This window comes from Miniopterus schreibersii (assembly GCF_964146895.1).
Source record: "Miniopterus schreibersii genome assembly, chromosome: 5".
Lineage (NCBI taxonomy): Eukaryota > Metazoa > Chordata > Mammalia > Chiroptera > Miniopteridae > Miniopterus > Miniopterus schreibersii.
The window spans coordinates 12646350-13223065 of record NC_138106.1 but is presented as its reverse complement, the minus strand read 5'-3'; the positions used below and the strand labels follow the sequence as shown (position 1 = coordinate 13223065).

General features: G+C 36.4%; 1 protein-coding gene across 2 annotated transcripts; it reads left to right on the top strand.

The window, feature by feature from the left end:
- Positions 1-165924: 165924 nt before the first annotated feature.
- Positions 165925-509275, top strand: NCAM2 (neural cell adhesion molecule 2). Of its 2 annotated transcripts, XM_081138130.1 has the most exons (18): positions 165925-166168; positions 373505-373579; positions 376781-376987; positions 378881-379024; positions 384873-385010; positions 396124-396241; positions 398957-399117; positions 401626-401771; positions 424453-424603; positions 438001-438188; positions 440889-440985; positions 446969-447142; positions 464383-464502; positions 467534-467655; positions 477552-477732; positions 501085-501289; positions 505476-505595; positions 506984-509275. In XM_081138130.1, the coding sequence occupies exons 1-18, from the start codon at positions 166114-166116 to the stop codon at positions 507090-507092; spliced, it is 2511 nt and encodes an 836-aa protein (XP_080994256.1). In that variant the 5' UTR covers positions 165925-166113; the 3' UTR covers positions 507093-509275. The 2 variants fall into 2 exon arrangements, with proteins under 2 accessions (XP_080994256.1, XP_080994257.1); XM_081138131.1 differs by lacking the exons at positions 501085-501289; positions 505476-505595; positions 506984-509275 and adding an exon at positions 484070-484263 and having other exon boundaries at positions 166017-166168.
- Positions 509276-576716: the final 67441 nt, after the last annotated feature.

The window sequence follows — 576716 nt, the reverse complement described above, 5'->3', positions numbered from 1 at the left end:
AAAGTAAAACCTGCCTAATGGTGAAATGGAGAGAAGTAGAGAAAGAAGAGAGTTATAAGAACATTTCTATAAAGTTAGAATTAAGATTCAGGAGTATACAGGGTGGAAGAAAGAATAGAAAATGTCTAAACCAATGAGGCAGTTATCACATCTCAAAGATAATTTGCCATAATAGTTCTTTGGCTTTGGATTTCTTTCTTTGATAACATTAAGTACCATTCACTGCCTGCCAAAGAGAGGAAAACAATTTGACTATTCCTTCAGAGAAGTGTCTGCTGAAAAGACTGACGATGATACTAAAATACACACTGTGCCCAGACAGTTAATAAGAGTTATCAAAAGAGTATTTTCAAGATGGGTATTATAAGTCCCGTGATTCATTCTAACAACCTAAGCATGTCAATAAACTACTTTTTTTCCTAAAATTAAGATTATTTTTAATGTGAAATATATTCAAATTTTTAAAAAAGAGCGAGTTTTCTCTCTTTCTCCCTTCCTCCCTCCCTCCATATACATATATAATGCAAGATGCTGTCCATACTCATTTCTGCATCTGGGACCCTGGGAAATGCCAGGCTATGTTAACAGAGTAAAACCTTTAGAAAGCCTGAAAAGAGAAAAATAGACATTTTTGAATAATAATGTAAAAGGATAGTCCATACCTTCATTAATTCATTATTTATGAGAACCAATTATGAGCTGGGTGTGCAACTACATATTGCAAATTAAATGGTAAATAAACACAGATGTTTTCCACACCCGTAGAGTCCAGAGTTTAGTGGGTAAAACAGTACTCAGATAATCACACAAAAATAAAAATATTACAAACTATAGTTATCCCTATCAAAGAAAGATGAATTGTGCCATTAAAGCCTTAGCAGTAGGATGTGACTTGGTCATAGTCACCACGGACGCCATCGCAGAGGAAGCAGTGACTGAGCTGGGAAATAAAAAATAATAGGCATTAACTAGAGAGATCTGGGGAAAGTTGTTCTAGCCTACAGATCTGCTTGTGCCAGAAAAGGTCCTGCTTCAGAAGGGAGGTGGGTGTTTGAGAAACTAACAAAAGATTGGAATGCTGGAGTACAGAAAGAAAGCAGAAGTGTAATGGGGATGAGATCATACATATAATCTGAAATTACTAGTGGACTCATTTTTTATGAGTAAGATCTGTCCTCTGAAGCCAATAGGAAGCTGGGAATTATTTGACTGAGTTTGGTAACAAGATCAGAATTGTATTTCAAAACGAACAATCTGTTTTATGATGTACAGAGAATGATTTGGGGGCAAGGTTAGATTAAAAGAGATTATCAGGAGGACATTGCAATACTTCAGATGAAAAGATAAAGACAGAAGATAACTTGACATATAATTCTGAGGTAAAATTGACAGGACATAGGGAAGGATTGATTACTAAGTAGTCTGAGAAAGAAATACAGAAAACTTCTAGGTTTCTAATTTGTTTAAAAAGATGGATGGAGATACCCTGAAGGAAGGCCATATTGTAGACAAAGGAGACAATCATGATTTCAATTGAGGACTTGTTGGGTTTGAGCCACATTCTAATCAAGAAAAATATCAAGTATACGGTTGATATGCAAATTATGAAGTTAGAGTAGTGGTCAGATGCAGAGATTTTTAAAAAAAGAGATCCATGAATATAGATAATGTAACTTCTGTGCATTAATACTATAACTTGGTGGATATAAACCATGGAACTTTGGATTTTTGTGAAGGACCAGGAAGGACATTGTTGTTTAATTCTGTTTGTTTAAGTTGAAATGTAATCCACTTCCAAACCCAATCCTCTAGTTCAATGAAAGACAAATGTAACAGAACCAAATGATAAAAAGCCTGAATCAGAGAACTAAAGAAAGAAGTACGTCCCTATAGAGAAAATGGGACAGAAAGTTTTGCAACAATGGAGGAAGGTAGAGAGTGATCTTAGAAAAGGAACTTCCTTATATCCCTCTGAGTCAAATTTAGATATGGATATGGACTGGTAGGAACAAAGAAAAGTTGAAGAATGCTTTTATACCGTTGTTAAGTCAGAGAGACAAGGGAGGACAATTTGATAATTTAATAAGACCTATGGAATATACTTTGCTTTCTTCTAAACTTTAGAAATAAATCTTTTGGAGTGCCAACCTATAGGAAAATTGATCTGAAATGAAGCACATAAATTTAAGCTTGTAACCAAGCATACTATAGTGCTGAGTTTGAATCAAGACACATTATAGAATTAAATCAATTAGCAGAGCATTATGGCAACTAAATGGTTCATTATATGTCAAAGCAAAAAATTATATACCATTGGCTGTCTGGACTGGTACAAAAAATAAACAATATATCCAGTGATACTTCGCTGTGCCATAGGTCTCCAGTACCAACCCCGGGCTTGGTTCTTACTTGCTAGGAGGACCCAGCACGTAGTCATATTAAGGCTGCAATTTATTATAGCAAAAGGATAAAGCAAACTAGCGAATGTAAAAGGTACCTTGACCTGTTACGGATGGAATGTATGTGTTCTCCCCAAATTCTTATGTTGATGCCTTAACTCCAATATGATAGTGTTCAGCAACAGGGCTTTTGGGAGGTGGTTGAGATTAGATGAGGTTATGAGTGTAGGGTATGGTCTGATGGGATTAGTGTCCTTATAAGAAAAGATATCAGACAGATATGTCTGTGTCTGTGTCTGTCTCTGTGTCTGTGTCTGTGTCTCTGTGTCTGTCTATGTCTATGTCTATGTCTATGTCTATGTCTATGTCTATGTCTATGTCTATGTCTATGTCTATGTCTATCTCTGATCTTTACATCTACATCTATCTATATCACCTATATCTATATCTATATCTAATCATCTATATCTGTATATCTATATATATATAGCTTTCCCTCAGGTGAGGGTGCAGTTAGAAGGTGGCCAGTTATAAGCCAGGCAGAAGTTCTCATCAGACCATGCTGGCACACTGATCTGAGACTTCCGACGTCTGGAACAGTAATGACTGTCTGTTGTTTAAGGTGCCCCTTCTGTGGTATTTTGTCATGCCAGCCCAAACTGACTAATCCAGCACCTTTGCAAAGGAAACTAAGTACGAGCTTCAAAGAGTCCCTTTCCAATTGAGTCACGCAGCATGTGCTTAATTCTAGCAACGAGCCATGACAACATGTGTAAAATATTGTCTGCCAGAGAAATTCATTAGACTCTCAGTACCCAGGGTTTTAATTGGGGCTGGTCATGTAGGCACCCCCTGCTGAGCATGTTTCACAATTCCAGCCTCCAAGATGGAAAGCAGGTGTATAGCGTAAAACATATTGCTTGCACAAACAGTCTAGGCACATTCGTTTGGAGAATGATGAGAATCCTCCTGAAATCTCAGATGCCGGCCAAGGGCATTTCTAGGGATAGCAGTCCTAGGCCTGCTGTGCTAAACTTCTCTGCATATAGCCCAATCGGGACTATACCAGGTACAGAAAACGAAGGAATTCTATAGGGGAAGAAAAGTGAGTGTTGAAAGATACATTTGAATGATGCAGTGCATATAAGAAAAAATCACAACATTAATTTCTGAGAGCTGGAGAAACACCGACAGTTGTGTAAGCTTCCTGGCCTTGAGGTGGGGCCTGGGGTGAAAGCCAGGACTGCATCAGTACCTGTACTTGACTGGCTGCTGGCGTTCCACGAGGGGCTGACGGCACAGAGGCTGCCAAGGAAACATATGTAGAGTGTGAGACCATCTGGCATAAGATGCTGAGAAGAATTCTAGTTTTTAATAATATGAAAATACTATTTGCAAAGGCAGTGCAGGGAGACCGAGGAGTTAGACTAAGAAAGCCAGGCAATGATCAAGGACCTGTAGGCGGGACCCACTTTACTTAAACCTGGTTGTTTTAGCCTCGACCCCTCGCTTTCAAGGAACCTGAGAGCTTCAGTCCAAGATTCTCCTTTAGAGTTAGAATTAATTGCCTTTTGTTGATATAAAAATTTTTTTTTCTGGAATGTTCTTGCCAGGAATTAGAATTTGTGGTTTTGTTAGCCTCATAAAAGCAGTTAGGAAAGGTCACCTTCGTTGTTTTTTGTTTGTTTTTTTCTCTGTTTTTCAGAAGATTTGCACAAGATTTGGGTTCTATTATAAATAACTGGAAGTATTCACTATTAAACTCATCTAATTCTAGAGTTTTCTTGTGGGGACTTTATGAAAAAAACAAATGTAATTTCTTTAACAGGTGCCTCATTCCTGAGATTTTATATGTCATCACATAACTTTTGTAAATTGTGTTTGTGGAGGCATTTGGTCGTTTTAGCTAAATGAACAATTCCTCTGCTCAGAGTTGTCCACAGTGCCCTTTCATTATTTATGGTATAGATCTATGCTTATGCCCACTTTTCCATTTTTATTTTGTTATTCTGTTTTCTCTTTTTTTTCTTTTTGCCTTGATCAATCTTGTTGAGAATTTATCAAATTGATTAATATTTTCATTTTTTCAAAGTTTCAACTATTGACTTCGTTATTTTCTCCATTCTACATTATTTTAAATTTTTCATTCATTATTGTTTTTGTCTTTACTATTATTTTCTTTTTTCCATATTCTTTCTTTTTGACATAGAAAGTTAAATTGTTGATTTTTACCCTTTCTTCTATCTCATATATGCACATAAGACTATGTTCCCTTTAATAATTGTTTTAATTTCATTAGTTTTTGTCTATTATATTTTATGATAATTCAGTTCAATAATTTTCTAATTTTTATGCTGATTTCTTCTTAGACCCAGGTGTTGTTTAGGAGTGTATTACTTAACCTTCTGGTAGTACATTTTAATTTTTTTACTATAATCTTGTTGGTGATTTCCAACTTAATCCCACAATTAGAGAACACATTTTAATTATTTAAAATATTTTACAATCTCAAATTATTGCAAGATTTAAAATTTTTGAAGGCTTTGCTACTGCTTACCACAGGTTGATTTTTTTTTAAAAAAAATATCTTTATTGATTTCAGAGAGCGGAAAAGAGAGGGAGAGAGAGAGATAGAAACATCAATGATGAGAGAGTCACTGATTGGCTGCCCCCTGCACGCCCCTGACCAGGGACCAAGCCCGCAACCCGGGCATGTGCCCTGACCTGGAATCGAACCCCAATCGCCTCGATCCTTGGTCGACGCTCAACCACTGAGCCACGCCCGGCTGGGCCAGGTTGATTTTTTTAAAAATATATCTTTATTGAATTCAGAGAGAGGAAGGGAGAGGAAGAGAGATAGAAACATTAATGATGAGTCATTGACCGGTTGCCTCCTGCACGCCCCCCTAGTGGGGATGGAGCCCACACCCAGGGAGTGTGCCCTGACCGGGAATTGAACCACTATCTTCTAGATCCTAGGTCGATGCTCAATGCTCTACAGCTGAGCCATGCCCGCTGGGCACCACGGGTTGATTTTAATGAACTTAACATATGCTCTGAAAAGAAGGTAAATTCTGTTGGATGCAGTGTTCTACATATGTAGCTTCACTTACTTAAGTCTCCTGCCTGGAAAAGGCAGGGAGACATTTGTAAGCCCTGCTGTAAATAAGTTCTATGATCTTAGCATCCTAGCAATCATTATCCATTCTATGTCTTGTCAAATGGAGTGTGTTTGAGGTGCTGATTAGATATGGCAGGTCAATCTATGATACAGGTTGTAGGGAGCAAGTGGGAAATAATATTTAAAGAAATATGCATCAAATTTATAAAATCATATGCTTGGATACCATTCTAGTAAAGTTGCTAGTGGAATTTTAATTTGGTTAAAATAAAATTTGAGAGTTTTTAATTATTAAAAAGTGATTTAATATAGATGAATATCACAATCCTAATAGTGGTGACAATGGCATCGGAAGTAGGAGTAGAAATGGGGATCAACAAAGGGGCAAAAGGAAGGAACTGAGACCTACTTTTGTCCTCTAAAGAGTGTCCCCCCTTCCCTAAGCTCTGGGTCTTTGAAGCAGAGAAGGGAGAGAAAATTTCCTATTGTGAGCAACAAGTGTTGATATTACGTGGGTTGCCAGGAGTGGTCAGGAATTCAGGGCCTATGACACATAACATATTCAATTTCAAAATAACTTAATGGTAGTTTCTGAAATAACTGTCATTTTAAAAGTGTCATTTTTCTGGAATCAGAATATTAGTTTAGAGGGAACCAGAAGGAAAGCTTACTTGACTGTAAGCCACTGAGTCATGTGGAATCAAAGTTATGACAGCATTCTGCCTAGAAATATTGTTAGTGCAACTTTCTAAACTAAGGATTCATCTTCACAGAGGTAGGTAAGCTGCCCAGCAGCTGTAGCAGATTAAAAAGTTATTGACATTATTTTTTAACATGAGAGAAATAATTCACCATGGAAGCTATTTGATTCTTTAGATCCAGAGATGCATAAAAGACAACAGATTTGGAAATACTTTTGACCTAAAAGAAAATTAGTTGCCTGGTTTTTCTGAGTCTGTGTAGATTCTGGGATGTTCTTTGACTGAACAAAACCAGCAATATTTTAAGTACCAGCAGCTCTTTATTCCACTAAAACAAAAATGGATGAGACCAAGTCATGGTTTAAATGTAAGACAGAAAGAAACTTAATTGGAAAAAGTATAAAAACAGTGCAGATATGCAGAGAGAAAGCTGATACATGGAAGAGGGTTTCTCTCTTTGAACCTTATGGGTAAAGAATAATTTATTTTCTAACTCAGTGCAATTAAAGTTAGCTGCCAGAAAAGAAATGAATAAAAAATACCCGGTACAATGACATTTGAACAACACTAAAGTTTGGATAACAGCATTGATGGAGCTTAAAAATTCAGTAGAATATAGTTTCTTTCACCTTCATTTCATATGGTTCACCAATACATCTAGATAAAAACTTTATAATCCACTAGGACCGTATTTGCTCATCTGGAGATTCCCTTGATAAACTATTAAAGGTTTCCACACATGTCAGTATCTTACTTTTTACCTCCTGGAACCCAAAAACCATTCCCTGTGAAGAAATATTATGAAATTGTATTAAGAAATACATAGATGTATTACTTATATGTAATATATATATTATTTACATATTTCTTTTTTACATATTTACATAATATACACACAGATAATACACATATAACACACCGATTATGTTAAGAAATTTCATAATCTTATATAAATGTTCTATGAAATTTCTATATAAATTCTATATAAATTTCTTATATTAAGAAAAACATAGATGGCCTTGAAACTTAAATATATAAGTGGAATTCCCCCCTTCCATCCAGAAAATGGTTCTGGTTGGGGACAGAGATGTCTAGTTTTCCATGACCCACTTTATAGCTTTGTTTCTAGCCCATTAAAATCAGTATTGCAGAAGTTGAAAACTACTACCAAATAAAGGTAAATTATACAGTTTTAAGTATTTAAGAGAAACCATCAACCAGTCTCTACCGGCATTCTCAAACAGTTTCTCATTTTAGGACTATTATTCTTTGTGTCTTTCTTGTTTTTTAAATTTATACTGTTAATGAATAATAAAAGCAATTATAAAACAAGTGAGCACTACTCTCAACTAATTCTGTGGAAAATAATTCCTTGGCATATAGCTTCATTTTCATGTGAAAATTTTTCATTAATTTTTATGAGCCTTTTATATATGAATACTTTGGGGAGGGGATGTGGAACCTGGGGGAATGTCTCCCACAGGCCAAGGATCCTTTATTATAATATTTTCCTGGAGTTTCCCACAGCTTAGGCCCTTTTTTGTTCTTAATTGATATTCTGTTTGTATCATATCAACATGATTTCCATTTGATCTGATGAAAAATTGATGGCTGCACTGGAAAAGCTAGAAAAGTAACCAAAAAACAAATACAAAGTGAAATATACGAGTGGTATAATAGAGGCAAAAAAAAAAAAAAAAAAGCATTCTTCATTTCACCTAGTTTTTTTAAGTTGCATGGAAATTAGCACAGGAAAGAAGTGTGATAAAGGTACAGAGGCAGGAAGAGAATGGAACAACTATAGAGAATAGTAAGTGGCTGCCGCAAGGGTTGGTGAGAAATGGGCTACTGGGCCCTCTGAGATTAGATACGAAGCTATTGAAGAATTTTAAACTTAGAGCCACTGAGCCACATTCTACTTTAGAAAGGTGTATTGGGGGAGGGTAAAACATCAGACAAAGAGAAATAAGGCAGAGAAAAAGGGGGTAAGGAGAAAGCAAGAAGGTATATTACAGGAGTAACAAGTAGAATAGGATGGACTTGAACGTGAAAAAGAGAGAGAAGCAATGTCTTAGGCAGCAGGCTGGTTGGGCTCCGGGGCGACCTCCTCGGAGGCAGAATGCAGAGGAGGTGGAGTACATTTCGGATGGAGGAAAAGAATATTGGTTTTGGATATTTTAGTAGAGATTTCAATATGATCCCTAAATTAATAATTAGTTGCAATATTCAAAACATTGAATTACAGATGCAGCACAGGCAATGGTTAATCAGAGTGGGTGTTGGCTAATTCCCCAGAGTAGGGTCCTGATGCTCCCGGACATGCCAGGCAGGGCAGCAGGAAGGGCGAGGGGGGCTTACCTGCTGGATGGCTGGAAGGTCCATCACACCAGGGTGGAGCAGAATCACCATTCCAGACAGATGGCACTCACCCTCCCCTCTCCGATGTGTCTGCCCCTTTCTCTCCTACCGAAAAAAGGGGCAGCAGCTCTCATAGGCTCATGCAGTGTATTTCACATCTTTACAGCCGTCCTGGTGGACCAGGATGAATATCAACTCTGAATACGTGGGGCTGCATATTAGGAGAGCCAACGGTATTGGAGATGGAAATTTGGGAGTCTTTTTTCTTTGCACCAGTTTCCGTAGTCCTTTGTATGAGTAGACTCCCTCCTCTTTCTATTGTATAATTGAATAATACTTTTACTCAATTTTTTATGGGTGTATTTCCCAAAGAACAGGACATATTCCTTTCTCTCTGCCTTGCACTAAACTAATTAAATGGTTCTATTATATGTAAGTGTCAAAAAAAGAATTTTTTTAAAACCCCACGGCAGATATATTCATAAGGAGTTTTAAGCAAGGTTCTTTTAATTTTCTACTCAGGATAATACTGAGTAATGACTAGATATTATCTATGTTGGTTTCTTAATAATTTTTTGATCATTTATTTTTTCTTCTTTTTTTTAAAAAAAAAATAAGAACTGGGATATCTATACTCACAGTGTGTCTCAGAGTGTCAAGCACTATGAAGTGTTAGATTTTATCTTTCTCGCAAAATAACAAGTTAGCCTACCACTCTTTCATGATTGCTATGCACATGACTTCTTTCATTCCAATTCATAATATCAGCCTTCATCATCTTCTTTCCAATTTAGTACATGTATAAGTTTGCTAGGCCTGCTGTAACAAAATACCACAGATTGGGTGGCTTAAACCAGAAATTTATTTTCTCATAGTTGTGAAATCTAGAATTCCAAGATCAAAATATAGGCAGGTTTAATTTCTTTTGAGGTCTCTCTCTTTGATTTGCAGATGACTGCCCTCTTGCTGCCTCTTTACATTGTTGCTCCTCTTTGCATGTGCTCCTCTGCTATCCCCTATGTGTCCAAATTCTTTTTCTTATATGAACACCAGTCAGATTGAATTAGGACCCACCCATATGACTTCATTTATGTTAATTATCTCTTTAAATGCTCTGTCTCCAAAATTAGTCACACTCTGACGTACTTGAGCTTAGATCTTCAACTTACACGTTTTAGAATGACATGATTGCTCCCACAACAGCATCCTTCCTTAAATACTAGTGTTCTGAAAAGTCTCTTTAATCAATGTCACTGTCTCTCATATATGAGGTGTCAGAAAAACTTCCATAACCATTATAGAAGGAGCTTAGAGAAAGGAAAATTTTAGAAGCCAAGACTAAAGGAAGAAAATCCAGACTAAATCTGTAAGTTGGGTGGTCTAGATTTGCTCCTAGTTATTTTCAAGAGTTATCTGAAGATGTAGTGCCTAGGAAATTGAATCCACAGGAACTATAGGATGTGTTTATATTCCAGTAAAAAAGCCCTCTTAGGGTAAGCAATCTGATCCATGGAGAGACCTAATTGCAGCTCATTGGTGTTATAGCCTGTATGTACACCTTGAAGTAAAATGGGAACACAACTGTTCGGGATCTTGGAGACAATGAGAAACTATTTTATGATAGCCTCCCAGGGGAAAAAGTGGATGAGTGAGAGGTAGCTGTGAGGTAGTACCTTACAAGCCTAACCTTTTCATCCGCAGAGGGAAAGCACAAGGCAGTCTGCCAAGACTCAGATAATAGTGCTTCAAATTTGTGCCCCATGGCCTATGTAGATACATGTAAGGTCACTAGGGCACCATAGTGGTGCCAGTCTTCTCCAGATCTCCCTGGCTCATTGCAAATGCAGCCCAAGGGAAAGATTCAGGTTCATTTTCAGACAATCTTACTCCTTGTATCAGTTAGATATAATACTTTGTGATAATCAACATAACCTGAATTTTATTCAAGGGAAATGATTTCTGGATATTGCTTTGATTGCATGATGGAACTTGTATAGTCTTTAGACATAATTCAACTCTAGATTAGCAAAATTACGCATGAAAAAAATCAAGTTGAATGTTGAAGAAAAGATGTGTTAAAGGGGATTGCCTATTTTTTCTATCTTTAATCTTACTGACCTTCATATTAATGTCAGGAATTTTGGTCATATTGTGGGTAGTTACTAGGTTTCTTTGTGAAAAACAAACTTTAGTAGGTGTTTTAAATTTCAAAACATCACAGTTTCTTTTAAAAGTCATTTTACTCTTAAATTATGACATGTTGGCAGATAGTTGGAGCCATCTCATTAATGGCAATACTATAGGTTGTTTTTCCTATTTCCTGTAAATTATGGCTCATTGTAGTGATGGGTTAAGTCCACTTGGGTTATCTGGAGGCCAGGAACTTTGAAAACAACAACAACATGTTTTAGTAATAGAAAAGCTCTGTTCTACATTCCACTCTAATATGAAAAATCATGAGATGGTGTAATTATACTGAAATTAAAATAGAGTCATTCAACAAAATGTCTTTTTAGTTGTGGAATGTGTATTATCTGATTTTCCAAAATGTGAGAAACTTAATCCTATTTCCTTAACAGATGTGATTTTTAAAGAATATATATTCACACAGATAAATTAACATCCTTAGCCAAATGATCATATACTTTTAATTCATCACCTTTGCAAGTTAAGAAAGAAAATATATTGCATCATAATACCTTTCACTGAAACATTAAAGAAATAGACAATTTTAATAAGCTATAGTGCTCAAGAGACATGAAAATAGAGTATTAAGGGTCAGTTTGGGAATACCCAATGAAGATTAGTCACATTGCTTATTCGACATCATACCCCGTATCATCTAACTAAATGTGTACTATATTTGGCATTTATAACTCACAGTAGAAAGGGAAGAGAATAAGTACACAGTAGAAGGAGATCTGTATGGTCATTTGATACAGCAATTTTAATGTAGGGAGCAAAAATCTGGAGCCTCTATAACAGTCCAATAAGGTATGAAGAGAAGGTATTAGATATTCCAATCACATGTGTTCTATCTCTTCTATTTTAATTTAATTTTTCACCTTTTAAATATGTGTATTATATTAGGTGAATATGATTATAAGTTGTATAGTCACACATGAATGTAATTTATAAAGAAATATAAGTATGTTAGCTGTGTGTGATTAAACTTTTTTGCTCATGAAGATGAGAAAACAAGTAAGTTTGGGGATTAAAGGAATAATAAATAACTCCTTTTCTTTTAGGAAAATTACCAAATTATTCTTTATTTTGTGGTTGGGGTAAAAAAGGCAAAAAAATTCACACTACTTATATTACTAATGATTGACTATTCAAAAATATTTCAATGCTGCAAGATATTTTAAGCCAACAAGCTCAAAGCCTGTTGTTTAAGAACAGTAAAACTCAATGGCTTCACAGAAAAGTGTTTCTAAATACCATGTATTTGTTTCTTATTGCTACTATAATAAATGACCACAAAGGAGTGGATTAAAATAACACATATCAATTCTGGAGGTTAGAAGTCTAAAATGGGCCATCAAGACTATATTCTCTGAGACTCTGGGTAAGATTTCAGAGCTTCCCCTTCCAGCTTCCAGGGGCCACCTCCATTCTTTGGCCCATGGCCCCTTTTCTCAGCTTCACAGCTAGAATGCAACATCCTCAAATCTCATTCTCTCTCCCTCTGCCTCAGTAGTTACACTGCCTTCTCTCTCACTGGAACTCTATCTGTCTCTCACTCGGATGGATCTCCGAGATTACAGTGGGTCCACCTGGATAACCCAGGATAATCTTCCCATCTTGAAATCTTTAACACATCACATCTGTGAAGTCTCTTGTGCTATATAATACTTACAGATTCTGGAGATTACAACATGGACATCTCAGGAATCCATTATTCAACTTACCATATACAGAAAACATTTTTAGCTTTCTAAAATCTTCCTAATCAAAAACATTTTATTTAATATTAATACCCACTCAAAATGTATTCTTACTCTCTTCCTTCTAATTCCTTGAAAATGAGAAGGGGAGGGCTAGAGTTGTAGAAGTGGAAGAACGGGAAGAAGACATTGTGTAAAAAGACAGACAGGACCTAGGTTTACCCCAGAGATATGGAATCCAACTGAAAAACAAAAAATACCACCCAACCAGATTTATTAGACTGGGATTCAAACCAAATAAGTCTAGATAAGTCATTTTACCATATTTCTCCCATCCTGAATTATCAATCTTGAATAATCTCTTTGCTTTTGTCTAGGATACGTCTACGGGTAATATTTCAAAGTGTCTATAATATCTGTGTTCTTATATATAAGAATACTTTTGTTGCTTTCACATACCAAAGATATATTCACTAGTTATAAAACTACTGAGGCAGCGGGTAAATCCCTTCTTAATTCTGAACACATTACTCCATTCTGTTATGAAATTATGGACAATCCAATTTTCCTGCTACAAAGATCACATTCCTTTACTTCTTTATTTTCCTTTGCCTTAGTGAACTCTGAACATGATCCCAAAGTTTTTAGAATGATTTTACATAAATTAGCCATTTAATCCTTGAAAAACCATGATGTATGTATAATTATTAGCTATTTTAAAAGTAAGAAAACTGAGCCATAGGAGGATAACATTCTTACATAATATCATTCAACACATAAATGCATTGTCAGTGGGATAGCTAATTATGTTGCAGTAACAAATAACTCTAGAAATCCATGAAAGGCTACGTCTTTACAAAAGTGTTGTGCAGAGTCAGGTACCTGTCCAAGGCAGCCGTGTTCCTTGTGTTGATTCAGAATTCAGCATTTGATCTGATGGCCTAGCCGGTGCTTCCATGCACGGATCTGTAGGGGAGGAATGTGAAGAAGGATCTTGCACCAGCAATTAAACAACTCAACAGAAGTGACATACACTGACCCCACCCATAGGCCAGAACTGGTCATGTGGCCCTACTTAACTGCAAATATGGTGATAGGTAAATATAATCCTATCCTGCTCTGAAGGACAAGAGAATTAATTAGTTACGGATAATCTCTACAGTGTGTGTGTGACAATGGCAAACCAGAATTACGTGCCTTCGAGTATCATCAATTGGGTCCTGAGTAGAACTACAGCATTGGAGCTATAGCGTTTCCTACCAGCCACTCTCTTTCTAAATTTCCCTTCAGGAGAAGAGCCCCAGGGGTTCATGAAGGTGATTACTGAAAGTGTTTGGAGAAGTAGATCTAAGAAGCACAGGGTGTGTATGGTGGTGGTCACAGAGATACTCTATCCAGATCCCATTTCCTGCTCTGCTGTTGGGGAGTGAAGTCAGCAGACACCTGTAGCTATGATCAGTTCTTGACTTGTCTCGCTTGTAGATAGCCGCCTTCATGAAGGACACATGCTACCCAAGACAGCCCATATCTGGTGATTAAGAGAGGTGGGAATATAAAGGCCTACTAGAGAACAAGTTGTATGTGGTGAGTGATATATGCTCCAGAGCTCCAAGCTGCATTGGCCACATGGTGTTAGGCTTGCGTTGCATGGGAAACTGCTCTCTGGAGAGAGAAGAATCGAATGTGAGGACACATGCCTAAAGGACAGGGCGAGTGACTGTCACACTGGATGCTCCCAAATGCTTTCCATTTCATAGAATGGAAAGAGTCCCTTTTTAGTGCTTGTAACCCTTGAATTCCCTGGCACAGCCTGGCTCCTTCCTTAAAAATCTCGTTTGTTTGGTTTTTGCTTTGTTTTTTTTTTTGGTCTCAACCTTAGCATAAGTGAAGTTCTGTTTCTTTCAACCAAAAGTTCTTAGACTTGAGAAAGCTACCTGCTTTCTTCTTACTGATTTATGTTCTTTTATAAAGGCCAATTTTTCTATGAAAAAAAAATCCAGAATTTTCTTAAGATTTCTGCAGTAGATAATTTCAGATATTTGCTTTTCTCTCACATCTTCCTTATATTGCTTTTTTACTATAATTTACAGAACATTTTATAGAACCTTTTGCTTTTTTCTTCTTTAATTTCTTTATTATATATTGAGAAAGAAGAAATTTATTGAGACATTGCTTTTATTAAGATGTGAGAATGGTCCTGGCCAGTGGGGCTCAGGGGTTGGAGCATTGGCCTGTGCACCAAAGGGTGGGGGGTTCGATTCATGGTCAAGGCTCATACCTTGGCTGCTGGTTCTCTCTCCGACCTGAGTCGGGGCCCAAGCAGGAAGCAACCTGTCAAGGTATCTCTCTCATATCAATGCTTCTCCCTCTCTCTCCATCCATCCCTTCTACTCTCTCTGAAAAGCAATGGAAAAAATATCCTCAAGTGATCATTAACAAAAACAAAGCAAAACAAAAAAACAAAACAAACAAAGATATGAGAATGTCCCTTACTTGGGAATACTTTTCACATAAGCCCTGGTTAAATCCCCTCCCCATATCTAGACTGAATATCTGTCCTATTCCCAAAAGCCAGTTGCATTCCTAGAACACAGGTTTCCTGTACTGAGCTCCCTCTAGGACCACTGCTTGGTTTGGACGATCTAAAATAAAGAACAATAGGACGGGGGGAGTGCTTCGTTTCCAGGAATAGTCTCCTATCCGCCTCACCGAAAGTGCTTTATTTTGCATGAAAATTCTTCTAGGTTGCAATATTGTAGACTTCTGTACCACTTTCCGTCTCGCTGACTCCCTGTTTCATTGATTTCTTAAAATTGTAATCCCCAGATGACTATGAAACTATGGGCAAGAGTACAAAACCCTCTTCAAAATGTATCAGCTCTGCAGCATAATGGCAACTTTCTGGTTTTCCAGTTAGTCGAGACCTGGGTGTGTCTGCATCAGACTTTAAAGTTAAAAAAATAAATTAAATCTCTTTTTATGTTTCTGCTGAGGAGCCTGCTTGATTTCACGAGTAAAGTATGGGTAAGTCCATAATTACTTTTTGCACTCTATTTAAATTATGTCTGTAGTTAGTGTAAATATCTTCTAAATTTTGTTATCAGTTTTCTCAGTGTTTCCACTCTGGGGATTTTTTATGCCTCCCTCCCCACCGCCACTAGCTTTTGATCTGTGTCAACCACAACTGTTTTGAAGTCATAAATTACTTTGCGTTTGTTTTATACATTTTTATGTTTCTATTCCATTTTCTTCCTTCTTGGCCATGCATTTTCAGTGATTACAAAAGCCTTCACTCTCACCTCTTTGCTTGTGCCATTTAGTAAGCAACTGTGTCTTTGCTTCAAACTTACCTTTCTGAATCCAGGTTTATTACGCTAAGGCTTGTGCTCTTCAAATCACTGTTTTTCAGTTGACTAGCTTGCACCTCTGAGTGCTGAAGCAACGTGGATTAATTTTAATTATGACATGTTGATTGAGAAAGAAACCAGACATAAAGAAACACGTGTCTACGGCATGATCCCATTTAGGTGAAATGCTGAAGCCAGGGGAAATCAAATTAAGGGAACAGAAAGCAGAACAGCTGATGTCTGTGGTGTGTGTGGACTAACCTAAGAGGGCACAGAAACATTTTCTTAGATGATTCTATTTCTATTAAGGTGTGATTACACAGGTATGTACCCTGGTAAAAACTTTATCAAATTATACCCTTTTTAAAAAACTATGTCTTCATTGCTTTCAGAGAGAGGAAGGGAGAGGGAGAGAGAGACAGGTAGAAACGTCAATGTTGAGAGAGTCATTGGTCAGCTGCCTCCTGCACGGCCCCACTGGGGACCGAGCCCACAACCGCAATCTCCTGGATCATAGGTCGGTGCTCAACCGCTGAGCCATGCCGGCCGGGCTCAAATTATACCCTTAATAATTGTTCTTTTAACTGTTTGTAAATTTTAACTTAATTTAAGAAATACATGAGAAAACTGATCCAGGGCCAGGGAGAAAAATACTGAATCTCAGTTACCATAAAAACAAAAGCAAAAACAGCAAAATAGTACAGGGGCCTGAAAATTAACCTATAGTTTTAAAATTCAGAATAGCAGGTACATTCCAAACTGGCAGGTGGTGACCTAAGTGAAATGTGATGAAAACTTCCGAACGATGGAAGTATGGGCAATTTTCATTTGGATGCTGGTACCATGGGTAGGTTCACTTTGTTAAACTTAATTGAGCTGTACAAGCACACATGTACAATGTATATAAATACCTCAATATGATGTTAAAATAACCTCCAAGAATATTTTAAGTCAATGACTCAGCATTGAAATATTTCTTGAGAGAATTATTGTAACTAAGACAGAACAGAGTCATTCACAAAGTTAATTATTCTGAGGAAAAAAAGGAAAAGCACAACAGGAGAGAAAGAGAAGGGTGGTCATGGATAAGGCAGAGCAGAGGCACCTTTGCAAGAGGTGACGTCTTGTGTGTTACAGAGTCAGAGTCTGTCCCATGCATCACATGATGTGGGCAGTCAGTTTCAGCTCTGCCCCCCTGGCTGACAGCTGTTTTCAGGGTAAGAAAGAGAGAAATGAGAATGATTTTTACTTGAAGAAAACAGATGGTTACTTAAGTGTGTAAATTTCTGCAACCTAATCTCACAAAGGCAGAAATACAGTTTGATCACAGTCTTTGTTTTTAGACTTGTATCTTTGCCTATTAGCTGCAAAGCCCATGTCATTTCTAGTTCTCACTAATGTAGCCAATTTTAAAATGAGAAATAAATATTATAGTCCCCCAAATGTTGCTTTATTTGGTGTACATTCCATTTACATATTGTCTGTTCTATAGAGGCCTCTCTTGTTATGTTTATTTTTCAATTTTACACATCTGTCTATAGGCATTTTATTTCCATATATATTAATAGATGCACTGTTGAACTGTTATTGGCATAAATATTAATAATTGCAATTCTGCTATAAAACCACCATCATCCAATTGTTTTACAAGAGAGAAATGCTTTTACTCTAGTTTAGTAATCGAGTGACAGTGTTATAAAGCTGTAAGCACTTAGGTTATTGCAAAGGTGTTCTAGCAATTTAGCAATATTTTTTGTGATCTTTACTGGAGAGGAACCAAACATATTGAGGCTGTTATTCTATTATGAATCTGTCAGCCTAACTTTCTAGGCGTCTATCTAATCCCTTCCTCGGGAGCATTCCTAAATTGCACTCTGTTACAAGAGGTTTCTCGTGATATAGGTCCTTGTTGGACCAAGTTCTTTTCATCTTTGAAAAATAAAAATAAAAAAGCCATTGCACCCACTCTCTTCAACTGTTTCTGATAAGATGAGAAATATTTCAGAGAGAGGCCCACTTAATGAGATACAGGAAAGGTCATGCTATACATCTCAATATTTGGGTCTTCTCTCCTTTGTGTCTCCAGGGTAGTAATGATCATGTAAAGTCACTGAGAGGAGAAGTACATGTCCATCTTCTGGCAGAATCAAAAAGATGAAGAGTTCTTCTGGGAAAGTTATGTTTGAGAGGCATTTAAAATGAGCTAATATTAAAGCAATGCCTTTTATTCCTGTCCACAGGCTGAGATGATGCCCTGGTTTGCACAGGACAGTGGCTCAAATTCTGTCTTTATTAAGCATGATCCATTTAGAATTTTGGTTAGAGTGACATATAGCAGAGCATATGTCTAGTCACACTACATAGAACCAAAGAAATAAAGCCAACCGAAAGGAAGAATACAGTATCTATATTGATGTCATCTTACCTATAGAATTGGAAATGCAGCAAGAACAACACAACTGCCATAGGTGCCTCAGCAATAAAACAAAACAAATCTCATTTAAATTTAGGTTATTCCTTGGTCTTAACAATAAAAAACATTGTCAGTATTTTTTTTTTTTCTTGTATTATCCCTGAATACTGAAGCATAATTAGGGTATCTATCAATAAAATATATATAAATTATATAGTCATGTAATATATATTACTTTACATATATATACTTAGCTTTATCTATATATACTTAGCTATATATATATATATATATATATATATATATATATATATAAAGTATATATAATGCACACATATGAAGTATGTATATAGTATGGATCTATACTTAGCTTAAATTGAAGACAAAAGCTTCCAGACATGTACATAATTACAAATATCTGTGTCTAAATATTATCTAGATATTTAATATATATTTCTTTTTTAACATAGTGATTGCTGTTAAGCTAGGTAACCTCTAGCAAGAATAAACGCTAGAGGCGGTATAAAGATCTCCCTTTCAATGTAAAGATCTGAGACTATATTAGGCGAGAAAATGTCAACGCTTCATTTTATTTTGAACAGCAACATCAATCATTACATGACAGTTTACATGAAAACAGTCTAGGTTAATTTCTCTCTGAAATGGAATGCTTTTTATATTAGAGCACTAAATTTGAAATTTAATATGGGTGCATACCCTAGTCACTTTTGTAAGATGTATTAGTCTATGAAAAACAAAGGAAAAAATTCTAACAACAGAATTTTCTCAAAATTATTTTTATGAGAAAAGGATATTAAGAGCTAACATTTATTCACTGCTTAATATGTGCTATATAGTTTTCTAAGTGGTTTATATTTAATAACTCATTAAATCTACATTACATTCGGGGGTAGCTGATTTTATAAATGGGTAACACAGGGCAGAGAGAAGTAGAAAACAGAGTTTAATCAAGTTCTCAGGATGTCAGGAATTTGAATCCTGATGTCCCAGCTAAATTGATCATATGCTTTATCCTGTGTAATATACTTTCTTCACTGTTCTTGTTACTGATCATGTTTTTCTAGATTTATAGATTTAAATAAATATGAAACTTACTTCCTGGATTTTCAGTTAACATGATATTAAATTATGAAAACAGACGTTTCTTTTTTATTGAAATTTTATGTGAGTTCAAAATTTTGAGAAATAAAGTTAGAGTGTTAATAAATATATAAAGTGGATAGGAACAAACTTGTATTTTAAAAGACCTTGCTTTTATGAATGTGGGTAACAACATTTTTTAAATCTTCAAGACAAATATATTAAAGGAAAGACAGTGATGAATGCCCTATTATCTAGACCTTGAAACACTCAAACACAATGATAATACGGTATCCAGAAAGTATCCAACTTTTCTTTCAAGGATGGTGACATGTCCGAGAGAACAGTCTCTGACACTATTCTGTGATTTTCGAACTCTTCCCAGTGACCATATTTTCAAGCAACTTTGAAAATATAAACATAAGCATTATGCCTACAATAATAAGTAAAATGGTAAGTCTTGTAAGATATGCAGCACCAATATAATAACTATAAGGAAAAATCAGTATCAAACACAATTTTAGCTGTCCTCCCTAGAAACTCATTCAAGAAGAGATATGTAAGGTTCTTAGACCTTTATTCTTACCCTATCCCACACTGTGCTTGAAGTTTCAATAAATTTCAGGTGATATATGAGACTAGATTGGAGACACCTTTGAGTGATGCCCAAGTCTCACTTCTTAATGCGAATTTTGTTCTTCTTTGGATCTTAGAAATGCCATTTCCCTCTCACCCTTCTTTCAGCGATGACTCTAAATCCTTTGAAAGACTCTCTACCAGTCACACTTAGCACTGAATAGCTCTGAGTTACCAAGTAAGGAAGAAACCAAATGTTTTAGTGGCATTGACCTGGAGGCATATGTCAAAATGGATATGTACAAATCACAAGATTTATTAAAGTCATTGTCAATTTTCTGCCCCTGAAAATTTGCAATTAGCCACATGGGAATATAAAGTCATTCTTCAAATCTCTTTGACTTTTCCCCCAATAATGCTAGTTTGTTCTCTCTCTGTCTCTCTCTCTCCAGAGAGAGAGAAAAAAAGAGTCTCAATTTAGATGCGATGTAAAATTTATCTTTGAAAGGGAAGAGACTGATAACTCGAGTTTGACATTGCCCCAAGTGAAGTCTATAATTTCTTCAGGAAAAAAAAAGATAAATATCATATGAGCATAATGTATCATCAACCTTAATTTGTACTTGAAGGAGCAAAAGTTCACAGAAAAATCAAGTAGGCAGTTCTACTGGAAAAGAGAAAAGGCAGGCTGATTACATTTTTCCTGTTAACCAACATGAATTTATTTTTATTTATTTATTTGGCATACAAATAATTAACATTTTTAACAATGGTGTAATGGAGTTCCACATGCACACATATACCCAATTTGCTCTATTCCTGAATTCTTTACCTATTAAATAATTAGCTCAAGTTCAAATACAGAGACCATGTAGTATTGTTTTAATCTTCCTTGGTGATTGTGAACTACCCGTTAGCAAAACTGATCTCCAAAACATTAAATTTTGTGTGTCCTAACCATCCTCATCATCACTACTTTAAAACAATTTTTCATCGTCTTTCACTTGGACCATCTCAGAATTTTTCTTTCTCCGTTTGACCCCCTTAAAAAAATTTCCACAAGGACCCATGAATGGTACATTTAAAAGGAAAAATGACAGGTTGTAACACTGATGTAAATTCCTCAGTGTCACCCTGGTGGATCTCAAATGGAAAAGTTTATCCAAAGAAACTTTTTAACCCACCAGACTCCCTTCCCCAATACTATATGGCATGAAGCTAGGAGCTGTTCCTTTCAAATTCACTTAGTTGGGTCATCACTACCTTTTACCTATCTCTCCTCACCCTAATTTATTAGTGAAACTGCTTAAAGTGGTTAATAGAGCTTAAACTGTAATCCCTTCTATGTGGAACTCTTGTTTTAACTGCTCAAACTTCTATAGTACTCTCCACTAATAACTGTGGTACTGTGATTTATAAGAATTATATATTTGGTCATTCAGTGACCCAAATATACTTCTCATATATATTTGCTCTTTGTACACAGTTCCTGGCTCACAGCTCCCAAACCTCTTGGAATTTCCTGAGCAATAAGAGCAATGAGAAAAACTTGTTTTATTTGGTCTCTTGTCCTCACTTCCTGAAATTACTTCAGAGCCATAAAGGGGAAATGTGTCTTTTTCTTCCAAATAAGCCCCTTTGCACCACAACTAGGTTTATGATAATGAGATGACTTTTGGAAAGCACCTAAGGATGGGGGCTGTTTGCCAGCAAAATTAGCCAAGAATAGAAGTGTGGAATTTTTAGTCTTCTCCCCTCATATTTTGGGGAGGGGAGAAGGGCTGGAGGTAAAAAATCAATCGTCAATGGTCAATGATTTAATCAACCATACTTATGTAATAAAGCCTCCATAAAACCCCCAAAAGAAGGGGATCTGTAGGGCTTCCAAGTTAGTGAACATGAACATTTCCAAGTGCCACCATGCCAGACTCCAAACTCCATGAGAACAGAAGCTTCTCTGTTCTCTGTTGGGACCTCACCCTACGCATGTGTTCCATCTGAGTTCCAACTAACTCTTCCTGAGTTAGATCCTTTTATAATAAACTGTTAATGTCGTCAGCAAAATGTTTCTCTGAGTATTGTGAGCCACTTTAGAATATTAATCAAACCCAAGGTGGGTGTCTTGGGAACCTCCAAACTGCAGCCTGTTGATCAGAAGCGCAGGTGACAACCAGGGCTTGCAACTGGCATGGGAAGCAGGGACAGTCTTTGTAAGACTGAGCCCTTAACCTGTGGAGTCTGATACTATCTCTAGGTAAATAAATCCTATCAGAACTAATTTGAATTCAGGACACCCAGCTGGTGTCGGAGAATTGTTGGTTGTTTGTAAACCTCACCCCACTCTCACACCCGCACACACACGCACACGCTACACACACACACACACACACAGGCTTTATAATTGACGATCAGATTAAGAGCCAACTGTTTCTAGATCCCTCTGCAAACCATGTCTATCTACACTTGTGTGTTAATGTTTTCACCTAAAACAAGGGTCAGTGCCTTGCCTGTTTTTGTAGTTTTATTGGAAGGTAGCCCTGCCCATCCCTAGGTGTTGTCCATCTCTGCATTTACACTACAATAATAAAATAGAATAGCAACAGACACTGCAGAGCCTTCAAAGCCTAAGATATTTACTATCTGGCCCTGTCTTTACAGAAAATATTTGAGGACCCCTGACCTAAAATATCCATTTACTCTGTCAGTTGTCCAATCCCTACCTATATTGATGACTCAGATGTGCATTAGTTCTACAAGAAAAGTGCATGCTGCATGCTGAAATTGGGCTGTCACCACTTGTCTGAGCAAGCTTTTCTTCTGACCAACCAGACTCTTTAATCATAGATCTGCACTATTGAAATTTCCTGTAGATTTGCTTGTCTCCTTTACTCCACTCTCTAAATAGAGACAGTTTCCCTTTTAACTTCTGTATCACCAAGTGCCTGGAACACAGAGAGCAGACAATATTGTTTGGAGATCTGAACTGAATCAATATATGCAAGGAACTACTGGGAGGTGGGGATTCTGAGATGATGAAGATACTTGGCAGTTAAAGAGATGGCAAAATAATAGAAAATAAATTTTGATTATTAATTAGAATGCAACATGATAATGATGCTAGTTGTGATAAAAAGCAAAGAGGAATGGGGGCTCATAAAGAGGAAAACAAATTGTCAGAAAGCAATTATGTCAGGAAAGTTTGTACCAATAGAAGAAAAAATAAAGGTTTGGGTACCAGCCATGTGCAAAATGTCTCTTGCTAAGGTAAATTCATAATTCAATTTTCTTACATAACTAAAACTCTAAGAAAATAATATGACTATGTCACAAAGTTAGGAAACAGGTGAGTATTGAGTTCTATCACTTTCTGAAGCTCAGGCTCTTTCCACTAGAGGAAGGCAACCTCTCCTCTCTCGACTTCTGGTATTCAGTTCTCTGTCTCTCTCATTTTTTCCTAACATCATTTTAAGTACTAATGTTTCTCTATGCCAGTTCTTCTGCTCCTGCATTCAGAGACAAGTATCAAACTCAATAAATATTTTTCCATGATGTATCTAGTCAATTCAGCACCTACAAATACAGCTTACAGCTTACCCTCCTTCCAAGGGTACATTCCCCTTGAAGACAGAGACTCTATCTTACTTTTCTATGTACTATACTATCTACCCCAGTACTAAGAGTATTGTGGGTACCAATAAATCAATTATAGAGAAAGGATTTTTATTCCTCACTTACTCTAATCTGATTTTATATGTATGTATCTATTTATATATCAATCTATCTATTTTTACAAAATGTATGCTATTAATAACTAGCTTAATTATAATTTAAATTCTAGGGATGACACATCGGAGTCTCTCTCTCTCCTTCCTCCCCCTTTCCCTCCCTCTCTCCTCCACTATTTTTCCTCCCCACCTTTCTCTCTATTACAGTCTCTCCCCCCCCCCCCCGCATATTAGGTATAGTCAGTAAAACAGAATTTCTTATACCTTCAATCTTTCCCCCCCTTTTCTAGTAATTATCAGAGAGCAGAGTGAGTCTAGACACTTGGTTACACTGTTTATAATTCCCTATCTTTTCTTGACAACCTATCCTTTTCATTATAGAAAGTAAACAAGCAAAGATAAAAGCAACTAATTGCCACTGCGTGGTTTGTTCCTAATCTAATTTTCTTGAACTATAGTCAGCACCTCCTTCAAAAGGACACAATAGGTTTTTGTGTGAGTCCCACTCATTGATGCGCTCAGAAATAAACTTCAGTACTTGGGCAAAGAAAGGAAAATAAGGAAGGCTGAAACAAATGCCCATAATATGTATCATCTACATGTTTTAGGTTTTGGTTTAGGAGATGTCTCATGCGGGGGGTTCCTTCCATGGTGACAGGGAAGCACAGTGGGAGGAGCTGCTTCCAGGCACAAGCTTCCCGCTTTCCTCTGCGGTTTGCGCCACCTCCCATTGATCATGCAAACTTCAGGAAAACAGTTCATAAGCTTGGTTTGAAAAACAGTCCTCCTCTTTACAGTATTTGTTTTACTTAGTTGAGATATACCTTTGGAGGATCTCTTCCCAGGTTTATAGTAATGCCATTTTGTTCCAGTGCCGTCCGTGTTAATATTTTATGAGGCTTACGTGCAGTTGGTGACATGACTTATTTGAAGTTAGCAGGAGAGCAGCCATCCTCCTTTGCCGGTTCCAGTTCGCATACTAAATGCGGATTTTCCCATGCAGTACAACACCTGCATAAATTTGAAAAATTGGGAATCATGAAAATGGTATTTCAGTAGCAGTTCTGTTCAGCGAACAGACAAAATTTACCGTGCAATACAACACCGTGAACCGGGTTAATGCCCTGGAAACTATATTTCCCTGAGGCAGACTTTGTTGTTGTTATTGATGATTTTATATAAATACATACATAATCCTATTACACATGTTCTTCTGTCAGGTGGCTATCAAAATACTGCTAACATATGTCTCTATCATGAAAAGAAAAGCCTATAGCTACAGCAAAAAGAATGCATAAGACACACATAAACAAACACCCATAACCAGCTGAAGGGGACTAATTCAATAATTCTCTTTAAATAATGAGCAACTGCTGTAACATTATTTTGCTGAAGGAATAAATGCTGGTTGATTTTAAAATTTCCCTTATCCATTCCTAAACAAAGGGAAGGATGGTTTTGATGAAACAGAATATTGTTGTTTAACTGAGTCACACAGCAGATTTTCATTTTGCTTTCTTTCATTTTAACCAGTGAAAACTGACCTATTTTAGTGTAAACACAAACACATCAACAATAATCCGTCCCTGGCTATCAAGTTATGAGTCATTATGATTGTGAGAAATTTGGCCTAGTCTGGGTTTTTTAAAGTTTGGATGCTTCATAGAACTAAAAATGTGAAATAAATCAACAAAGTTTGCCTGTTAAAAATGGTTCTTGAACCCAAACCAGTATTCCACTACCACTTGCTCTCTCTCTCTCCCTCTCTTATAGATGTCCCCTCACAAATAATCAAAGCAAAATACTGAAATTCCCTGGAAACCTCATTGTTATTGTTTTTTAAATTTAATTTTTCATTGAATTTATTAGGGTGCATTGGTTAATAAAGTTTATAGGTTTCAAGTATACAATTCTATAATATGTCATCTGTATATTGTATTGTGTGTTCACCATCCCAAGTCAAGCCTCCTTCCATTGTCATTTATCTCCCCCTTACCACCTCCCACCTCCCCTCACCTTCCCTCTGGCAATCACCATACTGTTGTTGGTGTGCATTAGTCTTCATTTTTCTTAGCCCAGAAGATAACAGACATTGGTCCAAGATATTATAGAGAAACCCTAGGATATCAAATAAACATAGAATAACTTGCTGAATAGAGATTTATAAAGTTTCTATTTTGTTCCATTGAGATAAATGTGTTTAGGTGGTATAGCTGGCCGACAAGTTTGAATTCACACATATACAAAATTACACTTAATTACACTTAAAATACTTATTACACTAAAAAACACTTAGTGTAATATTTTCACAATTAGTTTTTAAGGTGCAGTTAAAAAATTATCTCAAAGCATCAATTTTCAAAGGAAAACTCAATATTATTTAAGAGGATATAACATTACAATTTCCCAGGAAATGATGGGAGCATTTTTGTCTTCAGTTTGGTAACTACTAGAGAGATGATAAAAGAAAAGTCTGTTGAAACAATTATTTAAATTTTCATAAATATCTTTGGAAATATTTTAGAAAATTACAGCTCAACATCAGTTCTCTCCATTGTGCAAGTCTCTTTATTATACATATATATATATAAAATCAAGGGCTTAAATTTTCTGTTGAATCTTGCTTAATGAATTTTGTACCATAATTATCACATGTTAAAATGATATTAGATTTTTTTAAATATATATATTTGGACACTGTGAACTACGTAATATGAGAAGATAGTGACACATTTCTCTCATTCAAGCAACTAATAAAGTCATGGGTAATCTTATTAACAGTGTAGAATTGAATATATATGATGTGTTAATAATTGCTATGAAAGCATCTTGTACTTGTCTATATAGCTTCTTATTCTACTGATATATAAAGAATATAAAATAAAAACTTTAAATTACAGGTTGATAGATGGTGGAAAGAGTATTTTTTGGCTTGGAAGTACTAGGACATGAAAGTCAATAATAATATTCTTAGGGAGTCATGTGTCTTTGCCTATTTCCTATGTCAGACTCTGGGGATAAAAAAATCATCAAGACAAATTCTTTACCCAAAGAAATTCAGTCTTACTTTCATGTTGTTTGTTTTTCTGACCTTCCCTTACAAACGTATTTCCCCTATCTACCAACACTTTCACTCCCTTTTCTGGCAACACACACACACACACACATACACACACATACACACGCACACACACACACACACACACACACACACCTATGCAGGTGACATTATAGGATTCCTTTAGGGCAATGCTGAGTATTTCAAGCATGCCAAAGTCAATATTTCCACAGTAGTCACTTAAATTCTAAGTAACCAAATTAATTTATTGATAAAAATAAGGAAATACTTAGGAGAAAATGGGTTTTCTCCAATTCATGGTTCAAACATGAACTTGTTTCAGGATGTATTTTATTTTTATCCATGCATTTATTTTCTGCAGAAACAATTATAATCATATATATATATATAAAACCACACACTCTGTTATGAATTAAAAATGAAAGGAACTGATAATCTTTATTAGAGACAAGTAAGCAAACAGGTAAAATACAAAGAGAAGAAAGGGTTGGAACACAGTATCAGAAAATAATTAAAGACAGAAAGGAAAGTAAGCGAACTCTTTTTACCATCTTTCAAGAAAGCTCCTATGAGGAGATTGCAACTGAATTGACTATTTAAGGTTGAGTAGGATTTTACAAGGTATTACCTGGAATTAGAGTTGTATGAGAAGAAAACACTTCTGCCAGAGAAAATATCATAGGACAAAGTATGAAAGGGAGAGAGATACTCATTTGGGAGATTTGAAGTACAAAAATAAAAGAGGTCAGGTCAGGAAGAGACTTGTGTGTTAACAGTAAGATATTTAAATTTTAGAGTATCAGGAAGTACTGAAAAAATAAATTAGGGAAATGGCATTCTTAATTTTAGTTTCATATTTTAAATTTTAAATGCTTGAGGGAGCATTTTTAATTTCAAATTTACAATTATATTCCCTATACTTTGTAGGAACAGCATTTAGAGTCAAATAATATTTGTCTTCCTCCCAGGTGTTCTCATAGTGTTCTGAATCTGATTTGTCTTATAATCACTGAATTGTAATTTCCTACTTATAGTCCTATAACCCTCATGCTTCTAAGATAAAGACTACATCTGATTTACTTAGGAGGCCCCTATCATTTCAAATAAAACAATATTTTAATAATTATCTGGTAAAAAAATGAATGAACAACTCAGCCTTCCTCTCTGCTGTTCCTGGGAAATACTTGCTCCCTACCCATCATCTTCTATCTCAGTAAATGTCTCTACATTCCATCCAATTAACTAAGGAAATTTACTGGGGAATTTTTCTTACTCAGCTCTCACACAATCCACATTAATCCATGAGAATATCTTCTTGGTTCTTCCTTTAAATTTTATCATGAATTTGACATTTTTTCCCATGCTCAGCCATTATCTGAACTATTGCAATATCCTGCTGACTTTTTTCTTCATTTTCTACTTGACAGTTTGCATGGAGCAGGAAGAGTTATCTTTTAACAAAGATGTAAATCAGATCATGTTACTACTATGCTCAAAATGGCTTTCTGACTCAACAGTTGCCTAGGATATAGAAAGCTAGAAAGAGCATCACTCCCACTTACCAAGTAGAAAGTCAATAAACTATAAAATTAAAGCATTTTTTTGAATCTATAATTCAGTTTCTACTGTTCTACATGGAAAGTTCAAGATTCAAGAGCAAAATGTGAAGCTCATGAAAAAGAAAGTGAAAAGTATTACCAATAGTCAAAGCAATCAACACGACCAGAGTCAAAGATGAACCCCTATGTAGGAATTCACAAAGAAATAATTAATAATAATTATGAGTAATATAACAAACTAGTAGAGCATGAAAAAATGGAGAAATTTCAACAGGGACATGAAGGTTATAAGAAAAGGTGAACTGGTGGGGGGCAGAGGGAGAACACATTTGACCTGATTAACATCTACACAACACTCATCCCAATGACATTAGATTGTAGATTCTTTTTAAGTACACAGATAACTTCCAATAAGATAGATGTGTTCTTGGCAAAAAACCCCTCAGACAACAAACAAAGAAACCGCCTCAGCAATGTCAAAATAAATAAAATTACACCAAGTAATGCTCTAACTACAACAAAATTAAACTAGAAATCAAAACCAGAAAGATCCAGAGATCTGGAAAATCCTGAAAAATTTAGTAATTGAGCCACATATTCTTAAATGACACTTGGGTCAGAAAGGAAGTTACCAAAGACATTAAAAACTATTTTATTTCAATGAGAACGAAAACAACATATCAAATTTATGGGACAAAAGCCACTGACTGGAAGAAAATATTTACAGAAAACATCTCATCATGTATCTATATCCAAAATATAGAAAATATCCCCAAAACTCAATAAGACACAAAATGAACTGCTTTAAAATGGGCAAAATATTTGAACAGACAATTGATGAAAGAAGATATATAAATGGCAAATAAGCTCATGAAAAGAAGTTCAACAACATTAAGCTGTGGGAAATTGCAAAGTGAAATTACAGTGAGATACCAGTACACGTGCAAGTACACACAGATTTTTGTCCTACAGTTTCTTCTAGAAATTTAAAATTTTATACTTTTAAATTTAATTGTATGATTAATTTTTAATTGTTTGATATCAGGTTTTTTTACATATGGATGTGAAATTGTTCAAATATCATCTGATGAAAAGGTTATTATTTTTTATTTGAATTGCTTTTGCTAAATAATTGACTACATATGCATGGGGCTATTTCTAGCATCTCTATTTCATTCCAGTCATCTAAGTTTCAATCTTTGCATTAATACCAGTCACAATTATTGCAGCTTTTTAAATGTTAGAATCAATTAGTGTGATTCATTTAACTTCATTATAGTATTTGTTTTAAAATTTTACTTTTGTCTTTTACTGAAATATAAAATTAATAATTTCAAAGTCATGAGCATTTGTTGAATAACCAATAACATGAAAAGTCTTTACTAATTGGAATTAACATATAAATGAAGATTTTTATTGTCACTGTAATTTTTTAGAGAATATCAAGAATCTTAGATTTCTTAGACTTCTGAAATTCTCCACAGGTGTTCTTAAACATTTAATTGTTTTTAAAAACTCTTGGTAATTGTATGACTCCTTTGGTTTTCTTCTCAGGATATTTAAAATCCTTAAACTAAAATATTAAGAATAAAAAGAATCACAAATATATTGAAACAAGGTTTTAAAATAATTTAACATTGTTTGGTGTATTAATATGAGTGACTGATTATTAAATATATAATTTATGTTTTAGCAGGAAAGCATCTAATAATTATGATTGCAAAATAGTGTTGCATATAAAATTAAACACATATACGGTATCTTTAATGGGATAAAAAAAACAAAAATACCTATAATTTTTATTGGCAACGAAGTGCAGATACTCCCCAACTTACCATGTGTCCTAATAAACTCATCATAAGTTGAAAATACTGTAAGTCAAAAGTGCTTTGAATATTACACTGTAGAATAACAGTTAATTATCCTCGTGATTGCATAGCTGATGGAGCTGGGGCTCACTGCCACAGAGAGTATCTACTGCACATCGACAGCCAGGGAAAGATCAAAATTCAAAATTCCAGTTTCTCCTGAATGTGAATTGCTTTCACAACACTGCAAAGTCAAAAAATTTTAAGTTGAACCATAGTAAGGGATAATCTGTACCCCAAGTAATGGTGTGACTTGTCCCCACTCATAATTGAAAATAATAGTGCTAAATTTCAGTTGGAGACTGTTGAAAATAAATGTGTAATTTTTTCATATAAGTTCATGGATGAATTTATATTCTATGCCTGAAGCTCTTGAATGACTGAAGGCACCAGATTAAGAACACTGATTAGCAGAAGTTTGTATTTTCAAACACTACTCATTTTTAACAGTAGAGAACTTGTCTTTTAACATTTAGTCGGCAACACTGAATAGGTGACCTGAATCTATCTCTCTATCAATTCCCCCCCTCTTATTATCTATCATCTATCTATCTATCATCTATCTATCTATCTATCTATCTATCTATCTATCTATCTATCTATCTATCTATCTATCTATCATCATCTATCTATCTATCTATCTATCATCTATCTATCTATCTATCTATCTATCTATCTATCTATCTATCTATCTATCTATCTATCTATCTATCATCTAATCTATCATCTATCTATCATCTATCTATCTATCATCTAATCTATCATCTATCTATCATCTATCTCTATCTATCTATCTATCTCTATCTATCTATCTATCTATCATCTATCTATCTATCATCTATCTATATCATCTATCTATCTATCTATCATCTATCTATCTATCTATCTATCTATCTATCTATCTATCATCATCTATCTATCTATCTATCTATCATCTATCTATCTATCTATCATCTATCTATCTATCTATCTATCTATCTATCTATCTATCTATCATCTAATCTATCATCTATCTATCATCTATCTATCTATCATCTAATCTATCATCTATCTATCATCTATCTCTATCTATCTATCTATCTCTATCTATCTATCTATCATCTATCTATCTATCATCTATCTATATCATCTATCTATCTATCATCTATCTATCTATCTATCTATCTATCTATCTATCTATCTATCTATCTATCTATCATCTATCTATCTATCGTCTATCTATCATCATCTATCATCTATCTATCATCTATCATCTATCTATAGCTATCATCTATCTATCTATCATCTATCTATATCTATCATCTATCTATCTATCTATCTATCATCTATCATCTATCTATCATCATCTATCATCATCTATCTAATCTCTATGTTACCCCATGGGAATTTTGCAAAAAAAATACAAATTAATAGAAATTAAATCTATAGAAAATTTTCTCATCATGAATGAATCAAACAGTTTTTTCTGCCTTTACAAAATGGAGTTTGCTTTAAAAATAGGTATCTTGGGATCCTTGATACCTATTTAACAGGGGAAAAAAAGAAAAGATCTGAAACAGTCTAGTGCTCTGGTTCCGAGTTGGCGGAAGAATAGTTTTCTTGAAAGCATCTGATAGAATCTAGAGATAAAGAGCAAAAGGTAACAGGAGACCAGCCAGAAGAGTCTATAGAATCGAGAGCATTTGCAGAGACGCAGCCCTCAGGTGACTGATAAAAACTAGAGGTATAGTGCACCGAGATAAGAAACTAGCAAACATAAGAGAATAAAAATTTTCTGCTGGGAAATGCTGGGCTAATCCATCAACTATATTCTTTAGCCATTTTCCATTTCCCTTTCCTTCAGTAAGGTCTTTATTTGACAATGTAGAAAGGTTTTCACAAACAGACTGTAATGGAAAAAGTATAATGATCCTTGAATTCACTTCCTAGGACAAGTGTACTTGCTACAAAAGAAGGTAGAAAGTTGGCAATTTTTCACACATTTGAACTAACCATAAGCAAGCAGGGCTTTACAGAACTATCATGGAAACTGAATTAGTTTGGTTACTTGAATGGATCTATAGCATTTAGTGGTAAAACTAGAAACTACATTAAACATCTAAAATTCATTTCTGACTCTCACCCAGGCATATGGTTGCATTCAAGTAATAACTCTTGTCTTAATAAAAATTTGAGCACTAAATTGGTTCTACCTACACAGAAAGGGTAAGAGAATTCTTAGGAAAGAAACCAATATTTGGTGATAACAATATTTACCAGATATTTTACTTGGTGTAACCAAATGTGCTCTAAAACCTATTAGCTTAAGGATCCTAGAAAAAGCACTTTAGCAGTTTGCCCCCAGTTCCTTGGATCACTAGGCATCACACACCAAAAATAAAAGTCTCGGGCCATTTCTCAGTTTGTGACTCTAGGAATCCCCAACGTAGAAGTATCTCACAGGAATCTAAATGGAATCCTGGTTCCCAATAGTTCTTCAACCTTTTACTCTCTTACTGTCCCACTAATTTTTTTGTCTGCATCACTTCTGTTCCGTATCCAACCCACCTACAGTGATCTGCTGTGTGAATAGTACTTTCACAGAGCAGACTCTAGCATCAGGTGACCTCAGACCACCTTGGGGAAATGATTTCTCCTGCAGTCCCTGCTCCAAGTTCATCATCACCTCTGCCTGCTTCTGTATCCCTGAGTTTTACTTCTCTCTCTGGAAGATGGGAAAACATATTCCCTTTAGCATGTTTGACTCTTATAAAGGGAGATTATAGAGCAGAGTTGTCTGGTCTCTCAGTGACACATTCCTTTTATCACCCAGTCTTCTCCTTTCCAAGATGCACTAGATGAGAAAGTTGACAGGTTAATGAGCAGCCTTACGTTCTACCCCAAATGGCTGCTTCATTGTATACCACATGGCCCCCTGCTGAGTCTGCCCACCACAGCAGGGTCCTTTCTCATAAATAGGCACATTTTTCTCTAAGGTACTCCTCATCTTTTCCTGTAATCTTTGTTTTATGGCATTCTGTTCTCACCACCATTCTATCAGATGGGGTTTGAGTCTTTGTCTTGTATATTCCATGGGGATCTGTGCTTGCAAATCTGGGGGAGTATTTAGAAACAAGCTTAGAAAAAATTAAGCATTTGCTAGTAATTAAGGAGTTATGCTTGCCCAGAAATCCATTGGTAATCCTTAGGAGGCATTTAATCACAGAGGCCAGCCCAGCAAGCATATCCCAAATTCAGCTAAAGCCCAGAAAGGGCTACTTGTCACACATATATTATTTCCTAAATTCTCACTCTAACTCAGTGATAGTGGTTTACAATTCCTATTTGATATTTTGTAATAAAGAAAGCTAGATAAATTGAAGTCAAATAAGAAGAGGCAACGTGGCAGTAAAACAAGGTATATCTAAACCACCCAATAGATATGTCATTATTCAAAATGTCATTGGAGTTAATACAATAATTAATTGACTACCGAGAATGACACAGTACAATAAATCTTTTTTGTTTGTAGCCCCAGGACATGAACAAACACAATCAGATGAACTCAAGTCTAAGACTAGTGTTTTTATTGGGTGAAATACAGTCTAACAGCTCTTAATTTTGGAACCTCGGGAAGCAGTTTAGCTTTCCTTATTTCTCTTGCTTCTTTGTTTAAACTCCTGATATTTTGTAGGAGGCAAGTTATGTAGGGGTTAGATCCATGCTCTCTAGAATTTGCCATCAATTTCATTCCAAACCACATACCTACTATTGACTATGTGATTTCAGGCAAAGTCTTTAACATCTTTCTCTTGAAAAAGGGAATAATAATACTATATAATGGCATTGTTTTGGAAATTAAATGAGATATCACTTATAAAGAATGGAATATATTGTTTGGCACTCAGCAGGCACTAAACAAATAATAGTTATTTTATATTTAGAAAAAAAGAAGTGCAATGCTTAAATCAAGTCAGAAAATAACAGAAGAGGCTGAAAGTATGTGTTTTAACTTTCACATTTCTGTGTCCCAAACATATTTATTGTCAATACAGAAACAATAATCACAAACTATGGTTGATATCTAGCTTCAGTTAATTAACACTATTTTTTCCTGGTGCTGTTATTACCTATAAATTATAACAGAAAATGTTTGAGGTCAGAGGAGAAGGTATGTTATAGTTGCTGGTGAGTGGGAGGTTAAATGAACTAAGAAAATATGGCTGGATTGCAGGGCAGCCTGAAGGGGTCGCATGCCGTCCGCAGTCCTGACTTAGAGTAAGACCAGTCAGCAAGGGTGTTCATTTTATTTCAGTCACATTCAGCTTCATGCTTATAAGTATGATAGACAGTAGAATGTAACTAAGGTAGGCCTTTTACTATTAGGGTACAAGGACTGGGGAGACCAGGTATGTCATGTAAGAAAAGCTATGTTACACTGCAGAAAATAAAATAATTATTACTCAGCAGCTTAAAACAATCTAAGTTTATTTTTGTTCATGTGACATGTTCGACATACTCAGTGGGGGTGGAGGGTTGCTAGTTGTGTTCAGCATCTGGAGGGTCTAAAGTTGACAGTTAAATTCTCTGACTTCAAGAGGTGTTGTCAGTTCTGCTTAGAACTCATTGATCGATGGAAGATAGGCAGATGGCCCCACCCAACAACAAGGGGACTAGAAAATGCAGTGTTACCTGAATAGGAGACAGAATATTTGCAACGGCGTGAATGCTTGCCACAGCTCACACATGAGAGAAGCATCTGTGTAGGTACTGCTTTCAAGATCCTGTGATACGATCAATGTAGGGGTAAGTTTCAGCGAGTAAAGAGTTAAATCTTAAAGAAATGAAGGCTTAGAAAGAACAAAAATTTGCAAATAACTCTTGAGGGTTTTTTTTGGGTTTTTTTGTATTATAGGAAGCTTGCCATTTAAAATTAAAGACAGTGCCATGTTTTAATTTTGGCTGAAAAAAAAAGGTTAGATGATCACAGAATCTATAAATAAGTAAAAAAAAAAAAAGTTGGCAAGCAGGCAGTGAAATCTGATAAGTCTTTTAAAGCAGAGCGAAGAGGGTGGGTTCAGTCTGAGGAAATGAGGAGAGGGAAAGGGAATTGTCCACCTCAAGTTCAGTTTTATGAGCGCTTCAGGCAAAACATTGATCTCAGGTGAAAGCCAGCTATCATTTGAAGCAAGAGGCAAGTAAAATGATTAGGGGAGAGCTTGGGGGTTAGAAAACTGCGATGTAGGGGACACAATAAAAGAAAGGATTTCAGGAGTTGGGCAGGTTGGCAGATGGGGTCCGATCAAGCAATGTGCGGATGCATGTAGGGATGTGTTTCCAAGGTCTGAGGCATGACCTAGGATTCCTGTCATCTTGTGGTGTCTGATGCACGAGGACAAGGGGCCTAATGAGGTTCGTGTTCATGCTCTCCAAGGCCGGTTGTAGTGGTGGGGTCAGGGAGAGACAGGAGAAAGAAGCTCTTCCCGTGAGCACAGAAAACTCACTGGCTCCATCTAATCTGTACCATCTTCACCATCTTAAGTGCTGACTAAGTCCAAAGAGTGCAAGGAGTTGTAGGATAGCACTGGCAGTTGTTTAAAGGATTTGGGTTATAGCAGCAACAAATTCAGATAATAAAACCTTGGAATGTGTTTAGTGTCCTTTATAGTTTATTAGGGGATCTGACCAGACTTTATTTTATTTTCTATGTGGATGAAGAACCTAATAAAAGACCTAATTAGCTTGACATTCACTTCTGTGAAATAAGTAATGGGTATGTACATAATTAGATGTTGGACTAGGGAAAATGCTGGGACTGTGTATATGATTCCATTGCTAAAATTCGGTTACAGTGATGAGGTTTTTATCTTTGTGTTTTATCCGGCAGAAGTGTTGAGTAGGTAATTATTTTAAAAAATAGATCTATTCAACTAAGGGATTACAATGGAAAGCTATTAAAGAAGATAGTGATACAACTGATTTCTGGGCCAGTAAATGGTAACTTGAGGAAATAAAAGTTTTAAATCACTTAATTTATCACATATCTTTTTTAGTTTCCTGTAATTTAAAAGCATCATTTTTCCCATCTCTACTTTTAATGAACTACCTACTGATTACATCAAGCTGCTTTCTATAAATTCGTATAAATAGATGTTTATACAATAAACATATCAATTGTATATTTTATATGACCAATTAAAGAGTCTACTCTAAAAATAAAACATTTTGAATTAAACAACTTATAAAAGGCCAACACTTATGGTAGCCTTGGGTAGTAAGTATAGTGTGTCATCATCTTAAAAGTTTAAAAATTACCCTATAAATAATATAAAAAGGATTGTTTTATTAGAAATAAATACCCACAAAGTATTTTTTTCTAAAACTAACAGCAAAATAAAAGAACACTGAGTAACAGTCATCCTGTCTTTATAGAGAACTGACATTTGTAAGGCACCTTCTATTTACATCTAAAAGTTAACACACGCAAGGGACCCCTGGGCAGCTCCTTTTTCTTCATGGCTGAAATGCCTTCAACTCAATAAAATCGTGATGTCAAGAATTGTTGATAGTTAAGTTACAAGTTCAAAAGTAATTTACTGATTTAGATGAGAAAAACCCCTTGGGATATGTGTGAATTATAAAGTTTCTTCCTTATATGTGTGCTTCAGGTTTAAGCATAGCTAATGAAGAGACATTTTTTGCTTCAAAACTGATGGCATAGTCTTAAGGTTTGGGGGAGAAGCTCATGAATTCAAGAACTATCTGGAAATTTGTATAAACAACTCTGGTCTGATTTGGGGTCTCTTGACTCTTTTTAATTGCTGATCATATAAATATAAATTAGAAAAAAAATATATATATAAATTAGGAACATATTATTCATTTAAAATTCCTCAGATTCTTAAATACCCAGATACTTCAATAAAGGTACTGATGAGTACCATTATTCTCATTGGCTCAACAACAACACAAAATTAATAATTAGCACTAGGCCCAATACTATATCATTACTAAAAGGATCATACTTTGAAGAGTAAAGGCTCTCACATAAATACTGTATTCTACATAGCTGGTTTCAAGTTTTACAACATGGTATCCCAAGCCCGTCATGATCTGTCTCTATCCTTTCTCTCCAAACTTATTTCTTCTATATAACACCTTTTTGTTTATATTTTAGCAAGTGAAATTAATTATAGTTTCCAGAATCCATCATGATATTTCATATCTTTTTTCTCATATATTATATAAATTTTTTTCTTATATGCAATGCCTAGCCTCCTTTTGCCACTCGACTTTCATTCATCTTTCAAAATATACTTTAATAATAAATTGCTCAAGTAAACTTTTTCTTATAGCCTCAGGCAGGTAACATTAAGCCAGATCCCCTGGGTCCTACATATTATTTTTTAATACTTCAGTCTTATATTGAACACACTGTTTTTGTCATTTATGTTTTGTGCTATGTAGCTCATTTCCTAGATAATTAAACTGTTGAAGTTAAGTACTCTTTATCCATGTAAGATAAAAATATTTCCTGCACAAAGTCATATACATAATAATATATTACTTGAATGAATTAACTAATGTTTAATACTAACAAATTGTGTGTGACAAATCCACATACTAATGGAGTTGGGTTACGGTTATATCATTGAGAATATCAGCACAATCTTCTAAACTCTGGAACTTTAGGAGTTTTAGAAGATCCCCAGTGGCACTAGAACTACTCCAAGGATCTTCTATGACTCATAATCACTCTAATAAACTTTTCCCCAGCTCAAAGTTTTTCTGTAATTCCAAACTAATACTCTCTTGTAACAGGAATGCAAACAGTTGACACTGAAGGCAACATTATTTTGGTAAAGAGAAAATATTTTCTGTTTTCTTTCCTTAAATTCTCCTGGATATTTTACTTGCTATATATATTTTCAAACTAAGAGAAAATACTGAATATATTTTACATCTCCTAAAACAAAAATAGACTATCTTTAATTCTAATTTTAAAAAATACACATATAGGACTTACAAAAAGAATGAATTAACTTTGGAACTGATAAGAATATAGCGAATCTAGTATTTTAAGAATCTGGATATTTGAGAAATAATTGACACCATCCCTTTCCCCTGAAGTGTAAGCAGAAATCTCAGAGGTAGATTAAACTCATTCATAAACATGTGCTTGTCTAAAACTGATATGGCCTCTAGATGAATAAACACATGTTTTATCCTAAGGAATATACCAAATTACAGAAGGTGTAGAATTAACATCGAGGTAGTTACAATCTATTTGGAAAGCCAACATCTACTAACTTGAAACAAAATGCTATAGTAGTAAAGTAAATACAATTTCAAGGAGTGTAAAGAGAGAGAACATTGAGGGAAACAGTTGTAGAAAAGATTCTTGCTCCAACTATTTGTTCTCCCTCATAATGGATTTATGCATCCTGCCCCATCATCATATGACTTACTTGGGTGCTCTGTGGGTGGACATCATTTCCTTACCTCATTGATTTTGAACTTGACAATGCAGTATGCTTAGATCAATGGAATGTGAGAGAATGTGATTTTATAGTGTGGAAACAGAAACTTTAGTATGAGTGCATGGCCTGGCTCAGTCTCTCTCTTATTTCAATACTCTTTCAGAAGAAAATACCATGTCCCAGATAGAGGCTGCTTTGCTCAGTTCCAGAATGAGAACATGGGGGCAGAGCTGAGCAACACAGCTGCCAACTTACTGTCTTCACTGTAAATGACATAAATGTGTAATGTGCTAATATTTTGACACTGTTGTTATTGTAGATCTTATGCAGAAATTAATACTAGAGTAAGAGTGTAATCATAGCATATATAAGACTAAAATAATATGCCACTGACGTGGGACCACATGTCAGGCAGAGTGGAAACCATTAATGAAGTTTAGATAAATTACAATCCATGTTATTCCAGCTGAAATATCTGGTAAAACTGTTGCTTGTCATAAAATTAAGAAATGTACCTAATGATTTGTGCCCCTGGCTTTGTTATTAGCTGTATTTTGTATGATGTCACAGGAAAGAGTGAGTTTGGGGAAAAATTAGGCTGTTGGCAAGTAGAGATGAAACAGACAAAATGAGAATTCACAAAATTCAGAACTTGCAGGTTGAAAGATGCACTCGGCTCCAATCAGTAAAACATAAACTTGAGAACAGACATGAGCCACAAAAGTCAATGAAGACAAAACCTTGAGAAAAACAGCAAATGAAGGCACTGAGTGAGAGGTGTTCAGCAAGCTGTTGCTAAGACTCCTTCCTGAGTTGTGGTCAGGGAACAAATGATTCCTGGTCAGGGCACATGCCTGGGTTGCAGGCTTGATCCCCAGCTCTCATCAGTATTTCTATCTCTTTAACCATCTCCCTTCCTCTCTCTCTAAAAAAGCAATAAGAAGCAAATTTAAAATAAATAAAGGAGTATGGGTGTGACTACTGGCTCAAACAGCTGATTATAATCAAATAGCTAAATGCCACCAAGTTTCTGAAAATTTTATTTCCACAACTGCCACCACCTTGGCTTAGAAAAAACTGTAACTAAAGGCAAAACAATACTTAGGTTTGCAATTTTCTAATGGCAGAAATAGGCAAAGTTACTCAGGTTCTGTGATGGACATATTCTCCCGTGTGCCTTTCTATTGTGGCCAAGGAGGGTGATGGGAAAAGGAGGGCCTCCCCGAGGGCAGAGTCACATTTGTGAGAAACAGGGATTGGGGAGTAACTACTTGGCAGTGAGTGGAGCTGGAGTCTAATCAGGGAACATTCCCTTTAGTCAGTAATGGCGAACCTTCGCTATTGTGACTCTGAGATTAATTGCCATTGAGCATTGACTCTCTGAATGTCTCCTCCTGTGCTTCTTTGGTATAACATCCCTGTTTCATCATAAAATATAGGATGTGGGTGGGGAATATACTTGTATTATTCATTCACACTTATAGATCAAAAGGAACTGCATTTGGACCTGATTGAGGTCATGAGATGTAGGACTTTGCCTCTTATGCCTTAATTGAAGCCCTTTGGGAACGTATTAAGTAAATTTTTTTTTATGAAGGAGGAAAACCAATTATGTCATCAAGAGCACAGATTGGGACAATAGGTGTTGTTGTTTGAATATTGGCTCTCTCCCTTCTAAGTGTATTCCATAAACTTATCTCCCAGAAAGCAAAGCACACTTTCCAACTCTAATGTAAGGTGTGGGTAAGTGATTTATTTCAGCCAATGGAATGAGAGTAGACGTGACATACAAATGACAGTTCAAGCTGAATCTTTGGGTACGTCCTGTAATTTATTTCAGACTCTTGATTTAAGAACAACATATCCCAAATTTTGGTCAACCTTCACACTGTGACCTGGAACTAGAAGATACATGTAGCCAATCTGAGTCTGGTCCAGTCCAGCTGAATCCAGCAGAACTCAATAAACCCAGAGCTCATTTATAGCCTCCTTTAGCCAACACATACAGTCAATTTTACTGTAGTAAAAACGACTCTGTTCTATTGCAATAAAGAAAAAATAATCAGGGAATCTTTCTATAAACAGGTGGAATTTAAGCCATCTTTGCCATATAGGATGAAGCAAAAGGTATTCGAAGTCAAGAGCAATTGCAAAGGCATGGTGATGCGAATAAAGTTGGCTTGTTGGAGAGTGAATCAAGAGATAATTCTAAGTATAGAACAAGCTGCATGATGAAGAATGATAAGAATTAGACTAAAACTCTAACCAACTTGGTAAGATTTGCCATCTCTGGGGCTTTAAGAATGGCGCAGTAACGTAACACAGCCAGCCTATGTTATGCCAATGTTGTAGTTCTAGCTTCTATAGTCTTATCACTTAGATATGTGTTGGGGTGCGCTTGGTTCTCAGGGTGCTCTTAACTGTCACAGATAGGAACTGGAAAAGCAAGTGGTATATACCCAGGGTTTCCATTTTCCTATTATGATTTGTTAGAGCATATTTAAATCTTAATATATGAACGTGAAACCTTTTGAACTTTTATTGACGCTGAGTTCCCATCCTTAGAAATTGGTCTCAGAATTAATCTGAACAAAGAAAAAAAATAACAAAATGGCAAAAAGCATCATTTCAATTATCTCCAATGTGTAACTGGAATTTTACTGCTAAATACAAGGTTGTATCAGTTTGTGCAACGATAGCAATAGTACCTTACTCAGTGGAACACAACTGTCAGCTGCTGAGGAAGGTTATCTTGAACTGCGTGACCTAACGCCCGGTGGTCCAGGGGGTAGAGACATCAGTGACGTTTCTTCCAATCTTAATGTCATCAGAGCCAACATTTGAGGCACAAGAGTTTATTTCAAAGTGACAGGTGAGCCTTTAGCAATTTTACTTTTTCTCTTTGTGAGGAACAATGAATTTCAGTATAGCTAACATGTTTTTTTATCTTTTTAGGTGAGAGGTAGTCTGCAATAATGAAATTTGTCTGTTTTTATTTAACCTATGAACTCTCCATGTCATGAGGTGATTGAACTCATCTCCTAAGAAATGCGAAATTTATCTGTGGCCACAAAGGATAGTTTTAACCCAAACAGACATTAAAGTACTTGGTAATGTGGCTCAATTCAGCAATCCAATGATTCATTTATTCAATTTATAACTTTATTTTTAGTTTCAACTGAGCGGCATCAGTTCCTTTGATTAAGATGTTACTTTACAGAAAATTGAGACATTTGTATTTTCTTTCTCTGTGCAACTATAAATTTGAGATCGGCTCAACAAGTCACATTTCAAAACCAATCTTGACTTTAACATTAAATCTCATATAGATCTTGACATAGTTTTGCATTAAAATTAATTTAAAAGCATTTACCTAGACATTGAAAGCTGAAAATTTAACCACATTGATTTAATTGACTTAGCAGTATAATTTAAGATTTGTATCTCATAATAGCACAATAGACAAAGTGGCATTAAAGTTTTCAGGGGACCTCCTACAAACGCCTGCTGCTAGCTGGAGACAGATATGTGTCCAGAAAGCTGGACATGTGACTAAGAGAATCCCTCCCTACATCTCCCCGATACCTGCCCATTTCTCCTCTCACTCTGTTTTCATTTCCTGGGAGAACATAATTAGAAATCCAAGTATTATTATTTCTATTTAGTGTCTGGATGTTCGTACATTTTAAAATTATAATCTCATTAAAACACATGTCAGATACTTTTAGTATTTATAAGGTTCTACTTAGACCAATGGAACTTTAAAGTTTCCCTTGTTTGTACCTTATACTATACCCTCCCTAAAACCTCAGATTTCCTGTACAGACCTGTCCTTGTATTGCTCCCCAGACATTCCGCATCACACAGCTACATCTTTGATCTTCTTTGGGTTCCTCTAAATTTTCACGCATCCCAAGCGCTGGAACACTGTTCCTCCACCCCTCTGTGCCCAGCCAATGTCACCTCAATCTTCATGTCTCAGTACCGAGTCACCTTTTCTGTGAAACTGTCTCTGAAGCCCCAGCTTAGGTTAGATGCCCCTGTTACATCCTCTCTTAAAGAGAGTGTGTCTTTCTTTCTAATGTTTGGATTCTAACCTTAATTTGTATATTTATCTTTAAAACTAGAATACGGACTAACATCTTATGCTTACCAATTCCTTCTTATTTATTTAAATCTGGGGAGAATAGCATGCATAATTAATTCATAGGACAGAAGTTACCTAAAGCTGAAGGGGAGGTGCCTGTGGCTGAAATGGAAAGATTGTTAAATTCTAGGAGGTCTAGCACATAGAAAAGAAACCTGTGATTAACTCTACCATGTATTGTGAGGATTGTGTAAATGGTTGACTCCATTTGAGGATGATATTTTCACTGACTGCAAGCTCCTCTCTAGTCCTCTTTAATTGCTTATCTTGGCAGATATTTGCTAATTGCAATGTGTAGGTCAAATAAACTCCCTGATATGTTTTTCAGGACTTTCAGCAGGCTTCCTGCACATTAAATGGAAGTACAGAAATTGCATTATCATGTGTTTTTTTTTTTTTTTATCCCTAATTAGAACAGAACTTTTTATTATCATTTTAAGTCTTGCTATTTCATCTGTGATTTTGAAGTAGCTATTGTCTGATGACTCTGGAAAAAAAGAAAAAAAAGGTCATAGCTAACTTTATATTGGCTTTTTGCCTTTGTCTAGTCACAGCAGGACCCAATGCTCTCAGGAATGTTTAAAGAAAAGAAATCTATGGCTTTCTCGATGAGTGAAAAACTACAACGCCTGGGTAGGAAGTTAATCAGGAATGAAAAGCCTTAAAATCTTTCTCAGAGTCATCTCTTTAGGGACGTCATTTTCAGAGGGATGCAGATTTATGCATCTCTGAAGGGATTTTTAAAAATAATGTCTTTTAGGAAATGGAGAACCAGCCAAAAATCATGAGAATCAGAGCAAGAAGAAATTCATTGATAAATAAAATGTAATTTCAAAGTCCACTAGGAAATCTAGTAATTTCTGTCTCTTAAAACAGTGCTGTTTGCATATATTTTACTGTAGATATTATAAAGTAATACTAACTTATGGCAAGAATTTTGTAATTAATTGTTTCAGTCATTTTTTCATTTACATTAAACAAGAGATGTTATTACACTTGTTTTTGTTATTAAATTGTGTTCAAAGTAATGAGAGAACTATGCAAACTGTATGCCAGGCAGAGTCAGTTAATTTTGTCCAATTCGCATTACAAAACATGGGCATGATATTGTTGAGACTAAAAGAAAATTTGTTGATTCATTGAATGTTTAAATGAGTATGAGAGTCTTATGCTCACCACAGAGGAAATAAAAACAAAATATGCATTTACACGAGACATATTTTCTACATTCAGGTAGCAGCTTATAATCTAATAGAGGCTATGTGGCAGTTTCAAAAACTAGTATAAAATAGTAGGTGTCTACTGCCAGGTCCTGGAAAATGCCACCATGATAACCTGTGGATAAAACAAGTTCATTCCCACTGCAGTGTGGGGGGGACCACTGTCCTGACAGTCTTAGTAGAGTCTCAGAAGGGAGACATCAATGGCAGCATGTTCAAAAAGTTTCGGAGATTACATTTAAAATGTGTCTTCTGTAAGGACAAATACTAACTAAAAATAAGAGGCTTACTTCTCCCTGTTAAAAATAAGGACAGGGATTTCCCTCTCCTCTCTTTTTTGTTTTTTTTGAGCATTTACTTTAGAAAAATGTCATTTTAAGTACTTTCCTTTCTCTATGAAATACATAAAAATCCTTTTGAAAACTAGCTTGGCTTTTTAAAAATTTTATTTCATGACCTAGGAATGTCTCCCTCAAGGACCTGGGAGCTGTCTCTTTGAAGTGTAACCATCAATGGACCCAGCATCCCTAACTCCCAGTCTCCCTGGGAGGGTAGGAGGCTCACCCTGGAGCACCTTGCCCAAACTTGCAAAGCTACAGCCTGTTATAAAAAGATAAAAAGTTTGTTTTTCCTCTGAATAAGCCAATTCACTCACACAGATAGTCACCCCAATAAGCAAGTAGGGTTAAGAGGAACTATGTGTGACAAATGGTGCTATTACATCACCTGACTTTGGTGCTAGTTATTGCTTTTCCTGAAAAAACATAACGGGGTTGCATCTGTCTGTCTGTATAAATGAGATTTGTTTCTGTCTTTTCAAACTCTTCGATTACTTGGGATGCACATCCATATACTGGCTTAATTAATGATTATTCAATGATGAGAATGTTCTCTTTACTACCTTTGTAGAAAGATTTCTGGGTTGGGAGATTTTGTTTTTAATTATATTTCCCCAGCACTTCCAATGCAGGGGACCTGTTTGGGAATGGACAAAGTTCATGACATAATAGTTTAGGATTGAGGGACACAATGAGGCAAGGGTTCTGAGCGGGAGAGTAAAGATTTGTTGTCTAGTTAAATTGGGCATTATTATTCTGAGAAGGAGCTATTTGTCCTTATGGGGCAGGTAGGCTCTTCTATGGTTCAGATAAATGAATATCCAGTAGGTTCCTAAAACAATTAATAAAGCTATTGCAACATCGGCTCCCTGGACAAAAAAAAAAATTTCTGGAGTATTAAATTCATGTTAATTGCAGACAGTAAAATGTTAAATTCATGTTAGGGTAAACAACAAGCTTTGTGGCTGTAAATGGCTTCAATTTCCATGTGAAAAATTGCCATTTAAATGATATAAGCCAAATGTTGTTTATTTTCAGAGTAAAGAAGCATCATATTTCAGTTATGATAAGTGAAAGCATGTTTGTGATTCTGTTGGAATTTGACTATTCTTGAAAACAAGAAAGAAATTTAGTAAGAAGGCATGGGTAGGAAAGATGTTCTAGCTAGAACTGATTGAGCAATAATCTGAAAAGATAGGGGAGAGGTTCTGAAAGATTTTGAGTACTGACCTTAGAACTTTGGTTTTTACTTGGTAATGTGTTACTGAATGTCACAGTCAAAATATGATGGAAACATATGATAATGATTACATAAAATGTCAGAGGGATTGTGATAATATGCTAGTTAATTAGAAAACAGTCAAGGTATACCCCAGTCTCATGTCATAATATGGCATGAAATCCAGAAAGGTTAACATAATTAACTAAGAAATGGAACTACTATATAATATTTATTTGATTTTGAGATCAGATTATATCAAAGCATAAAAATGATATACCTACGGAAAAGGAAGATCACAAGGAATATACATATATATGTATAAAATAAACTACATGACCACATTAAAGCATCAGAATAAAACTGTAGAAGAAAATGCTTCCAAATATTTGCCACTTATTTTACAAATGCATATATAATATTGCTAATTTTAAAAGCTTTTACAGAATGATTTTAGAAACACATACAAACAGATGCCCCCAAATGGGTAGAGAATAGAGATAAAACCTCTACAGAAAACTGTGCAAACAAAGCTACTAATAATCAAGAATTATGAATTTGAGCACAATAATATTTTCAACCATATTGTCAAATAAGAATAAAGTGAAATACACAAGATGTTAAGAATTTTGGAAAATCGGTATTTCATATCTCACTTGATGAACCAAACAATGAAAACATGCCTCATTTCTAGACTATGATTTGGCAATAGACCACAATATTACAATATGTTTTTAATTATTATTCTATAACATAGATATTGAGTAATATTGTGGTAAAAGTACTATTCTGTGTGCATTACATCCAATGGACTCTGACTCACAATAGTTTAATAAATTTTGACCCTGTGATGGTGGGAAAGCAAGATGCACTCAGTGCAAACTGTTCTCTGCATTTTGACTTGTGCTCTTTCCCTGGCTACTGATATGCCCTCAGTGTGCTGGGCGGTGCAGAGAGCCACGTCTCCATCAGTCAGGAGATCCAGACAACCAACAAGCCCAACTGTACAGCGTACTGTGTGGCCAGCATTTCTTGGATAGTATTATGTTCTGAACACATTTAAAGTTTAATAGGCTAGGCCATGAAGCTCAGTAGGCTAGGAGTGTATTAAGTGCGTTTCCAACGTATGATATTTTCAGTTTACAGCGGGTTTATTAGGATGGAGCCCCATTGTGAGTGGAGGGGCCCCAGTGTCATCATTACACATCTATGAAGGAGGAATGAGCACTATTCTCTCTTACAGATGAAGAAACTGCAGCCCGAATGATGAAATAAAGTGAGGGCACATACTGGTAAGTGTTGAAGCCAAATTTCACCATCATGGCGCCTGTCTCAAGAGCTCACGCAAGCAGGTATCATGTGTCTTTGCATCTCTAATTTTAATAATCTTACTTAAAGAACTAGATGAGTTATAAACATGTATGTAGAAGATATTTGCATAAGCCTTTTTTAAAGCAGTGAAGACTTCAACATGAAGTGAGTGTTCCGACAGGAGACTTTTGCTTAAAATGCTTACGTTTTTTAAAGTTGGCAGTGATAATCCTCTGCTTCCGGCTACTAATTAAACTCATATATATCCTTCACTTTGGAGCTTTTGAACAAATGACAAAATTCATGTTCTGAAAATGTGTGATCTATAGTATTTTTAAAAACATTCTGGCAAATTCTTCGCAGTGTGTGGAACAAAGGAGGCAGGCTGGTAGAAAGGATGGGGAGTTGAAATGACAGGATTGCTTGCTGAATGCCCTGCTTTCAGCCTTCCTCACCTCCTTACGTCATTGTTACCTTCGTTCTGTGACTGTGTTGTACGCCTTTCATTTATTTGCATAAGCCCAGTCTGGCCCAGCTGTGGGGCGAATGTGCACCTGCGTAGGCACACTGGTGGGTGGGCTCTCAGCAGGGATGGCACCGACACTAGTAGGTTTAGAGGTTGAGTTTCAAGATGACATGTGCAAGCATCCGTATTAGCAAGAGAGAGAGATCATGGTAATGGCTCCTACCAGCCCCTGGGGGTGGACCCCACAAGATCCTGCCTCTGCTGTGGGCACTCCAAGACCAGTTGGTCTCCTTACCTAGGGTCTGTGGGCTTTTCACACTGTATTTTTGTGCTGGTTTGCAGGTCAAATGGGTCTGCGTGTGAGCCCTTTAAGAGCATTTGTTTCTATCCCCTACAGTCCTATAGTTTTCCTGGGTGTAATCCCCACTGGTTAGCGAAGCCAGGTAACTGAGGATCTTTTCTGTGTAGAGTCTAAGGGTTGGGGTGCCTTAAATCCCTCCCTCCTCAGGGATTTAAGTTCCAAACCTTTGATATCCTCCCGAGTGCGGGTCCCCGTGACTGTGGTGCAGTGCTTTTCCCTGCTGAGACCTGTCCCTGCCTCTCCTTCCTGTCTTGATGCTGTCCTTTTAGCCTTTGCTGCGGAGGCTACGGTCTCTATTGTAACAACTTCAGCTCAGCCGCTGAAGCTCAGAAATAGCCACAGATAGTTCCTAAGATGATGGGCGTGTGTGTCCCAATGCTTTATTCATAAAAACAGGCAGCAGGCCTCCAGACCTTAGTCTACTGTCTCCTGCTCAAAACCAACAGAGTTCCTGCTGCCCCTTCATCCAGCTCTGTGCCTCAGACTATGCCACTGAGCCTCTCAACAGGACACTGCGGTCACTAACACATCCATACACACAACTGTGCCATGGAGCCACCGTCCCCGTGCCTTGATCTCAGCTCAACTCATCTAACATGGAACCAAGAGATGGGAGACCAGAACTAACAATTTTGGTCACTTTCCTTTGTTCTGTTTTCTTTTGTTTTCTTTTTAATCCACACCAGAAAGAAGGGCATTATTTCTGCCATGTCACAGTATTCTTTACTCAAGAACATCACATCGTCCAACTGGCACAGACTTTATTCCAATCCTTCAGGCTGGTTCTTCAGGAACATGGAATATCTCTCTATTTATTTTTGGTCTATACCTGGATTTCAACCTGTCTTACAAAGGGGTCAAGTACCCCACCTGCTCTCAGGTGGTGGCTTAATGGTTCTGCCTCCAATGGGATGTGATCTAAAAGGAAGATGAGAATGCATTTTAATTATCCCTGTTACACAGATGTATTACCATTAGACAAACCAAAGGAGCCATAATAATTATACTTTTTGCTTGTGTTAAGTAACATTTTTAAATGACAACAAAATTTAGGGCAAAAGAAGTAAAATCTTAACAAATTTGAAATAAAGAGGAGCAGGGGGATGTTTTACAAATATTCTACAAGTCTTACAATATGATTCATATGAAATTTAAGGGGAATTTTGATAATAGGTGAATTAGCAATAAAAATGGGAAGGTGTGCTTACACCAATGAAATAGTCACACGCCGGTCGGCCTGAGCTTAGGAGAGCTGCGTAACAGGAATGTCGCACCAGATGCTCCAGTTTCCGACTGTAAGCTCATCACTGTCCCCTCTTTGGTCAATGAGAAAGACACGTCATTTAAAAGCATTAAAATTTCAGTTACACACAATGCCAGTATTTTGTAATTCTTACTTTTGGTCCTATCACTGAAAGTCTAAAGAGATTAGAAATATTCTATTCAAATTTTTACCTTTAATTGTTATTTTATACAATCAGGCAAATATATTTCTCTATCCTATGGAACTGACATCCACATTTGAAATGGATTACAAGGGATATCGAAGTAGAATAAGAATAAGTGTGGAAGTTAATCTGTGAAATAGACTTCTTCAGTTTAATTCAGGAAGGAGTTCCCGAATCTAGTTTTATTTGCCTGTGTTTAGTTGTGAAGTGGCATTATGTTTTATCTGTGTGGAACACATATCTGAGCAATATTCTCCATTAAAAATCAGAGAGATACATAGTAGTATAGGCATCATTGATATATGGGCATGATTAAGGAAATGGAATTGCCTACTCCTCAATAATTCTCTAAAAGTGTGCCATTAGGAAAATCAGAACATGACACATTGTAATTAACCTTTTATAAAATATTACTGTATTTAGAGAAATAAATATGCTATTAGTTTCACAGACAAAAAGAGAAGTGCTAGTAAAGCATATGCTTATAGATGTTTTTCTATTTTCTTAATTACCTTATTAATGACAAGTTTGTGTTATTACAGCTAATCTTTTAACTTCAACTGATTTTCTTTGATGTTAACTTTTTAGTGTAGAGATGAAGTGTCTTCCTTTGAGATACTAATATCAATAAATATATGTCACAATGTATTAGCATCAAATTAAATTAAAAAAAACACACAGATACATGGAAATTTAAAGTTTCAAACCTGTCACCCAGCACATCTAATGTATATTTGTTTTCATTTTAGTCGAGGAGACTCAGGCAATTATCAGTTCCCAACTCACAAACACTAACAAAAGGAGATATAGTACCTGGATTTAAATTATATAGATGAGGAAACTGAGCTGTAGGAGAAGTGAGCATACGAACACCAGAGGCCAAGTCAAAGCCAGGAGTACTTACCTGCTTTCACTGCTCACAGGGAGGGTAGAATGGTGGTTGCCAGGCGCTGAGGAGTGGGGGGAACAGGAAAATGCCTGGCAGAGTGCAAGCTTTCAGTCACAAGGTAAAAACGTTGTGGGGACCTAAGGCGTAGCTGCATGGTTATCAATACTGTATCGTCTACTTGAAGCTGCTGTGAGAGCAGTTTTAATGCTCTCACCGTAACAACAACAAAATGGTAACTCGGTGAAGGGAACGATCTGTTAACCAGCCTCACTGTGCTGAACGTTTTGCAGCATGTACGCGTATCAGATCATCACATTGCGCACTGTACTTGCGGGCTGTTACATGTCGGTTATATCTCAGAACAGCGGGTGGGGAGCGAAGGGGTAGAGGCTTCAAATTCATCTCTAGGTTCTTGGCTAAATCAAGAGTAAGCATGTTTGATGTTGGGATTCTTAAGTCATTTAAGCTAAAAAGGAACCATTTGTATAGTGGCTTTCTCGGTTGTTTGCTTGTTTTCCTGACAGTCATAACCTTTCAGGGAGCCCTTGAAGTCCGAACTCCCGTGTAGCACAGTGGATGGTGCTCTCCTCTGTGAGAGCGTCATGTCCCTACATCACGGACTCCTCTGCTGTCCGTGATGTGACGACATGCGCAGCATTAAATAAATGATATTAGGAAACAGCAGAGGCAGCAAATGTTCATATTGCTGTCAGTCAGATAGGCTGAGAAGAGCCACATCGTTAAGGGTAATAAGAATATTGATGCCTTTTCCTCATGGTGAGTTACAAAATAGCAAGAAATGGTACACTGGCCAATAAAGGAAAAGAATAGATGGTCTCTGGGCCTGAATAAGAAAAGACAGTCTAGTGCATAACAAAGACTCTCCTACCCATTATTTTATTGTATGTATGTATGTATGTATGTATGTATGTATGTATGTATTTATTTATTTATTTATTTATTTATTTATAACATGTCTTTATTGATTTCAGAGAGAGGAGAGGGGGGAGAGAGAGAGAGAAATAGAAATATCAATGAGAGAATCAATGATCGGCTGCCTCCTGCATACCCCCTGCTGGGGATCAAGCCCGCAACCTGGGCATGTGCCCTGATCCAGAATCGAACCTCGATCTCCTGGATCACAGGTCAATGCTTTACTGCTGAGCCACACTGGTCTGGCTCTACCCATTACTTTAAATCTTTATTATTAAATCACTCAGCCTCACATGGGCCATGCATTTTAACACATGTTTAAAAATCAAATTATTTATATATGGTTAGCGTCCCCACAAATTTGCTTATGGCTCTGCATACCCTTGTGCCAGCCCTGCCCAGAAATATGGTAACAGAGCAGTATGGTCAATATAATTACATAATATGAAATCTGCTTTCTAATTTCCACTTCATGCTCCATTGCTATGAGATCTGGGGACATTTAATCTCTTTGTCTTCTTTTTTTCTCTTTTAAAACTGGAGCTATAATAGTACTTATATCATTCGTATGGTGTGAACAGTAATTACACATATAGAATGCTTAGTAATTGTTGGGTATTATTTTTATTACTACTAGTCTAGTGCTCCATAAATATTGTCTATTATTATTATTATTATCATTAGTATTCATGGGAAGTTGGAGCTTGAATTAAAGAAATAATCAGGGAAAATTTCCTGAATGCAGAAACGTTTCAGGGAATTTTAAGAACACATTCTTAAATATTTAATATTAGATTGTTGCTTTGAAAACTCTTTTGTGAAACTCCACTACTGTCCAGAATGTTCAGGAAAGTCTGGTAATACACAGCCTTGAGTCCATGGTCTCTGAGAGGAGATGGCTTGTGGGAAGTGACACAATATGAAGAGGAGTGACTTCTGGGGAGTGACGTCATGTAGAAAATGGACTATAGGTACAGAAGGGAAAAATCTAACAGAAAGAGAAGTTAAAATTTAGAGCTTGATACCCTTAAGGGAAACATGCAGGCAAGCCAATATGATATGTATCGCATCTTTGCTTCATTAGTATTAATTTGCTTCTTTAATAACATCTCTCTGAACCGAATTTTGTTGCTACCATATCCCATGAGGCACCTGTGTGGCAGGAAAGCTTGAGCATTTCAAGGTTTTGAAATAGTTCATCTCTAAACAAGATTCTCATTATAGAATCTACAAGTTAAAACTTTTGACTCATTGTTTTAAAAAATTTATCTTTCTTGTTGAAAATATTACAGATGTTCCTTCTTCCCCACCTCCCGCACTGACCCCCTCCACCCCGCATCTGCCCCACCCCCAGGCCTTCCCAACTTCAACCTGGCCTCTCACTACCAGCAGTGACACACTTTTTTCAGGTCTATTCACTGTCCCCACAATCTACCATCTGAATTTCCATGTCTGGTCCCTCATCCTGACGTCTGTCCATGCAGAATGTCTTCTCTCTTCCTCTGCACTTCTCCACTCTCATTCCACGTTTAAAGGCCATTCTCAATCTTTCTTTTCAGAGAACATTTTTGATTATTTCAATGCACTCATTCATTATAAACTCACAGCACTGACTTTCTAAAATACTATTCAAATAAGTTCTAAGGAGAGAATATGCTGATGACTTGTGTTGTTATTTTTTCTGTGCCTAAACATATGGTCTTCCTCACTAGATTATGACCTCACAATGAATAAATCCCTATATTACCCTCCTTTGCTTAGCACAGTGCCTAGCTCAAAATAGCAATAATGGAGGGCTGATTAAATATTTTCCAAATAAATTAGAAATATCATACATATTTAGGATGCAGATAAGCTCTAGTAGAGTTACTGAATAAATTTTAGTGATATATAATTTAGATTTAATTTTCAGAAAATTAAATATAAACTGGAAGTTGACACAGTACAAGTGCATTTTAGATTAACTATAAGTTCTTTAATAATTAAAAACTGTATAAATGATCTCTAGACATTTCACAAGTAAGATGAGGAATACTTGGCCAAGTCAATAAATAAACAAACTAATCAGGTGCTGATGAACAATTATTAGTCAATTGGAATATAGATTAGAAACAATACTGGCAGTCACATGACTGTGAAAGAATCAGTTTTGAGCCTGGAAGTTGGGGATGTTGGTGAGGGAGCATTTAAAATGTGTCAAATCTTAATATGAGTAAGTTTTTTTAGAAAATCTTCTTTTCATATTTGCTAACTTCAATTATGATGACAAAGGGTTTTCAGAGTTATGATAAGTAGCAATTTTTTTTAAAGTTTTTGTTCAATCTATAAGTAATACTTTAACAATAAGTGAAGAAGAAATACCTTAGGAAGACATGCTATGGAAAGATAATTTTCAAACAATAATTTGAAAAATTTTATTGTATGTATTTTAGTATTGAAATAATGCCTGTGGTAAATGTATCACATTAAAATTCTCATTTATAAAAAGTAAGCATTTAAAAACCATATTTTACAGCCTGCTGAGAATTCTTGTATTTAGAGATTCAATGTATTATGCATGTATTTATGACACACATATAAATATAGATGTTAAATTTGAATACAAAATAGTAAAATAATGGGTGCAATTAACTATTAAGAATAACTGATGCACTTTAGGAAAGATGGAAATTTCATAGTTAAATTACAAATAAACCCTTGGTTCATTTTTTTATAGTTTAAAAATGAATGTTTTGCTTTACCATGGGCATCCAGCAGTAAATTGTTTATTTTCCTTTGTATATGACATCGTTTTAAAAATTATTACAATTATTGAGACAATATACCCAAGTAATATGAGTTTAGAAACTGATTTTATATATTCTGTATCACAAATTCTTAAACCAATTTAAAAAATTCTGGTGGTAATAAAGCAAACTTAAACATATTGTTCTCAGAAAAACAGATTATCATTCATTCATTAATTAGCTAATTAATAATATTATAATTTAGAAATTCATTTACAAGGGTATGTTTTTTACATTAATAAAGTCAAATAATTTGAAGTAAGCATATTTCGTTTGACCAGATCCTTTCACATTTTTATTTTGTTCGCTTTTATATTTACTTGTGTATACAGTAGTATATTATGTGATATACACGTGCAAACACACAATGAACTTCCAAGTCTTTCATCAAGCATCCATATACTGAAAATATGTTTACCGTACCTCTGTGAGTTTCATAAGATGATTTAATGTCTACAAAGTATGTTGTTTTATATAAATAGGTAAATAAATCTGAAGAAAACAATTTCCTGAGGATCATTTTATTTCAATTTTGGCTCCGTGTAAAGCACTTAACCCAGAGAACCTGTGAATTTCCATGCAAAGTTCAGGAACCCCATTAACATGTTTTGTTCAATTGCATTTTTTTAAACCTGCTTGTATTATTATGGGCAACAACAAAAAGAGCTAAACCATGATAAGTGTGATCTTGAAAGAAATATTTTCATTATTTCTAACTTATATGGTTTAAGGACAAATCTAATATTTAGAAATACAACTTGAAAGGAAAGAATTTTTAAGAATTTGACTTTTCTATCCCTCACTCGACTTTGATATAATGATGGCCTAACCCTAAGGGCCTCATTGTCCTTAGGATTTGACAGAAATATACAGGGTGGGGCAAAAGTAGTTTTACAGTTGTCCGTATGGAAAACAATACAATAATTAATAAATAACAATAAAAGAAGAAACTTTTTGTTTTACATACTCACAAGTGTAAACCTACTTTGCCCCACCCTGTACTGTCTGAATTATGTGGTATTGATTTTAATATACTAGCAGGCAATTTTAAGAAATTAAGATGCAATGCCTTGGCTGAATAAAAGGTTTATTTTTTCAAATGTCTGAGATGATTTATAAATAGATCCACAATCCCTCCAAGTGCCTAGTTGACATCACAAATACCAATTACTACATTTGACCAGGATTCTGTAGGTTAGGGGTCTACGTTAATACCATAAATCTATTCATGGAAAAATTATTATATCTTCTGCTACAGAGAAAAAGGAAATCAAAACCAAAAAAACAAAACAAAACAAAAGCAGTTTATCCTTGATCCTTGATTGAATTTTCATATCAGCAAGATTGAGAGTTAAATCATCTGTGATACCCTAATTTAAACAATATTGGTTTATTGTTTGATATACTTTGACTGCAAGAAACAAAAAACTCAAATTGTGTCTCAATGAAAACGGTTTATCATCAGAACAAAAAATACATGATCAGGGTGCAGTGACAGCCATAGGATATGCATAGTGCTGGGCAAATACTTTTTGGCAGGGACTCTGTCAATATAAAAAAAATTTGATTTAAAAAAAAAATGTGCTAAAATATCCTGGCTCAGGTGAGGTGCAGTGATTTATTGATGAAGATATATACTGATGGCAGAAAACAGAAACAGACTCATAGATACAGAGAACAAACTGACGGGTGTCAGAGGGTGTGGAAGTGGGGCATGGGTGAAAAAGGTGAAGGGGAGTCGGAGGCACAAACTCCCAGTTGTAAAGTAGCTGTCACAGTGATGTAATAATGTACAGTATAGGGAGTTTAGTCAATAATATTTTAATAGCTATGTATGGTGTCAGGTGGTTACTAGGCTTAATATGGTAATGACCTAGTAAGATATATAAATGTCAAATTGCTATGCCTTACACGTGAAACTAATATAATATTGTATGTCAACTGTACTTTAATTAAAAATGAATTAATTTTGTAAAAGGTGGCAGATAAATTCAATGCAAGGACCTGGATTGAATTTTTATGGGAGAAAGTAGAAAAATACATAAAAGGCATTTTGAAAAAATTGGGGAAAATTGGCTATAGATTCTGCATAACGTTAAATGGTAAGGTCGGTACTAATGTTCTTTTTGTAAAAGCAGCTTCTTGCACCAGGAAAAATTATGCTTGAGTACTTAGGGATGAAGTACCCTGACGACTTTATTCCGTATTATTCACACACATTCAGGGCACGGTCAGTCAGACCCAAGCATAAAAAGGGGAATTGTCTCCAGGTGTAGAACAAGGTGGAGGGAAAACTTAAAGATATTTCTCATCCTCTGAACAACACGCACCATTGAGGCTGGGTAGAGAGAGCTCCCAGAGACACTGCCCATTCTGGATACACTGATGCCCCAGGTGTGCTCAGAGCACACCGTCCCAGGTGCACCCCCATCTCTGGCACGCTCAACTCTTCCTCAGCCTCAGCAGTCTACCTGGTGGGGGGGTGGATGGAATCCACATTGGTAATTTGTGAATGTTGGTGAGTTACAAGTGCTAAGTGTAAAGTTTGGTCCATTTATACAGTCGAATACTTGCCTCAGCAGTAACAGTACTAGACTAGTTACATTTCTTTCTGGCCGAAGACCCATGGAGACTGGCTATGATCAATTAGACTGAGTAAATTGTATAGACATGTTCACATTAAATCTGTAGCACATATTCTCTATTTGATGTGGATTCAGGTTACAACCTAAAAAACAAAAACAAAAACAAAACCACTAAGATTGCTTTGCTCTTAAGGTTTTGTTTGTTCCCAATGCAAGGAGCTACAAATGTTGGACACCCACAGAGATATATAGTCAGTTATCCCTGTCAGCAGAGATCTTTTAATATAATTCTGTAAGAATATCAGTTCAGTGAAAACTCATAGTCTCATAATCTTTCAGATTTTTGTAAACATTTGACATAGGAGAAAATATTTGATTTCCGATACATGTTACTTTTACAATGAGGTCATTTCTTAAAATATCCAGAAGTATTCATCTTTTGGATGTACTGTTAATAGCTCTCTAACATGAATTATAGAAAAAAACTGAAATTTATGGATTTGCATAATCTTTAAAAAGTGTTTACTGGGTAGCTATGAGAAATTTGTAATGTCTCAGTTCAAATTTATTCAAGTTCTAGGTCTTTAATTAGAGTGTTAAATCTAACTACTTAAATATACAAATTTCCTGAGAATTAACTTATCAAATATAAGTAAAGCCATTCACTTAGTGTTTAAATTATTTAAAACATAAAAACAATGCCTCATTTGAGAGTTAATTTGAAAAGTTTACAGAGATAGACAGAAACCATGCCCTGTCTTCTGTATGTCTCCTAAGACAGTGGACATCTACGAGGCTTTGCTCAGACGGTGCTCAATGTGTTTGAAAAGTGGAAGGGTATGGAGTGTTATCGATCCAACAAATTCTGTTGGTTTTTTTCCAGATGTTAAAAGTGAAGAATGAAAGATGCACAAGTAGAGGTATAGCTTTCAGCTCATTGGAAGTAATACTTTTTACTCAACTCTGCAATGAGTTTTGCCCAGAATAAAGATGACTCATGAAAGCTATTCTTGAAAAAAAAAAGATAGTCCAAGTAATCATAGGACATTATTTTGAGCAAAGGCCCAGCATGTCTGGGAAGAGTATTGCTATTCTCTCTCTCTCTCTCTCTCTCTCTCTCTCTCTGTATCATCACAGAGATCTCACACACTGCAGTAACATAACTACCCAACTATTAATTTCCCAATGCTTCTGGAATGATTCTTTCTAGCCAAGGTATATAGTAAAGGTTTCCTGAACATTTCTTCTTATTTTTTTCTCTACATTCTAGTGTACAATGTTCCATTTGCCTGAACTCTTGCATCTCCCGGAACCTCTTACTCAGTGTCTGTGTCCTTGCTCACAGGCCTTTTCTGAACACTTTATGCTTATTTGTCTTAGCAGTTCTCTTAATTATGATTATAATTGTAACCTCATATATCCTTGTTGCATTTATTATACTCTTTTCCAATTTAAATCTCCTATTTGAATTTTTAATAGTTATTTAAATGTGTTGTTTAGGTTATTGCAGCTAAGGGCATATTTTCTCCATCTTTATACTCTCACTCTCTCTCTATTCTCATCAAACCCAAACATATAGCGTACACAGTGTTCACTCAGGAAATGTTTTCATTTATGGATGAAAATAACAATTCCTGTATAGTGTTTATTTTCTGCAGGATTTCTTTGGCTTCCTTTGTTCCATTCCTGTACCTGATTTAAAAAATAAATACCATATTTAAGCAACACAAATGAACTAGGGAGTCTTTATAGCAAGAGTACTAACCATTAATGGGGAAATTTCAGAAGCTGTGAATGAGAAGACCTGTATTACCCTCATTGAACATGGCTGGGTTTACAAGCAGCAGTTTCCAACTCACCTCTGTCAGACTTGCATCTGCATGGCATGATCCTGGAAATTTGGTGGGAATGATTTCCTATTCATTGCCTTTCCTTCATTCGTGTATCCGTTCAATAAAACGATGCATACATCTCGATTAAGCTTTGCATTCGGAACCAACTGCCCCGTGTAAAAGCTCAAGTGGACAGATATTCCCAACAAACGCTTTTATGTGAAAAGATCAATGGCATATTAGGCTGTACAGAGACGAAGGTTCTAAGTACATTCTGGTTTTTAACAAGCAACAAGAAAATTACAAACTAAATCAATATGTCCAACAGAATGCCTGTTCATTTGCTACTGACTCAGGCTATTTCTGGAGCTTCTTGTTCAGCTTTTTCTACATTTTGTTTTCAGAACTGACACATAAGAACCGGAGGACTGAAATGCTAAGGCTTCAAAGCTCCCACTCTGTGTGGGAAGCATTTTCACGAGCATCAAGGATGACACAAACACTTTCATCACTGGGCTGAATAATAAGCCTTCCTCCAGGGAGCAAGTCCTCCGAGGAAGCTCCCTGCACCCATTATGTCAAACTACAATTTAGCAGCTTGAGAAATCGTGGCCCACTTGCACATAAGGCGTTTGTATTTTTCCCAGGCTTTTGTCCAAGTGATAATCTTGAGGCTAGATTTCAAGATCAGAAAACAAATGCTGCTGAAATTTCTGTTCTGGCCATTTTTAAAACATTCTGAGTCCTACAAAATGATAGTATTGTTTTAGTGCTTTTAATAAAGATTTTCCTCCAGAGAATATAACAATAGCCATACAAAAAAATCAAAACTGGGTCCCAAGCATTTGAAGTTGAAAGAAAAACAAAAAGAAAATTTAGCTTAATACAATAAAAGTAAACGTGATGCCATACTGCTTCCAAATACAATTACCTCACAAACAGCAATTAGGGTAATAAGAGAATATTCTAGGTGTTGTATTTTGAATTACATAAACACAGACATTGCTTTTGGATTACATAAACATTTTGGATTACATAAGGATGCATATTGCTTTTATTTTAATTTCCATAAAAATATAATTGACATACAATATTATATTAGTTTCAGGTATACAGCACAGTGATTTGACATATATATTCCTTACAATGTGAGCGCCTCAATAAATCTAATAACTATCTGTCACTATACAAAACTATTACAATAATACTGATGGTTTTCCCTGTGCTGTGCATTACACCTGTGTGGCTTACACTTGTTTTTGTATAATTGGAGGTTTTTACCCCTCACTCCCCTTCACCTTTTTCACCCATCCCCCTCTACCCTAGGGATAGCTTTTAAATAGCTACTTCCAGATCTATTACTGTATTAGCAAAACTTCTCAATAATTTAGCCTTTTATGGGCATTATAATAAATGCTTGCATTCAAACCCTTTTCAGTCTATTGTAACACTGCAATCTTTGCACAAGCCCCAGTCACTAGGAAAATGGTTTCCGTTACTTTCTTGCTTTATGAGCCTGCTCACTACAAGCTCATCAAACAGCGATACAGGAGTGAATATATAGCTTTGAATGAAAAGATATGTCAGTCTCCTCATTGCGCTAGGGGAGAGTCTTAGCCCTCTTTACGCAAGTCTATCTAAGAAAAAAGGCTTCCTTACGGGTTCATTTGGTTGAAATTTTCCAGCATGATAGAAGACCCCCAGTTCTCTGGAAGGCAATGGGGCTTTTTCCTTGAAGCAAATGCAACAATTTTCTAGGAGCATCAAGAGATGAGGGGAGTGCCAATAATTCTAGTGACATATAAACACTTAATATGTTAAAGAATTTCCACTTAAAAGGCCACAGAACCATTTCAAAACCCTGTTAAATTGGAGAGCCTTACAGAAAGAGTAACTATAGTAAAAGTATTCGTGGAAGTAAAGAAGCCACTTACTACCTAGGAGAAATAAATAAATATTTTGATGGTAATGCAAAGGTTAAAATAATAATTACATATAATTTCAGCATTGAAGCTGACTTATATGTCACACAATTGGTGTTGTGTTGACCCATAGATTGAATTTGTGGCTTCTAGTGTTGTGTAGTTGACTTTCGAACAACATGGGTTTGAACTGCATAGGGCCACTTATACTTGACATTTTTCAAATAAATATTGTAACTGTATTTTCTCTGTCTTATGATTTTTAATGACATTTTCTTTTCTCTAACTTACTTTATTATAAGAATACAACATATGATACATGTAACATACACAGTATGTGTTAATCAGTTGTCTGTTATTAGTTAAGGCTTCCTGTCAACAGTTAGCTATTATAAACAGGCTATTAATTTTGAGGGAGTCAAAATTTTACATAAATTTTCAAGTGCTCGGGGGGCAACATCCCTGAGCCCTGCATTGTAAAAGAGTCACCTGTAGTAGTAATAATATCATAGTAATAATAACAACAAAAAATATTTCTTTTTTCATCAGTATTATCATTACAAAAATCATCATTATCATCACCATAACCAAACTGAATAAATTTTCTACAAGGAGATAAAACCATAAGGGATTTTTATCTATGAAAATGTATTTTTTTCCTTACTGTAATTTTTAAAATTCATTAGCTAAATAAATAAAGTTAAATTTGATTTAGCTTCTATCATGGTTTTATACTAAATATAGAGGCAAAGTTAGTGAAATCATTTACATTAATTTTAGTGAATGTTTTTCTGATCTTGGTTCATTCTAAAAAATTTTTATAGCTTTTTTATTCATCATATTGTGCATAAATTACATCAACTGCTGTTTTGAATCCACCACTACCATTTTAGCAAACAGATTGTTGCGTATGAGCAATATTCAAATTTCATATTTTGGATAAGCCTCATTTTCTCTAAATCTAATAACTAGGATAGTTATAATTAGAATTTTAGAAAAAACTATCTTATAATTAAGATTGAGCTGTCCTTTAAATTCATCTCCACAACTTTCATATACATTCATTAACTTCAGATGTAATTGGAAGGCACATAATTAATGCAATGGTTCTGAAAGTTTATCAAATTACCACCAATCATCATAGTTTCTTGATGATCCTCGGCAACATGGTGCTAGGACATCAATAAAATACTAATTATGAATTACTAATTGTAATGGCTCCACAAGGCCTTAAAAACAGCATCACTGTTTAAATTAAATTAAGTTAGTTTTATTGACCTAATTATTGAAGGATGAGCTGTTTCAAGCTGTAAAATTTTGAACTGACATTTGAAATTGCTTCTGCTGTTATAATGAATGCCAATTCTTCTGAAAGCAAGAACCACAAATGAAACAATTCTAAAGATAAGAGTTTATACAAATCAACACATGCTTGCTTACTAGATGCCATGAAAGAAAAGAATATATTCATACATTTTTATTTTAGCTATTAATAAAAACAAGCAAGCCTGGAAATGTAGAATCAGTGATTTTTCAAGACTTTCTAGGCAAACTTTTCTTACATTCCATGAATGTAAATGTGCCAAAAATGTATGAAAACAGCAACAAAGACCACCACTGATTTTCTATTGGTATTACGAACAACACTGTTATAATCAATCAGCTTCTCTTCCAGCTTGAAGTCTCCTGCTATGCATCAGCAAGGTATCATTTTCTAATAAGTCTTTTCCTGTTATAAACGCTAGAAGAGTAATCTTCTAATCAATTAAATTATGTAGCTAAGGAACAATTCGAACAATTTCGGAGCTCATCAGATTGACACTTGGTTCAGAAACACAGGTGAATTCGAAGTGTTTCAAACTTCAAAACATTACTTTGAGTTGGAAACACATGTTAATTACTTAAGCATACCAAAATTAACATCTTAATTATTATGTTTTTACATTCACACTGACAAGTGGAGTACATTCGTAAATGAAGACTTCACCTGTGTTAGATGACATTCCTGTCTGGATTCAGATGCTCAGCTCTTTTTGGGGGTGATTAACGCAGGGGATCTCAGCTATGAGACCCTGCAAGACTGTGGCCAGAAGACAAAAACGAAACAAAACAACTTCAGTACTGATAAACCTCCTTGATTTTGTTGTCGGTAGTTTTATCGCCATCAAATATAAGTAAATGTTTTCCAGACGTTGTGAAACTAAAACAGGCCTCTCATCTTATTTGAAAGGTGCTGATGCTATTCATCATCCAAGGAGTTTTCACATGGAAACAAAAGTGTATCACCTACCGCCCTGCTGTGTCCTTGTGACGAAATCAGCCTAAGAATAATAGTGCCTTGTATTTCAGATTGAAGCAAATTAGTCCTAAAACTGAACCTAGTAGAGTTCTTGATCATAATAGTGGTGATTTCTTAAAGTTTCATTGCAAGTTTTTCAAGGTGACTCCTTTGTCTGTAATAGATGTTGGCTGGTATCACCTTTGTCAACTGAGTGCAAATGAGTCAGGAGCCTTCCCTAGAATTAAATGGCAAAGTTGTGTTCGAGGGTCTTAAGATTTGCAAGTCTTGGAACACCACCAACGTAACACCCATAGTGTTCCAAAGAAAAGAGGAAAGTTGAGAGTTCTAACAGTAAAAAGTACATTCTAGAGAAGAATCAGTCCTGCATTTTTCAGCCTCTGGATTGGCCCAATATGGTGATTTTCCAGATGTCAGACATTCTAGATAATAGATATCAGGTGGTCTGAACACATGAACACTCTTTCCTAAGTTCTTCAGAGGGTTAACTGTAGGAGTTTTATGTATATAGGTGATTGATGCACAACTAAGAAGTTCAAAAGTTTAAGTCCTCAGGCTAATAAAAGTAAAATAAAATATATTCCTCATGTTTCAGTCCATTATGATTTAAATAATTATGTTAGATTTGCTATGGTAACTCCATTCTGTTTCTTCACTTTTTTCCCTAATCACAAACTCAATAAACAACTCAATGCTCTCAACACATCCATTGACCTCCCCACACACACATCCTCAAGTACTTTTCCATTAGCTCGTATGAACCAGCCCTTAAAAAATTCTACCATCCTTTGTTTCAACAGAATTAAGTTCAGACTTAGTTGTGGCCTCTCTCCCCTATTGCAATAGTCTTGAATAAAGACATCCTTGCCTGTTTAACATTGTCTGCTGTAATTTTTTTACAACTTTGAACAAAAGCAGTAATGTTACCATACTTGTGTGCAATGATTGAACCAGGATTCACAAAATGAGAATTTGAGTGACATCTACCACATAGACCTTTTTCCAGCCTCCAAAGGAAGATGATTAAATCTAATCTTCTCTTATGCCTTCTACCTTCTACCAAAAAGACTCACATTTAAAATATATATATATTTAAGTATTGTTGGTATAGAAACTTATATTGGTTATATTAGTTTCATGTGTACAATACAGCAATTCAACATTTTATACCTTACAATGTGATGAGCCCATGAATTCTTCTATTTTACATAGTTTCTTGGAGCTTTTCTCTACTTGCTAGATGGAATGCTGTCCAATTCATGAACTGTTCAGTAAAGTCAATTAGGACTTATAATTTACTCAGTTGAATTTTATTATTCAACACATTCATTAACTCTACACATAATTATTGGTTCTGTTTTTCTGGAGAACTCTCCTGCTAACACACACACACACACACACACACACACACACAACACACACTTATGATTACACTGAAAGAATGAGCTATTATTTTTATTTTTAAAATAATTTTTAAGGATATTTAATGTGTAGCACGTAACAAAGTGGCACCAATAAATGTTCTGGATTGAAGTTGCAACTAAAGATCAAGCCCGATTTAATCAAACTAAGATATCCTCAGTGACCCTATGGATTGTGTGTTTGTGACACATCACAGTTTCCCTTTAAATGATGTGGAACTGACTCTGGAAATATCCAGATATTGTACAAAATGGTTATTATTTCAGCAGACAAGTTTTTAACTTGTTTTTAACACATTTTAGTTTCTTTTTTTGTTTTAGTTGTTGCTGTCTTGTACATTTTGGCAAAGGAGGTACTGTGAAAATTTATTAGAGATTTTTCCCCCTGTCAAAATCACATTGGTGTTTTCATGATGGTCTGTATTAGTTTTCTTTATTAGAAGAAATCCATGACAACTGTATTTTGAACTGCATCTTCCCTGCTAGCTACAAATGATTTTTCAACTTAAAGAGGAGTTATAACATCCCCTTTTGTATTCTAAAGGTGCAGACTTTGATGCACTAAATTAGAACAGACCTCTCAGAAGAAGATCTTTCTTTTGAACAAGCACAAGTTGAAAGGGCATGACAATGTATCTTCAGTCAAAATGGTCAGATATGGAGCTGGTGGTTTTCATTGTACAGGTTCAGCTTTGCAGGTCTTTCTTTGAAAACTGTTTTCTGAATGCCTAGCTGATTGTATTACCTTCTATTTACCTCACTCTAATTCAATAGAATTAAAAGAGTATTTTCTATCTTCTTTACCAGGACACACCTAATATTAACTGCACATATTTAGAAAAATATCAAAAAAGCATATTTGATCAAAATTAGGACTAAACATCTTATTTTAAAGTATATGTAAATAGTTACTGGAATCAATATATGATTAGATCTAAAAAGAATCTTTAAATAATTTCATCTGGCTTAATTTATAATTGTTACTTTTTAAAAATTTTAGCTTTATTGTTGAAAGTATTATAAATATCCCCTTTTATCTCCTGTTGATCCCCTGTTGATCCCATCCACCCTATACCCCTCCCCTCAGGCCTTCACCACACTATTGTCTGTGTCCACGGGTTATGCATATATGCATATAAATTCTTAGGTTAATCTCTCTCCACCCACCTCTGCCTTTCCTCTGAGATTCCTCAGTCTGTTCCATGCTTCTATGTCTTTGAATCTATTTTGTTCATTTGGCTTATTTTGTTCATTAGATTCCACATATGAGTAAGATCATGTGATACTTGTCTTTCTCTGACTGGCTTATTTTGCTTAGCATAATATTCTCCAGGCTCTACCATGCTGTCTTAAAGGGTAAGGGATCCTTCGCTTTTACATCTGCATAGTATTCCATGGTGTAAATGTCCCAGAAGATGCTTTATATGATTTCAATCTTCTTGAAGTTGTATAGACCTGTTTTGTGTCCTAACATGTGGTCTATCTTTCAGAATGTCCCATGTGCACTTGAGGAGAATGCATACTCTACAGCTTTGGGGTGAAATGTTCTGTAAATGTCAGTTAAATCCATCTGATCTAGTGTCATTTAGAATCACTGTTTCCTTGATGATTTTTTTTTGTCTGGAAGATCTATCCAGTAAAGTCTGGGTTGTTAGTCCCCTACTGTGACTGTATTGCTGTCAATCTCTCCTTTAAAGTCCTCCAGGAGTTTTTGTTTGTTTGTTTGTTTGTGTTTTTTCTTTTTTTCCAGCCTGTGTGAGTCTTTTGTTATGAGGTGGGTCTCTTGTAGACAGCATATATTTGCATATTGTTTTCTTATGCATTCAGCTACCCTATGTCCTTTGATTGGAGCATTTAATCAATTTATATTTAAGGTTATTATTGATAGGTACTTATCTATTGCCATTTTATTTCTTTATGCCTGTTTCTCTTTCTCTCTATTTCAACTTCTCATTACAGCAGTCCCTTTAACATTTCTCACAGTGCTGGTTTGGTGGTAATGAATTCCTTTAGACTTTTTTTTTTTTTTTAATCTGGGAAGCTCTTTATTTCACCATCTAGTTTGAATGATGGCCTTGCTGGATAGAGTAGTCTTGGTTTCAGATGCTTGTTTTGCATTACCTTGAATACTTTATGCCAGTCCCTTCTGGCCTGTAGAGTTTCTGATGAGAAATCAGCTGACAGCCTTATGGGGGCTCCTTTGTAGGTAACAGATTGCTTTCCTCTTGCTGCCTTTAAGATTCACTCTTTGTCTTGAACTTTTGGCATTTTAATTATGATGTGTCTGGGCAAGGGGCTCTTTGGGTTCTTCTTGCTTGGGACTCTGTGCGTCTTGAACTTGTGTGGCTTTTTCTTTGACCAGGTTAGGGAAGTTTTCTGACATTATTTCTTCAAACCCTTGCTTACTTTCTAGATTTTCTGGCACTCCTTTGATGTGAGTATTGTTATATTTCATGTTGTCCCCCAGCTCCCTTAAACTGTCCTTTTTTTAATTATTTTTTTCTTTTGGGTTCTCTGATTGATTGTTTTTTTCTACCTTGTCTTCTAATTCGCTGATATGATCCTCAGCTTCCCCTAATCTGCTGTGTATTCCTTCCAATGTTTTTTTTTTAATTTTTATTTCTACTATGTCATTCTTGATTTCCTTCATAATTTCCATATCTTTTCTCATGCTGTTGAGCATCCTTAAGATCAGTATTTTGAACTCTATATCTGATAAATTTCTTATCTCCATTTCATTTAGCTCTTCTTCTGGAGAATTCTTTTGTTCTTTCATTTGGGGCTGGTTTTTTTGTCTCCCCATTTTGGTTGTTTGAATTTGTTTCTATGCATTAGGTAGATCTGCTAGGACCCCCAATCTTTTGGATGGTCTCTGGTGCAGGTCAATGTCAGACGCTGTTTGTGACTGGACTTGAGTACCCAGTTTGAATTTTTCCAAACTCCACAGCTTGTGGTTCCCTTTGCTGGGGCTGGGTATGTTTGGATAGGACCAAGATGTGCACCAAGGTCTGTTTTTCCAAGCCCTGGGCCCAGAAGTAGATCAGGCAGACTCAAAGCACCCTGAGGTCTGCCTCTGCCTGCAGACTGATTAATCTGATTCTCTTAATAAGCCTCAGGGTGGGTCAGCTGATTGTTATCAGTCCCTTAAGGAGCATCAGTCTGTAGAAATTCCATTTGGTGGGGGAGAGGTTTTTCGGCAGAGTGGGGCAATTGTTTCCCCGCCCCCAAGCAAAAACTGCTTGGAGGGTAAATGTCTGCTTGAGAAAGATTTCCTCTGCCATATGGGGGAATGACTCAGCACAGGGATATAGATGGCTGCCCTCTGAGCTCTATCCAAGCCAGGAATCCCCGACTCTCCTCACACAGCTCTAGTCCACTCTGCCCTCCCTCTGCCTGAGCCCAAGGTAAATGGGCTGCACAGGAAACTTTCTGCGTCGGCTCTGTAAGAGAGGCCTGCAGCTCCAGCCGCCTCTCCCTGGCAGACAGAAACCCTGCTGCTTTTTACAGCCAGATGCTATGTGCGCCCTCTCTCAGTTCTGGTGCTTTGGGCTGGGAAGCCCAGCTTGGGGTTTAGGCCCCAGAGTCCTCAGTGGGAACCCCCCACATCTGAGATCTCCCTCCAGACCTTCAGCTGCTGCCTGTGGGAGCCCAGCAGTCCTCTCGCGTCCGTACTTCCTGCCAGTCTCTGTGGTCTCCACTTTAGGTCCTTGGTTATGAGGGTGCTCTCCAGCTAGTGTTCAGTTGCTATTGATTATTCATGATGGTTTGTTACTTTAAAATTGTTATTTTAAAAATAATGGTTACTCTCCATATCCTCCCACTCAGTTGAATCACTTTTTCTTTTATACTTATGAAAAGTATATAGAGAAATCTTGGATTATAAACTGTGTTACCACATGTCAGGTCTCCACACCATACACTCTTGTCAGCTTTGTATAGTGAGAGAGTTGTTGACAGCGGTGGTCTAATAAATGCTGATTGCCATTAAACTTCATTTTCAAATACATTCTACAGCTCTTTGTGGGGAACATTTTTTTCTTGTTCGATATGCTTGAAGATTGCCAAGCTGGCTCAGATGATAAAGATTCATTTGTCTTTTGGAAAAATCTTTAATTATTGAACAAAGTGAACAACACCCAGAAATTTATGGGAAAAAAGGAGGTGTGTAGGGGGGAAGGAGAACAATTAAGAACCTTACAGAAGAGGTTCTAATGTAGTTTTAAATTGGAAACAATAAATAACATAACTGCTTTTTTCAAGCAAGGAATAATTTTAATTTTCTTACAATAATTCTTTGCTTATAATTTTATTTTCTGACTGGAATACATAAGCATAATAATTATATAAAAATAACAATATGTGAAAATAACACTCCGAATTTATAGACAAATTTCAGAATCCTTTTCCATATAAGATTTTTTTTTTTTTTTTACCTATTGCATCCAAAATCATCTGGCTTTTCCAGCACTTCTGAATGTTCATCACATTCATGTTCAATTCTATCTGCTCTTGGAAAACATCTTAAAATCCTTCAAGGTTTTCATAGATATTCATAATATGAAATTACCATGTTAGAAAGCGAGGATCCTGGTAGTTTGTTTCTTATTTTTCATTTTTGTTCTCATGGACAGTCATGCAGAACTCTGTATGAAATACCTTTTACATTTAAAACATCAGATTGTGCGTTACTCAGGAATAAGAGGATTTAGCACAATAGGCTTGGAATACATAGTTACTCTTCTATGAAGGTCAATTTTCTCAAGGCTGTACTAACCGGGGAGATTCAACCTACAATACAGGAAGTTATCTATCCTATTTTTCTATACTCTTTTATTCAGTGTTTGAACAAGTACAAATGCACATACAATAAAATTTAAGAGGCACAGCTGGGTCTATAGCATGATCCTGATTCTCTTCATCTATATCCTCAGACTCTGGGTTCTGTTATCAGAGATAGCATTTATTACCAATTCCTCTTTATTTTACCAAGATATGATATGATTATGTAAACACATACCTAAGTGCTTTCTTATTTTATACTTTTAACCTAGTGTCATAGCTTCAAAAACATTTATCAGTGTGCAGAGAACTCTCACCTTCACTCTTTGATAGGATGCACTTCAATGTGTTCAGCCAGTCTTTATAGATAAGCATAAATGCATTTTCCCCAGATCCTTTCCTTTTTAGGCAAGGTTGCAATAGGTATTGATAATGGAGAAGATAAAATAGAATAAGTATTGCTAAGAGAGTCACTTAAAATGGAGTTGGGGGGCCCTTGAGGAAGTAGGGCTTACGTATGTCTCATGTCTCAGTCTCATGATTAAGTTGCTGACCTATTGCTCAAGGCTCAACAGCAAACGTGCTGGGTCAATGACTGTTACATGGACATATAGGGACTTCTTCCTCATCAAGGTGACAAACCATCTGTGTTTTTCAACTTGAAAGGAACCAATCCATTTCAAAAACGATCATCCTCCATTTACCCAAAGGGCCTAACCAATGCCAACCAACCTAACCAATATCTTTCATTTACATGGAGCCCAACGAGAACAGCTCTTATGGTTTTGCCCTGCACAGACTCTGCTTTTCTTTGTTCCCTTCAAAGCAAAATTTAGGTTGCTACCTGAATCTGAGCCCCAGATTGTAATCTTTCCTTTGCTCAAGTAAATGCTTTTTATTCTTTGTTAGAGAATATATCTATCTATATCTATATCTATATCTATATCTATATCTATATCTATATCTATATCTATATCTATATCTATATCTATATCTATATCTATATCTATATCTATATCTATATCTATATCTATATCATCTATATCATCTATATCTATATCTATATCTATATCTATATCTATATCTATATCTATATCTATATCTATATCATCTATATTTATATATCTATATCTATCTATATATATCTATATCATCTATCATATATATGTGTGTGTGTATGTGTGCATGTATATATATATAGATATATAGATATATATCTCAGTTTGGATTCTACTTGAAACACATTCTGATAAAATTTTGGGGGTACAAATTGTTTATTTGGTAGTGATTCCAGAAACACAGGACAGGAATTGAGTAAAGAGACAGGGGGAAAGAAGGAAATCCAAGGAAGAATGCATTTTTAAGAAACTTGTCAATGTGGGCCACAGGAGCTCAACCTTGCTAGAAAACTCTGGCACACAGAGTAGAACAAGCCTTAGCTCTATAATATTTCTCTGGCAACTCCCTATCCAGTCCATTGTTGACTGTGGGCTGCTGACAGGGACTTAGTTCTTTAGCACTTTTGGATTTCTCTTTGCAAGGGCCTGAGCATACTCATAGCTAGGGGGGAAGAAACTCTCAGAAAAAATGCAGATATTCACATGAGCTTACCTTCTTCTTGCAAAGATGTAAAGAGGATATGGATAGGCCACAGGAACTATCCTCTACACTACCCTTCTTGGTGGGCCTTTTTGTACAAGGGTGTAAGGGGGTGTTCATTTTAGTACTGCAGATGCCCTATATACTCACAGCTGCAATGTGTGCTTCTTTCATACATATTTCCACACCTACAGAAATTTAACAAATGTCATGACTTAAAAAATGCTATTTTAGTTCCAGTTTGTTTTTTAATAATTTTGTTAAGGTTGAGATTACGCTATCAAAAAAATAAGACTGAATCATTTTATTTGCTTTTCTGTGAATTGACTGCCCACATACTTGCCAATTTTACAAATCACATTGTTGGACTATTCTTTGTTAACTTTTACAAACTCACCACCTCTTAAAGAAATCAAGCATTTTTCCTATAAGAGGAATTATTTCTAACGAGATTCACTCAAGTATTTTGAGTTATAGGTGTTTAATAGTATACAGGAAAAAAAAAAGAATGGATTTTCAGAAATTGATTGGTTCATGGATATATTCAGCTAAGAATAGAAATTGTCAAATTTGCACTGTAGAAAGTCTTATGAATTTAAACTATGTCCAACACCTTGCATGAATTTTCAAATAACCATAATATTTTCCATGCCCTAGTTTTTAATATTAAGAATATCTGGCAATTTCATAGTGTGTTACTGTAATAAAGTCCCTGAGAGCAGGACCGAAGCATCAAGTTTGTTGGAGAACAACTTAAAAAAACAGAAGCAAAGAGAATGGACGCGGGTTGTGGCCAGCAGAAGCCTTAGGGGTTAATGTGAATTCAACCATGACTTAGGACGAATGACATTCGAGTGTTAGGGAAAAGTAATTAGGGCATTTCTGGCTCTCTGGATGGCATGAACAAAAACATGAGTATAGGATTGAATACATCATGATTGTGGATCAAGGAGGAAATTAGTCTGACATCTCTTAAATACATTGATTGATGACATTGGATTATGAAGACCTTAAACATATTTGTGTTTTGGGCAAGAGGAAGTCATTGGAGATTCTTGGATCACTGAGAAAAAGGTGATTATAAGAGATGTTTCCAAAAACTAACCAGAGATATGTATATAATTTACATTAGAAGAGAGTGAAATAGGAAACAGAGCCACCAGGTAATGATCAATAAAGTGTGGCAAAAAATCCACTTGAAAGAACAGCTAAAGTTCAAGTGGACCATAATACCCATAGAAAACAATAAAGTGGATTCCGTCTAAGAACCAAGTCCTGAAGCCATCAGAGAAGAAAGTATCTTGAGATCATTACTGTATAACTATTATGTTTACATATTCCAATAAAAAAATTGAAGGATTATGAATATACTCATGAATGAGAAAAATATTAAATATGTCTCAGACTTCAATAATTCCAATATCTCATTGTATTGTATAAGAAACTTGTTAAAAATTGAACACCCTTAGATTTGGTACTTTATTCTGGCTTGTTTTTGCAGATGGAGAATTTATTTTGTAAAAGTTTATAATTCAGATTTTTAGAAGTATGCTTTTTACATCTAATTTTGCTTCTACGGCATCCAACGTGCAACGAGATTTTTAGGACAATTTTAGTAAATTTTTTATTAAAAGATAAAGTATTCAGTCAACTGGAACATTAAGGGAAACTACAGGGCTCTTTCTCTAGTAAGAGGTAGAAATTCAACCACATTGGTCTGATATTGCTAAATGAACAGATTCCCATTTCTCTACTGAAGTAGCTGTAACTGACGTGAACTCTTCTTGCTTTAATACAAAATCATGGAGATGTGATTTTCAGGGAATCTCAATTTGCTCTCTCATTAATTCTCATTTTTATTTAATGGGTTCCTAGACACTAGTGTCTCTGCTCCTTTCAACAATATTACACTCCCTTCCGTTCGCCACTCATGTGAGCTACTTGGAACTTCATACCACATGAGCATTGATGAATGCTCAGGGAAATAAGACAATTCATCAGACCTGTAGCAACTGGATACTGAACATCAATTTTCTTTGTGGAAAAATGAATGGGCTTGGTAACAAAGTGGCAGGAAGAGCAAATGGAGTAAGATTTGTAGTTTATTTTTCTCATTCCATCCAGTGATTTTCCTTAAGGACATGTCACAGCATCAAGAAACAGTTGACTTTATCGGAGCGTTGTGTGTGCGCTCAAAGTTCTGTGGGCAATGTAATAATTTGTTTTAATGTTAACTATATGTTTAAAAGAAACAGTGATAAGATCTCTTCATTTCTAGATAATAACACTTCATGAATTTGAATCAAGAACTATTACAGAGCCACCATACATCATTTGAAATTGAGTAGTTATGGACAGTTAGTTTGATATCAAATAATATCTAAGAACTTTTATGCAATCCTGATGTGGCAAAGATTGTTAGCTAACTATCAAACCCAAACCCATTTTTTAAAATTTCATTCTGGTCACACAGACTGTTTCCCAGCTTCCTTGGCAATTAAGAGGAGTAATAAATATGGTTAAGTTCTAGTAAATGCTATGAGATCTGATGTGATGCACACGAGTGCAGGGTAGGGCGAAAGTAGGTTTACAGGGGTGAGTACACCAAACACACAGTTTATTCTTGTGTTAGTATTTATTAATTATTGTATTATTTTTTATGTGAACAATTGTAAACCTACTTTTGTCCCACCCTATACATTATGAAAGATGCAGATGAGCCTACATTTTGGGTTTTCTTTTTAAGATATAGCTAATTTTTAAAAAGTTAGAAAGTTATTGGGAGTGGGAGGGAGAAAGAGTGAGAGAGAGAAACACTGATTTGTTCTTGCACTTATTTATGCATTCACTGGTTGCTTCTTGTATGTGCCCTGACCGGGAATCAAACCCTCAACCTTGGGGTATTGGGATGATGCTCTAAGCAGCTGAGCTACCCGGCCAGGGCATGACTTGTTTTCTATGGTGAAGCAAAGATGAGTTGGTTCCATAATTTCTATTTGTCTATTTTTTTTTGAATCCAAAAGAACAAGTCTCTCACCTTTGGTATTTAAAGCCTCTTTCTTTTATCTGTCCATGATTAATTTTTTTTTCCATACTACAGGTCTTTTTGTTTTTCTATAATGTTTCTTTTAGTTTTTTTTGAATTCTATTTTACTCAACCTCTACTCCTTCAGCCCTCTGATCGATCTTCAGCCGCTCTCAAAAGTAAATCATCTGGAATCTAAAAGTTCTTGGCAGCAGAGACAGCATTTTCAAAATCTACGAGAGCAGCACTTTACATTTTCGAGGCGTTTGCTCCTTTCTGAGTAACAGTAAATCTGGTTGATGTCAGTTTAGACTGCTCATGTTAAAGGGACTTGGAAGACTGCATTCGTTAAGTAATTCTGATGAGAATGGAGTTTTCTTAAATTCATTTTCACAATGGATAACTTGTAATGTACTCAAACCGCAGAAACTAAGCATTATTTTCTAGAGGAAATAAATTATTTAGGTTGAAAGAATATGTAAAAATATTGGAGCAAAACTGGTTAAAAAAAAGAGAAAGTGATGATGCGTTCACATCTCAAACTGAGTCTAGAACAGTTGGGCTGGGAAAATCTCTCTAATTCTCCAAACTTTGGTATTTCCAACTATAGAAATAGGAGTCAGACCTGTTAATTAGCAAAATTTCTTCAATTCAAAAAAAACTATAATTTAAAAAAGTTAGCAGAACTTGTGTATATATTGATTCATCATTAAGAAGGAAGTTAGTTAACTCCCTTTTGTTATAGAAATGCATTATGTTACTATTAAAAATAAACTATAACACTCCACTTAAACTCACCTTTAGTACAGCAGATTCTCAGTTGGCTTGTGTATGTATTCAGGTACCTCTGGGAAAGTAACCCCCCAAGAATTCAGTAAAAGAGAAGAGACTAAATATACCTCAAGATACTAATATTTTTTGCAATTGTATTGAATACTGTAAACTCTAAAAGATATGTTTGATTGAACTGTTAGGTGTCTAGTGTAAAAAATAACATTAAAATTTTAGAAACCACTTTTAGTTGAAAAAAATGATAGAATAATTTAAGCAAGTAAGTACTTCTGGTTCCTTTAAGAATGCCTAAATGTAAAGTTATATCTAATATAAAAAAAGGTGCCAGATGTTAATGTTATAGATGTGTTGAAATGAAGAACAACTGATTTCTTTATAATATCATTCACGATATTTATAATTTAAAATATTTCCTCTGAACTTGGACTCTAAAACATTAGGAAGTATAACAGAAAATTCGAACTTCTTATTTTATGCCCAAGCTTCATCTATCTATGGCTCTCACTTAAGCAAACTTTCCTGAAGTCAACCTTACTTAAACCAACATTCACTTAATTAAGGTTATGTCTATGCTTCTGCTTAAAATGTAATATTTGCTCATTTAAACCGTAGCCATTACCTCTGCCAGACAAATATGACCTCTGAAATCTTAAGCAGCTTCTCAAGGTCATGCAGCTGGTACATCATCAAAGGAAGTAAATGAACTCAGCCACCTTACACAGTTTATTCTTCATCGCTGGGCGGTGTGCCTCTGACGCATGGATGTGAGGAAAGAAGGCCCCCAAATTCCAGCATACACTACCAGAACTCCATACCAAAGTGTACTTTAACCACGGGTGATTTTATAAAATCTAAGTACGCATCAGGTTACAGATACTTAATTTTACTTGGGGAAAACTCCAAGGCTCAGTAATTATAGGAGGCATACTAAGGATCACCTAAAACAGAAAAACACAACTCAAATATATTTTCTCTCTTCTCTATTAGGTAAAATTTAAAACTATCCAAATATTAAATAAAATGTAAGAATGAGGCAAAGAGCCATGACACTCAGTGGTCATCCCCATAGCTGAAGGTTTTATTCTGAATTCTACAAATGATGCTGCAGGTGTGTCCCTTGAGAGACAGGTCAAACCACAGGGTGACTTTTTTCTTTAACGTGGAATAGGAAGGCAATTAAATGGATTAAAGTCTCCAAGGGGAGAAAGATGACTGGTAGCAGAATTTCCCAAAGCCAGCATTTGCATCCGGAGCCTCGGCTGCTGACTGTGGCTTCAGGGGAGCAGCAGGGAAGGGGCGGCAAGGGGCAGAAACCAGTCGGATGGGGCCGAGCGAGTTCTGAGCGCCTGGCCCTTGATGTCGGTGACCACGTTCCACTCCTTAAAGCTGGGGCTCTCATCCTGTGAAAAACCACGACAGTGTTCTGAGTAAGCCTTCATAAGTGAAGAAAACCCTCTGGGTGAATATCTAATACTCCTCCAAGGTTATCATTAAACCAGTAAGGACGGGGGACTCAAGAAACATCAAGTGGCCAGCTGATGTTTGCTTTAACAGACGTGAGGGTGTGAATTAACAAGTGGTAGGCTGGCGGGCACAGGCCTCGCTGTGCTTCCATGGTTATGTTAAGAAGGTTAAATAAGGTCTTCACTTTATTTGATAATTACCAGCAGTAGACAAGACATAGTTATTAAAAAGTCGGGAAGGTTATGCATTACATTTGACATCTTATACTTAAAGTTTATCTTGTATAAAAATGTTAAAGCATAGACAGCTTAATCACATTTTAAATGACAAATAATGCATGTGCTAAAGAGCATCAAGTCTCCCTCCTGCTCTCTTGATGTGAGAATGAAAGCGCCTGTGTTCCATGAACCAAGGGCAGGTGTCATGCAGTAAAGCTCCGAGCAGAGTGAAGTAAGTTGGCTTTCATGCCCGCTACCACAGGACTGTGGGCCCCCGCGGCCTCACCCTCGGACAGTGGCCCTCATTAAAGTTCTGATAGAACAAGGGCTCTGGGAAAAGAGGTCATCTATTGCCAGAGCCACAGTGGATTGTCCTGGGGACAGATGCAAGCCAGCGGTGACAGCTTTGGGCTGAGCAGCATCATATCAGTGCCTCTCAGGCGGTTGCTGGGGAAATGTCGAGTTCATAATGAGCAGCACCAGAAAAGGTCAGCAGAAAGTCCCCACACAAACGCGGGGGAGGCCAGACGGTGTGGTCAGCCGGCACAGCGTCAGCACACACTGCTGAGGAGCACCCGGCGACGTGGGACATCTCCTCTTGTCCTGTGGGTTGAGGCTGGGAACTGTGTTGACTGTGCTGCCAGAGCCATGCATCTTCTGTTTATATATCTAGCTCCTTGCACTAATTCCTACAAGCAATCCCAACATGGCTCATCCTCTTTGCCCTGAAAAATCTAACCAATTACAAAGCACACACAATCAATATGAAAAAGCATGTTTAGCCCAGCCGGCCTGGCTCAGACCTAGCATCCAGGAGATCGAGGTTTGATTCCCAGGCACGGCACGTGCCCGGGTTGCAGGCTCGATCCCCAGCAGGGGGCGCACAGGAGGCAGCTGATCAATGACTCTCTCATCATTGATGTTTCTCTCTCTCTCCCTTCCTCTCTCTGAAATCAATAAAGATATATTTAAAAAAAAAAAAAAAAAAAGATGTCAGCAAGGCTAGTTTCTTCTGAAGGCTCCAGAGAAGAATTCCTTCCTCACTTTTTCCAGCTTCTAGAGAGCACTTGTGTCAGGCCGCATCACCCTAACATCTGTTTAACTGCCACATCTCCTTCTCTTCTGTAGTCAAATCTCCCTCTCGCAGGGATGCTTATGATTGCATTGGGCCTGCCCAAATAATCCAGTGTAGCTCCCTAATCTCAAATCCTTCATCACATCTGCAAAGTTCCTTCTACCATGTGAAGTAGCATATACTGGGGATTCAGACATTGGCATCTTTTGGGAGCAGTATAATTATCCTCATCTTACAAATGAGAAAACTGAGGTTTAGAAAGAGATCAAGTAACTTGTGTAAGGTTATACAGCCAGTAACTGGTAGAGCCTGGAATCAAATACAAGTGTCAAGCTCTTGACCAGCATCTCGTTCTGCCCAAATGGAAAACCTTGGCTGATCCAATGATAACCCTTATTTCCAAACAGAGATTCTCTGTCACAATACTGGGCCCAGCCTGAAATGAGTTCCCTGAGAGTGAATGAGCTGCCTGCTTTCCCCCTCTGCCCTCATTAGTGTATGTGCAAGTCAAAAGTTTCCAGATTTTGTGGCCCAAATATCTCCCTGGCTCAGATGTCCTTGATAATGGGGAGTAACCAAGCCAGACCTCCTGTGATATCTTTTCTGCTGAGAGTCTATTTTTGTGTTTCTCTAATAGCAGAGCTGCATGTTCCCTCTTCTCTGTGGTGGCATTTCTGTGTTTTGTGAGTACCCAAACCACCTGGGGATTAGTATAAAGGTGACCACCTGGACCCAAAACAAACCTACTCAATCAGAATCTCCCCATGTGGGGCCCAGGTAGGGGCCAGAAGTTTCGCACATTGTTCTGACAAGCACTAAACTCCGAAAGTCACTCCAGGGTTATGTTTTGATTCTTAATCTTAAGCATTTGTTCACCATTTTGTTTCCCGGGGACATTTGCCAACATTTTTTTTTTCGGAGACATATTTTGTTGTCACAAGTGAGGCAGTGCTGGTTACATCCAGTGGATAGGGGACAGAGATATTACTAAACACCCTGCAACGTACTGAACCCCCCAACAAATAACTGTCCAGCTCAAAAGGAGCCTGTTCCAGAAGGATATAAGGTGATACAATAGTTCCTTCTGTAACTTAAACCCAGTCTTCCAGTCTGTACAAATATGTTTTACACGTCAATAACTGAATTTAGCTTTGACTTTGAAGTGAAAAAAATGGAGAAAACAGGTAGGATAAAAATTGAGAGACTTCCTACATGTGTAGGGCTGGGAGATAGTAAGCCTTCCACATTAATATTTTAGACATGTTTATGAAAAGTAACCTTATATTCTACTGTCCCTCAAAAATGACTCTAGGAGGTAGTTGAGCAATAGTGATTCTCCAGTTCTGGTTTACTGCCACTGTGGGAATGGTTTCTGGTCACTGATGTGATAAACAATAAATCGAGAGTGGGCATTTACCAACTTTAGAGCCATCAGTCATTGCCGGACTAGCTAAGCTTGATTTTCAGGCTTGGATCTATCTGTCCTTCCCATGCTGTGTGTCTACGAACAAGTTAATTGACCTCTCCAAATCCCCAATTTCCTCATTTACAAAATGACTGCCGATGTCATAAATTCCAATATTACATAGATTCTTGTATCTCTGGATGACAAAAGAGACTGATGGACGTATGGAACTCCATCTGCTTTATGGAAACTCTTCATTGAGAACTTTCTATGCACCAGGCACTGTGCTTAGAATTTTATAAACAACCCCTTTTTAAATAACACATTTTAAAAGGATCTACACATGCTCTTGCCTTCTAAGAAGTGGGAGGACAAGCTATAAAAGTGAGAAAATAAATCTCTGTGCTGCTGACTTGCCGGTGCTAAAAGGACAAGAGAAGACATTGTGATTTTTTTAATACTTTGCCAATTATATTGTTAACACATGAGAACCTCAGTAATGATTATTTTTATTTTGAACAGTAGAGAGTTTAAAGAATGTAGACATATCAGGTAGTCAGCCTGTTGATTAAGTCACTCAACAAAAACTCTATAATTGAATTACAGTGTTTGGAACACTGTAAGTACCACAGCAGGCAGAGCAGAAAAGCCCATGCTCTCTAAGTGCTAATGCTTTGGTGGCAAGAGACCCAGATTTTCCTGGAACAGAGACCTGAGTCCCTTCACATCTTGGGAATATGTGGAAACCCTGGGAGGGGCCTTGGACTTCACACTGAATATGGGTTATGCTAGATGAGTCTGTATTCTTCTAAATTAAAACTGTGTGGATTGCACAAGTGAATTTGGTCTAGGTTTGGGTTGCTTATATTGTAGATGAGGGAATTTAGATCTGATGATTGTGGATTAAGAAATTTGCCCATGGACACACAGTTATTAAGTGTTTGATCAAAGAATGCAATTCAATTTTGCCTGATCCCCACCCAAACCAGGATTGTACTTAGCTTGCTGTACTATATTTAGTTGTGATGAAGAATATAGAAGTTAAAGTGATTGTCTTAGTATTATTTTGTGTCTCTAAAGATGGGCTGAGCTTAAAAAAATTAGTGTGGTCTATAATTAGAAAGATAGTATTAATTGAATAATAACTTTCATTGTAGGTTCCACTTAATGTTACCATTTTGTCCTTAGTTGGCCTTAACCATCTAGTGTATTTTAAAGAAAAGAAAATCAGGTGAATAATTTATAGAAATAATTAAATGCCTAGAGTTAAGTAGCATCTACCAAGTTTCAGGTACCATTGTATAAATTGCATGTATATATATATATATATATATATATATATATATATATATATATATATTTAATATATCTTTATTGATTTCAGAGAGAGGAAAGGAGAGGGAGAGAGAGAGATAGAAACATCAATGATGAGAGAGTCATTGATCAGCTGCCTCCTGCACCCCCCCAACTGGGGATGGAGCCCGCAACCCGGGCATGTGCCCTGACCGGGAATCCAACCCCGATCGCCTGGATCCTAGGTCGAGCTCAACCGCTGTGCCACGCCCGGCCAGGCTGCATGTATATTTTTATTAGTTTTCACAGGCAGTTTATTGGCTCAATTTTTTTTTCATCTAAGAAAACATATTTCTCCAAATTGCCAGAAACAGTACCAGAATTAAGATCTGAAACTAGGCATATAGGCTGTGAAAGATAAGAGACACTTTGGACTTTGAAATATAAGTTCTTCAGAAAGATTGCGCATTTTCGTCAATGTTTCTATCTTCAGTCTGAAGGACCATAATAAATACTAGAACTTTGTTAATAAAAATTTACAAAAGTAAATGAATGTTCAAGAAAATTAAATATCAACTTTCAATTTTGTTTAAGGTTACAGTGTTTATACTTCTGGAGTTATTAAAGTTTAAACCTGTCCTGAGATTTTTTTGGGATAAGTGTGTTACTGCCTCTCCTTAGTGGCCAGAGCAATGAACTGATAATCGAGTGTTGCTCTTGACAGAGTAGAATTCAAGAAGAGCAAAAGAAGTGTAGCAGGATGTACCTAGGTGTTGCCAAGCAACCTGACCACTTAACATCCCAAGGATGACTTCTTATGTGTGACTTTATTTTGATATTTGACTCAAAATCATTTTATTTTTTAGGTATAGCATTGGTTATTGTTGCTTCAATAGAAGTGATGATAAATTACTCTTATGACTCTCATACTTAATTCTTTTAGGATTATAGAAAACCTGGGTTCCTGAAATACCTAACTTTCTGTGTGTGTTTTTAAATTAAGCAGCAGCTGCAATTTATTTTTTGAAAAAAGATGGTACAGGTAAAGCTATTAAAAATCTGTCACTCTGCCCACTATCCCTGCTTGTAAGGTAGACCATTAAAAGGCAATTTGAGATATGTGGGTTGAATTGCAAGACAAACTATACTTACAAATATGAGCAACTAAATTGAAAACCACTTATTTTAGTTATAGTATTCTGCTATATAATATTCTATAAATATAAATATACATTTATATTTATACCTATAAATATAAAACTTAAATTGTATTTGAAGTGCAACCAAATTTTTAGGGTGAAAGGGCAATTTTCTGGAATATAATTGAAAGCAAAATTTAGAGCCTGGCCGGTGTGGCTCAGCGGTTGAGCATTAATCTAGGATCCAGGAGATGGAGGTTCGATTCCTGGTCAGGGCACATGCCCCAGTTGTGGGCTTTATCCCCGGTCAGGGGCATGCAAGAGGCAGCCGATCAATGACTGTCTCATCATTGATGTTTCTCCCCCTTCCTTCCTCTCTGAAATCAATAAAATACATATATATTTTTTAGAAAGAAAGCAAAATTTAGAAAAGTGAGTTGGAAAACAGACTTGGGGAAAACCATTACTTAGGAAAAATACTTTGTAATTTAATGTATTTAAGAAAATACTATATACAGTTTGAAGAGTGGACGTCAGTGAATTTCAAACACTCCCAACATTAACTTGTAGAGTCATGTCTCTCTATTGCAGACACCGGGATGTGAAGAACTTGCAATGTAAATCACGGGAAATTTTTAAATGTATGATTTTACTAACAAACTTTCTTTGAGTCTGGCATACTCTCTTCAAAGTAAAATACATGATTATTGCTCTAAACTATCACTATAATTTAATAATTATGACACATCGAACAAGTAAAATATTTATTAAGTTAAAAATTATTTTTGAAAAACTTTATCTAATTCTTTCCACCCTTGCCTTCATCAAATTAATTATTTATTTAAAACACTTCTAGTTCATTATTTTAAAATACAAAATTGTCCTCTTCATTTTGATGACTGTATTATCAAAACTGCTGTTGGATGGATGGAAACAGAGATGCTGGAAGGTGGAGTTGGATTATCTGGTTCCAAGGATGACCATGACCTTATTTGCACAGTGCTCTCCACAAACATTAATCTACATGCAACTCGCTGCTTGCTCCGTCTTTGCACAGACATTTCTTCTATCTGTTGAAATAGCTGGAGTATGTATTTCTCTATCTCCTGTGTGTAATTCCAGATGATCTTAAAATTATCCACTTTAAATATCTCACCTCTTCCATTCTCTCCCATATCAGACCTGGTTAACTGCCTCTTACTGGAAATTTCCCAAATAACACCCAGTATTTATTGATATAATAACAGTTATCACACTGGACCAAAAAGATTTTTGTTGTGTTTTGTTTTGTTTTGGTTTGGTTTGTTTGGTAAATTTTCTTAGTTAAAACTTAAAATCCTCTAAAATGAAAAATTACTTAAAGATTGTTTATTTTATATCAGAATCACTAGCCAAGTATCACAATAGTTGACATTTTAAAGATGCTTGCAATTTTATGATTAACAATGACATTTTAATTTTTTTCTGCCATAAATGTTGCATAGCTCATGCATTTGATAATATAAAAATAGGTGTATGTATAGATAGACTACCTATTTGTATATTATCAGTTGTATAGGCAATACATACATATATATGTGTTAGTGTTTATATAAAGTCATATGTAAATATATTTCCTCCAAGCTGGATATTTCTTGTTTGTTCTTATTAAATCAGGATACCTAGCCTATCTTGATCTGTGTATGAATTCCTCTTGATAGAAGAAATCATAGGTATGGTTGAAACCCGTTTTTAAAATGTTAAATAAATTTTAAAAATGCAACACCACTGCAAATAAAAATTGAGTACTAACCTAGATAAGCTTTATATAAATTATAATGTTTGTGCTAATGAACAAATTCATCTGGTAGGATGAAAAGTGTGGGGCATTGTCACTCACTATAAAATTAATATAGCAGAAAAACTTCCCTTTGCAAGCTAATGCCTTTTTTAACCAACGTAGATTTTGAGATTCAATATTTTATTAAGTCCAGCGAGATCACATTTAGCATTCATATATCACTGTTATCTGTGAGTAATTGCAGATGTTGTCGCTGATGCTATTATCAGAAATTCCATGTGAACATGAAAATGGAGGTAATGAATATGAGTTGATGTAGTACCTCTGGATAGTGCCAAGATTTTATTTTCGTAAGCACTTATTTTCAGATGCCTCATGAAGATTAGATGCTTTCAAAACTTCATTGCAATTTGGATTTTGGAACACCTATCCTGAAATTCAGTGTATAAATGAGATCTCCTTCAACCCCATGGAGACCTCTGTGAGTGTCCTGTGCCTCATGGTTGTGGAAACTAACGTTCTTTTACAGGTAGAATCTAAAGAGACAATTGTCATTGGCCATATTCAATGAAGTATGACATTTTTTATGTGAACAAAAATAGTTAAGATTTATTTGTTGTATTTGTGTGCTTGTGTGTGTGTGTGTCTTCATGGGCTTACTTTTTAGGATTAATATTTTTAGAAAAGACTGCATTTCATGGGCCTCGATCTTGTTATGCATCTCTGAGGATGCATCTAGTCATAGTCTAAGGCCAGTCCACAGCAAAGACAAGAGGACAGGGACCTCACTAATACTCTGCACCCATTTGCAGTGTGTGGAGATTTTTCCAACACCCCCAACCGATTTTCTAATACACCGGCTGGGTGTCCCATGATTCAAGTCAGTTCTCATGCTAATTATCTGGAGATAGCTACGGATCCTGCAAATTAAGGGCTCACTTCTATAAAACTGCCGCCCCCTCTCTCCAATTCTGACACCAGTTGTAAACTCAGGTTGTAACCGGTGCTTCTGACAAACTGGCTACAGATTAGAGGTTTCCAGACCCTCTTTCTTGGGTTCGATTAAAATATTAGAGTGGCTCACAAAACAGAGAAACATTTTCCTTACTAGATGACTAGTTTATTGTAAAAGGGTATAACTCAGGAACAGCCAGATAGAAGAGAGCAGAGGGCCAGGTGTGTGGGAAGGGGCACGGGCCTCCAGGCTCTCTCTGAGGGCCCCACCCCCCAACACCAGCAGGGAAGCTCCCCAAACCAAGTGCTCTGGGGTTTTATGGAGCCTTCACTACACAGGCATGGCTGATTAAATCACTGGAATCTTGAACTTGGACTTCCAGCCTCCAGAACTGTGAGAAAATAAGGTTTTGTTGTTTAGCCCGCTGAGTCTGTGGTATTTTGTTAAGGCAGCCTGAGAAGATGAATATGCCTGCTATATGGTTTTTCCTCTCTAAGTATATTTGAGTTGACCCGTAATGCTGGGGACTTGCAGTTGTGAATGCTTAGCGGGGACATAGGTCTTTCTTTTTCATTTTTTCCCATTCCATCTGCCGCTGCACTTAGGATTCTCTAGTTTTCTAATTATGGAGCTAAACCCTCAACTCTTTGGACAAAGAGGCTGACTGTACAACCGTCCCACGGTCCCCAGGCTTTTAAAATGCCATATGCTGTGTGTATATTCCTGGATAGCTGTGAATCGCTTTGGACTTGCCCTGTGCCCCTACGGTTGACTGACATGTGCTAACTTGGATGGGCTCTATAAAAATCCCATCTGACTCCTACAAAAAACAGAGCAGTGTTTAATATGACATGAAAGAATATTTAAGGAGAGCTTTAAAGAGGAAGGTTTCATCAGAATTGTAATAAACTTTATGGTCCGAATTTAAGGGGAGGATGCTTTTTAGACCTAACCTCAGCTTGGATCTTCTTTAATATACTTACATCTACTCACTTTTTTTCTCTTTTAGTTGAAAAACCTCTTTGACAAAGAACATCACTTCCCCTGTGCTGTATTTGTCCTTAAATAAACAGAGAACCTCAAGTTAAATTTCCTTAGGGCTCTATTAGGTTCACTTTCCACCAAGTTTGTTATTAAGGCACATTTTCAGAGACAGTGCATATCTAACACAGGCATTCGTTTTAAATTTGACGTATAAGTTCTGGGAAACGCAGGGCAGGGGAGGATGGCAGGTGTGTACTGTATGTACACTGTGACTGAGCTGAGACTGTCACCGCTTAATTGTTACAGCTGCATTTCATTGGTTACTAAACATTGTGTGCACATACCACTACTGAGGATGCAAACTACTATTTTTTAACATGTTCAGGAGGATCTGGGAGAGCAACCTGTGATAAAATACACTGGAATTTCTGTAGAAAAACATGATTATTCACACTAGTGTGATAAAGATTATAAGATCAAGTTAGCCTTTGCTACTGAAAGTGCTTAGGTCAGGTCTAATTTGCAGCCATCAGAGTTCACAAAGAAGCTTTATTTTTCAGAGTTTGGGATTTCAGGATCGGATAAGGGGTTATAGACCTGCAATATCTTCACAGCCCAGGTTTAAAAGGGAGCAAGTGAGACACAGAAAATGAAGAAACTTGCTCAGAGTTTCACAACCGGTACCCGATGGCCATACAATTCAAGTGCCTGCAGTGCCACCTCAGCGAAATGACACAAAGTGGGGGGAACTTGGACGGGGCGAGGAAGGTGTCTTGGAGGAGGTGGCATTTGACTTTACTATGTTGAATTTTATAAGTGTGACTTATGTCATGCTTTTCATCACCAAGTAAAACTGAAGGAAAGACACTCAAACATAAACTTTGGATGTGTTTGGCTGGGACAGACCATTGGAAACAGAACTAGAAAGGGGGGAAGGGCTGGATCATAGATTCTAAACATTAAATTAATTCAGGAAAAATGTAGATACTGTCCCTGAAATAAGAGGAGCATGGGTGAATGATGGCATGGTTGTGTGTCTTAAAGGGGTGGTGGTAATGAGTTAACAATACATAGATAGAAAGGTAGCGATTCCTTGAATGTCTCATACATGTAATTTCCATAACTAAAGCAAAATAGTTTCTCGCAGTCCCCATCAAACCCTCCCCCAAAAGCACTGCATACATTACATGAACTCTGCTCCTACTTCTAATGAATCTAATTTGTACTGTATCCATGAGTACTCAATGACGATATGATAGCCCAGCTCTCATCATGCCAGGGCACAATCTGTGGTGCAGATTGGGGCACAAGCATGGCACGTACTTCTTGAAATTCAGAAGTTTGTGATAATGTGAGAGAGATTTTTAATAGAGTTTTAGTCAGTGTTCGGTGCCGTGGTCCCCCCTGATCTATGGGGGATGTGTTCCAAGACCCCCAGTGGATGCCTGAAACCATGAGTAATACCAAACTCTATTTACACTATGTCTTTCCCTATACATACATACCTATAATAAAGGTTAATCTATAAATTAAGCATAGTATAAGATGAACAACAACAATAATAAAAGAGAACAATTATAACAATATACTCTAATAAAAGTTGCATGAATGTGGCATTGGTAAGTAAAATAAGACTTATTTAAACACAAACACTGCAATATCTCAGCAGTCGACGTGGTCATCAGAGAGCTGCTCCTGACTAAAGGGCCGGTAGAAGATGCAGGCCTACCTCATTTTATTGTACTTCATTTTATTATATTTCACAAATATTGCAGTTTTTACAGATTGCAGCTTGGTGGCAACCCTTCATCGAGCAAGCCCTTTGACACAATTTTTCTAACAGCATTTGTTCACTTCGTGTCTCTATGTCACATTTTGGTAAATCTTACATTTCAAACTTTTTCATTCTTCCACCAAGGAAACAATTATCATTTGCTGAAGGCCCAGGTGATGGTTGGCATTTTTAGCAATAAAGTATTTTTAATTAAAATATGTACTTTTTTTTGGCATAATGCTTTGCATTCTTAATATACTACGGTATAGTGTAACATAATTTTACACACACCGGGAAGCCAAAATATTTACGTGATTCACTTTATAGCTGTGTTCACTTGACTGTGGTGGTCTCCAACCTAACTTGCAGTGTCTCCACGCTGTCCCGGGACAGCATGGTCACGTTCAGGTGGGAATGACTGGGACAACGCAAGGTTTCATCACACTACTCAGAGTGGAGCTCAGTTTAAAATTTATGAACGGCTTGTTTCTGGAGTTTTCCATTTGATATTTTTGGACTGCTGTTGACATGGGTAACTGAAACTGCTGAAAGCAAAACCAGAGATAAGAGGGAACTACTATATTTAGTTAGTACTTTGATTAGTTTAAGGATTTACTATTAAACATGTTAGAAATGATAATATTATGGGAAATGTCTTGAAGCCGTTGGTTACCTCACAAGCTTCCAAGTTGTAATCGTGGGACATAAACACAGCCAACTGGATTGATCTGAGACTCTTGTCTAAAGACATCAGTCTGAGTGAAAGCACAATGCATTGAGTTAAGTAAAAGTGCATCACCCTTCTGGGGGAAGAAAGGGTAAGGAAGTAGTATAACAAATAGGAATATTCTTTCTCATGCATTGATGTAAATCAAAATTGAGTACAGAAAGGGAGCCAGGCGAGACAAAGGGTCAAAATCTACAACAAATATCACAATGGTAGAAGGAGTTAATGAACACGTGGTAGCTGAGGGTGACCAGTCGCTGTTGTATTTGTTATATTAGTGTGTGAAAGAATTGACCATGGCATTGAAATAACACCAGGTTAATTAAATTTCTGTCAGGTTCCCTACTATAAAGCCTAGTCTTTCAGGCTCAGCTGTAGAACTTGGCTCAAAACTGAAGTTTAAGGCACAGCTAACTGAATGCTAAGACATTGTATCTCTAGATGAGGACCTCGGATAAAAATACACACACTATGTATGTAGGAGGGTGTGTGTCTATATATGTGTATTTTATGTTCATGTGTGCATATATATATTTATTTAACCTTTAAAAGATGGCATTTAAAAGTCAGCATCATACAAACTCCATATATTTTCCAGAATCAACTATACAAATAATGGTTTCTTTCCTTTTGCCTGTAAAAAAAGAACATATATGCTTAGGTTTCTGAGTATTTAAAGGAACAAATAATTATTTCTAATATAAGATTTAAAAAGTTAATTTAATGTGAAAACTTTAGGACATTTAGCCAGTTAATCCATAGCCATCTATTTATGTATGAGCTACTAATTCTAATTTTTGTTTTTTACGAGAAGGGTTTTCTTTGTGATATTACTTCCCTTAACCGTTAAAGTTCATTTACATAAATTTACCTTACATAGTTTATAGTGGTGCTTTACCAAGTTTTCTATTTATCTTTTAGTTGTCTCTCACTTTCTCCACAAACTTTGAAAGGTGTTTTGAGCTGAAGCATTAAGGTGTAGTGCTGATCAATGTTTTAAAGATGCAGATGATGGGTAATCACACACAAAGCCAACAGACTTTGACAGACTTCAAGCTGACCATTCCATGAGTCATGCTTATGTGTATTTCATTAAAGATTTTTTAACACCAAGATTATTTTCATATTTCTACTTTTCATTATTGTTCTTTAGTTTACTGATTAGAAAAACACAAGAAAATTATGTGGCATAAAAAACATAAGCTTTGTGATTTAAAAAAACTGATATGGGCAAACAAAGGAAAGGAGGAGCTTTATGCAGAGCGTCTTTCCTGGATACTTTTGTGTTTGTCATGTCCCAGCCCCTACAAGAAGGTGGTTGAGAAGAGTAAGAGATTTTTCTATGCAACATTCTTAGAGAAATGTTGTTTTATAAAGTGTTTTGTAAAGTTAAGCTGCTTGATTATGTTGAAATGCAAGTACTAGCTAAGTATAATTCCCAGATGAGCATATTTATGCATAACAGCCATTATTAACTTCTGTACAATATTAAATAAAAAACATCTCCAGGCATCCTGGCATGAATTAAAAATATGAATGCCACCATACTATTGATTACTGTTCTACATGGTTACACTTTAATATGCATAGTAATGTAAAATAAATATGTTAAATATCCAATGATATACACCATTCTTCTGGGAATACCGATATATTTTCTACAAAAATCATACACTATGTCTACTACTACATGATCTATTTTAAATACAGTTTTCTATAACACATATATTTATAATCTGTGGAATATTGTCAGCCTCTCTATGTATGTTGGAATAATAAGATTTCTATACTATAGGATGCATCCCATTGTTATTAATAATGACAATCTCTAAGTCACATCACTGTGTGAGCATTTAGGACCTGCCATCTCTAATTTTCACAGAGTCCTGTTTGCTAACTCAGCTCAATAATTTCAATCACAACACTATTGTTTAAAAACCATCAGTATGCAACCTGTTATGTCAGGTACAGGAGAAAGCAAGTGATAATTAAATAAATTCAGAGCTTTCTGACCTCAGAGAGCCTATCATCTAACTAGGGAGGTAGGTTACACACAAAAAGAAGATGCTTCCAATTTAATGCTGCTGTGCTTATGATGTTTTATATATTTTAGTAGACACCCAGCTATTCATTTTGCTTTTATTTGTGTAAAAAAAAAATCATTTTACCTGATGTGTGTCTGTGTGTGTATGAGTAGAAATTTTACACAAACTTGAAAAAATTATTACTTTTAATAGAATCAGTGGATGAAACTCTTAACCTAAAAGAAAAATGAGAACTTGATCAAATTCAATATCAAACTTTACTAAGTCTATATAACTTTCCTAGAGAAAATAAGGCAACAGTATTCAGTCTGTAATTGGGGTTGCCAACGTAAAGAATCACTCTGGGGAAGGAATCATTTCTAAATACAACCACCCTTATTTCCAGGCAGAAAGTAATCACTATTTCCAAGCTACATTGGGCTGAATTTCCTGCTAACAAATGTGATAATATAGAACTCTATGAAAGTTAATGTTCCAATGAGAACTCCAAAATGATCTCCTCAAAAAATAATATTGGTGCATTAAAATGAAGAATTACACATTAAATCCCAAGTTAAAACTCTCATAGCATTAACGCAAAAATAGGCTGTGATGTATTTACCTTACTTTTTTTCCCCATTTTTAACATTTTTTTTTAAAGTGCTGGAAGATGTTTAGAGAAATTAATCTGGACCAAGATCACAGTGAGTCTCATTACTGAGAAAATTTCAGAGGTATTTCAAGCAAATAAAACAAAGAATTTTTAAAATAGCACTTAATTCCCAGGTTGATACAGGGCAACCATTTCCACTGTTGTTCATTACTTCATAATTTGTGTTGATTTGTGCTTTCATACCATCATAGTTCTCAGCTCGATTCTACCTTAACCGTCACATGTTGTTACCCCCTTTTCTTTGTTTTAGACATCGGTTTTCTTTTCTCTCCTTTCTTTTTCTTTTCTACTTTAAATAAAAGAGATTTGGTTAGGGATGTTCTGTGCAGCTTGTGAATGAGTTCTGTTTGTGAGTCTGAGAGATACCAGCTCTGAAAAACAAGTATCTTTCCACACTCCCCACTACCCCGCTTCCAGTCTGCACACACAAACACCTGTCCAGGTGGTTCCTGCTCTCTCATTACTCTTTGAGAAGAAAAATGTAGAATAGCCAATGTCCAGGGTTAAAAACACCAGTGCTGTTTACTCCACAAGACGGGCAGGCGGAGGACGGGCTGAGCTGGCGCAGGAGCACCAGCATCCTGAGCCCTGAGACACGGTGCAGCCTCTGCTGAAGGACCAGGCTTATTCCTCACAGGCTGGCCCGGCCCTGCTTAGTGCCCGGGGTGATCCTGGGACCTTGTCATCACTGAGCATCAGCTCCCAGAGCTAGGTGGTTTGGGAGCCAGGCCCTCTGGTGGCAGCTGCGAAAGTTGGGGTGATTGTATGCACAGGCTCATTCCAGGGAGAAGCCGGCTACTTGGAGGGAGACAGCAAGGGTGTGCCCATCAGCTCCTTCAGGCTCCCGGGGTCCTAGTCCAGTCTGCTGTGCAGGCTGATTAGACCTGGAACCCCTGGCAGTGAAGTCCTTCCAGAGAGACACAGGGAGACAGGCCTTTTGGCCTGTGCCCTGTGCACTGAGCCCAGGTGTGTGGCCACAGGGAGTGTTCACACACCCATTTAAAAACTGCTTCTTTGTTGGCTATAGTCCTGTGACACTCATGAATGCAAACCCCACTGGACATCAGAGTCAGGTGCTTTGGGGGCCCATCCATTGAGTGGCAGCCTTAAAAGTTGGGGTACTTGCTATATGTGTCTCTTCATGGAGAAGCTGGGAGTTGGGGGTTCCCTCCCAGTCGTAAGGCCCTGATCCAGTGGTGGGGTTTATGGCCAGCATGAGTCTCAGCCTTTCCTAGATGTTTCAATAGGAGGACTTTCTGTTACCTGATATGTAGGAGTCACTCAAATCTAGTTTCTGGATTTCTGTCAGAGAGAATTGCTGAACATATAATCTGTGTGTCGTTCACAAGAGGGAAATCCTGGAGCCTCCTATGTCACCATCTTGGTGGCATCTCTCCTTTTGTTAAATGCATTTTTGGAAAATGTGGAATATGTCTCCTTTATTTAAGCAGATTTTCCAAAGAAATAGGCAAAAAAAAAACGAGAAAGAAAATCTTAACCCTACTAGGATGCCCAATGCTATTGTCAGTCTTGCAGTCTGTATGGTGTAATTATTGTTCATAATTTTGCATTGCTTCTTGATATAGGCTTATGTAAAATATATCCACCTGGCTTGCCATGGGCATGTGTCGGCCACTCTCCTGTAATTTTCCACATTTTGCTCCTTTCCCACCAAACTACAATGTGCATATAGTGCAGTAAACTTTTTTTTATTTTTTTACTGATTTGCACACTCTGTCAGTATGAAGATGAAAATGAACATGGTTTTCTTGAGGAAACAAAGGAAGAGCATCTCTCAGCTCATATCAGCTGCACCACACTGTTCGTAAACAGTTGTCTCCCTCAAATGAAGACTCATCAAAGAATATTGAAGATCCTTGGTTTGAAATGTCTAGTCCATATTCAGATGTCTACTTAGTTCTGAAAAATCACTGGGACGGAGCTGGCATTTAAGCTTTCTTGAATAATTCCATTATATCATTAAGATATTCTTAGGCTAAGATTATTTTTTTCTTAAATGAGGCAGTAAGCAAAAATCTTAGTGTACCATGTAAAAATGTATTAATTTTAACATGGCCCTTTGAGACCGTTTTAAATATTATATCCATTTATAAATGGCTTACTGAGTTGATGAAAGAATAAGAAATGACCTCCTAGGCATTCAGACATTGAACCAAGAATCAAACTCAGCAGTCTTGGTTTAAAAAAAAAGATATGGTGACATCAAAATACAATCATTTCAAAATTCAGTACAAGAAATAACTGTTTCGAAGATTTTGAATCAAATATTCAGAGTTGGTCTTTGGATTGGTATTGAACCCATATTTTGGGTAAGCCTAAAACTAGGATGTGGCAGATATACTATTACCTGGATTATTTTTTTCTATCACACCCTTGAATCTCTGAGTCTGACATTTCTGGAGGGAGAATGCATTAAAGTCTCAGAGCAGCAAAGGGACACTTGAAGAGCCTACTCTCAACAATGCTATTAGACAGCATTCTGTGTGCCCCTCCTCAGGCACATTTCATTCCCAAATCCCCTGTCCATACTGTCCTGATTCTAGAAGAGTTGTACTCCACTCCTCCAATTCACTTCCAATCTTTGCTTAATTATCTTCCCACAAAAATTTGATTGCACAACTAAATATAGCTTCAAAGGACACCCCCTTCCTCTGACATCTTTAGGTAAAACAACATTTGTAGTAACTAAGTCACTCTCTCAGGTTGTAAAAGTGAAGTGAAAATCTCTATTGGTTTGATATCCTTTCTCAGTTTTCCCAGAGTGTTTAGCTTATCATTCAAATTTGGGGACCCGATATTATCTATTTTATTGCAATAATACTAAATGTTAGAAATAGAGGCTACCATGCTCAGTGTTGGAATTCTGATTAATAGTCTGTCAAATTTTATCAGAAAACTCATGGTATTTGGATAATCTAATTTTTCCCCCTGAAAGATCTTATATTGAATCCAAAACTATGACTATTATCTTCCACCTACTGGTCCCATCTGTACCCTATGGGACACACAAAACAACTCTCCTTCTGAAAAATGATATCTGTTCTAATTTTAAATGTACTATTATTTCATATATTAACATTTCCCTTTCAAGCTGATATCTAATATTCAGCGAACTAGTCACATGAAATGCTCAGCAAATTAGTGACTCCTTATACCATGCTTATTCTTTACTGCCGTATACTATTTTTCCTCTCTGTATAGTACTTACAACCATATAAATTACTTTTTTTATTTACCACTTATTCATTGTCTCCTTTTATACATTGAAATAAGTTCCCTGCAAAATGAAAATTATCTGCCGTCTTTGTTACTAAAGTCCTAAAATATAAAACAATTCATGGCACATGGTAGGGATTAACAAATACTTGTTGTAGGATTGAATACATAAATGCACCTTATAGCTCTAAAAGATCCTAGGGAGCAAGCACTTCATAGAAACCTTTTATTTGATGGGTGATACTGAGCAGCAAGAAAACAAGTGAACTGTTTTAAATCATATAGACAGTTTGCAGTCAGGTTTGTACTAAAATGCAGATCAATTAACTCATTCTAGGGTTTGCTATTACACACAGACATTAACAGCAGTCTCATAATCTCAGTTAAAATGTGACATTTCTAATTAGATCTCATTTCTATATATTATTCCATGCAGCCTGGAATAATAATAGTCCTATGATTATAATATTTTTAATGTAGTCTTTTAAAATTGTGTCGACTTTTAAACAATTCGTGTCCCTGTTTCCTCATACCTGGGACTGGCAGACACCTCACAATTTTTAACATCAACTGGAATCTGTGCATTTTCACACTTCATTGATCCTCATTAGCGTGATAGCTGTTGGTTTCAACCCAGGCTTCCAGAGTACTAAGATCATGTTAAATCATAATGCTGACGTCTCCGATATTAAGTGGCAAATTCAGACTTATGTTCACCACGAGTTTGATTAAAATGCATCTGTGCTTAAGCATGCAAAACATTAAGTATCAAGGGCTAAATTTAGCCAGTTCTCTTTGTTTTTGTTTGTTTGTTTGTTTAAATGCCTAGGAAGGTATATTAGTTTTCTAGGGCTACCATACCAAAGGGTGGCTTAAGACAACAGAAATGTATTCTCTCATAGTTCTAAAGGCCAGAAGTCTGAAATCAAGGTGTTGGTGTGGCCATGCTTTCTCTGAAAACTCTAGGGGAGAAGCCTTCCTTGTCCATAACGTTTTTTCTAAAGGCATATATGCTCCATTCATCTTTTCTGGAGGTGTTCTCCAATGTCAGAAAGGGGGAAATCTCCCCCTTACCCCTCTTGCTAATGGTAAAATTGACACAAGGCCAGGTTAACAGAATACAACCAGTTTAGTGTGTACACATGGGAGATCATAAATGATGCTCAGAGAACTGATGGGCCAGCCTAGCCTTTTATACCCAACACAGAAACAATACATTTGTGAATAACTGACAGGACAAAGAAACTTAGGTTTGGGAGCTCATTAGTAAGGAATCTAAAGAAAAATTGGGCTAGAGTAGTAAGTAGCAAAAAATACCGCGTTTTATTTATACAGGCTTCTTGGCTCTGATTCCTTAACTCCAGCGATGAGGGTGTCTCTCAGCCCCCTTTGAGCAAGGAGAGCTCCTTTCACCGGGAGATATATTTCCTGCGTTCAAGGAGACTAGGGAGGGTAGACTTGCTCTTCTTGTACCAGCTGCTTGTTGAGTACCTTTAATTTAAAGCAGAAATTTTCAATTAGTGTGCTGCAGCAGGCATGCTGGGTGCTGCAAGAATTTTTAACACATGCAATGCCTGCCTATTTAGTCAGGGGCACTGAGCTCTTTTCCCTCAGACTGTGAAATAAAAGAAATGACAACAGCCATCACAACAATAGCTGTCCAGTGGGAATGAATCAAAATTATGCCTATTTTTTGTCAGCTCAGCAAAAAATAATTTTTTTGGTGTGCCACAGAATTTTAATAATTAGCTTATGTATGCAATGAGATGGAAAAGTTTGGAAATTGCTGATTTAAAGTAATCAATATGCCCCTGTGGGTTGTTTTAGGGCAGGCTTCCCTGGGCCTCAACACCACCTACTTGAATTAGCCATAGTCATTTTGCTCCATGTGAGGCACATTAACTTTTTAAAAGGTTATATGTTGTGCTAGTGTAAAACATCATTATTTTTTTTACCATTACTCTAGCTTTGCCTTTGAAAAAAATAACAAACAAATCACATACCTCGGTCTAGCTTCTTTCTGTTGGTATTATAGCCACAAGCAAAACCAATGTTGATATCACAAAAACATTTAAAAAATATTCTAGAACAAGAAAAGCAACAATACACATCATTAAGTAATTATTTGAATAAAAATTTAAAGTATGAAAATTAGCCATTTTTGATAGAATACATGAAATGCAAGACTATTAAATGTAATGTATTTTTTTTTAATGTGCCAACCAGCAGTCTGGAGAAATATCTATCTTTTTATGTTTATCACTAATCTCCTGAAGATTATACCCTTTTCAGGTAATAAATTTAATTGTCTACAAGTTTGGATTATTAAATACACTCAATATTTTCTTACAGTAAATTTGTAGAAGTGGATTAATGGGTCAACATTTGAATATGTACAGTTTCTAAATATGTGATTCATGTGGGGAAAACTCTCTACATAAAGTGCACAGCATGTGGCACCCGTCCTCCAAGTCTCAAAGAGTTTCTGATTCCTCCAGAAACATACTAATATTTAGCATTATTAACCCTAAAGTCTATGCCAATTTAAACACATCTTTTCTATTCATTTAAATTATATTTTTATTAGTATTGATGTCAGTATATTTCCATATGATTACACTTGTATATGAATCTATCTATAAATTACTATATAAACATATCTATTTATCTGTATACCTATTTATTTACGTCATCCTTTTCATTGCAAATTGCATTATTGTAACCCTTTCCCATTGATATATATGGAGTACGTTTTTTACTATTGATGCAAATTAATTTATTTGTTAATGGTTAAAACTTCATATGTCATCAATATTGTCTATGCTTTCTGATTTTTTAATTAGACTTGAATTTTGCTTATTTATCTGTGTTTAATGCACAGAACTGAAAATGTTTGAATGGTCCAATCAGTCAACCTTTCCTTTATGTTTTCTGTGTTTGGTGGTAAAGAGTGGTTTTGAAGCAACAGTTTCCCTCTTCAATAAACTTTTATGGAGTACTTCTCATAGCTTAGGGACAGAGAGAGTCAATTAAGAGCTCATCCTGCACAGAATTTCAATCCAGTTGTGAAGACAGACAAATAAATATATATTCACACAGCATTAAGAAATGTTTTATGAACAGCAATCTGCAAATAAATGCAAATTGATACAGTGCAAATTGAGAACATATGTGCCAGGAATAAAAGAATGGGTAATTGAATGGAACTTTTCAAGGGAGGGAAATTGGAGATAATAAAATGCACAAGGCTTTCAAAATGTTCATGATATCTTTTTTACTGGTTCTTCCATGCACCTCTGAATTATGCCACTTTGCATATGTTGAAACAAGATGGACTTTGCAGAATTATCTTTACACACTTTCTCATAGGAATTGAGGAGTTGATATGCTATAAATACTTAAGCATACATACTATTTTTAGCATTTTTATGAGAAATTGAGAATGAGAGTTGGATGTGGACAGGAAAGACAAGTAATTATTCCCTTACTGGACCTGAATACACTTAATACCTCTGAATCTGGCTCTGCCTGCCCACCCATTGGCCATGGGCCACTTTAGAAGCTCAGTTTCAGAGGTGAAGCTATAATAAGATAAAACAGTGGAAGCAGCAATAGTATTAAGAAGCAATCAAAGGAATAAAAGCCCCAAATTAAGAAAACAGAACTTATTTCAAGATCCAAAAATATACACAATAATCTCATTGTGATTATTTGTATCTGATGCTCATTTTGAGTGGGAAAAAATAATTTCAGTTTCGGTAAATATGTTAGTGAAATGTTTCCAACACATTCTAGTTTACCTTGATTTTATTGTAAAGTCTTACAATGATTTCCTGAGAATTATCTTTGCTCTCTCTCCCTCCAGTAGCCCCCATCACTCATTACTGATGACAAACAAAATAGGAAGAAGTGATGGCGTTGTGACAGCAAGTCTTAGTTCCTTTGTTAGTGTAATTCAGATTGACCCATGCGTTTACAGATACACATACAAATATGTGATACTGTCTTTTTCCTTAAATAATACAATCATAAGGTCTACCTTTTTCTACTCCTTTTTTGTTGTTTAAAATATTGCAGATTCCCTTTTTCTCCCCAATGACCCATTCCACCCCGTCCCACCCCCCTCCCCAGCCCCTCTCCCACCATTGTCCATGTCCCTGGGTTGTGCATATATACATATAAATTCTTTGGTTACTCTCTCCCCCTCCACCCCCCCGCCCTCCTCCATCCCTCTGACATTCGTCAGTCTCATCTATGCTTCCATGTCATTGAATCATTTCTGTCCATCAGTTCAAGGTCTTTAGATTCCACATATAAGTGAGATCACATGATGTTTGTCTTTCTCTGCCTGGCTTATTTCGCTTATTTCCCTACACTTGAGTTCTGAATGATCCACATGATCTCACTCATATGTGGAAACTAAAGAACAAAATAAACTGAACAAAATAGATCCAGAGACATAGAAGCAGGGAACAGACTGAGGAATCTCAGAGGGGAGATGGTATGGGTGGGTGGGAAGAGATCAACCAAATAATTTATATGCATATATGCATCATCCATGGACACAGACCATAGTGTGGCGAAGACCTGGGGGGGGGGCCGGGGTGAGTAGGAGGGGTCAATGGGGACAAAAAGAGCTCACCTGTAATGCTTTCAACAATAAAGATTTAAAAAAAACACACCCACCATAATTTCTACTCTGCTTCAAGTACCTGTCATGAATACTTAACTTTCATAATATTCAGCTGAGCAGGACAGGGCAATTTAGGCTTAAAAAAAATTAGGGTAGTGCATTCCTGAAAGTTCTTTAAACCTAAGAAATTAAAATTATGTTTTTCTTCCTTGGGGGCTAATCAAACCACTTGACAAGAAAATGCCCAATAAGCAGATCATTTCAGGATGAGAAATTTTCCTAAATCTATAGAACTGACTTTCTTTTTGGGGAAGAAAAAAAAAGGACATTTTCTCTTTCGAAATTCAAACACTACAGTTTTTTGGCATCTTTCCCAAACACAGAGTGGGAAACAAGTGTTAAGCGATATCTACTTTTTTACTAACCCATACTAAGTTGTTTTGGTTCTCAACAACAATTTCCTTATTTCTAAGATGTGTATCTACTATACCCTAGCTTAGAGTTTTTGATGATTCTATGAAAGCTTGTGGCTCTCCATATAGTCCTCCCTCATATGATATTTAAGTTTTTATGACCCCTCTTTGACAGGGTTGCGGTAAAGGGGAAACATGAAACAGCCCAAATCTCTTATAATCAGATAAGGTAATAACTTACTTTCAAGAAGCACCATATAAAACGTCTCAGTGTCTAGTGTGTTCACTTACCAATGTGTCTTATTCTAGAATGTAAAAAGAAAGGCACGTGTATGTGTGTATGGTTTTGCAAAATCATTTTTTCTACTTCACATTGTGTATCAAAGTCTAATGAAGATAAATTTTAATTTAACTGTGTGTGCTTTGAGATAGTGCCCTCTCATTTATTTTGATTCAGGATGTTTCTCCTGAAAAATGTTTCCATTTTGATACTGTCTGGGAGATCGGGCCTACCATAGAGCATACTAGTCAACTGCATTGTGATGGGGTAAAAATGAAGGAAGAACAAAATATCCTTTCATCTGGACTAAATATTTCATGGGTTTACTACTCCTGAGAACAAACATCAGAGAACGTCGGTGTCAGAGTGATTCGCCAAAACCATCGTGAAAGTGTAACCAGGGTCCCTCTTTGCCCTTGAAATTCGGTTGTGCTTTCTTGCCTGTCGGACCCATGCAATCTGGCTCCAAATGGGGTAAAGAAGATCAGAGACTCAAAATAATTGTCTGGCAAATTAAAAACATTTTTTCCTTATGAGCTTTAGAAGTAATTGAAAGAGGAGGGGAACTGAAATATCTTAAAGGGGTAATAAAACCATCAGTTCTCAAATTTATTGAAAAACTACTAAGTTATTATCCCTTCCATCATTTCTGTTTTGTCATAATACACACCTTCTCCTCATTACCTTATATAAGCACTACTCTCATCTGGAAGTTTAGTTTCTTCTAACATAGCATGCAATAATAAAAACTTATCACTTATGGAGACATAAGACTGACTTTCTAAGGAATGAGTATGAATACCTTTTATGAAAGGAGTTCCAAATTTTGAAATGAATGCTAGTGTAAGGTACGTGTTGTATGAAGTTATGGAATTAATGGTGCTAAAATATTATATAGTATAGTACACAAACAGGGCCCTTAGGAACGTTTAAACATTCTTGTACTTGACTCACTGTGATTAAACCTTATTTGCCTTTTTGGTTTTATTTCTGGTAACTACACTGTTGAAATCAAAGTTCCATTTAAATTGAACTCCCTTCTGTTCCTGGAAAAACTCTCTACCTGCCCCACCCTTCCCCCCTAGAACACTTACTTTCACTGCCTTCAAATATTTAGTCCCTGCCAACCTACCGGTCTGGTGTTTCAGGATCAGTTTATTGATCCTTCAAATCTGGGCCAGTTGCCATTCCCATTGCACCCTCTGGTGGTCATTTCCATATCCACCTAAGTCCATTAAGCCAATTTTGGAAATTCCACCAGTGGTAGTTTCAGAAAATGGCTTGGGATCCCATCCTAGGCAGTAGAAACCGAAGCAAATGCTGTTGGAAGGCATCTAATACAAGTTTTCTCATTCACACAATAGAGCCATAGGAAAATAGTGTCTTCTATTTTTAAACTTTATAATTATTATTGTTGCTGCAGCTGTTCTTGTTGATGATATTTTATTACATAATTCTTGGAACTTCTGTTACTATATTTTTGACAGTTTCTGTCCCCACTGTGGTTCCAATAAATTAGTCACTTTCGAGGTCCATTTTAGCACCCATTTAGCACCCCTCTTGTCCACCCAGCATCTGACTTGCCTTAAATGTTTGCAGAATATTCTACATTTTGAAGAGCCTGGGACTCACTACCTGAAATCTGAAAGTGCCTTTTCCCCCCTAGTCTTCCTTGTGTTAGAAGACATTTTCCCATGGATTTCTTACTTTCCTGCACATCTGGAGTCTCTTGAGCAAAAGCGTTTACAGCCAATTTTTGTGTTCAGAGACATTCCAGGATATTTAAGTATTTTTTTCCCTTTTGTGGAAGAAACTTGTTTATATTCCGCAGTAATAAACATAAAGATGGTTTCCCCTTCAGCCCCAGAGATATTAGCTTACATTTCAGAGTAAAGATAATATTCCTGTTGCTCTTTTTCTCTCTGGAGGGGAAGATAGACAGGCCATGAGCAGCCCTACGTGAGATCAGAGCTTTCTAATTGTAAGCTCTCTCTCCTGTGATGCACCTTCCTCATGTGCAGGTAACTTCTGGCTCTCACTGCGTTGCCCTGTGGGAACTGATGTGCAGGGAACTAATATAATATAATGATGAGTGGTCTTTGACTCTGACCAAGGAGTCATCACTTTATTACCCTACCAAAGGCTAGTATTCCTAATAGCAGCTACTGTCCCAACACTCAAGAGAGGGGACTCAGCAGGGCAGCGTGGCCCCTGGTGTTGTACAGCAAGCTAACTTGTTAGTGTGAGCACAGGATAAAATTACTACCGACTCTTCCAGCCTTAGACTGGACACCTGGTGCCTGAAGTATAGTCACACGACTGAATCCAAACGTTGGCTACACTTTCCCCGCATTTTCACCTGGAAACGTTCATATGTAAGACCAGGTCCCTCACTAAGTTTCTAGACACAGTGGTTGCATTCTCCAGCATCCACTAGTGGTGGTGTCAGGAGGACCTTTGTAAACCACGGACTCTACTATAAAAACACACACAACAAAAACCTGTTCATGTCAGTCCCAGGCTTTCTACTCCTGCCAGAGTATATTTCCTTTTCCATGATACTCACCACAGTCTGATCGACTTCATTGTTTATTTTCTGTCTCCCCGCTCTGGAATGTAATCACCACGAGGGAAGAGATTGTTTATGTTATTTTCTCTGTCAACACATGACAGACTCTCAAAAATATTTTTGCAGGAATGAATATGAGGAATTTGGAAGACACCGTTATTGACTTCCACTGTTTTCTATCGAGGAAATTATGCGTTGTGTGGAGTGAGTGAGTAGTTTTTGTTTGTTCGCTTGTTTTCATGTCTTGTTTTGTTACTACCATGTATGAATGAAACATTTTTTTACATATCTGGAGAGCAAGTGGAAATGTTATTATGGAGAATGCAATATAACAATATATACAATTTGTAAAAAAAAAAAATCGGTACTATATTGCCAGTATGATTAAGAGTTTTGTTAGTGATCTAGCTGCACAATGAATTATCCACAAGCTTAATGACTTAAGACAATGAACATTATCTCATACACTTTCTGTGGGTGAGGAATTCTGCAGCGGCTCAGCTGAGTGGTTTTGGCTCTGAATCTCTCATAAGGTTGCTGTTAAGATCCTGGCTGTGGCTACAGTCATCTGACGGCTTGACTATAGCTGCAGGACCTGTTTATACAATGGGCTCAGTCCCAGAACTGGCAAATTGATCAGGATGTTGGCAGGAGTCTTCAGTTTCTCACCACATGGACCTATCCTTGGGGGTGTTAGAGATGATTTATTACATAGCAGCTGGATTCTCCCAAAGAGAGTGATCCAATGGAACACAGATGTCAACGTGCCTTTTAAGATCCAGCTTTGAAGTCACATCCTGTAATTTCCACAATAGCCTATAGGTTACACCAGTCAGCCTGATTCCATGTTGGGAAGGATCTTACCGGGGGCTGAACACCATGAGAGGAGAATCAGGGGGTAATACTGGAGGCTGGCTAGCGCAGCAATAAGGAAGTCTTGTAAGTCCTATCTTCTTGCAAGAAAAGTATAGATCCTTAAGGCACTTTTAAGACCTGTAAAGAATTTTTATTAACTGACACAGAAAGTGACTGGACAGGCCAAATAAAATTAAGCTTATAGTTTTGTAATATTATATAAGATTCTTAATTTCTCTAAAACTATATCATTTTTCTTTCACATCTACTTGAAAGGGCAGTTGTTGTAGCCAATTTGACAACTAATATATTAGCAGGATATATTAATTGTAGTATTGTTTTCATCATCAGGAACAGCTCTTCTCATCCAAAGAATGTCCAAGAGAGTTACTTTAATGAACATAAAGATTAGACCAGTGATATATTCCTGCCCCATATTATGGATGTTGGCAGGTTTTATAACAAACTGACAAAAACCCTCAACTTCCTCACACACAATGGGTGCTCCTATCATTATTTACTAATTTTAATCCCTGGCGGTGGTTTTCATTAAAGAAATAGTAAGCCCTAGTGGAGCCTAAGTGTATGACCATTTATTAGATGACGTACATCTTGTATTTACACTTTGATCAATAGCCAGAAAATGACATAGACTCTCATAAAGCATGTTGAAGGAGACCTTAAAGTGCATTGTGTAATGCATGATATATTATAAAAATATTTTTTCTCAATACATACAGGAAATCTGAAGAAATACGTTAGAGAGAAAATAACTTGTTTGGGACAACCTTTTATCTCAACAATAGTTATCTACTTCTTTTGAGTTCTTTTATATTCCATGCTCCTCGGGCTAATTTTCCAATTGGGATACAGGGGCTCAATGTTTCCTACTCTACCCTGTGCCAACTGGATCCATTACAAAAACCTCTTATAAATTCCCTTTCATTTCTCTGTCATCAAACTTCTTAAAACTTTGATTCATTAATATCAGTACGGACTTTAGTGAAAATATTGCTTACATAATTAATCAAAATTTAAACTTGTACCCAAATTTATGCCTATTATGGTATAGTATTCACAAAGCTACCCTCATGTCTTAAAGTGTCTAAGCATAAATGTTCTAAAATATTGAAAATCTGTTAAAGCTATTTCAATGATTTTAATTTTCCAACTGTTAGAAAATTAAGTTCTATGTTATTAATGATTAAAAAAACAAAACTATTTTGTGCTGTGTTGAAATAGGATAGATAATCTGACCTTTCTGTGTTATGTTTTTCTCTATTTGGATGGTCATCTTCATTTGAGTCAATAGCCTGTGTGAACTACAGTCTCTTTATAGTAGATTTATGATTTATATATCAATTTGCTCTACACAGTTTCATGTAGTTGAATTTAAAATTGTACATGCTTCAAGATAAATGTGAATAGAAAATTCAAAACATGAATGTTTAAGGCTTTATTTTTTTTAACGTTCGCATTATGTCTAATGTCTAATTCGTCAGGGACTATTAGGTGTCTTCTGGCACTGTAGCATTCCAGGTTCTCTCTCCCACTAAAAATCTGTTCTCATATTACTTACCCAAGATAGAAATTATATTGCATTTTCAAAGTTTAATCTTGTTGGAATTTTCCACACAGATATTTTTGAATAAAATTTATTCATGATATAAAGCTACTTAAGTTTATCTTCTATTCTCATTGTTAACATTCAATGATGTCAATCTTATACACATATAACATTAATTAAATATGATAATTCCCCCCTAAATAAAACTATTCAAATTATGTGACTAGAAGCAACAAGAAAGTGCCGAATGTTTCATTTTCTCTGAAGCAAACACAAGATATGAGGTGTATATTGTCCCCCACATGCTCATAAAAGGCCACCCTGTACCACTAATTAAACGTCTTACACCATGCCCTCCTCTGTGGGTTCAGTCCATATACTGAGATATTAAATCAGTCAAGCATTCAAAGAGGCTTGAAAAAAACATTATGAAGCCCTAGTTACCCACACAAACAAAGCAATTTGTGAAACCAAGAAATCAAAGAAACAAACTATATATATATATATATATATATATATATATATATATATATATATAATTTGTTGCTAAAAATTGACCTCAGTTTTAAATAATAGGAATTTGTTTTGTTTTCAAATTAGGTGGACTTTCAACTTTTCTATATCTTGAGTATAATTTTGGTTTTAAGGTTTGTATACAAAGAGCCAACATCTATGTTTTAAAGGGGCTAAATATGTCTCATATGAAATCCTTAGACTCCATGTTCTATCATTACATTTATAAAATATTTTGCAATTATATATTTTCTGTCTCCTCAGTTAAATATTCAGCTTCCTGATGTCAGCCATCTATATATACTCATTTTAGTATCTCTATATTAAAAATGCAAAAGATATTATTTGGAGGAATTGAAGCATTCTAAACTTTTTAGAAAGTGATTTCCAAAAAATTAAGATTACTAAAATTTAGAAGACATTGGGACTGGAAGTAGACTACGAGATTCGGAGGAATCTCTTAGTTTTACACATGAGGACAATTTTATGAGACATTTTTTTGTGGTTGTACAGCTTATTAGTAGACAGCAAGATGAAAATGAAGCTCACTCATTCAACAAATGTGCATTAAGTATTAAACAACTTTTCATTGAATGGGTGGTACTATGGGGTATAATCACAAAATTCACTTTTTCCTTCTGTCTTTTTAAACTATCTCAATATAGATAGTTCTCCCCTTAATCCTACTTGAAATGCTAGAATGACTCCCTGACATTTTTATCACTATTGAATAATAGAAAGCCCAATAGTCTCTTCATAATGAATATATAAATTTAATTCAGTAATTAAAAATACCCAATATGGTAATCAACACTGAAATAATCACTCAATGATAAGATTTCTTTTTTTCCCTCAACTAAAGCCAGCTGTAATGGTTACCAGTTGCCTTGAAGTAGAGCTCTGATACTTTGACTTTCACTTATCACTCACTAATTTCCCTTTCTTTCTCTGCTATTTTAGCTCCATCAGACACAGAGTTTGGGGAGAGAAGAGGGGAGGAAATCAAAATGAGCTAACTCATTGGTACCATGTAAGATGGCTTTGCATCCTCTTGAGTGGTAAATGTTTGAAGTCTCTTCTTTCACAGATACTTTCATGAATCCTCACTGGCCGTGACATGGACCCTGCTTTTCTTTGAGCCAGCAACTCCAGATTTACACTCTGTAGCGTCTCTTCCCTGTGGAACAGACCACAACCTCCAACTTCTGAGGTCCTAATAACCCTGGCATCTTGGGCTAACTTTCCTATAGTTTTGCCTCATTGGGCTCCAGGAATCACACTTCTTGGATCCACTGTGGATGGGTAGTTACTTCCAAGTTTTGGCCCTCCTTCCTTATGCCATTGGTTTCTACGTCTTTCAATTGTGAGTAAAAAACTCATTCTCTGTGCTCTTCCAACTACATAAAGTATATGATAAGCACTAGGGATGACATAGTGGGAGCCCCTCTGACTAAACTTGAGGGAAGAGAAAGAACCCCATCCTCATATCGCCACTTCTTTGGGCAGAGAATGGGTTAAGACTCAAAAACCATCCCTCAATATCTACCCCCTCACACGCTTTACATCAAAGACATGAGTAAGAGAACCATTTAACAGTCATCAGCTTTAAAGCTCCATATGGCCTGCAAATCTCTCGAGAAAGCAGATTCTGCACTTTGATCACGCCATCCCACATGCTGTCTTCTTAGCTCTCTTTTAAAATGACAATAAGGAGCTCACACAGGCCACGCTACTCACCTGAGGTCACAGCCAGTGTGGCCCCTTAAACAATATATGCCGACTCTTGGTTACTAAGCTCCAGGACTGTTGAAGGTTGATGAGCTAATAGCCTTCCTTTACTTTACTGCCTCTTTCATCATTTTTAGTGAAAACTTGGGCTATGACAAGCAACATGGTAGAGGACACTAATGGCAACGTAAAGCATCAAGGTTCTGTGAGTGCGTGCGTGTGTGTGTATCACACATATGGGTGTGTGTATGTTTGTTGATATATAAATGCTCCAGAATGTATCCTCAAACTAATTAAATTAAATCATCTTTCCAAGCATTTGCAATAGCAGTATCATATTTAACATTATTCTTTGTTTCTTTATGACCTTTTATTTTGTAAGTGCTATGGTAGTACTTTTATGCATTTATTTAAATTAAAACTCTCTGCCCGGCCTGCATGGCTCAGTAGTTTCACATCAACCTGTGAACCAGGAGGTTGTGGTTCAATTCCCTGTCAGGTGACATGCTGGGGTTGTGGGATCGATCCTCAGTAAGGGGCTTGCAGGAGGCAAACTATCAATGACTTTCTCCCATCATTGATGTTTCTCTCTCTCTCTCCCTGTCCCTTCCTCTCTCTGAAAACAATAATATATATATATATATATATATATATATATATATATATATATATATATATATATATATTTAAATTAAAACTCTGTGTGTGTGTATGTGTGTGTATGTACTTGAGAAGGTTTAGCAGCAGCCTATATTAGACATATTGTAGGGTTAAAAATTATATTGTTTAAATTTTGCCAAATGCATTTTGTCATTTCTTTCCTTGGCTAACCAGATTATCTACTATTTTGCTTCTGTTCACACACATGACTGAAACCATCAGCCTTAGCTTTGCCAAAATAATTAGAAATTAAAAAGAAAATTTGTAAACTGGGGAGGAATATGTAAGCTGACTACCTAGCTTTTCTACATCTCATCTAAGAGTTTGAATGGCTTCCAGACAGAGCACCGGTTTTAAGTGTTAAAGTCATAATCTCGCCCATAACAGACCATCTGAACCTACTCTTCTGTGATTTCTCATAATTAATCAGGGTCTCCTAAGTCACGCTTGAGTGGCAGTTCTATTACTAATAATTCCAATAATTTGACAATCATACTTTAAAGCATTAAATGAGACATCTAAAAATACACTGAATTCTGCCAGATAAGTTAAAATAAATTGTTGCTGTGTGAAAGGTTGTGCATATTAATGAAAACTTCTTCAAAGTGCATGCTCTAAATAATGACAATACTGCTAGAGTCAGACTATTACTTTATAAATTGCATTTTTGAACAAATGAGTGGTCTACTAAATAAATAATTTTGATTACTTCATCAAATTATTTGTCTCTATTGTTTCTCTTCCACTGGCATATAATTTGCAATATATCCTCACTATCCTACTGTCATTTAAAACTTTCAGACTCTGAGGATTTCTGATAAATCTGTAATAACCTTGAGAGAAAGGCTTAAGTGGTCTTTCATGTCTTAGGATCCTGAAGATGTATCACCTTTTTAATAGGATCTCTTGGTAGTTTTGCATAATTCATGGCTCACATAAGACTTTAACAAGGAAAAATGCATAGTTTATATGATGTTTTGCTGGCATTCTGCATATTGATTGTCTATTATATTTTATGTCTTGATTGCAGAATTTTTTTTAAATAATTCACTTTTAAGTGGTAGCACTGTAATACCAAGAGTGACTCCAAAATCTGTACGCTGGAGGTATTTCACATGTGCATACTCTAATCCTTTTTCATTTTAGATTATGAAATGAGGCATTTCTTGATGCTATATAATTATAAGATATTAAGGAAGTCCCTTTTCAACAGAGCTTCACGATCCTTTGTCAATAATACTAGAAACCAATGGGTTACTACTAAATCTTACTCCAGACCCTCCCTAAAATATATACATGGTTTTTTTTAGAGAAATTAATTTCTTTCTTCTTTTAATTGAATTTACTGGGGTGAGATTGGTTCACAAAACCATGCAGGTTTCAAGTGTACAACTCAGGAAGTCATCATGTGCACACTGCATTGTATACCCATTGTCTCAAGCTAAGCCTCTTTCTGCCCCCATCCCCCACCTTTGCCCATCCCCCCCCCCCCTTTCCCTCTGGCGATCATGACTTTGTTGTCTGTGTCTGTGTTTCATTCATATATAGGTGTGTGTGTGTTTGCTTAATCCCTTCACCTTCTTTCATCCAGCTCCCCTGCTCCCCTCCCCTCTGACACCTGTCAGCCTGTTCCCTGTATCCCTGCCTATTTCTATTTTGCTTGTCAGTTTATTATGTTCCTTATATTCCACATATTAGTGAGATCATATGACATTTGTCTTTCTCTGACTGGCTTATTTCACTTAGCATAACAATCTCTAGGTCTATCCATATTGCTAAAGGCAAGATTTCCTTCTTTCTTGCAGCCCAGTAGTATTTCCTGGTGTAAATGCCCCACAGCTTTGTATCCACTCATCTACTGATGGGCACTTGGGCTGTTTCCAGATCTCAGCTATTGTAAATAATGCTGGCAAACTCACACTTAGCAAGCTATTAATCATGCTTAGTAAGCTATTGTTACCTCTCTTCAATTATTAATTACAGTATGATGCAAGTAAATAATTATGCAATAAAAGACAAATAATATTTTTATTAATAGTTTAGACATGTCTCACTTCTCATTTCTAATTTAAGGGGAAACAACAAAGCAATCAACCTAAAAATAGAAGTAAAATTATTTTTTAAATAATTGAGTCTTTAAAAATAAACTGTAAGTTTTCTGCAACCTAATTTTACTAGTTCAGTAAGTTAAGCTTACTAGTTTGTGACTGAAGTAACTCTTTTTTAAAATCATTTTCTTAGTTTCTATTAATGGGCAATGTATAGAAATAGTGTTAAATGCATAATTTTTGCTTTAGCCAGAATTTTCCAGTTTGAATACATTTTCTTTTATGTTTCTGGAATTCAGTTTTCAGATGAATTTATCTGAAATCAAAGAAGATGGAGAGATGTTAAATAAAGGCTAATTATAAGGTAATTTTAAAAAATAGAGAACACATCTCTACAGATGCATGTAATTTAGCCTTCACTGATATATATTTAAGCACATTTTCTAGGTCAGCCAATTTGATTAGAATCCATCCAAATGACCAGTTAATTCACCCTTTATCTACTATTCAAGTATAACAGTGTGACTGCTTCACCCTTTGAAGGGAAAGACAATTATAAACATTAAAGGTCCCGGGATTCTGTGCAAATAGTAAAAAACAATCGGTGAGAATAGTTGTGGTTCATCTTTTATGCAGCTGTTTGACTTTTTTCTTTGTTCGTATGGTTGAATTGTTAAGTAGAGACAGCCTGAGATGACATGATTATATGAATATGTGTGAGAAGCTCAACTGCTCAGCTCCAAATACATTCTGCCTTTCTTCCCCTGTTTTGGCATGTAAGAGCAGGTTTTCACCTTAGTACGATTTGTGAAATTAGTACAATGACAATAGAGGTGGCATTCCAGCTTCACATGCCAAGGTACAATTCCAGGCCACATCATTTTCAAAGTAACTCTTTTAAAATTTAATATAAAAAATAAACACATTCATCATATTGGGAAGATTTGTTATTGTATCAATAAAATAGGATTTCTATTTCATTTGTCTAATAAGCTTTGTCAGGGTAGCTTTGTAGATCATTGCATGAAAATTCACTGAGCTCCTTTGGGAAATATAAAGGGAAATTTAACCTGAAAATCTGATATATTTGTTTTCAATTTCTTTTAAAGCAGTTGTTCTTCCCCGGGGGTGATTTTTCCCTCCAGGGGATAGTTTGCCATGTCTGGAAATATTTTCAGTTTTCACAGCTGGGAAGGTGTTACTGGCATTTAGTGGGTAGCAGCCATGAGTGCTAGTCAACATCCTACAGAGCACCGAAGAGTCTTCCTGTAGTTATTCAGCCCAAAAGATTGAGAAGGCCTGTCTGCAGGAATCAAAAATGGAGGTGTTGGCCCTAGCCCATCCCGGGTAGGGGTGAGTGTGGGCAATGTTTCTCCCCCCCCACCCCTTTTCTGAAGGATGGCATGTACATTTTAAAGAATAATGAAGAGGGTATAATTAATGAGAAGATATATGTATATAGCAACACAAATTCTAGGAATTTAAAAATACAATAGATTTAAATGTCACTGGAGTAAGTTATTAAACCAGGAGAATCTAAACATGTATAATTTAGCTATGGGAAAAATAATACTGTTCGGTATTCTCTGTTTAATAAGCATTTAAAAATTATTTTCATTGTGTGTGTCTATTAAAATGTTCTAATTTGGTTTCAACTTAAAATGTCACTTAAATTAACCCCTCAAGCATGTGTAGTCAAAACACTATATAGTAATAAACTCTTCCAACCCTCAAAATGAATTACTAATATAAGGACGTATACAGTATGTAGAAAATATTATATGGGTTATTCTCTCATTGAGTATTCTGTCTGCTCCATGGAAACATACTCTAGATAATCTGAATTATTTAGAATGCTTTTATTGTTAGAATTCTAATTAAACTACTGAATCTGAAAAATTGTCTTCTTTTTTCTATAAAGGAGGTTCAGATTTGCCATGCTAGGAATTTCTTGGTCCAATTTTTTTGTTGATGTCATCTGCTTTATTTTTTTTAAATCAATTGCTTGCATATGCACTGTTTTGAGAAAGCATGGAAGAAGGTATGCATTTAATAAATATTACAGATTCTCAGTCTATTACCCAAATCTTTGGGCCAGGTTTGTTTCAGAACTCAGGTTTTCCATATTTTAGTCGGATAGGTACAGATATGGTGTACACTTAACACTTCAGTAGTGTCCTGGCAGTACACAGTAATATTTCTGAAATAAAGTGGATGAAACACACATACATTAATTAAAATTAAAACAGTAACAACACAAATAAAACCTCCTAAATAGCCTCATGATTATTCCAGCCATATTTTGCCACCCAAACGAGTTATTAAAAATTCTGATTGCAAAGCTTTATTTTCATAGTGGTAGACAAAAATCTAGGCCTGAGGTGGAGGGTATTTCTGCAGTGTACTAAATAGTTCAAAACACCTTTTCACAGGAGATTAGAGAGTTCTTTAAAAATTTTTAGTGCCACCCACAAGTCATGAGAGAGCACATAGTTATAAAAGATGTGGTAAGCATTTCTATAATTCTGTATTTTACTACAACTCCATATATGAGACTTGGACTAGTTAGGCACTGCCTTTGACTTAAGAATTAACTTTTGTTGCCTTCTCAAGTCTTCTAAGCAATCAAAATTTTGTACCCATTAAGTTAGGATGGTATTACCTCCCTTGGAATTAGGTTTATTTTTCCTTTTAGAGGGGGATATACAGCTAATAGAAATTAAAAAAATATTCCAACATGAAGCAGTACATATTTGAAGCATCCAATAAGTGGTACAGGTGATGCATTCTAGAAGAATTTAGAAATGAGAGGGACGCCAGTTCTTTCAGTCCCCTCCCCCAGTATGCTCCCCACATGCCCCCCCCAAATGTTTGAGCCCCAGGGAGGGAGGCATTTGGATGTGTAATAATTCTCAAAGTTCTACAGCCAAAGTCATATTTATTTTTATTGAGATTGTATAGGTTGCATATGTGGGTGAGTGGGTTTGCACACACGTATGTGAGAGAAATAGAAGAGGAAGGAAGGAAGGAAGGAAGGAAGGGAGGGAGGGAGGGAGGGAGGGAGGGAGGGGGAGGGAGGGAGGAAGGGAGGGGGAGGGAGGGGGGAGGGAGGAAGGGAGGGGGGAGGGAGGCAGGGGGGAGGGAGGCGGGAGGGAGGAAGGGAGGGGGGAGGGAGGGGGGAGGGGGAAGGAGGGAGGGGGGGGAGGGAGGGGGAGGGGGAAGGAGGAAGGGAGGGGGAGGGAGGGAGGGGGAGGGAGGGAGGAAGGGAGGGGGGAGGGAGGAGGGAGGGAGGAAGGGAGGGAGGCAGGGGGGAGGGAGGAGGGAGGGAGGAAGGGAGGGGGGAGGGAGGGGGAAGGAGGGAGGGAGGGAGGGGGAGGGAGGGGGGAGGGAGGGGGAGGGGGAAGGAGGAAGGGAGCGGGAGGGAGGGAGGGGGAGGGAGGGGGGAAGGGAGGAAGGGGGGAGGGGGAGGGAGGGAGGGAGGGAGGGGGAGGGAGGGAGGGGGAGGGAGGGAGGGAGGGGGGAGGGAGGGAGGGAGGGGGAGGGAGGGAGGGAGGGGGGAGGGAGGGAGGAAGGGAGGGGGGAGGGAGGAGGGAGGGGGGAAGGGAGGGGGGAAGGGAGGGGGGAAGGGAGGGGGGAGGGAGGGGGGAGGGGGGAAGGGAGGGGGGAAGGGAGGGGGGAAGGGAGGGGGGAGGGAGGAGGGAGGGAGGGAGGGGGGAGGGAGGGAGGGAGGGGGAGGGAGGGAGGGAAGAAGGGAGGGGGAGGGAGGGAGGGAGGGGGAGGGAGGGAGGGAGGGAGGGGGGAGGGGGAAGGAGGGGGAGGGAGGGGGAGGGGGAAGGAGGAAGGGAGGGGGGAAGGAGGAAGGGAGGGGGGAGGGAGGGGGAGGGAGGGAGGAAGGGAGGGGGAGGGAGGGGGGAGGGAGGGACGGAGGGAGGGGGAGGGAGGGACGGAGGGAGGGGGAGGGAGGGACGGAGGGAGGAGGGAGGAAGGGAGGGGGAGGGAGGGAGGGAGGAATGAATTTTGTATGTCACTCATGGAATTTGAGAAATAATGCTGTGTCAAGTGATTGTGATATACAATATAGAGAAAATGAACATTTTCTTTCCTCCATGTATTTATTCATTAATGCATTTAATTGCTTATCGTGTGTCAGATATGGTGCTGGGTACACATAAATGCTGGAAGAGTGTGCTGACATGTTTTGGAACGTCCCACCTTTTAGATCAAACTGCTGGGTAGCAGCAAATAGCATTTGAGTAGTACATCCAGAAAGAGCCAAGTTAAGTTCAGTTAATGGCAGAAGGGATATACAATGAGATACGGTTATTTGTCATTTTTATGTGTTCCAATTTTCTCACAAGACATAAGTTCAAAAATATCTATGTCCATTAATATTGCAGTTTCTAATTATCCATTCTTTTTTTTTTCTTTTGCCAGAAAAAGAACTAACTTTTTCTTGTGGAATCTACTTGACAGTTAGCAAGTTAGGTGTTCACAGTAGGAAACAACATCTGTTCATTTTTCCAAAAGAAGGTTATAGATAAATTTTCCTTAGCTACAGACATCCATGAAAATTTTCCACATACAATATTTCCATTGTGACATCTTATACACTCTGATTATATATAATGTGTGTTGTTTATTACATACATTCTGATTAAAAAAATAAAGTTAGTTTAAAAAGCTTTTCTTAAAATTAAAATACTGCCCACATGAAATCTCTTTCAAAATTATGTAGATATTATATTTTAGGATTTTTCTGTATCTTGAGCCAAAAATTAGCAACATGCTTAAGAATGTATACGGAGAGGCAATGGTGGGACTGCATTACTCACAAGCCTGTGGTTTTCAGCAAGTGATCTGCAGGACCCAGAGGTCCCCTCAGTATTCCTCTAGAACTTGGGTTGAAGAGAGGTTTCTATTAACTGGGCTTGCTTACTTACAAAAGTTTCTAAAAACCATCAATATCATGTATAATCTTCTAAGAAACAAATGTATGTATCTTTTTAATATATAATTTATTTCTATTTCTACGTATTGTTTTGAATTTGAGCAATATACAACAAATATTTAGTATTTTTCTGAAATACTTGGTTGGTATAATAGTCGTGATTCACCAATTCTACTGGTCCAATAATCCTTCAAAGGTGCCGAAAAGGGAACGTAAGAATTCCTATGGAAAATGGACTGGCTAGCTCTGTGTTTTCCATTCCCAGCTTTCAACTTGCTCCATTTCAATATTATAAGTATATATACGTGCACATGTATGCATATAAGTATACATATATTTTATGTTTTGCATAAAAATAACTAATGAACTTATATGCAAATATGCATAGCCCATGGACAGACAATAGTGCAGGGAAGGCCTTGGGAGGGGCCGAGAGGGAGGTGGAGGGGATCCATGGCATTTATCTCAAGAAAATAAAACAATTAAAATCTATAAGAGAGAGGCAGTAGTTAGGATGCAATTTTAAAAATGTATAATTTTGTGAAATTGCCAGGAGAAAATTTGAAAAATGAGAGTATCTATAAGTTCTTGATCTTGCCTCAGTGTCAGACCTTGTGTTAAGTGTTTTGAATAGGTTGTTGCATTGGATCTTCATAACAGTTCTATGAAACTGACGCTCATTTCCATTTTACATAAGAAACTAAGACCTAAAGATAGAAATAAGGTGCCAAGGTCAAACAGAAAGTAAGTGCTGGATGAAATTTGAAAGAGTGCTACTTGAACACATATTCTTAATAAATAAATCATAATGTCTAAAATATACAAATGTAATGCAGATTCTTTAGAGAGATCAATGAAATAGAATAGCTCTAAATAAGTAGATGAGATAAGGGTATATAATCTCTATACAAAGGACCATGTATCTCCAAAACATAGAAATGAACATTTGACAGATGAGAGGAAAAATGAATAATCTCACCATTTCTTAAAATGGATTTATTTCTCATTATACATATAAAAATACAAAGGCATGTATAAAAAATCAACCCACTTAGAAAACAGTTAGAAATTGCCTAGTGAAGATATGTAGATTATTGTACCCAACAATTGCAGAGTACATGTTCTTCTCAAGCAATATTATAATAGTTATTTTTAAAGGTCATGTTCAAAGTCCTACTTTAATAGTTTTAAAAAAGATAATTTAAAATAAAAACAAAAACACATGAAGGGAATACACACTAAAAAAAGAAAGTAAGTCAATGGTGAGACGTAGCACGTTATTAAGCAAGAACCCTAAAAGTCAAACTAAATTTAACAGAAGTCACACATGAGTCATTGTAGTTCTCGATAAAATAATTTTAAAATTTATGTGGAATAACAACAAGCGCTAACGGCCATGGATAGACCAAGTACTCTTTTAAAAAATATTTTTATTGATTTTTAGAGAGAACAGAAGGGAGAGGGGGAGAGAGAAACATCAATGTGAGAGCAAAACATCAATTGACTGCCACTGCAGGCCACACCCCCAGCGGGTCAAGCCTGCACCCTTCAGGTGCATGGGAAGATGCCCCACCAACTGAGCCACACAGGCCAAGGCCCAAGTACTTTTGAAGGGACAGAAATAAAATGGTTAGCTTACTTTAAATTTTTTTGAATTTTAATGTGTTCCCCCATTAAAGTCAGGAAAAAGAGCCTCCAAAAGCTGTCAAAGGATTTTATCTATTATGACTTCTTTTTTTCTAGATTGGTAATGAAATGTCGTACAGATGATTGCCACTTCAATGACATTAAAGATTATTGTTTGATAATATGTTAGGCACTCAATTTCGACAAGAATAAGTCCCTGATAATTCACTAGCTTTATTTTTTGAGAAATTAACACATGGATTGGAGAACAGGGAAACAGCAACATCAGATGTCGGATCCGCTTAGGAAGATTCAGAATCCCTCTGAGACGTGAGTCCCAGGGCAGGCATGCCGGCCTCCAGCCTCGGAGCTGACTGATGGCAGGGAGGGGCGGCCAGCCCCCCGAGTGGTCCTCAGTGCCTTGGCCTTGTCGCCATCGGACACCTTGCAACAGGAGGCAGAGAAGAGCAGAGAGCTGAGCCTGACAGCTCTAGGTAAGAAATTAGAGCCAGAGTTGGAGAAACACCCCGAAACTTTTGATCAGCTGACAGACAATAATAATCAGGTATAAAAGCTATATCCCTAAGAATGTTTTTTGTTTGTTTGTTTGTTTCCCAGCTTTACTGAGATATAATTGACCTGTGAGTTTAAGGTGTAAAATGTGATGATTTGATATACATATAAATTGCACAATGAAAACCACAATAATGTGGGGTTTTTTGTAGTTATCAACCATCTAGCCATCCCTCCATTTAGCAAACCCTTGAGTGCCCATAAATCTTTACATTCTGGCTACTTCAAGGTAAAAAATATGACTTTTAAAAATGTGTTTAAAGCCTTTTTGATGGCCTAATATTTCATTGCTTTTCAGAGTTGAACCTTAAAATAGATCCCCTGAGATTTTAGCTATTAGTTCCCTAAATTGATGTTATTTTTTAACACATAAATGAAATAAATATTACTAAATTTTCCTTATGATTTTTTTCTCCAATGGATGTATTTTTTTCACCACATATATAAATATACATATATATATATATATATATATATATATATATATATATATATATATATATAATGTATATATATATTTCTACAGTAAGCAATTAATTGTTTGGGGGGATATGTTGGAAGGCTATATTCTGTGCTTTCTATACCATGTGAATTAATATAAAATATAACAATCTGGGATGTCATATGTTAAAAGAATTATATTTATGATTCACCTAAGAAATATTTTCTAAACATGTGCATGTGTGGGCCCAGTATTTTATTTACTGAGAAATATTAATTACTGAAAGGCAGGCAGCTGTGAAAATATTTTCCTCCTGTGATCAAGGTCTCTTCACATCACTAATTTATTTATAAATAGAAAAAGGAATTCAAAACCCTTATCAGATGGGTATAGAGTTTAAAGTAAAAACAAAACAATAAATACATGCTGCATAAATACATTGTTTCAAGGGCACACTTGATAGAAACAGAGGTAACTTGATATACTTTTCTGATTCATTTACAAACTGAGTTCTAAGCTTCTGAGCATATATGGCACATCCCTTTCTCGGAAAACATTGAATTAAAGATACAAGGGTATGCAATGAATTCCTGTTTGATTCAGACTTTTTTCCCTAAATATGAGGCTTTTGCATAAAAAGATCAGTTTTATGAGAGGATCTGAGATGATGGGAAGTCCATATGTTATGAGTCCAGACAATATTGCCAGCTTTATAACCTGGCCCATGTCTAACTCTCCAACTTCAATTTCTTCATCTAAGAGTGGAGATAACAATACTATCTATCTATAGATATACATATATGTATAAATATTCACATGCATATCCACATATATGATACACACACACATATATGTCAATGTTAAGTACCTAATGTACTAACTAAAAATGGAATTATAGACAAATATTTATTGAAGGTCAGTTATGTGTCAGCCATATTATAATAATAATAATCATATTTTTGTGTAAATTAATATACACATCAGACTAATTACCTTTTTAAAGTAACATTGGTGAAGATTTCCCTTTGGACAAGCCAGGGAATTTACTTTGTAAAAGATTCTTACAAACATCAGTTATTTTTAAGCAAATAAAACTATTCTAAGGCATTACAATTCAAAGAAAAATACTAGAGGTTTAGGGATTAATTTAATTACAATCACTTCAGAAAATATATAATAAAAGGAAAGGTCAATTAGAAACTGTAAATATGGTAGTTGTGAAAGAAAGAGACAGCAAATGCAGGTTGGACTGAAATGTTAAGCACTAATTATGGGAAACAAATGCATTGTTTTTAAATATTGTTGTTAAAACAGTTCAGATTAGAGAGGGACAGCTGGTGAATTACAGTATACTGAAAGGAGTTCCTCCCAGTGGAAGTTTTAATATGTGTGCAAATTTAGCATTCATAAGTTTAGTTATTTATTAACCACATACACAGATTTGGGGCATGGAAAGATGGGACTACCCATTGATTAAAAGTATTCCTATAAGAAGATCATGTAGAAAAATACCAACAATTTTCTTCATCACAATATAAGTTCATCTTAATGATGAAACAAACTTTAAGGAATTTAATCACTATCTAAGTATCAGAAAATAAAAATAAAAATGAATAGTATAAAAGGACATTAAAATTACATGTTAAATATTTTAAAATTGTCTTATACAATGAAAATATAAAGAAAATTAAAATACTGGTATACTGTGTTTATGTGCATGGTGTGTGTGTGTGTGTGTGTGTGTATAAACCTTCCTCTGTATCTATTATCAGTGAGTATTAATGAATAGTTGTCTAATTCACATATTGTAACACGATGATAATAGCACTTTATCTTTATAAAGATTTTCATTTCCTGAAAACAGGTAGAAAATTACCTTGATATAAATTTGACTTGAAAATATTCCTTCAGATTTAGCTCCTGGAAAGTTTCCTTCTGCAGTTATAATTAATAAAGACTATTCCCCAACCGAAATGAGCATAACTGATATCCTACCTGTGGAATTAAATAACAACCCATTCACACTGCTGAACTTTTGCTAAGGTGTGCATTTGCCACCATAAATCATTGAGTTATTTTCAAAATAATTTTGGAGGTGGTGATAAAAATAAAATAGTTCTAATACTAAACATATTCTGGAATAAGGTCCAGGTTATCACTCTTTGTATATTTCTCTTTCAAATTCTACAGACTTCTCCAAGTTGCCTTTACTTCTCCCAAGCTGCATGTTGCTTTTTTGTGAGATGGACTTTATGGTAAGCAGTTTATAGAGTTTCATGGCCACATTAGCAATGTCATATAGTTTCCTTTCTCTTTAGAAGAATCTATCCAAATAGAAAGCAGTTCTTTAAGACAGTTATTACTAACCTGTTTAACAATGATAATGGAAAAAAAAACATGTTGAAATAAACATTTTTAACTCACCCATAGCTTTGATTCCAAATATACAATACAATAACTTAGCATCTACTTTAGAAGTACAGTGCTATATAGTTGAGAAATAAACTTTAGTTTCCCAGTTTTCTTAAGACACAGTTCATTTTTTACCCAACATATTCTCCAAAATTTCTGTGATTCAGATGTTTAAGATTAAATTTTAATTTGAAAATATTTATGAAAATCTCTTTAAAGAAATTTAGTAAATTCAATGGCCAAAATGAATAGAACTATAAAATATTGAACTTAAGTGTTTATTTAATGGTTAATTTTAACTATATTTTAAACATCATTTTTTGATACTCAGTGATTGATGTGGGTATAGTCATTTATTGGTAATTATCTCTTGATTCATCAAAGTGGAAATCCAGGTTGTTTCTACAGAGTGTTTCATTTATGTAGAATTTGGCTAACTCAAGAAGGACCATTCTTTTAGCATGGTGACTATCAACCACATTAGCTTCATATGTTTATAAAAACTCTGTTTCATGGACAAAATTTTACAAATGATCATACCTATGAAATTCTATGAAATATGCAGTGGGATAGCAGAATATAGGGGGAAACATTATCTGGATCATGGGCACAGGATCATGTATGTTAGCCTCCACTGATTATCAGGCATATTTTAACATGTTTTATTGATATATCCCATGGTAGAGGGATATATATATATATGTATATATGTATGTATATGTACATATATGTGTGTGTGAGTGTGTGTGTGTGTATGTATATATTCACACACACACACAGTTTTGCCTTAGGAAATTCAGACCTGTGGAGTCTCATTCTTGAGTCTCCTTCAATGGTTAGAAAAGATAACCAAGGGATTATCAAAAGAAAACATTTAGTAGTGTAAAATAGAAAGTACAATACTGTCAAAGACTTTTCAAAATAATTTTTTCAGGTGTTGTTTATTCTAGAAGATACTGTCTTTTTAAAATCCAGCATGCTCTGTAAAATTGAACTGCCCCCTGAATTCATGATTCGTGTGCAGCTCCCCATCCCACTCACCCACAAAGAGTGTGAGCTTGGGATAAGTTTAACATCAACATATTTTTAGTAACTAATTACATCCTTTCAAATAAAATAGGAATCTACGAGTCTACACCAATGTAAATGTACAAGTTTACATCTGAGAAAGTTCTTCCTCGAAATAAAATAAGTAGTAAGTATAGAATGAATGATTGAAATAGTAAATATCCATTTGGCAGTCATCATGTTAATAATTAACTCAAACATCAATGGATACTACAGCTAGTAAGTAAAAGTTAGATGATCCAGTTTCATTTTTTTTTGTATGTATTGAAACTGGACCACCTTCTTACACCATATGCAAGAATAAACTCAAAATGGATGAAAGACTTAAATGTAAGACTCAAAACTGTAAAACTCCTAGAAGAAAACATAGGCAGTTATCTCTATGACATTTCTTGTAGCAATATTTTTTTCTGATATATCTCCTTGGACAAAGGAAACAAAAGAAAAAAATAAATGAGACTACATCAAGCTAAAAAGTTTTTGCACAGCAATGGAAACCATCAAAAAAACAAAAAGACAACCTGTTGAATGGGAGAAGATATTCACCAATAATGCACCCAATGAAGAGTTAATATAATATAAAGAGTTAATAAAATATAAAGAACTCATACACCTCAACACCAAAAACAAAACAAACAAAAACCCACAAACAATCCAATTAAAAGTGGTGGAAGAGCCCTAAAAAAAAAGTTAGATGAGTATTGGGATATTTGCATAGTTTCAAAGTACTTCCCAGCAGAACTCTTATTAATTATAAAGGAGGAAAAGTAACATTACAGTAGATGAAGCTAGCACTCAACCTTAACATAGAGACCAAAATTAATATTCCCAGGGATGCCATAGATTGACGCGCAATGAGAAGAGCACAGCATCACTCCTGTGATATTCCTGCCAAAAATGCGCAACCTGTGTCTACTCATGAGAAAATATCAAACAGACTCAAACTGAGGAATATTTTACAAAATGACTGGGCTATAGCCTTCAGAAATTTGTCATGAAGATCAAAGAAGCCCTGAGGAATTGTTTCAGAGTGAGGAAGACTGAAGAACATGGCTATCAGTGCAAGGAATGACTGAGGTTAAATTTATTCCCCAAAAGACACTATTGGGATTTCTTAATAAAGGGCTTATGGGAATACTTTGCACTATTTTTGCAATGTTTTATGAAGTTTGTAATGACATCAAAACAAAAAGAAAAATATTGTCCTGATACTGCTACTGATAGATAAATATTCCTAGACTCTAGGAGAATATATTATTAAGTCAAAATTTTGATAACAATAAAGGAATGATGGTAATTATGCATATTTCTGTTCTAACAACATAAGTGTTCTAATTCCTTGACTAGATTAACAGACATATGAATTTGAAAAAATTAGAAAATTTTGTGACTTTCAAAACTAACAATCCAAAGGAAAAAAATATTAGATTGATCTTTTCCCTGGACTTTTTCATGCACCAGTCCTCTGCGTCACCAGGCTGTCAGACTGTAAGTCTATTATACATGAAAGATACTTCATTATTTTCCATTTAAAATGATTAAAGATTCAAGCATCATTCACCAAATAATCTATCATGACAACATTCTTTTTAAAAGCACGGAGTATATTTTATATATCACATGTGAAGTAGAGTCTGAGACAGGTAATGATACATAGTGTCATTACTCTAATTTTGCTGTTGAGATAAGAGATGTTATTTAATACAAACTTAAAATCATCTTTTATGATAAATGTATATAACCCTTCCTCACATTTTTAACAGCTCATTAGCTATCAACTTTAAGATAAATGTGAAATTATAAGTGATTTGCCATATTGCTTTTTTTGTGGCCTATCTCAGGTATAGAGACCTATAACAACTTAAAAAAAGACTCAACAGAATTTAAGTATGTGTGTTTATTGTATAATAAGCTTCACCCCATGAAATTTTACTCAGATCCCAATGAAATGTATTTTATTCACCATGTCAGGAGAAGAAACTACCAGTAAGCAGTTTGAATGCTGTGTTCATTCAAATCTGTTATGGCTGAAAAGGAAAAGGGTTTTCTATGCAGTTGTATTTTTTCAATTTCAGTAAAACAAAATAAGATTACATTAGTCATATGAAAACACCTGACTGGTATACAACTTGTTTGCAAGCTGGAGAACAGGTCGAAAGTTATTTAGAAAATATCATTATCTTGTACACTCTACCAAAAATTGGGAATAAAGAGATATGCAGTAATTTATTTTAGTAATCTGAATTGCAGACTTCTTGTTCAAGCCTAAGGTTAACATCTGGCAAAGGGATCTCATAACCACAAATTCTAGTTATACCTTTGATTGCTTTAAAAATATATATTTAGAAAATGTAAGGTATTTATTTAGAGAATATCTCAGTTACTGATAGTGACAAGTAGTGTGTACCTTTCTAGAAATCTATATATAGTCATAGTAATGTGTTTTCATGATAAAGAAAATGTAGAATTTGATTAGATTATTTCAGGTATTTCTGTGTGTATGGAAAGACTCAACTTTGTCAAACCCCTACCAGCTAGGTGGAGCCAAGTAGCAAGTTCTGGGCAATGAAATATTGACAGGAGGGCTATAGTGCACAAACACTCCTGGACATAAAATACTACACATTCTTCCATTTTATTCCTTTGTTTTCATGGCAAGAGCCAAAGTGGCCATAGGACCAATAAATGGAAGGGATTTCCCTCCCTAATTTAGCTCTTGACAGACCGTGGCCCAGAAAACTTATCTGACCAAGAACATCCACAGTGGACTGAGAAATAAACTTCAATGATGTTAATCCATGGATATTTGGAATTGTTTGTTAGCAGCTTATCTCTCGGACTAGCACAGCTCTTTGAATCATAAGGTTATCTGGAAACAAATATTATCTATGTGTGTGTGTGTGTGTGTGTGCGCACTCGTACATGCAAGGGAAGTGGGTCATGTTGTACAAATTTCTTATTAATTGCAAAACATAGAGTAAATCGATTTCCCTTCCCAGTTTGTAGTTCATTTTATAAGAAAGGCATGCATTATAAGCAAAGCCATCTATATCTATAGTAACCATGTAATCAGTGCTCACTGATGTTCATAATCGTGGCTCTGAGAGGGTCGGTGCTAGATGCTTAACCCTTAGGGCAAGCTTTTTATCTTAGTGCCAAATTAAGAAAATGTTAAGTCTAATGGATCAAATATCCTTTTTAGTTATTAATGCCTACAAAAGTATATAGAGCTTACTATCTAGTGGGAGTCGGCAGGCCCCCTCACACACTAATCGTTCAGAGAGCAAGTTAAGATCTTTTTCTGTCTTAACAGAGTGGACACCCAAAATGTAGAGTGCTTGGCAGTGCAGGGAGCACTTTACATGAATCATCCGATTGAATCCTCATATAGCCAAGGTGGGAACTAAGAACCCTGATCTTTATTCCTACTTTGCAGGCTAGGAAACAAAGCCAGGAGGCCACTATTCTGTGACTGACCTACAGGGACAAGTTTGATTTCTCATTGGCCTCCCTCCTTCCTCCAGCAACTTTTAAACAATAAACAACTGGAGCCCTAGCTGGTTTTGCTCAGTGGTTAGAGCCTCGGCCCACGAATTGAAGGGTCTCAGGTTTGATTCCCTGCTAGTCGGGGCCAGAGACAACCAACCAATGTGCCTCTCTCACATCAATGTTTCTCTCTCTGTTTCCCTCTCTCTCTCTCTCTCTCTGTCTTTCTCTCTCTCCCTTCCTCCCTCCCTCTTCCACTCTCTCTGAAAAAGCAATTGAAAAAAATATCCTCACTTGAGGATTTAAATAAATAAATAAATAAATAAATAAACAAATAAATAAATAACAACTGGCAGGTATTTGTTGAAGAGCTAAATAAACGAGGCTTTCTCCCATGTCCTCTAGTTGCGAACCCATCCTGTGTGCCTATAGAGCTGATGCCTCCCGCTGGGGATCTCCCATGGCCTTTTAGTTTCAGGCCTCTCCTGTGGCTTTTGCTGTCCTTTCTCCTTGCAGTTCCAAGACATGATAACCAAAGATGTACCCTACAATGACTGAATGAATAACCTGCTTCTCCTAAGCGGAGGGAACTGGAATGCATGTGCACTCGTATGGGCTTGAAAGCTGGTCCTGGAGCTCACAGATAAAATAAGCCAATGCTCTGCACCATAGTGGATGTCGCTCATCTCTGCAAGTCCCACTACCCCATCCAGTGCCCACAGGGCTATGGCTAATATTCTAATAGTGAAAGATCAAAGTAAGAAACATTAAAAGCTGACCTCAGCTGCCGGTTCCAAAAACTGATGTTCACGGCCACCCAATCTCAAAATGCTGCTTTGGCCTGGCAAGAGAAACGGTGATCTGGGTGGAAAGTGCGAGATGAAAAGAACACGATACTGTTGATAGAGCTGATCAGTAACTTTCTAAGGAGCGAGTCATCCAGCTGTGTTCTAAGCAGGACTCCTCTTCCCATCACAGTTTCAAGAAAGGGGTTTGAGGTTTATAAGTGAAAGCTACATTGTAAGTACAGTGTTTGAAGGCTCTGGGAACTTGGGAAATTTCTTTGCTGATAACAAGGGTGATAAAAGCACTCCAAAATTGTATGCTGTATTTTTTGCCAGCTCTATTTGTTTAGGAAAAAGTAGAGAAAAAATGCATCCTCCATAATTAGGGGACACCAAAATATTGATATTTATATTAAACCTAGTAGCTATATTAATATAACCTACATATGGGGAAATCATGACAGTTCAAGAATTAAAATTTTTGATACATTAAAATTATTCATTTATGATTAATTAAGGATAACATTGTTTTTCAAATTTATTTATTTATATGTTTCAATGACAATTTACATTCACTATTATTCTGTATTAGGTTCAGATGTAGAGCAAAGCAGTTAGAAAATCATGTGCTTTACAGAGTGGCCCCTAAGATACAACACAGAATTCCAATAATGATCTGGATATTTTCCTTGCCCAGTCTTTGTCAATACGCAGCTATTCCTTATTATGTTTATAAAATATATAATTAAGTTACATCCGTGTGACGCATGAATTGTGACCGAAACTTTCATTCCAGCTTACCTCTCACCATCTCTTTACACCATATTGATGGGTGTCTTCTGACTTGCATGAAGATTCCTGTAGAGTCTGTGGCTTTTCTGCTCTCTCATGGGAAATAGACACCCACAAGGTTTCTCATTGTTTCAACACATGTTGCTTCAGGAAAGGGAATGTCCAGTCTAAAGTGTTAATCAAAACCATGGACCTGATTTAATTTCAAATTTTGTACCTCTTGAGACTAGGACCTGAGTGAGGGTGGGAGACTGCTAAGTGACATAGGCAGGCTTGACAGTCAGCTTTCTGACTTCCCTCACAAAAACTAACGACCTGGGTTGCTTTTGCACCAGTGTTTGGTGAGTGGGGGCAGGCACCGGCAAGAGGATAGGAAAGATCTCATTTGAGTAGATGGCATTGTGACTTGACTTGACCTTCTCTGGTTCTGACAAAAGTTTCTTTGGAAGTTTGCTGCTTCTGTTCTTCTCTCCTGCAGCTGTCTCCTTATGGATGGAGGCATCTTCACATCTTTCATGAAGGCGGCTGCATGCTTGCAGCAGTTTCCGTAGCTCTGGGTATCTGGTAGTCACCTGCAGCTTCTTTTGGCTTATACTTCCCCACCCATCGGGGCAGCCTTCTCTGATGGGACACAAAGCAACTGCTCACCAGACTCTTCTCCTCAACATGACACACATCTTAATCCTGGGGATCACATATCCTTTGCTTCGGTTCCCTGAAGGATCAGGCCCGTGTAGGGTATGAGTATTCTCTTAGCTTTTCTCTACAGAAATCCACAGAGCAGAGGGACCCAACACAGATAGGGGTCCAGAAAAGCCCCCACCCTTTAACTGTGAACCTGTCTTTCCTGGGAGATGGAATAGGACTGACAGCATACCTTTCTGCAAAAATATCCCCCTCCAAAGCACTCTTACTTCTGATTTCTAAAATGTCATTTGACTGAGACAGGGGTATTCAAGAGTCATGGAATAAGTTCTTTTACATTTCATTTAAAGCTTCATGCATTCAATTTATCCTTTTCAGACTCTTCTAAGTGATATTGGCTCCTCAGTTCAAACTCAGGCTGAAGGATTGTGTTTAAACATTATATTATAAGCCTTTGATGATTTCCCCATTTGCTGAGATACCACAGCCAGCCACAGAAATGTGGGTCATACACAGGAAAAGCAGGTAAGAAACACATCTGGTGCTTGTTTCATATAAAAGTGATAGGAAATTAGATAGATCTCAATATCATATGTAAATATTACAATAGTCTGTAGGTCAGGAAAACAAGAACACTTTGGATATATTTACAGAAGGAATATAATGACGGGAAATTTGAACTTACACAGAATTTTGGAAGAGCTGTGGGTTCTAAGATCTGAAAAACACTGGTGTATTATCTCAACTTTCTGTAAAACAAAAATGAACAATTTGCTCATCTGGAAATAAGTAGCAAAGCCTCACATCAAATGCCTGCAGATTTCCACGTGCCTACCTGTAGATCCCACTGAAGAATCTTCACTTTTTGACTCTGCTCATCAGCAAAGTGTAACTTAGAACCCTACCCCCATCCTGTGTTCCCAGGGAAAAAATAAAATCTGCCCAGCTGGGTGTGGCTCAGCGGTTGAGCATCAACCTAGGATCCAGGCGATCGGGGTTCGATTCCCGGTCAGGGCACATGCCCGGGTTGCGGGCTCAGTCCCCAGACGGAGCGTGCAGGAGGCAGCCGATCAATGACTCCCTCATCACTAATGTTTCTCTCTCTCTCTCCCCCTCTCTCTTCCTCTCTGAAATCAGTAAAGATATATTTTAAAAAATTAAGAAATAAATAAATAAAATCGGATGGGAAAGAGGCTTACAGAAAAATAGCCATTTCTGTCCAGAGTTGTACACAAGATTTCAGTTGCTAAAACTTACCAAAGATAAAGTAGGAAATATTCTTAAAAACAAAGTGGCAACAGTGGCAAAAGTTATAAATCATCTCAGAAATACATGTGACCTCAAATAAATATCTGAACGAAAACAGCTGTAAAAATAATGTTGTGATTTAAAAGAACATAGAATTGAGTTCACGGAAACTCTACGAATGCGTGGCTTTCAGAAGGAAAACTGATGATGATGTTAAGCAGTCGCTTTCCACAAAACAGGTACACTGATTACCCTATCGTCAAGCACTTATTTATTTTCTAGCGAAAGTGACCTTTAGAGAAAACACATTGTCAGGCTGATGTTTTGCACATCTGAGATATGATAAAAACAGTGCATTGCAACAGACTTGAACTCATCTTCTTTTGACATTTCAAATACCTCGGAAAGGATCTCAAGTAAGAGGCAAGAAAACCTCTTAGTGAAAGTGGCATGAAAGCGTGGCCCCTGGTGGCACTGTGTGTGTAGCTGGGTGACTCTCTCAGGGCCGGCAGCACATGGCAGATATTCTTGCAGGAGCGCTAATGTAACAATTAATGTAGCAAAGGGGCATTTCACGACTCAGCGCAGTGTACACTTCATTAACTGGATCACCAGGGGTATGCTAAGTAGCTCCTGACATACATCAGAGGACAGCCCCGAAGTGTTTATTTTACACACACACACACACACACACACCATGGCATTTAAGCAAGGAGACATCCAGATTTTTAAAAGTTACTGCCCTGAAAGCTAGAACATTTTGTATTCTGTTATTTTTAATATGAAACGAAGAAACTTGAATTAGCAGTATAAAGCCAATTGTAACAGATTATTCATTGCTCTTTCTGGAATGATGGAAGGGCTTCGATTTCATCTAAGATTCTAAAAGTACCATTTCTTCAAAGAATGTTAAATGTGCTTTCAAGTTAAAAAAAAATGTGTTTTTTCTTGGGGTACTGTTATCCTGTTTCTTTTACCTTGATTTTGACAGATCTTAAACATTTTCTGCCAAGAGCTATATGTTGTGACAGTGTGTATGCAGAATAACAAAATTATTAGTTAAAATAGTAAGTATTCTTTGCAGCTGTGTTTTCAAAGTAAATGACCCAAACCCCCGCATTGTTTCTAAGTGCTGCATGCTCTCTTGTTTTGTGCTCTCATGTTATGAGCTTCTTCTGTTTGCTATGAGTTTCCATAATTTCCTTCCAGTTTCTCCTTTCTTTTCTTTGCGAGCCATTCCTTGGCGACGGTGTTGGGGTTCGTCTCTGGTTACCATATAAAGGGGCTTGCATTTGCCTGGAAGAACAGTGAATCTTAGAATCCGAGTTGTCAAGGAGGGCCAGCCAGCCTGCCAGCTGGTTGAATGCTGTTTGTGAACTCAGGGACCTTGCTCTCCTTTTGGGGGTAAATGAAGGACCAGCATCCTTTATGATGATCTCAAGTATGATATTGCCGCTCTCTGCACAACTGAACCCTCTAGCTTCTGCATAATTCCAAAGATTCAAATACCCGGTGTCCTCTTAAAGTCCAGTAGATAACAAACATAATACTTTTATTTGCAGGACCTGTCTAAAGTTGATAGAAAATTCATAATAGTAACATCTAAGGACATGTTACTTAGTAAATATTCAGTTACTGCCTATTTAGCTCTGGACAAAATGCTAAAATATGGATGTGGATGTACTGTGACCAAGAATAAAGATGCTTTAAAGAAATTAACCACAGATTTTCTCTAATGAAATAACTTTAGCTGAATGGACAAAGACCACAAACATCAACCTCAGGAGTTAGGAATTCTGCATTAGGCACCCATTCATTCGTTGTTTTGTCCACTGCTACCTTTTATAATATCAGGTTTCCGAATCATCTTAATTCACATAGTTTTCTCTTTAATATTGTGAGAAAAGCAGTAAGTCACATGTCCTTGCTGGGCCTTTGAATTTGATCACTCTGCTTATGTCTACCGCTTAAGGGCTACTTCATTCTAAACACCAAGGGCCTTTCCTGTCACAAATACATCACCCAAACCCTGGTGCTGGCCGTTCGGTATCGATCATCTTTCCATCTTGTGACTCAAACCTATTTAACAATACATAAGGAAGTTTGGCCCTGTGCTAAATCAACACTTCCTGACACGGGAATAAATAAATTGTAGGGTCAGAAGGCTTCGTCAGCTCCTAGAAGACTTGCATCGCAGCTGGGCCTGGGAGAGCCTGGTCAGCAGTTCGTCTGACCTGGCCCGCTCAGATGTGACCGCACTTCCTCAGCTTATCTACAGTCAGGGAAGGTGCGCGCAAGGTAAGGTGATATGTACAACCAGAAATTAAATCACCAAATATTGCAATGGATCCAGAAAGGGAGAAATGGCTCTCTCAGAGCAGAGCTATTGGCGTGAAATGAAGTGCGGTGGGGGAAGGCCCCAGGTGATGAGGCACTCGGTTATCACATTGAAGAGGCGATGGCAGGTCTCTTGAAGTTGTCAGGATTGAAAATGCACCCTGTTCTGGGAGATTTCAGTGGCACTGAGATGCTTAAAAACCAGTTTCTTCTTTTCACAGGGAGAGTTCCAACTAGCATAGACATCTGCCTAAAGTGATTTTGGGGTTGTAAAATGCCAGGGATTGAAGTGAGAGAAAAACAGACTATAGTTCTGTATACAAACATTAAGGATTACTATACAGGTAATTGCTTAGATTATATCATTTCTGTTCCAAGTTACAGATAAAATGTTGCTCCTGCTCTTTGTTTTTATACATATTCATATATATATATGTATATATATATATATGTATGTTCACATGCACATATTTACATCCACATGCAGCAGTTCACATATTTGAGATATATTATTTGCATCTATATCCTAGAATGCCAAAAATTTTATTTACCATTTATTCTACATGAGCAATTATAGTTAGATTTCAAATGTTATCTCATCTTTTCCATAACAGATGGCATTTTTATTTTATTTAGCATCCCAGTTCAGATTGCAATGAATCTGCACAATGTATCTGCAGTTAAAAATCATTATTTCAGATTTCTTCAGAAATGCTTCAGGACTCCTCTCTGGTTCTGTTGCTGTTTATGAGGTTTGGACTTATTTTGTTCTGTTTTGTTTTTCTTACTGGCTGACTTACTCAGCTTCATGAAGAAAGTTTCTATGTGTTTACTCTATGCTGACCTACAGCTGAGCAATGGCAAAGAGAGAGGAAGAACATGTTTTCATATATTAATGAAGACATGGACTTGAGAAACAATGGCATGCAGATCAATTTGAGGCTCAGAAATCTGAAATTGTGTTTCTTTCCATTGTTAAGCTTGCAGAGAAGACAGAGATTTCCAAAGTGCTTTGTTCAATAAAAAAGGATCATGACCCAGATCAAACAATGCCTCGTATTTTCAACAATGCTGGTTTGTTTTTGAAATGTTATCATTAAGTACATTTATTGGTATTTATCATCTTTTTTACCATGCCTGCATCATTCTGACCATACCCACATACTCCTAGTGGTATGTCCTAGAAAGTGTTCTCAAGATGAGTTTTTCACACTTACTTTACAGACTGATGTCGTTGACCTGGGCATGCTACCTGGCATGGCCAATTGTTCAAAGCTCCTCAGATTTTTCTAATATAGAGTCAAGTTTAAGAACCATTGGGCTAGAGCAGGGCTTCCAAAATTTTAATGGGCCTATAGATCACCAGGATATCTTGCTAAATTGCAGCTTTTGATTTTGTAGGTATTGTTTGGGTCCTGAAAGTATGTTCTACAGAGCTCCTAGAGGATGCTGATAGTGGAGAAAATAAAATAGAATTAGCATGGCTAGAAAGTCACTTAAAATACTGAGTAGAGAGGCCCCCGAGGAAGTGGGGCCTCTGCAGGCCTCATGCCTCAGCTCTCGGAAGTGGTACTAAGGGCTCACCCACTGGTAAACTCAGCTCAAGGCTGAGCCATAAACACCCTGGAAAGACAAAGGCTCCCTGGACGTGCATGGACACTGCTCCCTCCTCGTAGCTGTCGCCTCCCTGGTCCGTATACTGGAACTAAAGCACCCCTGTTAACCTTGCTGGCAGGCCTTTAATTGCGGGAGGGCCTAATCGGAACTGCGCCTGTGCTTTTTGCTGTTCTAAACCTGCCTCTTTTTGTTCTCTTTAGAGCACAATTTGGGCTGCTACCTGAATCTGTGCCTCCAGGATTGCAATCCTTTTTGCTTGAATAAATCTTTTTCTTCTTTATTACAGCCTAAACCCATCTTTGGTTAACACTAAAAATGCTGGTAGTTGCATGTACTACCTGTTGAGTAGCCAGGGACCAGAAGATACGGCAGCTGTAATTGCAAACTCAGCAAAATGCCACAGTTTTGATCATGGCTAAAATGCCCAATTTTCTTTTTAACAATATCCTGCAGAAACTTGAAAATTCCTATTGCAAATTTTTTTTGTTTATTTTTTTCCAGTGGAGATTTATGATGCTTTGCCAAATTGGTTCACAATTAGTTATCCACACTGGCTTTTCCAGGGTCCAATTGTAAACAAATATGCTTCCTGAATAAATTCGCATGTCTATTTATAAGGCCCAATATACTGAATATGCTGAAATGTAATAATATAATGAGAATTGATTGACACTTCATAACAGAAGCACAGTCTGCTGGGCACTGTTGAGGAGTACACTCCCTGCATTACCATTACATGAAATCTTTACATGAGATGTCAAAACATATTAGTAATCTAGACGCTGTCTACTGTTTTCTCTTTTTAAGATATTTTCCAAAATCTACAACTAGGATACATTTTTAACTAAGTTCTGAAGCATTTAAGCACTTTATGAATGAACAAACATTAGATGTCATATAATTTAACCCAGAATTGTATTCTGTGTTGATAGCTTCACACTCTCAATCTCACCACTACATCGAAGCATTTGCTTTTGTTCCATATGGTGAAAATATCTATTTGGTTTAATATAGGAAATCACAAATAGGGTAGTTTGCCCTCAACCATTTCTTAAAATGTGTTTTAACCTATGCTGTATTTTTCTAGGAGCAAAACCAAGGTTTACATTCGTTGTGTTTTGGCAAGTTGCATTTTGGCAAGTTCTTTTGATTACTTGGTTATAACAAGATGTGTTCAGAAAAGTCACGAAGTTTCATGCTATCAGTGCAGAATTCCTTCTTTGTTAGTGATGTGTGCAGAGCCATCTGTTCTCTTTAGAGCAGCAGTGATGACTTGTGTAGGACAGTGAGCGCCTGTCAGCTCCTGGAAGATGGTCCCCTGCATAAATCATTACGCTGTCTTTGTGTCTCACAAGCAGCGAGCCCTTTTTAGGTTGCATTTCTGGCTGAGCTTGGCATACCCTGGGAAAACAGTATCAGAATCTAGGAGAGTTGCTTATTAAATTACTCATCTCAGTTTTACAGAACAGCTGCTAAACCAAACTGGCTAAAATATCTTCGTAGTCACCCACAGCATATGTTTGAATACAGATGCTCTCTCTAAGCAATTCAAACAGCCAAGGCTGTGGAGGTTGATGAATGTTAGCTTTTAGATACAAAGCAGAGGTGAAATGGATATGTCACGATGCTTAGCTTGTTCTGCTACTTTTTGCTGGAGAATAAATGGTGGCAAACTTTCCACTAGGCTATCTTCTAACCCTACCATGTGCAAGAAAAACTAATGGAAACATTCATCTATTGCTTTTCATAATGCATTGGCCCCATATTATTGGATTAGTTCATCTTCAAGGGAAAAAAATAACATCCCTCACCCCAGTTGGTGTTGCCCAGTGGTTAGAGAGTCAGTCTGCGCACTGAAGTGTTGTGGGTTCAATTCCCGGTCAAGGGCACATACCTGGGTTGCAGGTTAGATCCCCTGCCCCTGGTCTGGGCATGTGCAGGAGGCAACCAATCGATGTGTGTCTCTCTCACATTGATGTTTCTCTCTCTCTCTCACTCTCCCTTCTACTCTCTTGAAAAAAAATCAATGGGAAAACAAAGAAACAAACACACACACAAAATAACTCACAAGAAAAGCCCACCCTTTCTAAACACATTTCAAATCAAGGCAAACCATAGAGTGAGGCATTTATTCAGGCAATAAGATGAACAAGTGCATAAATCCCTAATATAATTTCTGCGGGGTTTACTTTACTGGGTGCAGATACTCCAAAGGACCATTTTTCAAAGGATGATTCATTTAATAACTGACACACACACAGGCTTGAGGTATGGCAGTTCGCCTTCCAGGACTTGAATTCAGACCTCTAGCAAATTCTCATGGGTTCCTTAATATCCATCTAATTACAGCAGCTTTGAGTCACAACTAATCTTGATGGTGCTTGTACTAGCAAACTAGAGATGAAAAGTTTCATAACTCATCACAAGTCCCTCATCAATCAAGTGATTCTGTTTGAGGTAAGAAGAATCATTTTTTTGGTCAATTCCTATTTAATTCCTTAGTTGATTTTCACTACAAAAAGAAAACCAAGTTTCCTCTTTTAACTCTTTCTTCCTATGTAAAGAATTACCTAAATTAATATCATTATTATTTTCAGTAAATTAAGAAAATATTGATGACAATGCTGACATAGGCTGTTTTAGTCTGAGTTCTACTTTCTGACGGCCTAGGAATTCTATTTCTTGATGCCTGTTGGATGATAGCATTTGATAGAAGTTCCTTACATTTAATACTTATGCATGCAAAAGTATTCAAAGCTATAGCAATTCCCTAGGAAGATAGAGGCCAGTGCATTCTTTAATATATTCTTTGATTAGCAAGATAATTAACTACTTTTATCCATATACTCAGCATCCCATTCCAGCTCAATCCGTAATACCACTACTAATTTAAACAAAATTGAGCATCTGACATCTTTTTCATATGCAGATTCAGTTCATTCTTAATACTTTGTATCAAGAGGACAGTGAGTAAAAGAAAGCTCAGGAAAGTTAAAAATAACCCGTGGCTGCTTGGTGCTTCAAAGGGATTCTTAAGCCCTCCTTTGAAACACGGTGAGAAATCCCTTTGTGGACAGTGGATTCATCCTAAGTACAGGTTACTGAGAGAACAGAATGTGTGGGAATGTGACCCTCATATGGGCAAGAAAGATCAAAGCAGGAAATTAGAGTGACAATGGTCCACTCTTATGTCAAAATATTAAAAACAAGATCACTTTCAAGAAATAGGAGTATTACCCGAATTGTTACAGAGCAGGCAACATATAAGGTAGAAAAAGGCATGAAGCATTGTTTTGTTGTTGTTTTAAATTAATCTGTGTAATTTGTAAAATGTCACATAAAACCATGAGGTACCCAAATGATTGCTTAATTTTTCTCATTTGTGAGAGCAGCTGAGGGGCAGGGACCAGATATTTGTGAAGAAAGCACACGCTTGAAAATATCTATGGATCTGAGGAATATTCCCTACTCTAGACCTAATTCTATTTCTAAATGTTACATAGACACATTCTCATTGGCTAAACGATGGAGTTGGTGCCTCATCACTTCCCGTATTCTTTTCGGAAGCCCAGAGAAATGTCTTCGCCAGCTATTGGCAATGTTAATTTAGACCTGTTCTCAGAATTACTTTTTGTTCTAACTTTTCTCGCAATTCCTCAGGACTCTACCATCTAACCTCTGATATCTGCAGCTTTATGCTTTTTACAGAGTTATTTATTTCTCCCTTATTATTTTAAAAACAATTTTAAAAAAGAATAAAAATACAAAATATATTTTTCTTATGTTCTTTGCAATTTATCTTTCTTCAAGATTAAATTTCTTAAATCTAGAAACTTTGTTCACTGTTTCCACGATAATTATTATACGATTGCAAAAATAACCTTCCTAAAATTTATGTATAAATATTCCATTCCACAGGTGTGCCAGAGTTTAAAGTATCACCTTTCTGTTGTTGGAGGGTATATATTTTTTTGGTATTTGAAACAATTTTTCACTTTTAAAATGGTACAATTATGAACTGCTAAGTGTCTGTCTTCATCTGCATTTCTAAACATTGTAGAATTGCTTTAGTTTATTCTTTCACCATTTCATTGAATCTGTCATTGCATCAATCACAGTGAATTATTTCAGGCAAGTCCTGGCCGGTGTGGCCCAGTTATTTGAATGCTGTTCCCTGCACCAAGAGGTCATGGGTTCGGTTCCCAGTCAGGGCACATGCCCCGGTTTCAGGCTCGATCCCCAGTGGGGGGCTTGCAGGAGGCAACAGATTGATGTTTCTCTCTCTCCCTCTCCCTTCCCTTCCTCTCTCTCTCAAATCAACAAAAAAATATTTAAAAAAAATTATTTTGGGCAAGTCAAACATCTTTTCTTTCAACCGCAATGTATCTGGCTTCTCTGCAGAGCCGATTTCACTCGGTTCGCCTCCCTGAACCCCCTTACTCTTTTGGTCCCGGTTAGTATGCTCTCTCAGTGTGCATGGCTCCCTCAAGCACATGCGATCTGAAACCACCAACTTCACTCCTTAAACTCTGACATGCTCCCGTTTTAAAAGAAAGCAAACCATGTGATCCTTATGGTAACAGTGTACATCCTCAGCATCCTGTCACTCTCGAACTGCTGCTTTCCTAGGGACCCGCTTCCTTGAATTCTGCACATTCTAGTCTCGCGTCTGCCCTGAGTTCCCAGCTGTCCAGCCGGGGAGGCCGAGGGCCTTCAGAGCCTGGCCTCACCCAAGGCGGCCGAGAGCTAAGAGCAGCCAGCCCTGCCTTCCCAAGGTCTGCCTTTCGCCACTTTGCCTTCACGCTTTTGGTACCTGTTTTCTCGAACTGAAAGGAATCAGAGAGGAGCTTCACTTTGATAACAAAGCCTTTGCCACACCAGTGCAGGCCTTTCCTGAAAGTCAGGTGGCGTGAAGCAAACTCTTGAAAACCGAGGCCCACCTGTGTGCTCAACAGTCCTCCCCCGGCATCTCCTTTACTTTTATCTTTCTCTCCTGCCTTGCTTGACTGGTATATTTTTCCTTTGATCGAATTAATTTAGTTTTAGGTAAAATCTGCAGACTGAAATGTGCACACCTCCTAAGCAGACAGAGGGATGAGTTTCCGCAGGAAACCCCCGTGGCAGGCAGAATGTAAACGAGCTCCCGGGAAGGCCGCCTCCAATGTGCGCCCTGGTGCAGTCCCCTCCCCTGGGCGCCAGCCAGGCTGTAAGCTGCGCGGAATTCACTCCTGGTTTGGTTACATTGAGGTGGCTAATGCCCAATTAGCTTCTGGAAGTTTTAAATCATCTAAGCAAAGACGATCCTGTAAAATAAGTAATGAACGTTTTAAAATCTTTATCTTATTTGTTCTTGTTCTTGGCAAACTCTGAGCTCCTGCAAACAGTTTCTTTCTTTTCCTTAGTCAAGTTCTCCCTCTCAACACCGATCAAGAATTGAGTACTGCTTGATTGAGGAAATCTTATTTATTATTAATTTATTTAAATCTTTATTGTTGAGAGTATTAGAGATGTCTCTCTTCCCCCCCCCCATTGCTCCCCTCTACCTGGATCCTGCCCCACCCCAGGCCTTCACCACCCCCATCGTCTGTGTCCCTAAGTTCTGCATATCTTTGTCTTGTCTACTGATTTAGGAAATAGTGTTTCAACAGTAATTATTCCTCTAAAAATAATTAATTTATATGCAGCATCTAATTCAACCAAATATTGTAAAGTCCTATATGATTATTGTCTTTAACTTACTTGAGTGATTGCCCTGAACTTCTCTGTAATGAAAATTCTAAAATTTGGCAATACAAAATAGTAGCAAAACGGATACTCACCCCTAATAGTTTTTGTGGTGGTAGATGCTTGTTTTCCATAATTTAATATTGAATAACTGGTTTCTTATATGTTGAAGTTTTACTTATGTTGTATTTGTAAAAATCTAAAGGGTTCCTTTTAAAATAGAAATGTGGTTGTGATACCATTGTAATTAATTAGTTTTTAATAATAGGAAAGGAGCAAAGGGAAGGCCAGACATGAAAAGCATGTTCCCTGTAAAACACTGGGGGAGGGGTCTAACAAAGTAAAAATAGACACATGCCCAGTAAAGTGGGGGTGACATAGGGAAGGTGCTTACTGTTAGCCCAACCTGGGGACAGAGGCCATTGACCAGAATGGGTGTGGCCCCTGCAAGGGCTCAACCATTTGAGAATATACAATCCCTAAACAAAGAAGTTCACTCTTGGCCTTCGGTTTAAGTCCTGGCTTACAGGGGCCCCTTTTGCTCTCTTGGTTCTTTCTTTTTCACCCATATGGCCCCCAGCCATGTGTACCACACACACGATGAACAAACAGGCTGCACTGGGAAAATAAAAACTAAGCTAGGCTGATGCTGAACTGGACCTGGCTCCACCATGGAAAGGAAACTTTGGACACTGGTTCTGATTTTAGCTCTACCGAAACCCCAGCTACACTTCTATGACTGGACTAAGGGAAATGTGACTTTGGAAACTCAGGGTTATAATTCCACAGAAATAAAGCTTTGTACTATAGCTCATTCTCCTGTGGGGGCCTCCAGAAATGCTTATTCCGGCAGTACTCCAAGTAGCCTTCTTCCATGAGCAATGGGGGAGACAGGGCATGCTCCCCTTCCTTACCAGTTGGAGACCAAGAACTATTTACTAATAATTTTAGGATCTCACAGAATCAGCCACATTAAGACCTCAAACTGACTTTCAATAAGTTGGAAAAAATTATTAAATATTCTAAATGCTCTATTAGCTTAAAACTTGAGTATATCTGGATTTGTGTCAAGTACTAATTTTATCTCTCAACTCTGGTCCCTGACTGTGCCAATTATTTCTCTTGCTTTTATTATGAGTCTATAAAAAAATTGCCTAAAACATTCAGATAATATAATGTTCTTTCAAAACTTTTCTGTTTTGAATAAAATTTGTGTGCGCTTTGAATCTTTAGTAAGTTAAAGTATGATAAAATATCTGTAATTGGTATTCAAAGCAAATTAATTAAGGCCATTTTTAAAATCATATTACAAATAAGAAATGGCTTCCCATGGGAAAATGATAAACAATATCTTATAGCAAAAGAATTGAAGATTTCATTGACTGTGAAAGATAATTCAATTTGCTTTTACATGACATTTATTCATTTATTATATTAAATTTGAAAGGACCACAAAGACTATAAAGATGATGAAAATTCGACAACACATTTATATGTAAAACCTCAGTTTCTCACAACCTTAATAAATTATCATACTTCAAAAATTCAATTTATTTCCTCTCTGCAGGAATTGCTTCAAGTTTTTCATAACCTCTTTAAGATAAAAGCATTAAATATTAGCTAGGAGGTCAATTAAAACCCATAGCATGTAACTGACAAGACCAAATATATATTTTCTGAGACCAAAAACTTACACTGATTTTTAAAATAAAGGAAACTAGGCTAATAAGCTGCTAAAGATTTAGTATTACTTCCCCCTGTATTTTCCTTTGTTTCTTACTACACTGCCCTTCTACATGTGCACAATAGAAATAATGGCAGTTGTATGTAAGGGATGTCATCATAAAAGACAAGAAAAAAAGAGGTTTTTGCTTTATTGCTTTGGATAAAACTACAAAGCGAGAATTTGTTTGTTATTTATTCTCATGAAAAAGACATTTTGTCAGTCCATATATTGGCAAGAGAAATTATTCCCACCACATGAACCAGTGACATAAACACTGTTAAACATTGGAAATTCTGTATTTTTATTCTAATTTTTGCCTGCAGACCCGAATTTACTAATTCTATTTTTTATTTTTACCTAGAACAATTCTCTTTATTTGTTCTAAATTTTATTTAACTCAGGGCAAGAAATCCTGATCCTCTCTAGAAAAGTGAAACATTAAAAACTAAGAGAATTGTTTCTCATAGTGTAGGCCTGTGTTCCTCAGCTTCAATGAGTCTCTGCCATCTCAAAGTAGGATTTTCACCCAATTCTAGATGTTTGCTTTTTTCATAATCTATAGAATTGCTTTTTGTTTTGATTTATCCTTTTAGAGAATTAAAAAAAACCTGATTCCCTAAACTTTTACAAACAATAAAAAGTAGGAGTTAGAATCTTTTGTCACAAATGGTTTCCCTTTACTTAAACCTTTTGAGAAATTTGAATTTGTGGTAAGGAAACTGTGTTTTATAATAGATGAAGAGATAGGCTGTTCTCCTTTAAATCTGCAGATGTCTACAACGTCAGGTTTCATTATTTTAAAGTGCAAAGCTGTCCTAAAAAGCATGTGTATTTTTTATATTCCTATCTACCTTTATCCTAATAAGACAGAGACAAGAAGAAAGAAATAACATGTTATTATTTAGGATATTCCACTTACTATTTTGGGAGGTGTGTTTTTTCTGAAAATATCTGCTTTCCCTGCTTTAGCATCTATCCTCTGTTTTTCTTTAAACATCTTCTCCACCATTTGTATTAATATATTAAGAAATCAGAAACATCTTGAAATAAATAAAACCATTTATATTGCTACAGCCCCTTTGTTATTATAAGTAACATTTATTTATTTTTCAAATATTTAATTAACAACCTAGACATTATTGTACAGAATAAGCTTTGAAAAATGCAACTTTATGTCAATTCTCCATGATTTCTGAGAGTCAAACGGTCTCATATTGAGAAAAAAGTTACAGTTTCTCTAACTTCTGGCCCTGATAATGATTTCCTTAAAGCAATTGGCATTTTCCTTGAACCAGTGAACTGGTAGATAAGGACCCTAAACTTTTAGCTTTATTTACTGAAATACTTTTATTGAAAATCGTCTAATGATTTATTATAAATAAAATATACCATCTTGAAATCATTTAACAACTCAACATTAAAACACATGTGTGGTGATTCGTATGTTATATTTAGAGGCAGCATTTTAAAGCAAGTCTGTGGGGTCTTATAAATGTGTAGAAACTCCAGGCTGACCCATAAAGCTAAGCTTCACTTATTTAAAAAATGCATTTTCCACTTGAACCATTAATATTTAGAATTTATTTTCACATGGCACCATTTGTATGGGTATTTTCAAGTGTCTCTGACATCACTGTGTAACGTTTCAATGTCGTTCAAATACGGGCCCTCTAGTGTAGTGATGGTGACACTACTTCTGCCTTTACTGTGTGTGTTTTTGTTGCAGTGCAATGAATCCCAGATTTAAAATCAGGACGTGGGCATTCAAGTTCTTTCTTAGTCAATCATCAGTTAATAACCTGGAGTCTCATTTTTTGTGTTTTTTTAAACTGTTTGATGCTTTACCTGACTCACTAAGCTATGGGTTTCAAAACACACCCAAATATGTAAAAGTTCTTTCAAATCTGAAAATATTCTACAAAATTAAGTTGCCATTTTCATTATAATTCTGTATGTATATGACCCTTCTATGCTCTGTAAATACCTTGAGAGAAATTCTGTTTTGAGCAACATATATCCCATATTTTATTACCAGATTTTGAGGGTATATTAAAAATACCACCAAAGAATAAGTTAGAAATGAAACAGGAAGAGCAAAGTAGGTTTCCCAGGACACACACATTAGAACAGAAGGCTCTCCTGTTAATATTTGTACCTTCCTAGAACAGAGCATAATGACTTCCATTATATATACTCAATGAATTTAAGCTGAAATGAGCTATGGAAGGAATGCAGACAAGCTTTGGAAATAGTGTGATATTAGCAATTTTAGTGAGTTAGGCATTCCTTTCTGATATTTTCTACATTCTTTTAAGCTTTAGATAACATATTTTTTTCCACTTGTACAGGTCTCATCAAAGGAACTAATGACCATTTATAGATGCTCTGTCAATTTTAAAGGTCTTAACATGTATACACACTTGAGAATTCATAGATGGAAAGTAAGATTGGTTTTGAGGATATATTAAAGATCTTTTCACTACCTAAGTGTCATAAAATTATCCAGGGGGGTTAGTTACCTCATCTCCATATGGCTACCTTTATCAAAACACAAATACTATATATCCTTAACTAGGGGAAAGATGCCACTAGTGTGTCTTTAGTTACCAAACTGCTTGAAGTAGCATGATAATCGGCTAACTAGAGACACATTCATACTCAAAAATTCTCTCTTCAAAACACCAGACACTGAGGTTGCACAGAAATTTCAATTTGGCTGCTCATTGCCACATTCGTGAAGATTTCAGCACTTTTTTTTTTTTTTTTAGTAATATGTCTTCACCTGATAAAATGAACAGGCCACTTTTTGAGAGTTGAGCTGGTGACATGCTTTCAGCTCTTCTGGTTGAGATGAAAAGATACACGACACTAGAACATGCGTCAGGTTGATTTCATTGTGTGTATGCACACACACACGCAGGAACATCCACACACACTCTACGTGCCCAAGATAATTTTTGATTTTTTTGATTTTGCATATGTTATAACCTTGAAGAACTTGACTTTAACTTTTTCTTCCTTGTCAGGGGCCCAGTTGTTCTACTGTTATTACAGGGAATAACATTTAAGATACTAGACTATTGAAATTCTTGTCCAACGCAGTTTCGCCAAACCTTTGAAAAGTTAGTGACTATAATCTTGGAACGAATTGCGGACTTTAGACTCCCTTTTTTCAAGTGAACACGATTTGTCCTGTTGCATACTCTACCTTTCACATCACTGGTATCTAACTTTCTACAATTGGAACTAATGTGGGTCTTTGATACATCGCACTTGTCACTTCGCTCCATCCTGAGGTTTTTCTTATCTTGTTATCATTTGTCTTCATTCTTCAAGACAGTTTTTTATTCAAGTAGCTGTCTTCTGCGTCCCTCTAAAACAGTTGACCTTGTAGATTTAGTTTCCTATCTGATCATTTGGGGAACAATTTGTACTGTACTAAAATTATGTCCCCAATTTTCTCTGACAACTGTATTATTTTATCAAGCAAAATACGATCAGATTTGTCAGGTGTGGTTGTCTTCCTGTGATCCAGGCTGACTTTCTTTAAACAATTCATCACTGCCTGAATGCTCTGTTTTTTCAACCTGCTCAGCCTCTCCTATTATTTTCTCTGTACCTAAATTTATTCTGACAGAAAGACAAAACTTTCAATTTCCCTTCTAGTGAAAATGCTAGATTTGTCTCCAGTAACTCATTTTTTATATCCCTTTAATTTGCTATTGTCATAACTTTGTTTTGTTTGTGAAGGGTTTTAGAGTTGGCAGAGCATTTTCATATACATTATCTCATTTAAATTTATACACTCTATGTGAATTATAAGATAGCAATAAAGGAGATCAGTCAGTTTTGTGAAAAGGTAATTGTCAGAAATATATATATATATATATATAAATGAACAATTGTTAATGATTTTATTTAACTTATTTAATGAAGGCCCAGGCAGATATTATATTTGGCTTTAAAGAGAATAAAAAAGTAGGTGCATTTATAAATCAGGAATATTCAAATGAATATGTATATGGAGGCAAAGTGGGGTTTTCCATATGTTGAAAGAGAAAAGTCAGTTAAACATCTACCTGACAGGGCTAAATTTGCATGTGAATCAGGTACCTACAAATTACAGTTGTAAAATAAGCTCAAAGATAATAAAGAATAGAATCAAATGACTCAAAAGGGTATACTGTAGACATAGTTTTCCATTGGATGTAGTTATTCATTCCAGTGCACACTTTTTCATTGGAGTGCAAGTTATTTTTCTATAGTTTTCATGAATAGCAAGGCTTGATAAAAGTAGTAATTTCCAATTGAACACACATAGGTTTTCATCAAAACAACTGTTAATATATCATAAACTAAATTCTACCTTAAGTTTTAGGTCCAAAGTAGATATTCATTATTCCATATTTTTAATTAGTTTTTTTAATTAACAGAATTCAGAATAACAATGAGACCTGGAAAGTGCTCAAGGGAAGGCTTGTAAATAATATGCTATGACATCTTGATGTGTTCCAAATGAGTAACAGGTGGGACATGAGGAAATGATCCCCTTCGCCTACAGGGCATTCTGGGATAGCCTGGGCATCCAGGGATAAGGGGCTGGTCACTGCTAATCATAAGTAAACTCAATTGGATGTCAAAGAGTGGCCCCAAAGGAGCAAGATCTGAGGTCACAGTCCCCCAGACCTTGCAGGCAACGTGTACGGTAAGAAAATACAAAACTTGATGTTATGTGCACTTGTGGCTAAGCACATGCTCAATCCTGGAATATATTTTAGCAGCCAATTTTAACACTTCACTCTATTCTTTTAAAACAGGAAGCTTTTGTTGTTGTGGGGAGATTCCAGGGTTCAGGTGCCCAAGTAACACTATGCAACTGAAGGTGCAGAGAGTAAGAGTTGGTGATGGAGGTGGGAAGAGAGCAAAGGTAAAGCCAATGCTGACCTCAAATCTGTGCCTTCACAATGTCATATTTCTCTTTATTGGCAGCTATTCTATTCTAAGTGATATACATCTCAGCCATCTGGAGACTTTTAAAATACTGTATGCATGTTGTTTTTCATTCATTTTAAATTCTTGATACACAAAATTTTGTTTGGTTTAAAAATAATCCACATTACTCTGAAAATGTTTCATATGTTCTTGGTGTGTAAAAGAAAAGGAAAAGTTATGGATTGTGTAAATATAACTTCAACTCTCTTACACTGTTCAAAGAAAGTTTCTTATCAATGGGAATTATCAAGTCACTTCACTAATTGATGTCTGCTTGGCATGAAGCTGTTAGATCTTTTACTTAGACTGATGAGGGTTTAATACGGTCATTCGCCTGCCATGAACACCATCTATTAATTTTAGTATTATGTACAATGGAATTATAGTAAAGAATACAGTCGATAAAATCTTGCTTTGGCAATTTAATATCTGTGCGACTCTGGGCAAGGCATTTAACTTTTATAAGACTTAGATTCTTCATATGTAAAATGGGAAGTAAAACAGCACTTGCATGGAAGATGTTACTACTGAATGGGTAATTCACTCAAAGCACAAGAACTGTCACAAAGTTAAGGTCAAAAAAAGTTTGCTCTAAATATTATCATTTCATTTACTTGTTTCCTAAATCTAGTCTACTCCAGGCACTTTCAGGAGAAGCTACTATTGTAAACACTCTTATGAAAGGGCACTGAGTTTAATCTCTCTCTGTATGGCCATCCTGTTACACTTAGATAAATAGCTGATATGAAGTTTGACAACATTAAGATGTGAAAACATTTGAGCAGTAATTTGATGACCATAGATATGCAGTCTACTCACTATGACTAAAAACAGACACTCTGGAACAAAATGTTTCTTATAAACAACAACCACTAAAAGGAATGACAGAGGGAGTAAGCAATTTCCATTGCTACCCAGGTTTATGAAGAGAAAATTGACAAATTTCTGAAATCACTTCATTTCTAGTCTTTTAAAACACTGGTCTTTGTAGTGAAGCCTCTAAATCACCTAAGAGGAACCCAGGCCAGTCATCATCCCTCATTCTTTTTACAAGATGGTAAACGAGGACCTGCTCAACTGTCAGACGCAGAACATCTTCAGACGGGCACTTGTTTAGCACCGGCCTTTGCCATCCAAAGCTCCCGGGAAAGGGTAGAATAGAAAGGGAGGTTACACTGTGTTATCCAGTGTAAAACAATTTCCCAAATAAGCAGGAAGATCTTGGGTGTCACCACCGATTAATTTTCAAATGGCATTTTTGAGCTCTGTTGACCTGAAAGTATAATAACATGTCCTAGAGGCCCCACAAGACATGGAACCTCTGAGAACTACACAAAGTTCATGGCCATAGAACGACTCAAGGGTCTACAGAGACACTGTTAGCATGAATACGATTTGGGATTTAGCGTAATACAGCACCTTTGACAGATAGAATCCACTATATGTCTCATTTCCCATAAGATCTCGGTGCACAATTTTAGATAGTGGACTTTAACACTAAAAAACTTGAAGGTTTTTAAATCCGTAATCCTGTTTTTCATTGAAACCCACGCCAAGACTTTCTCACACAACAGATAAATACACTTCTGAATAATCCCTTAATCTTGGTTGACTTTCGTTACAAATGTTTTCATTTCTTCCATTAAATTTGTTCATTCTATGCACTTTGGTCTGTGATTTCAAATTTTATATTTTAAATAATCTCAACTGTTCTTAAAATTATCTGAGTCATTATTTTAAAACATTTCCCTTTTGTTTACTTATACGCAGATGCTCTTCAGATTTAGTCTGTTTTCTAGATGGCAGTCATAATTCATGACCACATACTTCTTAATAAAATGTTTTCATTTTTACATTACTTTGTGCAACCCACATGGTCTTTCTCTTTCCAGCCAATTCCCTTCATTTCTGTCCTGTGATCTGCCATGTGTTTTTTATAAAGTTAAATTTCTTTATTTTCTTAGTTTTGCTGTTAATATATCCCTTAATCCAAACATATCATAAAGAATTATGGTTTCATATATCTAAATCTGCTGCACTTTTTTTTTCTTTTGGACTCTATGCAGCTTAAACACAAACTAAGAGTTTCTTATTTCCATGAGAAACTAACATTAAAGAAACTTTTATAATTATTTCCATGTTTGTTTGTAAACCAAAGAAGCTAGAGCTCTTAGTATGTAATTTGTAATCATGTAAAGAAAGAGAAATTATATTAAGAAATACATAAATTTCATCTTTCACATTTAGAGCTTAGAATGCTTCATTTGTACAGAATTTTGTATATACAGTAAAGAATAATTTTAGTATACTCAATTTTGTTATTTCAGCTCTTACATTCTTTACTTTTTTCATCACCCTTTTTGATGTTCTCTAAACTAGTGACCTATATGTGAATATGTGTGTGTGTATATATATGTCTATATATATGTAGTGTTTTTACCCTTAAGTTAATTCATCAAAGTTACCCTGCTTCCTCCTATAGTTTTCATTCTACATATAAATGTGTATTTTATGTATATCATTCTGCATTTTTTAGATATGTCAAATGCCAACTCATAGTTTCAATCACTGGCTTCTAGGATGAAAGGCCTCTAATGAAACCCCAGAGATGACACATGTTTATGTTTGGGCCCATCATTTCAAGGTGGAAAAACGTTTCAGTAAAGTATATCAGATTCAATCATTAGTGTTGGGAGACTTGGGGCTTGTCTTTAATATTATCTAACAATTCTAAACATGTCTATGACGGAAAGCACAGGGAGACTAATATTCGATGTGGTTTCAAATTCCCATGAAAGCCACTAAATAACTCTATAACTGAAGTATCAACTTTTTCTAATAATTGCTCCAGACTGCATTTGGCATACTTTCATTATGTTTTTTGATTTGTTTCCATACATATGCATTCTTCTTCTGAATTAGAGTTGTGACATAGTGAGGCATAGGAAGAATTTTACAAAACTAGCATATGAACTTTCTTGTTGAAGGAGGTGGGACAAAAACGCTCACCAGTGAAGAAGGTCCTAATGTTGAAAATGATTTTAGGTGATACAAATAAATGTGTATGTGTGTATTTATATGTTTCTAGGCTAGGCACGGATACGTGGAACAGGCTGACAAATGTCAGGCTGGGAGTGTTGTGCTGGATAAAGGAAGGTGAAGGGATTAGCTAAAGACCATATATGCATAGCCCTTGGAAACAGACATTAGTGTGGGGAGGGCCAAGGGAGGAGGGTGGGGGCTGGGTGGGAGACATCTGCAACAGTTCCAACAATAAAAGAAAAAAAAGAAAAAAAGAAAAAGTAGGAAAGGTAAAAAATTAGGGCATGCTTATTAAAATAATTCTTATTATAGTCATTCTTCGTATTTGTAACTGCATCATGGAGCATGTCTCAAGGCTGTTAGGGTAAAATCACTGTCTTGGAAATACAGTGGACTTGTTCTCAATGATTTGCAAAATCATCGGAGAATTTTATCAATGTTGACATTTTTCAGAAAAAAAACTATATAAAATTATGTGTACGATGTCATATTTAGAAAATTTAAAACAGTTATTGAAAACAGCTTCATTTTAAGGAGTAATTAAATAAAATGGAAAATTATGCTAGGTTAATTTTAAATTGAAAATGCAAAGATATAATTAATTTTAAAATGAAGATTTTTATATTATTCATCCTTTTGTATTATATGTGTTCTGGCCACACTCCATTCTTTCTGATAAAGTAAATTTTACTAAATACTGAACATTGGAGTAATTGCTTATCAGTCAAAACAATTGGAAAGGAATGTAATCTAGTACATGAAGAGATGAATTAGCTATTTCTTGACAACCACTTTCATGTACGGATATTGGAAGGTATGAGAAAAACCACAAAAGTAATTAGAGAGATGAAGAGCTCATTTAGTTTCTATCTGCTTTCAGGGTATTAATGATAGCTTTCAAATAAGGCTTTTTTGTTGTTTCCCCAAGGACAGAAAAGCTGACTAAACTTTTCCAAGGTGGCAAAAAAAAAAAAAAGTCTTTGGGAAAGCCGGCCTCCTCTGGTTGTCCAGGCATCTCACAGACTTTCTGTGAGAATAAACACAGAAGCTCAAGTCCTCGTGGACTGCAGTGCCATACACTGAGCAGTCACTCAACCATCAGGTCATGTCCCCCCCGCTTTGCAGTCCAAGCACCCCAAGCACCGTCCTGTGCGAATGCCCAGAGTCCAGGAGCAGGGGCACAGCAGCTCGCCCCAGCCCAAGCACGGGGACCTGGGTCACCGCTCAGCCCGGCCGCTCGCTGAACGCACCGTCTCCCCTGGTGTGTGACACGCACGGCCTGTGTGCGCCAGGACAGACAACCGCCTCTTCAGGAGGGGTTCGCACGCACTTGGGCAAAGAGGTAGAACGCGCAAATATAATTTTCCAACAGGATTTTAAAAATAGAGTATTCTGAAAATGTTGAAAATGTGAAGATACTTCCTTTACTGCTCGATGCAGGAAGTTTGGGGATTTTTCTGTCTTTCTAAGTTTGCACAGTGGTTAATATGAGAGGAAGTTAATATATTTTAAAAACGAAAAGATATACTTTATACTTTATATTCTTGCTTCTTTATACATTATAATAAATAAATATAATTTGCAGTATAACTACTATAAGTGATTTTCTATATTCATTGCATACCCACTATGTGCTTAGATTTTCCCCCTAGATAATACTTAAGATGCCATTTTCCCCCTTTGGCTATATTTTCAACACTGCTGGCACCTAAGGGACATATTTATTCATCAAGTATTTAAATAAACTGAACCATATGCTGCCAACAGAAACCAGTAATCCTCTATCAGTTCTGTGACACGTTTTTGAGCAGTCACTTAATATTTTTGTAGATGAAATTTTAAATCCCAAACAAGTAATCTGAAAATGCCTATGAATTTTAATGAACATATGGGGAAAGGTGCTATGAGCTGAGGAAGGCATGCTCAGGTGCCACTCTGGCTGTGTGGGACCAAATGTGTGGCTTGCTGAGTCTCATATCCCAGGTTAGCTTTGCTTTGCTGCTGAAAGGGGGCAGAGCTCAAAGACTAATGCACAGGGCACAGGACAAAGGGGAACGCTTTGATGAGCTTCTGGGGTTTGTGTTTTGTTTTCATTTTCTCTTTAATAAAAAGCTTCAATACAATGTAAAGAGAAACTCCAGAATCCAGATGCATGTGAGTCATGGAGGGATGTAAGGAGCCAGGGCAGGCGGGGAGGGAGTAAGATGTAAGTGAACTGATATTACATAGAAACTCAGGATTTAAGTTAACAAAGAAAGTCTGCTGTAGAGTATAAGTGGATAAGTTAATTAATCTCTCTAATAAATTACAAAGACTTCTATTCCCTTTTTCCCCTACCACCAAGAAAAAATATAAATACAGGAGAGATTTGGGGGGGACAGGACATTTAAATCATATTTCTGTCATATAATATCTTCTTTAGTATATCAATGACTTTAATACAATCAACCTATCTCTATCTATCTATATCTATCTACCTATCATCTATCTATCATCTATCATCTATCTATCTATCATCTATCAATCTATCTATCATCTATCTATCTATCTATCTATCTATCTATCTATCTATCTATCTAATCTATCTATCATCATCATCTAGTACCTATCTATCTAAATCATCATCATTATCATCATCATCATCTCTTTTGGTAAAAGTTCAATACCTATGCTGGAGGAAAAAGTTATGAAGGTGAAGTTTATTTTCAATACAACCACAGTATTCATTTGGAGAAAACTTTAAAGGTATCTCATATTTATTCAAAGCCTACTAAGGAATATAGTATGCTAAGTGTTCCAGATAGATTATTTGGTACATTCTGACAGCATTTTTGAGATGTATAACATTTTTAGAATTGTATAAACAAGAAAAAAGAATAATAGCATCTAAGAAGTAAGGTCTCAATCATCTGGTTAGTGGTGAGTGGTGCCAGTATACATGATGATCCCTTTTTATTTACAAATATCATCCCACTGCCATTAGCCTAAAACAATAATAAAAATATAAAACTTCAAAATATTTGTAAAATGTCAAATTTTGTTAACAAAAAATTGGGACTTGTTTCTTGAAAATATATGTGTAAATATTTCCTAAGCAAATGATTCCAAGAGGACTGTACACATTTTTTATTCACTACCCATATTGATAGTGAGTGTATCATTTTTTAAAGTATTGTTTCTTCCAGATGGACAATAAAATGTCATACACACACACACACACACACACACACATATACACATATCTATACATATATATACAAATAAACATATATATGGTGGGGCAAAAGTAGGTTTACAGTTGTGAGTGTGCAAATCACAAAGTTTATTCTTGAATTGTTATTTATTAACTGTTGTATTATTTTCCATAGGAACAACTGTAATCCTACTTTTGCCCCACCCTGAAGTAACCAGAAGTAATGTCTTCACTTCTACATATTTTCTCTTACTCGATAATGCTTTAATTAGCTTTAAAATGTGGACATTTGAGAAATGAAAATATTGTAAACACAATGGACTTAATTTGTGACTTGGTACAATAGCTGATCTCTATTCCTTTCCTTACAGAAGGTTGTTTCATGAGTACTAGTGATGCTGAAGAAGGGGGGGTTGGCAGAAACTCACCACATTATAAGGAAAATGGTGGTATTAAGAGGAAGTTCTCAATAATTGAGATATGTTTTAGCAATAGACAGAAAGACCAGAATGGGAAATGGATTAATAAAAAGAATCATAATTATGTATTATAATTATTATAAAAGAGATATGCATTATAAGTATTTTAAACTATTTTATGCATTATAATTATTTTAAGTATTTTTGAAAGGTGTCTTCAAATAATGTAAGTTGAAAATCACTCACAAAATTAATTTTTCAATAAGGATTTAACAACAGTAATTATAACTTAGGAATTTGAAAGAATGATTTCCAAAAGAGGTTCTGAGAGTCTCATATCTGGATTAGTTGTAAAAAAAACAAAAACAGTTTGCTTTTTTTACTCCACCACTATGAAACACAGTATTCATTTGTTCTTTTAGAGTACACCAAACACACACACCCCCCACAAAACGGAAGGGCTTTAGGCATTCATGGCAAATATAATATTATTTTTATGTGATATTATTTTATATAGAGTTATTATTTTTTTAACCCTCACCCAAGGATATTTTTTCCATTGCTTTTCAGAGAGTGGAAGATAGAGAGAGAAACATCGATGTGAGAGAGACACATCGATTGGTTGCCCGCCACACGCACCAGCACCCCAAGCGGGTCGAGGGACAAGCCTGCACCCGAGAGGTACGTGCCCTTGGCCGGAATCAAACTCAGGACCCTTCAGTCTCCGGCCAATGCTCTAACCACTGAGCCAAACAGGCCAGGGCTATATAGACTTATTTTAAAAGCTAAAATCAGTAAGCGTTTTGAAAAGCTGTAAAAGGGAATTTAGAAATTGTCTGTTGCTCCAAGGCTGAAGCTCCGAATAGCTGAGCTGTAGCCAGCAAGCAGCAACCCAAACTCAGGCCCTCCCTGCACTCTCCTGGGTGGGCGTTTCCCAGAGGCTGTGTCACTAACTATGAATATAGTGAAATGCTGCAATCTCTGCTTTGTTATCACCAAAGGCCCTGCCAAAAAGCGAATGCCTTAGTGCTGGGTATTGTTTTTCACATGCATTTGTTTTAGAGGGAAAAAATAATATTTGCGAAATGAGGTGGAAGTGGAAAGAGGGCTTAGAGGGGGGCTTCACCGCCTCTGAAACAACAGAGCAAAGTGATAGCTGGGAATACTGCAAACCCACGTGTTCTTACAGGGGGGCAGGGACATAGACCAGGCCGTCCACACCCACCGGGCTTCCATTCCTAAAGGAGTTTATACGACCCGTTCCATTCCATTCTCTCAGTCCAGACCCCAAGCATTTTTAGAATTTGCTCATATCTTTCCATTCTATTAGAAATGTTCAAAGCAATTTTTAAAATTATAGTGTTAAACTGCGACAATCTATTTGACAGTGTATATTTTTTATAAATCTCAGTAAGTTAAGCTGTTGGTGGCCTTCTTCCATTGCTAGGTTGTTGCTGACTCTGAATAGTCAGTCCACCGCCTACAGAAGGTAACAATGGTGTCACTATAGCTCCTGAGAAAAGGGTTAGATAACTTGGGCTCCCTCTGGTGTCTGCCTGGTCCCTTTGGAAGTAACTAAAAGGGATAGAAAAAATGTTCAGAGTTTTAAAATATCAACTTCTGTAATAAAACCATCATGAAAATAGCACGAATAACTTAAATTTTTATAGTGCCTCCCATAAGAATTGAGAATGACTTTCAAATTAAGTTGAAACAAGAAAACGGGCATTCTTATGATAAACATTTAATATCCAGTGACTGTTGATGACTGGAAATGATAATGTCAGACAGATGTAATTTAGGAAGGATCCACAGAACTTTTACCATTCAAATCTCAAAACTGTAGAAACAGGCTGATCATTGCTAAAAGAGTCAGTGCTTAAAGTGGTATTTAATAAGTGAGCTCATTATCAAATATATTAAATTAGAACTATCTGAAAAAAAGCCACACTATGTTTAATCACTGATGTTTGTGCCAAAAGAGGCCTCCATTTGAGGATAGAGAAAATTTCAGAAAATGCTATAAATTTTCACAAGTTTTACAGTTTTATAGACTCTATAGAAGCTCTAATGTTATTTCAGGAAGGTAACAAAGAGAAGAGGTGACAGTTTATAATTATATGGGAGACACTCTATGTCCTAATGTACCTTGTTAATTTCATTAAAATTTGTGGTGTAAATGAGTACATTAAAACCCACTCAACTTTGTTATATTAATATTGTGTAATTAGTTCTGAACATTTCAGCAAGATTTGAAATCACAAGCCTTAGACATAAAAACACATTTTAGTTAATTTTTAAAATATTTTTCTAGTGCCCAGTAGTAGAACATAAAGTTTCATTCCTTTCATTGTTTCTATAAAAATTTATTCCAACACATTTAACATTCGAGAGATGTTTATTATCTCAATTTACCATTTACACAGTGCTAGGACTCTGGTCCATATTTATTTAATATAAATTATATATATATTATTATGATCACATACTATATGTTTATATAAATTATGTGACTTTATACATTTTATCCATATTTACATAAATTATAAATATGAATTTTATACATCTATATCATATAAATCTAGCTACTGATATTTTCTCATGTGATTACCATCCATGTAGTACTATTTTAAAAGTGCATAACCAAAGTTGGATAAAATATGCAGGGAAGAGATATAATCTTCCTGATACAAATATAATTCTCTAGAATTAAATATAATTTTCTTGTAAGAATCAGGCCATCGTTAGTTTATGTAATAATCCAACACCAAAGTGGCAAGTAAGTAGAAAATAAAAATTATTAAAAATACAAACAAACAGGAATATTATGAATAGATGATGACTATTTCGAGTTTATCTAACCTACTCCGTGGTATTGCTGCCTCGGCATCCTTTCTGTTCAGCCAGCAGGCCTGCAGGGACATTCAACTGGCACCAGACCCCCAGGCACGCGCTGTCCTGGAGAGAAGCAAAGGTTAGGGGCCTGACCTGTGTTCCACAGCAGCCCTTGTTGTGATGAACGGTCCCTGCCTCCCACCATGTGCCCCTTAAGTCCCCCTTAGGTAAGAGCCCCGTGGAACTTGTCAAACCCTGCTCTTTGGGATTGACTTGACCGATCTGGGCTTAGCCTGGGAGCCCCAAAGTGCACGCCACCCACTGACTGCACTAAAGCCGTGTGCTCCATGTGTATTTGTGAGTCCATACCTTTCAGTAACATTCCTCAAGTATGTCACATGGCGCGGGGTGACTCACTGTGTCGCCACATCAAACACGTAGGAAACCTTCCTGAGAGAGGACGCACATCTACAGAACATGTTTGATCAAACAGAAGTAATTCGCAAGTCCTCTAAGACTAGGAGAAACTCGAAATTCCAAAACCGAAACGAAAACATGAAATAGGATCTGAACGTGAGCCAACCCTTGTAAAATGTGGCTGGCCAAACAGAGATCAAAAGCTCCTTTGTAGCTCATTGTTGTCTTTAAGAAGCCCTTCTGAAAAACAGGAGGGAGAACCTCCTTTCCCTTTGAGAATATAATGCATTATTTATGAAAAAAATACAGGTTTCCCTTGGTAAGGTGCATTTGCATCTTAGGTCAACTAGTGAGAAAATCATCTCCAGATTCTCTTGTGAGCAGAATCGAGCTGAGTCTCTATTTGACTAGGCCCCTTCCTGCGGCTCCAGCCACCGCCTGTCTCTAGGAATAGCAGCGCCTGCAGAACCATGAGAGGCTCTTTTTAGCATCAGGATGAAGTCTGAGGTGCTCTGTTTGACAGGGAGATTATACTGAGCCGTGTGAAAAAAAAGAGAGAATTTCAGAAGGAGGGTGAACCTAGGCCGTGAAGCAATCTTTTTAGAAGCCTAGTCTAAAAGCTTTCCCCTTTTATGGTAAAAGGAACTACTCTGTTGGAGAGAGTGGCAGACTCTAATCCCTCATCCCCACACCTTCTTTCATTCATTTGAAATCTACACGATGCTGCAGCAAACAACTTTATACCCAGACTTGAGTTTTGCATGTTTTTAGACTAGAGAAGTTATATAGGGCATTGGGGTCTCAGGGGAGAAATGAGAAGGAAAGGTAATTTATTCATCTTTCCTGGACCATACATACATTCTTTTGCTTCTACTCTCTAGGTTACCCCCCGAGTCAGCAGAGGGGAGCAAAGACAAAGACAGGAGACATCCACCGAACAGCACCCCTCCCTCGCGCAGGTGTCAGGGACAGGCACACACAGACAGAAATGGGTTTCCCTAACTATTAGCAAGAAACCACCATCGAACAGAAAGCAAAGGGCTTATTGTGCTCTAGGCCATCAAGATGTTGACATAAATATAGATATTATTTTTAATCCATTGAAAGAATATACATTATGAATTTTAAATACACCATATTTAGCTGTGCTGTTTTTAGGAGCTCTGTCACAATAATATTGCCTTGTATTTCTAGCTTAAATTTTTTGTATTTTTAAATTCTTTTTAGCCACAAAAAATAAAAAATAAAAAAAATGACTGCCTTTTATCAGACATAAACACATTTCAAAGTAGGAGTAACAATTTTTATATAAATTCTGACATGGCATTTTCTCTAAACTCAAGAAAAGAAAAAATGCAAAAAAAAATTAAAATAACGTAGGTTAAGTTCAATGAATCCTCAGGGATTAATCAAATAATGGCATTTCTGTAGAGAAGAGGGTATACATAACTCCGACACGTGGATAGTATAGAGTAAAAAATATAGGCATCACTGTATTCTAATTATTTTTACTTCAATGGGGCATAAGAAGTGACCCAGGAAGTTGTGTAAGGCAAATGAATGGTAAACTATAATGCATTTTTATTTCTAAGTAGATAACTCCTCTTCTCCATGCAATTCTAAAAAGTTATACTTATATACAATCCCAAGCTATAAAATCATGTTCAATTGTTTGTTTCAAAGTGTTACCTATAATCTAGCAATCAGCACAAGTCGTAGAGGACTGCTATCATCCATAATGAATAATACACAAGGAATAGCTTTCAGCGTGTATGATGGCCGAGATTTTAAAATTATATTATTTCATTCACATTGTGGGTTTATGAAAAAGAAAAAAAGAACAATTGGCCATCATAATATTATACTATAGATCCAAGTACTCTGCTCTGAATTCATTACCCAAAGATAGAATTGTTGAAATGCAGTTGTTAATGTTTCCAGTGCTACTATCCTTCTGATATTTCATATGTCAGAGTAATGGATCTAGAGAACCAAACCAATTATGAGGGTTGGATGGGCAATCAAAACCCCACAGAATAGAAATTGCTTCAAACAAGTGTTTAAAATAGCAAAAGAGAAAAGACAGGTGCATGGAAGTCACAACAGAATGCCAGGTTTTCCAACAAATAACAGAATGGTATCCAGTAACCAATAACCCATTACATTAATTTCTACACTAACAGGTTGGAGCTTAACCAGTATTGGTCTGACCTATCTCGTATTTAACAAAATATAAGTATGGAGAAAGGTAGTATTTTATTTTTAAGAGTGGTTTAGAAAATATTATTTTAAGCACCAAACTCTGTTTATGCCTGTGAAAGAAATACATGTTTCTTATTTGTTTTTGTTTGGGAGAGGTCAGGCACACAATACTGGCCTGACTCGGAGCATGCCACTTAATGTCTCTGGGCCTCAGCTTCCAGCTGGAGGGCTTGGGCTGGTCCTGCAGGAAGGCCTTGCAGCGAAAGGACCTTGTGATCCTCGGGCTTGCCCTTCGTGTGGCCTCACTGGCTGCGTGGTTCTAGAGGCCTGCTCGTGGCGCACGGCTTGCCTAGGGGACCGCATCTGCTTCATGAGCATCCAGCCGGCCTTTCAGAGGACACACCAGAACAGGACGGCGTGTGACCCATGCGCCTTCCACCTTCCATTTGCGCTTGACCCATTTCAGAGTTCACAGCTTTGCTCTTGTCTGTGATGGGCAAAAAATGCACCTGGGAGACTCATGGCATTTTCCTGTAGGACAGCATGACCCCAAGTATAGTGCCTCCTTCGCTAAGCTAGAATTTTCCCAATAATTCCTAGAGATAAAAAAAAATAATTGCACCGCATAAAGGCCTGTTTTCCTATAATTAAATTGATTTCCGTAAATTGTTATTCAACACTTAGTGAGAATCCAACTGTGCGCCAGGTGCTGTTGAAACACAAAGTTAGTTACACTCCCCACCCAGGGACATAATTAGGATCCAAATTAGACAGGTAGATCAAGGCTGCACAAGCACTGACAGCTTTCCGGGACACAGTGGTCATCTCCGGGAGGGCAGGAAGCCTTCCGGTGATGGTCCCTGGGATCCCAGCTTCTGTCACTGCTATCAGGTCAAGTGTATCTTGAATGCAGCTGCCTTTTAAAGGGGCTAGAACTTAAACAGTATTAATAACACATTCTCTGGCCATTTGCAAGATGCCTTTACCAACTGAAAACAGGGTAATGCAGTGGTACACTCCAGCATAATTTATGTCAGCGCCTCCTTAATTGTGTTTGCAGTATTTGCAAGGAAGCATTCCGTCTGGGTACGCACTCATCTTCCTGAAGATCAGTAATTTGGCTCATGAACACTTCAGAAAACTACTCGAAATGTTGCAAGAAGAAAATTTCATACACTCAACCCTGCAAAGTATAAATAGGTGCTTTTTTCATTCTTTTCCCCCCAGAATATTTTAAGAAATTCCTCTAAGCATTTTGTGCTTTTAAGTTGTTTGTAAGAGTGCCATTTTTGGTAAAGAAAGAGACAGTGATTTTATTTTCTTTAGTGCATACAATCGATTATACCATACACATAAAAATATAACTGTTTCGACTTAAGGTAAACTAAATATATGCTAACATACTTAGAGGTTATAGATATATTCAACATGCATAATACTTAAATTACTAATATGACATATGTAAAAAGATGTATTGTTATCAGTGTTTACTCAACAGCACATTGGGTATTATTTTATATTTGTACATTATTTATTTTTATTCTTTCTAAGTGTTGAAAACAATAAAATAAGTTTCTAAAATTAGGAATATTATATAATTTTATGCAAATATCTATATCTTGTTTATGTCATAGTTAATGTTTCAAAACTTATCAGAGATAGACTAATATTGTGAATATTTTTAGTGTTAAGTTATCCATCTAGAATTTGTGTTAATAAAATTGATGGTTTTCTCATTTAGGTCATCTAAATCTATTAAAATTGTACTCTGTGAGGATAATTCTGTGGTTTTTCCACATTTCTTTTTCAAAACATCTTTGCCTTCCTAAGAGCCTTTAATAAAAGGCTTATACATGCATTACATTTAAATGAGATGTTTATGGCTGATTTAAGTACCCGCCTTTGCCGTCATAGACACTCCAATCATTAGTGACTGTGTGATCATGTCCAGTTGCTAGAGTTTTTTCCCTCTAGCTTTCTCATCTATAAAATGAAAATACTGATGTTTCATATAGTTTCTGTGAGAAATAAACTGGATGATTTGTATAATAGGCTTAACTCAGTATGTACCACTTACTGGGTGTTTGAAATTTACCAAATTGTTAATAAATGTGGATATTAATGCATTCTGTAACTTTAGATATGATAACATACATTATATTATACTATGAAACATGAATATATTTAAGGGATATTTTTCTTCTAAAATTTTATTCTATGACTTTTTTCCCTCATGTTATTATAATCATAATGCTAAGAGTTTAGTCATTACAGGCAATTTGATTTTTCTTTTCTATACACATTTATTAAGCACCCATAATCAAGAAAGCAATTCTATATGTTACAAACAAACCAGAAAAGGGAGTCTATTGTAAAGAGCTGAGAGAATGATGCTTTCAGAACGACCTAACTGATTAAACCTGATTCAAGCTTCTATTCCCTCCCTTTGCATCGGTGCTTAAAAGGTTGATAATGGCCAATTATCCCTTATTTATTGGGCATCTATTTTGTTGATCAGACACATTTAGAAAAAAATATGAACTAGTTATTTGAGAATTTTAGCCAGTAAATCGTCAGCCTGTGATGATTTGGCTTCGTTTCACACTTTTAAATCAGTTCTGGCATTAGGAGCTATAGTCACTTTGGTAATTAGAAATGGAACCTGAATTAAGAAGATAGGAATCTATAAATATATAATAATGGCATCCGAGTCATCAATAAATAAAACTGTTCTTCAGAAATCATTGGAATAGAATTTAACTCTTAAAAAAAATCTTCACAGGCAATACTCTCACATTTCATTTAGGAAATAAATTATAGAATTATATAGTGATTAAGAAATTGATCTTGCATTTTTCCATTTTAAAGCATTCTGAAGCAGAAAAATTATTACTCTGGATTCAAGTCATGGTTTTGCTTTTGAAGCACAATGAAATTGGGCAGGTCATTTAATCTTTCTCAATGACAATTTTTTTTGGGGGGGGTAAATTTAGAGTCAGACTCATATGTGAAATCTAAAATTTCTCATCCCTTCAACTAATTGACTATAGAATGAAAATGATAATATTAGAGAACAAAATGTTTAATTTACCACTGTATATTTGGTTGTAAGTAAGGAAATTCAGGCATAAGAGGCTTATAAATTATGATTATTATGACTTTAGATTTCTGGTTAATCTATCGAATACGTTATTTGAGTAAATGGTGTTAGGACAAAAACATTCAGTTCGACAATTTGGCCTTTCTAATACTGAATGAACCTAACTTTACTATAATTAGGGGCTACTGTGACACTTTCTTGAGATACCACCTGTAATTTGAGGAAGATGTACTTAAAGGTCAAATTTTCTGAACATTGATTCTCTTTCTTGTATGAACAATGAATTTTGAAGTTACATTTTATGACCACTCTTTAATATTGTCATTTGCTAATTTCAGGGTCCATTAGGCATAATTATTCTTTTAATAAGAGCAATTGTAATAATTGTATTCAAATATCAGGCTTGGAAGTTGCCGTGGTCCTGGGTCCTCCCTATAGCATTTGCCATCCCCATTCTGCAACCGGTATTAGCATCACTCAGTACAAGATTCTTAAACACAGCTGCTCTATTTCAGAGATAAGTTAAAGAACAGTTCATCGGGAGTTTTAAGACAATGCTGCTTTAACTCTGATGGATTAAACAACTCTACAATTCATTTCAGAATGGCCCCAGCCCTTCAGCACAAATGCTAGAGCTACAGTTGCTAAGTTCACACTTCTGGGAGTTGATGTTGATGGCTACTCATTAGAATTATTATGGAAACAGTTATTATGAGAAAAATGAAGGAACTGAGCCCTAAACTGGGGTGGGATCCAGGCAGGGGGCAGTTACCAGGATAGCAGACATGAGGTCATTATGAAGTACCAGAAGACATGATTCGAAGTGGTAAGAAAGGGGTAGGGTCAACATTAAAGCTGGGAGAGTACAACATTGCCTTGCAAATCTAATATGCTGAAAGAAGTTGGGTGACCAAGACGTAACACCAAAAATGAAGTCTTTAAAAAATAAAGTCTTAAAAATAGGTTAACAACAAAACTGAGAGGAAGATAAAGAGATTTCCCAAATACTCCCTGCCCCATACATGCATAGCTTCCTTCATTATAAACATCACTCACCAGGATGGCCCATTTTTCATCAGGGACGAACCTACATTGACACATCACAATCACTCCAAGTCCGTATTTCACCTGAGGGCTCGCTCACTCTTGGTGTACATTCAGTGGGTTTGGAAAAATGTGTAAGGATATATAGATCCATCATCGTAATAGCATACAGATTATTTTCACTACCCTAAAATGCGTCTGCGCTCCGCCTGTTCATCTTCTTCCCTTCTCTGCCTGACAACCACTGATCTTTCAATAATCTCCATAGTTTTGCCTTTTTCAGGTTGTCATATCACTGGAGTCTTACAATGTGTATCTTTCTCAGATTAGCTTATTTCACTTAGTACCACACATTTAAGGTTCCTCCATGTCTTTTCACGGCTTGATAGCTCATTTCTTTTTAGTGCTGGGTAATATTCCACTGTCTGAATGTACCGTATCCACCTGCTGAAGGACGTCTTGGCTGCTTCCAAGTTTTGGCAGTTACGCACCAAGCTGCTATAAACATCTGCTTGCAGGTTTTTACGTGAACATAAATTTTCAACTCCTTTGGGTAAATACCAAGCAGTACACTTGCTGGATCATATGGTAAGAAGAGTAGGGTTTAGTTTTGTAAGAAACTGCCAACCTGTCTTCCAAAGTGGCTGTACTTTGGTATCTGTTCTTCAAAGCTGTGTTTCCCTCTTTGCTGCGCTGTGTCTACGTTATTCTCAAGCTTTCAATATGCTTTATTAAACACTCTGCTTGAGCTCTGAGGAATTAAGGCAGGTGTCTGTGTTGCAGGCTTCAAGGGAAGTGATACAGAAAGAAGGTACAGCCTTGGGTAGCCAGTTTATAAGATGGTAATAAGTAACCTCCAGGGAGTAGAGCGGAGGTGGAGTCGGGGTGAGAAACGAGTCCTGGGACTTGTGTGTGACACATGCCAGCGCTCCTCAGGCATCCCCAGATATCCCTGGTACCAAAAGCGCTGGGATATTTAGCCTGCTGTTTATTTGTGTGGATAGAGTGTAGAAATACAAGGGGAAGTTTGATGCTCGTGAACTAGAGAATTAAGACTCTTCGGTCACTGACAATTAAAGAGTTTTTCAACATCTTATCCTAATAAGTATAACCAGAATGTTTGGATCCCAGAGCAGGAAAATGAGGTTAAAGGGGTATAAAATCTTAAGGAGTCTTTCAGCATACCTTAGATTTGACAAATATGAATATCCACATACTTCTAGAATGGAATCATTCAATGGAAGGTGATTAAAGAAGACACCACAGAGTAGAAGCTCAGAAAATTCACATGCAAAATATGAAATAAAGATAAAATAAACAGGCAATGCTAATGTGAGTAGAGTATTCTTAGGTCCTCCTGATAAGAGAGTAAGTTATGCATTTTGGAAGACAATTTAGGCAATATGAATTCAGTACCTACAAATGGTCATATTTTTAACCAAGTTTAAATTTAAAATCTGGTGGCCTAGGGATGTAATCTAGACTATGTCAGAGCTCTGTGGACTAGGACATTCACATTGGAGCATTACTCATAATAAGAAAAAGTATAGAAAAACATTTAATGTCTTAGTATAGGAAATTGTGTATTAGGATGCAGTACATGTCATCAGATGAAGTCATTATATTTCTATTTGCAAACGTTAATTACAATGTAAAATATTAATTTCCAATATAAAATAAGGTAAAATATGCCAAGTAGTATTAACTGAAGCCCTATTAAGGAATACATACATACAAACATTCATATATACGTGTGTGTGTGTGTGTGTATATATATACGAAAGATTGGACAAAATGTGACAAAATCTTTAAGGGCAGGCTCTGTCTGGTTCATAGAGTATAGATATTCCTAAATTTTTCTTATGACCAGAATGCAGAAATTTGAGGTAGAAGATATTAATTTATAATAAAGTATAAACAGATATCTAGTTTCATTTGTCTAGTCTACTACTTTTCACATAGACTATCTTTTCATGTAAGTTTCTTCCAGGATAATAGGTGTTGGGTTCCTTGTTTTTAGTAAGGTTACTGAATCCAGTAACAGGTCTTAAGTACATGTTTATTTAAGTATGAGGACGAATGATTAAAAAATGGCTACAGTGAAAATATGTTATTTTCCTTAAAATGAGTGAGGATCATCTCGTGTAAATTCACATTAAAATAGAATAATGTGTATATTTGAATAATGTGCGTTGGTTGATTATTAGGTAGAATATTAATTGTTTGTGGATATGGAGTGGTACCAGTAGCCTGCCTATCACTAGTAGAATTGCATATCTCATTTGAAAATTAACAGAAACATAATTCTATTAAGCAAAGAACCCAATGATCCTTTGCAATAAGAGATTTTCGAATTTAATTGCTGATTATATTGCCTTGTAAAAATGCATTTAGTTAATGTACTCTTTCCTCTCAGACCTGCACCTGTATGGGATCACTTTCCAGACTTGAAGGGTCTGTTGTTATCTAGTATATAATAACTGTCTTCCATTTGATAGGATTTGTGCAGGCATCACCTTGGTCAATACTACCCATGGACAAAAATATGTTTTCTGAGTGCTGTGATCAATATTTGGGGAACCAGCATTTCACATCATGATCCTTGTCATATCAAATAGGTTCATGGCCAGCCACTGCTCGATTCCTTTTCCCCATCTCACTTTATCCCAAATATATTCTTAAAGTTGTGTCAATCACATTTTGTCAATGTGTTAAAGGTCTGTTACATTTTCTGCTGTCCATCATTATCTTTGCCAGGGATGTCTTGGTGAAGAAAAATATAATACCCCTTAGAGTTAAGAAAATATTATTCTGGTAAGTGGCAAATTATAGGCAGTTATTGCATAATTTCAGAGAGAAGTGAGCAGTTATTTGCCCAGAGGGAACATGAAGTAGCCATGAAGGAAAATGACCCCATGTATCTTGAAAGAAATTAAAAAGTAAGAATCTGTGACAATTAGGGTGCCTTGGTAGCATAAATCTCTCTCCTCTGTTTCTTAATTTCAAATACAGCAGCTTAAGAAAGTAAAGCATTTACACAAAAAGGTGTTAAAATCTAAATTTACCACTAAAGTAGCTACTGTCAGATGCTCATAAAGAGCCTGGTAAAACATCTAACGTGTCGTTGTATCAAGAAAGTTGAAATTATTTTCAAAGACATGATCATTAGAAAAAGTGGCATTGATGGAGGAGGGGATCATCTATTTCTACAGGTTTTAGCTATCTGCCTATACATACAGTGGATATTTTTCTTCTTCTTTGGTAATAAAAAAGTCAAAACAGGAAATTTTCTAGACAAGTAAATGCATAGGTATAATGATTTGTGACATTTTAAAAATATAAATGAACACAGAGAATGTCCCATTTCCTAATAGCATAATTTTAACACACATGAATTCTGTCAATGGGGAGACTAAACAAAAATAAGAGCAGAAATACACAAACAGAAATAATATTTAAATCCTGCCCACAGCAGAGCATTCATGCCTGGGACCTAAGTGTGGATTTTATGCCTGCATGCTTTTTGCAAGAACAGAGTGTAGATGGAACAGGCAGAGTCTCTCTGAGAAGATAATTTCCACACATAATGCACCTTATCATTTTATATCTCTCTGCTACTCCTTCATGTTCAATTTATTGATTCTTTTAAAACAAATTTATCTGCTTTCGTTTGACCATGCATCCAGTCCTGCTGGGATTTCTCACGACTCAGCTTTTCATAGATTCTGAGTTCTGTTCAACTTTCTCTTATTCTTATAAAGGAAGCAACTAAAGCTCCAATTCGGCCTCTGAAACCCTTCCTCAGGTAGTTGGAGGCTGCAAAGATTTGTCTTAAATGTAAATTATGAGTCACATAAAGGGGGGCTGATGCATTTCTTTACCTTTGCTATCCTACAGAGTGCATGTGGCTCAGTCATGTTCAGAGATTTGGCACATTTGGTGACAGTACTGTGCCTGCATAATGGGACCCATGCCTTAGGGGTGGGGAGGGTGACAGTGGGCAAGGGCGATTTTTCTACATGTCATCCTCACACCTTCAATCTGTTACAAAATAGACTAGATTAAGGCAAATGTCAGGCTGTATATCACTGCATCACTGCACAGGGGAGGGATGGGCTTCAGGGAGAGCCCTGGAGAGGCCCTTCCACCCTCGGCTGAGAAGCAGGTTCAGGTAAGTGTGGGGAGTGCCATCCTTTGAGTACGTGCACCCTGCTAGTCAGACCTCACAGCAGTATCAGTTTAGGCTAACTATGGAGAACACCCACGAGAGCCCCTCAGGTAATCTTCCTGTGGGCTTACAACTTTGCAATTAGGCCTTAAACCTGGGGATGGAGACAACCATTCTGGCCCTTCTTGTCCATGAATGTCTGGACTTGCATCATGAGAGGCTGTAAATAGCTTCTGTAGTATAACATGGTCATAGACCCCGCTTCCAACTCCATCCAACCTTTCTATTTTACAACCTGGACATCTTTCCAATGAGATTTGTCTCTGTTCTCCACACAAGCTGTGTGTGTTCGCACCCCAAGGCTTTGCTTAAGCTCCTCTGTCTTGCCCACATCTCTAATTTCTCCCCTTTCTTCAGAGCCTCCTCATGCCTTTCTTAATCTCCTGTTCAGAAATAACCCCCTCCTCTATGCCACAATGGCAGTCTGTTCTCACTTTGCTTATGACATTTTTATAGCCTGGTTTATATAACTGAATTTCATGTTCATTCCTGTTAGCAAACTGAGGACAGGATCAATAGCTGTATCTATCATCTTTGTGTATTCTTGAGGGCCACTTTGTCCATTCACCGTTCCCATACACACAGGTTCTCTCTCTCTCTCTCTCTCTCTCACACACACACACAGTTTATACACAGTGTCATGATACAGAGCTCTGCTCAGAAATTTCATTAATATCTGATGGATCCTTGCTACCCTCTCTCCTCCCTCCACTGTACCCTGATAAGATACAATGTCTAAATTACCTCAAAGGGTACCAGTCAGATTCTCCTCTGGCATAGTTCAAGCCATTGCCTGAGATGAAAGTAGTTTGACTTCCAACAATAAAGAGGAAAATGTTGTTATCAAGATTACGAGGGGTGTGTGTGTTTGTGTGTGTGTGTCATGGGCACTCGGCCACTCACGGTGTCACATTGAAAAATTGCAGGTTTTGTGGTGAAGAGGTTATTTGGCACAGCAGGTAGTGGCCTTTCAACGTTCTCCTGCCACTTTGGATGTGTGTGCGTGCGTGCACAGCGTTTCTTGATTCTCTAGCAAAATGAAAAACTGGTGAAAATAAAGGAGTCATTTGTCCTTCGCATCTATAAATTGCTGTGTCCGCCCTTCCCCGCAAAGAGCTGACTGTGAGCTCACTGAAACGCAGTTACTGCTTTCCAGAAAGAGGGAAGGGTCTGGGCAGGGAGCCTGGGCAAAGAACTCCCTAAACATACAGTCCAAATACACTACAACAAAATCAAGAGGGAGGGGGAGGTTTCCAGGCCTAGGCGCTGAGACTGTCTCTGGTGAGAGTTCAGCCAAGGGGACGCATGCAGAGCTGCCCTGGCCCCCACTCTCCCCATCCCCCACCCCAGGCGGCCAAGAAAGTGGATCTTCGCATACAGAAGACTGTGCTCCGTCGGGGAGCACACATCGCAGGGAGTATGTCCCCTATCCACGGCAGCTGGTTTCTCCTCCTACCCCCGCCCCCCTGGGGCAATGGGGCCTCCACTTCATCATCCAATCAGGGGTGCGAGCGCACGGGGCGGGGGGGAGGGGGGGGAGTGCTGGATGAGGGGACCGCCACCAGGGCCCCCCGGGGTTGGGGTGGGACAGCTGAGTGATGACGGGACCAGAAGGAGGGTGCAGAGGAAAGGACCCGTGGTCAGCGCCAGCCTGTGCTGTGACCGGCCGGCTGACAGGGCCCTGGGGACGGGGTGCCGCCTCTGGCTGGCTCCTGCGCGGTCGGCATCGAGCTGACAAACCCTCCCCTGCCCTTGCTGGGGAAACACCGACGTGCCCCAGCCGTGGGGAAAGGAGTCAGCTCCGCGCGCCCGCCAGGGGTTTATCACTTCCATTCACTGGCGCGCGCACACACGCACACAGATACGCGCGCACTCACACGCGCGCACTCACACACGCGCACACACATACGCGCGCACACTCACACGCGCGCACACACACGCGCACACACACAGATACGCGCACACACACACGCGCACACACACACACGCGCGCACAAACGCGCGCACACTCACACGCGCGCACACACACACGCACGCGCGCACACTCACACGCGCGCACACACACACGCGCGCACAAACACACGCGCGCACACACACGCGCGCAGGTGTGTCTATGCGGGAGGCGGCGGCCGGGGGAAGGACCCCGCGCAGCTCCAGCCCGTGCGTTTCCAGGGCCTCCCTCGTGGCCTCGCCCGCGGGGGCCTGGCCAGCGCCGTGCGCTCGGGACCGAGGGCAGAGCGCGCCGAGTGCGACTACGGGAGACTTTGGCTTCTCCAGGGACGCTGCTACCAGGGGCGGCCGAGCTTAACGCAGCCCCTCCTACATCCCCCCCCCCTCCCCGCAATCTCTCTCCCTGAAGGTACCTGCTCTCAACGACTGCGGGTGGACACGGATAGGAAACCCGGCACGTCTTCCCGCCTGCCCCTTAGAGCCCGAGGACGCTAGAGGCCAGCTGCCTCCCTCTGCCGCGGCGGGCCGGGAGCGTGGGAAAGGGGCAGCCGTGCTGGTCTGAGCCAGCAGGACCGGGGGCAGAGAGTCCTCGCCCCCGTCTCCCGCGCTCGCAGGAACGAGCGCTGCAGGATACACGCCCGCCCCCCGCAGCCCCGCAGCCCCCGCAGCCCATAAGCCGGGGCGCGCTAGGAGCGCGGGGCCGGGCGGCCGCCGGCAGCATCGGCAGCCACTCGGGCGAACGCGCCCAAAGCGCCGCGCGGCGCAGCCAGAGCTCGGGCCGCCCTCCCCGCTCGGCCCCGGCGGCCCGTCCACGCGCGGGGGCCCCGCAGGCTGAGCGCGCGCCCGCCGCTCGCGGGCCTGCTCCCCGCACCCGGGTCGCCGCGGCCCCTCTAGCCCGAGGCGCCGGGAAGCGAACCCGCGTCTCCGAGCTCGACTGCGGACGAATCCGGGGGCCGCGCGCCTCGCGACAGGGCCGGCGTGCGGCGCGGAGGGATACGCCTGGGCCGCGCCCCCGTCCCCGCCCGCCCCGCCCCCGCGCCCCCGCCCGCCCCCCGCCCCGCGCCGCCGCCGCGGCCGCGGCCGCCTTCCCGCCTGGATATAGTGCGGCAGGGAGCGCGGCGCAGTCACTTCGCGAGGAGGCGCGGGCGGCGGGCGGCGGGCGGCGGGCACCGGGCACCGGGCACCGGGCACCGGGCACCGGCAGCGGCCGCGGCGGCGGAAGGGTCGCTCTCCGGGGCTGGACTTGGTAACTTCGGAGTGTCCGCCGGTGTCACGTCCTGAACATGAGCCTCCTCCTCTCCTTCCACCTGCTCGGGTTGCTTGTCGGTAGCGGGCAAGGTAGGAGTGCGGTGCCGGGTCGCGTTGCCTCTCCCTCCCCGCACCCTTCCCGGGGGCCGAGGGGCTGGGGGACCGACACGCGGGAACTAAAGTTACGGTCGCGCCGGCGCTCGCTCCCTCGCAGCGGCCGCGAGCAGTCGCCTCCGTGGCTTAAATAAGAGAAAATGCAGAACTGGAGCGGGGCGTCCGTGAGCCGGGGGCTGGGACAAACTGCCTGGTTTTTCTGTTTGTTCCTCCCTTTCCCGGGATCCTGGCTTCTCTGGTCTCATGAACAAAAACGGGACGAGAAGCTGGTGCGTGTTCAGTCCCCGAGGCTGCGGGAGGAAGGGGGACGCGGGTGTTCCACGGAGCGGCGGAAACTATCGGCGTGCGGCTCGTTGGGGAAATGTGTGCTGTGTGCAAGAAATGCGATTCTGGGGCACCCCCGCCCCCTCTGCCAGGACCCCAGTTCCCGACCGGGAAGGGCACGATGCCGGCTTATTGCTGTTGGAAACTAAGAGACCAGAGAGGGGCCGAGGGTGCTGTGAGAGAAAGCGAATGGGTAGAACCGGGGATGTGTTGCAGTCATTCATTCTCACCCTCCCCGCCCCCCACCCGGTAATACCTCAAGGTTGGGAATTTTTATAGCATCAGATTTTAGTACACCTGTAAGGGGTTTTTGCTGCTGCTGTTAGCTTTCGGAGAACTGGTGGGAGCTTTTATTTCTTTTTTTTTTTTTTAAATACATAAATGAATAGCATACTAGAGTAACCTGAGAGAATTTGGGGAAGCTACCTACCCCTGCTTATCTGTCTAGAGGCAGATGTGAATTCATTTTGCTTTTTAAAGGTAGCCCATAAAACGTATTTATAATAAATGGAGGCATTTTCAACTATCTAGACAAGTTTGGGCATTTAATAGGGAACACAAAAATGCTAAAATATGCATTGGTGGAAGTCTTCGAAGAGAAAGAAAATAGCGGTGATTTTGTGATGTGTGATAATTGCAGAGGATGTTGTGTTGTTGGTATAGCGCGTAATTCTTTTTTTTGAGGAAAAATAAATCACAAGTTAAAATATCTCTACTATATTCGATTTTAAGCATTATTGAGCCTCTTGTGCGTAGGTCCTAGTGTCCAGCAGGGGGTGGTAGAACTCCATTTTAAGCCTAGAAATGGTTATTTCTGCCCTTCCACTCTGGCTGGTCCTTCTATCATTCCTTAGCAAGGCTTGACATTTTGGATATGAAACCTTCCTTTCCCTGCCCTTCTCCTCCCTAAAGCTATAGTGTTAGTGGCGATGAAACACGATTGGATGCAGATTTTGTGTTCAGAACGCACAGGCTGGGTGTTGCTATAGTTTGTAAAGTGTCTTGGTAGGATGCTGCTCATTTACCTTTAATACAGAGTATGCAAAATTTCAGTCCTAGCGAAACTGCAGATATATCCATCTAAAGGTAATATTAGCCCAATCGGTTCATTCAATCACTGCTAAAGGAAAAAAATCAACATATGCTTTATACCCTATATGTATGCTGCTTTAATTTGGGGGGAGCTGCTGCTGATGCTTAACTGTTCCATTGACAATATAGACAGGTATTTCTGAATACTAAGAAGCAGCCCCTGAAAATTGTGGTTAAAATACCACTGCAATTAACCAAGCATAGATAGTGTAGAACAAGATGGGGGCGTACTAAGCAGCAAGTTTATACAGACTTGTGATTACACTGTCGCTGATCTGGAGAGGAAGAATGTCTCAGTTGTGGAGTCTGTGAATTTGCCATTGTAGACATCAAGTGTGTTGGAATTTGGGGAATGCAAGGGGAATCTAGGCATGTTTAACTGGTACACATAGACACATAATTTGAGTCTGTATATGTAACATATGTCTGAAATTGTGATTCACGTAATTTATAATTCAGAATGCAGGGTCATTAGAAAGAGGAGCTCTAGGACTGAAGCATGCCTGAAGGGGAGCCCGTATTCACTGTAATAAAACAGGGAAGAAGGAGGGCATCGTTTTAAGGATCTTCTATCTAGTACAATTTAAAAAATGCATGACACTCAGAGGGGCGTCGATGCACACCAGAGAGACCTAGCTTTTGTGAAACGGAAACATGTAGTACTTATGTGCCCTGTGTCCTAATGAAGTCAGAGATGCTCAGGGACAGCAAGGCTGATCCGGGAGTCCAGTTCCTCTATGCTAGTGTTTTGTTCTTGAATTAAGGATGGAGCAGCAACTATCAGACACACCACTGGGAGCAGTTTAAAAAAAAAAATGAATCTAGTGTAACTCATAATTTTGCTTTTTCTTTTACAAAGGGGGCCTCCAGTCAGTGATCTCTGGGCTTGCCTTAGAAATACTGAAATCCTAGCTTGCTGATTTATATGTTTCCAACAATGTACTTGCAGGGGATTTTAGGAAGCACGATTGAAGCTGTTGCTTTGGAAAGTGGTGTGCAGTTAGGCTGGGGAAAGACAACGGTGATGCATTCCCTTTTAAGTAGTCGAAACGTTTTGAACGGCAGCAGTTGAATAGGAGAAAATGACAGGAATGAAAAACTGGCCAACTTAAGTGGATGCCAATACTATAATTAGCTAACAAGGCCTAATAGTTCTATTTCTAACTTTCACCACAACGTTCTTATTGTTCTACTGTAGTGAGAGCCTTTTCTATTGTAGCAGAAATGCTTCTGTAAAAGCCTCCCATTTCCACTGCAAGATTAATATCTAATGAAGTGAGGTTGGGATTTAATTGTCAAGTCTGAGTTTAATTGTCAATGGAAAGGAGATTCTGTAACTCTAACTTATGCATTTATTTTTTTCAAAACTTGGTCACATCCTCTGTCCTCATAAATCTCAAGTGATAACTTGAGTTCTGTGGTTCACAGTGCATTTGCTGTCTGGATCTGTGTAAATTTAGATTCCCCAACTGGAGTACAGATGTGTTGCTTTCCTGAGGCCTTTTAAATTTCTAAAATGATTTCCTTCTTCTTTGAAAAAGATTATCCAAGCACGATTGTTGTCTATTACTGGATGTTCACATATGTAAAACAGAAGCATTGTTGTGTGAAAATGTAAGGTAAAAACAGAGCTATCCATCCCTCTTGCAATCTGGTTCAGCCAGACAGAGTCAGAACACTTACCTAAGCCAAAATCAGGGGGAGAGGGGGGTGAATTGCCCAGTTAGTGATTTCAGTTTCTAGGCATCTGCTTATATTTACTCTTTATGTTGAAGTACTTTATGGTGAAGTCATCATTCATCAGAAAAGGGTACCTTGAAAAATTAAAGCACAGGTGTGTGGTGTCTCCTAGTGTCAGGTCTACAAGAAGGTCTCCACAGAAGGAGGTGGAGGCTGCTATACACCCTTTTCCTACCTTCCCTGGTCTGATTCTTTGAGGTCAGCCTCATTTTGCTCGGGGTCTAGTGAATCAACTCTATATGCATTTGCATTTAGAGAAGATGGTCTATGTAAATTGATATCGTTATTGTCAGTGAATAACCCAGAGGGTTTCCTTCCTGCTTTATGTCAAAGGAGGTAAGCAGAGCCTTTGGTCACTTTAGTTTTAATGCTGAACTGGAGCCCAGAGAGCAAGAAGGGACGTTGGTGGGTCCCCGGCGTCCAATGAGTCTTTTCAGTGACACAGGGGCTAATGTTCTCCTAGAGATAATGTCCTGTTAGAAAGCAATTAGTGGAACAAAAGAACCTCATTCAGTCGGAGAAGAAAGTCAAACTTCATATAATTTAGTAAATAAGATGACTTTCTTTCAAACGTAGAAGTAGGTTGCAATGGGACTGAGAAATGACCCAACAGAGACCAAGGCTGGTAACCAAGCTGGAGCATGTAATTTGTTTGTGTCTGTTTCCTTGCGAGGCAGTGGTGTGGAGGGAAACCAGGACTGTCAATCTGAAGGCCCTGGAACTGCTAGTCCTGCTGCTTCCTCTGGCTTTTGACACTTGGAAAATGATTTTAATTTCTCTGTTTTCAGGGTCATCTCTCATAGCAGTGAACTTTCAAGAGCATGAAGAAAGTGCTTGATAAGTGGTAGAGCGAGTCTGGATTGCTTTTGTTATTTGGGTCCAAAATAAAATGAATCCTCTGGGTGTTGGTGTATGCAAAATTAATTTAATAATTTTAATATTCTTGTAAAGGTAAAATCATTGTTTTTCAAGTTGTCTTGACCTAGATTCTAAATTCCTTGTGCTCTTTATACTCTCCCAATTATATTGAAGACAGGCCTATTTAAAAGATTATAAATTAGTTTTAATTTTCCAAATTATCTGATATGAGAGTACTTTCAGATGCAACCGGTGCTTTTATGCTTTTATTAAATGTACTATCCCTGAGCTTCATACAGCCAACCTAGCTTTAATTGTTCAGCAAATAAAAGTGTTTTATATGGAATTCTTTAAAATATTTTAATAAGTTTTAACTATTTACAATTATAATAATAGCGCAGATACCAAATAGCTATCAGTGTACTTTTCAGTTTCACATATTAACTTGTGCCACTAACAATAGTTAAGAGAGATGATGGGGAATGTTGGGAGTATTTATGAGTCTTACTCAACAGAGGAGAGTTTGAAGAATTTCAGGTCAATTGATCAAAATTATCTTGGCGGAGTTTTGTTATTAAAACTAGTAGGGAAAGGGAAAGAACATTGGATTTGAAATCAGAAGACCTAGACTACAAAGAATGTAAGCCACTTAAATTCTCAGAACAACTATTTACTTATTTGAAAATCTGATATAAAAATCTGCCCTGGTTGGTCTTGCTGTACTGCCATGAGGAGCAATTGTGATCATAGATATGTGGACATCTTGTAAAATGTCGGCCTCATCATGCCAGACATTGTTTATATTTTTGGTGTAATAGGGATACAGATAAATCTGCCTGTGGTTTAAAAACATCTCATTTATTCAATTTTAAAAAATCATTATTAGCTGCTCTGTGATTAGAAAAACATATTGATGGGGTGGAGATAATCTAATTCATTGATAATGGATGCTCATTCATTATTCACTCATTCATCAAACATTTATTAAATGCCTGTGGTGTCTCAGACACCTTAGTAGGCAGCATTCCTAAAAATGGTTGTATTGGTTGTGTGATGAACAACTCTAGGGGGCAGTACTCATAGTAATGGTGATAGAATACATACTTATTGTCACAATTTACCAGCAGATGGCAGTAAAGGGTCTTGAAGAGGGATTTCTTTTTGTATCTGGAGTCTTGTCTGTGGGCCAACAACCAATAGGCTTAGGACAGGCACACAGTTAGGATATTTGACCTACTAAAGGTCAAATACAAAAGTAAAAGTTTAATAACTAGAGCTTTGGTCTTTAAACTCTTAATTCAGGTCTCTGAACACCAAACTTTTCCATTGGTTAAAAAAATAATACTGCTTCAACTCAAAGTAATGATGATACTTAAATTCTGTGCCATTTTGTTAGTTAATCAATTAACAAACACTTATTCAGGCCTTAAAAATAAATATAATGCCAGCATCTTATAACCATATAGACCACATGTTCAAAGTGCTTTTAACCACCTTACAAGTAATGATCATCGAGTTATGTCCAAGGAACTATTAACTTTATTTTATGAATGAAAACACTGAGGTACAGAGTAATTATTTTGATTTGTGTGTATCAGTATGGTTAGTAGTTATCTATAATTAGGATTAAATTTTCTCATTTCTAGTTCAATGCCTATGTTTTAATATATTAGTATTTGTTTGAAATGTGTGTGGTGGGGAATGGGTGGTGCATAGATTTCAATGTTGATAGTTGAGAAGATAAAAAAAATACAAACTTATAAAGCCAAATAAGCATCATGTACTTATAGCTAGGCTCTATTGTAAGTACTTTACATGTCTTAACTAGCTTAATCTGTACAAGAACCCTCAAATTAGCCCAGCTGGGGTGGTTCGGTTGGTTGAGTGTTGTCCCATGCACCGGGAGATCACTGGTTTGATTCCCAGTGGTTGAGGGCTTGATTCCCAGTGGGGAGGCCTGTAGGAAGCAGCTGGTCAATGTTTCTGTTTCTCTCCCTTCCTGTCTTTTAAGTCAATAAAAACATACTTTAAAAAAAAAGAACGCTTGAATTATTATCATATTATTATTCCCCTTTTACACTTCAGGGCTATGAGGCATAGAAAATTTAAGTAACGGTCTAAAGCTGCACAGCAAGGAAACAAAGATTTGAACTCAAGATGTGCAAAGACTTGCTTTTTAACCAGGATGCTTTGCCACTCGCTGAAGCAGACAAGGTTTGAGCATGGTGAGAGTAAGTGGAGAAAATAATCCAGGGAGAAATAAACGAGTGATCAAGTTGTACGAAAGGAGGCGAGTGTTGAGAGGATAGTATTAATCCAATTTAATTAAGTTAAGGCTTTGGAAAGATGAATTGTTGGTCTCAATTATGGAAATATTTGGTGAAACTGGGAGGCAGAAAGGCCTGGAGGCCCAGCTAAGTTTGATTCTTTTGTGTAGATCTTTAGGATCCATTGTTTGGGCAGGAAAACATGATTAACGTTTTGTTTTTAAATCTACTGGCCATGTATGGGTGGGCCAGAGAAAAATAAAAAAAGGAATGCGTGGGTATGACACAGGTTTCTATGAAAGAATTAATGGATCTAAATAACACCTTAGATTTGGGACTTTGGGGGAGGGTAGTGCCCAAAGTTTTAAGCCTATTTGGCAGAAAGAATGGTTATATCTTAATAGAAAGAGGGAAATAAATAAAGAAAAATCACCTTTTAGGTGATTTTTTTGTTTTCTTGTTTTGTTTGTTGTTTTTGACTGTTTTTAATTTCCTTAAATGACAAGTTAAGTTTGAAGTATCCATGGAAAATCTATGGATACTTCATAGATTTCTTCAGAACTTTTCCCGTTTGGATTTAACTTCTGTCTTTATCTCTTCTTCCATCACTGATTGTACTCTAATATTATTTAGCATATGTCTTGGATTTTGAGTAAAAACGCAGAGGAATATAGGTCAAATTTGCTTTCATTATATAGTCTTCATTCATTTTCTGTGCTTAGCCACAGTTTTTGTTTGTTTTTGTATTTTTCTCTACTCTGGGAAACTCAAAAACAAACAAACAAACAAACAAAACCATGACAAAATAAAAAGAAAACCCCCATAAAATACTAAATTAAAACCAAAATAAAAAAATAGGTTTGATATTGAATATACAGAGTTGAAAATTTTTCTGTTAGTATCCAAGGGAACTAATACTTTTGAGGCCCTACTCTATGTCTGGGAACTGTGCTGAGCATTTACACTCATCTCATTTAATCCTGATAAAATCACATTTGATAGATGATGTTTTGAGATTGAGAGTGTCTGGGTTGCCTAGAGCTATTATTAAGTATGTTCTTTTGCTGACACCCAAATTTATAGCCAGTGACCATCAAATGCATTTAAGGTATAGTTCAGCCTTCTCTGCCTCAGTGTGTGTTTCTGTGATGCATACATACTACCATGCTCATTCTTGGTAAATAGGGGGACTGTGCAGGAATTGTGTTCATATCTATATGATATCTTAAGTTCATTAATTTTTAAGGGATCTAGAGCAAGCTTTCTCACAATTGCAGAGAACACCTTAGCAATCTATGAGGATGTTAAGAAATATATGAAAAATTGAGTCAAGTACCTTCCTTTTAGTGCAAGTATTAGTTTGTTTAGTAGTTTTAAGAACCATCTTGATTTCCGCTCTTATGTATCTGGCAACGTTGAGAGTGCGGCTGAAGAAACTGTGTTAAAATTATGTGGTGGTTTACTTGTTTGTTGTTTTTATTTTTTAAAATAAAAATTATGTGGTTTTCATTTTAAAGTGAGTGCCCGTCAGGCCTTGCGTCTTGAAAGAAGATGGAGAAGCTGGGTACAGATGCCAGTAGAGATTTAACTGTGCTAGTATTTTAATTAAATTTGTTACGGCTTTTGTTAGTGCTTGGTTACACATATATGGAGGTTTTGAATGTTCTGACCTCTAATCTTGTCTTTTCCTATAAACCATGATATTTTTTACTGCACATTTGTTTTATGCATCAGTGGCTTTTAGAGATGCAAACACAGAATTAGAGCAGAAACACATGTCACTATTTGTAAAATAAACCAAAGCAGTATGGCCAAGACCTACCTGATAGTGTAAGAGAGTAGGTCCCAATTTAATAAAATAAGCACATTTTTACTTTGTTCTCTGTATGTGAGGGTTTGTAGACAGTTTTTTGATTATTGTAACTTGTCCATATGCAACCAGTTTTCTAGTAACTATACTACTAGTCTTGCTGATTACTTTTATATTTACCACCCTACTTAATTTCTCTGTGAATATTATCTACCAATCACAAATATTGAATATATTGTCTAAATAGAGCAATTGCATTTTTATAACATAGTGATATATTTGTGTCATCTAGAAAAGAAATGCTAAACATTGATTATGTGAAGATTAAAATATAGCATGAAATATATGCCATATACTTTGTCAAAATACCGATCAGTGATATTTACTTGTTTTTTATCTTTTAAATTCATTTGCTTTGATAAAACAGCCCTAATAGGAGTCCCACAATTATCCTGAAAGGTAAATGCTATTCCTGATTTAGGAAAGAGGAAAATTAAATTCAAAGTGGTGAAGCAACTTTCCCAGGAAGAAAAACATAAAAAATGGTCGGACCAAGACTTGGTCCATAAATATTTTATTCTAGGTACATCACATTTTCATAGTATAAGCCCTCTTCTTTTACCTAAATATGTTTTACTCATATCTATGGAACAGTTCTCAGAAACAACTGTATGTCATAATTCTCCTCACAGTTACCTTTGGACCATGTTTATGGACACATTCTAATTTTAATTAGAGGTGTACCTTTCATTTGAATTACTTGAATTATTTTATTGACTTATTTGGGACCGTTAAGATATTTGGCTTTAATTCATTTGCACAATCCTGCTTTGTCTACCTCATGCTCGTTGAAGAGTTTTGTGCCATTTCTTGTATTCCCAGACGTGGACCCCGTGTATATACAACTCACGTATTTCACACTTTTCCTTCCTTTCTTTGCCTGGGCAATTGCTATTACTTTTCTTCAAGGCTCAGCTCAAGGATCTCATCACCGAAGGCATCTTTCTTTCAGCAAACATAGTATACATGAATTGCCTACTACATAGTCAGTGTGCAGGGCACTGGAGAGCCAATGGAAGATGGTAATAGACTGAATTCTGCATGTGAAACTTCACTGTCCAGTGACCTTCCATGTGAACTTCATGGGGCAACAAAGCCTTTCCATTCAATAAAATGTACTTGATTGGGGTGCTCACTGTAAATTCATATGTATATGCCAGGAACATAGTAGATACTTAGCAAATATTTCAGTATTAACCGGCTGGAGAAAAACAAAATGCCTATTTAAAAATATATTTGTTCTCAACTTTGGGTAATCATTTGGTTTGTTGGATATATACTAAATGCCAGTCTAGATATTTATCTTAAAAATTTTGTTTATATCATTGCCATGCATGTGATAGGCCTTCAAAAAATATATGAACATCTATAAAATAATCACATCACAGTGGTTATTTAATTGAGGAGGATTAGCAAAGATGACCTCCCTTATCTCCTATACTGCAAAACAAATTAGGCTGGGAATAAAACACTTTGAATCCTGCTGTAAGATTTGTTCTATTGATGCCTATCTGAGGCATAGGGGATGGTTACATCGGTGAGGTTTCAAAGTCTTCAATGTATAGAAATAAATGAGAGAGGTATGTTGATAATAGTATAATTAAACAGATTAGATATCATTAATAGTAAATGTCTGATATGTCAATAGAGCAAGTATTTAAAGTCCTCAAAATCAAGATAATCCTGGGGTTAATTAAAAGTTGATTATTTAATCAATGATCATTGGAAGCTAGTTCTAAATTGTATAAACAGAGAAACAGGGAAGAGTTATTTTACCTTATTTTTCCATAGGTACTTGGATTTTTGTCTCTAGTTTTTGTTTTTTTTTTTAGTAAAATTCAATTTAACCTCAAAGCATTCTCTCTTGCCTGAAAGCTATGTTTTGCCATGATTTGATGATGTTCTCTAGGTCTGACTTCAGTGATAAAAGCATTTAATTGGATAGAATACATTTTTAGATAATCCAGAATATCTTTATCATCTACTTATTTGTCTGCATACTATTATTCCACTAATGTACCATTATTGTGAATGCCACTTTTAGCTTGAAGCAGTTTGCAATTAAAGGTATTACTACTGCTTCTGATTCATCCATTTTTTTAACTTTCATTTTCCCCCTCAAATTTCATGTAATTTATAATCAGTTTAATTGGTTATCTATGAGTCATTCTATTTCAAAGCCCCCTCATGAGCCCCATGCTAATGCATTTCACCTCTGCAGAAACTGCATGTGGCCTGCAATTTAGAAACAAAACTCAGCATAGGTTATTAAATGATATTAAGCCATCCTCTTTGCTCTACTGAAAACTTTCACAGCTATATTTCGATATGAAATATTCAACTTTAGTATTCTCATCATATTAAAATAACAGCTAGTAGAGAATTCTGAGCAATTATGAAATAGCCTAAGTTGCTAATGTATTTCTCTTTCAAGTGCCTGTTCCATTTCTATTGTAATGAAACATTTTATTAAAAATGCCCTCCTTTCTACACTGTGCATTAATACAGAGATTGTTTGGTGAATGGGTGACTCCTTTAAGCAGATTGTATTTTTTCCTTGCTAGGAAAATCAAAGGATTAAAAACTTCTTGACTAGGGTGGGGAAGGGGGCCTATTTATTAGTTGACTTTCACCTGTCTCTTCCCTTTTGGCTGCCTCTCAGCCCCAGGCCTCATTTAGAAGTCTCGAGGCTCAGGTGCTGTGGGTGAGATGGGAGATGAGAAGTTGTCATGAGAAGTGTGAAGTGTCTTTTAACTAATTGTGACTCCAAACAGGGCTGACTGTGACTCTGAAACACACTCCCCAGAGCAGAAATGCCTGCAGGGAACTGAGACTGTGGAAGGAAACGAAAGCGAGGGGAAGCTCAATCGCTCTTTTGTTTCAGGGAGGAGAATGCACCCCCTGAAAGGGATGTGCATGGGGGTGGGGTCGGAGTGGGCGGTGGGTCAAGTCCTACGCAGCTCTGCACATGGGGCAAGAAGGGCATGCCCTCGAAACAGAAGGATTTGGTTACAGGTAGCCTCGTTTTCTCTGTAAGCAGTGTCTGGTTTGCTTTTTAAAATATTTTTATTGATTTTAGAGAGAAGAAGAGAGAGAGAGAGAGAAACATCAATGATGAGAGTCATTGATCGGCCGCCTCCCGCAGGCCCCCTGCTGGAGGTCGAGCCTGCAGCCCGGGCAGGTGCCTGACCGGGAATCGAACCCCCGTCTCCTGGGTCACAGGGCGATGCTCCAGCACCGAGCTGGGCAGCAGTGTCAGTTCTTAAGTATTTGATGAATTAACTGAAAGAAAGGAGTGTGCAAGATAAACAAAGGCAGACACTAGTTTAGTGCTAAGGCGGCTTTTCCTCAGGTATATACTGTCTTAGGAATCTAGTGTATTATATTCAGTCGGGTAAAGAGCCATTGGAACTGAACTCCCCTTGTTTGTACAGATGTGACTGGGCCTTTTAAAGGGAGAGTGAGGGAGGAGGGGGGTGATAGGAGAGCAGGAGTCAGGGGAGGGAAAAATGACAGAAAGCAGAACAGGGAGTGGTCGGTCGGCTGCTGCGGAGCCCACGTGGATTTGTTAGCTGGCGCTTGTCTGTGCCTTCGCACCCTAGCCTCAGGTGCTGACTGGGCGAATCTTTGGCAGCCTGGAGCTGTCAGGTAGGCACTGAAGAGGGATTAGAGTCATCCCGGGGATGCTCCCGTGAGCTGCTCAAAATACCTTGGTGTTTTGTTCAAATCCTTCCAGGCCAAGGTTGAGGCCTGGTCCAGGCCTGGTCGAGAAGAGGGCTCAGTGGCGCCTGGCGAGAGTTGGGTGAAGGAGACTCTTCCTTAGGGGAAAATGCCAGCCACCCCCAGCGTCTTTCACATACGTTACCGCATTTTTATATTCACAGCATGCCCAGGGGTTCTGAGCGATTACATTACAGATGAGGAATCTGAATTTCATAAACGTTAAGTAGCGTCGAATAGGTAAAGGACTTGAAATGCAAATCCAGTTGACATTTGGGTCTAAAACTTCACTCATTTCACTAAAACTCGGTTCCTTTTAAGTAGCAAAGAATTGCTGAAGAAAAGTAGCAGAGAAAGCGTCAGGAGCCGCCGCAGGTTCAGGTTTCTGCCGTGCTTTCTGGCCATTTTTTTTGAATGGCCAAACCTTAGGTGAGTGACTGCCAGTTCGTAAAGGAGTAAATCGTTTAGTGACTTAAAAGATTAATGAGCCCAGAGAACTAACGGGATTCAGAGACAGTGGGTTCAGGGTGGCTGCAAGGTGGGGCAGTTTGCTTGTTCAGGGCAGTGTCATTCATTAAGGCTCTATAGCATTAATATTTAAATATAAGCTATATTTTTAAATGGCTTCTCTCATGTGAAACACTATAATTATTAATAATTCAGTAAGTCATCAGTTTGTGGTTGATCTTGTGAATACTTTCATAATGAAATTACATCTGTATAGAATGCTCTTAGGGACAAATAAGAGAAAAACAAATTGGAAGTGGCCTAAAAATAAAAATCTCTTACAACATGAAAGAAGCAGTCTGGAGGCACGTTTGGATTTCATGCTTCTTCTCAGTTTTGGCTGTTGTTTTCTTGACCTTATGGAAGAAATGCGGCTGCAACAAGTTCATATATCACATCCTTGTGCAATAAAATCTGAAGTTAGGAAAGATAAATACATATTTCTTGTACTGGCCTCATTTTAATAATAAAGGGGGGGAAATCCCTGTATGTCTTCCGTGGACTTCGCTCCATTTTCATTGGCTGGAGTTGTTTCATAAACCAGTCGCTGGTGGGGATGACATTACGGGAATTCCCTCGACCAGTCAGCTCTTTTCTGCTGAGGTGGAGACTGGCCTCCCCTGAGGCAGATGACTGGTCAGATCTACTGTTCATTTTTTGAGGGCGGATAAGGGAGGGGAATACATGTGTGGCAGGTAGTCAAATGTGGCTGCCACAGGTGTGTTGAATGGGCCCAAGGTGACAAAGAATATAAACAATGTCAAGTCAGTCCTTATTAAGCTCTCAGTGTATACCATAGTCATGCTTTGTGTGTGACCTCATTTCACCTTTCAAGATTCCTTAAGAGTTTGATTCTGTTTTATAGAAGAGGCTACAAAGAGATTTTGAAGGGTTTACATGACTCGTCACACTCACTAAGCTGCTCAGTGGCCGAGGTGGGACTGGAACCCAGGCTGGCTGGCCACAGTCATCTTTTTCTCTGTCAACTCACCGTGAAAGGAAACACCACTGTGCACAGTTTTGCTGTTAAATTTGAGAGTGGTAGGTGAGGATACTAACTTCCTTTGTGTACAGGCCATGTCCTGGTCAATCTCCTAAGAAATACTTGATCTTATTTAATATCTCTCTATATGTACCTTTTACTGTCTCTTTAAAAAATATAAATAACAAATTAAGAAATGGAAAGGTAAAGCAATGTACCTGAGGTCCCATAGCTTTGAAGTGTCCAAAGTGGATTTGAATGAATTTGAATTTGAATTTGTATAGTGCCTCCCACTATACAATATTTGAGGACTGTAGTGAAAGTATGGCAGGGGTGGGAAAAAGATTTGGAGTAAAACAAATTGTGTAAACCTAATGAGCCCTCCAGAAGCTTATAATATAAAAGCAGCTAATTTTTTAAAGGAAATATATTTAATTGCTTTTCTTTTTTTTCCAAACTAGACAGGAGAATACTATTCTCAAATTTTAAGGAGGCCAGGAAAAATATTTATTTGATTTCTGGAAGAGTGGATAAAAAATAGAAATGGGGACCAGAGTTTTCTTTAGAGGGAGAAGCTGAAATGAAAAACGAGGAATATTGATTTGAAATTGACTGCTGAGACAGGTTAAATATTGAAATGCAGCAGACTTGCTAATCAGGGTTCCAAATCTAATGCATGCCTAGACCAAGTTGCGAATTACAACAGTTACTCACCTCTAGATGGTTTCATTTTGGGACTCCACAGTGAATTAAAAGGCAGGATGGAGATTGAGGTCCCCTAGGGTATAAAACTACGTGCTTACTCTGAAAGTACTGTTTCTTAGATAGCATTCTGTGTGTTTTTGTTTTCTCATGCCAGGTACTCTCACCAACATGGTGCTTTGTTGAATGGCCAAATATGTAAACATGTATACTTGTGTGTCTAGAAGTGTGTGTGTATGTGTATGTGTTTGTATGCACATATATGCATGTATGTAGAACCTTTGGAAAGCCATTCCATCATTCCATGTTGTGTCAGAACATTTGCTATATTTGTTTCACTGGTGCTGAAATTCATGAGTGTTTTAATGACTAGTTCTTCGCCTGTTTTTTTTTTTCTCTAAGAAGAAAATGTACTCCATGATAAAACATTGGACTTACTGTTCACACTTTGCATAACTGAAGACTAATTAGCCAGTGTTTAATTTCTCAAGACTACAAAACAATATCTGTTGTCTCTCTGTTACACAAAATGAACAGCTAAACAGCTCTCCCACCTTATTTTTTTTAAAACAAACTCCCAGTACACAAGCATTCATAATTTATGATGTTTTCCATCAAAACATATTCCATGAATATAGATAAAATCGACATTTGGAACATGCTTGCTTGGGCTGCGTCTCGGGGACTGTGATTGAAATGCATGCACTGACTTGAAGTCATCATTTTCAGTTCCCCCAATTTGTAGCTGAAGAGATGAAGGCTGCTGAGTATCTAGCAGTGTTTGTTATCCTCTGTCTTACATTGCGCTGCACAACTGAGTTGTAGCATTTCTTGTTTAAAAGCTGCTGAGCAAGTTGTTTCACATATTTGTAATATTACCATATGGATTGGGTCATGAAATTATAGCCACAAATTGCTCCTGTATCTCAGTGCTTGATTGCCATGTCCTTTTTGAGGATTACTAAGTAGATAATCTGCTTCTGTTTCTGATGACAGAGAACAAATTCATTTCTGTGAAGAGCTTTTGTGAGATATGTTGACACTGTTTTCCATATGAAGCCTGTCCATATTTGCAGGTGTTTATGACAACTGAGTTCACTTATTTGCAGCAAAGTAATAGTGTTCTAACAGGATAGTTTCTGTTGACTTTATCATCGGCTAGTTTGTGGTTTTACAGAAATAAAAAGTAATTTGAGAGGAGCTTTCCTTTTTCTATAAATTGTGTTGAATGATCTCATTTTTAAAGGTTTCTTTGATTTTTTTTCTTAGTCCCTATGGTTTCGTGACACCAGTCAAAATTGTTTCTAAGGTGTTCAGAATTCACATCACGTGGCTGGTTGTTGAAGCCTTCTGGCTGAATGGTTGGATACTAAATGGATTCCTGCCAGCACATGGCAGTTCCAGGCATTGAGGCCAATGGCTGCTTAGTGCTGGGGAGAAACTCTTTCTTGTGCACAAGTTGGTAGTGGTTTCCTGTTAATAAATTTGGATTCTGTAGCCCAAATGATATCTTCAGCAAATACTTCAACATCTGTTTTATTTCCAACATTATTTCACACTAAGCGAAGCCCAGATCTCTACTTATAAACTAAATACCTAAATATCTTTACATTCCCTTTAGTGTCAAAGCAAATGTTTTGACAATTTTACTTGCAAAATTTTTTATTTTTGTTTGTGGGCATGCAAACACTTTGAGCCTACAAAATATTCTTCCATGCCAGAGGTTGTATGATGCTTTAGAGCACAGTGTCTGAAATCTGGCAGATTTGATTTCAAATCCTGCTCACCCACTTGCAAAGTGAGCAAGTGATTCACTTCTCTATTACTTGATATTCTTATCTGTAAAATGGGAATAATAGTGCTACTTACATAGTAACTGTTCAACTAATACAAGCCATCATCCTTAATATTACTGTAAAGCCAAGTTTTAATCACACAATTTTTGGTAATTTATTAACCAAGCCTCTTTGAGAAGCTTGCAAAGAGAATTTGGCTTTATGAAAATCCGTGCTCTGGTAAGAAGTGCATATCTTCATTTTGAGGTCGTTATTAGTTTTGGAAAGCGATCGCTGCACCACTGATTACATTCTGTTTAGCTTTCCCACACTTTGCCAAGGCAGATGGCAACTGGTGAGTTTGGCATTTTGGGACTTTATGGAACCGAGGCTCCCTGCTCCTCTGAAGTCGGTGTTTACCATCATCACCAGGGCTTCACAGAGAGGCAGAGCGAGGAATTAGGGGTCATTACTCGGCTTATCACTTGACCAACTCAGAACTGTTTGGCTCCTGAGTTCAGTGCCAGGCTCAGTCTCCCTTTCAAGGGCTTCCCTCCTCTCCTCTAACCCTGCTCAGCTTGTTCTCTTTGTTTTCTCTTGCACTGCTCTTCATGCTTCACTCAAATGTGCATCATATATAATAATCGCTATTATTATATACGACCCACTTCTCCCTCCTCTTGGTATTTCCGCTTCTTTCTTCCGTATCTGCACATTGAGTCTTTACCGCCTTACAGCTCTCTAGACATTGCTGCCTGTGACTTCGCCCAGTGAGCCCAGCAGTCTGTCCTTTGACAGGGACTGCAAGGGTGGAGGAGAGTGAGGCCTCCATCAGCTTTGATTTCCAAACAGCATGTTTAAATAGAGCATGGTAGATTAAATAGTTTAGGATTCTAGCATCAGAACCCAGGCACTGGAAAGAAAGGAGTATTTTCATAACAAGTGTCTTTTTATTTCTTTCTTTATTTTTATGATTCAAGGATTTGTTAAGTCATATATGCAAAGCACACTGCTAATTGCATTAGCAAAAGATCAATGTAAAAACACTCCACAATTCTGCAACTGTCAATTTAAAAGATGTTTTCTCATGGTTGAAAGGTCCGATTTTGAATTCTTGCCAGTGGGTAAGCTCTTTTTAAATATCAATAACGAATGACGCAAGGAGTTTATGATAAACGATCCCTAGGAAAATAAAAAAAAGAATGCACCTGCTGTAAGTATAGTTTACCATTCCCCGAAAAAGGGAAGAATGCACCTAGTTGTTGAGAACGATGAAAGCAGAGGACTGTAAGGGTCTCTTTGGGGGCTACCTTTCCCTTCCCTGTGTCATAATTCTGTGCAGGACCCAGAAGGCAGTTGGCCAGCCTGCCCGGCCATCCCTTCCTCCATCGTCTCTACCATCACCACCACGGAGAGATTTTAGAGCAGGATGGATTTTGTCTTCGCTTCCCAGTTGTGAGCGCAGGAGCCCCAGAATGACTGACTATATAGGGGCACAAAGACAGGGAAGTCTCCTGGCCTGAGTTGTGCTCTCATCCCAAGTCTTCACTGACTCTACTGCAATGTGGAAAGAGTTTTCTGGGAAAAGGGGAAACAACAAAGATAGTATATATAATTTTTATTATCAAGTGAGGAAGCCACAGTCTTTATCTGGAAGGAAAATTAAAATTTATTGTTTGGTTGTTTAATTCAGAAAATGATAAACAGCTTAATAGATGATGACTTGCACTCTAGTTTTGGATAGATCCAGAATTTTTTTAATAGTGCTGTTACATATAACCATCCACAGAAAGAGCCTAGAACATAGCAGGTTGTATTACTCTATACTATCACTTTCATATATATGTGTATATGTATTTATATACATATATAAATCAAAGAGATAGCATTATTATTCAGTGTTTATTGTTTAGTTTATATTTTTCAGATATTTCAGTGATATTAGATTTTTTTTTACCTTAAAGTAAGATGTTAAAATGTAATTTAAAGTGATAATAATAAAAATAAAAGTTTACAGATGTATCTTTGAGGATTTTGGTTTCATTTTCGTTCACTCATTTCCATTTGTCAAATCTTTGCTTTGTACAGCCATTGAACCCCTGGGTAATAAAAAGATTTACAAGTCCTGGATCATTTTCTCAAGGGATTTACCATCTAGCATCAGTAATAATACACTTATTCCTGAAGCAATAATACAAAGAATATATGATATTTCCCTGTAAGTGACAAAATGTGGTTATCAGCCTGTGAATGAAATTTGATTGTATGAGTGTGCACCAAGTACCGAGAATTCGATTGAAATAACATAGTGAAAATGAGTCTCTGACTCAGGAAGAACTAGGCCTCAACCATTTTGTTCTGCCACCTACAACATTATCAGTTCCTAGATTATCCCACTATAGCTGGGGTTAGAACCTTGCATTCGCTCATGCACTTCTCCCCTGGAGCAAAGAAGATGGTTAGGTTTGGGGTTTTCTAAGAATACCTGTAAAAAGCAGAGAAACTTGAAATATTTATTTATAAGAGAAGGACTTGCAAATTATTTTAATCCTTACTTTACAAATGAAAATAAAAAATTCCTTAAAGGGATAAGGGACTTCTTTATTAATTATTCACAACTAGCAAGTAGCATGGCTTGGGGCTTGGTCTAAATCAACTTTTCAACTTAAGTAGAAAAATCTTAAAACACTTTATTTTAGGAAATAAAAAAGTTTGTTTTAAGCCAACATTCACATGCTTTTATTTTAAATGTGCCAGTTTATTGTTTACCTTTTTTTATCTAAAATCCATTCGAGTCCTTTATTCCAATTCCAAGGGGAAGGGATTTAAAAATTTAAATTAAAAGGAGTGACAATCTCTCTATAACAGAGAGGACATTTTCAAGATGCAGAGTTTCCCACTATTTCTTTAACATTTTCTTTTGATTGGAAGAATTTTATTTCTATCTTTTTAAATATTGAAATCATTGTTATTAAAGATAAGAGCCTTACTGTATCTGAAGGAAGTATGTTAATTTTACTTGAGATCAAACCAATACATTTTATTTCCTGGGTAAACGTGTATTTTAAAGGAAAATTAATGAAGAAACTGCCACACTTCCAAGGCTAAGAATGCAGTTTTGGTAGGATGTAGCTAATGGACTGGGTATACTGGAGTGTGTCAGAGTGAGAGAATGGAACCAGTAGAACTGACTTATGAAGTCTATCCACTAGTTCATGCAAAGTCTTGGCCAAAGAGTTTTGAGCAAGTAGATAATGCCTTTGGGCAAATAATGTGAAGATAGAATTGAGTAAATTCAAGGACGGTCACTATTTTAATTGCCTTGCAAATAATTACAGAGACAGGTAGAGTATAAAGTAAGCCATTTTCTATCTAGAGCCATTTAAAGTGTTAAAGTCAATAAATAAGTTTGATGAGCATGTTGAGGACTTGGAAAGTCTGAGCATAGCACGGATTTATCCTGGAAGCATGGTGATGGTGGTGGAGACAGGACCTACATGACACCTGGAAGTAAGCAAGGTTCAGGCTGACCATTTTCTAACACCTTCTCAAAGGCAAAAAGATTAGTTACCTGGAGATAGCTTGGGTTTATTTCAGAAGAGGCAGTTAGAGAAGAAAATATAAAAGCATTTTAAAGTTTGAGATGAAATGTTCAGAATGGAAATTCTCCTGAAGTCTCTTGGAAATTCAGGATAAGGTACCAGGAGATTCTGTGTCAGGTGAAGACCTTCTTCTTGGTTCGTAGAAAGCCCTCTTCTTGTGTCCTCATTTGGCAGAAGGGATGGGAGTGCTCACGGGTGTCTCTTTTATAAGGGAACTAATCCCCTTTGTGAGGGCTCCCCCTCAGTGATCTAATCAAATCCCAATATTATCATATTGGATGTTTGGATTTCCCATATGAATTGGGGGGGGGAGGGGAGACACAGCCATTCATTCTATAGCAGCATTTAACCATGACAATTTCGCATTTTCTTACTGAGTTCTAAATTGTTAATTGACCACAGGCAGTCTGGGGTATGTATTACTTTCTATTTTCCATTGCTAGATAAGATGAGTTTACTTATGTATTTATTGAAGACATCTTTGGAAAAATTACCTGTTTTCCAGTCATTTCGATAAGCACTATAATTTTGATAAACACTTTGATAAGCACTATAGATGTATAGAGATGAATAAAATACTGTCTTTTTCCTCAAGGAACTTAGAATCTCCTTTGGAGAAGCCACATAAAGCAGACAGTTCCAATAAGATATTCTAATTATAACCAGAATCTTCTATATGGAAAAAATTTGTAAACATGAGCCAGTACTGATACACCATTTCATCATATTACTTTTCTAGTCTGTTTTCAGTTTTATAATTATTTTTTCAGTTGTGGAATATGTGAATGCCAGATAATTTCAAGCTTGCTTTTTCTCAAAGGAAGAACTGTGACTAAAAATACTTTTTCTAGTTTATAGTGCGTTCACATTGCCAACATTAAAATGGACATACGATTTGAACCTCTACACCTCTTTTTTAAAAATGTGCAATCCTCCGAATGATTTCTGTTATTGAAAAATGTTACAATTATAATTCAGCTCAAAAATACATGTTGTGTGAAGCATATTTACTAATCAGATTCCTTAATGAGGCCTGGCCAGCTCTTCTGAGTGAAAACCAAACACAGTGATTCATACTTCCCGAGCAGACCTTCAATCTAAATGATTTTGAGTCATATTTGAGGTCACTTTGTTTTTGTCATTGTACTTAATCTTCCCAGTATCTCAGTGTTATTGCCAGAAAACTGGTGTGCAGCCTGCATGTAATCAGGGACAGACAAACGCAGCATGGGCTACCTTAACTGAATTAAAATGAGACGGTGCAATGCAATATGCAGACGTATGCAAGACAGACATATTAAACCTGTGCATGAAATGCCTAAATAGTCTTCTGCTTATTGCAAAACATAGCATATGTACAATGTATCTATCACATACTAATATTGTTATGTGAAATCAGTGTTTTTATATGAGTCTACCTGATTGTACTTGATATGAATATTCTATTGGTGTATAGGGAAACCAAACAGGTGACTGTGTGTGGGGATGTTTAATGTTATTATAAATTTTCAAAATTATATAAAATGTTAGCAGAGATATATAATCCATGTTTTTCATAAGTATGATTGTTTAAATTACTTTTAGTATTGAATTTCAGAATGGAAGAAACTGATTTCTGAGAGTATTTGAATAATAATATAGCCCTTCTCCGATGCTCTTGAAGTGTAGACTGAAGTGTAGGTTTGTACAAAGGTTATTCCATAACCCATAAGTCCACACTCTTTGATTTTAAAAACATAAATTTTCTATAATCAAAGCTGTGTTTTTACACAACTATCTATAATTTTTGTCTTTATTGTATTTGGCTTCTTACACTGCCCCAAACTTTAATTGTTATATATTTTCAGATGAAATCTGTGACAAGTGGTCAAGGTGTACTTGGACTTAATCACAAGCATGTAATGAAATTCAGAGAACAATAGATCCTTTCTGATGTAAATTCTTAGTTGTGCTGTTGCGAGTGTGCTGTTTGTGACTAGAATGCAAAGCCCTTTTAACCCACACATCCCTTTTTTGGTGCTGGGATGCCTGCCAAATCTATGTCTGTGATTAACTTTTGAGGTTGTCAACTTGAAACAAACGGAGGGACAGGAAAACTTGGAACAGTGAATTTGCATTTCATGCATATTTAACAATAATGCTATCTTTCAGAATTCGAAAACAAATAATCATCTTAATAAACTAAGACTTTTTCCTGACATTACATTAGCTGTTTTAAACTGTTGTATTTTTTAGTTTAAGTCTTCAGTACATTTCATGTAAAATTGATGGAATTTAAAAATTATCTGTTAGAATCGTGTTATATAATTATTTGTTATCTTAGTGTCAAAAACTTCCTGCTTGTTAGCTGGAGGTGAAAGTCAGCAATATTCAGGAGCACTTGTTAACATGATTTGCTTAATTCTTTGGAAGAATGGTTAATATTCTGGCCAAATGTGATTTAGGGGAAAAACAAACAAACAAAAAACCCTTGGTTTGAAAACAGAATTCCTGGGATCAGTCAAGCACTGACTTAATTTTTCCAGGCTTCCATATCTTCATCTATATAAATGTGCTATGTCGTGGTTACATATTTCAGTGTATTCAAATTTAACAATCAAAAAGGATAATAAAGATTAAAGTGAACAGAGATAGAGTTCTTCTTCAAAGTTGCATTTTCTGGAATGAAAAAATCTACATTAAGAAATACATTAAATGCATAGTACTTTATACTTTGCAAAAATTTTTCTAATCTGTGTTTTTATTTAATTTCACATTAATCTTGTAGGTAATAGAACTGATGCTTTAAAACCTGCTTTGTAAATATATTACCTTTCTTGAGGCCTGATAGCTAACATGTATATTAGTTTTACTATTTATTTTTTCTGCCATTTTAAATTTTGAATTTGCCATTTTCTATTGAGTTGTCTTATAACCTGCTGTAATAATTTTTAGATAATAGAGTACTAATTCTAACAAGGAAAATGTCATCCATGAGACATGGAGAGTTTTAGTAAATTCCCTACTACAACTAATTTGTAACACAGCCTGGTCTGCTACCTTGTTCACTGGATTCTACTCTAAAATGATTGTCTGGCTCCAACCACCTCCCTAATTCTTAGAACTTAATGCACACGTAGTCTAGTGACTTTACTACCTATACAGGCTCATTTGTGTCAGACAGTAATTGGCAATAAATAGTCTTCTGTTGGTGTGATCTAGATGATCTTGACTTTGGCAGAGGAAATCTACATCATTATAAAACTCTTCAAGTGATGTCTTAATATGCAAGTAGCAGTGATGACTGTTAGAACTGGCAAGCAAACTGGAGCCATATTTAATGTTTGAAGTAAGCCTTTGCTAGGTTAACTGAACACTTTTACCTTAATATTTATCAAGATTTATTAAATATTCTCTTTCCGCCCTAGCTATTTTGGCTCAGTGGTTAGAGCATCGGCCTGCGGACTGAAGGGTCCCAGTTTCGATTCCAACCAAGGGCATGTACCTAGGTTGCAGGCTTGATCCCTGGGCCCCGTAGGGCGCCTGCGGGAGGCAACCAATCGATGTCTCTCTCACATCCATATTTCTCTCTCACATCCATATTTCTCTCTCATATCCATATTTCTCTCTCACATCCATATTTCTCTCTCACATCCATAGTTCTCTCTCACATCCATATTTTTCTCTCACATCCATATTTCTCTCTCACATCCATATTTCTCTCTCTTCCACTCTCTCTGAAAGGCAATGGAAAAAAATCCTCAGGTGAGGAGATATATATATATATATATATATATATATATATATATATATATACACACACACACACACACACACACACATATATATACACATATATATATGATATATTCTCTCTCCTTCTCTCTCTCCCTACTACCTCCTTCACACACACACAATTTTATCTTTATTTGTAAAAGTACAAGTTGAATGTTTTCGTATGTTCTTTCTATGGTTCAGGTAGATTTTATGCTTTTGTAATCCTCATATGGAGATCTTAACACAGAAAATTCTTTCCAGTAGAGGAACATTAAAGCAAATGTGGTCTGATAGATTTCAATATTGATTAGATATTTTTCAACTGAGCAAAGATTGTTTCTCACTGTCTTTGGTATGATATCAATGTGATAATGAACATAGTAATTGAGAAAAAAAATATCTAGCTGGTTTTGGCCCTTTTAAATTAATTTATTTTTTAAAAACAGGTTTTATTCTGTATAACTCCATAGATGATTTTCCTTACAAAGTGATGTCAACATAGTGGCAACGTGCTATAGCCAGTGATTATTTAAATGGAAATAAAGCTGTAGCAGTTAAAATATTTTTATTACTTAGTAAGGAAATTAAGTTATAAGTTATGTTTACTTAAGCATAATAAGTAAAATAGCTATTTAAAAAATTTAAACTTTTCTATAAGATTTCCCTTGTCATGTAGGCTAATAAGTCTATATGATTCCTTCTTCCAGAAAATCAATGGCTCTAGTCTGTGAATTATGGGGTGGCTAGGCATTAACACCAGGAAATGTTACTGTAATTGCCAGAAACACCATCAGCAAAGTAATAGGAAAGTCATCCTAATGTCTGCTTTACCTCAGTTTGAAAAGAAAAATATGTGTTGACTACAGTAAATCAAAATAAATTTCTCAGTATTTCACATCTACATTCTTTATTTTGCCTTAGTTCTACAGTATGGATTACTCTTAGTGTTTTTAAAGGGAATATAATTACAGTGCATTTGAAACTGTACGAAAATGTTATTTCACTGAAGTGTTCAAGTACTAATTTACTCAAACAATAGAATAGTCAGAGACACAATTATTACCTTATTTCATAAGGTAAATTAATGGTTGTTGGTAGCTAGGAACAACTCATCATTACTTCTGTGTGACCCGAATCTCTTTTTCATAAAACGTATTTAGAAATTTATCCACACACTTGGCAAAATGCTATTCTGTTTTTTGTTTCTAATTCTCTGTAACTCTAATTCCTAGCAACACACAGTTTTTTGTTTTTACACAAAATTCATACTGTATACCACTTTCTGTTCAGGCACATGGGATGATAAAGTAATAAGTGACTATGGCTCTGATGATGGTGTCAGAAAAAAAAGTTTATATCTGCTTTATCTATGGAATGATACTGATTATAAAACATAATTTGCAATAGTAGCCCATGCTGCCCTGTTATTTCATATGTTATTATTCCCCTTAAAGCTAAACCAGTTAAGGATTTCCAAGACAACAGATGATTTTATGGGTGACATTTAAACTCTTCAGAATGCGTGAGACTGGAAGGATGATTTATAATTGATTATTCACTTAAAGTTGTTTCTGTTCAATATAATGCTTAATAAGTTTCAGGCATTTACCATATTATAGGCTCTATGTTAGGCTAGATGTTCAATAAAAGACAGATTAGATTAGCACTAATTTGCTAATTTGTAGCCAAAGACTACTTGTTAAGACTTTGTGATTATCATAATCAAAAGTTAACAGAACAGATCTTACAGGAGCTCAGATTTTTCAAGTTAAATATTTAAACCTAAAAGTGAGATGGCTCTAGAAGAATAATTTTGGTTTGAATGGACTGATTAATTTTTGACACATAGTTCTTTATATATCATATACTTGAAGTTAATTTATGTCTACTTAGTTAAAATTGGAAACTACAGAGTACAATGATTCAGTTTCCTGATAATTTTGATATTTTGATAGCAGGGATGCTTTTTTGACAGGCAGAAGGCCCATTTTAGAGATATATTTTTCATATGTACTTTTAATTCTTTTTATTAAAAGTGAAATCCTCTACCTACTATTTGTGACCAGCTTGTTTTATAACATGTTATTTTCCTATATCATTAAATAATTACATAAAGAGATATATTAATGCAGATAATATCATTTGTCTTGAGATATCTTATCAAATTAATTATTCTGCTCATGAGATTATGAGAAATGCAAGGAAAAGTAATAGAGATGGTCCCTCCTGTTTTCTAGCCTTAATTTATAGTGTACTTTGTGATTCTGTTCACAATTTTCTTAAGAGTGTTCCTGCTGCTAATGTTAAATTACCAGTCGGCATGATCCAAATCTAAATTTGTTTTAATGGCTGATGAGATAGATTTTTATAGAGAATACAGAAATTAAAATGCAGATCATTAGGTTTGCTAAGAATCATTTAGTTGCCCCCCCCAACATATGTATATATACATATTTACAGAAATAACTGACTGAGCTGAAATTTTTGTCTATCAAAGAAAATTAATAGATTTATTAGATATTTTAAATGGTTTTACTTTATGAAAGAAATAGAAACTATTAATTGTTTTTTATCAAGGAACCCCAAATCCTGATCTTCTACTCTCCCTCCTGAAATGTGTTGATTGAATCCCATTTTGACTCTGGATTGAGTGCACAGGCCGTCTTTGTGCTCAGCAGGTTTCCATTAAAATAGCTCCAGTCCTGGAACACTCGCAAGGCCGGGCTCCTTTCTCCTCCTGGAAGTCCTCTGTAAGATGCAGCAGGCCGGGCTCCTTTCTCCTCCTGAAGTCCTCTGTAAGATGCAGCAGGCCGGGCTCCTTTCTCCTCCTGGAAGTCCCCTGTAAGATGCAGCAGGCCGGGCTCCTTTCTCCTCCTGGAAGTCCACTGTAAGATGCATCACCTCCACATTCTAACCAGACCACTCACCTTCCGACCACACCACTCTCAGATGTGGTTCTTGGTCAGAGAAGGGAAGACCTTTAGCTATGAGGTTTGTTCACGCCCTTAATAATCTCCATAAAGAAACGCATATAGTTCCTGACACTTCGGTTAATTAAGAAAGTAGATGTAACAGGTGCATTAATAGAAATTTGCTCTTTGACAACAGTGGATTAATAAGAGATATCTTTTTCAGAGGGAACAGCACGTCTTGTAGAAAAATAATCTAACTTCAGGAAAAAAAGTAGGGCTCTGTTCAAATGTATGCATATTTTAAATTAATATTTCAATAATCATTTTGAGATCTGATGTGTGAAAACATTAAAAATTAAAATGAGAACAGTTTCCCAGCAATCCCATAACTTTCTGCCTGGATTTATGCAAATCACTGAAGTTGCCAGAGGGTCACTTACGGGATTCTCTCTCAAGTGCAGCACTAAATGTTTGCGTTGCTTGTTGATATCTGATCCTCAGTTAACGTCATAAATCAGCGCTTGTCAGATCAGGGAAGCATATTAACTAGAGTTATTATATTTTGAAACAGTTAGGAGTGTTTTTTATCTTGACAGCTTCCCGGAGAGGGGGGACTCTGTGATGAGTAGCTGCAGATACATCACACCGGCGAGGAGGCTACACATTGCATTACGGTTAAGGGCAACCTTAGCTGGCATGTCGTAATTCTCTCTCCAGTTCTCCATTTTAATTCTTGTCACACCATAAAGTTATTTACTCCCTTTACCAAGCTAACAGCTGCCAGCCAAGTGCATTTTCATAGAGTTATAGAATTTTAGAAAGGGTACAGGGGACGGACTATGCAGGATATCATATCTGAATCTTCATTTCCCTGTTGGAGATGCTCATGCCTTTTCATTATTGAGGACTTACTATGCTCTGGCCCAGAAAAGCTGTTGAACTCACAACTGACTTATTCGGTTCAAGAGATCTACTTATTCATTCTTTCTCTATCTCTGTCTTTGTGTCTGTCTCCCTCTTAATGCACTGTTACTTAAAAACATTGCTAATCCAGTCTTACCGTATTGTTTTTATTAAAGTATAAATCATGGAAACATCACTATAGCAGTAGTGCAGTATTCTGTAGTAAGTATTATCTGGATTAAAAAGAAACAAAAAAGTAAAGAAAGATGCATTAATTTTAAAAGGGTTACCTGATAGGCTCACATTTACAAAGGGCCCTAAGAGAAACAGAACTAATAAAGAACAGAAAACATTCTTTCTCTATAAGAATGATACTGGAAACTATTCCACCTGAGAGCAAGATGAGGCTTTTGGAAAATATCAGCAATAAAACATTACTCGAGGAAGCCCTGTTGTTATGTGAAAAAGATGATGTCACTCATTCATCCTGTAAATAGGTGTTTTTAAATAGAACGGCTACGTGGCTACCTGAAACATTGCTGGAGGCAAAGATCACAGAAGGAAATCCTCCTTCGGGGACATTGCGAGAAGGCGGGATTCTTTGGAAAAGACAGTAGTAGTGGGAAAGATGGAAGGCAGGGGAAAAGAGAAAGCCTGGATTTGAGATGGATTGAGTCCATGAAAGAAGCCATAGGCATGCCCGGCAGGAGCTGAGCAGGGGTGTTAGCACAGGACACTGTGGGCGTCGCTCACGTGTAGGTTTGCCAGGCATCGAACCAGATTCAACAGCATGTTCACACACAGACGATGGCAGAGAAAAGGTGGCTGTATAATTCTCTCTAATCCTTTGAGAATTATTTTCAGTAGTTCAGAAGCACTACAAGTAGAGGTTGGGGGGCGTCTTTAAGAAAACAATGACCTCGCCTAAGTCCTTTTAGCTCCCTATCCCCGTAGATTATATCACAGAGTAACACCTGGACCTAGGCGAAAACATTTCCTCCTGCAGCCTTGGAAGTAGTGAAAGGAGAACGATGTTGCCCTAAAGATGTGATTCTTTCTTTAGTCTTCACACAGCAGGGACAGCCAACTGCAGATTTGTGACCCTGACTTTGATTCTGGAAAAGATTTTGAAATATATTACACTGTATGTGTGTGAGGAGGGGTGTGTGTGTGTGTGTGTGTGTGTGTACTCATAAACACTTGAGCTGGAAGAGACAGAAGGAGTGACTGTTCAGATCTTGTTTGACTTTGTGGTTAGTCATTGAACAGATTAGTAGGGAAATTATATGAACCTTGAATATCTGAATCAGAGTTTAGCATTTAACAGAAGCTTACCTTGTGGGTATTGGAGAAATGTGGACAGAATCATCGATGTGTGGCTGGTTATATTACTGTGTCAACTGTCATTAATTTTACACATAGTGAAATACTTTTTAGTATATCCACATTTTCCCCAAACAGTCACACATGTGCAAAGGCAAGGATTTTGCTATTCAAACAGAATTAAGGAGCTAAAGTTTGGAAGGTGTCTGGAGATTGTTCCTTCTGACTCCACATAGGTGGTGCAATAGATAGAAATCTCTCCTTGTTTTTAGGGGTTAACATTGTATATTCCTGGGAATTAATTTAACAGGGAATAATATTTATCTTGCTAAGTTTAGAAATGTGTTCATATGCAAAATCTCGGGGATTCTTCTTTTCATTTAAATTAAATGCCTTGAGCTTGACTTTTCCATCTATACTTGAGGAACATTGCCAACTTTTTAAAAAATGAAGTGCGAATGGCTCCCTTTAGACCTTTCACTTCACATAGCAGCTGTTATTCGGGTACCTGAAATGGACCAGAGGTTCTAAAATAATGAAGAATTGAGTTGGCTAGGTAAATGGAAAGCAACCTTTATAGAGATCTTATTTTCTGCAAGAGCTGTCCTTGATTGATAGGTTTAAATAACAACATGCATTTTTCTAAGCACACATTTCTACATTTTCTGTCTTTGGAAGCTTTAGAAGAAGACAAGATAAGTAAAATAAAATGTCTGAAATCCAGATATCAATATCAACATTTAATGTTACTGTAACGTGTACCGTAAACATAACTTACCTTCCATTTATCTTACTTAAATCAGACTAAGAAATGGGAGGCATTCTTTTTATTAAAATATAAATTGAGGCGCTTAACATTTTCAAGAGTTTGAGCATACATTGATCCAACCCGGGCAGGGGGCAACTACAAGTGGTCAGGGGTGCTCCACCCACAGGAGCTAGGGGAGAGGTTTTTATGGAAAAGGCAAGGAAGCAAAGTAAGGGATTTATTTGATTGGCTACAGCCTAAGCAGTTGCTTATTGGCTTATTGGCTGTTTGTGACTGATTGTTCTCATTTCATTTATTCAGATTTGAGTGCACTGACTCTGGCTTAGGTTTTCATTTGCTTATAGTGCCCACCAAGGCATTAGAACCACCTTCGTCTGATGACCTCCTTGTTTAAATTACTGTAACATTTTAAAACATGTTTAATTGTAACTAATTAACACATATGAATTATATCAGGGTAAAGGTTTATATGTCAAGCCACAGTCAGATTTAAGGGAACTGATCATTATTTTCCCTGCCCTATGCCTTCTACAAAGGGCTTTCTGTTACACTCCATGGCATTATCACAAGCGCGGTAATTGGGTTTATATAGGACATACAGTTCAGTGGCTAAGAACCAGGATTCTGGATTCAGTATACTAATATAGAATTCTAATATGTACATAGGTTAGCATGCAGGATGAGTAATTTAATCATTGGTAAAATAAGAATGATTATAATAATATCTATCACATGGATTTGTTTTGAGAATTAAATGAGGTGATATGGATACATTGGATGGCACTACCTCTGGAACCTACTCAGTCACTTTCATTTTTTTTTTTTTAATATGTTTTTATTGATTTCAGAGAGAGGAAGGGAGAGGGGGAGAGAGATAGAAACATCAGTGATGAGAGAGTCATTGATCGGCTGCCTCCTGCATGGCCCCTGCTGGGGATTGAGCCTGCAACCTGGGCATGTGCCCTGACCTGGAATCAAACGGTGATCTCCTGGGTCCTAGGTCAATGCTCAGCCTCTGAGCCACACAGTCTGGGCAAGTTGCTTTCATTTTAAAAGAAAAAGTACTTGTGAAGGAACAGCATTTTATCCAGTGCTAGTAATTTGTTTCTTTATTAGACAATACTGTCAAATTATGTATTAATTTAAAAGGTAAAATATGCATATGCCTCTTTGAGACAATGAAAACATTCCAAAATTACAGCATATGGAACTTACAACATGCTATTCAAGTATTTTAGTAATTGATATTTCAACAATTTTAGCCATATAAAGTGTATTTTTCAAATATGTTATTTAAAGACTGTATATGTGTGTGTTGAGGCGTGGTAAGGGAGGGATGGAGAAAGCATATACTTATTAATGGGACATTTTACTACAAAACATATCAGTACATTTGACCTACCAAAATAGGCATTTCCGTCAGTTTGTCCTAAGGGTATACTTTATATGCCTACTTGGACCTTTGAAAATGTCACCTTCTTGTAGATTTGTGCTGGGAGTTGATCTTTTGTTTTCAAGGCTGTGGAAGATCCTGAAGAGCAACAGAGAGCAGTGTTTGTACGCGATGGTCCCTGGTACTGTGCTGGTATATTTGACATTTCAGGATTAAATTTAAAATATATGTTTTAAATAATGATCATGGTGAGGAAGTAAGTGTAAGCCCACTCCATTCCACTGTGGAGGCCACTTCAATCTCCTGGTAAAAATTGTATGCCTCTAAAACACAGACACGGGTAAAATAGTAGAAATGTCATAGGATCCGAGCGTTTCCATTTTCTATAAAATGAATATAGTGGTGCTTGCCTTATGGAATTATTATGGGTATTAACTGATTTAATGTAAATCAAAGTCATTTTGCAAGACCTGCCGCATAGTAGGTCAAAAGTGAGTAAGTGTTAATGGCACTGAATAAACCAGCGTTTCTGTCAACAGATATTCTTGTGTTGAAAATTGAAGTTGGTCTGTTCAAAAGGGATACAATGATCTGAGTCCTCAACTCCTTTCATTTTAACACGGCAACGTGTATCTCGTGATGTCAGCCACCTTCCCTTCTTTCTTGTCTGTCTGCAGGTGTGTTGTTTCTTTCAAGACCATTTTCTCTGACCTACTTGGTATGCCAGATATATAGAAGGTTTATATCAGATATATTGTCTTTACAGCTGTTGGAACCACACGGTATGGGTTTAAATTCTGGTAGTGTCACTGGATGTCTGACTTTGGGCAAGTTACTTTGTCTCTCCTCAGCTCAGTTTTCTTGCTTAGAAAAAGAGAATAATTATAATGGTTCTTTACTCGTAAAATGGGCATGAGGATTAAATCCAACAGGTAATGTGTTAAGTGCTCAGAAAAACTGAGATGTCAATAGGTGTCACCAGTTGTTTTCTGCATCATATATAACAATAGCTTACGATGCTAGATTGTGAGTCTGTTTTCTGTAGGAGACTGTGAGCTCCCTGATGATAACGAAAATGCTATTATCTATGTTTCAAGCCTGTCCTAGTGTCAAGCAAATAACAACAGGGGATTAATATTTTGGTGGCGGTTATACTTAATTTTAAAAGGGTTTTCTTGAATTTAAATATCCCGTTGATAGGTATTTGTAATGCTATTGGATTCTCTTTTCTTACATCCAAACATTCAAATCTCCAATGTTCTCATATGGGGGGAGTTATAATTTATTTTCTTTGAACAGCTTTTAAAATAACTTCATTTGTCCTTCCCAGGAGCCCTTGTTAGCGTACTCCTATCTGATATTGCACAGATTTTTCTTTGTGACCATTTCTGCCTCATCTCTTGGTTTAGATTTTCTTGTCAGCACCAACAAGGACTTGTTGGGAAAACTTAACCAGCAAAAAAAAAAAAAAAAAAAAAATCCCAAATAATACCTAAGAAAAATTTATAATTATTTTTTTAGATTGAAAAGTTTTTCTCTAAATGGTATTTATTTAGTGAGTTTCTTCCTAATTTATGCATTTCCTTTATTTTATTAAACTAATCTCTGAAAGAATAAAATTAGTGTTTGCAGCTAAGACATATTATGGCTTCCAAACACCATTTGAAATAAAGGCAATCTAAGTATGCATAGCTGCTTTATGAAATAGCTTATATCCTTTCTCAGAATCACTTGGTCTGCACAAGTTAGAGAAACTATGCAATTAATAATAAAATAGTTGTATTAGGTTTGCTTTAATGATAATTATATACTTAAAAAATTCCCTAAAGAAATTTCACTTTTACTGGGGTATTTATGATAGTACTTGTAATTCTTTGGTGATTTGTTTGGATGATTAAGTGAATTTTTGTTAAATACATATTTTTTAAAATAAAAATTACTTGCAGAATAGATAAATATGCTTGAAAACAGAACTAGCTTTACTAATGGGTTGTTATTTAGAGTCTAAGTGTTCATTAACCAGGAGGTGGCTAAGGAGCAGATGTTTAATGAGCAACAAAAATGAATAGATAGGTGTTTTGTTTTGTTTTTTGTTTTTGTTTTCTTTTGCTTGTGTTTTTCACACTAGCTGAAGGTATGGATGTAGTTCCTGAAACAAACAAAAAACTAAAAAGTATCCAGTTTGATGGGATTTAATGGAAAACTGTTCTAATAACAGAATTGACTATAGTATGGAAATGCACTGAAATTTCAGAAAAACACTGATGCAATTTTAGAGCTAAATCAAAGTATACACAAAAAGCATCAGTAGTTAAAGATACTGAAACAAATTAAATGAATTCATATTTAATATATTACACAATATTTTCTTATCCTCTTATGTATCCCATCTTGCTAATGGCTATTTTACTGCTCACTTACTGGGGTACATTATTCTATGGCTTTTCGTTTTGTTTTTCAAATTCGATGTATCTAAGGATTCTTTCATCTTGGGTTTGATTTTACTTACCTGAGATTTCTCATGTGCTCTGTGTTTCTCATAAGCTAACCATGAAGATAAAGCATTAAAAAAGCACTAGAAAAGTGTATGTACATCTTTAATAGTAAAACATTTGGAAAAATATATTAATTCACTTTGTATTATGTGAAAAGGGAAAATCCCAATCTTCTGACTCTTTTTCTCATGAAACTGTTTTTTAAGTTTCTTCCTTTTGGTCTGTCATTTAAAACTGATACTAAAATTTTGATCCTCAAAAGTGAAAATTTTTAAAGAAACAAGTTGTTAGGCTTCTACTTTAATGTAACCTTTTACTGGTCCATCTCTGCAAATATCTTCGTTGTATGGGCCCTTAAGTACTACATTTTATTAATGATCTGCTAATTTTACTTTACTTCCCTATGGTATCACCAAAGCAAAAATCACAGGTTTCTCTAAATTTTACCTCGTATCTGTTGATGAAATCAAATTGTTTTACTGTAACCACTCCCCTCCATCTAAATATGGAACACCTTTTGGGAGTAATGGGGTTAAATTAATCATAATTTATTCCATAATTTATCTCTGTAGCCACTGAGGAAATTTTACAGTGTTAGGTTTACATTTCCTTTATTTTTATGTTTAATTTATGTGCTGATACAACTAAACTTTACAGATTAAATACCCTATAATGATCAAATTTGAATGTAATTTTTCATGTCCATAAAATAACAGTACATTAGGCTTCTAATTACATGTTTGATTCTTTTTAATGGATTTGTAATTGATGGCAAAGACCCTTCTGAATTGCCTAATAAAAAGAGCATAAGGACTGGAATCAGCCACTGAGTCTCACAGCCACTCCTTTCTCTGACTGTTACCATGAGGCATTTATTTATATGCTAAAGTTTCCATTTAATATTGTTGTTAATATTACATAAGATCATGCATATAAATGGGCTTATGAAAATGTAAATAGCATGTAAGTGGAGATATTGGGGTAGGGACATTTGAAGACACCCTGATTTATTACTCTAGATTATTAAATAGTGCAGTAATCTACTACAAATGACTGATCAAATGACTACTCGAATTGACTGACTAGCACTTAGAAAAGTTGGATGTTCTATCTAATTCACATTGAGAACTGTAAAATGCAAAACTGGTTTTATTCCTTATAAATCTATTCTACTATGATCTACTTCTTAATTTGCATTTCATACACTCTCCGAGTTCATGACAGAGATAGGAAAGTGAAAGGTTTACATTTTCTTGAGGATGCACTGGAGAAACGATCATTTTAGAATCCATGTAGTTTAATTACACCGACATTGCCTTCAGCAGGAGTTAAGTCAGAGGTTTTTTTTTAGCGGGGGTGGTGAGTCAGTGTTATGAGTATTAACAGGACTCTAGTGTCTCAAATGCCACCATTTTGGTCAAAATAAAGAAGACTCATTGATTCATACTGTGTTCTGTGTTCCTTCTGTTTGGTTCCTTCTGTTTTACTTCAGCTTCATGATATGCCAACCCCACTTAGTCTAGTGCTTCAGTTTGGGATGTAAAACGGTTTTGTGTGTCCTACTGGAATGACATATCGAATTTAGAGACTGTCTTATTTATCTTTGGATTCCCCACAGGGCCCATCGCTGGTGTAGCCAGAGGCCTGAAAGATGTTTTAATATTGGTGGTATTATGTTCTGGGTGCCTTACTGTCCTCACCTGGGAATGAAAATGAATCACACACTGGATTCCCTGTGTGATCATAAGAGTTAAATGGGTTAATGAAGGCACTGCCCCTGAGTGAGTGCTTGACACATTCAGGCACCAAAAAATGTTGCCTATTGGCCAGACCGGGTGTCGCTCAGAGGTTGAGTGTCGACCTAGGATCCAGAGGACCGCAGTTCGATTCCCGGCCCAGGCACATGCCCAGGTTGCGGGCTCAATCCCCAGTCGGGGGCGTGCAGGAGGCAGCTGATCGATGACTCTGCCTCATCATTGATGCTTTTCTCTTTCTCTCTCCCCCTTCCTCTCTCTAAAATTGATAAAGATATACTAAAAAATAAAGAAAAGAAATTAACAATGACTTCCTTTAAAAAAAGTTAGCTATTTTTAGTATCATTAGTACCCTTTATTGAGGCTGTAGGAGACTTGATAGCACTATTAAAAGTGAATTTGGTCATGGAAATTGTTAAGTATTTGTTTGGTAACAGCTTGAGAATCTTGACTTTCCTTCATCGACAGAGTTTAAATTTGACATTTTTCAGAACAAGTTCTCTAGGCCCAACGTCTCTCGGTTTCTACCATGATGTATAGTGCAGATGAAAGTCTTTGTCCCAGCTGTAGACAGGGATGTCTCTTCAGGAATTGCTTCAGCCTAGATGGCCCTGTGACTTAGGTCACACGTTTCCCCTGGTTTTGTTCATAGCCAGTTTCCAGCGGGGGTGAGATATAAGGCCTGGCCCTCACTGCCCATCTCAGGAAAATTCTGAAGCCCCCTTCCTCCTGCAGAGCTCCCTGTGGGGTTAGCTGAGGCTGTGGTTGGGTATATTGCAAGTCGACTTTTTCCTGTTTCCAGTTCTGCAGGTTTCCCTCCCCTTTCACGGCTGTTGATCCCAAAGGACACTCCTGAATAAACATTCGACATGCTGCAGCACCTCAGAGACGGTTTCTAGGAAACCCACGCAGTGCTATGACTTTTCACATGGTGGATGCTTAATAATTGGATATCAAATTAAACTGAAGAATGAAATATAACAAACTCCTTTATCAGGATCCAAGTGATTTGCAACTCAAGTTTCCTAGGCTACAGTAGGCTGGTGATAAAATGAGTTATCATAGTTGTTTTGCAAAGCTCAACATTATAGCTTCGGCACCGAGCACAATGTCTCACACCAGAATACGTTCATGGCAAATACTGACGTGTGAAACAGCAAGCAGGATGCTTCTGTAAACTTTGTAACATTGCTATTTCCTAGCTTCTGTTGTCCACTCCTCCTCCTCAAAGTCACCTTTTTGGGTTCCCACAGAAGAGTAGAGATGTCCTCATGTTTGTTTCTGCAAGACAGTGATTTCCAGTTTTCCAGCTCTCCATTGCCCAGGTCTCTGATGTAACAGAAATAGTGGCTCAGGTCACCCACTTCCAAGACCATTTTCCAACATTATTTTGTTGATAACAAGGTAGATTCTCCAAAGGAAAGAGAGAACCTTTTAACCATGATCTTAGTAAGCTGTATTACTGGGACTCAAACTCATGATGCCTTTTTCTTCAATGCCTTCTGGAGATTTTAGTCCCAGTTCTATTTCAGGTAGGACTTACAGCATCTTTCTCTCTCGCATATGGTAAAAATTCTATGGGGCCTGTGCTAGACAAGAATCTAAGGACTTGTTGGAACACTGAGCACTAAAAATCACCCCTTCTCTCATACTCATAAACTCTGTTTTCCTTACAACGAATTATTTTTTCGGAACACTCAGTCCCTTAGGCAAATAGACCTCTGGTGGCCCACTCATTAATCCTGACAACCAGACGAGTTCAGACAGATTAGTCTGAATGCACCCATTTAGGCTCCGGCTGGAGTTCCCACTAGACTTAAAAAGTACATGATTGGATAATGTTCTGCTTACTCTTTTTCTCAAAAGTAAAAATAAAAGTAGATAATATTAGCATTTTAGCACAGAACTCCTGGCATTTTAAGGAAATTTAGAAAAGCATAAAGGGTGCATAAGCCTCGGATAGTCAATTCTAAAATTTTATTTGGCGTCTATTTTTGTGTTTTGCTATGGTTCCCTGTTCTAATTACCTTTTCTCACCCTTTAAGGGTGTGTGCATCTAATATCTTACTTAGTGTAGACAACCATTTTATTGAATAGTAGCAAATAAAAATCCAGAAATGCGATTTTTATGTTCCGTTGTGAATATGTTAAGAACTAGTTGTTATAATCCTAGAGAATTAATGAATTCTATTAATACATTTTATTAGAATTTTAAAATTTACTCCTGAGTATTTATATGGTGGTTTTACATTTAAAGGCTGAAAGGGCAAATGAATTCCTGGTATAAAAACTAACTTTTTTAGATTCTTCTCTTCTATCCCTGAGGAAATAATTTCATGATATTATTTCTGCCTCGTAAATCTTTACAGTTAAACATTTTCTTAGAATGAAATTTCTTAAATGCAGAAATAAAGACATTGTTGCTTAAGATCCATTATCTTCTATTTTGAGATCCACAGGAAAAAATGTACATCACAAACACCTTAATGGAAAATGAAAGAAAAATATCAGCTACAGAAGAGAAATGCATGTTTACTGTTTCTTTTTCTGACATCTCTCGATTTTTGGACAACAAAACTTAACTATTGGGGTGTATTTGATATTGCCGGAAAAAGTGAGTGAGTGGGTGTTAAAACAGAGAAGCCACTAAAGGCAGATTATCTCCAGAGCATGTAGACATCGGTTATGTGATCATCCAGTGAAACCAGTCAAATATTTTTGTGTGGATGTGATTATGCCCACTGGGCAACGTAGAAGGATAGTTTAAAAGTAACTATCATCTCTAAAAATAACTGAATCGTCTCTCTTGAGCCTGCAAGATATTAATCAGCAGGTCGTCAACAGGAGACTACAGTGACCAGCCCTTTACTAAAAATGATGATCGTTTCAATGTATTAATATGATACTTTTTAAGCAGGGGAGAGTGATGGGCAATCTGAAAGACTTTGAAAGCAGTCCTGCTTGACCTGCCTTCTTCGTCTGTGCTCATTAATTTGTTTGAAGTATAATGAACTCTCAGAGGTTCCTTAGTAATAAGTACGTACAAAAGCACATTACATCTCAAAACGGAAAGCCCCGGGGGGATGATGGTAGAGGTTAGGAGGCGGCTCAGGAGCACCCGCGTGGGATTGAACCAGTAACTTCATCAGCCCGTAGCTGTAATTTACACTTCCTAAGCCTTAATTTCCTCATTTGTGAAATCATAAAAATGATGGCGCCAAACTCACAGATTTAAGAATTGGAAGAGGGAACCCACGTTCGCCCCGCGCCTGGCACATCTGGTGCTCAGTCATTATTAGCTCTTTCGCCATTATTGTTACACTTACACATTCCTAAACGCATATTACCTATTTCTGTGGGACTGAGAATCCATCAGGATGAATCAAAGGTGAAATAGTACACCTGTTGTCAGAGTACCTCATTTTAGCAATAGCTTTATATCCAATCAACTGTTTTCTCTCTGGGGATAGAAACCCTGGTTTAAGCGTTTTATTTGCACAGAACCAACTACTCTCTGTACACGTAGTAAAAAAAGTAAGTAGAAAACAAAAGCCAGCATGTGTTTATATATTAGACGTTGCACAAAGTACTAAGAGAAATGATTTTAAAGATCTAAACACAGTCAGAAAGTCCTATTTATTCACGAAACTTTCCAATAGTATATACACCTGGATCAACAACGTGTGTTGACTATAATTGTGAGGAAAAGTGGTAGAAGCATTGTGGAAATCAATTGAAATTAATGAGTATATAGATTTTATTTGACTTTTTTCTTTTTTCTTTCTGGTGGTATAATTTTATTTTACATTTGTAGGGTTTTGCTGCCCCTTCTAGCTCATTTATCAAGTTGCAAAAACTCCTCCAGAGACTCACTAAAATAAATGGATAATTGCCAATGGAGAGCAAGTGACAGAGGTATGTGTTGTTTTTATCACCAAGACCTATTGCTATGCCTAAACAAAAGCAAAAACAAAAACACCAAAAACAAAACCTGATCTTTAAGGCAAGGAAGGGTCGATGCTCTTCAAGGTCGCTTAGCTCACTGAATTGTTGCTGCTGTAGAAAGTCAGTGAATTTTTTATATGAACATTTTAAAACGGAGAATAAACAGAGGTAGTTAAGGATATCATGATGGAAGTTCAAGGGCAACCTGCAGATTTGAGAAGGATGCCCGTATATAATAACTAGAGCTAGAATCATGTAACAGTCAAGAAAACAAACTGTGCGTTTGGTTCCTTCCCCATCTATTTTGTGGGCATTATGCATTACCTTTAATAATATACTAGAATGAAATATTTTTTGGCTTTTTATGCATCATCCTACTCCTTTGTAAAATACCCTTCAAAAAGTGTTTATTGGTTATAATTTGCCCCCACCAAAGAAAACCTTAAACAGCCAAACTAAAAATGTTAAATTTATAATAAACTTATAAAAACATATAATATTAAAAGAAAGACCCAGGTGTCTGAAACCAGATTTAAAAGCACACTTCTGGAAGGAGATAAAATGTTTCCTTTGTAATCCCTTTAAACAAAACCTTTTTAAACCCTGATGAAATATTTATTAAAGAATTCACAACAGCAGTTACACGAAGGTCAGAAGTTTATTAGGAAGAAGAAGAGAGATTGCAACATGTACAAAGGAACTATTGAAATGTAATAAAGTGATACAATTATTTGTCAGTGGGTAAACCAGTTTTAGATTCTGCTTTCATAGCTTGAAATTGTTTTCATATAATGGCAATTCCATTTTTAAGATATTATGCATATAACCCTATTGTTTGCAGGGTTTCCAGACTTGAGAGAAATACTCTACTTTTATTGTCCAACGTCTGAACACTCACCTCCCCCAGGTCTAAGTGTCCCGCATCAGGACAGAGTGTTTGCGCACCCTGCAAATCCGCTCTATTATTTGTCTTCTCTCATTTGATCTCTGCTCATCATTTTTTCCCAATCAAAATGTGTCTTATTGGGAATTTCTGCAAACAGTTGAGACTCTTAACATTTAATCAAAGCATTATAAAAGCTGTCGTCGTTACAGGAATTTTCCTAAGGCTTGAAAATAATTTAATGCAATGTCAGCGTTGACTAGCTAGAACTGGCTATCGGTTGCCTCTGTTCCTACAGGCTACAGGCCTCTGTTTCCTGGGAACCCTTCACAGCCGTTTCTCTTCTGAGCCCCTCATCTTGTATGGGATACCCCGCAAATATTAGCCAAGACCAGAAACTCCAACTGCTCTCTACCTTTCAGACCTCAGCCCCTGGGAATAGAAGCAAATATTTCTGCAAAGAATTCTCTGCTCCTGGTTAAAACAAATTTTATGTAATCGGGCATAATGCTTAACTCCCCATCAGCAACCATCTGCACCAGTGGTCGGTAAGGCCCACGGCCTCTGGGTGCCTCGATTCCATATACTTAAAAGGAATGTACCAGAGTGGCTCCCAGTACCTTCCTCCTCTCAGCAAATCCAGTTTCCACACTTAGCACCAAAGGAAAAAGAAAAAAAATAAAGATTAAGTAACAGTTTGTTCTCACTTACTGCAGTTTCAAGTTCAGAAAGATTGGGACCCAGTTGCTGAGTATGTGTGTGTGTTTGTGTGTTGTATGATGCTATTTCATTGTATTCATGGATACCTAAAATCAGTTTTCATATTTATTATGTTGGGAGCATCTTATACATCTACTCTATAAAGCAAACGATGCTTTACTAGGTCAATATATAATAAAGGCATTACCAAGCATTTGTTGATATTCTCAAAGGAAAATAAAGAGAAACGTGATTGGCTACAGTCAGAACTCTGCTGTCTCGACGATACCATTTACATAGATTTTCACAGTTTTGTTAGCCATACCTTCAGTTATTTGTGGACGCAGCCTTATACTTAATATCATGCAGTCTTTTGTTTTTTTGTGTGTGGGTGTGTTTTAATTTCACTTTTACATTGACCCATTGGGTCATGCTTTTTCATGTGAATACACGAAGAAACAAATATTTTTTTCTCTTACAGTCTATTTTTCCAGTATTTGAAAATAGCTTTTCCATTCTTTACTGCATTTACTGCTAATCACCAAATATGATTGATTGTCTTTATAAGAATTTGTATTATACTGCTATCAGATTTTCTAGTCACCTGTTTGGACGCATGGTCATCAGTTTCCAATATTTGCTTAAAATACAGCACTCAAAACTGAGTTTAACATCCCAGATATTCATCGGCCATGAGTGAGTGTATATATGGTTCTCAGTTTCCTCTCCTGCCCCCCCCCCAGGCACTGACATTAGTTTTTTTAAGCAGTTTCAATTTTCATTAGTTATTTCATTTATCATATCACCATTGGACTCTTTTTAAGCTTGAAGTGAACTTCTGATTTTCTTATATATGTCAACATCTTTGCGTTTTTGTAGTTTATGATCTAATGCATAGTGTTTGGAATGTAACAGATGAAGCCAGGGAGAGTGTGAGATCCAAGCTAGGGAAGAGCCTTGCACTGTGCCATTGGAATCAGAAGAGAATATTTGAAGCCAAGATTCAAAGCTAAATAAGCCAGAGATTTGGGGATATTAGTGAGACGTGGTACTGGAGGAAACGGCATGGGTAGAGAATTTTTCAGAATTTCAGAGGATTTGAGTTTGGTTAAGTTAATTAAAAACCACAATGAGATATATCTCCCCACACCTGTCAGGATGGCTATTTAAAAAAAAGAGTACTTGTTGGCGAGCATGTGGAGAAATTGGCACCCTTGTCCCCTGTTGGCAGGAATGCAAAATGGTGCAGCTGCTATGGAAAACAGTATGGAGGGTCCTAAAAAAATTAAAAATAGAATTGCCATGCGATCCAGGAATCCCACTTCTGGGTATTTATGCAAAAAACTTAAAAACTTAAAATCGGGAGCGCAATGAGATAGTAGCTCTCCCATGTTCATTGTGGCACCATTCACAAGATGTGGAAACAACCTAAATGTCCATCAGGAGGTGACTAGACAAAGAAAATTTGACATAAACATATAATGGAATATTATTCAGCCTTAATAAAGAAGCAAATTCTGCAACATGAGACAACACGGATGAACTTGGGGACATCATGCTAACTGAAATAAGCCAGTCACAGAAAGAAATACAGCATGATTTCACTCACATGAGGTATTGAAAATCGTCAAATTCAAAAAATCAATAAAATGGAATGGCGGTTGCCAGGATCTGGGAGTAGAGCGAAATGGAGCATTGCTAATCAATGAGCATACAGTTTCAGTTAAGTAATAGAAGTAGATTCTAGAAATCTACTGTATAACACTGTACCTATAGTCAACAGTACTGTATTATAGACTTAAACATTTAAGATAGTAGATATAATGTGTTCTTAAAACTATAAAATACATTTTTAAAAAAAATTTAATTTAAATGAAATGAATATTTCATTCTAGACTTTGTATCTGGTAAATTGTATTTGCCAAGAGTGTTTTATAATTAGGAACAATAGGGTAAACGATTATACCATTTAGGGATCGTTTTAACCTAAGCACCCCTGTATGTTTAGAATACACTAGCCTGTTGTGTGTATTAATGTAGTCTTTATCTTTTACATAGCACTTCTCTGACAAGCCACATTTTATTGACAAGTTAAAAATGGTTTCGCACAGTGCCTTCTTTGATTTTAAATTAGCAGACAGTTTCAATCTCTAAAATAGTGTTTTTCAGCAGGGATGTTTTTTGTTCCCCAGAAGATGTTAGGCAATGTCTGGAGATATTTTTGGTTATCACAACCGTGTATGGGTGTGGGGGTGTTACTGTTATCTAATGGGTAGAGACCAAGGATGCAGTTCACCATCTGTGCATGCACAGCACTGCTGGCGTCAACAAGGAATTACCCAGCGGAGGTGAGGTTGAGACCTTCACCTAGAAGTTAGAAGGTCTGTTTGCAGCATGTTTGCTCAGATATGGAAATGCCCAGCTTCACGGATTCTGTATCAAGCCTATATCCTCACCATTCCTCATTCTCTCCTCCCATTTCTTCTCGTTGCCGCTTATAATGTTTGGAAATTATACTCTGACTCTAGCTTCCATGATTGCTTCCATTCCATCAAGTTATATATGATTAAGTGGTCAAATGGTCAACAGTAACCATGATTATTATGGAAGTTTGAAACAAGAGGGCCCAAAGAGAGAGAGGACACAGGGATCGCAGTTATGGCAATGTTCCACCCAAATGCTCTACAGTGGAAGGGCTTGATAAACAGTTTAAAAAAAAGATTCTGTATCATTTTAATTAATTATGTGAAATACGCCATCTGCATGTCTGAATTAATCTGATTGTAAGGTGAGGGTTGTTTTTGTACAGGCTTGACACATATATTTGTAAACGAGTGAGTATTATAGATACATTAGTAACAGAATATTCCATTGCTACTAAATTTAATAGGATTTCTTATGCATAATACCTAGTTTAAAGTAATACTATTTTGATGGATTCCAAATAGCCCATCAATGAAAAATAATACAATGACCACACTGTCAGTGATACTAATCACCAATCATCAAATCATATTAATTCCCATTCTATTGTTCAATGATATGTAATTGTGTTAACTATAAATACGTAATCATATCTGGTATGTGTGTCTGTGCATTTTCTTAGTTTAAATCCTCTGTATTTTGAATCATTTTCTTTAAAATTTATTTTATCTGAAGGTAAAAATGTGAGTTGGTATGTGTTGACTTATTTTTCCCTTTTAATTTTGTGTTCAAATATTTAAAATTTATTCTTTTTGTTTCTTTTTTATGATTGACTATATTCCCTATGCTGTACTTTACATCCCCACGACTAGTCTGTAACTACCAATTTGTGCTTCTTAATCCCTTCACCTCTTTCACCCAGTCCCCCAACCCCGCTCCCCTTTGGCAACCACCAGTCTGTTTCTGTTTCTAAGAGTCTGTTTCAATTTTGTTTGTTTGCTTATTTGGTTTTTAGATTCATATATAAGTGAAATCATATGGTATTGGTCTTTCCCTGACTGACATTTCATTTAGCATAATACCCTCTAGCATATTATCTGTGCTGTTGCAAATAGTAAGATTTCATGATTTCATTCTTTTTTATGGTTGAATAATATTCCATTGAATATATGTACCACAGCATTTTTATTCATGAGTGTATTGATGGGCTCTTGGGTTGCTTTCATATCTTGGCTACTGTGTGTAATGCTGCAGTGACCATAGGGGTGCATATATTCATTTGAATGAATGTTTTGGGCTTCTTCAGATAAATACCCAGAAGTGAGATTGCTAGATCATAAGAGTGTACCATTTATTGTTAAACAGACAATTTTATCCATCAAAAGATGATCAGGAACAATAGTTGAAAGACATATGGAAACATTAATACTATTAAATGCCAATTAAAATTGTCTGTTATGACAAGGTATAGATTTATCACATCATATTAAGCAGAGGTAGAAAATGACAAAATTAGGACACCGAGAGGTATCTCTTTTTCAATTACAGCTTAATGGGGTAAGTGAGTAGTATATATATATGTATGTGTATATATATGTGTGCATGTATTTATATATATATACATAAAAATATAAATACATAGTCTTATTAAAAAGGGAAGAAGGTTTTTCCTGTTTGTTGGAATATTTTAATGAGACAAACGAGCATTAGAGCAAGTAGAGGGGAAGAAATGGCAGAGGAAGTGGAGAGGAACAGGTTGGTGGAGATTGACCATGAGAGGTGGGCAAGTCATCCAGTGCCCGGGTGAAGAGGCCCTTCTTGGGCAGTAGGCACGCAGCTAGAAATGCTCAGAGGGAATCCAAGTGAAGATGGACATGAAATTAAGTGTGTGTGTAAGGCAGCCTTTCTAAGGCAGCGATTTTTAACCTTTGCCATCTCATGGCACACATAAAATAATTACTAAAATTCTGTGGCACACCAAAAAACGTACTATATTTTTTGCCAATCTGACAAAATAAAGGTATAATTTCAATTCATTCACACTGGACGGCTATTGTTGTGATCGCTGTTGTCATTTTTTTTAATTTGACAGTCTGAGGGAAAAGAGCTCAGTGCCTCTGACTAAATAGGCAGGTATTGCATGTGTTAAAATTCTTGCAGCACACCGGTTGCAAACCCCTGCTGTAAGGTCTAAAGAGCTGAGTGGAAAGGGGTACAGATAGTATAAGGTTTGGAAAAATGTGAAGATTCAGCGTAGCTGCTGAGAGCAAAGAAACCAGCTGTAGACATAAGCTGAAGAATCAGCTGAATGGAGAGTCAATCTGCATAAACTGCAGCTACTCTGATAATTCTATTTTTAAAGGAGTTAAAGGCCATATGAAATATTAAACAGAGCCTTTCAAAGTGTTCTTGAAGTCATTTCAAGTTATTGCTGAGGCTTGGCTTGATTATTAGTTGGCTGCTGTTAACAACCATAGTTATAGATGCTGAATGTGTTATTTTTTTCAATTGTAGGTGTGGTGTCCCCCCCCCCCCCATTTTAAAGATAAAGGATGAGACCATTTCGATTTAGATGTATTTTATACAAATAGTTTGATAAGCATTCGTGATTCCTTTCTTGTCTGAATTGAAGGAGATAGAGTTTTCTACATTAAAAAAAAATCAACTCTCAATAGATAATCTGAATGGAAACATTTAATTAATCCAATCAGTGTTGAATTAAACAGATGGTACTGCTTATGTTTAAGTAACACAGTCTAAGTTTTGATCCTTTTATTTCTTTTGAAATATATGCTAAGTGTGGCAATAGGAGAGAAATTAAAAGTTACTGGGGCTGATTGGATGTTTAAAATATAAATTTTGTTTGACATGTGGTTATGCCTTAAAAGTCTGTTTCTTTACAGTACCCTTGGGTTTGGATTACTATTATTTAATTCCATTAATTTGCTGTTAAACATTCTTGATGTATTTTTTAAAATCTTTATTTACAGTGTTACACTAATTGTTATAATATCACAGAAATATTACCAGGACTTCAGTGTCATAATGGCTATCATCACATTGTGTATTCTCTACTGGAAAGTAGGCAAAACAGAAAGGGCACGGTAAAACCAACTTTACAAGATACAGGTTTTCTAGGTTCCTGGACTCTGGAAGCTCTGGCTCCCCTCACCGATGGTCGAGTGGACGCGGCGCCTGGACGGACCGAGCGCGTGTGGGACGTGCTGTGCAGAGCTGCTCAGGCCCCGTCCTCCCAAGCTCCACATCACAGCGCTCCTCGAAAAGCTTGCTGATCTTTCATTCATGTCTTGGCACGTTCCCCCGTGATGGTTTCTTGTAACTTATTTCCTTTTTCTCCACCACATGCGTTCTGCCTTCCACCTGCTGTTCGACTCATTCTAGGAACTGTAGATTCAGAATTCTCTGAGAAGAATTGTTTTCCTGCCATTTTGATCGCTAGTTTACTAGAAATTCGTAGGGACAGTTCCTAGAAATAAATGCTACGTTGTGATCCACAACACTGAGAAACATTCATCTCGGGTCTGCAGACTTGGTTTTTGGCTCCTTGTAACTTTGTGTAGTTGTGGGACTGTTACTCTATTTTCCCGTATGTTAACCGACACATCAAGTCAGATAGGAACTTGGTCAGTGGAGCTCGATTTCTCTACCATCAATACTTTTCTAGGATCAGATGTCTTCCAAATAATAGAAAATTACAGAAATGACAGCCCAACAGTACTTCCATTTCTTGAGTTCTATTTAATACAGGTATTAACTTGAAAACCCCAAGTCATACGGGCCTATTTTTTTTTCAAATTTACCAGATGATCGTCACCCTTAAAGAATTCAAGGTTCATAGCTTCCATTTATATCTGATCTGGGGATCACAAAAGCCCCCGAAAACAAAAACAAGAACAACAAATCCTTTAAACAGGTCGGCAGTCCTAATGTCTTAGACCATAAGCATAACAGCATCGCATAGGTGCTTTTTATACTCTTCAGTTTTGAGTAGGTGACTCTTGACAATGTTTCTACTTACTTAAATATCCCTTGTTATTAAAAAGGAGGGCTTGAAAGGTTATTCTTGTAATCAATATACAGTAGGGATTCCAAAGTCCCAGATCTTCAAAGATGACTCTTTCTAGGCAATTCAATATTCATAGTTTAAAATCATTTGAGTTCTAATTATTGCTCAAGGTCACAAAAGTACTTGGTTATTTTAATGGGAATGGGAACGACTAATATATTTATTCTTAGCCATTTAAATAATGGCTTATATGTAAGAGTTATATGTCAATAAATTTGAGCAAATTAGACAAAGGAGTGTTCTATTTCATTTCAAAGATAATTTTAATTCACTAACTCTTAGCTAGATTAATGCTCCTAATAAAAATTAAGCGCTCCCCAGTGCATGGAATGTGTACCAAATGACCTCATTAAGTAGGTATATGGAGAACAGATGCCTCTATGACCTGTCTCCAGATTTACTGAGGAGGGAGTGCCCTTGTTTTAGTGTCCTATGATTAGTGAGTGAATTTCAAATTAGGGACACAAGGACAATATTTCCTCATGGGACGTTCTCTATGCCGTTTGGTAAAATTCAAAACGTTAAATAAGATTCATTCTTACGGGTGAATTTATCATCTTCTTTACAAGTCAATAATGCTTAAAATTATAATCAGATTTTGTTTATGAGTATATTGTTTTTTTATTAGGTTATCCTTCACAGGCAATGGAGGTCAGTCTTCAAGTTCATTTTTGTAAATATTAGCACATTTTACAGTGACACCTGATCTGAATTATTCCATATGCAGTGTTCATGACTATGAAAATACTGTTTTCCAGGACATATATATGCTGTTAAGGCGTCTCATTCATACTATTATTTGTTTGTTGTTACTGTGTTGTTGCTTCTGCTCTTATTATTGGTGATCTTGGTTTTTGTCAGCTAAGGAATAATAAAGCCATTAAATCAGTGCTCAACCTTGTGTCCAGCTACTGATGGTGCCTCTATCTACAGGAAAATTCAATAGAATTTAAAGTAACATCATAAAATTAATTTTTCTAATGGAGTATTTAGGTTACTGGGTTTTATGTTGTCTGGAGTATTTTACTTAAAAAAGTAAAGGAAATTTAGAGAGAGTTTAGAATCAGTTACATGTTGAAAGTTATAATGAATGTATGAAAAGGAAGCTATAATTTGATAAGTATTTAATGTATGCAGAGCATTGTTAGGTGGTCTTAATGTTCCAATGGAAATCCTAAATTACTCTGTTATTGATTAAAAAGTACTCATTTGATCTTAGCATTTTGAGAGAACACAACATAACTGTAGCTTGTGTTACAGATACCCAGTCCATTGAGGATGTTACCTTAATGTTATCTGAATGTTACTTTGCTATGGAAATCTTTAAAAATACTTTCATCCAGTTAAGTAGGTTTATACACAGGCAGTGTGTACAAAGTAATACTTAATTATCAGGTATAATTATCTTTAAAGCTGGCATGAGAGGGAGACTAATACCTCAATTACAAAGGCATTACTGAAAAATACCCTTTATAGGGATAAACAAACTCTTTATAAACAGATATCAAGAAGGGAACTGTAGACCATATTTGCATATAAAATATAAGTGAATATTTTGCATGTAAAGTTTATATGTTTGTGACATATATAGACAAAGAATAGAATATTGACCTTAAGATATGGATACTTGTTTAATATAGGAATCATGAGAATTATTTTAAAAATGAACATTTTCTAATAATATTTCAGTTAATTCTACTCAATATGTATGAGTATCTTTGGGAAAATTCAAACATTAATATTACTTATAAATTAAAATACAAAACATTCTAGATACTCCTTTGTATCATAATACTTTTCTATAGGCCACTCTTCAAACACTGGTAAACTTTTCTTTTTTAATAAATCTGACATACTTTTTCTATTTACACTAATTATATAAAATTATCTTAAACTACTTGGAAGATCGAAAAAAGTACACTTCCATAAATCAAACACAATTATGATATATGATAAATAATTAAGGGAAAGTAATATATGTATACAATAATTCTTTTTTGATAAACACAAAGTTAGCATATTTTGTTTGTATATGTTTGTATAATCATGGGAATTATAGACTATAGCACATCTACTTGTTAATATTCTTTATAATAGGAGGTTAGAATTATGTATCTTGGGTAGAGGGTGAGGAGTCATATCAGGGCACATATAAAAATCAACCGATGAGTGCATAAGTAAGTGGAACAACAAATTGAAGTTTCTCTCTCAAATCAATAAAAATTGTTTTAAAATGTTGAAGGGATTGACAAATAAAATTACTCTAAGAAGGAATGACTTAAATAGCATTTTCATAAGAAATGCTAGTGACAAAATGAGGAAAGGAGTGTACTGCCCAATTGTTTGTCATACTTTTGAAACTGAAAATTTGAAAATAGAAAATCTGACAGGTTTAAATGGAGGTGGAATGATCAGAAACAAAACAGTCCATATTCTTTCAAGCTGTAAAAGATTGTAAAGGAAAGAGTGGGCAGTTAAATAATGATAACGCTATAAATTTTTTCTTGTATCAAAAGATAGATAAAACTATGGAGAAGTCAAGGTGTTGTTTTTTTTTTTTTTGGAAACTTTAAGTTGCATAAAGTTTATTGGTATCATGTTTATTTTAATATGTTTATTTAATTTTAATAAATGCAAAATATGAACATGCCTTTAAGATTTATTTATAACATTTTATTGTGATAAATATACATAACCTGAAATTTACCGTTTGAACTATTTCCAAGTGAACAGTTCAGGGTCTGTAATTATTCATATTGTTGTGCAATCCTCACCACATTTATCTCCAGAACATTTTTCATCTTCCCAATAACTCCTGATTTCCTCCTACCCCTAGCCCCTGGCAATCACATTCTCCTTTCTGTAAATTTTCTGTTGTATATGCCTCGTGTAAGTGGAATCATACAGTGTTTGTTCTTTATGATTAGCTTATTCACTTAGCTTAATGTCTTTGAAGTTCATACATGTTTGTTGAGATGGGTAGAACTAGTATGTATTGGTGGACTCAATAGCTCGTAGGTAGTATCTAGTTAGCATAGCTTGGTACTTACTCTACAGGATCACATGGGTGGATTTGATCACAATAATTCTGTATCAGCCATGATGGCAAAGAAGGCTAAGGCAAGATCTGATTTAAAAACAGCTTCTGTTCATTCATAATCAGTTCTGAGTGTGGTACCTTGGGTCTACCTGTGTGTGCTAACGGCTAGTGCAGCCAGGGGCTCGCAGGTAAGCCTGGCTTTGCTGCAGGGTAGAGAGGTTTTGATAGATGTACATGACAGTTCCATGAATCTTCCTGACGCTGTTCAAGCAAACGGCACTTTGTCCTAAAGTCACAATACTTGGTCTGTATAAAGTCACAGTACCTGGTCTGTATGTTGACTTTCCTTTATGGAGGTGTTCAGTCTTCAAATCCCACTTGAACATAATTCAATACAGAGGTAAAAAATGAGAGAAACTTAATTTTCAAGACATGAAAATTCTCTCTAAAGAGACACTGAGAAGCTTACGTTTTAAAAAAAAGTGGACAATTTTGTGATGATGTAGTTTAAGAATATGACCATGAAGATCAGCATTTTTAAAAGAAGTTTGATAAAAGTATAATTTGTATTACAAGGGAGATGAACTGAAAACATTCTTCTGTGGTGCTTTTATGGGAGAGTTTTTAAGCTGACTATGCATTTAATGCAGCACATAATGAAGCTTGGACCCTTGTAATTTACTAAAATAATAAACAAACAAAAAGGATGTCCTTAGTTTCTGTTCTGGTCTCTGTGAATGCTTTGCTAAGTAATTATTTCAGGCTTATACTGAAAAAATTTGTCAGAAAATTAGAGCCATTTAATTTTTTTTAAACTATTTTCTTTTGTGGATATTTTGCTTTGTCTGGTTTTCTTTGTTAAAGATTTTTATAGCTCCATCAGTTAAGTTTGAGGCATGGCATTCTGTCTACCGTCCTCTGTTTCTTCTCTAACTATCATTCATTTTAAAACTGGGTCAGCCTTCTAAATTTTATTTTGTTGGTTTCTGAAGATTATTGATTTCAAAATAAAGAAGCTCGCTGACATTCAGTATTACATATGCACAAAATACAGTTTTTAGAGCCCTCACAACTACGTATACATATATAGAAAACTCTAGTGAATTCTACTTGGCTGTTTTCTTCTTGCCCTGTGAAAAACAACATAATCCTGCCCAAATGGGACCCTTTTCCTAGAGCAAAATGAACAGAATCTTATAAGCACAACTCCTTTCCCGTCTTCCTATCATCTAGCCAGGGAGAGTCAGAGTTTTGAAGGATGTCTTTTGAAGGGTATGTGGACTTTGAGTGAGATGGCTGCAACCTTGGGCAAATCGATGAGGCTGATTTCTTTCCATTAGTGGAGATTGTTTATTATAGAAAAGGAAGGCAAGTGTTGTAGAGTGGTTAAAAAATGAGATTTCGAATCATTTCTCCCATGCATAAGATCTGTGATCTTGAGCAAGTTCCTTGACGTCTCTTAGTCTTATATTTTCATTTAGGAAAAAAGAGAGATCACACCTACCTTCAAGAAAAGTGTATGATAAATTCTTTTAGATGAAGTGCTAGTCATTGATTAGTCATTCCATATTTTTTTTAAATTTATCTTTATTGTTGAAAGTATTACAGATGTCTCCTTTTCCCCCCATTGATCCCCTTCACCCCGCATCCACCCCACCCCCAGGCCTTCCCCATACCAGTGTCTGTGTCCATGGTACACTTACACCATGGAACACTATGCAGCTGTAAAAAAGAAGGATCTCTTATCCCTTGGGACAGCATGGAGGGAACTGGAGAGTATCATTCCATGACTTGAAATTCAGGTTATGATTATTTAAAGTAGATTACATGTAGCACCAAAACTGATATAGTGTTATGCTTTATCCTAGTATCTCCACATGATATGATTTAAACCTGAAAAAAGAGAAAACATTTTGCCTCCTGTTACAGATTTTAAGTTTGGATATTATTTTCTTCTTAATAGAACGGGTCCTCAAATACCTTTGAAAGGTAATTGAAGGATCATTGAGAAAGAATCATCTACTGGTCACTGTATAAAAACAAAAACAACTAACCCTTGTTTCTCATTCCTGTTTCTCAATTTCAGATTAATGAGGATCATTGCACCTTGAGGCTGGAACATTTTGTAAATGATAATTCCCTTATGTAATCAGTTTTATATAACCTAACAAGTAATCCTGTACCTTTGATTTCATATTTACAATGCAAGTTTTATAAGTAAAAACTAAAGAAAAGTTACAGAATCAAATTTGTATATTTCCTGTAAAGGACAGTGTATTTTTTAAAAACATGTTTTTACAACGATTTCAGAAAGAGGAAGGGAGAGAGAGAGAGAAACATCAATGATGAGAGAGTCATTAATCAGCTGCCTCCTGCACACCTCCTACTGGGGATCAAGCCCGAAACCTGGGCATGTGCCCTGACCAGGAATTGAACCATGATCTTCTAGTTCATAGGTTGATGCTCAACCACTGAGCCATGTAGGCTGAGCAAGACAGTGTATTATCTATGAAGAAGTCCCCATGTTTTTTACCTGTTAGAGCTCAAGAAAGATTTGGTGTTGATAATAAGGAGTCTACTGTTATATGGATTTAGCCTACTTTTGTGTTGAAGAATTGATCATAATTCTGATTTTAAAAGAATGTGGGTCATCATTTGACCATTGATATAAGTGGCACTTAAGTGTTCAGTTTCACAGAATATTTAATTACCCTGATGGTAATTAAATTTAGTTTGAAAATTAGCTAACTCAATAAAAATTAGGTTTTATTAAAGATATTATTAAAAATGACACTAAATAGTTCTGCTACTTTTGCTATTATTAATACTGCAATTATACTGAATGATACTACAACTCACATTAGCTAAAGTGCTTATATTTGCCATGCACCGTAGAGGGTACTTTTGGATCTTACCTGTGTCTTTGAAGTCAACTGAAGGCAGGACTGCGCTGATTTGTTGTGGTCATCCTGTGTCATGTATTTCTCACAGTAGAACTGCAGTTTGTCCATCTCCTACTCTGTGCTCCACCTGTATACCGGATGCCTTAGATTTTCACTAATTCACCACATCTCTTAGGTGGCTGAGCCCTTGCTTCCACTTCCTGCAAAGCCCTTCCACTTTGCCAGGACTTCTGGGCAGTTTCAGGATTAAGGACAAATATCCAATGCTGCGTACTCTAGAAATCTGCCTAGCCCCTGTGGGAGGCCTGCTGTTTGTTTCTTAGAGGCCTTTACCTTCTGCCATAGCATTTATCCAAACAAAATATTTGTTAATTTCCCTTTCTTTTGCCTGTTTACTTTCTGAGGTCAGGAATCTGCATTATAATTAATAGCAGTGGCGGTCGTGGCAGCAGTAGTAGCGTTTATACTCCCTGCTTATTAGTACAGTGCCTGGCAGTCGGTGCGTATCTGACATTTGAATGGATAAGTGAATGAATGAGGTAGTTACTTTGTGGTAGTTATTATCTCCAGTTTTATAGGGGAGAAAACAGGTTCAGGTAGTTGAAACAGTTTCATCACAGACATATAAGCTAGCTTGGAACCTATATCCTAGTGAACTCTAAAATCTTTTTATTTAATTGAAATTTTTATTGAAATAAATGTACATTCACATGTTGTATAAGTCAGGGATCTTCAGACAAACTGAACCAATGTACGCATAGATAGATAGATAGGTAGATAATAGATAGATGATAGCTAGATAGATGATGATAGATAGATAGATAGATAGATAGATAGATAGATAGATAGATAGATTGATAGATTGATAGATAGATGATAGATAGATGATTGATAGATTGATAGATAGATGATAGATGATAGATAGATGATAGATAGATAGATAGATAGATAGATAGATAGATAGATAGATAGATGATAGATAATCTGAAAAGGGATTTACTATAAGGTATTGGCTCTCATAGTTATGAAGGTTGAGAAGTCCCATGATCTGGAACCCAAGCTAGAGACTTGAGAGAGCCCTGAGCTAGGACTCTCAGGGTGGTGTTCGAAGGCCTGAGAGTCCAAGAGCAGACAGTGTGGATTCCAGTTCAAGTTGGAAGCGTAAGAACAAGGAGTGCTGAGGGTAGGAGAAGTCAGTGTCCCAGCTAAACCTGCTGGAGAGAGAATTCAACCTTTGGATTTATACTCTGGGCTATAGTAAAAATAGTACCTTTTCATGTTTGATAATCATCACTCATATAAATAAAATATGTTTGTATTGAGTTACTGTAGTTGGTCCCTGTGCTGGTGTCATTTTGCAGGCATTAGAGAAACTATGCACCCCTGCTGTCCCTACTTCCATTCCTCAGTTACCATCTTCAATCACTGGTGAAGGTCCTCCCATCATCATAAATTCTGAAAACCTAGAATTTCATCTCTTCATTAAAATATATTTTGTTACGTTAAAGCCTGTAAAAACATATTTTAATATTATTACTATTAATTACTATTACTATTGTTATTGTTAAGCATTATGCTTGCTCTGACTAGAGGTTTCTTTATTTAGAAGGAATGGAGACTTTCTTAATTTCATGCAAAGAAGGGTTTCTTAAAAGGCCTATGTGCTCAGGAACCTGAGCAGAAGCGAAGAGCTTCCAGGACTGGGCACTGTCTCTGCTCCACCCTCTCTGGCCTGAAATTTCTCCCTTTGGGCATCTGCTCTGATTATCCCTCCACTGGCCAGAATCCACAGTGTACACTGGCCCCCGAATGCCAGTTTCAGCCCAGTCTCCATCTCATGTTCATGCTGTTGGACTCTCCCCCTCCCAGCTGGGCTTCAAAGCAACAGGCTGCTGGCCACCACCACAGGCTTTTTTGTCATGAAGTTTTCACCTCCAGTTGAGGTGCCATGGCTGGAGAGAGGGGTTTCTGTGATGCAGAGCAGGGTATGAGTGAGCATACATTTCTGGAGATTAAAATGTAGGCATTCGAAGGCAGCTGTGAAGACGTCTGGTACAGTGAATAAAGGTTACTTTCTATTGCCATTTTCTTGTGAATTAATATCAGCTCATTGCTATATCTGAGAGCAGATCTGTTACTCAGTATATGCAGTTTATTACAGAAATTCATGAGGAAATTAATTTATCATGCAGTTTATGGAAACTATATAAACCTTCAGGTTTAATTTAATGTGCCTAACTTTATTTTAAAGGAAAATATTAAGGGGGGTTTAATATTTACCTGCAGAATAACCTTCTTATAGGAACACATTGAAGGCTTTCTCACATGACCCAACGATAACACGGACACATCCTTTGAATGAGATAGAATGTTTGAAATCAGTCAGCATGTTTACTGCAAAGGAATCTCTGAAAAGTGGCTGCAGGTATGGAAGACGAAGTGACACATGGTATTTCTGTTGCTGAGCTCTCAGACGGTGCTTTGCATGCTGGGGACACATGAAAGAGTCTCAAAGCAGAATAGAGGCAGCCTTTGGTGATACAGAGGGAAAACGAAAAAGAGAAACTTGGCCAAAGCGGGCTCCTCTTTTGACTCAAGAGCTCATTTTGCAGATATGAGGGTCTTCTAATAAACAAAGAGATAAATACAGTTGCACGCTATACATTCTGAGGAAATGTAGACTTTGTGCACACAGTAGACAGCTGTTCAAGTATATGCTGTTTCTTATATGGTCAGAGTAGGTTTGTCTCACCCTCCTGTCCTGCTTCATGTGTATGTAGTATGAAGCTTGGGGTACAGACTGTTGACTCACTAGAATATATGAACATAGAAGTTTTATTTGTGTTAAAACTTCACACTTTATGCTCCAAGAAGTTTCCTGTTCAAATGCATGTGTGTATATAATTTTCTTACTATTAAGTCTTTATAATTTTATTCAGTGTGCTTATGTCTTATTGATTTTTTCAGATTTCAATGATTTTACCTCTTTTTAAATACAAAAGTTAATGTCTCCTTTCAATAATGGTATTTACCATTTTGGGGATCTATCTAACATTATAACATGTTTTCCTGGAAAAATGACAAGAATTACATGAGAACTTCGTGTGTTATTTACCCCCTTAAAACCTTTTCTGATACTCACTAGCATTAAAAAGAAAATTTCAGGTTTGGAAAGAATCGAAACATGCTTTCCACATTCTGTTGAGGATGCGTGTTGGCTCTTTCCTTTGCCCCTTTAGATCCCTTCTACCCTCCTCTACACCAGGCTCTTGTCCCAGACACTGGCTTATATTGTTGTCAGTTGGGACCATCCAGTGAGGAGCTCTGTCGAGAGACTGATGACAAGGAGGACTGAGTATTTACTCTCTTGATTTCCTTCTTGAGACTGTGTCCTGCTCTAATGTCACTGTTCCTCTGCAGGCACCCTAGTCCACACAAGTATCTTTTCTCCTGGATTCTGATAACCTCTCGTCCCATTGGTCCCTTGTACCAACTCTTGGTAATGTCAGGTTCTCTGCTGTGGGCCCTGGTCCTTAAACTCTCCTTTATGATTCCCCCATATATCACACACAACTTGGTAATTAGTCTCTTTGCAAATAAGGTGTGATTGGAATTGGAGTGTACCATCTGTATCCTGCGGATCCTTGGGGAGATGCAGCATTCTGGGTTCCCAGACAGGCCTGGGAATCCAGTGAGACAGGAAATTGTGAGGTTATTGCATAAGGTAATAACAATGCATCTCATTTGGATTCTAGCCTTAGAACCGAGAAGTCTTCTGGTCTGGCAATATTTGTGACAAATCTGATCTTGTGTATGGTTATTGTGTGAGCACCTAAGGACTCAGTCTAAGTAATATGTCAGGAATTAGTCATGTCATTGAATTTATTTGTACTTTCAAATACATGTAAGCTCTCTAAAGTTATCTTGAAATAAATATCTTCTCATTTTTTGGTATGTTGAAATTCTATAAATTGATGTGGAACCATAATCGTATTATAGCAAAAATATGACACATTATTAAATGATAATAAAGTTCCATTTAAGTTTTATATGAAATTAGCAGCCTTCAAATAGTTAAATATAAAAATATGAACAAAGTGCATTTCCTACATCACTTTAGAAGCATTACATCCTTTTAAAGCCAAGCAAGTATCAGTAAAAATTTAAATAAAGCAAAGCTGCAATAATAGATAGTAGGTTATGACAAAATTATAATTCATATTGAATTATTTAATGTACTAATAATTATGATATCAAATAAAATAATATTCAAGAACTATATTTAAATTATATATAATTGCATTTATTGGCTGTGAATTTTCAACAAAAAATTGTGTCGGATTTCTTCCTATTTTAATAATTAATTAAACACAGAATGTCAATGTTGTTACCTCAAATTTCCATATGAGAGGAAAATTCTGAAAATATAAAACAATTCCCATGATCAGTCATGTTGTACATAAAATTTGGGTAGTCTTCCTTTGCAGTTTCATTTTGTGATTGATTTTTTTTTCTCTTAGGATCAGCCTTGGGGAGTGTTTCTATTAGTTGATAAATAATTGAGATATAACATTGTGTAAATTTAAGGTGTACGATGTGTTGATGTGATGCATTTATAAATTCCAATATGATTACCACCATAACATTCGCTAACACATCTATCACATAATCATCAATTCTTTTCTGTGTGCTGATAACAATTAAGATATAGACTCTTAGCAACTTTGAAGTTTATAACAGTATTGTTGACTATAATCACCATGCTGTGCATTAGATCTTTACGATTTATTTGTGATTGTGCAACTACCAGTGTTTAGTGAAACTCTTTACTGAATACATCCATTTACAGTCAGAGACATTTATAGGTAGAGATTTTAGGCTTCAGGGATCATAGGTTTACAGTTTGGGTAGTTAACCATACTACGGTGATCTTTTGTGAGTTTTTGTTTGTTTAGCAAAAACTGGCCCATAAATCCTTCCACTCAATACAGGAATTTTAAAACAAGGAAAGTTATGCTTTGCAAGAAAATATAATCTTTATTTGAAAATGCAATAAAAAATAACCCCAGTAGGAGTATTTGGGAACAATCACTGTTAATGAAGACACCTACCTTTTAAAATAATTTTGTTTTCTGAAAAACTTTCCTCGATAGAGTTTTGCTATTCTCAATTTCTGATACAATTTGGAGTATAACTGCTAATTTTGGCCAGCAAAATTCTGAATTTTTTCTCTCCTAAATGTATCTGTCCCATCTGCTCGTTTTCAGTGTCAGTCAAACCCACAATAAAGAATCACATTAAAAACCACTACTTTTTTTTTTTCTTTCTTCTGTTCCCCAAGATTCTCTCACTACAGATATTGATGTAACAAGGCTGAATATTTTGCTGAACATCCAGTTCTCAGCAAAAATAGATGGCTATGCCAGAATGAAGTTGTCTGAAAGTGGGGTTTCAGCATGGATGGCTATGACATCTAGAGCAACTGTGTTTTGCTATCTCTGCTTTTCTCTCTGTTTACATTGTTCAGTTATGGTGTCCTTCCCCCTTCCCATCACACTCTCCACTGAGATCTATCACTGTTCTTTAAATATTCTATTTCAGCTGTTTGATCATGTTTCTGAAAGTCAACTGACTATAATTAAATGGTAAAACATGGTATTTTTTCTTTTGATTTTATATGTATATTTCCTGTTTGCATTAATTTGCAATTCCTAGTTTAAATATGTCCATCCTATTTACTTGTTTTATCCAAGAAGCCATATTCTGAAACAGAGAATAAATACTCAAAAGCCAACAAACATCAATGCAGTGATACCAAGGACATCAACAACAACAGATGGTAAGGGATATAAAGATTGCGTGATGGGGGTGTAAACTGCCACTGCCACCCAGCACATTTCTACTTATGGTCTGTTCAGAGTACCTGCCTGCAGCATCAGTAGCCACTGGAAGGTTGTTGGAAATGCATAATATCAGGTTCCACTAGAGACCTGCTTAATCAGAATCTGCCATTCACTATTTCCCAAGTGATGTGAATGTACATTAAAGTCTCTTTCTTCCTTTCTTTCTGTCTTCCTATCCAGCTTTTTTTCAGATCTGATATTTGTTTTTTAATATTTATGTGGATTTCTAATGTGAAATTTCTTAATTTAAAAAGTTATTATCTAATTCAGATTTTTTTTTGTTAAATTTTTTTCACATTTTTTCTGGAACCAGTAAAGCAAACTAAAAATATAATTAGGTCTGGGAGGCCACCAGTTTGCAAACTGTTCTAAAACATAAAACTGAAACTGGAACCCAAGTTCAGCTGCCTGCCACAGTGAAAGCCAAACTCGTGAGACAGATGCTGGTGAAAAAGGAAAGGGGTTTATTCAAGTGCCAGTCACCTGAAAAGATTGGCGGACTCTTGTCGCAAAGCCCATCTCCCCATCTCAATGCAGGCAGAGGTTTTTATAAGGAGGGTGAGGGAGAGCAGAACAAAGAAATCAAGGGGAGAATGGTTGAAAAGTCCTCTACATGCAGCCAACACTGTCCATTCTGATAAGGACCTTGAAACTGGTCAAGTGATTGGTGTGTGGCATCCTCACCTTCATCATCCTGGTTCCACATTGTCCTGGTTCTACTGTTGAAGGTCAGCAAATCTCCTGGAACTGGGATGACTGAAGGTCGGAGTCTACATCTTCTGAAGCTAGTTTCTGGGATTCTTATACAAACATGCTGTTTATCTGCAAGCTACTTATTAGTCAGAGTCAGTATTTACAGAAACAGTGTCAAGAGAATGGTAGGGTGGGTTACAGTGCTCCACTGTTACACAATATCAAAAGTGAATGTAGAGAGTCTTATTTTTGTATTTTCAGGAAATGGTAGTATCTAAATTACTGAGCAAAACTGTTGATAGTAAAAAGTCAGGTATTGTCATCAGTAAATATGACAAGCCTTATTTTATTTTTAATAAATAACACTTGTTTGTTTTACTATAATGCTGTCTGCCCTCGCCACTCCACCCCCAGTGTATTACATTCATGTGGCAGCTAGAGTAACTCTTTTAAAACTTTAGTTGAATATATTTGGTTCCTCCAATGGCTTCTATCTTATTCAGGAACAAATACCAGCACCTTGTAAGCTTTTTGAAAGCCCCTCAGTCTAGTTTCTTTTTTTTAAACTTCTGTCCGGCCACGGTGGCAAGCTTTGTATTCCTCCAACCACCTAGAAAAGCAGTGCCTCAATGTTCCCTTCCAGATATATGCTTGACTTGCCCTTCAACCACTTCAGTGGGGTCTCATATGTAATTTGTACAGTGAGGCTGTCTCTGATGAAAGGTAGAAAATGATAGTGCCCCATGCTCACCCTAATACCCCCACTCTTTTATGATTTTTCTCAGGAGCAAGCACCACCATCAGAATTATGCAGTATTTATTTCCTATATATCACCTCTAGAATGTAAGTTCTTTGTGAGAAGGTACTTTTGGTCTTCTGTTCAATCTGAGTATAATGCTTTGTTCAATCTGAGTATAATGCTTGACACATACATAATGGATTCTTAATAGTAGGTGTGTCATCAATGGGTTATATTCTTAAAAATTATGTGACACTACTCATCTATAGGTTTGTTTGTTTAATGTTTCATAGTAGTACACAATTGAAGGTGATTTTATTATGTGTGGGGAGCCGCTGTGGCCCCAGGCACAGAGGAGCTGCCTGGGTGAGCTGCTGATGTGCTCCCCTGCTCCCAGGGAGATGTGGGTGAGCTGCTGTGGCCCCAGGCACAGTGCCTGAGTGAGCTGCAGATGTGCTCCCCTGCTTCCGGGGAGATGTGGATGAGCTGCTGTGGCCCTAGGCACAGAGGAGCTGTCTGGGTGAGCTGCAGAGGTGCTCTCCTGCTCCCTGACCCAGTCCTTGAGGCACCAAGGCAATACTAATTTAGCTTACGGCCTTAAGTTCCAAAAAAGCTTATCAGGATATTGGTCCCGGCCTGAAGGGTTAAAGGACAGTCAAGCCACATACCAAGCCAAGGACTCAATCCTCCCCGCAAGTTCCCATTAGAAGCCGAAACAAAGATAGGCACCAACGTCAGAGCTCCTGCAAGAGGCAGGGTGTTTACTCTGAGATAGCATTCAATGGCCTTGAAGGAACTACTCAAGGGGTAGGAATGCAGAGCGGAGTGCTATTCAGAAAAATTAACAGTGTCTGTATAAATTGAGCTGGGAAAATAAACTCGGGGCTGGCAGCTGGCAACAGGCATGAGCTGCAGCCTTCCCGATCCCATCTTTTTTGTGTCTGTCTTTTCTCCATCCTCACCCCTTCCTCAGGGCCGTTCGACTCTGCCGGCGGGCTCTGGCAATTATGTAAGTATATACTCTAGGTATAACTTATGATTAGTCTTCTTCATACACTATATACATGTGGGTTATTTACTCCTTTGCCATTCTGGAAATTTTACAACTATAGTAGCTTACTTCCAAGTGTGCCTATCACATAGTATCTTTAATGAGGGGCATACGTAATCTTTAATAATATTTTATTGATAGTGCTAACCATTAATTATCAACCCTAGTCTAAACTGAATAATTGAACTGTGGTATATTACTTGGTTTAAACAAAATGCAACTTAAAATAAAATAGAAAAATCTCACAGTGTAATGAAAAAATAAAGTTATTCTTAGAAAGGTCTTTTTTCCCTTAAATCAGAAGGCAGAGAAAATGATCTTATACAACTGCGTCTTGTAACATTTTACATTTTACACTGAGAATAATAAATATGATTCCAAGTACTCCTCAGTTATCATTCTAAGAATGAGATTTGAAACTTTGATACTTTCTCAAGCACACTCATTAGCCACATGATTATCTGACACTGAAATAGATTACTGTAGACATACTATCTTAAGGTATAGAATGCAGTTTATTACTATAAGTCTCAATGTTTAAAAAATAATTTTTTAAAAAGACTTTTCTTTTTCTATAAAACGCTGTGAGGATGCACACTGGAGCATCTTTTTTTTTTTTTTAATATATTTTTATTGACTTCACAGAGAGGAAAGGAGAGGGGGAGAGAGAGAGAGAAACATCAATGATGAGAGGGTCATTGATTGGCTGCAGCCCACAACTCGGGCATGTGCCCTGACCGAGAATCGAACCCCGATCGCCTGGATCATAGGTCAATGCTCAACTGCTGAGCCACGCCCAGCCGTGCTGGAGCATCTTGAAAGCTACTGTTCATTTGTGTCCTCTCCATTTATTGCGGAATTGGTTTTAGGTACCTCTGGTTTTAATATATAAAAGAGAGCCTAACATACTAGTTAGTCAATAAATACTTGATAAGCAGTGAATAATATAAAAATGAAGTTATGTTGGGCATATTTATTTGTGTATAGAATCAGTAAGTTCTTACACTGAGTTCCAGGTGAGTGATGGGGAACTTGCTTGTGATGAGGAGTGTTGCTGATGTTCTCTATAGAAAGTACAATATGAAGTTGATTGGGAGGTCTTTTGACTAAGAGTTAATTAAAATGTACTGTCTGCAGGATTGCCAGACATTTCCATTGTGGTAGACAAAAAACTTTAAAGGGAGGACAATTCTGAAATAGCATTTAATCTACTTTAATGACAGGAGACTTATTAATTCCTTATAACTTCTTTTGAGTTGAATTTCAATTTTAATATGAAAAACAATTTAAAATATTTATCGACCCTTCTATACTACAAAATATATGGCTATGCTTGAAGAATTTACTGGAGCAAAAATTTAATTAATGCTACCTTTCAATTTTAGTAGAAATATCCATTAGCATGTACAGTTTTTTTGATTTTATAAACAATGACCACTCATAGTAGCCACCTGCTTTTGTGCTAGTAGAAGACATAAAAATGAGAAGCATTTCTCAGAATACTAATAGAGATGTTAGATGAACATCTGGTTAGTTGGCATGATGTTTATATTTTAAAGTGGACAACAAAATATGAGGTCAAAGGAGTGAAATAAATTGAGAAGTCTGGCATAAGAGCTTGAATTTTTGAGTCTCACCTAAGCCATGTACATACACAGAATATATAATTCAATATTGTAGATGCTCCAAAGATATTGAACTGAAACATAACTCAGTTGTTATATAAAGAAAATAATACTTTATTTTATATCCTTGTATATTTTGTAATGATTGTCATTTATTAAGTAAATTTAAGAAAATATTTATACAGACTACTAAAACAAAAATAACAATGTCAATTATAAATATTCCACAGAACTTTTGTAGTAATGAGTCAGATATCAATGACTTGACATTGACTGTAACTTTCATTACTTTTTAAACTTTTAATAACTTCGTCAAGCGCACAGAGATTGTAGGAAGATCAGGAAGGCAATTGGTTGTTTCAGGAAAATCAATCAGCAGGGATAAGGAATGGGGCCACAGTTTAAATAAAGCGGTGCTCAAGAGTAGGCTTAGGGTACAAATGATGAGAAGATTAAGTGACATTCTTCCAGCTGCCTTCTGACTTACTATTTTGCCTCTTCACTCTTTCCTCTGGATTAGCATACCTCTTCTTTTGGGAACTGCCTCTCTGCCTTCTCTAGTTAGAGGTTCAAGTGACAGATGCTGTTAGACATTGTCACAGGTACTGAAATGGACACGTGCTCTAAACTTATCCTGTCATTGTTAAGGATATCCAAAGTGAAGAGGGCTGGGAAGAGCCCATTCCTCTTTGGATCACAGGCTAAAAGGATGTGAACAGGAAAGGGTCTGTAGACAACCCTTCAGGGGCAACCAAGAAAAAGGGTAATAAAATCACTGATAGCATACAGGTCATCCCTGCATTATTAACACTCACCTTCACCCTGCCTTTCCCATGATGTGATAACATTAGCTAATATTCTTGCTTAGATTGAAACTAGGTTCATTCTTTAATTTTCAGCTGGAGTCTTGAGTAATGCATCGTCTGTAGCAAGAGCAACTCTTACAAGTGCTGTTTGAGGCTAGAATATATATTAGGATGGACTGTACTGAATCCCCTTTTTTAAGGTATTGGGGAATAGGAAATAAACATCATATAGAAAATTAGAATGTAAAAGTTAGAGGATGCTAGAAATGCACACAATATTTTATTTTTAATGAGATGGACCAGTTCATTCAATGAATGCTCATGTTGAGTCTCTGACCTTTCATAGAAAGCTGCTCCTTTCAGAACTCTGTCTTGGTCTAGTAGGAGCCTGCAACCCAGTTCAAAGGAGACATGCATGTTCAAGATTTGCCTTCTAGTTAGGCCTCAGTCCACCAAGGTCTGTCATGCTTATTTCTTGAACAGGTCTTGCTTGTCTTCTAATCATGATCCAGGAAGTGATTGGTTAGTGTATAGATTCATGCGTCTTTCCTTCCAGCCTAACATTCACGCTCTTCTCAATATTTGGTTTTGGTCTGGGACACATTTACAGATCTTCCTCATAAGTGAAATTAATATAGTGCTTTATTTTGAACTTATCTTGTATATTACAAGATATCTTTCTGCAAAGATATTAGGTGCAGCATTATTTGAAAGCTTACGTATAGATATAACAGCATGTTTAAAGACAATTCTCAAAGGGTAGATTATAAAGATTTAAGAAAATTCAAATTAAACACTTCTAATTGCCAAAATTTCCACAGGGACATTAATCATAATCAGTGAATAATGAAGGGTATTGGTGCATATTAGAGGCATAATTGTTGACTTCTAAAGGAGGTTTAAGTTTATCTGAACATTGATATTCACCATTAAAAAGGAATTAGCTTGTTAGCTTTATGTAAATTTATGAAATAACAGTTGATTAGTTCAATATGATCTCTTTCATGAAGTAGACTGTTGCCTTGCATGTCTTGAGAAATAGAAAGTCAATTCAGGTGTTTTAAAAAGTAAAGTATATACCGATTATAAAATGAGAGTGCGACTTAATGTTAAAGAATATAAATCAACAAGTAGATTTATTCAAAGCATGTATGCTCCAGGTTAAACTTTTCATCTGAGGATTATCTATCTATCTACGTACCTATCTGTACCTGACACAGCTAACTTCATTTTTAAAATATATACAGAAAAAGAACATGAAATATGTTGATAAGAAGTGTATTCCAAAAACTAATGGTAGAAAAAATAAAGTGAAGGTAAATAAGTAAGTTCTTCAAAGGAGAAAGTCTGGTGATAAGAAACTATTTGAATTTCTACAAAGAATGAAGATATTGTGTACTTGCGAATATATAAATAAAAGCAATGAATCATGAGTCTTCCAAAGAAGAGTCTCAGTAAATAAGGTAGTATTAAACACTGGAGTATCACCTATGAAAGACAATCATGACGCTAGTTTTTATATTTTGTTTCAGATTTCACACAAGTATGGCTTTGCCATAGTATCTTTCAGAGAGCCGTGATTTATTTAGCTTTTCATTATATATATTGCTAATCTAGCATAGTATCTGACCTAGAGCGGAACTCATTAAGGGTTAGCTGTTGAATGTTATGCTTTCCCATCAGAAATTCACAGATGTACTTTTTAAAAATAAATGGGAAGTGAGAGACAAGAGAGAAGAAACTAATGAGGCAGATAGGTATCAAAAGCAATACAAGCAGAACATCTGTTTATGAGAAACAGAAAAGTCCTTAATTATCCAGTGGGAACATCCATGGAGTCTTCATTTCCCTTTGCATGTTGTCTTGTCTTACTGAAAACCATTTACCTATTACTGTTAGTTTTATTTAATACGTTAGATAACAGTGCCACACATTCTTATCAGTAGGCATGCTTGCCAAGTTGTTCCAATTTTCTTTATCTCAGACAGAACAGATAAGAAGATGACTTTAAATGTTTTAATTCACTTCTTTTTAAATCTCCTAGTGCATAGTGTAAATTTCTTTTCACATTTCTCTGGATTTAATATTAATGATCATTTAAGGCATATGACCATCTTCCCTTTGCATGGTAGTACAGGATCATAAAAAAACCAAGTGCAGGCTGAAATTATGTGAACGATCAATGGAAAAATCTTAATTCTGTGACATTTAAAATTTTTTGTCAGAACATTAACACATCTCTTATCCTTGTCTATAAATGCAAAGGCAAGAGAAATAGTAAAACTAATATTTACTTAGTACAACTTAGTACACTGCTTACAACACGAGGCATATTGAGTTTTAAAGTGATTTCTTTCTTTGTAAAATAATCGAGTTGTTTGAACAGTGCTCTTTTCTTTGTATAATCCATGGTTTGTATTGTAAGCAGCATCTTTTCTATGCTTTGGTTGGAATCAGCTGCCAACATTTTATTCTTTGCTCTTTCAATATCATGAAATATCTCTAATTGTCTATTTATTTATTTATTTATTTATTTATTTATTTATTTATTATGGTTTTTTTTGTTGATTTCAGAGAGATTGTAGTGGCAACAACTACACCAAGTGTAGGGGTCCAAGTTCATGGCCAGGGAGGTTCACTCTAGACCCAGGGACAGTCCGAAGGAAACCGAGGAGCTGGAGCAGGATGAGACATTCCTTTCATTTGGCTGCCGCAGGCCCAACGTACAAATTAGACAACTCACACTCTCTCCTGGTGGTGGCCAGCTGGGCATGCACGGGGACAAACCCACACCCCAAGGGACAGGCTAGACTCCTGGGTGCACCTCTGAAAGTCCCGGGGCGGTTTTATAGATCCGAGACGATAGTGGCTCTCAGCCAAGGATGGGTCAGCCGTCAGTCAGCTAAGGTGGCATCTGTTATGACTCTGCTACATCACGTTCCCGTGGCTGCGGCCTTCCCAGGAGGAGGTGGCGAGAGAGCCTAAGCATTTCCCCTAAACATCAATGATGAGAGTCATTGGTCGGCTGCCTCCTGCACGCCCCCCACTGGGGATCGAGCCCGTAACCCCGGGCATGTGCCCCGATTGGGAATTGAACCAAGATCTCCTGGGTCCTAGGTCGATTCTCAACAGCTGAGCCATGCAGGCCAGGCAAGAGTTCCTTTAATGTGAAGTTTTTATTGGTGTCACTTTCTCTGGAATATCTTCATCCTTTGTGTCAAAATTGGTTTCTCCATTTGCGTTGGTTTTTGCCTTAAGTTCCTCTGGCTTCATATTTAAAGCTTCTTCAATGGAAGCAGTTTCAACATCCCCAAGTCAGTTATTTCTTCTGTAATTCCATTTACCTGTAACTTGAATTTTACTTTCAGCATTATCACTTTTATTTTCTTCCCTAATATTTTATTTTTGTTATCCATTTTTGTTAAATATCCTGAGTTTTTTGCTGGGAAACAAAGAGGCAATGCAACCATCAGCTTTCCAGTCTGTGCATGAACTGAATAGAATTCACAGTGACGAATCACTAATAGACTGTGAAACAAGTGACATGGTTGGTCATCGATCGTGTTAAGGATCTCTTATTTACATAATAATTTTTGTACTGATTAGCTAGCAGCCATGTTTCTACCCAATGCAATTACAGTCAATATACCATAGTAACAGTATGCCCTAAACCATGTGTGGGGGCTAATATTTAAACTGTGGTAACCAATATTCATGCACCTTCGAACTGTGCAAAAAGACTATCTGCATTTTTATTATTTGGTATAAATATTGATTATCTTATTATTTGCCTAGACATAGATATAAAATTGTTTGATTTTTAACAAATGTCAATTATAACCTCTCATATGTTTACTATTCTATTTTGCATGTAGATTTCCCAGATGGTCCTATTTATACTGCACTAACTTGGACACATAATGGATATCTGTGGAATGAACAGTAAGAAGCCTATCTGGCTGTTGTTTCAAGCATACCAAGGCCAATGTCTGCCAATATCTGCAAGAGTCTCTAGCTGTGTAGATCCTGAAATCTGTTACGCCAGAACACTCATTGTTTACCAGACCTTCAGGGATGATTCATTCCAACCAAAAGAGCAAAAAAGCAATTATAAAACAAATACAAATTTTGAATTGATGATCACAAATATAACCAGGAATTAAATGAAATTATCACTGTGGGTTTAGAATACATTTTTGCCCAGATAGGAATCTCAATACTACTTTCAGTTGATCGCTTGATGGGCTACCAAGAGGTAGAATTAGAGGTCTCTCCCTTCAGAGACAAAGTGAGGACAGGTTCCCATTGGCTCAACCCTTTGAAAGGCAGTATGGCTAATTCCTAAAAGCACATATTCTAGATCAGTGTATCCCAATATGGTAGCCAATAGCCACATAGGGCTGTTAAGCACTTGAAGTGTGGCTAGTCCACAATTGAGACATGTTGTAAGTATAAACTACACATTGAATTTCAAAGACTATAATGAAAAATGTTAGAATATCATTAATAATTACTGTATTGATCATATGTTGAAATAATATTTGATTAATTGGTTTAAATGAAATATATTTTTAGTAGTAATTTGACCCATTTCTTTTGACTTTTTCAGTGTGGCTACAGAAAAGTTAAAATTGCTTTCTGTGGCTCACACAGTATTATTAGGCATCACTGATCCACAGCCACAATGCATAGGTTCAAATCCCATCTTCCCAATTTACATGCTATATGACACTGGAATTGACAGCCCTTTTGTTCCTCAGTTTCCTTATCTGTGAAATGGAGAAAATAATGGTTTCTAAAACATAAGGATAAAGTTAAATTTAAATAAGTGAATAAAGTTAAATTTAAATAAGGGAATAACCACTCAGATATTTGCCTGAGATTTAGTTAAGCACCATACATTAGTTGTTAGTGTTGAGTGTTGATCAATATAGAAAATGCACTAAACATATTTTTCACTTAAACTCTTTTTGTATTTTTGTTTTCTTAAAATCAGCGTCATTTTCTCTTTCCAAACATGTTGCTGTATAATTGGGTCAGATTACACTTTTTTTACATCACCCATATCAAGACATGTTTTCCTAGGAATACACACAGGACTATTGATGGAGAGTTGAACACAGGCCAATTTCATCACCAAGGTGTTTGTATTTCATCACAAAGATATTTACACCTATATGTTTTTGGTTTACTTCTATAAATGGCTAATTGTATCCATTGTGTGTGAGTGTGCATTGCTTTAATTACTATTACTCTCTTTATTAAATGGTGGCTTTTTTCTCATCTTGTGGCCAAGTAATGGGTGCTCTTTTCTTAGATAACTAAGAAATGACCATACCATTTTATTATTTAGTATAAAAATAATTTAGTGTTTACATTTAATATAAAGTTAAAGTATGATATAGAAATCTTAAATAGAATTTTATGTGTAAGAAGTAAGGTTTAATACTAGTATGTAATTCTAGGATTTTTATTACAGTGACAAATAGCTATAGGTTATAGGTTCATTGACAGATGAATTTAAATTTTAGATATATTTTTAGTTTGGAAATGATTTCTAAATGTAGTTCTTTTAAATATCTGTAATATAATTTTGCATTTCTTCAGCATAAGTGATGGGCTGTGTATCAGTTTTCTTCTTTGTGCTTTATTTAATGAGCAGTATTTCTATAACTGGAATAATCACAATCTAAAATATCTGTTCTTCAAAATATAGGCTTCTACTTACACAACTCTAGTGTTTTTATACTCTTCTAATTTGCCCAGTGTTCTGGGCTTTTCAGGTAGTCCTAAGAGCATAGTATTCATATTTAAGAACATTCATCTTTCATTATGGTCAATGAGAACACACAATTTTAGTGTACTTTTTATCTCATTTATGAATTTTTTTCAGTTTGAAATATTTTCATCCTGATGTTATTGCTTTCTCTTGGAAATGTACTTTTCTATCCTAACTCATTTTACTTCTCATTATATGGTTATTTATCTGTTAATATCAGATGATAAATTTCTTCGAGAGTTTTCTGAAAGTCTAACTGTACTTTATGAATTCAGTTTGAATGTATTGTGGCAGTAATAATCTCAAAGTATTGTGATAGGTTTGTTAAGCATGACCTCTCCAGCCTGAATTCTTGTTGCCTATAATTAATCAAATCATACCTTACCAGGTGTGCATTTGCTATGCTCCGTAAATACGTTTCCATGAGTATAATGTGACAGCAGATGTTCACATTTGTCATTCTTGATACATCTTCTGTCATTCATTTTATAATACATTATGTGATGTCAGTATCCATTTAATGCACTAATACTCCTGCAATAATAGAATGGATTATTTATTCCAGTTGAATTTACTAGTTAATATAACTAGAATTTCCAAAAGTATTTGATCTTAACTATATTCTTAAACTCTATATTCTTGTAATCAGCAGGTATGTGGGAAATAATTTTGTAAAATATAGTCTATTTAATGTTTCAAAAGGCAGTTTCACAATTTTTTTGACTTTTTTATTGTTTTTAATCATGTGGACAAAGGAAATGAGAGTGTCTATAGTAACATTTATCCAAATGGAGAGGTGTTATAATCAATCCCAGGAGGAACATATTTTATCACTGAACTATTTAATGGGGTTTGCAGGTAATGGGAAATTACTGCAATTATAGTGAATCTTAAAATGTGCCTAATTCTAAAAGTAAAGAAAATAATTTAAGATATTTATCATCGGCTAGACAGATGGCACTATGGCATATGCAATCAATCTTTAATATTGTTATAGATTACTGTTATTTGGCTTTGCAGCATGGACTCAGTGAAGAACACAGAAAACAATATTCTTTTCTCTTGGTAATTTTAATAGAATGCAAAATATTTGCATTCTGTTTAAAACTGTTATCTTTGCACAGGTGCAAATGATGGAATAAAAACAAATGTCTTAAAAGTTTTTAAAAGCATACAAAATACCTATGACACTAATTTTATTACATCAGAATACTTATTGTCATTTTAATTTTATTTTCATAAAGATTTAATTAACAAGACATTGGATAATTAAATGGTCTATTCTAAGTATAAACTAAAGGGAAATTCGTAATGAAAAGTGATATTTGTAATGTTAAATGTTCTTTTATTTATCTGACAGTTCTGATATCTGTGGTTTTTCTTGATTTCTCATGTATGTGCAGGAGACAATAATTAATGAATCTAAAATTTCTAGTAGATATCCCAGCTCACCTAACCCACTGCTATACCATCTTTACTTCTTTGCTGCTGAACATAACTGAGTCATGACATTTTTGCTTATCTTGCCTTTTTTTTACTTTGTTTTCTTTACTTTTTTTTTTTTTTTAAAGTATAACTAGCCTCTAGCCACCTATATTCCAAGTTGAATCTTTTGCCTTGGCTGTAACTTGCTGTGATTTTAGCACCCTGTGGTTTCTGCTGACCAACACAGGTTAAGGAATTAAGTAACATTTTGTTTATTATTATATTTTTAATTTGCTTCCATCCATCCATCCATCCATCCATCCATCCATCCATCATTTTTTCTTCCCTTTTCTCTTTCTCTCTTTTCTACATTTTGCCCTTTCAGCCGTTTTCACATCAAAACTGACCAATGTTTTTTGCCCCAGGATGGGGCCCTGTATAGCCAAATACAAAGAACAAAATATTAAAGTGTTAGCTTTCATGTGTAAAATAAGATTTAAAAAATTCATGGCGGAGGCCACAGGTTTAAAAGGTTATTGAGTTATAAGGCCACGAGAGAGGAAACATTTGCGTGTTTTATATTTGATCAACAAGAGAGAAGCCCTGAAGGAACCTTGGCGTTCGTTTTATGAGCTGACGTAAGGAGGGATCAGGAGTTTGCAGAATGAATTCACCGACGCCCAGGAACCATAACGAGCTGCAGGTGTGGCAGGAGAAGCAGCAAGGATAGACCCCTGTGGCCTCCCAGAGCCAGGACAAGGCGGACCTCCGTGAGGGCCAGCCTCGAATGACAAGTCCAGAAGAACACGTTTTCCCCCCAAAACCATGATGCATGTAGAAATGCAGAAGGGGCATTTCTGCTGTGAATGCAGGTAAACTGTTTACCTATATTTTTGCTGTTATCAACCAGAGTAGAATCTCCCAAAAGAGAATGCATTTCGTAATAGAAAATAGTTTTGCATTTCTCAAGCTGGAGCCTCGTTCCCCCGAATGTGGACATTTGATCACTTGGCGTGTCACTGTGCTTAGACCGCCCTCCTTTCCCCTTTCTGGGCTGGTTTCTGCGGCCTGTGACCCCTCCCAGTAGCTCCACTCTTGTCCTCTCACCCGTGCGGGGCCTAGACAGGGCTCATTCATGTTCACCTCCTCGAGAGCACGTTTCTTTCAGGAATCTCTTTACCACTTCATTTGTCTTAATGTGTCGGGTGTCCTCTCCTAGGGTCCAGTTTGCGAGTCCCTTAGATTCTAATGAGTTTGCTCTGTGACACTGACTTACTGACTGTGCCCTAAAGGTTCACAACAATAATCCGCAGTGAAACCTGAAAAGCACAGTGGTGGTGAGGACACATGCTATGTGTAAGGTCTCATGCTATCTTTTTTCTAAGTGATTGAAAAGGGAATAATAATAGTTACCTAATGTGAATTTATAGTATTTACTCTTTAAGAATGCTTTCATACGCATTATCTCATTTAATCTTACAATTGGGCAAATATGTGTTAGTTTTCCTTAAAATAAATTTGCAAAGGAAAACATACTGCTAAGCTGTACAGATAATAGACAATAAATATATGTTGATTGAACACGAGAAAATATGTATGAAAATGTAACAAACATATAATCATAGCTAATTATGAAAAAAGCTATGTTTTATTTCCCTTGTGATTTTCCTTCTGCGATTATGATTACACAGATACCATTTTTTATTTTTGGAAGCAGAAGCAATGCATACTCCCCCACCTATATTGACATGTGAATGTTCTCAAAAAATCAAGGTAGACACAATATAATAAACTGGCTTTCTGACTCTTCAGGCCGACTGCCCATGTTGTTTACCAGCAGTTTGACTCTGGACAAGTCATTAAACCTCTCCATGCCTCAGTTTTCTAGTCTGAAAAAGTATCATAACGTATATAACACATAGTGTTGTGAGGATTAAACAGGATAGCATGAAGTGCATAGTAAGCACTAAAGGTTACTTAGGATTATTCTGGTTACAGATAATCATGATTGTAAAGCTTTCTCTCTCTCTCTCTCTTTTTTTTTTTTTTACAGATCTCTAATTCTGACTTAGAGTAAAATATGGTACAATTGTTAGACAGATAAAAGAAAAGTTAACTATGACTCACTAGCTAATAATGATGGGTAGTATATTTAAATGTAATCATTTTCCAAAAAAGTCAGAATAGTGTGTTCTGACTTTTGAGGTAACCAAAAGAACAAACATAGCAGGAAATGAGAGATGAACTTAGGTTTTTGCTCACACAGTGGACGAACATTAATTAAACATCATTAGTTTCGCGATCCCAGTTTTATTTTTAAAATTTACACAAGGCTGCTACCTGAAATTTTGCACAGCTTTGGCAACTATTAGTGGTGTTTACCAAACATTTTCAGCCCTCTTCAGTTTGGGTCTGTGCTAGGATTTTATTTGCCAGCTTCTGAAGTTAGGCCTGGAATGTTATGAGCTTTGGCCAGTGAAGTTCAAGGAGGGGCTGCTGTTACGGTTTTTTGTTTTTCGTTTTGTTTTTTTGTGCAACTCTGATGGTTGTTGAAGCACCAGTCTAAGTGAAGGTCCCATCATCCTGATTGTGTGTGGCCATGATGAGAGCGCCCCCTGCTGATTGTCACTGGAGATGAAGCAAGAGCAAAACAAACGTTTGTGTTATGAGGCTGAGATTGTGTGTAACTACAACATGGCCTGAACTGCCCTGCATGTCACAGCATTCGTATGGATTTTGAACTATTGCTTATACTTATTTTTACTTTTAAAGTTATAAAAATGTGTACTACAGTATTTTCACAATATAATAATGTAAAACTTTTCATTAAAAACACTACCTGTAAATCTCAATTTAAAAGGTTGTGGACCATGACAGTTCCATTGAATCTAACTTAAATTTTTACTACTTTAAAATATAGTACTTGTCAGGTGGCAGTTCATGTATAGTAGGGTTCCAGCATAGTACAGAAAGCTTTAAGCATTAAGCATAGGGGCATGTTTCAGGGAGTTGAATTGGGCATTTAATAAGATTAGCTGGCACTTTAATTACCCATGGATATGAATCACAATAATTACAATCCAAGTTGATGAAATTCAATAACATTCCTTAAGTGTCAAGTATGTGTAAAACACTTTAATAAATTTGGGGGGGGGGGAATGAAAATACTTGAAATGAGGTATCTATGATGATTTTCTAAACTAATGAGGATGAGTTATAAATTCCAATAGGGAATATGAATGTATTGTACAGTTTTAAAAAGTTTTTCTGTGATTCAACCTGTTTTGGGTTTGGGGATTTATTTAAAATGAGAAAGAAAAAAGAAAAAAAGGAAGGAAGGAAGGAAGGAAGGAAGGAAGGAAGGAAGGAAGGAAGGAAGGAAGGAAGGAAGGAAGGAGACGGAAAAAGGGGGAGAAGAGAAAGGAAGGCATCATTCTCTGTTGTTATTTTCCTGAAAGGTGTTGATTAAGGCAAAATGAAAAAAAGTTATCATTTATAATTATGTAATATGTCCTCATATCTTATCATACTTTTGTGATTTTACCACTTTATATAATTCTGTCATCTAATGCATCATCTAATGCATGCATTCTTGTCTAGTCTTTTTATCAAAGGATTCATTCTTGTGAATCAACAAGGCATAGACCCAGACTAAAGAGAGCTTTCATCGTTTTTAGGAAAGTGACGCTAGCTTACAGTCTCCTAGGAAACTCAAAAATTCAGCAGCTGTAGAAAGTCCAAGTTTTACAAAACAGCTATTATTGGGGGGAAAATCCTCCAAGGAAGCACTCCCTGCAATGTCACCTTATTTTAAAATTTAGTCTCAGAAATCCTTATACGGTATTTATGGTTAGCCATTTGTTGCAAGAAAAAAACCAAAATAAACAAGACAGATTTGTACACTTTCATTTCTCAATGTGTGTGGAACTGCAGTTAAACTCAGAGAACTTAACAAAACGCTGATTATTTGAAGAGAATGTTCATGGAGTAAACACTGAAAAAAATACAAATCCAGTAAGCACAAACAGAATAATTAATGGAGCAGTACAATAGCAATTAATTAGGAAAACTGTATATACATCTAGGATAAGTATGTATTTCAAAGTATAAAAAATAAAATTTAACAATGCATGAAATAGCTAATTTCCCCCCATGAATAAGAACTTGAGCTAAATGAGATTCAAAATGGGTATGAAGAGAACAAAAGTCTATGATACTTTAATAAGCGCCTAGCACGCTCAGTTTGTTGGTTCTGTTCTCTTGTGGATGTTAAGAGCAGCACAGCGGAAGACTGCTCTTAGGAATACGTGCCTCTGTTTCATGTTACTGTTCTGCTCTGGAAAATGGTCATGTGTTTTGCATACATGGGAAAATTAAGTTTTTGTAATTAGCTGAACACTACCTAGTGTGTCGTGTGTGTGTGTGTGTTTGTGTGTGTGAATGACTCCTTTATTACCACTATATCTAGATGAGAAACAAGTTAGGTTTAAGAATGAAAACATACATTTTAGTATCATTTCCCGACACACACACACAAAAATGACAACTGAGGAAGTACACATGCTTGTGGAATTATCAACACGTTGACTCATTGCTTGCCACCGTGGAGTAGAAAAACAAAGGGGAATGTCTTTGACATCCGGCAGATCTTAGTCTAAAATTGTGTGTTTTTTTCAGTCTTATTCTAGGGACTTTGGGCACGCTAGTTAACTTCTCTGAAACTCAGTTTCTTTTTATGAAAAATACAGGTATTATAATTACCTCCGAAGGGTTTGGGATTGTTTTTTAACGAGATAGTATCTTGTTTTCAGTAAATGTTGTCATCTCTTCTCCACCCTGACATGCACAGACATATATATCAGTGCACTAGTGCCGTGTGTGTATCTGTAAGTCAAACGATAAATAAGGAAGGTGGAAAAATAAAAGCAAGGGAAATATTTATACTACATATTACAGAAAAAGGTTTCCTACCATCTAGTCATTTTTTACTCCTAGGTAGGTACTTTTGCGTATATAAAAATATATGTTTTATGTATATCTCTGTAGATCTACATAAACTATTGGGATCCTTACTATTTGTTAAGCATTTGTGTTCGGCATGGCCATGAGCAAGAACAAAGCCAGTAGGTAGTCTTTGCTCTCATGGAGCATGGATTCTAGCGAAGGAGAGAAAATTAGGAAGCTAGTAAGGAAACAAAATTGCAGTGATTAAAATGTTTTTCAAGGAGGTTGCATCTGAACTAAGAACTGAACCATACCTTAGAATTAACCGTTATGATCTGGGGAGATTGTTCCTGGCTAAAAGAATGGCTCATGCGAAGTTCCTAAGAAGAGAATGAACTTGGGCCATGGAAGGAATGGAAAGACTGTCCTGGGAAGGGACTGTAGCTCCCAGGGTGTGAAAACAGGCCGCCGGTGGGCTCTCAGTGATTCCTGCTTATTCCATCTGCTTCCCCATTGTGCAGGGAGTGGTTTGTGTGACCAGTAGGGTACGGCAGAATTGCTGATATGCTAACTTCTGAGTTTAAGTTACAAAAGACACTGAGTTCCTTCTTAGCCACTGTTTTTAGTCTCTTGGATCCCTTGCTCTGGGGGAAACCACATTGTGAGCAGCTCATGGGAGATGCTCATGTGGCGAGCAACTAATGACTCCTGGCAACAGCTACATGAGTGGGCTTTGGGTGGATCCCTCGGCCCCAAATAAGTTTGCTGAAGTTGCAGTGCAAGCCAACATTTTGACTGAAACTTCAATAAAGACTTGAGCCAAAGCTGCTTAACTGAGTTCCTCCAATCTTGACCCTCAGGATCGATCATTTAGGAGAAAATAAAGCATCAGGACACGTAGTTAAACATTAATAAAGATATATATCCACTATAAATTTGTTATATATATTAAATTCCCTGGTTTTCACATAAATCATAGGCCATTCACAAGTGTTTTATTAAGATTGCTAAAATGATGCTTTTGTTCTGAGTCAATGTTTGCAAAACAATTTAGTTGGGTACAAACTATTGCTCAAAAATTATTCTCACAGTGAATTTTAGTTTATTGAAGATCTGAGGTAGTGGTACTGAGAGAATCTTGTCCATTGAAATGCTGCTTTATAATTTCCACTTTAGAGGGTGACTAAGAATTCAGAAGTAATTTCCGCTTTCCATATTTAAACTGAGAGTAATTTATCTTATTTAGGGTTTATTGGAGGTCTTAAATATCTGGCAATATTAGCCGTCTTATAGTGTGTTACTTTTGTAATTACTAGTTCCACTTGTGCTTCACATGCAGTGTTTAATTTTATCCTTAAAACCACAACTTGGGTGACTTCGATTAATGGCTTCCATTAGAGAAACCAGACAGCTGAGGCTCAGAGACATTACATGTCTTGTCCAGCATTGAAAGTCTAATAAGTAGTGGAGCAAGAAAATTACTCCAGAATTCACAGGGAAATAATGTCCCCAAAAAGTAAATAGTGCCCCCCTCCCCCACTTATATAGTTATCACACACTTTCCAAAAAGTCTATTATTGGAAGGGATTTTATTATTGACTAGGGACAGGGAATTTTTTCTGAAAAATATCTACCCCCCCCCATCAGTTTTTCAACCTACTTTTTTTCTCTCTCCATAGTAACTATCTCAATTGCTGTATTATCTATTTAATTTTTGTTTGAGTATACTTGTTTCAATAATATAGTTTTAAAGTAATTTTATGTAAGTCCTAATATAGTATATCTACTGCATGTAAACATTTAAGGCAGTACTGTAGTCCTAAAGGAGCTTATGAAGGTAATTGGGGATATAAGGTGTTTTATAGAAATCATTAAATATAAAGGTAGAACAGCTTGTAAACAAGTGAATTCATTATTGACAATTTGGGTCTTATCTCTTCAGCACTACCTAGTGGACATGCTAGGAACTGACCCTGTTGCAACCTGTTGTCACCGCTAAGATTTAAAATATGCAGCTGTAAAGAAGAATCTCTTACCCTTTGGGACAGCATGGAGGGACCTGGAGAGTATTAGGCTAAGCGAAATAAGCCAGGCAGAGAAAGACAAACATCACATGATCTCACTTATATGTGGAATCTAAAGAACTTAATAAGCTGATGAACAGAATAGATTCAGTGACATGGAAACATGGGTCAGCTGGACGAATTTCAGAGGGAAGGTGGGGGTGTGTGTGGGGAGACATTAATCAAAGAACCTATATGCATATAAGTATAACCCATGGACACAGACGATAGTGTGGTGAGGGCCTGGGGAGGGGAGTGGGTGTGGGGTGGAAGGGGTCAATGGGGAAAATAGGGAACATCTGTAATATGTTGAACAATAAAAAAATAAAAAATAAATTAAAAAAATAAAATAAATTATTGGAATAAGAATGATATATTTCTCTTATTTAATCAAGTCACTTCATAAACTTATTCATAATATACTACTTGGATATAATCTAGTATTTTTCTACAGTTTATTAACATATTAACGAACATTTGAATGTTCCCAATATACATTATACCTAAATTTCACATGGAAAGTGGAAATATATTTCCTATAAGTAAAATGCCTGCAGCATATCATAATCAGCCAGTTAATTATTTATTAATTATTTAAATTCCATATTTTAATTTTGTTCGTTTTTTGTGGGTATTGTCTCAAAAAATGACCTAATGTTTGAAAAGCTAAATTGTTCAATGAAATCATAATCAAATAGTTTTAAAAGGTAATTTAGCTCATAAGTTCTTGATTTTTTTTTTTGCAATGGATACTTACTAAAATGTACTGTGTTCCAGGCTTAATTAAGTCTAAGTCAGGAATTCTGCAAAGTGAAGCTGTATTTTCAGACAACTAAATTTCTCTCTCAGTTTAAGTTCTGATGTGAAAGAGCAATCTCGAATACATTTGGACATGGAGGGCTCTTTTCATTTTGCAGCTACACTGACACTGTCACACTACCATCCAACTGGTTGTCAAATGAGTATGCTAATTGAAAAGCTCTGGCTATGAAAGTGTATAAAAACTCTATTCAAAACATAGATTTTTAAGGTGAATAGAATGATCAGCTTGTAAAAGTGGGCCACCATTTGAAAATCCTATAGTAAGTGGATTTTAAATGTCTCACTTGTTACAAAGACTGCATAGAATTTGCAATAAGGACATTTCTAGCTGGATCTAAAATTCTTAACTGGCATAGCTCATGAAACTTCTCCTTGCCTTTTGTTGGACTTGGAGGACTATCTAGTACAAAAAAAAAACTAGATTTCAAAAATTTGCAATCAAACTCAGAAATCATACACTATTGTTCTTCAAATCAGATCCCACATCAAAAAACACAGGATAAATCAACCTCACTATTTACTAACTCTAAGATATCACTAAAGGTTGTGCTTGGGATGAGAGTCTCATGTCTTTGACTTTAGTTATGGTAATGGTTTCTAGTTTTTTGTGTTTTTTCCCCTAGTGACTAATTAATTGTGAAGATGGCATAGTATATGTGCAAAGGGCCACAGCTACTATGAAAAAATAATAATACTTGTTTTCAGTGGCTGGAATATATATATAGATTTATTTGAAAAGAAAACATCTTTTTTATGTTTTGTTAAGAAAATTTCCTTGCCTTTACAGTGCTTTTCTCAGGATAGCCTGGTCTTAGTAAGATGTGATTCTATAGTTTAGGATTAATAACATGAACAGTGTTACCGGAAACTCTTCAAACGATTCAAATATTTTAGGTGCATTGTTTCATATATAGACACACATATCATATATATTTTAATATAAAAGTTTACTAATACATGAGTCAACTTTAATATGGTAAAAGTGAACATTTTCCTGAAAATTGCAGTAACTATTTTCTATCACTATTTCTAACATACTATTTCTTGTCTTTTTTATTATTATTGATTTCAGGGAGAGGAAAAGAGAGGGAGAGATAAAAACATCAATGAAGAGAGAGTCATTGATCGGCTGCCTCCTGCGCGCCCCCTACTGGGGATCGAGCCGGAAACCTGGCATGTGCCCTGACTGGGAATCGAACCCTGACCTCTAGTTTCATGGATCATTGCTCAACCACTCAGACACATGGGCCAGGCTATTTCTTGTCTTTTTAATTTCGTTTTAGTGTTACTTGAAATAATAATAAAAAAAGGTTGTTAAAGTTCAGTGAATTTCCTTTCCACTGAATGATTTATTGTTTTGCAGAGCTGTGAGTCTTCGGCAACTTGTCAAACTTCTAAAAGCTTATTTAAGCTTGAACTTTCTTATAAATAGATCATCAATTTGGTGATTCAGTCATAGTGTTATTTTATTTTTCCTTTGTGTTAACTTCTTGAGAAAAGAAACAGTGTCTAATTTATCACCTTATTCCATGTTAACAAAATATTTGGCATGTAGCAACATCTCACCTAACGTTCGAAGAGAAGAACGGTAGACAGGGCATATATTTCCTGCCTAGAATTCAAATTAATTGTGAAATATCACATACACCAAACAATTCTTTAAATTCAGGTATATAATAAAAAAATCTCTGTTTTATAAACTATGGTATATCAGATTAACACACTAAATTATTATGAATCTGTACTTTTTGTGAAAGTACCAGAGAATGCCTTCTCTGAGTTATTTTTTGAAAACATTCTATGCTAAGATTTTAATAAAACCCTTATTTGGAGATAGAGTGTTTCTGTACTACGCTACGTTCACTGAACACTGTCCTTCATGGGCGGGAGAGGGTATGTGTCTGACTACTCGCTCTACTACTTACAGATAGAGCAAATTTAGTCCCTCAAACTGGTAGCCTCAGCTCTTGTTTGTATAAATGCACATACTAATCACAGAATTGGAGAGATTATCACAAAGAAGAAAAAAAAAGTGCCTGGATGTACTGTGTGTTTAATAGCAACAGTTGAATCAGTGTTTACCGCAAACCCAATTCAACAGAGGCAGGGTTGAATCCTATAAGGTTTGTTGAGAAGGCCGGCCAACCAAGAAGACAGGGAGATAGGGGCATCCAAAGCCTGCCTTCAGGAGTGGCCTGAGGGGTGGGGTCTACGGGGCCACTGAGGCTGGGACTGGAATGCAGCTGCAGGCAGTCCTGGGAGTCATTCTTTTGATCTTGGTTGCCTGGGGATGTCTCCATTAGGTGATATTGTCACTCCTTGTTCACAGCGGCACCACCTCCTTAAGTGCTTCAGTCTGAAATCAAGGGCAACATAGGGTGCAAAGGCCTCGGAGAAAGAAGCTTAAGAGAAAAAAACCTTAAATCCCTGCTCCCATAAGTATATGTGTTCTGCAGTATCACAAGTATCCAGGTGCTCAGCTTTTGGAAACCACAAGTGCCCCTGTCAAAAGTAGTCCCAAACGAATCATCATGCAAATATTATTTCAGGGAACATCTTATTTGTGTCCTATCCTTTGTTTAAATGGCAACAAAGTCATTTCTTCATAGAATAGAGTTCCAGGCAGGGGATTGTTCTCCAAACAAAAGAGTATGCTTCCTTTCATCCGAAAAAGGAAATTATAATATCCATCATGTTTTCCTTTCTAATGAATCTACGTTTCAAAGAAACTCCAACCTAAATTAAACTGCAGTAACTAGGTTTTTATAAGTGTTGGTGATTTTATTTTATTATTCATATACTACTGCTCTTTTAAAGTACACACCCCTATTTCAGTGGAGAGCAGAACTAGTATTTTTCATTGAGAACTGAAAGCACAGAGATGCTGTTTAAAGCTGTCGAATTGAGTGTGATCCGATAGAGAGGGGACATGGATGGGGGAAGAGACCCCTGGCTAAGCTCCGGGACATCCCAGCGTTTGGAGACCTGGACGATGAACTTAATCTCACAAGACTGAAGATGAGATGGAGGGGAAGTGACGGGAGAGAATTAATCCGAAAGCCAGGTGCTTCAAGAAGGGGATAATCCACCGCGGATCGTGCTCTACAGGTCAGGGCGGGTCAGATGCCGAGAAAGGATGATCCCCGGGAACCGGAGGAAAGGCAAAGGGGGTGATTGCAGGAGCAGAAGCTTGGTGGATTGGGTGGGTGGGGAAGGGGAGAGTTCCCTTCTGGTTTTACTATTTCTTTTTTCAGCATTTTAGTCCCATTCATCTAATGAATGAGGACGCGGGAGGGGATGTTTGAGGACTGAGGGATGGGAGAAGGCACGGAGCACTCCAGGCCCCTGGAGGACTCGGGGTCAAGTTGACTGAGGGGGTGCTAGGTCCTCTCATCGGCCTGTGCGTTTTTCAAGAGCAAAAACTGAGCCTCACGGTCATCGGAGACAAAGATGACTCGTGGCATAGGAGATGCATGTTTATTGTATGAATTATCAAACCATCGGTGAATCATGTCCTAGCTGCATTAATGCCTGTTTTGTTCATATTTTGAATAAACAATACTAATTTAGTGTAAACATTACATTCCATTCTCATTTTATTTACCATAATGCTATGTCATACAGAAATTAATTTTTTTTTTACTTTCTCCATTACAACAAAATACTATGTTTTAATATTTTAGTTTCTTTTGCTCTTTTGAAAGATAATATTCTATAATGATTCAGTGCTTTGTTCTGTTTTTTACCTTGCCACTGTTTTCTGCCTCTATTTATTTCCCCTTTCCCCCCTAAACTGTTTCTTGCCCTTTTTTCTTACATTCTGCTCTGCATATTGAATTTTGTTTTCAGAAATACTTTTTGCCTGTGGAGAATAGAGAGGCAGCTTGGTAAAAGTGACTAATTTTCTAAAGGCCTGACCCATCCTTCTCAATTTTTTCATACTTACCCGCTTCTATTACAACTTCTATCAAGAAGTGTTGATTTCCTATTTGAAATACAGTTGAATCATAACAGGTAACCCGAATGTACTTTAAACACACCTCAAAGTGAATTGAAAAGTCTCAGTTCCTTCTCATTCTTTAAGGGCAGCAGGCACTGTGCTCTGGAAGTTATTTTGTGACACAGTGATTGCCTGATGCTATCTGTCCTGGTAACTCCATTTAAGAAAGTAGCGAAAGAAAACTTCTATCAGCCTGTCGGCATCAGGCCTTATCACCCACAAGCCAGCGTGCAAGGGAACAGAGTAGTGCAGATCATAAAGAGCGCCCCAAAGCTGATTGCGGCGGGAGATTGGCCGGTGAGATTGAACAGGTCGCACAGGATTCATCTTTTCACCCTGGAATCAATAGCAGGTATTAGTAAAAGCCTATCTCGAGGCCTCCTTAAACGACTTAGGTTTAGAATTGGTTTCCTAGAATCAGAAGGAATGCAGTGTGTTCCGTTTCTCCCCGGCACGTGGTCCTGAACACAGGGCGCATGTGTGGCCTTCCTGCATGTGGTCCTCTGTCCACAAAACTCCTTTGCAGAGAGTTCACATAAGGGAACGGGGCCTTTAGAGTTGAAAACCTGTACCAGTGGTCGTCCATGTGAGAATATCGCCCACATCCATGGACTAAAACTCGTAGGGGATCTGTGACTTTTAAATAAGCTATTTTCATAATAAGGCTAAGACAGTAATTGGACTTTTGGATGTGTTGACCTTTACAGTGATGGTGCAAAAGCAGTTCTGGGCTAAGCGGCTGCCCCTTAGGGAGAATCAGACAGTGGTCTGAGACTGTTCACCAGCACACAATCCCGGGCAGGAAAGAGCCAATTTCATTTAAGAATGTCCTTCAAGAAGCAATAAAATATAGTATTTTATACAGCAACACTCGACTACACATCTTTTCATTATTTAGTGTGACAAAATTGAAATGCTACAAAGAGAGATGTAGTCATTATCTTGAGAAAAAAGCAGATGTGGATTATTTGAGTTGTGAACTAAACTAGCTTTTTTTTTTTTTTTTTTAACATGGAGCGTTATTCTTATTTGAAAAATGAGGGACAAAACATAGTTATTCAGATTTGGGTATTTCGTAGACTTTTTTTGTTAAAGGTGTAAGTGAGCCTGTGGCTTCAAGGATACTACTGACTGTATTTGTTGTCATTCATAAAATTTGCACTTTTAATCAATAGGTCCTCAATAGTGAGAACTGTACTGCATTATGAATATTTGATACGACGGAATATGTTCTCCAGTTATTATCTAAGATTTTAAGACTTAATTTAGTGCCTCTTTGGCTTTAATTGATCTTCTGGTAATTCACAATAAATGCTGCTCTTTACTATGGATAATAATATTGTTAGTTTCCATTTCCATTCCTAAGGCCTCAACTTTGTATTAATTTATTTTAGAGTTAAGACAGTACAAAGGTACCCTAGCATTTTCTGACTTTACCATTGAGTTATAATCAGTCCTGTGAGGTATCTAATTTCTCTATGGCTTTTTTTAGACTTCATTTTTCCTCCCTCTTTTTCTCTGTTTTTAAAACATTTTCTTACTATATAGCCTATGAATACTTATGAACCAAAAGAAAACCCTCAAACCAAAAGAAAATCCCATAGTATTTATTAGAAACAATGTAACATTTTGAGTATGCCTTTTAGATGACACCTAACTGCCAAGATCCCGATTCTCCACCTGGTTTTGGCAGAAGAGTGTGGCAAGCTTCCCTTGAGCATCTCCAGGCAGATACACACTTGAAATTAACCCAAAACATTCAATATCTTATTCTTAACCTTGTATCATTTTGTAAAAAGTCCTTTCTTCTGTACAGAATAGAATGTGGGCTGCTATAAGCCATATCTTGTTTTCCTATATAGTGTGTTTAAAAATATCATTTGTAAACTGCAGGTAGTTTTGCAACAATGTGTTTCTAACCTTGTGACTATGTACTAATGGATCTCCTGGGATATAACCCTTAGTGTGCAAGGTCGGTGTCAATGCTCTGCCATCGGAATAAGTTAGTAACAAGGGTGGAGGTGTCATCTGTGCCAAAAGCTGTTTCTTAAATCTAAAGTTCATGACAGAAGATGTGGGTTAGGCTATCTTAATGATGTCAAGAGTGCTGAAAAAGTGATTTAAATGATATATCAGAAGATGTTACAATGAGCCACTGAACAGTGACTTCTTAGGGCAAGGATGGGAGACAAAGGCAAATCAAACAGGCTTAGAGTCCTGTTGTTTTTTTGTTTTGTTTTTTGTTTTTACTAACGTGGCTTACTCATTTTGTCTATTGCTTTCATTAGAAGACAAAATTTTTCTGCATGAAAAAGTGTTAAAAAGATGCAGGAAGTCCCAAGTAATGACTAAGGACCCCTCAAGTTAATTTTACATTTTTCTCAGGAACATGTCAATTGCTGTTAACTAGCATGAAAAAAAGAAATTGTGGGGAGCTCTTTCTAGCCCATCCTTGGCGCTGCTCTTCATCGCCTGCTGCAGCCCTGAATGCTCAGGCGCCACTGAGCATCCTCACTGTTTAATTACCATAAAACGGAGACTCACAGTCCATCTTCTAAAGGAATTAGTAAAATGGAAACAGTAAAAACTTCAAATTTAGTTTCAATTCCTCTCTTCATTTGACTCGTCACTGCCTCTGTTTCCGACAGTGAGAATATTGGGCCCATCCTTGCCTAGTGGCCGGGTCGGTGGTTAGAACTGCTGCTCTCACAGATGACTAAGTCCTCTTACCAGCTGAGAGTCTTTTAAGAAAATCTTCCCTACCTTGGCTTTTCCCTGACCACTGTCTTATATACTTCTGTATTCTGCTTTTAGTGCCTTCATTTTGATGGCACTCATGACCCTAAAAATCTCCCCAACAATTTTGCATTATTTTCCTGGGTAATGTTTAATTATAAGTTTAGAACCATGGAAAGTGTGTGTGTGTGTGTGTGTGTGTGTGTGTGTGTGATTTGACATGTTTTATGTGGAAAGAAATGAAATTAATTCAGTTGCCTCAACAATGTTGAAATGGATTTTCTGAGATAACAAGGAGTTCATGAGTAGGACAGGGGTTCAGAATTTCAGCTCTTTTTCTCCGAGACCCTCTTTGTCTTTTTTTAATGGGCTGAGTTTTTCCTCTGTGTCTAGTTTGGATGTAGCAATTCCAGGCATCATATATGGACACATTATGTCCAAACAAGAGTAGAGACTGTGTTTTCTTGCATTTCTTACCATAGAATCAGTTAATTAATTTCCAGATGCTTTCAACAAACATCTCCTTGGTCAGAAGTGAGTGGCATGCAGGGTCTTCACTGATGATGATTGTCTAAATGAGTCATCTGGGGAAACCAGCACTCTGACTAGTGCACTGTTGAAGGGGAAATTAGCAATAGTTTTCTAGCACAGTGTTAAGTTGGGTGGGAGACAATATGAAGTCTGTCCATACATGTGATACATGATCACTAGATGGGGCTCCCGAAGTTGTTCAGACGTATTGGCCTTCATTCAATTTCACTCAGCGTTAAGACCTTTCCTAGGATGAGCCTACTTATGTGGGACACTCCTTTAATTTGCCTATTTAATTCAACGTCACCTTCACTAGTATTCTCAGATCACTTCTTCAGGGAATCTCGATGCATTGCACTAGATCTTCCAACTGCTTCAGGTCCCTCGGTATTTTGTGTGTCACTCACACCTCACCTGGGTCATCATTGATTTGATACCTTTATTGGAATATAAATGTAAACTAAGGTCATCTCCTATCTTTAGCACCTGCTGGGCCATTTTAGCATAGTGTTGCTCAAGAAAATGTTGTTCACTGACTGACTCAGCAAATACATGAATAAATGAAGGAATCACAGAAATAATTAAAACCTCGGAAGAAATGCAGAAAACTGCTCTTTATGTAGACTCTGCTTTTTAATCACTTTCTTCAGCCTGTGAAGACTTCTTGAGGATTAAGGGAGCTTATCGTGATTTCTCAAAGAACCATCACAGTTTGTGACCACATTCGCCTGTGTGTGTCCTTGGTTGAAGATTGTCTTCCTCACTTGATTTCAAGTTCTATGAAGACAGAGCCCCTGTCTCATTGGGTGGACAGTTTACACAAGACCATGGCTCAGTATTAGGCACATCTAACAACTTAATCCAGTTCTGTTTCATGATTGCACTAATGAATGGGTGAAATAAATTAAGTTGCACGGTATGCATGACTTTTAATTATACCGAGAGAGCTATAAATGGCTGCATCCCCTTAATTTCTAACATAAAAAGATCAGCACCCTTTCCAAATTTTTCTATGTGACAGTGTTGGCAAGAACATGATTATGTTTGATTCAAAGGTTCTTAATGCTATGTCCACATCTAGCTTTTTGGACTTGTGTGTACTAATATGAGTGTAGCTGCAATCACTCTTACCTCCCTTTTGCTTTTGTTTTTGTTTTATGGTTTCTGTTTTTGCTTGTTTTCATTTGATTTTATTTTGAGCGCACTGTGGATTATTTTTCAGAGGTTCAACTCTAATTTTTCATATGGAAGATCATGATACTGCATTTGAACTTCATTCTGAGCGAGATAATTGGGCATTTCTTTCAGTTCTAATTCTCTTTTTATATGTTCTCCTTAGCATAATGATTACTTCACAGTAATATTAGAGTCCCTTTCTTACTTTAATTAATGTCACATCTCAATTCTAAGTGCTTGTTTTCAGCCCCAGGGTACTAATTTCATATCTTGTTTCTTAAATTAGCTGACTATAAGCTCAGATTTCTGGTGGTTATGATAGTTATTCAGCTATTTTGTGTCCCCATCAATAAGCAGAAATTAGTGTTTTAATGAAGGATTTTCTGCTAATCTCTTAGGTATTTGATTTTTAAAACTGTAGTATTGCTTCATGGCCTTAAGTTGCATATGAAGCAATAATCGCTCCGCAGCTAATATATTTTTGTTATTGCTGGAATCATTTATAGTTTATAAGATGGCAGAAAATGTACAAAACCTAATCAGATGTGTTTTAAAGTAACTGTTCATTTTATTATTATCTTATTTAATAAGCCAATATAGAAAGCAATGCAAGTTTCTTAGCAACTTTAAGATTTGTGTATGAACTCAGTTTTTTCTTTGATAATAACATCTAGGAACAAAAGAAAAATAGATTCTCAAGAGACATCTTATTAACACTATGTTTAAGCTTTTAGAAAAAAGAGTAATTGCAAATGCAGCTTACAAATATAGAAATTAGTATGTTTATATTTATCCTACTGAAAATTTTGAATTTCAAAATGCAAAGAGATAGCTGCATACTAAAATAAACTCTTTTGTTTGTGTTCAAATGTAATCTTCCTGCTTTGATTTAAATTTTTGCAAAATCCCGTTGTGACCTTAACCTGCAAAGGTCCCTAAGCATCGCTTTTTCTCCATTACCTCAGTGTTTGATTAGTTGCCCAGTTAGTAGTGATAATTATAGTGAAGCCTCATCGTTATTTTGATAATTTCCCTAATGTGTTGCCTTTAGTTAGAAAGTTTTCTCTGTCACATTCATTCCTTGTATGCAGTAGAGAGTGAGAGCTACTTTCTTAGGGCTCACCGTTGTATTAGGGGGAATAATAATGCCCTTTCTAAATAGGTGAATATTGTTTATATGAACAGCTTTATCAATGATTTGCAAAGATAATGACAGATACATTCAAGAATTCAAGGAAGTTTGTATAAGTGAAAATCAGGAAAGAAAATGCCACTTGACTGCTGCAGTCATTATGTTGTGGTTAAAAATTCAGTTGATTATCAATGAAGAAGAAAGAACAATAATTTGGGGATGGAAAATGCATTGCTATAGTGATGTGGTTTTTTGTTTGTGTGTGTGGGTGTCCCTAGGACACAGTTTTAAGGTGATGTTGGAAGCATGGGGTCAAGGTAGGGGGCAGGTAGAAGGTATATATTTATACAGAACTTTTGGAATAAAAGGTACCTTGTGTTTAACAGGATGGGGAAAGGTCCACCTTGGTCCCATGTGCAGGGGGACCATAATGGCCTTTTTAAAGGCAATGAAAATTTTAAATGAAATTGATGCTTACTTGTATGCTGGGAAGGACTTTACTAAGCTTACCTTTTAATATTTTTATATTCTTGGATTTTTCTGTAGTTCTTTGATATTTTATATGATCATTATGTAAATATTGTTTTTTTTAATATTTCTGAAGTTACTCTCAAATTCATGGACATTTCTTTTTATAAAAATGTGAATGATTACACCCTGAGAATGTTAATTGAAGCAGCTCCTGATTAGTACAATGGACATCACAGATTCTTCCTCCTTTTTTTTCTTTAAGCTGTTTAATAAGAATTATTCTTTAAATTTTACTTAATATAGTGCTATACTCTTCCAAGTACATTAATAGATGTCAAGGAGAGAGCAGATGAAATTAGTGGTCCTACTTGGTAGCTGCTATTTGATATAAACTTCAAAGAATGAAAGAAATTTTACATTTAGTTGCGTGTCATAATTAAAAATTTGAATGACTTTGAATTGGGGTTTAATGATGAATGGTGAAGTTATCAGAGTTTATTTGTTCTGCTGTATTTATGAAGCAATTAAGATGTGTCCAGATACGGTGAAGGTACAGAGTAACCGTGATCCTTCCTTTAAGTGCAGCGCTCTTAAAGACAATGGAGTCCGTTCTGGCCAGTTTAACCGGCAGGGCTTATCGGAGATTGTAGCCTGCCCAGCGCCGTGTTTGGAAAGCTGACGGGAGAGGCTGCGGAGAGCCTGAGCCCTCGGGAGCCCCCGGCCTGCCGCCCCTGTCGCCAGGGGGTGACGCATCGGGCAGCCAGCTCCACAGCTGCGGGCTGCAGGGCCGCGTCGTCTCAGGAGAAATGATGAAGCAGCTCGAAGGGAAAGACAGTTCATTGAACTGAATCGGAACGAGTTAACACTTCTTCCCAAAACAGCTGTGAAACGGCAAGCATGAGCTCGAAAGACAGCGCCTTCCGATGGGAACTTGGCACTCTCGGGTTTGAGAAGGGACTAGAATCAATTAATATTATTGATGGAGGTCTAGCAATGATTAAAAGCTCTGAAGTAAGATGTCAGAAGCAGCAAGCACTGTTAGGCTAGGAAAAGAAACTAGCGTCAGCCTTTCTGTGAGAGGAATTCTGTCCTGCGGTTGTCCATGCAGAATTTAATAATAACTTAATGTGTAATAATGCATTTTATTACTCATTAATCAACTTCTTAACATAATCTGATAAGGCGATTACATGAAATGGCAAATAGTTCAAGATGACAAAAAGACTCAGGTCCTCTACATACTATACAATGTCAGAGTTTCATAAGATATGTGATCTCCAGCCCTCAGTCTAGTAAACAGGCTGAAGAAAGATAGTTTTGGATACTTTTTCCCATGATGCATATTTTCTCCTCATATTAGTTGTGAATTTCCAAAATAATGTGATATAAAAACCAATTCCAATAACTGCTGGTACAAAACATCAACTATCGATTAGTTTTTACAGTTCCGTGTGTTGGCTGTGTGGTCCTTTTGACCTGGGCCCGAGATGACTCACCGAGTGGAGCTTGATCAGGTATCTGCACTCATTGGCAGGGTTGACTGAAACCTGACTAGGTTTTCCTGGGTCTCTTCTGTTCTCACATCTTTTAGCAAGATAGCCCTGTATTCTCAAATCATAGGCAGGAGTCCAAGAGTTTTTGAAAGCATGCCAGACCTACTGAGCTCTAGGATCAGAGCTGACGCAGTGGGACTTCAGCCACATTCTAGTAACCCAGGCAAGTTATTAAAGACTATACCATAATTGAGAGATAGACCGGTAAGCTACAACTCTTGATAGGAGATGTTTGCAAAGCTGCATTGCAAACCATTTACTTCACTCTTCTGCACACACTTGAGAAGCACATCAAGTCAGGCCACTGTCCTCAGTGAACTGTCTTCATCTGACTTGTCCAGTATTAGAGCAGCCACTCAGCGTCAGACACATCTCTAAGCGGGATATGTACTGTCCTTGACAATAAAGTTACACAAATATAAGTAAATTTAAAAATATCTCTTGAACACATGTTATTTGAAAAATCTACTATGAACAATACAAAACTGAAAACCAAAGGCAATAGTCAGGCTCTAGTCTTCCAAGTAAAAATTATGCTTGGAAATTGTCACTCCACCCTAACAAGCAAAAAGCTGGACAAACTGGAAAAAATCAACAACTCTTCTTAGATCCATAAGAAATGTGGGATCACAGGATAAACTGCTGCCCCTCAAATTGGAGAGACCAAAAGGCAAACACGGATAGTAAATACTCAAAACTCATTACTTTCTAATTATTCTCTTACATATTACTATTATTTATGGTCTTTAGGTTATTCACATCTCTTGTATAACTTTGATGGAAATAGTATATAATGCAGTGTTACTCTGCATCTCTTTTAGATACCACATGCAGTAATGTTGCCTTGGTAGCTTATTTAAACACTTTTTTGTGGGACCTACCATGAGTTATTTCCAAGTGAATTCTCACTATTTTTACACCTAGAATCTCCCCTCACCTCTATTATGTCCTGATGTGAGGTTTAGTTCATCTCACTGCTTTTTGGAAACCTGTTTTGAAATTTCTCAATGGAGATAATAAAATATATATATTTAAAAACAGACAGAGGTATTTCAGTCAAAGGAGAAACTACATTTCCTTTGTGGACCACTTGAACTTTAAACAAACCTAGTCTTCAAAATGTGTTGAACTGGCATGAATTCAACACAGCACAACAGTCCCTAAAATGAACTGAATGAACTTTATATTCCACTCATTTTCAGATTCGATGGAACGGAATGAATGATAGAAAGTGACTTAAAGAAATACCTTGCTTCTTTCTTCAGTGTATCTTACTTACCCAACAAAAATTCTCTGAGAAGCTTTTTTAAAAAGTTATCTTTATTGTTGAAAGTATTACAGATGTCCCATTTTTCCCCATTGACCCCCTCCACCCCTCTCCTGCCCCCGCCCCAGGCCTTCACTGCACTATTGTCTGTGTCCATGGGTTAAACATATATGTATCTAAGTCCTAAGAAGTTTCACGTCAGCATTTATTCTGTTTGTGCTGGAGAGTTCCTAAGCCTCTACTAATGTTGTAATGTTTACCTAACATACTTTAAAAAATTGGCTATATTCAATTATGCTTCCTAATAAGAATGATCTATTAGCCTCATTTATGAAGGGTGTTTTTCGTAGCAAGACATAAATAATTACTTTCAACAGAGTTTAGTGAGGGAACTTTGACTCTGGAAAATGCTATGAAAAGATGAGGCCAGATTTCAGTTCTTTTCTCATACCACTCTGGGATGTTAAAAATATGTATTTAAAAAATGGTGTATGTTGGTTTGCATAATATTGAAAAATATTCCCAGTAATGAAGCACGATTTTATAAGTAAGCATTTTAATTCCAAAAAGATGTCTTATGTTTCAATATTTAACCATTTATTTGACATGCAGAGGTATTTAATGTTGACTTAGGTAACATTAAATACCTCTGCATTTCCAATGCTGTCGTAATTTTTTGTCTGGCTCATGCATCATTTGGTTCATGTTAGGATATTTTCACAATAAAAAATAGCTATATAATGTAGTCAGTTGGATGGTGGCCTCTCCCAAAACCTGTAAGAGTTACCTTCTTTGGAAAAAGAGTCTTTGCGTATTTGTTAGCTTGCTAGAGCTGCCATGACAGAATACTACAGGTTGGATGACTTCAACTACCGAAGTTTATTGTTGTACAGTTTTAGAAGCTACAAGTCCAAGATTAAGGTATAAGCAGATCTGAAGTTATTGTCCTTCGTTTGCCAGCTTCTCTCAATCTTTCCTCTCTGTGTGTGCATCACTAGCTTCTCTTTGTGGCACATTTCTTTTCCTTATAAGGACACTAGTCAGATTGCATAAGATCCCAAACTACAGCCTCATTTTACCTCAGTTACTACTTTAAAGACCCTATCTAGGCCTTTTGGCTAAGATCATGTGTAAACACCCTGTATCCAAATATAGTCACATTCTGAGGTACTGGAGATTAGGCCTTCCATATGAATATTGCGCTGACACAATTCTACCCATAACAGCAGATGCAGTTCAGTTAAGGATCTTGATACCACTGCTATCTTGGTAGGCCCTAAATCCTTTTAAGAAAAAGATAGAGGACAATTTAAGGCCAATAGAAAAGACTGAATCAGTGCTACGAAAGAGGCAGAGATTGGAGTGATGCATCCACAGATCAAGGACTCAAACAGCCACCCGTGGCTGGAAGAGTCAAGGAACAGACTTCCCGCTAAGCCTTGGAGGGAATGTGCCTTGCCCTATTTCAGAATTCTAGCCTCCGGAACTGTAAGAGGACACATTTCTGTTGTTTTAAGATACCACGTTTGTGGTAGCTTATTATGGCAGCCTCAGAAACATAATACAGATTTGTTAATGTCGTTAGGTATTGGCACCCGTTCCTGAAGATTTAGAATGATTTTTAATAAACACGCTTGACCCATTTAGTTTTTTCTATAGAATGCAAGAAGGAAATTAATATACAAGATACACAGTAAATATATATGTGTATAAATATGTATAATTGCAATAATCTTAGATGTTTTTATTTCATTTTCTGTTGGCTTACATTTGATGTAAGATAAATATTCAAGTAGAACTTAAAAATTAATACTTATAGAAATTTAAGATGCTAGAGAAATTAAGATATTGCTTGAAAATTTGTGTATATAAAAGAAGTATACAACATAATTTATTAAGAGTTTCCAGTAAAATATATATGTATATTTGTATATCAGAATATTTATAAGGCCAATGCATAAATGAATATTTAGTTCTGTGAAAAAATTACTGGCTGCTCTTTTTTGTTAAATTCAATTTGCTAACATTAATTATTATAATTTTGTTATATAGTATGAGTAAATGTAAAATTTTTTGAAATTCATATGTTATAAAGATTTGCTTTGTTGGACTTCTACTGGTATGATCAGAAGGTATTCACCATGAACAATTTACTCACCAGAGAAGATGGTGTCTCCAGGAGTTTGCCATAAAACAGTCATAATAATTTCTAACATTTATCCAGTTGTGTTTTTTTTATGTTTTCTTTTTACATATGTTTTTATTGATTTTTAGAAAGAAAGGAAGGAAGAGAGCTAGAGAGATAGAAACATCCATGAGAGAGAAATGTAATAGATCAGCTGCCTCCTGCAAGCCCCCCACTGGGGATCAAGCCCACAGCCCGGGCATTTGCTCTGGCTGGGAATCGAACTGGTGACCTCTTGGTTCATGGGTCAACGCTAACCACCGAGCAACATCAGCTGGGCTATACAGAGTTTTTTTTAAGAGTATTTCCCAATGGCTAGAATAATTTGTCAAGTTACTCTTTGGAAATTAAGAAAAATATTGAAATCCACTTTACAATCATTAGAATTGGTACAATGCTTTTATTTTGTGTTAATTTCGGAAGTCATAGAATAATAGGTGTAAGGAACAAGTCTTGAAAAACAAATGGTACTGAAAATTTAAACACAGTTTTGTGGGATATAAAGATAAATTATTGCATACATCGAGGCATCGAAGCTATACTTTTCCATTTCAGTAATGTTGGCTAGAGCATCTGAAAACTCCCACTGGGGCCTCTGGGCATAACAAATACATCCAGTAAGCCATAACTTCAGTAAGTGATTCTTTGTGGAAATGAAATTATTAATAGAGAGAGAACAGTATTCATCCTACCATTAGTGCTGTGCTCCTTTTGTGCCTCAGTAAATTATTCTACTGATGTCAAACAAGGTATATTATAATTTTAAAAATATAGAATAAAAATCTCATGAGGCTGACAGATTTTTCTTCTGCCTAAATCTCATCAACTGCTTTCTCTTAATGGGATCACCGGGGTTCAGTGTCTCGTACACTGATTTACAGCTGTTACTTTACTCAGAGGTTCTCAGCAAGAGCTTACATTTTTCTTAGGGTTCTCTTTTCTCTTTTGTTAAAACTACCATCTAGAAAACCTTGAAAAAAATCATGCCATCTATTTTTCAGTATTTTTAATATGTAACAGTTCCTGGATCCTCAGATTAGTTTTCAAGAATGATCTCTAGCCTGGCCAGCATGGCTCAGTGGTTGAGCACCAACCTATATGATCCAGGAGATCCCGGTTCCATTCCTGGGCTCGGTCCCCGGTAGGAGGCGTGCAGGAGACAGTCGATCAATGACTTTCATCATTGATGTTTCTCTCTCTCTCTCCCTCTCCCTTCCTCTCTCTGAAATCAAGAAAATATTTTTAAAAAAGAATGATATCAAATTCGATTTAAGTAGTCAAATTAATTGGTTAAAAATATGTATTGCGAGCTAGCAGGTGTGCAGGGGTTGGTCTGAGAAAGTTTATAGTGAGCAACAAGAATGAAAGAAGGTCATTTTTCAGTTTAACCTTGGTTTGAGATGTGCCCAGCCCTGAAGGCCTCTATGACTATCAAAACAGACTATTTATTCAGAGTCCCAGAGGCAGTAGATTCTCTCCATTGAGAGATAGTATCTTACACAGTGAATATCTTCCTATCTTTGCACATTTTGTAACTTTGATTTTTTTGATCCTGATAAAATTGGAGAACATAACATTTCAAAATTTTAAATTTGTACTTAGGTAAAACTATTTTTTAAATTTTATTGCTAGAAAATGTGTAGAGTGGCTCCAGGTTTATGTGCATAAACATGGTGTGATGTATTTTAACACACTCCTATTTCTTGCCAATTTTTTTCCATCAAGGGTCACAGGTTGTCTGGTGTCTTTTTTTATGATGTTGGCAGCTGTTGCTGATCTCTGCCTAGATCCATTAATTCACCAGCAGTTAAAAATGGTTCTATTTTAATCTAATCCATCTTTCCTTATGTATTAGCAGATATTATTGTAAAGAAAAACATGCCCTCCTCAGTTATATTGTACCAGTGGTACAAAAAGCAAGATAAATGCCTCAATTTTCCCCTTAAATTACTAGTTTTTAAAATAAAGACTTATTTCCCTGGAACCTTCATCAATGAATAGTTTTTATGAACATCATTATTAACTCATAGACATAAATGAATATGATAGATATCAACCCACTTAAATTACTTTCCTATTGATGCTCAAATGTTCTCAACCTCAACTCCTAGGAGCCTTTCGTTTGAGCCAAGTCCTTGGATGCAGCCAGAACAGTCACTGGAGCTCCCGTGCTCTCTGGCATAAGGCCTCCCAGGCTTAGGTGGTTCATCTTGGCCTCCTTTCTTTCCTTTTCAATACATAGGAGATAACTGAATTAGGTTAACATCTGCTTTATTCCACAATGCACATGAAACAGCCTCAGATGACAATATAAAATAATAACCAGTACTGAGTACCAAAAAAATTTTAAAATTATATTTTCGTCGTTCTTTCTGTCCTTGGGTTATATCTTGCTATAAACATATAGGGAAATTGCTGTGTTTTATAGCTACTCGGAATTGTTCATCTGTGTGAGTGTGTGCGTGCGTGTGTGCATGCATTTAATAACTAGTAGGTGCATGGTTAAGTTCACCTTTTCATTTTTTTTCTTTTGATACTTTTGTTTCTTTCTCTTCATGTTTATGTAAAATATTTTGCATGGTTTGCAGATCAAAAAACAAAATAGAGGGTAGTATGTATAATATAGGTGTTTGTATAGTAAAGATGTGTGTACACTCATGCATCTATAATATATGTACTTTTCTACACTTTTTTTGGGATCAAATCATAGCTAAAGAAAAAAGTACTATTTGTTACTTTTTTTTTTTTTTTAATAGATTTTATTGATTTCAGAGAGAGGAAAGGAGAGGGAGAGAGAGAGAGAGAAACATCAGTGATGAGAGAGTCATTGATCGGCTGCCTCCTGCACGCCCCTGACTGGGGATCTCGATGCTCAACCACTGAGCCACGCCCAGCCGGGCACTATTCGTTACCTTTTAGAGCAGTGACTTCTTAGACGTACCACACTTTATTCAACCAGATTGTCATTGACAGAAATTTGGATTTTTACTAGTATTTTTAGGTCCCTTTCCATCACATAGAATGCTGTAATTATTTGCCCAGTTTCAAAAAAATATTCTTTTAAAAATATCTTTGCTGGTATGTATTTTGGATATATTTCTAGAAGTTCTATTTCTGGATCAAAGCATAAATGGTTAAAATGTTGCCACATATGCCAAGTTGCTCTTCATAGTGATCTTATTTCACAACCTACCAGCAATGTGTGAAGGTTTGCATTTAGCCACCCTCCAGTGAGCCCAATAGGTTGTTCAACTTCTGACTTTTTGCCAATGAAAGAGGTGAGAAATGACATTTCAGTTTCTGGATGACTTCCATTCTTTTTTATATGAGGTTTGTATTCATTTCTCTATTTTGTAGTGTTGTCAAAATTTTATCTAAGTTTTGATCCTCTTTATTAACTGTATTACCATTTGATATTTTAAGTTGCAAATATTTTTCCCAGTTTGAAATGTATTTACTTGATTGATGGTGTCTTTTGCTATGGAAGTTTTTATTTTTAATGTAATCAGATTTGTCTAACTTTTACCTTATTGTTTCTGAATTTTGAATTACAGCTTAAAGTTTTTTTTTTAATACATCATCTGTATATTTATTGTTTTTTTTTAAATCTTTTTCAAAGTTTCTTTATCTTTATTGTTGAAAATATTATATTACAGATGCCCCCTTTTTATCCCGTTGATCCCCTCCACCCCACATCCATCCCACCACCCAGGCTTTCCCCATACCAATGTCTGTGTCCATGGATTATGCTTATAAAGACATAAATTCTTTGATTAATCTCTCCCCACCCCCTCCCCCCTCCCCACCTTCCCCCTGAGATCCCTCAGTCTGTTCCATGCTTCTATGTCTCTGGATCCATTTTGTTCATCAGTTTATTTTGTTTATTATATTTCACATATAAGTGAGATCATGTGGTACTTGTCTTTCTCTGACTGGCTTCTTTCACTTAGCATAATACTTTCTAGTTCCCTCCATGCTGTGCCAAAGGATAAAAGATCCTTCTTTTTACAGCTGCATAGGATTCCTTGATGTGAATGTCCCACAGCTTTTTATCCACTCATCTGCTGATGGGCACTTGAGCTGTTTCCAGATCTCAGCTATTGTAAATTGCGCTGCTATGAACATAGGGGTGCATAAGTTCTTTCTGATTGGTGTTTCGGGTTCCTTAGGATATATGCCTAGAAGTGGGATCACTGGGTCAGATGGCAGGTCAATTTTTAATCTTTTGAGGAAACTACATACTGCTTTCCCTAGTGGCTGCACCAGTCTGCATTCCCGCCAGCAGTGTACCAGGGTTCCCCTTTTTCCACACTCTCACCAGGACTTGTAGTTGGTTGATTTGTTGATGGAGCCATTCTGACAGGTGTGAAGTGATACCTCATAGTGGTTTTAATTTGCATCTCTCTGATTAGCGACATTGAACCTTTTTTCATATGTCTCTTAGCCATTTCTATGTCCTCTTTGGAGAAGTGTCTATTTAGGCCCTTTGCCCATTTTTAAATTGGATTGCTTGTCTTCCTTTTGTTAAGTTGTATGAGTTCCTTATATATTTTGGATGTTAACGCTTTATCCAATGTGTCCTTGGCAAATATGTTCTCCCATACAGTGGGCTCCCTTTTCATTTTGTTGATGGTTTATTTTGCTGTGCAGAAGCTTTTTATTTTGATGCACTCCCATTTGTTTATTTTCTCCTTCATTTCTCTTGCCCTAGGAGATGTATCAGCAAACATAGTGCTACAAGAGATGTCTGAGATTTTGCTGCCTATGGTTTCTTCTAGAGGTTTTACGGTTTCATGTCTTTTGTCCATTTTGAGTTTATTCTTGTGTATGGTGTAGGTTGGGTGTCTAGTTTCATTTTTTGCATGTATCTGTCCCATTTTCCCAACACCATTTATTGAAGAGACTGTCTTTACTCCATTGTATGTTCTTGCCTCCTTTGTCAAATATTAATTGACCATAATAAAGTGGGTCAATTTCTGGGTTCTCTGTTCTGTTCCCACTGATTGATATGTCTGTTCTTGTGCCAGTACCAGACTGTTTTGATTATAGTGGCTTTGTAGTATAACTTGATATCAGGTATTGTGATCCTTCCAACTTTGTTCTTCTTTCTCAGGATTGCTGTGGCTATTTGGGTATTTTTTGGTTCCATATAAATTTTCAAAGTGTTTTTCCTAGATCTGTGAAATATGCTGTTGGTATTTTAATAAGGATTGCATTGAATTTATAGATTGCTTTGGGTAGTATGGACATTTTAGTGATGCTAATTATTCCAATCCATGAACATGGTATATTTTTCCATTTGTTTATATCTTCCTCTATTTCTTTATTCAGTGTCCTGTAGTTTTCTGAGTAAAGGTCTTTCACATCTTTGGTTAAGTTTATTCCTAGGTATCTTTTTTTAGTTGCAATGGTAAATGGGATTGTCTTTTGAGTTTCTCTTTCTGAGAGTTCATTACTGGTGTATAAAAATGCCATCGATTTCTGGGTGTTAATTTTGTATCCTGCTAGCTTGCTGAATTCATTTATTAAATCTAGTAGTTTTTTGGTGGAGTCTTTAGAATTCTCTATGTACAATGTCATGTCATCTGCAAATAATGACAGTTTTGTTTCCTCCTTTCCAATTTGGATGCCTTTTATGTTTCCTTCTTGTCTGATTGCTGTGGCTAGGACTTCCAGTACTATGTTGAATAAGAGTGGTGAAATTGGACACCCCTCTCTTGTTTCTGTTCTTAGGAGAAATGGTTTTATTTTTTGCCCATTGAGTATGACATTGGCCATAGGTTTGTCATATATGACCTTTATTATGTTGAGGTATGATCCCTCTATTCCCACTTTGCTGAGGGTTTTTATCAAAAATGGGTGTTGGATTTTATCGAATGCTCTTTCTGCATCTATTGATAAGATCATATGATTTTTGTCTTTCAGTTTGTTTACGTGATGTATCACGTTTATTGATTTGCAAATATTGTACCACCCTTGCATCCCTGGAATAAACCCCACTTGGTCATGGTGTATGATTTTTTAATATATTGCTGGATCCGATTTGCTAATATTTTGTTGATGATTTTAGCATCTGTGTTCATCAGGGATTTTAGCTTGTAATTCTCTTTCTTTGTAGTGCTTTTATCTGATATTAGAATTAGGCTAATGCTGGCCTCATAAAAAGAGTTTGGAAGTGTTCTTTCCTCTTGGATTTTTTGAAATAGTTTGAAGAGGATAGGTGTTAATTCTTCTTTGACTGTTTGGTAAAACTCCCCTGTGAAGCCATCCAGGCCAGGGCTTTTGTGTGGTGGGAGCCCTTTGATTACTGCTTCAACTTCATCAGCAGTTATCAGCCTATTCAGGCTTTCTGACCCTTCCTGATTGAATTTTGGAAGGTTGTATTTTTCTAGGAATTTATCCATTTCATCCCGGTTGTCCGGCTTGGTGGCATACAGTTGTTCATAGTATTTTCTTACATTCTTTTGTATTACTATTGGGTCAGTTGTTATTTCACCTCTTTAGTTTCTGATTTTGTTTATTTGTGCCCTCTCTTTTTTTTTCTTGATTAGTCTGGCTAAAGGTTCATCAATCTTGTTTATCTTTTCAAAGAACCACCTCTTGGTTTCATTGATATTTTGTATTGTTTTTTTAGTCTCTATGTCATTTATTTCTGCTCTGATCTTTATTTTTTTCTTTCCTTCTACTTACTCTGGGCTTTTCTTGTTCTCTTTTAAGTTTTTAAGTTGTAGGGTTAGAGAGTCTATTAGAAGTTTTTCTTGTTTTTTGAGGTAGGCTTGTAGTGCTATGAACTTCCCTCTCAGGACTGCTTTCATTGTGTCCCATAGATTTGGAGTTGTTGTGTGTTCATTTTCATTTGTTTCCAAGAAATTTTTGATTTCTTTCTTGATCTCTTTGGTAATCCATTCATTGTGTAAAACCATGCTTTTCAACCTCTATGTGTTTAAATGTTTTTTAGTGTTTTTATTGTAGTTGATTTCTAATTTCATGCCACTGTGGTCCGAGAAGATGCTTGATACGATTTCAGTCTTGTTGAAATTGTAGAGATGTGTTTTGTTGTCCTAACTTATAGTCTGTTTTTGAGAACGTCATGTGTGCACTTGAGAAGAATGTATATTCTGCAGCTTTGACGTAGAATGTTCTGTAAATGTCCATTAAATCCATCTGATGTAGTATGTCATTCAGGGTCACTGTTTCCTTGTTGATTTTTTGCCTGGAAGACCTATCCAGTGAAGTCAGTGGGGTGTTAAAGTCCCCTACTATGACTGTATTGCTGTCAATCTCTCCCTTGAAGTCCTCCAGAAGTTTTTTTTTATAAATTTAGGCACTCCTATATAGGGTACATATATGTTTATCAGGGTTATATTCTCTTGTTGGACTGACTCCTTAAGTATTATGTAATGACCTTTCTTGTCTGTCACTATGGTCTTCGTTTTGAAGTCTATTTTGTCTGATATGAGTATTGCTACCTCAGCTTTTGTTTTCATTTCCATCCCTTCATTCTCTATTGCCATTTTATTTCTTTATGCTTATGCTTCTCATTCTCTCTATTTCCACTTCTAATTACAGCAGTCCCTTTAACATTTCCTGTAATGCTGGTTTTGTGGTGATAAACTCCTTTAGACTTTTTTTGTCTGGGAAGCTTTTTATTCCACCATCTGTTTTGAATGATAGCCTTGCTGAATGGAGTAGTCTTGGTTTCAGATCCTAGTTTTGCATTACCTTGAATACTTCATGCCAGTCCCTTCTGGCCTGTAGAGTTTCTGATGAGAAGTCAGATGACACTCTTATGGGGGCTCCTTTGTAGGTAACAGATTGCTTTTCTCTAGCTTCCTTTAAGATTCTCTCTTTGTCTTGAATTCTTGGCATTTTAATTATGTGTCTAGGCATGGGCCTCTTTGGATTCTTCTTTGCTTGGGACTGTCTGTGCCTCCTGAACTTGTGTGACTTTTTCCTTGATCAGGTTAGGGAAATTTTCTGCCATTATTTCATCAAACAGGTTCTCTAACCCCTGCTTACTTTCGACCTTCCTGGCACTCCTATAATATGAATATTGTTACATTTCATGCTATCCCACAGCTCCCTTAGACTGTCCTTCTGTTCTTTAATTGTTCTTTGTTTTGGGGTTTCTGATTGAGTGATTTTTTTCTACCCTCTCTTGTAATTCACTGATCTGACCCTAAGCTTCCTCTAATCTGCTGTTTATTCCTTCTAATGTAGTCTTTATTTCTGCTATGTCATTCTTCATTTCTCCTTAACATTTTTCATAGTTTCCATATATTTTTTCATGCTGTTGTGCATCCTTACTACCTGTATTTTGGATTCTATATCTGAGAGGCTGCTTATCTCCATTTCATTTCGCTCTTTTTCTGGAGACTTCTCTTGTTCTTTCATTTGGGGCTTGTTTTTTGGTCTCCCAATTTTGGCTACTTTTTTGGGGTTTGTTTTTAAGTGTTAGATAGATCTGATAGGACTCTCAGTCTTTTTGGAGATTCTCTGGTACTGGCCGATGTCAGACGCAGTTTGTAACTGGCCCTGAGTACCCTGTAGGTCTCCATTGCTGGGGTTGGGTGCGTTTGGACAGGGCCCAGATGCCCACCAAAGTCTGCTTTTCTAAGGCCCGGTCCCGAAGCAGATCAGGCAAAGACTCAATGCCCCCTGAGGTCTTCCTCTGCCTGCAGACTGATTAATCTGATTCTCTTAATGAGCCTCAGGCTATAGACGCTCCACAGGGTGGGGCAGCTGTTTGTTGTCAGCCTCTTAACAAGCCCTAGGCTGTAGAAACTCCTCTGGGCAGGGCGAGAGCCTTTCAAGCAGGGTGGGGTAATTGCTTCTCCCCTCAGGCAAAAGCCGAAAATTGGCTTCCCAAGAAAGATTTTTCCCACAGTCTGGAGGAATGACTCAGCACAGGAATCAAGATGGGTGTCCCCTGATCTCACTCTCCAGAGCCCACAACCCCAGACTCTCCCCACACAGCTCCAGTCTACTCTACTCCCCCTCCACCAGAGCCCAAGGTGAGTGGCTGCACATGAAATTTTGTGTGTTGGCTCTGTAAGAGGGGCCTGCAGTTCCAGCTGCCTCTCCCTGGCCAACAGAAACTCAGCTGCTTTTCACAGGCAGTGTTATGTGCGCCCTTTCTCAGTCCTGGTGCTCTGGGCTGGGGAGCCCAGCCTGGGGTTTAGGCCCCAGAGTCCTCAGTGGGACCCCCACAGCTGAGATGTCCCTCCAGACCTTCAGCTGCTGCCTGTGGGAGCCCAGCCAGCCCCCTCGCGTCCGCACTTCCTACCCGTCTCTTGTGGGCTCCACTTTTCCTCCTTGGTGATGAGGGTGCTCTCCAGCTCGCCTTCAGTTGGTTTTCAGGATGGGTTTTCTTTGTTTCAGTTGTAAATCCAGTCTGGTCCCGGGAGAGTGTCAGTGTAGCTTCCACTCCGTCTGCCACCATCGTGGATCTCATCTTAAAGAGGTTTTATCTCCTACTTATAGAAGAGGCAGCCATACTGTATGTATGGTTTTATCCTATTATATTTAAATATCGGACATTTTGGAATTTATTCTCATATATGATGTGATAAACATCCAATTTTACCTCATTTCCATATATTCTCTAGTTATCCTAACACCACTCATACAAAAATACATATTTCCCCACTTTTCTAATACGTTTTTCTATTTTGACTCCTTATTTTTTAATCTACTCTTGCACACCCCAAACATATGTAAAATGTTTGGTATCTTGTAGGTCTTTTCCTCTTTTGTTTTTGTTCAGATGTTTTGACCAATAATTACTTACACTTGTTTGTTGTTTTAAGTAAAATTTTAATCATATTTGCATGCTTCAAAATATTTTTAAAGATGTGATTTTATTGGTATTGCCATAAGTGCTTAAATTAACTTATCAAGAAGTCACATCTTTATGATCTTCCAACCCAAGGACATGATGTTTGTTTTCTAGTTCTCTATGCCTACTTCTATGGCTTTCTGTGATCATTTTTTCAGTATTTAAAAGTAAAATTGTTTTATTATATATGAACATTATACAAATAAAAAGCAAAAAAAATCAAAAAATTTGAAAAAGGCATGTAAAATAACATTTTAAAATGATATATTAACAAATGAGTTTAAGACCTGTGCACTGAAAACCAAAGAACATTGCTGAGACAAGTCAAATGAGACCCAAACCCATGGAGACACAGACCGTGGCCATGGGTGGGAAGACTCAACGGTGTCAACGTAGCAGTTCTCAAATTGATCGTTACATTTCACTTGATCCCAATCTTTCATTATTATAAACATATATGTTACATATTTTTTAATTGAGAATTTCTGTTCATGACACATCTTTGACTTTCTTTTGCCCTGTCATCATATGGCACAAGGAAATCATATCCAGTTAAGCTCAAACACCTCTGCTCACAAATGATTAACATGCCTCCATCATTTCTTCTTCCCTCTTTCTATATTCATATATTTAACTATAGACAAAAGAAGCAAGACTAGGAAATCTAAGGCATCTTGATTAACAAAATGTTTAATCAATGAATGGAATATAGGGAAATACAGAGAAACATAGATATCATGCCAACGTTAGTGGAATTTCTCTTTGAAAAGTCAAGGATCACTATTTATATGAAAAGCAAAGAAATATATGAAAAATTTAAGGAAAGATTAGTAATGATTGAACTATGTTATTGCCACTGATACCAATATTTTTCAAACGGCATTACTTTCAAGGAGAATGAATTCCTAGTAGAGAATTAAGGTTGGTAACCAGCGTGGTTTAATACGTCAAAGTCCTATCATATTGTTACTCTGCCAACTTTTTTCAATGTTCCTTATCATAGAAAAACAAGAAAACCTTTCATAATGGTGAAACAAAAGCAGAATGGAAGGCTTTGAAGCTCCTGCTAATATAAATTGCAAATTATTTTTATAATGAATCCATTCAACATAAGAAAAACAACAACAAATATTTACATTGCATTTATTTGCTTTTATTTGTAGTAGTTTTTACTATATGACCATTTACATGTTTTTAAATTGAATACTTAAAATGATATGGATTATAAATTAATAAGAACTTACTGAAGTGTATATGTGTAATCACAATGATGAAGATAGCCTTCATGATTTTTTTTCCATGTAACTATGCATTGCGTCTTACACAGAATTAAATATTGATGAAAACCACTAGGTGGTCATGACAGATGACCATGCATAATGGTTTTGTTATGTAATATAATTTTAGTCTTTTGTAATTCTCCAATGGTTTAGCGTAGTGTATAAATAAATCTGTTTGCTACAAAAAAGATGAAGCCGAAATAGATGGTAAGAGGATTATTGCAACAGAGAAAAATGGGTAGTAAGATATTGCCAAGAGAATCTATAAATTAAAGATTTATCCATAAGAGGTTTATGATCTCTAATATGCGTAGGACAATTCGAGACACTGAAAATAAAAAGATGAATAAATAAGATTCTCTTTTGAACTTAGGGATTTCACAGTCTAGTAGGAAAGATAGGCAAGGACTCAGGTGGACTGTGATTCTTTTAACAATAGCAGTGTACTCACAGAGCTTGCTAAAATAGTGAAGACAGTGATTGAATTTGCCTGAGGGAAGCAGAGATGCCAGCAAGCTTCACAGAGGATTTAGCTTGTAGAGAGAGCAAAGATGGCAATCTTCAGATTGCCCTTGTATGTGAAAACTTTTGTAACAGAGAGGCTCATTTTTTCTAGTCTTCAAAAGTAATAATGGATAAAGTGAGAATATGAATTGAATAATTTCTGTTACTATATGCTGTGATAAAATGACTTAAAATGTAAGATATAAGACTACGTGATTAAAATATTCACAATATTTTTCTGAATAAAATATTTTATGTTTTATATTTCATAAAAATATATTTTAGGAAGATGTTATTTCTATAGTTAATATCACAGCCTTACTTTACACTTTTTCTTTAGTTTATATTCAGGGTTTTGTTTTGTTTTTTGTTTGCTTTTTGCACTATGAAATGTTATAAGGGCTAGTTTTCTTTCTGACATGTATTGGATCTGGTTCTTTTAAGCTTGTTTGTTTCTGGGTGATCTTAGTACTCCATATGGACTGACATTCCTTCCAGGGTTTGTGCTTATACAGAAATGAAGACTTTCCTTATCTTAAATATTTTTGAACAGGAAGTGATGTACATCATGGTTTGGCAAGAAAGCGGATTACCAAATGTCTTTTACCAGGAGATTCTTCATAGATAGTGTCACCTTTCTTTGATTGCTTTCTAATCAGAGACTTTCTGGAAAAACTCATTTCTCCTGTAAGGAGAATATACTTTTAAAATGGAGATTTTTTTTAAACAAATCCAAAAGAGGGAAACTATATAACTTTTAACACCAAAAATTTTTACTTTTCCTTTGGAATCTTTAAAAGTAGAGAATTCTGGTCTGCAATTTTCTTTGTGGCAAGCTTTTTTAGTAACTAGTGAGAAATATTCACATGAGCTTAAGTTGTCTTAGTTATTAATAGTTCTGAGAATTTCCAGACTTCCCAGTATATTCAGTTGATGTTCAAATCTTTGCATACAAGCAGACTTGAATTCATTTACTAATCCACAAATAAGTATTAAAGTAGAAATAATGATTCTAAAGCTGTATACCTCATACATATTTACTGTATTTTTTCTTCTACTAATATGCACATAGCTATGTTCTTCCTTTTCCCAAGTGGGTATTCATTTCTTTATGCAGCATTTATTGGAAGTCTATCCTTCCAGATCTATTATCATAGGACCTTTATAGAAACCACCTGTGGATCTATTTCTGGACTCTGCTGTGTTTCATTAATCTCTGGTTCTGTTATTTCAACACCAACTGTCTTGATTGCTTAGCTTTCTGTAAATTCTTCAAATAGATAATGCACATTGTCTGTCTTGGTCCATTTTTCAAAATTGTTGCAGCTATTCTAGCTCTTCCTTTTTCATTTAAATTTAGAACCTTCCTGACAATTTCTTAAGAAAATAAGAATGTTGGAGGAATTGCATTTCTCCAAAGATCAATTTGGAAAGAATTAATATCTTAGTAATTTTGATTTTTGCCATCAAAGGTTATGGAATATTTCTCAGTTTATTTGGATCTTCTTTGATTTATCTCAGGTATTTTTTCTACTCTTAAACATTTCGGTGTCACACATATTTTATTAAACATCTCCTTAAGTATCTCAAGTTTTTTTGTTTGTTTATTTATTTATTTTACCTATTCTACTGCTTGGGAGCTCCACCACAAATAGAAGTGTTAAGAACAGACATCCTTGTTTTGTTCCTGATTTTAAGGAGACATTTAGATTTTCTCCATTAAATATGTTACATGTAGGTTAGAGGCCCTTTATCATATTGAAGAAGTTTTCTCCTGTTCCTAGTCTAGGGAGATGCTTTATCATTAATGGATGTTGAATTTTTTAAAATACTTTTGAGGCATCTATACAGATGATCATACGATTTTGCTTTTTTATAATATGCCAACTTATATTGTTTGATGTCTATTAATGGGATAAATCCAACTTGGTCGTGGTATATTACCTGTTTTACATATTGTTGGATTTGATTTGCTAGTATTTTCTTTTCATTGTCATGTGTGTTCATGACGGCACTATTGTTTTCTAGTAATGTTTTTTTCTGTGTTTGGTATTAGGAGTAATGCTGTCTCTTTTTAAATTAGTTAGGAAGCGTTCACTGTGTTTATTTTCTGAAAGAGTTTATATAAATTTGATGTTATTTTTTTCCTTAAATAGCTGATAAAATTCACCAGCAAAGTCTTTTATCTGGAGATTTTTCTGTGGAAAGTTTTACAAAATATTATTCTTGTCTCTTTAATAGTTATATTATAATTGATATTATTCTTGACCAGTTTTGGTAGATTTTGACTTTCAAAGAAGCTAGGATCATTAAATTTATATCATTATTTTCTTTTTCTTTTTCTTTTTTTAAATATATCTTTATTGATTTCAGAGAGAGGAAAGGAGAGGTGGAGAGAGAGAGAGATAGAAACATCAGTGATGAGAGAGTCACTGATTGAGCCCGAAACCTGGGCATGTGCCCTGACCAGGAATCGAACCCTGATCGCCTGGATCCTAGGTCGACGCTCAACTGCTGAGCCATGTCCGGCTGGGCTATATCATTGTTTTCTAATATTAACATTTAAATGAAAATGTTTAAAATGTTTTTATAACTGAAAAACTTTGATATGTTTAATTAACTCAAAGTATTTTCTAATTTTTTTAAATCTATGAGCTATTAAAAGTGTTTACTTAATTTCAAACTATTTGGATATTGCTAAATATATTTTCACTATTTTTAGTTCAGTTTCCTTTTATTTAGAGAATATGTTTTGGATAATTTAGTTACATTAAACTTATTAAAACTTGTTTTATAGCCTAATATGTATCTTGTAAAATATTCATTGTGTACTTGGAAAGAATGTCTTTTCAACAATGATCAATTATAGAGCACTATAAATATGCAAATTCATAGGTCAACTTTGTTAATAGTGTCATTCACATGTTCTAAATCCTTTACTGTTTTTTTTTTGCTTTTTTAAATGTTTACATGGAATTTCCCCCCATGTTTATATTTTTAAATATAGGCTTCCACTGTTTTCTGGTTTGCATTATTTTTGATGCAATATCAATGATACTCTTATATTTGTTTGTGACTTTTTTCTCTAGCTGCTTTTAATATTATATCTTTATTATAGATTTTCAGCAGTATTGTTATGATGAACCTCAGTGTGATTTTGAATGTTTATTCTAATAAGAGTTTGCTGAGCTTTTGAATTAGTGGATTTGTATTTTTTTCATTTTTCCCACTATCTATTTCTTCAAAAATATTGTACCCCCTTTTCTAGGAATCTAACGTCGTGTATATTGGAATTTTTTATGGTAACAATAGACCACTGACTATTTTCTTCTCTTCCCTTTCTTCCTTCTTGCCTTCCTTTTTTCTTTCTCTGATTCCATTTGGGTAATCTCTATTGCCATGTTTTCAAGTTCATTAATCTTTCTTTCCTGAAGTTTCTAATGTGTTAAACACATCCAATGAATATTTGGTTTTAGATATTTTACTTATAACTCTAGAGTTCTATTTGATTTTCTCTATGATTACATTTTTTTCTTTATTAAAATTATTTTTCTTTAAAGCCTTGAACATGTCAGCTAATTCCATTTTATTTGTCATTTGTATCTATTTCTATTGGTATATTTTTCTTCTGGCTATGGGTCACAGTACTATGATTCTTTATTAGTCTACTATGTTGTTGTTATGTATTGGTCATTGTGAATACCACATTTTTGAGTTTCTGGATGTTGCCCTTTTTTTCCGCTAGAAAGGATTGTTTTTTGCTAGGAAGAAAATCAATGTGTTTGAGGATTGAGTTGATCTGCTCAAACTGTATTTTAAGGTATTTTTAGGGCAGAATTTGAGGAAGCAGTAATCTAGAACTAGTATAGCTCAACTTCAAAGTCTTGACCTTTATAAGATCCCTACTGAATGCTCCAGTTATTCAACAAATCACTCTGCTTTGTTCAAACTTGAAATCTCTCTGCCTGTGAGTTGTGGTGGTTTTGAGTTTATCATTTCCCAGCAGTTATCTCTTTCTGAAAGGTTATCTTAGTATTAAATAAAACACTCAAGGGGACACTTATGTAGATTTCTGTAGCTCCTTATCTGTGTAGCCTCCTATTCATGGTACTCTAACACAAATTTTAGCTAACTTACCTCCTCTGAACTTGATTGCCTGTCTCCACAGCTCAGAAACCACTGGTACTGGTGTTTAGTAAACACCTCCAGGCAGAAAGGCAAGGTGATCTTAGGTCTCATCTAGTTATTCCCATTCCTCAAGTTTTAATGTTCTGCTCAATTATGAAAATCTTACTTTATTTTTTCTTCTCTTTTTAAGTTGTTTAAATAGAAGGGTTTATCTAGAACTAATTGTACCCTATGGCCACCATGGAAAGTCTGCCACCCTTTTTTCCCCCCTTAAGTAGTATATTCTTTAGTGGAAGCCTTTGCAAGCCTTATTCTTTTACCCTGTAACATAGTTTCCTTATCATTTGTGTGATGCTCTTGGATCTTATTTTAAATGTCACTTGATTTTTTAAGGGAGGTTTCTGAGATCTGCATGTTCACGTGTCCACTTTGTTTGCGGCCACGGTGTCCTGTACTTTCTCCATCATGAATTTACTGTGCTAAGCCACGTTTATTTGCCATTGACTTGTTTATACACATAATTGGAGAATATGCCCCAAAGTATAAAATATTTAGCTCATAAATGTGAATAATTAAGTTCAAGTTTGGAGGAAAGAGAAATCAATTTCAAGTTGGGGAAGAAAAATGTGACCCTTCTGAATTGAGTGTAAGCACTTTGGAATGGAGGGAGCCAATTATAGGAGTGGGGGACCATATGAACAAAGGCCCAGGAATTTGAAAATAACTGAGTGAATATAAGTATAATTTGGGCAAAATCTGAAGGATATTGAATAATATACTGATAATTGAAATATTATATCCTACCCATCCGAAGCTTTTCAGCAAGAGATTGATGGGTTCATGGACTTTGGGCAAACTTGATGAAAGCTGTTTGAGTAGCAGGGTCAAGCTGTCATGCCCAGTGGATGTCTGAGACTGAGGGAAGGGGGGTGTTCAAAATGTATTCTTAGTTTTATTTTTCTTGCCTGAATATCTCACTGTGCTTTTAACTGAGATAATACATAATGAGTAAAAAGCTGAGAGGAAGATATCGCATTTTTAGCATGTGTGGTTGGCGATGCCCACTGCAAATTCGGGTAGCTGTGTCTGTTTCACACGTGAATCTGGCGTCTCCAGATAACAAAATGTATCGGAGATAGAAGAAGAAAGTAGGTGACACCGCAAAGAAGCAGCTAGTCAATTTCATGTGAGGGAATTATATGGATAAAATGACCCATTTTGCCTACTATGTCAACTATATGACAAAAAAGGAGAATTGTTATTTAATAAAAAGTTTATGTACTTTGACAACAATGCAAAGTGTGGATATTGTTTGATAATGATTTACACAGACTAACTCTAAAGGATATTTTTCAGGGAAATTAAATATTGATGGCACAGTCTGTGATATTAAAGGAACAGTATTTAACTTAATTAGGTATAAGGATGGCATAGCGATTCCATTAAAAAAGAGGTCTCTATTAGTAAGAGGTACATAATGAATTTGTAGAGCAAATGGAATAATATATGAGGTTTGCTTTAAAAGACTGTATTAAAAAGTCAACAAAGGAGAGAGAGACCAAAAAAGTGGAAAAATATTTATCATTCTTGAAGCCACATTTTGCACCTTTGTGTCTGACAATTACTATAATGTTAAAAATGAAGTGTGCCATTCATAAAATGCTGTAGATTGGAGATGTACATTATATATATGAACACATACATATATTGTATATGATAATTTTGGTTATAAATTGTATAAAGTAGCTATAAAATAGAACATAGAATTAGAAGACCAAAAGCAGACATTTTGCAGCTAACAGCAATTAGGTAGCTGGAAGAAGATTAGCTGTAAAAGCCATACAAACATCTGGGAAAGCGGCGGTGGTGTTAGTGGTGAGGCCTTCACTCTGATAATGAAACAAAAAATTATGAGGAAAGGAAAGAAGCAAGATGCACCGTTGTTTTGGTAAAATCCAGATTGTTGGCAACTGGTTCAAATTTGAGGAGAATAGAGGGGATCGGCTTTAAAATCACGGTTTTGTTCTTGATTAAAAAGGAAAGGTGGGTAATGATGGCCGTCAACCAAGATAGCAAACAGAGAAAATGGAATATAGCCTTTGGAGGAAGTATAGTGGATGTGACCTGTTGTTCCTTAGTACTTAAAGAAAAGACACTTCAGAAAAGAGTTCCCGGGGAGCCCTCACAAAGGTGACTGACACCCCATCATCTCTTCACACTCTGATTTTTGAGACTGCTTAATGCCACTATTAAAATGTTTTCATTTGATTATAGTTAAACATTATATTCATTTACATTTTGACATTTTAATAGCAGCTCATTAAAATGTTCAAATTATTTATATTTGTTAATGCCTTGATCTTTCGTACTTTATCTTTTTTTTTTAAATATAGTACAAGACAGACTAACATTTAGTCTGGTCTTGGGTTCTAACTAGTTAACCAGGATAATTCCTCACATCAGTATGACTATCACACTGCATCTTTCTCTCTCTCTCTTTCTTTTCAACTCCTGGTTAAATACATGATTTATTAGTGATATGAAATCTGGGACTTTACTTTGGCTTTAATATATGGCATGAGCTCCTTTTTTTGAAATAAGGTCTTTAAATCAATAAAATTGTAATAGAAATTATAATAATATGCAAAATATCTCCAGCAATTTCAGATCGTTTAAACGTGAATCTTGTAATTGCAACACAATTTAGTTTCATTATCTTTTTCCCAAATTAAATCAGGTACTGATTCTATCCTGTAAAATGACAGAAATGTGTTTTTTTTCATAATCAGATTTTAAAAATTATTTTAAACCCAAATGAAGATGCATGAAATAACTAAGAAAACCTTAGAAAACACCTTACCAAATTAGTTCGAAAACACTTAATAATTAGTCTAGTTTAATTTGGCATATGGAGCCACTATCGTAAATCTTCATATCCGTATGCAAAGGTGCTTCTTGCTTTAGTTAGGTCCTCATTAGTGAGACTGTAGTGAGCAGCACACTCCGCTTTCTGCCCTTGGTCCAGTGCCTGGAGCATGTTCAGAGACCACCCCATCCGTATTAATCTCCATTCATCTTTCAGGCGCCCATATACAAGGATGTTAAAGTAAAAATGTAATTGCTATTATGACATGCCTGTTCTGTGCTATTCCTTTCTCTTCTTATGAAGAATGAAGCATTTTTCTTGTTTAACAACAGAAACGAACCCAAGTAAGGTAAATTCCAAGTTAGTAATGTTCGAATTCCAAAGAAGTAAATGTATTCTGTACACACGGAAACACCTTCGATTAGACAATGTGTCATATATTCAGCAAGAACAACAAAGCTTTGACACGGAATCATTTCATAATAAATGTTTGGCCTCCATATTGGGTCTGGATATGTGGAGTATATATGACAATACAACTGTAGTACAGCTAGTCAGGATTTGATAATCCTATGAAAGTGATGGTATTGTTTGTTTCTTTGCCTGTAATAAACACCAAATCATAACTATGGAAGTCAGGGATAGATAGATAGATGATAGATAGATGATAGATAGATGGTAGGTAGGTAGGTAGGTAGGTAGGTAGGTAGGTAGATAGATAGATAGATGATAGATAGATAGATAGATAGATAGATAGATAGATAGATAGATAGATAGATGATAGATAGATAGATATAGATAGATGATAGATAGATGATATAGATAGATGATAGATAGATAGATGATAGATAGATAGATAGATAGACAGATAGATGATAGATAGATAGATAGATAGATAGATAGATAGATAGATAGATAGATAGATGCATTGATACCTAGATATAGGTATAAGTGTAGATGTGTCTATAGATATTGATATAGTTCACATTATCTAGATGATATTCTCCCATTGATATTTTCCAGAAATAACGAAATGAGTTGAGAACAACTGAACTTATAAAAATGAATGAAAATTTTCTCCCGGAAACCATAATCATAGCTGTATACAAAGCTGTGATGCTGATGTAATTTATATCCCAAGGAAAAATGTGAGAAAATCTGACCCAGGGTTAGTTACCAAAATTGCATCTGTTCTAATAACAAGTTCACATCTCTTCCTTCCTTGCCTTGGTTCCACTCCTCTCTCTTCTTTCAAGGTTGCCTAGTATCTCTTGTTTGTATCACAACTCAAATTCTTACCGGTAGAAATATCCAAGTTTCTGCACCTGCGGTTTTCCAGTTCACTGCAGAGGAGCAGCTGCGCTCCCATATATTTTTGTCTTTTCACTTTTCTCTGATAGGCTCTGTATCATGCCTGCCACGCGTTCCTTATTCCCAGGGCTTCTCTGCTCATCTGTGGACTCACAGGTATACTTTTTACTCAACTGGTCTGTTACTCACCGCTGCATTGAGAGAAAGGAATTCTACCCTGCCCCCAATTTTGGCAGGAAGAGTAAGTCACCGCTTGAATCTGAGCTAAAATTAGCCTCCGCATTGGTTAGAAATACGAACACCTTGCCATGTCTTACGCAATACCATCGGATAGTTTCCCCAGGCTGCCGCACGGTGGGGTTGAGACTTAACTATATTTTACACACAACATATGGATTTCAGTAGCTCTCATAATTGGTGAAAATTCTGTTTTGTGTACCTTCACAAATTATTTTGGACACAGGATAGTTGGTCGTCTTGAGTATGACATACAGGGTTATGATCATACAGCAATTATACATTGAAAGTTTTCTAAAGTAATATTCACTGTATGAAGGGAGAGAATTAAGTGCATTACAGTTTATAAAATCTGCTCCCTGTTATAAAATCTCGAGGATGAGAACTTCCTTTATATGGAATCCTCTGTGTTTTTAGGAAGGATTCTTATAAAACATGCAGAGAAGAGCTGCCAGTACTTGCAGCTGCGAGGCAGGAATGTTTCTGCACACAGTTCCTGCTTGTGCTGGGCAGGTGAAGGTTAAAAGGACCCATTTCTAGTGAAATTGAGCGTCCTGTACAGCAGCGTCTTCACCCGGTTGCAGCAAAGTAGAACCTGAATGTGCCCCTCGTTCTCTCTGACACAGGAATGCAAGGGAGCCACTTGGGTGAAAGCTTTGGGCGCTGAACTCAGCTGGAGCTGGGTTTGAGTCCCAGCTCTGAAGCTTATTAGCCATGTCATCTTTGCAAATTTAACCTCACTGTTTTTACATGTATGTTTGTGCCAAAAAATTATTAAACTGTGCTAGGCATAGTATAAAATACTGGCAAGCCTAGTTTCTTGGATTATAAAAATTAAATAATTCATTTAGAACAGTGAATAGAATATATGGAATATGGTGTTTGATCAGTATTATTTAGATTTCATGTTTTATGTTAACCTAAATTTAATTGCACTTTAAGACTCATTCACATAATTTTACATGCACACATATAGATGTATATGTAGTGTGTGTACATATTGTGTATGTGTTGTTATATGCTTTTCAAATTTTACAATGTGAATATTTTACCAAGTAAAAAAGAATATATGTTTATTTATATATACAGAATTAACTGTAGCCCTAGCTGGTTTGGCTCAGTGGTTAGAGAGTAGGCCCACGGACTGGAGGGTCCCAGGTTCGATTCCGGCCAAGGGCATGTACCTCGGTTGCAGGCTTGATCCCCAGCCCCAGTTGGGGGTGTTTGGGAGGCAACCAGTGGGGGTCTTTCTCTCACATGGATGTTTCTCTTTCTCTCTCTCTCTCTCTCTCTCTCTGAAAAGCAATGGAAAAAATATCCTCAGGTAAGGATTAAAAAAAAAATTCACTGTAACATTGGAGTTGAACTGGTTGAGTAATATATACAGGGGAAGAAAGAACCTCTAAAGGACAGACCTTTATTATTATTAAAGCAAAGAACAACCGAGAAAAATTCAGTTTATGCTTATTCTGTCCCCCAGTCTGTTGTGCCTTCAGATCCTAGACTACTGATGGTTTCCTTTACATTTCTCCCTCATAGTCTTCTAACTATATGCATAGTGTAAATTTTCTACTAGATTAAGTTGTGATTGTATTTTATTAAGTTTCTACAATGGAAATATTCAATGTCATCATGTAATAAAAAGAAAAATATATAGTGTATGAAAGTTTAAAATAAGCATAGAGGTGAAATAGCTTACTTAGTAATATTACTGATCCATCTACTTCCATGATATGCAATTTGATGTAAATATCACTTACTTGAAGCAAAAATGTTTTTTAAATCAAGGAAAATACTACAAAGATTTTTGATTCAGTTTATTAAGTAAAATTATTTTGGCCACAAATGATCATTTCATGATGTAACAAAGAAGTCCCTGAGATACTGATTGAGAACTTCGGACTATTTCTACTGCTAGCTAGCACAGCTCCATTACAAAACACAGAGAGAAATTTTTCTTTGAATTAATTTATATAAGAAAAAGATAGATCTTTGACATGATAAACATATAAATTGCAATGTATTAGATAGAAAAAGAAGATATATTCTTAACACAAAAGTGGATAAGTTAGAAATAAAATGCCTATAAGCTTTGCTCCTTTTATTTATATGATTTTCATTTATTTGTTCAACAAATATGAATTAATCACTTAGGATGTCAAATTTAGAGTAATTTATTGGGAGTTAGAGTTGTTTTTATTATATTCACAAACAGATGACCACTAAAAGTTTATTTCAAATGAAAGCCCACTATGCTGGATTTATAGCAATCTCATAATCGGGAATACTGAGTGAGCTGAGCGATTCCAGTGCATATATATATTTATATACATATATATATACACACACACACACCCCACTTACACATACACATATATATAAAACATCATATAGTATATATGTTACTGTAAGAGCCAAATATAAACATGAAGAGCTAGAGAGCTAAAGGTGGACCCTTTAAATAATTGGTAATTGATGTATATGGGTCCAAGGAAGGCCAAATGAACAAAGATTTTGCAGTAGTAAACATTTTAGGTCTATATAACACATGCATTATCCAATAGTGTGTACAATTATATTTGTTTTTAGTTTAAATAATATTTTTAAATTAGTTTGGATTTTATTGTCAATTTGAGGGGTTTCTGCCAAATAAGTCAACTTAGGGTGCACGTGAAAATCTTTTTTCCCTTTAGGGTTAGTATATATAAGATTGGAAAAACTTAAAACTTACTGTATGAAATATACAGTTAAGATACATGGTTCCAAAGTTTTGGCCACTATTCTGTTTCAGCCCCAACTGGAAGTAGTGCAGACCCCACAGGTTAAGGCCTCAAGGCTGCACAAGGCTGCCCTCCCTTGAGCCACCAGCCACAAAAGGGTCCCAGGCCAGCGTGAGTGACTAGATTCCAGTTTAAGGATTCATTCCCATGGCTCCCACAGGTTTGGTAATTTTACTAGAATAACTCAGAACTCAGAAAAGTGCTCTACTGAAGGGTTACAATTTTATTATAATAGATACAGACTCAGGAAGAGCTTGATAAGGAGACACATAGAGTGAGATCTAGGAAGAGTTTCGGTGCCTCTGCCAGTGGAATTGGGGCTCATCACCCTCCTGACACGTTGGTGTGTTCATTAGCCAGGGAGCCCCCCTCCACTTGAGGTCCAGGGTTGGCTTTGGGGTTTCATTACATAAACATAATTGGTTAAATCGTTGGCCATGGGAAGGAACTTACTATTTAGCCTCCCACCCTTCCTTGGAGTTTGGACATGCTCATAAATCACAAAGATACCCCTCCTACTTGTGAAACCCCAAGATTTAGAGTCTTCCTCCCAGTACAGGGATGAAGGCTAGTCCAACTTTTTAATACAATAGCCACCGTTTGTGTCATATTTGAATTCAAAGCCACATGTGTGAGGATTAGAGGTATATAGTCCCTGGGTACAGTTTAGACAGTTTTGGAATAATTTACTTCACGAGATCATCGTGATGCGATATAATGAGTTAAAAGCATTTCATTTCTCATTTGTTTTTCATTCACTCCCTGCGTTACATCTTTCAAAAATGATTTGGGTTTTTGGCCTGAGGAAATCTATGACTAGAATCTCATTGTGTGTCGCACTGAACTTATGATGACATATTTGGATATACTTATTGCAATATTCATATTTGCATCTTCAGATGGACCTTACACCACTTTAAAGAAACTATTACTCCACATCCAAGTAAGGAGCAAATTTAAAAAAAAATGGTTTATTTTACATAGATGTTCATCTGTAACACATTTGAAATGTAATCATATTTTCACAAAATAAAATTCTAGGACACCAGTTCAGGACCATTACATATAATGAATGGCAGATCTACATGTCAGTTAAGACAAGTATTCTTCCTGTGAAACAGAAAAATAAAATGGGTCCTGTGTCTTTAAAATACACATAAAGCAAAGAGATGAATGTTTGCTGATTTCACCAGATTGCAAATTTTCCTGAGCGGTTGTGCTTAAAACTTTGTTTAAATACCAGTTTAGCAAATTACGAGTATAAAATATCACAACTTACATATCACTATAGACTGTAAAGGGGCCTGGGGTGCCTTTGGATCAGAAGAAATCCGTCTGAAAAAGAAAGGTCTTCTGGAGTTCATTTGCCTTCCCGCTTCACATTTAGTGTAAATGCCCACATTTTCATTCCTCTACTCCAGTCTTATGTTTGATGTACGTAAGTAAATGATCAGAGGCGTGAAAAAGAAGAAAAAAGAGCTTGGCCGTGACTGACATGGACCAAGATACAGAGGAGAGCCTGTGACAAAACCAAACCAAACGACAAACAACAATAAAAAAAAAGCACAGCAGCCGTCAGGTTGCCTAAACCACTGGGAAGCAAGTCACTGCTACTTCCAAGCGTGGCCGGCGCCCGGGCCCGCCCTGGGACGCACCTTTCACTTGGAGGGACCCGGTGGCACTGAGACCGGCCCAGGGTCAGGAGCAAGTGGCCGAGCTCTCCGGCGGGAAGAAAGCCTGTGCAGAGGGACCTGCTCCCACGGAGGGGAAGAAGGTCAGGTGCCCGTGGCCTGCCCAGGCCTCGTGCTTAAAATAGCGAAGCCTCCAGTTAGCATATTCTTTCATCCTGTTCGTAAATAGCGATGTTGAAGCAAAAAGACACATTTATGGAAGCGCAGGTTCCCGGCCTCCCCGTGTGCGTGGCATTGAATTAATGATGTCGCGGGGCCAGACTGAGAAACACACCCAGCAGTTCCGCTGAAGAAGCCTACGCTCCAGCAGGAGTAAAGAGAAATGCCTTATCGTCCGTGGTGACAGCCCAGACAGGTCGGGTGGCCTTGGGCGGCGGGTTGAAGGCCTTCAAAGGCGGCTCCTGAAGGGGGCCTGAGCAGCTGCAGGGAGCAGTCAGGGCTGCTTCCCTGCCAAGAGCGTGCCTCTGCCTGGCCCCCTTTACCATGAGAAATGTTTCGGATTAATAACCACTCTTACCCTTTCCTTTTGAAGACACTTTGTCTTGAAAAGTGATATTTTAATGCTTTAATTTTTTTTCCTCTCTCACACACACCATCTAAAAAAAAATAGCATGCACACACATTCCACAAACCCAACATCCTCAGATATTTTTAGTTTGCTTTTTCTGTGTGCTTAGGATATTATTTATTCTTATATTCAAAACATTTCATTCTTTTGCTCTATGTACTATTGTTTTGTGTGTGTTGCCTGATTCAGTATACATGATGAAGCATCAATAGGTTTAATTTTTTTTAAGTATCTTTCTGTAGTGTTACCAGCATGACATGAAACTAATAGCTTTTTTTGTTTTGTTTTGTTTTTTGTTTGTTTGTCTGTTTGCCGAGTGTCAGGAATGCTTGTAAAAACTTATATGGATTATCTCTTTAATAGTTACAAAACATTCTTACTTGTCCTTTACAGATACAGAAACTGAGGCCAAATGAACTTAAGTAATTAAAAGACTGCAAATCTAGTCAATGGTGGGACAGAGATATGAACCTGACATTCTGCTCCTGGAGTCTTGTGGTCTAGCTCTTAATTAATGAACAAACCGAGACCAAGCAAATCCAGGTCAATAAAACACTTCACATCTAGTAACTGATAGGACTGACTTAGGAACCTGACTTTCTGCTCAGAGTCTGTGGCCTGGCTCCTAATTAGCAGTGCTACTCGATCAGGTCCTAATGACTGCTGTTTTCTCCTGGCCTAGTATTCTTGGGTGGGACTAATGCAATGAGGGAAAACTAAACGTATTTCCTGGAATCACTGCCAGGGTGCTGGAAGTCTCAGCCGACCAACGCCCCAGGACCCAGAACTCTGCTAATATGGAAGCTACAGTGGGCAGTTGCCACCAGGTGGCACCAAATACAACCAGAAATGGATAAATCAGCTAGTATCTGGAGAGTCCTCTAGGCAAGTTCAGCTTTAACATTTTTGCAATTCGTTAGTTTATAGTATTGAGAATTTTTTTTTAACTCCACATATATTGTTATGGTGGAGTTTTTATACCTTGGGTTGAAATTGAAAAAAAAAAATGCTGAAATGAGAATTTTAGCATTTTATGGATGATTACAGATACTTTTAAGAAAAACTGTATTTGGCCTATTGAAACAGAATCTGAGACTTGAAAGGGATTTTAAAAGCTATTAATTTTAAACATGGAGTGATTGAGTTCTCTTATAATATCTCTTAAAAAAAAGAAAAAGAGGTATTTCCTAAATCTCTTTAAATGAAAAGCACAGTCCCTGAGGACTACCTGTGCCATCTTTGGTAGACAAATGACATTTAGAACGTGCTTTTCTAAAATTAAGCCAAAATCTGTATTTCCCTAGTTCCAGTTTGGAGGATATTGTAAAACCAAATGAGGCCTTTCCAATTTAACTTCCGGTATTAAAAAACAAAACAAAACTTAGACTCTTTTAGAACTACTTCCCAAGCTAATTTATCACAATTCCTTTGCTTCTTAATCATGTTTATATTTATTAACTCACTTATTGAAGACATATTATATGATTACTTTCTGCCTGGCACTGTGAGATGTGAGGGATCCAATGGTGAGTCACACACACAAAAACCCTGTCATTGTATTCCTCTACTCTAATGGGGGGAAAGGACAATTTTCAGATAAATAAACACTGTGATTATAGATTGTAAGTTCTCTAAGTACAAGATAAATTCTTGAGATAGCAATCATGATAGTAAACTCATGGAGTCTATCATGTGTCAGGCACTATTTTAAATAATCCTAATGTGCTATCTTATTTTGTTTAAACTTAATAATGTTGTTATTTAGTGTTTTATATGTCACTTAAACAACTCTCAGGCCTACTAATTCACTTGAAGGACTAGGATGACTCAGAAAAGCTCTTATATTTGGGTTATAGTTCATTATACTGAAAAGATGTAGATCAAAATTGGCAAAGGGAAATGGTACATAGGACAAAGTACAGGAAAAGCCAGTTTAAGCTTCAAAGTGTCTCCTCTCCTGGGGAGTCACAGGGGACACAGTTCTCCCAGAAGTGATGTGTGACCGTACGTGCAAAGTGCTGTCAAGGATGGAAGTCCATCCAAGCCATGGTGTCTGGGAATTTTATTGGGTCATACAGCATCCTCATGACTGACCTCAGCTACATAGACTCTAGCTCTTTTTTAAAGCAAAAACAGACATTCACCATAAATTGCATGTTTTCCCCCAAACTGGCACCATTGGCCAAAGGCCCCAGGCATACAAAAACCCCCTTCTCAGTCAGAGTATTCCAAGGGCTAGAAGAGCCAGCCACGCTCTTTCTCTGGAATGAGAAGGGTAGGAACAACCCAGGCCTGCTGAGTTAAACTTTCACTTCTTAATCCATCTGCCTGTCCCACCCTAGGCTCTCTCACAGTAAAACAATATATTTTTCTGAGTATCTACATTTAGCATAGTATTTATATTCCCATCACAGGGAAAATTAGTATAGACTGCAGAAGTATTTGCTATGCCTTCCCAACAGAATCAGCCCTTGCACAGACACTATACATATTATGGATAAGCATCGTTAAAATTGGCCATGATTCAATTATTTCTGGATTTGAGGACAGTTGGGGACAAAGCCAGTCTCCCTATCTTAGTCACAGGTGTGTACTGAGGCTGATTAATGGTAGTGACACACATAATTTAGTTCGAGTGTCGCAGAAGACCTCCTGTTACCTTCCTTGTCTTAAAGATACAGACATTCCCTAGCACATTTTGGATCCACACTGTGATGCCAACTGCTTTATTTTCCTCATAGACAGAAACCCACTGTCTGTTTCAGATCTTTAATAGCTTTCACCCACAAAAACAAAGGCGATGTGTACTTGTGCGCAGCACATTGTGGCCTGTTGGTCATGCAGTTGCCAGAGACTTGTCTTGGCATTTGTCATCAGGTGTAGAGTTACACAGTGATGGAATCGTATACCCCTCACAATCTGATGGCCAGCTGGGGAGTAGTTTCTAGAAGTCTCTTCTCAAATGCTATCTTTTCTAGTAGATGTAACCATAAAAATAAGACTCAAAAGGTACTGGTACATCACTAGAATTCCACTCCGTCATCAGCAGTTGGCCCACATCATCATCATACTGCACGATCAAAATGTTTCCCAGAATGATGCAGCTCAGGTTATTAGGTTTTCATTTGAACTTGTGAGGTTCCAAAAGTAGAGGTTGTCTTTGGCTTTACCTTTTGGGGCTTCCTTTTTACCTTTCTTTTGAACAACCCGGGCTAGGAATGTTAATGATTTACTACTCAGGTACCTACTATTTGTATCCCCTGGTTGACAAAGAAATTTGGACATGAGGCTAATAACATATTTAAAGCCCAGCGATGCAACTTTAGAAAGGTTGGTTAAAGAAGGCTCTGAGGGGGTGACATTTAAACAAAGCCTATATTGCCCGGCCGGCCGTGGCTCGGCGGTTGAGCGTTGACCTGGGATCCAGGCGATCAGGGTTCAATTCCCGGTCAAGGCACATTCCTGGGTTGCGGGCTGCAGCCGATCAATGATTTTCTCATCATTGATGTTTTTATCTCTCTCTCTCCCTCTCCTTTCCTCTCTCTGAAATCAATAAAGATATATTAAAAAAAAAAAAAGTTTAAACAAAGCCTATAGAATGAGAAGGCGTGAGCCATAGAAACGATGGAATGGAAGGCATTTCAAATAAGGGAGTAACCTGTGTGAAGTTCCCAAGGAAGGGGAAAGCCCTGAATATTCAGGGAATTATGGAAAGTTAAGTGAAGATCTAACACAGTCACGGATGAGTGAGGAGGAACGTGGCGGGAGATGGAATTTAAGAGACGGACAAGGCCACATGTGTAGGGCTTTGTAAGCTTTTATAAGAGCAGGGGATTGTAGAATGATACAATGATGTTTATTTCTCACAAAGAATCGCTGTTCCTGGTAAGTGCTAGATTGTGGTTGGAAAGATCTGATGAATGGAAATAGGCTGTAGTACTCCAGATAGGATGATGGCTACCAATCGACAGGAGATGAATCTGAGTTAAATTTTGGAGGTCAAATCCAGAACGCATAGAGATGTTCAGGATATATCAGGCATATAAAAAAACAGGCATACAAAGCCCTGTTCAAATAATACATGAACTATCAAGGCATAGACAGACATGGAGCAAACTTAAATTATTACGCATATTACCATGCGAAAGAAGGCAATCTGAAAAGGCTACATACTGTATTATTCCAATATATGATATTTTGGAAAAAGCAAAACTATGGAGACAGCAAAAAGACCAGTGGTTGCTTGTGGTTACAGGGGAGAGGGACACGAGCAGGCAGGGTACTGAGAATTTTTAGGGCAGTGAAACTATTTAGTATAATACTGCGGTGATGGGTGCATGTCTAGACCCTTGTCAGACACCAAGAGTGAGCTCCGAAGTAAACGGTGGGCTTTGGACGGTGCTGTGTCAGTGTAGGTTCATTGATACAAATATACCGCCTCGGTGGGGGACGTTAACGTGGGGGGAGGTTGTGTGTGTGCGTCAGAATGGGTATATGGGAACATACATGCGTATTACCAAGTGAACTCTCCATACCTGCCACTCAGTTTTGCCGTGAACCTGAAACTGGTCGAAAATAGAGTTTATTTAAGAAAATCTTATGAGATCAGTTGCAAACTTTTTTTCTTTTATGTTAAGGGTACTTGGACACATATTTCAGCTTTAAAATTTGATAGTATAATAGATTACACGGTCAATTAGACAAGGGTGTGGTAATAGATTTATAATCTGACACGTTCAGCCTCTGGTGTGATTAATAACCATGCATTAAACATTGGCTGAGAAATCTCGATGATAATCATGAGGTTATTACTATTTGAACAGGGGTCTCAACTGGAGGAAGCAAAAGACTTGAGTCTGTTTTCTTAGATAACTACTTTAAATGCCTGCGCTGCAATGCCTAGTAAATGGTGAGGCATTAGTAATAGTAAAATAGTAATAAAAACTAACCTGTAATGAACACTCCATGTGTGCCAGACCCTGGTAGTAAGAGACACCATATGAACAATCTCATTTCACCTTTCAACTATACCTGATGATAGGGTTTGTTTTTTTTTTTTTTTGGTCTCATTTTTGCATTGAGACACCCAAAATTCAAGAAAATGTTGAAGTCAGGTGACAATGGTTTTGCCTCCAGAGGGTGTCCTTTATATCAGTCAGACTTCTGGTGAAAATTAAGCAAGGGGCCTGTTCACAGTCACATTTCCTGGCAAACCTAGATGATAAGGATCCATGTGGCTATTTTGCCCTATCGTTGCCCACCTTCCTCTGTCGCCTCTTATGACCCCTCTTGACTGTCACTGACTGAAGAGGCAGGAGCAGTGAGTTTTAAAGAAAATATTTGATTCTATGAATGCTTAGGTCAGTAGGCATCTTAGAAAACAGATTGGTAAAGAGAAATAAAACAAAGAATACCTCAGGAATACTTTCTATAGCTTGAAATTTGTGGAATACAACTCATTGAGTTAAAACGCATAATGAATTATTTTCCGTGAGAATGCCAATGTGAGTCTAGAGGAAGGCCAAGGTTAAATCAGCAGATTTTGGTAACTGTAGAGTAGGTGGCATTGTGCTAATTCGTGTAGCAACCGGTTTATATACAGTTTGTATTGCTATGTTGCAAGGCCTTCAACTCCGTGTGTTTTCAAAAATCCTCATCATTGTAAGCAAATGAATCAATTTTTGTGCCTTTTATTTTCTAGTTACGTTAATAAATTAGCACAGAAAACATACTATGTGGTTTTTCCATATTTTTATTTATTTACTTTTTGGCTTACCAAATAGAGATGATTTTCTCCCCCTAGTGTAGTACCCTATTTACACTTTTTTAGCAAGCTTGCATTTGTTTCCAGTTGTTTCCTGACAGAATAGTGACAAAGTCATCAGTTTGGGAAATTAAGAGGAAAAAAATAACAGATTTCCTTCCACATGCTGGAGCCTCAGGCTAAAATTAAAAAAATAAATTCTTAGATGCAAATAACACCCTTATTTATGAATATCACAATAATTCATGATGTCTTACAAATCACCCAATGACAAAGTAACTTTCTTCTTAGATCTATTTGTCATTGTTCTCCGGATTTTAATCTTTAAGAGAAATATTTAAATAAGAATATATTTTTATGTTTTTATTTTCAGTCATGTTCTGTCTGTAAGCTTGAAAAATTCTCCTGTAACGAGACACATTAAAATAATTTCTTCTTAGTGTATAATTTATGTGTAGATTGCGTATTGCACAGTTGTAGTCATGTAAATATAAAATCAGTTGCTGTCCACTTAGAAAGTTTGAGGTAATGATACAGGAGAAGCAAGTGCATTGGTTTATACGACACCATCAATTTCATCTAGAGCTGCAGGCATTTCATTAATACTTTAGCAGATGAATATACGACATTTAAAATATTTATTTAACTGAAAACTGAAGACATGAAAGCATCAAACATGCTATTGGCTGAGGTTTTTAAAAAATTCACAGATTTTTGAAGTCTCTTTTCACATATATTGTATAACTTAGATTACTTTTCAAATACATATTTTATTAAGAAGAAATACAAAAGAAAGGAACAGTAAAAATAAAAGATCCTTGTTTAATTCACTTCTCCTGCTTGATTCTCTGCTGCCTTAAGATTTCATCCTGTAATATTATTCATGAGAGTCGGTGGTGGGGGACATGACTAATGGCTCAGTGTAAGATGTGTCTGCGCTCTGCTTTCTTAGATGGGGATTTGAGAGTGCAGAGTAATGTAAATAATTAATGCAAAGTGATGCCTGGAGCTGAGAGGGTCGTCAGAAGTTGTACAAATGAATTGTAGAAATGATGGCATTTTATATTTATTATCAGACAAGAACACTTCTGTACTGATACGGAAACCATCCCAGAGGGGAACTGTTTGTCCCTAGGTTCTTACTCTTCCTTGTTCATTGGAAACAAAACGAACAAAGAATGGAATTAAATATGACAAGGCAGTAGTTTTATATGCATATGGATTGCTGTATTTCACAGTAGCTACATATCAGAGTAACACAAACTTGCTAGAGAGATGTTAATAGATGTTTTTCCCCCCTTTTGTTTCCAAGGTTTTCAGTTCCGGTGAGCCTGGCATCTACTTAGATGTGTCCCAAGGCATCAGGGTCAGAAATAACACGTGTGTGATCCTTCATTTAGTGGACATTGAGCAATGCAGTAGAGGAAGACCAGCTGTTACGATGAAACATGCTAGGTTGGCTTTGTGTAGTTATTTCTGGAGGTTTCTTTAGAGTGAGGCAAGAACGTGACTCCGAAGGCAATGCCACGGATCTTTTGTTAGAGGCCTCAGCAGTTTGACACAAATATACTAATATCCTGGTTTATTAGATCCTGCATCTTCTGAATCCTTGGAATAATAATTAGTGTGCTTAGATGAATAAATATACCAGATACTGTACAAATTGTCTGCCACAATTATCATTTTTATCAACCAGAAATCTGATGAAATTTAAGCAAGGATCTGTGCTCACAATCATATGCTCTCGCAAACCTCCATCATAAGGATCCCTGTGGCTAGTAAGTAGCATACCTATAGGCTTTAAAAGTCACCGGACCTAGGGTTGACATAACATTTTGAAAATTAGTGGTTTAAGCAAAGTTTTTTAAGGGTCAGCTATTCACCCTTGTATGCAGGATACTCTATGGTAGGATTACCAGATTTAGCAAATAAAAATACAGTGTGCCTAGGTAAATTTGAATTTCAGATAAACAATGAGTGATTTCTTAGTATAAGAATCTCTCATGCAATATTTGGGACATATTTATACTTTTCAAAAAGTCAACTTTACCCGAAAGGCAAGTTTAACTGGGTGTCCCATATTTAATCTGCCAACCCTATATTAATATATCCTGGAGCTGTGGAGAAAGGGCACATTTTCTGCTACATGACTAGTACTGTCTGAGGGATAATGAAGTTCCCACAAAACGCTCTATTTCGGGATGGCAATATGCATAGATTTTATTTTTTAATTCAGTTCATTCAACCAACATGTACTGAGTGCCCACTGGCTGTTAAGGAATCCTGCAAGGTGCTTAGCAGTGAAAATCAGATCACTGTCGTCAGGGAGAGAAAACGGTCTAGCTGGAAGAGAGGTAATGAACAAAATGAATTAATAAAATAATGATGAATGGGGAAAGATAAATGTTATAAAATAAAAGAAACTGATGGGAGAGAAAGGAGGGCCGTCTTTAAATAGAAGAGGCTGGCAAAAGGCTAGCTGAGGAGATAAACTTTGAACCGGGGCCTAAAGATTGAGTGATCTGAACTATGAACTAGTCAGACCAGAACATGCGTAAGAGCCCCCCAGGGAGTTGTGCTGCAGGTGACAGTGGATTCTCCTGGTGTCTGGAGGGACGCTCCTGTGAGAAGTTTAAGTGTAGTGGCAAGATTATCGGGGTGAAGGGAATCATACCTCCTTGATGTAGAGGATGGTGTGCTGGGTCTAGTAGCGACTGCCCCAGGATCCCTGACTGTCCTCCATATGTTTTCTTGGTTTTGGGGAATAATCAGGCTTGTCATTGAAACTCTCCAACCCACTTGCTAGGTTTTTCTGGGCTTGTGCTGGGCCCTCCCCTAACCAATCCATTGCCCGGATCTTCTGGGGTTTCCCTTATCCAATCTGATTCTTTTCTCAGATTTTCCCAGCCTAACTCGCCTTCGATGTCATCGTTCAGGCTCCTACCGCATGTGCCTGGAAGCTCTGCTTTATCCTCTGGTTTCTACTGCAGGCGCCTTACCTCCCCCTGTGCCATCTCGGTTTCTGCTGAGCATGTGCCTAGTAAAGGAATTTCCCCCTCTGTTTTATTTTTACCCGGATAATCCTGGCTACCCGGGGAGACTGGGAAACCGATTCTTCCTGCCAGCTCTGGTGTTGCCCAAGGATTAAGTCCCTGTGGCAGAGCCTGCAGCGGCCCCCTGGGGACTAGAGAATGCTATAGCTTCCTAGTAGAGCAGGCCCAGTCCCCCTTTCGCTCCCTAGTTTATGAGGGTTAGTCTCTGATTCCACTGCTCCCTCCCTTCATTAATAACTAGCTAGCGAGGGACCTACCCTAACAGTAGGAAGCTATGCGTGACAGTGCCCTCCATCGAGAAGGGACTTAACCGGGAGTGCAAAGGAAAATTACTTCTGGAACACAGTGAAAAGTTTCACAGGACAATTAAATAGGTCCTCGCAAGACTTAGTAAGAACTGGGACTCTTCTTTTTTCTTTCTTTTCCCAATTCAAAAGCCATTGAATGGCTTGAAGCAGGAAACTAATATCTGATTTATATTTATAGAAGAGTTTGATTCACACAGTGAGATTAAGTGGGAGAAGAGCATGAATATAAACTGAGACACAGGTTAGACGCAAACCGTGGCAGGCGGATGGGGTGGGGTGATGGCAAACTTGAACCGTGAGAGTGGTGGCAATAAAGACGCAAGACGGCGGAGAAATTTAAAGCTTGCTTTGCAAGTAGGGATCAGGGCATGCAAAGCCTGATAAGGGTTTGATTGTTGCCAGGAACAGAAATTAAGGATGAGGAATGAGTCAGCATTTCCGCTGGAGCAGCCTCAGTGCGTTTGCTCGGAAGGTGGGAAGAAGGGGTTTGGGAGGAAATCAGGTGTTCCTCTTTCTAAGCCCCACGCGGATTTGTGTGCGGCAGCTATCGTAATTATTTTCTGGTTGATTCCTAGGAAGGATTAGTGCAACATTTCCATCTAACAGTCAGAGCAACTCACAAATTATTTAACTCTTTTTTTCCTTACCTCCTCTGTAGAAAGTTTGGTTTAAAAAAGAAGTATCTAAGAGTTAACTTTCCCTTAAATTTCAGAAACAGGCAGCATGTCTAGGCAGTAAAAAAGAGGTAGCTGTGAAATCATTCTGAAGCACCCAGTTCTCTCAGTTACACGGTAACACCTTTGAATTACGTGATTTTGAAGAACTGGGCTATTTGTATTACTGTTATCTCTTCTGAATCACTCGACGGGAGCTCTGAGATCAAATCGATCGTACTCTGTAAGTCTGTGTCGATAACTTCAATGCCATTCCCAGTTTATTTGACTAAAAGTTATCATCAGGATAGTTCAGACAAAGTTCAATAACCATAAGTATTGAGAAATGAAAGTGTCATTTCAAACATCTATATATAGTTGAAATATCTTCTAATGGTGATGGATAATCGTAATTGAATTTCATTATTAACCATCTATCTTTCACATCCATTTGCTAATTTGGTTTTCTAATACGTTCATGACTAATATCAATCTGGTCTTTAGAATCATTGGATATAGAATTTTTCTATGAAAATATACATGGCCACAGTACAATTTGATAATGTAACAAAGTGTTAAAGGGAAACTGAGGCATATTACAATTTTTTTAAGGGTTTATTTCAGCAAAAATCCATTTGAATTGGTCAGCACTCAATGTAGCAGATAGAAAGGAGCCCCAAGGAGCTGTACAAAATGAAGACTTTTATAGGCAGAAAGGAGCTGGAACATGGATGTTATACAAGACAAAAAAAGTAGGTTGCTTATTGCAAGGTTATTTTCCTGTAAGGCATGGCAGGGGTCTCTCTGGGAGATTACCTAACTAATGCTGATCAGGGGATCCCTGGTTTAAGATTCCATTTTTGGGAGAGCCAAAACTGTTAAGTTTCTGTTTGGTAATGTGGGGCGTAGAATAAGTGACTCCATTTTCGGCCTGTTGTCATGTTTTAACAATATAAAATTTAAACTGTAGTAATATAAACAAACATGTTTAGGGAGGAAAGTAACAGTTAAGACACTTTATGTAAAATATTTAAAAACATTTTTAAATATCAAAATAAATTGTTTAGGATTTCACTTTTCACAAGGAAGGATTGAAATTTTATATACCAAATATATATTTATAGCCTTTGTGATATTTCTTTGCTAAATGAAAATATTCTTTATTTTCTAGGTTTTATAAAATCATGAAGTTATAGTAAATCACATTTTGTTTAAAACAAGCATAGTACATGATATATTTTTCTTTACAAAATCAACATTTATCTGGACTAGATAATTGCTGTACTAGTTATTTATGACTCAGGATTATAGAGCTGATTGTGGACGGAATGATCAGAAAGAAAAACAAAGAAACCATAACAAGCCTTAGAAATTAAAATACTTCCAGTTAAAATCTATCTATTAAATCCAAAAGGTATACCTAAATAGGAATATCTAATTTGAACTAAGTGTCCTTGCCTATCTACTTAGAATATTTTCCATTATTTTATTGGCACAACTTTAATGCACTCTGAAAAGACAATGCCATCCACATTAAGAGAGAGGAACAATATATTGTAGGAGCTATTATGGCAATTATCTCCCAAACAACTTTCTTTTTTTATTAAAAAAAAAAAATCATCTTTAGATTTATTAAGCCTTATTTATTTTCCTCTGTATTTGTATAACTATATCAGTTATATTTTTGCTTATAGGTCTCATCTATCATATAGCTCTGACTCAAAATCTGCATTTATAAGAATTATGCATCACTTTATAGAATATCTAGAAACTCCTTATTATGTCCTTCAGAGGGTTATCATAAACTCTTTTAGAAATATTTATTGCCCGGCTGGGCGTGGCTCAGCGGTTGAGCATCGACCTAGGATCCAGGAGATCGCAGTTCGATTCCCCATCAGGGCACATGCCCGGGTTGCGGGCTCGATCCCCAGTCGGGGGCGTGCAGGAGGCAGCCGGTCAATGACTCTCATCATTGATGTTTCTCTCTCTCTCTCTCTCTCTCCCTTCCTCTCTCTGAAATCAATAAAGATATATTTAAAAAAAAAGAAATATTTATTAATTAGGCTTACTGAGTAACTTTGAAATACCACTTCACAGGAGCAACAGATAATAATAATTATAATAGTAAGTGAATTTAAAGCTGCTTTTTATTTTATATTCTATAAAATTATTTATCATATCTGTTACATACATATTTAAGGCCAATAAAGTGAAAGGAAACCATATGTTACTTTAATTTTTTATGAAGCAGTCATTTTGTATAATGTGTATTAGCATAATATATTCCTATGACATATTAACCTGTATTTCTTTTTTTTTTCTCTCTCTCTCTCTCATTCTCCGTTTCTTGCCCTCCCCTCCCCCGTCCCATCTCCTTCCCTCCTTTCCTTTCTTCACTCCCACAATGAATGGGGCCTTTGCCCCTCAATGAAATGAATTGCACGCCACCCTCCTTGTCACATGGCCGCCACTGCTTTTGTCCTGGGATACTATTACGGATAGGTAAGTTTATAACACAAAAAGAGGCATTTTGCTTGATAATGCTTAGCATGTATTTTGGGGAAATGTTTTATACATGTTCACTTTTTATTTCGATGAAGTAGGAATTAAGCTCTAACAATTTTAACATCACTGTTTTGAAAATGATAATTTAAGTAAAAAAATCAGTCTTTCCTATTTGATTAATTTGAAGATAAAGATATTAGCAAGTAAGATACATATAAAAAGCATATTATTGGTGTTTTCTTCTTATCATGATGGACTTTACTCATACAAAGTTTTTCTCACCAAAGCAGCTAGTCTGGGTGAATTATTCCATCTTTATTTTTATTTCTGATAGAACAGTTATAAGCCTGAATTTGGTTAGTACCCTAGACTTTTATTGTGAGAAAGTGAGCTTATTGGCAGATATCTAATATAGTAAGCACTGCTGTGTTTTGATTTTCATTTAAAGATTTATATTGAAATTCTAAAACTGTTCATTCAGTTTAGCAAAACTCTAATTTTCTGAGTTGGCTTTTTTTTTTTTTTCCAGAGACAGACATTTTCTGTGAAAGAACTTTAACACACGATGAAACTCTGTATTGAATTCATAATACATGCCAATCATTAGGGCTTAAGGAGATGAATTAGACATGGTTGCCGGCCTCATACTCTAGGACTTCCAAACGTGTATTTTTAAAGTGTGTAATGACTTAACATCTACCTTCACCTGCATTGTATCTTGCAGTCATTTGGTTTAAACTCTTAATCTGGTTTTATGCAATTCTTGACCACGGTAGAAATAACTTAAAATACTAGTATTTTCATTAGATTGTTTAAAGTAACATATTTTTACTATTTTAGATTTTCTGTAAAAAGATGAACCGTTGTGACTACCTGTGCAATGGCCCTCTTAATGCTCAGGGCGGCATTCGGGTCAGTCAGGTGATTGGCATAGAGCAGGGTGAAAATGTGTCACAAAGGTAGTGTCTACCTTACAAACATTTACTAGTCATCTTAGAATTGTTGAGGACAGATTCAAAGGTAAGGACCCATCGTATTTGAATGCTGCTCAGTCTCGAGAGGCTCACTCACAGCCAGAGAGTGCTATTCAGGGCTCCTTCTGTGTTCTTATGTAATATTTTTGTCAAATTAAGGTTTGAAATGTCTTTTCCTACTATGAACATAAGAGCTTTCGTGACTTAAGTAGAAGTAACCATTCACAGCTTTACCTTGATACTTTCCTATGGCTGCTTGGAAAGTGCAGGGCCTAGAGTTGCCGAATGCATTGTTGCTCAGATATGTTTCTCAGAGGGATATTTGAAAGCAGTGCAAAATCATGTAAACCTGAAACAGACTGAATTTCTTATGTAGCTTACTCTTTGCATCCCCTCATGGACTGCTTTGCCTTAAGAAATTGGGTTTTTTTGGGCATTAAAATACTAATGAGAAACTCCAGTCAATTCTAAAATGACATTCTCCCATGCTACCTGCATTAACTATAATTAATGCCAGCAGCTGTTGTCTTCTTTTATGGGTGACATTTTTTAAAAAGCCATCTTCATAGTTTCAGCTTATTATGATGTATCTGGATTGTTTTATTCAAATTAGAAAGTGTATTTTCTTCATTATAGAAATAAATACCTCTTGTGCTCTGGCTAGGTGGCTCAGTTGGTTGGAGGTCCCCGTACACCTAAAGGGTTGCTGGCTAGATTCTTAGTCAGGACACATACCTAGGTTGCAGGTTTGATTCTAGGTCAGGTCGTGTATGGAAGGCAACCAATCGGTGTTGCTCTCTCACATTGATGTTTCTCTCTCCCCCCCCCCCGTTCCTCTCTCTCTAAAATCAATAAAAATACATATCCTCATGTAAGGATAAAAACCAATATGTCTCATTATTTTCGTGAGGAATCTGTTAATTATTTTATGGACAGTTTGCTTCTGCAGATGTAGGACACTATGGCCAGACTCCAGTGTAAACTCCAGTGTCAGAACTATATCCAGGAAGCAGCAAAATATCTACCACACTCTGTTGTTTCAGTTATCTATTGGTGTGTAACAAAACAGGCCCATATCTAATAAGAAAAACAGTTCAATATTCCTCATAATTCTGTTAGTTGATTGATAACTTTTTTTTTCATTGTCACATGGGCACTGGGATGCCTACAGTGTTCAAATGATGTCACTTAAATGTCTGACTTTTGGTTCCACTGCTGAGAGAAATCAGCTGGAGCTTTGGTGCAGGGACTTCATTTGTTCTCCACAATGGTTTCTCCTCACCACTACTTGGGCTTCCTCACACAATGGCAGCTAGATGCCAGATGCTAGATGATGACAGAAGCTGTGCAGCTCTTAAGACCCAGACCTCAAAGCTGCACAGTGTTATTCTTGCTATTTTTAACTTCTCAAAAGAGTTTGTGGGATGAGATCATGGAAGGGGAAGTACAATAGGTTTGCCTTGGCTTGACTATGAACAAATCTAATTTATTAATTTAACATATGTTAATTATTACTGTGTTGAAAATAAATCTCATAGACATTGAGTGCTTAAAGGTGAGTTTTTACTTAATCCTTCATTTTCTCATTGATTCTTTGCATTGTTCTACAAAAGATGAACGTTTATGGTGGCTTGGGATAGTACACGCTTAAACAAAATCACAAGCAAAGCATTTTAAAATCGGAAGCCGTCATCTTAGGAGACAAGGAGAGAAGGTCATAGAGAGACATGCATACATGGCATTGATGTCTAAGGCCTTAGCAAAGATGTCTACCCATAGCAAAGCTGTGGGTAATTCGGGAGTGTTCCCTTATTATAAAGCTGACCCTCTGATCTTTCTTAGAAGGGTGTGGTGGGTCTATACACATGTGTTTTATTAAAGAATGTTGTAGTATTCTGCAATCATGTCAAGTATATGAAAGTGACATTTTTCTTCTACACTCCCTCCTCTGTTCATGGGTACTTCAGCTTCAATTTTGTGGAAAACAAGCTATAATCTCAAGCCCAACTCATTCGTACAGCTATACATTTCTACATTTGAATAAAAAGATGGATTGAAGTATATTTTCTAAAGATGCAAACTCAGTTTTCATGCCTTTTCTAGATATTATCCCTTAGTGTTGAATTTCAGAGAATGTGCTGGTAGAAGGAACAATGTTTTTGATTTAAGGTCTAACTTCCCCTTGTCTTTTATGGGGCACAACTATATAGTTTCTTCTGTAAATAGGTAGTAGTTGAATGTGTCTCTTCCCAGAATTGCCGCTTTGTAGCATACAGTCTCAGCATGTCATGCAAGAACCCACTCTATTCTCTTTTTATGCGGTTTATTTATTAGGAGAAATGGAATAAACAGTGTTGATGCAGAAATATATAATTCACAATAACTGTTGTATTTTTCATTCTCACCTAAACCTTTGAATCTTATTGCTTTGTGCACTGCAGTGAATAAAAATAAAATAATTATTTTTATGAGTATGCTGATGACTGTGATGGCCACACTCCCTTTGTAGGACAACTGCTTGCCTTTTATATCCATTCTTAAGTTAGGGCCTTTGCACTTTCAGAAACTTCTGGAATTCTTTTCTCCATATTCTTTCATAACTTGGTCTCTTCATATCCCCCTCAGGCCTTTACTGAAAAGTTACCTTCTCTGTGCTAACCCCTCAGTCTTTCAGTATTTCTTATCTCCTCTATTTTAGGTATAATATTTATCAGCATCAGACAGATCGTATATTGTTGTCATTTTTCAGCCTGTTCTCTTCCTGCCGCATTAGATGTAAATTCTGTGCCTACAGGAAATATTTTACCTTAACATTGTATATAACTGGATCCCCAGCACCTAGAATGGCTGCTGACATATAGTAGTCACATAGTAATAATTTCAAATAAATGAGTGAGTCATTATTGAGAAAATGAAAACTCAGCATTGATACTAATGAAATGCTTAATAAATTATTTTAGCTGGTGTTGCTATATACAGCACCACATTGATTCTTTAGAGGATTATTTAGTAACTTTATGACAAGGTGAAGTTTCCAACAACAAAGAAGTGCATATTAGTTTGCACTAGGACACATCCCACTAAATGTAAGAAAGAAATATCTTTAACATAAAGTCTCTGAACAGTGTAAAAACTATTTTAGCACTCACTTAAGATTTAGACTGATGGCTATTTTCATAATAAGCGCAGAACACATATTTTCCCATGACATGAATCCTTATAGTTTTACTCTGGTCTTGGGTTGTGGAGACAGTAGCTTCACTCTGATATTCATCTCCATTATACCATTTATTAACGTGTTTCATGATCCTGAATGACATCTATAAATTTTGTCATGTGTCTGTTTTAAAATATTCATTAGTGTTTTGCTCCAGGTGAATTGGCTTTGATAAAATTTATATTAGTGATCATCACCAACACAATTTTATTTGAGGTGTTCAATTTAGAATAGCACTTCACGCACAATTGCTATTATATCCCTAATGCACTGGAAAGCCAATATCTTTGTAAAAGTAGACTTCAGATACGATTTTGATGGAGATTGGCACTTGACAACTTGACAGGCTGGGCACTGTTATTCCTATTAAAATGTATGTGTGCCTTGTCCGAACTATTTTAGTCACTTGCTCAAAGTGTTCTATGGAACATACACTATTCTGTGAAATAAAATAGTCTGGGAAAAATAAGAAAAACATTTTAGAATGATCTTTAATATCAAATTTCGAAAATGTACTGTTATGATATTCGTATTAAATAGTGCAATACAAATAAGAATTCATCGAACTAGTATCAGTTGTGCATATATTCCATGACATACTTGCAGCTAAAAATAGGAATATAATAATAGGCAGCAATTTTTGCAAAGCTACTGTATCTTCCGCACTGTGCTACTACTTTATAGAGATTGTTTTATGCATCCGGCACCCCAACCCTGCGAGGCGGACATTAGTTTATTATTTCCATCTTAGTGAAGGGGAAATGCAGAGACGGGTTTGGGAAGCCTGGTGGCCGCAGGGACCGCCCGGGCCCTTTCCGTTGCGCTCCCAGCCTGGCCACGGCTCTTTACCCGAGAGCTCACTAGCCAGAAGCGACGGCTAAGCAAATTCTTAAAAAACTACAGGTGTGAATCTGGAGAATTATTTTGAGAATTTCTTGTGGATGGAATGAAGATGAACAGAGTATACTTGTAAGTCATGTTATATTTTTAATCTTTTGCATCTAAATGGATACCCAATCTTTACCGACCAAGATGACTTAGAAGTCAAAGTCTAGTTGAATATAATGAGTCTAAATTGGGAAAGTAAAAATAAATAAATAAAAACCAAAGTAAATCCTGCCAACTCTGGAGTCTCACCTTTTATTTTAATGATGCAGAGATGAAATAGGGGTATAGAATTGAATGTTGATCCCTACATTTTAAAGTGTTTGATCATAATATGAAGTTACCAGAATATTTATTGGCTAAGATTAAAATATGAGAAAGAAGAAAAATATTTACTGTCCCTACCTAGGGACCCATAAGAATAGCACAGACAGAATGTACTTCAGCATTTTTTCCCAGTGCTTTGAAGAGAGGCAGCTTAGTTGATTAAGGTCGCACTGCTGACAAAAACCATACAGCGGAGATTAGGAATTTGTAGAGAGAAGACTAAAACCAGGACATCAGTGTCTGTGAGATACGGAAAATGCTAATGACTTCATGTGCCAAGGGGGCGCTTGAAAGTTGGGATTTGTTGCTAACAAAAAGAAAGACAGAAAAGGGAAAAAAGTAATTCTTATTATACTAATTCAGAAGAGCACTTGAGCATTTTCTGCTTTAACTGTAGGTGGATTTGGGGACTTGGAAGGCCGATGGCATCATGTAGAAGTTCTCAAAATCAGCTGCTTCATGCAGCCACCAGGAGAATGCTTAAAATGACTAATGCGTGGGCTTCCCCTGCAGATGAACATTTAGTTGGCCCTGGATGCAGACCTGGACATGCATATATATATTTTTAAGCTCCCAGATAATTCTAATGCACAGCAATTGTTGAAAACATATAATTCAGGGCTCTATAGCAAATTAAAGTTGGGAAGATTATTTGTTCGAAAGAGTTCATATTAAAATAAGTGTCCCTATCTCATGTCCCCATTTCTTGCCAGTGTTTCAGTGTAGTCAGTCCTTAGAGTGTTAAGATTTAAAGAAATTGTCCCTGTTCCCACTGGATTTTTAATGGAATAAATCAATATTGAAAAGCCTAGGCTGTTTCTAGGAAGAGCAAATGAAATGTCGTCTTTGGGAAACTGCTCACTAAATGCTGTCATTTTAACACTTCTGTAGCCTATTTTTGCAAAAGGAGCTTACGATTTCGAGTGGGAAGGATACGTGTAAATAGACGACACTTATGGATGCATTTGTCAGAGGTGAGAGAGGGGTCAGCATTAACTTAATCAAAGTGGGCAAATGAAAGATTACTCCCGGGAGGAGGAGAGTAATATGCATATACAAAATAATGATGCATTTTTCCAGAAATTTGATAGTAGCACAAAGCAAGTCAGAATGACAGCTTAATTTTCTATAGTGTTAAAGCGGAACTCTTAACACATTCTTACAGGTGCAGAGCGATGTTCACCATTCGTGTTTTGTATTATTTTTGGATTTATGTATATAAATCAATTAACAGTGGCTGCCTAAAATCTAACTCATCTAATGTGCTCTAGATGTGGCTTTGCTCTCTGGTTTCCTCTGTGGTTGTTCCTTGTGAGGTGAGATGGCAGTTAGCTAAGATTCATCCTGGAGGGTCTTCAAACTCCTGTGCCCTGTGGTCATGAGCTACTTTCTATTCAGACGTTCAGCAGCTTCCTCCTTGACTAACTTGCTCATCAGACTCAATTTCAAGCATACTGCTTTTGACTCTTGACATTTCTGTCTTCCTTCTAGATTGTTTCTACTTTACATTCACTTATACTTTATGGAAATATAATTATCAAAACTTATTAGTATTTGTTTTTAACTTTAAAACTTTGCCACAGGGCCACTTTGGAACATTGTTTGGCCGGGTCTTCTAAAGCGTTACTTGGGTTGTACCGTCTCCCACCTTTTCTACTCTAACATGTGTTGGCAAAAGAAATGAAAAAGGTATATTTTTAGTAGCACTATTTTAACTGGCCCCAAATTAGAAGCTACATGATTGCTAATCATTGTTATAACGAGAGAAGCACCTTGGGTATGTTCCCATATGAATGATTATACAGCAGTGAGAAGTAAAGGTCTAGAGTTATATGTTTAACTTGAGTGGATTTTCCATATGTCATGTTGAAGAAAAGGAATGAGACAAAATAAAAGCACATATTATACGATTACATTAATATGCAGTAAAAATACGGCCAAAACTAACATATTATTTTAGAAGACAGTATAATGGTGGTTGGAGTCTCGGGCAGGGCAGGGAAGCAGGTCACAGTGGCTATAAGACAATAAATCTGGGGCACGAATTATGTTCTTTTTCTTGACCTAAAATACCTAAACTCTAGCTATTTTCTTTTGTGAAAATTCATAGAGAGGTGTCTTTGCAATGCCTGACTTTTTCTCCATGCCTATTATATTTTAATAAAGTGTTGAAAAAAATTCTAAATGTTGCCTGGAACTGATCTGCAACTCTAAAAATACCAAACATAAGAATATCTTCATTTTGCCATTTTTAAATAAGTAAAATAAAGGATACACAAAAAGATGGAATTTGTAATTACTTCAAAGGGCAAACCATTTTCCTAGATGTTTTAAAACATCAATACTTCATAAGTCAAAAATCAATTAGTCCCTTACTTTTATATTTGTGGTTTTGAATTAATTCCGTTATAGTCAATGGGGCTTTTAGTCATTTCTGCCCTGGCAGGAGACCTGTGATTTATTCTAGGTCTACCATTACCCTACTTTTACTTTCTAATAGGTTTCTTAAACTTTTGAACTTATGTATCTTATGTACATGCTAAATGAGTTTTAAATTTACTTCCGGGGGAAAATATATATCTATTTTTTAAAAGGTTTAAAAGTGAGAATTCGGGTGCTTGTTAAATGAGACTACTCTTTGGAATTTATTGTAAATTGCGGAAAATAAGTTTCCTTTAGGGAAATTCTAGTGCTTAATTTTATTTCAATTTTATTGTCTACTAAGTAATTAATTTTGGTAGTTTTTATATTATGTAATCAAGAGATTATGAAAGGTAGTAAATGGAAATTAAGATTATTACAATTTAATAATCATTAGTATGGGAAAATAAATGTGTTCCTGATTTTCAAGTGTAGTCTTATTAACACTGTCCTTTAAAAGGGTAAATCAGTTCTAATTAACTCAAGTAGTTATTACTTGTTTTTCCTGCCTCACGTGATTGCCTGTTTCTTTTGTATGTATTTTGTCTGCAGAATTGCCTAGAAACAAGCTAATCCTAGCAAAACATAACTGTCTTTTTAAAGAGACATGTGACAGCCTTATAAAGACAAAGTACCATTTAAATGAAAAATTTAAAAAACAAATGACAATTGAAGAGATTCTTAAGTGTGATAATTATGCACATAAGTAATATTAAGATTATTCTGTTTTTAAAATCTTTCTTGGAGATCCAACTATTTCTATCTTTTCCAGTATACAATAGTGCTTGTACTATAATTTATCCCAATATATTTTCAGGATTTGGGAGCATAACATTACTAAGAAAATGTGTGTGTGTGAATTAGTAAATTAAATAACATTTAAAAATAAATTTTAAATACCTTTAAAATATGTACATTTAAGATACACCTATTTACTTGAAATATTTGACTCTTTTGATGATTGTGTTTCATATCATCATGATGAAAAGATAGCTGAGCCTAATCTGTTTCTCTTCTCATGTTTTTTTACTGTGTGTTTCATTCACTCCCTTTCTAGTACAGATGCTTTGTAAGAAGACTTACATTTTGTAGTGAATACTTATTATAAAATAATAAAATTTGCTTTAGCTCTTACTCCAAATATTGTCTTCCACAAATATCTATTTTAAGAAGAACGCACATAACTTTAAGAAAAGTTTTCAGGCATATACTATATTTAACATACTGACAATGTTTTATTTTGTTTTGTTTTGCTTTGTTTTACTTAGCAAAGGTAATAGATAATATTTGAATATGATTTCCTCAATATGAACCTCTGTCCCTCTGAGCAGATAGGTTAAATAACTAAGTATGATGGGGGTGGGAAGGGCATAGTTTATTATTAATATTAATGCCCTGAAAATGAGGCAGCACTGTTACTAGACATGCTTAAACTTTAGCTATCATATAAAGTGTGTGTGTATGTATTAAAACTGATTAACTACTTGTAAAAGCCTGCAAGATGCTGTACTCTTTAAGATGGCCATGTAAAACGTAAATAATATATTCCATGAGTTTGACAATTTTTGTGTGTTTACCATGTTTCATTAGCCTCAAATTTATTATTTTTAGAGAACATTTAAGGAGCAGGCAAAAACAAAGTGTTTTTGGTCTCATTGTAAAGAGAAGTGTATTAAGACCCAGATGATTTAAATGAATTCCCAAAGGTCACAAAAGTAATCACTGTTTGAGTCAGGGCCAGAATCTGTGTCTTCTCCTGTCTTTGTCCTTTGACTCATTAGCTTGGCGCCGTGCTCAAGTTGGCCAGCTTTTTATAAACATGATGGCTTTTAAAAACATTTTAAGATTATATTTGAAATTTGTCCAGTTCAACAAAATAAAAGATAAAAATCAAAATTTTCCGAATTTATGACATCTAATTAATTAAATTCACAATTTTAAGAATAATTTTAATATCATAAATTAAAAAGTATATAAGCCCATGATATTTAACACTGACAACATACAAGAAAGTACTTAATTACTGACAATAGTTACTTTTGTCTTGTTTTCCATCTATATAGAACAGCAATACACATGAACTTTAGGAAGCTATATTGTAAACATTTTGAATATACCTTCATCTCTGCTACAAGTTCATAATATGAGAATAATTATTACTTGGATATAAGTCTTGATTTATTCGAGTAGGTGCTATAACTGTTTTTTCTGTTTTTTTATTTCTTCATATATAAAAGATTACCTGTGTGATGGTTAGGAACAAGGCTTATGATCTAATGTATATTTCTAAATTAAGGTTTTTTAAAATGATAAATATGATTTGTTTTAAATGCCTGCCTAGAAACGAAAGTGTAGGAGAGATGCCTGTTTTAATTTTAAACATACAAATTGGTTCTTTTTGATGTGAAAAATGATTTAGAAAAATTCAGAGATGGAAACAAATTTGTGAATATATATTTTTTTACTTATCTCCATGTATTTTAGCTACAAATTTGTGTAGCCAGGTTTAATTATGAGAGAACACTATTTTATTTTACCAGGTAACAGAATTTTAAAATTACGCATATTGAAGTAGTCACACTGCACCATAAATTTTTATAACAGCTATCCCGATGAGTTAAGATATCCAACCCATGTAGTACTCATCTGTCCAAAAAAGGAAATAAAACCCCATGAATTTCTATATCAATTACATTTTTCTAAACTTTGAAAATCCATCCTAGCAATAAGTAGACTGTGGGTCATGAAGGGCTTTGAAAGGACAGATCATCATTTGTTCTTTCCCCCCCCTTTTAATGATGTCATTGCAAACTCAGCTGTTAAATAATTATTTTGAGCCAGATGTAACTATTATGTGGCATGCGCCAAGCAAATAGAAGGTCATGACACAAGCGGTTCTAGTTGTTAAAACTGTATCCCTTCCTTGGGATTGCACCGTACGAGTGTGTATAATTGATGTATCTTGGGTTTTCATTAAATCTGACTTCCTCGGTGAATGCGGGCATTAGAGAGATAACATCAGGTTGTCAGGAGACTTGAAACGCGTAGGCGAGATTATGTCGGCAAAGTCACATGGATGATACCTCTGAAAGTCTACACTTCAAACTTTCCAAAAATATATTTCTAGACAACTTCATCATAAAATAAATATGTGTGATACAGATAATATTCTCCGTGTTATTAAGAATAAACACTTCGCCCTGGCCACCGTGGCTCAGTTGGTTGGGCGTCATGCAGTGCCCTGAAGGGTGGCCGGTTCGATTCCCGGGCAGCACCCATACCCAGGCTATGGATTCGACCCCCAGCCGGGCACCTGCTGAAGGCAACCAGTTGATGTCCTCTCTCACATCAGTGTATCTCTCTCTGTCTCTCCCTTCCCCACTCTCTAAAATCGATAAACATAACCTCAGTTGAGGATTTAAAAAGAGGGAAATAAGTGTTTATAAGTACTTTCATAAGGACCCTTGAATTTTCCATTCTTGAATGAGTACACTTTATGTACTTTGTTGATGGCAAAAGTAAATAAAGACAGTGAACTGTGGAAAAGGGCAGAGCCGATCACATCATATGGGTTCTGTGGATTATAAGAGTCACATGACAAGAGAGGAAAAGTTCTGTTCATTTAAAGAATAACAGCATATAAAGAGCTACTCACACACGCAGTGTGCCTTGAGCAGTAGTTTTAAGTGGGGGGGGGGGGGATTCAGCCTGCAAACTACATAACTTTTCTGTTGAGTGCAGTTTTGTGCAGGGTCCCGTGGTACACTAAGTGAAAATGAAGGCTGATTAAAATGGGGCAGATGCCTTGGAAATCAGCCCAGAAACTTAAGAGAAACCTCCAGCAGAGCGCATGTGTATTTTAGACTATAGTGTTAGACGAAATAAGGCTTAGCAAAGTTCATCATGTTTGGGCGTTTGTCTTTAATCCCACAGGAAGTAATCACAAACTGTTTTCTGAAACCAAATCAGAGTTTTAAAGCTACTCCTTTCTTGAAGGTTTGTTCAGTTGGTCCTTATTTTAAAAGTTTTAAATATATGATAAAAATAAGAAGAATACAAACGGGTCATCTCTCAAAGAGTGGTTTTGAAGTTAATAATGAATGAAAATATAAAACCTCTTTACTTCTAGATAAGATTTGAAAATTGTATAAATGTGGGTGACAAGGATGAGTGATTGGATATTAAAGTTTCCAGACTTGACTGAAGCCCCAAGGTGGAAAAGCTGTCATAGACCAAAATTAAGCAAGATTCACATTTTCAAAACAGTTCTTCTAAACCTTGTTACTTTGAATCCCCTTGAATCCTCATGCACTGGACGATTTAAAAGTGTTAAATTGTTTGACGTGGTGGTGGAAGGGTATTTTTGAAGTGAATTTCTTTGGAGAAAACTCTTGGGAATTTGTTCTTCACCTCCCCCAAGGCAACAGTGTGGGCTGATGATGTCCCTTGCCAGCCTGCCCTGGGCCTGCTTCGAGGTGTCTCCTGCAGTCCGAGGACCCCCATAGTCTCTGCCGTCTCTGACTAGCCTGTGGGAAGGGAGGTGGGCAAGCTGGTTGAGCTAGTGTTAGAACAAAGGAAGTAGCTGCTAAATTGCAGCCATTCTCTCTTTCTGGATTATCTAAGAGAAAGATGAGTTTGCTGTGACCAGATTTGGCCCATGCAGAAGAGGTACATTGAGGAAGAGCGGGATTGACTTAGACTCCATCCACTTGAGCGATGAAAGCTGACCAGACAGGAGATGAAGAGAGACCGTTGGGTTCTTAGGTGTTAAGAAGTGAGTGAGTGACAGCTGGGAGAGTTAATGCAAGTGAGGTGAGGTCTCCCAATACCTGAAAAAGTGTCCAGTGAACAACAACAAAAAATAATTTTAAATATCTCCCAGCTCCAGAAAGCACAGGACCATCTTCAGACATTACCAATTAAATGAGATGATGGTTTACCTCTCTTATCTACCCACACATCTCCAGCCCCAAGGTTTTATCCAAGGACAAGAGAAGAAATTCCCCACTAAACAGATTTGAAATGAGGCAATGGAGATAAATGAATTTGCTCTTAGCATTAGATTCTCATCACTGATGTTTCTCTTTCTCTCTCTCCCTCTCCTTTCCTCTCTCTGAAATCAATAAAGATATATTTTTAAAAAAAAGATTATAGAGCTTCCTGATTCTCTTCCACTGACTTAATTCACTGTGTGTGTTTGTGTGTGTGTATGTGTGTGTGTGAGTGTGTGTGTGTACTGTGATTGCCTAGTGAAGGAAGTTAAGAGAGCAGACTCTACATCAAGACTGGCTGGTATCAAGTTCCAGTGCTATCACTTACTAATGGTGTGATCTCTGGTGACATAACTTCTTAGTGCCTTACTTTAATTATCTGTCAAATATATATAAGAATAGTACCTACCCGATAGGGCTCTTTCAAGGAATGAAGGAGTTGAACAATTCTCAGGACATGTAAAGTTACATAAAATTATTTATTATTGCTAATATTGTCATAAAGGAAAGTTCTGGTAAGCTGATTATCTTGTTACTGACAGTGATAGATCAAAGGTCGTGCATATTTACATATTTATTAGACACTGTCAAACGAAGCTGTAAAAGGCCACTTACAAATAATTCCTTCTCTATATTTAAAAGAAAAAGTTACATATAAATGGGGGCCACGTGAGGGGAAATGTCAGGAGGTCCCGTTAGCAATGAATGATCGTTTATAGAGAGTCAACTGCTTTGAAAGTTATTTGGGAGAAAGATACAGAACAGGTGGACTGCATGACCTGTTTGCCCTGGGAAAATTGGTATTTGAAATGACCCAATTCTCAACCTGAGAATTTTCACAGTGACAAATTATGCTCATTTGGCTTGTAATGATGTTCTGATTACAGGCTGTAAGACCAGTGATGGATTTCCTTGACTTCTTTTCTAATGTTCTCAAGTCCTGTTGTGACCTTTTCATATTCAAACATGTAGCAGGTTTTTTCAGACACAACTAGAAGTTTCATAATTCTTGTTTAAATATATGTTGTCTCTTAAGATAAACTTATTTTTTATTTTAAATCAGTCTTTCCATGTGTGCCTTGATCCTTACAGCATGCCTTTAATGTACTTATTTAAACAAATGTGTGATGGAAGCAGTTTTAAGAATTACCTAATTTCTCTTGTCTTTGGTAAGGTTTATGAAGCTCTGATTCAGAGATATTTTTAGATACACTTATATAAAAATATTGCCATTTATTTGTTTTCATTACTTTTTAAATTTTTATTAGTACATTCGCAGTATTTATTGAGTTACTGCTGTGTGCGGCAGGCACAAAGCCAGGCACTGGAGGTGCAAATGTAAATTAAACAGACCAGGTCATTGTCCTCATGGTGCTAGATCACCTGGGAATATTGACAAAAGGACTGATTTTTAAAACTGAGGAGAAGAAAAGCCAATGAGACCGAGAAAGAGAAACAAGTGATGCGGGATGGAAATCGTGAGCATGCTCTAAAGCAGAGCAGTGGAAACTGTTCCCAGGAGGAGGTGGTGGTAATGGCCATAAAACACGTTGTTGAAAAGGCCGAGGAAGCCTGTTCATTGCTGTGAGGAGGGTGGGAACCAAACCTAAGAGGATTCAGGAGTGAATCAGGAAAGAGAGGCGGAGACAGCACACAGAAACATCCCTGACCCAAAGCTTAGCTGATCCCAATGCAGAGAATTGGGTGTTGGCCCCAGGGGCACCCAGGCTCCAGAGAGTTTCGGAGACAGAAGCTATTAGAGAATGACCCCTCGAGGGCTGCAGTGATGATTTAGGGAAGAAACCTCAGAATGACCAAGAGATGGTTCTATCACAGGAGGAAGGCGTAATGAAACTGCAGGTTGAGATCAGCACTGCTCAAAATTACTACTAGTGAGAAGGGATTTAAAAGGGAAGAGATGTCATGGGCCTGAGCAGCGGCCTCAGGGCTTTATCTGTGGATCTTAGTGTCGTGTGGCTAGTAGAATGGAGCGATGGAGTAGGTCAGTGTACATAGTGATGAGAAAGATAAAAGATTTGTTTTACTTACTTGGAAACAGTGGGCTATTTCTGTTTCCTCCTTAGAGTGTGGGTCTCTTTAAAATACTTAGCTTTGAATTAAGGAGATATTGGCCTTAAGCTCCCACTCCCTTTCTTAATTATGCAAGTTAACCTATTTTCAGGTTAAATGAATGGATTTTTGGTATATAATGTAAGGTTAAGTGTATAAAATTAGGTATATAAATTAGGTTACTTTCTTCTTTATTATAATAAACTTTCCTATGAAATCTGACCTGTTTGAACCATGGTAAGAAGAAAAGATGCAGCTTTCCCATACCCATCTCTGGCAGGAAGGTTAAGTGAGGTATAGTCTGTCCTGGCAATAACTGTGGCCATGAGAAAACAAATAAACGTGGGAACGATGAAATAGAAACACTGCACATTCGGTAACAAAAGATTGGGTCTGAAGATTGTCTCCAAAGTTACTCTGACTAGAGTTATAACTGACACTTTCCGTGCCTTGTTCTTTTCTTTTGTTAAATCAGTATTAATACTACTCAGTTTACCTGGTTCATATCACCCTTAAGAAGATAATGTGAATTAATGTATTTGAAAACATTTAATCATATACGTACACACACACATATATCAGATATATAGAGACATATGTATGTATATGTATGTACATGTGTGTATATATGTATATATATATACACACACTTGCTACCCAACTACTCAAAATGAGTCCATATAATTTTTAAAATATATATTTCCCTTTGGAGGTCTTTCATTTTCAGTTTTTAATATCATTAACTGCATTTTATGTATTTGCATTTTAATACAATTAAAGTTTGTATAAGTTTCTCTTTTCCATTTACTTTGATTTAGAATAACAATGCAGAATTAAAACAAAACAAAAGATGCAAAGTGTATGTTCTTTCAATTTGGCCAGAATGTATTTTACCGGAAAGAAAACTAAAAAATTCATTGGATTAGTGCTTTCATACCATGAAGAGAGAATGACCTCATAGAAAGATGAATTGAAATTCTTTGGAAGTTGTAAGGAAACCTTCTGGTTCACTTAATAAAATTGAATGTTGGCCATCCAAGGCTAGAAATGGGGGAGAAAGAGTTTTAATACTCTGTCTCTTGTCCTCAAGATTCACTTTCTTCTCAAGGTCAGTGAATAATAGCTCCTGGCCTAAGGATATAGGAGCAGAAAAGGGCATTTGTCCTTCAAGACTCTTGTCCAATGTGGCTGTAAACTTGACCATGCTCCTTTGTATATTATATACAATATACTCCAATTCAACTGTACACAGCTTGGCACATAACAGATTCTTGATACCTAATTTATTAATGAATAGAAATGTCTGAGACCAGAATGGAGCATTAAAAAGTGTATTTACTATCTTTTCAGGGATGAAACCTAGGGAGTAGAAAGAGAAAATTTGTATTCCGCTCTTAACTCTGAGGTTAGTGACCTCATTCAGAAGATGGACCTAACCAACTATGGATGAGCTCAGTATCTCATGACCTCAATAAAGAACAAAATATAAAATTAAAATTGATACCAGAAATACACATACACTACTGCATAAAGATTGCAGCATAATAAGATAAAAATATATCAGTTTGTTAAAGCTTTGTTGTATAAATATTTTTTTCCCTGTTACATATAGAATTGTCTAAAATTTCTATAAAATGCTCAGTATGGGAGCTGTTTATATCATAGCTTGCATCTCCAACTTCACGGTTGGAGCCCAGGCCTTTGTATACCCCTCGGCATTAATAAAGGGACTTACACAGTCTAATAAATGGCTATTAAAAGAGAAAATAAGACTCCAGGTCATTGTTCATTATCTTATTTGTGTACATATTAACTTAATATATTTCTTTGCCACTACATTAAGACTACTTCCAAAATATGAGGAGTTTCTAGTAAAGAAAAAGTCTCTTTTTTTAAAGAAAAATTTGCAAGGAAACAGGCCTAAAAGACAGGGGATAGAGTAACAAAGTTATGACTGAACTACCTCAGCTGACAGATCTAATAATCATCCCATGAAATCCTGGCTGGACTCTTAGTAACAGCACCGTGAAAGGATACATAGAAAATGCACTTGGAAAAGGGCAGCTTCATTCTTTTGAAACGTGAAGGGATTAGCCAAAAAACATATCAGGGTGTCCCCCCAAAATGTATATACACTTTAAAAGCTGATCGCTCAATTTTGAAACTAAAATGTGTCTTAATAAACACTTCCTTTATAATTATTCAAAGTGTGTGAATACATTTTTGGGACACCCTGTATGTAGATAACACATAGACACAGATAGCAGTGTGGTGATAGCCAGAGGGAATGGGGGTTGAGAGCCAGGCGGAGGTGAGCAAGGCGGGGAAGGGGACAGGAAGAGACTCAGCTTGGGGCCGTGGGTGCACGACACAGGGTGCAGGGATGTTTTATTGAGTCGGGCACTTGAAACCTGTATGGTGTTGCAAACCAATGTCACCCCAATAAATTCTATTAAAAAAAGAAAAGGGGAGCATTACTTGGATAACAATGAAATGAACTTACACTGATGTCAACAGATACTTCGTACCAGGAATCACTGCGTGATGGTTCTCAGAAGCCCTGTGACTCATGTAGCTGATCACCCCTCAGGAGTGGGTTCTGAGAATTTGAAATAAGACAATGCCATACCAGTAAGGACATTGAAATTTTCATTGTCTTTATTAGCACTTTTTCTAGCTATTATTTTCTTCCAGTACTAGGAGGTAAAAAAGGTTGAAAATAATAAATGGCCAGATAAAACTGTCAGGTACAATTTGTAAAGTCTTAGCTCTTTCTGGGCATTAAGGAATGGGGAATCAGACACACAGAAAATGCAAATTATATATTTAAACAATGTATTTGCTGTTTAACTTATAGTGCTATCTTCTATTTATCAGGTGATGATTTGGCTAAAATAGTGACAAGACTTAAAATGTGATTGTTCTAAAAAGAAAGGTTTCTAATTAATATGGTCTTTCATTTCAATGAACTTCAACCCTCCCAACATCATTTTGATACCATCTTTGAGAAATACAACCAGTCTTTTAAAATTTTGTGTGTGTGTTTGTGTGTGTATGTTCTTACAGTCTCCAAATTTTAGACTAAAAACTTATTCTTAGGTGCAGGGATGTGTCTATAAATCATTTTTCTCCAACTGTATCAGAATCATAGTAATGAGTAAATGATCTGAAAAACATTTTATGATTTTAATGTACATTTTCGCCTCCTAAGCAGTTTGCTGGAACAACATAATGAAAGTGAAATATAATGAGAGAGATTTTACTGATACTAAGGTGAAGATAAAAGCCCATCTCCGTGGTCAGAGAACTTCCCATTTTCGTCCTGTTTTTGCACCATACATGTTTATAATTTATTTTATGAGTTGATATTAGGAAATATGAGAAGTGAGACTGTGACTGTGATTCTAGCCTCCAGTTCCAAGACACTGGTTTTGGGTCTGATTGAACTTAGTTGATCAGTAGCTAAAGATAAGACAGCTTTCCAAGTCCCTGATCTTGAATTATGCTTTTCCTCTTTCCTTTCATCAAGGAGTGCCTCCTAATGAGACAGATGTTATCTCCTATGATTAGCAGGTGAATGCCAGAATTACAGAACAGCCAGTGTACAACCTGAGAACCCCAGCTGAGACCATCTAAATATGGCTCAGTAACAAATGACCAAATAAATTTCTCTGAAAGAAAAGGGACAATATGATATCTTTGTACTGTCAGTTAATGGAAAGAAAAGCTTTATCCAGAAGAAAGAGCGAAGCTGGAAAACTCAGACAGTTTAAATATCCACTACATGGATGGCTGTCTGTGATCCTTAAACTGTGTGCACAGTGTTGTCCAGTTGTACTTAATATACATTTTTTGAAACCTCCCAGCAATCGAAAGGAAGTAGATAATGTAAAGTAGTGGTTCCAATCCCTGGCTGCACATTTTAATCCCTGGAGAGAGACAACTCAGATTTTTCGTTTCTATTGGTTGAGGGCAGCAGCAATCGATCAGTTTCAGAGAGGTAACTTTCTAAAGTAGATATTCTGTTTCCCCAGGTTTTATCAAAAAATATTGAATGTAATTATTGCTTCTCTGGTCGTCATCAATACCAGTTGTTTGTCCCTAATTGCAGAGGCAAACTTTAACCTGTGAGTCCAAAAACACCAACCAATTTATGGATTAAGCTTTATTTAAATATAATTTTTGGAACTCTATTTTTTAAATATTTAAGAGTGTATTTATTTATTTATTTTACATTTATTATATAATATATAAATACATAGTATACATAATATATATTGTTTTATTACACATGATATATTTTGTATGTGTATTTTATTTAAATTATATTTCTGAGACAGAGTTATAGTCTGTCATTGATTCATTGGCATAAATATTTTAAAACTAAAGATAAGATTAAAGACCCCTGTGTAAGAGGAATTTGCTTTTAATTAAATTGCTCCCCATGGCTATGGGCTTTGTTTTTTTCTGGCTTTGTTTTGTTTTCTTGGCCCTGTCTTGTTAATAGCTGGTTCTAGATCTGTTTTCTTTGTTTCCTTGTTTTTGCATATTGTACCTAGGAAATCTGAAATACTAGCCTCTATGTTCTAGAATAATTTAATCGCAGCTAATAAGACTCAACTGCACAAACTTTTCACGCTATGGATCTAACGACATTTATTTTGCCAGTCTCAAGTCTTTTGAGGTATCATTTTACATACAGTAATGAACTGAGAGTAACTGTTGAGTTCATAAAATCCCTAGTAAGGTATAAATTTTTAGGGTTACAAGATTACCTATAGGGTACACATTTTATTATTCATTCCTGAGTCCCCAGAGTCTAGAGCATTTCCTAGCCTTTGGTAGATGTTCAATCAATTTTGATGAATGAAGGTGTTAGAAACACTTGAAGTGATGCAGTTTTGCTTTTGAAGGCCTGGGGTAGACAATAGTGTGAGGAGTTCACAAGTGACTATTGCTTGGACTAATTCTCAGTGTTGAAACAAATAGAATCTAAGGTTTCTTCTGATTACTTCAGAAAATGTGTTGGTATTGAAAAATTGATTTTTACTCTGTCACCGTGATTCAGAATTGATCAATTTATAAATGCAGAGGCTTATTTAAAAATTAAGTTCACTAAGCATTTATTTTATAGAAGTTCTGCTTTTGGACCGTGCCAATTTAAAATCAATTTACTTATACCCATTAGTTTTGCTTGTGTTTCTTCATATTAACCAACAGAATATTTTGATATTGCCACAGAATATTTGCCATGTTTTGTTTAACAAAAAAATGTTAATCCGTTCAGTAAGTGTCCATTGAGTGTCAAGTATCTCCAGATGCACTTAGTTACCTGACCTCTGGTGACTGCATCTGCGTCACCTTCAGCTTTGAAATGTGTACACTTCCCAAGTCAGAACTCTCATCTCAGTGTGATGCTGCTGTTGTCTTCTTTGGTTCTTACAATTTTAGCCTTAAGTTCTGACTTTTCTTCCGCTACTCCTGACATCCGAGCATGAAAGTTATTTGTAGAGAGCCATGCCAAAATAATAAAAATATAAAGTGAATATTTATGATGCCCAAGATGTTTACTGTTGAAATTGTTATTGGCGTATTTTATCTTTGAGATTTGCAATAGCTTTGTTATATATGATAATAAACACATACTCTATAACCTTGTATTACATAATTTATATAAATCAATTAGGACAAGTTTTTCTTTAGAAACTTGTTTTTTGTTTGTTTTGGGGGGGTTTCCCCGCTAAAATAACATTTTTAAACCTGGGATAATTTTTAAAGCTGGCAAAAAGGCCATGCTGGAAATGAGATCGGGATTCTAGCCAATGTTTTGACAGAGAGTCATCTAACCTTGGCACCAAGGTTAAAACAGACCCCTTAGGCTCTGCCATGAATATTTTCATACACTGAGATGAAATTGTTCATTTTATTTAAAATAACCTTTTTCAGATGGGTGATACTTTTCCTCACTAATATGTAGTAAAAGACTTTAGAAAAATTGGCTTGTTGTCATTATATTTATATCATCATATACAACCATCTGGCAGATATTTTTCTTAATTGCCTTTTGGGGTGTTATGCACCGCAAGGAGCTGCTGTAGCTCTTCTGATGACAATTTCTACGTTAATATGGAACTTATCCTCTGATAATTACTTCCACATTTAATCATCCTTTTTGCCCCTTTAAGTTTTAACTTTCCTTTAATGGGCACATACATCATTCTTTGTAATGATAGACATGTACGACATTTAATCAGAGTTTCTATAAAAATCATATATATAGTGGTAGGAAAAAGTATGTTTATAGTTATAATACAAATAAATAATATAATAATGAGTAATACTACAAGAATAAACTGTGTTTCATAAACTCACATCTGTAAAACTACTCTTGCCCACCCCCGTATTTATTTGTATATATGTATGTTCATTCATGTATGCTCATACATACACTAAAAATTCTGATGATAAAGCATCCATTTCTTTTTCAAAATCTACCATTAATGAGGTAAATTTTATAATATTTCACCTGATGATGAAACTTAAATTTACTTATTTTATTGAATTTATTGTGATGGCATTGGTTAATAAAACCATACAGGTTTCAGGCTGTTGGTTTTTTATATTTGCAGACTTTTTAAGCCTAATTTTCTCATAAAATTGTTGTTCAATGTTTTACCTCTGAGTGATGTAAAACATTGTCAGAATTAACTTTGGACTTTTAAAACTACATTTTAACTTACATTAATGTCTGCACACTCCTGCAGACCAATTAAATCAGAATCTGTTGGAATGTGGTCTAGACATGTGATTTCTTTTGCTTCTCAGATCATTCTGAGATACGTCAATTTCCTTGAAACCAACTGTTCTGTTTGCAAATTATATCTTGTTTAAAGTCTTGGTTCAAGTTTGGAGAATTTTCAATAAATGATGATGCTCTGAAGCCTACAAGCCTACACTTATTTTCATTTAAAATTGAAAACAATGAAATGCAATCAACACTATAAATTTCCTGCATTTATATATTTGACTACTCAAAAGGGATATCCAGAATCATTAGTTTATAAAGATACTTTAAATTTTTAAGAAACTCTAAGAGTACTCTTAAAAACTTATCCAACTTCATGTCACCTAAAATACTTACTGTGATTTATTATACTTGATAGGTGATTAGTAACCGTTGTTTGAATGATTGAGTGGTGTTTAGAAGAGTATATGAATGATAGAATTATTGTTAACTTGTGTTATAATTTTTAAATATGTAATACATTAAATTCCACATCATAGTTATAAATTCTCATTCCTTTATTAATAAACTCAATTTTACATCTTGATAGCATTGGTTTTCACAATATGAAGTTGTCTGTTAGGTCTTGGAAACTTCTTTCATTACTAAACTTTTCAAACAACATTCAGTAAGTATTTAAATTAGCTATATATGGAACAGTATAAAAATTGGCTCTCTTTATAGTTGATTCACCTAATTATTTTAAGAAAATTATCCTCCAGAATGCTGCCATAACCTTACAGACAGAGCCCTTAGTGTGGTAAAATGTCATATAGCCCTACTAAGTTTGAACATTTAATGGCATCAGAAAGACTATCCCTGTTTACTTCTTATGATGCAAAAAAGTTTTAAGATTCTACTTCTAAGGTACTAATTTTTTAATGCCTTTATGTTATAGATGTTGTTATGTGCTTCTGCAACATAAAAAGTCATGCTTAATAACTTTTTTGATTTTGTTACAGTTTGGAATCCAAACTCTCTTAAACTTATACTTTAGTTTTCGGCACATAAATTGGAGATATTGTAATTATTTTTTGTAATGATTATTAAATAAAAGAGTAAAAGCACTGATTCATTCATTAAGAACCCAATGGAATAATATTGAGCACAGTTTCATTTGGTATCTATAAGATTTATAGTTAAATCAGATTATTACAGATATTAGATAATGTCATTAAAATTATGAGAAATAATTTGCACATAGATGAGAAGATAGCTGATATCTCTCCTTTGTTTTTTTAGAATACACAAGGTATTTATCACTATTTAAAGAAGCCAAAATCATATTAATGGAAATCTGTCAGAATTTTAACATTGCCTTTAGAAAATTAAAAAAAAGTAAACACCGTGATTATTATTGAATATTAAAATAAAATATGGTACTTTTACACCAAGCAAAATTCAGATAATGTTTTATGCACTTAATGAAGCCAATTTGGATTTAGCTATTTGACAGAGAAAGGTTCTGAGACAATTGACTCCTTTTGGGACTGAGAAGAATTTGGACCATAGTAGCAAGTAGCATGAGTGCACCGTAAGCATTGACTTACCTGCCTATCAGATTACTTCCAGTGTTGGAATTTCATCGTGTTTCAGTTTTCCTTGTGCTTCATTTGTAAATTCTAGATTTAATATTCGTGTTTTTTAAGTATTATCGTTTACAAACAAGGGACCTAGGGCATATCTTCCCTTACAGTCATGCAGTGTCCCACTGTTGCAATCCGCATGCAGGCCCTGCGGTCGGAGGCGGTAAGGAGCGCTGCTCGGGGAGTGCTGGGAAGCTTGGCCAGATGCTGCCATTCGAAGTGCATTTCAGAGCGAGTGCATGTGTGCCAGGCAGAGCCAGGGCAAGGGAAAGGGTAAGACATTAAGACATCTAGACGAGAGGAAAAACCACTGCGTGAGAGTGATAGAAATATAGAAAACTGTTATGGACGTTTTGTGTTCATTATGGGAATTTGGATTTTATTATGTAGTCAGTATGATTCTAACAAAAGCAAAAAGTAGAGGAATGTAAACTGAATTTTTATAGTTCAATTGTGTGCATACTGAATTTATAAATTAATATTTTACATAACAGTAGAACACTGTTGGTTAAGGAATCTATGGAATGTAAATGCTTTTGTAATGAATGTAAATTTCCCTGTAAATTTTCAAGATACCCTATAGATCATATAGTCATAATTATTTACCTACGTGAAGCACATAGCGCAGGTGAATCAGAATCTCGTTATGTTAAAACACAAAACTTCAGCAAAGTCGAGGTTCAGTGTGCAAAGCAGAAGGAGTGTGTTTGGGGTGCGCTTTGGCAGTTGGGTGAAGCAGAGCGTTCCCTGCTCCGGGGCTTTGCCTGCGCCTTTGCCCAGCGTTCCCGAGACCAGACAGTAGGACAGGCCTGCGAAGGGGAACTGCAGTGCCTGAGGGAAATCAGTCCTTCTGTCCAATCTCTCATCCCAGACGGGGTCAAGGCCGGGGTCTAGCGTGGGAGCAAAACCAGAGCCCAGGCCTTTGAGCCATATTGTCAGGCGGGCTTGCCCGCAGGGGAGTGAGTAAGAACCTGATTATTAGAAACAGACAGAAAGTCTTTATTTGTCCATAGGAACTGTCACCTTCACGTACACTTGGGCTGTGGCTTATGTAGGCTTATTCAGGCGCCCATTCCAGATACCTGTTCCCTGTTCTGAGTCCAGGATAACGTGGGGACCTGTCAGCCGGCAGGTCAAGGGCATGTGAAGGCAGAGAGCTAAACCTGTCAGTAAGGAAACCCTCCCCAAGTGATGAAAGTCCCCAAAACTCTTGTCTGTTCATTTGTTGCTTTCAGTTTTATATCCCACATTTGAAATCGTGTGGTTCTTCACATTTCTGTGTGACTGAACAAAAACTCATGGACACAGACAACATTATGGCACTTTCCAGAGGGAAGGGGAGGGGAGGGAGTCAAGAGTAAAGGGGTCAAGGATATGGTGATGAAAGATTTGACTTTGGATGGTGGGCACATAATGCAACATATAGATGATGTATCATAGAATTGTGAAACGTATATAATCTTATTAACCAGTGTCACCCCAATAAACTTAATTTTAAAAAAATCAAATAACTCATGAAATTGGTTGACTACTAAATCATTGTCCTTAAAAGGTAAAGTGCATATTATCAAGAAACTACGGATGCTTTATTTTCTTCTTTCCCATATACCTTGTCAAAAAGAATTAATCCGAAAGCTAGAATACATCAGGTTAGTTATGGTATTTAATGCGTTCCTTGAGAAAGGTGTAACTGTCATTCTTCCAAGTTAAATAAGTAAAACTATGTCCCTGAATTATAAAATCATTCTGTTTAATGCATTATTAAATTTTCATGAATGTGAACTTGAGAAACCAAATTCATGGAAATGCTGTGTTAGATCATAAGCCACTTCAAAGTTAAATACAATTAATTGCTAGAAAGAATTTTCCAAGGTATATTGAAAATATAAAAAGCTATAAATCTTTTCAAGTATAAATTGATGTAGAAAAATGTTCATAGTGTGGAATGTGATGCTGGACAATAGGTGACCTTGAATCAATTGACAGTGAATAAAATAGAAGATATTAAAGAAACATTTTAATTATCACTTCAATACATTTAATGCCTTCAGACTAATAAAATGCAATCTGTACTAGGCAGCCAGGGAGAATAGAATTGAAGTCTCTTTTGTAATATTAAGAGATTTTGTAATATTAAGAGCCTGGCAGTGAGACATCTACTATCATAATTTTCCTTCTTGTCCATTTTTAAATTAGGGTGACCTTGGGTAAAATACTTAGAATCTTTTTATTTTTGCTTTTTGATAGTAAAACGTGTATGTTTCAGCTCTTACTTAATGGACACATTTGATGATAGATCACATTTTTATTATTAAATAATATGAATATTTGAAAAGTGGCACTGACTATGTGGAGATAATTGTAGAAAAGGCCTTAAGGAAAATTATTGGCTACCCTTGCCCGGTACCTACTTAGCTATGGGCAAAGATAACCAGAGAAAAAAACAAGTGGCAATTTAGTTCTTAAAATTTCCAACATAAAATTTTCTTATTGTATCATTTCATCTCATCCTTGGTAACTTTTTATATTCAACTAAAATTATCTACTTAAATTTATAAACATCTTTTTTCCCCCTTTGGTTTATGTTTGGTAAAATAACTTTTGTTGAGTTTGGACTATAAGATTGTTACTCTTAATAAGCAGGGGTTGAACAGGTTGTTTTTTTGCTTTTTGTGTTTTTTTTTAAACCTGGACTGGCACGTTGATGGCTCTTCTACAGGGTGGGGCAAAAGGAGGTTTACATTTGTGAGTAGGAGAAACAGTTTATTCTTGTATTATTATTTATTATTATATTTCCCATATAAACGACTGTAAACCTACTTTTGCCACACCCGTATATCAGGGCTTAATATAAACATAATCCTAACTCTGTAAATGTGAGCTATACTGATGTTGAACTTCCATGTGATTGTTTTATTGTCACCTTGGCATTTCCACTCGGCATCCTATTAAGAGATAAATCTGAGAGCATGGAATGGTAATAGGCAGGGGTTAGGAACTGAATTCCATTTCTGGGATTTATAATGGGTTAAACTTGCATTTTGAAGCATGATGGTACATCTGGTGATGAGGGGAGGCTGGTGTTGGTCACTTGAAGCAGAGCTGGAGAAGGCAGGAAAACTTGCGCACAGCCCTAGAAGCGGATCCATCTACAAATAAATGAGGTCGCTGTAGAACTTGTCTGTCTTAATTCCATTTTGTTAGGGCTCATTACCATAAAAGCTCTGGTTTTCTGCTCCGTATCGAAAAATTAAAAGATAGTGAGCTCCGCACACAAGATGAACTAGGGAAGGCTGGTGTTTTGGTGGTATCTTTGCACTGAAGGGCCCAGGAGAGGGAGCAGCAGCAGACACTGAGGACCTGCTCTGCTCCAAAAAATGCTGATCACTGCATTTCTGGTCCAACGTGGTATCATGGCAAAGTGGTGAGTGTGAAAGTCCTGAGAGACCTGTTCAGAGCATGGCCTCCAGGGAATTTCCCAGCGATATCTAAGGAGAAGGCTGGGTTGGAAATGCTGGCTGATTTTCAGTTATAAATTCAGGAGCTCATGTCACTGTGATGTGTTTAGATCAGGACATCAAAAACCAAAACAAAACACAGCAACAGTTGTTCCTTTGACCATGAAGTGTAGAAATGCTAATAGATAAAACTTAACCAGGAATTCATTGTTTTCTCTTCAGTCAAATTCATTTTACTTTGAGAAATTTCATGAGGAAAATGGACTCACTTAGTGAGAATTTTATCAGTTGCTGAACATTGCCACTTTGTATTTACTGCACTTAAATTGAGTAGGAGATTTTTTATATATATAATGCAGTTTTCTTTATACGTTGTAATAATTCTAAGCTGTCCTATCATCTGATGGTCATAAATTAAGGCTTTAATCACCTAAATTCTATACTCTGAGGAATTGCATTCTTTAATACTTTTTCAGAGACAGTGAGCTATTTAAGAGCACCAGGCTACCTCATGACTGATGTATTGTAGGAATCCTTCATGAAGTGTAACTACTTAAAATATCTAAGCGAGTAAGAGACCTAAAGAAGACCTTGCTCTTTCCAGAGTCATTTAAAGAGCACCGTGCATGACAAGCTTTGATTTGTGAGGGCGCGTTTACCTGTATTAATCAACAGGCCGGGAGCAGAATGAAACGTTCTATCTTTGAAACAGGCCACCAGACACAGATTATGGAAGAGGTCAGCTGGACAGTCGCCCGGGGCCGTAATCTGTAAGAAGTGTCAGAGTGCCATTGGAAGGCAATGAGGTAGAGAACATCTTATTTACCAGAATTCCCCCCCAGGGAGGCTGTTTTGTAGTTGAAGGGGATCCTTTGATAAGTTACTAGTGGTGCTGGCCTAAGGGTGAGCCGGGGGAGTTAGGAGGGTGGGAGAAAACCCCACACTGGATGCTGAGGGGCCTTCTAAAAGTGGTAAAATGCCAACATTTAGAAATGGACGACAAATTATTGGTTTTCAGGGTTAGGGACCCTGGAAGTGGGCAGGCAGGAGGGAAGTGAGTGTAAGTATAAGGGGGGAGACAACGGATCCTTGCTGTGCTGGCAGCGTTCAGTGTTGTTACCGTGACCACAGTGGCAAATATGCACAATTGTACATGAGTCAGTGAATAATTTCTAGCTGCATGTGAATCTATAATGACTTATGACTTGCTTTCTTTTTAAGTTGTTTAATAATAACCTAAAATCACTGTTAGGATTCCTGGATGCATTCGTGGCGGCTCTAGCAAACAGAAAGACAAGCATTCTTCTGATGGGAATGGTGTGGATTTAGTATATCTAACTTATAGCTTTAGTACTAAGTTCTAAGTTTGACCAAAGGTTAAGCCAGAGTTATGACTATTTTAAAGCTAAAGTCACAATTTTTGGTAAGTGTTTCGCAGTCTTCTACTGATTTATAAATGACATTTTAAAACTGTTACCTCATTTAACATATATAGTTCATGATCTCTTACAAAATATTCTAGGAAGCTGTATTGCCTAAACTGTGTTTCATGCCATATCAGGAACTTTCAAGAAAAAAGCATTGTGGCCATGCTGGTGGGAACAGTGTTCTTGAGATGGGCTTACATTTTGGCATACTTCTGTCTTTTACCTAAGACGAATCTTATATTTCTCCAGTTCTTCATAGGCTTATTCCCATTTGAATGGCATCTTATAAGGCATCAGGTTTCCTATTTACATGACTGCCCATGAAGTTAAAATGTCAATGTACAGATAAAACATTGACATTGTAAATAACTAGTTGCACTCCAAGTGCAATCAAGAAGTACACATCCTGCTCTTTAATATCTTCTATTTAAAATAAACTATCTAATATAAACATACACAAAATATTAGGGGTGATTACTTGAAGGACGTTTCAGATATTCTGCAAATATACCCAAAGATCAAGTCAGATCAACAGAACTGAATAATTGACAACTACATTTTGACAGCTGCCACTAAATACACATATATACTTTATGTATCTGTGATTCATTTTAGAAGACAATGTCTAAAACTCAATTTCTAACTCAAGCTCCACCTGCTGAGACATACCCAAACTAAATTCTAAGTGTTTGTTTTGTTTTCTTTCTCTTTGTGAATAAATTTCACTTACATTGAAGATGTGTAGGAAGTGAAGCTCATGGCACTGTTTTGTAGGTGTTTTGGTGAGGTTGTTTTGTTTTTTGTTCTTTCCACTGACTTTTGTGTAACTTTCCAATTTTTGAGAATTACTGTCTTTCTAAGCAAAGCATTTTTATGAAAAATGCTTAGAAGGCCCAGATTGTTGAGATAAGTATGATAATTACCCATATTTTGCATTCCTTAGTAATGTCAGTATTTCTAAATAGCCAGTTTGCTTTCCATGATATCTCGTTTCTGTGAAGAACTTATTAAATTCTGTAGTGTTAGAGAAAAGTTAATTTGAGTAGTCACATGTTTAATATGGATGCCATGCCAGGACAATTGACTATTTAACTACAATTCCTTAGATGTGTGAGTGTCTTCTACCCAATACAAATAATTATCTTTAACTCCGTTAAACCTCCTAGGGTGTGTTATTTCTTGAGAGGAGGCATTATGAGACAGGAGAAATATTTGCAATCAAACTCTTAGCAAAAGGAATGATGTAAATCTGGAAATACACTGATTTCAGAAGTCTTTTGAATACATTTCAGGATAGGAAACATTGAAGGTGAAAAGCTGGTACTGCAGTTTTACTGATCATTGTATTTGTGATGCTCAAAGCCTTAGAAGCTGGGGTGATGGAAAGAAGGTGGAATGGTAGAGTGCAGGGAACTTACACAGATACAACCTCAGCTATTAGGGGAACGCTAAGAGCAGCTCCCTGAATCCGGTGACGGAGATTCTTTATATGTGTATGTGTTCACTTTTCTACAAACAGTAACACATGCTGCATCAAGAATTTTCAAGATAAAATGATTTTGGCAATGCTGCATGCACGAGAGCTGTAGAGATGCACTCATATTAAAGCAAAAGCACTGTAGGGAGGTGTTCGAAGAGCCCACATAAGGATTGCATTTTGATGCAGACAGTTCATTAAACAAAGTCGTTCTTAAATGTTGCTCTAATGAATGAAAGAGAGCTCATATATTTCTTCAGTCTCTTCAAAAGAGTATGAATATATATATATATATTTCTATTGGGGAATACAGAAAACCACTCTGATTACAAAATCTTTGATCTCTTTTTTCTGCCTTTTTCTACTTGGATGAGAAGTAGTCTAAATAGTTTAGCAAGGAGGAGCTAAAATTTATACTAAGCAGAGGAAGAGGGCTGATAAAATAATTCTTTTGATAACAAGGACAGGCACTGTCCATTTCCCAGGCCTCTGGCTCTACTCTACCCAAGGCATTTTTTTACTTGAAATTTGAACAGAAATAGTTAAGAACTATTAAGTAGGTTAGGACTATGTGCCAGGCACTGTGCTAGGCACCAGGAAAATATCAGGTCCTCAAAAAGCCAGACACTTATCAGGCACTAGGATTTATAATACCTAAGAAAGAAAAAAATAACGAACAGAAGTATAAAATCCACAAACTAAATAAATGGAGTATCTGGGGTAGAAGTGAGTAAAAAAAAAAAAATCAAAGCATATATGAGACACTGCTGGGTTTTTGGGTGTCATAATGCATTACTTGTTTTTTTCCTGTGAGTTACAAACTGGCTGAAAGTAGACCTGGACAGTTCCTTCGCACCAGCTTATCCATCTCATCATGCCATTCCTCTCCTGGTTATAGGGCAGAAGGGGCCTGAAAAGGAAGGTACACTTGTCCTTTGGATACATGACCCTGAGGAGGCTGGAGTGGGGATTCCTTTCCGCTAGAAGCGAAAGGGGTTGCTTCAGGCCCGTCTCTGTTAAGTACATACAGGAAAACCTGAATGGCCTAGGCCAGAGCTATACGAACCCAATTAGAAGAGAAATCAGAAAGTTTTCAGCAAGGGTCTGTTGGTGGAAGCAGTTAATCTGAAAACCTTGGCTGAAGTTTGACACCACAGGCAGGTGATGGTCTTTGCAAGCAACAACTCCTTAAAGGGATAAAGCTGTTATTTTAAACTTAGACCACCAATGTGAAGATTGAAGGTGCAGAGGGCATTCGCAGTGCAGAGGAAATGCTGAGGGTGCCCAGCCATTTTCTTCTGCGTAGGAAATACAGCTTCTGCTGTTAGCAAGTGTGAATACCGACAGGCCAGAATTAAAGGAGCAGGGAAGCATATAGCTGGCATCCAGTGACAATGATAATTATGCAGCACAATGCCAGGGCATTGATAGCTCAGTACCAGCAACGTTTGGGGAAAATCAATGCTAGGTAAATTATGTATAGTGGTCTATGTCTGTGTACAAACCCAGTGCACAAAGTCTGACCGCAGGAATGTGGAAGACACCCATCTGGTCTTGGAGCATAGAAATAAAGATTCCCAACTGAGTATATGCTACTGATACCACATCGGTATTCAGTTGTACATTTTTATCCCTCTGACTTATTTTATCATTTCTCTGTTGCAAAAGTGAGTTTGTACAGCACTGTAAAAATGAAAATAACAGCATAAATATAGTTTCTACATGTGGTAGGAAGAACTCCATAAACGATCCCCTAAGATTCCCATGTTGTGGTTATTTAATCAAACCCAAATCTAAAGACTGCTGGGAAGGACTTTGCAGATGGAATTAAGAATACCGATGAACTGACCTTGAAACAGGAAGATTATCCTGGATCCAACGGAATGGCATCAGTCTTTAAAAGCAGCAGAGGGTTTAGATGCACCAGAGAAGAGAAAATATACCACAAAAGGAGGTCAAGGATTGCAGCATGCGGACCCATCTACATTTGCTGGCATGGGAGATGGCGAAAAAATGAGCCGCAGCCTGGGAATGCAGGCAGCCTCCAGAAGATGACAACAACCCCAGGCTGAAAGCCAGGAAGAAAATGGAAAACTCAGTCTGACTTGGACCTGAATTCTGTAAACAACCCTAGAACCTCCAGAAAGGAGCCCAGCCCTGCCAGCACCTTGATTTTGGCCTTGCACAGAGAACCAACTGTTCCATGTTTTTCCAATACTTCTGAACCACAGACACTGTGAGATGATAAATGGGTGCTGTTTAAGCCACTAAGGTTGTGGCCATTTGTTACAGCAGCAACAGAAACCTAATACATTGCACAAGTGCATTTAGAATATTCTCTTAGGCGGGGCCTACTTGTGCTTGTAAGCATGACCAGTGCATGGAAACCTTAGTCACTAGATTCCACCTAGCATGAATTAAAATAGTAATGATAAGAGAATTATTTGCATTTTAGAAGTTGCAACCAAGTACATTTTCAGAAAGCTTTGTTGGAGTTCCAGTTCACTGCTACTTAGACTTTCAGATTGCGCATTTGCACTTTGGAAGGATATTCAGTGGCTACAAGTAGTATGAAAATAAAAGGAATATGTTGCCAAGTTCTAGTCTGTAGGCTGGCTCAGCTGTGCTGCCTCAGTGACTGCATCGCTTTTAATTTGCTTTTCAAAGACAGCCAAGAGCTATCCTAATATTGCCTAACATGTCTAGTATAGTTTGGGAACTAAATTTCCTTCCTGAGATTTAATAAGAGAATTTTATTTTTTAAGGTGGATGGCAGTAAGAATTCCATTGCTTCTATGAGCCAGCCTATCATATGCTTACCTTTCGCAGATATATAGGAACATGTAAGTTCCCCAGACTATGGAAAAAACACTGGAAGTGTTAGACCCATTGGCATTTAAAGAAAATGAGACCAGATCTTTATAGGAAACAGTTTTCCACATGCCATAGCTTTTAGAGTGTGGAGGTAGTGGTTGTGGTGTGAGGAGAGGGGAGCTTTGAAGATTCTGTTATAAATTTCCAGTTACAGTTTAACCACTGAGGCCCAAAGAGTATAAGTAGAAGTGGTTTCCCAAGAACGACATCATGAGGGTTTCCTTTTTTATATTTTTGCCATTATAATGCTCAATAAAATTGGTCTACACAGTATCTTAAAAAAGAGAAGTTAACATTTATGGGATGACTCATGAGCAAAAAAATACACCATTTGCAAATAGCAGCTGTGATAAAATAAGAAGTTTTGCATAGTAGCTTCTAAATAGAAGAACCAGTAGATAATATCTGTAGGTTTTAACTAAATTTCACTGGCTGAAAAGCAAGAGAAACCACTTTTTTAGAGGAAACATGGTCTGCTACTTTTTCTGCTCTCCTCGGAGGCAGCGGAAGTCAGCTGTGTGGTTGGGCAATATGGGGTATAAACTGGATAGTGACTACGTGACTGAAAGGCTGTGGTGGGCAGAGTAATGGTCCCACAAAAATGTCCGTGTCCCTGGAAACTAAATATATTGCATGGTGGAGGGGAAATAAAGTTGCAGATGGAATTAAGGTTGCTAATCAGCTGACTGTATAATACAGGTTATCCTGGATGATAATTGGGTGCGCCTAATGCAATCCTCAGGGTCCTTCAGCTAGTCAGAGGGAGATGTGACCATAGAAGAAAGGCATGGAGACAGACAAGGTGGGAAAGGGAAGGGAATGGATTCTCCCCTTCAGGAAAAAACAGCCCTGCTGATACCTTCATCTTAGCCCAGTAAGACTGATGTCAGACTTCTGACCTACAATAATCAATGTGTCTTGTTCTAGTCAATTTAAAACATTTACTTACATCCATCCCTTCAAGAAACTTACCTCCTATCAAACCAACCCTTCTTTGATTTTTCTGTACTCCACCTCTTAAGTCTATTTCTATTCAAGATTCTTTGAAATAATTCTCCTGTGCATCTCAAAATATAATGTGCATAGAAGCCTCTGTTTCACTATGCTAACATGTAGGTTTTTATTCAGTCTGGGGTGGAGCCTTGCATTCTGCATTTGTAACAAGCTTCAGGTCCACAGATCATACCTGACTAACCTGAACCAATGAGTTTGGTACAGTGAAACTACCTTACTGGAGCTTACTGGAGATATACACACACACACACACACATATATGAAACAAAGGCTCATTTTTTGGGAAAATTCTTCTATAACCAAGAAACTCTAAAATTCTAACTTCCATATTGAGGAAATACAAATTGTGTGAGGTGTGTTACAAATTACCTACAGTGCTAGGAACAAAAAACAGCTTGGGTGCTTTTCTGAATTATTTATAAAAAAACAAACAAAAAACCCCATTTGATAATTAGTGATTAGTCTTTAAAGATAGATAATGTAGCATAGAATTTTACACGTAAAACCTATATAATTTTATTAACCAATACACCCCAATAAATTTAATAAATAAAATAAATAGATAAAGATATGTACTGGTACATGAAATTTCTCTTGCATTGTACCTTTTTAATTGATGTGCTCTCCAGAATTCAGATTACAAAAATCAACTAAATGTGTCTGCTATTATGACTAAGTGCAAAGATTACCACTTCCCTTTGAAAGTCAGGATTCATCTTCACACATAGTCATTATCTCTGAGGAGAGCTATAGTTAGGTGGTGGTGAAAGAAACATTAGCTTCTCAGTAATTTCAAGAGATGACCTAAATAGCTCAATGGACATCACATCATGGTTTCCAGTCATCAAGGGGCCTTTTAAAAACCAGCATTTTAGCTTCCTCCCAGAACAATTAAAGCAGAATCTCTGGTGTTAGGCTGAAGGCATTAGTATTTATGTATTAAAGTTCTGCAGGTTATTCTAGCAGTCATTGGTCAGGAACTGCCCTGTCCAATATCATAACCATTAGCCACACGTGCATATGGGTCATTTTACATATGTATAGTTCAAATTGAGATGTTCTATAAATACTAAAACACACCAGATTTTGAAGGTTTGATGTGAAAAGTAAATTTAACATATCTCATTAGTAATTTTTTAATGTTGATTACATGTTGAAATGAAAACATGGATATATTGGGCCAAATAGAATATATTAAGATTTTCTTGTGTGCTTTTTTTTGTTTGTTTTTTTTACTGTTATTAATGTAGCCAGTAGAAACTTTAAAATTGTTTTTGTGGCCTAATATTTCTATTCAGTGCTGGTATATATGAATTTCTAAATTCACATATTCTTTTAATTTGTTAGCTCACAGAGCATTTTTCTCTCATGCTGTTATTTCTTTCTTCCTTTTAATACATTTCAAACAGCTAGGTTCTTAAACCATTATTGTGCCACTTTAGTAGACATTAAGCAAGTCAGCTATCAAAGGCATATCCTGGATTTTTCCTGTAGAATTTCTCTTGTTCCTGGTCCTCAAATATGTGAGCTCCAAAAATGATGAGGTCATGATGTACATCATTGCATGTGGTCATCGGAGTTTCACTCCCTGCATATCTGACTCTGATACGCATCAATATCCTACAAAGACATTTTTGCTGGAAAAATTCTCCCTCCAAAAGTAATAATTCAAACACATGTTTTTACATACTGGTGAAAGAAAAAGTGAAAAAAAATGTAACCTTTATTTTGGAAAATGACCATAGCTTCAGGTATTCAAGAGAAACATGGTGATCTTAGACTATTTGTACAACAGATAGAAGCATTGCTCCCGCTTTTTTTCTTTACCTGACTTTCCATTTCTTCTCTATCCGTAACTCCATTCATATTTGTGGAGAAGTAGGGGACTATTCACCTTTTAAGACTGCATTTTATCAGGTAAGCTGAACAAATCATGTAATCGTTCCACTTTTGGAAGGGATTCAGCCCACCCCTTGTAGTCAGTCTCCTTTCACTTTATGAGAAAATCTAAGGAACACATTACATGGTCTTTACTTCTCTTTTTGACTGTTTTCTACTTGCTTTCTTCTGGGATATGATGTTTTATTGATCTGTGTAGAGCCTGGCTGTTATTTTCTGTGTTGTTCATTACTTCTACCCTTCTTTTTTAGAAAAAATATTACTTTTCCAACTAGTACATGAAATGTCAAAGTTTTCCCCCCCATATTTCTACAAAGGGCCAAAAGTATGCACATATTGGGAGTGTATGTGTATCTAATACACATGTTGCATCAGTCTCAGTTCTCCATAGAATGAGTAGGATATATGTAGGTAGATAAATGAAAGATTTACCTTAAAGTGTTAACTCATGTGATTGAGGAGGTTGACAAGTCTGAAATTTGTAGGACAGGCTGTCACAATGGAAATTCAGGCAGGATTTCTGTGTTATAGCCTTGAGGCAGAATTATTTCTTTTTCAGGAACTTCAGAAGAATTTCAACTGTCTGGATGACGCCCACCCACACTGTCAAGGGCAATCTCCTTTACTTAAATCAACTGATAATCACATTTGCAAAATACTTTCACAGCAACATCTAAACTAGTGTTTGACCAAACAACTGGCATCATAGCCTAGCCATGTGGATACATAAATTTTTATATAAATTCTTCCAGGAACCAGAAACATTCAGAATCATAGGAATAGCAACTCACCATGGAGAATACAAAATTCTGTGTTCCCATTTTTTAAATCATGAAGTCTGTATGAGAATAAAATTAAATTCAATCATGACTGATATATTTTTTAATAAATTAATGTAGCATTGTTGAAATGAACCCATTAGATGCAATCCAGTAGTTTAGAAAGATTTTTAAATTATTAAAATAAGACAAATGTAAGATTTAAGTTTACCAATTTAATATAACTACAGAGTTGTTGGTAAAAATCACATATTTGGAGCAATTTATCAGTTAAGAAGTATAAATGCAAGTACTAAAGAAAATGTCACTTGAGGATACTCCATAGGTATAGAAAGTAAGCACCATCCAGTATGGAAAAACCACACATTATGTTTTCAGCTCACTTAACAAGTCTAAAGTTCTAGCTTCAACTCACTTGTTTCCTTATTTAAAAATTGTGATTACATTCTCTAGTTTTCTTTGGGCTATGGAATAGCTAACATATTTATTTTTTATAGAGACAGACTATAATATAATGTCAACAAGTCCTTCATATACTTGGTCTCCTATACATTTCCTGTATTCACTTTCCAACTTAGTCCTGTTCCTTTCCATATTTTGTATTTCTACTCATTTGGGCTTGTTTATTTATATCAAAGTATATTTTTAACCCTTTAGCTTTAATGGCATTAGATTTTGTAACAGTGAATAAATTGATAGATCTGAACAGTTATATAATTTTCTTTGCTAAAACATTAAATTTCCTTATATCCTGGTAATGCCAATTAGAATACATCATAAAATTATTTTCATTAAGACCTATTGCACAAAAGCTAATTGGGTGAATACAATGGAAGAAAAATATAATGAACTAATTGGTATGCAAATCATTAGCAAAGAGAAGCTAAAAGATTTTAAAATGAAATCGCTTCAAAGTTATTTTTGGAGCAAAACTTATTCTACACTCTCAGCCAGAATCCCATGCATTTTTCATATCATGAGAAATCGCAGAATCCAGTGGTAGTTTTTAAATTTGTGGACATTAAGACTACAGTTTTGACTACAATTCACTGATGGTTAGTAATAACTGATTAAGTTGTGATGTCACTGTTGCAATAATGATTAAGCAAGAAAAGAAAAAAAGCCTCGGTGATGTGAATTTAAGTATCTCTTCTGATAGTCACTGACTTTGACTTGCTTTTTCTCAGACTTAAGAAGGCTAATCTCTGCAATAGGGAAATGATATTCTTTTACACAGTTGTGATTAAAGACAATGTCTTATTGTTTTCATATAAGACATTTTCAGTCTAGTGCCTATACTAACAGATATATAAACGACACAGTTGTGTTATATTGTTGAGGTAGCATACACACAGACATACAGGTATATGCATGTCTTTCTTTCAGGCCATTATGTTAAAGAATATTCCTTATGTCCTGGTATATAAAAGCATCTGTCATATAATTACCTGTGCTTTGTATGCCTTTTCTCAACAACCATAACAGCCTCAGTGAAGGAGGCATTATTCCCCCAATTACTGATAAAGGAACCCGTGTTCAGGACGTTAAGTAGCTCTAATCCCTCCAAATCACAGTGAGGATCCACATGTGAGACTGTCTGAGCACAGCGCCTGCTCCGCACCATCCCACAATGCTTTCTTTTCCATGTTAGCTGTCGGTTCCTCTGCAGTGTGACATCTGCTGTCTTACACCTTGGTGGTCTCATCAACGTGTGGCCTGTAGAGGTGCGAGGGGAATGGACTGTGGACACAGACCTGGAGTAGAGTCCAGTAATCTTGGGCAGTTTGTTTATTTCTGTTCCCTGTTTGCTCATTAGTGGGTAATGACGTCTGTCTTGCATGGATGTTATAAAGATTAAATGGATAACATTTGTAAAGCACGGGTTTTATAAAAGTTCATATTGCACCTCAAACTTTGGTTGCATTACCTTACTAATTTATTTTTGATTGTGGCCATGAGACATATGGGTTTTCTAAAGACTTGACATCGAGACTGCTTCTTCCTTTACATTTTATTTCTATTGTAAATTTCATCCACACCCATGTTTCTAAATTTATTTTATTATTTTTGCCTACTCATAATCATGTTGTCCGTAGCTCTAGGTATTTCTCTCCCTTCCTCACTGCTTGCTTGACTGTTGTATTAGTCTCTGCTCTGTTCCTTCATTTCATATCAACTCTCTGCTCTGTTCTCAGAATATTCCCCTGAATGCATACAGTTTACCTTAACACACAGTTTCCAAAGGGTAAGTGGCTATCCACTGCTGTCCAGACATCAAAGTTATCTCTCACGATGTTATATTCATTTCAGAATCCCTCTAAAATCTACCTTCCTTGTAAACATGGTATAGTTTTTCTGTTCTTCTTGAAATCAGACTCATCCTTCAAAGACTAAATTAACTGCTTCCCATTACTAAGGTAATTAGAGATCCTTCTAAACAAATGAGTACTTATTCTCTTGGTAGCTTTCCTAGAACACTTTTTCTGATTTTTCTTTCATTTTACACAACACACATATGTATAGACTTGTGCGCTCTTAACTCCTCTACTATTCACTAACCTGCCTTAAGTATATGGCACATTGTGTCCAATCATCTTTACATAACTTTCTGTATGATTTTTATTCCAAAAATGACATTGAAAATTTATTAACAAATTTATAGAATCATAAAAATACCCAAGAGTAAAGACAGATTCCTTAACATTCAGTAATTTTTAAAAATTCTCTCTAGTGTCCTAATAATTTTTCATCTCACATCTATGAGAGCCATTAGACATGATCAATACTGTGCTTTTAAAATCATGATGGTCCAATCATAATCTCTGAAAGGACATATAGAGCTCACAGTTTTTAGGTATATGAAGGAAATGATGAAAAACTGGAGAGGAAAATGTTACACTTTTTTTTCTTTCAAACCGAGTATGCATATCTTCAGATCAGTGAGCCTAGAGAGTACTAGCATTAGATTTTTCTGTGAGCTATCCAGTGCCTCTAAATAATTTATAAAAATAGGAGAACATAAGCTTGGATTAATGCACCATGCAATGTTATATGATATACAGCAGGTTTTGTCAGTACCATGGAAACAGCCTTGCTTTGAAAGTTCCTTTCAGACTCGTGTTCGAGTGAGGCACACAATTGAAAGAGAAACTAGTTATACTAATGAGATTCAGAACCCAGCAGATTTCAAAATACTGCCAAAGTAAATACAGTGTAAACAGAGATAAAGTGACATGCTGAAGACGAAGAAAGCATAATCTAGAAACTGAAAATAAAGCAGAAAAAGCATTTGCAATCATCACATTTCAAACACAATTGGGGAGATCTGCCATGTAGCCCAACGAAGGAGAAAGCAATCATGAGCACAGTGGATGGCAGTGCCGGGGAGCGGCAGGTTCAGAGCTTTCTAGAACATTTGTTATCCTGGAGGAGCTCTGTAAGTGCTTTTCTTATGAAGCCACTGACACTGGGTTTTCAATCCTCACGGAAAGTCAGAGACAGAATTTTCCCCCAGGGGTGTTAAAAAATACTGCCAAGCCTTTAAGACTTGAGGGTTTTTCACATCTTACTCATCGATGAATACAAAATGAATTTCTCCAAAAGAGTAAAGCAATCTTATTTCCTGTGACTGGCACAGAATGACCCCTTCCATTCTGCTCCAGATGTTATTATATTTTCCCTTTGTGCTTAAGAAGTCTTACTTGTACCTGGAATGTATAGAATATTTAAAGATAACTTGGGCAGAATATAAACACATATTCAGACACTGTTGCCTTATCTATAGCTCATATTTTCAAATAGATGCCCTTTGTAAAGGCATTATTTTAAAGAATTAATTTCTTGTAGAAATACTTATAGTCTTAAAGAAACATATATAAAGATATGTTAAATATATGTTTAGAAGGAATGTCTAACTTTACCCGTAGAATTCACTTAACAGTCCTTTTATAGTTTGAATTTTTATTAATATCAAAAGAAAATTAAAATAATGAGATTAACATTTACACAGGGGCAGCAATTGGAAATACCTTATTTTTAATATTTGATTAGCAAGCAAAGACAGATGCCCTTATCTTGGGAAACTTCTTGGAAAATTTATAGATTTTAATTGTATATACAGCCACTTCTGTTAAAGGTTTTTAAGTGATTAAAGCTGATGATAAAGCAGAAAATGTCCTTGCACATTAACTTTTAGTTAAAATAATAAAGCATTATCAACTACAATACAAATATAAAACTCTGCTTTATTATATATTAGAATGGCATCTATGAAAGGCTGACTTCTGTGCACAGCAAGGCCAATCAATTTAAAAATTCTGGAAAGTACTTAGAGTCATCCTGCATGTACCAATTATGTTGTAAGTGATGAAATTCACCTGTAATAAACTTTACAGACCCATTCATTCAATCTTACTTTGATAGTTAAAGTCATAGCTTATTCTTCCTACCTCAGTATATTTAGTGAATTAAAATGATGTTAAATAATGTATTACAAGTGTCGGAATATGGATGCATATTATAACACTAGTATTTTTTTTTTTTAAACATATCTTCCTTGATTTCAGAGAGAGGAAAGGAGGGGGAGAGAGAGATAGAAATATCAATGATGAGAGAGTCATTGATTGCCTGCCTAGCCCGCAACCCGGGCATGTGCCCTGACCAGGAATCGAACCCCGATCGCCTGGATCCTAGGTCGATGCTCAACCGCTGAGCCACGCCTGGCTGGGTTATAACACTGGTACTTGATATAACCTTTTATTTTCTTTAAATTCTCTTTCAGGTCATATTTTGTTTAATTTCTTAATCTTTACCCTTAAACTTAGCCTAAAGTCAGAATTACAAAATATACAGCATAACCAAATTGAATTGAATTTCTAATATTTTATTTTCCAATGACAGTATTGCAATGTTTATATTTAAAAAGTTCAACACACTAGAGAATTTATAGGGACCCTTACCTACTATTATCCATAGTAGCATTTAAAATAACTTTGGTCTAGAATGTCAGGATAGGCAATACAAAGAGAAACTGAGAAACAAGTGTCCATAAGATATGTTAACATATATTGCTTCAAACTTAATTTTGAGTAAATAAAATTCAGATTAGTACTTAGTAATTCCTAATATAATTCTAACTACAAAGATCAAAAGATTAGAGTATGAGAATTTTGAGGCAGGCAGTTTTTTCTGGACAAAATGCTACAAGGTCTACTATGCATGTTCCAGAAATAAAGATCTATAAAAGAGGAAGGAAAATGCTCTGATATTGTCACTGTGGATTTGTGATTTTTATTCAGATAGAACATCCTGCTTAAAAAATACATATTTATATTGGAAAATAATAAAGAGTAGAGTAAGCATTTGGAACTCTGCAAAGTAAAGTTGAATCATTTTTTAGAAAAGGCACTCTTATAATTCAATAAATTAATGATTATTTTTTGTTTGGTGGATTTGGGCTGTTTCACATTAATTCACAGATCCCAATGATATTAAAAAATTTCTTTAGATTTTCCATTCCAAATACAATATTCCATGGTATTTATGGCTTCTATCCCCCAAACTTCAAAACACTTCCCAATCATATCACCCCCACACTGTTGCCTGAAAGAACTCTTTGCTTGGACTCCAGTTGTACAAGTTTGGTCTTCACAAGTCACCTTGGCTAGTGGAAGATAAAGTCCATATCTTGTTCTGCTTCCTAAACTTAGGACCCTGGTTCAGGGCCAAATTAACTAGTAGGATGGCGCAACTTTTTGTAATTTCTTTTTTTAAAATTTATTGTTAAAATGTATTACGTATTTCCCCTTCCCCCCTCCCCATTGACTCTCTCCACCCTACTCTTGCCCCTCTCCTCAGGCCTTCACCACATTATTGTCTGTGTCCATGGGTTATGCATATATGAATATAAATTCTTTGGTTAATCTCTTCCCGCTTCCTCCACCCCTTCCCTCTGAAATAAGTCAGTCTGTTGCATGCTTCAGTGCCTCTGGGTCTATTATGCTAAGTGAAATAGTCAGAGAAAGGCAAATATCACATGATCTCACTTACATGTAGAATCTAATGTAATTTCTTTTTTTAAGAGCTATACCTTTTAACAAATTGGTAAACCTTGAGTGATAGCTGCTGTCTCTGGATACTTGCCACTCCGGAATATTTGCATGTGCTTTAGGAGCTATACAAATAATACCATGTCTCTTCTATTTATTAATTTTTTTTGAAATTGTGGATGGTAAAAAGTAGTTTCCAACTTGCTTAATTTTAATGTCCTTACTTAAGAACACAAAAAATGGCAACCCTATGTGTCCCCAAACTATTGTATTTTGTTTCCATTATGTGATTCTACTGGACCATGAAATCCAAGCCCGAGGCTTAAAGATATTGAAGGCACCACGTTCTAATCAAAATACGCTTTGATCCCAAGAGTACACACATTGTTCTCTGATAGTTCTTCTTTCCCCTTCATTCCTTTCTTTCCCACTCTCACCTCCCCATAATGAAAAGTACCAAATCCATCTTACTCATCTTTGTAAAATTTCTGCTGCCGGCAAGCTGCTAAGCCATAATCTATCTTTAAGACTTTTGTCAAAATTTAATCATGTTATCCTCCAGAATGTTCCCAGCTAATGTTAGAACTAGAAAATAGGAAAATCATTCCTTTAATGAAATCTTTGGGGATTTATAATGTCAGAACATAAGTACTATTGCATATAATAAGTTGGTTCAGGAACACTCCTGATAGGCGTGTGGACTTCAGGACCATGGACAGGGCGTGCATCCCCACTTCAAGCCCATTGTGGAGGTAAGAATATTTCATTACAGCAGAGAAGTGAGAGATGTCACATATTAATTTGTTTAATTATAAAATGTTTATAAAGACATTATTCCAGTGTGTAATGGATGCAAAAATTTTGACATTCTCACAAATTCCAAGTAATTAAGAATGATGGCAAGACCAGCAGTTGGAAATTAATCATTGCTATAAACATAGAAGTGTGGTAATTTGACTTTAGATGGTGGCCACACAGTATAATATACAGATCATACATCATAGAAATGTACATTTGAAACCTATATAATTTCATTAACCAGTGTCACCCCAATAAATTTAATAAAAAAATACATAGAAATGATATATTGATTGGCACAAAGAAAAATTTGAAAGTACAGTGGCAAAAGCACCTGGTGGCCTAAGTTGATTTAGTAGATGAGGGGGCAGTAAATTTAACATAACTTTTCATAAAAGTGATATGCATGGAACATCTAAAATATTGCCTAATAAATTGAACTACTGTAGAATTTATATGACAGTTCTCCCTTTTATAAGTTAATGAGCAAAGTTGTGACAAAAGCTTACAGGAATATATGTATAATTGTCATATACTTCCTGGGAAAACACTGTGAAATGCACTTTTAGAAAAGTAGCAGGTTATAAGTGTCAAAAGAGTTAGCTTATTTTAACTATAATTTTATACTATACCAGAAATGCATATTACTGTGGAATACTGCTTTAATAATCTATGTTTCACAGGTGGTTTTTCCCAGTTTAATCATTGTTAGAAGTGATTAAATGGCACAATTTAGGAGAAAAATTTAACATATCTATTTTTGAAAACATGTACCTACTGAAGTAAATCTCATATAGAATTATTTTGCTTGAGTTGAGTAACAGTCATGAGAAGATACTATTTATAGATACTATGTGGTTTATACTATTTCCAACCAAAGGATCTTCCTTAACTGTGTCCCTTTTCCATCTGTTGGGAGGCTAAGATTTATTTTTAAAAACCTGATGTCTATCTTTTTAAGTATCCAACCTTATTTGGGGTGTATGTAACTACCAGTTTCCATATGTATTTTAAATCTATTTGTATGTTTTATGCCTACCTAAACAGCTAACACTGAACACAATAACGATTCTTCTTGTGTCATTATGAAAACCAAGTTTGTTCATTTTAATGAAATTACCTTATCTTGTAATTGATTCTGTTTCCCTTAGTGGTCTCATTTTTGTTTATTTTGTTTTTGTTTTTGTTTTTACTTCTAACTCAGGAATACCCTCTTCATTCCATCTCATCCTTATTATAAGCATAATTTAAAATATAATTCTAAATCTTTTTTTCCCACATACCTTGCACTAGAGGGTAAACTTTATAGTGACATGATTCATAGGGATATTCATGAGAGCTTTCAGATGTTTGAGGATATTAGATTCCTGTCATTCAAGGAAAATTAGCATTACTTAAATACAAACCATTCATGCATATTTGAAATTTTATTACACTCAAATTATAGGATGTAAATATAAGACAATTTAAGCTTATGAAAATGTAGTATTTGTAAAACTCTTTACAGGATTGTTTTGGGCCACAACATAGCATGACCTGTTAAACATGTGTAATAGTAGGAAACTCAGGTTCAAGCAATATCTACACAGTTCACTCTGTGTGTTGTGTATGTGTGTGTGTGTGTGTGTGTGTGTGTGTGCGCGCGCGGGCATATGACACATGAAATTTGACATCCCTATATGTTCTCTGTTATGCACTGTACCATTAAGAATAGCAGAATCTTTAACCAAGCACTTTCACAGGGCTGGAAAAGTAGAGTTAAGTATACAGTCCTGGTTTAGCACAGTTCCTCTACCAGATTTGTCCATTTTCAGTGTATCTGTCTTTCTAATTTTTTTTTTTTTTTTGGTTTGATTTTTTTCCCCTTACGGCCAGACCTGTGAAATTTAGGAGTGCTGCTCATTATTTATGTTTCTATTCCTGGTTCCTCTGCTTTTCAAGTCATTAATTACTGATTGATATTTAATCCTATTTCTGGAGACACATGGTTGGTATTTTCAGGAGAATGAACAGAAATAATGCAGCTGTAATGGGCATGACTGCCTAATTCCGTAATCCTTTCATTAGTCAGGCATTCCGTTTAGTGGAGTATTTAATCCTGCAGGGGGCTCTGAGGGATCAGATCATATTGTCACTGTGCTGCTGAGCTTTTTAAGGTTTTATATCATTGCAACTTCTGAAGAAAAGTTCTGCCTAACTTCTTTTTGTAATAGCTGTGGCAGGGTAGGTGGAACATCAAACCCTTGGCATGTTTAAATATTACTAGCAGATATGGTATAACTATGGACATTATGACTACTCTTCTCTTTCGAACATTTAAACTCAGAGGTAGAATTTCTAATTTCTGTATAAATAAGAACCCCAATTTTTTAACCTCTGACAAAGTTTTCGTTTACATTACAGCCCCAATCCTGTTTAGATACAGGATTTCTCTCCCAGATTAAGAATATATATTTTATATACTCCTCCCTTCATCTCCCATCAAAGCACATATTATACGGGACAGTACTCAGTTCAAGGTTTACTGTTCTCCAAATTAATTTCAGACTTGTCTTTCAATACATTTTAACTAAAGGCAAGTTCATTTTTCTGTTATATTATCCTAATTAAAAGCATTTCTGAAAAAAATAGCTGAATTTCATTCATCAACTAATGCAATAAAATCATAGTTAAATGGAGTTCTTTAAATAATATTCATATATAGTGTTGTTTGGAAGTTTCAGACATTATTAAATGCTAAATTGTAGAGACTGAAAAATGGGCTACGGCCTTGGAAGGATCTTCCATTCCTTTGAAATATTTTACCCAATGCATTTCAATCCTTAAAACTGAAGACCACATCATCATGAGAAATTCTCAAAATGCAAGCAGTTACCTTCATTTGCTATAGAAGTTTGCCATAAGAATTGATCATTAGAACAAAACATAAGAAAACCATTTTATTTACGTCATTTTGTTTTCTTTAAAATGATAATTACATATAATATTTTCTTAGCCAAGCAGTATTCTGACACTGTGCATTGAAAATTTTGCAAATTGCCTTTTAATTATGCAGCGAATTTATTTTTGAACATAATAATTATAGGAGACCAAATATATTGTTATATAGAAAACTAAGAAAGCACAGCAAGATGAAATCAGAAATATTTATAACCGCGAACATTTGAGCTTTGAGTTTTAAATTTAATTTTAAAAGTAAGTTTTGTTTTTAATTGAATAAAATTGAGGCGTTTCAATATTTTTTTCTCTTATCATTAGCATTTGTTACCTCGGACCTACGTTAGACTACTTTTCAAAAGGTTAAAACATGTAAAAATTGGATCTTTAGTCACTTTAGCAACAGCCATTAGGGCAGTAATCTTACTTGTAAAGACATGTAATAAGATGACCACAATACAGTCACCTAGAAGTTCAGAGAGTTGTTTACCTCAGCCTCCTAGGGTTGCAAAGTGGCAGCTCCTCAAATGTGTATTATAATACTGATAAAGGCTTCAATCACATGGCATCATCTTCTCGGAGCAATTTCCCTTGCTGGGTCATTACGACAGATAATGGAAGCATTTGTAATCTCCAGATACAATTGGACTAAATGGAATTAGATCCCCAATTTCCTTCATATGAGAATATTTCCTAATGTTGTCAGCATTTATTGAGCAGTAACCTGGGGCGGGGCGGGGGGTGACGTCGTACAAAAGAGAGATACATATTGCTCCCTGATCTTCTGTAGCTTTGCCACTAGAATGTTTACTCTTCAAATTAAACATTTCTAAAAACTGTAAATTCAGATATTGGCAAGCTCAATGCTAAAAGGGTTGGTGAGGATTTTCCCCTGAGGCTTTTGCATCCTATATTAAAAAATAAAATGTTTCTGTATGAAATGGGAGAGAGTGCATGCCCCTACAGCCATCTTCAGGCCATGCGAGTCCAAGGAGACATCTGGACTAGAATATTTTCAGAGGGGAAAAAATTTGGTTGATGGAATCAGCAGGCGGCAGCCTGTTCCCTGTAGCCTGTGCACGGGTTACTATGCTTTGCAAGCAGCAAATACCCATAAAAATTAATTATCTACCTTTAAATAAATTATTGAGTATTCTAAACAATGATTTAGTGTTGTAATTGTTTGATGGTAGGGAGGTACTAGTAAAATTTAAAACTTTCTATTTTTCACCAGTGAATTTGCAGGTATCAAACAGATCATCCCCTTACCAAACCATCTTTACAGCATTTACGTGATATGTTCATGGTCATGCAAGTAGTGGCCATTGGGGAATATACTCTAGACACAGATTTTTAAAATGTTGGGAATTTTTTTTGCTGTTAAAGCACACTGTCTCATAGGTCTATACTTGCAGGATATTGTAGACTTAAAAGGAAAATATCTTAATATATAAAGTATATGCAGTTTTATTTAAATACATATATAGAATAGGATTTTAAAGATTAAGATCAGAGATACTTTTAAATCAGATATATGTTATATGCATTTTATAAATAAGTGTATATATAAAAATTAGTTCAGATAATCTCACATATTTCCTTCTAAAGAGTAATTGCCTTAAGAATATCTTTAGCTAGTTTTCTTTCTCTCTCTCTCTCTGTCTCTCTTGTGCATACACACACACACACACACACACACACACCATCACTTACACAGTGGTGGGACTGTGGCAAGATCATTTACTGGTCTTTCCTGAATTATAAACTATTCCCATTGGTGGTAGCATTCAGACATAAAATGGAAGGTGCAAAAGCACAAATGGTTTCTCCCAACGGTTTGAGAGGTTTTAACTATTAAAGTAATATTAATATGCGAAAATATATCAGATTAATTTGCTAACATTTTATCAAGCAAAAACCTACAATTCTGCCTGAATTCCTTCTCAAAAGAAAATTGATTTTTTTATACCACAATGTTGCATATCCAGCCAATAGAAAGTATACTTCATTTTTTCTATTTCTTTGAGCCAAGTGGGTGTGATTGAAAATATATTTAACCTTGACACTGATTCTGGTTCATCACTGATTATCTAAATTGTCTATGGGGAAATATCCTTCTATTTGAGTAACAGTTATTCTTCTGCACAACTATGCAATTTATAGTAATTTATAATTTATAATTTTTATATCTAACATCTTATATTTTTGCCACACCGATCCTGTGAGGCACTGGGGAATCTTCCTGTCATTTAGGATGAATTGTGCCCAGTAAAATATCATGACTTAAGGGTTTATAGTAAATTTGGGCAAGTTATCTATCTTCTTTGTATCAATTCTCATCTGAAAAAAATGGGGATGATTATATATTTCACAGGGTTGTGAGGATAAGTTCACATTTATAAAACTTTTAGAACATTTTCTGGCACAAGTAAGTACCATATAAATATCCCAATTGTTGTTGTAAATAATAACATCATTAGCATTATCATGATACAATTAACTTGGCTAGAACCACACCACTTTCATGACTATATTATAGCGATTTAAGTAAAACAGGCTATGTCAAGGGTCCGGAAGCATTTTGAGAACTATAATATTTTCTTTTTGCATAGTAATATTAATAAATACAACACATACTATAGACCATTATGTGTCCCAAACACCTTCAGTTAAAAACAAAAAATCACCTGACTTTTAAAAAGTCAGAAAAAAACAATAACAACAACAACAACAAAAGGCTCTTTGAAATATATTGTATTATTGGAAATTATTTCTACTGACCTTAAAACAGTCATAGGTTCCTGATGATTTGTCTGTAAGAAAAGACTTAACTACAGCATTCTAAATGATGATAAAAAATACTGTGTTGTACTTTCACTGTTTATATAGGCCAGTCCTATTTTCTTAAACTTCGAAGTTCTACGAAGGGGTTAGCATATGGCTGTTAATTTCCATAGTTAATAAATTATGGAATTAAAACACACATATGCTAATCACTTGGCCAAGCTCACCGGGGATGTGTGATGGAGTTCAGGCTGTAACCCAGATTTATTCGGCCCAAGTTGCATGTGCTTTGCCCCACTGCAGCAGGGCAGATGGTGGAGAGGGCTCTAATGACAGGCTGTTTGGGAAATCTTGCCAACTCCATTCATGTGAAGCACTTGCCAGGTTTGTAAAGGGTTTATTTCAGGTAATTTCAGGAACTGAAATAGAGGCTCTGATTTAACTTTTCTTTCTCTAATGTAAGCTATGATTTGGTACAAGCATTTGCATCCTTCTTAGCGTTCTGTTCACCAATGTCTGCGTCAAGTATTTGTGCTTGGGACCAACAAGGTCTGTCCAGAGAGTTCAAAAAATAATCTTCAGTACCTGATGGTTTAAGGAGGAAAGTAAAACACTGCTCGTTGTAAAAATAAGCTCTACCTAGAAATCTGGGTTGACAGCTTGAAGGCTGGTATCATTAAAGATCCAGAAATTATTTAAATAATGGATTTTAGAAAAAGACTGTAGAAATTCACTCATTTCTTTAGTTAGCTGTTACATTACAAATGCTGAGCACCCATTAGATCTCTGAACTGTATTGGGTGGTAGGCATACAAAGACAGTCTGTAGGAAATGTATGTACAAATGTTGGCTGGTTAAGGCTTTTGATAAAGATATCAAAATTGTTAAAAATGTTTTACCTTGGCTCTGCCATCAATTCAAATGTAGACTGCAGCCAAGAAACCGAGAGAAGACTGAGACTCAGAAGGACAGAAATGGAAGAATTAGGAAGGATCGCCAAGAGCAAAGATGCGCTGTTAGAGACCAAGGCTAAGACCATCCACAGCCTCACATTTCTGATACTATGTATGGCTGAGAAAGTTGGACATTGAAGAAGGCTGACAGGGGGAAAAAATGATTACTTTGAAATATGGTGCAGGAGGAGAGATCTATGAATACCCTCAGCTGTCAGAAAGACGACCAAGTTGGTCCTAGAACAAATTAAGCCTAAAACATCACTGGAGGCAAAAGTGACAAAAGTGAAGCTGCCCTATTTTGGGCACGTTGTGAGAAGGCAGGGCTCTGTGCAAAAACGGTGATGCTGCGGAAAATAGGAGGCAGCAGCAAAAGAGGAGGATCGAATATAAGGTGGATTGAGCCTTAAAAAAAAAATAAAAGGTCATAGCCAGGAGTCTTCAGGAGCTGAGCTGGGCTGCTGAGGACAGGGCGTTGTGGACAGCACACATTCATAAGGTCTCCAGGAATCGTAGCCGACTCTGTGGCGTGTCACACACACGCTATTGAAATGACCAACAAGGAAAAGGAGTGGATAGGAAATGGGTGAAGCTTTGTCAGTCAGAGAACAAATGAGAATAGCAGAAGAAATGACTGAAGAAAAGATCGGGAAAGGGCATTGTTCCCTGTGTATTTTTGACCTCTTATTTGAAGGTATCATAAATATGTAAATAAATACTTCATGTATAGAGGTAATTGAGAGAGAAAGCAGGGGATCTGAAAAGAGATACAGAAACCCTTTGGGCAGATGCTTCCAAGGTTTTAAAAATCAAAGAAACCACCTAATGTTGGTGCAGGCAATGGTTGCATGAAACTCAGTGTCCCAAGGGTTCAAAATGTCTATTAATAAAGAGCTAAAGTCTTAGAACTACAGGAAGATATAATTTACAATGCACAGATATGTTCCAGGCCATCTGAGAAAGAGATACACCTTGAAAAAAATCACAAAATACTATTAATTCTTTGTAGGAAAAACATTAGAGCTCATAAAGTTTAGCAGAGCTTCAATTACTACTAGTCAAAATGTGTTTGGTGCTATATTACCCTTTTTCTGATTTTAAGAAGTATGAACATGCTTGGGCTAACCAGTTAATGAGAATTTATTTTACTGTTAAGACATGTTGAAAGCTAGGTCTTCAAAGCTGGTCTCCATGTTATAGTTGGCTGACTTTGGCTTTGGTCCTGACATTGATGACAACCTCACTTAAGAAATACCTGAGACTGTTTTCTTAAAAAAAGAAGGCCATTTGCCGGCACACAGACACTGATGAGAAGATCTAAATATAAATGGCTTGCGACATCGTAGCTATCATGCATGTGTCAGGAGAGTTGTGACAGAAAGAGTGGGGAATGAGGGACAGGTCCTATTGAAGAAAAGTAAGATAGAGCCGATCTCACACATGAACAACACTGTGGGGGCCACCGAGCTGATTCCCAGGTGCACATGTACACCTCCTGGGGAATGCTTTTTAATGTCTATATCCTCTCCCCAAATTATTATTTTTCTTTTTTATTAAATTTATTGGGGTCACATGGGTTAATAAAATTGTGTAGGTTTCAAGTGTACGGTTCTAGGGTACAGGATCCATATATAGCATTGTGTGCCCACCACCCAAAGTCAGATCTCCTTCTGTCACCATATATTTTACCCCCTTTACTCTCTACTACCCCTACCCCCCTTTCCCTCTGGCCAAGTTTTTTTTTAATTGATCTAGGATGGGTCCCACACATTCTTTTATTTAAAAGTTTCCTAGGTAATCTAATGTTCAACCAGAGTTGATTACCATTGGTCTAGATTAGACAGCATGTTTTTCTGATTACCTGTACTAAGGTGAGACCAGATTAAAGTAGATGGAAATTCCTAGAAGGATACAGACTAGCCTATTTTCTGTCTGGGCTAACCAGTCAAAAGAATAAAACCCCTTCACTATGGAAGGACACTTTTCATTTCTCCTTAGAAAGAGAAATTACTGTAAAACTTAGTGGATGGAATAAGAACACTGACAACCATAGTGACTGAAAATGTTTAGTTTAGATTTGACAAGTTGAAGTCAGACAAATACAAAATCTCTGTGGATTTGAACACCCCACTGCAAACTCTCCAGCACCTTGCTGCTTTTATTCTTAGAAGAAGATGAATGATGACATTTTGTTGTAATCTCCATGAAATTCCCAGGGGAAAAACTACCATTTAAATATTGGATTTTGAACCGAATTTACGTATGACCTCGGTATGAAATGCCACAATTATATAAACAACAACAAAATCAAGACATGCTCTGTTGAAATATTTCATCATAATTATCTGTTAACTTCATTGACTAACTGTATCCTCAGCTCCTCCCCTGACTGAATCTGTCACAAGTAAGGAGCCTCTTCAGTGACAACAGGGCCTGAGGAAGTGAATGTTCCTCAACTCACCATTTAAAATAAGTTGAGAGTAAGTGTAGCATCCAAAGAGGACGCGGCCTGGGGGACAGTGAGACAGACATTGAGAGAGCTGGGAGACAGCAGGGGCCGGGCCTTGGGCTGGGAGACACCAGGGGCCACACCTTGGGCTGGGAGACATCAGGGGCCACACCTTGGGCTGGGAGGCATCAGGGGCCACACCTTGGGCTGGGAGGCATCAGGGGCCACACCTTGGGCTGGGAGGCATCAGGGGCCACACCTTGGGCTGGGAGGCATCAGGGGCCACACCTTGGGCTGGGAGGCATCAGGGGCCACACCTTGGGCTGGGAGGCATCAGGGGCTGTGCCTGGGGCTGGGAGGCATCAGGGGCCACACCTTGGGCTGGGAGGCATCAGGGGCCACGCCTTGGGCTGGGAGGCATCAGGGGCCACACCTTGGGCTGGGAGGCATCAGGGGCCACACCTTGGGCTGGGAGGCATCAGGGGCTGTGCCTGGGGCTGGGAGGCATCAGGGGCCGCGCCTTGGGCTGGGAGGCATCAGGGGCCGCGCCTTGGGCTTCTGCGCTTTGAGTGCGGGCCCTCATTCAGAACCCGCAGCCCTGCGCAGGCCCCGCTGCTGCACTCTGCCCAGGTGCCTCTCCTCCAGGTCCTCCAGGTATGGCTCTGCCTCATTCAGCCACCAGGTGTCATCCCCCGGGGCCCTTCTGCTCCTCACACTCCAGGGCCAGGCAATTAATGACCCATTCCTTTGGGCTTCCCTGAACCTTTGCAGTTTTATCACTCTGTTTATATCAGTAATTGCATATAACTTATACATATATATATAAAATAAGTTATATATGTAATAAGATCTACATCTATCTATCTATCATCTATCTACATATAACATGTTCTTATTTGAAAACATGAATACTGTGTCTTTTTCTTTTGGCATAAGCGTAAGTTTTTCGCTATTGGGTCACGTAAGAAGTTGCTTCCGCACCCAGAGAGACATGTCAATGGCAGAAAGCTGCAATGGCCAGAGAGGCCATCCCCCTGTTCAAATGGCTAGGAGGAGGCATGCAGGTAATGTGGGTCAGGGTCTCGTTTTCCTTGCCAAAAATTGCCTCTGGACACTTGTTGCAAGCATCAGGGCTCATAATTTATTTGTTTTTTAAATTCTATACCATTAATTCCCGCACATTTTTCCTAAGAAAAGCTGGTTTATATTTTTTCTTTCTATTTCTCTTCCTAAGGGTTTGAGGGAGGAACAAAGAAATGTAGGAATAAAGGAAGGCTGGAAGGAAAGTAGGTTACGTAGGTAGAATATAGAAAATGAGATGGGAGTAGCTGGATGGCAGATGGGGTGGTTTTAAAATAAGTCCATAAATTCTATGATTGTCCTCCTTTCAAGTGACGGAGCCTAATTATCTTTCATTTAGAATTGTACTTACCGACAGTCCTGGCACATAGAATAGAGCTGAAGTGACAGCGTGCTAGACTAGACGATAAAAGGCAGTGGGCTTCCTCCTGCCTGTCTCCATGGGATCCCTCACTTCAGGGGAATTTAGCGGCTATGTCATAAGGGCACACAAGCAGCCTACATACAGGAGGACTCATGTGGCCAGTCACTGAGGTCTCCTGTCACTAGCCATGTGTGTCAGCGATCTTGGAAGTAAATTATCCAGGTGACGTTGTAACTAAAATCACATGTAATTCCCTGGCCCAAACCACCCGGCTGAGCCACTTCTGATTTCTTCATCCCAGAAACTGTGAGATAAAGATTTGTTGTTTTAAGCGATTATGTTTGGGGTAATACGATAGGCATCAATAGGTAGTACAGTACATGAGAAATAAATAAATGGATGATAGAGGAGACGGCAGAAATAGAGAGGAACCGATAACTGTCGGTAGAAAGATATATTATTATAGAAGTATGTTCATAAATGCATGAATAAATATGCAACAGATCTATAGCTGTAATTTTTTATAAATTATTTTTTATCACAATTGTGTATGTTTTTAAATAATAATCAATTTAGCATAAATCTCCAAGCTTTTTCTTTCCTCACCTATTTCATGTTTACTGTAAGTTCTGGATATTCACAAAAATCACTTCCTGTTAAAAGAAACCAAATGAGTCAATGAAAAGTTATTAGTCCAATGTGATTTCCTTATTCAATATTTGGTTCAACATTTTTAATTTCAAAAATGAGTTTTTTATACTTTTGGTAAATGATGCGTGCTGACGGATGTTTCCAGCATTTTTAGTAGCTGTACGTTTAGTGACACCATCATTGTTCTCGCCCATTTGAGCCAGCTGAGCTTACCTACCTAATGCTAGCATTTCTGTGATCAGAATGTCTCGCCCTTCATTTTATTACCCACACTGCATTCCAACTTGCTACACTGTTTATGACTACCATTGATTTACATATCAAACACGGGCATTCAAAATGTATAGAATCCAGAGCTGTAAGTCATGACCTCCGTCTGCCTTTTGAAGAACAATGGATCTAAACTTTGTGGGGGGGCAGAGTTCTAAGCCCGCCTGGCTAGCACGTGACTTAGTATGTGCTTTATGGGCCTCTGCCCATCCCACTGTCTTTCTAGCAGTTTGCTGTGTTAAAGAATGTTAGTTAAACAGAGAGATTTTGGTTGGTTGACAATTTAGAGAAATCTATTAAAGACAAACAAAAATTCAAAATGAATCTGAATTTAATTGAAAGGTTAAAATTTATTTTATTCCTGAATATCTGCATTTCACTAACAGTACTTTTGATAAATGAACATCTATGTAGGTGTTCCTAAAATAATGACTGTGAAAGTGAAGTATAACTACCCTGTAGTTTATGATCAATTATTTTTTATCCCCTGAGGAGCTCTGTGTGGAATGAAATGAGTTACTATATATTCATATTATTTATCAGAACTAGTGCTTTCTCTATGTGGATCCATTTTGCTGTGTAAATACAGTATTACAGTATAAAGTAGGAGAAATGCATATTTGTTCTCACTCATACTTGCTTGTCTTTGATTGTCCAGTTCAATTTGATTACACAGAGGGAATTTTTTTCTACCTCTGCTCATTAGTGCACAGTAAGGCCTCCCCTTTCTTTTTTTTTTTTAATTCTCTGAGAATATTTTTTCATTGCTTTTCAGAGAGAGTGGGAGAAAGAGAGAGAGGGAGAGAGGCATCGATGCGAGAAAGACACATCCATTGATTGCCTCCAGCAGATGCCCTGACCAGGGCCAGGATTGAGCCTGCAACTGAGGTGCGTGCCCTTGGCAGGAATCAAACCCGGGATTCTTCAGTCCACGGGCTGACGCTCCAACCACTGAGCTAAACCAGCTAGGGCCCCCCTTGCATTTTTAAAATATTAGTTTAAACTGACTTTAAAGTCCAAAATTTGGGGGTAAAAGATAGACAGGGGCGTGACAATCAGAGAATGGGAGGGCAAAGACCTTTGTTGTGTGAGGGGATGGAGGGAGGTTGAATTTGGAGTTTTTGTTAATGGGATTAAATGGACATTTGAAGAGTATAAATCCTCAGGAAGTGTGTGCCTGACTTGCTGGTTATGTTTAGTTTGTCCCTGAGCTTGACTTCTAACATCTTATAAAATTGTAATCTTCCTTTGTGGTTGCATAATAGGAGCCCGAATTATGACCTCCAAGTCACTTTTTTTTTCTTTGTCTGTTTAATGAGCGAGTTGTTACTATCCTTTGAACATGTAAAGCATGCAATTTTACTTACCATTTAATGACTGAGTCCGTTTACCTTTTCCTCTATAATCTCTTAGTGCTCTCCTGATTGTTCCCTCACTCCTGCTTGAGTCCTTGCTCTCATAAATGTGTAAAGTCCATTAAAGTTTACGGTTTTCTTAATTTACCAAAATGCTTTGCTCTCAGATTTGAAACAGCAGACTTTGATTAAACTTGCACTTCACCTTAAACAATAGCATGCAGTCTACTTGGAAAAACTTTTTGAAATATTAAAATAAGTGCCCTGATATCTACTGTGTTGGTTAACTCAGTGAGATAGGAAGGTATCTTGAAGGTCAGATAATGCTAATTTCCTACAAAGCTTTTATTTCCTCTGATCTTCTGTTTCCCTTTATCTTTTCCAATGATGTGGTAATGGACAATAATGGTGATGATAATAGTAATAACAACAATAAACCAAGGTGACATGTAATGTTACCTGGGAGGTCAATAAAAAATAATGTAGATTTTTTTCTACATCTGCACAAACCTTTGCTTCAATAGCCTTTCATCTGGGATTCCCCAATCCTTGATGCCTAGGAGCGAAGCTAATAAATTGCATGCAATGCCTTGGGGCGCTGGAGCTGGACTCTCCTGTGGAACTGAGTTCAGCGGAGCCCTCCTACTCCCCAGCTACTGAAAAGAGAAAAATAATTTTAGCTCCTCATGGGCAACCCCGTATTCAGCTATATTACAAACATGTTTTTACACTTCTGAAATTCAGGTGTGTTTTACAGTGAGTGTGTACATTCAGTAATGTCCTGTGGGTTTTTTTGTTTGTTTGTTTCCTGACAAACCTTTACTAAGATGATGGCCTGCTGACAATGTCTTACTAAATTCAAACCAATTGAGCACCTTCCTTCTAGCACTCCATTCACACCTATTTACAGGTTTCCTTCCCCCACCCATATTCTGTAGGACTATAATATAGTGTCTCTGTGTCAAACAAGAATTTTTCTGCAGATAAAGTATAAAATTTGTTAAAGTTTAAGTTGGATGAAGTGTTCATAATTGAATTTTTTCTTCTTTTAAATTCTTTAAATCTGTGGTTTCTCCCACTACATTTACAGACTAAAATGACACTGGATTTAACACAACTGAATATATGTTCTGGTTATGAGAGTAATGGATTAATATCACTTGGTTTTCCACCAAGGTTGCCAGGCCTGTTTGTGGTCTGGCATTTGGATGCTTTTCAGAACCAGAGCCCTGTGGCGCTCTTTTGTGCTGGTTGATAATGCGCAGTAATAGGTTCAGATAGACTAATTTGCACCTAAGTGATAGCTAATCTATCTTCCTCCCAGGTAGTATTTAACTTGATTAAAATGGACAGGTCAACATAAGGCAATTCAGGTGGGAATTACAAGCACCACTGAAAGCTAATTGGGCAAGACAAAGCCTATCAGGAAGAAATTCCATATACTTGGAGTTGCCAAAATTGTAAATGGAAGCTGGGGAAAATTGTATTTTAATTAAATTTGATACAAGCATTTTGGTCCTACCCAGTGCACGCTGCTGAGGGACATGATTACTTTACTGAGGAGTTTCACTTCCATTGCTCATTAGCAAATAGAAAAAAAAAAAATTCAGTTGATTTCTCATATAATACAATTACATGTTCTACATGTTTCAAAATTTTTATTTGGTGGAAAGAATGATTTTAAAAGTATATAAAATTATATTTTTCTTTCTAACAGTGCCTTACTAACAGTTTTTTTTATAAGAAGAAAAAAAAGCAAACATATTACCAACACATGCAACACATGGGTCAGCAAATCTGATATTAATACAGACCCTGGTAGGTAACTGTGTTAGTGAAGAGAGGAAAGGTTGAGTTTCCCACAAACCGGAGGGTGAATAACTTCTCAGAGGACATTCAAATTCATTTTTAAAATCAGCATTGTGGGTCCAACAAAACATTCTTAGAGTACCAGTCTGTAACTTCTGATAGAAAACTTCAACTCCAAACTTGCATATAATTTGTAAATATGTTATTCAGTCTAATAAATGCCATCTAGTGTGACTATAAGGATTATCTTAGAAGATGTATGAGTAGCTATATAATAAATTTCCTTTCTGGCCTGATTATATTTTAGTAAAAAAAACCCACCAGTTTTGATCACAGGTTTCTCTCCACAGCTATCCCAATTTTATATTATAATTGCTCCTTGTTTAAGAGATAATATGTCCTCCGCTAGTGCAGAATTAGATTAAACTAAGTGCTTGACTCTTTTACCACCTGACTCATCTATTCTCTGTCATGAGGAATAATTAGATGCAGTGTGAGTTTTTTTCTTTTTGATTATATGAAATTTAGAAAAAGCTAAGTTCTCTTTGCCCCCCCCAACATGCATTAACTAGAATTATTCTTAACAGATAACTTTGTCTACCACTGAATTTTACTACCTTTGTTTTACAAATGATCCAAATGTTTTCTACAAAGAAAAACAAAACAGATTACGGAAGATACCAGGATACAAGAGATCTGGATTTTTCAAAAACAAAATAGGAACAAAACATAAATAGAACTTCTTGATGGTTTAAGTAACCATTCTATTTTATATCAAGCAGTTAAACAAATAAAAACATCGCCATAGCCATACGCTCTTACTGTATTCTTGAACATGTGGGCGGTTGGATAGACTAGTGGCCAGAATCAATTAGAGTGAAAATGAACTCATCACCTGTCAAAGTCCCGAAACTTTTGTCTTTCCCCTCTCACTCCCCTCACTTTCCTCTCCTGTTCCTGCAGGGTCGGGGTCGTCCTACCAGCCCAAGGCTTCCATCTAAGCTCCTCATACATTGATGCTCAACCGTTTTCTTTCTTTTTAAAAAATATATATCTTTATTGATTTCAGAGAGAGGAAGGGAGAGGGAGAGAAAGAGAAACATCAATGATGAGAGAGAGAAGCATTGATCGGCTGCCTCCCACATGCCCCCCACTGGGCATGTGCCCTGACCGGGAATCGAACCCCGATCACCTGGATCCTAGGTCGATGCTCAACCGCTGAGCCATGCTGGCCGGATGCTCAACCAGTGTTCATGGCATTAGAAGCATTGCCACAATCTGGCCCCAAATTGTCAAATCTCCCACTACCAAAAACCACTGGAAAAATGACCATTTTTTCCCCCTTCCATGGTTCTTAATTGTATGCTTTCCGTGTTTTAAGGTGTGTTTTTTCTTTCTTTTCAATTTGGTTTGCTGAACAACTGGATCATTTGACTGCTGGCTTCTTCTGAAGTCCTTCCACAACACTGTCATTGTTGGTGCTGCCCTCTTTCGATTGCACTCTGCTCATGCACTTTTCTCAAGTTCTCTCTTGAACATCAGTATGGGGCATGTTCCCTGCTAATTAGGTTAATCATCTCATCATTAAAAAAAATTGTTACCAAAGAGCATGTTCAGAAACACCGTGTACTAGATCAGTTCATGGCATTGTTTTATAAAAGTTCCTAATGACGTGTGAATATTTCACTTTCTGGTATATCCTTCACTTATTAATGATGAGGTGGCTGAACTGATGTGATTTCTTAATTTGAACTGAAGCTGGTGCATTTTTTAATCTAACAGTAGCTAGAATGACTCCTCCTTTACACAGTTTGTCCTCAATAAATACTATTTAACTTCCTAAAATCAACCAATCTTTAGAAAACTTTGTGTTTCTATACTGGAAAATTATGAAAAATTAAAATGTCTGTACTTTTGAGTTAGTAGGCATGAGGGAAGCAGTTCAGACACTGGAGCTGTAGGACCCGGAGGCAGTGACTGAAATTCTGAGACAAGGTTACTAGTCATTATGAGCTCAAGTTTCGGCATCCTGTCTCAGTGAGATATCTTGGCTCTCAGTTAAGGATGCAAAAAAATTTCAAAATGCAGGGAGTTTATAAAATCCAAGATCTCTGCAGGATACCCCAGTCCAAGCATCAAAAAGAGTATAATGATTAGTCAAACCAAAAGCATTGATCAGAAGCAAGAACTAAAGCTAGAGTTCAACTTCAGGACTCTGAAAACTGCATCAGTTCAGATTTTCACTTCATTTTATTCATTGTTTGTCTTACTAATTTATTTTTACTTAACTCTGTGTCAAACACACTGCATTAAGCATGTTATATTATTATTCATTTTAACTCTCAAAAGACTCCATGAGATAAATGCTGTTCAACTGCCACTTTGCAGATGAAGAATCCAAAACTGTAAGAGACTGAGGAAGCAAAGTGACATTGCAGTTATCCAGTGGCAAAGCCAGGATAGCTTACCCAGGTCTGATTTCCAAACTGGAGCTCCTAAGTGCTTGTAACCCTTCCTCAGAAATCTGGGCCAACTGCCTGTAATCACAGCAGTTATTGGGGCTTGGATTTTTATTTGCAGCTAGGTCATGTTTGTAGATGAACGAAAAATGGCATGTTGATTAATTGGCATACACTTTTGCTCAGGTCACCCCCACCTTATGGCGCATCTTTTGGAAAATGGTTGGGTTTAAAGATGACCTTAACCAGACATCTGGACTATAACCTTCTTGCCATGCAAGTGCTGGTTCACCCTATTCTACTATGCAATATGGTTTACCTCTTCGGTTGTTCAGACTGGATTTGGAGTAAAGAGCTATAATAAAGCAGAATACTTAGAAGAAGGATATCTATGCATGAAGTAGGTGTGGACCACTCGGTGATATTATAAAACTCAGGGTGGCGGTCCTCATTTGTGTCAAGGTTGGTTTGTGTATCTGTTGTGATAAAAGATGGATGTTATTTTTAATGTGTGTACCTTCAATCTATCCCTTGTATACAATTGGTGTATATATTATATTACGAGTTTTCAAGAATTTTTTTTTACATCATATTGAGTTTGGTTTCTAGTGAAGTGTTGGATAGAAGAACTCTAAGCTGTCACAATGATATTGATAACATGGCTAGGGCAGCCAAAGGGTTGGTATCCTACAGTCATGTGAAGCTGAGATCATAATATCTCTTTATGTCTTTGGGGACTGGTGTTGGCCTTAGCACTGGTATCAGATGTATTCTTTTACTGCAACATCTTAAAACTTAGTAGCTTCTACACCTCCCTGTGAGGTGTGTCTTATTTCCTGGAGACTGCAGAGGCCTCTTGTGCTGCACTTCTTCAGAGACTCCCCTTCCAGGACCTAAGGCTGGCTTTTAGTCAAGCACTGCTTCCCCATGCTGCGCACCCCCTGTGCCATCTCTGCTCACTTCTGCATCTCTGACACTCTGGCTGGAAGAGAGGGAGTAATCTACTAACACCATATTGCGGCCTTCAGCTGACAGCGTTTCATCTTGTATGATAGGATGCCTTTGGAAATTTGACTAAAAACACTCTGTCAAAGTATTTTAAAGAATGCTCTGTTTTCTTCTCTCTTTCTCTGTAGCACTAATCACTTCCATTATATGATTTACTTATTTTTTATGTTGGTCTGTCTCCCCTGCTAGAAGTAAACTCCACAAAGGCAGGGATTTGCATCTGTTTTCTTCACAGAGATAATGGGACAAGCCTGAGGTTCAGGGTTCCTGACTTTTTTTTAAATATATTTTTATTGATTTTTTTTTTTTTTTTTTGTAGAGAGAGAGGAAGGGAGAAGGAAAGAGAGAGAAACATCGATCGGTTGCTTACCATAATCACTGGGGACCAAACCCACAACCTGGGCGTGTACCCTGCCGGGAATCGAACCAGTGACCTTTTGGTGCGTAGGCCAGTACTCTAACCACTGAACAACATGGGCCAGGGCAGCTCCTGATTCTTTCAGCAATCGCCTTGTCCCCAGAATATAGCTTCATTGAAAAAGCTTGCCCTCAGTCATAGTCTCTGGTTATGACTGACACTGTAGTTAAGGAAGCACTGAGGCACTGCCTCTTTAACAGAGGTGTGTAGGCCCACCTGTGCCCATGCTTGAAGCCATGCTTCAGTAAGGTAGGGTAGAATGGGTTAGGGCATGTCGTAGTTCTTTTGGGATGCTGTAACAAATAGTCTGAGTGGATTAATCTACACTTTTTTTTTCAGTTTTAGAGGCTAAAAATCTGAGATCAAGGTGCCAGCATGGTTGGGTCTAGTTAACAAACACCCCCTTCCAGGTTGCATATTGCCTACTTTCAGTTGTATCTTTTATATAGTGGAAAGAGAGCAGGAAAGCTCTTAGGTTCTCTTTTATAGGGCATTAATCCCATTATGAGGGCTCTACTTTCATGACTTAATTATCTCTTAAAGGTCCTACTTCCTGCTACAACCACACTGAGGGGGAGGAGTCAGGATTTCAAAATCTGAATATTGAGGGAACACATACATCCAGTCTTTGCAGCATATACCAGAATGGGGACGGATATAATATTTTCAATTACTAGAATACCATAGATGTTTCTGGCAAACAGACTAGTCCCTTTTCTTGCATATTATTTTACCTGGATGGTGTAAAGTTGGCTTATGGACTGTTTAAATCTTCTTAAAAAACACAGTGAACTGTTGGAAACCCTTGATTGCTGTAGAGTCTCCCACACTTGGATACTGGGTTAGACTCCCCCCTCTACTTGTTGGTAATATAATGTTCCACCTATATAATTACATGAATTTCTTGAGGAGTGCCATGGTTCCAAATACAAAGAACAGAAACTTACACATGTCCAATCTAAATAGCAATCTGCAGTATAATTCAAGTATATCATAGTTCATCAGCCAAGAGATTCAAGTATTATCCCGCTAATGGACCTCAAGAAGTCCTTTATTTGTGCTGGAAACATCTGCAGTCACCACCTAGAGGAGATTCTGCACACCCTGGAAGTCCAGCTTTAAGAAACATTGCAGAAAGGGTAGTGACCTTGAGTGGTGTGTACTCAGCACACTGCAAAGGAAGATCATCAGTTCTTTGCTAAGAGCATGGGGGCATCTTTGATGAAGTCATTGTGTTTTCCCTCCTTTGACTTTTCTGAATTGGACCTGCAACCATTCATCATTTTAATCAAGCTGCTAAAGTAGACTAGAATCCTGCAGCGATTTAAAATGTTCAGCCCTGTGAGTCATTATGATAGGCCTCCTGTGTGTAGGAGCAGACCTGTACTCTTCTAGGCTTTCAGATAAACAAGTCGTGGAAAACAAAAAGAAACCACTTGTCTGGGATTGCCATTAAACTGTGAACTCTTTGACTTTTAAAATTAAGTGATGGATTGAGTTGGAATACAACCAAATTTCTCTGGAGGTTAGGCAAAGAGGCTGGTCACTGGAGTAATTATAGAGTTGACAGCCAAACACTCTCTTCCATCAGTTAAGTGGAAAGTGAAGTAAGCTATTGACATGATTTTATCTCTCATTCTGGATGGGAGATGGAAGCTTCAGGAAGCTTTGAAGCCAAATAAAATGGACTGTGGAATCTTTGTGGCTATAATTAGAACAGGTTGCTTGCCATCTGAGACTGTAAGAGCCCCACAAAAATCTAACAAAGTCTTCTAAATTTTTACCATATCAAATGGTACAAAAAGTAAAATCAAGAGTCCTGAAAACAGAGATGTGAGAGAAAGACTATGTAACTGTTGATTTTTATGAGCCAGCTACCCTCACACATATTTGGTAGGGAGAGGAAACCCACCACTTTTGTAAACTTCAGTTATTGGGATGAAACTTATGTACATGCATCATCCCTTTGTTCTTGGTTTGGCTGCATTTGGGGGACTCCATTCAGTTTCCTGTCCCCTTGGACTGGTGTCTAAAGGAACTAAATGATAAGTTTAAAAGCATAGGTAGAGGATAGATTCTCATAAGTTTATCTTGAAAAGCAACATGGGCAGCTAAATTTGAACATTATGAGTTCTGGAATGTGCATCGCTCACTGTTAATGTTCTAATGTATATATATTTGATATGTACTAGTAGTACTCTTTCTTTAATACCACCTTCCCAAGATAGCATCCGGATGGCATTAGGGGAGCAAAGCCTGCGTGTACAACTTGTGGATGGATATTGGGAAGACTCTTAGGTCATGCTCAGCCTCTGGTACTTCATTTAGCTGAAGTTTTAGGCTCCTGCCCCCTTGAACTGGTGTCTTTAGAGAAATTTCTGGTGAATATGTTCTTTGTACATAAGACTTCATCAGGGACAAGGGCCTCTCTCATGCTGCTTCAGGTCCAACTCAGTTGCTATTGGTAATGACTTCTAAGAGTTAACTTACATTTTCTGTCCTACTCCTGGCTAGTATGTGACTCAAGGCCAATCACTTAACCTCCCACCAGGGAATCCCTTCCCCCAGGAGCCTAATGAGCAAAGGTATTTTCTGTTACATGGGACGGGACGTGTGTAGATTTTGAGACATTACACCTTTCTGAGCCACACAAAAGTTAAAAAACAACACAGTAATATGAATTTTGTTCTCTTTGTTCTTAACTGTTACACTGATTCTTTTCTTTTTCTTTGCTGCCTTAGGTTGATGCAAAATCAGCATCTATGGAGTTGTTTCACACTGTTAGTGTGCGCGCGCACACACACACATACAAACACACAGCCGTACAAGGTTGTAAGGCCCGATTTCTTTGATTTTTAGCTTTTATTTCAACTTGTGGAAACCACCTCTGTTTTTTAGCCCAAGCTAAGAAGCCATGCCTTAGAAAAATGAGCCCAGGCAACTCCCAAATTTTCATGTCCCTTTTGATTCACTGAGTTCTGTGGGAAGACGGGCAGGCTGTCTACTGTCTTCCTCTCTGGAAGGGATTCCCCCAAGTCAAGTCTTCCCCAGTCCTGAAGAGGTGCCCAATCTGCCCCTTCACTCAAATTCTTCAACAAAATAGCACCAAGTACTTTGGAGATTCAAAGTTAGTTCAGGATGGGCATAGGAGTCTAAGCACAAATCAACCTCTGCCTTATCCTGGGGCCTTGAGAAACTGATAAGCCTTCTGGACCTCTCTCCTCACCTGTAACCTGGCATTGGTTGACTAGAGATCCTATGGACACCATCAGGCTAAGAAAATCTAAGATTCGGAGATACCTTAAATCTTTCCACTAGAAAAATTTTTCTCTATATTTAGCTATCCAAACTAATTTGCCCTTTTAAATTTCTCTGGCTTTTCCTCCATATTTCTATGAATGCATTGAAATAAATCCTTTGTAAAATATGTTTTTTAAAATAGTTAATCTTAATGTAAAACATAAATGCCCCTGGCTATAATATAAAGTTGTCCTACAGTTGATCTAGAGGCCTAAGAAACAGAACTGTTGTTGACTTCTTAAACATATAAATGGTTTATTTCATGAAAGTGGAAATTTTTCAGCCTGATGCAATATTTTTCTTGTGGTTACATAACAGCACATCTTCTCAGTGACTCCATTTATACGTGGTTATTGGGTGAGCCAATCAATTAATGGGCAAACAATTGCATATACCTTTAAATTATAAATGTTAATTTTATTCTGTAATTATTGTTACCATGTGCTACTGGAAACCTTAAAAACATGACACATGCCTTGTAATATTGTTTCAAAATTGCTTATTTTAAAAGGAGTATACTTCTGAAAATATTTTGGACTCTATAACATAAAGTACTTAGTTACAATACTTTTATGATTTTCCCTGAGCAGACATTAATATACCCTTACATGGAGCAGGACATCATTTATTGGTCCCTTGTTTTAGTACTTCTAATTAAAGCTGAGGAAAGTGTTTCTTTTCGTTTTTGCATTATTCTATAGTCGTATTTGCAGTATGCTGAGGGGGTTCGCATTTCCTAACAATGTATATCCAGGTAGCTGATAATCAGTGTAAGGGCTGACTGGCTAGTGCTCTAATACCGCTCAGGGCAGGAAGGAAGGTGGGACAGTCTGGCTGAGCCGGTGTGTGGCAGATGTTTGATTTCTGATTTGTCAGGCAAAAATAAGATTGAGGCAAACCTTAATCTGGAGAGAAACTTCACGCACTTGAGGTAGACAAAACCCTTGGGCACCCGAGACTTAGGAATTAGGCCCGTTGCAGACACTTTCCCAAAATGAATTTATTGCCGCATATAATTTACAGTGATTCAAATTTTACTGGATGTTCTATTTTGGTTTCATCAAGGCAGCTAATAACTTACATGTGTAAGTGGTGCCTGTTGAAATAAACTTGAACTGGATGTAGAACTTGGACGTAGCTGCCTCTTCATGAGATTGTAGTTTTAATTAAATGTCATACTCAAAATAAGTGATGAGTGAGGGAGCTGTTCCTGGTCCGGTAATGGTCCCGAGGCCTAACTACAGTGTAAGCACAGATAGCTTCACTCATCACTCAGACGACATTCCCCGTCTAACTGGCAGAAAGGGATACTTTCAACTTTTATTTACATTAACGATATATAAAAGATGATTGATTGACTTTATAACCAAAGTATAAGAAAGGTGGTCACATTGCTTCCTGTTTTATAAATGTTCAACTATAATATGCAATTATTTTACTTTTATTAATAAACTATTTTGATGAGCATTTATGCAATAAAATTTATTTAAATGATGTTTGAGGCTGCAACTTTTATATCCCCTTTTTAAGCTTAGTGCATGTTATTCAATTCAAACAATGTATTTTAGGACAAAAATCATTTGTCTTTTTTTAAAAGAAAAATATAGGGTGTCCCAAAAACCTTTATACACAATTTAACAGTTGATAACTCACTTAATTTTCACTCCTTTTCAGGTTTAACTGATTTGAAATAATGGGTGAAGCTGGACTAAGCTTTGAACAAAGGAAATTTATCCTAAAGTGCCACTAGACTTTTTTTTTTTTTTTTTATGGGGATACGGAGAAGGTAAAATTTATGGTACAAAACCTGTAACAGTCGATTAATTGAGGGCACACCAATACCAATTGAAATGATTCTTGATGTTCGAGATTCCATTGCTTTGCATTATCAGGAGTGCCTGGGCCAGAATGGTCATCAGTTTGAAAACAGGCATTGACAAAAAAAATTATTCCTTCCTTTGGATTTTTTTAAATTTTGAAAATGAACTGCATGTTAATAAACATTGACTTTATAATCATTCAAAGTGTGTATACATTTTTGAGACTCCCCTGTATATTTCAATCAGCGTAAACTTCATGTCACAAATATTCCTCTTTAGTGTGATGTATTACTCACTTTATTTTCTTGGTAAGCCAAGGTTTTTAAATGTTTGACATAGGGGAGATCCCTTGTACATATGTGATTAATTTTGCTCAGTGCTGTAGTTCAATGACAGGTGAGAGTATAATGATTATTAAATATATTGCCTCACCAGTGCGGTCTTCCCAAGCTCATTATTTCCTGACATTTCCCTACAGGCTCTCTCACAACCACATTTAGTCCTTTCTTCCTTTTTAAACCTGGTTTACTTTTGTTTTCATTCGCATTGCCTAGTTTGAACATTAGTTTTTGAGTACTGGTCATTTGGTTGGCATTTTTGTACATTTTATGTTCCCGTGTAAAATGCATCTTTGAACTGAAACACACACACATGATTACTGAAGTCACATGGTAACAAATCTTTTTACTCCAAGTCTCTTAACATGTCACTAATTTAACTTATGCAGATTTTTGTATGTTTAGCGAGATATATGTTCTCAAAAATAGAATAGACTACAGATAATAAAAATAGATTTAAAACTGCTTTTTCTTGGATTCCACCACCAGAACATTCATGGAGAGATAGAAATAAAAAATGTTTCTGCTCAGTTTTATATTTTATTTTATTTTATTTTTTATTTTATTTTACTTTACAATAGCATCCCTCCATTTATGCACTGATGTTGGAGCAGGGGCTCTGCACCAGACCCCGTGCTGGATGGATAGGCGAACATGGAGAAGGTTTGCGCACTCTTTCAAACAGCGTTTAGCTCAGTGGAGAAACAAGCATGTGAACAAAACAGCATATGTGAATTGCTACTGGGAAATAGTACAGAAATTCAAAGCAAACAACCTTCCTCAATTTTAGATTGATTTTAAATAAACTGGCACTAAATCAACTTGAATAAGAGAATATAATGCCTTTTATATAATGTGGAAATTAATTTTTTGCTTACTAAAATCATAAGATTCTTAACATACTTTAGTACAGTGCATGAAGTGCTCTAAGAGAAAGAACAGGATTCTAGAAGATATTGAAGGGTGTGGTTTACTGTCTGTAGGACTCAAGTGTCTTTACCATGAAGGCATAGGCATGTCCTTAGATGAGAAAAAGGCAGCATTGAGTACAGAAAACAATGCAAAAAGAGAGAAATATAAAAGCAGGGCCTATTTGCAAAGTTTCCTGATTAACTATTGTATTTTAATTTAGTTTTGTTTCCATCCCTGAAAAGTGGCAGGAAATAAAGCTGAGTAACGTCGAGTCCTTGCCAGATTGTAAAAGGCTTTACATGCTAAGGGTGGAGGAGTTTTGGGTTTTGTCTATACACAATGGGAAGGACGCTTATATTATGGTAATTATGTTGGATTGTCACAGTCCAGCCCAGTGCTGATCATATTTTAAAGTCCACATGGGTCACCTGGGGATCTTGTTAAATTATAGATTGTGATTCAGTCAGTATGAAATGGGACCTGGAATTCTATATAAAAAAGAAGCTCCTGCTCGACCAGCGTGGCCCAGTGGTTGGGCCTCTAACTGAATCGTGGTTCGATTCCCGTTCAGGGCACATACCCGGGTTGTGAGCTCGGTCCCCAGTGAGGGGCGTGCAGGAGGCAGCCGATCAATGACTCTTACATCACTGATGTTTCTCTCTCCCCCTCCCCCTTCCTTTCTCTCAAATCAATAAAGACAAATTAAAAAAAAAAAAAGGTCCTAATTGAGGTCAATGGTATTGGACTGAGGATCACTTTGTAAGTAGCAATTGTTAGTACCTGGAAGGTACATAAAATAGAAAGTGGTAGGCCCTACATCAGATATATTCAGAATTTACAAAGATAGGAACAAAACAAAATACACACAACAGAAACACACACACACACACACACACACACACACACACACACACACTCTTCCTCATATGTTTCTAATGGGCCCTAAGCCCAGTACCTGACCTTGTGCAGTTTTGCAGACGCACTATGTCAGGCCAGCAATGGTGAGAAATGAAACAAAGCCACGGAGCATGCACCACAGGAGCAGATTCAAGAGACGTTTAAGGAAAAGTAAGTTGGATTTTGAGTTTTATATCTGGGAGAGGAAAGGGTAGAGAATCTTAGGTATTTCTATTTTTTATGACAAAAGAAATTTAATAGCTAATATAGCATATTAAGATAGAGAATAAAGAATGGGGTAAGACAGGAAGAGAATGTTCTTGAGCTTTGCTATGCCGACTTTGAGAAATAGGAAAGTTTTTGGTAAAGAGGTGTAATAGCAAATATGTTTCCCAGACTTCAAAAATGATGAGAGAGAAGATACGTACACATCTACACATACTCGATGTGTAATTACTATATAGAAGAGGGGATGGTGAGTTTTGAGCGCTTACAGTGGGCCGGATTATATTGAGCATTTTTGATATGTATGTAAAAGGCACTAGTGAAGCAGTTAAGACCATAGACACTGAGCACAAATGGCTGGGTTCCAATCTGGCTTCACCACATGTTGGATGAGCCGCCTTTACCATGGCTCGACACTATCCTTTGCCTCAACTTTCTCATCTCTAAAATGGGAGTTATAGAACCTACCTGATAGTATTGTTTAAGCATTAAAAGAGTTATTTTAGGCACATGGCTTAAAAGTGCCCAGCAAATAATAAATATCATACCTGTTTTTGCAGTAGAAGATGGTATATAGAATTCCAAGATAAGAAAACAAAGAGCTTACTAAGAAACACAAATATTTAAGGCAGATGTGGAAGAAGAAACGAAACCAGAAAGACTAAAATGAGAGTAATTGGAAAATTGAGCCGAGAATGTTTAATAGAGGCCAAGGAACGGAGCAGTTACAGAGCAAAGCAGTCAGCAGCGCCTCACCCTGGATTAAGTTTTTAAAGAAAGCAAGCTGAAAATTGTTACTGGATCTGAAAATGAGGAGGTTATGGCTGACCTTTGGTAAAACAACTTATGAGTGCAAAGAAGACAAATAAATTGTAATAGAATAAATAATGACTAGGGAACTGAGCATTCTTTTATTTTTTCTTTCTTTCCTTCTTTCTTTTTTCTCTATCTTTCTTCCAGAAAATAATGTAATTAAGGACATACCATAGTAATGTAAGTAAGGACATACCATAGTAATTTGAGAGATGAGCGGGGAAAGAATGATTTTCCTTTTTGTATTATTTGGTTATTTTGTTTCATTTTTTGTTTCATTCATTATTATTTACTTTTTAGAATGAATGGGATTAGACAGTGTCTATAGCTTGAAAAGAAGGGGTCAAGAGTAATAGAAGCATTAATGAGGCAGGACCAGTTGCTCTGAAAGCAACTGAGACATCTATTTTCTTAACTTGGTTTGAGAAGATTGAAAAGCTTTAGTGCAAATATAAAAAAACATGGGGGTGGAGGAGGAATTACACTAAAAAGTTCAACTTTGTCTTCTTGGTAAACTTAGGTGAAACAATTGATTAAAAAGTAAGTTTGATAAAATGTTCACAGCCATCAGATTTTCTGATTTTAATGATAGAGTATTTCTATCTTAAGTGCTCCAGAAGTTCTGAATTGTTTTGAATACTATAGCAATTTCGAAAACCTAAGAACCAACTTAGGCTGTGGTGATACACTGAGATGAAAATTTAATAATAAAAAAGTGAATAATTAAATGATAATGTACATAATTTCCTCAAAGAATATACTATTTTAAAATATGTTTTCCAAAGAAAAATGGTTAAGTTTTTTCTTGTTCATTTGGTATAATGAATAATCGATAATTTATAAGGGCCTTCTATTAGGAAGACGCTTTGAGAGTTTCTCTAATTACTAGGTGAGTACATTAGCCCTCAAATTCCCTTGATGTGAAGGCCAAGGAAAATGTGCTTGCTTTAGGAATCTTACAAGTCATTGCACCAAGATAAATCAGCGTCTCGAGTTGTCTCTGCATGGCTGTTGGAATTTTAAGTGGACACAATTCTGCCCTGTGTCAGACGTGTAGTAGACTGATTAAGTTGTCAGTTTTTAAATCTCTGCAAGTGATAAACTGGCCCTTTTAAATGCCACTGTTAAATGTTGTATCAAACTGCAAAGGGCTCCTGGTCTCCTGATGTAACTTAAAAATGCCAGTGGCTTCATTATCTTTATATTCTTGTAAGTTAAGAAAGTCCCTTTTGAATATCTGCTATTCGGTCTGCTATTAAGTTAATTTTATAACTTAAATTCTAAATATGAATTTAAGCTTTGCTATAATAGCAGTTATCTTTGTTAAAATGTTGCCTGTGTTCTAGTTTGGAAAAAATTTTTACTTATGAAATAAATTACAGCTTCATATTTTCCCCTCTATTAGCTCTTCTCTTGAAATTCTGTTTTATGTTGGTGAAGTAGAAAATCTTTTACTTTTTACTTTTTCACTAAAGTTCTAATGGATCACAAAGATGACTCCTATTTTGAATGTTTCTGTGACACCTATTTCTACCTTTCCATATGCTTTGCCACCAGCCATTTCAGGTACTCAGAATCTTATACCCTAACTGCTTGTCCCCTTAATTCAATTTGTAAGTCATCCTATATTCTGACTAATCTCGACTAAATGTCTTTTTTGTCATGTTAATTTCTATTTATAAATAATTAAAGGACAGCCCGGCCGGGCGTGGCTCAGCGGTTGAGCGTCAACCTGGGATCCAGGCGATCGGGGTTCGATTCCTGGTCGGGGCACATGCCCGGGTTGCGGGCTCGATCAGTGACTCTCTCATCATTGATGTTTCTATCTCTCTCTCTCTCTCCCTCTCCTTTCCTCTCTCCGAAATCAATAAAGATATATTTAAAAAATAAATAAATAATTAAAGGACAGATGTTTAAGTCCAGACATTTTACCATGGCTTTTGAGATCCTACGACATCTTTTCAAAACTGTTTATCCAATGATAATATTTCACCAGATATTTTACATGAGGCCAACCTCATCTGTATTGATCTTAATATTTCCTGAATGTTTCTTGAACATTTTGCCCCATTTAACCTGGAATGGTCTCCTTTTTCTGTTCTTTTATTACAATATCTATCCCACCTATTTAAAAAAGTTGTATTGTTCTTTATATAGCCTTCTTGATCATAAATCTCATAATGACCATAATTTATACACATCTCATTTTATCATACATTTTCAGGTATTGTTGTTGTCTTTCCAAATAAATTGTAAATCTCTTAATGTTAGGAAATGTGGCTTATCATTTTTGTATACCATAACATTTAAAAAGTGATTTGCAAAATGCATATAATCCATAAATACTGATTTTGATAAAAAAATTTTACTTAACCCAACTCTGCTTTTAAGATTGGTGTTGCATGCATTTCTTGAAAATACTTCACAGAGGACATATATGTATCATGGCTCCATTTTTTTCAGTCTGTGGATTTAAAACATTTTCTTACCTTCACTGAGAGCCTGTTGTGAAGATACTGGCATTTACTGTCCAACCCCAACTCTAATACAAAAGCATATTTCGTTGATTGACTTGTAAGGAATGCCATCATTTAATCAATAATGCCCCTCATATGAAATGAAGCTGTATAACATTATACCCTTCACAGTTTCCTTCAAAATCGTTATATCTATTCCAAATACACAAGAGCAAAACAAAACACCAAAATCAGATTTTTCAGCATTAGTGAATGCCATTGATATTATAATTGCAAACCACAATACTAAATAGAAATTTGAGTTAGAGATCATAATATCATTTTTTTTTTCTAAATGAAATAAAGGCTCCATATCAATATCCACTTTCATTTCTTTGTGTCTGAGTTAAAACACCAGGCATGACAGAAAGATTAACTGGACAGTATCAAATATATCTCCCTGTCTAGTTTTCTCTGAACACAGCGTTTGGCCTTAGGAAAGTATTTTCTTTTCTTTTGACAATTGGGTCTAAGATGAGTCTGTTGGCCATGGAGGTGGCCATGGGTCAACCGGATCACAAGAAATTCTGGATTTGAAATAACTGAAGCAATGTGTGAGGCTTGGCCTTAAATTTTAGTTCTCCAGGTTTTCCCTAATATTCACGTTTTAATATATTTGTAGAGATCAAGTAGATCAAATCTAGCCTTTGCTAATATAAGTACTTTTAATACCTAAAATATAGCAATGTCATCAAAATATCCATGAAAAATGTGGCCCTGGTTTATGTGTGAATTGATAGTTTGTACTGAATGATAAAATAATAAAGTATTTTAATATTAATGAACTAATTAATTTTAAGCTAAATTTTATTTTGTTACACTTAATATCAGTTATTTATCTTACCCATTGGCAAATCAGTGCCTCTATATTTTAAGTTCCATCTTTTCTAAAAACTCTTCCTTACAAAAGCAAAACAAATATACTACAAATATGTGAATTATTTACACACTAATTGGTAGATATTTCTCAGACTCTCTGATACCTTTACATTCAATTTAAGGCGGTGAAGTCCTTCTGCAATTTTATATTGTTAATACTGTCAATGTTCTGTACCTTGTGTACAATCAGCTCTGGGTGAGTGTTTGTACATTACTCTGCATGTATCCAGATAGTGTCAGTTTAGGAGAAACAGAAGTGAGACTGATGAGCCTTCATTTCTAGGAATTTACATTTAAATAAGTTTGAGAGTTGAGTATAATTATCAACAACATATATTTCATTTGTTTAGTGAAAATGCCTCTTGATCAAAGATATTTATTTGTTGATGCCATTGATGGGGCTCTCAAAGAATGTTTTGCAAAGTTATTGGTATTTTAGTTTTGCATTGAAGATAGAACATAGACAGCCATGTGGAAGTGTGAGAAAGGGAGATGGAGGCAGAGGAAATAGTTTGAGCAAATGCACACTGATGGGAAAATGTGAGTCAGTGGAGAAGGGGTGGGGATAATTCCTCATTGCCTATAGCTGCAGAAGCATTGGGAAGGAGTTATTGGAAATAAACTTGGAAAGGTAAGTTTCTTTCAACTGAAATTTGTATAATAATTATTTAATTGGCCAAAGCAAATCCACTTTGAATACTTATGAGTAGGCAAGTGAAATTAAACAGTATTAGAAACTTATATATGCAGTAACCTGAGAAATACTTCCATGAGAACAGAGAATGAAGGGAAGAAAGTCAGGAAAAAATCTAGATCTTGATATATCACTATCTCAGATTAAAATAAATATCTCATTATAATTAGTAAGTGCACATATTAGGGAAACAGTGTTGGAAATAAACAAGAATGCACATGAGTGATATTTCAGAGGTTATGTCTTCAAGACTTGAAAATTGAAGGTGACGAAAAATGGAATGTGAGCAATTTTTTTATGGAAGGGGAATGGGTTCAGTTTGCACACAGGAAGTTTGAAATTAAAATATGCTATCTAATTGAATGCTAGCTGAGGGTTGGAAATTGAGGATTAGCTTTCTGGGAAAGATCAGACTGAAAATCCAAAGAGAAAAGGTAATTGATGCCATGAAAAGGAAAGATGTCTTAAAGAAGAAAGTACAGTAAGGGAGGAAATAAACGAGACAGAGGAAGGTCATCAGAGTTCCCCCTTTCTCTCAACCATATTCCCTCTTTCCTGCTTCTGACCCTTTTACTGTTAGGTATGCCCCAAACTTCCCCAAATTAAAAAACCCCTGACCGCATGCCCAGAACTGTGGTTTCTGAAAGTGCCATCCACCTCCTTAGGTTCAAGTTTCTTGCAGGGGAAATGTCAAATTTCTTAACTTCTGTGATTTACCTCTGTTGACCCCATTACCCGTGAAGTAAGTTCACCTAGGGACTTAGTTACTTCTCAAATGACAAAGTTCTCTTCTGTGAATTGACCTGGAGCTGGCATTGTTTATACCTAGTTATGTTACATTCTTAGTTTAATTTCAGTTTTTGAAGCTTCATGCTCCTACGTCTCCTAGTGGTTGTTTCAACAGACTCCTTTCACAGTGCCTTAGCTTGCTATCGATTTTATAATGTCAGAATGTGCATTTAGGTTAAAAGGAGCCTCATTTGTAAAAATCTTGGGCCATCTGGGCCAATGATGTAGATCTTCTGGAGGAGATTTTTGTTTGTTTCTGTCACGTAGCTGTGAACCCTACATGTGACACTGCTTTTTAGTTGAATTTTCAGCTTGGGATTTCCCAAAGATCACCTGTCCATAGTTAAAATCCCAAACATGGGATATGGCAGAACAGTGGTTAACCTATTTAAGGAGAAACAATTTCCCTCTACACAGGCCAAGAGAGACAACTTTCCTTGTCATCACCCTTTTGCCAGTGGGCTGATTTATTCTTACCCTTTTTATAATATGGATTAACTTTGTTCTGGTCCAGTGTTACCTGGTGTTCTGTAGCACCCACTTTTCTAGACAAGCTTGGATCGAATCTCTGTGTAATCTGTGCACCTTTTGGTTGCTGTGATCCACAGATTCCCAGTGTTGACTTATACTCTAGTTTTTAGACTTTTTTCTTTGTTTGTTTGTTTTTTTTCCCCCTTGTAGCTTCATTATTTTACTGAAAGCTCAGGTATCCATGCCTGAAAACAAGAGATGGTGGGGCAAGGTTTTAGGGAGTGGTCACACTCTCTTTTGTATCATATTATTAGAAATGTGTCTTTCAACTTGTATTAAAACAATTTCAATTACCTTCTAAAATTCTAGATTCTTCATCTATTTAATTGCAAATTTGAGAACAAATTTATTGAACAACTCATCTGTTTTATTGCCATTGTCCTGGTTGTTTCATTTAACTTACTTGTCTTGTTAAAATAAATTTCTATTCACCTTTCCCTATGCAAAGCTCGCTCTCTTCCCTGTGTAGTGCCTCCTTTCATGGAAATATTTAGTAGGTAGTCAAAATGCAGTTAATTTATATTTTTATTTGTGTAATAATAGTGTAGGATATACTCTTTTAACAAGGTTTCAAATTTGGGGGAAAACTTTTCTCTAGCTGTTGCTCAATCAGATAGCACATATAAATGTGCATGTACATATGGAGCAGCTGCCTGAGTGTGAATTTCCTCATTAATTGACAAACAAATTTCAAAATATTAGCCTGAATGCATCCTGTATTTGGTCTGGTTGTGAAGTGCATAATAAAATATAGCATTTTGTTTTTCGATCATATTATACATACATCATCTCTCTATATTGGTAATAAAAAATTGGGTGAAAATAATTGCTGCTTAAATCATGATTTATAGATCATGTAATAAAATCTTAGAATTCAAGTATAAAACTAAAATTAATTGTCACTCAAATATTTTTTTCAGCTCTTCTTCAAGTGACAATTTCACTTAGCAAAGTAGAGCTTAGTGTGGGTGAATCTAAATTCTTCACATGTACAGGTATGTATTACAAATATTTTCAGATAACTTGTTTTATGCTTTAATTATTTAATATAATATATTGAAAAAATTTAAGTTGTGCAAAACTCAATTCTCTAAAAAGAAAATCTTATATTATCATTGGGTTTATAAAAATTGGAAAAATATCAGTTACTATATTTTGCATATAAACAATAAGAATTTTATTTCTGTTCATTTAAAGTTGTCAATTTTGACTGTCAAACTAGCTCATTTATTTTGAAAATAATTTATTATCAAATATAATGTATACACATTAACTTAAATCAATTCAAATATTATACCTGCCTAAATAGTAATGTTAGGATGAATGTAAATATTATAACTAATCTTTGTAAATATGCAATGAATAAATTAAATAAGATAAAGTGCACTATTATAGCTGCTGAAAATTTTAGGATAATACAAATCAAATTTATCCTTATGAAAAGTGATTTTAAAAAAGATAATTATTTAATCATGAAAAATTGCAAGATTTTTGTGACTATTAATCAAAAGTATCAGATATCATAATGTCTATGGAAAATTATGGGGAGCTCATTCAGCTTAATCATGAGCATGCAGGATTTTTCAGAAGACATTTAAATATTTAAACATCAAATTCTAATTCAATGTACTGTAGGACAAAAATGAATGCATTCTACTTCTATTTAGCTTCATCATATTCATTTTATTCTTAAAAGCTTTATACTTAGTTTTAAAAAATATTCATTTAGTGCCTAAATTGCTTTCTAGAGTATTTTAAATTTTTTTCTATTTCTGTTTATACTTAAACAATTCAAAACTGAGTTTAAATAGGCATTTCTGATATAAAATGCAGTATAAAATTTGTCTTGAGAATGACATGGCTTATTTATTATTAAAATTTTTTTAAATAAAAAGTTACAATAACATCTATAAATCACATTCATAGTATATAAACTATATATTATAGTATATTGTGACTACATATACTATACATTAAATGTTATATTTATATTAATCATATCTTATGGAACACTAATAGAGGCCATGGTTTTCTATACATTTGCCTTCTTAAAGGTCTGAATTGATAGTTGTGTTGACATATATTTTTGCATAGCGACAAATGGAATAACTGAGCAAGGGAGAAATTGGTTCAGCAGCATTTATCATGTCAGTAGAGCTTTGGCATAAGAATATAGGTCATTGTTTCTAAATGTCATCCATGTTTTATATATGCAAATACACACTTATATCACATAACCCCAGAATAATGAAATAGCTTAAAAATAAAGTTTGAAAATAAAGTGAAGTAGTATTATTTTCTTGGATTTGCATATTATGATAATGTAAATTATATAATGTAATTGCCTCTCTATCACATAAAGTCAAATTAAGATATAATTTTAAAGTATGAATTATTATTCAGTGGTACTGAGTTTTGCTCTTAATAATAAGGCAAAATAATTAAACTTTTTTTCCTTTTATATAAAGATGTACAACCAAGAGCTATACTGATATCATGGAAGTGCCCTTATTTATGTTAAATATAGCAGTAAGATAAGAATCAGAAAGCAAATCAGAAAGCTTGTGTGTATTTTTTTTCTACTACAGTGGTGACGATGGTGCCATGACTAAAGTTTCCTTGAACCCTACAACACAGACATCTAAAACACAATAAATAAATATATCTTAAATTTAGAGAAGTTAGAAGGGCATCAGATCCTCAGAGAACTAAATAAGAGCATGTCATATGTAGCAAAGAAATGTTTTTACTATGTTTTCAAGAAAATAAAAAGTTCAATTATATGTATTAATTTCTCCAGTAGCCACTCTTATCAATAAATAACATGAAAAGTTTTATTGGAAATTACTAATTATTACAGGTACCAGAAAAAAGAGTGTGATGACCACTCTATGAAAATCCAGAGTAAACTCGCCATAATGATCACATTTTATACCACATTATTAAGAATAAAAATATACAAAATATTTCACAGTACTAAAATGTGATTTTTGTATTGTTCAAATTTAAACTTATGCTTGTTTACATTATTTTTTGTGCTGTCTATATGGAGCGTGGAACTTAGAAAAAGACCTGCCCTCAATGAGTTATCCTATAACCACTATGGTATGACGGATCTATTCAGAAAAACAGAAAATAACCGAACTGCGGTCCATTGAAAATGTAAACTTTCATATGTTTGCCCTAGCATGTCTAATTTGATGCAGCAAGGATACTAATTAGTTTCTGAAGCGGTTTGCTGGGGAGAATAAGGAACAGTTTCCTTCAAGGAGCCTGCAGGCGGTGGGTGACCGGGTGCGCTCCCCGGGGCCCTGACTTAGTGCTGCTTGCACGCGTTCTCGCTCCTCATTCTGCGAAATGCATCCTCTTGGCGACCGAGAGCAAACACGGGAAGCTTCCCCTTGTGCAGAGAGGGTAATAAGCGAGATTCTGAGCTGGAAAAGTTAAATACGTGTTTACCCTGTAACGATTTGGTTGCAGTTGCCTGGCAGGATAAGTGTCATTTCAATGCGTTCTAATTATCACATGACTAAATAGGCAACCGTTTTAGATTAAAATGATGAAAGTACTGATTTCCGTTTGAAAAGAGATTAGGGCATCATATTAAAAATAGTCATTGGTCTTATCGGTACAAATATAGAGACTTACGATATTAATTCAAAATTTAGTATTACCAAAACGCAATGTTTGATTTTTTTATAAGATTTCCATTTTTATGAGCTCTGCTTTATCAGGGAAATTTTTCTTTTAACTCCTGACTCTCGCAAAGAAAACGGAAGAGGTGAAGTGATGTTAGGAATCGTGTTTCTGTTGAGATATGTCTATCAAGTATAATGCATGTCCGACTCAGTGGCCCAGCAGCTTTATGCTGCAGCGCAGTGAAAATCCACAGCGGTCTCTGGTCAATACTCAGCTCCCATCGCTTCAGTTAAGGGGCCCGATGTTTCCCCTGGAACTTCTGGGTTCTGTTTACTCAGATGGGATTGAACCCTCAGCGTTGGATTAGTAAGACGAACATGTGTTCTAACATTTGTGTTTACTTTCAGTTCTGTACGACGTTCAGATTTCCAGGCTTTTCCTATTTACATTCTTTTTTCCTAAATTGTTAAGGGTTGTTACATAGCAAGTGAATGCCAATGTGAAAACAGGCACTTGAATCATATTTTCAAACATTTCTTTTCCATGACCCTTTGCAGCAATTGGTGAGCCTGAGAGTATAGACTGGTATAATCCTCAAGGAGAGAAGATAATTTCAACACAGAGGGTAATGGTACAAAAGGAGGGTGTCAGGTCACGATTAACCATCTACAATGCGAATATAGAAGATGCAGGGATATATCGTTGTCAAGCAACAGACGCCAAAGGACAGACGCAAGAAGCTACAGTTGTTTTGGAAATTTACCGTAAGTCACTTATTTATTGGTTGATTGAAATTGTAGCCATGTAAAAATTCAAACAAAATGAAATGTGTGTAATAAAAACCAACACTCATTAAGAACTACGTGCCAGGCAATGTTCTAAGACCTTTACAGGTAGCAGCTTATTCTATTTTACCCTAGTGCCTCTCTAAAATAGAATAAATAATAGGGAATAGTTAATCATAAACATGTAGGTGGAACCAATTATGTTGGTTAAATAATATAATGGAAATGTTTTCATTTTCTCAGGCCATTAAGAATCTGCTGGGTAAATAGAAAACAGTAGTTTGTTTAGTGTTATGAAATATATCGAGTACTGTTTTACTCTAACATAAAAGGTCATAATTAGAACCCATGAAGTAGCTTATGTGACGGCAGGGATCAGTGAACAGGAGTAGACAGGAAAAGCTGAAAACCCACCTGGTAAGAAGGATATCTACTCGGATTCCTCACCACCAGGCCTTTCATTACCAAGCATTTCCACTCTTACCCTTCATTTTCTGATTTGAGACCCATTGCTTCCTACAACCCTTTTCCTTCTCACATTTAGGAACCATTGCCCTATTTAAGAGCACTGTTGACTGTCTGGGTTTGAAACCAGGCTGTATCACTTCATTCTCTGATCTTAAGCAACCACCTAATTTATCTGTCTTCAGTTTCTTCATCTATAAAATGGGTGTAATAGTAATACCTTCCTCATACATAGAGTTTTCTTGAGGACTACATCAATTAATGTTGCATACAGCTCTTAGAACAATGCCTTACAGTTCTTATGTGGTAGTTAGCATTTCTACCAGGGAAAAATTATAAAGATTTTTGAATACTAGCTTATAAGGCTTCTCTTTTTATAACTTTGGTTTTTTATTATTCTAGAAAAAGGCTTTTTTAAAAAGCCAAAGTATTTCCCTTGCATGATTTCCTCTTTGATGAGCTGAGGAATTTGTTGGCACATTGTTGCCCTTGATTTTCCGATTTGGCCTTTCCCCCCGTTAGTTTCTTAGCTCCTCAAGGAAAGATATATTCCCTTTTGATGTGACCTGTACTCATTCTACTTCGTAAAGGGCAAAAAATTAAATTGAAAGTTATTTTATATTTGGAAAGATTTTTTCTTACTTTAAATGATGCAAAGGAAGATCCCTGATGTTTTAGTTTTAAATGTAAAGAAATACTTTTTTTTTCTTGGCAAGAACACTGAATTTCTTTTGTGAACATTTCTCATCAAGCATAGGCATCCTGTTCATTCATTAACTTGGACACATTTATTGGGTGCCTACTACATTGGGTATCTACTACATAGCAGAGAATATTCAGAGTTCTAGAGACTCAGTAATGACTAAAGCAGGAAATGTCACCAGCCACTAGGTGCTGATATTTTAGTGAGACAAACAATAGGTAAGCTTTCAAATATCCGTGCTACAGAATTCTATAATAAAGAAATTAAGTGGAATAGAAAGGCAGTGAGAGTGGGAAGGAAGATGGCTATTTTATTCGTGGAGGTCGGGCAGATATGTAAAGGAATTTAAGGCATGCAAAAGCTGAGGTGTGAGAACAAACCCGGACTGTCTCAGGAATTGCAAAGGTGAGAACTGCCTGGAGCTCAGAGCACAGGAAGAGAGAGGAGACATTGGGATCAGAGTGGTGGGGAGAATTCAGTTCATATAGGACCTAGGGTGGGATTGCAAGGACTTTGGAATTTCTTCTCAGGGATGAGGGATGTCACAGGTAGAGGAATTATATGATCATCTGCTTTAAGGTTTTCAAGGATCTTGATTTAATTAATTACTTCACTATGACATCAATCAACACAGATTCTGGAGCAGGTTATGGAGAGAAATACGCGATCATACTTTTATGACTTGTTTTACTTTCTTGATACAGAAAAGCTCACTTTCAGAGAAGTGGTATCACCTCAAGAATTCAGACAGGGAGAAGATGCAGAAGTGGTCTGCCGAGTTAGCAGCTCCCCCGCGCCTGTGGTCAGCTGGCTGTATCACAACGAGGAGGTCACCGCGATTTCCGACAGTTAGTATTTTGGTAACTCCCTATGTTATATGTTCTAATAATTCTGCAATGTTTTTTACACACTGAATCTCCCTGACCTGACCAAGTATAGAAATTGGCATTTTTGACCCTAAGCATCAATCAACTACTTTGAGAATCTTAAAGCTGTACATTAGGAGTTGGCAAACGATGGACCTCAGGAAAAATGCAGCCCCTTGCTGTTTTTGTCAGGTGTTGTGAGAATACAGACAAGCCCGTCATTACATATTGTATATAGCTGTTTGGGGGCCGGGCTGAGCAGCTGCGACACAGATGTTTTGGCCTACAGAGCCTACAGTAGTTATTTGGAGGTTTACAGAAAAGGTTGCTGGCCCCTGCTCTATTCAAGAAAAAAATTACATGCCAACAGTGCAAGGATGCTAAGTAAATGAAGGAATTAATCCTGATGCATCCAAATTCCACATATTATCGTTCAGACATGATTCCCTGGGCTCACTATATGTAAATGTAAGGTGATATCTGTATCGACCCTGTTCATTATGCTGGTACTGTTCTCTCAAGGACCCCTACATGCTCTAAATATTATGGTGAAATGCATATGCATAGAAGGAAGAAAAGTCCATGCATTCAAATTGTCTTTAAGATTTTGATTCAGACTGCGCTAAAAATCTAGAATAATATGACATCTGATACTGAAAGCATAATTTGCTTACATTATGAGTCTTTACCATTGTGCATTGGGAGCATTTTCAATTTAGGCTATTTTTCAATGCACCTGCACTTCAGAGAAGTACAAAATAATAGAATCTCTTAAAATACTTTCCCTCTTGGATGATTTCATTTTGTTTCTAAGAGATGAAACTTTTACAGCATAAAGGAGAGAAATCAGAGTATCTATTTTTGAATATAAACAGAGCATGTATCATTATATTTAATCAATTTTTTTTTTAATTTTGAGAACTTTTTTGGACTCGATATTTTCAAAAAGCTGACTAAAACTCTTCTATTATAATAAGTTAGTGAAAAATGATACTTTGTTTCCTCTTATTTTAGGATAACTGCTTTTGGTTTTATTAACAAACTGCAGGAATAAATTATGCAATCTATTTCTAGCTTTTTGCCTCTCAGTAACAAAGAAAAGGCAGTCCTTTTAAGGGAGTTAACTGACAATGTCTAAATATTTTCCGATTGCCTAATTTTGAGCTTCAAGTGCACATCTCTTTTATTGTAAACCTTAATTATAAAAAGGATTTGAAATAAAATAGTTTTTAAAAGAGGCATAGAACAAAAGCCTCAAAGCAGTGATTGGTGGTCAGGTGTAGTGGTGAAGGAGTGATTCCTCTAGGCTACAGCTTCTGCATTTTCCCCCAGTATCTTAGGATGGAAAGATGTGAAGCTGGAATTCCATTATGGCTATACTCTTTTTTGGGGGGGCCCTAAAGCTTAGGACAACTTTTCTAACTGCTCTATACCTAATTCAGATTTTTCATGTGTAAACCATGGGTTATTATATCCATTTTAAGAAAGACATTAGGCATATACTAAATATCTGTTAAATGAATGAATAACATATTTGTCAGTCTATCAGTTTCTCAATAAATGACATTTTTCTCATCCCTTCTCATTGAGGTTTTAAATCTTGGGAATCATTTTTATCAAAATTACATACATTCAAATCTTATCAAGAACTAGAAATTCCAATGTGGGAGAAAAGATTAAGCTAGATTTAAACATGAAATATAACTCTGAGTTGCATGGTAGGCAACAATTTTAAAACTTACAAAGGACATTTTCTTTTGCTCTAGGTGATAAAGGATGTAGGTGAATTGTGAGGAAGGACATACTTTTCTAGCCTTTTAATATCGAGGAACTTGCCACAAAGTTGGTTAGGCAACAATTTGTCTGTTCATAATGGATTTTCCAGAAGTAATACTGTCCATCTGATTATACCTCACAAAGTGTCTTTATTAAAGCTGTGGCAGTAAAATTAGGCTCATCAATATTAAAGGGGCATGGATGGGGTTTAGAATAAATACTGTGCCCAGGCAACTTTCTGAAGCCTCAGTGTGGAGCGGGAGTCAAGGTTAGAGGCTCCGGATGAGCAATGAAGATGGACTTGGAAATGTCCATCTTGTTAGCTGTGCTACTGGTAGTGTGTGCGTGGCAGATACTCAGAGTAAAAATCCCAGCAGAGTATTTAAAGTGGAGTTTTTCCATGTTATTTGTTGAAAGGAGATTCATATGCTAAAGAATCCAAGCATCTAGGGAGCAAAGGTGACATTTTGTTATAAAAGTTTAATATCCTGACATTCATTTTCACCCTGATAGGGTAGAGGAATTAGATTCCCCGGTGTAAAGTTTTCAAGGATCTAGATTTAACTAATTAGTTCATTAGAGCATCAGCCAACACGGATTCTGTGGTATGTTACCGAGGGAGATAAGCAATCATACTTTTATGCTTTGTTTTACTTTCTGGATACAGAAAAACTGGGCTATTGCAGGTGCCCATTCAACCTCAGCTAGTTTGAAAGTTATCTCTGAACCTTCCTAAGTGATTTGATTACTGCCTAACATAGAACCCTTTCTGCATCATAAACTGTGGATAAAATCATGTTCAATAAAGCGTTTATGCCATCTACTTCCAGTGTAAGACTCGTTAAACAGCTACTGAAGACCTAGTGTGTGCTATCGAGTACGCTAGGTGGTGGTTATTGATGGTTAGCAAGGGAAACCAGTTCACTGCCTGCAAAATACTAATAATTGGTGGGAAAAAATAAACAGATAAATCCATGAAAACAAGGTATGCCGATGTCTCTGGTAGGAAAATACAGTGATAGAGGATAATAAAGAAAAAAACACCTAAACTAGTTAAAGCAGAGAAAGGTGCCCAAGATGCCTGATGAAGGGAGAGGTGACATGCGAGCATGGCAGGGAGGTAGCCGGGTAAAGAGTGGTGGAGAGAATGCCTTACACGGTGGTCCAGAGGGGAAAGACAGCATGAATGGCACTTTCAGAAACCAGGTGAGTTCATTATAGCTAGAATTTATGAATAAGTACAACTGGAATGCCTGTACTAATAAAGCTAAGGTGCTATTTGTTAATGAAGGACTGATAAGAAAGGAAGTGGGGCAGAAAGGTTGTGCCAGGTTAGCACAGGCTTGGCATATCAGCAAAGAAATTTGGAATTTATCCAAGGGGACATCACTGAAGGATTTTAATGAAGGCAGTGACATGGCCTCACATATATTTGAGAAGATTATTAGTGCCTCCGTGAGGAAAATGAATTGGATGGGAGTCAAGGAAAAACTACAGGTGCTGAGAACAATTCCAGCCCTAACGGAAATAACTGGTGAGGGAGAGGAGATTTCGACTAAGTAATGATAAAGGGAGACCATGGGATCAATTGGTAGGACATGGGATCGATTGATACGCAGACTGAGGCAGCTGGAGAAGTCAAGGTGGACTTAAGAATTTCACTTGGGCAGATAGTTCCATGGCTTGTAATATTTACCTGGGGCAGTTAGTTCACTGTAAGGACATTTGAAGACAGAGCTGAGTACCATGTGAGCAATTTCAGGTGGCGGTAAAGTTAAATTTTAAAAAACGGTGAGCTTGAAGTACTACAACCCTCTGTAGCAGGTACATCTGATAGAATGTTAAACAGCTCTGAAATTCACATAATGTCTGGTCTGAAGAAAAATTGGGTCTCAAAATATAGATGGTGCTTGAGGTCATATGAGTAGATGAGACAAGTCCTCAGTGGCTGTGGACTGAAAAGACAAGAGGATTTGGTAAAGGGTCTGCTTAAGGAAGCGTAAAGCAGACACCGTATTGGGCGTTATTTCATTTATTTTTCTTACAGCAATAATGGAAATTTGGGTTTCTGTATAATTGAGAAAAACAGGCAGTTTCTAACAGTTAAATGCCTCTACTCTCCATAGATAATGCTTGATTAATTGAAACAATGCTTTTTTCAAATGTTTCTCCAAACCCTTACTAATATTCTACTTTGGTTTGACAGTTTAGTAACATCACTGCATGGACTTTGTACACATAGTTACAATTTGACATCCAGTGCATATTTTAATAAGTGAGAATACAAAATATACAACGATCTAGGTATGATTAATGCATCTCTCTCTAAATTTGCACTTTTTACTTATAATTGCCTCTCATTCTAATATCCAGCCACATGCTGGAATCAAGGATCTTTTCACTGACTTTGAAACATTACTAATTATTAGGAGTTCTGAGTTACTCCAGGACTTATTGTGAGTTATACTTTAAAATTTCTTTCAGATTGCCTTTCTTTCTCTCCAGTGTTTCTTTTGGGGAGAAAATTCAACAGGGAAAGCATCCACATAAACCCTTTTTTCTCTCTTCTTAGGGTCAACCTAAAGAAGAAATAAACATTATGGTTAACTTTAAACCTCCTGGCCTAAAAATCTTGTGTCTGTAGCTTTATAGTCAATATTCTTTTTTTTCTCTGAGGGAGTCTCTGAATCTACACTTTTCCATTTTCTATTATAATTATCTCTTGATTGCCTGTTTCAGTGACCTTCTATAGTCTGATCACTGCCCTATTTGTAATTCTATCCCAAACTTCTCCCCTTGCACTAAGGATCTGCTGTGGCAAATGAACCCCAAATCTGAACGGAATCCTAAATTGCCTGATACTGTAGTTGTTGATTGCTCACTCATGCAAAGTCCAAGCTGCAGCAGGGTACCTTCAGCAATGCTGCCATTCAGCAATCCAGGGCTGAGGGACACTCGACCCTTTTCTCATGTGGCTTCCATGTTTGCCCCAATTTCTTTATCAAGCCATCAGGTAGGGGAAAGCAGTCACCATTGGAACAAGTCCAAAAAAGTAATTTTTAACACTATAATAGGAAATATCCCATAGATGAGTACCTTAAAATAATAGCATTTGTACTTTACCGAAAGGCCCCATGATGTTGGGACGAATCTCTCTGATGCACCGAAGTATCTCAAACATAGTACCAGCAAATGGATGATGCTGATGGTATCTGTGGATGCATTAACTAATGAAATTTAGGTTATTGCTTTTACATGTTTCAAAATAAAACTAGATTGATAACACTGCAACAGAATTGTGATGGTTAAAAACTGAAGCCAGATATTATGGAAAATACTGTCAGGCTGAGATGCTGCTTAGGAGAGCCAGATTATTTTAAGCAATCAGTAACCCATGCTCTATAACAGCTCATTCTTATATGAATGCATGTGCACACACATACACATATAATGGAACCTTGAAATGATATTAATGAAGTCTAATCTAGTCATTCCTGAAATGAATTATCTTGCATTTAGAAAAAAAAATTCCTTCAAGTAAATTCGAGATACAACCATTTTACATGTCCTCTATGTGACTTGAATATCATTTATGTCATTTAGCTGCCTCCTCAGGGTATGCAAAATTATTCCTTTAATTATTGTGTGAGGAAGGATTTTCAATCAATTTTCTAACCATTTTCCATACCCAAGTTGCTACATACAGTATTTGCAGTCAAAACGTTTTCATGTTTGCAATATCTAATCTCCCTGCATTGTTCTTTTGTGTATCATTTCTGCATTCAAAGTACCAAGGGGAAAATAAGAACCTAACCATTTTATGTGGAAATAAAATCTTGAATGTGTTTTAGAGAAAAGGTGTAACAAGGCAGTGTGGAGTGGAAAAATTGTAGTCACAAAATTACATTTTACTTTCAAATTCGAATTTGTTTGTTGATGAAATGTTCGATAGTGTCAGACAAGTGCCATATTTTTTAACTCTTAGCAATTTGGAGCACACTGGACTCTGCCTTCAATTACTGATATAATTTCCTCCCCTTTGCTCCCTTTCCAGATCGGTTTGCTATGTTAGCCAACAATAATCTGCAGATTCTCAACATCAATAAAAGTGATGAAGGAATATACAGATGTGAAGGAAGAGTGGAGGCCAGGGGCGAAATTGACTTTCGTGATATCATCGTCATTGTTAATGGTAAGCCGAGAATAAATTGTACATATTTTATGGCTTCATTTGAGCAATATGTTTATTAAAAAGGCTGCCGTGTAAACTCAGCACTCAAGAACTCTCTAAAAAAACTTCTTTTGTGCCTGGAGGAAATCTCCCTGCCTCTGTGATAGCATCTGGTACATTGTATTATAGCCTCAAGGGCAGGATCCATGCCTTATCTAACATCGTCACCCCTTTCTCAGAGGGTCTCTGAGGGAACGGTTGCTTTGCTGACTTTGGAGTTGTTGAAAGAATTCCAAATGAATCATCCTAAAGTATTATTATTTATTTTACTTTGATATTATGTGAAATACTTGCTGCTGCTGCTGCTTAAACTAATCTATTTGACAGTATTTGCAGGTTTTCTCAAATTTAATAAGTGAATCTACAAGGTTATCCTTCAGAGTATTAATGGACATTAAAATCTAAGTTTCTAGCAGCATGATGGCATCCCCTTCATCCGAAATTGGTTTCTCCTATTATATTCCCTGCCTGCGTTAATGTGGCATTCTCTGAGACCAGTATATGTATTAATGTTATCTACTTGTCTCCATTTTGGTAATCTAATCTCTTATCAAGACATGGCCGTTGTATTTCTTTCACATCTCAGATATACTCTTGACTCTGTCCTGCCTTCCATAGCAGGCATTGTTTCCAATTGGTTTATCTTTTCCTTTGAATTAATACAAATCTTCGTCTCTGCTCTCAGTCTCACAATTCCAAGTTCTTCTCCATCACACCTTTCAACTCTTAAAATTTTCAGTGTTTCCTGTTATCTTCAAGACAAAATCAAAACCACTTTTCTTGGCATAGGAAGAATTTTAAGGTCCAGTCTCTTCTCTCTGACCGTTGAGCCACGAGCAACGTATGCTTCGGCCACATGGCAATCGTAGTAGTAACACTACAAAAATGCACTTCTATGTTTTTCTTCTGCTTTAAAATACCAAGTCAGCAATAACTATAATCACAGGATTCTATCAGCATAATATAATTTGTTCTTTTTAGAATAGACAAAACATGAGTTAGCTACTCCTGTGGGTTAGGGAAGAGACTGAAAATAAATGTGTCTCCTTCCATATCTCTCCCTCTTCCCCCACGAGTGATCTCTCCAGTTTCTTGAAGAGCCTGAGAACACTGGGAATATCCTACAGATCTAAAAGAGTTACCTGGTCTGTCCTTTTAAAGAGAAAGAAGATATTAAATATCTGCTATTTTATTTCCCCTTCTCTCTAATTGAAGGGGATTTGTGAATACTATAATGGGGTAGTCCATGTAGTACTGGATATAGCATCTAGGCCGCTGGTAGAAACTGCACATGCTCATGTGGGGAAGCAAAGGGCCAGGCCTTCAGAAGACATCTAGCTTCTAGGGCCGTTTTTAGGTGTGCCGTCTGGCAAGACTCTGTTTATTAAGAATGCCAGAGCCTGTAATGGTTTTGACCTTCAATATAACAGGAAGACTTCAGTGCGTGAAGGATGGGTTTAAATATGGAGTTGTGTCTCTGTATCTATATCTGTAAGTTTCTCTAATCTCTCTTTTTTGTTATTTATAATAAACACAGCTAACTTACAGTATCTAGTTTTTGTTTATTATTGCCTTAGTTATTGTGGTTAATTATTAATTATTGTCTACTGTGCTTTGTTTTCAAAAGAATTTAAGGTGGCACGTAAAAGTGTATTTTGTTATGGGCAAAGCTTTAAATATTAATGCTTAATATTCTCTTATAAAAGTGGCGATTATACTATTTGTTAATATATGTAAAATTCTTTAAAAAGTACTAAGTTTAAGGTACATAAATATTCATCATTAATGTTATACGTGTATGTAAATATAAAATGATGAACATCTTTTTTACACTAAAACATTAACGTGAGTCTGATATTAAGAAGGCAATACCATTTGGCAGACATAGCATGTTAAACACATATCCATTTTGCTATTATAATTTCCAGTCTAATACATTTATAACATGTTCTAATCTGTTTCCATACTAGGTTACCGGTGTCTGTGTATTAACGATTACATTTATTTTGAAGGAAGGGTTAGTCAGGTATGAGCGCATTCAGTGAACAAATTTCGAACCGTCAAGCCTTTCATGGTCTCCATTCAAACTGGAGTTATTTAGTTCAATAGGTTTATTTTTATTATTTCAGGGTTCGCAGGAGATAGACACTGACTGTGTCCTTTAGAGTCACTCAGATCAAACACGCAGGTTATGTCCTTTCTGTCTCCCACACCCCGGCCCTCCCCAAAGCAAAACCCCCTCCTTGAGCGTCCCACTTTCCTCTAACAGAATCAACTAGAGAACCTCATCTGACCCCCTTTGCTTGAATGTTGCTTTATCTCCAGTTCTAATTAGTCACATTTTTCCTTTGTAATCACAAGCTCTCGTGCCTTAGAATGCTCGGAACCTCTTTTCTTCAAAATAACAGTGTTAACAAAATCAACCATCGATTTATTTCCCTTCGGGATGAAGCAGTCAGACCCTGCCAAGGGACTGCATCGACTGATGTCCCCACACATCTGTGCTTTCCCTCGCACACAGCCTTTACTTCAGCAGAAAATTATTCTGCTCCAGTTTTATTGACTCTCATCCTGCTAACTGGCTCCTTTTAAATCCTGAGCTCTCTTTAATAGGATCCCTGTATTATTTCTCTCTTATAAAACCTCTTGAAGATGTTTCGATGAAAAGGTTTAGGCTGCAAAGTAGTGCTATTACAAAAGCAGTACCTTTATCCATATTATCTTGTTTTTCTCATTACACAGTTTGACTCATTCTCAACTTGCCTTGCAAGCCCTCTCTCTTACTTACTTGGATTTTTTTTTTTTTTTTTTGGCTAAAAATGGGACAGTATTATTTTATATTATATGTTCAAAGGGAAAAATTTTCTCAGGATTCACAATATCAACAACAGTATGATGGATTTCATGATGGATCTAATTGGACATAATTGTTATAATTGAAAACAAAGTTTTATTTAGGTTTAGAGAGTACATATATTGCCTGTTTAACTAATAATAGTTGCTGATATCACTGAGCCCTCATTTTGTAACAGAAAATTCAACTTTGGGTGGTGGACACATAATGCAATATGCGGATGTATCATAGACTTGTACGCTGAAACCTACGTTATTGTATTAACCAATGTCAACCCAATAAATTTAATTAGAAATAATAATTAAAAAATAAAACAGTAAAAAATTGAGTGACTAGACTTGCAACTGGTTTTTACCCTATGTGATTTGGCTTACCCATGGGCCTTTCTGGCCCCCCCCCCTTCTTTCTCAAGTGTACTGAAGTCCCGACCAACTGCTCCAGGTCACTGTTTCTTCAGCTTTACTGCCTCCTCGCCAGATCCAGGCTCTGGAAGAAGCTGTGCTCTTTCTTCCATTGTTTGCTCCTTGCAAAGTTTGCCCTCACATTTTCTTTCTTCTAGTGTTACTCCATTTGTTTCAGCGATTAGTTGCAAGTTATCCTTGGAAGGTTCTTCTGAAGTACCAACAATACTAAATGATGTTGTCTTTTAAATACCCTCTATGACTTTATTATATCTCTCAGTGCCTGTGGATAGTGAGTTGGCTTAGAAATTTGGTGGAGACACAGCTGGAAAGCAGGCAGGGCCAGGTCCTGGAGGAACATGGACTTTCTTCCAGGAGACAGAGATGAATGGGTATTGAAGAGCAGGGAGCTAGAGGGCAAGGGCTTGAGGAGGGTGGAGCAGGGATGAGTGAGCTCAAGTAGAGAAGACGGAGGCCTGCGCCGCCAGACAGGAAAGGAAGAGCTACGGTGTGGTCAGACTGCCTGGAGCAAAGCCTGTGGCGCCTGTGTGTCCGGAGGCGAGAGCAGTCAAGGGTAACTGGGAGACCTCTCGTGCGGCTCCTAGGCTCCCAGGGCCATGAGTGCTGTCAGAAGTGACCCTTAAGGTGCGAACCAAAACACACCTGCTGAATGGGGCAGTGATGAGGTTACAAGAGACATGAGGATGAACAGTGTCATTATGGTTGCCTGGGTAAAATTCAGACGTAATGGCTTGAGGAATAAATGTACATGGAAATGCCTTGGGGAATGCAAGTCGTGAAGGTACCACACCTATTGGCTCAGCTGGTTGGAATAAACTATTAAGTGGGGAACATTACAGAGCTGAATTTAACACTAGAGGAAGTGCTCAGGGTTTAGGACTTGTAAGGAAGATTTATCTTGAACATGAGGATATATATATATGTAATCTCCTCATATATGCTGAGGATGGAGGAAATGAATCAAAAATAGGTGAGGTTTTGGATAAATTTACAGGTACATCTGGTTGATAATTTGAGAGAAACCTTGCCTCGTGAATTTTGTATTTCTAATCAACTGGCTTCCCTCATCTAGCAAATATTGATGTACTCTTAAGAGTTCTCAAATATTTTCCCACTTTTTTATATGTTTATACATGCTCCTTTTTTCGATTTTAGGGTATGCCTTCCAAGATGTCTAAAACTTTCTTTTTATTTCATTAACCTCTCAGTGGCTGCATTTTCTTTTTGGAACTTATTTTAGCATTATTATATATTTGCTGAACTGGCCAGCCATCTTTTCTATAAATTCCAGGACATTTTTACTAGATCATTATATTACACACACACACACACACTTGTACACAAATCATGGGCACAGTCTCTAAAAGAAGATCAGCGCATTTATCTTGCTTTTTCCTATGGCCCATCCCTAAAGGTTCCTAGCCTTTAGTTAAATAAAATACTCTCCAAAGCTGTTCAGAAACTGTTCATATCAATGAAAGACCTGGAAGTAACTTTTAAATTTGAAATATAACCAATAGAATTATTTTTATAAAATATGTTTTTAAGGTATAATGGTTCATTATTTTCTGAATCTTTTGTAAATGTGTGAATAATGATCTGCTCACTGCCAATTCAAACTTGGGATAATGGAGGCAGCAGCGGTTGAGAGTGGGTGAAAACACCTAGGCGTATAATTTTAAAGCAATTGTGTTGCTAATCTTCCTTTGAACATCAAAATCAACAGTGATGACAATAACCAGAGATATTTGTGCAAATAGGTACCTGATTGTACAGTGCCCTTTGTTACTGCAGTGACACTGAGACAGCGATTTTGTATTCCTGCCTGTTTCTAGCCATTTCTTAAAGTGAAGGAAACTAGGAAAAATAATTTTGTTTTTATAAAAAATGTAAAGTCGGAATTCAAATTGCATGCAGTGTTACGTAATATAAAGTCTATGTACACATATAAAGTGAACTAGCCTCCTGTATATCAATGATATAATTGACAACCATGGAGAGGGATTATTTTAAGTCAGTTTAGTGACTGCAAATTATGAAGGAATTTGTAATTTATAACAATAATGTGCAGCATGCATTTTAACGAAGTGGTCAATAACCATTTTTTTTAAAAAGAGATTATTTTTAAATTTTATTAAGTGTTTTCTTTCTAATGATCCCATTAAATTTCAAAGTTAGCAGTCTGGGACTACAGAGGAATAAAATATAATTTCTCCTTAACTCTTATCCAATCAACAATTGAGAAATTTTCAGATAATCAAAAATTGGATAGATGGATTGCCTGCAAAGATCTGGGCACATCTTTCTTGCCTTTCTCCTCAAGATAAATACTTGGTGTGAGAAGTTAATGTAGTGCCTTTCCTTTCCTTCAGTCTGCATTTCTCCTTCGCCTGGCACCTCCTGAGTACCCTCAGAGCGGCATGATGTCCTGTTGGAAAGGCTGTGGAGAGGCATGTGCCTCCTTCACAACCCGCTCCCTTGGCCCTGATCGGAGAGAAGGCAGAACCCCCATGGTCCGAACCAGACCCCTCAGAGCTCCCCTGCCCCTGGCTGGCCATGTCCCGCTGGTCATGTAGAGACTCTGGTCTCTGCATTTTCATTCCTCTAACATTTGCTTGATCTGTGCAAAACCTAATTCTGTCATTTGTAACAACGGCAGTAAAAACTCAAGCAGTCTCTAGAGGGCCGCAAGATACCTCAATAATATTTTTGTTTTTTTTCATTTCATAGGATCAATCAGTGAAGTAAAGGTACCGTCAAGGTACCATCTGACATGTGTGGGCATCTTTCTTGCTTCTTTGCATATTTAATACTTTTTATTTGGATGCCAGATGTATGGATTTGTTAACAAAATTAACAGATACTCATGGGTCTGGGCAACCGTGTGGTGACTGTGTTCTGGGGGCGTGGGGGGCCTTGGGAGGATGTGGGGGGCAGTGGGGGGAGGTGGAAGAAGACACAGAGGGGATAATGTGCTGAATAGTTTTGTTTTTCTTTAAATATTTTAGCCCATTGTCCAGGAATGCAGATAAATCACTTGGAAACAGTTTAAGCCTTTCGGTTTATTCCTCTAAGCTTTGGTAGGTGGAAGAATAGTCCAGAGCTTATGTTGCCCCGCTTCTGAGGTACAATCTTTCTGAATACTCTATTTGACATACATTCTGAGGTAGTTTAAAATTATTATTCTGGCTGTGGGAATAGAAACTGTTCTTCACTGTCCTTGAGCTTTGGAAAGGATTCCTTCTCACGGGGGCAGTTGTGTCCCCGGCCTCAGACGCTTCCTCTCACGGGTGCACGCATCAGTACTCGCCTGGAAAGCTGCCGGGCACTCACTGCAGACCTAAGGACACCTTCCCTGTGCACCCTCCCGCCTGGCACTGTCCTGTGAAACGCAGCCAGGCCCCTTCCGCCCCATAGCGCCTGCCCGACCCCTCAGGCTTCCAGAAACTTCAGACAGCGGGCTGGGGCAGTAAGAGCACTCACCTCAAGTCCTCTGATATTGCAGAGATCACTGTGGGATCATTTCGTTGACTGATTGACAATACCTTGAAAACTATTACTATACAGGGTGCAAACATTTTTAGTTGTTTCAGGTGGTTACCTGTTTCTACATCTTAGTTGGAAGCTGACCTTCTTGCATATATATTTCAGTAGAGTGAACAAAATTATAAACATTATTTTAAGGATTTAATAATGATTTAATAATATATCACCATTTATCCCATCTATGTCTTCTTCCACCTCCCCCCACTGCTCCCCTCCCCGCCCCGGGACACACAGTCACCACACTGTTACCCAGGCCCATGAGTATTTCTTAATTTTTTAAAAATTTATTTATTGAATTTTAGAGAGAGAGAGTGGAAGCCGGGGGGAGGGAGGGATAGAAACATTTATTTGTTGTTCCACTTATTTATGCATTCCTTGGTCGCTTCTTGTATGTGCCTTGACTGGAGATCGAACCTGCAACCTTGTTATATCAGGACTATGCTCCACCCAACTAAGCTGCCCGGACAGGGCTTGTATTTGTTAAATTTTGTATGTGTTTTGAGTTTCAAAAAGTAACTTATTCCTATTAAATAACATATTAAATTGGCCACCCTCATAAATGTGAAATGAAGGACTACTGGAGGTAACCAGAATCAATATTAATGAAAATCAAGAGGTAGTAGGTGATATTATTGCCCATGAGGCAGCAGTGAAGGGCAAAACAGACAACGAGACCAATAAAAGAAGGAAAATGCAGTGCACATGTGACATCCCTGGCGTCTGAAATGACCTTGGCAAAGTAACAATCAAATGATCAGAATGAAAGGAAAGATCTGAGTAAAAGAAATAAATTGCTTTTTAAACACACTGTGAATAACAATATAGAATGTAAAAAATACAAGTTACTTTAGTGTTAACCTGGTCCATCTAGTCTCTTGGCCAGGGATTGAGATTGTTTATGTGATTTTTTTTTTTTTGTAGTAAAATACACAACATAAAATTTACCATCTTAACCGCTTTTTGAATCCTCTTTCGAGGGCATACTTATTCATGTTAGAGAGAGGGGAAGGGAGGGGGGAGACAAGAGAGAGAGGGAGAGACGGAGATTGATGTGAGAGAGAAGCATCGGTCAGTTGCTTTCCCGCATGTGCCCGCCCAGGGGCCGAGCCACAGCCAAGGCGTGTGTCCTGACTGGGAATCAAACCCACAGCCTTTTAGTGTGTGGGACACTCAACCAGCGGAGCCACATGGGCCAGGGCTTAACCAGCCCTGACTGTACATTAGGTGGTACGAAATGTATCGATAACATTGTGCAACATTCAGTCTTGATAACTCCTTTCTTCTTGCAAGACTGAAACTTTATACTCATTTCACAGTAACTCCCTATCTCCCCCCCCCATGCCCACCAGTTGCTAGCAGACACCATTTCACATTCTGTCTATAATTTTGAATGCCCTAGGTAATAATAAGTGGAGGCCGAGAGTCTTTGTCTTTCTGTGACGGGTTTATTTTCTTTATCATAGTGTCCACAGGGTTCATCTATTTGCTTATCATTGATGGATATTTGAGCTGCCCCCACTGTTTAAATGTTGTGAGTGATGCTGCTAGGAGCTTGGAGGCACAAATATATCTCTTGGAGACCTTGCTTGCAATTCACCGTTCACCCCTTCCCCCCGAAGCTGCAGGCCTTCGAGAGGCCCCAGGGTTCCAGGATAGGTGCATGAGGCAGATTCTACCAGGACAGTCACTGCCTGGGAGGGGGACAGCCGCCTGGTGCTCGCTGCTCAGCCTTTTTCCCTAAATTCCCCCTTATGGTGATAGGTGTCACACAGAATGAAAAGTCGAAACAACAAAAGATGGTGAGTCTTAAGTTGAGAAGTTCTCTGCGAGATAGAGGGCCTGCATGTAACTTTTTTAATACTATATATTTAGGTCAGATCTGAATAATCAATTAATTGCTAAAGAGTAGCTTTTATGACAGTGGTAGAGATGGGATTTGGTTCTCATGCTGAATAAATCTGGAAGAATTATTGGTGCAGATTAATCTGAGCAACATGAGGGTCCCATGGTTAGTATCGCGTTGTTCTTTCGAATACTGGAAAAGAGCGTAGAGGCAGATTGCAAGACACAGAAAACATGGAATTGCTGATGCCACTGCTGATGAAAGGGAATTAAGCTGTCAAATGAATGGTGTCTTTGGCGCCTACATAACCAGTGAGGCTGATTGTACCGTGAGGGTGGACCAGAGCTTCCATATAGGTGAGGGTTCTGGAGCTTCCCTTCCCTACACAGCCTCGTGTTTCTTGAAGCTAAAGAATAAAAAAAGGAATTTACCAGAAAGCTTTGACTACTTAACACACACAGAATATAAGTCTTTGTAAAGTTCTTAAAACTGGTTGTTGTTTTTTAAGATAAAATCAAATATGCAAATGGTAGTTTTCAAAAGTTAAAGGAGAGTAGATGTGGGACTTATGAGAAGATACATTTGAATGAAATAGAATTGTAATGCCTTTTTAAATTATTTAATCCAAGTCAATAGCAAATACATAGCCAATGAGTTAAATATGCATAAAAATACTTTATAGTCTAAAACAGTGGCTAAAAAACTCCCTGAATGTCTTGGCATCTGAACTAGTGAACGTCTCCGAAAATGTAGATGCTGTTATACTCCAGAATAGTTCTAGGATTATTCTTCAAAGTACTATGTAAGTATACAATATTAATATTATTCTGCTAACCTACACTGTAAAAACCCATATTTCATTAGCAAAAATCAATGGATCATAAGACATAGACTTTAAGATTTGTCCATTCTTACAGATCATCCAGCATATGCAGTGCACTAAATGGAAAAGAAAATTATGGTAAAGAATAAATAACTCATTTAGGTTAGTAGCAGTAACGGTACAACCACTGGGGCATGTGATTCTCAATTTGGAAGTGTTTCTATGTACACAAATACTTTCCTGTACAGAAAATTTCTATTAGAGAGTTTATGTTCATTAAAATTCTCTCATGGGTTAAAATCTTCAGTGTTGTAATAAAAAAGAGTCATAGTGTTCTTACAACTACATTTGTAATAACCAAGTGAAAAGCAATACATTTTGATTAAAATGTAGTTTTTCATAATTACAAGAGAAGGAAAATGGCATACAGAATGTTAAATTTCAATGTACTTAACAGGCAGAGTTAATATCTGAAAAAAAAGTCCTTCTTATTATAATACTAGTAATTATGATGTTACTTTGGAGACAGCATGTCAGATTCTGCCCCTCATACCTAAATTCATAAGGGGAGAAACTTGATTTATTGTAATTAATTACTAAGATATAGATCAGCTTCTCTTTTCACTATCAATGGCGATAACGCAGCATTAATGCTGACCTGAAAGCTATTGTGAGATATTTAATTATAATCACACTGGTAAATGGCTGTCTGGTCATACTGTTATATGTAAAAAACAAATCTATTCATATAATTAATTTGGGGAATATCATCTTGTCATATTAAATTGAAAATCATGAAAGTGTGCATTAAATAAAAATTTATGCTGTCCTTTGAAATTTGGCTTCTCTTATGGATGTTATTGATTTGTTTATTGCAAACAGTGCATTTCAGTAACAGTTTCAACAAGTACGAAATGTGCAGCATGTACAGTTTTTGCAATGTAATTAGTTAGAAATTGGAGAAGCTTAATTTTAAAATCGAATTGTTCATGGAAATCTATTTCATACTCTCTATGGCTTGAGCAGTTCCTCTTTATAAAATGCTCTATAGTTGTTTAAAGAAATTAAATGCAGTTAATCAGAAAGAACATTATGGTTTGACACCTAATTTGAAAGCCCTGTCTTGAAGCAGTGAACGATTGCTTATAGAATTACTATACTGATGAGAACCCAAATAGGAAATCCATTTTATGCTCCAAGTAGACCTCGCCATTGCTGTAAGTCAGGGTACGATAGTCTGTCTTTTTGTGAGCCCTATTTTATAAAAGTATATACTGTGTGTGTGTGTCTGTATGTGTGTGTGGATATGTATATACATATAATTATGCTAAAATGTCTATAGTTTGATAGAGTCAAAATAATAAAATAGCATTTGAGTGAATTATCTAATTATTCAATATCAGAAGGTAGATCAGTGATCTTAAAGTCATTTGAGATCAAATCAGCTGATTGATGTAAGTATAGATGTTGACTGTCAAGTTTTAAAGCTTAGTATTAACAACAACAAAAAGCCGTGGTAAAAACGTCCCAGTGGTATTGGTGGAATGTTCTTCACCTCTATTTATCTACGTTCACCTGTTTTTCAGTGCCGCCAGCAATCACAATGCCTCAGAAATCCTTTAATGCCACAGCAGAGAGAGGAGAAGAGATGACATTGTCCTGCAGGGCCTCTGGCTCTCCTGAGCCCACCATCTCTTGGTACAGGTAGGCTGGGCGCCCACATCCCTCTGGTCTGTGTCCTTAATCACCCTCCTGAAAAAATATGCAACCGTATCATTTTGTCAGGAAGGAAAGCGTTGTTTTTGACTTTTATTTTCAAAGTTATTATGCTTTTGCTTTCAGTTACATTGGTTAGATTAAATTGTTAAAAAGATCAACAGAGTGACTTAACCCAAATCAGAGGACACCTATGCCCTGGTGGGTTTGGCTCAGTGGTTACAGTGTCGGCCTGGGGACTGAAGGGTCCTGGGTTCAATTCCAGCCAAGGGCATGTACCTTGGTTGCAGGCTCGGTCCTGCAGGAGGCAACCAATTGATGTGTCTCTCTCACACCGATGTCTCTCTCTCTCTCCCTTCCACTCTCTCTGAAAAGCAATGGGAAAAAAAAAAAAAAAAATATATATATATATATATATATATATATCTGCAAGATGCACCCATAGCCCTGGTCATTTGTCTATAAGGATGCTTCTTTTTCTCATGCATTTATTTGTTAAATTGCTCACTTAAATTTTTTTTTGCATTTCATTTTTTAAAGTTTATTTTCGATTACAGTTGAACTTATATTATTTTATATTAGTTTCAGGTCTAAAGCATATTCATTAGACATTTATATAATTGACAAGGTAGTGCCCCAATAATTCGAGCACCCCCCTGGTGCCACACGCCTTATTGCGCTCTGACTGACATCCCCTGTGCTGTGCTTAATGTCCTCCCGATTATTTTGTACCTACCAAGCCTTACCTCTTAATCCCTCACCTTTTCACCCAGCCCCTCAACCCCCGCCCTCCTGGCAACCCTCAGTTTATTCTCTGCAGGTATCAGTCTGTTTCTGTTGTTTTGTTTGTTGTTTGTTTTCTACAAGGCATGTTTCTGACCCACAAAATCCAGCCACTATTACCTGGTTTGTTACCCTTTAATGATGTTTTTAAATTGAGCTCTTGAGGGGGAATCATAGTCTATACAGACTGATTTCCTCTAAATCCTTTGAGATCTGCCCATCCACTTCAGATGTCAAATCATGGACTTTTTTTTTTATCACTTGAAAATTCCCAGAGCAGGCCAGCCGCCTTCTCTCTCTTCTCCCCGCTATGGTAGATCTCTTCTCATCCTGCCTAAACACAAGCCCCCAAAGGTCATTCACTCATTAACTCTGTGACTGCCAATCATACTGACTCCTTCATGGTAAGCGCCCGTGTCCCTCTCATGCGCTATTCTTCCCGCATTCAGGGCCGCATTTCACGGGAGGTAGGGAAATAACCCCCCTCCCCGGAAAGAACCCTGCAGCTTACTCTGTCACTTATGTGACTGTGTGACTTGAGGGATGTGGAAATCATACTAAAAATTTCAGCTGTGATCTGTGAATGAGGGTAGAGAGGGAAAATACACATCCATGGGCTACTTGTGAGAATTCAGCCAGGTAAATGATACAGGCAAAGTGTTGTATGAACAACAAGTTACTGCAACTTCTAGTGTGTTATTATTATATTAGTAATAGTAGTATTCAACAAAGGAATATTTTTCACCGAATAGATTGAGAAAGATATTGTATCACCAACTACACTGAAAGCCCTATTTACACATGAAATCATTTCAGCTGAAATATTGTCATTTTTTATAGTTGTAAATATTGGATTAGTAAAACTATGAAAAAAACATAAAAGTAGAAAATACTATATATCCATTTGCTATTAGTAGTTTATAAACCCTAATTGTGCATTCTACCCTTATGATGATTTTGCACATTTCATGATACATTTAGAGACGTCAATAGAAACTAAAAACATGTTATTGAGTTATGGAAGGATGAAGATTATATAAGATATGTGGAGTATTTTCTGGGAAGCAAAACCAAAATTCACTGGACAGATCATTTAGAATATCAGAGAAATGCTGTGTTTTAATAAGGAAAATATTTTTATAATCCTTTTAGAGTTTTTTTCTTTTTAAATTTATACTTGCATGGCCGCCCCTAAGAACAGATCCTAAACTTTTTACATCAGTGGACCTTAAAATCTATCCAATCGCCTGAAACACCGTTATAAGAAACATGTAGAAGGAGAGACATGCAAAAGAGAGGAAGGGGGGTGGAGAAGGAGAAGGTGAGAGTAAAACAGAACGAAAGAGAACTTGCAGCATGAGAAGCTTTCCCACATATCAAGGGGAATTGTGGAAATTGTTTCCGATTTAAAGACATGTAAAATATTTCTTACTATCGTTATTATAAAAAGGTGGGAAAGACATTGTCTTAGGGGACAACAAAGGCTAGGATTAGAGCAGAATGAATATGGCTTCAGTCCAGAACGAATATGGAAAATATTAAAAATTATTTAAACCTAAGAGGGAAATTATTTAAAAAGTTATTTCTCCTCATCAGTGAATTAAATCATTATATACTGCATAATTCTTCTAACTGCATTTTCACATAATTCCTTCATCTTACCTTTTTATTGGCAGTATTTATTTTCAAAATGAATTGGTTATGTATATTTAAGTTGCATTTACTTAGAAATTTCTTTAAAGGAATTATTGGGCTACTAGAAGTATACTTTGTATTGGAATATAGCCTTGTCTGTAAATAGCCATGAAATGATTGACAACTACAGATCGAAAAGTTGACTATGATTTTCTCCTGAGTTGTGAAGTCAGATTTATGAAGATCAACCCCTATTTTTTTGTTTGTTTATTTGTTTTTCTTTAGGAATGGCAAGTTCATTGAAGAAAATGAAAAGTACATATTGAAAGGAAGCAATACAGAGCTCACTGTGAGGAACATAATCAATAGTGATGGGGGCCATTATGTCTGCAGGGCCACAAACAAGGCAGGAGAAGACGAGAGACAGGCATTCCTCCAAGTCTTTGGTAAGTGTATAGCAGAGCGGTTAACATGCGATGTCGAGAGGGATGTCCAGGACTCGGTCACTTTTATGAATTGTTTAACTTTCCAAAATTAAATCTCAGTTTTCTTATCTCTAAAATATATTTTAAAATTACAGCTATGAGATATAATTGTTTTAAGAATTACATGAAGTTATACGTGTAAGTTTTTTCTAAAATATTGGCTGACTCAAAACAGGGGCTTAAAAAAGTTCATTTAAATTACACTACTGGGATCTCTTATATAGCTATATGGGTTAATCTTCATAAATTTTTAAATGAAATATGTTGGGACCAGCTTTACTTTCATTATACTTCAAAAGGACACCTGTATAAGGTTGTAATTAGAACACATTGACCTGCAACTTAAATTAAATATTCTCATTTCATTTTATTAAAAGGAAATATAATATAAATATCTTCCATAATTACCAAAACCCATATTACCTTCTTTGGTGATTTTATAGAAAGTAGAGAATAAGTGTGTTTCTTTTTAATTATTTATTTCACTTTCATTATGTTTTCAAGAAGAAAAACAATTTTGCTGATGAACAGATGAGTGTTGTCTTTAAAAAGCATACCACTAAAAATTATATGCAGTACTAACATTTAGTATAGCTTCTCCATTTCTAAAACACTCTTGACAAAATACTTTCACAACTGAGATGGAAAAAGAAGGAGGGAGAATTCTGTAAGAGTTAGAAGGAACAGTGTTTGCCGCAGGCAGATGCAGGGGTACTGTGGCCACAGAGCAGAAGCCGAATGGTAACACGGGGACAGGTCCTCTGCCAGCGGGCCCTGTACCTCGTAATAGAAATATTTTCTGAACCAGAGAACTTTTCATAAAGCTTTTATCCTGGCGGAGTGAGACAGGCAAAGACTACCAAACATATTAAAATAATTAAATAAAATTGGAATAACAAAATATTCTAAGAAGAAAGTGAAAAAAGGGTAAATCAAGTAGTGTTGGGTCAAGAGGGTTATTATTTTGCATAGCACAGTGTTGGAAAGTTACTCAGAAGGGTAATGATTAGATGTCTCTACCCAAAAATCTTTACTGACAAGATGTCAGCAAAGCTGAGTCAGGAGAAACTAGTTCATAGAGGGAAGAATCAAGAAACTTAAAATTCTTAGAAATTATAGAAAACCCATAATTTGTTTCAGCAGTATTCCTCACTTTAAAAAACTGTTCTCTTTAAAACCTATGACATTAAATAAACATGACTCAGTATGAAAGAATAATTAGTTAGAAATGATAGTGTCTGAAATAATTCCAAAGGGTAATGTTCTCTATCTACCTCAATAGATTCATATCAAATGTTGTTTATTTACTTGTTATTTATTAGAGTGGTGGTGAGTGAGAACAAATGCAAATAAAGTTTCTAATATTTTCATATTTTCAAGTAGAAAATAATACATGAAATAGTCTATGCTACATCACTGTCATAATCACTTTTTTCTATAGTAACACTGAACAAATTTGTATTGTGTTTGACAGAAAATCATATATATATATATGTATATATTATATATATTTTATATATACATATAATGGAAATGTAACTAAATCCATTACATCAATGGAGTAAACACTGAATTGTTAAACATTATATATGCTATATTTCTGATATCAGGAATCATGTTCTAAGATTAAAAACTACTTATATCTTGTGATTAATTGCACTTAAATATTTAAAAATACCTGTTACTTATCCTTAAATAACAAGTGCTGGGTTTTACCCCTTTTATGTTCGAACAAGTAAAGATTTAATAAGTGCAGATAATACAGAGTTTATAAACATGAAGCTCTGTGGTATTATGTAAATTTGTGGATGGACACACTTTTTAATGTTAAGATAAATTAAATTAGTAGACATCACGATTTTTTTCTTTTTAAAGAAGTCATAATTATAAAAAATACTTAGCGGTAGTGCCTAATAATATTGTTGAGGTAAACTGAGTCAGAATAAATAAATTAGGGTGACATAAATAAATGGCATTTTGGTATCCTTAGTTCATAAATATTTTAAATATTGTACTAATTACACTTAACTACACAATCGGGATACAGTCATCATGTTTCCTCTTCGGTGAAATTGTTCAAAGCCTGAGATCATCACTCACTAAGTGGATGCCCCACACACTGACATACACATGTGGCTTTAAAAAGAGAAAATTGTCATTTGTGTTTTCATAGGAGAGCTACATAATAAAGGGAATCTTAAACTGGAAAAACGTTGGAAGGAATTAGCATTTGCATGCTGGTGCTTAAGCCACTTGAGGTTATTTCGCAGTGACGGTCGATGGGAATTATATTCTGAAAATGTGTGTCCCTGTCCTGTGCAAGCTGGGCCCGCTGCGTGCAGAGCCTGCTGCGCTCGCCCGGCGGGCAGGCTCGTGTGCCCGCGTGTGCCCGCGTGTGCCCGCCGCGGCCTCGGGGCTGGGCAGTCCCCTTCTCCCCAGTGCAGCCGAGTAACGCATGTGTCCTTACAGTGCAGCCTCACATAACACAGCTGAACAATGAGACCACGGCTGAGAGCGGCCAGGTCACGCTCACCTGTGAGGCCGAAGGGGAGCCTCTTCCCGAAGTCACCTGGAAAAGGGCCGCCGACGGAGTCACGTTTTCCGAGGGCGACAAGGTAACCGCAGCTCAGTGACACGCACCGGTTTGCAGTGTCAGCGTCGTCTCAGTGTTTGCATGTGACTGAATCTCGCGTTGGACTCCAGTTTACCAAATAATTTGTAAGGGTGTAGCGAGTGGTTAATTTTTTCAAAAGGTAACTCTGCCACACTCAGCCTAAAACTAAATTCAAAGGGGAAAAAAGTCAAAGTGTAATATTTAAAGATTTTTTTATTAAGCAACAAAATATTAAGTTGCTGGGATTCTTGCCAGATTGACTTACGGGTGTACACTGAATGTGTAAAACGTCTTATGGCAGTTTTAATCCCCCCTATGCTGTGAAAATGAAATAATTCAAATTCACAAAAGTCATTTCCCTCTTTATACTGTCTTTGTTCAGTACGAAAGTAGGTTTCTGCTTTCATATAATTTAGAATTTAATAAGATAAATAAGTACAAACGTGAATTGTGATCTTTCACCAGAATGCATGCAAGTTACTTAGGAATCAGTTAAACATCATTATATGTTTCACTGCAATCCATGGGTTTTCATAATGGTTATTTTTATCTACTCATATAAAATCCAGGTTTAGACAGAAGTGAAACTGAAAGGAAAAGGTAGTGAACTGATGATATGAAGGCCTGGCGTTTTCACGCATGTAAAAATTGTAACAGGAAGCCGATAGATTGCTTTTATTTTCTCAGTGTGAAAGACAAACTTCCTTTAAACCGCTTACATTAATTTAAATCAGTTTCTGAAAAATAACCCACAAAATGTTGAAATATGTTCTTAGTAGCTGTTTTTCCTAAATTTTCTTATTAGTTAACTCCAGTGGGCTCAAATCGTTTCGTTCGTTCATGAAGTTAAATACCTGGAAAGCGTTGTTAGGTGTCTTTACCTCCCACCCCTTCCAGGGACAGAGCCACTTGGAATCGGCACTGACCATAAAAAGCCATCCTTTGGTTAAGCTCCTCAGAAGAGAAAGGCCCATGGCCTTCCTTAGTAACTGTTCTACGTCCCTTACCTCTCCCTGTCAGTATTTTCTAAGGCTTAACGAAAATTCTGAAAATAATTTAAGTTGATGTTATTTGTTCATTCGGAAGCAGACATAACAATTATTTCCAGCAAGCCGCAATGCGAGCCTCTGTAAAGCGTGTATTTGAGTTAGACACAGATCTTGCTGTCGTAAAGGTTTTAGCCTTCCAAAGGAGATAAGCTAAGTAATTAAACAACCATGAAAAGTAAAAAAAAAAAATTCTGCGGAAGTCAGTAATCTCTAAAATATACATAGCTTTGATTTCCAACATTGATAGAAAAAACTGAAATCAGTTTGTTCAAAATACACTTTCTATTCCCTCAACTCATCATATCATTTTAAACAACGTGCTAACTCCATAAATTGACAGCACAGCCCACTCCCTGTCCATTTACAATTTATCTTTTGAAAGAATGCATTCTCACATATATCATACTTCTTTGCCTCTTTCTTCTTTATGATGGTATATTTAAGATAGTATATCTCTTTGGTAATAATTATTTTATATATGCAAATTAAAAATAAATAAAATTTATAAAATATGCATATTTATAGAATTTTTAGAAACCCAGAGAAACAACATAGTTTGGTTTAATATTTTTTAACAGAAAATCATAGGTATAGTTATGGCACAGTTGGCAAGTCTGAAGGAGTTATAGTTTCATAAAAATGATTAAAATTGTCAAAAAGCAATCTGATGTAAAAAACTGTAGGTAAATGTCGATTTAGTACATTTCAGGAGACGAAATTACTCCAGTGTGATTTTCATGTCTGTAAGCTCTTATTAATTGTACCTTCATATTTTCATTACTTTCCTGTCTACTGTAATATTCCTAAAAGTGATCTTCTTAAAGATAGCCTTTATTCTTTATTTAAAAGATGGTCCTTTAATATATACTACACTCTTTGCCCCAGGCCACCCAAACCTATTTACAGAAATTTGTTCTATAGGAATTGTGAAAAATAGTTTTTGTTTGCTAAGAATTATATCAAAGTAGACATTTTTTTAATATTTTTTTTTGTACTTGGCTCATTTGTTACAAAACAATTATGGAAATCTAAATATGCTTTTCTTTTTACAAATAACATCATTTATCCAGTGGAAATTAAGAAAATTAAGGCTGCTTTATTCCCTTTCTATCATGATAGTTGTCTAAAATTATTTTAAGGTCCCCATTTTATTTTCCAGATGGTAAGCCTTTTCCCTCTTAATATTCCTAGTTTCTTCAACAGCCAGAATTTAGAAATTGAAAGGCTGAGCAGAGCTTTAAAGGGAGACAAACCTAGTTTTGCATCTCAGCTCTGCCACTTATAATTCTTCGGTTTTGGCAATGTTATTTGAACTCTTTTTAAGATTTTTTCATCTTTAAAACTGCGATAATGATACTTATTTTCCATGTTGTGTTAGAGAGGTGAAGGTGCCTTGTAAAATGCATAGCAGTGTCTTTAGAATATTGTAAATAATAAACTTTATCTTTTTATCATGTTACATAATTTTTGAAGCATAAGTTTATCTTATTTCTCTTATTCTGAGTAAAATCGGATTAATAGACTCCATAAAGTCTGATACCTAAAATCTGATTAAGTATTAACAAATCATATTGAGATCGTATCTCTTTGGTCTTAAAAATTAATATGAAATTGCATTTGCTATAAGAATCACTTGGAGAGCCTGTTAGAATGCAAATTCTAGAATCCCACACCCAGCGGTTGATTTAGTAGCTTACACCTATAGGCCTTTTCACTTAATAGATGATATATACTTCATTGTATTAATATTTAAATGTATTCAACGAAGTTCAGTAAGAACCAAAGCGATTATTGTGGAATATGCAACAGCCATGAATTAAAAGTTATAAACTGTTTTGCAACTTTCAAACGAAGCAATCTAATTATCTTTTTTACTTTAAAAATTTTTATTTTAAAAACAAAACCGTGCTTCTTCACAGGTTCGATCTGAGGTTTGGGTAAGAGTGTATGCCTGAAGAGTTTTGATATCGTTCCTGGCGTTAGCATTTATCATCTATTCCGAATCTGCTTCTTTAGATCGTCCCTTATTGTCATTCTTATTGATCAACAAGTGTTAGTATGCGTAAGATTTCAGGTGTTGATAGATTAGTATGGGGAAGTCATGCAAGTGTCACACAGGTCAAAGTTTACTCCTGTCTGTGTCACCTTGGTGTGTTATTTACCATGTCGCTTCTCATGTCTGATATTAGCTTCTCTGTGTCTAAATCTGGGTAATAATAAGACGTAACTGGAAAAAGCTTCTGAAGATGAAATGAGAGCACAGATAACAATATCCCAGACACAAACCCCACAACTTAAAAAGGTGTTTTTTTTTTTTAATACTTGGAGATTTCCAGTTTTTAGATGTTTTTTACTGGATCATTTAGTACAAGAAAATGATCATACTAATTATGTGTCAACATCTGCTGCCACAGAATGAACCAGACTGAAATTTCAATGATCAGAGTCATATGTGAGGTGTTAGTAGTATTGTCCACAAGTACAACAGGACGTTGTTATCCTTGCTGTAGATTGTTCCCCTTGGTGCTGCTGTACGTGGGCCTTTATGATAAAATAACCTCTAGCAGTATCAGTTTAATGGCTCATATGAATTTGTTTTTGCCACACGAAATTCCAGATCTGGTAACCTATGCTGCATTCCTCGTGGAAGCAGACCGTGCCGGGAATCTGCATTTGTGTCGCCTTGTCACTGCATGCTAACGGGAGCGCAGTGAGGGCCCTAACATCTGCCAGAGGACAGATCCGCAGGTGATAAAGGCTGGTCTTCCTTCCTGTGGGACACAAATCAGGGCCAGAAACTTCACAGACTTTTTTTACATCATCAGCTCCTTCTTCCCTTTCTCCCAGGTCTCTCTTCTCACAACGCCCTGAAATTTTTTCTCTTAGGAAGTGAGTCACTCTGGGGCCTCCTTTGGGGCCCTTTTACACCTCCGTCTACACAGCAATAAATACTGAGTTGGAATGGACTCTCCCATATCCAAGAAGTGCCTAAACCCATGATTAAAGAAGGAGAGAAGAGAAAAGCTGTGTCCATACAGCAAGGCTGCTGAACAATCAGTTGTTTTTCATACACTTTCAAAATATTATTTTATATTCATATGACAAAACTGATTTCTCTTAAACATTTTTAAAGGAATGTTGTTACTTGTCATTTAGGATTAAATGGAAGTAAAAAGATCTAGAGGGAGTTATTTTTACCTCTAGAATTCTTACAAAATGGTAAACTTAACGGTAAGCAATTTCATCCATGTGAACAGAATGTTTCATAAAGTAATGATAAAGTTCTTGTAATACTGTCTAGTGGATGACACCTCTCATGTGTCATTTATCTGCTTTTCACATGCAGATTCTGTAACCATTCTATCCCTGCTATACTTTTCCTATGTAGTAAATTGTAGTCCTACCTCTACTAGAAATTAATCTCACTCTACACTGAATAAGAAGTATTTGAAATGTAGAGCAATAAGTTATAACTATTTTAAAATAGAATTTCTCACACTTCAGTCATTGGACCTTTGGCTTCTTCTTTATTCTTTATTTACATGCTGCCTGGGCTGTTATAAACATAATATTGTTGTCTTTAAATTTAATTGGTTTTTCATTTATTATTAATCTAACCAAAAATTCATGTGAAATCAAAAGCATGATTATAGATATTGTATTTTTAAATACACATTAGAATAAGTATAAAACTGTAAAATAAAAGTTATTTTTTAAAGTAATGCCTAGATTCAGCACGTGCACCTTCGCTGGTATATAGACCATGCTTTTCAAACACTGCTCTTGTGTCCAGTATGCTTTGGATTAATGTGATACAAAGTTTATTTATGAAGTTTCGAGGAGTGAAAGATATTTATTTCAATTATGGCAGAACCCATTTCCTGTCCTCCTATTTGTGGAGCCAAGCACTTCTCTGCAGTAAATAAATATGCTGCATTATTAATGAATGGGTAAATACTTCATGAATTATAATAACAGAAACTCATTTAATTTCAATCCTTAACACCAAATGGTCCTTTCACAATGATGCCAATAAACACAGTGAATAAAGCAGAGTGATTAACTTCAGAAACAATTTTTTTCTATTTTGTTTTTGAAGTAAAATATGAAATTCTAGTCTTGGTCTGAGTTTAGATCAATTCAAAACTTTATGATTGAGCTAGCTAGGACCGTGTTCTTTTACATTCATTTAAAAAATGTGTCTTACTGTGTCAAAGATAACAACCTTACCTACTCAAATTTAATTTTAATATTTTATATCTATTTTGCTTTCTATTTGTTCAACTAAATAGATGTATTTAAATTGAAATTTATGATTTAAAAAAAATTTAATACAAAGCATAATTAGTGTACATTAATATTTTTTGCTCTTAGATACAGAAGTCATATTGCACCAAAATGTTATTTTCTATTTTAGTTGTGTAGAAACGGTAAACTTTTTTCTCCATGAATGTAGGCACCGTGATCAGGACAAGTCTTACTTAAAATGTTCCTGCAGCTGAAAATACCAAGTCCAAAGGAATTTCTAACTAAAATAAAGCAATTCTTTCATACAATGACCTGAAGAAAATATGATGTTTTTAAATTTTAATGACAATTTAAATATCTCAGCATATAAATATTAATTGTAACACTACTGCATTGGTGATTATATTACCATTTCATGCTCTAGGATATTACCCTTTATTGTGTATGCAGAGCCTTGGACTTAAGGAAACTTCCTGTTTTAAAAATGATTCACTTAAACCACTTGTCATGGAAGGCAGATGATAATGGAGTGAATTTTTCACATCACATGAAAATCCTCACTAAAAATTCTTAGATTATATTTATATGTGCGTGTGTGTATATATACACACACACACACGCACATATATATAGTGAATATTACATTAAACATTTCTATGTTTCTCTCTTTTTAAATCCTAAAGCAAATATGACTCCTTGAAAGATAAATTTCATAAATGCAATCAACAGAAGTCTTTAAAGTGATAGAACTTTCTGTGGCTGACATTTTTTATTACTTGCCAAAATTCTCTGAACAAATATCAACAAATATCATTGAGGAATGTTATGTATGCATGCCCTATTCTAGGCACTAAGAATGCAACAGTAATAAAAGTTCCCTGCTTCATGGTTTATACAATGTAGAAGGGGAATAAAATCAAAGCATATTTAAAATCATCAGTGTTTTCTTTTTGAAGATGAAATTTTGAAATATGCAATTTCTGTACTCAAAATATCAACTTATAGTATGTAAGTGAACTTTTACAAGACTACAAGTATAGCCTTGGCATACTTTTCTGCACTGTCACAGACCCAGTTCAACATTCTCTTCTGATGCGCCTCTGTGTTGGTGCATGACTACTGTCCTCACAGTTCCTCCTCTCAACTTTCTGTAGACTGATGCAAATTGCTTAGATTCTTACTTTTAAAAGGAAACTTAAAAAAATACATAATGATATAATTGGCAGCAATTTATATTATATTATACCAAAAAATTAAGGTTGTCAACCCACTTTTCCTTCTTAAATAGAAATTACCAAAATAAGATCATGAAACCCACAATTAATGTTTTAATAAAGAGGGTCTACAGAGTCTCAAGTATTTGCACTTTATTATAAAATCTCTATTGGAGTAGAAAGTAAAATATGATGGCATATTTATAGCATTGTTTTTAAGAATGAAGGACAGTATATAGGTATTTTTATATAGCTTTGTAAGTAGTTATACTTTGGGGCAATGTTTTATAGCTGTGTTTTTATTACTTTTATGAGGAATTTTATTTGTACCTTTTTACTAAACCTTGAAGGTGCTTTCAGGGATTCAATTACTGGAAATTCTCAGCGCCTGATTCTAAGATTGATAAACACACACACACACACACACACACACACACACACCAAGAGCAGAGGTCAAGGAGAGAACTATAATGTAAAACACAAATAAATAAGATCAGTAAAACATTTTAGTAAATAATTAAATTAATATGTTTAAGTATTTTAGAGACAGTCATATGTACAGTTCAACTAGACATGCTGCTTATTATGGGTGATAGAATGACAAGAGTGGAAGTTACAAAAATGTATATCCTTTCCAGGAACCAGGGGTTGTATTAAATTCCAGGCGAAGAGAATATCCAATCCCTTGAATTTTTCTAACATGATTGGCAAGATAATCAGTGTCTAAAGGAAAATCCTGTCATTTGATGTGATGAGTAGTAGAGGATCTTGAGCAATGTCTGTTACCATGAGATTCTGCTTCTCTATGAATTTAAATGTTTAAGGTACTACTCAGGGAATTCATACTGAACCAAAAGCACATAAGGAGCTGTGAACACCTACACCTGACCGAGCCTCATTCCCTGGGAGATGACTGAGCCTCGCTCCTGGAGTTCTTATGAGCCTGGCTCCTGGGTACTCTGATCTAGTACATTTTTGATAGAATTAAAGAGATACAGTTTTTTTAAAACTGTGGTACATTTACACGATGGAATACTATGCAGCTGTCAAAAGAAGGATCTATTACCTTTTGAGACAGTGTGGAGGGACCTGGAGATGATTATGCCAAGCAAAATAAGCCAGGCAGAGACAGACATATCACATGATCTCACTCATATGTGGAATCTAATCAGCACAATAAACTGATGGGTACAGTAGAACCAGAGACATGGAAGCATGGAACAAGCTGATGAATCTCAGGGGGTGAGGGGGGAAGGTTAACCAAATAATTTATATGCATGTATGCATAACTCAGACCCAAGGACACAGACAGGGTGATGAAGGCCTGGGGCAGGGCAGGAACCAGGTGGGGGGGGCAAGTGGGAGCTAAAAAGGGGGGACATATGTAATACTATCAACAATAAAAATAATAAAAAAAGATCCAGATGAAAGTCTAAAAAAAAAAAGATGTATTTTGTAAACCCTCAGAAATAGTTCTTAGGTGTATGCCCCGTAGAGATCCTGTGTCTCTGAAACTACTGTAGTTCTCTCATCAAAAACCTACCTACACCCTGACAGGCAAATACATACCAACACACTTAACATGCATAAAATGTTTATTTAGAAAACTTAAAATGATACTGATATTCTCTACCGTTATACATAGAGTAAGACATATAAAAGGAATCCACTTGTATAATCCATGTGTTCCTAATCTTGCTATTTTTGTTTTTTCTACTTTACAAAAATAGAATTTAGTAGAATAGTATTATGTGGTAGTTGTAATCGTGATTCTTTGTTTCAGTTCCTCGATTGCCATTTACCCGCTCTCTGGTACCAGGTGTATTACCTTTTTTTTCAGAGGTAAGGTTCCATTGCTCCATAATAAGTCCTCAACAAACTTTAACGTTTTCTTAGTCAATAAATCTCTGTGTTGACTGAGTAGATAATCATACATTTTAATTACAGTTTTTATTCTGGTGCCACGCCCTTTTTAAATTCAACTCCTTAATAATTTTTCAGTTCATGGTTTTCTAATAATCTAATATAGTGAAGCAGTGTGTTTCCAATTCCCCTTTTCCATATATCTTTTCCATATAACTCAATTATAGGAAATACTATGATTATTTTGGTAATATATTTACATTAATGTTAATTTCTGATTGTAGAGAGGAATGCTAAAGAGCATACTCCTGGCACCTGTCGATTTTAATGCCTATATTTTTTTCTTTCCAAAGGAAATGGGCTTTTCTGAAGGATTTTACATTTGAATTACATTTGTAAGGTCCACCTAATGCATTTTTTTTTCATACTAGTGCTCTCAGAGCAATATTATAGGCCCCTGCTGGGCAACAGACAAAATGGATCCTTCAATTCCCCATCTGACGTAGGTGGTAGAATATAATTAGGCCTGTTGGAAATCTTCCTGGATGCTGCGGAGCCAGCTGAGAGGTGGGTTTTCAATCATTTACAACTTTCTGAAATTTCTTTTTCGGCCTACAGCTTGAATAACAATTATAAGAAGTCTAGCCATGAATTTAACATGTCCTTATAAAAACTATTTTAGAGAGATCTCTGGAAATGCTTTTAAAATAACAATGTTATTGTTCTTTTTAAAAACATCAGTTATTAACGTATTTTATTTTAAAATCTATTATGAGAATTTCCTTTTGTAAGAAACTTTTATGATGTTTGTAAGATGGGAGAGTAGTTCACAATTTTATAACAATCGTTTTGGGAAAATGTTATTTACATACTGAGCGTGCCTTCAGTATGGTTTTGTAGTAGAAGAAAAGCCTTTTTTCTTGTGACTACCGTATCCTACAGATTTCTTTGTCTTTACTTCTCATGAAGAAATTTGCTATTATCCCCGAAGGAAATAAAATCATATAGCTATAAAGAAATATGGAGATATGAGTAAATATTAATAGACTTACCAAAAATAACAAATTGTGTGCTAGATATAACTTTGAATAATTTATGTGATAGTTAAGTGGATAATATTAACTAAAGCCAAGAATGAGATGAAATAAATTTGAATGAGTATATGGGCATCAATGCAGACACTTTGGTACAATTTTTAATATAGATATGAAAAATAAATTTGAATGATTATATAAATCAACACAGTATATAAATGAAAATATTTCAGCATTCTAATAAAAAAAATGTAGAAAAATAACACATTTGATAAATTCCATTGTAAAGCTTAAGCTTGCAACAAAAACTAGTGCATAGAAGAATATTAGTTACACAATAATTACTGAATAAAATTAAATATATTTTAATAAAAATACCTTAGAGTTATTGCAATATCTTCCTTGCTTTTGACTCATGGATTATCAGATAGTAAATTAACATAGGCGTATTAAACAAAGATCTTTAATAATAACTTGGTTCAGCCATCTATTGAGTAGCTATGTTTATTGAGGGGGAAAACTACAAAAAGCAAAGCTGTTTGGAAAGAATCATACTTGGCTTTGATGCTATATTTTCATGACCTATATCTTGGAGCAGCATCATTGCTTTTGCTTTGTAATCCAAAAAGCTCTTGTCAAAATTTTTAAGTCTTTCATTCTTGGATGCCAGATTATTTTAGATGCATATTTAATGGTTGATCTACTTAAATGAAAAATGTATTTATACTCTCATATCCTACTCTTAAGATCAGTTTATTTCAGCCAAATAAGATTTCTCATTTTCTCCATCAATCCTTGGGCATTGCAAGCTTTGCAATGGCCTGAATACTTTATTCATCCAGAGCAGCGGTTTTCAACCTTTTCATCTCATTGCACATAAACTAATTTCTAAAATCCTGTGGCACATTAAAAATATATTTTTGCTGATCTGACAAAAAATAAATATAATTTTGATTCTTTCACATCAGATGGCCGTTGTGTTGACTGTTGTCATTTTTTTTTACTTGGCAATCTAAGGGAAAATGCATCGGTGCCCCTGACTAGAGTCAGGCATCGCACGTTTTACAAATGCTTGTGGCACACCGTTTGAGAATCACTGCTCTAGAACATCCACTGCACGTTGCAAGTCATACGTGTAATGAAAACCTTTGCAAATATTTGATGTACTGATGCAGTTTCCATTTACTTTTGAGTTTGCCGAGACAGTCCTTGACTGCAAACTGAAGTTTATAGGATAGACTATTGATTTTCACAGTTATTAACTATGATCATGGTTAGGTTAATTGAGTTCTTTAGGTAAACGAAGCATAAATTGTAGACCACTGTTACTTTAATTACAAATTCTGAAGCTAGGTAACATAAACGTACAGAACACCAGAGTTGATTTATTATATGGATATTTGCATTCAATTCTGAAGTTCACTGTATCCAACACAGTTATACAGCCTGTAATGAAACTGGAACAAAATTTAAAACAAAAGCACATAACCCTAAAGTAATAGTAGCATACTTCTTAAAATACCGTCTCATAAAATTTATAGCAGTCTACCCTGTAGGATATTTATTTGACCACTTCTTGCATCAGCATATCCCTACACAATTAGAAGTTTGATGAGGCTGTTTCTCATCATTTTTAGGCCTTGTAGCAAAGGTATTATAATTTCCCAGATCATCTTTGCTTTCTGGGTCTTTATCTTCACCAGACTTCCCTTTCATGATAATGTTCATATTTTTTTCATCCTGTAATGATTGATATACCTCACTGAAAAGATTCATTGCAGACCTATCTGATCCATAATTTTTTATTGTTTTAGAAAAAGGAATATAATATAGAAATATAGGATGCTTTATCTTAATGTTTTTGACAAAGTCCACAATGTATCTTCTCCTTTCTGTGGTTTAGGGTTGTAGCATTAATTCTTCTTTCTCATATTTGGGAGCAGTTTTAATAAAATTTATAGATTTTGGTTAAAAAACATGTATTCAACACTTCCAACTCTCTTATGCACTACTTTATTATTTTAAAAACTTATATTAGATCCTTTTTGAAGAGTTCCTTATTTAATTGTAGTATTTATTTTAACATGTCTTATCTTAATGGACAGTTGCTTTATTTACAACAACAACAACAAAAAATCCAAAATCAAAACCAAGCAAAAGCAGCTCAATGGAGTTCCTGTATTTGTTAAACAGTTTTAATTTTTAGCCATCTCTTAGAGATAGGTTGCTTCTTTATATGTGTAACACAATTATTTGATGAAAATGTGGTTTTTATATTTTGGTGTACGGTGAGTAGTTTTTGGCATTTATTTTCATGTCTTATATAAACATTTACAATAAAAAATACTACTTTCATTTAAGATAAGTGTGTTAATTACATATGAGTCAGACAATGAGACAACTTGAGGAGAGTTTAAAGTACTGATATATGGAGGTGCTTTCACCTACCCAGTGTGTGGTTCTGAGACATTGAAATAAAGTACATTAATCATTCAGCATAATTCAGTATTCAAGAAGGAGCATATATTTACTATAATAATAGCAACACATGTGATAGTAATCATACACATTAGTTGTACGTGATTTTATATATATCTAATGATGATGTTTGAATATATATTTGGCATGATGTGATTTTTAAAAAGAAAAACATATACATATACTTGGCAGTTACTTTTCTGCTTTGTGGTATCAGCCTGAATAAAGTGATGCTGTTAATAGTGATGGGAAGTATACTATGAGTATTCATATATATCTGTGGCAAAAGGAGGTCACTAGATGATAAATGCATTGCATTTTCTGACCTTAAGTGTGGAACTAGTGACAGTTTAAGACACTTGTTAGAACTTCTCTTTCCAGGAATAATGGATAAAGAAAAGCTTGATATACACTCTGACTTTAGTGATAACAACAAGCAAAATTTATGACTTAATGGGTGCAGCATTGATCCCTGAAAGAAGAGAAACAAATGATGTGATACCTGTGATTGTTCAAGCCCACTACCTAGCGCAAGTTTTCAGGCTGCAACACATGAATGAAGTGTCTGTTCATCTTTTAGTTGAGGAAACTGTTCTTAGTTTGAGTGAGTAAGGGTGTCAGAATTCACAGGATGAGGCGCCAGAGAGGAGCAGGAGCTTTGTGGAGAAGAGAGAAATTCACAGAGTGAGCTCCAGGGATTTTCAGCACTTTTTCCATGAGTTGTGAGCTTAGTACTGATAAGTGTATGTGTATGAAGAAACTATCCACAACTGTAGAAAGAGCCACTGGAATACAGAGGACTGTTGCATTTGTAGTGTGGACACATTAGTTCAAATTAAATATTGATCCTAACAGAATTTAAAATCCTCAAAAAATAAAAGCATTTTTAACTAACTTAATAGTGCCTCAGGAGAGGTAACCAAACATACTTTAAGGAATTAAAAAGGACATCACTTAAAATATGTAATTCAAAATTCTGGCATGCAATAAACAGTTATGAAGAATGTAAGGTACATAAAAATAGAATCCGTAGTAAGGAAAGACACATCAATAAAAAAATATAAACCTCCATTAATGGCACAGATGATAGTATTAGGAAGTAGGAGCATTGGCATATCTATTTTTACATGCACTGCATATGTACAACAAAATAGAAGGAAGCCTGAGCATAATAAGATATAAAGCAGATTAAATAAAAATACTAGAGATTTTAAAAAGTCAAGCAAAAATATTAAATGAGGTTAACAACAGATTAGATACTGCAGAATAAAAATTAGTGAACTCAAAGACAGAATAATATAACCTATTCAAATGAAACAGACAGGAAATAGACTATAATATATGGCATGTCCCAAAAAATGTATACACACACTTTGAATAATTATAAAGGCAGTGTTTGCTAAAATACATCTCATTTTCAGAATTCAGCTGTCAGCTTTCAAAGTGTGTATACATTTTCGGGGGACACCCTCTATATTTTTTGAGCAGTCCTATGTGTTTTTTATGTTCTAAGTACTAGCCTTCAAGTCTCGGAACGGAGCTCTTTTCTGTCTCATTAGATAAAGCAAAGAAGAACGTTCCCAAAATATTCTTTAAACTGTATATTTTTCTCTTATAAAAATGTCTTAGAAGGATTTATATAAAAACATACTAAAGAAAAAGAATAATGAATATAGTTAACATTTAGTATACGTCAGGCAATTTTTAAGCATTTCATATAGCATCATTGTAGTACTTTCTGTTGGATATTGTGTTCCTTGCTTTTAAAAAATAATTTGTCTATAATTTGAGCTAGACCACCATACTCCTTAGACACTGGTTACTAACTACATCACTGATTATAATAACATTTATTACGTCCCTAACAGTGAGCCTGCATAATCTTATGCAATTCTAACCAGATGTGGGGAAAAGCAACAAACACTATATACTGTGCATAAGTCAACTTACATTGTGATAACTCTGCAAGATAAATGAATCAAAATCTCAGTGGCTTTCAATACAAAAACATGTGGGTTTGGAAGTAGCCTGCAACAGCATGTTCTAGACTTTAATTTTGGATCTTCTCTGCTCTACATGTTTTAACAATTCAGGAAACAAGATAAAGGAATAAATTCCATCTTGGGTCTGGCGTTTTAACAATTCAATGATAAAGTGTAAGCTGTAATTTTAAAACAAAAACAAAGACCAGTGAATGTATAAAATAGTATAAACCCCATTTATCTCGCTCAGGTTCAACAGTTACAAATATTATGCCATTCCAGTTCTAACACTACACATCATCTGTTTTCCAGTAGGCTATATTTGTGTTAGCAAAGCATTTTTAATTTTGGATTAAAAATACATTGAGCCTAAACTATGGCTTATGCAAAGCCTTGAAACAATGTATTCAGTGCTTTTTTAGTGATTACTCACATTACTTCCAGATCAGTATGGTTTAATAGTGTGATATCAATATTCTCAAGGTAAATGCAATTATGTGGCATAAATTATAGCAGTACATCTGACTATCTTATAATAAATTTTGAACAGGATTTCATAGTTATAATATTCCTCATTCTTTCAGATCTCTTTCTGTGTTCTCATTGTTTTGTGACATGATACTAAAATTTACTTCAAGATGGGATGCAGTTTTTAGATCTGAGTATCTCCTTGTGTTTTTTAGCCCTTATTGATTTTTAAATATTTTATTTTTCAATTACAGTTTACATTCAATATTATTTTGTTTTAGTTTCATGTTTACAGCATAATAGTTAGACAATCATATACTTCACAAGGTCCCCCTGATATTTCAAGTACCTACCTGGCACAGTACATAGTTATTACAATATTATTGACTATATTACCTGTGCTGTATTTCTATACCTATGTTATAATTTCTAACTACCAATTTGTACTTCTTAATCCCTTTACCTTTTTCACCCAGTCCCCCAACACCTCCCCTCCATCAGTCTGTTCTCTGTATCTATGATTTTGCTTCTATTTTGTTTGTTTATTTTATTCTTTAGATTCTACATATAAGTGAAATCATATGGTATTTTTCTTTCTCTGATTTAATTTTACTTAGCATAACAGCCTCTAAGTACATCCATGCTGACGTAAATGGTAAGATATTTTGGAAGGGGGAGTAATATTTCACTGTTATATATGTACCATCACTTTTAATCCACTCATCTATTGGTAAACACTTGGATAAAACCCCTAGAAGAAAACATAGGCAGTAATGTCTCTGACATAACTCTTAGCAGTAATTTTTCTGATATATCTTCTCGGGCAAAGGAAATAAAAGTGAAAATAAACAAATGGAACTACATCAAAGTAAAAAGTTTTGCACACAAAGGAAACAACAAAATGAAAAGATGATGGAAGAAGATATCTTCCAATGATTCATCTGATAAGGGGTTAATATCCAAAATTTATAAAGAACTCATATAAATCAACACCAAAAAAACAATCCAATTAAAAAGTAGGCAGAGGACCTGAAGAAACACTTCTCCAAAGAAGACATATAGATGGCCAATAGACATCTAAAAAGATGCTCAACATCACTAACCATCAGAGAAATGCAAATTAAAACCACAGTGAGATACCACCTCACACGTGTCAGAGAGTGTTGGGGAGGGTGTGGAGAAAAGGGAGCCCTCCTGCACTGTTGGTGGGATTGCAAATTGGTGCAGACACTGTGGAAAACATTATGGAGGTTCCCCCAAAATTAAAAATGGAACTGCCTTATGACCCACCAATTCCACTTCTGGGAATATACCCAAAGGAATTTAAGGCACCAATTTGAAAGAATATATGCACCCCTATGTTCATTGCAGTGTTATTTACAATACCCAAGATATGGAAGCAACACTTACTGATTAAAGTCATCATTATCATTTTATTTTTTATTATGAAGGATATACGGGAAAATTGGGAATCCAGAAACAATAATGTTCATTCCATTTTTCTTGGTTTCTTAACCTTGGAGAAAGCAATGAAATTTTACATGGAAAAGTGGCTTGAGTCAGTGGGATTTTTCTACTCCAGCCCCATCCTTACAGCTTGAATTCACATCTTGAATTTTCAGAACAGTCTACCGTTAAAAATTTTGTTTTATTATCTTCGTATTTGAATAAAATTTTACACACACTCACAACAAAAATTAAATACCTTGTCAGTCAGAGTAGCCAACATTTATGCTAAAATTTTGGTCAGCCATACTAAAAGCATATTTGTCCTATTCTAAAATACTTTCTTAGAGCTCCAATCGCAGTCAGTGACCATAAGTAGTAGTGATATCATCGATATGGAGTCAGGTTACTTTATATGGCTTGGACTAATATGAATTTGGGGGATGTGATACATAATCATTCAAATCTTAATCAATTTAAAACCATTGAATGGTAACACTGAAGTTATATTCATGAAACACCTTTGACACCAAACTCGTGGCCTTTGAGCAGAAACAGTCATCCTGAAGAAAAGTAGAAACAAAGATACATCCAAGCCATCTACATATTTTGTTGCCAAATAATATGCCATTGTATGAATATACCACAATTTATTTATTCATTCACCAATAGATGGGCATTTGTGTTACTTTTACTTTTACGCTTTCATAATAATTCTGTTATGGGCATGCCTGTGTAAGTTTTTGTGTGGATACATATCTTTCTCTTTGGAGGGCAATTTCTGAGTCATGTAATAACTCTGTGTTTAAGTGTTTAAATAACTTCCACACTTTTTACACAAAGCACCTGCACCGTTTTACATTCCCACCATCAAGGAATAAGGGTTCCAGTTTTTCCACCTATAGCTAAAATCATGGCTAATGATTTTGAGCATATTTTCATGTCCTTATTGGTCTCCCCTTGACTTTTGAGGCTCTTTGTGGAAGTCTTGTCTGTCTCTCCAGCCATTTTATCTCTCATACCTCTTTACCTTGTATGTGTTATGCCAGCTCCCATGAGCTTCTTTCAACTCTTGGAACCCGCCATTACCCAGCTAGTCGAGGCCTGTGTAGTTTGCATTTCCTTCCTAACTTCCCCTCCTTTTTGCTTGGTCAGAGCTGACTTTATGAGGTACACAGTAGCCTGGAGCTTGGTACTGAGAAGGGTTCTGTATTAGATTTAATATGCTATTGTTTTCTTGAAATTTATAATAATTTTGAACAAGAGGTCCCACATTTTATTTTGCAGTGGACGCTTAATATTATGCAGCTAGTCTGATGCCTTCCTTATCATTATTATAATCCTTCAGGTCTCAGTTTAGACAGAGATACCCACAAGAAATCACCTCTGACATCTGTAGACTGCATTAGGTGTTCTGCCTGAATTTCATCTCTACGAGCATGTATTATGTATGACTTGTCATTTTCTTTTCCGTCTAAGACTTTTTTGATCTATGAGCCGAAGGGCTTATCCTTTCTTACCCATTTTTCTGTTGAGAACCCAACATAGTGCCTGAACACTGGCAATCGTACAATATGTAGTTCAGCCACATAGTTATGGCTCAGGTGGTGAACCATATAGCAGAAGTAATTCAGAACATGAACTCCAGGGCCAGATGACCTGGACATCCAGCCACTATAATTTATAAGTGGTGTGGAACCTGGGCAGGTCATTTAATGTTTCTGCACCTCATTTACTCATATTTAAAATGGGAATGATATTAGTCCCAATCTCATAGCAGTTTTAATGGGGATTAAGTGAACTAATAAAGGTGAAACATTTAGAATAGTGTCTGACTACCATTTAGAAAATGTGTTAGCTGTTATCATTGTTACATTAAATTCTTATTTGTTGAATAAATGAACTGTATATACAAAGATAAGAAAAGGACACTAGAAACTGATGAAGAAACTACGAAAATTAAAATGTTTTATTGTACATATTATTGTTTATTGCATCAACTTATACTGCTATGAAGAAGGATAATTATATAAAAGTTCAGTTTATGAAATCAAAATAGAGGGAAAATTAGGAAGTTGGGATCAAGCCCAGGGGAAAGAGAAATTGAGGCTAAGAAAAAAATGTACGAATCTTATAAGGAGGAAAGAGAATCTCTCTGCTTAAAATTCTGTGCAGACATTAGTCAACGCAACACAATGTTAACACAGTTTTGAGAAGTTGTTTGAGTAAATTAATGCCAATAACCTTTAGAGAACATCTGTTTTCTTGTTTACATATTTAGCAGTTATGCCTCAATGCCACCTTTAAGTATTTAAGTTGAGTTTAATTTACATCCAGTACAGATTTAATGCCATTATGAAAAGGCACACAGAATATATAATGCAGGGGTGCAATTTTGTGTGTGTGTCTGCATTTGTCTTGGGTTCTGCAAGAATTCTCTATTTACCCGCCCAACATCAGGAGATCCCCCAGGCCCTCTCCTCTATGCACCTACGGGCTTCCCTCAGTTCTTTCATGTGTCTTCTGAGGACATTTGCCTGGAATTCTCTATAACACCACCCCTCTTTCACCATTTTCAAATCTCAGTCCAAACTTCAGTTTACCAGGGAGCATACCTATGACTCACACCTTCACTTACCTCCATAATGAACCTGTGTTGTTCTTACAGGATACTTTTCAGTTTATTTGTATTATCTTTTAAAACTAATATCTGTCTTCTCTGTTAAACTTTAATTCCACTAGGGTAGAAGTTATTCTGCTTTGCTCAGCATGTATCCCCAGTGCCTGAATGCTCATTGTGGAATAATTACACAAAAAAGGTTGAGTAACTAAGTGACATGACCCACAGTTCTCTCAAAAGGCCATAGGGGGTCAATGACTTCAAAAAGACTCAAAGACATTAGCTTAAGGAAAAAGAATGACAGGGGATAACCACTTCAGATGTGCTGTTGTGTAGTACAATTGGATTTGAAATTTGGCAATACATCCCTAGGCAGGTAAGGTCACAAAAATAACCTATAAACATGATAATTATATAATTTAAATGTCTGACAATTCAAATTGACAATAAAATATTCCCACTGGACTAAGCTGGAAAAAGGTAGTTATCACATAGTTATTTGATTAATGGATTATTGAAAGGACAGTAACCTATAAATAATCATTTTATAAAAGTATCAAAATACTGTTCAAATAGGCTGGTCTTAAATGAATCTTCTGGAAAAGCAAAGAATATAGCTCCAATCAAATGTCAGAGAGTGCCTTTCTGTAAGGATTGGAATAATAACATATAGTCAGACACTTTACTTTTTAATCATCTGACTTAATGCAGAGCTAGAACCTGAGAATACTAGATGGACAGCTAATATGTCTATTAACCTGTCTCAATCAAATATCAGGCATCTTAAATGAATCTTCAGTAGGTGGTGAATCAAAGCCAAGATACAAATGAATTTTCTTTCAGAAATGTGCAGCGCATTTTTATAGCACAAGGAGAGATGTCCTTTGGAATGTCAGCTATGAGAAGGGATGACTTTGGTCTTTCAGTGGAAGTATTTGAGACTAATGCATATTGTGCATTATTATAGAGCCAATGCCACGTCTGAAAATGACTTATAATTACACAGGGAATCACACATCTTCCCAAAGAAATTCTGTTCTGCTAGAGTTTCTTTTAATAATTTTAGGTTCATTAATAATAACCTTTAAATACCTACACTTTTACTAATAGAATGCTAGTTTTATATACACAGATCGTTTTTCATAAGTTAAAAACCTGTCATTTACAACAGCAAGAGGACCTGTGTAGTTTTCAAGGGAGGCAAATTTGCATTTCAATACTGCAAAAGAACAATATTATTTCTGAGTGGAAAAATGAAGAATTTGCTTTTAATAAGGTATTTTGTCACATTCTAATAACGATAATAAATTCAAATTTTTAACTCATATTAAATAATAGCTTAAGGATTCCATTTTCTTTTATCAAACTATATGTAAATTTCACTGTAATTTAATTTACTTTATAACAATATTAGAATATAATACTTTTCTGCTTGGCACTAGTCCAAGTGACTTTGACATCAAGTACCACAAAAATGCTCTCATATTTATTCAACTATAAGATCACCCTACAGGTGAATTTTCAACAAAACTAGAAAATACAATGTGTCCCAAGAAAAGCACAAAACTCAAAATAGTAATTATAAATAACGGATAATTATATATTGTAAGTATAATATAGAATAAATAACATAAAATATATAATAATTATATAACATAGTCAGCCAGAAACTATTTTGAATATAAATTAATATTTGGCCAAAAAATTAAAAGAATGATTATAGACTCCTGCTGTTTAAATGTGGAAGTGATAAAGGGGGATTGGTTTAAGATAGGTCTTAAAAGAAGGGTGCTTATGGATATTCATGACAGGACAAGCAATTAAAGCTAATTGGAATCCAAATTCTAAAGTTTACTTAGACAGAAAATTGATGCCATATGGAAGTTCTTAAACGTGGAGCTAAGGGATAGGAGTTTTATTTGGAAGAAAATACAATATTATTTATGATTATACAACACAGGGGATGTGAAACCTTCATAAAGTTGTTATGAGAATTAAAAGTTTGCTTTTAAAAAACATTCTTAGCTCCACAAGAAATAATTTCTGCAGCTGGAATGATTTTTTTGCTAGAGAAACACAGCAAATAGCTTCATGTTGATGACTTCTGCAGAGTCAGGGAGCCTTTTTCGGTCGCATTCAGCCCCGGGGCGACTGTTCTCTGCAATGCCGAGAGGCCTGTCAGTATCCTTTCAACTCAGCGGCGCCCCTGAGACTGGAAATGGGAAAAGCGAAGAACAGGCAGGTCTACAAAACACAACTGCTGGAAACGGGAAATGATGATGTAGGACAGGATGATAAACTGTGGCTTCTCGTCATTTGGAATACAAATTGATGAAGATTCCGGAACTAACCCAAGACTGAGGACAGGCGTAGCATGGGGCATGGCAAACGACCAGTGCCATTCGGGGAAGGACAGACCATGTGGGGAGAGCAGGTGATGCCGGGGAGGGGGCGATGGTTCAGGCCTGCACGTGCCACCTGAGATGGGTCAAAGGGACGGGCCTTGCAAGTGAGATACCTGGTCCTGAAGCTGCAGGGAAAGAGAGAGGCTGGCTCGACAGCGGCTGAAGGTCACCCGCGTGGACATGCACTGAGCAGAGCAGAGCGTGTTAAGGGAAAAGAGAGCAGAGTCCAGGACAGAGTTCAGGGATGGGGGTGCTGCGGCCAGAGCAAGGGGTCGTCAGAGGGGTGAAGGAGAAAGCCAGGGTGGGCTTCTGAGAGCGAGGGCAGTGAGCGACAGCAAGGAAGGGGGTCGGTGGGGCCCAGGGCTGGGCAGAGGCGCAGCGGGGCCAGGGCCAGGGCCACGCCCCAGCCGTCGGTGGGACTTAGTTCCCTGTGCAACACGCTGGCCAGCTGCTCTTGGACGAATTCATCCCGAGCTGAACTTGTGTGAATTCTGGCTTTCTTTTTCCTACTGCCTCAATTAAGTAAATGGACTTGACGATTGAACGCGTTTAAAATTCGCAGGAGAGAATGCTCTTCTGCTTGGAAAGCTCACCTTAATATTTTCTTAGCGATGCTTGGGAGTGGGGGACTTACGGTCTGGAAATCCTTATCTGAGTTGCATGATGCACCCCTAGTCTGTTTCCGAAGATTTTTTCTGATGGCAAATAAATTGAGTGGCTGCTATGATCATATAGTAATCGCATGCCTGTATAAAATTAAAAAGCAAGAAAGGAATCCTACTGTGCCCCAACCAACTTTATGTTTGAGAAAGAGCTTTAAAGCAGCCTTTTGATATTAATAAAGAAAAGGGATTAAATGCTAAATTTTAATAATACGAAGTACACAAATGTATTAAAATTTAATTTAACTTCAGTCATGTAGAAAATTAAACAGCTATTGTTACCTAATAACATATATATTTTATGAGCCACGAGTACCTCAAATAGTGAGAAGAATTGATTCAATAATAGTAAAGTACATTTCAAATAAATTATAAAAAGCTAAAAGTTCAATATATTTTGTGGTGCTATGAAGTAAAATTCAATAAATAAACTGTCTCTTTTTTATTATGTGTGCTATCAGTGTATTCAAGTGATTTAAGAAAATTCTAGGTATGCTGACTTTTGCTGCATGCAAGAATTCTTATTTGAAATATAATCTATAGAGTATTGGATTATAAGCAGTTCCTTTACTTGAGTCAATACTCACGGAGTAATTAATCATCTTCTATTGTTTCCATTGAATTCCTAAAAGTGAGTTTGATAGAGCTGTGTTTTAATAATTTGTCTTTGATGCATCTGGTGTTCATTATGCTTATGAGCAGTACTGTTTCATGTATTCAAAAGCGAAAACTGTAAGTTCCTTAAGGCTTTAATTTTCATAAATCTTGATGTGTTTCCTTACCTGGTGGATATGAAATGAAAGTGCTGCAGGCATATCATTTTCATGGGTAGGCTTTAGGCAGAAATGAAGGGCACTGTTGTTTTGTTATGTTTGCAAAGAACATTAATTGGAAGCCAACAAACCCCTTCCTGGGAGAACATGCACGCTTTTTAATAAGCAAAGAGCATACTAAATGAAAGAGGTCACTAAAAATTGTGTTTAAGTCTTTACTACGTGCCAGTGTCCCTGTAAGCAAATTGGACGGGCAAAATGCATAAGCTAGAAATCCTAAATCAGAAATACAGAAACGCTGCGTTTTTTTTTTTAAAAAATGTTAATGCAGGTAAGAGTTTATTTTATATACTGTACGTATCATAAACACCGTGTATTTGGTCATCATTTTACACAAAAGAAGCATAAAATCTCTCTTTCTCCTGACTCGATGTAAACAGAGCCCGGACGGCCGTATCGAAGTCAAAGGGCAGCATGGAAGCTCATCCCTGCACATTAAAGACGTGAAGTTGTCAGATTCGGGGAGATACGACTGTGAAGCTGCGAGCAGAATTGGAGGGCACCAAAAGAGCATGTACCTTGACATCGAATGTAAGTTATTTTCCTTTCGTATGCTTACTGGAACTCTCTCTGCTTTGAAAAATATGAATAGTTGTAGGAAGATCAAAATACCTGTGTGGTCCGTGTTTCAGTATTTAATGCATAGCTTCAGAAAGAACGGCCTCTCAAAGCCAGTTATTGGGGACATCTAGTGGGTGTTTTGGGACACTGAACAGTGCTGTTTATATGCGATGACTTGACACTGCTTACCCTGAAAATTGTTAACGCTGAACCCGGAACACATACCAACTGAGCTATATTATTAGTTATTCTTATTAGTTATCAGTGATTGCTCAGCATCTTCTTAGGTTGCTATCTATTTATTATAATATTAATGATCCTGTGGCTCACATAGGTAGCCAGGGTTTTTGTTTCTTATTTAATCTGTTTTGTTGAATTATTTTACATGCTCATAAGATATGATGTAGTATTTTGAATTGGTTAAATATATCAGTACTTATATTTTAATCAAAATAGTGTCTATTATCTGAAAGTGGGGCCTGTGACAAAGAGAGTTACTAAATAATTATTTTAAAAGTATAACTGTTAGATTTGGGAAATGTGAAAGCTAATGTAAATGGAACCTACACTATCTACCTTAAGTCATTGCATATGATTATTAGAATAATTTGGTGAAGGAAGAAATTTAATGTTATTTTCAATAAATATTCAGGAATCATCAATATTAGAAGTTCTCTGATACTTGAAAGGACATAGCTGACTTAGTGGGAATGTATAAGATACGCCTGTTGACAAATCTATTGGATAATTTCTATCACATTAATATTAATAGAATATGATAGTAATTGTGAAACAAGATGCATCTTCTAACTGAGAACTCTAGAAAGCAACTCAAGAACAGACACAAATAATCCATATTATTTTACATATTTGCAAACTGTGCTTGTCAAGAAATTAATGGAAAGGCCAATTAAACAATTTATGTCTAAGCTTTCTTTTTAATGTTTTGTTGATTTGGATTTTACAATAAGGTTAATGATACACTTTGAGTGCATTTTTGTGGAGATAGTATGTATTATCTTTCCATATATATATATATACACAAAGCATTCAGCACGACTTATTGAAAAGACTTTTCTAGCTAAGGGTTTATTAATATTCTTTAAAAAACATTGTTTTTTTGGCTTTACTGATTTATATTTTTCTATTATATATATATATCTGTTTTCTAGTTTGTTGACTTTGGCTTTATTTTTATTATTTCCATTTTTTCTGTAAATTTTAGATCTACTTTTTTCATTGTTTATAATTTTTTAATATTTTCTTTTTATCTTTATTATTGAAAGTATTACAGATGTCACCTTTTTTTCTCCATTGCCCCCCTCTACCCTGCACCCCCACACACTCCACCCCAGGCCTTCACCACACTATTACTGTCTGTGTCCATGGGCTATGCATAAATGCATATATGTTCTTTGGTTAATCTCTTTCATCCAACCCTAACCCCCTACCTCCCACCCCTTCACCCCTCTTTCCCTCTGAGATTCCTCACTCTGTTAAGATGGCATATTAGTGCCATCTTGCGATGTGCACAGGTTGGTTATCCTTTCCCATTAGAATTGGTCATGTTCTCCTGCCTCATTAAATAGCAAGAATTGCTGCATTCTGTCCTGAGTACTGTAAATATTATGTTGTGCAGACTCTGGGTAATTTGACAACCATCTGGAAAAAGTGTTTTGTTTTGTTTTTTTTAATATATCTCCATTGATTTCAGAGAGAGGAAGTGAGAGGGAGAGAGAGAGAGAAACATCAATGATGAGAGAGTCATTGATCGGCTGCCTCCTGCACGCCTCCTACTGGGGATCGAGCCTGAAACCCGGGCATGTGCCCTGATCAGGAATCGAACCATGATCTTCTGGATCATAGGCTCAACCACTGGGCCACGCCAACCAGGCAGAAGTGTTTTTAATCATCCCTACGTTCTGTGTTGTCTCCTATGAGCAGTGAATTCAAATCTCAGTTGACTCCTTGCTGTGCAAGTTTGTATCTGTCAGAGGCATTCAAAAATCACAGCTTAGACCGAGACTTCTTCGGTTTTATACACAGGGTCATGGCACCTCCTTCTCTGACTCCTCTCTGGAATTCCCTCCACACTGTTCAACCTGTATTGGCTTCTTTCCAAGCTACCTCTATTCTTATGGACAAATTTTAGCTCCAGAGTCGCTTAGAAGCTCTTCAAGTAGAGTCTGCCCCATGGAGAAAGGAGAAAAAGTGGGAGACTAGTTTTCACTTCTCTGCCACAAGGTTTTGTTTACTCTATGGAAGCCTTAGGTAGTTTTTTGTTACTGTTTTTATTTCTGTTGTTGTGTATTATTTCTAGATATTTTAGTTATTACCAATAGTGGAGACAGACTATCACAGGTTACAGTGCCAATGTGGAAACATATATATCTCATATATCAAATATATACATATATATTATATACATGCATATATATTATATTTTTAATGCAACTTTAAACCATAAAAATATTTTATGCCTCTAGTTCCTGGAGACAAGAACATAATTGTCTTAGTTTCGATTTTCAGCAGTTTTTCATTTATATCTTCCCTTTATTTTTTTAATTTAATTTTTATTTTTTAGAATCATATGTCTTCAACTAATCACCACCATGCTTATCAAAAGATTGTTTATACAGCAAAGTCCTAATAGAAGTTGAGTTTCTTTTTTTCCTTCAGTGTATCAATCTTCTGTAGAGTCAATTTTATTTGATTTGACATTTGTATCTTTGCACCAACCTTAATATTCCTAGAAAGTGTATTAAGTTCTGCATTTGCAAATCATTTCAAATTTTGAATTGCAAGATAGGGTAGGATAGCTTTAGTTAAGGTTTACAGGTAGATGTTCAGAGCTTTTTATAGTGCCCTTTGCCTACAAAGGTTAGTTCTACTAATGTAGACTGAATTTCAGTAAAGCAAAATAAAATGTTTTATATTTTAATATTAATAAATACATTCTTAAAATTTAATCATCTATTCCATTCACATATTTCTTCTCTTTATTTTTTAAATCTCCAAATGGAAGGAGTTCTCTTGTGGATCTAACCTACATATGAATGCTCTATTTAAGCTGTCTTTTCTTGTTTTCCCCCCATGATGTATATCTTTTAAATATCCATTATGAATTGCTTGTGAGTCTCTGGAAGTCTAGCTTCCTCTTTGATTAATCTAGATTCCTATATTATTTCTTCATATATGTTAATTAGCCCAATGATGTATATCTTTTAAATGTCCATTATGAATTACTTGTGAGTCTCTGGAAGTCTAGCTTCCTCTTTGATTAATCTAGATTCCTATATTATTTCTTCGTATATGTTAATTAGTATTCTCTATTTTTTACAAGTAAATTTACTAATGAATTCCAGGAAAATACTAAATTATGTTGGGAATCGAGCTCACTATTCCATCCTAATACTACATTTAAGAATACAATCGAGCTTTAGTATGATATTAATTTACCCATATATTTGCTGAACTTCTCTATTATATATATTTGAAGTTATTGCCTTCTAGGTACTAAGTATAATTTTTAAAAATTGAGCCAAGTAAGAAATATTTATAGTAGAAAAGTATAATACTGTAAAACTCACTTAAAAGTTGTATAAATATGTTAGTGAAAGAAGACTTTACCCTTAAGTAGAAAGTAACATAATTGCTTATCTTAATTTCTTTTTTATTCCTTTAAATCAAAGCAGTATAGAAACTATAAAAATCATAAAGACATAACACAATGTCACACACAAAAATTTAGAATAGTCTTTACTGCCTGATTCAAACATCTGCAGTCTTATAATATTGCTAATAATGAGTGGAAAATTATCAAGACATTTGCAATTTGATACCAAACACATTTACTGTAATAGCACTAAACCTGAGGTGTTTTGGAGAATAAGCCTTTCTTTTTGGTTCAAAACCTCTTTTGTAATTCATCTACATAGAGTCCTTGGCTTCCTGCCAGTTCATCTGCAGCATTTCGGAGGCTTTACCCTTACTAAGAAGCAGGAGTTGAACTAAAGTTCCAATTTATAAAACAAAGGAGATAACAGGCATGTGATATGTGTTTTAATGCAATAAGCACCGATTACATAGTACGTTTGATTACAATTAGAATATTATTAAGTTGTGTGACTAGGTGCTCGTTCCATATTACCTATTAGACTTAATTATTTTATGTGATTAATTTAATTTAACAGTTACATGGTAACAGTGCGTGTTAAGATGTATTGAATTTTTCATTTACATGTTTTTCTCATCACCTTCTCTGCACCTGTTTTTATTCCTTGTTAGACATAATATCAATATTTAAATGCATTTTCTCCTGCAGTATACATGTTGTTAGCAATATCAGAAACATTTTAAGGCTATGAAGAAATTAATTAATCATATAACACAGATTTCTGTGGCTTTCATATGTGCATGCCTTCCATAGAATTAATAAGTATTTTCTTTATCACATAATTCTTTCTTTATGTTTTAAAGTCTCCACAGTGATTCTCGTAGCATGATTGGCTGCATGTACAGGATGCAGTAAATAAGATGTGAATGTGATTTTAACAAAGAACATTATCTCAGCGAACAGATATTAGAAAAACTCTGTGGTCATAGCTGACACACATTTTATTTATATCCATGATTAAACTTTTGTTTCATGACTTTTACACCCACCATAATACACGTAAGCTGTTCGATCCTCAAAGGAGATGGCTCATTTGCAGAAATAAATTGGTTCTAACGCCAGCCACTATTTAGGTTTTTATATCCAGTATGATAATTTCAAGGACAGCATCTGAAAGAACTACAAAGCTTATCTGCATATCGAGAAGATAATAATAGAATATTAAAGGAGAAAGGTGAAACATATTTTTCAACCCAAACTTTCCATGAACCCTCTGGGAATATTTGAAATTTCCCATTTCTCACGTGCACAGATGCTATCAATTATTCTGGTTTTATCACATTTTTGTCTAAGTCTGACAGATATCATTTGATTCAAATCCAATGTTGTTAACACATACTTGAGAAATTATGATGATGAAATGTTCTTAAGAGCTATTAGGAAATATCAAACCCTTGAGGGGATAAACTTTACAAATAAATAACCACATATATCGAACAGTTCAGTAAAATTAGTCATTTTCTATAGCTGCTGGATTTATCACTGTCTCTTGGCACCTGCTTAACCTAGTTGTCCAGAAATCTGGAACCTTACCTCCAACTTACACAGCTTTCACCCGTCCTCTGGAATGGACACCTTGCCCAGGGATCTCAGTTCTCACTGGCACAATGACTGTCTTAGTTTGAGATGCTGTAATGAGACACCATAGACGGGGTGGCTTCTCCATGGGCAGTTATTTCTCATGGTTCTGGAGGCTGGAAGTCTAAGATCAGGATGCCAACCTGGCGAGGTTCTTGTTGAGGTTCTTGGTGAGGCCCCCTTGGTGGTTATGTGCTCACACGGCCTTTCCTTAGTGCATGCACACAAAAAGAGACACACCTCCTGTCTCTTCTGTCCTCTAAGGGCATTAATCCCATCATGGGTCTCCACCCTTATGGCTTCATTTAGAACTAATCACCTTGTAAAGAGCCAACCTCCAAATAGCATCACACTGAGAGCTAAGACCTCAGTATGTGAATGAGGGTGGGGTGGGGCAGGGTAGGCCGCATCTATTCAGTCCTTAGCAGTGAACTTTATGGATTTGATAGAGACGGCTGCCTCGCAGAGAGAACTAGAGCAGATTTCACAGGGCGAGGCGGCCCGAAGTAGCATCTGAGATCACATCATACCAAGTCCTCACGGACTTCATGGGTTTTGCCATGTTGAAGATCCTGAAAGATGCACCAAGACTTTATGGAAAATTGTTTACAGCCTTTTACTCTGTGCTGCTATAACAAGGTTAGCACAGACTCCGTAGCTTATAAAGAAAAGGAATTTACTTCTCACGGTTCTAGAAGCTGGGAGCCTGAGGTCAGGGAGCCAGCATGGCTGGGTTCTGGAGAGGGCTTTTTTGGATTATAAATTTCTGATTTCTGGTTCTAGCCTCCATCTGATGGAGAGCAGAGAAGAGGCACAAAGCTCTCTCCTGTCTCTGATAAGGGCACTGATTCCTTCATGAGAGCTCCACTTTATGACCTCATCCAATCATAATCACCTCCCAAGACCGCATCTCCTAATATCATCACTTACTGGCCACACTTTCCCCCCCCTAGGATGTTCTGCCAGTAGATTTAGCTGGGACTTACTGCTGTACATTTTAGTCCAGAATAATATGGCCACCAAAAGTTAAGATACTTGATTCTTGAAAAAGACCAGTCCAAACCTCGAATCCAATCAGCCAGAACCCTGTGGCCATAAACCCTGAATCCTCTGATTTCTATTATCTGGTTTCAGTAGAGCGGAGGCAGGGACAAGTTTTTCCTAATATTTTCTATGTCTTGTTGATATCTCTATACTGACATAAGCTAATTCATAGTTTGTGGTGATTTAAACAAGGTGGCAGTTTTCTAATAATATTTTTAAAATCATAGTATTGGCACCTATACTTACGCTTTAATGAAACTGGTGGATCTGATCCTAGGACATTGGTCAACATATTTAACTTAATCCAAGCTTTAATTTCATTATTTGTAAAGAAGAGATGTATCTAAACCATGATTTTATGAATTTAGGTTAAGGTCTTAATTCCATTTTTTTCATTCAACAATTTTTATTAGGCATGTACTATATACCAAGCACTTTTCCAGGTGTCGAGTATGTAGAGTTGAACAAAGCAAGCGAACCACCCGACTTTACCTTTAGGGACCTCGCACTGTAGCAAGGGAAACAGATAACAGCCAGCGCAAAGCAGCGTAATATGGAACAGGGCAAACAGTGAAAAGGGCTGAAGAGAAAAACAACCCGGCGCCTGAGCTGCACCATCAGCTGATGGCACAGTAATTATGACAGTAAACGGCCGGCCCCAGCGGCGTGCAAAGCAGAATTCAACTCTCAGCTGAAAGGGCGGGCCCAGGGCGGCCGAAACGGGGAGCAGGGGGGCCCTGCCCAGGCGGCGCCCACCCTGTGCTGTGGGCCCAGCCGCACCGTGACCGGGGCCGCACCCCCATGGTGAAGGTGGGAGCACAAGAGAACCAGCCCTTCAAGCAGATTTCAGACGGTTCCTCGTGTCACGTCCCAAAGTCCCCTGGCTAGGCGGCCGTCAGTCTGCAGGGCAGCGCTCCCCCTGCGATTGGCAGGGCTTTTGAAGTGAATATTTGCTGAATAATGTTCAGGTTTGTGAAGATATGTGCGGTTAAATGTTTCTCTAAATTGCTTCAGACTTGCTTGTGTAATTATCATATACTGAACAAGGAAAAGCAAAATAATTTTCAATAAGTGGTTTTAAAGACATTAAAGAAATAAATGGTATTTTGTATCTATCATTTTTAAGAACCTCCTTAATAATTACTCGATTTAATAATTTTTTTGCAAAGCACTAGAAATGGTGTTCTATTAGTGCTTTTCAAAGATGCAAAATGATTGAGGAGACATACAAATATTGCAGTATGTCTAGGAAGCTGAACAGCTTACAAAGTATCATAAAATAACATATAATTCAATGCACTTATAATTCCATATGTGTTGTAGAGACTATACAAATGAGCAGTGATAGAAAAAACCTCTTAGAAATGTATTGTCATCACAGGATTTTAAAGAAGTGCGACCTAAGAATCAGATCATATTGATTCTGTATCTTTACAGTTTTAAAACCTATAAAACTCTTTTGACTAGTATATTTATCCACAGAGATCCCCTTTTTTCACATTTATTTCATCCAGAGTACAATGTGCTCTCTGCTCCAGTATTGTTGACTAGGGAAACTGTTGCTGACCCTGTACGAAGAGGAAGGCTGTCTGATTAGAGCAATTCACCTCTTTCAATAATTATTTTTAGCACACTATCTCAAAATGCTTCCTATGTATCAGGATATGAAATATTACATGTTAGATGCACCTAATTCAGTGATAATTCTGTTTTATTTTAGAAAATCATTGATTTTTCTTGTGCCTGCTAAAAAAGTCTTTTAAAATTATAAGAACAATTACCAGTGTAGCTACCCAATACCATAAAATATTTTATTTTTTGATACATTTATTTTTACTGTGATTTTGCCAGATTTCATAATATGATTAATTTTTGTTCCCAGCACTCTTAAGTCATCAATACAAAAACAATTGATTTATATATTTTTTTTGCCCTGAGCAACATTTCTCATTATGATTGCTTATTTTACTTATTTTTAAGAGATGTTTTATTTTAGGTCTTTTTCCAATAATAAGAATTAGATGTGTGAAAATCCCAGATTGCATCCTAATAAACCAATGAAATAATTTTATCTGAATATGTATGCACATATATTTCAGATTTTTATTTAAAAATTTTTTATTTGTCCAGTTAAATGTTCTTTCCTAGAGTGAGTGGAAACATTTCCTCTATAATGTAATATCAGAGACAAACATAATTATTTTTGACATGTCTCTTTTTCTAAAGCGAAAAAAAGGAAATGCAAATTTGTAATTTTCCAGAAGCTGTCTGGGAAATTGCAAAGATATCTTTCATATAATACGTATCCTAAAATGCTTATTTTGTGTGTTTCTAAATCTAGACTTTTATTCTGAAGAAGCAAAATCAAAAGCACTTTTACAGATTTGTTCAATTGGCTGAATTAAAATTATAAGTGACAGAAACTACTTGTTTATCCTTTTAACCAAATTGACAATAAAACATTTTTAAATAAATATAAAAGATTAAAAGATGCTTCCTTGATTAAATCTCTGTTATATATGGTGTTTCTCATTTAGACTATATGTGTTCTTGCTTCTCTATACTTTTAATTTAATTTCTCTGTTTTTAAAATTTATTAATTTTATTATAAAACAATTATCTGTAGTACAATTGTGCATAGCAATATATTAACATCTGTTTTATATTTATTACCATTTACATTCATTAAATTATTATTAATGCTTAAAGTGTGCAAGTCAGTATGTTCATCCTGGGACAACAAAAACAAAGAGAAAACATTTTTAGCCCCACAAATGCTGCCTGAAAGTAGAGACCCATGTTAGTAAACTATTATTTTAGGAGAACCTGTACAATTTTTGGTTTTGTTTACTATGATGCAGTGCTCTGAAAATGTAACACATGTGATTTATTTCCAATCATCACCTGAATTGCTTTTGTTTTCTCCATATGGCTCAAAGTATTTTGCTCTACTATGCAAAAATAATTAAATTTTGATGATAGTTTATCACCTCTCTAAATAAAAAAGTGTTCTGAATGAATGCACCTTAAAAAACAAAATATATGTCAATATAAACAGCAGTTAAGCAGAAAGAAATTGTGATCCAAGTCTAATTTAATATTCTGGTTGTTTGAAAGTTATAATTATGTGACAGTTGTTACCAATTTTCACTCAAGAGACTTAAAGTGAGGTAGAAAAGGGTTACAAAATTCCCTACATTTCATTATTTCAATTAAGAGGTGATAAATATAAAGATAAAATGTGATAATAATTCATAATGTAATGTAATTGTGATTAAATCTAATTACATAACATGCACTGACAGGTCACAAGCGCCCTGTTAGCATTTATCATCATCATTATTATTTCTAATGTTATTATTGTTTTTGTTATTATGCAGGCAATAATACCAAAGACTGAGAGTTTTTGTTGTTTGTTTTCTATTGTTTTGACCCGGACATCCCATTATGCATATAATAAGCAACATTCTAGAATGCACAACCATTCGCTTTAAGATAAAATAATGAAATGTTTTAGTTTGCTTTTTAATTTTTCTTTTAAGCCATGAAGCCTGTATAGAACTGGAAAGTTTAAGAAATGAATTAATTTTGTGGTGCTATTTTTACAATATATAATGTTAAAGACAGACATCGAATTAATTCAGTAGATAAACAATTTACATTTTACTTGATAGAGGTTTTTTTCCAGTTTTAATAGAGTGACACACTGAAGTTGTTTCCCATCAATAAACATGAATTATGTAAGTTACACAGTGCGTTACTGCTAAATCAGACAGACTCTGAGGAAACTGACATTATTGTTATTTGTAAAATAATTTTCACACTGCTCTATCCCTGTGAGCAAACCCTTCTTTTGATGACTGGGAAATTCTTCTGAAAGATTCACTTAAACTTTGTTTCCTAGATTTATATGTGAAACTGTGCATCATAATAATATAGTATTTAAAATACCATAGCTGTGTGTGGAAAATTCAATATATAAAGCATCAATAGTAGACAAATAGACTTAAATAGTAAATTACTTTTATTAATATTTGTATATATGATTTAAGGAGGAGAAATAGTAAGACAAGGGGCAGAAGAAAATAGTAAAAAGAGGAATAGTTTACCTTACATTCAAATTTCTCTTATAATCAGTAATACTTATATCACTAATAACAGTCAAATTAAAGTGTGTGCTAAGAAGTCATATATAGGCATATCTCAATATAAATTATGCTCATGACTCTAGGGTCATAAAATATGCTGAGATTTATGTATAATTTGGTTGCTCAAATTTAGTACGGAAAATGCACTTCCAGTACTATGGTTAAATTGGCAATAAACACACACCTAATTTAGTATTCCATGAATATTAGAATTCCCAGGACACATGGGCTGAATCTAGTTAATTGCCGTAGCTGATTCTGCATATGAGTGAACATACAGTAAAGCTGAATCTATGAAATTATTAATTAAATTATCCTCTAAATGTGCCAAAGGATATATTAGCTTTTATTCCCTTGGTAGTTTCCCTCATCATAAATCAAATGAGAAAATTTAATGACTGAACAGAACATCAAGGTATTTTAGACAGAGGGAAAAAACATGTACAGTTAATTATTAGCTAATTTAAGGGGCTGGCTTCTTCACAAAATAGGCAATAAGAGTCCATGAAAGAAAATGTACACTGTATTACTATATAGAATTAACACTGCATTCAAGTCCTAAGTTCTGGGATTTTAGGAAAGTTAGCCAAGTGTCTGTATGCTTTTCCTCTCCTGTTAAATGGAGTGCTGATGTATGGAATACATACGTATCCCGGGTTTTCATTCATTCATTTATCATTTACTGAGTTCCTACTGGGTATCAAATAGAAATTCAGGTGCCATACAGAACTATAAGAAAGGCAGCATTGCCTTTGCTCTCATGGGATTTATGCTTTAATTAGGGAGACGTAGCACACACAACCACATTAAGATGAAGTACATCAGAAAGTTATTAGTTAGATGAGACAGCTAGGCAAAGGGCCGAAACAGGGAAGGTTAGTGATGATTACAGTTTAAGGAAACAAGTTAACCCAAATGGAGACAAGGCCAGAGGAAAGGCATAGGCCGGCTCATTAGAACTTTATAAATCATCATACAAGATTGTGATTGAAGAAATGTGAAAAGAACCTTTTAGGAAATTTAAGCAGGATAGCACTCTGATCTTAAAACAGAAACTGGTAGACCAGTAGGCCAGGAAGCACAGGGCTTCTAAAGTTGACCAGGTAATGACGATGGCCTTGAGCATGGCAATGGAGAGAAGCCAGTGGTGTTTTTATGCACTCTGAATTATTGGTGAGGAGTGAATGTCAAAGCTTTTAAAATAGAATATTTTATTACACATTAAATCATCGTTGCTACTATTTGTGGTTCTTCAAAACCTAATATTAAAGAAGAAAATATTTAAAATTTTATATCACAGAGTATGATGACTGGAAGAAAGGGCATTATTTCACCGCAGCATGTAAATTATTTGGGTAGTGTGCAAGACGGATTTTGTTCATCTCAGTACTGTTCTACAAGGTCAATGCATATTGTTATCCATATGATTTTAAAAGAATTACGTTTATTTGTCATTGTTTGTAAATCTTGCCGTTATCACGCTTTTCAATTTGATTCACAAAGTGGAGAATATACAGTGAGTTTGTATAGTGAGTTCCCTGACTCTGCTCTTCATAAAAATGGGAATTCAGGTCAAACATTTTTATATTTCAGTTGCCAGAGCCTGTGTTGTATGTTGTCATCAGCTTCAGCCTTCTCAGGAGCAGGCTGCATTCAGAAAGAAGTAAGGCTTGACTCAGGTCACAGGTACCAACCACAAATAAACCATGTTCTGAAAAAAAGGCCTTCCGACCGGAGAGGAAATGACAAGAGAAAGTGAAAAGCTTGTATTAAGCAAGCAATCAAGTCAGGAAGCCGCGGACAGTGACAGGAAGGTAGTGATGAGTTCTGGCTGCATGTTCAGCTCGAAGTCTCAGCAAGAAGGCAAAAATACTAATAAAACAAAAAGCACATTTATCAAAACAGGAGTAACTTGTCACCAAGTCTGAAGGCAGTCTTAAACGTTTCTTTGATGTCCCCTGGTGCACCTGGATATGACCCTCCTGATCTCAACTTTGTGAAACTGACAAGTTCAGAATCTGGTACACATTTTATTTCTTTTTATGCTGGAAACTTTACATAAGAGGTTCAGTCTAGGTCATAGATATAAGGGCTGTTGAAATGCCCCAGCTTGTCTTCTGCCTACCCAGCTGCCACTTAATAAAACCGAAATAATTTCTCTTTAGAGATCTTTCGATTGTGATAACAGCGAAGTGAATGTAGTTTCTTGATTTTTAAAGTCTGTGTTCATTTTACATAGTTTTACATATTCAAGTTCTTACAGTCTATGAAGTAATGTATACATTTTTATTTATCATATAATCATTATGTAGATGATATGGGGGCCTAAAGATCATCTGCTTCCCAATATTTTCACCACCAAGCATCTCTTATATTATTTTCTCTTGTGTATTTTCCACTTTTAAAGATATTAACTTATTAAAGTGATACTTATTAAAGAAGGGTTATTCTTCATTTTAAGCACATGTTTACCTTTGTTCACAGGCAAATGTTCTAAATACAAAGATCACTTTAATGCAATGAGAACTTGCTGAATTCACACAGTTAAATATAAATCTTCCATTTTTCCCTGTCCAAAAGTTTGGTTAGTTAGGTAAAGTTCTTATTTTTGTGATTGACTTAAAAATAATTCTAACTCTAGCATTTCAAATATACAAAATTACAGAAAATAACCCAATTATCATTGCTGGGCTGCTTCCTCACGCCCCCCCACTGGGGATCGAGCCCACAACCCGGGCATGTGCCCTGACCGGGAATTGAACCTCAATCTCCTGGATCCTAGGTCGACGCTCAACCGCTGAGCCACGCTGGCCAGGCATGCTGTGGCTTCTTTTTGTAGTCAAGTAATACTATTGTTTATACTAATTGAATGATTATCTTAAAGAAAAAGTCTATAAATGTTATCTTATATCACTTTACAGATGCTCCAAAGTTCATATCAAACCAAACAATTTATTACTCTTGGGAAGGAAATCCGATCAATATAAGCTGTGATGTGAAATCTAATCCCCCAGCGTCAGTCCATTGGAGAAGAGAGAAGTTAGTCTTGCCAGCTAAAAACACCACTCATTTAAAGACATATAGTACAGGGAGAAAGGTGATATTAGAGGTAAGTCTTCATGTACATATCAGTAAATTGTAAACTATTTTAGCCTTTATTATTTTAGAATATGTTTAAAGATCTTAATATATAAATATAATAATATGTTTATATTATAGAATATATAGAAAACCTATTGTACATATTTCATGTTTATTTCCCTAAAAGGAAGTTTCATGCATTTGGATTATGGCCCATTAATGATTAACATCTCACTATTTACATAGAAATATGAAAGTACAGCAAAAGCTATTATATCTCATGAATTTATTTTTGGAAAATTAAAACAATTATGTCAGGAAACAATAGGGATATGATTTGTCAGCTCTTGAGGCCAAATTTTCACTTTCAGTGTTGATATTAGCCATTGGTTTGCGGTGATGACACTTTCTTCCCTTAGATTAGCATATATAAAATCTATATTGCTCACTGTATTTTTATAAGTTCCTACTAAACCAGACTTACTTGTTCAATACCTCATGTCATTTCATTTTTAAAATTAAGATGGTAGGTAGTTGTTTTGTACTGCCAAGTGCCTGGTATTTAAATTCTATTTGAATGCAATACCTCTTATTTATTAATTGCAGATTATGTGTGTGTATAGATCAATTTCCAAAGTTCATATGTCTGTGACAGTGATGATCAGCCCTTCCAACTGATGATGCTTTCAGAACAATTGGGAATGCTCTTCAATACAACAGCCTTGTTTAAAACTGATGCTACATTTTCCCACTAGTTATTTACATGGCCCCGTTCCCCTTTCCTTCCCGATTTGGGCCTGAGGCACAGTTCCTTTGGCAACCTGGTAGTCCTCGGTTCCTGGGAAGTCACCATATTGATGATTAACTTGGTGGAGACACTAGATCGGCATAAAGCACTAATTTTAGAAAATGTATTTTTTAAAATAACAGCTGATAATCCATACTGCATGAAATTAAAGATATTCTCATTGGTGCCATATACGCTCTTCTATCTGGCAATCAGACTTAGTAAAACATTTGGTTGATGAAGGAGTCTAGCCATCACTTTCCCAAAGGTTTGGATAATTGACTGATGATTAAGCCACTTTGTCTAAGTCAATTTAAATTGGTTTCTTTGTAACTGTATTAGAACTAGCTATTGGCAATTGACACAGAGGTCAAGTTCACAAAGACATTTGGTCAGATTTAACCTAAATGTTAGGGATTTAACCATAGTTAAAAACTGATGCTGTACTTAACTGCATTGGGGTAATGTATTATGTGCTCTGGCTGCCAAAACAAAAGACCACAGACTGGGTGGCCTTTTTTTTCCCAGAAACTTTTATTTTCAGCCCCACACATTTCTGGAGGATAAAAGTCCAAGATCAAGGTGACAGAGTCAGTGGTTTATGGTGGAACCTCTCACCTTGCTTGGCCTACTGTGCCCTCTGGCTGTGTACTCACCTGGCCTTTCACATTCAGTTCATTCTTCCCTGTGGAATTTACAAGTAACTTTCTCATATGCCTGTAGAATAGGGAAACTTTTTTAGTCAAGTTCCTTTTTCACAAGTAAAATTATTTTAGAGTTAAATTAGCCTGGTTTATTAAAAGCTAAATGTAAGAAAAATGAATATTTAATCGCTTAGGAGTCCTTACTTAAGAGCTGTTAAAACTTCTAATCCTTAAACCTCTGCTCTGTTCCTAGATGGACAGCTGACTAGCGAATGAATGACAAAGCGTTTTTGTACTCTTTCGAAATTACCATCTTCAATGGACCTCAAAATTTCACTTTTAGTTAATAGCTTCCCATTACCACAAAATCATTTTCCCCTTTTGGGATAGAGTTGAAATTAACATCAACTCTAGCTGTAAGCATATTCTCTCAATAATAGTTACTGGGATTGAAGATTTTATCTACTACTATCATCAAACCTCTTTTCTGAATTAGTCCTTCAGAATTGCAGTAGGTTCGAATTACGGGGTTGGTCCCAATGTTCAGCAATAGAGTCCCAGGAGGTTAATTTAATTATGGATTCAGTCCTGTAAGGACTGAGGTCGGCTACATTCTTCCTCAAATGAAAGTGAATGATAGGAACTGAACAGAGATGGAGGCAAGATAGTGAGATGGGAACATAATGTGCCCCCCACAGGGACTGCTACGCAAGAGCAGGGTTTCCCTGCAAAACTCCTGCCGGGAGAGTTTTTTCTAAGAATGAACCTCCTTCCTGCATTAAAATTTTATGTTAAATAATATCAAAAGAGGGAGAGATCTGACATATTTTGAGCCTGTCTTGGACTTTAAATCTGCCTGATCTTAGGCTAAAACAGCGTAAACCAAGAGTTCATACTTCTGGTACAGATTTCTTGTTTTCAAGTTCACATTCTGTAGTGATTGCAGAATATATGTTTTTCAAAGTCCACTACTTTCTGAGCTTTATGCATATAAATATCTAATGATTTTTCTATTCAATAGATAAAACAAAAGGATGGCATCAATCCAAATATATTCATAAACTGTATTCACCTGGTTCTGTGGATAGTATAATTCCATGGGTTACATCTTTATAGGATTTATATTACTTAGTATATTGACTTGATATGAGAAGAAAAAGTTATGGCACAGAGTTTTGAACAATTAAATATGTGTGGAGATGGTAGGCATACTAGAGTCTGTTTTCAAACTTCTGTGATACTGTTTTAAAATTGTAAAAAGTTTATATTATTATTACTATTATTATTATTATTTTAGATCGCACCTACATCTGACCATGACTTTGGACGCTATAACTGCACAGCCACTAACCGTATAGGGACAAGATTTCAAGAATATATTCTCGCTCTGGCTGGTAAGTGTAGCACAATGATTTCTGAAATCTCACACAGTGTTTCTGTAAGCAAATAACTTTCACATTGCAATAAGTCATCATTCCTGTTATTGTTCTAAAAAATGAACCAGTGCTTAAAAATTTGGAACTGTTGTTTCTGACGTTCAGTGAGGGCATAGAATGCGTTTACTAATAAAAATTCATTTTAAACCCTGATTTTAATTCCCTCAACTCTATAAGTGGGATATCTATGAAGACGCAGGAAACATAGCTTAAGAAATCATATTCTATTTCAGGTATTGTAAGAATTCAGTCAAAAATTCAAAATAAAAGATGCCTTGAAGAAAGTTAACTGAAATGAATGTATTTTAAAATTCTAAACTCGAAAGTACAAGTAATAAACTTATTTTTAAGGAAAATAGAAAATTTATGGTTATGTAACTTTTTAAAAAAATGTCTTATTCTTATTCTTATTCTTTATATATGAGAGCATTCTGGTTCTTCTCCTAAAACTGAAAGATTTAATAACCTAGAAATCCAGCGGTGGTTTTAGTTATTTATAATGTACATATAACATAAATATACAAACACATACATATATATTTATAGAATTTGCTATTATGTTTTTACAAGACTGATTAGAAATTTGGAAATGTACATGTTTTATACTTGTGTAGCTCAGATGATGCAAAAATGTGATTTATTGTCTTCTAAGATTAGGTAGATAAATATTAGAAAATTACTGAAATGATATGTTTTAATATAATAAATAGCTTTCATGAAAATATTTTAAAATGTTTCCTAAGTAGAGTTCTTATACATAACTACAATTTTATATTAAGTTATGAAAGATATTTTTATTGCTATGAACATACATTCACAAAAGTAATATCATTAATAGTAAAGGCCAAAAGAGATATTAAAGCTCATAGTACTCAAAATGTTATGTAACTGGAAAACCTGTTATTGTCCAATTTAAGTTTTACTACAATGGGAAGACGAGAGAGAAGGGATTGTGTGAATGGTGTTAGGAAGAAAGCCAGGAGGGAAAAAATTAGGACGTGAGTGAGTGGATAGAAGAAAGGAGGGAGGAAGCAAGGAAGGAAGGAAGTAAACTAATATTTATTGCCTACCTTGAAGTCATTAGAAATTTAATCTCAATGGAAACTATGGGAAGAAGGCATTTAGGCATATGAATAACCCTTATACATCCAAATTAAATTCTAGGAAAATGAAATAAGTTAAGTTGCATCAAAATTCATTGTTTTTGATGTAATTTTATGGGAAATAAGATATTTTACATATGTATTTGATAACCATTTTTTATATTAATGTTTTATCAAAATGTGAAATACAATTAAATACAGAGACAACAAAGACAGAGAGAGACAGAGAGATTTTATAAAAATACTTTATCATGATTTTTTGTTGTTCTTAATGCACCTCGTAGGTGATAATCTTATTTTCTAGGTAGGAAATATAGTTTCTTTTTTGATTTACATATATATCTTGGAACAAGTTAAAAATGCAGAACACATAAATGTAAACCAAACTGCAACCATATAATTAACAATTAGGATTCCTTCCTTACAGTTTCTCCTTCCAACAGATCAGGATTTGACAAGACATTCTGCATATTTATTTATATGTGTATTTTTAAGAACTTTTCCTTAAAAGATTTTTATTCCAACTTCTAAACTTCATCTAATGATTTCGATCATAATTTTCTTAACTTTCTTAATTTACTTCATTATCGTTATATTGAACTTTTAACTGTAAACTTTTCATACTAAACCTTAATATGATGATCTTACCTTTGCTTCTTTAATTGACACCTTTTCAGATAAAGTCACCTTTTCCTGGGCAACACATCCAGCCCTGGGGAGAGGGCTTCTGTCTGGAGGGGGTTTCAGTCCCCCCCCCCCAGCCATTCCAAGGTCTACCTGATAAGACTGTTGCGAGGACTAAGTGGGAAAATGCATTCAAAGCACCAGCAAGTGGTGTTTACTCAACAAATGTCAGTTAGCCACTCTGATGGCCAAATTATAGTTCGTATTGGTCACTTTTCTTTGAGGCAGAAGCCAGTCTCTTTAAATATAACACAGAGATCTAGACATCGTAGACCAATGCATAATAAAATTGCAAAATGCTATAATGACCTCACTTATTCTGGACACTATATATCTGTTAAATAATACAAAATTTCATTTCATTTTGTCACTTTTATTTTCCTCCTAGTGTTTTTGTCCTACATTTTTTTTTCACAAAAACTGCTATTGAGGTCTCTTGTGCTATGCTTCACAAATTGATTTTTTTCAAAAATCTCAGTTCAAGACTTTATACTTAGCCCATTTAATCTCATCTTGTCAGTTTGGGCTGATCTTTTTAACCTACTAAGACCTTGTCAAATCCAATGTTTTAGCTCTCTTTCCAAGATTGATTTAATTCACAAATATCATGAAGCAGTCATCTGTATTTTCACCTAAGTCATGGATAAGCCTATAGAAGTAATTTTTGAGAATGCAGACCTGCATGGAGGTTAAGCTGGGTCAATTGAACAGAATTCTGTAGATATGGAATTATAGTCCATCTACTTGTCCTTGTACCCAGATCGCATATTATACAGACACTTGTTCCATAAAATTTGAAAGCAGGTTAAACTTAGTTCATTTGGAAACACTTTCTTCAACTGAATATAAAACCAGGTTTCTTTTACATGATCAGTTTTATTATATAACTTGGGAAAGTCTATATTGTGTTCTTTCTTTCAGAAACTGTAAAGCAAATTTTTGTGTGTCTTCAGAAACTATGGCATCCCCTTACTTTCCTAATTCCTGTGCTCCTCTGAAAAAAGGAAATTAGGATAGCTAGATACTATTTTTAGGGAAACCATGCTTTCATCAATTCCTAATAATCTGTTCATCCACTCACTCTACCTATATTCAGTGAGTTTCTAGGAGGTGCCAGGCACTGATCCAGGTCGTGGAGATCTGAAGATGAATGATATATGGAACCTGCTCTTTGCAGATAAGAGAAGGGTTTCAACAGAAGTGTGAGTCGTAATGCCTGGGGACACAAAATGGAATTCTGATTGCATTTCTCGGTAACAGCTTCCAATAGGCATCAACTATTTTATTCTTTCAATTTTATTTTGTCTTGGTTTCAGGTACAAACAGCTTAGTGGCTAGACAATCATATACTTTACGTAGTGTTCCCCTCAAGACAGGTTTGGACTTTTGAACTGAGTCCGAAAGAATGAGTAGAAACAGGTCTAGTAGGGAGGGAGAGGGGAGATGGGAGGAATTGAGGTGCCAGCACAAATGCGCCATGCCCTGGAAGAAGTAGGTGCTGAAGAAGCCAGGCATTTAATGGGGAACTGGGGGCCATAGTGTGTAGGTTAGTGGTGGTGATTTAGGAGGTTTAGATGAATTATTGAATGCATAATCATTGTGTTTTATTTGACTTGCTTATGAGTCATAGTTGGAAGGCCCAGTTAATAATGGGATATTGAGTCATAGTTGGAAGGCCCAGTTAATAATGGGAAGTTCATGACTTCCGAGAAGAGTCAAGACTTGGGTATGTAGGAGAAATAATTTCCGTTGATACTTCAAGACTAAGTGACTACTTTAATGGACAACAGAAGTAAAAATGATATAATCAAGACAGATTTCTGGAGTAATTTAGTTTAATTGACAGACATAAAAGTATAAGAACAAATAAAATTAAAAACAATTATTCAGAGAGTTAGTATAACCGCATGTGAGCAGAACATTTTAAACATATGTGATCAAATGCTGAGAATAGATCAGTAGAATAATGATTCAGATTTGCGAATTGGAGACAGGGGAAGTGGAATAAGAATGAATTTACAGGGTTTCGGATCTTGCAGATTGGCTATAATATTAGATTAACATCACAATTGACACAGGAAAAATATGTATAAAGTCTTATTGGAAATAAGGTGGCCACTCAGAGCAGAAGTAGAAGGACCCCATCTCAGCACAGTTCCTGAGGCACATGCAGTTAATAATTACACTTTGTATAGTAGGGTCTTGCTAAATCTAGGAAGTTGAATCCTTTATGTGACAATTCCATTAATAATTAATACTTTTATCAGATGTGATTTAAAACTTTTATCAGTTGAGTGGTTATAAAAGCATAGCACAGTCAGAGAAAGGGGAAGACAAGGGACAGACACCAATCTTCTGGCTGCAAGGTCACAAAATACCAGTGTTTATTGTGCTGAATGGAAATTTACTGCATTATTTTCAATCAAGATTTTTTTCTTTTAGTTTTTGTAAAGTTAATTCTAGAGCTAAAAATAACATATTTTATTTATCTATTTATATAATATATAATGTGTATTATGTGCTGTTGAGTCGGCTTTGACTCCTGGCGAGCCTGCCAATGAGCGATGCCCACAGTATCCTGTCCTCCCCAGCCCTGCTCAGCTCCTGTAGCTCACGCCTATGGCTTGTTTTAGGGAGTCAATCCATTTTATCTTTGGTCTTCCTGCCGCCTTTTACTTTTTCCTGAATTATTGTCTTTTCCCAAGAACCCTGCCTTCTCATACCATGCCCAAAGAAGGACAGACAACTTCAAGGTTGTCATATTTTGCCACCAGTGAGGCTTCAGGCTTAGTTTGCTCTCGGATCCACTTGCTTGTCTTTTGGGCGGTCCAGGGTACCTGTAGAGCCATCCTTAGCACCATATTTCAGATGAGTCAATCTTTTCCCTCTCCTTCACAGCCCAATTATTGCATCCGTATATAGTAATTGGGAGTACGAGAGTGTGAATGATCCTAATCTTGGTCCCTAATCACACTTCTTTGCTCTGGTGAACTGTCCTAATTCTTCCTTTCTGCCCTTCTAAGTCTTCTCTTTATTTCTTAATTACATGTAAATTAGCAAACTTTATGATTATTTTGAATGTGATATTGAAAAGAAAGAGAGGTAGCCAGAAAGAGATACCTTTAATATTTAATGTGTCTCTAATTCTTTGTGTTTCTTGAGTAGAGGTTTATTAATTTCTTTATTGAGACTTTTTTATCTCTTATTGTCTCCTTTTGCTTGCTTGACCTTTCAGATAACATTTTATAAGGTTTTATATGCTAGAAAAGAAAGCAAGGTGCCACTCAGGATACCTTATTGAGCTTGAAATGTTGTGAGCAATGGACTGATAACAAAAACACACACAAGAATGACTTTATAGTTATTTTTTAAATACAGGAATTAAAACTTAAATATCTCAACTAAAGGTTTATTTTAATTAATACCTAAATTAAAGCAGATAGTTCATAGGCTTATTTAGTTCATAATGACATTTTTCTCTAAACTTAACAATTGCCCCGGAATCATTAATATAATTTTAATGATAAAGAAAGCAAAACTCACATTTTCACAAGAAGTAATTATTTATACTATTAGTTCAAAAATTGTATTTATGATTATATTTTCTTTATACCTGCATTCCCTCTCCATTCTCTCTCACAGCTTGTTTTCTTTGAATGCAAATAAAATGCTTATATTGTAGAGAAAAGGAAGTAGTAAAATTATTTCCTTAATAAATGAAATTTGATATTGAAAGTTTTACAGTTTGCTTGCTCTGATAGTAAATATTGATTAGCATATACTTTCTTGCAATTTAAACAGATCAGTCAGCAGTTTATGCAAGCTTTGTAATTCAAATTAAGTATATAGACATCAACATTCCTTTATTTCTAATACTCAGAATATAACTCTTTCTTTTTTTCAGAAAATTGTATCACATGTCTTGTATTCACATTTTATTCATTTATTAATTCACTTTTTATTCATTTATTAATTCACTTGAAACTTTTTTATAAATATATATTTTTTTCTTTAACAGATTATTGAATTCATTGGGGTGACACTGCTCAACCAAATTTTACAGGTTTCAGATGCACAGGTCCACAGTGCATCGTCTGTACAATGGCCATCTACATTACTTAGGCTATATTTTCTTTGTGATTGCTCCTTTTCAGATGTGCCATCCAGTCCCTACGGGGTGAAGATTATAGAGCTGTCACAGACCACAGCCAAGATTGCTTTCAACAAGCCGGATTCCCATGGAGGTGTGCCTATCCATCACTACCAAGTGGATGTCAAGGAAGTGGCATCAGAAACCTGGAAAATAGTACGCTCCCATGGAGTTCAAAGTGAGTCAGTGATTTCAAAGTGTGTAGATTAATTCAAGCTCATCTTAAATATACCTGTGTCAATAGCTTTTTACTTTCCTTCAACATGTACTTTTTTTCTTTTAATATGGTAGGGTTGAGAAGAATTTCCACCACCCATTTTCCATTCTCTTTTGGGGAATAACTTTAAAAAAGAGTGGAAAAGTTTGCATCTTTAGTAAAGATGGATGAGTATAGAAAAATCACCAAAGTTCAATTTGAGGTGTTGGGGGACTTAGCATTTAAAATATTGGGGGTGGAAAAACAATTGCTGACCTGTAAGATATGATGACTGAATATTCTGAAATTAGTTCTGTTCTCATTTATTAATAATATTTCTTCTATTAGTAGGTGTGAAAGTCATAGTATCAAACATCTTATGTATGTAGTCATAAAGTCATCTATAAAAATGCATCTTCTTACTAAAATTTATTTCAAAATTCCTAGCCAGTTTGGCTCAGTGGTTAGAGCGTCAGCCTGTGGACTGAAGGGTCCCGGGTTCAGTTCTGGCCAAGGGCACGCACCTGGTTGCAGGCTCATCCCCTGCCCTGGTCGGGGTGCGTGCAGGAGGCAACCAATCGATGTGCCTCTCTCACATCAATGCGTCTCTCTCTCTCTTTCCCCTCTACTCTCTCTGAAAAACTATGGAAAAAATATCCTTGGTGAGGATGAAAAGAAAGCTACATTTTGGAAACTCAAATTTGACTACAAATCATGGCATTTTTGAGTAATAAAATTAGTTAACTCAAAAACTCAAAGAACTTAAAACAATTTATAACTCTATTTTTTACTTATGTAGAATTTCATCACTTGAAAATGTGATTTTTTTCCTACTATAAGAAGAAACTAAAGTAGAAAATAATAATAAATTATTACCAGATTTGGACTTTGTTGTTTGGGTCATAGAACTACATTGAGTGGCCCAAAAGGAGAGCATAATATAGTAAGAAAATTATTGCTGCATAGTGTTTCTCTCTCCTGGCCCTGCCTTACTCTTTGTATGTGTGGTATATGGGTTCTGTTCTGTACATGGCATGAGCTTCCTGTGAAGGATTATTCTAGTAGTAAATGGAGGCAGAACAGATAGAAATCATTCTAGTCTCACCTGTGTTGGCACCTGCTTGTTTAGCTTTTACTAAGAGTAAACAGAGATTTTAGATAGAAACATCAGAAATATTATCAATCAATCATTATTTGTCCCATGCTTCAAATCATGCCCCCAGACAGGTCAATACATAATTTCCTTAATGATGAGAGATTTTGGATAGTAAGTGTTTTTTGTGCACATGCTATTTAGTTCAAGAGAGAAGGTTTATAAAGTTAGTACCCAAAAAAGAATAAATGACTAAGTTCAAGGACTCTAGTAAAATAAACCATTAACCTAGATGGGGAATAATATTTATTTTTTTAAGAGAAGGAAAATAAGAGAGCATGGGAGGTGAAAGACAGAAAGAAAAAATGAAATATTTCTGATACTGCGGAACACTCAAAGCTGTTGCTTGAGCACAACTATGGGGAAAAGTAATGTGAAATCTGAACATTATAGAAATTACTCTTGGCTTAAAAGTATCGTCACACCTAACCCCTCCACCATGGGGCAGAAGGTTAATAGGCTCAGGAAAGACTTTTTATAAAGTTCAACACTGCGGAGAATTTACAGTAGGCTTGGGCTGGCCAACTTGATCGAGTTCAAAAACCTGACTTTGTACCCCATGTATCTGTCTCTCAGAAGCATATTTCCATGCCTATAAGACGGATAAATAACGAAGGAAATTTATTAATTTACAATGAGAGATTACTGTTCCAGAAATCAGACATTCACAGTGTATATGACAGGTATATTCTTTACCTGTGGGTATATTATGTAGGAAAGAAAACATGGATAAGAAACTTCCTGGTGAGTCTTGAATATCAATAAAGTAAATTACATGAACGAGATATTTAATGCACTCAGATCAGGACCGTTTAAATCTTGTCAATGAGACCAAAATACTCAAAGTCCTGTGACTGGAACTTCCTTACTTTTACATGAGGAAAGCATTTCAATTGATATATTTTTTTTCCTGTTTCCATGGTTTACTCTTCTTTCATACATATGTCACTGTGTGCCTTAAATCGGGTTATAGTCATATAACCAAACTATTGCATGCTCTCAACTCCGTGTTGTACAAACAGGATTATTAAAAGGCAACCCATTATTTTTGAATCCCTCTTTTGGTTTTATAACATCTTTGGCAGGCACTATAGGTTTATAGCCGTCTTCAAACAGAAATGCATTCAGTTGTGCTCTGCACGGTTTAAAACGTATAAAACCCAGTGCAGCCCCGTCTTTTCTTTGCCATAGGGAGCTGGACCTTCCCCGGGGAGCTGGACCTTCCCCGGGGAGCTGAGAGTCGGGGGTGGCATGAACTGCATCTCTTGGTGCTGTGTCGTTCTCTTTGGGCGGCCCCTGCCACCTGTGCTTTCTGTGGGACAGACATCTAAGTCCCTGTCCCCTGGAGATGCGGGTGGAGTGCAAGCCAGACAAGTGTGGGTTGCCAGCAGTCAGTCTCCCTCCCCCCTTGTGTGTGTGTGTGTGTGTGTGTGTGTGTGTGTGTGTGTGTGTTGGTGCGTGTTTCACATCTTTACTTCCTGCCAAGAACTTTAAGGTCCTAGCTCCTTGCTGGGGTCCCAGCTTCAGATCTCCCTCTGAATCCATTTCTCCATTGCCTCCGGAGAGCACCCTCGAACCCCATCTTCTGTATCAGGATTGTGGGCAAAAGCTCTGGGTCGTTTGAGCAGCGGGGCTGTTTTCCACAGGACCCCAGTAACTGATGGAAAACAATCACATGGCTGTCCTTAACTTCAGGTGTCCCAGCCACTTCACCTTTGGGTGTTTCAGAGCTTGTCGTCCTTTTCTGTGAAACGATGTGCGCATTTAACAAGACTTTTTCCAAGCGGCGTGTGTAGTTTGTACATGTGCTTAGGAGACTTGGTTGTGTCTATGTAGATGACCCTGTTGCTGGAAATCTGAAGACATGTTTCAAAGCACACGGACATTTTTGAGTAGTGAAGAGATGCTTCTTTTTTGCTGTTATGTCATAGTTTGTGCTAATCATTCATCCTAAAGTTTAAGAGATTTTTGTAAACATAATTATACTCATTGACATTAAGACATTTGTTAGAAGATAGGTTTAGGCTTAATCTATGAAAAGACAGGTGCATGTGGTCATAAACATTTCAGCAACTACTCTCTTTTTACCCTCAGGTGGCTTTATTTACTTATTCTAATTTACATGAGTTTAGTTAATGTTCAGTTACTTTTCCTTATTTAATTCTCTGATTTATTGCATACTGTTCATGTACCTACTTCTAATTGCTGATATCACCACCTAGAAATAAACATCAGCTCTTGCTTGATTGTAGTGTCATTTAGCAAGAAAATTTTAGCACAAAAAATTTCCTGTAAGTAGATTCTGATTCTAAATGACATATTAATTAATGTCCTATGAATTTCACCTGCTCCTTCTGCACCTGGTCCTAGGTTTAGGGTACAACTGAGACATGGACAAATTATTATAATCTTCTTTAAGTTTTAGCTGAAGCCTTCCTGATTATCCCAACAACTGAAAGGACACAAACTAATTTTCAAAATCTGGAGAATTGTGAACAAATAAGATATTAACGATGTAAACTATTCAAATATAGAGTGTGAGTCATTCTGCTGTATAATTTTGAGTAAAAAACATGTATTGCAGGTGTAGCAGGACTTTTTGATTGGGAGGATTACATGACACATTCGTCACCATATCATTTAACATTTTGTAAGCTTGTTCTAGACACCTCATTGGGCACAAATGAAGAGGAAATAATCTTGCAAAACATCTACTCATTTTTCAGCCTTCAAAATAAAAATGAAAAATTAATATTTTTAAATATCAAGTTCTTCTTAACCGAGCATAAGAACAATTCTCCCAAACAGCATAATCTATTTCTTTTGATCTGAGAAAGATTTAGCCAGTTAGAATCACACAGAGAAAGAAGTCTTTTCAATCTCAACAGAATTATTATATGTTATGCTTTATTTGGATCTGAGGGCATAGTGGAACTACTCTTTGTCTCTGAAAACAAAGGAGATAATTTTTATTTGAAAATAATAGCATTTTCTAAGTGGAACTTTCATTTGAATCTTTTACTTTTAAAATTCTGACGATTTTCACTTATTGAAGACTCTAGTAGCTGACTACAATTGAAAATAGCTATTCAGTTGAATGTTTTTTAGTCATTTCATTGCATAGCGCCACTAAACTTTCAATGTGGCTGTGCTGGATAAAGCAGTACATATGATTTAATCTATAGATGGTAATTTTAACATCATGGTATTTAGTTTATAAACACTGTAATTAAGATTATGTGCATGCTTAATTATTACATATAACCCCAAACTTTTAATCTACATTTCCATTTTAATAAAAACTTGATTTTCATTAAATCTTAAGGTAAAACCAGTTTCTATGGTAGAGAAAGCAATTTTCAGTTTTGTGAAGAAATAGCATTCAATAAACATTTTTTCCAAGATTGTTTGAAGTACAGGAGTTGGATTTATAAAATATGCGCCTGTGCCTGATAGGTCAGCAAACTAACTGTAAATAGAAGCCCAAATTGGAAGAGAGTGAAGATTAATAGATAAATACTGAGAAGCATTTTGGTGTAACTACGGAGGTGCTTCTTCCCAGAGCCTTCCTTCATCCTCAAAACTGTGCCCTAAACTCAGTGGCGTCCACAGTCCTCTTGGCATTGAGACTCTTCCTCACCTGAATACTCCCAAACCGAAGCTTGCTGTCCTTCAGCCCATGCCAGAGTGGAAGGGCCATGCATGCGTGCGGTTTCCCACCCACCCGCTGTTAGGGAGCCTGGGCTGCTGTGTTCTGGATTTCATGATGCTCCCCCATCCCTTCCAGGACGGCCCCCCAAATCCTTTAGTGCAGCAGGCTTCCATTCGGCCTACAAAGGCTCCTTTTACATTATTTGCATTGAAGACTCCTTTAACTTTTAAAACTGGACATTAATGCCCTTTAGTAGGAAGATAATTTCGGTAATTTGTTTTGTAATTTTCCTCTTTGTTTCGTATTAGAAGTTCTTAATCAAATGTTGGCTTTTTTCAATTGATTTTCCAGTTTACATGTTTTCTCTCTCTCATTGTCTCTACTTTTATTTTTTATTCTAATCTAATTTTCTTTTAGCATTTATATTATATTTTAAGTGTATCTATTATTTTTTAAGTTTCTAAATCTTTCAATCTCTGTCATTCTTGTTTTTAATTTATTTTAATTTATTTTTTATTTTTATTTTTTAAATTGGGTTATTAGTCTTTTTATTGTTGAAGGGTTTTTTTGTTTTTTGTTGGTTTTTTTTTTGGTTCAAAATGTTACAGATGTTCCTTTTTCTCCCCGATGACCCCTTCCAGCCCCTCCAGCCCCCTCCCCAGACCCTCTCCCCAGGGTTGTCCCTGTGCTCGGATTGTGCATAGATGCATGCAAGTTCTTTGGTTACCCCCCCCCTTATTGCATGCATGCGGTGGTCTCTGATCTCAGGCGTCGTGGTAATGATTGCTGCTGTCAAAGTTGTTCTGCTCCCTGATTTTTCCCTGAACTTGTTGCTGCTGTAGTTTTAGCCCTGATTGTTCGCTTGGAAACACCTCAAGCACAGTATTCGGTGACCCCCTCCGGACTTGGAAAGGCTGGGCCTTCCAAGATCACATGGGTCTCACGTCCCCAGAGCAAAGGTGTAAGAGGTGCCAGCTGCTCAGTTATTACCCGCACGCCTGCTGCCAGGGCTGTGCGGAAAAGCGGCCTGTGGCAGAGGGTGTGGGACAGTCCCCACCTCTTTCCCCAGGACACCGACTCCTCACTTCCTTGTGTTACAGTCTCAGAGTCTAAAGCTTCCTCAGTCAAGCTTTTCTAGATAATAGACCTGCATCTTGTGCAGGGATGAGAGAAAAGGATATGTCTTCCCTTAAATGTGAGAAGACACGAGAGTTCAGTTATTCAGATGGTTAACGACCATCCAGTGTTCTGTTCCCATCTTCTTAATGTTAAAATTCATGAGACTTTCCTGAGTTCTGCCCGTCTAATCAGTTTCTCTCTCCTTGGCATCTCATCTTTGACTACAGACATTTATTACTTGCGATGTAATATTTTTATATTTTGGCTTTTTAAATTTTTAAAGCACAGTCCATATTAAATTAAATTAATTTGTTAATATATTGATAATTATAATATTGACAATCATAGTTTTAGAAAAATGAGCATATCAATGTTTCTTTCTGAGTAAAGATTAGTATTTATAGTTACTTATATTCCCTGGTTTGTTGTATGATTTGTGGGGAGAAAATATCTCACATCTATCTCAGAAAAATCTCTAATTTAATGTGCACACTCAGTGGAAATTTTAAATATAAATTTATGCTTCAAAACATGGCAGTTCTATCAATGAGAGCCAGAATAAGGAAGATCATTGCATATAGACACAGTATAAGGTTGCAGGTACTATCTGATATACAACTACAAGAAGAGATATTCAATAGACTAAGATATGAGTGGTGCCAGCTGAAGTTTTTCAATATGGCATCTCTGCCTATTGGTAGATATTTTTACATTGCATAAGCGAATCTATTAGAATCCACAAAATAATTTCATATACCCAGATTGTATTAGGGAAACATACTATTTGATACCTCAAAATTTTATTACTCAGAAATCCACTAATTATGCAATAGATTTTACTTTATTCAACAGTTCCTGGATTCTTCATTGGTAATTGAAGAATACATTGTGTATGTACAGTGTTATGTCTATAAACACAGTATGTAATAAAATCATAGGACAGATACCTTTCTGTTAAATTCTCAATCAGTTTTGGTAATGAAAACACACAGGATTGAGCTTCTTTTAATCTGAATTATAAAACTAAAAAGTAAATGTCAGTGGAAACATTTTATTAAAGTTATTGCCTATAAATATTTCTTCCATGGTTATTGTTGAGTATGAAACATTTTTGCTTTTGTTAGTAAATTTAAAATACAGACTAAAAACAGTAAGAGTAAGAATTATAATTTAACCAAAGTTAGAATAAGCCCACACAAATATTTGTTCCAAGACATTTTGCCATATACTAATGTTACCTAAGTTGTGACTATTCTAATTTGTGGGGAATTTTCTGTTCGTATTATGGTGCCATTAAAAATAATGAAAGAAATGATTGATATGTTTTTGCTACTTAAAAACTCTCTTTTATTGTTTATTTTTTGGGATGATTTTTTAAATTAAATTTATTGGGGTAACATTGATTAATAACATTATATAAGTTATAAAGTATATATTTTATTTTTTTGGAAATGTACCTCAGAAAATGTCCCTGGAGACATATGACACAATCATACTTTTGGGTCTTTCTGTCCCCCTTGACCCCCAACCGCAGACACAATTCTTCATTTTAACTATAAAAAAGGAATTCCTGCCCTCACTGGTGTTGCTCAGTGGTTACAGTGTAAGCCCAAGCACCAAAGGGTCACAGGTTCAATTCCTGGTCAAGAGCACAGTACCTGGATTGCAGGTTTGATCCCCACCCCGGTTGGGGAATGTGCAGGAAGCAAGCAATCTCTCTCTCTCTCTCTCTCTCTCTCTCCCCCCCTCCCCCATTACTCCCTCCCTCCCTTCTTCCCTTCCACTCTGTAAAAATCTATAGAAAAAATATCCTCATGTGACTATTAACACACACACACACACACACACACACAAAGGCATTCTTTAATTCTTTATTTCCTATTATCTTTGTGTTTGTTTTTTTCTGTGTTCTTAAAAATACACATTACTATATATTTTCTTTTTTTCATGATATATTAGCAGAAAATTTTAAATAAACAATGAGGAAAAGATTCATGTGGTTCAATGATATAAACCAATGGTAGTGATTACATGTTTGAAGGGCTGACATATATCAGTTCTCAACAAACTTCTTTAGCTAATTATGATGCAATAGTTCTGCAAGGAGTTTTTGTTTGTTTGTTTGAGTTTTAAGTAATCAAGGAGACATATCCCTTTCCACTGTAGTATTAATGGTTGTTTTTTGGATGAGTCTGTAGTTTTCCTGCAGTTTTCTAATAGCTAAAAGTTTTGTAACATCATTTCACATTAAACTTTAAGGTAATTTTATTCTAGTGTTTCTTTTTCTTTAAATCCATGCTATTTACAGTTGCTTGGGTGAAACTGGATTTCCCTCTATCATATTATTATATTTTAATTTTAGAAACAATGAAGTTAGCTCTAAACTACTATAGATTTTAAAATCTTAAGTTCCAATGCCATTTAAAAATTATCTACAAGGAAATTTTTCTATAATTATACTGTTTCAAGAATAAATGTGCCTGAAGAAAAATTGCTATCATTTCTAAATCACTATATTTCACATGGTAAAAGAGAAATTGATGTAAAAATCATTAGGCAATGTTAAACACAAGTGCAATAAACTCTTATGAATATCAAAGAAAGGGCTAAAAAGTAATCTGCACTAATTCCATATTTTCTGTGAAAGGAAATTTGTCCTAGTTTGCATGACGTGGAAAGAGCTCTGTTTGCTAAAATTCAAAACAAGAATATGTTGGACAGTTTTCATTGTGCCCATAAAAAGAAACAGAGCTAAATTAGAAATTTATATGTAATTTAAATCTTAATGAATTTAAACTGTGTAGATCGAAGTATACAGGAAACTAAGCTAAGAGAAAATTGACTGAAATAAATCCTAAGTAAAATCACTTGTCTGCTGGAAGCTTCCCCATATTATCTCAAGATGAAGATACAAATTCATGCATAATTCTGCACTCAGCCTGGCCTCTGCTATAATGATAAAAAAAAGCTTCTATATAAATATATTTTTTTAATTTTTCAATAAAATTAATGAGATTTTCTGTACATCTGTAATTTTTGAAGCAGAGAAATAAATAGTATCAGGAAATGAAATTAATTTCTATAGGAAAGATGTTTTATGAGTAGTGAGAAAAGAAACATGAATATTTCATGAGTGTTTTATAGGAACTTAATTCATACGAGGATGAGAATATTCACAGTTCCCAGAAACTTAAAAAAATATAGACCATCTCACATCTGGATACTTTCATTTTCAGTGTAAATATGATCTTTGCTAGAATATAAATTGTAAGTTCTTCTTGATTTTAATGAAGAAGCCCTGTGGGCTGACCATCATGGCTATTTTGATAGTGAGTTTAACTGATAGGGAATTTGGGGAGACCTATTTAAATATTATACCCCTAAATTTTTTTAATTCATGCTCACCAACCTTTCACTATATTAAACAATATTTCATTTTTGATGATCAAATCTCATTATTGTCAACATTACTTAATTTTGTGAAGGTATACAAATCCTCTCAGAGTTTAAAGAGGAGTGTAGAGCTCTGTCTTTGTACACTGCCTGGCTCAGGACTCTCATTGGGAATGTCCCAGTGAGCGCCGTGGCCTGGCACTGTCACAGATGCTTTCAGAGACTGGCAGCACTCTGGCTCTCATCTCTTTTACATCAGTTGTGGATCATGGAGATGATGTTGTTGTTGTTTTCTTACTGTAGTTGTCTCACGTGATCCTTCTTTTTCTGCCTTTCAAGGTCTGATTAACATGTTCAACTAATAATACACTGTTTTCATTTTGTAACTGCCCTTTTTTAAAAAATCACTATTGCACACAGCAGTGATATCTAAAATAGGATTCTCATATTTTGAAAGATCAGCCATTAGGGTACATAAAAGCAAACTGGAAAATATTTCCATTTCTCTAATCAAATGATGTAAATTATGATTCAGATAATCACATTTAATCATTGGCAATAGTATACTGTATTTAGTATATACTAAATACACACAAGGCGGGGCAAAAATAGGTTTACAATTTTGAGTACATGAAATACAGTTTATTCTTGTTTATTATTTATTAACTATTGTATTTCCATAAGAGCAACTGTAAATCTACTTTTGGCCCACCCTGTATGTATGTGTATTATGTGTTTGTGTATATATGTGTGCCCCCAGTGTCTTAATACCCTAGCTGTGCTTCCCTCCCCATCTCATAACATTCCCCTAAACAAACACTTGGCAGATGAGAGCAGGCTCACTCCCTGTGCCAACCATGCATTCTACTTTCATATGGTCGTGTCTGAGTATTTGTAACTCCCTCCATTCTTTTTTATCCACTCTTTAAGGCTCAATATGAATTCAAGCTTCTTCATGTAGATTCATTTTATTATTTTTTAGTAGAAATATTTTTACACTCCTTTGTAACTCCACGTGATCATTTTAGTAAAAATCTTTTTTACAGTAGTAGTTTTTGCCAGCCTCTCACCTCGTGATATAAGTCCTAAGACATGAATCACATCTCTCCATCCTGACTGCACATCTGAGAGCCTGTGTTCCATGGTGTGTGACCCTTTGAGTCTTCTCCATCACCTGAGATAAATGAATGGGTCCTAGTGTTTGTTTATACTCAAATAAAATTATATAGGTATGAAGTATTTCAAACATCTGTCGACTATCACTGCTTTCTAGCTAAATTAAATAAAATAAGTTGGTTGTTTTCTTCTTTCTTTGGAGTTTCCAGAAAGAGATTCCACAAGCTTTTCTGGGAACAAATGTTATATAATTAGTTCTATAAAACCTGATTCTATTGTGAATGAATAAACTTTCATTCCAGCTTCTACGATTTTTAAAAAATTCTATTGTAGTATATTTTAGAATTTACAGTGTAGACATGAGTAGAAACGGAGATAGCAGTTTGTCTTCCCTACAAAGCAGTCTTAATCACCCCTCTCTCTTTTCCCAACTCTTTAGACCACAGGCAGCATTCGCCACTATGTGGCTCACCGCACCAGTGCTTGAAAATAATCTCATCGATAAAGAAGGGAGGGAGGAGATCTCCTTAGGTGATAGGACAAGCCCTGTGCAGTTGTGATGACAGGGACATGTCAATGGACCTTTCTCACTCACATCACCCAAAAATAAGTGTGCTTTGGAAAGCTTCTTCAATTGGCAATATTTTGTCATAGTCCTTCAACCCCCTGCCTGGGTATTGTTCTGACGCAGGAACATACAGCAAGAGCTTTGGATTTGGGGCTCCTGTCATGTGACCTTTCCGGGGTAGCACTGTTTTCTCCTCACGATCTAGCGGTGGGGCCACTTGTCCTACATCCTGTCTTTAACTCCCTGCTGTGACCAAGGATTCTCACTTGATCCTACAAGTATTTGCCCTGTATTTTCTTTTTCTTTTTTTTTTTAACCCTCATCTGAGGGCATTTTCATTGTTTTTTGAGAGAGACAAACAGACAGACAGACAGACATCGATGTGAGAGAGAAATGTAGATTGGTTGCCTCCTGTACACCCTCCAGCCAGGATTAAACCTGCAGCCTAGGTATGTGCCCTAACTGGGAATCAAACCATCAGCCTTTCACTGTATAGGAAGATGCTCCAACCAACTGAGCCACGCCAGCCAGGTCTCTTTATTTCTTGATGCTCAAATTATAAATAATTTTAGTGAATGTGCCTCTTCTCTTCCTTACTATTATGATGTAGTTTAGAAGTGACTTCATCTCTTATAACTGTGTGAATTGGAGCAGGTTATTTATCCCTCTGATACCTATATTTATATATTCTATGTCTACATCTACTATATATAGCACATATATTTAAAAAACAGGTCATAATATTAAGTATGAAGGAGAGCAAGAAGATGGACTGTGACTAGAGGCGGGATGTGGGATTGGAGGGGTTGGGCAATTTTAGAAAGAGTGGTAAGGTCAAGATTCTGTGATGAGGTGACATTTGAGAAGAGCCCTGAATGAGTGAGGGACTGATTACACAATGATCTAGGGAAGCTGGGCCAGGGCAGAGGTCAGTAAGGAGCCATCCTGATTGGAATGGCATTATCAGAGGGTAAAATTAAATGAAGCCAAGATAGAGAAATAGGCAAGTACCAAATCCAATGGGACCTTGTAGACCCTGGAGTGGATTTTGCAATTTATTTTTAAAGTCATAGGAAGTCATTGAAAGTCTCATAAGGAATTTTTTTTAAACGTTATTGTTGAAAGTATTACAGATGTCTCCTTTTTCCCCCATTGATCCCCTCCACCCCTCATCCACTCCACCCTCAGGCCTTCCTCATACCAATGTCTGTGTCCATGGGTTATGCTTATATACATATAAGTTCTTTGATTAATCTCTCCCCACCCACTGCCCATCCCCACCTTCCCTCTGAGATCCTTCAGTCCATTCCATGTTTCTATGTCTCTGGATCTATCGGTTTATTTTGTTTATTACATTCCACATATGAGTGAGATCATGTGGTACTCATCTTTTTTTGACTGGCTTTTTTCACTTAGCATAATACTCTCCTCATAAGGAATTTTTTTGAAGCAGTATAGATGAGATTATTTTCAAGCACTGGCATTACTAAAAGGAGCCCTGTGACTAGGGAAGAACCTTTCTCAAAAATGTCTTGAGGTTCCTTGCTTGCCATGTTTTAGGCAAGCAACCTTCATTCCTTACCCAGAAAGAATGCCATGAACTAGATACCAGGCGATTTTTGCAATGAGCTTTTATTAGCTTTGAAAGTCTATCTTAAGTTCTTAAGGATTTCTAATGACATTCAGAGTCCAGGCATGTTTCTCTTAGACATGACATTCCAGGCGAAGTCTTATTTAATAAAACTGCAGTTTCCAATTGTGGTTTTATTGGATTAAGGCAAATAAATGTATTGTGATGACTTATTCGTTAAGACTTGCAAAATTCTGGAGAGATCAAGTAGGGCACATTCCTGGGTTCTAGGCTTCATCCCCAGTAGGAGGCAGCTGATCAATGATTCTCTCATCATTGATGTTTCTCTCTCTCCCCTCCTCTTCCTTCATTTTTCAAAACCAGTTAAAACATATTTTTTTAAAAAGAGGGCTTTTGGATTTTTGGCTTGTTTTTGTTTAGAAAACAAAAGCTAGTCAGTCCTTGGTGAGAAACTTAAGGGACTTCTGCTCTATCTGAGGAGATTAACAGCAAGTGTAATTTTGGATGATTAGTTCTGCTCTAGCTAAGCTTTGTGATTTCTCATAGCTATGTAACATGTTTCACAGATCTTGACAACTTGAACAGTTCCATTCTGTGTTGGTGAGACAGCAATTCTACAGCCAGGGAGTCCTTATCTGCTTACACTGAATGGCGGGGAAACCCCATGGAGAGATTCAGGGCTTAAGGAAGCGAAGAAGAAAGCATGGCTAAATTTAATCTCACATTAGAATTTTGCTTAGCCTAATTAGTTTGCAAATACGTAATTTATTTTACTTCACGGGTCATAAATATGCTGTACCCTCTGCTTCTCTTGACAACCAAAGGAAAGGGATTTACAATACATTGTCTGAACAAACAAACCCTTATTTGTTCAGCTTCCTTTAGTAGTCTGATTATCTTCTTAAAGAAACACGCAACTCCAATTCTTTCTCTCTTGTATGATTATTTCCACACTTGTAAAATAATGTTTAAAGGCCACACATCTTCATTTGCCATTTTAATGTCATTATTTTAACGTATTTCAGTACTTTTTGTATTTTTTTGCATTTATAGCCATGTGACAAAATGGTCATTTGTGAAACTCAGTTGTATTTAAATAATTAAATATATTAAAATTATATTTAAATTAGCGAGGGAAATTTGATTCTTTATAGAACCTACCCCTGTTGCCAGGTCAAAGAAAAATTCATGATTGTTTATAATTTACAGAAGAAATGCATTATGATTTCTGAATCATGCTGACTGAACATAACTATAAAATCCCTTAATTTATGGCATTTGTCCTTAGAAAACTTTTAGTAGTTTGTAATCTAGATCTACTTTCACGTAATATTTGAGTTTGAGTTTCTAATAAGTTATGGGGAAAGAACCCTTCCCACACCCCATTTGGTGGTTCTTTGGCTCTATTGTATGGGCACAGGTGGAGAAAGAAAGTCTTCCATTAACTATGTTCGTAATTTGAGGTATGACTACTATAGAGTACACAGCCTTCGTGTTTCAAGTGGTGGTTTGCTTTCAGTTCCTACCTTGAGTATTCAGAAACCCTCTGTTTGGTAAGAAGCCAGTAAATTATGGATGACTTAATGCATACATCCTCTCAGTTGAAAATGGCAAGTCAAATTACTGATCTGGGCTTCACCTCCCCTGGATCTTTTCTCTTTACCTCAAAGTTGGTCTCAACGGATAGAGTTCTTTCTATTTCACATAATAATCTTTATTTTCATAAAATGAATAAGCCTCATACTAAGAGCTATTGAACCAAAACCTTTAGAGTTAACACTGAAAAACAAACTGACTTCTTGTATATAAAATTTGGGAAACTTGCTTCGGTAGGTATACTTTCATGCCACTCCCCTATAATTTTGAAGGTTCTCGGCCTCCCCTCATCCACTTTACCTTTGAATGTTGTAGCCCAACACTTTAAGGCCAGTTCAGGCATCATTTTACTCTCTTTGGTTCTCTCCTCCACAATCCACTCTGCTGTGAGACCCAGCCTTGACACTGAGAACAGAAAAATATGAGGAAACGTGGAAGAAATCAGTTCTGAATTAATTATTAACATAATTAAAGAAATAGGTTTTCCCTTGGCAAGAGGTAGGGGGCACTCAGAGCCCCTCAGAATCCCTGTGAAATATTAGAGGAAGAGGCTTGCTGACAATCTAAGAAAGAGCTTTTAGTAGAAATACTCAGATTTCAAGTAAAATGTGGTGTTGCTTTTTTTATTTGGTGAGGGGGTGCGTATTATTGCTCTACTGGTTTAATCTAAGTAATAACCTCACTTTTTTCTGATTTGATGGTTTCTGATACTTTGATAACTCTATTGTTTGTTCATTTTAACCTAAAAATATAAAGTGTGCTCTCCACATTTCTGATTCATGAAGAATTTTATTTACAATTGAAATCATGTGCTTTAAATTCTATTGCTTTTCTTGCTTAATTGTATCAAGACAAACAACTGAATATAAGCATTATGAACTGTGTGGTCTTAAAATGATGGTAGCAGCTGCGTCTTCACATCATAGAAATATGGAGGCATCACATAGCAAGGTCGTCTGCAGCAGTTCAAGCGCCCACAGCAATCTCTCATACATACATTCTTGTGTAGCATACTCTCTGTATAGATTATCTGTGTAAATGTTCATACTCATAAGTATATATCACTAAGACTATTTTTGCAAGTATACATATAGTATTTTGCCCTTAAACGTAGAGTCAGAGATGAATAATGCATTATTCTGCATGGTCTGCAGACCATGTCCCCATTTGTGTCGATAATTGGTACGTAGTGGTTTTTCTTTCACAGATCACAAATTATTTTGTTGTTGTTTTTTAATTAGAGTTGACAGTCAGTATTATAGTAGTTTCAGGCGTACAACATGGTGCTTAGACATTTATATAACTTACGAAGTAATTACCCGGTATGTCTAGTGCCCACCTGGCATTATACAGTGTTGACTATGCTGTCTTTCAACTTTTTTAATACTTTGTTTCTGTGAAATTTAATAAAAGTGTCATTACTTCGACATTGAGAGACCATCTCAGACTTTGGGTGAGTTGGATTTCAGGCAGTGGTGGAAGGAGGCCCAAAGCCACGTGTCCTCCATGAGTCTTAAGTGTGCATCACTACAGTGTCTTATTACAGGGTTGTTGCAAAGGTTATTAGTTCCTGCATGAGTCTCCCTTATGGCCCCATGTGACATCAAGCCATTCCCCATTAGGGTAAAGAGGAAAATCAAACACCAACTGCTCCATGACATCATATTGAACGTTAACTGCTCCATGACAATGTTGATAGCACAAAGGCCTAGGCATTTTTATTATAAGCCCTGAAGAACAATTGGACTTTTATAAAGCTTTAATATCTGCAGAACCGTAGGCCTAGATCACTCTGGTTTTGAATGTCTTATATTGATTGACTAGATTGATGAAATGTGATGACTTTTATTTATTTATCTATTTATTTTTATTGATTACATTGGGATGACATAAAATTATGTGTTTCAAATGTATAATTCTGTAATACATCATCTGTATATGTGTGTTCAACACCCATATACAAGTCACCTTCCATAAACATTTACCCCCTCTGTACCCTCTTCTACCTCCCTCCACCCCAAGGAAATCTTACCTTTTGTGACTGCAAAGATGGACCTGGAGGGTATTATTCTAAGTGAAATAAGCCAGTCAGAGAAGGACAAATACTATATGATTTCGCTTAAATGTGGAACATAATGAACAAAATAAACAAACAGACAAAATAGAAACAGACTCATAGATACAGAAAACAGACTGACAGCTGTTAGAGGGGATGGGGGTTGGGGAGCTGGGTGAAAAAGGTGAAGGAATTAAGCAAAAAATATATAGATAGATGATAGATAGATAGATGATAGATAGATGATAGATAGATGATAGATAGATAGATAGATAGATAGATAGATAGATAGATAGATATAGATGATAGATAGATGATAGATGATAGATAGATAGATGATAGATAGATAGATAGATAGATAGATAGATAGATAGATAGATAGATGATATACTGAATTTTAAACTCTTGAAGTCCTTGTTATACTGACCTTGAGCAAGATGTTTCTCTCTCAAGGAGGGTAGGATTCCAACTTCTTAGCATTTTAGCTGCCTAACTCCTAGTTGAGTTCCTCTTCCTTTCATCGTCTATATAAACAAATCCATTTATACACTAACCTCTCCTCTGTAGCTGTATTTATTTTCTTGTGCTGATATTATTTCTATGTGCATTGACTCCAGTTCACCAACGAACTAGGCTTGGATTTCCTGAAAAAGCTAACAAGTTGTTAGCCTGTCGGAAATAGTTGAATTCAAACCTTGGTTTTCCCATTTATCCTTAGAGCTTCTAATCAGTCACATTTCCCTGCCCATTAGTACTTTTTAGAGTTTTCCTCCCTTAACTCTGACAGCATGTGTTTACATCTGAGGCTTTGACAAGGCAACACGCTCTCAAAAGCAAGTCCGTTTTTCCTTTTACTAAGTTACAAAAACTGAGAAATACAAATGTAAATTTTGCCAATTGGTAATCCAATATTTCCGCAGATTTTAGAGCATCTGTACTGAATTAAATAAACTTTGGTTGATATATGTTTTCTTCTAGCAATGGTTGTTTTGAGCAACCTGGAACCAAATACAACTTATGAAATCAGGGTTGCAGCTGTGAATGGAAAGGGGCAAGGAGACTACAGTAAAATAGAAATCTTCCAAACGTTACCAGTTCGTAAGTAATCCTCTCTGTTTTGCTCACCGCGGCCGGGATTTTAAAATGTAGGGAGATGTTTCAACACTTGGGGGAAGCGGATTATGTCTCTGTTGAAATAGTTTCAGAATACGGTGGCATCTCGGATTTATAATAGTAACTTTGCTCTGGAGCAAGGCAAAGAGGAGAAGATGCACAGCACTATATACAGGGAAATTGCTCTCAGGAACTGTCCCGATCAGGTGGCCCACTTATTCATGGTCTGATTAATTATATTGCGGTGCTCAGACTACATTCTGTGAGGGAGTATAAAAGAGTGTGTAACATGCCCAATATTGCGTTCTGTAGATGAGGCATGACTATCCCTTTAGCCCATAAATTAGATAGGCCCTAACTGTGAGGAAAATGCACCATTAAATTAATCCATTACAATGTGACTGCAGAAGAATTGCAGCCTTGTTCTCATTACTGAGCTGTTTGGGGTGTTATAAGTCACTGAGTTTATATAAAGTTAAGAGAAGTTTAAAATGACTTATATTTTTTATGTTGAATAAATTGTTTAAAAATATAAGAAAGCCTGGCCGGGAGTGGCTCAGCGGTTGAGCTTCGACCTCGGGTCCAGGAGATCGGGGTTTGATTCCTGGTCAGGCCACATGCCCGGGTTGTGGGCTCGATCCCCAGTCGGGGGCGTGCAGGAGGCAGCCGGTCAATGACTCTCATCATTGATGTTTCTCTCTCTCTCTCTCTCCCTTCTTCTCTCTGAAATCAATAAAGATATATTTTTAAAAAATTTTAAAATAAGAAAAATTTTAAAACTAAGTTATGTCTCTTAAAAAAATGAGTGTGATTTAAGAAATGCTGTTATAAAAATCTATGTATAATCCTATTATACACATACACTAAGACAGTCAAGTTCGCCACATAAATTGCATTATCCCAGTTTGTGACTGATTATTTCCTGTTTGTCTGAAAATTTATGAGATGTGTTCCCTTTTCTCTATTCCCAGTGCCAGTGTCATTTTTGGTTTCTCGTTATTTTTTTCACCAGCAGGACTGCAAATGCATCTTGATTCATAATCCTATCTCTAGATTAAAATGAGTCCAGAGTCACTGCACATCAGCATTTGATGAAGGCATGATCTCTTTACTAAGACTCTGGCTAACCACAAAACGCCTTTCTATTACTCTTTTATTTTTTCCCCTTTCCCTTTTAAATGACAACACTCTAATCTGTCAGTGTATTTTTGTTGACTTGCAAACCTCTGCCCTAGACAGTGAGCACTTTGAGGGTAGGGACATTGGGTTTTTCTTAATAATATATATGCATTTAAACTGTTTCTCAATTTTTTTTGCCTTTAAATGAGATAATATATGCAAAGTACTTAATGCGTCATAACTACCCATTATTACTTTTTGAGTATTATTTATCTTATTACCTTTGCATAAACATTTTGTTGTAATTAGTATTAGAAACCATTATTTTAATAAATTTTTCTCTCATATAATCTACACTTGTACTGAAATTTCTTTTCAAAGGAAGTAACAGTTATAATGGAATCGTGAATTTGGCATAAATTTTTAAACTATATATTTTAAAACATTTGTTACCAAAATTACAATCTCTGCTTTATGACTACTTTCTCAAAATGCTGTTATGAAAAATAATATTTTTACAATAATATTAAATAAACATACTGTACAACATGTAAACTCTAAAATTCAATTTAGAAATGATACTAAACCACCTGAGTATAACATCATTTTATAATATTTAGATTTTTTCCATAATAGCTTATATAATCTATTTTAAAAAATTATTGTACTGATTTTTACAGAAGTTTTATTCATTTATCAAAAAATACATTGTGATGTTGTAGATTATGTCATGTCATGACCTCTGGATGCTAATTTAATTAGCTTTCGTGAACAACCACTCTACAGTTCCTCTATTCACTTTGTTTCTATATGGCTGTACATACGAGCGCTATTTTCTTATTTACTTGTGTGCCAACACACCCAGTGGTCATATTTCTTTAATGACCTGCTTTCTCACAGATAAACCACACACTTGCTTAACCATATTAGAAATAAAGATCACTTGCTGAGGAGACCCCAGGCTCCCCAGGTTTGGAGGCATGCAGTCCGCTTTGCTCCATTCTGCTCGGTTTGTCTGTCTGGGGTATTGCAGGTTTCTGGAACCCTGCAAACTGAAGCATGCCCTCTACCAGTTGTTTAGCATTGCTGCATTCATATTCACATCCACATCCTAGGGAGTTGGAGGAAACAGAGGCAGAGCAAGCCAGTGCATGCCCAAACACATCCCGTGGTGACACTCAGCAGACAGCCCCCATCTCAGGTTGCCAGGCAGTGCTGTCATTCTTCAGATGAAGAACTCGTACACTTCAGTGGGTCCCTGTTCATATTCAGAATATCACAAGCATCTGTGTTATAAATCATCTCCGTATGAAGAGCAGTGTCATAAACAAGTATATTCATAACGCTAGAAAAAAGATCTTGAAATACAGGCCTATAGATTGTATAATACAAAAATTTTTCACTCACAATTATTTCTAGTTAAAAAACATGCTCATGAAAGCAGATAACTAATCGCCAAGCCATTATCTTTTCGGGTAGGGACATATACTATATAGCTTGATGCCTTCATATGTTTATATTAATAACTGTTTAAAAATGTATGCCAACTAAATTCACATGAGTAAAATAAACAGGATTGCACACTGTTAAGAGAAATCACAATTTGTACTTGGATGATGCAGTACAGTTCTCAGAGCATCTTGATCAATGTGAACAATAGATTTGCTCCTGAGCTTTCAGAGTTTGGGCACAATGCCTCTAGATTTGTGAATGTTGCTGTTCCGTGGAAGTGGAGAGAGGATCAGAGGCTATAGCTCAACAAAGGGCAAATAGCCTACGTTAAATCCACGAATTTTATCTCTTTTGATTATATGACAGTGTTATTTTTATTACAATGCAGTTTCTCTAGGTATCCGGGGGGTGTGCAAATATCAAGAATGTTGTCTTGTGTACTTAGGTGAACCAAGTCCCCCCTCCATACATGGGCAGCCAAGCAGTGGGAAGAGCTTTAAACTCAGTATCACCAAACAGGATGATGGAGGAGCCCCTATCTTGGAATACATTGTGAAGTATAGGAGCGTAAGTACCCACCATTGTAATTTTGTACCAAGTGTTCTCAAGTTGTGTTAAATTAGCCCTGAGTTCAGATTTATCAGGAGTGAATGTATATTACATAACAGCGGTAAAGTGCCACTCATAGGGATATAAATGGTAATTTTCTATTGCTGAAATTTATCATTATAAATGACAAAATATTTGCTTTTTTTGGTAAAATCTAAGCATAAGTCACCAAATAATCCCCTGGCCTTCATCTTGTGATTTCTACATATTTCTGAATTGAGACACCATTTTCCCTGTTTTCCTGACAAGTTAGCAGAATATTTTCACCCTCCATTCTGGTTGACATTAGTAACTTTAGGCTAAGCCCTCTTCTCAATTCTAATTATTTAGGTAAGATTATTAGGAAATCACATCTTAAATGAATTACTTCAATCGGAATTTAACAAAGAATGACCACATTGAACTTGAGAAAGTAGAAGTATTATATTTTGAAGTTTAATTAGCACAAGCTAATGTGAGACTTGGGACAATTAAGAGCTGCCTTGGGACTTTTTATATGTGTAAGGGGTGAAGACGGCCACTAACTGCCCCGTGACAAGGTGGCCCAGAGGACTTTGCCTCTTTGCCTTTACATGAAAATGATTCCAAAGGCTACTGAAAGTGAGTTCTCCTAACAACCTTTCTGTAAGAACTAAGTGTGTTTGTGCCTACTGTGGAATATATTAAAAATGAAACATGGAAATTAAATTGTGTACGATGTATTTTCTAAGGTTTATAATTATCCTCATAATCCAGTGACAATTTTGTATGTCGACTGACCCTTTACTAACAGTTTCCAGTCTATTATATTTTTAGCAAATGACATTTAAACAGTTGTTTCTTCGTTGTATGTAGATGAATTTTAAATATTTTTCCACAAATTCACAGTTGTCTAAATGGTAATATTGCTACTTCTAAATTCAAACATTCAAGTTTTGAGGGGTGATGAAAACAGGAATTTGATTTTGAATAGCGTGCTTCAGTAATTAATTTTAGGCATCAGTCTGGTCTTTGAAATTTAAGATGAATGCCTTTTCCAGAACCTCTCTTTGTCTCAGGTGTCACGCTGGCAGTAATGAGCCGCTGTGTATGTCTTTTGGGTGCTCTGCGCTGGAGGCTACATGAGCCTACCCCAAAGCCACCCTGAAAGGCTTATGGTCGCTCTGAGTCTGATAGTGGTGTGCTGCTCATGCCAAGTGCCTCGGCCATTCTTCTTTGCCCATCTGGAAATTCTTTGGCAGGAGAGAATCTTTCTCTAAGGAACACAGGCCTGAACCAAATTCATGAATTGAACTGGGAGAACAGATCTTTCCTTCTATGCCTATAATTGCACCTGGAAGAATTTACAGTTCAAAATGCAGGGAGATGGCAAGGTTTGTAAGGAACCCCAATGAAATCCCATGGGGAACAATGAAATGCAATCACTAGTAAAAATACATTTAATATATTCTCTTTATTCATAATTTCTACCTAAAGCTAAAATTTATGCTTGACTTCTCCTTTCTAAAGAGTTAGTATTCGAAATAAAACGTGGGGCCTGGCTGGCGTGGCGCAGCAGTTGAGCATCAACCTGTGATCCAGGAGGTCGGGGTTCGATTCCCGGTCAGGGCACATGCCCGGGTTGCGGGCTCGATCCCCAGTGGGGGGCATGCAGGAGGCAGCCGATCAATGACTTTCTCTCATCATTGGTGTTTTTATCTCCTCTTCCTCTCCCTTCCTCTCTCTGAAATCAATAAAAATATATTTAAAAACAAATAAAGACATATTAAAAAAATAACATATGGTATATTAGGCTCAAGCAAAGTCATTGATTTTAACTGATGGTAACAAGTATATATTATTTCTTATTGTATCTTTTCTTCATCTCCTTTAATAGCTGCTTTTATTGATAAAATCTGTGTGTATATTTTAGGAATGCTGTGACTTTTTTCAGCTGTTTCTATCCAGTTATCCAAAAGTAAAGTTCAGAAACTAACACGAATGTGACTGCCCACAGCATGCATCTTTCTCTAAATCTTTAAAAAAATTTAAGAGATAACAAATTTTCACACAAAAGCCATTAATATCATATTTGCAGAAAGTGATCAGTAATTTTTACAGAGATTTTATTTCTAAAATCAATATAAACCACTTATCTGTTAGGAAATATTTTTGTATTTTTGGATGTCAGGTAACAAAAATCATGACTAGCAGGGTTTAAACTGAGAAGATTTTTTTCCTTCACATTAAACAAATTTATGTACTAGACAGTCCATGGCTAGGAAAACATCTTAATCAGGCATCCACATAATTTTTCATTATGTTCTTTAATTCTTAGCATTTTGGCTTTTGTCTCCATCTAGATTACCTTTGTTCCTAAGATCCACATTCAGAATGTGAGGAGAATGGAAAGAACAAAAGGAACAATAGCTTGTTTAAGCTGAATTTCTCTTTTCTTTCCCCAATACAGTACAGGTTTTATAAAAACCTTACCGTGCAGAATTAAATTATGTCCCATTGAACAGAATTATGTCTCATGATTACAACTTAAATGAAAGGTCCTTATACTTAGGAGCTGGGTTAGCTGAATAATGGAGCCTACCACATTGTTAATGTAATTATCTTTATTATCTTAATGACCGTCTTACTCTGCTAGGGCTGCCATTGCAAAATGCCACAAACTGGGTGGCTTAAACAACAGAAATCTAGTTTCTCACAGTTCTGGAGGGTGAAACTCCAGGGTCAAAGTGCCTGCTGGTTTGGTTTATCATAATGAAAATGATTGGTTACATTTTTCAAAGATAGGTATAATTTACTGATAATCAACTACTATGTTACTCCTCCCAGACCTCCTAAAATTTTAACAGGGAATAATATTTTCAACATCAATTTTTTAAATAAACAATTGTTTAGATGTTTTTGAAATTAATATATTTTAAACTTACAATTGACATACAATATTACATTAGTTTCAGATATAAAATATAGTGATTTCACTTCTATGCCTTACAAACTCAAAGTGGATTAGAGACTTAACTGTAACACCTAAAACCATAAAACTCTTAGAAGAAAATATAGGCAATAAACTCTTTGACATCACTCTTAGCAATATTTTTTTGGATATGACTTCTCAGGCAAGGGGAACAAAATAAAAAATAAACAAATGGAACTACATCAAACTACAAACTCTGTTCACAGTAAAGGAAACCATCAACAAAATGAAAAGACAATCTCCTGAACAGAAGATTACCAATGCTACGTCCAACAAAGGGTTAATGTCCAAAATATACAAGGTACTCATACAAGTTAACCCCAAAAAAACAACCTGATTAAAAAATGGGCAGAGAACTTGAATAGACATTTCTCTAAAGAGGACATACAGATGGCTAACGTATATTAAAAGATGCTCAGCATCACTTATCATCAGAGAAATACAAATTAGAACCACAATGAGATATCATCTCACACCTGTCAGAATGGCTGCCATCAATAAATCCACAGACAGCAAATGCTGGCGAGGGTGTGGAGGAAAGGAAAGCCTCCCACACCGCTGGTGGGAATGCAGACTGGGGAGCCACTGTGGAAAACAGAATGGAGTTTCCTCAAGAAGATAAAAATGGAGCTGCCTTATGATCCAGCAATTCCACTTCTGGGTATTTATCTGAGGAAATACAAAACACTAATTCAAAAGTATATATGCACCCCTGTGTTCACTGCAGCGTTATTTACAATAGTCAAGCTGTGGAAGCAGCCCAAGTGCCCATCAGTGATGAGTGGATAAAAAGCCGTGGTGCATACACACGATGGAATATTATTCAGCCATAAAAAGGATGACTCGCCATTTGCAACAATACAGTTGGATCTAGTAGGTATTATGCTAAGGGAACACTGATGTAACAGTGGATTTTCACACTTTTATGGAAAGATTTGTGAAGGTAATTTCTTACACACTCCCATTTGTACTGCAAGGAAGTTATTTCTTACTCTTGAAGACTTAAAAATATTTTTATGATTAAACATAAAGTGATATTTTTTCACATTTTAAGGGGCAAACCGAACCTTATGGAATTGGGGTGACTTGATGTGGATGGGAATAGACATCAGAATGTAAGACATGATAGTCTAAACACAGATTTGCAGCAGCAAGGGCTGAATTGCACTCTGCCCATGGAGGTTGTATGTACCCCTCAACCACTCTCCTGTCTCACCTCAGCTCCTAGCTCCTGAGCCTCCAAATGCAGCCATTCCAACTCACTTCCTCTTTACCACGTCATTTAATGGTATGTCTTCTACTCCAGCACACTGAAATCATCTCCATATCACAGTTCTTTTTTGGTTTTTTACCCCTTCCATTCTCCACCTCCTTCATCCTGCAAACATTCTCTGCAGGTCCAAATGGAAATTCCATAATTCAACATAACATTGTATTAATGGATCAAACCATAGCAGATCTTGGGGAAAAATAATTGTCCTCACATTTTCTTTCTCAAAGTATTACTTCTTCACATGGAAAAGCGTACATGTTCCGGAAGATTTGGTGGCTGAATGTTTATAGTAGCATTAGCCTTGACATTTGCACTTACATTTTTTTTTTTTTAAAAAAAAAACCTTTCTAAAAGATTCTTAATCAACTATTCTCCTTGTATAACTCAAAGCCACTTTATCTATTAGTATCTCAAACTGCATGAATTATAGAACTCTATGTTTTATAATCTAAGAGTGACAAAATTGAGACAATATATTCCTTACTGTGAGTGTTGATGTCTAGCAGACACTGAATTAAACTATTTCAACCTACACTTCACTGGGAAAAGGGTAAGACTAATTATATCCTAATATAGAGAATGTGTAACTACCTATAGATTATGAACCTATCCTGTAGTAGATGGAGCACACAACTTTGTTCAGTACCCATTAAGGAGACAGAATTTATTAGAACAGAACTGGAGTAATATAAAAGCAGAATTAGATATCTCTGTAGACCCTTTGTGAAAATTAACGTCTCTAACAGTAAGTCAGTAAGATTAAACCGTGTATGTGGAGAGTAAAGACAAGCTTATTACTATCATAATGTATATGGAAAAATAAGGTATTTTTGTACAGAATATTTTACATCCACTTTTTATTATAGTGTCAGTATAACTCCATGTAATTTAGTAAATAGTTTTTAACATGCTTCCATCAGTTTTTCATTGTTTTCTCTCTAATTTGATGATAGCTATGGGATCATAACTATCCCTTAGTGTTGACACATTAAATAAGTTTCCTGAGCTAAGAAGGGCTAAAAGAAAATTGGTATCTTAAAATGAATTGTGAGGAATGTACTTTAGGGACTAGCAACAGAGCTGTAGCCTATTATTCTATGTCTTAATTGACCTTCTTAAGCTATTGGGAGTCGGGGAGTTTGTGCTCGATGACCGTGGGAAAAGAAAAGGTAAATTTGAAGAGGGTATTAAAATAATGAATGATTAACTTGAGTTTTTATTGTTGAAAGAAGTTATTTCCTAATTACGTTCAGATGTGTACATTGAAATTTATTTAAAGCCATCAGTTTAAGTTTTGAAATATTTTCAAACACTGAAGAGCTAGGGACATTAAAGGATCCTAAGCACTTGGGTAGTTGTCGCTGCCAGTGGAGATGCTGAGTTGTACTCATCCTGTGTTGGCACTATCAGATTAACTATTTGTTCCTCGAATGAAGAACTGCACTAATGAACCAATGAGTAAATAAATAGGCCTATGTTGTACAAGTATAAATAGTCTTATAACCAGATTAATAAAACCGAGAATTAATGAATACAAGGGGAGAAACTTGCCCTGGGTACGTTAGTATGGGTTTTGAGAACACAGAAGTTTACGAAGTGGAAGAACTGCATTTTTTCCCCCTGAAGAAGTATGTGGGTGATGGAGACTCGAGAAAGATGTGAGGTCCATTTTATAAAATTTTACATGGAGCAAAGGCAATTTGAATCAGTTATCATAGAAAAAAGAGATTTGAATTCCGAATTCGAAACTACCAAAACCCTCCCAAGCTTACATCTTTCCAAATCACAGTGGAGAGAGAGAGTGTGTGTGTGTGTGTATGTGTGTGTGTGTGTGTGTGTTGCTGCATTATTTCTCTTCTAGTCAGAGTAGCAAACAGCTTTCAAGAATTCCTGGGCCTTGGGTAAGGCCGCACAGAGCCGTGCTATGGGAAATCCAGCAACCAGGAACTGCCTTACATGGAAACAAAGTTCTTAAATCATAACACGGGAGAGTCACATGAACATTAACATTCATCTAGTAGCATGAGCTCACCTCCTCTATTGCTCTTTCTTTTAATAGTGATTCACTTGTCATTTAAAATGAAGTTGACCATTTATTCCATAGGCTTTGGGGAAGAAGCAGTTAAGGTGCACACATAAATAAGAACACCAAGACCCCTTCCATTTTTCTTCTGCTCTCTTCCTATTCAGATGATAGCAAATAATTTCCTATATGCTGATATTTTGTTTTTAGAAAAATCTATTGAGTGCCCTTGACTGTCATAGGGCCCTGCCATCTATTTCCCGACAAAACGGATTGCCCAAGATAAGCTATATCAAAGCAAGTGACCGTTTTTCTTTCAGTAGCTGCCCTTCAACATCTAATTGGCTTATTAATAATAGCCCTATTCAGCAAATCATCTCATTAAGACACCTAGGGGAACGTTTTGCAACTAGATTGTCTTAAATTGTTCCCTAGGCATTTAAATTCTGTAAATTAGGCTCTCTACAAATGGCATAATTGAGATTTTGATGCCTAGGGGAGTATTTGGTAACACCCACTTTAATTTTTTACTATTCCCTAGGAATAGCAATTAGGGGATTAAAAAGCCTCCTTGTCTAATGTTGAATGGGAAATGAAATTGATTTAAATTGGGGAAAATACTAGAACTCTCTTTGGTTCCTTACACCATCAGTTCAACTATGGAAAATGATGGAGGGGCTTTTAATTCATCCTGCTATGAGCTTCGACAATTAACAGTTACATGGTAATTCAGAAGAGACTTTCCGTGTGTCTTGTGCTTGTCGGGAAGTGTCACCTCAAATAATCAGTTCTCAGAAACAGTATTTTTGGAGGATTACCTGAAGGAGAGAAAGACTCTCCATCCCTGTGAAGGATAAATCGTATCCTGGGGTAACTTGGATCTCAGCTGTTGGCTGGTTTATTGGCTTTTTCACCCATATCTCCACTCGGATTCAAAGCAGAACTCAACTCTGGACTTGCACAAAAATATTTGCTCTCACCCAGAACTTCATAGTTACACAGAGCTTATTGAATTACTGGGGAGAGGGAAGGTCTACTTCTTTTTTGTGGCCTTTGTCCCTACCTAACCCTTAGGGCTTCCGGCTCCTCACCCCCTCCTTCCTGTATCTGTGTGTACGCTTAATATATGACATATCAAATAATTATGTGCTGTATGTGTTTTTGTGTCTATAGACATGCGATGCATATTTTCGTGTCTATATAATACAATATATCGTGTATATTATCTAAAGTTACTTTCGGATGGAGAATTTTGTAAGCTTCGTTTTTTTGGTCAATAGCTACGGAGATTTTTTTACATTTTCTTAAGAAGGCTCTACGGTCTCTGTTTTTGCACCTCCCAGTGGTTGTGCGTCCTTCCCAGGTTTTCTGTCACTGTGCTTATTTCTGGATCTAAACCCCTGTGAAGGAATCCCATCTCTTCTTTTCGTTAGCTAGTTTAGGACAAATGCAGAGAAGAGCAGCACCGCACCCGGAGATTGTTATGCTAAGGGCAAGAAGCCAGCCAGAGAAAGGCAGACCCCGTGTGATCTCGCTCGGATGTGGAATCTAGGGAGCAAAATAAACTGAGACACAGATAGAACCAGAGGCTGGACGCAGGGGCCGGACTGGCAGAGGCCAGAGGGGGTGTGGGGGCGTCTGGTAAAGGAAGGGGGAGACGTGAGCAAGGCCCAGGAGCACAGCCAGCGGTGCCGGGAATGCCAGGGCCGGGCGCTGGGGGCTGCGTGCATGTGGGCGAAGGGGGAGGTCTATGGGGGACATTTGTAATAGTGTCAACAATAAAATTATAGGAATAGCCCTGGAGTTGATTACTTCCAGTAATTCTCATCCCTGTGGATGCATTGCTGGCTCCTGCGCTCTACTGGCCTTCGTGTTACTGCCTCCAAGGCACCCTCTGGTTCTTGGAAGGCATCTCTTCTGTGCTGGTTTGTCAGCTCCGAGATGAGGGTGTCGCCCTGTCTCAGTCACTGCTGCGCTCCGAGCCCCCGAGCAGCCTCCCTGGCCTCCGGGGCTGAGCACGGGAATGAGCTGAGGAAGAGGGGCATGGGGAGACGGCGGCCCGTGGCACGGCTGTCCTGAGCATTTCAGAAGCACGCCTGCCTCCCTTTCTTGACTTTACTGAGCACTTAGTGACTTGGGCAAGTCACCAGTCTCTGGCCCAGACTGTTTCACTTTTCCAGGAGCTTTTTCCGTACACCTCGTGACACTGTAAAGACTGGACCAGCCTGACAAATTCACGTGTTCGGAAGTTTCCGAAAGCAAGGGAAATGCCTCCTGTTTATATGGTAATTCTAAGCACTTGTCCAAAACCCATGGTATGGTATCAAAACCATAATATATTCTTATCTCCTTTTGAAGGACACTTTGTAGTACCACCAATTGAATGCAATCGTGAAGTTAATTTCCAGAATTTTATTTGAGAAAATAAAATTTTCAATTTGAATCATAAACGCAAAAGAAATTGTTATTCTTTATAATAAGAAACATTGTAAAATATTAGTTCAACGTGAAGTAACAGTTAGCTGAGCTCTGAGGTTAAAAAAGTTGAACAATCTATCTATCTCTACAACCAGACTACAATTTATTTATAATTACCCCTCTGGGAAATTGAGATTTGCAATTTCGGTGAAAAATTATTAGCTACATGACTCCACAGAGAATATTATTTCATTTCCATATAGTTATTATGGAAATAGTTTCTCCTTAAAAATAGCTGTCATTTACTAAGTAATTAGGATACCCAAGGTCCTGGAATGCACAGTGTAATCGCTTTTTCTCATTGCCCCTCATGCAAGCTCAGGGAGGCAGCAGAGAGCACCCTTCCGTGACAGAGAGAGGGAAACGGCAGAGAGGTTAAGGAACTTGCCTGTGTTCAAATGGTTAACATGACACAGGTGCCTGTTCACATGGTTTGGGATAGTTGAATACATAAAATCATATCAATTTATTTTTCTGTGTTAATTGTAGCCACAGTATTTTTAAAAATAAAATGTAATTCAAATATTATATGACTAAAACATTTATTTTAGAAAAGACTCTGGATTTAAGTGTAGAAGTCAAGAATTTTATTTCCTTATGCTAATAACTTTAACAGATAATAATTTTTCAGTACGTTGTTTTACTGAGTATAAAATACTATAGTAATAAAAAATACTAATGGTCACTTAAATTCATAAAAAAATATTCAAACTTTATTTGTAAGACATTTTATCACCACCCCACAAAAACAAACAAACTTAAATGATACTCTCGTGGATATATTAGGCTTTTTCTATATATCATATTTAATTTTCCTGATTATTAATAATCGGCAAAGTGGGCAAGTAGCAAACTGGTATCTGTGATACTTTTAACAATCTTAATAGAAGTAAATTACCATCTTCTAATTATGAAATCATCACTGTTTGGCTAATATAAAAACTTTGCATTTATATAGAAAAGCCTTAGAATTACTTCATGGATATAGCAGCTTTATTTATCTCTGTAGATAAGAAAATTTATTTCCTTGATACTAATCAATCCACTGTTTCCACCTCAAGATAATTTTGTCTTAAATCTCAACTTTAGTGTATCGGTATTTACAAAATAGATTGTTGTTGCCTTTACAGAAAGATAAAGAAGACCAGTGGCTGGAGAAAAAGGTGCAGGGAAATAAAGACCATATTATTTTGGAGCATCTACAGTGGACAATGGGGTATGAGGTTCAAATTACAGCTGCCAACAGATTAGGATATTCAGAACCAACGGTCTATGAGTTCAACATGCCGCCAAAGCCCAACATTATTAAAGGTAAGCAGAACTATACACTTTCTTAGGCTGAAAATAAACATCATGTCCTCTTTATAATCCCTCTGAATTGTTTCTTATTGAAAACATAATTTTCTGGAAAGAAGTGCACATTGTAAGCTCTAATAATGATTATCGTGACGTGTCTTACTCAAGATTTCTCAATCACTCTTGCCACGGTGACCTCGCTGATTTATAAATGTATTTTGATAACGTGAATGGTTGAAGTGATGAGCAGAGGGGGAGAACGGAAGGTAAGAGTGACTGTTGAATATCAGTCACAAGAGTGACTGTTGAACCTTTTCTGTTGAGATCAGAAGGGGTCCTCCGCTTCTGGGAAGATGTGGCCAAAATGTAATGACAAGCTCATCTGTGCCTGACCAAGCAAGTTGATGTTTGAAACATAAACACAATTACACAAGGAGGCAGAAACACCCACAGACGTAGCCCCAGAAAGACATGTAGCTGGTTTCAGGGGACTGGCAGCGTGGCAGGACGCCGTGCCTCGGCGTTCGCGGCAGCCGGGGGAGCCTGCCTTTGCCAGGTGACGGGGCTCACGGCTCCCCTGCTGCTGCTGTTAGCAGAGTCCACGGCAGGGACGGGAGCGTAATCTTCAGATGCATCCTGTAGAGGTAAAGATGCTAGAATTCACCTTGGTTCGTGGACATATTTAACTCTGTTAGTGAGTTGTCATATTGCACATATTTTAACATTTAGTTTTCCTTTAAATATATTTAATACTGATAATTTTTACACATATATGTATATGTATATATACATAGTCCATATATATATAGAGAGCAAGTGAGAGCAGCATATTCATAAAGCATGGCTTAAGTCATTTTATAATAGAGTCTCAGTATTGCTACATAACATTTTTGAGACTGTAAAAACATAAAATTTGCCAGTTCAGTTATGGTATTTAACCCTCTTATAATTTCAAGTTGATATTTATGTCATCATTATGATTTTGTATTTTGTACATCAGTTTTGTAAAATTGAGAGCAGCTTTATACAATTAATCTTTCTATTAAAAATAATTACTATTGGTTATATCCTTAAAAGTAATTGATATTATGGCTTCTTATTGCTAATATTCATTAATAAGTGCTTCCAATTATAATTTGAAATTAGGAAGTTGGGAACATCTAGAAATAATATGGGTATTTTATATTGTAATGGCATTTTGAAAAATGTACAGAGTACTTCTGCATTTATTATCTCATTTTAATCTTGAATCTAAATTGAACAATGAAGAGTTATTCCTATTTTACTGATATGATTTTTGAGAGGTTAAAAGATCTGTTCAAGGTCAGAGCTACTTTAAGTCATACGACAAATCTAATGCCCTTATAAATGGTCCACCTAAATGAGATGAATGGCTGAATGTACTATCAAGGTCATCGCCCTGTGAGTTTGAAACATCAGTAACTGCCTCTAAGATGATAGTGTATTATGTTTGTAGTAATTATCCTCTATGCAGATATCAAAAATATGATAGAAATATGATTATTAATGCGAGTCAGCAAAGCGAAATTGAAATAGTGTACTCTGCTCCTAAATCTCCAGTTTAGCTCATATGTTTAAAGGAAATAATTATCTTTTTCAGGATAAAAATTAATGTTTTATGATGGAGAAGGCAACATTTTAATAACATTTTATAGGTAAAACACAAACTGTAAAAAAATAGATTTCAGGCAGGTTACTTTTATGTTATACTCCCAGAGACCCTACTATTTTTATAAGAAATAGTTAATAAAAACCTACATTAACTATAGACAAAAGGTAAATAAATAAATAATAACATGTACATAAAAGCACAAAAGTAGGCAAGGTATTCTCTGATACATTTACTATAAAAATAGTTTTTGTTTGTTTCAATTTTGGAGAATCAGCTTGTGGGCAGGACCAACAAGGAAAATGGAAAGAATTCCGGTTTGTAGTTTCAGCTTTGCTCTTGTCACTTAATATCTCTTGATATGCATTTTCTCATCTCTAAGCTAGTTTCTTCTGGTTCTGTAATGCTAAGATTCATTCACTCGTTCATTCTGATTATTTATTGGGCTCTTGCTTTGTGACAAGTACTGAAATAGGAACAGAAGAATGATCTGTGAAAAGTACAGAACTGGCTCCTGCCTTCAAAGACTTTACAGTCTAGTGGGGAAGGGCAGACATTAGAGAAGAGTTGGAATAACCATGAAGTAATTACAGCTAAGAGATGGGTGGATGTATTACGCTGCCGAGAGGGGCTTTGACAAGGGTATCTAATTTAGACAGGAGGGCTTGGGGTTAGGGAAAGGTTCCCTTGAAAGTGACTTCACCAAGGAACCTTGCAGGGAAGAGACCTGCCAGGGAAAGTGTCTTGTATGGAAGAAACCTCTGAGAGAAGTTCTTGATCCACTTTAGGAACTAGAAAGAGCATGGCAGGAACCTGGAGGTGTGTGAACAAAGATAATGATAGAGAGGGACCTGCAACCCAGGAAATCCAAGGTCTTCTAAAACCGTATAAATGATTTTACAACAGATCCTAAAACCAGTAAGAAATTATTTGAAGCAGGGAAGTTATATGAGTAGACAGGCGTTATAAACAGACCTATCTTGCTCACATGGGTTAAAAGCAATATGTGAGTGAGCAGGAATGCTTGAAAAGAATGACAGGAGTAGAAAACAAATGAATAAGTTCCAGACACATTGTAGATATAGACTGACCCTGCTTGTGCAGCAGATCAGGTTCAGTAGGTACCGATGATTTTTGAGTGTCTTGCTTGGGCAGTTGGGTCATTCTTGGCATCATTTCTGAAGATGAAGAATTTTGGATTTGGACAGTGAAGATTAACATAAGATCAGTTTGGTATTTATTAAGTGTTCAGTGTCAAGTAGTAGTTAGATATGTGCATATGGAGATGAAAAGATCCATGCTTTGGGAACAGAGATTACAATGTTGTCAGCTTTACCAGAAAAATGGCATTTGCAGCCTGGGTGAAGTGAAGGCCGGACACTGAGTAATGCCTATGAAAAGGAGTTGATGTCTGCAGTGCTCATAGATGTTTCCCTGGTATCTAGAAGAGTGACTGGCACAGCATAGATGTTCAAGGGGTGCTTCTTGAGTACTGACGTGCAGAGGGTCAAGAACTGCATCCTAAGAAGCCTTAATAGTTTACAGGAAAAGGAAACCACTCCACCGCCTCTCCAACGAGACTAAGCTAGAGAATTCCGGGACTAACACAAGACTAGTATCTTGGAAGTTAGCAGAGAGTCATATTTCAAGAAGAAAAGATATAAATCACATTTAACACTTCACATTCTGCTGAGAGGTCAGTGGAATTTAATCAAAAGAAATACCAAGTTCCCTTATCACATCCAGCTTTGCTGAAGTGGTTGGAAGAGAAATTAAGGAGGAATAATCTGAGGATTGTGTGTGAGGTTTGGACATGGAGATGCCATGTTTATGTAATGCTTTCGAGAAGCTTTGCTATGAAGATGAGCAGAGGGGGGGAAACAGTCAGTGTTATAAGGACTTTTATGATGCAAAAAACTAGAGCCTGTTTCACAGCTGAGAAACAGATAATGAAGACAGAAGTCAGACATAGAGATGTACAGACAAAGATATCTGAAAAGGTAGGAGAGAGAATTCATCTCCTCTCAGCTGTGAAGCTGATACAAAGCCAGAGCAGCTTACTGGAAATGGGGGGGATATTTATTTTATCTACAAAAATGTCACAAAATAATATCTAACTTACGATGACTGAATCCACTGACTGCTAAGGCCTCTTGGAAAACCACATCAAAGACTTGCTCTTATAGTTAAAATGTTTTATTTATCTCTAGAAGGTTTCTTGGAGTTTGTGATGGATGATGGTGAATTTGGGAGCCTTTACACCCAAAATATTCTAGAGAGTTAAAATTACATATTGGCAAAATAACAAAAAATGATCTTTATATGCTTTCATCATAATTTTGTACTGTAGATGATTTCTTATTCTATTTTAAATATGCTATATTTATTCCCATATCTAAAATAAGTTATCTATGATAAACTAGCAGGTCTTGTCTTTTATTTAACTTGAGATGGTATGGAGTTTAGAAGTTAATTTAGGTTTTGTTGGTTTTTGTTTTGCTCTCTTCTGTTATTTTGTTTTGTTTATATAGCTTGCATCGTAGACTGCCCAGATGAAGATGGGGGAGGGATTAGGGGATGGTTGAGAAAGGTGAAGGGATTAAGAACTACAAAGTGGTTGATACAGAATAGTCACGGAATGTAAAGTACAGCATGGGGAATATAGTCAATAATATTCTAATAACTATGTATGGTGTCAGATGGGTGCGAAACTTATCGGGATGATCTCTTAGGAAGTTACGCAATGTCTAATCATTGAGTGCACACCTGAAACACATAGAAGAGTGTATTTTTCAACTGTAATTGAAAAATAAAAAAATGATTTAAAATTTTAAAAAACATTATTTATGTGCATTCAGATATATTTAACTTTTTGTAAGCAGTAGACTAAATCTAGAGTACATTTATTTGTTGGACTGAAGAACTACTTTTGAAAATATATTCATCTTACCTTCATATTCTATTGATAAAAGTGGCTTTTCTATGTATGTATCTTAGGGGATACTACATTTCTTTAGAGTACATGATTCTGATTTAAAAAGTATTTTGTGATTAACAATATTTTGTTATTTTTACTATTAAAGATGCGTTTATTTTGAAAGATGTGTTTTTTGATTTACGTAGAGAGTGTAAGTTCACATCATGTTCCCTTCTGAAACAGTCATCCAACATAATTCCATCTCATTTTATTCTAAAAATATGAGACTGTTGGATAATTACAATAAATTAATTCTCATAAAAATTATTACAAAACTATATATAGAACTAGAGTCTGGTAAAATGGAACTTATTGATTTGTTCTGTAATTTTAATGACTAAAAATACTGCCAACTTGGTGGCTTGAATATACTGTTTTAAAAAATCCTTGGAAATAAATTTATTTTGAGACCATTTTTTATCATTTCTTTTGAGCTACAAAACATTTAATATTGTTTGTTTTAACCAAAGAAAAACCTTAGTATCTTTTAATAATCACTTTATCTTCTCTTGTTGCTAAGATTGAAGACATGTCTAATTTAACGTTGAGTATCAATATAATTTGGTGACAAATAATTACATTCCTACATTCTTAAGATCCAAAGGTAAAATGATTCTATCATGTGAAATCAAGCATGCAATACTTCCATGAGAGTTCTTCCATTTTACAAACTAACAAATAAATGATATAAATCACCACCAATAAATAAATTACTAAAATTTTTCAGTTAATTTGGATTTCTTTTCTGGGCCTTTTGGTAATACTTCTCATGACTGTACATTATTTTGATGACATTCACTCTACTTTCACACAAACCTAGTACGCATTTTCATCTCTAAATAGCTCAACATGAGCAAAAATACACAATATTCAAGTGCATGGCAAATACTAAAATGTTTTCTTCAGGTTAAATCTATGATTACAATAAAAATTAAAGAAATTCCAAACCAGTGGTGGAATTGAAGTACAATTATTTTGGAAAAAATTCATTTTAGCTCTATGGGAAATCTCAGTCAATTCTAAATATAAATTCTACATGCAAAATAGTATTTCTTTGACTTAGCATATAATGAAAAAGTAAGTCTATATATTATTTTCATGATCTTTGGTTCTTAAAATTATTTTTCATGAGGTGCAGTGACATGTCTAAAGTGTGCCTATGGTCAGGTAAATTAATGCTTCTTGATTCTATTCTTTTTGCAAATTTTCAATGTGTGACTATGTAATTTTTGCTTATTTCTTGGTAGTTTATTAATAACATTACTTTTATTAAATGTCTTGTAAGAAATTATGGTAGCCAAAAAACTATCATTAAACATTGCAGAATATGATGAGCTCATATTTAAAGGAGTAGTTTGAATTTACTAGTAACACAGTGGAATGACTGGGGATTTTTCTCTTACAAGGTGTATACCCATAGAAAAATTAAGATGTTCACATTTAAACAATCTGATAGAACCAATATCTGAGTTATATGAAATATACATTATTAATATTGAGCCTCAGCTATGTTTTAAATATATGGCAACTATTGAGAAATGTTTTATACAGATTTTTGTCATTCTTAGTCTTGTATCAAAATAATTGGTAATGGCATTGTGGAAATCTTGCATTAATTATTTTCTCTTTTTTTTCTTTCCTACTGTCACTTTTTTCTTTTTCTGTTTTCATGTTTTTAACTCTGCTCTTTTTTCCTTAATTATTTTATTCTTACTCTATTTTCAAAAACAATTTTCATCGTGCAGATAAGTGCTGTGAAGCGAATAAAGGTGGAAATGGAAGCGAGTCCTGGCAGCTGAATGCTGCTGGGTTTTCTTTCATGGTGGCCATCAGTCTGTCTTGTATGTTTTAATGCTATTGTTCTATCATAAGATATTTCCTTTTATACCCTGCAAGTTTTTAAGGCTGATCTAAAATTATAATAAGAGATTTTCTAAGATCCAACTAATGATGCCTGTGTATTCTCCTGTAAACAATAAGCCTTATTTTTCTTCCTCGAATTGTCAACCTATAAAGTAGATAATTTGTCAGAAAAATCGCTGAATTGCATCAGGATTGCTTCTTTCAGGTACCAGCTTCCTGCATAACTTGCTTCATTCTAAAGTTTTCTTTAATTTCTACATTTGACCTTGTTACATAAATGCCATGTCATTTTTACTTGGAAATTAAGCATTTGCTACATCTAATCTTCATTTGATTATTTTGCAAAAATAACTCAATATCCACGGTCATACATTGTGTAAATTGTGGATCTTTTATATTGGTTTTAAGTGTTATCAATGTAAAAGTTTCCAACTTAAAGAACATAATTATAAATCATAAACCTGATAACTTTTATTATATTAGATGTGCACCCCTATCGTGCTGCCAGTTTCCTTTTATTGATCTTAAATTTCATAAAGAATAGACATGAAACAGTTTTTTCTTTTGAAATTGAGCACTAATGAAAAAAAATCCAGACTTATTTTTTAGTAAGTGAAAATACCCCTATGCAATTGCCACACAGTAAATGATAAATTAAATTTGAATATGTTTAAAAGATGTACCCTGTTCACTTGACTTGGATTGTGTCTTGAGCTGGCACCTAGTGTCAATGTTCTGTCAACATATATACTTATTTATTACAGTTTCTTGAACGCCTAAGAGACAATTATTTGGAAGGCCCAGAGTGAGAAGTAATATTTTAGCTACTACTTTCAAGAAATGAAATTAAGATAAGAAGGAGGTGTTTCTAGATTCCACCTTTGAAATGAAGCTGGGTTTGAGGGAGCAGCATGAGTAATGATTTTCATTTTTTATTTTCATTCATTATAAGATGAGAAAAGGGCATTTTGTGTTTTTCACTCCCAACTAACCCTAGCTGGTGATTTTCACTGCCATACAGGACAATTAGGGAGCAATCAGATTTACATATATTCACAAAAGTGACCATAACTCACATGGTAAAGCAAATTATTGGGTCTGGGCTTTGAGGTTCATTCATCAAAAACTACTTTGTTGCATAAAACTATTCTGTCGTTTTTTTTAACTTTATTTTTATTTTTGACATTATTACAGATGTCCCCAAGGTCTAAGACTAGACTTGCCTTTATTAATCTGTTTTCTCTGGTTGATCTTTTCCAAACTCCTTGCTATCCACTGCTGGTTTTTTCTTCTAACCAACAGCAGACCTGTAGAATGCAGAAGTGACCCACCCACGGGTTAGGCACACTTCTGCTTCCCTCTTTCTCCCCTGCTAAGAAATAGGCATTTCCCAAGCTGTGCATTTTGGGGAATCGGACCTATTTTGCAATAATGTTCTGTTTTTAAATCACCATAGCCAATGTTCTGTTTATTAAAGAACTAATTATAATTGCAATTATATTCCATGTCTGAGTTTGGATAAGATATGTAGATATGTTTATTACAAATGTGTAGAACGTACTTGGGAAACAAGAAGTTTTACAAACACTTCCAGGATTTTTTTTCTATCATTATAATCTGCCTGGATCTTTCCAATAAGTTATAAATATTTCTGCAAGAAAATCTTATAGAAATTATCTTGACTTAGTATATGATTATAAAATGCTTTTGTGGAGAACATGGAATATATCTTTAGTAAGATAAAGTTGATTTATTTTTTTTAATTTTATATTCTATAACTCAAGGTCACTGACAGTGATATGAAGAACACTCAGTGAGGCACATGACACCTAGACTGACATTTTGACAGTTTAGAAAAGAACCTAAAATTAAAATTCTATCTTAGTAGAATTATTTCCATTTTCATGAGTTGTTCATTTAGATTAAACATCTAAGTATAGATCAAGTTGTTAATCCTGAAAGTAATAAGCAGTCTATCACTTGGCCAAATTTTATTCTTAGATGAATAGTTATTTTACAGCTCTGAGATATGCATAAAATTTTTAAAAATATTCTCAGACATCTCAAAATGATAGGTTCTGTGCTTTGCTTTAAGAAATTGAAAAGCACAAAACTGTAAACAGTGCAGCTATTGCATTTCAATAAATGAGACCTTGGAGATTGTAAATAACCTCTTTGATTATAAAAATAATCTTAATAATGTGTGTTGCTGAATTATCATTTTTATTATCTGAGCTTTAATTTTGCCATATGCATCCATAAAATCTGACAGTATTTTTTGTCTAACTGCTATCTGTCTATAGGTCTTAATAAGTGTGATTATTTGGTAAGCAAGACAAAAATTCAACTTATTTTAAGTCTTTCTCTAGTATCATTCAATGACTTTTTTATCCAATGGATTTTTAAATAAAATTTTGTATCTCAAGTGCATAAATATGAACTGTGTAAGTTGAATTTTGTGTTATTATATATAATCAGAACTATGTGCCTATATAAATCATTTCAAAAGGTTGTTTTGACTATATTATACCAGTTACAGAGTTAGGTGGCTGTACTTATGCATGGTTGCTATTATCTGCATGGGGAGTGTCAGGTTGAATATTTTATGCAAACCTGAATATCTCCTTTTCTCTTCCCAGCTCTTTACAAATCTGTCTTGTCTGCCTTCTTTCCTTAATATAGCATTCGGTCTTAATGGTCTCCTTACCCTAATTCAAACTCAGTAGCTACTTACCTGGTAACTGTGAGGCCACCGGCACTATGTTTCAGGTATGCAAACAGATTATGCTTAGGAGGTAGTAGTAAATTCTTCTGTCCTACAAAATTTCTTCTTACATGGGAGAACCTTAGGGAAATTGCTACTTTTGAAACTCTTTCTCCTAACACTATTATTCATTGAAAATAAGTATATTTTATGAACTCTGCAATCGTATGCTTTTCAAAACATTATCCGTGTGCATATGTATGCATTCATACTGGAAGACATGGACAAGACTGACATTTTTAATGACTTGTTTTATTTTTCTTAAAATTTCTTTCATCTTTTTCTTAGCATATATATATATATATATATATATATATATATATATATATATATAACTTAAGTGATATATAACAAATACTTGTACAAGTAATTTCATTGCAAATAATTTTGACTTTTTAAATATTCACCAAGTCCTTTAAAATTACAAGTATGCACAGTAGTTCATAGGTTATATGATTTGGGTCAATTTGATATACTTACACTAAGAATGGAGACATTTTTAAATTATAAATGATTTTAGTGATTCTATATGGGTATTTATATCACTAATACAACAATTCAGTATGTTTTTGTCTAGATTTCAAGAATAGTTAGCTGATATTTTGTATAATAAATTCAGTTTATAGTAGTTTATTAATAAATATCTCTAGTCATGTAAAATTATCTGAAAATTTCAACTTCTTTGGTTCTGGTTATATTAGCAGCATTAAGAACTGTAAATAATTTATTATGATTCTACCTAAATTAATTAACATTTATAATTTTCTTTAGCCCTGTGTATTATAATTCCACTGGAATAAAGACATAGGATTATTAAGGTCATACCTAAATGTATCATTCATTTTATTCATTTGATTAAGATCCAGTCTCTGAGGCATAATGTTAATATCCTTTACACAATTTTTGAGTGAATACAAATTAGGTAAGATCTCTTATTTTTTTTTTTTATTATCCTTCCTATTATTTTTTTTTTAATATACTACTTTTCTCTCCCTCCTTTTTTCCATCTCAATTTCTGGACATGAGTAAATAGGATGTATTTCTTCTATTCCTTTTCTGTTAATCGTTGGTAAACTTTAAAGTCCCTGCATTAATGGTATAGGTATTTGTCATAAAATCTCACCAAGGCTAATGCATTAAATGGGCAGCTCAAATTTACATATATCGAGTGATTGGAGAAACAAATATGTTACAAATAGCCTTTGAAATAATTTCAATATATATCGAAATTGGTAAAAAGACTATTTCCAAATTAGCTATGTGATTAAAAAACGGAGTATTATTTAATCACTGTTACTACCTGATAGTTAATCTTAGAGTTCAGAGGTATTATCAGAGCAAATTTTAGGTCTTCACTAAAGAAAAAGGTCTTTCTAACCTCTCATTAACCTGTTCTCTTTCCAATTATCATCTAAATTTGAGTATTATTCTAGAGTTAACAGTTTTTCACTTTTAAATATAAAGTTGTAGTATTATCTCTTTTTACTTTATTGTACTTAAGAACTTAATTAAATACATAAAGATTATAAAAGTAAGAAGCATCTCAATTTTTGTGTAAGGCAAAAGATTCAATAAGTTTAAATCTAATTTAATTACCCTGAAATACAACAGAGATGGGAGTTTAATGTCAATGCTTTGTTTTCCAAATACCTTTGACGTTGTCTTATCTAAGATTACAAACCAGATGAAGAACTCTGGTAGCATCCTCCCTTTCCAAGTGGCTACTAACTATTTTTGAAGCCTCAAATATCTGTCCCTAAACAGTACTGAAGAATGGAGTTTCTATTACATCAGTTTTAGCTGATATAGATTTAAAAACATGCACACAATAGCCAGGGAAAACGCATAACACATATTCAAGCATTCTATTAGTATATCTGAGATGACCGGAACTGCAACTGATGTCCTATGTTTGTTGGTACACTATTATTTTACCTACTTTTTAAAGATGTTCATTCAAGTGGAGCTGAATTTTATATTAAATGTGAACTAATGTAATGTTGGTTGTATTAAGCCTAGTTATATTGCAAATTTTCTTAATTGTGTATGTTCAAGCTAAATTCAGTAATTCTTTAGTATTCCATTCTAAGTAATAAAATATAAAGTCATGCTTTGCAAACAGTGCACAATATTAAGAGGCAGCATCATTTTTTAAAGTATACTGGATTCTTAAAAATTCTATGTATGCACTAAATGGTCACGATGAAATAATTATTCTAGCTAATCTTTTTCCTAAAAGCAGTCAATTAAAATTTACTGTTTTAAATAATATCCACAATTCATGAACTTTTTTCAAGAATATTTTATCTCACATCTTACATTGGTTTTATGTATAACACTTCTGTTTTAAAGTGACTATTTCTGATTATTTTAAATGCATCTGTTTTCATCATAGCTTATTTTCATGAAAAAAATGTACATGTTCTAAATGTATTGTCTTCAGTATCATCTCTTATTTAAAACCCTCAACATGATATTCAACACTGTGTGTAATCTTATGCATGTGTTTCATAGTATATTAAATGTCATTTTATTTTCTGTATTTATGTGTCTCCATGGTTGTAATAAAGAAAACTGAGGAAAAACTTCGTTATATGTGTTTTCTTTATTACTGGTACAAACCTTTTCTGTCCTTGTTGTGTGTTTTCATTTCTAACTTGGTCAACTCCTGTATTTCAATGTAATAAACATATAATAATTGAGTGATTTCTCTTTTGGAAGAAATAATACATCAGCTGCAGACTTTTATTGTAAAAATAATTTAGAAACAATAACAAATACTGTTACTTTCATAGTACACTAATTCTAGGACCTTCTTAGAAACTTTTGTTACTATTGGGAGGCCAAAATAATCAGAAGATAACAGTGATACATATGAATATAATTAATAATGTCAATAATTATTGAGTAGTCTCCATTGCTACGAATGTTTATAAGAGCAGACATAAATGCTTAAAGTGATTTTTCTCTAATTATTTTGATTAATATATCATTGTAATTCAGTTTGAGCACCATGAGAATAAAGTCATAGGAGATCATGTAGGTTCTTTGCTTATCCACAACCAAAGTATGAAACATAAACGACTTTGGAAATCTATAAATAATGGTAAAAATAATACAAAAACAGAGCACCTTTTATTTTTTTTAAAACACACTGTCACATGCTGTGCAGAATGCCTAAGCGTAATATTTCATTCCCTTTTCATGCAGTGCCTTTGAGGGGTCATTTCTCTCATATTTTAGATGAGAATGATGAGGCCTAAAGAAGTTAATAATTATCATAATTTATATAGTAAAGAGTCACAATTAGAACCCAGCCACAGTGCTCTTAATAAAACATTTTTGTTTTAGCACGGGACCTGGATTCAAATAATAATTTCTTAAAATGTAAATTAGTTTTTCTAAAGTAATAAAATTACAATTTCTGGTTTAGACATGAATATATGTATATCTGATCAAACACAGTCGTGTTGTACTGCAGATAAAAATGAAATAGTGTAGAAATTGCAAAAGAAAATGTTCACTTTTAAGACTTGCATTATTCTAAGGCACACAATCTCTTATTCTAGAACAGCCCACTCCCATCTACATATCTTAATATATATGCCACCCTTTAAAACATGTTTGTTTAAATTTCAAAATGGAAGTTTTAATATAATGTGTATATTTTGTTGTAATATTTCAACTTCTTTCAATTGATGCCACAGTTCTAGAAGTCTTGAACACTGGGACAGAGTTAAATTGTTTTCCTACGTTGCTCTTGTTTTTAATTTTTTCTTGAAGCCTCATGACAATGAGATGATATCCAATGGGAAGTATCTGGGATTGTTTGATATTTTTCTAGTGACAGTCACATTAACATTATATCACTTTATTGTTTTGAGCCACTGCGAAGAAACTAAAGAGATTTGAGGAAATCTATTCTAATATTCTAATCAAACACCATTATTTTAGTATAGTAAGAAGCTGAGGATCAGAGAAACCAAGTAACTAGTCACTGACATAGTCAAACAACTTGAATTCTCAGTTTTCTTCATATCTTTGATTTATTACATTGCACTGAACCAATTCTATTCTATACTTGTATGGTCTTATGTCTTTGACTTAGTTTCATTAATTTCTTCTTGATTGGCCAATAGAGGAAAGCATGTGGCAAAGTAAAGGCTATGTATTAACCAACTACAGTTGCTGCCAGAAGTCATGGTACTTCTATTAGTCAGCTGTTTTTCTCACTTCAGCTTTTACAAGTAGCTGCTTTCCCAGAATCCATGAAATAAACACACAGTGAGTTTATAGTCTTAAATGAATATCAAATTAAACTTTGTCACTTTCTAATTTTTTACACATTTTCTGGAAACACCTTATAAAGTCACATCTACATTGTTGGCAGAAATTTTTTTTTCCTATTATATAAGTAGTATTTTTACTTACTGTCTAATAAAAACTAAAATATGTATTTCCATCTCAGCACCTATCCTCTTCATTTTAAGAAGTCAAAATAAACAGTTTCAACGCATCATTTGCATAGTGGCTATATGCTTGCTTCTCTACTCATTTCTCATTTATTATTACAAAAATGAATAATAAAATATTGAAAAAAATCGCATTAAAATATAGTATTTTATCTACTTAAATATGGTTTAAAAATAATGTCTTCACCCATGGCAGGTGTGGCTCAGTAGTTAGAGTGTCTGCCGCACACCGAACTGCCTCGGTTCATTTCCTGACCAAGGGCACCTACCTTGGATGCCCCAGGCGCATGCCAGAGGCAACCAGTCCCTGTGTCTAGACACATCCATGTCTCTCTCTCTGTCTCTCTCTCTCCCCTCTCTCTCCCCCTCCCTCCCTCCCTTCCACCGTCTCTGAAAAGCAATGGAAAAAGATATCCTCAGGTCAGGATTAACAACAACTTGCATTTCTGTTTTGAAGAATCCATGAGCAACAAGCGTCAATTTGCTATTTTTTGTTTGCTATTGTTTCTACGTAATTTCAAAGGCTAAACTGGGTATGTATGTTACATGGAAAGTTAAACACAAAACTCCCTGATGCTCTGGAAACAAGAAAATATTTGTTATAAATGGCCTGTTTAGAATGTTTAGACATGTTTAGAATGTTTAGTTGTAATACTATAACTTGATTTTTTAAAATATATGACCATAATGAAGTCTCTAAGACACAATATAGTGAGTGTCTAAAACTGGAAGTTTTGCAAAACCCAATATGCTTAAATTCCATGGAAAATCATAATTTCATTCATATATTTGTTTACAGTTTTCATTTACTCTCTTATACATTTCAAAAAATCAAAGGTATGTATATTTAAGAATTTTATAATAAATAGATTATACAGTTTGGAATTTCAACAAGCAAATTGTAAAATGTCAATTTTAATTTAATCCTATATGGATGTCATCGATTTTGTAATGTAGGAAAAACACTCAGAAGTATAGTTTTAAAATTATAAATGCTATTTATATAGATGTTTTCAATTCCCTTTTCATTTCTAAACCAAATGTCTTCTTTAGCTACTTTTTCTTTCCCCAAATCATACTTAAAAAAAAAAAATAAGTCTGGTTTTATCAATGCTGCCTTTATACCCTACCTTCTTCCACATAATACTTCTTAATAGGGAGAAGTGATTTGGAAGAATATTTTGGATTGCCATTGAGTTTATATTTTTTTAAAAAGATATAGTTATACATGTAACACTACATTTTTACAGAAGAATCAAAATGGCTAAAGAATAGACATAGTAACAAGGAACAGGTGATGTAAAATACAGTTTTCACCTCTCAAAAAAGGAAAGTTGTATGGAAACAAATTTGGTAGTGAGTCTATTTCAGTATTGTTTGAGTATACATAGGAAAGACATAACCACCTTGTTATAATGTGCTGAAATTGCCTGGGAATTCAAAACATATACAAATAACAGCACTGAGCTTTATTAATATATTTGAGTAATGTTGAAATAGTATTGCTAAATTTTGCTTATAAGATGTGGATATGACAAATAGCATTTTCAAGGCACAAAAAAGCTAGAATATGATAGAAAATGAACTTCCACATAAGTATTAGTCTCCAACATGAACTTTTATAATTTGTTTCTGGATATACAAAGAGCTTCAATGAACTCAATACAGGTTCATTTAAAACACAGCAAATTACTGATCCTAAAATCTAAAAATGCCTCCTACTCACAAAGCTCTTCTAAACCAGTACAATTTTATATAATTATGTATTTTTCCTATGATTATAACTCAATTTTGATTTTTAATATACAAGGGTTTTTTGTCATTCTTTTGAGTTAATAATGCTATTGTAATAATCATAACCTGCATGTCTTTTTCCATATAAACAACTGTAAACCTACTTTTGCCCACTCCTATATTTTTAAAGATTTTAAATTTTAATATTCCAATAAATCTTTTCCTAGATGCAAGCCCTTATAAAAGACCCTTTGCCATTTTTTCTTCACTTATAACAATGCTCTTTTCATAGCCCTTACAGATAACTAGTAACGCATACCTTTTTCTTTAAATTGTTCATTGAAAAATGCATGAGATTACATGTTGTACCCACACAATTTTCATTCAGCTAGTTCAGTCAACAGTCAAATATATGAATAATATGAACTCAGATGAACTTAAAATGTCACGAATAAGTGTGTTTTGTCAGGAACCTGAATGATGTAAATGCTTCTTTTATCTCATGAATTCTACGTGCTATACAAAAAGGAACCTAGATATAACAGAATAAAAGATCAGAACACAAAAGAAGTAGTCTTTATTGTTTTTTAGGAAGGAGCCTTTGATCCATTTTGTAATAATCTTTTGAGAGTATTAATTTTAGTTTTATTTCAATGAAGATGAATGTGTCTGAAATAGTGTCCAAAATAACCATAACAATAAAAGTAGCTATTAAAAAAAAAAAAAAAAAAAAACTAGTACTGAACTAAAGGGGGCAAAATGAATGACAGAAGATGAGAATAGCAAATAAAGAATATATTCTTTACCCCAAAGTGAGCAAAAGTCAATGTCAACCTATCAGAGACAATAGAGCATTATTAATAATTATCTTGCTTTCATGCATTTTAATGTCAAAAAAGGCTTTAATTCAGCACAGAGAGTAAGAAGATGACCCTCCCAAAAATAACAGATAATTTACTATATGAATAAAAAAATTCATAAGAAAATAACATTAAACTAAAAAAGGTGTTGAGTTCTGATCACAGTGAAATGTACATATAAAACTACAGTGAAAATGAGCTTTAATAAATTATCTTAACCTGAGGACTTAATGAAGAGAATTTATCAACAAACAACGAAAAAGGCACTTTTAATACTTAAATAAGCATTGCAATTAACTTGTGCATCATAGTTCATGAATCTTAGCAATATTCAAATAAATATTTAGTAAGTAAACATACTTGCTAAAATCTAGGAAGTTTTAGGATAGAGATTTAGTTTTTTAAAAGATTATACTATAAACAAATAATGAGAAAAAAGAAATTACTATAAACCAAGTAATAAGTGCAGTGAGGAATAATAACATATTTGTATAATGCTTTGGAATTCCCAAAGTGCTTTTATATATGATCATCAAGAGATATTTGAGCTAGAACTGATGGGAATTATATATACATTTCTTCAAAAATGCAACAATAAAATTATAATTATTTCAGTATATCCAGTAGTGGTATGTGGGTCACAAACAGTTGAACATACCACTGTGAAGATTTAAAAAATTAGAATTTCAATTAATACGTATTTTATATCTTTCTAATTTTTTATTTTTTAGTTTTATAGTTGTACATTGCATTTTTCAAAGTATAAATATTATATTACCAGTTTATAATTTTTTAAAAAACACATATCTTAAGAGGGTATACTCAATATTTTTCTGGGTGTATGGGGAAACAATTTAAAAAGTAGCCTAAGGAGAGAAAGAATATAAAATTTAATCATATTTGCTCTTGAGTTTGCCTTTTAATTTTAAAAAAATTTTTGAATTAATGCAAAATGGTATTTTAATCATTCTTGCTGATACAATTTGCCATAGTTTTGTCATTTCTAATTAATACAGTTAAAGAGTATTGACCAGACATTGGAAACCTCAGAATTTCAAACATTTGTTTCAAAAAGGGAAATAAATATGAATCAAAATGAATCAAGATTGCATGAATCTGTCAATTCAGGAATGAACACCAGGCACCATAAATTCCAGAGGCCCATAGTCAAGACAAAAGAGAAATTTGATATTTAGAGCAGTGGAAATAGCCTGACATGGTGCTTAGATTGCTAATATCAATGGTTTTAACATTTCTCTCTTTAATAGAGAATTTTAAAATGAGTGAATCAAAGTTTCCCTTTTCCTGTTTAATTTCTATTTTTGATTACACCTGCAAATGTGATATGAAAGTCATGTTGCTTCAAATATATAAAAATAGGTATTTGGAATTATTTTTCTAAATATCTAAAATATATAAATATGGCATTTATACGTGTATGCCTGATTCCCCATTTAGTTTAACTGAGAAATGACAGTCCAAAGACAAATCTTAATCCGGTTCAGGCTCTGTTTAGGAGGTTCAGTACTCCCTGTTGGAAACAGAAGGTTTCATAAATGCATAATAAGGCATTTTCTCTACACAACTCCACAGGGTCGCAGAATATTATTTTCGTTCTTAACAAGTGGTTATGTCAAGAAATGTAAAGGCTGCATCTTTGTCTGTACTGGGGGGATATTGTGGTGACACTTTATTTTCGATATCACTATTTTTTACGTTGGGAAGCTTATTAAATTTTTTAAATCTTAAAAAAAAAACTGTTAGCCCAATCAAGACCCTAATTTCACTTTCTATATTTTGGATTTTTTTCCTACTATACTTTCCTGTTTTTTTGTTGATTTGGAGGATCCTAGGAAAAATATCACAGAAAATAAATTTATCAATTTAAGATCATTTCTAAGTCTCTAGTGACAGGTGATTTATGAAACCAGTTTATCTAACATAATACAAGAAACTGTGAGATTCTTAGGGATGGTTTTATTGGTTTTTAAATTAGCACAATGTTTTCTAAGTGTATGTATTACCCAGCCTTCTGTAATGCAAGGAGGTTTCCATACTTCTAGTGAAAACTCTCACTCTTAACTGTATGTCTTTGTTCATATAAAAACCTTGCCCTACATATGAGTGAAATCATATGGTTCTTAGCTTTTTTGACTGACTTATTTCACATATGTGGGATATAAAACTGAAACTCATAGACACAACCCTGGTGGTTGCCAGAGGGAAGGGGCTGGGGGCAGGAGGTTAGTAAAGGGTAAAGGGAGCCAAATATATGGTGACAGAAGATAATTTGACTTTGAGTGGTGGGCACACAATGCAATATACAGATCATGTATCATAGAAATGTACACTTGAAACCTATATAATCTTACTAACCAGTGCCACCCCAATAAATTTACTATGTTAAGAAAGAAAACAAAAATCATACCCTTTTTTACCTTTGCTGTGTCTGTTGGAATCCAGTCAATGAAATTACATTTGGGGAATTTATGTTAATCTTTGCTAATTTTATTTTAGTACCTATCAGAAAATCTCTTATATTCTAAACTAACTTAATAGACGCTCAGTGAAGGTTTGTGAAGCATAAATGGATTAATAATTTTAAAAGAAAAAAACAAAACAAAAACTATGTGGCCACAAGTTTTCAGATCATCCAGATGTCTGATTTTAAAGAAGCTGACATTGTGGTTTCAATGGAGTCCAACTGCAGAAAGGCGCCTGCCCCACCTGTTTTCACAAAGGGCATATATATATACAGATTTGTACCTAGATTTTCCACAGATGAGTCCATTTGAAGGTGGGTTACTCTGGGCAGCATACAGGAGGAACGTCTGCACAGAAGACACCTGTGCCTACCTCAGCCGTGGAAGGAAATAGTATCTAGTAATGACGTGACGTATACAACAAAGAGCTTTTAAAGATCTTGATGTCTTCCACACTGTTAAGCTGCTTATTTACTGTATCTAGCTGTATTTCCTATGACACCAGCTGCCAGTGTCCTGGGGGCAACAATCAAACCTCTACCTGGGGCCTTTTAAACTAAAAACATTTTATTCTCGGTATCTTTTTCACCTTTCCAAGTCAAAGCAATTCTCAATCCGTTGGGAGATTGCACATACACATAGAAGGCAAGTTAAATAAAATACCGAACTATTTAAGCAGGAAAAAAAAACCACCAAGTGTGGCGTGATCAACATGGTGCAATTAAAAAAAAAAATAGTATTATAAAATATAGTAAATTTTACAGAAAACGAATTCAGCGTGTTAGTAGTGAGTTTCCACAGCAGAAACATGAAAGACACGCATATGACAAACTTGAAGTTCATTTTTTTATATACCTACGCCACCATCTTGACAGGAAGCCCGTGTACTTTACTTAAATTGTTCTTCCACTTAGAAGTACAGGGGAAAATGGATGTTGACATTTTCCTGTAAGAAAATTGCACATTTTAATTAATTCACTATATTTTGTCCTGGCCTTTTCATTATTTGATGTTGAATACCTGATAAAAATGTCAACTCTAACAGGTCTCAGAAATGTAAAACCTGAAGTTAAATATTCTTCATTTGTTCTCTCTGGAACTCAGTTTTCTTATGTGTAAAACAGACCTGATAATACAGTTTTCCCTTATAATGGGCTTGTTATTAAAATTATATCATACATGTATAAGTGTTCTGGAAAGCTGCGCTAAAAAGGTAAAAGAGGAAATATTAATTTAAAACCTTTCAATGATTGCTGTAACCACTTCAATTTGTTAAATAATTTAAGCCATAATTAGCTTATAAAGAAGAAGTCTCTGTATGCTTCTGAAAAATAAATCATTGCTTGTCCCCAAATCCTAGTGATGTATTTTGCTTATGCCTATGGGTTTTTTGTGACAAATCCAAAGACAAATAAGTAAACTTCGACACCAGAGTAAATTGGTGGCAGAAAAATAAATTAGAAAATTTAGCTTTCATAGTTATTGTACCCTAACCTCATGAGATATGAGAATATATATTTAAATACATTCTTAAGCTGACTCTTTAAAAAACATTACCTGAAAAATAAAATTATGTATCAATAATATAAACCCATTTGATGTCCATCCTATCCTCTGCAATGACAAAAATATATTTGGTTTTCATAAAAATAACCAAGAAACCTTTAAACATTTTAATTGTAAGTTAAAAAGTTATAATTTTTTTCTCTAAAAATAAATAATAGGTCATTTAGTATCAATATTCCTTTGCTATCAGGTACTTTACATCTAAAATGTTTCTAAGAGCTTTTTTGAAAGATGGAAGTGAAGCAGATCAATATACTGCTTTCATGCTAAAAAGGTAACAAAGGAAAACATTTATCATTTAAAAGCTAACTAGCTAAACCTAAGTCATTAAAAAAAGTGATTATATTCTCAAGAGAATAATCAGTGCTTAATAAGAGATACTGTAGGTTGCTTCAGACAATTGAAGCTTTAGATAGACTATTTTTTTCATAAAAACGCATTTTTCTAGAATTTTGTAACAGTAAAATAATAACTTTAAATATTTGTTAAAATTTTACTAGTGATGGACAATAAGTGCTAGAAGTGTTAAGTAGCTTATTCACAGTTATCTTTTCCTAACCCATGAGCCAGTTTGTGGTGGTTGTTTCTATAACTGTCCCTATTTTGCTAAAGAGGAATCTGGGCCTTAATGAAGTGAGCTGACTCACCTAAGGACATACAGCAGTAAGTGATGGAACCAGGATTTTCAGACAGCAGACCCAGTACATTTAAGTACAAAGCCAGATTTCATGCTTGAAATACCTAAGTGGGGATTTATATAATGGACCAGATACATCATCTGTGGGATGTATTGCTTACAACTATGTCTGCATGTGAGAGTGTTATTTGGAGGACTGTGCAGGTGGAGTTTCTCCATTGCTAGTGGGAGTGAGGTTCTTGCAGTATCTTGAGAAAAAGAATTTTCTAAGACCCACAAGAGAGAATGAATGATTTTTATTTGTGTGAAATTCTCTTGGTTTCCAAAGTCCCATTTTCCTTAAGCCAGTCCTGGGGCGTCAGCAGAGAGAGAAGCAATGCCAGTGTCCAGAGTTTCTGTTTCATGGTGGAGCTGAGTCCCCTACAGTATCAGGCTAGTCCCAGCCCATCAGTCCATGAGCCATGTGGGTGAAAGCAGGGGAGCACCACCCCTGCAACAAGAGAGCCAGGATCCCAAGAGGGCCAAGAGCCAAGAGCACGAACTCCCTGTGTCAGGAGCTTAAATATCCAATCTTTTGAGCTTGCTGTGGCCACACCTACACAGCTACTCTGGCCAATGACCTGTTCCCAGGTATGACAGACAGACGAGCACCCTCGCTACGTCCCCTAGACTTTACTGGACATGCATCTAAATGGCAGCTTCCCTTTGCTCTTTTCCAATTATTATAACGGTATCAAGAGGAACCTAACTGAAGAAAGAAAGAAATGACTAGTTGAAAGCACAAAGATCATAGCGTGAATATGTCCACCAGGCGAAAGCCCAATTGGACGTGTATTTCCAGCTATTCTTTTTTGAGCCTTGGTTGTTGAATCATGTGCAGTATGTCCAAAATAATTACCAATAAAGTAAATGTAGACATGAGAGTCATTCTGCAGAAAAACATACTAGCATTCAGACAGGTGTGACATATTCAAGATCAGCCCGTGAGTGGTAAATTCAAAATAAGTAGCATAACTCATGGACACAGACAATAGTGTGGTGAAGGCCTGGGGTGGGGGCGAGTGTGGGGTAGAAGGGGTTAAGGGAGGGGGGGGGGAATGGGAATCTGTAATAAAGATAAATTAAAAAGAAAAAGAATAATTATGTTGATTCTTTTGGATAAATTTTTTTGATTCATTATTAAAATATTTGACCTAACTTTTAAAAGCTGACTTAGAAAAACTTTGTTTTACGTACAATTATTCAGAAGTGGTTTTCTAAAATCTCAAATTTATATATGTTTCTGTATCTTTCACTTGTGTTCCATATCAGTTACTTAGCGAGCATGTCATTATGATCTGGATAATAAATTTGCTTTTTATCATTAAAAGGGAAAATATAATTTTATAATGTTATGCAAACAAATTTTAGCATACTTGTGTTAAAAATCATTTTGAATAATTCTATAAAATTGTCTTATGTAATCCTCCTTTTGGCCTTTAGATAACACAATATCACCAATTTAACCTGGTTTCTTTCCATTGTGCGTATTATCCTGTCTACATGGTTATAGTTGTGCAGTGAACCCTCATCTTCTACCACAGACATGTAACACTAGACTTATTTTTGCCCTGTGAATCTCTCTTGCCATTTCTACTTTGTCAGTCAGCATATTCCGTCCCATTCCCAATCACCCTTTTCATGGATACTCTGTAAGGCTTTTGAGATTTCCTGCAACTACATGCCAAGGAAAAGTGGCTCCCCTCATGCCCTACCTTCAGGAAGGTCATAAATACCATAATTCTGTTAAGTTTGCCTCTAGTCTGATATAACCTGTTAAAATATTAACTAGAAAAATACAAGCACACATTTCTTCTAAAAGAATGGTTTTTAAAATATTCACACAAAGATATTTTTAAATGTATTCTTTGTCAAAGCAAAGTGCTTGGAGCCATCATTTAATTTTCACACTAAATTTAAGTCTGCACACTAAAATAATTATGTAAAGAACATTTAACACTTCTGTTACAGGAGTTTTGACTATATTTTCCTTTTAACAAAGTGATGATCTTTTAGTGGCTGTGACTTTCTGATAATATTCATTACCTTTCCCACAGGGAATCAAGAAGTCTTTTGGAAAAAATTGTTACTTAAGAGTTTTTATCTAAAAATTTTGTAAAAATATTTCAAAGCACTACTGTATCAGTTGCCTAAAATATTGTTTGGAAACCAGAGACTAGCTCTCAACAACCATGAAATAGAATTCACCTAATGACTATCCCTTCTTTCTTGTCTTTAGCTGAATATTTCTTGGATAAGATTTATTTTTAAAATAACTGTATGATCTTTTCTAGTGTGAGGTTTAATAAAATTATTATATATTTATTTTATTTTTTTTTAAGACACACTTTTTAATGGTCTTGGGCTTGGAGCAGTTATTGGCCTGGGAGTTGCTGCACTCTTGCTAATCCTTGTGGTAACAGATGTCAGCTGCTTCTTTATTCGACAATGTGGGTTATTAATGTGCATCACCAGGAGAATGTGTGGGAAGAAAAGTGGCTCCAGTGGCAAAAGTAAAGAACTGGAAGAAGGAAAAGCTGCATACCTGTGAGTATCAGACATCTGCATCACGCACGATACGTTAAACAAAAGCCAAGGTCAAGTTTGAGCTTTTTTCAGGGCTTTGTTTTTCCAGCAGAGTAAAGAGTTTTACTATAAGACCATTGGGCACTGATCTGGCTGTTTTGTGATCTTAAGTCTGTATGACCTTAAATATAACATCTTATAGAGCCAATTGACTTTGTAAACAGACTACTATTAAAAAATAAACCTTAAAATGGGATCCATGTTAACAAATTTACTGTCATGATTTAATTTTTTACATTTTTATATTTTGATTTGAGGGGGGGGAGAGAGCAAGGGAGAAACACTGATTTGTTCCACTTATTTATACATTAATTGGTTGATTCTCATATGTACCCTGACCGGGAATCGAACCCACATCCTTGGCCTATCAGAATGACACTCTAACCACTAAGATACCTGGCCATGGCTGTCACGACTTACATATTGATAGGTAAATAAGTAGTAGTTGATGATAGATAGATATAGATAGATGATAGATGATAGATGATAGATAGATAGATAGATAGATAGATAGATAGATAGATAGATAGATGATAGATAGATAGATAGATAGATATAGATAGATGATAGATAGATGATAGATGATAGATGATAGATAGATAGATAGATAGATAGATAGATAGATAGATAGATAGATAGATGATAGATAGATGATAGATGATAGATAGATGATAGATAGATAGATAGATAGATAGATAGATAGATGATAGATAGATAGATAGATAGATAGATAGATAGATAGATAGATAGATAGATAGATAGATAGATAGATGATAGATAGATAGATAGGTGATAGATAGGTGATAGATAGATAGATAGGTGATAGATGATAGATAGATGATAGATAGATAGATAGATGATAGATAGATAGATAGATAGAGATAGATAGATAGATAGATAGATAGATAGATGATAGATAGATAGATGATAGATAGATAGATGATAGATAGGTGATAGATAGGTGATAGAGAGGTGATAGATAATAGATAATAATACAATTATATTTGGTTATGATTTTTCCCATCATTTCTCAGTTAATATTGAATAAAAGGCACCCATAGTAATCTGAGTTAAAAACTAAGTTAAACTGAGTTAACATAAATTGTACCAATGCCTACCATTGTAAGACGTGACTACATACAAGTTTCAAGGTTGTCTGTATAGAAAATATATGTGCTATGCAATACATTATTACAGGTTCTGAATTTACTCCTCCAAATTTTGATCAAAAGATGACTATATATTAGAATTTGGAATTCTCTGTGGCATTTCATTTAATCAGACAAAATATGAATTCTGAGAAAATATGCCGAGCTGAATTTTATATTAAATTTCTTTGTCATGTAGAAGAGTAAGAGGTTTTCATACTTATTTTTGCTTTGTGGTCTTTAGATAAATTTTTATCTTATCTTAAAAGTGTAACAGTAATTCATTTCTTTTGATTGTTGAATCCTTTCTACTTGTTTTTCTAGGCATACATTTAGGTACATATGGTATCATACATTATTTTCTAGGCTTAGGGATATAGAAAAAATTTATTCTGAATGGCTGTGTTCTTTTTTATCTCCAAGACTATTTCAGTATTATTAGGCATTTTGTCTGTGACCATTTCTCATGGATATTCTGTAGGGAACTTTTCACTTCAAGGGATGCTAAATTAGATAGCATACATTTTCTATTAAAAAATAGATTCGATTTGCAATCAACATGTCACCTGCTTAATTGCTGGACACAGAACATAGCAAAGAACAAACAGAAATTAGGCTTTAGTTCACATTTGAATTGGATATTAATGTGTTGCAGTAGATATAGTGGGATCAATTCACCATTCAATATCTTTTGCTTTCTTCATAAGAAAATACTGTGTTTTTACATTGTCTTATTAACTAAACAAACATATCATCAAACTTAGTTTTAGTTTCTTTTTCACCTATTTAGAAAGTAATGTATTATATTACATAATTACACATATTTAGATAAGTTATATACATATACAACTCAAAGATGAATTTTATACATTTTCATTCTTGCTCAAACATTGAGCAAATATTAGTTACAAAATAATTACCAGGTAGCAAGCACTGCTATGCAATCTAGCAATAAAGTGATGAACAAAGGGAACAAAAACTTTATTCACATGGAATTCATGTTTTAATGCAGGAAAACGTAAAATAAACATGAACTAAAAATGAAAGTGTCTAGTAGTAATAAGCACTAAGAAAAATGAAAAAACAATGATAAATTATTACTAGAGACTGGATCGTTGAAGAATTCTCAAGGGAAGTAAAACTGAAACTGAAGAGTTAAGTGACAAGGAGCCAGTAATATAGCAAAGAGGGGAAGAGCATCCTATCCTGGGGAAACAATTAACACAAAGGCCACTGAGGCAGGAATGAGCTTACTATACTGAAAGGACAAATAAATATGAAGGTATGAGGCAAAGAGAAAGACTGATACAAATATCAGGTCAGAGAATTGCCTGGGGACTAAAGTATTAAATCTTCTTGGGTCAAAGAAAAGAATCATTTTTTTAAATTAAAAGTTACTGAAAGGTTTTTAAGAAGATGTATTACTTTAGCTACTGGTAAAGAATGAAATATGGGAGAACTGTAATGGAAATATCTAGAATTAAGACCAAGTAAAAGGATCTTAAAATACTCCAGGTAAAAAATAATGGCCTTTTGGACAAAGGTAGTGCCTTAGTACTACTATAGGAATGTAAAAATATATAGATTCTGGATAGAGTTGAGGTAGAGTAAAATACTATTGATTGATTGGACTTTAGGGTGAAAGAAAGAGATATATCAAAAAGGACCTTCATGCTTTAGTCTTAACTAACTGGAAGGATATTGGTGACCATGGGCAAAGCACCAAGGCATATTCAAGTTCTGCTGTTTATTTTTATTTGACTATCACTTGTTAATTTATCCATCACCACTTCTGTTTGTAAATCCTGCTGAGTTTAAGTAACCTTAAAGACTTGGCAAGATGAAAACACAAGATTCATCCCATGTTTTTTATCCATTCACCATGACTTTCTACATCACTGTTACCCCGCCTTGAAAAAACTCTTTTCCAAAATTTCATAGTTCAAATTGAAAAAAGATTATATAAAACCTCAATGAGAAAAAAAGATATAACAGATACATAAAAACAACATATTATACTTCAATATTGTGGAATAGTTTCACTGCCCTAATATGCCCAATGCTCCACCATTGCATCTCTCCCTCACTCCCTCACCCTGAAACCCTGCCAACCACTGATCTTTTTTGCTTTCTTTATAGTTTTCCCTTTTTGAGAACATCATATAGTTGGAATTACACTGTATCTGGGTTTTTAAGACTGGCTTATGTCATTCGCAATATACATTTAGAGTTCTTCCATGTCATTTTGTAGCTTGACAGCTCATTGATCTTTATTGCTGAGTATCTGATTGTATGGCTGCACCAGTTTATCTATTCACCCACTGAGAAAGACTTCTTGGTTGGTTCCAATTTTTGGCAAGTACGAATAGAATTTCTATAAACATTCATGTTCAGACTTTTGTGTGGACATAAGTTTTCAACTCATTTGGGCAAATACGCAAGAGCATAACTGTAGGACTGTAGAGTAACAGTATGTCCCTGACTAGTTGAAGACTCCACATCCCTTCCTTATCTGGGGGAGGGGCATACTTGTTATCCATATTATGAGTACATAATTTCCAGCTCTTAAATCTCACCTACCCTTCATCATCAACAAATGACTTTCTTGTTTTTCTTACTTTTACTTTATTTCCTTAAAAACATGAATATGTTAAAAGTGAATGATCACATTATAGTCAAAATCATTCATATATATTTGTAGAGACATTTAAAACAATAAAAGATATCATATATACATTTTCCCTTTCAAATTTTGAAACACAATTCTGATGAGAAAAAGAATTGTAGCCAAAATGGAGTTTCTTCGTTTTACTTTTTCTGAGTAAAAAAATATGGCAAGATGAATTTAAATGAAAAAAAAAAAAAAATTCTTAGTGGTATTCTCAATCTGTTGGATGTGTTGTGAGGAGGTGAGATAAAGTGAAAATCTTAAACTATATTTCATGATGCATCAATTTTTACAATATATAGGTAAGAATTTTTTGCCTTTATATTTCTAGGAAAGATGGATCAAAAGAGCCAATAGTAGAGATGAGAACAGAGGATGAAAGAATCACTAATCATGAAGATGGAAGCCCAGTAAATGAGCCAAATGAAACCACACCACTAACAGAACCTGAGTATGTAGGCTGAAATGATTAACGATTTTTGGATAAGTATTTGTAAAGTTATAACAAATTATTATTTTTTAGTAAATATTTACAAATGTAATCATTTGTGAAATATTCTGTTGCTTTTTTTTTGAAACTACATGTGAATATCTAGAATCCATTTTCTCTTCAGGAATTTCACATGAAATATTTGTATCAAAGCCAGAGCAAATCTACTCTTCAAACATATGCTTATAATTTTATACAAAAATGTCAAAAAGACATGTTTTTATACATTAATCTCACTCTTTAAGAAAAGTATACTTTGGAAATGCTATTGATTTTTACTGAAATAAAGACATGTCAGGAAATTAGTCATTACTCTGAATACAAACCTGACAGTCTAAAATAGAAATTAATAATGTGAAATATACACAATACTTTTTTAAAAGAATATTTATGAAGAGCAGGAAGAAATACTGTTAAACTGTCATTTTAATATTTACATAGTAAATGGTGCTTGCTCTCCATTCTAGATTATATTATTTACCTCTTTTTGCATCCCTCACGGCTCCACTGTAAAACCATAGCAGGTATTTTAACTAAACCTTGAAAGAGTATGAACATGGGAGTAGGTTCATGTACATAAAAATTAAAATGATTCAAACCAAAGGCCGTATTAAGAAGGAGTAATAGTAATATTTTATTAACTATATTTGACACTAATGCAATCATGACTATCACACCATTCTTTAAATACTGCTCACCAAAATGGATTTTAAACTTCATCGTTTTTCAAAACAAAAGTTCCTTTTTCTTTACTAGGAAACATTCCCTTGCAGAAAAACCTGGATTTAGGCTTTTCATCCTAAATCAAATTCTGAGTGTTGTCATAGTCTAAGAAAACAATTTGTTTCAGAAATCACCTCTATCTGCGCTCAAGAGATTCACGTGATTAATGTTCATTGTCCTGAAGCCTCTGCATCCAGCTTCTGCAGTTAATGTAATAGACTACGGCAGCAACTGCTGGTTGTTTTTACTAGAAAAACTTAAGTGCTAAAAGTTCATCTTCTTGACATATAAAAATAGTTTGACTTTTCAAAATTCCAAAACACTTAATTATATTTTTAATATTATCAACTCATTATCAAATCTACGCCACCCAGACTGAAAGATTTGGTGCATCTAAGTTGACAAATACATAATTTTATTTTGCATCACACCACATATTTAAAGTAAACAATATTGTTTTATTCTCTTTTGGGTTATTTTTGGTCAATTTGATAATGCTTTAACAAATCTGATTATTCTAATAATTGTAGCCTACTTCCCTCTACAAAACAGTAACTTAAATGTTAAGGGCTCCCATTTAAAGAGCCCTAGCAAATGATGTTTATTATTTCTGTATTTATTTCCAGAAAATTGCCTTTAAAAGAAGAGAATGGGAAAGAAGTCCTAAATCCAGAAACTATAGAAATTAAGGTTTCTAATGATATCCAATCAAAAGACGACGACAGCAAAGCATAACACCAAGATTGCAGAGGCTTGAACAATTCTACAAAGAGCATTTGGATTGCAGTGACCCTATGACCAAAACTATTCCATTGACCTTAATTTCTTGGGAAACTTCTAGCTTGGAATAGCTTGTACACATATACATATGATCAAATACTCCTGCCCATGGTCCATTTCCTTTGTTGTTGTTGTTGTTGTTGTTATTGTTGTTTATTTTGTTAAGAAATTCTATATAGAGACCTGACTGGCAACAACGCTTGGGTATCAATTTGACTCTACGATTTGATTCTATGATTGAAGAACTGCAATGTATTAGATAGCTAATGTGCTCTACTTCTTAAGAACTGTATTTCATACCACAACCTCTCCAACAAACAGGGATTTAAACAAAACAAACAAAAAAACAAAACTTTGTGAGCTAAATGTATAAGAGAGCCCTGCATGTTTTTAATTCTCTCTTGAGCAAATAGAATATTAAAGGGGATTTCAGTTGAAGATGAAATCACTTAATCAAGGTTACACTATTTTATCAGGAGAACTTCAGGGAACTCGGGCTTGAAGAAGCCAGCTGTCTTGAGCAGATATTAAAAATGGAGAGAAACTTTGGAAAACTCTTTTTTTAAGTTACAATTACGTTGATTTTTGGTAGACTGAAGTGCCAGATCAAAATTGTTACCCACTTGAATGAATATTAGTTGTATGTAAAATTAGATTAGAAAGATTCCGTAAATCTCTCTTTCTATATGCCATATTCACTCACAGTGGACTACACACACACACACACACAAAAATATGTATTGCAAGTGAAAATAATATTGACTTCTGCCCTCAGCTTCAAGTAATAAATTAAATTGAAATGGGAACAATATCAATGCTGTCTTGATATATTTATAGATTTGTGATTATCTTTTATTTTTAAATAATTTTATCAAAAAACAGATCTTTAGCATTTTAATACTTTAAACCGTATCTTCAGATACATTTTTTTGCCCATTGCTTTAAATAACCTTTGTTTAAAAATTCATTTTTCAACTGTTATAGGTCAATCGTAAATGTAATTGGCTAATGGAGGTTTGGTTGAATTAAGGAGATGTTAACATTTAAACATGCATGAAAGTGTCAATGCTAAACAACTGAATTACTACCATCTTTTTATTCTGGATGTTGTAGCTAGAAGTCATTTTAAGATTTTGATCAACAACTTTGGTTGAAGAAGTCCCTTAACTGTTCAACACAACTTTCTAATATTACTCATTAGGGCCTATACCCAAATATAATACTTATTAATTTCCAAGCTATGCAAGCTCCCAGAGGTAAAAGACTGAAACATAATTTCCAATTATATATAAAGTTAAAAAAAAGTATTTATAATTATAAGTATACATACCATTGGGAGCAGGTTTTAGATTATTTATCCTAGAGAGCCAAAGGTTTCTTTAGGCCCCATCACATTCATAACCGTTAGTGTTCGAGGTGGTATAACAGCCCAAATATTGATTGTTTGGGGGATGCATTCCAATAGAACTTTGGAGGGACGTTCTAACAGGGCAGAGCGCCCTGCTTCAGGCTGTCTCCCTATGAGAGAGCCTGATGAATATGAAATGCAATGTGAATGCCACTTAGGAACACTTTTATAGACAGAGTGCTGGGAACTGTCAGCCGAGGAGAGACAGCTAACTAATTTTACAAGATTCTGGTTATCAGTAAGACAGGATCTGCCCATCTGCACGTTCCGGCACTAACTCTCATCTTTGCCAGAATGTAGAGGTTCCGATGCAGGAATCTCTCCTTGCTGTTCTTTCTGGCATATTCCGAAGAAAAAGAAAAGACTTCCGTGCCTACCTAAGAATTTTAGTAGGAATTATCCAACCGGTCTTTTTCATGGATTTGTTGCTGTTTAAATTATGATTCGTCTCATTATCTGTTTGCTTTGCGTTACTGTTTTTTCACCCTTTCGTATCAATGTGCTAAAACTAGTCAAAATACCTGTGCAAGGTAAGTGGATTTAGTAACTGTCAATGAAGCAATAGCCATGAATGCTAATTCTTCCCGGATAGGGCTACCTGGTTTTAAACTAACGATGGTGAAAGAATTAGGAAAACTTAGAAAGCAATTTAGCATGTTTACTATTGTTATATTCGTGCTGTACTTCAAGAGCAGAGAAGTCATAATAAAGAACAAATATTTTTGTGTTTTTTCAGTTTAAAAGTTCTGTTTCTCTCCTTTCTTTGAGCTTTCCATGTAAAGCAATTTACTTAAATATTACTTTACTATATATTTGCTGTTGAATTTCTTGCCACTAATGTGGAGTAAAGATCTGGAGTTAGCAGGTCATCTGGAACTGATTGTAGACATTGTTTCAAGTGCACTGTTTCAATCGTCAGAGTGGTCTTATCTCTTGTCTTTGAAACGTATGCCATGCAGGAGCAAGGCAATACTGTGATAAACATTTTTTTTTTCTTTTTTTTAAACATTTTTATGTAATGCTCCAAATTATTCTATTTGTAAAACTTTCCATCTAAGGGATGGATTTTAGTAAATTGTAAAATATGAACAGAACTGGAATCATGTTTCCTGTTTTTCATTCTTACTCTAGACTAAACATATCCATGTAACTATATAAATGTTATTTTTACTGTCTGAGAGTACTCTTAAGTGTTAGTATCAAATGTCAAAAGAGTTGACTGAGCATAAGTATGTTGAACAATCTGAACCTGTGGTACTTTAAGCAAAGAAGCAAAGATATCACTAAAAAATATTGGTATTTCTAGATTATGTGCAATTAGGCAATGACAATCTATATTCAACAACATAAGAGGAAACAATAATATCAGCATTTTAGAACATATTTTGTTTTTTAAAACTGGCACAAATTAATATGTTAATGTATTTTACAATAATTTGCAAAGAAATTTAATTAAGAATTGTAATTTCTAATGATTTGTTACTTTTGTGTGTCGACATATTACCATTCTATTGATACTAATGTCTAACATTAATGTAATGCTGTTCAAGTTTTCCTTTATTTTTAATATTAATACCTATAGAAGCATTTTTCAAAGGCTATTTCATCCATGAACGTTTACATGAATCTTAGTCTTTGAATTAAACATGTATATAAATAGAAGGATTTTATTAATCAAATTATTTATTTGAGTGCCAATAATTAATTATAATTTTATATTCATACCTTTATTTTATGCTTATTTTAAATAATTAAAATGTATTTGTGCCTTTAGATTAGCACGAGAGTCTGCTTTTTAAAAGAAAAAATGCAACTGCAGTCTTCATTGAAATATTTTGCTCCTGTCTGTGACAATGATACTGCCTTAGTTACACTCAGTGAACAAGCGCAGTTCAAACTACTGTTCCATGAGTACAAAGTCTAAATATAACAAATTATACTGAGCAACTTATTTCCACTTATGACAAAACAATTCTTGTAATGCACACAAAATATACATAATTAGTTCTGTATTGTTCTAAACAATAAATACATTCTAGATATTGTCGAAATTTAGTATCACCAGTTGTAAAACGAAACAACAGATGACTTTTTAAAATAGGTTAAATGATTATGGTGTCACTCCGGTTAACATTATTCCTGGTATATATTTGATTTGGGAGCACAAACCATCCCTTATTGTTAAGATGATCAATGATCAAAATATCTAAACCGAAGTTTTAAAAAGAATAATCTCCATTTCTTAATTTAAAAAAAAATAGAATAACGTATTGCAATTGATTGTTAAAACTGCAATGTTCTTTTTCATGGAAAATAATGTAAACACTTAATTTCGATCCCTTATGGAGGTCCGTCCAGAATGCTTATTGGACAAACTTAGGAGTATGTGAAGCTATATTTTTTATGAGATTGTTTCCATTATTTACCTTTACAGATAAAATATTTGCATCCCATTAACCCTTTGAAGCATTATTACATTTTATCTTACATTGAAATTGCATATGGATGTATTAGCTTATGCTAAAATTAAACTGTGGGAAGTCACAGAAATGAAGTCTTTCAATCCTAAAAAAGTCTTTCAAGAAAGTATTCAACTCTTGGGCTTAATAATGTTCTGAGATGAAATAATTACATGTGTAAATGAGAGAGTTATAAAAGGGCCCATATTTAGTAGTTGCTGAACAAATATAATTTCCTTCCAGGTCCCTTCTCTCCTTTTTTAAAAATTTCCCTATGTAGATGCAGCTATTTTATAACATTATATGAGAGTACTAATTGATTAATTATTCTCCCTCATATACTTTTATATTATATATAATACTTAATATTTATTTGATAACACATTTAATCTTCTTAGAAAAATAGTTCATTAGTCACTATAGAATTTTATCAATGACCTTAATACATTAGTTGATACCCTGTCTATAATTTTTTAAAATAATTTTTAGGATTTAGGCCACATGATGTTCATAATTATTAATATAAAATTGCCCATATAAATTTAATATTGCCTGTCTAAAGAAATTTTTTTTTCTGAAATGAAAACATCTTTTGGCATCTGGTTTTAGCTTTCCTTGGAAAAGAATTAGCAAAACAATGACTGTTGGAGTGTTTTAAATCACAACCAAGCATATGAGAATAGAGGAACAAAGAACTGAGTCCAGAAAGGCAGACTGAAATCCTACATTTTGAATAGGTAAGGATTTAGTGTGAGAATAACTTGAGCAGGGACTGGGAACATTGCTTAGATGAAAATTAAGACCAATTCTACTGATGCAAAGGAGAAAACGAAGTGAAATCCAAAGGAGCAAGTTACCATTAGAACCTATGATTCAATTTTGCAAATAGGATTTTTTTAGAGAACAACATGCATTATATAAAATAAATGGTACTGTTAAGAGCAAATATATTTGTTTCAATTCTTCAAGGAATGTTCTTGGTTTTGCATTTGCCTCTAAACTCTGTTAGGAATACGTGAACTTCTTAGAAATAAAAGTTTAAAAAAACTTTTTTTTAATGGTATGTGAATTCTATGCTGTGTTCAGTATGCATTAAAACATAGTGTTATTTTCTTTAACTTATATATTCCATTCGAATTCTATATTCTTCAGTTAGTTAGCCACCACAAGTTTTTCTTATTGTTTCAATAGAGTATGTCCCTATGAAATGCTGTATATATATGTCTAAACTGTAAAAATTATAATGCAAATGTTGAAGTTTTGTATTTATGAGAGACATTGAAAGTATGGCTTACAGTAAGTATATCAAAATTGTCACTTCACCATTTGTATATTAATAGTAAATATACTTTTACTTTAATAAAGTGTTGCATTTTATGTTTATTTTGAATAATATCTTTGTGATGTGTGAGCTTATGACTTGACAAATACTTTCAGATTTTTAACCATTTCCAAATGTATCTCTATATATTCAAAAGAAGATACTGTTTCTGCCATCTTGCCTCACTTCCAATCATGATCTTTTAGCTTCTACACTGTGCCCAAAGAGTTTAATGAATAAACAGTTGGTAAGAGCAGTAGTTCTCAAAATGTGGTCCCAGAACAGCAATTTTTGCACTGCCAGGAACTTGCTAGAAATTTATATCTCTGGACCACATCACAGACTTGCTAAATCAGAAGAATCTGGGAAGGGGCCCAGGAGCTTGTGTTTTAACAAGCTTTTTGGTGACTCTGAGGCACACAGAAGTTTGAGATTCACTGGATTGAACACACATGGTGAGTGACAACTTTAGATTAGCATCTAGTAGACTCTGACATTTTATTTCTCGTTATTATATAGAATACCTTCTTGCAGAACTTCATGAGCTACAAATGAAGGGAAGCTAATCATGCCTCACATGCTGTTACTGGTTGATTTCACTATTTTTTTAGCCTGTGTAAAGTTTAACTTATTCTTTAAAATGAAAACAAAACACAATAGTAAATGCCAAGTTTTCATAAGGGGGGCAATTTTCAATATAAGCCTTACAAATTCCATAAAGTACATTCAAATATAGAATAAAAGTAACATTAAATAGGCTTTCAAGGGTGAAAGAAAAAGCATTTATGCATTGTGCTTGTTTCATTTTCCTATATTTAATTAAAGGAATGGTAATAATGAAATGCAAAATATAACATGATAAAGAGGCTAAGACTAATTTAGTCTCTGCTACTGGTAGACATATACCAGGTAAATATTAATATTTTAGCAAATTTCTTCCATTTCTTTCTAACCCAAGCCATTGCCTACTATAAATTCTCCTGTAACTTCTCTTTCAGTTATCTTTTACTGAGAAAGAAGTCAACCCAAAATTTAGTAGCTTGAAACATCAACAAGATATTATTTTTTATGACTCTGTGTACTAACTTGCCTCAACTTGACAATTATTTTACTCCATATGGTGTAGGTGAGCTCACTTATGTGGCTACCGGCTTTGAAGAGGGACCTTACAAATGGAAGCCCCGATGTGCACCTTGTTAACAAGATTCTGTTGGCATCACGCTGGTAATGTCCAACTGGTCAAATAAAGTCCTGTGAATAAACACATGGTATGTCTGCACAGGGAGTGTAAGCAATAGCATGATTTATTGAGCACAACCGATGTTACAATATAGCACCATCCTTCTGTTTCCTAATGTTTCACATTCTTTTCACATGCAAAACTCACTCACCCTGAAGGGGTCGCCAAAACTTCCAAAATCTTGTGTTATCAGGATCAACCTTAAATTTCAGAATTTATTCAACAAAATAAATTTCAGGTGCCAATAACTCTCCTTGGGTATTATACCTTGGATGTAGTTCCTCAGTGCAGAGCTTGAGGACTAAAAAAGACAATGTAACTGCCCTAAGAAACCTTTACAGACAATTGCAAGACAGGGGCAAGACAATAACAATTCAAAAGACAAGAAAGGAGGAAGAAGGGCATTTGACAGTTACTTTTCTGTAGAAATTGTGAAACTCAAACAAACAAAAGTTACTAAATCTATCTGCCTCCAGGATGGGGGATTTTCTGTGATTAGGGTGGTTCTTGGAAATGTTCTTACTTTTCTGTAGGAAATGGTATATGATTGTGGCTGAGTAAATGTCTTGTCACCCTTCCTGGCCAGGTACCTTGAAATCAATTTTCATTTAAACTAAGTTTCATTAAGTTCAAGCCGTTACAAATCCTTTAAAAAACAGTGTGAGTTTTTTATGTATCACATTATAATTACTACATTAGACAAAACCCACACTCAAACCTCAAGATAGTTTCCTCTCTCTCTTGGGCTGCAAAATGTGGTGCTATTTAATAATGTCTTTAAGAGTCTTAAAGCCCATTCCTTCTATTAAGAATGTCTATGCGACACTTCCTTCAATTTCCATTACCTAAACAAAGGACATCTTGATTTGGTTTTGATCTCAAGACCGTGTTTTACTGGCAATACCCTAATTTGATTTATCACTTTAGGCCATGTATTCCTTTGAGAAACTTTTGACAGCTGGAAAGCATGGGAATGACAAAACAAGTCTTGCGTGGCAAATAATTCTCTAAATTCTGCTTGAAATTGAGCTTGTATCTTGTTAGTGCATCTCTCTCTTGCAACACTTTATCTTACCTGAAGAGGAAAAAAAAAAGACAATTACCATTTTAAATGTGCTGCCTGGAAATCGCCTTAGTCAGATTCACAAACTCATGACTTACGTTTTCTGTTTTTTAATTTGTCAGAGACAATTTTCCTAATTGTTCGGCCAAAACATGTTTTGTCTCGGTCTCTAAAAGCAATCCTTCACTATTCCAGGGATCTTCATAACCTTCTCCTCACCTACATCCACGCCTCCATACAAAGCTAATGACAGAGCTTTTAGGGTTTTGTTACAGTGGTGGCCCACATGTGTTAGCAGGGCCTTTTTCACTTATCTGTGTCATTGTAACACTTTCCTATTGTTGCTGTGAGAAATTACAATAAAGTGACTTTAAAAGAACACACACACACAAATAGATCACTTTACAGTTCTAGAGGGCAGACTCTGAGAGGAGCTTCATTGGTCTAAAATGAAGGTGTCAATGGGATTGCGTGAGTCTGAAGCTTGTGGAATGTATTAGTCAGTTCAGGCCGCTGTTGCAAGTTACTGTAGATGGGTGGCTCAGACAGCAGACGCTTATTTCTCCCAGTTCTAGAGGCTGGAAGTCCGAGGTTAGGCGCTAGTATGTTTGGGCTCTTGGAGAGAGTCCCCTTCCTGGTTGTGTCCTTACATGGCCTTTTCTTGGTGTGCGCATGAGAAAGAGAGAGAAAGAGAGAAACAGAGACACACAGATTGAGGAATTTGTTTCTTATCTTCATTTCATAAGGGCCTGAGCTCCAGGAAGCCTCCTCTCTCGTGACCTAATCTAACTCTAATTACCTCCCAAAGACCCCCTTTCCAAGTACCATCACATTGGGGATTAGAGCTTCAATAATTAAACGGAGGGAAGGGCAAACATTCCGTTCACAGCACAAACACTGCGCAGGTCCCTTGACTCAGGGTCCGTTTCCACCGGAAAGGCCATCCGTGGCCCTGCTTGGACATCTGTGCCATCAAAGCACCTCCTTCTCCGACTCACACTGCCTGCCTCCCTGCTTCCCTTCAGGAAGCTTTTCGGTAAACGTTAGGTCCACCTGGATGATCTGAAATAGTCTCTCCTTCTCATGGTTCTTAACTTAATCAAATCTGCAAAGTCTCCCCCTACCCCTTGTAAGGACAATTATCCGCAGGTTTCAGGGATTAGGACCTGTGCACCCATTATTCTTCCCACCAGCTATGTAACAAACTACTGTAAAACACAGTACCGCGCCTTATCATATTATGATTTTATTCGATGACTTTGCTCAATTTGATGTGAGCGTGTGTGTTGTTTTTCCTCTATGGATACGCCGAAGCCAATTACATAGCTACATTCAGCAGAAAGCTCAAAAGAAACTGGAATGTGGAAATGGCCCCTCTTTCTTTAGGTCCTTCTGTAGTCTAATACGAAGGTCTTTAGAGTGTGCTGAATGGGACACACTCCCTTTTAAAAGGGAGTTTTTCAGGAGCAAAGTTCTAAGGTGCAATTACTTCTCAGGCCTCTGCTGGCATCACTCTTGTTAATATGACAACAGCTTCCAAATGTTGTGGCCGCCTGGTAACTGTGACAGAGGACTTCAATGACGAATTATTACAACAAACAAAACATACCCTACCCAAGCCGAGATATGGCTCAGACATTAAAATTGCAATAGCTAGACAGAGGCTCTACACTTAGGAAATCATGGAATAGAATAAAATAGATAATGGAGCTTGAGTATATACTAGATATCTTATTGGTGATTCCGATAATTTCTATAACTAAAATTCTGATAAACTGAAAGATGAAATGACTTTTCTTATTTCATATAGCTAGAAAGGGGTAGAACCAAGATATAAATTTAGGTCAATTAGCTTCTATTTAGATTTTTTTTTATGAAGTATCACATATCAAGAGACTATCCATTAAAATGTATTTAAAATTTATCTCAGAATATAACTGATTTAATAAACTCAAGATCTTTAGTTGTAGTCTCCATATATATTTGGATTTGGCCATAAAACACTATCTTTATATTCTCATATTTTAAAAATATACTGAATTACTACATATTTAAGTGTAAGATATAAAATACATATAGTCTAAAAATATAAGAAATACTATAGAACTTATTTTAAATATTGCTATTTAAAATTCAGGAAAAAAACCATAAATAAATAAAATTCATTTGGATATCACCTAATTTGTTTTCACTCTGGAGTGGCAAGAAACATTCAAAGTCTAAACCTTTAGTCAAAGAATGTATGAAAACTGATTACTTCTAAAAAGAAAGCCAGTAATTTTTAAAAAGAGAGTGAGAGAGAGAGAGAGGACTGGCGACATTTTTACAGTCTCTGTTCTTTCTTCTATTGATAAGAGGTTATTCTAGGTGACTGGTTGAGATGCACATATTTATAATAATCCTTATTTCTTGGTGATTTCGAATTAACCACTTTGTGATTTATCAAGATCTTAAAATATTCTATATCTTATAAATTTAGTAACATTTGTGATTTTCAGTTGCACAACAGGTGAGTAAATAAATAATGTTCATAGACCACACTTTGTGTGACTTGAATAGTTTTAAATTCACTGAGACTTGTTTTATAAGCTAGAATATCATCTGTCTTGGTAAATGTTGCATCTGAACTTGCAGTGTTTGTTGCTACTGTTTTGTGGAGTGTTCTATGAATGTCAATTGTGTCAATTTGGTTGATAACGCTATTTAAGTGTTCTATATTCTTACTGATTTTCTGTCTCCTGGTTCTATCAGTTACACAGAGAATGGTGTTAAGATGTGCAACTATAGTTATTAATTTGTCTATTTCTCCTTGAAGTTCTATCAGTTTTTGCTGCTTCTGCTTAGAATCTCACTATTAGATAGAGAAATGTTTAGGATTGTTATGTCCTCTTGATGAATTGGCCCCTTTATCATTCTGAAAAGATCCTATTATCCCTGGTAAAATTCTCTGAACTGAAATCTACTTTTGCTGATATTAAGACAGCCATTATATTAGCTACCAATAAAAAGAATGGACTACTAATGATGCTGCAATAAACCTGGTGCAGATATCTTTTCAGTGTCCTGTTTTCATTTCCTGTGGATATATACCCAGAAGTGAAATGGATGGATCATATGGAAGTTCTGTTTTTAATTTCTTGAGGAGCTTCCATGCTGTTTTCCACAGTGGCTGCACCAATTTACATTCCCACCAACAGTGCACAAAGGCTCCTTTTTCTCCACATACTTGCCAACACTTGTAATCTCTTGTCTCCTTGGTGATAGCCATTCTAACACGTATGAACTATACCTCAATGTGGTTTTGATTTGCATTTCCCTAATGATTAGTGATATTGAGCATCTTTTCATGTATCTATTGGCTATTTCTATGTCTTCTTTGGAGAAATGTCTGTTCAATTACTTTGTCCATTTTTAAAATCAGATTTAAAAAAAATAAGTATTATTGAATTGTAAGCACAAGATAGAGAAACAACCTAAGAGTCCATATATGGATGAATTGATAAAGAAAATGTGATCATATATATATATATTATCTTTGTTATCTGCGCTGAAATCTACTGTAGCTTTCAAACTGTATGGCCATCCACAGCAACTGCACTCTTGGGAGTAAATGAACCCATGAGAAATGAAAACCTATGTCCACAAAAAGATTTGTACAAGAGGCTTCAGAGCAGCTTTATTAATAACAGCCAAAACTTGAAAAGAACTCAAATAGTAATTATGTTATATTGAAATAATGGAATTTACTCAGCAATACAAAAGAATAAACTTCTGAAATACACAATAATGTGGGTGAGTCTCCTAGTGATTATACTGAGCAAAAATAGACACAAATGAGTACATAGTATATGAGTTAATTTATATAAAATTCAAGAAGGCAAAATTAATATATGGTGATAGAAATGAAAACAAAGGCTGGTTATTGGCTTGATTGAAAGGAGGTGTGAGAGATCTTTCTAAAATGATACAAATGATTTATTTGGGTAATGTTACACTTTTCAATACTCATCAAATTTTACACTTAAGAGACATGTGTTGTGCTGTGTATAAATTTTAGCCCATCAAAGTGAAAAAATACAGAATTTAAAATTTTAAATTAAGAAAGAAGGAAGAAAAGAACACCAAAAAAATATCAAAACCAATATTTAGGTAGAGAAACAAGATGGTGGCGCAGGTAACCACGGGACCCGCCGCCTCCCGCAACCACATCAGAATCACAACTAAAACACAGAACCACCGTCACTCAGAGCCTCCTGACACCCGGCTGCACAGAAGGCCCACAGCCAGGGACCTGAGGGAGCACCGAGACCGGGAGGAGGGGCGGAGACGCGGGCAGCTCGGGGCTGGATCCCAGAGACAAGGCCGCGGGCCCACACCCGGTGCCTCAGGGTAAACCCGGGAGGGAATCTCGGTGGTGGGGGTTTCTCAGAGGAGGGAGGGGTCCCAGCCCCACAGCAACCCCCAGCCCAGGGCTCCAGGCCGGGAAGAGACGCCCCCACAACCCCGCGCTGTGAAACCAGCGGGGACTGTCCCTGAGGGTCGCGGAGGCTGCGGGAGCCCCAGCAGCTCCTCTAAAGGGCCCGGCACGGACTCACTCGGACGCTCCCTCTAAGCCCAGCGCCGGGCAGCAGCCTGAGAGGACCCGGGACACTCGGGGGGAACTAACCTGCCTGAGATCCGGGCGAGAGGCGGAGGGCGGCTTCCTCCCAGGCAGAAGGGCTGGCGGAGGCCATGGCTCCTGTGGCGAGTCCTCCACACATACATCCGGCAGGCAGGCGCCATATTCGAATCGCCAGCACCTGACTCACACCTTAGGCCCCGCCCCGTGATTCCCGGAGGCCCCGCCCCCCCACCTGCAGCTCATCCAGGCCATTTCCAGGGGCTTTTCTGTGCAAGGGGCCTCTCGAGCCTCATGCTTAGGACTTTCCTAAAATCTCTCAAACAAGCAGCAGCAGGCCCCATACGGCTTGATAAGCGGCCCCAGGCCTGGCACTAGCGGCAGCTGCACTGGCTCATAGCTTGGCCTCTCCTGGGCTCCTCCAAGCCCAGCACAAATAGCAGCCAACTATGGTTTGCTGTGTAGCTCATGCTGGGTGGCCCTGGGCAAGGCACTGGCACAGGCTGACTTTGTATCTCCTGGGAGGCCCCAGAGACAGTGCACCTGGTGGTCAGACTTGACCACGCTGGATTACAACCCTACCACATCCACGAGTGACACACTCAAGGGGCGCACTTGGTGAACACCAAAGGCCCACGAAGTAAGTCCTGCTCCATAGGGGTGTCTCCAGCACAGCAGCTCTTTGGCTGTAGTTGCAGCTGGTCCTCACAGGCAATTGGCTTGGGGTTCAATTCCTCCCAGTGACACCAACAGCAACAAAGGCTCAACTACAACAAGACAGTGCACACAGCCCACACAGTGGAGCACCTAGAAGGCACAGCTCAGGTGACTGGGGAGGCTGAGCCACTGGGCCCTACAGGACACCTACTACACAAAGCCACTCTACAAATCTCAGGAGACATAGCAGCTCCTCCTAATACATAGAAACAAATACCTGGAAGCAGCCAAAATGTGGAGGCAAAGAAACATCACAATGGAAAGAACAGAAGAAATCTCCAGAAGAGGAACTAAATGAAATAGAACCAAGCAAGCTAACAGATACAGAGTTCAGAATTACGGTTATAAGGATGCTCAAGGATATTAGTAAGACAACTACAAAAACAAGTGAGACCATTGATGACTTAATAAAGGACGCACAGAGGATCCCAAACAAGAGGAACCCAAAGAGGCCCACAGCAAGACACATCATAAATAAAATGCCAAAGGTTAAAGACAAAGAGAGAATCTTAAAAGCAGCAAGAGAAAAGCAGCTAGTTACCTACAAGGAAGCACCCATACGACTGTCAGCTGATTTCTCAACAGAAACCTTGCAGGCCAGAAGAGAGTGGCAAGAAATATTCAAAGTGATGAAAAACAAGGAACTACAACCAAGATTGCTCTACCCAGCAAAGCTATCATTTAGAATTGAAGGTCAGAAAAAGAGCTTCACAGATAAGAAAAAACTAAAGGAGTTCATCACCATCAGACCAGCACTACAGGAAAAGTTGAAGGGTCTTCTTTAAGAAGAAGCTAATGAACAGAAGACTCTAATGAACTAAATAAATCCAGAGACATTGACGCATGTAACAGACGATCATATTTCAGAGGAAAGAGAGAAGGGGGGTGGAGGGTGGGAAGATATTCACCAAAGAAGTTGTATGCATATATGCATAACCCATGGACACAGTCAATAACGGGGTGAAAGCCTGGGGAGGGGGTGGGAGTGAAGTGTAGGGGATCAATTGGGGGGAGAAAATGGGACACCTGTAATACTTTCAACAATAAAGATAAATAAAAAATTTTAAATAAAATGATATGTGAAAAACAAACCAAAAAAACCCCAGTATTTAGCAGATTCTCATCAAATGTTCAATTATTTCTGAACATAAATAGAAATGGCTGTACAAAGCATAAACTGAAGGAATTTAGGCAATTATGTCCAAAACAGTTACATCTGATTCTGATGCACCAGGTTTTTCTAGGTAATTTTATTTTTAAGGTTTATTTTAATCCTACAGGTCATTTTTATTCCTTAATGTTCAAGGTTAAAGTACTCATGGCTGAGAGGTAATAGCAGTTTGGGAAATGATTAAACAACAAAAGTTAAATCTCCAAAATTTAGAAATGCCCATTCTTAAAATAAATGATGACCTGCCGTATTGACCATTTTTCATCTGTTCTTATGTGTTTATGTACATGTCCTCCTTCGGTTTCCAAAGTCCCTATGCCAAGTCAATATGCCTAATTCTTCAAGGATAGGTTGCTGAAGGTTGCAAGCACTTGGATCACTGGTTCCCAAACTTGAGTGCACTTTAGAACCACCTGGATAAATTTAAAAGTTGTAATGCCTGAGGCTCACCTGAATCCCACCCCCAGAAATTCTGACTTAATTGATAAGGGGTATGGTTTCATTCACTTAAAAGCAAGATTAAGATCATTGATTGAGAGCTATAGTGTTTTGGAAAGGAACCATTTAGCAATGAATTCTAACTTGGGCTCCCTAATGGGACCTTGACATTTAAAAAATTGATGTTAAAACATGTGGGGACATTGAGGGGATCCCACAGCTAACACTTTGATGACTAGACTATCCACTACTATTGTCAATTATATCATGGTTCTCTATTAATTATATTTTATTACTGTTGTGATAATTTGTTGCTTTCTCTAACTCTGCTCTCTTTTCCATTTCTCTTCTTTTAGCACATATGCAAGGTGTGAGCCCAGAAGAAAACAATGATTTTTCACACTGTTCGGCATGAGACACACTCCCACTCAAGAGATATGCTTGGATTTTGGCAGGGAATGGCAGGGTAAACACTCTTTGTTATTGAATGTCCATGTAATCCCAAAAGTTGAGTAGCAATCTTGCAACTCTGTGAAGTTTTCTGTCTAAAAATAAGGTGACCTAGGGAAACAGAGACAAGTGATGACAGAAACCAAATTTATTAGCATTATTGGAACCTCCATAAGAAGCTGTGCTGAAGCCACCCCTTTCCCTAGAATTTTCAGTTAAAGAAATTAATACAGTCACTAGCTTATACCAGTTTGACTATGGCTTTTTTGCCATCTGTATCCTAAATATTTAAAGTTATGCAACAATTGCAATGCGCTTTCCCATTTATTTAATTCATTGCCTTTATCTACATTTTCGCTGGTAGAATAAAGTTTTAATAGTCTGGTCCAGTTTAACAGCACAGATCTCCTTGTGTGGTGTGGTCAGTTGATAATAACTCTTCAGATGTAATTTATCTCTTTCCACTAGCTGTTTACTTACAGATAGGGTACCCCAGGAGGACCCATAAAAATAATGATCACTCTTCATTAAGTGGATCAGAAAGAAATTGGGCCATCTGTGATGCTCCCAATGGTAAATAGTAAGTGGATGTCAGGCAAATAGCATGAGAAACCCCAGCAGGGTTTTAATGTTCTCGTAATAACAGAAGCTGTGAGTGACCTATGCTGTAATGGCCATAAATGATCATGAACATGAATGAGTCATTAAGGTTTTACAATTTAAAACTTAACTCTAAATAAAGGGCATTCTAAGATGGGAATGAGGTTGAGTGAGGATTTACTTATATTGTAAACCATAAAAATTGTTGCCTCAACAACATACATTACATCAAAATTGAAGTGTTTAAAAGGTAATCATGCTGCTTAAGGTCTTAACCTTTCCAGATATGCAATTCTAAAGTAACTAAAAGATGGTTTAAAAACTATCATAGAGCTGCTTTCTGGCTCCAGTTACAGGATTTCAAATGGATATTGCTTATAGATTATTAGATAGGTCACCAATAAAAATCAAATATCTAATGTGTTCTCACACGTTATGTGTCTCCCACACTGTCACACAGCCAGAGCAGCGTCAAACCCAGTGACAGACTTTTATTCCGTGGAGAAATTAAATGATCACACTCGCATTTTCCATAGTGGGTATCCCGCAGATGGGCTCAATAGCAAACCAAGTACATTATTTCTACTGCCAGCAGTGAGCTCATTTTGGATGAGATTCGAATGCATGCCAAGGACAATAACCTTCTTTGTTCCCTCTGCCCATTTCAGTCTCATTTTGTGGTGGCCTCCATGATCAGTTCCATACACCCCAGGCTGACACATTCAAAGCTGTTAAAACCTACCCTCCCAGCCTCTTCTCTATCCTCTGAACTAACCTCTACATGTGCTGTTCCTCAGGAAATACCTATATTCATTGTCTACATCAGAGACCCTCTCCCCACCTTGCCTGTGGTGGTTCTTCTGGCCAAAATGTCCTTCCTTTCTTCTCTACCTGTAAAGCTCCTTTCTATTCTTAAAGGTCCGATTCATAGTTTTAGCTTCTGTATACTTCCTTTCCTGACTCGGTCACTCCTCCTTCTACTTCCACAATAACCCGTCCATGCCTTCATTTTATTTATTTGGTTCTGATCCCTCAATATACTGAGTTGGACAAGAAGAGTTGTGTGGTTCATTGTGAATGGCATCAGTTTTGTTTTTGGGTGGTGGTTGTATTTATTTGCTTTGTTTTTCACAAGAAATTAATCTCTAAAGATTCAATGAATTAAAGCGATTCTAAGATTATTCTAGGAGACAAACCCCTTTCAAAGGCTCACAGATAGACTAAAGGATGTCTGTAAAACCTGAAAAATTATTCAAAATAGTTTGCATGTTTGCTCATGTGCACACACAGTAGACACACCCTTCGTTTGGTCAGAGAGAGTCTGAAATGTGTGCGTGTGTGATAGAGGCTGACCGTGACTCTCAGGGGTTAGGAAAGAAAGCTGAAAAACAAGGAACAGCAGGAAACTTCTCTCTGTTACATTTTCACATGTCTTAGGATTTTCTTAGTGCCTTTTTATATATCATGGTAAAGTATACGTACATTAAATTTACCATTGAAGTGTATGGTTCTGTAGCATTAAGTATACTCTCTTTGTTGTGCCTCTTAAGTTTCTCATTGGATAACATTCCCACATCAAATTAGACCATAATGCTTTATTTAATTTGACAAGAAAATGACCATAGCAAGTAAACTATTACTAATCCCAAATATGATTTTCAGAGATGACATGAATTAGCAGTCTCAACGATAAAAAAAATACAATTGGAGTTTGACTATGAATTTTGACATTTTAAAATAAAAGCAGCCATTCTATACTTTTTGCACAATGTTCTGTTTTGTAATTAATGAACGATTCCAAGGACAATATAAGGGAATATCAGCATGTGAAATCATTTTTTCTCCTCTTTAAGTCATTACACCATCTATTTCTGCCCCAAACTGGAAGCAAACTTAAAAAAAAAATAAGTTTCAAGACGAGTATGTAAAGAATAACGAACTGGTGTCCTTGTGTGGTTACAGAATAAATTCAGAGGAACTCGAAAAAGATGTATTTTATACACATCCCTTTCTTCCTTGATGACACAGCTGTGCGTGTCTTTAGCGAGCAGTTGGAAGAGATGAGCCGCCCCTGGTTTTTTCTGAGTAAAGCTGATGGTGTATTGAAAGGTGCTCGTGCCTTCGGCCGGCTGTGTCTCCTACTGGAGGCCGAGCATTTCCTTCGCCGGCGCTCCCGGCACCACTCGGGACCTGCACCGGCCGAGCCCGGCGTGTTCTCCGCCGGCCGGGCCGGGCCGGGCCGGGCCGGGCCGGGCCGGGCCGGGCAGGTCTGCTGCGTGCCCGGCTGGCCCCCGCGCGACCCAAGGGGCCTTCTCCGCCGATTCCTGGCTGCCTTCCTCCCCAAGCTTCTGTGTCTCCTCCAGCTTCTTACCTAACAAGCCCGGACTCACCCTCGGTTCCCGTCCTCTCCCGTTCCCAACATCTTTCATTCTTTGTCTCCCAGTCTTTCCCTCCGTCAATGGGTACCTTTTCTCAGTTCTCGGTGCATGTCCCACTACGATTAAAAGACGCCTGCTGCTTCTGTTACAGGCATTGGGGTCCTCGGGCTCCCCAAGATGGAAACGGAGAGGAAACGGGAGAAGTGTTCAGGCGGATTTCCTCCGCGCTGTGCCCGGAGGAGGGAGCGGGCACAGAGGCCAGGGCGGGCCTGGGCGGCGCCGGGCTCCGCGGCCCCGACAAGCGGGCACACGGCGCGGCGGCCTTTCCCGCGTCGGGTCTGGCGGCTCCCGTTGCCCGGTAACTGCGTTGCCACCTGCGCCGAGGGCACGAGGGGCAGCCGGTCCATCGCCGCTCCGCGGAAGGTCATCGAGCGGTCACGCCTCCTCGGGGCCCAGGGGGCTGCCAGTCCGAGGCGGCGACGGCCCGGAGATGAAGTCAGCTCCTCCTCCTCTCTGAGGCGGCCTGCCGTTCCTGCCCGCCACCTGGCACCCCGGGGTCCCCGGCCCAGGCCCCGACGCTGCCTCGCTTCCTTTTCTGTCACAACCAACATATGCAATAACATGTTGTTTTGACACTATAGCATTTGTCCTTCTGAATTATTCAAACTGTAAGGTAAATGATACGTTTGCATTTTATTCCTGAAAAGAGAGCATGTGCTTCATTTCTCTGATTTGTTTTACTTGACGCTCGATTTTTTTATCCTGTGGGTCTGCAAATCCTTGACATAAAAGCCACCTACATGCCATAGAAAGGAAGGCGAGCGAGACGGTAGTGACAGGCAGGGTGTCCACGGACGCCCGCTGGAGCCCGCTCCGCAGCTGCAGGAACCCCACCTGGAAGGGCGGCGGCGGAGGAAACTTTATCCAGGGCCAACAGCGCTACAGCCCCCGGAACAGCGCCGGAGCGCCCCGGCCCGCGCCCCGGGGGAGCCCCGGCTGAAGGGGCCGCGAGGCTGCCCCACGCCCGCCCGGCTCGGCCACGCCGCGCGGCCCTGCCGGGCTTTGCGCTACGACCGCCCGCCTGGCCCGCTCCGCTCCGCTCCCACCCCGCTCCCACCCCGCTCCCACCCCGGCTGCGGGAAGCGGAAAGTGCACGCTCCCCCTGCAGGGAGCTGACTTATACGGAAGGAAGTCCCGCCCCTGGCTCCTGATTGGCCTATCGTCATGCAAATGAGGACGCCAAATCCTCACGGTTTGATTGGTCCAGAAGGCACTGTCCTGATTGGTCAGAATAGAGGCACTCGGCATTGCTTGCAGCCGTGCAGCTGGGCCGCGGTGACAGCGGCGGAGCTGCTGGTTGGAATAAGGCTCTGGCAGCTGCGTCTCTAGGGCTGGCCCGCGGGCAGAACTGGAGGCCCAGGGGCTTTTCCCCGCGGGCTCCTGTGTGCGCGCGGCTGCCAAGCTCTGCTTTTTTTCTTTTCTTTTTTTCTTTTTGAGCCCAGTTAGCCACCAGGAACCCTTCTTTGTCCTCAGAGTTCATAGATGAATCTTACTAACCTCAGCAAAAGCTACCAATTATTTTTACAAATATTCGTTATCAAAAATCGATTTTTCTGTACAGCAAAATTTGACAATTATTAAGTTAATATATTTATTACAGTGTTATTTACATAGCTACAAACTAAAAAAAAACTTCTTACAAATAAAATCACCCCTCCAATAAAATTTGAATTAACAACATTACATTTATGTAACCTACACTGTTCATTTGTTGAAGCTGTAATGAGTTTGGCAATCAAGTGCAGGTTTTGCATTTCACTTTTTCCCTTGGTCCTTGCTATTTAGAACATGTTTTTCCACTTGAGAAGCCTCTTTTATTGCTATGACTATATACTCCTTAAAACAGCTTTTTAATTTTTATCAGGTCCCAATATTTTCGGAACCAACTGATTCAATAATGTACCCAACAAATGCAATGATTATATATTATTAACTACTTTTACAAAACAGTTACAAGTTAGTGAGTAAAACCACCACAGTCAGGTAATGCTCTACTTGAAATGTGAATTTTTTTTGCCTGCTTTTTTGTTCATTCAGTTCGTTGTGTTGTTTTATTTCAGTATGCCTACACTCGTTTGCAGTTTAGGATAATTCAAATTTTCTACTTCTACGTAAAAACAATTAAACCACAGTGTAATTTTTACTTCAAGTCTGACCATTATATGATTTTACTTTTACTTGCCAAAGACAGGTTCTTAAACAACAATAAATAAATACGTATATCATAGGGCCATATCTGTTTGTGAAGTATACATCTAGCTGAAACAGAATATTTTGACACTGACTTTTTTCAAGATTACCACATAATTTAAAACCAATAACTAAAAAATATGCTAGAACTTTGTAGACCCCTAAATCTTTTAGAAACATGTAAGAAACACTTTGTATACATAAATAAGTTAAATACTCAATAGAATCCTATGAGACATGTAGTGATATCCTCACTTAATGGATTTTGATTCAGATAAGTTAAATTAAATGTGAAAACAGCATCACGCAGTAATAACCTACAAAGCCTGGTTCCAAATTCAGATCGCTCTGATTCCACGGCCTCTACTCACTCAGTCTCCATGAATTGCTCATCAGCTTCTCCTGTTATCTATTTTGATACATACTTAGTAGCACTTAATTCAGTACTTTAATAAATGCATCTCAGCATTATACACAAACCACCAAACATTTGTGAATGTTATATAACATTTCTAAGATAAAATTGCTTAACACCCTTTTAAGTGCCATGGAACATATCTGCAGTAACCTCTCAAAAAAATGTATTTAACTCAGCAATGCTGCCTCTCTCAGTCATTTCCTTCCTTTTTACGCTCACACTGTTCCAGTTTATAGCTCCACTGACTTGAATCCCAAGGAAAGCCCTGAGATAAAAAAGGTCATTGAAATCCCTATGCTTATAGGCGTGCTTTGATTAATAGGATTGTGAATTCCTGCCAGACGAGAGAGAGAGGGGGGAAGGAAAGCTGTAAATTGGGGAAGGTGATGATATTTTTTAGTACAAGTTTTCATGATTCATCTTTCCATGCTGAACAGCCATCGCACCCTATGGCTAAGAGCTGCAGCAGTCTTTTCCAGTTTCAAAGAATGCAACATGAGGTTCTTCAGTTATTCTCTTTTCGTTCAATGAGTTTATCATCCAGTCAGTCTCTATACTTCCATGCCTGGCTTTATATTGAAAGTACTTTTCTCTACATTTAGCACCATTAAACTGGGGACTATGATGCTGAATCTGAAATGGCGTGGATGCAATGGGAACGCTATAATAAAGGCAGACATAAATGATAGGATATTACTTGATCTCGATAGCAGCCAATTTGATATCTGGTATTTCATGGGAAAAATTACTATTCCTGAGCTCTTCATTTTAAGGTGAATTACAGTTATATATTTGTCATAATTCGTTTTTCTCCTATTTTTTTCTCATAAAAAATAATTGCCTGAATAAAAGTCCATCTTTTCTGAATCCCAGCATATATTCTGTCTGTTGGGATGTGGGTATTTTAAACTCTTTTTCCTATAGCCATCAAGAGTGGTGTTTTTAAATAGCATCCAGGTAAATGTTAGGGTTTCAAAGGTTTTAGTTTAGTTTTGTTTCTGTTTCACCCTCAGCCTGCTGTGAGCCATTTTTCTTAAAGTTAGAAAATCAATTCCTTTAAAAGTAATTGTCACTGACATAAAATAAGGTATCCTTACTCTTGCTAGCATGGTTTTTAACAACTACGCCCTAAAGAATATTAAGATAATTTAAAGCTACAAAACAAACAACTAAGGAAGTACTGAATAGACATAAAAAATGAAAATATTTCATAGGGTATTTGAGGTTAAAATGAGAGTCAATTAAAAATAGAAAGAACTTATTCTACAATGTGTAACTTGAAAAAAATAGTTTTATTAAAATAGAAGAATGCTGCTGAATTTTCATAAGATCATGGATTTGTTACAGGAAAAGTAAATATTTGACTTCCTCCACACTGTAGACCAGACACAGTACCAGACCCATGTTGCTAGCATGCCCGTGTGACCAGTTTCAAAAGCTACCTGTGGTCTGCCTGTGGTACAGGCAATTAAGGAACAAGTTTTCTGTGGAGAATATAAAAACAATATGAAAGCCAACTAAAATTTTGTTCTACTTTTTATTGTCATTATATATTGACAATTCCAAATAATGTCAGTGCTAAAATGCTCCTGGAGACAGGCAGATTGCTCCCAAGGCCTCTCTGGTCTGTTATGTCAACCATCAGGGGTCAAGGATAGAGCCTGTCACGTGTGGTTCAAGAGTGCACTTAACCATAGAACAAAAATGGAATCCAGTGGCCCCTGTGCTCATGTGCTTCTCCCTCCCACTCTCGTGGATTAAAGAGGAAAGAGCTGCTGGTATTTCCCCAATGGATGTCATAATAGTCCCCTTTTTCTTGATAAGGATAAGTAGGGGTAAAACATGAAGCGAAGCTGGAAACATTGGGAAATTTGGTGCAGGGAATTTCTTAAGGTATCAATTTATTCTTTGTTACTGAAATGGAGAATTTGGTAAAAATAAATAAATTAATAAATAAATAAATAGCAAGCCAGAATCTTTCCTGAGATAGCTTCTCAATGTGCTGTGATGTCACAAATGTATCAATGCCTTGGTTGGTTTGGGTTCTAGCTTAGAAAGGTTTTCATTCTTCATTTATGTTAATTCACCCCTTTTTTGTGTCCAACTTATCTTCCCCTTTTCTTTCACATGAAAAGAAAGTCACAAACTTAGATTTAGGAGCAGTAATAGAAAATAAATAAATCTTCTGAGATTTTACTTTAATTAAGAAGAGCTATGTCTGCTTTTACCATCTTCCCACATGCAGTAAAATTCCTTAGCATGGATGCTAGTGGACAGAGAGCGGAGTGTGTGCATCCAAGCATGTGTGCACAGACAAGAACAAATAGTAATTCAGTAGCTTTGTATTACTCAGGAGGCTCTACACATTCCTATTGCCCAGCACGATTAGATACTATACAGGGCTATTTGGTTTCTAAATGTATATTTATATTTTCAAAAAGTCACAGAATTTTTTAGCCAAAAAAAAACAACAGAGAAAACCCATGACTTGTCTTTCCTATTCTTTTCCCAAAAAACTTTGTTTTTAGTGACTGTAGTCTTTTTTTCTAAAGTTTCATGACTCAATACAATTTCAGAAGCCATCTGCTTCAATGTCTACTTATAATATTGGTGTCACAGCCAATAGCTAGAATGCAGAATAAAGAGGGTTCTATTTTTCAGGGTGTTTGAGACTTATGAAATTTTTACTACTGAGAGTAAGGAGAAAAAAATTATTTTACTGATAGGAATTTTATATATTTCAGTTTTCACATTGTCTAAGATACTAGAAATATCCTCTGCTGTCCAGTACAAGAACCCCTAAACCATATGTGACTACTGAACACTTGTAACTAAACTGGCTAAGTAAAAAGTTAAATTTTGTAATTTTAATTAATTCAAACAAATTGCCACAGGACGCTAGTCACTACCCTATACAGTGCAGCATGTGATATTACATTTAAAATATACTTGCTTTGTATGATCTTTCTCCTTCCTCTTTTAAAATATGAGAGAAAGGTACTACTTTCCTTTTAATACCAAGACAGACGAGGCAGTTCAATTAACCAGGATACCCTGAGGTTTAGCAAAGAAGCTCCAGTGGTTTAACGGATCAAGTGTCCAACTTCTCATTCTAAGTCCAGTGCTCCTTGGTGGGTGTCCACAGTGGCCTGCCAAGCCTCCAGGATAGAGGTGACTCCTCTTACAGTTCTTACGTCATCTCATGGCCTCAGTGGCTGCGGCATCACTGAAAGAGAAAATGTGGGTAACTCCTAAGGACTCCTAACTGAACAGCACCAGAAGCTGACACATAGCTACTCATCCTCACAGCCCATCAGTCCGACCACTCACAAGGCCTCAGTGAACCCCCAGGAAGACGTGGGTGTCTTCCCAGAGCCCAAGAAGCAGATGTCACAGTGTGAGCAGAGGCCAACCTCATTGCTCTGTCTTTTAGCTATAGGATCATGGGCATATCAGTTAGACTACCCAGGTTCCAATTACTACATCCCCTTGAAACAGGGGTATTAGAGCTAATCTCATAGAAGTACTTCGAGGATTAAAGAGGATAATCTTATGAAAATTGCATTACGCAGAACCTGACTCAGAGAAAATTCTCAATGAAGGTTAGTTCTCCTGCCTTCTTCGGCCATTGTTCATTTTTGATGCTTATTTTCTCCTTTGGGTATCACTTTAAATGCCTGCACCGTAATATTATCCGCTTTAAATTTCACTTGGTGCTACTTTTGCAAATGTTTCCCAATAGGATAGGAAGATTACCCAGTGAAAAAGTGAAAGGAAAAATGAAAGACACTGTTTCTTCGAAGAGTTGTTGACCCAAAGCATGTATCACCTATTCATGGAATACATACCTGCTCCTGGAATACAAAAATCATGTAAAAACTGAAATATACAAAATTCCAACCACTTACTAAAATAATTTTTTTCTCCTTACTCTCTTTCAGTAAAATTTCATAAATCTCCAACACCCTGAAAAATAGAACCACTCTATGTGTTCAGGCAGGGTGTGGGAAATTGTAGGGGGGGATGACATGGAGCGTCAACCACTTGTAAGTAATACTTGAATAAATATTGAAATAAAAATATGGTTTTATAGCTAGAGGGCAAGTTCCAGCTGCTCCCAGGAAGATCTAAAGTATGCATTCTCATTTTAGAGGATATGTGACCTTTATATTTGCATTATTTTGGAAACAGCGTCTTTTCATGATTTTAGTAAGAAAAATGGCCCCTGTGCATCAATTTAATTGGGTATAATCAGATTTGAACTAGTATTTAATAAAACAAAGCTGCTTCAGGATGGTTCCACTGCAAGCTGGTTATGTTCTTTCACATGACTATGCTAGAAAGACAGAAACAAAGACGCTCATCTTAGTTCTTAAGTATATATATATATATATACATACACACACACACACACACATATATATATATACACATACATATATATGGTATCCTATTTTTGCAATATATTTTTAAAATATTAAGTTAATATGTAAACGTATTTTCAATGCATTAATCATATATTTTAATATAGTTCTCCGGTGTGATTTTTAGGATGGAGGCAGCTGCAATCCTGGTTGAGACATGCATATGTTCTAAAAGGGCATCTTACTGTGACATAATTCCAGCCACTGTTCTTCTACTCACAAATATTTTGAGGCTGAAGTAGTTGGCGTAAAGAATAAGCCAAGCCCAATGCAGAATTATCACCTTTTAATTGACGCATTCCATCTTTAGCCATCCCATTTCCAACAAGCTGCTATCTCCTACTCTGCTTCCCTACATTTCATAGCTCTTACCAAAGCCAAACTTGAGAAAGAAATAAGCTTAATACATTTGAAATGTAGCTGAAGTTATCCGACACTGATTTTACAATACCTTTGCCTACTAAGTTTTCTGTCTCTTCTGTATAAGTATTCCTTTTTGAAGCAATATTTTCCAAACATATAATTAGAAATTAGAATTTCATAAAACTTGAGTCTATTTTTAATATAAAGGACTTAATTTTTATTTAGACAGAAAATTGGACCTCCTAGATATCACTTTATTGTCTGTGTGTTTACATGTGTGTGTATGTGTTTCATTACCTAATCAGCCCTATTTACCCACCTGGTCATGAAGCACTGAGCTCCAGAGACCATCATTAACAAGAATGAGCTTGCATTCCAAGTTTTCGTGCAATTCATTGTTTTGTCCCTAATTCTCCTGTTACTGCTTCTAAAACTCATTAGGATACATTGTTGTGTCTGCCTCAAAATTAACAGTAAGTGTGAAGTTATATACAATTCAAGGAATCTCTCATTTGTTTCCTTTCCAGGTAGAGCAATTTTCAAATTGAAATATAGCCTCTAAACTTGAATTTCATCTTGGCAAAAACAGGGGGGGAAATAAATCTACCGTAGAATGGGTCATGCTTTTGTAAGAATGGCATTGACAGCATCCAATGAAACATTTTAGCAGCATGTGCCTTTCAAACCAGCGTATTCTCACGTAAGTTTCTAGGCAAAATTACCCCTTAGCATTTCATCAAGGCAGTCCTGGGCCTTGCATGTGCCTCCAGCAACTGTCAAGATACTGTATTTAAATGATGACCAAAGTGAGAATGGAAACACAGGTTCTTCATAGACTAAAATGTCAGTGGTAGAGCAGAGTATAAACCATTAGTTCCAGACGATGTGTATATGACGTTAATATTTCCCTGTCAAATTCTAGTAACACTTTAACATCTATTTCATAGTAAAAGATTTAGAAAACACAAGTTTTAAAAAGGAAATATTTAACTCCATATAATGCGAAGGATAAATAAAAGTAAGCTACAATTGTTCATAATGATTTAATAATATATATACTTTTAGCTCCATGTGTTTTATAGTTATTAATTAAAAAACACAAAGATTCATAGATTAGATATCAGATTGAGCACACACATTACTTACTGTACTCTCGAGGTCTCATTAAATGTCAGAATTTCTAGAGTTTCATAGAGATAACTAAAAATGATTTACACTAAATAATTTAAAAATATTTAAAAGTGTATTTCTATCTTAAATCTATTCATATAAATATATTTACATATTATTAATGTATTGAAAAAATAAGGAATGTGTCAGACAAAAGTTAATTGCAGGTAACAAAAATCATACTTTATATACTTTAAACAGAATGTAATTGATACAGGAAATTTAGTAACCACAGAAATGTCAGAAGGTCTAGGAATCAGGCTTAGGTGGGCCTCCAGTAAGGACTTGGAAACTGCCATTGCTTCCAGCAAAACAACTGTCGCATGTTGCCCCAGGCACACACTTCCTTGCTATGATCCAAGGATTTCGAGCCCACCACCAGCAAGGATTTGGGCTGTAGAGCAAATTTGTCCTTACAGTTCTCACCAGCAAAACGTATGGCTTGAGCCCCTAGCTTATTGTGTCCAATCAACTCACCGTTGAATTGAGTTTTAGAACCCAACTTGCAAGGGAGTTTAGGAAATTTAGTCTTTTGTTGATTTTACTTTGTTTTGAACTATCCAGCTTCTGCAACATAGGAAGATGCAGTAGAAGAATGCAGGCTTTTGTGCTTACTGAGCCAAATTTACATCTGTCACAGATGCTGAGCCAGATATTTGGAAAATTTGGGGAAAATGGAAATCAAAAGTGGTGAGATTGGTAGATCCACTATGGCATGGAACACCAGAAGAAAGAAAAGTTCTTTTCTAGGTAGGACTGGAAAATACATCAATTCAGAGTAAATATTTAAAAGCAGGAAGATGTAATTAATTAAAAATTGAATTGATAATTTTGATTTGTGTCACCCCTTCCATGACTCATAAAATGAATCTGACTCTATTTTATGCATGTCTCTAATATTTTTCTCTAAGTGACACAAATATAGGGTCAGAGTTTCCATTGCCTTTACTACAGATCCAATCCTACTGCTTGATTCTAAAGTAGGAAATATTTATAAAGTCCCAGTATTATAAATGTCAGTAATACGTTTTTAATGTTAGAAACAATCTATAGATAAGAACAGAAACTTATTATGCTTTTAGAACAGGATATAAATACTTCAGTCTTTGAGAACATAAAGTATAACAATTGGAAGAATAAAAACAGAAGATGTGAAAGAATATCCCAGATGCTAACTTAATGATCTTTTATAGAAGGGTGTTAGTTCATCTCGACTAAAGATTATATATTAACCTTTAAAAAGTAGAATAACCATAAAATTTCCCCCCAGAATTAATAAAAACCAATGGTATTAACAAAACCCTGTGAGTTGGGACAAAAGATAGATTGGAGACTGAATTTTCATGCATATGCCATGAATTATTTATAACTCATGATAATCCCAAGCCCTCTTTTGGCCACTGAACTCTCAATTATTCCATTTTTTTTTTTTTTTTCTAAAAAAAGTTGGAGACCTGGTTTTCCCCCTTTATTCTGACTCTAACCATAAGGAGGAGCCGTGTGGATATTTCAACATTCCCTGGATCCTGTACTTGGATCCTTGCTGGTTTTTGTCTATGCACTTATGTCGGGTGGCTATAGCCATTACTTGAATTCACTAACTGTCTCTAGGTGGGCGGGCCCCAAGTCTCTATGTCTAGATTAGCATGTCCCTCCACTTCAGACTCAGACACAGAACTTCCTGCTGGTCCTCTCTACCGGGCACCCACAGGTACCTCAGACTACTCATATCCAACACCTGCTCTCAGTCGTCAGAGTCACCAGTGACCTAGTAGAACATGGGGTCATAGCTGATTCTTCTCCCACACAACCAATCCTTCATCAAGTCCTTTTAACTTCTAGTCCCTGCCAATATTTAGTTTTTTCTCCTTTATGGCTCTCTATTCATTATGTTATTTTAAGCTCTCATGTTTTCCGATCTAGAACCCTTACCTCCTGCTATTAGTCTTCCGTGTCTTGAGCCATTTGTGACATGGCCACTAGAGACCTATCTAAAAATCAAATCTGACTATGTCACTTTTCTGCTATAAAGCTGTCAGTGGCTCCTAGAAAATATGGGCTAAAAGTTACAATATAAGGACTATGGGACCCTCCACATTACCTCTATCTGTAGACATTTTTTAAAACTTTCTCTTGTATTTTCTATCCCCCCCCCCAAATTTACCATATCCTACCTATATCCAGACACCAAATTGTTTCTCTTTTCTATGCTTGGCTTGTCCTCTCACTTCCCGTTCCTTGGGCTCCTAGCCTGCTGTGGAGAGGGCTCCATGGCCTTCCTCCCCATGCTTGGTACTCAATGCCTTCTACACGTCCACACCCACAAATTACCCTGCGTGCTTAGCTCTGATTCCAATTTGCAGATTGTCTTGAATGATCTTTATGTAAGTCTGTTTTCCAACTAGATTGCTAGATTCTTTAAGTTGGCATCTGTGTTTTACTTATCTCTTAGCCTGTTAGCTTGTCAAATCACCACTTGCCAAATAAATTAATTAGTGAATAAATGACTTATTGGTGATTCTTATATCAGTGAGCAGACACACCTCATGCCCAAAGAGATTTTCTTAAACTACCAATACTGCTAAGCAGGTAAATGAACATTAAAAAAAAAAAAAATCATAGCTAAGTATATTCGGAAGAAATCATTTCCTAACTATTGAAAATGTTAACTGGCATATCTAATGCAGAGGAAGGTAAATATAAAAATCCCCCCCCCCTTATTTTGTGTGTTGCTCCAGGGCTAAGAGAGATGTTTCTTTGAGCAGGTGCCTCCAGGTGTCAGCCTGCAGGAAGTCATTTAAAACTGGGGCACACCAGGGCAGTTTCCATGGAAGCAGAAATTAACCTCCAGGAACCTCATATGTTTTAAGAACCTTTAGCATGTCTGGTACAGCCACCATCAGAGGCAACAACTGAGGCAAGTCCTTATTATAAAAGACAAACAAAGAAAGATTAGTCACCTTCATAGGCATCACCTGGGGTCCTCTACATCTTTAAACTGACATATGTTTTTATATAAATTTAACAGTCACAATTTAACATGATTTTTAGTGTTTTTCCTCCCAATGATAAATTATCTTGATATAAATTATTACAGCTAGAAATAGATACTTAAGATTGATAAACACTTTTTTGTCAAATATTTTATCCATGCTTTTGCTTTATACACAGATTTGGGTTTTTTTTAAATATATAAATGTCTTTAGTCATATTTTCTCAGGAAACGTTCCAAAGAGTTGAAAAAAGATTCAACAAGGTTTGCACACTCATCATGACGAAAAATACTGTGGTCTGATAATTCTCATTGCTAGAAAGAATTTAAGGATTTTTTAAAGGATCATTTAACAATGATTTATTTAACAATTGGATTTATTTAACAATATGTGCCAGAAACTGTGGTAAGTGCTTTGTCAACACTGACTCATCTAATATTGCCTGTTTGTAAACATCAACTCATTTAATGTTCACAGCAGCTCTCTGAAGTAGGAAGAATTATCATCCGCCCCCTTTCACAGAAAAATAAAAAAGGAGACTGGTGAAGACTACTTAAGAAATTGGACCAGGTCACTCAGTTAAAACGTAGCAAAGGCAAAGATTGGCCTGGCTAAGTCTGGAACCAGAATTCACGCCCTTAACTGCTGCATCATCTTACCCTCTTCCTGCTCCTGATAAAGACAGGGTAGGTGCAGGTCCCCAAAAGCAAAGCCTGGAGGGGGCCCATTTGGATCTCGTTTTATGCGAAGATTTTAGATTTGGAAAGAATGCAAACAATATGAATGCAATTATTGTAACAGGTTCTCCCACTTGTGTGTTTTCTTTGTTTTCCTCTGAAACCTTCATCTCATTAGGCACCTCTGTCGGCCTGTTATTTCTCCCACTTTTGCTGAAATGATATTGTGTATTGAACTGCTGCAACGTGAAGAAATGGTTTTCTTTAATAAGCAGTCCAGAGCAAAAGCTGCCTCCTGATTTCCCACATCTTATTTAAATTTACTCTGAGGAGGACAATTAAAGCATCAATAATTTAAGTAGCACTGTGTTCTTTTACCGGTACTATAAATGGCAATATATTACAAAATTAAATTAAATCCAAAATAATATTTTTTTAGGTTATATCCATTGAAATGTTCTAGGAGCAATTTTAAACTCATGGTTCATTCAAACACCTAGACTCTTGTTTTTCAATACTACGTTTTCACTAAGCAGAATTGTGGCCCCTTGGAGACAAGAATTCATGTTTGGAGTTGAAAAGTCAAAAATAAGCTTGCAATACATCACTTGGGCAGAAAGCAAGGCAGTTTTCACGTTTAATGGGTTTAAGCGGCAGGTCCAGAGACTAAAGTGAAGGAGGAACATATTAGCTAAGTGGAGACAATTTTAGATTGAACAACTTGATTGAAATTGCCTAACTTACAGTGAATATTAAAAAAACCATGAGTCCAACTTGGAGGTGAGGTGACAGGCCGGTGGAAAGATGGAAGACCACTTGCTGATTAAATGAGCAACGTTGCGAAAGAGGCTGTAGAAAGTGCAATCGGTGGCAACACTTAGCAGTACAGCAAAGTGAATCAGTGGAGCACAAATGTAGTAGAACAAAATCTAAACCCACTCCTCAAACTGGGAAAACATTGAAATACAATGTGACCTGTGGGATTATGCAGAAGAATGGAGCGGAATTACACCGGCAAGCTCTTGCTTCTGGGACAGCTTACAGGCCGGAGCTGCACCGCGGGCTGGGAGAGCCAGACCAGGTACCAGAGGCACCTGAGCAAGGCCAGTAGCCAGCTCTCCTGTCAACGTAAGAGTTAAATAAATGCTTGTTGCTCTAAGCCGCGACATTTTGGGGTGATTAGTCTCACAGCAATATCCAGTCCACACATTTTAATTCCTCCTTCCAGATGTATTCCCTCTGGTGCGTGAACAGCACAGGCACTGCCTCGCCTGCCACTTGTCTGATTCTTCTTTGATTTGATCCTGTCTTTCTTCCTCTGTTAAGCAATATCCGCAGGGACAGGGGCCACTTCATGCGCATCATTGTAACCTTATAACTAGGTTAAATGCCTGACACATGATAGATACGCAGTAAGCGCTACAGACTGGTGAAACCAGTCACGATGCTCAAACTATTTGTAAGGCGTTGGCAAAATTTAAGATTCCTTTCGTTTCCTTAGCTCCTCCAGATCGTGCGGCTGTGACTTGCTTTATGTTTTCTCATAGCTGCAGAGGCTGGAAGCATCCTGAGAGATTCAGTGACATTTGCTACTCAAACATTTTTGTTCCAATTAATGGTGGAGCTTCTCAAGGGTAGTGCCTCACAAACGACGGGTCTCAGAGACAGTTTCTCCCTGGGAAAACTGAAATGGAAAATCAAAATATGCCATGGTTTTAATGAAAAACAGTCCACAGAACTCTCAGTAGAAGTGGGAGACTGGGAATTATATTGTGAAATAGAGCATGTCAGACACAATATGGCCATTGCTCTCAGCTAGTGTCTCTGGAATGATACAACAGCACAATCAATGAATTGACCTATTTATCTCTTTAACTAACCTGTAAGGATTCCATTGTTGGACAATGTTATCCTTTTAAAAATTAAAATACAGGCATTCTTTCTTTAAGTTTCCTTAGCTATTAACTATATTGAGCAATTATGATTTAAATACTTTATATGTTATATTTGTTACCACCTATAGGAACTCAGAACTTAACCACATCCACACAGGTGTATTACCATAGCATACTTTTAAAACACTTTAAAGAGTATAAAATGTCATTTTTGTTTTGTGATGTAAATAATCCAGGAAGGTAGCTTCAGTAAAAAACTGCCAATTTCTTTTAATATTAAAGGCAGCAAAATCACAAATTTAATGTATTAATTTTTTTAAAGCAGTTAGGTGTCATAATTGGAACCAAATTAATACTTCAAAATCATTGCCCTTTTTTGGAGCAAAACAGATTTGAGTTTAATATAGATTCCCATGTGAATCTATATTAACCCCTCCTTCTTTCACCATTGAGTACCAGGTTACTTATTTGACTCAGAATTTTACTTTAGGGCACCGAAGAGAGACATGGAAATGTCTACACCTGATTTCCAATGAAAGCAACTTTGTGCACAGTAAGGAAATGGTCACAATGACTGTAGACAACTTCAAGGCAGGGCTCATGAGGAACGCACACTCCTCGGTTTCTCAAGTGAGTAAGTTAAAGGGGTTTCCAGCCTGAGGTTCTCATAACTGTATGGGATTTTTCTCACTAATTGTCAGATGCATGTGCTACAGAAAAAGTATTCTTCAACTTTATAGCATAACATCAGACATTCATCCATTTAGTCAATATTCACAGAGTGCCTGCTCTCTTCCAGGTGCCATGCTAGGTCCTGGCGACACTGTAATAAACAAAACAAACATGGTGCCTGGGCTCATGCAGCTTACGGGCCAGTGAGAGGCATATTTGTAACAAACAAACATACCAAGATAAAATTTGAAATTGTAATAAATGTTATGGTGGAAAAAAGCAACTTGGTGTTCTGTAAGGATACAAAGAGGGGTATGGATTTAGACAGAATGGAAGGATAACCATGCCAAGGAATTCGTAGAGCAAAGTGTGACTGATGGGTGAGGGGTTGGCACCCTGAGGGCTGCTGGAGAGGAGAGAGTGAATCCAAGAGCGCCAGGGGATGGATAGCAGGCAGGTGAGAACCGCGCGCTCCTATGGAGCCTTGAGGACCAAGGGAAGGGGCTCAGGTTTAAACTACATTGCGAACACTGAGAATCACTTAGATTTCAAGTGGAGGAACGACATGATCTAGTTTGTCTTTCAAAGATTGACATAGCTGCTATGTGAAGATGATGGAGGAAAACTGAAATGGGGAAAAAGCTAGAAACAAGAGTTTTTCTGGGTTAGTACTAATGTGGGACCCATGAAGATGAGCTGGACTATGCTATTTTTCATTATTTCTGGTGTAGAATGATACAAGGTTATGATTGCATATGGGAGTTCAGATAACATACATATGTCCAGCATGACTTGAAGTTTTCTTTGTGGAAAATAAAGAAATTCAATATTCATCTTATATTGAATATTTCTCGGACTCCTAGAAAAAGTGAGATTTAGTGAGAATTCAACTCAGGACACATGCAACAACATGGATGAACCTTGAAGACATTATGCTAAATGACTAAAATCAGTCACAAAATGAATATTTTTATATGATTCCACTTACACAGGGTAGGTAAGCAGGCAAACTTACAGAGATGGAAAGTTGATTGGTGGTTACCAAGGCCCAGAAAGGGGAGGAAGTGAGGAGTAGTGTGTAATGGGCACAGAGTTTCAATTGGAGAAAATATAAAACTCCGGAGATGGATGGTAGTAATTATTGCACAACATTGTGACTGTATTTAATGCCACTGAACTTTATATTTAAAAATGGTTCAAATGGTACACTTTGTGTTATATGTATTTTATCCCAATAAAATATTAGAAAGAAAAAATTAACTCGGAAACAGACAATGAATCTTATGACCTGGGTGAATTCATAAAACCCAACATGGATATTTAGGAATATATTCTACATCAGTTTAATGTATGACATGTGTGTGAACTAAAATAGAATGTAAATAAAAATAGCCATGCATCTTTGCTGTGGCTGCATTTTAAATTTTATTCAGAAATGCCCTGAGAATGTTTTGCATGCTCTGTGCATTGGGTTTGAGGTGTTTTTTTTGTCCTTGCTAAGATCTGGTAGCCCACTTTTCCTCATTTTAAATAACTTTCACCTGACTTTCATTTCCATATCAATAAGTTCATTCTAGCAATAAAATTTTATTGTCAGTCTTTCCAAGTTTTTATTTTCACCTTTTTATGAATACTATCAGGAGACAAGAACAAGCTTTCCCCTTAGGTACCAACATGCCGCTCAAATTTATGTCCTGAAGTTAATCCAAAAGTTTTTGAGGATTTATTTTCTCATGATTGTCCAAATGTGTCAATTCAGTAACGTATAGGCATTCTGAAACCTCGGCATCATGAAAATCACACGGAAGCCACTACAGTCACTGAAGGGAGTGGATCCCGAACCTTTGGAATTTAAAGAGAATTCCCCTCACCCACCCTCAGTCCGGCACAAAGTCTTACATGTCATAGGTGCAGAGAAATACTTGACTGACATAGTGAAATCATGTCCTCTGTCTGTTATCTGTTGAACAGCTTTCTTATGTTTGGTTAGCTCTCATATTATTCAACAGAGAAAAATGAAAGTCCCAGTTTTCCTTATAGCCGGGATATGGGGAGGCAACCTATGTTTCCCCAGTCGGTTTCACCTGTGTGAGACATTGATTTAAGTGAGCAAGATGAGAAAACAGATGTGATCCAAGCCAGGCTTTTGCTGGAGCAAGGGGGTGATAAATGTGGCCGGCACTGGGGGGATGGCAGTTGTTAAATGTCAAGCTCTTGACTCAGGGGTAGCATCTGCGTGCAGCAGTAGCGGTTACAGGGCAGTCAAGTTCCTTGCAAAGATCCAGGCGGTAGCAATATCAACATTAGCAGTGTTTTCATAGAAAAAAATTTTTGGCATGCCTTCACACCTGTTTCCTAGAAACAGACTTGATCCTGTTTTTCTAGGCCTCATAATGACTCTATACGACATGTTATATACTTTTAGTTAATTATGCTTCTGCTTCACCCAGTGAAACTTCGTGCTATTGTTTGAAATAAAGAACCTGACTGGTAAACTTGACATTCATTCAATCAGTCTCAGCTCGTCACTTGTCAATGCCTTTTGTAAATGGCACTTATACATTCAAACATTCATTCAGCATCCGCTATATCCCAAGAACGGAGTTGGTTGCAGGATAAGCAGAGACTAATAACATAAATCAATAATCATGCTTCAAGAATATTTAAATCTAGGCAAGGGGCCTGATAAATAAGTGGGCAATCCTAGTAATAGTGTGGTGATTATTATTAAAAAATACTCAGAGATATATGTTAGACTATGAGAGGGACACCTTTGCTAGACTTGAACAATACCAGATGCAGAGAAAAAGCAGTGCTTTCCAGAGTGTGATGCATAGTTCACCGGTGTGAGCTACCTGCTGGTGCTTGAACATGCTGAACTGTCCTACTCTATACCTACTGTGTGAAAACGTTTGGCTTTTTACTCAGGAATCTGCATGTGGAGCCAACATCCCAGGGATATACGTTGGGTAAGAGAAGAGAATGGATCTGAGAAGCTTTTTGTTCAAAGTCCCAAGAGTAAGGGGTAACATTTGAGTGACTAGGATCCAAGACCAACCAACTGAAAGGTACAGATAGCTTCAAGCATCTCCAGATTGGCATATTTTGACATTGATGTACAAAGCCAAAGTTTTGAGTCCAAGAGATCTGGATTAGAATCCTCCTCTAACTCCATTGACTGTGTTGTTACAGTGTCTCCACTTTAACAAAAGAGAGCGAAACCAAACACATTAGGATATAGCGAGGATTAAATTTACTTAATTGTATAAAGACAGTGATTTTCAGTAAAGCCTGGCTTCCTTACTTTTATATATCTCGTTGCAAAAAGAATTGCCGGTTTTTTGTTTATCCCCCCCCCCCCCACAGTTTTTGGTCTTTAATTGTTAAGTATCAGATGGCAAAGGAGTATACTGTTAATTCACTTAATGCAGCGTACAGAAGAGCAGCTGTGCAGATGGAAGTTTAATAAATGTCTTCAAACAATAGTCATGATAGGGGTTTATACCTTCTTAAGTCATGTTTGATATTATTGAGTTTACGTTATGTTCCACTAAAGAAACAGCCCTTTGAAAAGCATATGGGAATGTATTTTTTAATTATATAATTTTGGCTCTGATCTAGCTTGCAAAAAAAAAGCAAATGAGAGAAAGACATATTTGGCTAAATGTGAACAAAAATATTTTAAAACCTATTGGGAATATGTTACCAGATGTTTCCCAATGTTTAATGTTTGGTGTTTTCTTTGTATGTGAAGTTTAGTGTTGGCATAATATTGTCATTCAGATCTACACTTTGTTCCTAAGAAAATAAAAACTGTATCCACCTCCCTGATTATGGCCCTTTTGTTATTTATTAGTACAGAAGAGACGGGACTAGAACAATTATGCTTGAAATCACTCTTTATTGAGGCTTTCCATTTGGTATTTCATGCTGTCCTTGTTTTCTTGATTTCCCATGAAATCAGATATTATTTTCTAATTATTGCAGCACAATAACAGCTGAGCTACAGCAGGCGCTTCCTGTTACTGAGTTTGGTAAACAAGGTGTTTATGATTTCAGCAGATGTCTCTGATTCGAGACCCTTTTCTAAGCAGGAAATGATCAAGCTATAGACACTAGTCCCTTTTTGAGGAACAGTGTGCTGACCTCAGGGTCAGCAGCCCTCACTACCCGAGATAGCATCTGCTCAGCGACCATGCTGGCCGAGATCACTGCGTAAGACCTGCAGCGCAACTTAGTTATTGATACTGATTCCTTCCTGGTTTTATACTGTTGCTCTTAATGTGATTGCCCACTAATATTTGTTATGGCTCTTCTTGCCTTAAGGTGTGAATACACACACACATATATATATGTTTTCTTATTGTCGGTGATGGTTTTGGGGCTCACTGTTTTTATTATCCACTGTCCATAGAAACAGGTATGCGTTTCTTGCTATGTTATTGCAAAGCCTTCCATGATGTGCTGTAGATCAGCCTTTTATAGACACACCACCTATTATACCCTCTACGAATCTCACATTCCAGCTGCTGTGAACACTTTCTGAGACCTGCCTGTATTCTTGTTGCTTTGTGCCTTTCCTTACCCTGAATACATACTTTGAGCCCATACATCCCTAAGTTCCATCTTTAAGGCCATTGTAAGTGGAATCCTCCGTCAAAGGACACTTAAGAGAGTCTAATATTTTGCCGTAACAGAGAAGCTGCAGTGGACACTCCTGTCTGTGTTTTTATGTGTGTAGGCGCAGGAGTTTCTCTGAGAATGTGTATCTGGAATGCTCGGCTACTGCTCATCTCCGCCTGGCTTTCCGGAGGCCTTGCTGGAGGGGGGTGGCCCCCAGCACACGGCCTGTGCCGGACGGTGGGCGGCCAGCAGCCTTGCCCGCCGCTCTCCGCTTGTGCCCGTGGAGCCGGTGGGAACAGGCCAACTGTGCAGGCACATCGAGCCCGGGCTGTGTGCCACTTCCAGGCGGCTGTGAGCCGAGCTCCTTGCTGGGGCACGTTGCAGAACTGGGGCAAGAACGCTTGCCTCTCTCTTCTTTCAAGAGAAACCCTTGTGAGTCACTCGCAGGGGCCTGGCCGCGGCCTCCAGCCGCAGAATTGACCGTTCATCAGGATTGAAGGGAAAAGCCCAGCGCAAAGGCCTTTCTTCCCTAGCTCAGTGGGTTTCAAGAGAAGGCAGCTTGAGATCCTGATGCCACTGCGGTGAGCCCTGCCCAGGAGCTGGTTTTGTTGGGAACGTGCCTCAGGTCAGTCTCCTTGGACCTGCGCCGTGGACAGTCATTTGAGTTATTTAATTTGCCACTGTTTGAGGGCAGTGGGGTAATCTGAGCTTAAAAATGTTAGTCATATATATATATGTTTTATAGACTATATCTATATACAGAATTATGGTATGTAAACCTTCATTTTACAAAGTATGTCAAATTTGGTCTTTAATTGTTGTACCAATTTATATTTCCACCCAATAGTAATGATAGTTACCTTAGCTTAATATTCAATGCCTAGTATTGCTAGGTTTTAATCATTGCTAATTCTTTGACATCTTATTTTACAAAACATTTCACCAAATGTGATACCAAGGAACTCATTGTGGTTTTAATTTTAACTTCCCTGAATACCAGTCACATGCCTTAAAATTACACAGTCACAAGAATAGAGGCATTTTATTTATAGAGTGGAATAAAACTATAATTAAACAGGAGCTAGAGCTAAGTTACCAACAAGGATAATGCTTAAAAATTAAGATTTTGATTTATATATATATATATGTTAATATATATATATATTACCTTATATATACTGGAATATCACTTATATAAAATCTAAAAGCAAGCCAATCAAGACTATGAATGGTTTATGAATGCATTTATGAATAGCAAAGATGGTCACTTCAGGTAACAGTGGGAGGGGGCTGTCATTGGGTAGGGGTACACAAGATCTCATTTGATTCTGAATATTTTACCTTGCAGGTGAGCTCACAGGTGTTTTATTTTTCTCTATAGCTTTCCAGCTCAGAAATATTTTTAAGGTTAAAAAAGTATGAATTGCTTATAAGGGATTGCTATTTTATCTTCTGATCTTTCATTGTTTCTTACAAAACATAAAAGAAAGTAAGCCATGCCTAACTCCATTCCACTTGTCCCTCCCTGGTTTAAGATGTCACAATCTTTTGTCTGGATTACTGCAATTTCATGACAATTGGTCTTCCTACCCTTAACTTTCCTTTATGCAGTCTATTTTATTTTGAAAATTTCTATTAGTTCATCAAAAGTTAAGCCAGATCATGTTATTTTTTCTGCTCAAAAGCTTGCAATCAACTCCTATTTTAATCACACTAAAAATGCATTTCATACAATGGCCATAAGACCCCCTGTTAATTCTATGACCTTATCTCTTATTAATGTTCTGATCAGATATTCAGGAAAATACTGTAGGGTATTTTTTTAACATGTCCATTCTGCTTGGAACACCATTTCTGAAACACGTGCTTAGCTAATTCCCTTACCTCCTTCATGTCTTTTCTCAGCTCATACATTCTCAAAGGAGTCCTCCTAAACCACTAATTTAATACTGCAACTTGCTCTCCAAGGACACCACCGTGCTTCTCACCTCCTCTCATTCTGCTCCACTTTTGCATTTTCAATAGCACTTGTCAATGTTAACATGCTGCATAATTTCCTTATTTATTAGCTTTACTACTTACTATGTGTCTGCCTCCACTAGAACATAAGCTCCCTTAAGCAGGGGATCTTTATTTGGTTCAGCAACGATCCTAAGAAACTGGAATATATGGCACTCAATAATTATTTGTGGAATGAATGCATGAATAAATAAATGAGAGAAGAAATTTCCATATTTATTTCATACTTACTCTGGGAACTTCCTCATGGAGGGCAAAAGCAGGCAGAGCTCGTGGCACTGCATAAATAATTTCCCCGTGAATGTGTCTGTGTATTTTTTCTGAATGTGTACAGTTAAATTTGCTAAACATGAATATACACATGATGATGCAAAGTCATTGAGGTATTGCCAGGCACAGTGCTAGAGATGAGAGGCCCGAGGATTCTGAACTTGCATAAGAAAAGTTTTCTCTAGAGAAGTCCACCGTTGCTATATAAGTTAATGAAAACAGAAAGTATTAGCTTTGCCTTGTTTCTGATTAGAATTAAAAATACTGATTTTTAAAACTGCGGCCCAGAAAACACACACACGCGCTCACACACACACACACACACACGCACACACACACACACACCCCATTTCTGATTTCATTATCCAAATCATGTGGCCCTACCTAAGTTTATGAGGCTAGAAAAATGCAATTCTATTAAGTTTCAGGAAAACCAGAAATATTTGGAACCGTAATAATAACCACCTAATTTTCCTCACATTATTCCAGGTATTCTTTTCTCCCATCTTTGCCACCTTCGATATGTCTTCTATAAATAGCTGGGAAAAGAGAAAAGATAAAGCTATGAGCATCTGATGTTAGTTTAGTTCAACCATTAAAAATATTTCTTCGTGAAAACATATATTCACTTATCTGAGAGCTTCACTTTTATTTACTAAAGGAAAATTCCACTAGAAAAACCAAAACACAGAAGGGCCTTGAGTACTCTGGAAATTACCTTCTTTCCATGACGGTAACTGAGGCGACATCAAACCCAGTGATTTCCATCCTTGACTTCCTCTTGAAATTACTCTGTGCATTTGTTACAAACAAACGCCAGGGTGTACTTAGGAGACCAAGGCTGAGTACCTCGAAAGTGAATATGGTTAATACATGTTTCAAATGGTCAGCTCTCCCAGTGGGATTCAGATGTCGCTATGTGGTGACTAGAATCTATATCCAAAGGAAAAGCTGAAGCTCTCAAGTTTTCCTGACTTTCAGAAGGCCGATTCAAATGCAGCCTGGAGGCAAATAATCAGTAATTCTCCTTAGTATCCCGAGAGATTCTGGTGATCTATCAGCCTTGATAACTGTGAACCAAGCAGGCTATTCTAGAGGAAGTAGCTGGCATCTAAATTGGGTTCATCCCTGTCTCTGAGGTTCTATAGCTACACAGAGGCAGTGCTCGCACTAGAACTGAAGGATGACAAAGTATGTTCAACTTTTAAAAATGTAGAGATAATCTAGCCTGCCTCAGTTAAAAAAAAAAGTTACAAAAAAATTGAGTTACTGTAGGGCAAGGAGTTTGCAACTTTCAAGTGGCCATGCAACAGGACATTTATCACTAATTATGACATTAGTGCCTTCCTCCCTCCCTCTCTCCCTCCCTCCGTCTCTATTTCCCTCCCTCCCTTCCGCACTTTTCTGTACTATAAAACTCTTTTCAATGATTAGCTCACTGGATAGAAGAGGAAAAGTTTGAGACCTGCATGTAAATGCACCTGTCACGAGTGGCAGGGGTTGTTCACTGGGCGCTCCCTGCGCCTCATGGCCAGAGCCTGTCTTGGGCTCAAGCTGCTCCCTGCCTATTCGCCTTGGCTTTGAAGCAGGCCTCCGAGTCCCAGCTGTTTCCCATTTCCCATTCAGAGCTGCTGTTGTCCAATTCTCTAGCTTCTTTAAGGGCCAAGACTTCCAGCAGTTGTTTGCTGCTTTAAAAGAAAGAAGTCTCCAGATAGATTCAATTTAGAATATGTCTGTTAATCAGTATGGAAAAGTCAGAAATAAAAAATAATTGATAATAAAATTTAAAACATGAGAAATTTTACAAGGTTGTTAAAGTCATCTTTTCTGCTCCCTACTTGCTTTTCCGTATCCTAGAGAAGTAGCTTGTAATCTCTTCAAGATCTGACACCACACTGTTATCTGCAATGAAGAGACTCACCAGCCTCCACGGCCATATCCCAGTTTCTCCAGCGATGAGAAGATACGGTGTGCTTGGCAAGACAGACCCCCTCCTCTCGTATCACTCTGCATTTGTGAAAATGTGTATTTTAGGTTGCACTTACCTCAAATTAGCTTCCTCTGTCACATCCTAACACGTGCCTATTGTCATACAAGATAGTAGCAAAATCTCTAGAAGGCCACATTTCTGTGCATTGTTCAGTTTTTACCCTAGAAGCCATATGAAAACACGATAGTGACTACTAATGCATCGTTTCAAAATTAAATTACTGGAACAAGAAAAAGATATTTGAAAAGTTAATAAACTTCTCTAGTTATATCTCTAATTCTCTCTACTATTGCTCACTTTTAGCTCCGTCGAATAAGCAAAATATAAGTGAAACCAAATTTCCAGGTCACTGAGCCCTTTCTGAAGGATTAGAGCTGTGCTTGTAACCTTCAACACATTCCCTGAGCTCTTTGCCTCTGTCTGCATTTCACTGGCAACAACATTTTTTTATTGATTTTTTTTTTTAAGAGAGAGAGAGAGAGAAACAGAGAGACACAGAGAGAAAGAAACATTCATATACATTATCTGACAATGATTAATATGGATATTCTCTTTTAATGTATACATGTTTTAGTTGGCGTTTCTAATAGGAAGTGATTCAAACATGTGCACACAATGACCATGATGCAATAACAGTAGCAGGTCTAAAAATGACTCATAATAAAACTTTTATATCACGCTTGACAATTATAGAAGATTTTCTGGTAGAAATGTTTGCTATTTCAAGTGGGAAAGAAATAAGAAGGGCAATTATGAGGAAAAGGGTTACTCTTGATTTTCCTCTGAAAAGAGGGTGAAAACAGAAATTGATGGTCGTGTTCCACTGTAATTAACCAAACAGCAGAAACCATTATTTATAGCTGCCCCAAGGCTATACTGTAGGTTAACCCATTTTCTTAAGATTTTCTTTATACAATTGTTCTTAATCATGTTGCCATTATTGTGGAAATGACTAATCCATGTATCCTAAATGAAAAAATGTATCAGCACAGTTACCTAATGACATTTTAAATCTTACCTACTGTTCCAAATCAGAGTCAAGCACCTGACGCCTCTCTGAATTAGCGTTACCATTTTACATTAAAATAAAAACCTTTAGATGTGCCAATTTAATTACAAAATTTACTGAGTTTTCTTTCCCTTTTATGCCACAGGGAGGATTTATCTATAAAATATAAAAACATGCAGATAAAAAGAGTATTTTTGTTCTTACATAGTTCTTAATATCTTTATATTTTGGCCTAAACGGGACTAGCTGATTTCAACTAAACTAAAACTCTTTCTGAATGACTGACAGCCTTTGTAGACACAGCTGTGGTATATTATGATAGTAGAATGGATTATTTCTCATTTAATTCTTATTACAATTATAAGTATATTTGGAGTAAAGGTAATTTTCATCAAGATAAAGCATTATGCCTTCTTTCCTTGCTTTAGTCAGCATTTGTTTTATTTTGAAACACCAGCGATGCATTTCAGCCAGCAAATCTGTAGCATTAAACAAAAGCACTTTCCTCGTGCAGAGCTTTCAGAACCCTCTAACGCTAATGCACAATCACACTGCTCAGCGAGGGGGATATGTTCTGAGATATGCAGCCCAAGGTGAAAGGAAATCCCTTATGTGAATGTCAAAGAGCGCACTCACACACACCTGGACGGCACAGCCCACCATACACCTAGGCTACATGCATGGAGCCCACTCACACACACCTGGACGGCACAGCCCAATGTACACCTAGGCTACATGCATGGAGCCCACTCACACACACCTGGACGGCACAGCCCAATGTACACCTAGGCTACATGCATGGAGCCCACTCACACACACCTGGACGGCACAGCCCAATGTACACCTAGGCTACATGCATGGAGCCCACTCACACACACCTGGACGGCACAGCCCAATGTACACCTAGGCTACATGCATGGAGCCCACTCACACACACCTGGACGGCACAGCCCAATGTACACCTAGGCTACATGCATGGAGCCCACTCACACACACCTGGACGGCACAGCCCAATGTACACCTAGGCTACGTGCATGGAACTCACTCACACACACCTGGATGGCACAGCCCACCATACACCTAGGCTACATGCATGGAGCCCACTCACACACACCTGGACGGCACAGCCCAATGTACACCTAGGCTATGTGCATGGAGCCCGCTCACACACACCTGGACGGCACAGCCCACCATACACCTAGGCTACGTGCATGGAACACACTCACACACACCTGGATGGCACAGCCCACCATACACCTAAGCTACATGGTAGAGCCTACTGGTCCTTGGTTACAAACCTGTGAAGCATGCCACTGTATTGAATACTGTAGGCAACTGTAACATAATGGTATTTTTGTATCTAAACATAGGAAAGGCACAATAAATATACAGTTTAAGAGATTAAAAATGGTACTCCGGTACAGGGCACTTACCATGAATGGAGTTGGCAGGACTGGAAGTTGCTTTGGGTGAGTCAGTGAGTGAGCAGTGAGTGACTGTGGAGGTCTAGGATTGCTCTACATTACTATAGACATTATAAATACTGTACACTTAAGCTATATAAAATTAAAAAACCCACAAGATTAAATTACGCACAAGAGAAGATGCCCTGAAGAGACCTGGTAAATATTAGATATATGAAGTTGCTACTGGCTTAACAGAACATACTGGGTTTTTTGTTTGTTTGTTTTGTTTTGTTTTGTTTTAAATAGAGGTGTTTTTTGTTTGTGTTTATTAGTCACAGATGAAGTAAAAGATAACAGCTTCTTAGAATCAGTTAGGCAGTGACATTTTTATATTTTAGGTTTTTTTTATAAATTACTTTTCCAACAAATATTTATTATTAGTTAAGCCATGATTCAGGATTCCTGGGTGGGATGTAGCCAGGCCCCCCTTCACTTCCCTGGGAGAAAGATGGAAGACAGAGGAGAGGTGGGTGGAGCTGGTTCAGATTTTCCCAGGAAACATGCCCTTGGCGAGGTAGTCCCCCCAGGCCAACACCCAGGATATGGGGCAGAGGAACTTGTATACACAGCATGCTGTTTTACAAAAAAGTTTTTTTATAAGTAGGAAGAGTATACTCCAAAATAATGATGCAAAGTGTAGGATAGTAAACACATAAACCAGTAACATAGTCCTTTATTATCATTATCAAGTATTAGGTACCGTGCATAGTTGTATGTACAATACGTTATACAACTTGAAGAGCTGTAGGTTTGTTTACACCAGCATCACCACAAACACATGATTAAAATGCTGCATTATGATATAAGGACAGCTACAATGTCACTAGGCGATAGGAATTTTTCACCATTATAATCATATGGGATCTCTGTTGTATGTGCAGTTCACTTGTTGTTGACCAAAACATCATGATGATACCAAACCCAGGTCTGGCTGCTTGTGGCTTGGAAAACCAATACTCAAGAGACAGGTGCTGGTGTAGGGAAAGGAGGTTTATTTAAGAGCTCGCAACTTCAGAATATGGTGGATGAACTCTTGTAAAGAGCATTGTTTTTCAATTTTTAATTTCTTTAATTTAGAGAGAGAGAAACATCAATATTTCCCCCACTTAGTTATGCATTCATTAGTTGTTTTTTGTATGTGCCCTGACCTGATTGAACCTGCAACCTTGCAAAGCAGGATGACATTCTAAACAACCTAACTACCAGGCCAGGGCCACAAAGACCACCTTAACATGTCAGTCCAGGCAGAGGATTTTATAAGGAGGAAAAACAGAACAAAGAGATCAAGGGAAAGGGGCTGAAAACTTCTCTATGTGCAGACAGGTGCAGTCTGTTCTGACAAGGGATGGTCTGGTGTGCCTCATCCTGGTTTTATGGTTGAAGGTCAGCAAACCCTCTGGAGCTGAACGTGTGGTGGTTGGAGTCAGCGTCTTTTAAGTCACTTCTTAGAATTCTTTTTTTTTTTTTTAATATGTTTCTATTGATTTCAGAGACAAGATGGGGGAGGGAGAGATAGAAACATCAGTGATGAGAATCATCAATATGCCGCCTCCTGCATGCCCCCTACTGGGGATGGAGCCCGCAACCCAAGTATGTGCCCTGGCCAGGAATTGAACTGTAACCTCCAGGTTCATGGGTCAATGCTCCACCACTGGGCCACACCAGCCAGGCAGTCCCTAGAATTCTCATACAAACATGCTGTGTATCTATGAGTTACCTATTAGTCCATAATTCACCATTTACAGAAATAATGCCCCAAAAATGGTGGGGTGAGTTACAGTTATGTGGTGCAGTGCTGTAATTAAGAGTCACCAAAGTGCTCATGAAAATGAGACTCCCAGTTCCCAGCATTAGAATTTTCTCTACAGTAGGTTGGAGAAGAGACTGAGCACCTGCACTTTTAACAAATGCTCCAAGCTGATGGCTTTTGGAGTTGCATTTACAGAAATACAGTTTTTAAAACCCAGTGAATTGAAGCAAAACTTCATTTGTCAAAAGCTAAAGAAGTACCTCTTCTGTTACTTGAAACTGATGGGAAAATTTTCCATACTAAATAGCTTTATTACCTATGGTTTTTGAATAATTCCAGTTGAAAGTGTTTATTACTTTGAACTTCCAAATACAAAGGTTGAATTTCATAGAACTGTGAAAAATTGTTAATTGTAGAGTAAGATGTATGTAAATAAAATATTTAAATGCATTTAAAATAGAGACTTTTTAAATGGTACATTTAAAATAGAAGGATATTTTTCAAATGTTCAATAAGTGTGTTCCTACATCAAATTTGTGTGTAATATACAAGGTTGACTCTCATAATGCTTTCTGACAGTTCCATGCTAGGAAAGATCTTAGAGTTGCTCAACCTAAAATCCTAAATTCCTGTTTTCCTTCCACCCTAATTTCATCAATGCTGATATAGCTCAAATCTGCATCTCAGGGAATTTTATTCATAACTGGCCTTACTTGTTAAATAAAGGATATAATCATTTGCTTTATAGAGAAGATATGCTTACATAACACGTACTAAAATTAATTTATATTGCTAAGGCACAAACAAGCTAAATCATGAAGATGTTACTGAGAATGTGTAAAACTTGAGTTCAAAAATCACACCTGAATAATTAGAGGTTGATTTACATACACAAGTTTCATTAATTATTTCAAATACCTTAGATCTTAGAGCCTTTATGCAGAAGTTCTTATAAAATATGTTAGGTTAACTAAGTACACACAAACTAATAAAATAAAAACCTATCTATCCAGAGGCAACATATTTAAAATTCTGGGGAAAAAATTTTTAAATGATTCTTCCTGGGGTCCCATTACATTGTCTTAAAATTGCGCTGGCGAATGAATAAATGGAAACCATAAGATTTTATGTGAGTGAAGCATTTATGAAACCGTACAACTGCCAAAGAACATATTTTAAAACATTTAAAATAGCTTGATTAATTAATAATTTAAAAACTCATTGTAGCTAAGTACTCCACGTTCAATGACCTTTACCCCTTGGGTATCTGATAAAGAGAGGTTTGGCTTTAAACAACATAAATTGAATTGGAAATTCACATGCTCATCCCAAAGCCATTCATTTTATGAACCGATTGCCCTTTTCTCCCTTCGATTTCTTTCTGTCTTTTCATACAGAATAAATCATATGATGACTATGAGAAATGAAGGAAAGAGTAACAAAGGAGGAATCTTGTAACAACCCACACGTGCTTGTTAGTAAAACAGACTGGTCCTAAAGCTATTTCTATAATTCCCACACACATCAAACATTTTTTTTATCTGCGCTTTTGGTCAGCTATTCTGTGTTTAGAATACACTTTCCTCTTCTATTTCTAAATCCTTCTTATCTTTCAACAGCTAAATCACAGTTCACCAATGTTGCAAGACTTACCCTAATTCTCTTATTAACAATTAATACCTCACTTCTTCCATATGCGCTCTCTCATAACACTTTATAGACAAAGCCATTACATGTATCAGTAGTGATGTGCGTTACAGCTCATCATATACACAGACATGAACCCCGAGGGTTCACTAGTCGGCCCTTCCTTACCCAGCAAAGTGTTAGCTTGTTGAGGTCAAAGACCATAACTTTAGCAGTTGCCTGTCTCCTTGGAAATAGCAAAATGAATCGAATTTAACAACTACATAAAATTATTGACTTAATTAAAGCGAATGTTTCACAAAATTAATTTACTGCTCAGAGAAACTGTCCTGAAAGCCTACAACTCTCACAATCTGAACTCAGTTTAGCTATAGCTATACTTGGATATCCGTCCATACAGGTGCTATCCGGTTTAATTTAGAAATAAGTTAAGAACAAGATTACTATACTTAATTATATTATATGGTATTATTTATTTCATAGAACTACATATATCTATAGAGTTTCTTATTTATTATGACTACTATATTAGCTACAAGGACAGAAAATAAATGCATAAAAACTACCTATGCCAGAAACACAGGAATAACTTTCCTCCACTTTTCCTGGATGTTAAACACATTCGGAATCTTCCTGCGGCATTGATCTCTCCAGCTGGCCATCAACTGAAGTGGAAATGACTTTATTTTAATTAAAGTCCTTATTGACACGGTTGCTTCCAAAAAAAATGGGGTGATCCTTGTGGAACAAGCAGTGGCCATCCTGCTTACTTTAGTCGCTGGAGTTTTATTCCTGACAGAGCTTTCTACTGTTTACCTTACTTTTAACAAAGAAATCACCTCCAATGGGCTGCAAATCTTTTTTACAGTTCTAGAGATTGGAAACATGGATATTTATTGCTGTTAAGAAACTAAGAATTTTGAAGAGACAATTTGCCAAAGCTGGCTGATAAATGGCCTCATTGCCTGAGTTTATTGTCAGCACCGTGCCTGGCTGGCGCTCCGACACACGCTGCGGCTCATGCCTGCCTGCCTCCGTTTCAGGGGCACAACTCTCAATAGGAAGTGTGCTGGAATGGCTGATTTTGTTTGTTTACCAAAGAGGATCTCTTTTAAGATTCATAAGAGTCGGAAAAGAATACCTTCAACAGTTTCCAATAATTATAATTTAAAATACCAATACAAAGACCTGCTCTGTTTGGAGCAGGTGGACCTCATGGGTTTACAACCTGTGCATGGTCTTATGTTCTGTTTTCAGTGTCTTGAAGTGTTTAGTAAATGTTGAGCAAAGAATATTACATTTTCATTTTGTAATGTCTGTCATTTCATGATTTGAAATGAGTCAAGAGGGCATGGCTCCTGAAGGAGACAGATATATAACAATTTGGTAAAGTTTCTGTATTCCCAATTCCATGATTAGCAGTTTATATACTATGGTCTAGAAAATTGTGTTGCAGACTTTCATTTTAGCAGAACTCCAAATCTTTTTTTTCTTTTCTTTTGTCCTAATGAAATGTTATGCAGAAGCCCAACCTCTGACACCATTAAAAGTAGAGCTGATCTTGGTCAAGTATGGGTTCAAAGGGAAGGAAGGTCCATTTTCCACTGGGCATAGAGATGTGGAGGGTGGTTTGGGGACAGTAAGGCAACATTAAAGAGCTCACACAGTTTGAAAATCATAATGAGGGCCTAAGCTATTGGAATAATTGCAGGTAAGTCAAAGCTTGTTACTATTCAAAAAAAAGCATTTTATTTAAAGGACTAGAGAAACACCTGAATTGAATGGGGCTTAAAGACTGTACTGTCCTTGGGTACCTTATATAAAAACATTAAAAAATAAAATACACACACACAGCAGGCTTTCCGGAAGAATGTGAGAATTTTAAATCTCAGATAACCTTTATCTTTCTGAATACAAATTATAGCAGATCAAAACATATACAATTTTGTGATATACAGGATTTAAAATATTGTTATGACAGTTTTGAATTTATTGAGGAAATAGGACACATTTCTTTTTTAAATATTGATTTTAAAGAGAGAAGAAAGGAGAGGGAGAGAGAGCTAGAAACATCCCTGAGGAAGAAACATCGATTGGCTGCCTCCTGCAGGGCCCTACTGGGGATTGAGCTTGCAACCTTGGCATGTGCCCTGACCAGGAATCGAACTGCTGACCTCTTGGTGCATGGGTTGATGCTCAGACACTAAGCCACACCTGCCGGCCGCCACATTTCTTAATATCAGGGCCCAGATTTTTGCAATGACCTTATGTGCGGTTGTGTGAAATTGTTTGGTTAGAACTGGGGGTATAATACAGACCTGTTTCACTTTATTGGAATTAGAAGTGGCTCTGACACGATGCCATTAAGGGGAGCTCAACGAACTTTTCCATCATGAACGGCCTTAGAATATTGATAAACATTGTTCAGCATCCAAATTGAGCTTTAGACTCACTATCTCATTATGTAAGTGCAAGGCATGAATTTTATGTGCTGAATCCATGTCAAGCACTATTAAACTGACAAGGGTATAGAGAAGGAACAGTGTAGACCTCTGGGAAACTCTCATTACCACTTTCAGTCAGCAGGCTAGAAGTTTATCATTTCAACAGGGAGAGACAGAGAAATTTTTGAAAACTCACTGATGAATATTCTTAATGCACCATTTTGGGGAAAACATAACACATAGTGATCCTTTTTCAATAGGTTTATCAGCTTGGTTATCAAAATCATATTTCAACAATGCCTGTGCTCATCAAGTTTGAACTTGAATATAAGCAATGGAATATGCATTTTTATGTGGGGAAAAAAATCTTCAAAAAATCTGAAGTGGATTCAAGGATACACTTTGGAGGAGATAACGTGCTAAGTAGAGATATGACATTTTTATCTCTCTCAAGTCTGTTTCCCACAACACCCATTATCCTTTTAAAGTGGTGAGGGATGGGATCCTTACGCTTCCATCACACCTGGGCCTGAAGGCTGTATTTTGAGTGGTAGAAATGATGTGGATCACATCAGTGTCCCTAAAAGCCAACCTCAGGAACTGTGAAGACCTTGGCATCAATGTGAGCAACAGGAGCCAACAAAATGACCCCTTGCACAGGAAAGTCGGGCCTGATAGAAGCATTTGGAAAAGTGCCAGTTGACAACCAGCGAGGTAGTTAGGTTTCTCATCTTGCTCTGAGAATTACTGGACCCTTTTTTACCGCTTGATGGTAAGGAATCATTCATTCTGGTGTCATGTTGACGATATAGACCAACATTTGTACAAATGAGCCTATGGTGGATGGAAAATGTTGGCAGATAGAGTCTGCAAATTACAAATATGCCATGTGCTTTTGTGTGATATGGGAATTTAGAAATCACATGTTCATTGAACATTAAGAAGTATATTTTGTTTGTTTTCAGGAAATGAGAGAGGTCCCCTCCCACCAAAAAACATAGTGCTACTAAACAATAAATGTAGATTTTTACCCTCAAACAAACAACAAAATTGCTGCACCAAGAGTAAATGAATTACTCTCTCTAGGCTTTACAGGTGAACTGCTCGGCCATACTTCCTGTGCATATTTTACATACAGCTAAGCCAAAATATTTCATGTTTCTCAACCACCTTACTGATTGGTGGTCGGGAATCTTGGCACATCTCAAAGTCCAGGCCATGAGCAACAGCACAATTAGCTCCTATACCAAGTGGCCAGCAGGGAAAACAATGCATACTTGTCCCGCACTATGACAGACCAAAGGACAGTAACTCTCCCTTGCCACTCATGTCCAAGTGCACGTCTATTCTGACCCAGATGGCTTTCACATTCCCCTCAGTTTGACTGAACTTTAGGCAGTTTTTTCTTCTTCACCACAAGCCTGTGACCTAACTTTCCTTAAAGTATTTACTTTAGAAAACTTTCAATTGTAATTCTATGCCAGCCCCTTTGAGATGCAATTATTCCCCCAGACTACTGCCAGTTTTACAAACCAGAAATATTTTTCTCAAGGTCCTGGGAGCTGTTCCTTTGAAATGTAATCATCAAGAAAGATAGGGCCCTTTTCTCCCAATCTCTGTGGAAAAGTCGGAGTCTAACTTCCAATAAAAGGTAATTAGCAAATACAGATGTCTTAATCTCATTGAACAGCCATCCCCTGACGCCCTCCAGTACTTTTCCGTTAGCTCACCTCAGTGCTTAGAAATGTTCACTGCCTTTTGTTTTGGTGAAGCTAAGTTCAGTCTTTCTCTCCTAATGCAATAGTCTTTTCTTTTTTTTTAATATCTTTTAAAAAATTTCTCGGGGTGACATTGGTTAATAAAATTATATAGGAATGCAATAGTCTTGAATAAAATCTTCCTTGCCTGCTTAAATCTGTCTGGTGCAATTTTTCTGAGACAATTTTTAAGCAGTGTGTTCCTTGCCACCTTAAAAAGGAGGCCTTAGGTGTGCTGCCATTGGGAAGTGTGGGGGGAAAGAGTGATAGGTTATTGCTGGTTGTGGTGAGCTTTACCCACTGGTTAGCGTCATTCGCTGCACATGCATCTCATATATCGCTAAAGGAGACCTGGGCAAGAACTGGAATAAAAGTGAGGTTCTACCAATACCTCCTTGCCTTATTTTAATGCTGCTTATTTTACTAAAACTGCTTCATTAAAAAGTTTTAAAAAAAAAATCTATAAGTGCTGAGGGAAAGGGTGTAAACCCAAAGTGATCCTGGCAAACACCCTAGGGTGCAAAGAAATCTTGGAAATAAGACATCATCCTTTACCTCTCTCTTCTTGCAGAAAGTGAGCATTTGGCATAGAACTCACACAAGCTAGAAGGGGCCATGAGAGATCAACAACCCTATTGTACTAAGTCAGTTGGCAAAGAGTTGTCGAGATTTAGTGTTTCTCCGTGTTAGAGTGGAGGGTGATTGATGAGAAGATCGGGGGCCAGGGGGCTACCTTTGAAATTTATTATTTGTTTCCTCAAATATTGTAACAGAAAATGTGTTTTATTTTTCTCTTGCAGATTCTATCTATATGTCCGTGTTGGGAAAGAGAAGGGAAGGAGAAGGGAGAAAGTACAGGGACCATTTTTATAGTTCTCTCAGTTTTCATGGAATATATTACTACTGACAAGTCAAAAGCATAAAAATATAAAATGAAAAAAAATGAGAGTGAATGAAGAAGCTATATAAAATACTTATGTATGGAGTATATGTTCAGAAATACATTGTGGCCTCTTTATAAAATGCATAGTTTTTACTTCATAGACCACAAAAAAGGCAGTTTGGATGTTTTCACTCACTCTCATTCCTTCTAATCTGTTGCATCAAAATCATAAATCACTGTTAGGTATTTGATGTACTTCCTTTAAGTTATGTTGTGTCAAGTTCCTCCTTGATGACTAACAAAATTAATAACAAAATCCTTTTTGAAAAAAAGTTCCACTTTATATAATCAGAGGAAATTTTGGAACTATAATCTTATTTGCTAGATATTTACAAATATATTATGTGTGAAACTGCAGGGGTTGGTATAGTAGTATTTTGTAGGCAATGTTTTCTTATCTTGTTCCTGGGATACAACTCTGAAGTGTTCTGGACTGTTCCAGCGAGGCAAGGCAGAAATCTCCAAAATAGCCAAGAAGCTCTGCGTGTGAGTCAGTTTTACATGTATGTGTACTGGGGATTGGGATAAAAGGCTAAAGGTACATCACTTTTTTTTTAAGGGTTTTGAACTCTGAAGCTTGCTGACCTACCTCTGAATTTAAATCCCACACCAACCACTTACTAGCTATATGACTTTGGGCAAGTCTAAAAGTTACGTAACAACAAAAACTCTCATTCACTGCTGCTGGGAATGAGACAGGGCGCAGCCACTTTAGAAGACAGGCAGTTTCTTACAAAGCTAAACATACTCGTACCATAGGGTCAGCAATTATCCTTCTTGGCATTTCACTACCCAAAGGAGTTGAAGAGTTCTATTCACTCGAAAACCTGTAAATGATGTTTATAGGAACCTTACTCATAATTGCCAAAACTTGGAAGCAACCAAGATGTCCTTCATGCACATTTGTTAAAACCCGCAGAACGTGTACCACCAAGGATGAACCCAAACGTAAGCTATGGGCCTTGTGTGATAGTGATGTGTCCGTGTAGGCTCATTTTTGTACAAATGTGCCCCTCTGATGGGACATGTTGATAGTGGTGAGGGTGTGCATCTGTGAGAGGAGAAGGTGTGTGGCTTCTCTGTGCTTTCTGCTTGATTTTTCTGTGAATAAAACTTCTCTAAATGGAAAAAACTGTTAATTGAAACAAAGTTGCTTAACCTCTCTCAACCTCGGTTTCATCAAACGTAAAACATGGGTAATAACCACATCTGTTTTATAAAAGAGTTAAAAGGCTAAGTCAGACGTCCTTTGCCTGGAACAGTGCTTGTCATGAAAGGAGTATCCATACCTTTGCTGTTATTAGTGGTAGTGTATCATTAAGATTTACCATTACTAAAGTGTTTTTTTTAATTTCTATAATCTTAATACTTATCAAACACCCCCAATCTAAGAGGGACTGGACAGAGATTCTTAGCCCCTCTTTACATCAGGAAACAAAGGGTGAGCCTTCAAGTAAACTGTGTCAAATCCTAGTCTCAGAACTGTAAACACACCTGTCTCCTGGAAGAATCCTTTTTCCGTACACACTTTGTCTAAGGGCACCTCTACACTCTCACAGTTACAGGCAACTCCCACTCTGCACAGTACAATACATATCAGATCCATGCAAAGCAAGGAATGCCTGCATTGAAGAACCTGAGGAGCTTTTGTTTATGTAGCTTATGTCTCTGGGTGTTTATTGTATTAGATATTTAAACTGAGGAAATCAAAAAATGCCTGACATTTGTCCTTCCCTGCCTGCCTTATTTCCCTCGGCATAATGTTCTCCAGGTCCATCCATATTGTCTCAAAGGGTACAAGATCATTCTTTATGGCTTCATAGCACTCCATGGTGTGAATGTCCCACAGCTTTTTCATCCACTCATCTGCTGATGGGCACCTGGGCTGTTTCCAGATCTTAGCTATTGTAAATTGTGCTGTGATGAACATCGGGGTGCATATATTCTTTCTGATTAGTGTTTCAGGATTCTTAGGATACATTCCTAGGAGTGGGATCACTGGGTCAAATGGCAGTTCCATTTCTAATTTTTTGAGGAACCTCCATACTGTTTTCCATAGTGGCTGCACAGTCTGCATTCCCACCAGCAGTGCACTAGGGCTCCCCTTTCTCCACACCCTCGCAGCACATGTAGTTCGTTGACTCGTTGACGGCAGCCATTCTGACAGGTGTGAAGTGACACCTCATTGTGGTTTTAATTTGCATCTCTGATGATTAGCGATGTTGAGCATTTTTTCATATGTCTCTTGGCCATCTGTATGTCCTCTTTGGAGAAGTGTCTATTCAGGTCCTTTGCCCATTTATTTAACAATAAAGAAAAATTTAAAAAATAAAAATAAGAATAAAAATAAAACCTAGAAGAAAATGCCTGACACATAAAGACACGATACATTAGTCTTCAAACTGAGAACATCCTCATGTCATGAGTCCATAAAACTACACCGCACGTTCCAGAGAGAATGACTTGCAAAAGGCAAGTGACACCTTAATGTTTTTATGAAAATAGGCATGTTTAACCTCTTACATATCAATGAATGGGTTTTAGAATACCCAGCATTTCCCAGCCCACACTTTGGGAAACATCTGCAACATAACATAGGCCACGAGACCCCTTTATACTTGTGGTTGCCCCTGTCCTTCTACTCGGCTACCTCACAGTCTCTCTCCTCTTTAGCAGGAGCTTTTCCATAACTTCCCCATTGTCTGCCAGCCTGGTCATTCACTTCACACTGGACAGCCTCTGAGCCCCTGTCCTCTACAGATTCAGCGACACCCTTCCCGCAGGCATGTCCTTCTTTAGATTTAAATGGGAGCCAACAGACTATAGAATCTAAGAATTTTCTTCCTGTACCAAGCTTGCAGCTGGAGTTATACATAGCAGAGCCTGGAATGAGAAACGGCGCAGGGCTCTGAGAAAGGCAGAGCCAGAGGACCCTGAGCTGCAAGCACACTTCAAAAGTCACACGGGTGGCCTAAGCCAAGCTGGAGGATGGGGAAGCTGCTTTGATGTGACCAAGGAGAGGCGGCCACAGAGCAGGTTGTAGAGCTGAACAGGGCAGGACAGTGCCTGAGCCAGCTGAGGCCCATCCAGGGGCTTCATGAATAATCAATAACGTGGAGAAACTCCGGCTGGCTACTTAGTGCAGTTTACAGACAATGGAATTTCCTTTGTTTTAGAGCATCATGAATGTCAGTGCAATGCCCTTTCATTTCACATTTAAGCTGTAAAATGTCACCACCGTTTCCAGTTTATTAGATGATGTGTTTCTTTAAAACTTGCAGTTTTACAAATACCAGGCTCTGTTGTTGCATAAGGTCAGAATTATTTTCTGCCTGTTTATATGCAGTTTGACAAACTAAATCAATTTTTGGTCTTTAGGAGAATAAAGCCACAGTTAATAGGCTAGACTATCTGTACATGGATCCTTTGTAATGAATCCTTACACGGAGTGATGTGATATGTATGAAAATATCTCCGTATTATAGGCTTTCACACCCAAGTTGGCATAAGATATGCTGATTAATTACTAAACATACTTCCTTGTAATTCTGCATTATCTGCAAGTGTTTATTTAAATCCTATTATGCACAGATCAGTGGACTGGTTGCTGGGTATTAAAAATAACTATAAAAAGTAGCTTTATTTAAATGGACCCTTCCAGAGGACTTGAATACTTTTTTCCCCCCCTGGAGAATACATATAGACAGCCAAGAGGCACATGAAAAGGTGTGCAACATCATTAACCACAAGGGAAATGTGAATTAAGATCACAATGAGATACCACCTCACACCAGTCAGAATGGCTATTATCTAAAAGACAAAAAATAACAAGTGTTGGTGAGAATGTAGAGAAAAAGGAACCCTCATGCACTATTGGTGGGGATGTAAAAATGGTGCAGCCACTGTGGAAAACAGCATGAACATTCCTCAAGAAATTAAAAATAGAACTAGGATATGATTCAGCAATTCCACCTCTGGGTATTTATTTGAAAAAAAAAAAAAAAAAAGGCAACAGGAATTTGAAGAGATACATACACCCTAATGTTTGTTGCAGCATCATTTATAATGGTCAGTGGAAGCAACCTAAGCAATCATTGGCAATTGAATGGACAAAGAACACGTGGTATGTATCTACATGGCTATTCCTACATAACACGACTCGGCTATAAAAAAGAATAAATCTTGCCATTGGCGACAACGTGAATGGACCTAGAGGGTTTAATGCTAAGTAAAACAAGTCAGTCAGGAAAAGGCAAATGCTGTACGATTTCACTTAGGTGTGAAATCTAAAAAGAAAACAAATGAACAAACAAAACAAAACAAAAACAAACTCACAGCCCCGCCGGGCGTGGCTCAGCGGTTGAGCATCGACCTAGGATCCAGGTGATCGGGGTTCGATTCCCAGTCAGGGCACAGGCCCGGGTTGAGGGCTCCATCCCCAGGCGGAGGCGTGCAGGAGGCAGCTGATCAATGACTCTCTCATCACTGATGTTTCTTTCTCTCCCTCTCCCTCTCCCTCTCCCTTCCTCTCTCTGAAATCAATAAAGATATATTTTAAAAAACAAAAACTCACAGATACAAAAACCAAAATGGTGAGTGCCTGAGGCAGGTGGGGTTGGGGTGGCTGGACAAAGTAGGCGAACGGAACTAAGAGGCACAGACTTGCAGTTATAAGGTACATACATAATGGGCATCTAACGTACAGCATGGAGAATATAGCCAATAATATTGGGCATGGAGAATATAGCCAATAATATTGGGCATGGAGAATATAGCCAATAATATTGCAATTGCTCTGTAGGGTGACAGATGGCAGCCAGACTTACTGTGGGGATCACTTCATAGTGTATATAAATATCAAATCACGATGATATGTAACTGAAACTAATAGGATATAGTGTGTCAATTAAACATGGATAAAAAGTTAAAAAAATCAGATCAGACTGAAACTACAAGTCACAAAGAAGGATGTAAGGGTGTTCAAGGCAGGAAGAATGCGCAGGGAGAAAGGGCAGAGCTGGGCTTTCCGGCCTCGACGTGGTGTCTGCATGAGGCTTTGTGGGCGGACGGACATAGAGCTTTACCAAAGGCAAAGGACTCGACTGAGCAGACGCAGCAGCTGGTGGATGGCTTCAGGGGCACTCAGAGCCAAGCAATGGAAGAGAGAGCTAAATAATGACAAAAGCCTAAAAGGAAGCCAAGTAACAAATGGCAAGGAAAAAAAAAAAAGAATGTCTTTATATCAAGAATATGGGCTTTTGTTGTCCCACAGGCCTATAAAATTGTACAAGCGATACCATGAACCACTTATATGCAACTGTTCGAATCCCTTCCTGTCATTAGTTATTGTTTTGGTTTGTACATTCAAGTGCGTTTTCGAACAATTAAATGTCACTAAAGCTTATTATAATAAAAACTGGATTTTTTTCCCTGACTGTTTCTCTTGCTACTTCCAGCACTAGAGAAAAATACTTTTAACTGTTTCAGCTCTTTCTTCATATAATAGCTTTGTATTTCCAAATAATGTTTATACTATTTCATCTTAAATTTTTGGTGGCAGACATCATCTATTATCCTTTTTAAAATTTATTTATTTATTTTTTATTTTTTAAATATATCTTTATTGATTTCAGAGAGAAGGAGGGAGAGAGATAGAAACATCCATGATGAGAGAGTCATTGATCTGCTGCCTCCTGCACGCCCCCAACTGGGGATCGAGCCCTCAACCTGGGCATGTGCCCTGACCGGGAATCGAACAGCCATCTCCTGGATCCTAGGTCGATGCTCAACCGCTGAGCCATGTCTGGCTGGGCTCTTATCTTCTTGACAAGTTAGTTGAGGATAGCTCCTTATCACCTACTTCCCAATCTCTTCAAATAGAATCTTGATCTTTACTCACATTTTGAGTCTATTTACTTGTGCTATTGGTAGAAGTGGAATTCTTGGGATGACAGGAGTTAAGGAATTTCCTGAGGCCCCCACAGGAGGCTGTGGTTTTGTGGAAAGCTTTACTGATGATGAAAAATTAAAACTAAGGGGGTTCTCCTTCAAGGTCCCATCTCTGTGCCCCGCCATGGAAGAAGTCCAATCATGTCCTCAGCAGGGCCAGAATTAAGGCCACTGCCCGTGGTTTCTACTCCAAGGTCAAGTCCAGTCCAGTCCAGCATCCTGCATGTGAAGTGTGCATGGCCAGGGGCCAGGGGGCTGCTTAAGGCGACATGGCCATGGAGAGAGAACAGGTGAGAGAATGAGCACTTGCAGGTGATGGAGGAGAGAGAGCACGAGCGAGCAAGGGCAAGAGAACTCTTTGCTGGGGATATTAACCAGGAGCTTCCTCAACTAACCAGTTAGCTTTTCAAGGTTTCTGCGCTCCTGATGAGGTCCACCCCCTAGCCAATCCATAGTTCCCCAGGCTAGACTGACAGGCAAGCACCTTCCCTACGTCACCTTCACCCGACTTCTACTGCACATGTGCCTATCTCCCCTTTCTCCCCCCAAAAATCCAGTACCAGATGGTGGAAGGGATGGGGGAAGGTCCATCCCTTGGAGGGACAATACTTCAGTTCCCAGGGGTGTGAAGCTGTAGCTTCCTGGTGAAACAAACAGGCTTGTGCTTCCCAGCTGAAGATGCTCAACAGTCTCTGACTCTCCCTTTGCTTTCTTTCCTTTATTAATGTTACCTAGCTAATTATGACCATAACACTTGGGCTATGTAAATACAGGATCCCCAAAAATGTATATGCATTTTGAATGATTATAAAGTCAGTGTTATTAACATACAGTTCATTTCCAAAATTTAAAAAAATCTACAGAAATGAATAATTTTTTTTGTCAATGCCTGCTTTCAAAGTAATGATCTTGTCCAGGCACTGCTGATAACATAAGCCGTGAAGCAATGGAATCACAACATCAAGAATCATTTCCTTCAGTATTTGTGAGCTCTCAGTTCATCAACTGTTGCCAGTTTTGTACTGTAAACTTTATCTTTTATGTATCCCCATAAAAAAGTCTAGTGGATAAATTTTCTTTGTTCGAAGCTAAGTCTGGCTTCCCCCACTATTTCAAATCAGTTAAACCTGAAAAGGAGTGATAATTAAATGAGTTATCAGCTGTTAAAGTGTGTATACATTTTTGGGGACACTCTATATTTAGACTATGTCAATACTCCAACACTGAGTCACATAGTAGTGTGATTATGAATCATTTTTTAAAAGAAATAGGCTTTTCCCAGGCGGCATGGCCCAGTGGTTGAGTGTCAACCCATGAACCTGGAGGTCACAGTTCAATTCCTGGTCAGAACACATGCCCAGGTTGTGGGCTCGATCTCCAGTAAGGAGCATGCAGGAGGCATCCAATCTATAACCCTCTCTCATCATTGATGTTTCTGTCTCTCCCTCGCCATTCCTCCCTCTGAAATAAATAAAAACGCATGAAACACACACACACAAATACAAATAGGCTTTGCTAATGTGCTCCATCAAATCTGTCAAATAATTTTCAGAAATATTATTTTCTATTTCAGTTTTCTTTCTTGATCCTTCTGGAGCTCTCCATCTCCTCTTTTCAATCTCAGCTTCAATTCCTCGCCTTCAGTCCTGTTTTCAAGTTACTGGTGCTCCCTGGGGCTGACCCTTTCTGGGCTTTGATGGGGTCCATTTGTTCCTGGATTGTTCCTTCTTTTCCTCTGCTAAGTCAGATACTGCATCTCTATCTGCTGACATTTCCAAAAACATGCTGAAATCCCATCAGGCTTTGTACATATTGACTCTAACTTTTTAAAAACTTCTTTTTTACATTTGAGTTTTGAATAGGAGAGGAGATAACCACAGGTGGGCAAACTACCTTGATTAAATGGAATTTCCCCAATTTACTGTTCCCTATTTTCTTTGGAATATAAAAAGATGTGCCTTTTTCAAAGAATCTTTGAATTTTTTTTTTTTAAAAAGCTTCCTTTTCCTTCTAAAGTCACTTTTTGGCATTGAATATTACCTTCAAATGGACTCATTTTTGCCCCTTAAATTCACTGTTTACATCCCCCAGAGTCGCTACATTTCCTAAATTTTTATTAAGAATTATAAATAACTCAGAAATAATTTTCAAGTCCTCAAGCTTCTGCTAACAGATTTTAGTAATGTCTCTGACTTGTTTTATAGTCACATATAAGGGTATATCAGTCACTTTGAAAACTGATTTTAGAAAGATGCCTATACTTTAAGAATCACCTTAAAATTAGTGGCCTACAAATATACACAAATATCTTAAGTTTATCAGCATTTGCCCTTAGGAAATATTCACCCCAGAAGACTGTGACATAACTAACGATTGGCTCTTTGAAACAAAAACATTTCAGCAATAATAGAATGCAGAACATTTTTGCAGTTTCTCCGATTATCACACTCTACCAAATAAGTTCACTGTCAATCAGCTAGAGATGGCAGCCCCAATTCAGCACGATGGGTATTCATTTCACCCATAGACCTGCCATGGCCAGAAGTGCAAGTTTTAGCTGAATCCTTTCGTACATGTCCTGTCTCCAACAGTACAAACAAAACAAGCAACAAAAAGCTGACACCTAATTAAACTAGGGCAAGGTTTGTAGCTTATTTTTAGTGCTATCATCCTGTATGTCTTTATTCAATGATATAGCTCTGAGTAATTTAATCTTATCTTGTATGTATTATATTTTGAAGTCTTTCAAGTACTTTGACAATTTACATAATTTCCAGCTGGACATGCCCATTAGAACTTTATTACTAAGGACCAGCAGTATAGAGGGAGAGAGACACTTTACCCTCACTGTTCACAAATATTGTACAGTATATCCAAACTCATCTACTTGCTAAAATTTATGTGTAACTCCAAAATCAATACTCCTAGCACTTTCAAGGTCATTCACAGACATACTCAAGCAGTGAAAAAATTGAGTCACCCAAAGCACACCTTCACAGCTAATGTGGAACAAAGCCACACTCTGGCTGTTGGTTCCAGCTCTCATTCTATAATCAGTGGGGCGCCTTCTGTGTCCCCACCAGTTGTCAGTAGAAGTGGAATTCTTGGGGTTCTTCTGGGAAAAGAATTTCCTGAGGCCCCCACAGGAGGATGAGGTATCATGGAAAGCTTTATTGATGATGTAAAATTAGAGTTGTTCCCTTCCAATTTCCCATCTCCCTCTGTCTCACCATGAAAAAACTCCAATCTTGTCTTCAGCAGGGCTAGGATTAAAGCCACTGCCCAGAGTTTCTGTTCCATATTAAAGCACAGTCCAGTTCCACATCTGGCTAGCTTAGCTTGTGTTCCCAGTTGCAGTCCATTATGGCCACAGGGTGGGCAAGTGGACTGGCTAGTGTGGGTCATGGAGCAAGAGAGTACAAGGGAGCAAGAGCCAAGTAAGAGAGAATTCTTTGGGGATTATAACTGGGAGCTTAACCAATTAACCTTTAGGATTTTGCATGCTTGCAGTGCAGTGGCTCTACCCTCCTGGACAATGATCTTTGTTCCCAGTCTAGACTGACAGGCAAACACCTTCTCTACGTCATCCTGACTTCACTGAGCATGCACCCATTTTCCCCTTTGTTGGGCCCCTTTCCCTAGTGATTTGCAGGGAATGGGCCAGTGGTTCCCTGGGAACTGTAAAGTTGCAGCTTCCTGGTGAAGCTGCCAAGATGATCATGCTTATAATGTCTGGCCTCCCCTTTGCTCTCTTATTATTATTATCAATTAGCTAATTATGATGATAACAATACTGTCAAGTCTCCTTTTTGCAGTCTATTGAGGGCCATGTTTTCCGCATTTTTTGTTGTTGCTGTAGACTTAGCTATTTAAAAGGGTCTCCTAGCATAGTGCTAAATTGCCAGTTTTCCTAAATGCAAGAATAATGTGATTTACCTTACTGATAAAATACATATATGTTAAATGAGCTTCATTCAGGCATGAGATAGACTGCTATTGGCCATGAGTTCAATGTTAATGAATCAGCATCAGGTATTAAACAGTGTCTTTAAACAGAAACATACATAAAACAAGGTTATGTGCAAAGGTGATGAAAGTGTGATCGGAGTTTCTCAGCAACCTTACTCTATATTTTCCTTAGAAGCAATGGCTCAGTATTTGCTAAATCAGTGTTCACTAAGTCTTCATAAAACGTAACTGCTGTAAATAATAAGAATGGACTGTATTTACATATTAACCCCATGGATGCTTTTCTAATGTGAAGGTCTTGGGGTAAATGCTATTGTGTAGATTTACCATTTCAAGACAAGAGTAGATAAATTTGCCCTTGGCTTATTTTTATTGTAACACTAAGCTTCAAGATAACTAATTTAATTGTTCCATTTTCATTTATATTTGTTTACTTTTGTTTAAAAAAATGATTAAAGAAAACAATTTAAGTAATGTAAAAGAAGTATTTAACAATTCAAGAAGCTAAACAGTCTCCATTAGGAGAACTACAAAGTGGGGCATAAAGCAGGAAGCCTTTATAGGATAAAGAATAAAGGCTATGAAAGAGACAAGTAGAAAATATCTGATTGGCTGGGGCCACACAGGCAGCCTGATTTGGGGTGACAAGGGGCAAGGAAAAAGGTATAGAGCCCAGAGTTGGGTTGGGGATTAAGGATTGGCTGGCTGGATGTACTGTATCATGATCAAAGCAAAGGATTTATAGGAATCAAGGTTACTGATGTGACACCCCAGGCAAAAGCGACTCTCTCTTGGCCTTGGAAAGTTATATCATCACTTTCATGGGCCATAAAAAAGGAGTGACTCAGGTTCCTTTGTGAAATTACAACTGTGGTTTGATCTTAAGAAGATGTACATAATCTTAAAACCATCTTTATTAATTTACTTAAAATTTGATTTCTCCTGTTTCCTTGATACTTGTAATGATAGCAATATCTAAACTCCTAAACCCAAAATACTATGTTGGTTATCTGTTTTAATCAGGGATTTGGTGTTACCTGTCTGGTAAAAGCAATTGAGCCTGTATTACATTCCTTTCCCTTCCTTTGAAAAGTTCTATAAGTCTTAGTTTAAGTGCTATAGAATAGCATATTAAATGCAAAATGCATTGTTAATTAATGCTAACCCTTTGTAAACCTAAGCGCTTTCACGACCATAATTTGTGTTCAATATCCAAGTGATCATTTCAGTTAAAATAAAACATGCTATAATTTCAAATTATTTTGTCAAGCTCTGATTTTTCTCCTTGCTAAGTATTATAGCCTCAGCAAAATCAACTACAGGCAAATACATAGACAATAAGTTAGTGATTTATGCAGTCATGTGGAAATTTTTATATTTAATTTTAAATATTTATGTACTTGGATACAATTAAATCAGATTTTTTTAAACTTTACATGCATATACCTTTTTAAATAATGTGCCAACTACATACGCCTTTGAAAGTTAGCTTCTGAAGTCCATTATCAATAATTGATAAGACTGACCTCCTCTTGCATTCCCATTTCTAGTTTGGTTGCAAACATTATTCTTTTCCCCTTTAAAAAAATCTTCCCAATTGCTGAAGCAGAAAAATTGCTTTATTTCTACCTCAGTGGAGCTTCTTTTTGGAGGTTGAAACACCTGCTATGCATACATTATGTAAAGAACATACCAATCATTTAGAACGAAAGTTTGAATATAAATGTTAGACATTACTGAATCCTGTTTCATAATGTGCTTATGTATCAGTTTCATTGTTTTACCTTTTTATTGCTGTCAAGCAGGCATGTGTGTATGTGTGTCTGTGTGTATGTAATTAAATGGCAAGAGCAACAACCAGTGGTTGATATAAATAAATAACCTCAGCTATGAACTTATGTTAACACTATTTGACAGTTCTACAAATATGATGAAAAAAGTTCCCAATCCTGTGTTTATGCTACATTCTATTTGCCTTGTGGTTTCTGCATTTATTCACCGATGCTTTTCAGATTGTCTTTCCTTTTTATAACAGGAGGCTAAGAGTGTTCTCTTAGGACATTCTAAGGACATGCAAATGTCCATCAATTTCTACTAAAATAGAAAGGTGGGACTAGAAAGAAGTAAAATGTAGAGAAAGTAAAATGCAACCCACTGCCCCAAACTTGTTACTTCTTTTATTTCAGTTGTGATCATGTGGTCTTGAGCAGTTTATCCATCCTAAGCAGCTGTAATGCAAGAGACTACGCCAAGTGTCAGGCCAATGACTACGCCAACTGTAGTGGCCACTCGGGGCCAGGGAGGTTCAATCTAGATCTGGGGACAGTCTGAAGAAAAGCGTGGAGCTGAAGGAGGGTGAGACATTTACTTTATTCAGCTGACAGTGAGGCTGACGAACAGAGAAACAGTCTTCCCAGTGGCAGCCAGCCCGGCATACACGAGGACACACTATACCATGAGGGACAAACCGAACCCCTGGAGGACAAACAGCAAAACCTGCACCTCTGAAAGTCTTGGGACAGTCTTATAGACCCGAGACAATAGTGGCTCTCAGCCAAGGATGGGTCAGCCATCAGTCAGCTAAGGTGGCATCTGTTACGACTCTGCTACATCACGTTCCCATGGCTGCGGCCTTCCCGGGAGGAGGTGGCGAGAGAGCCTGAGCGTTTTCCCTCTCCCTGCAGCAGCTCTTTACAATTGAAATTTATATACATCCTGGTCTTTCTCATCTTTATCTCCTCATGTTCTTAAGGTGAAACATTTGAGATGAAGTATATATGAATTACTGCTGTTGTAAATGGTCTGTTCCAGCCTGGATTAGAGTCACGCGCTGCAGAAAGAACTGTCACAGTCCTTAGTGAACACTGGACATAAGGTCCTGCTTTGATCTCAGTGGAGGCCACCTTCTTGAACAGCTCTTTTCTCTCCTTTCTTTAGGACAACGTATGCAGGTTTTCCTCTCACTTCTCCACTTATCAAGTCTCGTGCATCTCTACCTGGGCTTCATTATTCATGGTTTTTGAAGTTGGGCCTTTAATCTGTTAAATCTGCACTATTTTCAAAGCACATTTTCCATATCCACGGTTTCCTTCTCTTTGTCTCCCATGACAGACAGCACTTTCTCTTTGAGTATCCACACTCAGAGACTCAAATGCCCACTTTATATCTCCATGTTTTTCTTCCAAAGGCACTTTGAATTAAGTCCACCCAGAAGCAAACCCATGACCCCTCATCTACAGGTTTTCATAACCCAAATTTTAAATTTCATCTTTTACCTTCCAACGATCACGTCCAGAAAAGCTAGACTTTTGTAGCTGTTGTCTTCCTTAACCTCCTTCCCTAATTGATTATGAAGCCCTATTTGTTTTACTCATTAAATAGTTTTAGAATATCCTGTTTTCTAAGTTTCCTGCCTTTCTTGGTTCATGTTATTATCACTTCTCCCCTAGATTATATCAGTTCACTGGTTTCTCTAAACCCACTTTGCTTCCCTCCTCCGAATTAATGCTTTATGTTCTCATATGTAGTTAATGTTACACAATGTGGTGTCAAAGACAATGGGAGGTCAGCAAAAGATGTAAAGTTGAATGCTGTTGTATTTGTGCTAGAAAGTTATCAGGAGGTAGAGAGAGTCTGAGTTGAAAGAAGACTGGGTTTAGGTGTGCTGAGCAAATGTTAAGTGCCTGAGATTAGTAAGTGGTAATATAAATTTTAAAAAGAGCTACATAAGTGACTACACATATGCTCATATATAAATTATGACTAATTTAATTCCTCAGTGAACTAGTGCTTTCTAGGAATACATTGCATCTGGGAAATGTAGTTTGGTAACAAATCAGTCAATAATATCTGAACTGGTCAAAAAGCATTATCTAGACATAATTTTCTTCAACAAGCTGTGAACTGTTAACCCTAACTAAAATTTATTAATTTCCTCACTCCTTTTTGTGTCTGTTGATGGCTGAAGTTTCAGATGGTAAGTCAGAAATTGTGAGTTTAATTTATTTCCTAGGCTCAAAAATTTCCAAGTCAGCTTTAGCAAATTATTTTGCCCAAATGAGCACTCTGAATACATACATTTGTTTTTAAAAAACCTGTTTCAATATCTGCCATAATGAAAGAAATTGAAACCAGACTTCAGTTCTAGGACATAGTGATTAAGCTAAAGAATGAAAATCACACACATTTTGACCCTTCTGTTACCTTTCTTTCTGTTTGTGACTGACTGTCTTAGATTAGGCAGCTGCAGCGAAGTACCACAGATGGAATGGCTTACGAATAACAGGCATTTGTTTCTCACAGTTCTGGAGGCTCGAAGTCCAAGGTCAGGATGCAGGTGACAGCATGGCCAGGTCCTGGTGCGAGCCTTCTTCCGGGCCCCCCTCCTTGAATCCTCACATGGTGGAAAGAAGGTGAGACAGCTCTCTGGGGTCCTTTTTAAAAGGGTATTAATCCCGCACGCAAGGGCTTCACCCTCATGACCCAATTTCCTCCTCCGGGTCCGCCTCCTAATATGCTCACGTCGGGAGTTAGAATTTCAGTATGTGGATTTGTAGGGGAAGGGGGCACATTCCATCTTCGGCAACTATCATTTGTAATAATCAAAACTTGTTAAAGTCTGTGGGAACTGTCAAGCTTTCAGCACTCATCAACAGGGTGAATGTAAGTTTAAGCAACTTAAGTTACACATCTTATTAAAATTAATAAAACTTCTCAATTCCAGTAATTATTTTAAACATTCTTCATGAGAGAAATCTAAGTAAAAAATAGATTATTTTTTCTTATTTCACATGTAGAGTTTCACTAGTTTTTTTACTCAAAATCTTTTTTTCTCTATTGTCCCTACTTACTAAAGATATATGTAATCTTCAGTTACCACATAGGAATATATTTATATTATTTTTATTTAGAAAATAATTACTTGTCAAAATAGCAAGGTATAAAATAATTTAGCATAAGTTTCAACTAGACCTTAGTTTTTCTTAAATATATGAGAAAGTTATTGTAATGTTGACCAGGTGTGGCCTAATTGGGCTTTCTGTTGTATAACTATCCTGTTTCTTATTATACTGGTAAGTAGAAGCAAGTCAGCTCAATTAAGGTATGTAGATTTTTTTCTATTTCCCTGTCTCAGAGATTGAAAAATGCAAGATTTAAAAGACCAAAGGATGAGAGTATAATCCATGGTGGCAGAGTACTTTGATTTGACTTTCAACCCCTTCACTTATAGATAAACGATTATGAAAAATTCCTTTCCTCATTTCAAGTGTTGGTGTCTCCATCTCTAAGCCAGAGATGAGTATAACTGCTGCAGAGCTACTGAGAGTTTAAGTGAGATAATCCATGAAAAATACTTGTGACTCAATAATTTTTTAAAGGTAGCATACTATAAAAGTGTATAATTTTAAAAGACTTTGCTGAAAAATACATTGTAAATTAAGAGCTTGAACCAACAAAATTCGACTTCACAATGGGACAATGGGTATTTTCAGTGTGACCCCTTCCTAGCCATTACATTTCCATAAGCATGTCCAAACAACCTCTAATCAATATTTAATCTGACTTTAATTTACTAAGAGTTTATACAAATGATATACATTAGATACACTTTTAAGGAAGCAGCTATGATTTTTATCATAAATTTTAATAGTTGCAAAGAGATTAATTTCTGGCATAAGGTAGATAGTGACATATATCTACCTTAATAAAATGGTTATAGCTCTCCTTTAAACGTTTCCAACAGAATCAAAATATTATAATGATTTGATATCCATTATTATCCATATTAAAACACATATCAACATAGTTTAGTTTAAAAGTCAAATATTTTACTTCTTTCCTCCTCAAACCAATTCCATTCAATTCTCCCAACTTAACTTTCATCATAATGTGAGATATTTTATAATAAAAATATTTTTATTGATTTAATATTGTTGTGGCCCTGAGGCAACCTAAATATTGAAGTACTCTTTCAGGAGTAAGTTATTATATAGCAACTATTTGTACCTAAAAATGAGTATACTAATTATTAGTACCTAATTGATATAGACACATAAACTTATTACATATTTTCATAAACAACTTTACATTAGAGTGATTTTTACAGAAAATATATCTCTTAAGAGATGCCTTGGACCTTTTTATCATATTGAATCTAATATCTATGAATGAATTATTTATTGTTAGAATGAGTCAGAGTTTACCATTAATTCTATCCTTCTTATTTTTTGGTTCATCTATATACATGTAGGTGTTGAAACACCTCACTCATATAAATAAGTCAATAGGATTAGGAGTGCTATTCTAGGAATGTCATTGAATTATTTGAACTTGTTTCAGGATGCATGCAACAGCCTTGCTCTAACTCTTCAACAAAGGTCCTTTTGAAATGACCTATCTCAGCTCACAATTCAAGTAAATAATCCTTTAACTTTGCTGAAAACACATCGCTAAAAACCACTGGTATCCTCTCATTAAAATTTTTATTTTTCTCAAAACCAATAGCCGTATTTTGATTGGTCCTTATAGTAATACTGGAACAATCACCCCTATAAGTTTAGTGCTGGGTGCAAGACATTTTATTTTTAAAAGTTGGAGAAGTTCATTATATGATGATAGAGAATTAAGTCCTGAAACTCCATCATAGGCCCTTAAGAATATACAGTACTCTTTCAGTTATCTGCCAACAAGATCAAGGTAACTTTTTTGGTTTGTTTGCAAGAAAAGTTTGCTAATTTTATTGGTGATGATTTTGAAGATTTTTATTGATACTGAGCTGTAAGAGAGTGGTGTTTACTTATTTGAAATTTATATGAGTTTAAATAATATAACCTGGGTTTTAAATGTTTTAAAAAGTTTCTTAGGAAAGATATGATATAAAATATGTAATTCTTTAATTTAAAAATTAATACACTTAAACTATTTACACTCACATACCCTTAAGTGCCTCAAGATACCTCAGTGTCACCCAAAATGCAGGTGACAGACCACTCATCTGATGAACAATAATATGCTGGCT

What these genes read in the sequence shown, in the direction of transcription:
- NCAM2 (XM_081138130.1), top strand. Translation starts at nt 166,114, where the DNA reads ATGAGCCTCCTCCTCTCCTTCCACCTGCTCGGGTTGCTTGTCGGTAGC. An exon ending in GGTCACCGCGATTTCCGACA is followed by an intron (nt 379,025 to 384,872) that starts GTTAGTATTTTG and finishes CTCCCTTTCCAG; the next exon opens with ATCGGTTTGCTATGTTAGCC. An exon ending in CGTTTTCCGAGGGCGACAAG is followed by an intron (nt 401,772 to 424,452) that starts GTAACCGCAGCT and finishes CGATGTAAACAG; the next exon opens with AGCCCGGACGGCCGTATCGA.